Raw genomic sequence first — 487,587 nt, 5'->3', positions numbered from 1 at the left:
AACTGAAAGAGCAGAGGCATGAGAAAATTAAACCGAGGCGTGCATGGCGTGTATTGAAATGGCAAATAATAGTCTGGAGGAATTGGTAGGGGACAAGCAAGCAGAAACATAATAGAAAGTGTGGATGAATATGAAAGACAAATGGCAAAAACAAAGAGCCTTTTATAATAGGCAGGAACAATTAAGCTGTGTAATCACATAATCCTGCTGTGACCAAACTCCTCTGCAATTACGGAATGGACACATACCCCAAGCGCAGCACTTTGAAGAGTATGGCAACACTTTCTGTCTCTTGTTTCCTACACTACCCCCCACCTCTCAGTCTGCAGCAGCTTGTGTGGTGTTTTCGTTTTCTGCACTAGAGCCGGGTAAGCAGAACCTCCCTGCAAGCAAACCCAAGGCCGGAGGGGCAGCTGTAATTAGTTCCTAGTCAGCGCCATTAGTTCCTAGGGCACCATCAAATCATCCTTCAAAGATTTTCTTAATTAATACAATACATAACTTTGTTGATCTTTTTTCTCATCTACTGTTACTTTAGAAAGTATAATACATTCTTTACTAATATATTTAAAAATCAGTATGTGACACAATGATACAGGAGAATAGTGGGTGTCATTGCTAGGGACAATTGGCATCTCCATTTCCCTCCATTTAGTATGATTTTTGAGGATCTTATTGCAGGTTGTTAGGTCACCATGTTCTGAGCATATCTTAGTTGCTGAAACAATTTTTACTTCTAATAGTATAGCCTGGGCTGAGTTAAAATGTTTTCTAAATTACATCAGTGCCATCTGAATCCAGAATCTCCAAAGAACAACTAGCTGCAGTCTTTTTGAAACCTCCCATGGGAAAAATTCCTTCCAAACACATGAAATTAGAGCCAATAAATGACTAAGACATCAGATGCAGAATTGAGACACTTAAATTCAGAGTTATGGTCCAAATACCATTGCTCAGCTGTTGTATAATTGTGGGTAATTCCTCATTTGACCTGCAACTTCTTTGTGAAATCCTCCTTTCCTGCAAGCAACACTTACACATACCTAAATCAGAGCACTGAAATGAGGCTTTTAAATCTGATATGAATTACCAGAGCATGACTTACACTTATCCCAAAGAATCAAGACCGTCAAAACATCTAACTTGTTTTAAAATAGCAGCATTTAGCGTACAAGCATCAAATGCAGTTAGCGAAGCCTGTAGGGAAGGGGTTTTGACCCCAGTTTCATTGCTCAAATCTTTGGTTTCTTTCTGAAGCTCAGGAGTTTCTAGGGTTAATCCATAAATCTCAGACTGACTCTGTGTACAAGAGAGATATTGACTGATGTTGCAAATATATAAAAGAAAATGGCAACTTACTCCCGTGACTTACACAGCTGCTTCTTCTTTCAGAGTGCTCAATGCCTATTCTAAAATTTCCTGTTGGACCTCAAGGGTTGAAGAAAAAATGAGTTAATTTCCAAAACCTAATCATGTTGGCATAAAGTTAGCTGTGGTACTTTTTAGGAGGCAGTTCTCAACTGTATAGCTTAATTTCATACCTCTGAGTCATAATCATGTTTTTTGGATAGAAATTTTGAGCCATTAGGGAACTCTTTTGTAAAACAGTCTGAAGGTTAATGAGTTTATATGAGGATACCTGAGATAACAACGATTATATGACTGAGTGGAATTGGGTCTCTTCTTGCCATCTATTCCCTCAGGATCTCTACACACACACACATATATGTACCAGTAAAATTTCTGGGTGTAACTTACCCAGCCATTCATCTGTCTGACCACTTTTGTCCATCCAACACACCTTGGTCTATCCATTCTGTTGCGATTCTGTACCCTGGACAGACAAACTCCTTTGTGCCAGCCCCACCTAAGCTACAGGACAGCAACAGCAAAGGAGACATGACAGAGTTAAGGCTTAGGCTCACTTGTCACTCCTTGTCTGCTGGTCATACCAGTAAAACACACTGTAGTTTTCAGGGGCACCTAAATTGATCAAATCTAACGCAGCCATTTTTTACTATACTGCATTTCAGTTCCCATCAGTTGACCTTGGAGCCACTTACTTGAGACCTGATATAAGATTTTTCTTTCAATGAGAAAAGGTCTCTTTTTCATTGCATACTTGATAATTTTAAAACATTTTATAGACTCATTTTTTCAGGCCTTAATCTTGACATTCCTGCATGAACCATTAAAGCTGAAACTCACAAAAACCAGCCTCATCAGGAGCTAAAAGTGTGACATTTAATGGTAGAAATTAGGGAAAGCAATGGAAATTATTCTAAAGCTTTTTCCAGACTTCAGTTACATGTATGCATATATCCTCTTGCCTGAAGGCATTGCAGCACAGGTGTTTGGGTCTCTCATGAAAATGAATCTCAGTGATAGCATTCCCTTAAAAACAGTCATATTTTTAATTTGCTTATGTTTGTACATTCACAAGTAAGCTTACAGGGCTCATACACATTGGAAGACTGTTTAAGGCTCAGCAAAAAATAATTTGGAACTTCAAGATCAAAAGATTGTCATCTGAATATAATGTCTACTGGTTAGCATCTTAGAAGACTGTGAAAATGTGTTCAGGCCAGGTGAATTCCTCACCAAACCTGTCAATAAATGGATATAATTCCATTGCAGGGAAACAAATGTTGTTAGATTTATATACTTAGGGCTAGCTCTAGTACCAAAAGCAAGTACCTAGCCTTTATGTTTCGGCCTTGTCTCCTTCCCAGCCCCAGGAATGCATTAGCCTGATGGAAGCACCCAGGGGCAGCTGGTCCTCAGAGTGGCCACTCAGAGCTGCCTGGTTTCCTCTAAAGCTGTAGGACAGCTGTGGTTGGAGTGGCACCATTGGTAAAGCTCGTGTGCCTCAGTGCACTCAGGTGAAGGAGTCCCAAGTGCTGTGCCAAATCCTGCGCCTAAGACAGGCACTTGCATTAGCTCTTTTAATGAGCTGTGTGCTGTGGTACTTTGCTGCTGGTGGTGATACAGGCGATGTCTTATTCACTGAAATGTTCACCCAGGGAGATAAACAAGTTGTGAGAGCTGCTCTCTGACTCTGCTTCAGCAGGCAAATTTTAAATGAAAAATGAAATTATCTAGGCAGAATGCAGGCAGGTATGTAATCACCGTGTCCTGCTCCCCCCAGAAACACATAAATTGAATCATGCTGTGTTTGACAATACGGCAAACTGCTGATTGTGTCACCTAAACGGAGAGAGCTGTACAAGGGGTGCTTTACCCTGTGCTGGGAGCCTATTAAGGAGAGCATTTTCATGTGCTGGGGAAGCTGTAGATGACAGAGTGCAGAGTTTTTACCAGTGAGAGCAACCAGCACACCACACATACAACCACTGAGACAAAACAAGACACGTTACACAAGAACAAATGTACACCTTCATTCTGTTTGGTTTGATATTTATATGGATTTAACTGGATATCTGTGTTCCAGGCTCACCAACTAATATTTACCGCATTTTAAGTCTATTACATATAACATTAATACATGCCTACTAACCTCAACATAATTAACTGCGCCTAATATTGAACACAAAATTTGGGAAGGGACTACTACTACAGGTTTGCCCCAAGTTGTGGTATGGTCTCCACAACCTTAACTACAATATGATAGTCTCAACAATAGTCAAAGATTTACCTGGAAACTGCATATGGATCGACCCCAGACCAGCTGAGTGCTTTAACAATGGGATTACCGTGTGAGAGAGGAGGTACTGCCCCTCCTGGTCACATTTGGTTGGTGTCTCCCTTCTAGGAGGAATGCCATGGGAACTAAGGTTGAGCACTGCAGACCTGCATGTGAGCTAAATGCTAAGCTACTTGCATAGTGCTGACACCAACATACCTTGGCCATGGAAGTTTGAAAACCTAGAGAATGCTAAATGCAAAGGTATACGTTCGTACAGACTTTTAAGTATCAACAATGAAAAGTGAGGTCAGGCCTTGTAGTTTTGGATCTCTTATCTGAAAACTTTCCATGTCTATATATACCAGGTGCCAGTAGAATACATAAATCCCTTCAAATGTATTGCATTCAATATACTGTGCATAATAAGGTAAATTCAATAGCTCTCTGCAGGTAAGAGTGTTCTGTTCCAAATTGCAGTGCTGTAAATACAAGTAAGTGCACTGAATCTGCTTGTCAAACATTTAAAACAAAAAAAAAAGATTGAGATGACTGACCCCAGTTTTCTAACTAAGCCACAGCATGAACTATGTTTTCTAAAGAGGTAGTTTGCATAAAGAATGCATAATTTTTCAGATTTTCCAGGTGCCTGAGACTTAGATTTTAAGAAGAAGGGGGGAAATACCAACCTCTGAAACATTAAACGTGAACTTTCAAACTTATAAAATAGAGTAAAATATTTATTCTTCACAAAGAATAGCGCATTTCTTGTGGCTTAAACTAATTCACAAACACTAAAAAGTCAAAAGCATACAAAAACATATCTTCCATAAAAACCACTACAGATTATCAAGGTACCATTAATATTTTGTGCAGTTAGTATGATGATGGTAAAGCATCTTTATACATCTTGGTTGAAAAGTGAGAGAATATATTCACTTCTTTTGTGTCAGGTATGAAACATATTTTCATATGATGCACAGAGAATACAGCATGAACTAAGACTAAATATCAGAATAAAATTCCTGTATTTTCTGTATAACGCTGTAAAAAATGCACTGAGCCCCACTACAATTTCAATTGGGAGACTCTAAAATATAAGTGATCAGCTCTGCTAGGGAAAATTCTGTGTATGAGGACAAAATACATACTAAAGGTAATAATTCTAAAATGTTAGTCTTTTAGGGATCAGAATATATAGGTTTGAAATTTTGGGTGTGTGGTTTTTTTGGGTTGGGTTTTTTCACCTCTTTCTTTGTAGATGGGTGTGAAATCAGCATGGGAATGTAAGTTTTCTCAGTTTGAGACTGAATAGGTAAAAGGCTATTTATTTGGCTCTTCCAAACTGGAATTAAGTACTCTGAAATCTGTGAAACAGCATCCAGATGAATCCAAACTTTTGCTTTCACAAAGCTACTCTGATAATCATTCAGTGGCATAAAACATGTTTTTCCAGTAATGTTGTGTGTAATACTCCACTGGTAATTCATTGAATTTGATGAATTTAATACACTAATTGTGCTTTTAGACTTACCAATTTACTTAAGGTTTTACATTTGATGGGTTTTTTCCAAACACGTGAGAAATGTGTAGATTATAACATACCACATTGATCTCATTTATTTCTGACAGCTTAGAAAGAATACTAATTCCTTTATTTTGCTTTTTTTTTTTTTACTAATTGTATGCTGTATATTAGCAAGTGCTTTTAAAATTCTAATGTGTAGCATCACTTGATTTCAAAACACATTACAGAAGTAAAACACAACTATGCAGTGATTGCAATTTTATGCTTCGATTCTCTACCATATCTGAGAATTTCAAGATTAGTCTATTGAAGATGATTGCCTCTGAACAATCTGATTGTAGATAGTTTACAGAGCTTTTACGTTCACCCCAAGTATTTACCTGATCACATACAATTTTTTTCATAGTCTTGTTAGATACAGTAATCTTAGATGACGAGCTTAAATAAAATTATGTTGGTTGTGATCTGCCTAAGCAAAAATATTTTAGTCTTGAAGTTTAAATACTTTTTTTTCCCATTCTATGAAGAATTCCAGTTATACAAAGAACTTAGTGGGCATTCCCAATTGCATAGTGTATAAGCCTGCCCAAGACCTCTCTTATTAACAAAACTCTACATTTAAAACAGTCTTTATTCTGAAGAGAGAAACCAAAGCAAAAAGCGTAAACATAAGTACTAAAAAACATAACTTACAATTTATTTTTTCTTAAATAGTTTTATAAGGTCATTAAAATAATAATAATAATCATCATCCTCATCATTATCAACTATTCTTTGACACATTCTCTAAACACCTTCATTATCCACCACCAATCTGCTATTTATTCTGAACATATTTAGAAAAAAATTAGAAAATAGTTCCTTTACAACTCATTTGTGCAAAAACATAACCCTTTTGAAGAACTCAACATCTTTTTTGACTTGAATATTACCTGCAAGATTTTTCTTTCAGTGCTGAGAACTCATACAGCAATGTACTCAATAACCTGTTTGCCCAATAACAGCCTCTGCTGTGGGGTCAATATTTCTGATATGTTGTTTGTTCATCTATTTTCTGACTCTACTATGCCATGATTTCCAGCTGGAAATATGCTTAAGGATGGGAGCCTGCCCTTTTCCTTGTATTGCACTGTTCTGACTGTGTTGTGCTGAAGCATCACTTAATAGGCTCTTCGTGAAATGCAGGCAAAGCAGGTGAAGCAGAGTGCTCAGTCTTCCGCTGACTGCTGTACGACCTTGTCAATATGTTGCTCTACAGGCAGGGAGTACAAGGCAGCTACAGAAGACCTGAGAAGGAGCCACAGTTTGTCTGCTCCAGATAAAAGCAGCTGCAGCAGTACCCTTTGTGAAGTGCTGCTGACTGTGTTGGAGCCACGCTGAGGATTCAGCGGTGAGATTTAAAACCTGACATTTTCTGTCATTATTAAGTAAATTACTTTTAGTAAATTACCGCGCAGGGGCCGCAGGGGCGCTCAGAGCTGCCCAAGCGTCTCCGGGAGCAGCGGCCCGTCCCGCTCTGGGAGCGCTGCGCGTCCTCCTGGCCGCAGCCACTGCGCGGGGCGACTTCGTCTGCCTTGCGCCTAGTGCCCTTCCTCTTTGTTTCCCTGGCCCTGGTTCTTGCCCTCATCCTGGTGCTTATCCACACGCAGGGCCCAGCAGCCCGGCCGGTGCTTCCTGCTGCTGCTCGCCCCCAGCAGGGCCATGTCGCGGCACACGCTGCAGTGGGGACTCGGGGGGGCTCTCCAGCAATACGCGACAGCAGCCCTTTAGGGCAGCCCTGTGCCGCCACCAGCGATGCCTCGGAGCTCAGTGAGAAGGCCCAGGGCAGGCTGCACCGTGCTGCTGGTACCTGCAGAGACTGGGACGAACTGGACGAGACGTGTTCTAAAGCACGTCCGTGCTGTGCTGTGCTGTGCTGTGTGCTGCCGCTGGACTCGTGGAGCAGCAGAACAGAAAGTCCATGTTGGCATCTGGCACAGCAGCAGGTGCCAACAGTTCTGATGGCATAGTGGGGTGAGGAGTCTGGTCTTCCAAAAGGACAAGACAAAGGAGCTGGGGAATTGCCCTGGAAGTCCAGCACAGCAGCCTTAGAGACATTGTCTCTCCATCATCAGAGCTCCAGTGACCCCCACCCGCTAGGGTTGGGACCTGGCCCCACCCTGAGCCTCATTTTGGGGACCCTTCAGGGGTGCTGCATGGATAACTACATTAAAGGTTAAGTTATAGTTTGAAACTCGTCAGCATTATGTCAACAATATATTCATAATATAGTTTAAATGAAGTCTCTTTTTTAGTTCAGGTAGACTCCTGTCTCTTGCCTTTTCTTGTAGAGACCAAGTTAGAAATGAGGAATAAATCTGTGGTTTACAGGGCAAATTCATGTTAATATAGCTGCAATATTTATTCATTTATCTATAATCAGTGTTTCTAGAACAAAGTGTTACAATCCTGTGTTTCACAACACAGAGCTAGACCGAAACAGCAAACTCGCCAGATGTTTTGTCAGCCCAGCACACCATCACAGAACAGCTTTCCATTCAGCCCGCAGCAGCCACAGCTTTGGTTCCTTTTGTCACCCAACCAAAGCAACTCACCTCAGCAATTATAATTTGCTGATTAGTTTCAGTTATGCAATCATAGACGAGATTTTGGCAGCCTGTTCTGGAACAGACTGATTAACAATGATCAATTATGACCAGGTGGAATTTCTCACAGTTTTGTTTTTGTTTTGTTTTTTGTTGCTGTTGTTGTTGTTGCTTGACAATATATGGGAAGTCTCCCATTAGATAAATGCAGTTAATGAGCTGACCCTGCCATCTGCTGTCATTTCTGCTGCTGCATCCACGGTTTAGTGCCTGCTCAGAGTCTCCCAGATCACTCCCTCTCCTTCAGCTCAGCATGGAATACAGATCTTTCTAATGAGCCCACACAGTGTTGAGGGTTTGTCATTCATGCTGTGCCTGGTTTCATGTAGCACATCTGCTGAAAGATGGGCTGGTGTTATCTTCAGTAAAAATAGCACTGAACCAGAAAAAGCTCACTGAGAGAATTTGCAAAATCCACCAAGTTTCCCAGTTTTCAAGATAAAAAAATGTAGAGTTGGCGAGAATGATAAATAGCAACTTTGTCTTACAATGTGACATTTTGATTGTTTCTGTGTACTTTACATAGCTGCAGCTGGTTGCAGGTAAGACAATTGTGTGCAATACTGTGACAGCTAGTCAACATCACTGTACATCACAAGTACATCATTGCAGCAGCAAGAATGTCACCAAAGAGGGGGCAGCATTCCATGGTGCCCATCCGTGTCCATACCTCACCATGCTTGAGGCACATACAGAAGCACACTGCCCACAGCAAGATGGAACTCACCTATTTTTTGTCCTTGTGCATAGGTGTGAGGGGCCCACAGTGAACTGAATTTTAGTCTTTGAAGGTATGAGTTTAAGAACTACCTGGAGAATATAGATGCTCTTCTCTGAACATGGAACCATAGAATGGCCTGGGTTGGAAGGGACTGTAATCGCCTGGTTCCAGCCTCCTGTGCAGGGACACCTTCCACTAGACCAGGCTGCACTAAGCCCCATCCAACCTGGCCTTGAACACTTCCAGGGACATCCACTTCTCTGAGCAACTTGTTCCAGTGCCTCACCATCCTCACAGTGAAGAATTTCTTCCTTATATATAATTTAAACCTACTTTTTTTCAGTTGGAAACCATTCCCCCTCTGGTGGTGTACTGACCGTCTTTTTTGTCTTATTTCTGCTGTCCTACCCTGTCACAAGACTGAAGAAAACCAAACAAAACTATGAAAACCACTTTCTTTGGGTACAAGACAAATACTGTAATTCAAATCTACAGAAACACCAGAGAAAACCATTTCCTAGCATTATCTCACACAGAGGGGAAAAACCCAGTAAAGCATGTGGTGAAAATTCAGTACTTCTCAAAATGCAGCAAATATTCCAGAAGTCAAAATTGATCGTTATGGCCTGAAAACCAATTTTGTCTCTTTTTTCCTCCCTGCTTGCTCCCCTGTAGCCTGTGCCTGCATGTTCAAAGTAGCAGGTTATGACTTGCTTTGATTTTGCTTGCTTATCATCATGCAGCTCAGGTTTTACAGCTATGAAAAGTCCACTGAATTATAGCTTTAGGGGGATTGACAAGATGTGCTTTAGTTCTGAGACAGAACTTGGAGGGGGAGCTGTAGATGCAGGAAAAACTCTCCTTGGCAACATAAAAAGCCTCTGTCCAGTGTGCACAATCTTCCTTTGCTGAACTTAATGGCCTGAGAAGAGCACAGCACAGTAATGTTTTGTTGCTTCAACTCCTAATACACTAGCTGAAAAAAAAATTGAGCTTATTGATATGTTTTGTTCCTTGTGAAGTGTTTTGTGCTCATGTTAGAAAGTTTTATTTTCTTCAGATGGGACCAAATTCATTAGGTACCAACTGCTTTCACCCAATTCCTCTTGGACACATGCCATTTCTAAAAACTTGGTATGAATCTTCAGATTAATTTTACTGGGTGTTGTATCACATCCTTGGATTTACCACAGCACTGTACTTACAAAGGTGAACTGAACATCTCAAAAAGAAGCACAGAGATCAGGCCGCATCAGAGTCTGCTCCAGCACCTGCAGCAAGCCCTCTTCTCATAACCCATGGCAAGAAGAGACTGGCACGGGAGTTCAGAAGGACAGCTGTCTCTCCAGGGCACAGTCAGAGTAGAAGGGCAAATAATTGCAGAAGTTACATCCCTTGAATGCAACATGGCCCAAAGACCCAGAGGAATGATCTCTCAAGTCTACTTAGGCTTAAAGTGTAGATTCAGCATTTTGTTCCTGCCCCTATCCATGCTCAGCAACCCTAAAATAAAACTTACACCCCTACCCTGTGGGTCTACCTGGCATTTCTTTCTTCATTAAAAGATCAGGAAACAAGGCAAATTATTCCCATTTATAGGACACGCTGGGACTGAGCCTCATCCTTTAGCAAAGCCTGTTGGACATTACCTATGTCCCATCTCCTGATTTTAGTAAATTAGTTCAGTCCCTGTCCTTGAGCTATGGCTCTGTCTGTGAACCCAAACTCCTACGGGAGTAGCTCTATGGGTAAACTTCCCCCTCAGGTTTTGTTCCCAAAGTCCTTGCTTATAGTCCCCCCTGGGAACAGTTGCTGTGCTGCATCCCCTTCAGGCTGTGCCTTTGAAATATTCCCCACAGGAAAGGCAGAAGTAGCTCCTTGCTGATGGTCTTTCTTTTGAAAAGCAAGAGCAAACACTTCAAGGGAAGTCAGTGAGGTCAATAAAAACCAGCAGCGATAGCAGTCTCTCACAAATAAGCAAGAATGCAATGCAGAAATTTTCTACAGAATTTTCCAGAAGTAAAATAAATTAGAATACACAAGTGGATGTAGTTCCAAAAGCAAATCAATGATGTAAAACATTGAAATATTTAACGAAAATTTCAGCAGCTTATGAGCTATCAGAAAAACTATTTACTATGAAATTTTGACATTGATTTGCTCTCTAAAATACTGAGATGTTAATTGCAAAATACACTGCATCAGTTATGCATCATGGGTTAAGAAAATAACTGTTTAGCAGGGAAATATTTGAATATTTTGTAGGGCTTTGCTATTTAGAAACTCTTTGCCTTTGCAATTCATGACAATCTATCCTCTGGTTAGCCATAGCAAAAGAGAAAAACCTCCACCCCAAGGCCTCTGTAAAATAAAAACGCCCTCTATTTTGTCAGGACTGCCAGCTTCCCTTCCACCCCCTTCAGCTCGACCATTAGTTAAGCTGGTATAACATTATGCTACAAAGAGCCTAAAGAAATATACTTGATGCTTCAGTTTCAGGTAAAATTTCAGTTTCTTCCACTATGTCTCCTGGCCGAGTCAAAACACGCTTGGATTAATTGTCAGGCCATCAAGGGTTTTGCCTAAATTTTATTTGCATCCTTTTTTTTTTTTTTTTTTTTTTTTTAATTTTTTTCCCCACACAGTTGTTGACCTTCTTTTTCTCTTCTAATACAGTCTTCCTGGGACAAATATCAGTCAATTAAAGAGGAGTTTTGAACAGTGTCCTTAACACAAGTTCTAAGCTAGGTAAGTTTGCCCAGCTGTGCCTGGAAGGCTTGTGTTGGAGGCTGCATCCCCACTGAAGTCTGACAGCCCTCAGCCTGTCAAAACAGACACAGCAAGTTCCTTACTGAGCAATCATTTAAAAAAAAATATATTTAATGTTCTTTTCTTCAGCAGCCTTATTTTACCACCCAGGATGAGTCTCTAAACTGGTGCTTATTGCACACACAGGAGGTATGCAGCTCTAAACTTCTCCTCTTCCTGAGGTTTGAATAGTTTAGCTGTTTAATCCCCAAAGTTTTTTTTTGTTAATGTTAGCCAAACTCATAATACTATTTTCTTGTATGAAGTATATGTCAAAAGCTGTATTAAAATGTCAATGAGAAAAAAGGTAAAGACAAATTAAATTAATATGAAAAGGGCTTTCTCCCACAGAATCTAGTTCAAGGTCAGGATCTCAAGGGATCCAGTGGTGACCATCCTTCCACAATACCCCACCAGATGGGACTTTGCCCTTTGGCCAGCATATGTCAGGGCTCTGCCTGAATCATCAGAAATTCCAGCAACCAGCAGAGTTCTGCAGCAAAGATCTGAATCTATCAGCACTGGGTTTACTGACCACAGTTACATTCAAAACAAGATGCTTTTCATCATTTATACCTCAGGCGCTGACTCCTGCCTATTGGTCTGTTTTTGCTCCATCACTCTTCTTTTTGCAGGTGCTGTTGCACGGTCAGTTAAAAAGAAGAATGGTCAGGCAGGAGGGCAAGGTGCCACTTTCACACAGAAGACTTTCACGTAGCTATACCCCATTCCACGTGAGCAGGGCCATAACTGCACTGCCCTGAAACCTTTACTAAGAGGGGTAACTTCAGCTTTGTGCTTCTTTCAGAACATAGCAATTGGCCTGATACAGCATCTGACCTGGGATATCATCTCTGATTTCACTCACGCTGTGGAGCTGTTATGCCATCATGAGAACTAGTGGGAACTGCATCATTTCGAAGCTGGTCAGCCGAGTTTGAGGATGTTTCTCTGGCATCCCAGAGACACCAGCAACTCAAATATGGTATTTGAATACAAGATTGTCACCTATTACACACACATTGGCTGACATTAAAGCTACTGAGAAGTAAGAGCAACTTGTTCCCATTGGTCTTCCTGTATGAGCTTTTGAATTACTCACCATCACCCAGGAAGTGGTAAAATCATATTTATGACTACTACATAAAATTCAAACAAGACCTTTATTTACATTAGGTTTTCAAGCAGTGGGTGTTGCAACATACATAACAAAATTTCATACTACATTTTATAGGTAATCAGGTTGAAAAATTGATCTACAGAATCAATTTGTCAAAACTGGCTAAGCAGAAAATGTGTCAACTCGGCTTAAGAGTATTCTGTCAATTTTATACCATTTTCTATCGTTCAGAGTATTTCTGAAGTCCTGGTTATAAAAACAGAATGCTCATGCACGTTAATTTACAGTGAACTCTCTAGTAAATTTTACATTCTTCACTTGTTCAGAAGAGCATGTCAGTACTCTCCCCAGCTTGTCTCACAAAGCAATTACAAGACCAAATAGGGAGAAAACTCCACCTATAAGGAGATTTTTAACAGAAAAAAAGCTGGATGTAGCAAGAGAAGGAGTCAGAACTTTCATTCTGTGGCTAACTGAATTAGAATCTCTCATTCTGTAGAAAACAAGTTGTACTGTAAAGATTAATCTTTTATTTCATACTAACATTATGCTGCAACCAATATGAGTGTTTAGGTAAACAGAGTTTCTGAAATGTTTTGCTGCAAAGCTGACCAGTAATGCACGCAAATGATAAAGTCATCAACTCTGCATACTGCCAGAAATAAAAAAAAAAAAAAAAAAAAAAAAAAAAAGGCTTCAGGAGCAAATAACACTGATTCATACTGTACTGTGCTCAAGCACTAGTCAACAAAATCTATTAAACTATATGGGTGGAAAAAAATCAGAGCAGCTTTGTTATCTTACTTGTGACACCTTATTTAAATTTCAGGCATTACTTCTTTATATCAGCATAAATATGTAGCCTTCTACAGGTTTTATGATGTGGTTACAGACATAAAAATGTTATAGTAGAAAGCAAGAGCTAGTTCAAGGAATTTTAGACTTTGAAATCAGCAAGATACAAAGCTAAAATTCATATGTTCCTTTTCAAGTTATGAATACTTTCACTAAAACATAAATATTTTAACATATATTATTTTTTCTGACATTCAAAACTGTAAAGTCAATATGGCAGAATTATTGTTAAAAGCACATATTTACAAATATTCTTTTTTTCCATACATAAAGTATTTGGCATAATTATAACAATCTTACTGCATACACAACTGTTTGCTTCTTTTTCACATAATGGTACACTCCTTATTAAAATTTACCAATTATGTACAAAAATACTTGAACATTTATTATAGAAAACGTCTATAACTACTGTCAACAGCTTGTAACTGCTGAAGGTTTAATTGAGAGAATATAAAAAAGTGGTCACTTTCTTCCAGTTAAACTATCAACAAATCAAACACAGAGATCAACATGAGCTTCCCAACAAAAGAGGGAGAATATTTTTAACAATATGATTCAAAATGCAGTTCACACATCTGTTCCCAAGCACATTTAAACAGTCAATAAAAGAAAGAGGATACAAAACATACATACAGAAGGTGCTTTTTTTTTTTCCTTCCCCTCCACATTCCTATGTCTTGGCTTTAGCTTTCCAGAGCTCTTCAGATGCCAGTGACTAAAATACAACCTAGGGTCAAACACCATGCTCAACAGTAAAGATGATGGTGATGAACTCAAGCTAAAAAGCAAATCAAAAGCCTGGCTCTGATGGCACATACACATCCAAGGAACTGTTCAGAATTTTTGCTAGATTTTTAAAAAATTATTAATGACCTTTGCAATTAGCTTTTGAAATGTATGGATTGTAAACCAGCATTTGTATTTTTAAAAATTGGTTCATTTAGTGAATTGCCTTGATACTAGTCATTACTGACTCTTGTACACAAATTAAATGAACAATTCATTTGTACCTATTTCATACACAGATTGCATTTTAGGGTGAACTTTCAAGAACAGCAGAGAGCATTCACTAGAAAACTGCTAGCTTAAAAAAAACCCCAAAACTAAAACAACAGCAACAAAAAAATACATTAACTGGAAGAATAAAAGTAAATTGCACCTCAAAAAGAAAAAGGATGTGTCGGTACATACACTAATGGCACAAAACCTTATCGGGATTCACCAGAAAGGTGCTGTTTGCTGAATGAAATACAGGTATTTTTCCATCTTAAAAATAATATAAGCCAAGTGTGTTTCAAAAATTCCAAGCCACATTTTTACAACAGTCCTCTGCTGTATAACTTGCATTATATCTCAGTTTTGCCACATACATTTGAAATTACCAATCTGTTCATCAGATAAGAGAAACAACTTTCAGCCTACTTGCAGAAACATCCTAGTCTACAGCCTACTTTGTTAGAAAGCGTGCATTTATCTCTAGTAGTAAAGATCCAGTCAGTATATTCTGCATTTTGTAAGAAGCATTCAGTTAACTCAGATGAGAGTTGTAGGGTTTTAGATTTTTTTAAAGAAAAATAAAGTACAAATAAAAGCATTTATCAGTATTCACCACCATGAAATTAAAAAAAAAATTCTCTCATTCATGCTTCCTATAATATCTGGCAACCTAAATTAGTAATTTCATTTCAAATGTGCAACATAATATTAATAAGCATTTTGAAATTACTCCAAAGAAAATGTGGATAAAGTAGTAAAGTGCCTAACTAAATGAGTTTTACCATGTTTAAAAAATATTATTTCTTAAACAGTGAAGAATGTGTTGCAATTAAATATAAAAGCGGCTTCTCATAACTGAGAGACTTTGCGGGGCAGAGGCCTGGGCCGGGGAACCTGCTCAGTCCTCCTGCTGCTGTTTTCCAGGTTGTTTGGCCGAACCAGCTGTGGCTTGGGGGGCAGTGCCGGAGGGTCTGCGGCGGGCGGGATGGAGAGGCTGTGAGGTAGAGGAACGGGGCGCTTCAAAGTCCGCTCATACACGCTGTAAGGCGGCGGGGTTTTGCTTTCTTTCCTCACAGGCTCCTCAGAAATGCTGTAGCTTGGGACAGTCACTGCTGGTTCGCTGCCTTGGCTTTCAAAGCCCGATGTTTCTGATGTGCTACATCGGCTGAGCGAAGAGATGCCGCTGCTGTAACTCCCTGACAGCGCTGGGGAGTTGGATATGAGCCCCGAGGAATGATACTCCACTGGAGACGGTGTGAATGATTGCACAGACCCCTGCTCAAAAGAAAGGGCAGAAGAAAAATTTACCTGGCATATAGGAGGGAGAGTGTTTTTGTGCTCAGACTGAAAGCATACATAGATACCGTGCATGGAACTCTGAGCTTTGATAAACAGAAATGGTTGTGTCCCTGTTTAATCAAGACCTGGTAAGAAACTGATAAAAAGCTCATTTCAATAGTGCCTGGGTATACCTTAGATAGTGGTCATGCCAGTAAGTGGAAATAAAACTGTTTTAAAATGTTATCTCACTACCATAATGCCCTGGAAAAATCTGGAAGTCTTCAGAATGCACCCTTAATTTTCTCAGCTGGAAGTGGAATGCATCACCGTGTGCAGGGCATACCTGGGAGTGTCCTGCCCCCTAACGCCAAAGCCCAGCCACTGCTGCTACTGCAGGCTCTCATATCCCAAATTCAGTTTCCAAAGCTTTTCCTCACAGCTTTTAGTGCATTGCCATGCAGTGAAAAGTGCATTTACATCATGGCATCATTTCTGAGTGTACCATAAAAGCAGTGTCGGAGGGGTAGCACAAAGCAGGTATCAAGGTAAGAGCCACTGCTGGGTGCCAGCCCCTCTCTCTGCTGTTCCTGCTCCCATTTGGGGCAGCAGCAGCATGGCAGGAGATGAAAGCATCACCACCCTTCCTCTCCCCCATCTCCCAAGTGTTCCTTAGACATACAGATACAACACACCACGTGTGCCTCAGGGACAAGGGCCATATGGAGGGCACAGGTGGCCAGAGGTTGCACCAGTGGCCTCATAGGTCAGTGAGGGATGGTGAGGGACCAGGAGCTGAGGGCCCAAGCAGCAACAACAGTGCTGATGACAAATAAAAGGCATGGAAAATAGAGGCCTACCGAAAACCATTGAACAATTCTATTCCAGTGAAGCACCTTCAGCTGAAAACTGTAAGAGGTTAACGCGCACTTTCCAAGTTAAAATTTTTTTTGCAACGTATCTAATTATGACTGGATTAATCTGAGGCAATCCTGACTTACTGGCCTCAAGCCTCAGGCTAAAAAAGGGATGGAGAAATCAAAACAAAGAAAAATTTCCCACTCCCGTTCTTGTTAGATTGGTTGATGCTCAGTTGCTCAGCTTGAGGTGAGAGTGTGAGCCATGCAATAAAGGATGGGAGTGGTGCAGGAGAGGGACAGGGGTGTATAGAGCTGGCTGCACTGACTTTATGCTGTTGAGATAATTTTAGTTATCCATCTAGGACTGTATCCACAGAGCACTGAAATCAATGGAGAGAAAAATTCTTCATTTACGTCAGTGGGTTTTAATAGGATGGTTTTCTCTGTTTGCACACTGTTACAAGAAAGGCTAAAATCTGAGCCCTGTATATGGCTGTAGAAAAGCAAAGTGAGTTTTATTTAAAGCTCAATACCTGGTGAAGACATTTCAGACTTTCTCAGGAGCCTACTACGGGTTTAACTACTTGTTTCATGTTCCATTCCTCTGTATGTGAGGAGGCTGCAACTGCATTCCTACACCCAAAAACATCCAGGGTTAAGGTTTTCAAATAAATTATGTATTTGGCTTCAGTTCCCAGAATACTGGGCACTTGGATTAAGTGACCATATAGAAGATTTAGGACCTTTGCTTTTGTCATTCAGAACAACAGCAAATATGTAAATCCTGCACTTGGTTCTGGTAAAACAGTGTAGATTACTTTTACCAGTAGCAAGTAACAACCTAGACACCAAAACAGTCTGGAAATTCATGGATGCTCGAAGTGAGATCCAGCAGTTCTCAGAAGTATTTTGGGCCAGCATTCCTCTTCCAAGCATCAATCCAGACTTTGTAAAATGCTTAAATTCTGTCCAGACCTATAGAAGAAGAATGTTAGGACAAGCTTCAAACATCCCTAAGAATCATCTGTGTCCAATCAGGAAAAAAAAGAAGTGTCACTAATCTTTGGATAAGATCCTAATGTTCTAAAAAGCTTCCTAGTAAGCAATTAGGGCAAAACTTGAGATTGGTGCTCACTTCAGCAGAATGTTAATAGGACAATGGGGCACTCTGATGGCCAGCAGAATTGCTTTGTGATCAAATTGGGCCACTGTGTAGACACAAGTAGAAATGTTACAGGCTTATAGGAAGGCAAACAGGACAATGAGTGTGAACTTGTAATTAGGGACCTCAAAGGGAAAGGAAATATTTTGGAGTGCTGTTCTCCTCCTCAGGCAACGTGTATCTGCAGTATTAGTTAGGTATAGGGTTGCTGAGGGGTTACTTCGGCAGGGCTGCTGCCTTGCAAGGCTCTGTCCTTGCATCTGAGTGCCTGAAGCACCACTCATGCTCTTTTCTATTTGTTCTCTTTCCATGTTGTTGACTCTTATATTTCTACCTCCCGAATCATCTCTGCTTCAATGATGTGGCAAAATCTATCCTCAAGACTAATGTCTTGCACTCTACCAGCATCAGGGTTTGCCTGGAATAAGCAGGCTGCATGTTTGTGTGCTTCAATGCTGTGGAAACACAGATTTCCCAATCAATTTTTCCAGCAAAAAAGCAGCTACCAATATATGGGTACTAACACATGCAAATATCTGGAAATAGAAATGAAACCTGCTCAGTTTAGCTTGGATCTCAAATTTGGATGTTTAATTGCCAGAGAAGAACCAGTGCTTATTCACTGCCTATGCATAATGTTTCCTACTGGCAGGTATCAAAATACTTGCAACTTCTTACAATCTCCCTGGATCATCCTGCAGAGGAAAATGGGTATTAAAATGATTGAAGCAGGGAATACTCTCTAATTTAACAGCTCTGGATGCTGGAAGAATAAGACAAATGGGTTGCACAACAGATTTTCCTGGCACCTCCCCATCTTCCACGCTGGAGACAGAACACTGGTTTTTGTATAGGTATATGATAAGAAAAAGAAAACATAATATAATCCCAAATAATTTACATTAAATATATACCATCTACCCCACAACACACAAGATCTGTCTCACAAAGGCAATTCACTGCAATAAGACAGTACCTTCATTGGTGATCTTCCAGCAGGAGAAGGGGAAATGGAGGCTATGTGTCTTGCTGGTGATGCTGTAAAGGTAGAAAGATTTCAGTGCACTTGTGGCATGACAATTTTTACTAAGAAATCTTTTTGAGTGGGTAGGAGATCATTCGATACATAAACATTACCTCTAGTTCTCTTGGCCAATGGCTGTAAATAGTTTTAGAGATTTGTTTGTTTTGCTTTGTTCTCTGGATTATCTTGCAGTACAACCAAACATAAAAAATTTCTGCATCTACCTTTTCTGACAATTTTATATCACTGTAAATTGATTTATAATCTTCCAAATGATAACAAGTTGAAAAAAGAGTCAATATAACAACACTTCCCTTTTTGTTCTTAAGAAATATGTATTTGTAAGTAAAATAAGGAAAATAAAAAATACCTAATATACTTATATCAAATATTTACCTCCAAATATACTAGAAACATGCCTAAACTAAGAGGCATAAGTATAATACACAAAAATTTTACTCACTCCCTTGAGAACAATTATATTTATAATATCACTTGAGCAGCCTTTCCTTTAAATGGAAATTAATATTTTGAAAGGAAAAATGGTTATAGTATCAGAACACATGTACTTTCGTAGTTGCTGTGCATTTTCTGGCCAGTAAAATTCTTTGTGGTTAATGATGATTTCTGATTGCTAATTTCTAATTATCATAAAATCAAAAGACTAAATTTGATCATCCTTCTTCATACTAGCATGAACTGTCTGAAACTGCTCATTCATTAGTGAAGGGGAGGAATATTGGAAACTGCAGAGAACATTAACGAGATGAAAATACCCGCAGAGCAGTTCTACAGCCTTTCATGTAAGAAATCAAATAATAAGTTAACCTGCCCAAGAAGTTAAACATCAAACAGAGTGGAAAGAATCTAAGCCCTCAAGTACTGAAGCTTTACCTGAGATGTCCATTAACTCACCAGTCTGTACAGGTCTTGGTGGTACAGGAGGAGATATAAGCTTTCCACTTTCTGATGTGTTTCTGGCTTCTTTCCCACTGTCCAGGCTCCAGCTGCTGGGGGTGGTGTTCACAGCTGGAAGAGAATGAAAAAACTGTCATGGGCAACAACACTTCCAGCTCTCTCACTTCCTTTTATCCACAAGAGTAAAAACATACAGAATGCAAACCCCTGACAACTCAATCAGCATTCGTGAAAAGGTCTCATGATTACATCTGCACTTGCAAAGCTCTTAAATAGCAGCCAGCAATCTCATGGATGCCTGATGGATGCACCTGGGCCTTAAGTCACTTTGTGACCAGCCTGGCGGCCATCAACAGCAGCAGCAGCTGAGATTGCACTCTAGTGCACTACAAATCCAGCCACAAAGGGAGATAAGCTTGAAGCTTGTTAATATAATCAGTTTATCTTTGCACCAGACTTCTATTTAGAGGTTTCCAATATTCCCATTAACTAATTTTATATACAGAAGGGACTAGAGAAAGGAACTCACCAAATTCCTATCGATCTCCTTCATAAAGATTTCTGTGCTAACATTCTTGTGTTGCCTGCATAGACTAAAAATTTGGAATTGAAAGAAGGTGGAAAGAAGGGCAGAAAATGTAGGGAGTAAAAATTGGAAGAAATTAGAAGTGTCTGACAGTAAAAAATACCAAATTGAGAAATCATTATGGACTGACAAAATTTCTGTTTGTATCTGTGGTCAAAGATCTCTGCTTGATCATGTAAATTGACTATCTCTTTGATATGCATTAAAGTGGCTGTTTTCTTTGTGTGTTACCCTGATCAGATTCTATGACTTTAACTGAATGATCCCATAAGGTCTGGAACAGCTTTCTTGATAGACTTGGATTATATCAGGTCATCAAGAAGTCACCAATATTGGAAAGTAGTCAGACAGACAGACAGAAGGACAGGACATTTAACACGGGCAGGACAAAAGCTAATTTGAAAAATACAACTCTCATTACACTTCCTTAGAAAAGGAGTTGAAAATAACCACTTCAAACCTCCCATTCATCTCCCAAATACGCCACCAAAAAAAATCCCTCACTTTAAAAGCCCCAAATCTCTTGCCCTGCCGTGACAGTTTCCTTCTTGTTTACTTGTTTCAATTGTGAGTAGAGAATCACATGTAAGGACTCTGTGTTTATTTACAAAGATGAAACAAAAAAGCAAAGTACTGTTGCTAACTGATGGCATCAATCATCACTATTGTAGCAACACTGAGAGCTCTCAGGACTGCAACCCCACTACACACCAGACAATACAATTAGTACAGTAAAAATAACACTGGTCTCATATCTGAAACAATATTGTTATAGTATAATTCCACTTTAATTGACCATGGGATCAATTGACAGAATAATCGATTTTCTAGAGTATCATTTTGCTTTGTTATTGCCAAAATATGCAATACAGTATTAGCTTTTATATTGTAAGCTGTCACCCAACAGATGGCTTTGCCACCTTCCTAAAAATCACCTGGCACCAGACCTAGGTACTTCAAATGCCTGAATCTCCTGACAAACCCATTTTTTTAAGTCATCCAAGCAGTCAGTTTTTTTGACTGCTAAAGCCTTCAGGATCTGTCCCAAATACTCCATTTTAACAATTCTGTGATGTACTTGGCTGCCTAGGCCAGTGGAAAAGTTTTGCTATTTCCATGTTAAATTATTTCATATGTTTTTCAGCCCTGTAAAAAAAATTCCACTTGTGCTTTCATAAAAATGTAAACACAAAAATACATATAGAACCCAGCTCTTATTAAAGAAAATCTGATTCCTAGTCAGTTCTTATTACAGTATATTATTAAAATAGTTACTTTCTATAAGCTTATTTTACTGTATCCTTTATTCAGCATACCACAAAGGTACCATAATGAAATGATGGAGCATATTATAGATGTGAGGCACATAATGAAATCATGGCAAACAATTACTATGCCAAAAATATTGGATCTCCCCATGTGCAAAATTATAAGAGGCAATATGTTTTCTATGGAAATGCACATATTTCTCATTTACTCTAATTAAAAACAAGATCTCCAAAATGTAAGAAAGCACAAATTGGTGTTTTCAATCCATGTATAAGGAGAAGCACACTGAGTTATATTTGGTAAACAGGACTTGCAGGTACCAAACTTCAGGATTCTGTCCATATCTAACCTTCTCTGTACCCCATTCTCCAGAAGTTGGCTTTTCCTCCCAAATGTCTCTCTTGAGAAGCAAAAAGGACTCAGAGGCAGCCTGAAGAAACCTGCTGCTCCATTACTCCCTCTTGCAAACTTCTGGGCCTTACTTGAGTGCAAAATTAAGTTCTCGCCTTTTTTGCAAAGTGTTTCGACGCTTAGATTTGTTAGCATAATTTATTGAGTCATTTAGAATGTTTTCACACTTGGAGATGACAGTAGGCACTCAAAAGAACTGGCATTCCACAGGAGCATGATGGAATAATTAAATTTTCATTCTTCAAAGATTGGCATCTTGTAGCATTTCCGTTTACCTTTGTCAGAGCTGGGCAGATTGGAATCACTTCGTGGCAAAGCACCATCTCCAATATGATTAAACAGCATTCTCTGTAAATTGAGAACAGCATGATTTACACATAGCTGCTGTTGTATTTCAGTAGCCTTTAAGAAAACAAATATATTTTTGTTATCACCCCCCCCTCACCCCCAGGTCTGCTTAGGAAGTAGAGTGATAAGCCTCACATAAGAACAGTCTAATTAAAGTATGCGTAGACAGATAGGGAGTAGACTCGTTTTCTGAAAACTGTACACACAGAAATTGGAGGGAGGATTATGTACTGGATTCTGGCAGTTTCCAGCACCTTAAAAAACATAATAAAGCTCATTCCTAAAGAGATATCTTAATAGATTACTTAAAAATAGAAGGATAGATTTGCAATAATTTCATTACAGAATCAGGATCTGAACAAGATAATATTCAAGTTATGGCTGTTACGTAAGAAAACCATTGTGTATTGTTTTCCAACCCTGACTTTTTGGTAGCAGTCTTCTTACTTCTCTTGTGGATAAAAGATGACCCATAAAGCATGTTTGTTTTTCATTTTGTTAAAATTTTAAAATTTTGTTTACAAATAACAATAAATGCAAGAAAATAATTAAAATTCTACCATTTATTTCCTATGGCAGCATTCAAATAATCCATGGCTCACTAGTTTGTCTTGAAAGCATATGTAAACCTCATACAGTTAATCCTACAAGTAATTCAGATGTATTTTTCAGAGGAAATGGGAACAGATTAACGTTACTTTCATTTCTTTTTTTTTTTCTTTAAAAGCAAGATCAGACGATCAGTGAAATCTAATAAAATCCTATTATTGTGTCTCTTTCCAGTGTTCACAGAGCACTGTGCCAGGTTGGTGAGGCACTATGCTGTGGTTCCACAAGATGGCAAACTCAGCTGCAAAGCAATCATCATTGATCTAAGATGTTGCAGCTTCGTGTTACAAAGTGAGGAACAAATACTTAAGCCCAATTCAACTTCACTTTAAACATCTCAGAGACAGAATGTTTTTGGTAGATTTTGAGCTACAGTAGATGTGCTATGTGTCATGTGCGAGTCATTCTGGGTCAGGTAATATCTGTTTTCCTGCAGTGAACATTAGACTGAGGTGGTAAACCTACATATGTACTCTGATATGACAAAAAGTGTGACCATATGTTGCTGCCTGATCTGGACTGAGTGTTCACTGCCTAGTGAGTCTACAGTGCACTAGGATGGGATGGACAAGTGTTGAAGTCCATTTTCTGTGGCAAAGGTAAAGAGCAACGGCTGAAAAAGCAACTGAAATTGGAGGAGATAAAGAGACAAAAGCTGAATGAAATACAGAGAAACAAAGACATATTGAAAAGAATGAGATATAAAACCATATGGAAGAACAAGAGCAATCACAGGATGTTTAATGACATGCAAATAAAAACCCCAAAAATGTGAAATTCAAAAAGCTTCAATAGGAGGAATAATAGCGCAAAAACTAAGGAGGCTTGTTGACCAGTCAATGACAGCAGGCATTCCTCTTCAGAGTACGGGAAGAGCTGGAGAGACACTGTACAACCATTCAGCCAGAGATCACAAAGCAAGCACAAATGGATGTTGACTGAAAACAGCTGCACATAACCTTGAGCATCAGTTTCGGTGAGGAAGCGGATGAAATATTGCTGTGGTCTTGTTCTATAAAGTCCATTAAACTTCCTTAAATAAGATAGCTATGGCCTGAAAGACTTGAAGTTCAGGAATTTGCCTGTGTATCTCATCTCTCCCAGCTGAAACACTAATGAGAATATTGCTTTCATCAAGCTGTAATGAAGTAATTCATAAATGGGTGGTCCTTTCAGTGTGAAGCTCCAACCAACACTGTTGAAGTGGTGTTAGAATGAAAGGAGAAAGGACAAGGAACAGTTTGAGCAGCTAAATTTAAATGAGAGTTTCAGGTATTTCTAAGATATCTCCTTACAGTTGCCCTGAGGAATTCCTTTCCCCTTCTTTATCAGAAGGCAGAGAATCAGGATTTTTGTTTCTGATCACAGTCCATTTTTACTGCTGAGGGAACAGCAGAGAAAGAAATTTCACCTTTCCCCGGAAAGATATATCCTCATTTAAAGTTATAAGGGCAGAAAGAAACCATCAGACCTTCTCATCTTTGAAATACACTTCACTGTATGAGCAAGTTAATTTTCTACTTACCCTCTCATGGGACACTGAGGGTAGAGACAGATTGGGAGACTTTCCTGCTGGGCGAGTCTCAGAGAGAGCGGAGACTGGGCCTACGAGCTCCTCAGCCTCCCTTATGCAATCTCGGATAGAGTGGGGGATAGAAGTCGCATTCCACTTGGCAAAGCAAGAGTTTGTAGTCTGGGAGCAAAAATGGGATAATTTTTCTTTGCGGCAAACTGTACAACCGCTTTAGTCAAAGAGCATCTCCTGATCTCTCTTGTCGGTTGTTTTGGCTCCACTACCACAGACGAAGTGCCCAGTAGATCTATCTGCTCTAAGTAGTTCCCAAGAACTGTCCTTAAGTCTGGCTAAGCCTCAGTATTACTTCTTAAGCTCTCAAGTGATAGCATGAGGACTTAAACAGAAAAGAGATTAAAATTTGAAGCAAGAGCCAATTCCATAACTGAAGAAATAAGGGGCAAGAAAAGAACTAATGAGAAACCAATAAATAATTTCTAAAATAAAGAATCTTGGAACTGGTTTTTATCAGGGGTAAAACTTCTGGTAGACATGAGGGTGTTGAAAGGAGAGACTTTAACACTGTATGTATGTTCTCATCCTTCTCAGCTTCCAGCAAGAGGTACATTGTGTGATGGCAGGGATTGAAACAGCAGCTGTGTTAAAGCACTTTAGGAAAACAGGTCCATTAGGAAGAAAAGACGAAATAAAGATTCAGTATTGGCCAGCTTACCAAGCTCACGTTGAATTTCAGAATACACAAAAAATACACATTTCATACAGACCTGTTTAACAGTATTTTAAGGCAGGAGCACAATACATTCTTTTCTCTGGAGTAACAAAATGTCTATCATTCTTTTCTGAAACTACACTGGAAAACAGGAATTGCCCCATGGAATGGGTTATTATCTCACAGTGGCTAGGATTAGCTTTCTCAGAAGAAACAAAGGGGAGCTCAACAAGGACAACTGCCATGATAAGAGTTTTTAATTTTTTGTCTTCCTCCCTAGACTGAACAAATGCTTGTTGTTCCACACAAGCAGGCTGTGTCACCTGGTAAGTCTCTGCATCTCTCTCTCACTTCAGTAAGTGAACGTAAAGAAACAGACCTACACCTAAAGAAATCAAGCAGAAATATGATCAAGCACTATGTATTCTATTCACATCTCTTACATTTAAAATATTTTAGAGTATTTGCTTATGAAAACATTAAAAACCCCTTGAAAATTTACAACAGTGAACAGACACCGAATCTGCTTGAAGTTTAACATGCGCCTTTATTGTCTCCTTAGCTATTTGTGCTCTGAGGATTCCCAACAAACTTCTTACCTGAGAAGTTTCCAAAGGAGTAGGGTAGATGGCACTGCAGGGCCTCTCTCTGGGAGACAGGCAAGAGTTTTCTCGGGAATGCTTATGTTTGTCAGACAACAGAGGAGAAGCTAGAAGAGAAATGTGTCCAGAGATTAAATTCATGCAGTGAAACTTAGACATTTAAATTCTATGCTTATGACAAAAAAAGTCTCCGTCTCCAATAATTCAGATTCCTCAAGTAATTGGCCAAATATGATGTCTGACCAGTGACATCATGCAGAAATTCAGCTGTGTAACATATCAAGAGTCATTTAATATGGTTTGCCACAGCAGATGAGCACTGACCTCTGGCACTGGATGGAGCAGAACTGGTCACATTAGGTGAAGCAGAATGAGTAGAACTCAGGCTTGAGGTAGATGGACTAGGCTATGTATAGAAGAGATGTTGCTGTTACCAGATCACATTTACTGGTTTGGAAAACAAAAATTTACAGCATACTTTTCACTACAACAAAGAACATTTAACTTCTTAGAGTAGTTTATCAGTAATTCAAAAGAACAAATCAGTATAAAGAGCATTAATCTAACTACACAAAAATGTAGCAAAAATATTAAATAAATAGAAATGTAATTAATACAGTAAAATAATTACATCACGTGACAACTAGACAGAAAAGTCTATAAGAGGTGAGATGACTTTGAATTATAGTCTATTGCTACTTATTACATTTGTAAAAAATTAATGTTTTAATTTAAACAAGAGAAAACAGTTACATAAAAAAAGTTATTTCTAAGTGAATTAGTTTAACATCTCATTTAAAGATTTGGTTTTTAAAAGAAACATCATCAATAGTTCTAAGATTTCTGAATGGAATAATTGAATTAATTTAGTAAATAGCCTTGTAAGAAAGACTTTGTACCGTTTGAAGAATGACAACAAATTATACCTGCATGTTAAAAACTTCATCTGAGCTTTCCGACTGCCCAGTGATGTTGCTGACTTCAGCAGAAGCTTGGGATGACAGTGATGAGGAAGAATACCGATTGACAGCTGGGTAACTCAAGGGGCTATTATAAGAATAATGAAATATAAAATAGTTAACTCTAATTGTCAGTCATAATTTTTCATGTGAGAACCGCACATGTTTATTCATCTTTAATTGGAGGAAGGGAGGGGAGAGAAAGGGAAAGAAGGACAGAGAATATATATACCAGCTATTCAAGGCTGGTATATGTATTAGAAGTATTTATGGGTCATTTTCCATGGGTAGCAAAAATATGTCATTACTAGTATTTAACTTGCCTTCGTCGTGGTATTACCCTGGCAGCATCAGGGCTCATAGAAACAGGTATGGAATTCCGGCATACACGAGGACTTCCATTTGGGAAATGAACAGGGCTAGCTTGTACACAGGCAGAAAATTCCTGGTGAGTTAATAAGAGAAGATTAATTAAAATCAACATAATACCATTAGGCATTTTGTAAGATACAGGTATGTCGATAACTACACATACATGGCATTTTGGATCAGTTTCATCATTAATAAGAAAAATATTTTAACTTTTCACTAATGATAGTAAAATGTGACTATTATTAAAACATGACTACTTTTCTCTGCATGGTATGGGAAGTTTATATTTCTCTTTGCTTTGTGGTATTACAAAAGGGCTCCAAGTTGTAATGAGGACAAGCAACCAAAAGATGTCACTGTTTGTTGCTTGGGAAAATGAACCAACCCTTAATGCAGCTGAACAGTCTTCTGGTCTATCCATGCACCTGCTCACGTGAGTACCTGTATTCCCAAGCTTGACTTCATCACAAAGAATTGATCCACCAGCTTTTTGTGTAACGGCCTCATGTCCTGTGGCACCACCTTCTCGTGCACTGCCAAGCCAAATTCTAGAATCTGGGCCTGCAGAAAGGGAAAAAATATTTTTGATCCATTTTCTTTAAGCTCTCATCATCAATCAGAATACTGACTAAAAAAAAAAAATCCAACAAAATGCACGTTGTCTTAAAAACACCTATCTAAATCTCTGAAAGACCCGTAACCAAAAAAGGCCTGGGACCAAAAGCACACAAGAGGATTTACCACCTCTTCCCATTCAACTGTAATATTAAAAAAAGCTATGGATAACATAGAGAAAAATCTGACTAAATGGCAACTTTAAAAAGGACAATTTCTATACTCTAAATAAAAGCCATTTTCTACAAGAACAGTTGTAAAAAGCATGAAACAACAGTGATAGTCAAATTCATCACAGACTCTGTAATATATTTGCAATTAAGTCCATGGTCCCCTATCCGATTTCAACTCCCCAGAGATCTCTGTAAGTGGTGACCTGATGTATATCATTGACACAAGGCACAACAGGTTTCAAAATTACAGTGCAAAAACTTTAATCTCTCTCAAATTTGGTCACATGCATTCAAAATATTGAATTGGTTAGATGAGGAATCAGATAAACTGAGATTTAAAAACAAAATAGCTACAGTGTGTTGTAATATCTTTGGATGAGAGCTCGTGGCTGATGTCTTCAGGCAGCCTGTGAGCAGGCATGCAGCTGTACAGCATCCCTGACCTGGGGTCAGGACTGCAGCACATCCATGCACACACACAGCCCTTGCAAATGCTCCGTGTTGGATCAGCTGTGGGTGCCAGACAAGACTGGACTGCTATTGCTTGGAAACCACTTCTTTGGTACAGGAACTTATTGACTCCAGTTTTGCATTGTAAATATTAATGAGATTAACTATAGCTTGACAAAGTAAAATTATGTGAATTAATATACATTGTCTCAGTGAAATTGAAGTGAGCTCAGTGAATCTATTCTGATTCATACTGTCTGAGGACCTGTCGTTTGGCTGATCAAAAGATCCCACAATGCTGATGAAAAATGCAATTTCCATCTTGCCAAATTCCAGTACTGTGACCCTTTTTACTCCAAGCTGGCAATAAAATTTGAAACTTCAACATGCTACACAATAAAAATAGATAAATGCCAGTTTAAAAAGCTGAAATATTAGTAAGATCTTTGATTTTTAAAAAAATCAGCATTTTCAAATGGAAACACTTCATATTTGAGGCTGGCTTATAAAAGAATGGAGAAATAATGCAAAAAAATATAATGAACAGAACACTCAAATGCTTGATTTGATCACTTTGTATTTATTTTACTGCTTACCTACTTTGCCAATTACTACTAGATATCTTTCATTGCAGTAAGATTTTGAATGCTTTTTTGCTCTTATGGCAAACCTCGTAGTGAAAATATTTTTCTGGAATATTGGTAAAATACAAAATATGCCAATGCCATCAAATGTTTCAATGAAATAATGTTTATCCTGTAGTAGTAGTGATAAAATATTTTGTGCAAATATTTGTGTATAAGCATGACAAGACAGGCCTCTCACTCAACCTTTATTTTACACAAAACAGTTTGAAGTGATTAAGGTGACGATAGAAAGGAAAAGGGAAAAATCATTAACACGGCCCAGAAACCTGCTTGTATAGAAAGTTACTCTCTGCTTGGAATCTAACTCAGAAAACAATGAAGACCACAGAGCAATTATTAATCTCTGATATTTTTTTAATTTTATCTGGGGACATTTTTAGCTAGAACAGCTGAGCAGGCCATCTTGCCAGTCTTTTCCCCACTTTACCTGCTCGAGCATAAGTTCTCTTAAGCGTGTGATCTTATCTCCATCTTCTGGATGGTTCAAGATGTATTCTTTGACAAAGAATGCCTAAACAGAATAAAATTACAAAGTAAAACAAAGTGAGTAAAAACATTCCACTTTTCTTTTTTTTAGAAAACAAGTTTCTAGATAATATTTTCAGATGTTTTCTAAGTTTCTTTGAACTGCAAAAATTGATAATGTATATTAAATAAGTAATTAATCATATAGTCATTGGTGGAAACTAGGCAAAAAAAATGTAGCAACTAGTGAATGGATAGTTTTAACATTTGCAATATGAAGGTGCTGAATAATTAGAGATAGCTTCTTCCCCATCAGAAGAGAAAAAAAAATACAGGAAAAAAAATTAAAGAGGAAAAGAGGAAAGAAGGAAGACAGAATCAAGAAGGAAGCAGATGGTCAAAGGACGCTTCTTAAAACTTGGAAGTCGCCTGAAGGAAAGGAAGATATTTGTAAAGACATGGTCACTCTTACCTCAAAACAAATGCTCCAAGACTGACTGAACTTTGAGCTTCACACAGGGCAGAAGGGAAAAGCAGGTGAAACAGGCAAAAGAATTTACAGAGAATAGGAGAGTAAAAAAGGTAGAAGAGCTGGCAAAACAACAGGTAGACATATAAAGACTGGAAAATGGACATGCAAAGAGAAGAATTAGAGAGAAATGGAAGAAAAAAAAGCCTCACAATTATTTCTAACAGTTTTGATACTTACAAAACAAATTTCTGAATTGATATTTTAATATAGTGAGAGGCAGAGGGCAGAAGAGAATCAAAACATGAACACTGTCTATGAGGATCAAGAATTACAGCCAAGGACAACAATAAGGAGCAAGCAAGAACCTTTGATATGCTTGTGAAGAATGGAAGCTGTACAGAGACACTGAGCTAGCTCTGACACTGCTAATTCAAACCAGACATAGTTCTGACATGACTGTATTTCTCCAGGGAGTCCCTTCATGGTGCTTCACTATGCAAAACAGTTTTGTTGTTGTTTAAAGGCAGTGAGGAAATACAAAAAATGTTACTGCTTTGCTTCAGTCTCACAATTTTCATAGCACTACAGTTTTGATGACAGATTCTAATACTGTACCAGACTCAATTTATTGTAGTTTAATTAAGATGCCGTTTTACCAAATTTAACACTGTTGAGTGAACGCTGAATCTCTCAGCCTTTGAGACAACTGGACAGAATGTTAGTCAACTTGACATTTTCAAAGGAAAAACCAGCATACTCAAGTATTTCATAAGACTCTTAGCAGAAAGAAAAAAGTCAAATTGAGCTGCAAAAAAACCCAACCTTTTCTTGTACTAAAGTTTCAAAATTCCACAGATTTTTTGTATAAATACAGCCTCCCAAACATTTAAGGTTCTTCTAAGGTGGTTCAGAAATCATAATGAGGAACAACTGTTAGAAACAATTTCTGTGTTAGACATTTCTAAATTGTATTTGGTTTTTTTTAATCCCTTTCTCCCCTCTCACCAAAAGAGTTTTTCTTAAAAACTTGGAGAAGAGATTAAAGAAGGATCTTGAAAATCATGATTCTTCAAGATAATAAACTTCTTGTTGAGAATTTATGTGTGTATATATATTATAAAATATATACTATATATAAAGAATATATATGTATATAAAAACTAGAATGTCAGCACAAAAAAGTTAATATGGTAGTTGGCCAGAAGTATCTCCTATCCTTGAATAGGCAATGTATTATAATAATTTACTTACAATTAACCAGTTAATTGAAAATTTCCAAAAAAATCACTGAAGAATGCAGGGTAATTGTGAACTGAGTCATCATTGGAGTAAGTTTATGGTACTATCTGCAGTAAAATAGTTATTTCAATAAACCACATCATTAATGTCACCTAACCCAAACTGCAATATAGGTATAATTATAATTATTATTCATATAGTACTTTCTGTCCTTGATTCATAAGTTGCATCTGTACAGGGAAAGAAATTGGATTTTTAATAAACAAAAAGTAAATTGCTTACCTCTTGGTATCTAGCAACTCCACCATTAACTGCTGCATCAATGACTCCATTTAGACACATTGTGAGAGGGTTAATGTTCTGCATCTGTCGAGTTTGACACTGACTGATCAGTGTTCTTAACTGCTGGTTCTTATTTTCTAAGACTTCAATAGCATTCTCAAGGGGACTCATTTCCACCTGAAACATGAGTGAGAAACATTGCAAACAACAATCTTCAGTTAAAAGATGAAATAGATTGCAGGTAATTTTTTATTTCTTAACATTAAAACAATATTATTCTATGTCCTAGAGTAGTTTGACAGAGGAAGTACTTCTCAGCGGGGGAGAGATTTTATTTTATCATGTAATCAATGATCAAAATAAACAACTGTCACTCTTTTGTAGATTCATTATCTGACCTTGAGAGATAACCCAGCCCTTGCTGCAAAACATTCATATACTTTCAGCCAGTGGTGGAACTCATAGAATTCAGGATTAAATTGTTCTTGGTAACTACCAAAAATGGGCTTGGGGTCAGGGAGCTTTACCAGTTTAAGGGTACAGATCAGAGCTGAAGTATTAGTGAGTTAGTTTCTCCATCTGACGTGGAGTCAATGAGACTTTATGGATCAGGAATTTGAATGCAAGCTTTGAGCTAAAATTATGATCAAGTTATAGTCAAAGGCAGCCTTGAGCAGGATGTGCCTCTCATCTCTCAGAGTGGGGAAGTTCTTTCACAGTGTGAACTGCCAGAAAAACCAAAAGCTGAGTGATGGGAAGAGTACAGGCTTGCAGCTGCTATAATTTACCAAAACATACAAGCACAAATCTGAGTCATGACCTCATATATGCCCAGGAAAAATTATTACAGTTTACTTTTGGAAATGGTGACTATAATAGTAAAATGATAGTAAACTGAAGGTCTTCTATTAGTGGTCATATTAACCTAGTAAGGACTCAGTAGGAGTCAACTAACAAAATTTCTCATGTCACACACAATATTTTGATTTTACTAAACTCCACCTTTGGTTTTCTACAGGAGACTATCAAGATGACATTTTCCTGCTATGATAAAAGAAAACACAACAGAGTTTTAGAGAAAATCAATTGTACTATGATACCCTTATATTTAATGGGATTATTCTAAGACTGGCTTCGACAAGAAGGAAAATACTTCTAGATGCTATACTCCAGGGCTCAGCAACTGACCAATTATTTAGAGATCTTTATAGGAGGAGCACTCCTCCAAATATGTCCAGAATCTATTTAAGGATTTTTTAAGTAATAGCACAAGCAAGGAGAGGAAATTCCAATTATCAATAACAGACTTATACATTAGACCCTATCCTACAGGTTCTGTTCAGCAGCTTGTGACATTTATTATAGTACAGGAACTTGGAGAATGTTTACTTTTCAAGGACACTGAAGCATACATTAAGCTATAGATATTCTAAGTATTAAATGCTACATGGTGCTGAGTTTTAAGGAATTAATTTACTGACATTAAAAGCTGCCTTTGATGCCCATTAGTGTTCTCAACTTCTTTTTCCTCAGCTGTTTAAATGAATCCTAAGGGTGGCTCTTAATAATACTTTTCAAGACAAGAGAAATCAGACAACTTGATATACTTTGTAAACAATTTTGTTGCAGCCACCCTGAGACCTTGGTCGAAGAAATTACATATGTGTAATAAATCTTAAAGCAGTTCATCAAATAACATATGATCAAGGAAGTAAACCAATACACAATATGTATTGACATGAGTCTCATACTCACCACTTCACGTTTTTCTACTTCAAACCAACGAGATATTCCAGGTAAACTCTGCACCAAGATCAGTGTGGTTCTCTCCACCCATAGACTCTAAAATATATAAATACAATTTATTTCCCTATTTGACTCTGTATCTTCCTTAATCATTACCTTTATGAACACCTTCACTAAAGTAACAGCGTACATTTAAAAAAATACTAACATCCAAATTCTTACTGAAATGTCTATTCCATAAGTCAATGACACTAGCTTTTGTCCTTACTTTCTGGGTCCTACTACTAAGCAGTAATTTCTGCTGATTCTTCACTCTTAAACTTTATTATAAGTTGTCCCCAAATCTTCAAAAGTCAGTCTGAACTGGTATTTTAGTATTTCTTTTCTGATCTAACATCTGAGAAGAACAAGAGTTCCAAGATCAGAGAGCATGCTCAGGTCTCCTTTGAGAAGGCCTATTCAAGATTCCAGAATGCATAGCTGATTGGCATACTCAAATATACTACTGGTAAACACTTTGTGCAAGAGGTTTGTAAAATGACAAATCAATACACAGGATAGTACTTACACAAAGTACATTTATAAACTGTACAGTTAAAACAACACCCAAACACACATTAGAAGACAACAGTGACTCAATTTAGCTAATTTATTACCCTTACAGTTCTTTCTTCTAAATTTATAACAAAATTATTATGGCATAACTCTTCTTGTCTGTCTAAAAAATAGATTATATTCTGCATCAGGATGTGCTTCTAGTGGATCAGAATTAACATTATACTAGAAAATGAATTTTCACTGTGACATTTTTAGTAGGAGGAACAGAAGGGATTTATCTATAAGGGAAGGAAATATTGCTTTTCCCTGAGGCAATCTCTAAGTTCAGAGGTAGTTTTTAGTCTTGATATCACAGAAACAGGTCATTATGCTGCAGTTCAGTCAAAACTGTCTCTCCTCCTTGCTCTAGAGAGAGATAACTTAAGGTGATCCTATCCATAACCCCAGATTACCTCCTAAACAATGTTTTCCCATCTGCCTAAGAAACTTTTCTGAGAGTACTCCGTTCTCTTCAGTTCTGCCTTCTGTATATCACAGATGCAAAAAATCAAATTAATTTTTTCACTCCTAGTCACATTTACAGCAAGAACTCTGCATCTCCCATATATTTTTGATACTATTTTGTTGAAAATAAGAAGTGAAATAGTCAAACCTGAGATATCACCTCCTCTAGAGAATTTGTGGTACCACACTCAGCTGAATAATGCAAATGCAGATGATGTTTCAACAAGGCAGCTTTTGTTGACATTATAAACAAATCCATAGGTCCAGTAGATCAGGAAAGGGCATGATACTTTACCTTGAATTCATTTTCCTTATCCTTGGTCCCTTTGTGAAAAGGTCTGTCATATCGGAATCGCCAGATGTGATTTACTTTGTAAAAGCTCTTGATATTATCAGGAATGCCATCTCTCTGCAAGACTTCCTGGTTTTCTGGAATTGGTGTCACTGCATAAATCTGCAAATCTACATGTAAAGAGTTAAGGCTGTCCCACTTCATTCAAATTAGCAAAGCATATTGACTCCTGAAGCATTACAGAAGAAAAAGTCTTAAAAAGGAATGCTTCATGAAGTGCTTTTATACAATTAATGGTTTGCGAAAGGAACCAGAGGGATTTTTTGATTGTTTGAGATTTCTTTGTACTGTTTTGTTGAAAAATTTATCTTTATTTTTGAAATAAAGCTACTTACATGGAATAGTACATAAAGTAAAGGGATTTAATTAAATATGTTTTTGCACAATATGTCATGCCATGCTAACATAATGTTGTATTGTAAGAAGTTAAATTACTGTACCTTGAACTGCTACGCCATTATAACAGTGGGGATAGTTCTATAGGCATTTTTAGCTCAAGAAATAATGTCAATAACATGCCAAGGAATTTTTAAATAGAACCAAAATTACACAAAGAACTTCCAAACATAATAGAGTGAACTGGGACAAAATGCAGGGAAATTCTCACCTACCATTTATTTCAGTGGAGGCACCATATGATTGACATTGGCTATAGGTGTACCTACATTTTTTAAAAGCATAGAAAATATAAGTGCAGAGTATGACTTTGTGATTATGTGGATACACTGTGCTTCTGCCTGAAAGATGGTCTCATCTGGCTGATTAGCATGTTGCATAGCAATGGCATGTGGGAACTCATTCAACATTCGCTGCTGGAAGGCCTCCAGCCTTTCATAGTCATGTCCTCGGCAAACAAATTCCTTATTCTGAGTGGAATAAGAAAACAAAAAGCAAGAGCAAGTTGTATGAAAATAATTGGGATCCAAACACATGCTCTTAAATATAGATTTTCCTGGCAACTTTTGCATCATTTAAAGAAGGGGAAAAATAAGAAACAAAAGACAAGAATGAAAATAAGGAATATAGAAAGAACAGGTTACTTAGAAGACGGAAATTTTATCATATAAGTTATGTTTCATTCGAAAGTCTGGAAAAATGTAGTAATTACACTTCAAAGTTTAATAAAAATCTGAAGGGAGAAATTGTTCTTAGTGGATCAAAGTATGTAATTAATATGATATATCAGACTGTATAAAATATGTAACAGAAATATAACTGAACAAACAGTTAAGACAGTGAAATGGGTTCAAAGGCGATTCCATGAGGGACTAAAAAACTTTGTTCTGATGTTATACAATTCTGAAGAAAAACACTGCATAAGAAAATTATAAAGGCATTCAACTTGCCTACCCTGTAATGTTGATCAATTACCAGCCTGGAAAATTAAAATGATCCAGTTTTTACAACACAAAGTAAAAGAATGCTCCTGGCATTGAATTCTGAGTCAAGATTTTCATGGGAATTGCTACAAAGAAAAAAACCCTGTAACCGTATTATAGTTCAACTACAAATTAAAATGTGAAAGCTTTATTATGAAGTTTAGTCTTTATTCCTTCTACAGCAAACACAGCCAGATTTACAAACTGCTTTGCCATAAAAAATTTAAATCAAATATATTAAGTCTGTCCTTGTTGGTGTTGCAAGCATAAATCTGTGCTGTGTATGTTTAACTTGAAAAATTCCTAAGAAGATGCATAAGCAGTGAAAGACCTAAGGTTTGAAAGTACTGCACTGTTGTGAGACACCTTCCACTACTTTAATTCCATCAGTTAAATTCTTTCTGATTAATATTTTAAATTTGGTTTATACAGAAGTTATATTCAGATGAATATCAGGTAATATCAATAACTATCTTCCCATCAGACTCTTTTTGAGCATTGCTTTTAGAGGGGAGAGTTTCATGCTAGATTTACCAGTTAGAAATTGTCATTTTCCCCACCACTAAGGCAAAGACAAATCAGGTTTTTTAGGCCTCCACCACATAAAAGAGGTTCCTTCATCACTTATTTTAATTACCACAGGAAGAGGAGCTTGGATTATGATTGCAGCTGCTCCATGAATAAGATGGATTCTGTCCTCTTCCCAAGGTGACAGTCAATACAGCTAAACTACTGCAGACTGTGGAAGAGGGGAACAGTGTAAACCCACTAACATTTTCAAGGGCACTTCAGTAACTTCAGAATTCCAAATTAATGATCAAGATTAATAACTTTATTATTTGTCAGTTTTAGTACATTAATAATCAATGAAATTCAGCATGTGAAATTTCTAAGTCATTAAAAAAAAAGGAACTTGGGAATGTAATTGCTTAGATGCTAAATTGCTGATTATCTCGCCTCCAATGGATACTACTTCTGACAGCCTTTCTCTGAGCACCCACCAGCAGAAACAGAACAGGATAAAGGCAACAAACTACCATGAACCACAGGTTTGTGGAACAGTGTAGGTGCATGGTTTCCAACATAAACATGAATATTGTGTTTCTGTGGGACTCTAGAAGCCTAGAATTTGTCTTTTCATTAGTCAGGACCTTTTCTTAACCCTGAAACATGAAGGTAAAGAATTTCTCACAGGATAAGAACTTGCATATAGTATGAACAAATTTTAACACAGTGAAAGTGATTATGAATGACAATATTACCCCATTCTGTTTATTTTCATTTCACTTACCCTCAAGAAGAATGGGAACTTTTTCCCATAGAAACCAACCCTGAAAAATTCTGGCTCCAAACGCTGTTGATCCATAATTTTATCATATAGAGATGCTTCCATCATCTGTGTGAGATTGAGAAGAAATGCAATTAGTCTTTTTTAAAAGTGTGTTTTTCCATAAGCTATTACAAAAGAGAGTGTCTTTCACCTGTGGGGTACCGGAATTGCAATATATCTCTGAGCAACAAATAGGACATCCAGAAGTTTCTGAATGCATTAGATTAAGTAATTATACCTCTTAGGGATCTCAAAGTTTCCAAGAATTAAAAAGAAATCCTTTAAAATATGAAGTCCCTATATTAAAGGGGTAAAATAGAAAGACAGTTTGAAACATATGACCCAGTAATCTGCTAATCTCCCAAACACATGGCAGTAATGTGGTCAGTTAAATCAGCAAAGTCTAATTTCCATATTCAAGACAGTTGTGTCCAATCATACCAGATTCCAATGATTTAAGCATCAAATATGAGTTCTTTCAAAATGCCAAAATAGCAATTAGCATAATTTTTGATTAATACATCTGTTTTTTATTTCACTTGTAACACTGACTCAAGGGGATCTTAATGCCAAAGTCCCCTTTTTCTAATGATATTTTGGCACTTTTTAATACTGTGGAAAAAGCCAAACACAGTCTTAGCCCTATTTTAGGTAACACATATTTAGTATGCATATGATATCAATAGCTGCCTTATTATATCGCTATGAGAAATCCTCACACCTCCGTTTTTGGATTAACGTCGGTGGCACAGATACAGTAAAAGAATATTTCAAACACAAAACTCATTCAGTACAATTAATTAAATATGCATAAACTAATCATTTTATTCACATGATGACAGTCAGTTTGCTTTTGCTTATAGAACTCTGACATATCAAAATATATATGGAATAAGCAGATAACAGAGAGTCCTGCCACATAGCTCTGTGTTGAGAATTTTGCATAATGTTGTTAAGCAGCTCTGGATTAAAGTGACTTCACTCAGTCCTAACAGCAAGCATCCTACAGGTACAGGAAATTTAAAAGGGAAGCTGCAATACAAAATTGAATCCATCAGAAGCAAGTAATAAAAGAAAACTCAATCATCTTTAAAATACACTATCTGAATGAATGAGAAACAATACTTAGAGTTCTAAAATGAAAGAAACAAGAAGATTGTACCAAGATTCATTCTTACTCTGTAATAATTAACAGACTACATTTTAAGCAGAAAAAAAAAAAAAAAAGTAGAGGTGTGCATTGCCTGTGGCTTTGCTTGCAATTACACCTGCAAAGACATGCTGCTGCTCCTAGTGATGGACAGCACAGAGCACATTCCCTGGATAGACTGTAGGAATTGAATGAAATTTTTGATCAATGAATTTGTATTATTTTTCTGCATAAGCATGTGCACAAAAAGGATGCTGTACAGGTACAAATATTGGAAGAAAATTAATTTTATAATAAAATAAAGCAACTTGGTCTAGTGGAAGGTGTCTAGCAAGGGGGCTGGAACTAGATAATTTTTAAGGCTTCCAACCAAAACTATTCTATGAAGATAGGATTTTATCATTTTTCTTCAAAAAGCTTGCACTCATTTTCTATAGTCCTTATTGCAGAAAAAAGCCCTCAGGGTAAAAATTAAGATCTGCAAACCAAACCTAGGGACTATTCTGTGGTAAATTTAATTTTCTAAGTAATATTTTATAACCTAAATTAAAAAGCTTTTATAAATTAAAAGGATTAGTCATTGATGAAAAATATTCAAGTACATTACCCTCATCTTGCTGAGGTTTCTGTAGTCATAGTAGCTCTCATACTGTTCTGCAATTTTCCTGCATAAGATAATGCCATTTTCCCAACACTGCAAGCAAAAAAAGGTGTTCAGTAATTTAAAGCAACTGTTCGACAATTTGTGATTTATTAGTGGTCTGCTCTATCTATACAAAGTCTTGTTGTTACTGAAAATATTTGAACAAACTGTTCACTAAACATGCTGATAGCTTCTGAATAATACTGATAAATTCTTTGAAGAATTAAAAATATATTTAGAGACTTATTTAATTATTCTTTTTGCACTCTACACAGAATGCAATTCATTGCAAGAGCAATGGACAACTCCTTTAACACTACATGAGATGGATTCAACACAGCACGATTTTTATATTTTAAAATTGTACTTTTAATACTTCTTCCTTAATTTTTTGGGTTGTACAGTACTTCATTGCACCATGTAAGTTAAAATATACAATATAATTACAGAATTGTTTGAAAAACATGATGACCAACATCCATTTGATTACATTTATTTGATTACATTTGCACGGCTTTTACATAAGCTACACAAAACTGTAATGCATTGCTTGTTGGTCAGTAAGATGAATCAGAGCACTATGTGTTTATAAAATTTTAGACTGCAGGACAATTACACTTGATTAATTCAGAATAGGCATTTGCAGTAATGACAATAAACTATGATCCCCCAAATGAATTAATTTTTGGTTTTTAAGAGATACAACATGGTATTTTAAGGTGAAAACATAGCATTTAGAATCCTCACTTGGTCACTAAGTGAATTTCATTAGCTTTATAAGGCTCATTCTCACCACCTTTAAAATGGGGAGAAATTATACCACCTTTTATAAAGTGCTTTGACAGTTACAAAGCCAACTGCTATGCAAGTGAAAATTATTCTCATATGTATGTGAGGGATTTCTAGAATACAACCACAGGATTAGAAGAAACGTATTGCATTACTAAGTAACTGCTTAATCGAGCAAGGACAAACACCTCCCCTCAATACAAGAAAATAGTGTAACCCTAGAACTTATATCCTAAAATGAGTAAGCCACCCTTCCCAGACCCAGTCAGTAAAATGGGACTGTTTTACCTTTCCCCTATCAAAGTTTTGAATGATGGTCAGGTGGAGACACTCCTTACGCTGCCACTCGGTTTGCATGGGGTAGGTGAGAAATTCCCTGAGTGGCCGGTCAGACCACTCCAGCAGCTCATCGTACAGCAGGAGTGTGTAGGCAGCCTCTGCAAGACAAACCACACTGATCAACACCAAACAGACAGAACAGACCAAGTACACAGAGATGAGAATGCTGTTCTTGAGAGGTACCTTTTTAATGGGTAATTGATTTATTTTGAGTATTAAGCAGATGGTAGTGGTGTTTTTGGACAGAATTACTATCTACAGCTATAACAAAAATAGCTTAAAATTTTCACACACTATTTAAAGTGGAGTCACTGGGACACTTCTCCTGGAGTCTGAAAATACAAAGGAGACAGAAATTAAATAACCATTTCCTGCTTAGCCCAGTCTTCCCACAGCTAAGGAGAAACTCTCAATGACTCTGCTGTCTGAACAAAGGAACAAGGACTGGAGGGTGAGGAACATCAGTAGTGAAAGAGGAAAGACAACAAGGCTGTGGACAAAGTCCAAGAGAGATCAGGGCGGGGAGGAAAACAGGGAGGCAGATGTGTGCTTAATAAAATCCACTCCTTCCACAGAGAAATAAATCTCTGATAGCTGAACCTTACCAGCTGGCCTTAACAAGCAATTTAGAAGTGCAATATTTTTCTCTTTTTAATTTTTAAAATTTTATTTAGTTTTTGGTTTGGCAGGAATCAAACCGGTTGTTGGTCTCTAGTCAGAGAGCTGTGTAATACTATTTACATTAATATGTAGAAATTATATGGGAATATAAAAATTATTATTTTTTTTTTACTTTGATTTCAGGAAATCCTCAGAAACAGTACACTAAAATAATATTAAATTAATCTTTTTATTGGAAAATCATACTCTGGCAAATTGCAAAACACCAGAATTACTACTGGCTATGACAATTCAATTTGGCTAACTGAGCATATGTATTATTGATTTCCAAGTTAGTATTCACAGTTTATGTTTCCACTCACAGGACCACTTTGCATGAACGAGCCACTGCAAAGATGGGCCATATTCCGGAGACGGAGATGCATTGGAGAAAGAAGTTCCCTACTGGACTTATTTTATTGCAGATTTTATAGGTTGTACATAAGGTAAAAAAAATAGTGATAAAGTACTAAAGTACTTTTTGTACTAAGCTAAGTTTGCCCCAGACAACCATATCCTACTTCTGCCTCTGCCAGGAGCTCCCATAAGACAGGCGACTTAAGCCAAACTCTACAGTATTTTTTCTAGCAGTGGTGTTCCTCTACATGTCCAACTAAGAACCTGTGGATGAAAAATCATCACTGCAGCAGGTATTTGTGGGAGAGAGTGCCTTGAATCCCAGTGTTGTAAAATGCTAAGTGTGGGGCAAACTGATGCTGTGCTGTGATACAACCATGCAAGGAAGACCAGCTCGAATTGCACAGACAACCTTAATTCTGGCTTCACACTCAGCAGCTCTCAGGCTGCTTGACTGATAACCACCTTGGTCATAGTTTCAAGCTACATTTTTGTACTCAAGACATGAAGCACATCTATATAACAATTTTAAAAATCCATGAAGCTGATAATAAATCATTCAAAATCATAAGGAAGCAAAAGACAGCAGAACATAAGTGGATGGTCAGGATAGCTCACCTTGACCTTTCCTTCCTAAACTTAGCCTCCAAGTCCTTGACTTTAACAAAATTTTGTTGCCATAACAAATTTTGCTGCCATAACAATGTAGTTTTCTTAAATTATAATAAATTTACACAGAAGGTTTCTAAAATAAGAATGACCATACTGGATTAAAAATTTGAAGGGTTCTTCCACTCAGAAATCTATGTCTGGCAGTGGCCAACACAACAAATAAAATACTGGTACCTCAGGGAGAGGTCTGTAACTACTGACTTGCAACAAAGCACTAAGGAGAGATAAATGGGGTTGACTCATGATGTGGGAAATTCAATTCATACTGGAAATATTCAAAACACTAGATATTTCCAAGATGGATAGGTAAAGAGACAGTCTCATTACAGCTCTCAGGTGACTGAGGGGACACAAGGGATCAGTGCATTTATGTGATTCAGCCTCAGGGGAGGTATATTTGTAGTTGCAACTGAATTTTCTGTAAAGAAAAATTTGAAGTAATGTTTTGTATAAAAGGGATTTTTTTAAACAGAGCATTTTTAGAAACAGTCCAGTAAGTCATATTATAGAAAGGAGAAAAGAAATCATTTCATCCCTAGGATGAAACTATGCAATTAGCAAACCAATGCTGCTACACGTAGGAATGCTGCTGAAACTTATTTTCCTAATCCCAAATTCTCTAGACCACCTGACTTACAGTCTGTATTGTCTCTGATAAGGCAATGAACTACACAAGTCTGTTTTCTAACTATGGGTGTAAGACAAGTCTTATTTAAGGCTCTTACAACAAAAAATAATAATTAATAATAATAGCAATAACAAAAAAAAAAAAAAAAAAAAAAAAAAAAAAAAAAAAAAAAAAAAAAAGAAAGAAAGAAAAAAAGAAGCAGTGAAATCTACCACAGCAAAAAAATGCAAAATAACACACAGGAAATAAAAGTTCTGGAAATAAATTTTGAGCAAAATACTGTTTAAAATCAAAATGGATGGCAAAAAGTATCCAGTGCTTAAAGGGAACTCAACACTGCTCAAAGAGTTACTAAATCTACTATGCAAAACAATAGCTTGATACAAAAGCCAGCTGTGGAAAAGAGACGTTTTGATAATCAAAATTCTCTTGTGACTCACTATTGCCAGGTCACATGAGGAAATTAAAATCACTCCTTAACATCCTGCTATCTAGTCTACATTTAGATTCATGAACTGCAAAGGAAGTATGGAAATTCCAAGTGATCAATCTTTCTTATGGATAGTAGAAAAGCATAAGGAATCTTGTTGTGACACCAGGTATCTGTAAGCTGTTTACTAATGACTCCCAGCCAACTAACCTGCTTTTAAGAAGAAAAAAAAATCTAGAAACTTTGAACATATGCAGTTGCAAACACTGGGGAAAAGATGGAGATCTTACAAGGTCAGTAAAATATTCTGGCAAAGATAGTGTGATTTAAAAGGAGACTGATTTTATCTTCTCCAGCACTTACTGTTGTCATGAAGTTCCCCAAATGAAGTGCATGTTGAGCTTCTTATTCCCTCATTTAAAATAACAACCAGCCTTAGCACAAAATTAGAGAAATCTTGGACAATAGTACTGCAAATGTGGTATGTGAAGATTTAGAAAGACATCATGAAATTGCAATACTTGTCACAGGTTTTAGGGTCTCTGCCTCATCATGAGTAAGTAATATGGGTCTTCCTTTCTTTTATTTCTTTTTTTAACCTAAAAATGAGGTTCTGAAACACAGCTGGGTGGAAACACTTCACCAAACAGATAGCCAGGAGCATTACAAAAAAAATGTACAGGTTCAGATACCACTAAATGAGGTAATAAAAAGTTCCTCCAAACTTTACTCCTTTTGGGTGAAGAAAAGACGGTATCACACATTTATTGGTAGTGGGTATCAATAGAAGTAATTTCTATTCACCATGGCTCAGCAAATAACAGTGCCACGGGGCTGAAAAGAGCAGTATTTTGAGACACAAGGCAAGGAAAGTCAGCTGTTGCCTGGGTTGGTACATTCTGCACTGAGGATATAGCTCACAGGGTTGCAAAAGACTGCAAATCACAGACCAGGTCTAAATATCTTTTTCTAGTTTGTATTCAGTTACCTGTGAAGTTTTGGGCTTTCAGATGTAGGTCATAGAGCTTATGAATATAGCGAATATACATCTCTTCCTTGTTCAGTTCAGTCTTGTAAAAATTCTGAAATAAAATTGAATTTTGTAATAAAATGTAGTAGTTAATAAATTTATGATAATGGTTACAAATAAAAAACTTCAAACATAATATTTTAGCAATACATTAATAGATTTGATTTCTGAACATATAACTGCTATTTGTTGTTACATGGATAAAATATGGACTGAAATACTGTAATTCTTAATTTTAAAAATTCTTTATCTATTTACAAGCCCTAAAGCAAAGTATGAAAAAGTTACAGGAAGTGGAGCACAAGCCTATAGCATTGTTCACACATACTGCCACATTCACAATGGGCATGCAGCTGAAGTCCTCCTGCTAGACATACTCCATGTTCAGGATCATTTGCTTTGATAAATAAAGAATTTATAGACTAGAAGGGTCTAAGCAGTAGTTCTCATTAGCAATTAATACTTTCTGTTCTATTCTTTAAATCGCTATTTTGAACTCTAAGGAGTTTTTCTCCTAATGCACATTCATATTCTGTGCCACTGCTTCCTAAACTGAGTTATTATCAAGGAAAAAGGTGGGATGAACACTATGAAAACATAAAAATAAAAAATTTATAAAGAAAATATTTTTTAAACCGATTTGAGAAAATTTAGCATTCATTGTCTCTCTGTTGTGCAAGAGTATTAAAAATTTCTTTGAAAATTATTTGGATATGAAATCCACCTTAGTCTGTATGAGTCATTGAAAATCCCATTTAAAAGTAATGTGTTGCTTTGGGATTCTTAAATATTTTAATTTTCTTTTGGTACAAATCTTGGGTGATTTGCTAATAATAGATTAGAAATTCCTTAGGGATGAAAATAATCCAGGTGCTTTACAGAATTCAGATCATGTCAGATATTTTGACAGCAAGCCAGCTGCTTTATGGCTTCATAGAAAATATCATCCCTATTTAGAACCCTATTCTCTTACTGAAGAAATTCTTTGTTCTCTTATGTCTAACTGCTACTTAGAAGTGATACCAAATTGTTTCACTGACGTCAAAAATGCAGAATTGCAAGGCAGCTTATTTCGTGGTTTTTTTCCCCTCTGGCTAAAAAGACAGCTTCTCAAAAGATTCACCATGAAAATGGAAACTTTCCAAGGTTGACAGAAGTCAACAAACTTGTCAGTGGAAACTGGCCAAGAATCAAAATGCATCTTGTAAACAAAAATGACATCTTTTTCATACTATGGTTTAGCACTGTTTGTTTGTGATAATGATCATAGGATGACAACAGGAGGTCTTGAGCAGCATTTCTGTCTCTTCTACTGGGGAGAGAATAGTCAACCTGCAGTATTCACAAGATAATCCCATATTATATGCCATAAGAACCAACTTACATCAGTTTTTGGGGAAGAAAAGAAACAAGAGAAGTCATGTAAGTTTTCTTGGGTTTGGAAGAGGAGGAAAGGCATGTTTGTTTTTACAAACTCAGAGACTAATTAAACTTGGAAAGTACTTTGGTGAAGTTTATCCAGTAGGAAGAGACTTAAAACTTAATAAAGCAGTTTTGGAGACCTTTCAGAACCAAGCTATGCAATCCCAAGGAAGACTAACTCCCTACTGTATCAATCATAGTCTGGAAAAAATAATCAATGATCCTAAATGTTGCATTACTTTGTCAAATTCCACTCAAATTGCAACAAGGACCAAAGTATGTCCTATTCAAATGTATATCTGTATACTAGAAAATGTATAGTAGAAAATGCTCAACTGAAATAAAAAAGGAAAAGATAAAGTATTATACAAACCAAAAGGCTAACAGTGCAGCCAATCTTTTTGCCATCCACTTCTCCCATTTTCATGCAGTCCCTAAAGCAGAAAGTTATGAAAGTCAAAAGGAATTCTGTTTATCCTCTCACAGCGAAGCACACCTCAGAAAACAGCTGACCCAAGTAGCCAAGAGATTTCATGCCTCCTTTTGTAGTACACGGAATACCTCAATTGTCAAGAAAGTCAGTGTTTTCTTTCTGTCTCTGTCATTACTATGTGACCTTTTTGTATCACACAGAGAAAAAAAGTAGCAAGTATAACCATGCTTAAATATAAGAATAACAGGCAGACGTCACATACTCACTAAAAGAAATGTAACAAAACTGTAAAACCTTCTTGCGTACATGAACTAAGCAATTGCCCCAAATACTCTCATAACTAACAAGACACCACTGTTTTGAAATACTGGGAGTCCAAGAGGTTGTAATCCAGCTGATCCCTGAAGAGAAGTAGCAGTGCCATGCTTCTAGAAATTAAGAGTTCAGTCTCTTTTTTGATGAAATAGCTTTCCTTTCAAACTATCAGTGATGACAGCAAGTGCAGTACTAGGTCTCAACATGTGTCCCTATGGAACCAGGGAGAAAACCTTACCACATAAGCTCTAGAAAGTGCTACAGTCGGTGGCAATAAGGAGGACTAAGCTGAAATGTGAAGCCTCTACACAGGCTCACAACTGACTGGGAAAATTGCTTTTAGTCTTGCACTCCTGAAAGAGAGTACATGCCTCATTTCTCTCTCCTTTCATCATGTGGTACAGTCAGATGTCGGTGCTCACCCAGAGATCATGTCTTTGTATACATACTTACTGTGCCAGCTGACACTACAACAAAGCGTGATTGACATAGTGATAAAAATTTTACATATTGTGTAAAACAACTGTCAGGTGATTAGTACTGAGCTCTGTGTCTTCAGACAGACTTGAGTCACCAATCTACTGCCAAAAGTTACTACATTCCCTGACAGGAAACAAGCGTGCCACTGGATTTTTTACACCATGGGGAGTCTACTTGGTTGTTTTCATCCTGTTGCATTTTCCTGTTGACTAAGCAGCTGCTGTCAGAGATCCTGAGCACTCCCAGCTGATATATCCATGTGCAGTTGCCATTTGAGCAAGATAACTGTATTTGTTTCCTAATATTTCAATGACAACCCCACCTCTAGATTGTGGTAATCACTCACCTGTAGTCCAGGAGCCTCTCCATGAGGCGAGTCACGGTGGCAATTAATGAAACGCCACTTTCCCTCCATGTTTCCCGCTCAATTTTCTTCAGCAAACTGAAAAAAAAGAAGCCAGAAAAATGTCACTGTTTATTTTTAACAGTTACCATGACAACCTCTCTGCTTTTACCAGTACCTTAATACCATAGCAACATCTTTGATAGATTTTCTTTTACAAACACCCTCCCAAGAAGCAAACAATGTCTTACCTAGGATAAGGACCAAAAAGTGGAATTCTAGTCCAGGAAGCATTGACAAAACAAACGATTTTTATATTAGCTGCATCAGGTTAAAATAGAGCAAATACCTAATTTTCAGAATATATTAATATCCCAAAGACTTAACACAACACTTGCATAAAATTTATATATTCACTTCATGCTGATATTTCAGAATACACAGAATTTAAAGGGGTTCCTAGAGAAGAATATTCATCAGCTCAATATACCTTCTCAATTTTTAAAAAGATTTTTCCTTTTCTCCTCTCTTCTCTAATATTCCAGTATGCATGAAATTTAAGAAGAGAGGAGGGACAAGACGATTCCCCCTCTTTACTTAATATTTCTTTCTGAGAACTATCATCCACATGCACGATTCCATTAGTGTAAAGTGCCATAAGATTATTTTATTAAAAACTGTTGTGCCAATGTAAATGCAGATTATACACTGAAGTGGAAAGATTTCAAAATGGTAATGTAAGTGGAGCTATTAGTACAACTACACCTCATATAATTTTCTTTATTAATAGTATTCTTTATATAATTCTGCTTCAGGCCTCTGTTTTTCATTGCTTAAGTTCCTCAAATATTTATCATTTAGGCATGAATTTCGCACATTTTTTCTACAAGAATGAGAAAGAAAATATTTATTTACAGAGCCATGTTACTTTTATGCTTTGGTGTGGGAGCTCAGGTGGATGACACATCCGTGGAGATATTTCAGCTGTCTCCCTGAAAATGCACTCAGTTGTGGTTTATTTAGAAGCCTCTGAAAATCCCCACATCCATATCCTTAGAGTTTTAGAGAGTTGTTAAAAGCATCTCTGAACCTTCTGTCTGTCAGCTCCACTGACCTTCATCTACCCTGAGCATGCTCCTCAGTCCCTAAAAACTCCTACATCCAAATTTCAAACCTATAACACCGCTCAGGAACTCCTACATGCCAACTGCACTAGTTATACACTCCAGCTCTGCTTCTTGCAGGCTCAGGGATGTCACAGATGCAATTCTCCAAGCAAATTTGACCTAAATGAAGCTGTGCTCTGCTGGAACTGAGGAGCAAATACTGATCTTCATCCTGAACCCTTATGTGAATCTTAAACTCATTTCTTCCCTTAAGGAGGCAGTCAGATGTCTTTCCCTCACAATCAGAGGCTGGCAATCATTCATTGCTAGCAGATGACAAGACCATCCTTAACTAGAAAATACTGAAACACTAAGCCCGTACCTCTGTTTTCCATACAGAATACAGAGGCTACCTTAATACACTTTTGAATCCCTTATGTTCCTTCTAATAGAAGTTTTTGTGTCTAATGAGAAATAAGAGTAGAGCCTGTCACATTATTAAACCTTGATCACTTCAGGGATTTTTCATTTTTTAACTCTATGCTAAAAAGGAACATTTCAACCTAGATTCAACAAAATAATTACCAATAGCTCCTCTAGAAAAACAATAGAAGTATGACTTCTCTTTCAAAACAGATGGTTCTTATCTGCATTTGACTTATGCATTTTCTTTAAAATTGGCACATTCAGTATAAACACACAATTTCTAATAGTGAGTTGAGCAGATACATTCAAAGTACTTATATGAACTGACATCAATATGGTCAGTTGAAAAAATTTAAGACTTGCCTTCTGAGGCATGCTTCCCTCTCCCCCCTCCATTCCCCCCCATTTCCAGCACAATGCACAGAACAAACACTCAGAATGAAAAAGCTACTCAAATATATTCTGGTTAAATCTAGGTAGAATTGAATCCCTGTTCTTACAGATCCCAAAGCATAGTTTAGATGCTTGGCTACCTTGTACAAAGCACTAAGAGGGTTAAACAACAAAGGGAAGTTACAAAAATGTTTCTGTTTATCCCTGTTACTATAGTCTAACACCTAAGCTCACCTGAACAATTATTTCCAACCAAACAAAAACCATGGTTTGCTTTGTTTTGTTTGGTGGGGGGAAAGGGAGTATTTCATTATTTTTTAATCTTAGGTACCCCAGGAGTAAGAGAATAGTGATCCAGAGGACCAGAGTTCTCCAGGGACGAACAGCAGGCTTAGAAACATTCAGACTAGCTCATTATGTAGTAAATGGATTTTGTGTGCCTAAAGCACAGCGTTATTCTTTTAGCTAATCCTAGAGGTGTCTTAAAACATCCAGATGCCTATTTTGGAGTGCAAAGATTTTACTATAGTCAGAGGTTCCCTGAACAAGTCATAAAGGGTCTCAAAAGACTCACTCCAGACAATCTAATGGACTGGGCAGTGCTGAATTCAGTCATACATTAAGATGACATTAAGAAATTAAGATGACAGCAGAGGAAAGGTAGCAGCCATCACTTTTATATAATAGATTCATGGTTGGAGAAATCACCCAGAAACTGGCAGAACTCAGTTATAAATGCCTGCTCAGCTGAATGTCAACTACAATTTCTTCAAAGAGAAGCCTCATTGCCAGGCCCCCAGCAGAACTCATTAGTCCAGGTTTTGTGCTTCAGTGTGGCTACCTAACTTCCAAATATGAAAAGGCTTGTCTTAGGCCAAACTGAAATACAGCTACAGAAGTAATAAACCTACAGCATCCATTGGATTCAGAAGACCTACTTGAGTATATACCTTGGCTTCTGAGGATTTTATTTTAACCACCGTTTAATAAAGTAAAATCATTCTTTTCCCTGTGCTAATTAACTCAGGAATTCAATTGCAATATTACAGTGTAAATGTAGATCAGAACAGCTTTCATACCATAATTACAACGGATAGCAATTGTAACATCTAGTTTCTCATGATAACAAAATGTTCACTGCTTCATGCTTTGCAGCTCCTTCAAATGACATAAGGAGCTAATCAGTGAATGGTCACATTCAAGTCCCTAGAAAGACATTGATTCAAAACAAACAACAGTCACCTTCCCCCTACTTTCTCTGTCTTTTTATTTGATATAGATCATTTCATTGTAGGCAGCAAATTCTAAGCACATAATATTTTAGCCATCTCCAGAGATGCTTATAATTTATCCTTGAAAATAGATGCTCAAAGGAAAGATGCAGTGATTATCTCTGGGAGGGAAAAAAAAAAAAAAAAAGCAGCCATTAACGTGGGAGTTGAGAGATTTAAATTCATTTTCCAATTCAGACAAAATAAACAGCATGACAAAACCAGAGAGAGTCACACCCGCTGCAGTTCCCAGACTGTACTCAAAGTAGGTGTGTGCATCCCCTTGGCTCCCAGTGACACCTATCAATGTAACCATGTCTAATCTTCAGAAAGATCAGGTAATATTGTAGCATTGTTTTCTTTAAAGCATAAAAGACCACTGCTTGCTGCAAAATTGTATCACTATTTTACTTTTTGGGTACCTGCTACATCTCTGTCACTTCAGCCTAAACAAGTCTGCTTTCCTTTTGTGTAAAGACACCCTAATATTGCTTAGTTTAAATTACCTTTAGAAGAAATAAAGAAACCCCAAAATCTCAGGCTAACTGACCCTGTCTCTTGCAGTCAATTCCCCAAACTGCCCATCTGATTTTCATCCTTTTTCTTCACATACCCTAGAACAATATGTCATCCTCCATTTTAGTTTAATATCTTCTACAGGTTCTCCTCTTGAGAGGTGGTAATGCATATAGTCAATAAAAGTAAATAAACCCCTAATCATAAATACTACCTTTTCATTAGCTGGGAGTGAACTTGAGCACTTATTCTGAAATTTCACAGAGTTTAGTTTCAACTTCTGGTATACCAGGACAGAAACCACAAGTATACTGATGCTGTGAGACATTTTGCAATTTAAATTACCATGACTATGTTTTCGGCATTTAGATTTATAAAAGGCTCTCAGCATTTTTCACTGTATCATGTTTAACATTCCTCAGATGAAATCTAACATAAAACCATAAAAAATTAGGAACTATATTTGCTACGAAGCATGCTTTCTTATAGAATTTTAAGTTATTTCAGTGATAGACACACTGATGTATTTTACATAGGCTTCATTTTATAATTATGAGTTTTTCCTTTAATGACTTAATTTTACAGTTAGAATACTGTATTACTAAAATATTGAAAACACCTTACCTTTTATTATCTTTACTCATATTATGAAAATGTCATGAATAATTACAGGAAAGTTCTGCTTTAGCATACTGTACTGCTACTTGCTATTATTCATTCAATTCCATATTATTCTGCCCAATCTCTCTACCCACTTTTGCTTCTACACATGATAAATATTTAGGAACTCTATTTTTTTAACTTGGTACAATTACAGATTATTAAGTGTTTGCTATTTTTAGACACCAAGACCTGAATCTTGTTCTATAACCAAAGACAAGAGAGCCAAAAAAATACTTAAAGAAGAACGAATGATTAAAAAACCGTATAAACAGGGAAAAAAAAAATCATGTATTTAGTAGAACTGAAGAAAACACAGCAGGAATCTTGAAGAGGAACAATACATCTCCTACTAAAATAGACACATCAGAAATGAGTGAAATTTTTAACTTTGGTGGAATTGAGCTCTGAAGAACAACAGAGACAGAGTCCAGTTAGTTATTTTGTACTTGTACTCTGTGACAATCATTTATTTCAGTCAGTGGAATAACTTATGCACAACTTTAGGGACTTCAGCATTATCATTAGCTTTTCCCATTAGATTTAAGCAGCATGTCATTTATTAAAAAACACTAAAAGCTTAGCCAGTAATTTACAAAAAAAATTAAAATAAATAATCTTATCAGAATAAATACAATTGTTTACATCAAACGAGAAATCAACAAGTGACATTACTCAGAGGAGTACAAGTTTGTAGCAATAGAAAATCACTTATTAAATGCTTTTTTGTTTAATTGTCATGCCTTGTTATCAAAATGCTCCATCTGAGCTCTACCTGCACTCTATGCAATTATGGAGCATTTCTTGCTTTTCTGATTTTAAAATTAGTAGGTAGAGAATGTTGTGTGATATAACAGATTTAGCCTTTCCCAATTATAGCTGTATGAAAGAAGTACTGCCAGACTTTACAGATGCTACACAACACCATGAAACATTTTATTCTTCAGATTTTAAGGGAACAAAAAAAGAAAAAATTAGCATCAGAATTGGTTTAAGCATTACTTCTCTATGACATTAGCATCTGATACAAGCAATGGAACTCAAGGAATTATAAGATAAACATATTACTCACATACTGTTGAAGAGTTCTCGGTATGTTTCATCACCTTTACCTTCTGACATTAGGCTGTCCAGTTTGTCAATCAGCTTTGCTTCCACCTGCAACATATAACTGTGGTGTAAACAGCTTCTTTTTCCTTTAATGAGATTAGAGAAAACAGAGGGAAGAGCTGGTTTTATGTAAGGGACTTTGCTAAATGCATATTTTAGAGTTATTGGTCAATCATGTGATAAGTCACTTCATCTCTTCGAAGCTGTTATAATTCCCGAGGTTTGTAGCGCTTTTTTTTTTTTTTTTGGAGGGAGGGAGCTAATTTAAATTGAGCAACGTGACTTTAAAACTACAGGCTGAGTAGCATTTGCTGCTGCTAAGGCAGCTATCTATTTATGGAGTCAGAGGAAAAGCACACAGCCCAAATAAACTGCCTGAATTCTCATTGCAAGGATGTAAGCACATACAATTTTCTTATAATGTACATAAATGTCTGCACTGTTCAGAATACTTGGGAGCTCAGACTCTCCCAACACTCTTATCTGCCAGTGTATTTCATTAGAAAGCAAATTTCCTGGACTTACATATCAGCTATCAAAGAAACTTGGTGGTTAAGAAAATATAGTGGCTAATGATTCCCCCAATGCATGTTTTTAAGCTCATTGATTACAAAGAAAAGTGTTGCTGATGCCACATTGTGTATTTATATTTCAAACCTCCTTTTTGTCAGTAATATATTAACAATCACATATCTAGGGAAGAAACCAAGCGATTTTCATTATTTTATTACAGACTAAATCTATTACAATTTAGACTTAAAACCAAGCTGAAAAGATAGAGAAGCAGAGCAAGTGGATTTTCTTCCTTCTCACTCCTTGTTAACATTTCTGTGGTAATTTTTAACAATAAACTTATATATAGATAGTGAAAAGCTACCTACTTACATCACATGCACTACTCTGTTTCTAATAGTTTGGTTTGTGTTTTAGACACAGCTCCCACCCTAAGCATTATGATTGCCTGGGAGTAATTAAAATACTTCTACTTTCCTTCATTTTGAAGCAGCAGGAAGGAGGGCACTGAGAATGGTTTGAGGCAGTCTGAAAGAACTGAGTGGGAGCTGAGGGAGCAGATGGCACTCTTGGTGGTTCCTTCCTAGCCCATTAAGAAAGTGTTTGAGCAACAAGAATATTTGGCTCTTTTCTGAAGAACATCTGATCTTTTTCCATAGTAACCAGAAGGGAAGCTGGTTGAATCCTGTCTAACCAGCAGTCTGTACCACTGTAAAGCAGAGGTGAGAAACCACCACAACAACCTTGCTGAAAACAGCTCAAGTTCTGTTCTTCACTTCAGTAGGTCATGGATTTTATTCCTCATCTCACATAACTAACATGATAATATTACCTGGAGAATCTTACTAGCTCTGCAAAGAGAAAAAGGGAAAGCTCTTGTAATCCCTATCCAACAGGCGGAGTAGTGATCACCTTCTCAACCTGGAACCAGCAATGGAACTCCAGGTTCAAGTCCACTAGGACCCTGTGAAGTGCTTGATACTCAGTCCTGTTTTATAAACAGCTTCACACAAAGTACCTGTTTAAAGTTGCCGCTTCGCCTTTGCTCCCAATCCATCATGTCATGGAAAATAGGAATCATTACATTCCTCAGGTCTGGCTGAGGGATCAAGGTCACTTCCAGGAAAGGGCCAATCAATGCTGGAATAAAGTGAAGCTTGTGTTCTCCTAAAATGAAAATGAACATAAACTTGAATGTGAATTAGGTGTCCTGTGAGTTACCAAGCAATCTAATGAATGAAAAAATAGTGTTTGAAATGCCTACAGGGATTTTTTTTTTAATCACATGTCCATCACAGCATGGGCTATTTCTCAAGCCCAAAAAGTAAAACCTATAGACAAAAAAAGAATATAAGGCCAACATAATTTATCAGACTTTATTATGCAATACTGAGTTCAGAAGTGACAATGGGTTAGCCATATCCAAAGTTAATCCTCCAGCAAGAGAACAAAGACAGACAAAGCACTCTCTCTGCATATAATTTATATTACACAGGAATAATTTGGTTTATAAGCTCTACATCCTTGTGTTTACAAAATGGTTAACTGTCTGATATTCTGTGCTCATCAAAAAGAGGTAAGTACTTTGATTTTTACCTATCTTTAGTTTTGCAAGTATAGGAATGGAAATATGTGTTTCAATTGCAGGAAAATGAAAATATGACCCAGCTGTTCTCAAAACAACTTGCTTTAAAATCAGTTCTAAAACATCTATTATCTCACCATATTCCACTTAAAAGAAAAATAAGTTCTTGTCAGAAAAGCTAGAAATGGCATAAATGGCATACAGTAAACACTGACCATTCAGTTTCAGTTTTCCACTCGTAAGACTTCTGATATCCTCAAAATTAAGGGATTATGAATCAGGATGCATTGATTTTTCCAAGGTAGGAATTAATTATGTCCAGCCTACCTCTGGATATTCCAGTGGGCATTCACCCCTGCTTGCTGCTCTGTTCAGCGTCTGAGTTTGTGCAAAGGAAAACAAGAACTCCCTTTTCTGGAAACATCCTAGAATGCTTATCCCTATGAAAGCAAGATTGGCTGTACCAGGATCAAGGCTTATGATACAATGACTCGTACTGCTACAAGAATAGTAAAATTCTGACTAGCATAACATAAATTGAAATAAATATCCTAGCATTTAGTTGGACATATTACCAGATGAGCTCCACACTGTGTCCCACAAAACTCACCCCTACTGAAAGGCATCATTTGCCTGCATCCCAAGGTTCCATTCAGCAGAGAGCAACATGAGTGGGGAAGTGATGCACACCAAAGTGTACATGCAGAAAGGAGATGGGACCTGGGAGTGTATCCTTGATATACCAGTTTTGAAATACCCAAAATATAGCTATGTAATGTAGAGGGATGTCTTAGTAAGTCACCAATACTAAATATTGTAAATAAGTAAAATATGCTGCTTATCAGATGTTAACAAGATAGTAGTAAGAAAATATTTCTTATTTTGAACATGTCTCTGTAGTACAGACTGAGCTGAAACACCAGTTTTTTCCAACTACATATCTTGCTGGATTGATAGAACTGAAATGACAGTATTTCAGAAATCACTGATGATGGTTGCTGTATCTTTAATAAGCCCTCTGATGAAGTGAATATTGAATAACGGAAATATAAAGATGATAAATATAGTGTTCAAATCTTCTACTCACTTTTTTCCCCATAAAACCTGCAACTGAATTTCTCTGACCCATAATTGCAGTTTGCACAACTACTGTTTAAAAATATAAATGTGTTCCTAAGTTTATATTCAAGTTTATATTAATGTATTTTTTCCATATTGTCCAATGTCTCATTTATACATTAGTCACTGACTTGTCTATGCCTTTATATTTTAGTACAACTAAGACTTCAGAGTAGACTTGATACAAATCCAGGATCTCAGAAGAGCTTCAGAATTAAGACAAGTCCTTAAACAATTTGACAACAGGACTAAAAATAAGAACGTAAGTATATTTCAAGGCATAATAATTCTGCCCAAAAGAAGTAGTACTTTCTTAATTTTCTCTGATGGTATTCTCTGTGAAGAAATAGGGATGGGTCAGCTACAGTGCCAAGGCATTAAAAGCTGAGTTCAGCTATAAAGAAGGGAACTATAGATGACAAACCTTTTCCTAAACTTGAATCAAGATTTCATGTCTTGAACATAATTATCAACAACCCGTGTATCACTGGGAACTATATGTAATAGGCAAAGAACTAATAATTGGCTTTCATTTTATGAGTTATTGATGACGTGTTGAATCACTTACCTAAATTTTGCCACATACTGAAGATTTCACATCCCATTGTTACCCGCATGTCACCATATCTGCAGTGTGTTAAAAAATAAAGCAAGAAAGTGAAAGATAATTTAAGAAATTAAATCTCATATGCCATTCTGTGACATTATTAAATGAAACGTCTCATTTGTAGTCCAAAAAAAAACAACTTTAAAAGTGCTGGTTTCTCCCAAGAAACTCTTTTGATTGTACCCAGCTAAAACTGGATTCCTAAACCCAGGTTTATTTGAAATATTGTCAAAATGCTATATGTGAGTAACACAGCTGTGTAGCAAAACCTATTTTTGACCATAACATGCTCCAGTTCTCTGTCTGAGAGTGAATAGTTTTGCTCTAGCTTAAAGAAATACAATTAATTCATACAAACAGTAGTGCAGTGCCTGGCAGAAGCACCGTAAGAAGTCTGAGTTGACTTATGCATTCACTGGCAATGAATGGCTGTTTTGGTCCCAGTGTCTGAATCAGTTTAGGCACTCCTATGAAGGTTATTGGCTCTGAAGACCTGTACAAAGGGCCAGAAACAACTCTTGTTCTAGTCAATGGACATACTGTTATGTTTTTCTTTTGCTGGGTCCTTTTGCAACCTCCAATGTCTTGCATTTTGAGAAATTTTAAATCTGCTACAGTTTTCTACAAGCTGACAGCAATACTTACTTTTCTAAAACCTTTTTCTTCTTAGAAGGTGTGAACATCTCCAGTTGCAGACATAACTGGTTTATAAAAATGACAGCAAGGAAAAAGTAGGAATCCCATATCTACAACAAGCATATGGCATGTGGTTATTTCATTTTCTCAGTACAATTTATGATCATTCAAGATGCAAAATTTCAAATGACAGCCCTTGTTTCAGTCTCAACTAATAAATTACTCAACATGCTTTTGACTAAATTTCTTTGACTTGAAACATACTTTTCACCAACCCCAAGATGTTCAGCAGAAATACATCTATTTACATATCCTATATCTCAAAATGCAAAAGTTTCAGAGTTACAGGTTGGGTTTTTTCACCCCACGAAATCAAAAAACCTTACTTTTGGACACTTTCTTCTGGGTATATTTAAATAGAAAACTACTAAAGTTAGACCTTTAAGTCCAAAACCCCAAAAATTCTGACACCTCAAAAGCTATTGCATAACAGGACTGACATTCTCTGTCCATGACACTTTATAATACTATTTGCAAGTCTCACATGCTGCAGCCTTCACTGGACAAAACTAAAGCCATGTTTTGCTAAGATACTGCAAATATACGGATGTTTTCTGTTCATGCTTTATGAATTAGATGTTGAATATTCTACTTAGAAGGCTTAGAGATAAAGTTAAAGTGAAATACTAATTACTATAACCCAATTATAGATGCTCCCTGACTGGAAGTGTAGAGGGAGCCCTATTGCAGACCCTGCAGTTCAGCAGGACAGCAATAACATTGCTAATCAAAGACCACAGAGGCCTTGTCTCCAGGAAAATCTTTTGTCAGTTTTAGCCCCTGAACTTACAAAAAATCATAAAGAATAGGCTTCCTCATGTTCAGTTAAGTAGATAAATCTGCATTTCTGCCGATTTATCTAACAGGAATCTGGATTTTCAGAGAAGCATCCACAATCCTGCTGGAAGTGAACAGTAGCTCAGGTCTTTTCTACGAAGGAGATTGCACTTTTCATGATGCAGCAGTTGGACTAACATCTCTTGGTTGGGCAGAATATTCATTCAGGTTTGTTTCCATGGAAATGTGTCTTTCCAGACACATTCCTAGATCTTCTCATCTGAATCCTAAAAGCATAATCTGTAATTCACAGTATATTATAAATGCAGTATCTCACTATATGAGGTATGCACTAACATCTTTAACTACATTCACCATGAAGTGTCATAATTTTCTATTTTTAATTATGCAGCATGTTAATTGGTCTGAGAGAAACTGCAAAAATAAAAATCTTCATTTTATATAAATTTGCATTGATTAAAAAAATGAAATACTTTTTCATTCTGTAATAACTAAAAAACCTAGCTAAATAGTTTAATTGGTTTTTAAGACACAAAAAATTGCTACACAAAAATCCTAAATAAGAGGCTCAGATAACAAAATTAAAAATAAGATGAAATTAAAGAAAATCTCACAGCATTTATTTTTAAGGTAGACCTATATTTAAGAAAAAAATAGCTCTGAGCACCTGAAATTGCTATTTTGTACATATTCTAGCTATTTAGATGGTGGAGCTAAGTTTAATAACCACTAAGCCACAGGATGATGTAGCAGCTATTGCATCTATTGTTTACTCTACCTTGTAATCAAAGTTTTCATTTAAGAAGTTTTTACGAAGGGCATCCGAAAGGTACAAGACTGTAGTAATGATCACACTGGGAAGAAAAGAATGAAAAGGACAGGAGTTTTCATTAAGTGGAAATTTATATTTAATACTCAAAGCATGATAATTTTCCAGTGAAGAACCAGACGTAGCATGTCTGGTGGAATTAAATACTACATTTTTAACATATCATTTAAATACATAACAGCACCTATTGACAGAAAACTTGCCCATTGAGATAATACGGTGTGCTGTAAGAATGTGCACTGAAAACAGACATTCTATATAGAAGAATATAATTGCTCAAGACCAATCAAACTTTGTTCTGAAAATAATTATGATTTCAGATTTATTACACACCTTGTCTTGATAATATTAATACATACAGTTGTACAATTTGTTTTCAGCTTTCTTGGTATTGAAAATACATGCATATAGATTGTAAATATAAAATATCTAGTAAATGTCAATGTTCAACATTGACACCTCTACGGACAAAAAGTCTTTTTAATGACAACAGATAAACGCAAAACTGTGTGAGCTCTAAAGATCTCTATGCTTTATGTCATTAAAAAATCATACATTACCCTACATTTACACCTGTCTGAATTATAATAATCTATCTTAAATAAATATATATGACCAAGACCCTTTCACAGTGGTTGTCACCAGAGGTCAATGTTGGCTTTGTTTATTGTAGCAACCAACTTCGGTAATCTACAGAAACAGAAAATACTTTGAGGTTATTTAAATACACCTAATTTCAGTGGTTCAAACCTGCAGCACTATTGTCTGCCAACATACTTGGTCAGACTAAAAATCCATGTAAAACATTATATTCTTTTTGAAAGTAGTCAGAAGTGAATATTTACAGAGAGGAAAAAAGAAACACAGAATGATCTTTTTGCTGTTATGTATTTTACAACAATCAATGGTTTAAAGATCTTCTGAGAAAAAGGTTATACTTACACATTTCATTTAATTACTATCTTGTCTATTAATATTTAATACTTAGTTCTTTAAACATAGTTCTTGACCTGCATGCTGTTGCAGTGCTAAAATAGGTTTCCTTTTTTATATTTTGGACTTAATTTCTTTTACTATTTTTTGCAATGCATTCAAGACAAAAAAACTGTTAAGTATAATAACTGCAATATATAAATTTCAAGGTGACAATAGTTTTCATTTTTACAACACTGGAGAATGAAATGTTAGCCAACCCACCTAGGAGATAAACTGTATTTTTCTTCTAGTACTTTTGACAGTTCTCACATTTGTAAATAAAAAAATGGCTATGTATAATTTAACATATTAGTAGTTCAAATCTCTGCTTCCATCCTTCTACTTTTAAAATTACTGTCCCTGCCAAACTTTACCTTCTTGTTTGATGTGCCTGAACACCCGTAACAGCCAGTTCTGAGACTGTTTTTAGAAGAGTGCTTGAGTCTAAAGTTTAATTTATTCCTATTCCATTGCTCAAGTTTATTTTCATACATATTATTTTCTCAAGGATTACAGTGTAACTTTTCTATCCAAGTAGTGTCTATGCTTAGCACTCATCGGTAAGTCAACCTCACTTTTTCACTAATGGAGAGTTACAGCCTGTGTACAGCACTCGCTGTTGCAGCATGGAACACAAAGTGAAACATTAGTAAAATGCAGTATAAGCAAAGTTGATAATCAAGGCATGGATAAGAAGAAAACCATTCTTCTTGTTGTGCATGATTTAACTTAAGGTCCATATGCTTCACAAAATGGAAAGTTTGTATATTTCAGGAAGACATTCCGGTAGAAAAAGTCAGTTTATCAGAATTATTGCTATATGAACTTCAAAGTAATAAATCGCTGAAAATCTGTCCTCAAGAGAAAATTCCACAAGATCCGTAACCAGACTGCCAGGTTTACATTACGTAGTTCTATTTATGCCTGAGACAATTCCTTTCTTGTTACATTCTTTTCATGGCAGGTGAAACTGGAGAGAAAGATTTGGTTCAGTTCTTATGAAGTGAATAAGTTAGACATCTTAAATGTAACTTTTAGAATTTTTTAAGAATTTTCCTGAGATAACAGAGTAACTACAATGCAAGTTCCTATAGGGAACTTAGCTCAGGTTTCATTTGTTTGGTAAGCCAAAGATATGATATGGATTAGTTGATAAAATGTAAGTCTCCAACATGAGAGGGTATGTCGTAGATAAAAAAAAAACCTCAAAACACCAGATGCAACACACAAGGTTGAAGACATAGTTTTTGACCCACCATCTGTTATTCTGAATCTACAACAATCTAAAATCAGGTAGAACAGAAAACAAGCTAAGGTTGGGGATGCTCATATACAAAAAAGCAAAAATGCACAAAAGCAGAGGCTGCAGCCAGAGGACAGCTGCCTGATTTGGTACAGTACTCACATTCCAAGTTGATTCCCAGCCAGAGATTTCCAAACAACAACAACATTCATTTGAAATCCATCTGAGTATCAAACTATAAACTACTGAGTTTGTGACAAGACTTGCTTTTCTTCCTCTTACCACCTGTCACATATTTGTTCAGAATGCCTATTTTACAGGAGAAAACCCTCTGCTTTTAGCTACTATGTTATTCTGGACTCATACACAGGATGCTAACCCAATGTCTGGTAAGGCCATTGTTGATGGAATGGCTTTTTCATCAAATTTTCTGAGCAAACCTTTCTGCAATAAGCTGTTTGAAAAATTCAGAAGTTCAACAACTGTTTACTGCCTGGGCTCTTTCAACTTGGCTTTTGACTGGGCAGCCAGTGGCAGAAAATGAAAGCTTTCCTTTTCCATGCTGATATACGACAAATGTATAATATTAGCTTCTCATTCCTTTCTTTGCTATTTCAGAGTGAAATAATCCCAAACACAGGGGTATTCAAACAGAAAAATTAATTCTTTCATATTTCATTAAGAGATGAAATAAACCTTTAATCACATATACGTGTATATACCTATTGTTATGTGCTTATAAGCTTATTTATACATGCATGCCTATATATATATGTTTTTGTGCAAGGACTGAATGCCAGGTTCAGTTGCTAGCAACATTTTGTATTACATAAAAGCAAAAATGTTGCTAGCAACACTATGTATTACATAAAAGCAAGAATTTTGGTTCATTGTAGGAGTCTCAGACTCCCACACCATGGGAGCTAACAGGATTCTTCAGAGCGGCCATAATGATGACACTAATGCTGATTTGATGTCTTCCCTTACTGTGTATTCCATTTGAGTAATAATAATAATAATAATAATAATAATAATAATAATAATGTATTTCAGCCATTACTGAATTTGAAAACCAAAAGGATTCCCTGCTTAAAGTCCTGCTGCCCAACTGTTAGTAGATACATTTGAAATTTCAGTTTAAGCAACATATCATATAAACCTTACTTTACAGATCAATTATTTTACTATAAATAATACTATTTATACATCTATTTTATATGCATATAATATTCAAATTGAGGATCAGATGACTTAGCATCTCTACCATTAAGCAGAATGCTGAAAGGATATGCATAGTTAATTACACAGAGATCTTGAAAATTAAAGCTTCTTACATACCAAGAGCAGCAGAAAATTAGTTCTCTGTTCAATAATACATAGGCATAGTATGTTATGAATACCAAAGATTTGTTCAGCAAGTAATTGAAACTCCTTTGCTCTCCAAGTCCCTCCTCAACTGTTAATAACACGACATACCTGAGGTTCAGCTGAGTCTGTTAATTGCTCTCAAAAGATGCCAGGCAATTACACTATTAGACAAGTCATTCTTTTCCTAACCTTAAGGTAACTGAAGCCAGTGACCATTACACAGTGATTTCCAGTTGAAACTGTGAAGTTCTTCTCCAGAAGCTTCAATTTTAGTCAGGTATATTTTGCTATAAAATTTAGCATTTCTCTCTGGTGCTAGGCAACTGATTCAGGCATCTTCCTATATTATGTGGTGCTCCTCTGCAGTTACAAATAGAAGCTAGATACTACCTAGTTGATGTAGAAAGTCTACTCCTAAAATGAAAGAAATTAAAATAATATTTTCCATAGTATACATAAAGCCATATTTGTCACTCAGTAGTAAAATCCATGTTAGAAATATTAAATGACCATACGTAATTATTTTGCTTTCCTGCATGCATGCTGATTAGTTCAGATATTACATGGTTATGAAGCTTTAAACAGAGTAATTTCTGTCTCTTTGCTCAATTTGCTTCAAAAAGAAGCTAAGGATGTTGTTGCATGTTCTCTTTCCATTACAGAATACAATTTAAAAAATCAATTTCTCTGCTTTAGTGCTAAATTTGCCTTCTTAAATGTTACTTTATTTCTCAAATTTTAGAAGTCACTTAGCAGTTTATAATGCTAGCCATTAATACTTTCACACGTTGGGCATCAGAACATTCATAACTAGAGATCATAAATGTGTCATCATGAAACATCTTAGTTTCTGGACAGTTACAGACTTGACTTCTTGAGCTCATAGTACCTTCTGGTTTTGGTGGGTTTTTTTCTAATTTCCCAGACAGCATCCAAGTATCAGATGCTACATAGTTACTGAAAACATTGCAACTAGAAAGAAAAAATAACTCCTAGGAGCCAAGAGGTATTTTTATATGTAAATATTGTATATTGTAAGAATTGTGGCATTTTAAGACTTAGAAATATTTCAGGTAATTCTACTTCTGCATACATAAGAGAAAAAAATGTAATTTATATCCCAGGAACAGCTTATTCCTTGATTAAATCCTTCTTTAGACTTATTTCTTCCCTAGGCTCAGACAGGCTAAATCTCTCTTTCTGGAAATATCAGACAGTTTGAATTCTTATATCACTCTAGGGCCAGGGAGAAAACCAGTGCTGCTGTTGATGGGTGGAGTTCCCATACACACACACTGCCTTCAGGTGAGCTACAGCCTCGTGAGTGAAAGGCCAGATAGATCAGAAGGTGGCCATGGGACACAGGAAATACTGCACTTGGTTAATTCCTGGGAAGCAGAAGTTTGAAAAGACCCAGAGTGTTACTGGATCACTTAATTCTTCTCTTAAAAAGATGAGCTAGACCTTCTAGCTTTTTCTTTTAGACATGAATGGAGTAGACAGTTCAGGAAGTTTTGCCTTCAGTTCTGAAGAGTGACAGATCTCTGGAACTGCTCTGGCTGATGAAGTGAAGCTCAGGAAGAACAGCTCACTTCTCTCTGTGAGGCAGGCAGTGCCCTAATTTCACATCTGACTCCAGGCTCTTTCCTTTGCACTTAAAGATTTTGGGCAGGAACAATTCTAGCAAAACTACTACTCTGTGCTTTTGAATACCTTGAGGAAGCTGAAAAAAGGCAGTCGCTGCCATTGCAGTGAGGGACACAAGGTAAAGGAAGAAGCTCCCATTCAGAAACAGCTCTGGAAAAACTAGCTCTCTGCAGCTGATGAGAGAACAGCCTGCTGTTTCTGCTGCCTCAAAAAGGAACAGAATAGGAACATAGGAATAATGAGGCTTCAGCTTTCACCACACATTTAAGTACACTTGGTCAAGCCCCTGCTTCACAGCAAACTAGAACTTCCTCCACATAGGAACAAATTCCTGGACAAGCAATTATTGAAAGCTGAATTGGTAAAGATGTGCTTATAGCCCACTTGCAGGCAGAAGTGCTTATGCAACTGTGTGTTATCAGGCTGGTCTGATGAGCTGGTCATGGCCAATTCCCACCAGCAATTATTGTCATCTATCTTCTGCCTATCTTCTTTGCCTGACAGAACTGGGCACAGACTCATCTCCTAGATGGTCAGACACAACATGACATGGATTAATAAAGGGAGACGTGTGGGATGTGTGATGGTTACTAAAACAGTGGAGAAGAAAAGTGCTCCTTTTGCAGAACTTGGTATCATCTGAATATCACCAGCCATGTAACACGTGCCAAGGTAGTTCCTAAACCTTAGTTCTGTATGTGTCAGCTGTTGCAAACCCATCTGCCAAGACAGCTGTTACTGAAATATATAAAATTTCTTAGATTATTTATTTTGTCTAAAACTTCCTCTTTTTCTTTTCTTTCATTCTTGTGTTTCACTGTTTATTTCTTAAGCATGATTACCAGGTACAGGCTGGTATCAGTCATACCTTATTTAGTATCATACACAGAAACAAATGATCATATCAATTCTTTAATTAGTAACTCTTTTTTCTGGAATTCAAACTTGCAAAGATTAGCAGCACTGAGGTAATAAAAATTAACAAAACATTGTTTCAAGTCATAACAAAGTTTGAACAAATACTATTATGCTTGCATATCCACACACACATATAACAAATACAGATCATAAACACAAGTGTTGTTAAATTTAATTGTACCAATAATATTGCTACTAGCAGTATGTACAGCACCACAAATTAAAATTCTCCTTGAAACCAGCAGACACAATGCAGACTAAAACCGAATTTTAATCAGGCATTGCAATACGTATCATGAAAGTTTGTCAATCCTTCCTTCTGGATTCCTAGCTCTGCCTAACACAACGTCTCTCCTCTGCTGACACTGATGTTTGTGTAACTGTGCTGACTGTTCAGCTGGTTTATCTGATCTAAAGCTAAGACTGCAAAAAGGACAGGTGGTAATAGAGATGAAATAAAACTGTATTGTTTCACACATGTTGTAATTACTTCTTAGAAATGCTGGGAACCTGTTTCTTTAAAAATAAGGCCTGAGCAGAGAAAGAATGGCTGATGGGCAGGTTTCATCTGAAAATCTCACTAAGCAGTGCTTAGAGCCTCATGTGACTGTTGCCTTGCGCTGTACCTCATGTCCTGATTTGTGATTTTTGTGATTTTTCTGACAAACACTAAATGAACAAACATGTAAAATTATAATTAACAATATTACAATTGATAACTTCTTGAGAGCAAGTATGTCTTTACCAACTCAGAATTCAAGAAACAGATTTGAAAATAAGTTCCTTAGAGACTTGTCATTTGTTACGTGGAAAACAAAGCTGTTGATGCTTTGCAGCTTTACTCTGTAAAAGTGTTTCTGTGTTTCCAGTTATGTGTCCTTACTAAAATTCAGAACAGAAAGAGGTACAGATTATATAATAAATTTGTGGCATAAAAGAAGTCCAGAGATTTGAAATCTTAAATTAAAAGAAGAAAAACTGCAGCCAGCATTATAAAAATACATTGAATTTTATTACATACATCATATAACTTTATTTTTATCATGATCTGTACATACTACCTGTACTTGTTAATAACATTAAAAATGCCTTACTTGTTTGCAACCAAACGCATCACTGTCCAGTCTTTTGGAAACATCTCTGGTCGTATTAGTATCCGAAATACTGTGAAAATCTGCAGCAGGAAATCCTTTGGAAGGAAAAGAAGTAGTCATGTGTCTTTGCTGCTTTAAAAAGAGCAGTGAGCTTCAAAAATATTTTAATCAGAGAGAAAAAAATCATTATAGACATAGTAGAATTGCACTTATTTTCACCGTAGATAAACCTCTGAATGCTTCCTTTTATTACTTCACAAGAATTTTCAAATAGTGATTTAATCCTTTCTTCTTAAAATAACGAAAATAATATAATGTGCCATTTGATTGACAGCAGTGCATAAAAGAAATGTCAAAGATGCATTTGGTTTCCACCCATACACTTCCACAAATGCAATGTTGAGAACAATTTGCAAATCAAAAAAGCACTTTACAAACACCAGAGAGTTCAGAATATCTTCTTAATCATGCCAGGTTTTCATCACTTTTGAGATTCATTCTAAAAGCAGCAGAGAGAATGTAAGGACAATTTTGTCACTGACTTGACAAAGACCAGTGACTCCAATAGAGATGCCCAGGCCCCATAACTGGTAATGCAGCTGGCTGGCTGTGTGCAGGTCACTTAACATTTCTGCCTCATTTGCTGGATCTAAGAAACAGTCAACACCTGTGAGCTACTTTGAATGTAGAAAGCACTGTCTGAAAACTTTTAGCAATATCATCTTCTATGTCATGTAACTCACTAATAAATGACAAAACTATTCCTCTCAGCGCATGGGTTTTTTTCAGTTTTTCTTTTCACGAATAAAACTTAACAACAAGGGACCATCTTGATTATATATGGTACTGCCAGTATTCTTTTAGTAAGAAAATTGAGCTTTTGATAAGATGAAGAGCATGAGGCAAGTGATGTAAACACATTTCACAGAATCAGTGCAGTACCTGACCTTGAAATGTTTGGTGTTCATTCTGCCCACATCACTTGCACAGAGTTACCCCGAAACACAGATGAGATGAAGATACAAATAATTTTGAACACCAAAATATATTCTCAAGTGCATTTATCAAAGTGTAGATGACAGGCATTGCACAACAGATGTCTTTCATTAGAGAATCACTGTAAAGGGGGAAGAATACAGGCACTGGGTAAAGCAGATGAGATCCCCACACCCACCCACCAGAAAAGATTACATAAAGAGACAACCTGTTTTCTGAGCAAGATGCCAAAAAATTATCTGTATTAAAGAGTATAAATAATACTCACTGCAGATAACGTACTATTTGAATGCAGGTGACCAGCTTTACAGACCTCTGTGAACAACACATTTATTCCACGCCATTTTTCTATAGCTTTGCACCTTGTACTAAAGTGCCTTTTTATTTTGCAGAGGTTACCTCCCTCCCATGTGAGAGGTTACATGCCACATCTCTGTGCCATAATGCCAACAATATGGCAATACCTTGAATATTGCTGCATATTGCCTCACAATAACATCCCAGATTCTCCCATATTCCCTTTTTATCTGTTGTGCAGACACAATACATGTTGCTGCCATTAGGGATCTCACCAGTGGACTGCTGAACTGAAGAGGCTAAATGGCTGTTACTGGGAAACCACAAAACCATGCAGTGCTTTGAAGACTTAAACCCCAAGGGTTGTATGAGGTGTAAATTTAGTGTCTTTGAGACATCTTGTTCAAAAGTCATTAAGAATAACAGTCAGAAAGGAAGATTGTATGTACTTCATTTCTTTGGGTAACTAGGCTAGAATCAGAATACACCTTTTATTCCAAGCAAACTTTGAAACAAATCAAATGTAGACACTGGCATTAAATTTTGAATCATTAATACCAGGCTAATTATTTCTAATTTTCACTGAAAAAATAGAAAATTGTGTCATCAATGTAGCAATATTAGATGCAAAACATAGATTTAGAAACAGATTTTAACATTTAAAAAACATTTTTGCCGGCAGTATAAGTGAGCTAACATTTGGTTGGTTGAGTAGAGATAGAATTAATGTCTCATATGTCTTCTATCTTAAAAGACAAAAAGGAAGGAATTTTGTCCTTTTACATACTCTAAATACCATCTCTTAATATTCCTACCTAGTGTACATAAGGTCTAGTCCTATTTGTAAGATAATACTAGATAGCACTATAAGGTTCAGTACTAATTCCCACCACTTAAACTAACTTCACATCTGAAGGATGGGATGCCATCCAGAGGCACCTGGACAAGCTCAAGAAGTGGGCTCATGGAAATGCCATGAGTTTTAACAGGACCAAATGCAAGGTGCTGCTGCTGAGTCAGGGCAGCCCCTGTATCACCACAGGCTGGGGGAGGAACAGATCCAGAGCAGCCCTGCCAAGAAGGACTTGGGGTGCATGAGAGGCCGGACATGAGCAGGCAAAGTGCCCTCCCAGCCCAGAAAGCCAATTGTATCCTGGGCTGCATCAGGAGCAGCATGGTCAGCTGCTCAAGGGAGGGGATTCTGCCCCACTGCTCCACTCTGCTGAGACCCCACCTGGAGTGCTGCATCCAGCTCTGGGGCCCCATCACAGGAAGGACCTGTTGGATCCAAATGAGACTACCAAGATGGTTAGAGGAATGGAGTATCTTCCCTGTGAGGAAAGGCTAGAAGAATTGGGATTGTTCAACCTGGATAAAAGGAAGCTGCAGGGTGAACTAATTGAAGCCCCTTGAGTATCTGAAGGGAGCCTGCAAGAAAGATGGGGAGAGACTATTTAAAAGGGCAAGGGGGCATGGCTTCCAACTGAAACAGAGTAGGTTTAGATTAGATATTAGGAAAAAAGTTTTTACTTGAGGAAAGTGAGGCACTGGGACAGATTACCCACAGAAGTTGTAGAAGCCCCATCCCTGGAAGTGCTCAAGCCCAGTCTGGATGGGGCTCTGAGCAACACAGTCTAGTAGAAGATGCTCCTGCCTGATCTTTAAGCTTTCGTCCAACCCAAACCATTCTATATTTCTATGATTAAGTAATAATAAAACACAGTTTGGTTTTCCTCGAGCAGCAATATTTGCTCAATGAAATTTTGGAAACTGTGATTAAGTGAGAAGCACAGCCGCCTGAAGGACCAAAAAGCCTCTATTCATTTAACCAAAAAACTGCCTTGGAATTTCTTTGCACATTTCTCAGTATGCATGTAAAATCCTCTGCAAAGCAGATCAGACTCTTCATTGGATCTCTTAGGTACATCTATAAAGCGTTTTCATTTGGGTCAACAGTCTACTTTGAAGCTAATTGCATAACGTTCCGTTGCTTTGATTCACACTGCAGGATTATCAGGCTACATGGTATCAAGGTTGCATAGAGCATCCAGAGTGTCAATGCCAGTAAGAAAGAGGATGGTTTCACAGTGAGCTGTCATCTCCTGGGCAACTCACCCATCCCTTGGCCAGTTCCTTTCCCAGATCATCTTTGCTTCACTGCTTTCTTAATCCACACCAGAAGCCACATAAATGAGTGGCTTTAGAACTACCCCTCTGCCCCAAAACTCATCCTTTCAGAAGTCCAATATGCGAGTGGATGTCCCTGCATAGCAGGGGAGGAATGGTGGCTAGAAGTGAGCTTCTCCATCAGAGACACTCCCCATGCCTACGGACCTCACATGGCATATGTCTCAGGGGCCAGCAGAGAACAGTGTTAAAAACTTCACTTGGTATTAGAATTTGGCCCCTGCTCAGGTTCCTAGAGCTGGAAGAGAGGGATGACAAAACTAGTAAGACTTACACCCATCCCTCTGAAATATTATCTTTTCCTTTATTACATTTTTATTCTGTCACATTATGTAGGGTACACTGCCAATGAATAAAAACTAGGCCTTCTGGTAGGTGCTTACTTGTTTTGTCTTCTTTTCATCTATTAACTAAAAACCCCAAACATATTGATCAAAGCCACCTCACTGTGGTCAAAGCTGCTTGGTGCTTACATATACAGGTTTTTTTTTGCATTCACTTTCCCACTGATCTCCTCCTACTTGAAACTTCCACTGTTACCTTTTGTGATAAATTATATTTGAGCTTTTCCACAGCAGCAAATATCCGCCTACAAGGGTGCCTCTGTTCTATGAATTACTGTAAAATATATTTACTAGAAGTAGAAAGCATTTTGTGGGAAGCAAAAAGAGCATACCTTTAAAATAATATCAAAAGATAAAAGGAAGCATTAAAAATTGCTATCTTGTTAAAGTCAGGGTTTCAAAAAGTGAGTGAAGTAGAGTGCCTGGTTCTACCACTCAGCCATGAAACCCCTGTCAGTTCTTTTATACTTCATTTGCATGTTTTCAAATATGAAATGTTTTTCTTATCTTCTGCTTTGAGTGGAAAAACCTCTCCTAAAAAACCTGACAAAACAGTCACCATGTCAATTACTTAAGATAAATATATTTACAAAATAGAGAGAATATTTCCATAAGCAACCACTTTTTGAAGGAACGGCATGTACACATATTTATATGACATGCATCTGAGTGATGCCTTAAACATCTCCATTTTGCTTTTCTTTGTTTAACAAGCTGGAAACAGTCTTCAGTAAGTTTGGTATAGACTGCTAAAAAAAAAAAAAAGAACTGCAAAACCTTCTTTCCTTCTTTGCAAGCACTTTCAAGAGTGAATTTTTGTTTGGAGAAGTCATTTGGCAGGGATATTTTTATTAACTGTATCACAAATGCTGTGCAAACATACATTCATGCAAGTACTGACAGATTCACCTTGAGAATTAGTCTGGAAGAAAAATGAAATGTCATGTGGTACCAATGCCTAATAATTTATGGTCATTATAAACTATTCTTTTGGTTTTTATGGTTATAATAACTAGAGGTAGCTAAAGCAAAAAAAGCAGAACACAAAGCCATTCAAAGGCCTAGGTTACACTCCCTTGTAAGCAGGGTAAGTCCTTTGCAAACCTCCAATCAGATCTGTAACTCAAAGTGGCTTTAGGAAGACCCAACTCACTTTGATACCACTGACTAGGGACAAAATGAGGAGTCAGAAACACAACAAGCTGATGGTAATTATCACTGAAGTTTAAATCCCAACTAGCCACTAAATTAACTAAGGCTATTATTTCAGCTTCTAAAGCATCTCAGGGGAAAAAAAGTCCTATCACTGATATTTACACCTATTGAATTTTCATTTATTCATACTGATACAATTTCCCAAGATATCTTAAAGCAAAGAAAATTCCTCATTTGGCAATCAAAGCAGAAAAGTAAAAAGAGAAGTAGCAAGAGGTTTAGAGAGTCTAGTCATACACAATCACCTCATGATTAACAGCAGTGTTGGCCTCACCAGCTCTCATCTTTCCCTCTTGCTCTCAGTGATATTTGCTATTTCCAAGTGAGAGGAAAAAACAATATATTATTTAAGATTCAGAAAAGAAGGAATGCTGCATTGATGATGATCAGACTACTACCACTGAATCACTGCTTGAGCTGATGCTGATTCGATGAGATCACAAGAGTGAATGGAAATAAACTCTGGATTTGAGTTCTTAAGACCTCTGTTTTGATAGCTGATGGCACCAGCTACAGCTGCTTTCCATATGTCTCTGAGTAATAGTAGGGTATGTGCGTGGGGGGAATTTAAATGTGTCAAATCAAACACCATTCAAGCATTAATTCCAGAGATTTTTTCATATTCTAGAAGAAAGAAAAGTCCGAATAAACTCAACGCTGTATTTCACAGATATATCAAACAGAAATAAAGCCTTAAACCCCTAGAAATATCCGTTCAGAACTCACACAGAAGGTAAAATATTTCCACTTAAAAATGCCTAAGTTCCACAATATTTACTAAAAATTGCCCAAGAATAGCAACTATGCTAGGTGAAAACAAATGCTGTATTGCTTATATAAAAATCGTTCAGCCTATACAACTCCTAGGTAGTGCTCTTGATTTATGATAACTTCTTAGCAGCATTTTCTATCTGTCAAGCTCTATATGACCACCTCACTCAAAGAAAGGCACTCACAAATCGTATGCTCTCTTCAGCTCTAAGCAGCTATCAGGAATTTAAGTAAATCTGAAGTTGCACCATGTCCACACTCCCCTTTTCAGGGCAGCACATAAGTATATCATATGGTAATTAAGGAGCTACACCTAAAATATATTATCACATTAGGACATGATTACTGGCTGAATAATGTGCATAAATAATTACTCAAGAATTTTTTGTGTGAATCAAATTTGGTACTACATAACTTTCCAGAGTTCAGTAGAGTGGAAATCTTAGTGTATATGTTTATGCAGGAAAACTTAACTTCAAAAAAGGAATTTAAAATGTTTTATCTCCACAAACCCAGTAACCCAATCAATGAAACTGGTAGATGTTGCCTTGAAAGACCCTTGCAGCTACTCTTTTCTATGATCCAAATGAGCAGACAGACTTTTAAAGTCTGACACATCCTCCTGCCAATGAACCTGCTGCACAGCTAAGAAAAATGAAGAGTTAGTTGATTGTCCATTTCTCAAGCTGCATGTCTGCTATTGCCACACATAATTTAATGAACGAAAAAATAAGCAAGAATAATAAGCCAAAGATCAAATTCCCCAATTGCCTGACAGTAAGAAGCAAGTGAGCAATGTAACCTTAGACTGACACCATCTTTATAAGAGACTAAGTTCATGGCTTTAAAGTAATTTTTTAGTTCCCTCCATCCATATTCTCTCTGCTGCCATTATAGAAGGAATAACAGCCTTGCCCCACTGTAAGAGTGGAATCAAGCTCCTAAGAAATGCTGTGCAATAGTTAGCTAATCTGTAAAACATATTGCATTTAAATACTGAAGTGATTCATCAAAGCACAGGGATATCTTAAAGAGAGATAAATCAAAAAGAGAAATAAAAAGGCCTAAGCAAGTGGAAACAATTCTGTTACTTACCCTCAGATCTTCCTTTGTGTTGAAGCTATCAAGAAGCTGCTGATAATGTCTATCAGTCATTTGTCGCAAGAGTGACAATAAACAGGAGACAAATTCCCCCTGTTCAGATAAGCCAAGAGGAGAAATATTATAATGTTTTCTGCACTTGAGCTTTTAACTCTTATATTTATAAGCACTTCAAAATAATTAACAAAATGCAAGGGAAATTAATCTACAATTAGGCTTCAACTCCACATTTTGTGAAAATACATTGATGGTACTTTCTTCCCATTTAAGGAAATATTTTTCCTAAATGGAGTTTATTTACTTAGAAAAATCTATTTTAAATAGTTCTAGCAGGACTAAACCAGTTAAATTTTTATTTTTATTTGTTTTCTTTGCATCTGTTTTTAAACAAATTACTTAGATTGCTAAAATTACATCCTCTTTAGTCAACTCAGCTTTGAAACAAATATAAACAAACATATTTTGCAAGAGTTTTGGTAAGAATGCTGTTGTTTTCCTTTAGGGAAGAAATGAATTGAATTAGCTGGGAATTTTTAAAAACATTCTGTCATCTCAAAACGCCAGGATTTGTCAAAAAGAAAACTCATTTGTAGGACTGAACAAACTTTGAAAATGTTTTGATCGGAAATTTCTTCGGGCTTACAGAAGAATTTCTTATTGAAAGAGCAGAGAACTGCATTGGGAATCTCCACTGAGCAGTCAAAAAACCCAAAATATTATAGGAAGAAACAGGTTCTCCCATTCACCCTTTCCTATCTGCTTACTCAATTTTGGACTGGGAAGAAACACTGAAAGGTATCAGTCAGTTCTGACTGCAGAATGGAAAGAGTCAAAGGTCTAGTTTGCATCCCAATACTTAGAACAATCCTGAAATCTTACAGGCTTGCTAAAATTTGGGAAATCTATTTCTGCCTGTACCAGGAATGGAGAATGAGAGAACAGACAGGTGATAACAGTACTTTAAAATGGTGTTTTTCATTAGTTCGCCAAGTCAAATTTTGGGAAGATTCCCCTCCATCTTTCATTAAAAACAGAAAATAAGGTTAAAAAGAATGTTTTCACAGGGATGGCTGCTCCGGATTTTACATTGGAAGGCTTAATTCATTTGTGATTATACCTGGTACACTTGATCGCGTGTGATGGCTTTCACTGGCAACACGGTGATACTTTTACACTGAAGTAACGATTCTAAATTTCTTACTTCCCCTTATTTCACAGTAAACATAGCATTCATAGAAACATAGAACCACAGTCTCAAAACACTATCCTAAGGCTACAAAATCTCTTAATATTCATGCTCTGGGCATAAAGGTTACAGCTGTTGTCTTGTAAATATCTGTATACCAAATTGCTAGCTTGAGTGACAAAATTCCTTTCCTGCCTAGGAATTTTAAGCAGTCCTTTTCAGTCACCTTTCTTCCATGTTCCCACATTTGTTTCAACTTATATAGTAGAATATTAAAATTACAACCTATTACAGAGAGCTGTATCATTATAGTTGACAAGACATATTAGTGTTATAAAAGTATCAGCTTTAGCTAATTGTTAACTGACTTCTAAATTTGGGCTTTTAATTTGAACGTAGGTAGCTATACAGGCTGTTTTTTAAAATAGCAATGCACATTCAGCTTCATTTGTTAAACTCAGCATAAAAATGTATGTTGTAGGATTTCTGTCAGCGTTGGCCACAGATTAACTTTCAAATCATGCAAAAAAGCAAATTCCATACACATAATAACCTTGCTAAAAAAACATTTAGGGTTCAATTTCCAGCGTCAAAAGTCAAGCCAAGCAGTATACTAAAATCTCTTAGGTAGATTCCTTAAGTAACTTTTTGTGTCTTATTTAAGGTGCACAATTATTAAAAACCATGGCACTTTCAATTAAATTGCAGTTCATTTAGGTTCTGAGGGACTGAACTTTCAAGGTCTGAAATCAATTAAAGTTCACTTTAATTGGACTGCTTTCTGCCAATTTTTTATATGCAAATGAATATTTTTCTTAAGTAAGTCCAAAGGTCTAATCCAGTGACAAATCAAAGCAGAAATTTTACTTTCACCACTGCATTAAATTCCATGTTTGTCAATGCAACATCTGTAACACTGACACTCTGAAGCCATGTCTGCTTCACGCTCAGTTTGAAGCATCACACCCATCTTGCAGGTTACCAATGAACAAGACTGCTCACAGAAAATTAAATGGTATCCAGATATCAAAGCTGCTTGAAAGAAATGATAGAGTCATGGCAGCACAAAGCCCAGTGCCTGATTTGATGCTGTTTCTTTGTGAAGAAAAACAGTGACACGTGGGCCTAGGAGACCACACTCAGATGGGTTTGGGACTACTTCCACAAGGAAGACTATGTCTCATTCTATGGCAGAATTTTATAAAGTGTGCTCCCATGGTACATCTCATGAAGAACTTTTTATGACACATGCAGTTTGAAATAATGGTAACATACTGGAACAGACTTTACTGCTGTAGTCACACTGAGTACTTTATCATCCGGGCTCTACAAATAGTTCCAAGAATCTGGCTCCATGTGCTGCCAGAAGCCCATACTGTATGATATTTCTACATAAATGTATATAATTGCCTTATGCTGTGCTGTGAGTCACTTCCACATTAAGTATTCTTTGGGAACCTGCAGTGACAATAACATGGCTTTTCTGATGCATAAAAGAAAATTTTGCAACTTGAAAGCACTTTCAGAGTCTAATTTTTTGATGGTGCAAAAGAATTAGGCTGTCATGGTGTTTGATGAAAACGTAATCTGCAAGCAAGGGGATATCTCACAAGAAACCAATAAGATCAGAGCTTTGCTATACTAACAGTCTAACACTACCACCCCTTCTTCAGCTTAGATTTTCTTGTGGTGGCCTGATATGCCACACAGCATACATTTGCAACTTTGTAATTTAAAGAAAAAAACCTCCCAAACTCTTAGATGAATATTGCTGTTGAACCAGTGATTAAAACATGATGTTATGTAATTACAGAACTTTGTCAGCTCCATAAAATACTCCATATACAGTTTGCTCTCTGTGGGGTTAAAGTAAAAAAGAAAACAATCAAAAAAACCCCAACAACAATTTTTTTTTCTACAGCTATTAAATGCTTTTGAAATGTATGATCTCAGAGGAAATTCTGGTTTGAAAAGCAATCCCCTTTTCATTAACAAAAACGGTCGCAGTGTAAACACTGAGCAATTAATAAATGTATAATGAGATGGTAAATCACTCAGCATAGTATGTTTTCTGCACAAAATGCTAGCCACTCACATCTTCTTGGGGCCACATCCCTGGCTATATTAGAACCAATTTGCCCTTGAAAAACAAAGCCAAAACCTTGCTGCAAACAAAACAAAATAACATTTCATTTTATTTGATCAATGCTCATCACAGGCTGTATTTCAACTTTCTAATTTCCATGAGTTGCTACAGCAGCTTCACCAAAACATCATTTGCTAATCTTCTAAATCTATCCTGTATGCTCAGCTTCATGTGACAAAAACAAAGCTCAAATGCTCAGCCCAGAGAACAACAAAATGTCTCTCAAGTAATAAATTTAGATTAGCACAAGTTAGCACAAATTCTGCAGGCATCTTTAGAGTTGTTTCATCATGAAAAATGTATGCATTTCAGGAACTATTATTGATTGATACTCTTCTATTTTTCAGGAATTCAAACTGAAGTAGAGTTTCAGAAAGCTATTATACTGCAAACAAAAGGAACATACTGAAATCATTACTCATCTGAAAGTCTCAAAAGCAATGTTATCTTTTGGGTTGTTGTTTTTTTTTTTTGCTTTGTTTTGTGTTTTTTGGTCACAATGTATAAATAAACTGAATGAAAAAAAATCACTATTTTCGCTAAAAATGAGCAGAATACAAGAAAGGTTTTCATTGTCCTCCTCATTCTCTCTTTTGTACACAAAGTCTAACATTGTGAATTACAACGTAAAGACAATATATTCACAAATCTAGTACTACAACCAGTGACAATTGTGAGCACTTTCATTGCAAGAAACTTACAGTCACATCTTGAAACTGGAGGCGCAGAGCAGAGCCCGATGGCTGTGGTCGGCTGGTGATCTCTAGTATGGTCCTTAATAGAATATCTAGCAGACTGTTTACAATCACATCAATTTCTTCCAGGACTGATTTTTCCTTAAATAATAAATAAAAAGTTTAAGACTTTAAAATATAAATATGACCACAAGCATAATTCCTTTGATGCACTTTTAGAAACAAATTACAGTTTACTATGAATGCCATATACAAGAAACAAGGACTATCCTCTAATCCAGATATTGTTAAATTCTATTAATTCAAATTTATTTCCCAACAGTTTTCCATTAATTATATCACAGAGGACAGTTACAAGGATCACTTTGAATATTTAAGTGTTCATCAAATTAGCATAGCTCTATTTTCACTTGACTTTTAGAAGAAAGCAGCAAATAATATACAAGAACTTTTCAGGCAAGACTTTTATAGGTAACACTCATATCTTCTGAGGAAATTGTCAAGAAAGGCTTAAAATCGAAAAAGCAAAATGCTGTTTTACACTTTGAAACTATCACCAGAAACAAGCAGATGATGCTCAACCTTCAGGACCTGCTTCATCAGTAAGGCCCAGCTACGTTGCTTCCCAGCAGCTGAGGAGCACAAATTAGTCATTTATGTGAGCTTGCAACTGCTTGTGCACAACATCAAAACAAGGGAATCAAAGCATTCACTGCCAAAACAGACCATGAACACCTCAATTACCCGCATAAAAACACTTGATCAAGTCAAGTTGTAACTACTTCTCCTTTTTAATTCAGATGGAAATATGTATTCCCTACTTCAAGACTGTTTTAAGTCTCCACTGCAGACACCACCATCTTATCTGATAAATTTTATCCAGTGTTTAACGTGACCTTTCTTTACAGAATGAAATACGTTGTCATCAAATGCACACAACCAAGCTAAAACTCAACTGACAAACAAATAGAAAAACTTGGCTGACATTGAAGTGTAGGGGTGATTTGGGCTTTTTTCTTTTGTTTCATTTTGCTTCCTAGACACCCTAAAGTATATAATTTGTCACAAAACTCAAAATTTCTTTTTGGACTTAAGTTGAATCTAGTGTCAAGCCATGTTCTCGGTCACTTCATCTAGCATCAAAGGACTGTTAAACTGGCTTCTTATGAAAACAGACAATATACAGTATATTTAGGAACTGCATCCACCATGAGACCCTTCTCTTTACTACTACAAACTCCTTTTGGAATAAGCAACAGCCTTAATTTTTAAACCTTACAGCAAATTCACTTGTTCCCTTCAATCTCTAAATTATCTTGATTATAATGGAAGGACTGAAATTCTGCACTCATGTATCGCAAAACATGTCAAAGTCACTAAGTTAATAGTCTCAATTACTCAAAGAATACTAAAAACAATAGCTGCATATCCTGAACATTTGGGAGAGTTTTATGTAGATATCCATTTGTAATTGTGTACATCTCTGGCTTGGTGACTCCAAACGGAAGATCTCCTGAAATTCAGATCAGATACGAAAACCTCTCCCCCAGCCCAAAACCACAGCTCTGCTTTAGTGTCTATCACTTCATCCTGTGGTGAGGTTTTATACTTATCCAGGAGCAGCTGGAAGGAATATGTTGTTACAGTGCCAAAGGTGCAAGCCACATCCATATCAGGTCACTGACAGAGCAACTTTAATTGCTGAAAGGGGTATGAAATGAAGAAGCACATAAAGGAGTTCTCACTAATGCATTACAAGGTCATATATGCTGGCCTTGACATGCATGTGTTGCACTAATTACAGGCAATGCTTGGATTTAATTGTCTTATATCCTATTGTCTGTCAGAACCTATCATCACCTTCCAATTTGCAATACACCTGTTTAAGCGAGCTCCCATATGCAGCTCTCACACATTAATTCACAAATGTCAGAAATTGGCCATAAAGTTTATCAACTAAGTGCAATCCCCCTTGCAATACTCGTATCAATCTCTTTACCTATATCAGCCCTGTGTCCCCTAAAAGTACATAGCCCACAATGGAAAATGCCCCTAAAAGAAAGTAGACATTTCTTTCTTTCCAACACAATGCTCAAGCAGTGCAAAAGCTTGTCAGAACACCATATGATACAATTAAAATACTCATGCATGGAAAGAAAAGAGTAATGAAAAAATCAAAATGACATGTTATGCAGATTCATTACGATCTTCAAAATGCTCTTAGACAAGGTCCAGCTTGTGTCATTAAATGTCACTGAGCCATATAAAGAAGTTCAACTGGATGTGACATAGAGTTTACTCACTGAGCTGTTCTTCTTAATGAGGCAAAATATGTTGCTAAGGATACGGGCACACATTATCAGGTCCTTCTGCTCTTGCAAATGCATGTGAAGATGATGTAGAACTACTGGAAGAAGAATGCATCGAGAATCTGGAAAAAATGAAATACTTCATGAATAGGAGTACATATATAAAATATATCCTCAGTCCAAAACTATTTCTGATAAGCAGAAGCTTTTACTTCACCATCATAAGAAAATGTTTGAAGAGAAAACAATATGCTGAAAGTCACTATGTTATATCATGGATGGAGAAAAACACCACTGTGTGGAATATACTACATTTAAAAGAAATTTTAAGTATTTATTGAATTGTCATCCAAAATAATTTTTTTAAAAAGTGCAACAGTAATACTTGCATTCAAAACAATGAGAAATTATGCTCTAGTGTTACTGCCATGTGACAGGATCCATTTATACGCCAAGGTTACGACAGACTTCATCAGGAACTTATGTTATTCTACAAAAGAGTTCTACCTTACAGACCAGCAGCAGTCTTTTCAGATTTTTTTTCAGAATTTTCACTTTTCCAGATTCCTCACTCCTATTGAGTATGAGCAACTTAGACTATTGATGTCTAAATATAAATAATTTGCCTTTTTCACTATTTAATTTTCTGAACACACCTCTTTGGTTATTTGAAGTCCTGAATTCACTGAAAATTATGCAAGAATATCATTAACATGCTACTTATTTCTACTTATTTTTATTACAATTAAAGACAATATTACATGGGAAGAACCCTAATACTTACACTCATGATAACACTTTAAAAAACTATTCACAGCTTGATAAATGGGAAGGATATTACTTGTTTTCATTTTGTTGTTGTTTTAAAATCTTTTCCATAAGTGAGAAATTATATTCCCATAGAAATGTATTTGAATAATTTCCTCAATTAAAACTTAAGTTATTATAACAAGCATTATAGAAATATATTCATCTACTGCCTTTGTTCATTAATGCAATTATATGCTAAAAATTTATTTCTCTAGCTGAAAAACTACTAAAAAATTTTGCCAAACAGTTATTTGTGGATTACACTTTCTATACACACTTTTTCCCCCTCAATTATTTCCTCTATTTTTTCCATAAGGGAGAAGAAGATATATTTATTCTGAGATTTTATTTGTCAAATGTTTCTTTCACTTACTGAAACACAGCACTAATCTTGCTATGCTTTACTATTCCCTTGTTTTCACTGTCTAGTCAGCTGTATGACAAAAGACAAATCATATGGACAAGCCCATTTATACACACTATTTAAGTATATTCCTATTTTTTAAATAAAAGCTTTCCTGCTCTTTTAAAATGAATGTTTCATACTTATTATTCATTCAGGTGTACCTCTGAATCTTCCTACTAAAGAAAGTAATAAACAAAGGCTGTAAGGCAGTAGGCAAATGACCATCAATCAATTGAAAACCAATGGTACAGAAACCCACACTAGGCAATAAATAGCCTCTCTCCAGTGACTGCTTATTACTGCAAGTGCCTCAATAGGTTTTCATCAGGACTGGCCTGAGAGTTCCTATCTGCCTGTAGCACCACAAATGGGGGGAAGTTTCTCAATGAAACCAAGGCAGCATCTTCTTTTTCTCTACTTCAGAGCCTGGCTTAGCCAAGTGTTGTCCCCAGTGCTCTGAGATGTCAAGTGTGCACAGCTGCCTCTGACTCATCCACTGCAAGATCCTAGGGCCAAAGGGAAATGGTGAATGGGCAGACCCGAGCTTAGAAAAGCCCACTGCTAAATCTGCTTATTGATTCCTGCTGGATGAAAAAACAGAGCCTTCAGCTGAAGCAATAAAGAAGGACTTTTCTATTTGTATAAAAAAGACTTAGCCCCTAGATCCTAGGGGATGACTCCCTTTCCCTGCACTCTCTTAGGCCTTACACATATCGAATTCTTGACTATCTGGCAACCCACCATCAAGAGACAAGATGAAGGGTTCATTGCATAAACCAGCCTATGATTCTGTGGTTGGGGTACTTTGCTGGCCAGCAGATGACAGAAAGCTCAATCCAATCACTACTCAACTCTAGGAGAACAGATTATGGGACATGGGGAATGGGGCTGCGGCTGAGCCTCACCCCTAATGGAGTGCAGTTGTATAAGACAGGTGAACAGCATTGAAGGAAAAGAAGCATGGAAGGCTGATATGTATTGACAAAAGAGTAAAGGCACACAGGTGTTATACATATGAGGGAAAAGGGTTTAAAATGTTGTACTGGGGAATAATAAAGTGCTGATGCTTGAAAACCATTCTCCGTATCAGTCGTGTGTCCACTGTCACTCAACTCCACAACTATCACAGAGCAGTAATAGTAGCTCTTTCACACATTTCGTGTATGAAATGTATGAGCATTATTATTAGGGCCACAGGTCCTCTCTTGAAGCTACAACTCAAATCCCTCAGGCCAGAAGGTCAGAAAAAAACAGGAGCAGCCCTGTGCCAAGGTGTTTCTTCTCAGTTAACTCTAGATAGCTTCCTGATGAGCCCACAGCATTTGGCACTTAACCTGAGATGCCATCTACTCTGTGCACTGCTTACCCATCACTGCACCATCACCAACTACATTTTGAAGACCAAAAATCTACATGTAGCAACACCTGCCTTGCAAATAGCCAACTCTTACACATGACGTGGCCTGAGGCATCTCAGGCAAAACCGAGCATCCTCATTCAACTGTTTCAAGTATCCCATTTTTGCAAAAGCTGCATAAAATGATCAGAAACTCTATTTTACCAGACCAAATGGACTGGCAAAAAGCATCTTACAATGAATTGCACCTCTACACCGGAGGCAATAGCGTCAATTATTGAAACAACTATCACACATAATACAGCTTTAGATACATTCCCTACAAGCCCAGAATCTAAATACCCTTCTGTCTTGATCTGTTTAGGTGGAGAGATGTAGTGGTATTACAGAAGAGGAGAGCTGGCTCATTCTCCTCTGATGCAAACCAAGGACTAGGTGAGAATGTTTGGACAATATTTGTATCAAGTTACTGTTTTTCTTCCTAATTGTCAGCTGCAATGTCAGCCACTGGATAGAGAAAAATTAATGAGCACAAGGAATGGTATAATAATCAGAACTCTGAACCATCAGTCACTGTCCTAATTTTTCTTCTATGTAGGAAGTCAAATTAGCTGACTGTTTAAAATGCTAATATTTGCCCTTTACAAATATTATACAGAAAGACAAGAAAAAAATCATGACACAGAACTTTTCAAATGTGTGCTTGGCATAATTAGAAAGAGGGCAATCTTAGACTCTGGGCAATCCTTGTGACTTTCCTATGCAACATTAACATTTAATACACAGCACATCTTTCCTCCTTAATTTCCATATAGTGGTAAAGCATCTGCAGAGACATATTTTCTTCAGTTTAGTATATCTTAAAGACTGCTTTCAGAAAGATGATATTAATTTCAATTATTGTATCTTAGCAGATGGTCAAAACTTCAGCCTGCTTGGAAAATTTGCACCTTTTAAACAAATAAACAGCATTCTCCTTGAACAATAAGAAACAAGGAAGTTGCTCTTGGTTTTGGTAGTTTTACTTGATCTATTCAATTTATGCCCCCTTGTTTGGATGAAATACTGAACTTAAGGATGTCAGGAGAAGAAAATGCTTAAGCCAAAAAAAGCAGCCAGCACTGCAATTCCAAAACCAAACATATATGCCTGTTCTCTGGCTGCATGGACATGTCACAGTTCTCATAACAGTTAGTAGGGAAACTAACTCAAAACTTGCAGACAGGAACTGTTTCCAGTTGAAAGAAAAAAATTGCCTGTAGGGCAGAAGGAAAACACAGGCATGGGTCAGAAACAATAAAACAAAGAAAAGGAATAACTTATATATAAGATAATCACATTAAAACTAATATGAAATCAAGCATCAACTTGGGATTTTTCCTAGCTTCATAATATAACTGATAGATCTATATAGTGTAAATGATCATATAATTAAACCTGTCTTCTATCTGCTTTGAACAGTTTGTCTCACTAAAAGGAAGAGTCCTATGTAACTACCCTTGCACAGAAGTCCAAATCCTCATATTTTGGGAAAACACAAAGTTTCTTGCCATGTAACAATTTTCTTACAGTAAAGAGCTGTACCATAGCTTATGAATTAGCTAAGATACAGGCTTTATCAATATGAGGTTTTCTTTTTTGTAGGATTTTACCTATAAATGTAATGTCTTTACTGCTAATATGTTGACATGTTGTATCAGTGATGATTCCAAGAAAACTCATCCTTTTTGGATGATAAAACCCAGATGTTCCACTTATGCACCTCTCATTTTCACAGCTACTGAATTTGCAAGCTCATTGTAGTGCCCTTAGACTGAAAACAGTTGGAGTTCTGTCAATTCTGTTTAACCATGTCAAGAAGGACATAGTTCAAGATGTGCTTCTCTGTTATTAGCCCTAACTCTTCCCAGCTAAAAAAGATTTAACTCTTCCTCAAAGGAGGCTATATTAATATTTAATGCAAAAAAGAAAGCATACAAGCATGCAAGACTACTGATGTATGGGGAAATGACATTTTTCTGGTTACGGGCAATATGTAGATTATCAGTTTGGACATTCTACAAGTATCAAGAGGGATGAGTCCAAAGACCAAAACACTCAGGAGGCTGGAAGAAAGGCAAGTAGAAAAAAATACTGATGAACTTTACTGGCAGGAAAATTGTCATCTGTTTCTTTTTAGGCAGCCAATGAGGTTAGCTCCAGATAACAGAGGATGATATCTAAGCAGAACCCTCCTCATTTCCAGGCGTTTGAATAAATTGTTTGTTAATTCCTATATTACTTTTACTTCCAGTGCATTAAGTAGCATGTGGTTTGCAGCTTACACAGAGCAGTGCTTCAGGAACTGTTCCTTAGGAACACTATTCCCTTCAGCACCTGCTGGCCCAGGTACGAAGCACACAGTCTGAGCTCCTCATCTGCAGGCAGCCCAAATTAACCTTACCTGGGTTAGTGTACAGGTGACTCTCTACAGTTTTCCCAATACTCTGCAGTTTAACAGCTTGAAGGGACTCATCCCCATGCATGACTGTTGGCAAGCTGCCCAAAGCATCATGAACTAAATTTGCCACTTCTCTCACATCAAAGAGCTTCAAAAGTTCTGAGTAGACCGACGGGAACGAGCTGAGAAACACAGCCTAGAGGAACAGGGCAAAAATGGACAGTCAGAACAGTTTTGACATTTATAGAATTTAAATAACTACAAAAATTTAAGTAACTCTAGAGAAATGTCTGGTTTCAAGGGCAAGTAATAGCTTTAAAAATGGTCTTTTTTTCAGAATGAATAGCCTCACATTCAATAACAGACTTATGCTTGTGACTATTTCCTTTAAGTAATATCTAATGATTCTTAATTTCTCCCAGGACAAACTGAAAGTTCAACTCAGAACAAAAATATTTATTCTTTGAATACACGTATGTCTCTATGAGAGAAAATTTTTTAAAGTATGGCAGAATCTAGATGATATGATACAAAAAAATATTTGTGTGCAGTTGTTTTGGTTTACATTGCTTTAAGGTAAGTAATGTAATAGTCTCTATATATTCCATTTCTCAAATACTGAACATCTTTATTTTAGAATGAGGCAGCACTGGTATTCTTGGCTACCTTCAACAATCTTTTAAATGAGTTAGAAAGTCATGATGAATATGAAAACAAAACACTGCAAAAGTAGGAAGAACAATGCCAGAGAAAAGAAGCTAAAACTGACATTCCCTTCTTCTCTAAACCCTGGTGATTGTGAAAAGCTATTTACACACTCACACTGGTGACTGAACAGGCTAATGTGAGTAAAAATACTGAAAAAGAATTCTAAATGTGGTTGTTTGTATCCTTTTGTTGTCTTTTAACTCCAGCTGCTTACACATATGAGATGGAAGAACTATCTTTCTAACTCTGTTCTCCCTGATTTGCCATTTTCTTGGCAGAACAGTTTTCTAAAGGCAATTTGGAAAATATGAATTCTTAATAGGATCTTAACCATCTTTGTTTGCAGAAACATGGGAAGACGATGGTATATTTATGAGCATTTAATGTAGAGAGCTGTTTCCTGTGTGCTTTGCCTCTACACTTTAGCACTAGCCCATTTTTTAAGTCTCAAATGAAAAAAGATATCATCTGACTATTAAACCATATGGTTCATCAAGACTTAAATTTCTGTAAAGCATGAAAACTGTAGTCTTTTGTATGGCTCGAGTTCTTCAGTGTCAGGGTGGTTAAACTAAGCAGTAAAAAGACCAAAACAGAGAATTTTTTTTATTTGTATGCACAAACATAATTATTATAATTCAAAATAAAATACCAGGTTTAGGATTATCTATTCCAAGCATATTTAGAAGGTGCTGATATGAAAATTTCACACTGTAGATGGAAAGTTGAAGACATCACTTTGCTCTAGCAAAAATATGTTTTCTTTCTGAACAGGCATACATTTTTTATACTGGATGTGGAAAATGGCATCAAGCAAGAAAGCTTACTTGTAGTTGGGATAAAGCACTGGTTCCTTTGCTCTCTTGAGATAGGAAGAAGCGTACTGACATAAGGAGCTCTTGAATACAGCAGCGAAATTCCTCCTCATTTTGTCCACCAGTAGCAATAGAGAATAATCTTCGAGATTGAACAATGTATTTAAAGATATATTCCTGTGCCTATAAATGCCAAAATCAGAGATAACTCACAAAAATGAACACATTCATCTCAAAACAGAGCACATGCAGTAATTATAACATTCAAATACAGAAAAGAGTCTGAAAGAGAATCCCATTAGTTAATTTTGGTAAATCTCTATTGAAACACTAACAATATTTTAATAAAAAATCCAAAACAAAAGAAATTTCACAGCAGCATAGAAAAATACAGAAGGGTACCACACTGACATTTTATTTCCAAATTGTAGCACATGTCCCAAATGGGATTATTGTATTGTATTGTATAACTCAGCCTGATTGCAGGTTATGCTCTTCTGATGGTACAAACCGAGGCAACAAGAACAAACACAACCACCATAATCAGAGGAATTCCCTGGTGTCAGGACTGAACCATTAGGTCAGCATGCATGTCTGCCATTTAGATTCACACAATGGATGCTCATACCACCAGTGTAATCTATATTTGATTCCTTTGCCTCATTCAGTAAGGAACACAGAGCTCCAGAGACTAATGGTAGTGAGCCTCAATGGTCAACTTATTGACAAAAGAGAATAATGAATAAACTGCACTGAAAGTCTGCAGCTCCCTAGAATTAGTACAACTGTTCCATCATTTATATATATTCTGCTTCATTCCCTAAGTTAAACCTGTGTGTACTGAATGAATACATCATTCAAATATATACTTGTCCTCAATAATTATTACCTTTAGTACTTCCTGTATGTGATCATGAAGCTCCACCTCAGTGACTCGATCAATATGCCACTTCAGCACCTTTATAAGATCTCTATAAGAGCACATCAGAAAGTATTATTAACATAGAAGTGGGAAAAGGGTTAACTTTGCACATAAAATGCAAACCAACAGCTATCATATGACAAACACTAGCAAAGTAAATATATGACTAGATTTCACTGATCACCACAGACTCAATAGTTCACTTAGTTTTAAGTCTGCTGAAGAGCACCTAGATTCTGATGAATGGCCAATAATACCAGCATTAAATATGCAGTAGAATGATTTTAACAGGGATACACCATTTCCTTAACCTAATGATTGATTCTTTTAGTTTAGCAATAAGTGTCAGTATTAAGTCAGATAGAAAAGGTACAGACTTCACCTGTATGCAAGTGCTCCTGCAAAATGACTTTCAATGTAAGTGTCCATTACTGGCTTAAAGTGGTGAAACTTGCTGTCCTGCAGCAAATTTATTATGTGAACCTAAATGTGAGAGAGAAAAAAAAAAAACAACCCAATTTTTTTTTTGTTTTACTTAGCTTTTAGCTAGTGTTGAGCATGATCACAAAATAAAACTTACCAAGCAATCAAATACTTTTGATCCATATTTTTGAGAATTTTCATCTAAAATCCCAAATAAAGTGTCTAGTGTATCTTGAAGAAACTAATGAGAGAGAATAAGAGTGTTATTAAAAAGATTTTTATGTGACATGGAAATACATTATTTTCTCATATCATCTAAAAGTATAAAAGGGTATATACCTTCACTATTTCTGAACCATCAATTTCTTTTAATTTTGAGAGGCAACCTGCAATTTTGTCTGGGTGGGTTCTCCACTTCAGAAGGTCAAGCATATCTCCTGCAAAAACAAAATGCAAGATTAAAGTTGGAAGCAAAGTAGCATTTCATATCTTAAATTTTACTATTACAGTCCACTCAGAAAAATTTGGCATCATTAAAACAAAACACCTTCAGATTTGCTATACAATGATCTTCCCAACAACAGATTTTCATTCCACTCCGTAATTGCTCCACCAATACAAACATAAGCACATGGTACTGGGTCATTAAAATCAGTCTCCTGTGGCAGCCCTATCATGCAATCTCATTCAGATACTATCTTAAATAAAGCAACTATTTTGCCCTCTCTCATCCCATTGAAGGATGCCTTCCAGAGTCACTCTCTGACAGCTAGAAACAATCTCCTAATTACTAGCTTGAATATATTTGAAACACTCATGTTTCTATGTCTTTTGAGAGAACAAACACAATGCCTCTAAGATCCCACTTGATTAACAAGCAAAAAATCTCTTCTGGAAAATGACCTATTCTGAGCTAAAAGATTCTGAGTGTGTTCAAACTTCCTCTAGTTTTAATTCCTTGTCCTTCAGCTTTCTTAACCAAAATGATAACTACATTATAGGTATGATTACATCATTTTCTACATCATTAGCAAGCTCATACATCTGTTATAAACACCTGACATCTATGTTCTAGAATTTGAGTGCCTTTTAGATAGACATATTTATGTCACCAATACGGTGCTTCTCCTGTTTAACGCTACTCAGCTTCCTGGATAGAGAAGAATCCCCAGGAGTCTAGGATACCAGTGTATCCTGCCTTTTCTACCATTAGATTCAATCTAATTTCTATTCTCTCTTATTAATTATTTAAATCAAAGTTACAATGCTTTGCTGTATCATATTTTGATTTTGTCCCTCTCAACTGATGAGACCTTTCAACAACATATTAGCAGAAAACTGTGTCAGATTTTAGTGAAGTTACTCTCATCTCCACACCCTTCCAGTCCTTTAAAAGAGAGATAGATCCTAGAGATTTCTTCAGATCTAATAGTATTTTCCATCTGCTCAAGAAGGAAATTTCTTCCACTATAGTGCAACCTTCCACTTCCATTTTAATTTTTATTTGCCCATTTGAAAATTCTTATTTCTAATCTATATGTTTTCTCATGTGCTGCATTATTGAACTGCTGCATTACCTCTTGATAATAAATTTCAAAAATTTGAAAAGAAAGATTAAGAAGTTTATTCTGGCATGATTTGTCTTTGAAAAACTCATCTTACAGTACATCTGAATTAGTTACATGTTGATTTTTCCCCCATGATTTCTTGTAAATACTTGCATAAAATTCATCATAGACGGATGGTTAAATTAACATATCTGCCCTTCCACCTGTCTTGAATATGAGTTCTACATTTAATAATCTTTGGACATATGCTACTGCTTCACAAATGTACTAAAAAACCCACCTTGCTCTAAGATTGAGAATTTCTTGTTCCATACCATTCACCATCCCAAAATAGTTTGGGCTTGGTGTTTCAGCAGTTTTTCCTTGCTGAACTCGGACACATCCGCTCCTTTCAAGTTGTATTCAGTAAAAGCTACACGTATTTTTGACTGTTGAATTAAATAAATCCCAAATCCCTTTTATATTCAAGTTTACCACTGCCAGGCTTCACTGACCAGCTTCTCAGAAATTCTCAGTGCCTAGTGGTTTGAAGCAGAAAACCTCAATCACCATCCAACCCTTCCATCAGTTTAAGCTGAACTACAGTCTAGCTGATCACTGCTCAGCATTGTGATAGAAGGAGCCAGTCCTTCTGAAGTTTTCTCAGTAGTTATTAAAGTAAGAAGTCAATAGCAAGTTTTCCTCTTGGTTCAGCATCTTTTTGGCTGCTTTCAACCATAGACTGTTTTCACAATCAAGTAATACTTGAACAACACCCATCTTTGTGTCATCTCTTTCCTTGTTTGCTTCTATCCCACAAAAAATGAAGTAATAATTTTTACTTTATTAACATTAAATAAATCTCCACCTATATTCAAATGTTGTCATAGGTGTTAATGGCAAAGAACCAACTTAAGATTCCAGAAATATTTTGCTGCCTTAATTGCTTTTGATGGACACAAATTGTTTTGATGCATTTATGTGTTACATTTTTGTTTCGCTTCAAGCTGTGCTGGCAAAAGAAAAAGGAGTTGCACTGGGTGACAAGAGTCCCACACATGCATCAGAGACACATCCCAAAGATCAAGGACAAATGATAGGTCTTATTATTCTTTCTGTCAGGAATTTTTCAGAAAACAAGATTTACAAATCCAGTGAAGTACATTTGTCTTTTGGATAATTAAATGTATTGCTAAACTTTAAGCCTCAGCTCAAGCTGACAAGTAGCAAGACTAGCTGAAACTGTCAGTTCAGAGCAGAAAAAACACTTCTTTACAGGTTTGCTGGAGGAACTTGGTAGAAAATAGTTGACACTCGATATTAGGGATTTGTTGGGGGATTTAAAAAGAAAAAGAAAGTAAATGTAAGACACTCACTTCAAAGGACTTATTTCAAGGGAAGTGCTAAGGAGGAAAGACATTCTAAGATAACATTAGCGAATAGTCCAAGCATAAATGACATGATATTGAAAATCTGACATGTGAATCACAAGGGGAACGGATAGCAGTGTGTATGTAGTAAGAGACATGAGAATACAAAACTGCCCCCAGAAATAGGCCCACTAGAAAATCATAGTTTTAGAAAAGGGAAAAAGTAATTGGTGATGATTAATTTTGGTGAAGAATAAAAGTATTTCCATTGCATTATGTTCAAAATAATCAAGCCCTGTATATTTAAGATAGACTACATCTGACCTATTATCCCTACCAAATAAAGCACTTCACTTCTCAAAGCATGCAATTTAAATCCAAAGAGCTAGGTTTAATAGAAGGTTTAGAAACATGAGTTTAAGGAAGTGGTTTGGGATGATTTGCCATCTCTCTCATATAAATCCTGAGACATCAGAAATTGGCTTGTTATGACACTACTACATTTCAGGAGGAAAAGACTGAATTTCAGAACTGGCAGTCAGCATGTCTCTTCCAACAGGCTGCTTCTGTGGTCACCAACACTTCCTCCAAACTAGGGTTACTCGGACAGCTGCCCAGTGCTACTTTTGCTTTATTGATTCACTGGCTTGTTTTTTTTTAAATGCAGCTAGAAAAATTACACCTCTGCCATGCTGCATGGTGTGCTGCTTTGCTGCTGAACAGCTGCTGGCCAGGGATGCACCAATCAGTGCTGAGAAACAAGTGGATGCCAACAGCTAAAATATCCAGACTTACTGGAAGGATCCTATCTCTCTTGCAGTCAGCGATCCCTCCTATACTTCAAAAACTGTTTTGGTAACTACTCAGTAGAAAAATACTGTGTTCTCTCTCGCTTCTTTGAGGTTTTATAGAGTAATGAAAAATAACCACCCATCTAAGAATATAATAGACAGAAGCTAATATACTTTTTGCTAGTGTTAACTGATTAACTATCCAAGATCAAAAGGAAAAGTGAAGGAAAAACTAACTAGTAGAATGATTAGATAAGGACGCATTCTTAGCCATGATGAATGCACAGAGTCCCCTGGTTAGAAAAGGTCTCTAAAAATTGTTTGTAAATAATCCTAATAACCTCTCCAAAGTACCCAGCTAAGGAAATGATGGATCCCAACAACTAGGAGTCAGCCTCCATCCCCCAGTCCCCATAATTTTAATATGCATGAGAGCTGATGGCATGTGGGAACAATCAATGAGAGAATGACAGCTGAGTAAAATTTCCCAGCAAGTGAGTAAAGATGCAGCCTAATTCAGTCACACCCTTTACAAGTCTGGGTTTGGGGTCCTTCCCCACCCCATAGCCAGACAACTGAATAATTTTCTATTCATTTTCAGACTGGACATTGTTGTTTGTAAACAACAGGTGAATCTCTGAGACATTCAGAAAAATCTCCAAACTTAAAAACAAATTTAAAAATAACCAGCAATTTTCAAAAATACCAATACAAATGTTTACTAAAAAATTAAATACACAGATCTTTTTAATCCTGTATTTTTTAATACATAAGCTACATTCTCTCAGGGATAACTGAAGTAATGCTCACATGATCAAATATCCACATGCTTTGCTCTATGTTCATTTTCTGAGCATGCAATAGATTTTGGCAAATTTTTGTTTAAAAGAATGGGGATTTGGAAACTCACCAAGATGAACTTCCCAAAGAAGATCCTTGGAGAAAATATGAGCCTGTCTATTGAAAATATTTCCACCCTCTGAAGTACTGCTGAAATAATTGTTAACTCTTTCAGAGCTGAAAAGGGGATCAATATTATTCAGATATTCTACACCCTTTTACTTAGAATATGGTTAAAAAAAAGGAGGAAATTTTATGCCCTATGTCACACATCTATTTACATTACAAAATAACTCCTGCATGGTAAACAAAAATTAGTATCAGAACCCTAGACAATAGGGCAACTATTTATGAGTGAGACACTTAAGTTCCAGGCAGCACTTTTATGCATGTGTAAGTACCAGTAGATTCATGTCATTTCCTAAATCAAGACCTTCAACTGAAGCAAATTTAGTCTCCGATTCCCCATTAGCTACCTTTGGGAAAACCCTTCATTGAGTAACTTTCATTACTAAGGTAATTGCTATGACAATACAAAATGGGTGTGCACAAGGAAACGAGCCACTTACTGTTTGCACACAGTTCTATTTTGCACACTCGCTATTAAAGGGTGAAAATTAAGAGCACTGTTTCAATTTAAAAAGCTGCTCTAGTTTTTGTTAAACATCTATAATAAATTTGCAAGCAGTTAGCAATCTTATCATACACAGAAGATGGGTAAAGTCACAGATACACATAAGAGAGATCAAAGTAATAACATAAAATTGTGGTTGTATCAAACACTGGTCAGAAATTTATTACCAAGCAAATACACAATATTTAGAAACTTTTGGATAACTGATTCACAGTTTTTTGTTTTATTTAGAGGTAGTTCAGTTATGGCAGGTAAACAAGAACCTCAGGAATTTAATACATAACACTGGCTAAGAACTTTACACAGAGCACTGGTAGAGAGTGTAAACACGTGGATTTAAATCCACTGCTCCTTACAGCCAGTGTATAAGACTGTTTTACGTAGTAGTAAACGTTTGTTGGTTTGAAGAGAAACAAAAAAGCAATATATGCCTAATTAGAGACAAACTGCTACAGCCTAAAGCTAACAATAAGTATTTCATAAAAACTCTACAACAAACAGATTAAGCAGGTTTATAAAGCAGCTGGGTTTTGATAGTTGATTCCAGAAGTGCTGCATTTGATTCCAATATCACGGTCATCTAAAAAGCATTCTTGAACTACTTAAAAACAGTGGTTTATCATGATCCATTTGTTTCCATCTGGATATAAAAAAACTATGAAGAAAACCAATTCACAAAATAGAGAGAACACAAGCTATTTCTGAGTACATCCATGCTGGCTTGGCATGGAAAAGACTAGCTATCATACTCATTTCAACTCATCATGATTTAAATAATCAACATATCCCACCATTTTGTGTGAGTTTAGTGGAGCAGAGAAAGGATGTAATCCAGAAGGACTCTTTAGTGGTTTTTACTGCTTGGCTGTTGTTTCCTAGGGATATTCCCTTTGAAAAGGGGAGTTTGAGGTAGCGACCAGAATCCTGAAGGTTTGCATTTTCTTCACACTGTGAAAACAAACCAGTTAAAATAACTGTACTGCACAAAACAACTGACCAACTCTCTAAATTATATGAATCACTGTTTCTCTGTCAGAAACGGAAGAATTTCCACTATGCCTGTCGCAATTTTGGTTTTAGAACACAGCATCATACATTGAAATGTAACCAATTTGGACAGGTTATATTAAATGAATAGCTACAAATTTTCATGTTGAAATCTAAACTTTATCTGGGAGCACATAAAATCCTCTGAACAAAGTGGCAACTCTTATATGTGGAAAGAGAATTCCAGAAATTTAAAATAACTTACCTTTGTGAAATTCATTATAACATGATGCGATATAATAGTAAGACTTAGGAAAACCAGTGCACTGAAACACATACCGAAATTCCATTGCAATTTAAATCAGGAAGGTGAATATTAAACAATATTTTAATGGTGACAAGATTATCACTCATTTGATAATCAATACAGACTTTTTCAACTTAATGTCTCTGGGCATTCAAACTAGCTTCCAGTGGAATCATTACAGCTAATGACTATTAATTCAAATTACCTTGTGTACAATTAGCTCATGGGTGCCATCTGGCAAAGTCCTCCCATTTTCCTGCATCAGGGGCACGAAAGAAAAACCAAACAACTTCTTCTCACCCTTTTCTTTTGCTGAAATGCATATATAAACAGCAGCACTTAAAGATAATAGTATATTTTTTAGGCAAAATAAACATATACAATGCAACATAAGAAAGTATACTGGAACTGCAGCTAGTCAGACAAAGATTATCTTGAATTGCTGTTCCAATTTGCACATTGCATCCTGTAATGTTCTTTTTTAATCTCACTTTAAATCAGAAGGGAGTATTCTGAAATAATTTAGTATATATTAAAAACAAATACTGTAAGCCACCAAATATGCAATTTTAGCTACATATAGAAGTTTATCCTCTGTGAAACCTGCCTCTCATACCCTGGAATGCAGAATGTGGTACCAGCCAGCAATTTTAACCTCAAAATCATGTCTAAAATGCCTTAATAATATTTTAAAAATTTTAGAATTTTATAAGTAAAAAAAGCATTACAGAGAAAGTTCATGCAGCTGTCTTTTCCCTGAGGTGTTATGGAAACTGGTGTGCTGCCTAGAGCTGTAATGGGGAGGACTAGCAGAAGTCATGAGCACCACTTACTGGAACAGTGCCGGAATTCACAGCGGATGTGAGCTCCTCTGAACTTATCCACAGGAATAGGAAGTTTCAGCAGCTCAGCCCATCTGGGGCCATTGTTATGATAAAGCACAAAAGAATGGTACTCGCTGGCTGGTGGCTCTCCAGAGCCAAATGAGATAAAATCCTAATGAAGAAAAAATATGATTAAAGATAGATTAGTTCACTGCTAAAATGTCATCAAGGACTACTCTTCCAAAGAAGACTATTCAATGTTTATATTCATATCATACATGCCAAATGTGGTACAGTGTTCAGTATCTTACAGCCCTCAAAAACAGTAGCATTTTTTTTGTATTTGCAATCAGAAAATTATAAATAGCAAGAATCATTCACATAATTTAGAATTGAGATGTTTAACAGGGTGTACTGGGTGATCAGGGAGGCTTAAGCAACACACGTGTTGTGGATTTCCATGACACAACATGGTCCTGCCAATGTTATGCCCCAGCAACAAAGAATGGAACTGAGACCAGAACAGCCCAGGCCCAAGATCTTCAGTCATCTGAAACAAGCCTGTAACCCTGGCACTATCAGTGATATGTCCTAGCATTAGAAAAGAAATGTGGATTCTGTGATCAGGAAGAAGCAAAGGTTAGCACAGATGCCTTTACAACACCCATGATGGACTCTCCATATCAAGGTAGACAATTTGAATTGCCTGAAGTCCTCGGGGATATCTATTAATTCTCTGTGGGAAAGGCAAGGTGTAGCTTTTGCAATTATAATCTCAATATCTTTTTTTTTTAATTTAATATACACACACACACACTTATGTGTATATATATTAAAAAATGTATCCACATTGCATGCCATGGATCTGTATGCACAATTTCACTTCAGATACACAAGCATGCAATTTGAACCAGGCTGTTTGTGTAGCCTTTCTTCATTGTGTTACCCCACAGCCCATGAAATCATGCAGAACACATGAAAATACTACTCTGAAATTTAAAACAAAACAAAATAAAAACCATATTAAAATATGTGAAGTAAAGTTTGAATGTGAACAAAAATCTTTTTGGTACAGAAAAATTCTGAGAAACAGTCATCTATTAATAATTAAAATTTAAACCATTGCCTGTTTATAAGACGTTACCAGCAGCACACAATCAAATCTGAAGATGAGAAGGAATATTAACTGACTTTTTTACTGATACATAGTGCTGACTTTTGAAGTGAGGATCCCTGATTTATTAAAATCAGACACAAAATTCAAAATTACCAAGACAAGTTGTTGTGTAGCATAAAAAATTTGCTTATTTCTAAGAAGAATTCTAAGGAAATACAAAATTCTCCCAAACTTGATCTTGTTTCAACATTTTCCAGCATCTTAACGGAATCATTAGTTATTTGGTTGGCAATTTTACATGTTTATCCCAAGTATGTAATACATCAGAAATGAAACAAACATATATTAAGGTTTTATATTGACATATTATGTTTTAAGCAAAGCGTAAACACTTTGAATACCTAAAGCCAGCAAAAGATAAACATGTCCTTTCCAAAGCATTTTTGTACTCTTCAATCAGTGCAACAAAAGAAGCCTTACATATGAAAAAGTGTATCAAAATTAATTACAGCAAGAAAAAACATAAAACAGATACCTTTAAAATTTGACCACTGCTGTCGACCACATGCATTGTCACTTCCACATTTCTGGCCACACTTTTCCCTCCTTTCTCAAATTCTCCTCTTTCTACAGTGATATATAAGTCATTCCTCATTTCACCTATCAAAAAAACCAAACAAAATAATGTGTCCAAAAGTCAGTCCAACTTGCTTACTTTTGCTTTTAGTACTTAAGTAGATTTTCATTTTATCTTACAAAGAATAGACTATACTCACAATTTATCAGCATATTTTTATTTTAAACAAGAATTGTTTTCATAAACTAAGAAAAGCCAAACATCTTCATCCCTCTCAAAATCCAAAGATTATCTGCTTTTAAACCAATTCTAGGGGCTTCTACTCATCTGAGAGGTCTTTACACAGTTCCCTCTAGCTATACTGAAGCTAGTGTCTAGCTCCACCTCATTTAATTTTTCTTCTAATCTAAGGCAATATTAATATATTTTCTTTCACCTGTAATCATTGCAGTTAACTGATTACAACTTTTTTCTTCTTAATCTCAAAAGGAAGTGTATTATTACTCAAAAGGAAAAACTAAGAGGTTGGTATTCTTTCTATTAGAAGGGCAGTCTTCACAGATTGTGAGCATTCCAATTTGTAATCTAAAAAACCTCAATATATTTTACATTAATAGGGTGTTCCAAAGCTTATGAGGATGAAGTTGGCTTAGTTTGTTTATTTTTTGCTTATTGGAAAGGCTTCTGAGAAATTAAGGCTCTTCACCAGGACATTTAAACTACAAATCCAGTACAGAGGCTACCCAAGTACCACATGGTATGTAAGTACTACTAGCATCTTTAAATTGAAATTCTTTGCACATTTGTGCAGTATCACGCTAAGCAGTCTGTCAGAACATAAACAGATCAAATGGACAAGATCAATAATGATTCTATTTCAGTTTCAGTTGAAACAAATTGCCAAGTTTGATGAAAAGAGGAAAGAGTGGCTGCAGCAGAGACAGGACACGGGAAAAGCAGTACTGGTGGTGACTGAAGTGCTATAGTAGGAAGCCCCTGCTCTGTTTAAAGATACTGAATCTATTTCTAAAGAGTGTAAACTAATCCAGCTCTTGACAAATATTACCAGAATTACTTAGGAGCAATTCACAAGGACTATCCTTGTGAAAGGCAGAATAATGAAGGAAAAACAGCAACATAATTAGGAGAATTTTCTAAAATTCTTATTTCTGGACTTCGTCGAAACAGAAATTGAGAATACATGTTTTCATCTAGAGAAATGCAAGTTTAGTGAAAAGGGAGTATAATCTTTTAATAAGGCAGATTTTCACTCAGCACTGCTGAAAGTGTGATAGTTTAGTATATTTATAGGTGTGCCACTTAGAAGGCAACCATGAGATGTGTACTTGTATTGTGGGTAAATTAATTATTATATGTAATATAAATAATAAATGCATCTTCAATTTCTAGTTTCATTTTAATTTGCAAGTAGAATTTGACTTGCTTTAACTTTCCACAATACTCTCATGTTTCACATTCCTTGCATTTTACTGCATGCAACTCTCCAGAGATTTTTAAGTAACAGAAACAATGATCTTGCTATAGTCATCTATTTTTTTTTAATATTATTACATCACTGGATGCAAAATAATTAAATGATTCCTCCAAATCACAATCTAAAGGATAAAAAAGTCAAAGAAGAAACTGCCATATCACAAATCCCTCAAGACCCATGCCCATAAATAAGGGGGCGAATCTGCTATTGTATTAGCTTATTATCAGTTACCTGCTGAAACAATCATGGGCAGAGACTAGAATACAGCTAGACAAAATCAACAGAACAAATACTAGATAGTATTCACTGAAGAGTGCCTGAAGTCAAAGATGAAAGAGTTGAAGTACTAGTAAGTGTGTGTGACCACCAGATCAGTCTCTGGTTCCTGGTGGGAAACAGATTTAAAATACCAAAAGGTGATGGTTATTCAGGTGATGGACTGTCTTACAAGTCAGACTTGTAAGAAAAAAAAACAAACACAAAAGCAATCTCAAAACAAAACCCAAAGCTTTCCAAGGGATGTTATGAATGTAAGTAAAAGAATGAAAGGAAAGGATGGAGAAATTGTGGGAGAAAGACCAGCTACAGGATTTGAAACAGGCAATCATAAGGACTCAGGAAATCCCCTGAGTTGAAAATAGCTGGAGGCTGGGAGAGCAGCAGAGAGTAATTATCATACATGCATAAATGTATACTCAGCTTTTACTCTTCCTTAGGATCTCCTACTACAAGGGTCCTCAGCTAGATGGACCCTTGATCTGAATTTGTAAAGCTGCTACTATTGTTTATTCAAGTAACAAAATTCAAACTTAAAAACTCATTAAGACTACCATTAAAACTACTAGATTATGATTGTTTCTACACTGCAGTACTATTACATTAGAAATTTTTTTAAGTTAGAATAGTATGGTTACCAAAGAGCTTGCAGCATGTTGGGTCCTCACTTAGCATACTGGGCTTGGTTCTAGTTAGTGCTGCCTGTTGGTCCCTTTCAAGTATTTTACATTGAAAAAAATGACAACACACAGTATTCAGAAAAAGAAGCTTTGTTATAGAGCCGATTTGAACAAACAACTTGTAAGTGCAGCAATATCTCTTTAAAAATTAACTTAAATCCTACATGCATTTGTGCTACATTATTTTCATTTATCAGCACAGATTTATTTCAGTTTTCCACAATATCTTCATGGAAACATAACCAGAACCAAACAAGCATTTCCACCACAAATGTAATGACTTACCCCAGGTGCAACTCAGTGAAAACTGTAAGTTTTCCTTTTTAAATAGAGGAAACTGTATGGGATTTAAACGTAAATGAAAATGACAGTGGAATGGGATGCCCTATTACCTGAAGTGTTCAAGGTCAAGTTGGAAGTGGCTTTAAGCAACCTGACCTAGTGAAAGACCTTCCTGCCCATATGGGTGGGCAGAGATCACAATCTTTAAGCATCCCTTCCAAATCACACCAGCCTATAATTCTATGCAAAAAGTAGGAGAGTATTTTTAAAAAGAAGTAATTGGGGCTCCACAGAAGTGAAGGAGCCTTTTAAAAATTCTGTTTCAATTAATTTAATTTTTTTAAAAGAAATTGAAACTTGTTGTGTTTTGCCTTTTTATTTCCAGAAGAAATCAAATCACAGTGAAAAAAGACAGAGGTGTAGGATGCACTTTCTCAAATATTGACCTGCTGTTGTCCTAACAGAGGCTTAGCTGTGTTTGTAATCAGTGTCATGAGAGAACAGTTCAGGCGAATCTTGCCCTGATTTCTCTCCATTCAGGAAACTCTGCTCTGTTTTCAATGTCATGAAGAAACTCAAGACACCTTGGTCATGTTAGTGAAAGACAATGCCATTTTCTTCCGTTATCATGCATAGTAAATTAAATCTAAGAGACTAAGCCTCTTATGCTTCATGAGGAATAACCATAGTTTATATGGAAATTAATAGCAAAGTAGAAGGGAGATGATTGAAATAGGCTGGAAAATTAATTTTAAAAAGTAGACTCTGGAATATGTATCAAGTATACAGTCTATACCAGGTGAATAGAACATCAGCTTCCTTTCCTCTAAGTATGTGGCATATCTGGCATTTTATAATATCTACAGAAATGTAGGGTTCAATGTAAACTTGCCTCTTGTCTGGAGGCACACAGATATTTCACTATTGATTACAAACACAATCATTACTTGCAACCAAAGTATAAGAAAACCAACTATATTGAACTTGCACAGTTCAGCTGTGAGTCCTGAAATTTTAAGAACTTTACACCAGGTTTCTGACAAATCTTTAGTACAGTACTTGTATAAACGCATTATGAGTATAAGGTCAGAAAACCAGTAAATCAACAGGTTTATAAATATCAAGCACAAAGCCTTATGAGAAAACAGCTGCTGGTAAAAAATAAAATTGATTTGACAAGTAAATGTCACTCTGGAAAGAAAATTAGAATAAAAACCTAAAAAAGTATATTTGAATATCAAATTTTTAAACTATTTCACTATTTATGTAATGGCCTGGAGATATTCTAATCACTTTTACTTTCTCATTGTAAAAATACTATTTTAAAATTTTCCTTAACAGTTCTCACTCCAAAAATTGAGATTGTCTGTTTAAACTAAGTTAGGGCATTCTTTTGTGGCCCCACTTCCCATTAAAAAAATTCCAAACCCTCTATAAAGCATTCAAACATCAGCAAATTGCTAAATCTATCTATATTCTTTTAAATTATCTTTTTTATTTAGGGTAACTATAATTACACATTTGATTATAAGAATATGCATAATTTTTCTGTGGGATCTTTGCCTTCACCAGTACACCAGACAGATGAAGAAGACAAACTTCTTTTCACTAAGGTGGTCAATTACAACCATAAATAGCACTGAAAGGTCAAGTCTTGCTGAATATCAGAGTTCAGAGGCAGACTTTGGTGAGTACAAATGGTAACTTCAGCTAAACTACCTGCATGACTCAAATTAATCTTATAGGTGTATGTGCACTGAGACTTTCCACCATGTTACACTTCACCAAATGTGAGGAATCAACATAGAAATAGGAAGGGCACATTTCAAATAGCACAGTACATCCGATTTTAATTACTGATTGAAAACATACCTACAGAATTAAATCTCTATCAGACAAGAGGCTTTAGAAGGGATGAAAACAGCAACATGCTGATTTCCAGCCCATTTCTGTATTGAGAAATGCTGTGTGTCCTTCTCCAAGCTTGTTTCAGTGAAAACATCCAATGGCTGTTTTCACCATTAAGTTTGGTACAGGAATAAGCAACTGAAAACAATACAAAAAATTGTGCCCAGCTTTTGATGTGACAAAACTACCTCTACCTATAATGATACTGAGTGGTATCAAAGACCTAGACCACTTGAAAGCATATGTTTCAAAAGAAAGGGCAGCTCATTTCTCCCTGTTCTGATGGAGCATTTCCATTCACTGGCCCCTGTTATGACAGGTCACTTTCAGCGTTCTGAATTTAGGGCATCCAGACTGTGAAATGAACATGCAACATCCAGTTAGTAACATTCTCAGCCAGAGTCAAACTCCACTGTAAGACAGCTTTGTCTAGGTCTGTCAGTTTTCTGGGTAAGAAATTACAATCAAATAGTGAATCACACACATTTAAAATCATTAAACGTTTTCTGTGAAGCTAAACCACCTAGGTCTCCTTAGAAGTCAAAGTTTCTTCTAAACATGTAGGTTATCAGCTGAGTCAAGAGAAGTTGGAGAAAAGCAAGTTAAAGAAGTCATGTGTTTCATTTCTGTGTTATCTGAATGATTTCACTGCTTAAAAAGCTGCTTATCTTGGTAAAGCTACTTTCTAGACACTATTTCAAGAAAAAAATGTTAACATGCTATAACCAGCATAGGTAGGATTGTTGTACATTGGGTGTGAGATGGTAAACAACAAAAAAGAAATAAAAAAAGTTACTGCTGGTCCCTATGAGAGTCAGAAGTAATAAGGTGTTTCTTGAAAAAAACAGAACTGTGAGGATCAAAGAGTGTATCCAGGGAAGCTGTTTGCTCTCCTGACGATCATGTACCTGAATGTGTTGAAAAGGGGTATATTCTGTCCTAATTACAGAAGTGACCCCAATAAACCCAACGCTTTGGGACTTCTTAGTCAGCACCCTATGATTTCACCTTTTCACCAAAAGTAGTCTGACGAATTCCTACAAGAGCTTCTAATATTAAGTGAGGATTAAAGCCATATGGAAACTGAAATTCCACTGAATTTAACAACAACAAAGGTCAAGCTGCAGTGGTGTGAATACAGACATAACTTTTTGATGTAGCACAAGCTTTCAGTGCACATTCTGCATGGACAGCCACTCTGGTATGTAATTTAATTGTAAATGAAAGGTGTTGAATTGAAATATCTGGGTTGCTAAATAGAAATGTGTACAGCACAGCATTGGCAGTACCTGCCTCTTCATATGGTCCTGCCAATACGTTGCAGCTTTGACCTGGCAAAAATATCTTGAAAGCACTCTCCATGGGCTAGGAGAGGAAAAACTCCAAAACCTTTTTCTCTCAGCTGTAGGCACTTACCAGGATTATTATAGCTATAGAATTCTGACCTAGGAAGAAGCAAAAGCTTCATGACTTCAATCCAACTAGCAATTAATTGTACAAGGGCAGAATGGGAGTGAGGGACAGAGATGTGATCAGTATCAACTACATGCCAAAGTCTAATATTAGGAACAGGAGGAAAGGCCAATTAAAGCCAAAAACAACCACAAGAAGACTGCTGGAGGACACAGTTAATGGGGGTCAGATTTCCTCAACCTGTCAACTATAAGTAACAAATATTAAATAAGCAGTAAAGAGAAAAGAGCCAGGAGTAATTTCCAGGCTGGAGATGACAATGTGTGCTCAGGGTCCCATTATGTCCACTTCATAGTTTTCTAATGGGATGGCTCTGCAGGCTCCTTTTCCTTCAGAGGTTGGAGGCTCCATCATCACTATCAAGGACTTGTGTACAAGCACTGGTCTTCTGCTGCTCCCAAGTTGGACCTACGTGTAAACTGCCCCCAGCTCAGAGAGGCTTAACTGCTCCCACTGACCCTCAGGTGACAGGAACAGCACAGGTAATCATCACTAGTAACGAGAAGGTCACATCAGTATAAGTGTCAGGAGAATCTTTGTATGAATGTATCATTTGTACTGTTATATTTATAGAAACATTTGCACCTAACCTAAGCATCAAAGCAACGATCTTTCATCACAAAATTGTTTTTTAAACTCACACTGAAAAAGCTGTGAGCTGCAACTGCAACACATATATTATAACAAGACTTTTCTTGTATTTCAAACATATTTAGAACTGCAGAATCTCTTGTAGCATATTAATATGAAACAAGGTTTTCAAGCAGAAGATAGCAGTCAAAGATCAAAGGTAGTGTATTTGTTAGAAACAAGAGTTTAGTTTGCCAGTTACCCTCAAAAAGCTTTTTAGTGAAATAAATTTCAATTTGATTGCTTAGTAGGATGACAAAACACAGCATGACTGTATTTGAACAAACATCTCTGAGAGTTACTGCTGTCCTGACAACAGCCACTAATATAAAAATAAGTATACAGAACTCACTAGGAGCTTTTCTTTGGAACTGCTTTTTTGAAACCTTTGCTCAGAATTGTAGGTCCTTTAGAACCATGAATTGCAAAAGAACAAAAACCATCGTTTTGTTTAGAGGAAGTTCCTGTTCATTTACATCTATGTAAAATACAAGTTAATGCGAGGTTATATACTGTAAACATATCTTGAACGGTACGTAAAAAAATAATTTAGTTGTAGGGAATGAAAATCTCTGGATGTGGCACAGACAAAATGGTATTAACCCAGAATGTAAATCTTGTGGATGAAAAAATATTTTAGACAAAAGATCCTTAGAATACTTTGTAGAATGGGAAAAACTCTGTGTAGCAACTGCCAGTGGGAGGATCATTTAAAAAAAAAAAAAAAAAAAGGAAAGGAAAAAAAGCAGCAGGTGATTTTAACTTTCAACTTGGGCAAAGGACTAAGGAAGCTTAGTAAAGCTTTCCCTCTCACGAATCCCCGTCTAGCAGTTGAACTTTGATGATTCCATAGTCCAGCTTCCATGCAATAAGCTGGGACACCTTCAACTAGAGCAAGTTGCTCTGAGCCCTGTCCAATCTGTTCTTAAATGTTGCCAGGGATGGGACATCTAAGCTCTCTCTGGGCAACTTGTGTTGGTGTTTTTCTATCCTTTTTAAAAAACTGGCGCAATGTTTTCTCTTTTAGAGTCACTGGGCACTCCACGTGACTGCCACAACTTTTCAAATATCGTAGAGAGTGGCTTGGCAACTGTATCAGCCAATTCCCTCAGGACCCTGGGATGCATCTTGCCGGGTCAAGCAGACTTAAGTACATTCAGATTCCTCAGGTGGTTACTGTTTTCCTACAGTGGGAGGAACTTTGCTCCCTTCAGTCCCTGCCTTGAGGTTCACTGATTTGAGAGGTTGGGAAGAGAGACTTACAGTGAAGACTGAGGCAAAAATATTGTTGAGTACCTCAGCCTTTTCTTCTCATCTCTTGCAAGCAGTTTACCAGTCATGTTCATCACAAGGAGTATGCTTTTCTTTTCTGGCTGAAATACCTACAGAAGTTCTTATTTTTCTTTGCATTCCCTTGCTGATTTCAGCTCCAACTTTGCCTTGGCCTTCCTGACCCCATCACTACACAACTGGGCAACATCCCAACATTCTTCCTAGGATACCTGTTCTTACTTTCACTGTTTCTGCATTTCCCTGTCATCCTTTATTTCAACCAGCACGTCTTCACTCAACTATTCTGTTCTCTTGCCTTCCTTTCCTGATTTCTTACACATTTAATTTAAAAACAAAAACTAATTAAAAAAAATAAAGTTAAACAATCTAGGATCATTTGTGGAAATTTTAATAGAGAAGGATATTATCTGAGAGAAGGGCATTCTTAAGGACAGCAGCTCAGGAAGATACACAGGCATGCTGCATTTCACAAATAATTTCATCACTGTAGGGAATGAAATCCCATTACTGAAACAATTTATTTTTTGTTTTGCACTTTAGAAGATACTGAAAGACTGACTGGCTGCTTATCAGGGAATATATTCAGCACTTTTAAAAAGGGGGGCAAATCTCATTGACATGCTTGAAGCTGCCAGTGAACATGTTTGAGTTTTAAAGACTGTGACAACCACCAGTCAGCTGTCTGCTCAGTGCTTTTTCCCCACAGAGCATACCTTCACTTCTCCACTACTGAGGCAAAGAACCACCACATACATTTTGCACACATTCACGATATTTATGAATAATATACACACATGACCCAAGAATGAGAAAACACTTTACCTGGTGCCAAAATATAAACATACGAAGAAAAACTCTGAGACTGGGACCTTCTGGGTGATACTTGACAAAATATTATTTGGGGCAGGTTGTGTATCTGTATTTAAGTATATTACAGGGGATGGGCAGAAAAAATTTATGCAATTTCTACTATTTATATACTAGCAGCTAGTTTATATATTATGACTGGTATGCTTGTTTATATATGGGAAACTTAATTAAAACAACTCTGCATATGTTTGGATTTTGAGAGCATTGGTCACTTTGGTAACATCACTGCCTTTTTTATAGGATTAACTAGACTTGGGCATTTAAATCAGAGACGAAAGAACTGATTTTTTAGTACTTTCTTCAGTTACTTTACTTTCATTTTTTAATAAAACATTATCTGAATTTTCAGCTTTACTGGAGAAACATTCAACAAGCCTTAATACACACTCACCAGAAAAAATCTGATTAAGCAAATGAAATTGCTTTTACGAGGAATTCTCAAACAAATACTTTCAGATTTCAAATGGATTTTACATCTATCACTAAATACCCAATTGTTCTGTGACTTTTTTCTCTTTTAACAGCGAGATGTAAAACAAATTGTTTCAAACAAGTGAGGAATAAAAGACTTGCAAACTTTTTTCAACAGAAAACTTAAAACTGTTGACTTTGTCTAGCTTCAAAATAAATAAAATATTTCCTATAGAATTTTGAAAGACTATTTTTACAGAGCTAAAACATTCACTTGTTGGTTTGCCAGTGTTCCTTACCTGGTTTATCAAAGAAAAATTTCCAAGCCACAACTATCCTTGCATACATTTCCCATGCATCACTGCTACTTATTCTATACTCAGTAGGAAGGCAGCTTATTCTGCAGAAGACACTTTTCCCCATTCTACATATCTAGAAATTTTAAATTACGGCAAGTGCAGTTAAATTCTGGCTTGTCTTCCCTTTCCATAGTTTTATTCTATTTTCTCCTTTTCCTTTATTAAGACAGAGGAGATGGAAAGGAGAAGGAAAACAATACACAAGTTCTTTGCACTTGTCTAACCTAATATATTGTATCTTTCTTTTCTCTAGTGACTTGTAGAAATGTTAATTCCTTCAACAGATAGGATTAAAGTTTATAAAATAGGATTTGAAAAACAGAGGTTATTCCCCGTGGAGTACTACAGTTTTGTGAAAAGTCAAAATGCAGGGTGTCTTTACTCCACTATACTGCTTAAATATATTTTGTGTAACTAATATATCCAGTGGCAGAAGTTGAACATTTTTCTCCCTTGAGCAGTGGAATGAGTTTTTTGAACTTCTTTATACTATATGAAGTACAAACAGTTTAAGTGTCAGACACAGATTTCTTCTCCAAGAATCAGCAGCTCTTTACAACTCCAAGCTCACGGGCAGATACAGACACCATGATGAAGACAATATATTCCATAGCTTTCTTTGTATTTTAGCTCTCCAGAACCTTTTTTGATGCTTTGAAAGAATGAACGCCTCTAGTCAAAAATCGCATAATTGAAAACGAATGTTATCACAAAGACAGCATTTTGTGAGATCATTTGTATAAAAAAAACAAAGATTCTACTTCTAGTTTTATTTTTAAAAGCTTCTGAAAATAGTAAGAAAGGTTGGTGAGTGTGTACTTGCATATGAAAAAATCTTTTAATAATCCAAATGAACGCATGATTAGTACATTAGCTTTGAAGGACAAGATCTGATGAGATTTAGCTGTACAGCAAAAGGACATCTAATGAAGGTAAAAGGTGACAAACGTAAAGCAGTGCAGATGTGATGGTAAAAAATTCAGCTACTTTTCCTAAATTAAGCATATGAAAGCTTAATTTAGGGAACTTAAAATGGCATCAAATATCCTGGACACTTCATTCTATCTGCTAAACGAGAGGAAATCGTAAACAAGAAAAAGACAACATTGAAACAAAATGCAACTTTTAATCTTGGACAATTAAGTTAGAAAGAATGAAAATTCCTCTACAAAAAATTAATAGTGCAGCTACATCTAGAGTCTTTAGCAATGCAATTTGGCAAAATTTATTACTGAATTAGAAAAGGGCCAAAAAATTTCGAGTTAAGTTTTACAAGCCAAGACTCCTCCAGTCAGGACTGACTACCCCAGCCCTAGATACGAGTACAGGTACTATACTAAGCTTATGTACAAAGTAAACAGTGGTCAATGTAGAACTGTTGTAGTGATGCACCAATTCTTTAACCTCTTCTAATATTGTAAGAGTTTAATAATTTGGATGGACAGGAAGAAATACTAACTCTTATCCTTAAATCAAAGCATGTGGTGATCAGACAGCAGCAGTGGTAATAGGACCAGTTTAGATTATAAACTGAAAAAAGGATGGCTATAGCTAACTCTCCACCTGTCTCTTGAGAGAAAGTCTTTTGAGATGTCACCTAACAGGCCAATTGTTTATGAAGTATATTTTATGGACAAATACATTTTGAGCTGCTGTCCTCTATAAGTCACAGAGCCTTTCAAAATCAAATTCATAGCTGTTTTAAGTAAGAACTATCTTGTCGTATTACTATAGACAAAGCTGCATAGAGGAAATTTGTAGGTAAAATTCCAGGAAGTAAGGCTTGGACCTCACTGAATTGCTCAGTGAAGAAAGTATTCTAAATGAAGACAATGAGATTACTGTATGTGCCAGTGTCTCACGCTGAATGGATTTTGTCTTTGAATGTACCAAGTAGTTAAGACAACAACTACCAGTAAACTACCAATAATAGATTTAGCATAGTAAAGAATAGTATAGCTTAAATGAAGTAAAGCAGATGCAGTTCTGATCTGGAATGCACAACAAAGGAAGATGTGCACCTATGCATACACTTAGCACACAAGAGTTTAGTCTGTTTACAGCAAGGAGGCAGAGTGGGCATCTAATGAAGCCAGTTAAGTCCTCATTCAGACAAACAGCTGTGCTAGGGTTTATTCCGATTCTAAAAACTTCAGACAACACATATTAGTGATCAGGTTTATTTACAGAATTTGATATTTTCCACAATGGTACCAAAAAACGTGTACATGCACATTTATGACACATGAGCATGAACAGCACTGAAGGCATGCACTGATACAGGTGCTCCAAGTCAAATTTGGAAACAGATTCCATAATACTAAACTACATAAAATAGCAAAAAAGCTGATAAAAGTATGCACAGAAAAAAGGCTTTCATATTTCATTGCCTTTTATGTATGTAAATTCAACTTAGAATGCTCCTCAAAAGTATACTACATTTGTAAATATCAAAAATTAAATTTTATATACTAAGTAATGCTGTGCTTGTCATGAAATGGTGAACACAGAAATTCAGTGTGAAAGCACAGTTGTTCAATGTTGTACAAAGCTTCCTGAGAATATTGGCTGTATATCTGCAGCCAACCACACTAGAATGCTGGAATAGATTTTACCAGTCTGGCCTGAAATCCTGGTCAAACCTAGAAAATGCATATTGATTATATTCACAAGTTGACACTTTCACTGCCTGTCCTTCTTTTGTTGGCTAGAATAAAGTGAGTTACCTATTTCACAGCCTTTTTGAACCAATGCCCACCTACTTTTTTTCCAGCCACCTACTTCATTTCGTAAACCGCTTGAAGTTCTTTATTAAGAAATTCCAAGGGTCCTGGATAGGCTATTTTGTGGCTTCAGCCTGTCAAGCTGCAGTGACACAAAAAGCATTACTCTGTAAAAAGATGCATTATTATTGTCAATTCCAGTTTGGCACATATGCTGATCCTAGTTACTTTTCACAGCAAAACCTCTACAGAGGAAAGGATTCATATGACAAAAAAAGAAGGTCAGAGAGAGTTTAAATACACCAGAACAGGAAAGAGACTTAAAATATGGCATTTCTAAGAGAGATACTGCAGTTAAGCAGCATGAGGCATTTCTTATTGAATAATTCAAGAGGGTCTTATTCACAACACTAACCTAAGTGCTAATTAGCCACAGCAACACCCTTTCAACAAAAATATAAAATGAGATCTAATTAATGACCATTTCTAGCAGCAAAAGATGAAGTTCTCTAATTTATCTGTATAAAAAAACCCCAAAAAAACATCAGAAGAGAAAAAAAATGAAAGGGGAGCTTTAAAATAAAAAAGCATTTCAAAGGCTAGGTTGCTGAGGGCATTTCAGGGCCTAGGGCACACTGCTCTGGTTAGTCCTTGAAACTCATCATTGCAAGATTGAGATGATTATTTCTGTTTAGGAGAAATCCCCCCTGTGCCAGTAAACACAGAAGTTTTACAGTATTTAAACTGATGTATGCATACAATTGGACTGAGAAAGCAGCATACCAGAACCCATATATTATTTTTTAACTAAAACATTGACAAAGTGAACCTGCATAATACTTTGAAACTGAGTCATGAAACTCCTTCAGCAGCTGATTACACTATACTCTGCTATAACATGTTTTTTGCAGTTTAGTACATCACATTATATCTCAACTGGAAAATGAGGGGATAAGAGATCTATTTATAGAACTTAGCAATTTGATAACACAGAGCAGCAGGTCACTAAATCATAGATAACTGGAGAAATGATTCCTAATGGGAGTTACTGTATGCTCAGTAAAATTGTTTCCACTGCTATGTGCCAGACTATCTACAACACCCATTTGATTCAAATTTCAAATCCAACAATAAGACAACAAATAAAGCCTAGCTAATAAGCCATAAAATTTCAATTGAATTGCTTCCACTAGGGGTATAAATATAAAATAACTTCAAATTAAATGGCACCTGACTTATGCATTTTACTATTTTAAATACTGCAGTCATACCATTTTCATTGTAGTGCTGAAACTGTTTTATTGACTTGTGTTATGTACATGTTTTAAGTGACCAGTAGTGCTGATCAAGGATGCAGAAGGACAGATGTTTAATTGGCAGTATGCACACAAGAGTGAATTCTCAGTTGTCAAGTTTCAGGCAGAAGTTCAAGAGAAATACATGCCCGCAGCTAAAGCTGAGCCTCATTACTGAGTTTCAAACGCCTATTTAGGACCTCCTCAATTAGTGAAGTATGAAAGTTTATTTATTCTTGCCTCAGAACCTTAGTTTACTTCTGATTTAGGTTCACAGGAATGCAAAGACAGATCTTTATATGAAGATAGTCTCTACTAAAAATCTGAAAGTCATGAGGATGATTTACATTTGAGAAAGTCAAGAATGTATGCGTGGACTCAGTGGAAACTAAGATGTGAGCTCCTCCCTGCAACATTTCTCAGCAACAACATAACACCATAATCATGCCAAACTGATCTGCTTGAAAGTATGCTTTTCCTTTAAAGAGACATTTGCTTCCTAATTTCCAGCAACCCACTGAACTTTTTAAAAATTTCATTTCAGGAAAGAAGCTATAAATTGTTCTATGATCTTCTTCCTATATTTGCTTCTTCACATTCACACTGTCACAATCTTCCCACCTTCCTTAGCATTGGTTTAAGTACTTGCATATTTTGTCATATAATATAAGCAAAATGAAGTCTCTACATCTATATTATTATCCATTCCCATAATTTCCAGTATTGGAGACACAAATCTCATGAAAACAAGCTGTACAGTACCAGTGAAATTCTGTGAGTCTTTATTTAGAAAGATACCAGCTCCTATGAACAAAATGTTCTGCTGGTTATCTATTTACCTGCATCTGGCTCAGCAGTCTTATTCATTTCTATAAAGTGAGGTTCCATCTCTCAAAAAAGGCTCCTATAGCCACATGCTTTTTGACACTGGAATGGGAACTATACAATATAATGTAATGGGAGCACTGAGACAAAGCTTTCTTCTACCTTTATGAAAAAAGAAAAGGTAACGTAGAAGTCCCAGGAACTGTTTAAGAAGTTTCAGAATACAGTATTAATTTGAAAATCAGCTGAAAATCAAGAAATTTCTCATAAGCTCTTTCTTTTACTGCTTATTAGGATAGTTTTGTCTTTAACTTACCAGGCATTATAATATTGGAAAAACCTAGTTTCCTCGTTATGGATACTCCATGAGTAAATCTGGATGTATACTCCCTCCTAATTTGTTCTATGTCTCCATGAAGCAACTGAAGAGAAACTGCCAGACCTGAAAATGAAGAGAAAAACAATGAAAAATGAGACATTCAAACAGATTATTATCAGCACTTAAAAAAATTATATATTTGCAAGTATATATGCATTCTTGAGAACAGACATTTCAGGGGAAGTTTAGTAATAACAAACCAATCCACTTCAATTTGTAAGTGTATTTGTGAAGGGTATCAACATCCAAAAATCAGTAAAGACTTGAAAACAAATCCCCATGAAAAAGGATTTGCAAATTCTTACTGATGTGTAATTGAACCCCAATGACATGTATGAAAATTATCTCAGTAGGGACAGACTAATGTTTTAACTAGAAAGAGAACTAGAAAGAGGTCAGTTTGGAGAAATTTCAATCAGAGTATTTGCTACCATTTCAATTTCTCACTTCTTTCAACACAATCCTGCCTTTATTGACATGCAAGAAAAAGTGCACATACAATGATCCCAAGCTATGGGTGAAACATAGAAGTCTCATCACAGTGTATCACTTAATATCACCCGATATAAAGTTATACAATTTATCCATACAAAATCTGAAGAAAAAAACGCTAGTAAGCTAACGTAGCATAATCGGTATTCTTAGGAACAATCATTTCATAATGACTGAAACCACATTTTTTTTCAACATTCATTTAATCACACTCTTTCTTATGTTTGCTAGAAAACATGAAAAATGAAAGGGTGGCCATATAATAATTTTCCAATTTTTATTCCTCTAGAACCAAGGAAGCATAACTTCTACTACATCTGCAGTATACGAATAAATTGCTAAGAGAATACTTCATTACAGCTGAGATTAACAAAAGCAACAGGCATGCCTTTTGGTTATTTCAAATATAATCACTGAGGCAAGTGTCAGAATGATACAGCTTGTGAAGATTAATCTTGCATGACCTTCAGCATTACTACAGCATATCATGTGTCAACATACAGATCAAGGGGAAGATAAAAGTAGACTCTTTCTATACACTCAACAACTGGAGATAAACAAACAACTCAGAAGAAGACTCATAACGAATTTGGGATTAAGCTGAAGCAAATAGCATGTACAACACAGACTGAACAAGGTCATCAGTCCTTTCTGCTTTGAAAGAAATTTTCCCTACAACCATTTTACTGCTTAACTGAATAAATTTACTTGAAGTCTGGCAAGTTCCTAAAATCAGGGCTCAAAATTCTGTACTATGTACTGCCAGTCCAGGCTCCCACAGATCAGATATCTAATTACCATGACAACTTTTATATTTTTCTTCTTACCTACACTTACATTTTCTTATTTTGGCAACTCCAGAGAATGTGATACTCTGACCAAACTTTCCTACTCATGAAAAACAGTTCGCCTACACATCTCCAACTGGGTACATAAACAAATCTTACAAGGAAAAACATTCAGTGAATTCTTTTACATTTTAAGGACTGTATTTAATGCCATGGATACTAATTATTTTTGAAGGGGAATTCGTTCTATGGTTATACAGTGAATAACCTTTAGGAAGTAGTGACAATTATTATTTGGGCAGGTGAGAAAACAAACCACACTGTGGCTAGCGGATGGTACAGAAGCTTGGTACAAAGTCATACAGGCAAAATTCAGGCTCTCTTAGAGCAGGTGAAAGGTTTTCATTGCTGTATGGGAAGAGTTAAGCTGGGTATAGTTCCCTTATAAATATGGATATTTATCCCACCTCCAATCTTGCTGCTTTTATATTTTAAGAAATTTTTATACATACACATGTATAATCATGCCCTCATATGCCCCTATTGCACTGTTTCCTTGGAAACGAGAAAATTCCATTTGCTATTGTTACAGATCACATCTACCACAATACCATTAATCAGATATTATATACCACCTGGTGTAAATTTATCGTGTTTTCTAAACAAAGGTTGAAGACCCCAAATCCAATTTTCTTTCAGTACAAATTTCACAGATTTCCTTGAAGAATTTTATTTAACTCTAAAATCAGATGTCAAAAAAACCTCATCAATGGCTAAACAGTTTTAACTTGAGCAAAAAGCTATCTGTCACGGATTTGAAGTACTTGCTCATGCAAGGCAAGAAAGATGTGGAGCTCTGTATTTCACGGCATTCATTGTTAGAAAACAAAGTCATCTTTATACATCCAAAAGCATTAAAAAAAGTCTCAGTGAACACACTTGAAACACAGATTAGTCATTTTACCTATAGTTTTAAGTACATATTTGGAATATAAAAGGCATGTATTCCCCAACTTTTCAGAAAAATGAAGAATACTGGATAACAGATAGCAAAGTTACTTAAAAATGCTATATGGTGTAAAGACACCAGTAATTAGGAAAGAGTGGAAGTCAACCAGAAAGCAAACAAAGCAAGGATACACAGGGAAGGAAATTTGATGGACCCCCAAAAATCAAGCCCACAAGTTAACAGTTTTGCAACTGAAGACCCAGTTGCCAAACAAAAGGGAATTGACAAGAAGGGAAGTAGAACTGATAAATCCGGTAAAAACGCTGAAGCTGGGAGAACATGGCCTTTACATAATCAGTGAAAAGAACACAATTCCCAGGTAAGCAATCAGATTGCTCTGTCAAAGTTTCACTAATTTTTCAAGGCACCCAGGCTACCCTCCATTAAGGATATAAAATCATAAGAGATATACTCTAACTGAGGTGTGATATCCACGTTACAGAACAGCTTGCCTGAATTCCCAATGATTTATTACATTCAGGATGTTGAAATGTAAAAGGAACATACTCTATATGAAAGGGTTTCCCAAGAACTGGTTTCATTCTGTCTACTTGATGACCAATAATTGGCTACTGGTGAGCTGTTCACAGGCCTTTAGTATCATCCTATGTCAGTATGCCAGTTATGGTCACACGTCTTAACTCTTGTTGTTCCATTTTAGTCTAGGGTTATAGATAGTTAACCCTACACTGAGTAACTACATGTTATAGCTTTTTGTTAAATACAAAGCATATATACCAGGGTGGGTTACACTACACAACTGCACAAAGCTAAGTAAGAGCTATAATAAGGCAGATAAAATTTATTATTTTGTCATTAAACTTGTCATTTGCAAGTCAGAACAGGGTAAGACGAGTCCAGCCAGCCAAAGCCAGATAAATAAAGAGGGCCTTGTTGTCAGCTAAACACAAAGCCTGTGGCCAGTTGCAAGCCACAGCAATACCATATTCATGGGTTTATAAAAATGCAATACATTTGCTAAAGAAAGTATACACTCATCATGACTGATGAACTATGCAAATATAATAAAAATCATGGGGAAGAGGTACTTTAAAAAGATGGAATAATTCACATTTTACAAGGGCCAACAGTTTGTAAGCTTATTATAAATTGAGCTACAGGAATATCAGTAAGTGTTAACTAACATAATTTCAAACATACTGACACATTACATTCAGACTTTTAGAAGTGTGCAGACTCAGCTTAAGAGGGACTCCCTCAGGCACATTGCAAAACACAGTAGATTGAAGAGGAACTCACAAGTTGAAACACATCACCCTTAAACTAAAACAGAGAATATTTAGACCAAATGTTAGGATGACATTCCTTTTGATGAGGGTGGTAAGTCACTGAAAAAAGATGCCTAGAGAATTTGTGGATGTCCCATTCCTGGAAGTGTTTTAGGCCAGGTTAGATTGGGCTCTGGGCAACCTGATCTAGTGGGTTGCATTCCCTGCCAACAGCAGGGGGACTGCACACAGCAAAATTATTAACTTTAGGAAAAAAAAACAGAACATTTTGTGATGGGACAGCTGTTCACAGACAAAGCAAAATAGAGATTTGTAACATGCCACCATATACTGCATTTGACTGGTTGATTGGACCATACACCATCTGCAACACCTGGAAGCCATCAAAAGCTTCATAACTATACATTTTCCATTTCTGGAACATTAGGAGCTAAAACATAACAATGCAAATGATTATCTAGTCTCTGAAGGACTGGCACATTTTCTTTAATAAGGTACGTAGTCTAGCTTTGTCCCCTCAGAAAAAAAAAATCAATTACTGCCCCCGTGGTAATTAAAACCTCTTGTGTTAGCTATTATTCTTTATTTATCCTAGTATTGAAACCACTACTACAATATATATGCTTTTATTTATTTTGCAAGCACATGAAATTTCTTACTATTAACTTATACTAAATTTCAATGCAAGACAGATTATTTTTATCATTCAGATGAAAGAGAATGCAGAAAATTGTCAAGCTGCTGAATAAGCATCCCAGATTTTTGTTAGATTTGTCATTTTTCCTTCAAACAGTTTTTGTACTGCATTATTGATTTCTGCACTTAGTTATGACATAAGGCATCTGTTAATTATGCTTATAGACCCTTTATTTGCATTTGAGCTTCTGGGGGGAGGGGAAAGAATTTACATTCAGCTTCTATTTACTGGCAGCAGAGAATCCTAGATCATATTAAGAAGAAAATGCCTAGCAGCTGCTCAGGAAACTGAGAGAAGAAAAAAAAAAAAACCAACCAACAAACCTCAGACAGAGTGTTATTCAGCACTGTTTGTATTTTTAAAAAGGTAATAAAATAAGGCATCTGTCCAAATAAAGCTGCCTAAAGGTTTTAAAAGCATTCTGAAGGCTTACAGGTGGTTCCCATTTCCAATAGTGTTTTAAGTGCAAAGGTAAAAAGATAAAGGTAAAACCAGTAGATTTGCACAAATGAATGGTTTATGGATTTATTGTGATCTGGGACAAACAGCTGTATAAATCTTGGCCACAGAAAACTTTGTGTAAAAAAATCACACAAATTACAGTCTGGGAATCCAGGTAAAAAAAGGAGAGGTAGATCCACTCCTTGATGGCCTTTTTGAAGACTTCATTCTGATTAATTTGAATTATCAAAGGAAACTCTGAACTCCTCTTTTCCTCAGCTTTAAATTCTAGGGTTTAGCTCAGTAAAAAAAGAATGCATGAATGCCATTGTGACATTTTGACAGCTTTCTTGGAGCTCTTGTACCCCAGACTTTTGTCAGAAATGCCTGTAAGTGTATAAGGTAGGGATGCTTTTTGTCTTCAAACGGAAGAGAAACACTTAAATGCAAATGACATTTAACTGTCATAGGAAAACTGGCTTGGAATTTCTTTACAGGATAGATGATGGAACCTCAGTTATTTCTCACCAGACTTACCACAGGATGAAGGATAAAGCACCAAAGGGCTAAACTACTATTAAAAGCATCTAGTCTAACTACCATATAAAGACAATAAAGATTTCAGAAATAATGTCTCCAGTTCTTGCCTTAGCAAGCCTGCTGCTGCCCTTTTCTATTAACAAGTCATTGGGCATGTTAGCACCCATTTGCACATTACAATGTTATATTGCAAAGGTAAACCATCTTGCACAAAACTTTTTAAAATTACATTTTTACAAACTGGATGGTTAGCTAGAATATTATGGAGTATGCAAAATACACAGTTCTGCAATTATAAGTGGTTTATATAGCTTCTTGTGCAAATAACAGACAAGAGGTTCCAAGGAAATACTTATTTTCTCCTTCGTGAAGTGTAGCTCTTCATGCAAACCGAATTGTATTAGAAATTTAGCTATTTGCCTTCCACTTATGTGTCTTATTTCAAAGGAAACAGATGTTTAATAGGTACCTGAACAAACTGTTAAAAATCAAATCCCCAACAACATTAAGAGTTAGGTAACAAATGTAAAGAACTTGTGAATAAGTCAACACTATCCAACAAGTAGAACAAATTTTTGGAAAAGGCTTAGAAAAACGTAACTCAACTCCAAGACAGAAATATGAACCAGCTATTCTTATTACGCAGCCTTAGCTAGGAATTTCTGGGTTTAAACAGTGTGCCACTTGAATCACATACAGCAATAGTGTGTCCAGCAGGAGCTGGGCAGTGACTGCTCCCCTGTCCTTGGCATTGGTGAGGCTACACCTCAAATTCTAGGTTCTTGACTACAGAAAGGAAACTGAGGTGCTGGAACATGTCCAGTGAAGGGCAACAGAGTTGGTGAAGGGGCTGGAGCACAATTTTCATGAGAAGCAGCTGAGGGAGCTGGGGTTGTTTATCTGGAGGAAAGGAAGCTGAGGGGAGCTCTCTATACCTACCAGACAGGAGGTTGCAGTGAGGTGGGGGTCCATCCCTACTCTCAAGTTAGAAGTAATAAGAGGAAACTGCATTGGAAAAGGCTGCCCAGAGAAGTGCTTGGGTCACTATCCCTGGAGATATTTAAAAGACCCACTTGGCAACACTGGGTTAATGGTTGGACTCCATAATCTTAAAGCTCTTTTCCAGCTTAAATGATTCTAGGATTCTATTATTGCACTACTGACTTGAACAACATATCATAATTTCTACTGAATAAAAGATTTCCCTGACAGTACCCAATGGTATATTTTTCATTCTTCTCTAAAACAAATATTTTAGCAATACTGAAGAGAACAACATGAATTTAACTCTACTACACCCTTATCTCTTCAAGGCCAAATGATCTTGGAACAACACTTTATGTGCAAAATTCTTTATACGTGTAATCTTTTGGCTTTAGCATTTTTTGAGAACAAAAAATGCCTTGATTCACTGTATACTTAGTGAAGCACATAAAACCAGTCTTCTTATTTGAAATGTATTTCAAACAGCAGCCTTCAGTGACAACTAGTTCTTAAACACATCAAACTGGAATACACATATGCTCCTTGTCACAAAACAATGTTAAAATGACAGATTTATTAATTGTCCTAGAACTAGAGTAACTAAGCAAATGCACTTGCTGTTTAAATGTTAGTGATGTGAAGATAAAAAAGACATTTCAAAACAATGCTAACACCTGAGAACCTTGTTGATAAAATACAAACATGAGAAATATTTTCTGTGATTAATTATATGCCCAGGACTTACCTAAAAGTTATGTACTTCATTCTGTTTTACCTTCTCTGTGAAGCTCCTGCTATCATTCCTCCTCATTGTTCCCCAGTCATTGCTCCAGTCAATTTTTCACTATAAATTTTTTACTATGCTTTCTTTTTGGTTAAAACTCACAGCCATTTCTAGCAGGGAATGCACATTTAGTTTCCCATCTGATCCCTCTGATATTTCTTGATTCACGGGAAAAAGCTCTCATTGCAAGAACTCAGAGTGTGGTAATGCTGTGAACTGCTGGGTAGTCATGCAAACACAGTCACATTACTTCTGGTATCTAGAAAATACTTAAAGTTACCAGAGCTCTATTCCTAGAAATATTGTAAATTTATATTGAGCTACCAATTCCCTGCTGCATTTGATCTCTTGTAGCTTTTCACTTCACAAGTGTGAAAAAATGATGCTCCTTGATTAAGGGGCCTCTGCAATTTCTCCCCTGCAAGGTAAATAATGACTCTAACAGGCTTCCTGCTCCACATCAAGGAATTTGTAAGCCAAAGCTTACTTTTCGTTAAATAGGAAATCAACACACTGACAGTAACCATGGAGAAATGGTATCATCAGAGTCCCAAGGGACTGCTGAATGCAGGTAAATAGGCACAAGAAAGCCCCAAAGCACGTATCACTTTTTCTAACCAACTGTCTCCATTGTCATACTTGTCCCAGAACTTATATCTTGTCAGATGAGTTCATGCAGTGGGCTGGTCTACATCACGTCTTTTCTGACCAAGCCTTATATGACCACTGAGCCAGACTGAGACTTAGTGGCAACTGACAGGCATACTGTAGAAAAAAGTCCCACATGAGGTAAAAATAGTTCCCTAAACAGAAGGATATTCTATTAAACTTAATTTAGATTGGTTGAGTTAAAATTAAAATTATTTGAATGAGCAACCTCACTGAACTTCAAAGAAGTTGGATCTCACTTAGAGGTAGGTTCCTCTTTCTGCTCATGTTGGACCACATAACTTCCTGAGGACTCTCCCAGCCTAACGTACTGTATGATCTGAAGAGTAACTTTCCTCCTTAAAATGACAGATTTTCTTTCCTCATGATAGTATTGTTAGTAAAGATCTATCAACACATGGGTTTCAAGTCCTCCATGCTTCAATCAGGGCATTCTCATTTCAAGCACTCACATCAATTAAAGTTAATATATAATTAACAGTGTTTCCAGTGGAGTTGCAAAGTAAGTTTGGCATTGCTACCACAGAATATACCACACTGCATTCAGTAAAAAAGCAGTTAGGTTACATCACTCCTGTCTAGTTCATAAGACCATTCCAAGATAATGGCACAGGAAAAGACTTTCCCACTACATTAGTTATTCTCATGGACTCTACATGAGTTCAAAGCTACAGAGCAGGTAGATGTGTTCATAATTTCTTACATCAGTAATTTAATCTCTACAGGATATGAATGGATTTTTATCTCCTTTGCTGTCACAACTGAAAAGCACATGTATCCCTTTCTCAGCTCCCAAGAATTATTGCATCAGGCACATGCAACTTTTCAAGACTTGTTATAAGGAAATCCTGATTGGCATTTATAGAAAAGCTTACACTTGAGACTGTTAGGAGCCTAAAAGGAAAAGCAGAGCAAAACAGAATATCTTGAATCCCCTTAATAGTAAGTAATTCAGTCTTTCTTTTCATAGGAATGTGAAGAAAAAGAAATCTGTAGTCCATTCCATCGATACTTAAATATGCTTTTTATCAGGTAACTCACTGGGGAGAACATTCATATATATCATGAGATACAGGCTTAAATCTCTCCTCTGCAGGATTTGGTAAGAGGACATGAATATAAATCACACTTAAGAAAATTAGGCACTACTCAGAAGGCTTTAGAGCCACTTCCACTTTCCCCATGGCACCATGAATATTTTCAGATCATATACAAAGTTGAATAGTTGCTACAGGGAAGTTGGAGAAGCCAAGCAATTAGCATGCTCATCTGGGACATGCAAGATTGACTGAAAATCCTTTTCCAAATCAGATCTCTGGTTCTACAGATACAAAAATAGCAATGTGCTATTTTCCTCATAAAATTGATGTAATGAAGTGTGATGTCTATGCAGGAATATTAGTTTTCGGTTGCTTTTTGCATTTTAAAACAAAGTAATTGTAAGAAAAAAATATTATTCAAAAGATAGATTTTACAGCCAGCTCTCCTCCAGATATTACTGAAGCCTGGTTTATGTAATAATGACATTCCACAAATACCAGAAACTCAATGTAAGAAATAACAGTGTTACTAAATGCAGAAAAGGTTGTACAATTTGGCCTTTGCAATACTGATCTCTCACATCAGGCAACCAGGTGCTTTCCAGTAACATGATACCTCACACCAGCTGCAAAGACCAGTGGTGAATGGGAATTGCATCCACTACCTGCTACTGTTAGATTGGAAATTCATACAGAAAACACATTCCAGTTCGGCAGAGGATACTAAATTATCCATGAGAGTATGTCTTTCCTTCCATTCCTGCACCACGGAGAAGAGGAAAGGGGATGAACATCTGACCCCTGCTCCTTTTCGGGCTTTATAAAGAAGTGACAGTCATTTGCCTTCATTTGATCCTTTTTAGACACAAGCTGAGAATAAGATGCAAGAAGATTCTGTACTTAAGAACCGTCATGAGCTGAAGCAGAAAAAGTAGGTTTTTGGAGGTGGGGGGTTGAGTAGCAAATACAAATGCTACAGTCTGTCCCTATGCATTTTTCATGCAAGACACTCAAAGTACATTTTGAGTTCCTTTTCAGATTGCCACAAAAATGGGAAGATTTTTTTTCCTGAAAAATATTACGAAATATCTGATAAACAGTTTTAGCAGAAGGACACAACAATTTGTGGGAACTAAAGTGTGTAAAATCTCCTGACTTGAAAGAAACTGTACAGGAATATGAAGAAGGAACAAGCTAATAGAACAGACAATAGTCTGAAGCATCTTTGCTGTTGTTTTAACTGTGCTTCCTTTCTTAGTCTTTTCTAAGAATTCAAGGTGATTTGAAAAGGGCAAGTATGATATAAACAAAAAAATCAAGTTTTCCTACATCTGGCTCATACCTACAACAGTTCCTAAGGGAGACAAAAGATCTCTCTCTCCTGGAATGCAAGGTGTTGTCCTTTTTTGACAACAACAAGGTGGCAGCCAAAGCTAATGAGGCTTCAGAGCCAGCCACAGAACACTATCACAGAAAAAGACAGCAAATGAAAAATAAAAAGTAGTGTAACAACAATATTTTCCATGAGGTGTCAGCAGAAGTATCTAAACATATTGCTGAAACCTTGCAAGTGCTTTTTCAGGCTGCTAAGGAGTCATAGGAGAATGAATTTAACGTGTATGATACAAACAACCTTCCATAGTTTATCTTTCACTTGCTCGGTACTCCAAGTGGCATTACTGCTCACTTCCTCTTTCTCTCTCCAACCTCCACATCCACTACTGGAATTCTGTGCTGCTCTTCCCTCTTTGCCTCCCTTACCTTTAGTTTCCAGCTCCCTGCAACATGTAAAGAAATTCAAGTGCCACATCTTTAATGTTGAATATTCACATAATTAAGAGTATATTCAAATTTATCCAATGTCTTCTAAGAACTGCACATTTAACTATGAACTCTTATTTCATGAGAGAAGAATAGGATTAGCAATGTATCACAGAGCAAGCACATATTGTATGGACAGTCAGAATGACCAAGAATAAGTTTTTTCTTGATGAATATGATTAACATATTTAAGAAGTCAAACATTAAATATATTCAGTAATGTACGCTTCTATTTTCAGTACATTATTTTTATACTCATTGTCCAATAAGATCCATGATATTCTAAACCTTAAATATATGTATATATGTGGCTAGAGAAAAGAATCAAATTAGAAATTATTACATATAGAACTTCAGTCTTGATAAATGAACTTTATGTGCTTCTTGATTATCCACTGAAGATGATAAAACACACATTTTCAAGATAAATGTTATGCTTGAAATCAAGTTAAAGAAGCCTGCAATGTACAATGTAGTTAGTTAAAGAAGCATGAAGTCTACTACATGAAAGGCATTACAAATACAATATACTGGAACCTCGAAAATGAGCTTTTTCTATGGTCATATTTAAACTAATTGACTTTTCATAGGGAAAATGAACATTTGAATACAGGGACAATAGACTCGTAAGCCTCCATTTCAGGTTTCATTTCAAGTTTGACCCCCCCTTCTGAATGACAGAATTCAGAAAAAGTTAGCAAGTTGATATTAAAAAAAGAAAACAAAAAAAACCAAAAACCAAAAAACAAAAAACCAAAACAAAACAAAAAAACCCACAAAAAACAAAAAAAAACCCCAACAACAACAACAAAAAAAACAACAACAACAAAAAAAAAAAAAAAAAAAAAAAAAAACAAAAAACAAACAAAAAAAAACCCCAACAAATTCATTATCTCCTGTGAGCCAAACCACCATCGCATAATAACAAAGGCCAGTTGTGTCTCATTCCTTAGGTCTCACACACAAATTTATTTTTGACAGTTCCAGTCACATACAGCTGACTATGGAGGACTTTTGGTGAATTCTTAAATTACAACCCTTCATCTTGCTCAGCTGCAATACAAAGCTACCAGTAGGAATGCAGATGTACATTCATTTCTTTTTGAAGTGTAATATATAATAGTTCTGGTTTTGGCCAATGAAGGGTGAGGTATGGAGCCATGTGGACATGTCTAGTTTGCTATTCTACACCAGCAACATCATCGATGGTGTGGGAGTAAGGAACACTGGCTTCCAAGAAGAGGTGTAGCTGCAGGTCAAGAGAAAGCATGGAAAGAGGGGAAAACTCATCCACCATTGTTGATTGTTGCCCAGGCCCTCGGTGAGCATTTGCATGTGAATCACTCTCTTTTGTACACTTTTGTTAGTAATATTGCTGCTGTTTCTTTCTTTTTCTTATCTCATTGCTCTTCCCAGTAAATTGTTTTTATGTCACCTCAGTTTCTCTGCCTTTCGTATCTCCCACCAGAGGTGGCAGGAGAGTGGCTCGTGGTTTTCTTTTTAGTGTGAGTACTACACCAGAAATTCCATTCCTAAAGCATCGCTGTAATGTCCATGGCAAATTTCATATTCCCAATGAAAATGTGAAGCAGAAATGTCAGGCAATATGGATCAATAATTTGATCAGCTCCAGAACCGAACTCCAGAAAACTGTAGCTCCTCAGCACAGAATAAAAATTCATTATACAGCTCCTTGAAGAAAATTCATTCAGTGATTTATTTTTATATGTGCACATGAACAGCAGAATTGTACATTTTCATCTGACTATTTTTCTCTATGTGCAAAAAAGGTTATTTCATAGATGTTAGTCTTTCTACAATAGAGCCACTTCATTTGCAAACTAAGAAACACCTAAGAATGCAAACAGAAAGGTGGCAAATTACTCACCTGCATTGGAACCTGTCAAGTTGTAACGTGCATTCAGCTTTTTAATGATATTTTCATGGATCTGATACCAGTCACTCTCTGTGTTGCACCTAGAAAAATTACAACTTTCTTAATTCTGAAACGGGAACACAAATTTATCACAACAGCTTCACAACATATCCTCAAATAAATCCTCTTTAGCTCATGAAACAAATAACACAATACAGTAACACAATGTTTGGGAGCTAAGAAAGCCCCATGAAACTGCCTGTCTCAATAGAAAGAGTGCCCTCACCTTTTGAGAAAGGCACCATGAAATACCTGCTTTGTGTGGCAAAGGATAGGAGAAAGACAGGAAAAATTATGCTGAGGAACTCAGCCATGACCAAGTACATTTCTGTATAGATCTATCCCTCAGGGCTAACCCACACAGAAATCTATCTTGTGACAATCCAAAGAAGACATAGGACTCAGAGGTGGTCCTAGTAAACAGAAAAATCTGTGCTATACACTTCAAAGTTACTTTAAAAGGTTGTTATCTCCAGGAGGTAGTCAATGAAAGAGCATTTCAGTATACATTTAGAAAATAGCTGGTTTTCCACAAGGAAAACCTGACTATGCTCTAATGATCACTTTTCAAAGTTTAGACCTGAGTTAGCCTTAGCATTAAATCTGATTTCTAGTGATAATTTTTCTTCCGTTGTTTTTGTTATCTTAAAACAAACAGGCATTTTTTTTCCTAAAAACCCAAAATATAATAGGTAGACAAACTTAACAATTTGTTAACCAAGAGTGACCATTTATCTGACTTTAATGTTCTGGGAGTCTAAATAAGAGGCAGCCCACCTGTTCCCTGTTACACCAAGCTGCTTTTCTGCAGCACTGATTCCAGCAGTTCTAATTCACCACAGATGGAGCCAGAGGAAAGACACCATGCCTTCAAGATTTGAGCTACCCTTGGGAAGGGCAGAACTTTCTCATACACATGACAATACATGCCCCAGGTATATGTAGTTAGACTAGACCACTCCACAAAACACTTATTACTATAATGACCAAGATCAGCAGGAAATTACCATGCATTGAAATTACCACAATTGCTATCAGTCAAAATCCACTATCTAATCAAGCATTCATTTTTAAACCTACTTTAAATTTTTCATTCTCCAGCACTGTCTTCTATATTTTTGTTATTCCCATTATACAGTTGCTTCATTTCACAAAAGGATACTCCGCCTGCTTTTTTTCTGTAGCTACAAAGTACTTCTACTAGATGCCTTGGCAGCACAAGGCACTCAAATTACTCCTAAAAGCACTTTACATTGCCATAATAAGAGAGCCCCAGAATAATTTGAAAAATGCCAATACATACACAAATACCTAAAAGGATGTAGCCTTTATCTTTAATACTATCCCACTTCATAAACACACCTGTAGAACTAGCCAAAATTTCCACACTGTGAAAAAAAAACAACCAAAAAACACAGCTACTGGGTGTTTTTGGAAAAGAAAGGACCAGGAGCTATTTACTCACACTGCATTTAATACCACTGATTCTGATGCAAAATTACTCTAAGGTGCTTTCAAAAAGTAAGAAAAAAAGCATTTCTTACATGTAGACTTTTAAGACAAGGTCATCCTTTGAATCTCCTGCCAGCAAATCCGCAATACTCAGGACTGCACAGCCAAAGGGCCGTCTATACTGTACATTGCAGGCATTTTTCTTTTCTCCAGCTCCCATTCGTCCTGCCAAACAAAACACATATTTGATGCATAATCCATGGAACTGTGTCTCTCCAAACCACAGAAGGCAGGCAGCAAGCAATCCAGCTCAGAAAATGCCAAGTATACTCTCATTGGGAACCTGGTTCATCTTTATGCTACATTCAGATAGGAAAATGGTACGTCAAGTCCACTGAGTACGTGGTGATCTTGAAAGGTCTCAGACCAGAGGTTCTGCTCATCCTCTCATGACCCTCACCCAATGAACACCACTTTGTAGTACCCAGTCATAGAATCCTCATGACACTATCAAATCAAATTAAGAGTTCAGACATGACAGAGTGCTCAACATTCACTGTCTGGTAAGAATTATGTTACTGTGGATGTTAACTCCTCTCACATAAATGATGGGTAGCGTGATTGAACCATACAATTTGGTATTCAAATGCTGTTATCTTATAGGCAACTGGAAAGCAAGGGGATAATTGATCAGTTGCAGAAAAATAAAGAAGAAGATATGAAACATGAGGAGAAAAGATGACAAAGGGCAGAAGAACAATTTATGGTAAGGAAAGAAAGAAGGCAGCCAAGGGAAAGATTTGAAACAAAATATTTTTCCTAGCTTTTTCTATTTGATTTAAATACAATTTATCAATATTTTTGCTGTGTTCATGGCATTTGAAACTTTTGCCCTCTTTCTAGCCATTTTATTCAATTGTGCATTAAACACATCTTTCCCACCAAGTCTTAGTTTCTGACAAAATAAACCTGTGGCTGCAGTTGCTGCAGGGCAATGTCTCCTCCAAATATCCCTATGCGTCACAGCAGCTTGAAGAGTAATTGTTCGTTTTTACACCACAAAGCAGATAAAAGTTGTTTTAGCCTTTTTTATTTTTTAGTTTTTAACTGTTTTAATATTTCAGTGGTTCACATATAAACTTGGCTGTGAATATATTTGAAAGTTACATAACTGTAAAAATTCTATGATTTAATATTTTAAAAACATTTATCCTTCTAACTATACTTATATCAGAATTTACCATATCTTTTCTAAAACCTTGCCAAAAAACCAAAACACTGTATTTTGATGAAAAATCAAATCAGCATAAAAATGCAAGGAAAATTATTTTTCACAGCTGTAAAATAAAATTTACTTTGTAATAAATTGTTTCTCAACTCAGTACAAGTTACAGCAACTATACTTCAAACCAAAACGTCTTTCAAAAATAGGAAGTTATATTTAGTACTGCATTGATGCAACTAGAGGCAGTTTACAAAGAAAACAATATCTAAGAGGTCAGAAGCAGACCCAAAGATTATTGTTCCACATCAGTACAGCCCAGAGTAAAGTAAGTACCTAACACAAATGTACACTTCTCCACTTTTTTCTACAGGACTTGATATCTATCTATAGCATCAGAGATTAAAATTTTAATGAAATATAGTCCATTTTTTTCATCTCTTGCCCTTTTTGAAGGAATCAGGGAGAATACAAAATTCATCTGAAAAATATCAGATATACTTCAGAAATTAAACACAAGTGAGGTACACTAAATGTCCAGACAAGTTTTTCTATGTTCAAAGGATGCTTGAAATTACACTTCAGAACAAGAATGGACTCCCTAGGGACAACACCATCATCTTAAAACAGCTCATCTTTGAAATTTTGATTTTGTTTTGTAACAAAGTATAATACTGCATCTAAACTCAACTAGTAGTATACTTGAGAAATAACATAAAAGAATGTTGAGAAATCCAAGCATTTTTTTTCCAACAAAAAACAGGCATTTTCTTTTCCAAAAGTTTGTTCAAAAATCTAGCTATTATAACAAATCCAAAAGCTAGCCCCAAGTAGTTTTCTTTTATTTACTGCCATATGTCTAACAAATATAAGATTATACCTACCTATTCGGATAATGTGCACAGTGATATAGATGTCCTTCCTGAGTTCACTGCTACCCAAATCCTGCACAAGATCAAAAACTCATTATTTATGATTTCTGATTAAAATATAACATATAAGGAGACCTGTACACACTGCTTTTACTGCCAGTGAAAGTGATAAATGAACAGTGAGTTCATTTATATAGCATTAACAAATCTCTTCAACACTTCAAATTGGCAGTCATGCACTCAAAATGAGTGTCCTAAAATATCCTGGTTTGAATTTGCTGTAATGTAGCAAAATCAGTGGGAGGACTAAAGAGATTTGCTGTGTGCCTTGAACAGTTCACTATGATGGATATGTGCAATTTTAAATATTCTGGGAGTACAGAGAGTGCTGCACAAACAATCATTTGGGTGTAAAAAGAGCAAGGAGGAAACACAACTGGTCCTTGTTGCAGAGAGAACAACTGATACATGTGCCTACATGGAAGTTCAGTGAGTGTCCACGTGCTGCCATAAAACATTCAGACTGGGGGCTCACCCATGCCCTTCAGCCCCTCAAATCAGCCTTTTGAGTTGATATTCATTGCAATGTACAAGCTTAGGGAGCAGCTCTAATTTAATCCAACTTCTATTCTCAACATACAGCACAAAAAAAAATTGAGACTAGGAAGAACTCACCACAAAGAGGGAACAGTGTCTTTCAGGCTTTTCTGGACATTTTGGCAAACCATTTCTATTCAGTCTTAAAAAAAATCTTTCACTGTAAGAAAACAAATATGACAGATATGTTGAACAACACTATAGCAAAAGTAGATCTCATTTTGATCTTAGTTCTAGATGCAACCTTCCTCAAGATAAAAATGAATGAAATAGTTTATTTCTGAAAGTGTCAGATGTATGAATGAAAAAAAAAAAAAAAAAAGACACTAGTGAAGGGTATGATCAAGTTAACCACCTAAGAAAATTACTAAAAACTCAACACAAAATAGAAGTCTGATTGTCATCTGGAAGAATGACATTGTACATTCTAGTACATAGAGAAATACAAACAATAAAATCCATTTATCCTAGAATTAAAATTAGATGTGTAGTAAGCTAGTATTGATTCTTGCTAAACAAATGTCAACATCACCATGTTTTTATTCAACCAATATTCTTTTTCATCTGTAGGATGATGATTGTAGGAGACATTTTTCTTATACAACTCCATTAAAACCCCCCACTACAGTACACTGATTTTAGCAGTTTTGTAAGAGTCTCGAAAGTTCCAGCAGGGCAATTTCATTTTTGAAATCCTGTTTTGCAATCTACTGTGGGGTGTTAAATGCTGCAGCTGATACAAGTATTAATAATGCTAGTAGGGAGATGCAGAGAATTCTTATTTCCAAATAGAAGAGGACACAAGACCACACTGGAAGAGAAACTATTTTCTGAAATATGTCCATTAGATAGTAGGATTTATGGATAAACTCTAAGCAAACCTGGAAATTCATGCATGGCCATATTATGAAAAAGCCAACCTTCCATGCTTTGGATAATTTTCTCTAAGACACAGCCTTGTAAGAAATGTAACAATCATATTCCTGTAGTGAGAGATGTGGAAGATGGGAAAGGAAAGTAAATGTTATAGACATTTCCCTTCACCCTCTCAGCCCAAGCCCCAGCTGGCCAGACACATGAGGCTGGGTGTCCTGCAATGCTCAAATCAGAAATAAAATTTCCTAAGTACAACTAGTTTTTTTTCTCAGCTGTATCCACATCTTCTGTTTATTCCAGAAACTAAACATGGTTTACCACTATTCAAGCATAGCTTTGCAAAATGCAGCTGGAAAATCATTAGGAATATGTTGGACAAGATCCATCTCAATAGAGACTAATAAAATCTTTACTGCACCAGCATTTGCTTTGTAGAAAATCTGCATTGACCATTCACAGAATCAGTCATTCACATTAAAAGGGACCTCAAAGAGCCTCTGTGTTCAAACTCCTGCTCAAAGTGGGGTCAGCTATAAGGTCAAATTAGCTTGCTCAGAGCTTTATCCAGAAAACCTTCAGCTATGGAAACCACAAAGGCTCTCAAAAAACCCATTCCAGTGTCTGACTGTCCTCAACTTTATCTTTACATCTAGATGCACATTCTCTTGTTTCATTCTGCATCCCTTGTCTCTCACTGTCCCACCATGCACCTTTGATATCATTGATCTTGTAGGTAAATGGGGACCAACTTTTTACCCAATAGGAACTGTTGCCATAGGACAAGGGATAATGATTAAAAAACAAAAAGAGGGTTGCTTCAGACTAGAAATAAGAAAGCATTTTTTACAATGGCAGTGGTAAAACACTGGAACAGATTTTCTAGTGATGTAATAGATGCCCCACCATGGAAATACCCAGTCAGGTTGGATAGGGTGCTGACCAGCAAGACTCCAAGACTCTATTATCTTGGAGGGCTTTTCCAAACTTGATGTCCTAGCTCATTGCAGAGGGGCTGAACTAGATGACCTTTACAGGTCACTTCTGACTCAAAACATTCTACACATCTGTGATTATTCTGTGATTTAGCTCCCCTCAAAACTGCTTTTTCTCCAGTCTGAACAAGCCCCACTGTCTCAACCTGACCTCCAAGTTCAGGAGCTCCTGCCCACAAACAATGTGAGGCCTTCTGCTGAACTCACTGCAGCTCATTAATACTGGTCTTGTACTGAACGACCCAAATCTGGCATGGTCTGACTGATGCTGAGCAGGGAATGATCACTTCCCAAAAGCAACTGGTGACGTTCTTGTTGACATAACCCAAGATGCTGTAGCAGCTAAGAGCACATTTCTCCAGCCAGCTATCCAGGCTGAAACAGCAAATATTTAAGACTCTCTTACTGTGATTCTTTGAAAATTTTTATGCAATCTTCAGCTGTACAGCTTTTTTATCAAACACCGTAAAGGGCAGAACCTAAGAAACAGTAGAGAGGAGCTCACACATCAAAATACATGAAAATGTTATTTCCTCAGCAAAACGCTATTTTTCTCATTCACCTTTTATGATACAGCAAACTTCTGCAGCTTAGGTCTCCATGAGAACAATAACATTGAGTTTTAAAGATTGTTTATGAAAGTCTATTTTTACAGAGAAACAAGTTGGTATTTTGCTATTGATTTATAACTGGTTTCAAAATAATTATGTCCTTTCATTTAGAATTGAACTAAATTTGCAATATTGGAAAATACGGTAAAAAAAAGTGCAGAGTTTGTTTTTAGGTCTCATACAAAATTACAGTACATTGAACAACAATTATTAATTATATTTCCAAAGTAGCTAAAGTTTTAGGACCCCATTATGTGTGGAACAACTTCAAACTGTATACAAATGGAAAGGTCTGTTCCAGCAGTAACAGAGCTTCTGTGCACTTGGTACATGTCAATAAAAACCTGGCCAGTAAAGGTGATTCTGAATTTCACGCTTTACCTCAGTCTATATAACAACTTGAAAGTAATACATACACACCACATCTTACTATCTTTTTGTCTTTAAAAGAAATGCTAGATATGTTGGTTCAAAGAAAAATACCATTCATAAGCTATCTTCATCGTTTACCTGTTAACTGGGAAATATATTTAATTGGGAGTATATTCTGTATTTAATTAAGTTTACATTCCACACAAACAAAGGCACATCTTTTGAAAGCTTCCTATTCACTATTGATTACAATATGAAATTTTCAAACGCTGCTTATACTCACAGATCATGAGATTATGATTCACAACACAACTAAAAGCCAAAGACTTTGTGATGCCACAAAGATTGCAATAGATATGTAATGGTTATGCAGATCTACATTCCTCATTTGCATTTGAAATTTTGTTTCACTGAAGCAGAGAACCCAGTGGCAATGAAAAAAGCAAACCAAAACAACAACAAAATCTTAATCCTTGCTTGGTGCTTTATGATAGCTTTTTTTTCACTAGAAACATGACAGTAGCAGTTAAAGCTCAGATTAAAATGGTTATCTTTGAACATTTCCGGGGAGTAAATGCAAGCAGTTGAGACTTATAAGATTACAAGACAAAAATGGCAATGTTATATCTACATACATAGAGCATGGGCATTTCTATGCCATTTCAAAGAATTTTTGTAGAGACCAACAGCTTGTGAAAAGTGCTAAGGAAAGTAAACAGCCTTCATAATACAACATAAAGACAGACTTCCCAAGATCTGAAAGCCTGGCTTCAAACAGCAGTAAAAATCTCAGAGGGTTAAATCTAGAGCTAGTATCTTACAGCACAGCAGTTTTCTCAGCAGCCAGCTACACATACATAAATAGAGCAAAAATACACAGCAGTACCCCAAAGCAGAAATACCTCTTCTTTGTATTAAGATGACTTGAGTTTAGTTTAGTTTATGAGCACCTATCTCACCACTTAAACATGTCGTACACATTTAAGCTCAGCTGTCCTTCCATTGAAAATAAGGAAATAACTAATGCTGGAGAGATTAATTTAAGAAGGTCAACAAGGGATTTTTGTACTGTAACTTCTCATGTATTAGCAGAGTAACAATGTGTTCCAAATCTGCAGGCTTAACAGATGCATTTTAAAGGAACACGGCTGAAAAATGTTCTATTTTCATATGTGACCTCTATATCCTTAGTATTAGTAGGAAAATATTACCAGTCACATGGTACCAGTCTAGACAGATTGCTTGCTCTATGATTTATAAACACACTATCAAAAAAAAAAAAAAATCCAGCCAGATTTATACACATGGCATATTCTTGTGGCAAAAAACTATGACATCAAATAGTCAACAGTTCTCAGTACAGCTCCACTTTCAGACATCTTTATAAATGCTACTTGAAAATAGGTTACAGGGATTTCCAAAGTAATCAATGAGGAGCAATAAGAGAATTCTGCCACATAATTCACCACCTCAAGTTTATTACATTCCAGAACATTGTCAATGATATTCAGTAGGAACTTGAATCTGAATTGACTTCATTTACAGCTAAAGGCTCAGTGGTTTCATAAAACCCACATCAGACACAAAATGCTACCCTCATACTTAGTGGTGAAATAAGTAATAAAGAAATGTTGTATAACATATAAGTTTCTGGAAGAACATAAAGCCTTGAAGTATATCCTTAGTCAGAGAATAACTGAATGATAAATGTGCCAACATGACTTAGCAGTACCAGCTGATCCACAGGAATTCAGTCCCTGCATTGCATCTGTTATGTACTTAAAAAACCATTCCCAAATTTCTAACCGTAAAATACAAGGCAATAAGCAAAGGGGGACAGAAAAGTAAGAATGTGTACTATAAAAATGTCAGCCAATTTCAGATAAAGATCAAAGCAAAAACATTAACACAAAAAAAAAATCTTATGGTGGTACATTGAAGCTTATTTTTCTGTCCCCTAGCCATGATGACAATGTGAGGGAAGAAGAAGAGGAAAAAGCATTCAAAGAATGTTCATAAATTTATGCAGTGGAGCCTAATTTCCCTTGGTACAGTTAACTAGGAAAAGAGAAAGCAGAAAAGGAGATTGGAGGAAAAGCAAAACAGTCTTACATAGTTAAATCAAGCTCCTGCTCTCATCCTCTTTTACCTCTTTATTAACAGAAGACAGCCTTGAGAAATTAGTTTTTATGACAGTTTTTATGAACATAACCTATATTATTTTATATATTTGCACCTGCATTTTAAATGAAAGATGGTATCACACGTATCTTAAAAGAGCTAGAGAGCAATAACTAAATTATTTTTCATGACATACTGGGAACCAGAGGAAGATGACAAATACTGTTTTTAGGAATCTATCAGCAGGTATTTACAATGAAAGAAAAAAACATATACCAGAAACTGGAGCCTTCACTGATCTTAGTCTGCCACTATGGATAAACATTTTGCATCATAGCATTACTGGTACACAGACCTTTATATGTACTGGTACAGATCCTTTAAGCTGAATTACAGTCTTGATTATTATCCTAGTCTGTGACTGAGCTAACAGCATCGATACAAGCAGATTTGCCCATTTTCCCCAAAGATGGAAATTAAACCTGAAAGGAGGAGGAGAAATTGATAAAGTGAAGGGAAACAAGAGCGTTTAAGAAAATTCCCCTTCCTCCAACACCCCCTGGCTTCCTATGTATTCAATGCCATTTGGGGGTTTACAAGCAGCAAGCCTGTATTTTGTGTCAATCTTAACATGCTTTTTGCTGGTAGCCAGTGTGACTGCAACATGTTCTTACTGAGATGGTCTGTAAACCAACTACACAAATATATATATACACACCCCATTGGTGTTCAATATATCTCATGGTTACCTAAATCTGGGGCATACATGTCATGGCTGGTCCACATACTCCTATTCCAACATTGCATTTATTTCTGAATGCAGCTAATTGTTTAAGCTTCATCAGCTACATGATAGGTCACTTCTTCTAGTGTTTTCACCATCACATTTAAAAACAGTTATTTCTCCTGTCTTTCCAGTTTTCGATTTTTACAACAGAATCAGTAAGAGGTTTCTTTGTTAGTGCATATGAGCAGTGTAACTGATACCACAGGTTCCTCTTGATTGGGTTGGTTTGGCTTTTAAAATTTATCTATCTATACAAGCTCTGATCAAAGATCTATATAAGCTAGCACCCTTAGTCCAACTACAGTAAGTAGAAGATATTTGAGAAACAATCTTTAAACAGTGGATAAGAAGGTGTATTTGTTTCACTGAATATGGCTCTGAGAGGAACAGAGCTACATCATGAAATACAACTAATTTCTAACACATTCTCACTCCTGGGAGGGCTTATTAATGTCTCCCTACCTACAAAATACAAAACCAAATCTCCTCAGAAGCATTTGCTTGTTAGACTACATTTGTGCCTTTTTTTTTTTTTTAAGGAACTCATTCTTACCCTATCTACCTCAATTTACTTATTGACAAATGCAATTTGTAGTAATGTCACATGCAGCAGCTCCTATACACAGGCTGAATAGGACAGTCTAGGCCATCAGGCCAAAGAATCACACTTGCTGAAACACCAACTCCTCAAAAAATACTTGTACTAGCCTGAATGAAAATGTTAATTCTGTTGCAATTCAAGAATAGCCAGTATTTGAAGAACAATTTATCAAAACTGTCCAATTAATGGCAACAAATTATACAGCACTGCAAAAAGTCAGATAAAATAAATGATTTGTAAAAGTGCTGTGGTTTAACCCCAGCTGATAGCTCAGTCACCAGCTCATTCCCCCACAGTGGGGTGGGGGAGAGAATCAGAAAGGTAAAAGTCAGAAAACTTGGGGGTTAATGCAGTTTAACACATAAAGTAGAAGCTACACACACAAGCAAAGCAAAGCAAGGAATTCATTCACCACTTCCCATGGGCAGGCAGGTGGAAGTCATTCCTGCCATTCCCAGAAAATGGGAATGGCCATTTCTGGGAATGGCCAGAAATTCCCAGAAAACCAGGGCTCCATGACAGATAACAGTGAGTGAGGAAGACAAATGCTGCCTTTCCTTTCTTTCTTCCCTCAGCTTTCTATGCTGAGCATGATGTCCCTGTGGGGACAGTTGTCCCAGTTGTATCCTCTCCCAACTCCTTGAGTACTCCCAGCCTCCTCCCTGGTGGGGTGGGATGAGAAGCAGAAAAGGACTTAACCTAGTATAAGTTCAGCTCAGCAATAGCTAAAACATCCCTGTGCTACCAGCACTGTCCTTGGAACCAATCTGAACACAGTCCCATACGAGCTACTGTAAAGAAAATGAACACCACTTTAGCCAAAACCAGCACAAACCAGAAGTATTACTGAAACAATTAGAACCTCTTACAAACCAGGATGAAGTGTTTTGATCCCCTGGTGTTGTGGGTAACCCAAAATATTATTGCATTCCTGTGGCAGGCACCATTTTGGAAAACCTCAGATGTCATTTTCCCTTGCGCAGTCAGCGATGGGGGCCACCATCATAGGAGGGGGTGGTACCCTGCCAATTTGGATATCTCTTTGTTTCCCCTCCCTTCCTGAGATTTGGAAACTTTGCATTTAGTGATTATTTACTGTTATTTTTTTCCTGTTCTGCTTGTTAGTAAACTGTTATTTTTCCACTGATACCTACTCACATTTCTTCCTAATTAGTGGGAAGGGATTGGTTGAAACTAAGGTGAGATAACTCATTTTAGAGTGTGCACCTCTTTAAATTATTTTAAACCAAGATACCCAGCAATGAAGGTCAATCTTCATCTGTAGAAAATATTTTCTTACAGAAACTACCATAATGCCAAAACATTTGGCAGGAGAATATAGTTGTGTCAAACATTCCTTTCATACATCTTCCCACTAGATGAATCCTATCTGCTTATACTGTTGTTGTTGATGAATATGTAAAACCGAGCTACGAATGGAATTAGTCAAGTGAGAGAGAAATAAAAAATATATTTGCTACTGATATTGGCATCCCTGCCCATGGCAGGGAGAGTGGAACTAGATCTTATTGGTACCCTTCCAATCAAATCTATTCCACGACTGTATGGTATCTGAAAACTAAAAAAAATTTAAAATATTAACAGGTACAAAGGAGAAAAAGGACAGATCTGTAGAAATATTTGTAATGTACCAATCCACTGATTTTGAAATTTCTCACTGGTACTTGTATGTTCCTGTGAAGAGTTTCTAAACCCAAAACAGATTTCACATCAAAACCGGAAATCAGACTTCGGTAAAGAACAGCCAAGACAAGTAAGCTTGAATACCCACGGGATACCTAAGAGGCTGAAGTTCCTATGCTTGAATATGGAATGTTGATTACATTATGGGTCAGAATAATAGGTGGAGTGAGTATCTGTTTTGCCATGTAAAACAACAAATGACAATGTTCTAAACAGAGGACACTGACTGACTGGGCCAGTGCTTCAGCATTCTCGCCTCTGGAGGAACAGCAGGCAATTCAAGACAGTATCCTCAAGCAAAGAACCAGAATTCAACTGAGGCACACCTTTCACTTTTCCACTCTGACTGGTACCACGAAACAATCTTTTTGCTAATCTCCAGTGACAATTCCCACTCCAAAATATCTCCACATCTAGGATCCAAGCAGAAAGACTTTAACTATTATGCTATTCCTGCCAATAAAAGGCTAACAGCCTCTATATGACTTGACTATAATCCTGCACATAGGAATTTTTCTGCTCAAAATGAATAACTGGAAAAAATTATGCACATTTTCTGAGGGGAAGCTTTTGAAGTTTCTGGAAATTCAGGTTTCTTTTTTAAGATGCCTTTGGTAAGCCAAATTACAGATGCACTAATACATTCTTGTCCACGAGAATGGGCAAATTACCATGTATCTTAGAGCGAGTAATGAAATAATTAAGCCTGTTTATGTACTGTGTGTATATATACATATATCAATGTATAGAATGATATAAAAAAAAAGCAACCACATTCAGAAATGTACATACCAAGTTAGCCATCTAAAGAAGTATTTTTATTCCAAATACATAAAAGAGTAGTGGCTGCTTTCCTCTCAAAATGACCTTTATGTTTTCTTTCATGTGTTTTAACTTTCCTGCTAAAATTAGGACTAACTCTTGATTAAGCAGGAAGTAAATAAAACTAGGCTGGTTTTGTTTTATTTTGCTTCTAAGGAGTAGCAAACCAGAGTAGTAAGTGACTAAACTAAAATGGAAGACTCCTTTTCGAGTCTGCTAGCCAGAAAAACCAAGATGCTTCATCTTTCCTGCACCTATAAGGCACATATATATATAGATACACACACATATATATACATTGATTTTGCATAATTTGCTATAGCACAGTTTTAATTCTGTGCAAGATTAGATATTTTTGTGAACACGGCACAGGAAATTGAAAACAACACTGAACTACCCTATGCTGTAATCCATTAAAAGTGCAATCATGCTTTTGTGGAAATACTAACAGAAAAATAGCCCTGAACCAATCAATTGCTTCTGGTTCCCATGGGTTGCTCCCTTTACCAAAAATGCTGCTAGCTCCTTTAGCTTAAATTCCTGCCCTCCTTAGCTGGCACATTTACATGGAAAAAGTCAAGATCCAAGAGTACCTCAAGACAAAAAAGATCCATGGATAATGTGAAGGTATCTGAGTGATAATTTCCAAGGCACAGTATTAACAAAGTGAAGGTTAAACACTCTAAAATAGTATCATAAGGGGAAAAGGTAGAGTAGCCTATCATCTTATGACAGATTAAAATTTTTAGGGAGCACCTGAAATAAATAATTCACATTGCTGAAAAAGTACAACAAAGTCCAGTCTGAACTCTGCCTTTAGTCTGTTCACACCTCTCAGAAATTCTGTGTTATTGGTACCACATAATTATGTCTGAGGCACAGTTAAAACATATCCTTAACAACTCAAAAATACCACATACACTTTTTCCCTCCCCAGAATGATACTAATTCTCATAGAAAATGTTCAAAAGAAACACATCTTTATGCAGGGTTATTTATTAATAGAGTCTCTGAATTTTCATGACATTCAGAGACGCAAAACTTAAATACCAAACAATCAGATATAGAAAAAGAAACCATAGGCAAAAGCAGAAAATCTTAATACCAACTAATGTGCATGCATGTGCTCATATATAAAATTATTTTCTCCATCTTTCTCCAGCTTTTGTACTTGAGATACATTTCATCATTTGAAATTCTTTCCAAATCTGGATTTAAAGTGTCCTCACAATCATTTTCCAAATCTATTTTGTTCTCATCTCTAATGTCAGAATAAAATAAAGAAACAAGAGTGTGAAAATAAGATGAAAAGTAATAATAGACTCACATGTTGTAGATCTGGGCATCCTGGTGGATACCAAGTCAAACATAAACCATAAATGTGCCCTTGCAGTACAGGAGGCCAGTGATATCCTGGGATGCATTTGACAGAGTATTGCCAGCAGGATGAAGGAGTGATTCTTTTCTCTACTCAGCACTCGTTATACCACACTTGGACATTATTAAGGGACTGGATAGATGTTCTGACAGCTGGGACTGGTTAGCATGGAGCAGAGAAAGCTCAGAGTGGATCTTATTAATATGGAATATATCTGAAGAGAGGGTGCAAAGAGAACAGTCAAGCAAATTTCAGTGGTTCCCAGAGAGAAAATGGCCATAAACTGAAGCATAGGAGGCTCCTGCTAAGCATCAGGGAACAAATTCTTTACTGCTGGATGGTGTCTGAGCACTGGCAGAGGCTGCCCAGGGGGGTTGTGAAATCTCCATCCTTGGAGATACTTCTGAGCCATCTGGACACGATTCTGGAAAATCAGCTCTAGAGTGGTTACTCCAGATGACTTCGGGACTTTCCTTTCAGCCTCAACCATTCCATGATTGTGTGATTATGTGTAAGTACCACATACAGGCAGCCCAGATAGACAGCCAGGTCATTTGGGTCTTTATAGAAATATGGTGTTTTACAGTCCTTTCCCTCTTCCACCTCTGAAAGTTAGTAACTGTCATGATGCAGTATTCTGCCATTTATCTACTTGCCCAGAAGCTCCAAATGACATGATGGTTCTTAATTAACTATCCCTCACAACATGTGACATGTTTTTCGTGAGACAGAGGGTCAAGGTTCTTCAACTGTACCTTTTTATCAACTTCTGTGCCTTGCACTGAGTTCCCACCCTACACCTTCACAAATATACTGTTGTTAACAGTAATAGTGAGTTGCACAAAGTTAGAGTGATTACTAAAAGTCAGGTTCTTTGAGATGAGCAGTTCCCAGGTTTGAAGATGCTGATGGAGGTTGCAGAATATGCCTTTAAACATTCTCTTACTTACAAAATCCTTTCACAATATTATTGCAGAATAAGGGGGGAAAACAGAGTATATTTCTGCAAAAATTTAAAAATTAGAACACCAAGTAGTGATTATTTTGACTAATTAATGTAGATTTAAGCTTTTGGCAAGTGATTTCACTTAATTAAATGAATAACAAAAGTGAAATAATAAAAGGATACAAAGATTGATGATGTAGATGTCACTAAAAGGTGATGTTGCAAGTAAAACAAAACAAGGGCAATCTTATCCTTTGGTATGGTCTGGAGTTTACACAGTCATTAAGGATATAATCAAAAGCTCACAAAAAAAATGCAGTTGGCTTTCATTGGCCTTGGATAAACAGCCTATTCTCTTTCTGCTGTTTAAGAATCTCTTCTCATTTGAGGACAATACGACAGCTACAAACAAGGTTGTTCAAGGTGATAGAACAAGGAGGATTAGCATGCCAACTTATCTCCGCTCCCCACACAGATGGGGCCAGAGGCACCAATCATTTCTGATAAGATGTTCATATCATATTGACACAGACACAGTGTATATCATCTTACTGAAGTGCTGCCTTGAAATTTTCCCATTAATAGTACTGCTACTTGGAAAAAAAGAAAATGGTTTAGAATGCTACATAAGAACTATGGGTCATGTTACAGATTTAAGAATTTCTACACCAGTATGTTGGCATAAGACAGAGGCACAAACTCTATATAAATGTAAAGATCAGCTAAGTGAACAGGACTCTGACCAGGAGATGCAGCATTCTTATGCATACTTATAAATGCCAAAAACTGGGACCAGAGTCTGAACAGAACAAATGTAGGCAGCAGCCTTAACACCTTCCATTCCCTTTCTCATAATACACTACCTAGTGTTGCTGGTGTTTTCAAAATTCTCCTAAAAAATCCCAGGCAAGATCTCTAGATGGTAATGTGCTACATGTATTAATACAGTCTTATGGCATCTACACTGGAAAGGTAGGAATTTCAGAGGACACGGGGGTGACTTGATTTTTTTAATACAGCCATCTGGTAAATATTTTCTTTGGGCTTTTTGGCTTTGTTCATTTTATAGCAGCAGAATATTTTTGTAGCAACAAATAAAGTTAACACAGCCTCAGTGAATAATACGCATTGTCTAGAAAACAGCTACACTCTTACTTTGTCCCTTGCCACTTGTTAAACTGATTCTACTAAAAGCTAGTAAGTGAGATCTTTCCATGATCTGATACAAAAAATAAATCAATATATTTTTGATTATATGATTGGTGTTCCTAGAGCTCCAGTGTAAATGGTCCCCCTGGCTATACTAAGGTCATCAATGCTGCAAAAAAATGCTGTATTGGGTAGCTGATATTAGTACATGTGAACGGAAAGCACAGACTGGGGTCTTTATTTATTATGTCCTTTATTTCTCTGAAAATCTGCCACTGCAAAACTTGTAACTGTGCAACCCCTTGATGTACTTATCATTGGCTTTTTAAGTGTGATCTTACTGCTGAAAGAAAAGTTTGTTTCACTAACTTCTGTTTAGGTAAGAGAAAAAGGTATCCCCAAAGCTAACAATCATCACCACACTCACACTCTTCAGTACTCTTAATACTGGGACTCTATATATTGCCCTTCATATTCCAAGGAATAGAAGAACTTCTAAAACTTCACAAATGACCACACACTACAACTGATTTATAAAGCAGCTAATACAGAACACCAGAACACAAGATTGTTGCAGTGTGCTGAAATGCTGCAAATGCACGTTTCCAGTTTTCCATTAGAGCTGTAACAACTACCTAAAGTTATTGTTTCCTACATTAAATCAATTGCACTCAGGGTTCTAGCATCCCTTTGAACTCTGAAAATGTTTTTGCAATGTGATTGCAGTAGAAACAATTAAGTCCCAAAGCACAACTAAGTTACTCTGTTTTACAGAACTTTTCCTCATTCAAACGATAATCCTGTAATATCCATCTTACATACACTGTTTTATGACTTACATGATCAAGTTAAATTGAAATAGGTGCTTTTGAAGACAATCAGAAGATCATCTCCATATTTTGATTCACAAGCCAGAGCAGTTTGGCTATGAATCCAAAATAGAACATATGCTGCTGCCACTCAGTCCACACAACCACAGATTCAGTCCATGGTAAAATCCTTAAAACATTTACACATGTTAACATTGGGTCTAGCACGAACTGTTGCTCTACAAATCCACTCCTACTGGCTGGCACTACTTGCATAAGTAAACAGCAGTCTTAGACTTTCAAACTGTTGATTTGCTTACAACAAAATTAGATTATATAAAAACAGATCTTCAAGACTCTATACCAAATTGGTAAGTCCCTCTGATTTAGCTTTTCTCAAACATTTGTGCAACATGCCAGATTCCAGAACAGATTTTATAAAAACATTTCTTTAAGAACACGAAGTACCAGTAGACATCCAGATAGAGTATGTTTGAGCTCATATACTTTAGGAACAGCTCTAAGTAGACAGTAAAAGTTCAGCAGTGGCCAGAAAAATAGGACTGAACTAAAAGATAAACAAATCTCAAGAGATGTGACCATGGGCCTTTTTAATTTTCCAACTACAGTAACAGCAACTCTCTACAACTGCATATGCATTGCTAAAATGCTTTCTTTAGGATTCTATACTAGTGGAATTAGTTCTAAAATGTAAGTGTCATCATTATAGTCTTTTACTTTCTTAAAGAACCAAAAATACCCAAGGAATACACAAACTGAACTTGTGACCTTAACAGAAATAAAAGAGGAACAGAAATAAAAGGTTAGAAGACATAACAGCACATAAACCAAAGGACTTTACTGGGATAAGCCATATGGCTGTACCATGTTAAAGCAGTGCCTTTCACAGCTTGCTCTACCCCACTCAGGGGCTATTACTGTTCTAGGAAAGGAAACTGCAAAGCAGAAGGAAGGGGAGAAACAAATGGAACATGATACAAAAACACACCAGGGAAAACTCTAGGGACTATCAGGGGCTGACTTCAGCTGTTTATTGTTAATTTAAGTAATAGCAAAAATTATTCCTAGCAGCTATTTTAGCCAGAAATATGGATATATACATATGCATACATATCATGTGAAACTAACGTGCACGAATTAAATAGAAAATTAATGATTTGCAACTCTTCTTTTAATAAGCAGAAGCATGTCATGACTCAGATTTAACTATTTGACTTAAATACTGACAGTTTTCTTGCTTCCATGCAAGTAGAATATTCATGTTCAAAAAAAGCCCTTTAGAGTGTGAAGACACACATTAGACAATTATTTTAACATAGAAACACTCTTCAAAATAAGATTTATTATTATTGTTTATTAATAATAATAATAAAGTCATAGATAAACCTGTATTTTATTATTACTCCTAACTTAATACAACAAGACTGCCATTATTGTGGATGCCAACATGTTTACAAATAGTTATTTTTAATCAAAATTTTCTACAACAAAAGAAAAGTCTGGAGAAAAGTACAATCTCATCCTGTCCCAAACAAATGGAAAGTGATCTCAAAATAGTACTTACCTCTAACTTAGTAAAGCTGATAGAATACTATTCCTATTGCCCAAAGTGGGGGCTGATCTCATTAAGTTAGGTGTAAGCAAGGCATAACAGCCCCTACCAATCCAGAGAAATCTTTAGCTAGAAAGTCTGAAAATAAAAAAAGCCTCGAAGCATCACTGATTTTTTTCTGTCATTGATACCAGATTTCTGCCCTAGGAAAGTTACTAATGCATTTCAAAATCAATTTTTCACACGCCATGAAAAACCTACTATCTAATTCTCAGTATATGTTGGAAAAATCATGAGCATTTATACATGCTGTCAAAGATGAAAAATAATTTGAGAATAGTCTATCTATAAATATACCTAATTTTTCTTTTATTCATAGAATCATAGAATGGTTTGGATTGCAACACACCTTAAAGATCATCTAATGATCTATTTAAAATACTAAAGGAATACTAAGATACGTTATCAAAAGCAGAATGATTTTATGGCTTTAATTTCCATCTCTTCACTTATTTTAAAAGGTGCTATCCTAAAAATGCACTGGTAGGTCCCACAATGAGACCACCAATGTTTATGTTTATTTAGGAGAATATTCCTTAAATATATACACTGCCTACCACAACATATCTGTGCTATTTAAACTAAAAAAACTCAATACATAGTAAAAAACACTAAATTTGTCCATATAGCTATCATTTATTTTTGATCTGACTACCCCAAGTTCTTTGAAAATATTTAAGAGCAAATTCAGAATGCTTTTCCCATAGATTCCACTCTTAAGGGCTGATGTCAAAAACTCAGATAACCAATATTGAGAATTTATATCCTTTATGATTTCAGTATCAACTCTTTCTGAACTTGAAGCCTCAAACTTTCGTTTGAGAGAATCTATAACTGCATAACAAGAAAAAGTTGCACTATCTTTCATTGCTTATTGGTATTTTCTAAGTCTGATAATTTCTTAATATTGCATGAGAAAACTACAGTTTAAAATGGGCTGCGGACAATTCTATTCTTGCACTATAATACAAAGCTCAGCTATTAAAACATACATTCCCTATGTTACAAAGTACCTTCTTTTTACCTTATTTTCCAAAGCATGGACTTTTCCACAGGGTTTTTTCTTGCACTAGTCTGGACTGGAAATACTATTCCTTTTTGGAGAGACTCTCCCCACCTCAGCATCTACAGCTGCTATTCTGTTTACTGTGATACTTGAACAAATATTGCTGTTCAAAGAGTTGAATGTATGATATTGATAACATAAAGCACACAAAAAAAAAGCTGAGGAGAAAGATATCCAATCAATTAAAAAAGTAATCAGACAATGTTGCTTCTAGTCCTCCAACAATCTTTTAAAGCTGCTACTTTAATTGCATATACCTGAGGTTAGAAAAACTAAAATAGATTTATTAGATATAGATATATTGATATAGAGAGATTTTACAATTGCAGGTCCACCTGAGAAGACGCTAAGTTAGTTTTAAGAAATTCTATTATTAAATCTGAATTCTTTACTCTCTTCACCTGAACTCTTTAAGAGGCTACAGAGTTGACTTACTTTATGTCAATTTATATGAGGTAGACAATGAACACTCTATTATGTGTTCAAACAGTCTCATTAAAGCAGACAGGATTACCCACCTGAGGAAACCTTGGCACACATACAGTGCTTGCAAAATGTAACATATAAAACAGCAAAACCCAAAGAAATAAAGCCCAAAATATTCTAATAGCAATGGTTTGAAGAAATACATTTTAAGTCATTTATATTCATATGCTTCTATCTTTACCTGTGCTTGTAACAAATTTCATCTGTTCTTTTCATTGCATTTTTCTACTGAACCACAAAACGACTTAGGAGACCAATGGACAAATGACACAACTAGGTTGTGACAGAGCTTAAGGTGTTGCCACACACAGCTTTTGACCTGCACTTTTGCTAGAAATGAGCAGAAGAGTCTGTGTACCCAACAAGCTCCTCAACTCCATTGTTGCCCATAGGCCTTGGTATCTTTGCAGGGCGTGAACCATGGGGGCTGGGGACACTGTCTCCTCTCATACATTATCATTCTTCTGAGGGAGATTGTTCATTTCAAGGATGCCCCAGCAAGGGCCTAAAGATCTCTGAAATATCCCACCCATTTGTACTGAATAAAATTTATACATTGTACCATACTGTTGTGCACCATAACCAACCAGCTTTGGTTTAACTCCATAATAAAAAGGTTAAGTCACTTCCATGTCTAATCCAGACAGACCATATAAGTATTCATCTTGGACACATCTGCATTCCAGAGCTCATTCTGTGACAGATATACCTCACATTTAATTTGTTCTTGTGAAAGCTCTCTTAGATTTAGCTTTTCCAGTATGTTGAGAAGTTGTTTCTTGAGAGGGTATTTTTGGGGTTTTTTTCTGTTACAGGATGGTATGTTTGTTTGATTTGCAGATGGTGCAAATTAGCTTCACAAAGCTTATTCTGTCATTCCCCCATGCCTCAGAAGGCAGTTTGGATTTGTAACAACACATTTCTTCAAGGCTTGCTAGTAATGGGATGAGGAAGTTCACAGCAGCTGAAAACAGACACAGTAGTCAGGAATCAATAACTAAAGGTCAGATCACAGCAAGCATGTGAGAAACAGCTCTAGAATTTGTGCTTTCATGTAACATGAAATCCAATCCATTTGCTTTCACAACACCACCACTATCTTAACCTTGTTTGCAGCAATCCATATCACCCCAAATTGTTTACTGTCAAAGTCTGAAGTTCTCTTGTAAATCTATCACCTGCTGTGACATTCATTGGAGTGAACACAAACAACATGTCCTGATGCACATTTAATTCTCAGAAACGACAGGAAACTGTATTTTGGTGACTACTGTCTGTAGTGCAGGCCAGAATGAAATGTCAGTATTTAACAGCTAACACTGTAATACTAAATGTCTATACATGATCTCACTAACCATAAAAATTAATGTACCCAGTATACCCCTCCTCCAACGTACTGGTTTCTAATTTTGCCTGCACTGCAAAGCACAAACACAATTTTGTCAAATTGAGCCCAACTTCCACATAGTTCCCTAAACTCCTATTGCCATATTTAAGACAACTGTGGAAAGGACTCAAGCTGGAGAAGTTAATGGAAAACCATCTCCTGTGGGAGAGGCCCCAGGCTGGAGCAGAGGAAGAGTGCAAGGAGTCCTTCCCTGGAGGAGGAGGGAGTGGCAGAGACCTTGTATGACCAACTGACCACTGCTCCTATTTCCAGTCCCTTGTACTGCTGGGTAGAAGAAAATCAGGAATGAAGTTGAGCACAGCAAGAAGGGAGAAATGGCAAGGAATGTTTCAAATCTTTGGTTTATTTCTCATTATCCTACTATGATATGATGGGTAATAAATTAATTTTCCCCATGTCAAGTCTGTTTTATCTTTGACGGTAAGTGGTGAGTGATCTCTCCCTGTCCTTATGTTGACCTGTGAGCCTTTTGTTCTATTTTCTGTCCCCTGTCCAGATGAGGAGGGGAGTGACAGGGTGGCTGTGGCTGGCTGGAGGCCAGGGTCAACCCACCACACCCATCCCCACTACACAGCCATTTAATGGTTCAAATTTCCTGGCGTATTACTCACACGGAACTTACTGAGCTCTTGCACTAACTACACTCTCCTCCTGTGCTCATATTTATTAAATGCATAGTGGCCTCACTACTAATCACTCCCATGTTTTCTCTCTCAGCCAGAATTGCGAAAATAGAAATAGGTACTGAATATTTTAAAAATCAAAGGTAACCAGGTCTCTCACAGAATTTAAACTCTAGAACAGATTTATTTTGACAGTTTCACTGATGAACCAGCACCTTCTCTTAGTAGCAAAGCCTCCTTTGATAAAAAACATGCTTCAGTCACTGATGAAGGGCAGCCCTCCAATCTCATGTACCACAGATAATTAATCTTATAAATATTATGGAGAAAGCAAAAGTTCAAAGTTTTGAACCTGCTCTGATCAGGAGAGATGAAAACAGGGATACTGAAAAATGGCCGTTCTGTACTCATACATGCATATATATTCCTATACAAAAAAAACCAAAACTGGAAGGTGAAATACATAAACAAGACAGACATGTATACATTTTTGTAAACCTTTAATGACACTACAAACCATTAGACATAACAACTGAATTTCAGAAGGAAGCAAAATACTCTCACGAAACAAAAACACCTTGCCTTTGTTTCTAAATGTGGAATTTGTTACCAGGATCAAAAGATATAGTATTTATTGTAAAACTTATGTAAAATCAGTATTTAAATAGAAATCATATGGTACCTGATGGGTCGATTTTCTTTACTATCAAAGAGTGAAAAGATTACTTCCAGTTCCTCTCCCAGATTGGAGCACATTAAGCTCTTCATCTGAACAAAAAGATGGTGGCTGCTAGCTGGTACTGGTGTGTCTTTTTTTCGATGGCGATGTTCCATCTAAAAATACCACAAAAACAGTGACCAGTTTGAGTCAATTATAAAATTCTCAAAACCAAAAGAGGCAAAATATGTAATGCAGAACTACTTTCTTAATCCAAATTAGTATCTTTTTAAATTTAATAATAACTTGTATTTTTCCCTTTCTCCTTTGTTTCTTTTGCATTTGAGAAGGAAGACACAGGGAATTTACTTTCCCAGTGTTACACTTCATCATAGCTATCTCTAGGAGAAAAACAGTAAACTCTAGAAGGTTATCTTTTTCTACTCTGAAAGTGTGGAGCTACTTTAAAGCTTTGTGCTATAACAACATAGTATTTCTTAGCTGGTTTAAATGTTAATGATCTGATATTCCAGTATTCAAACACATAAAAAAATGCTTTTGCAGAAGACTAAATACCAGTCTTTTAAACTGGGGAAAAGCAATCATATCCACGTTTTATGATCTCCGGCCAACTGCCTTATACAAGCTAATAAACTGTCTTGATTTGACATCAAAATACCTTCTGCATTTTAGTCACCTGGTAAAAGAAGGACAATATTAACTTGTACTATCCCTCCCTTACATTGTAAAAAAATAATTTTAAACAGCAATTTTTCTAATCTACATAGCCTTCATACTGAGGTTATTCTTTTGCCTCCCTTTTATTTTTCAAAGTACACTCCATGAGTGCCATTACTAGTTATCTGAGTTATTTTTCCTCTGTTTCTTCATATGATTAATGGTTCCTCACCATATTTCATCTAGTGCTTCAACAGGATCCCATAATATTACATATGACTTTAAAATTACTCAAAGGTGTACTGATTCTAGCACAAAGAATTTACTATTAGGCTAGACATTGCAAATTAACAATGCAAGAAAAATACAAGTTAAAAATTATTTTAAAAACACATAATTATTTCAGATCCACAAAAAATTGTAGCAATGTTGTTTTTGGAGGGTTTGTGTTTAAATACAAAATTATCATAAATAAAATTCAGTTTAAATACAAGCTTGGTCTTCAGCACATAAGTCTCAGAACTGTGTATGTGTAACAGCTGCACTACTTAAATATGAGACAAAGCCTACATAAATGAATTGGCAAGTTTTCTTAGACTCACTGGAGATTTAACCAGAATAAGAAGTATCAGTGCTGGTTTTAGTAAATCAAGATGGGCTTTTACACCCAAAGGAAAGCTTTCTTATGCAGTTTAACTGCTATTTACATTAATATATTAGAAAGTACCAAGAGCCCAGTATGATTAATTGTGACAATATTATACCATTATTATATTTCCACAAAGCTTATCCAGACAGGCTCATGAGCCAGGTAAAGCTCTAATGATAAAGAGTCCCATAAGCTTTTAATGATGATTGAATTCATATTAACAGTCATAACTTTAACAGTACATCAGAAACCAAAACTTTTAACAAATAACATTTAAGCTACGCACGCATGCACACAAACTTGATATCAAATCAAAGAATCTCATACAGATGTAGAGATGACATAGCTGTTCAAATAAATTCTTTCCTTATAGTAAAACAAATTACATTATGAAATGCCAATTTATTGGATCAAGAAAGGTACTTTTGGTTAAATAGAAAAGAGTGGCCATCACACTATCAGTATGTAATTTGATAGCAAAAGTACCAAATATTACATTCACCTACCAGCCTGTAGAGCTCTGTAATGCTGATCTCTTCAGGATCCACCATAGCATATTCTTTTCTTGGAACTAAGTCAAGCCCCAGTTGTCTGTATGAGAAATGGAATAACAGTAAGTAATTTCTACTTGCAAAAGAAACAAATTAACTCTGCATGTGTTTGTTGTTTATTCCAATAAACAATGCACACTTTAAATGGTACCCTACAATTAGCTGACTTTGGTTTTGTTTTAATGTATTTTGGCTGTATCCACCATTCACATCTGAATCATTCTCTTTCTCCACATTGCAACGTTATTAGAACGTTTCCCCACAATTTTTGAATCTCTTTCACATCGTGGACAATGTGCAATGGACATTGTACTTCACACTACTGTGAACATTTCAGTGTGAATGCATTAGTAATGTGAGTGCTTCAGTAGAAGCACTAGTACTGTCAATTTGAACAACAACCATGGAAAGGCAGATAAAAAGAAAATCCGTTAAATGCCAAAATATCAGCTTATTTTCAGTTTCAACTGGATGGTATCAAAGAGGCTTGCCTGTATGCCCTGAACAAAATAATCAACAGGAATACAATTTATTTCCAGCACAGCAGCAAGCAATAATGTTTAAGAACGCGTAAGGACATGAAGGCAGTCATGCTGAATTTAGGAAAATTCAAAAGATAAGAAAGTTTTTCAAAAATATGTTTCAAAGAGCAGGAACTGTCCATGTCAAAACCTTCGGAATTAATTCCTTTCAGTTACTGCAAATTTCTAAGCAGACAGGTAATCATACACATTTAGTCACAACCCTTTCACTCTGTTAGTTATTTATGCTTTCAGACAGCTATAGAAACCCAGTAAGTTCAGTTAATTCTACTACTGAATATTGCTACCTTTAGTTAGCATTTAGCTGTATAAATATATGCTAAAGAAGAGACTTTGGAGACAGCAACTAAATGCCAGAGGGTGTTTTAACCATTTTCTTACTTAAAAAAAGTAAGATAATACTATTTGTGTTAACTCATTTCAGTTATTCAGATTAAAGAAAGATGCAGAGTGCAGTTGCTGGCTGTATGTTAGATGCCAAGTAGGAACTACATTGTGTGGCCAAGTTAAAAAAGAAGCAATGTGAACCAACAGAGTTTCAGTTAGAACACAAAGCTATGCTAAATGCATCATCCAGGCATTGTGTGTATTAAAAAGATGTAAAATGCTGCTTCCGATATTCCAGTGCAATTCTCTTGTAGATAATACTACTGCTAGGTAAATTACACTGATAAAAAAGAAAAATAAAACAACAAGCCACTTTTCATTTTAAAACATAATGGACATTAAAACAATGAAGGAGAAAGTCCATAAAAAAAAGGTAACACTTGTTAGAAATTTGTTCTTTATTTCAGCATTCTACAATCTGCCTACAGAACTGGCTTTACAGTTCTACTACATTTTATTTATTTCTATTCACTCACTCATTGCCCCAGTCCAGACGAGCAGTGATGTGCCGTTTGACATCCTTCATTCGATCATGGGTGAGATGGCCAACAAGGACCTGCCTCCGCAGGTCCAGGATTTCATTCATTATGTGCCACAGCCGGTGAAAGAGATCCCCCTCATTTCTCTGTGAGATAAAAATATGTATGACTGCATCTACATCACCTGTATAAACTGATAATCCTAATAAATACATACATGATGAGGAAATTAGGAAAATCCTTTTTCTCCCTTACTTAGTCTTTTATTCCCCATCACACTGTGACCATTTTACCTGCACATGAGTGTGTGCATAGAAAGTAATTTCAGACCTTGCCACAGAAGTTGTCTCTGCACCACACCCATTCCAATACACCAGTTCGACTCCTTGTATCCCTCTCACCTTAACCTAATCTCATGTACATGACAGGTATGACAAAAATTCAATTAAAAAGTTCATGTGTTTCACAACACAGCATTGTTTTATTCCAAGAGCACGTTCATTCTGTGCTGCTGTCTCATCCAAATTAAATATATCATCTGTATTTCACGACTATTTGAATTCATATAAATAAGGGATAAAAAAAGCAATAGCTCTGAGCATTCAAAATCTGAACCGCAGTGTTAACTTCTTTAACTTTCACTTGCATTGATATAACTCTACACACTACCACCTAATCATAAATAAATAGTATCACATATATAGAATATTGTCCAGACAGTTCTTCTTTATCTAACTGTGAAGAAGGAGAAATTATGTGAATATGACTGCTTTGAAACCACATCTTCCTATTCTAATTATATACCAGCTAGGGGCACAACAATTTCCCATAAACAAACTTTTGTTCTGGAAGAATCTATTAACTCTTCCTTCACTTATTCTAGTAGTTTTACATAGTTTTTTGAGAATACTTAGCCTGAGAAAATTATTACAACCTTCATCTAAATGATTCTTCACACAAAGTTGGAAAACCACTCCTATTAAGATTTGTTCTGTTAATTCCTGCCCATTTCCCTTTTCCTTCTTCCTATGAATAAAAGGCATAAAAATAAAGTTCAGCTACTTCTGCTGCATAAGTTAAACCTAAAATTCATTTAGAAGTACCATTACTCTCCATCAACAACTTTTATATTCCAAGGACTCTGAAAAATTGCAATTTGACAAGTCTCCTCTTTTTACTTCACATTCATTCACTTCACAAGCTCACTAAAACACCATTATTTATTGTTTGTCTTGGCTTTCTGTCTGGAAAGGAAGAAAATCTGGGTAATTTTGAACATGCAGTAACAACAGCAGTGAAGAAAAGTGTTGCCAAAAAGAGAAACAACTGCTGTAACAACAAGAGGGAAATATTAACATTTTAAGTAAAAGAAAATCAAGGGGAAAAAATGTCATAGAAAGAGCCCTTGAATTAGAAACAAGAGACCAAAAGGACTTTGTATGAACATTATAGAGAGCTATACTGACAGTATGTTTTCATAATTTTCCACCAGACACTAATATATAGAGCTTTCATTTCTGCAGTCAAAAAACCAAATTGAATAAATAGTAATTCAGGTGCATCTTTGGTCCTGGTATCTGGTAAGTTCTAATGAAGTAAATTATTATTATTCATGTGAACACAAGAGACATGCTAATAACACTATGAAACTCAAAATACAATTTCAAGGTATTAGTAAAACAATTAAAAACCAAACTGAATGTTTTGGGTATTTATCTGAAATATATACTTCAACTAAACCAGAGCATCTAAACAACAGTGCACCTTTTGAGATGACTTTAAATCAAAGCAATATTATTCAGGGTACTTGCCACATAGAGTTGTTTCCACATTGTTCCCCAATCTCTTAAAGTTGATGTCATTTCTGTAATAACAGAATCTTCTGTTGGAATAACCATTTCAAATTGTCTGTAACATGCAGAAGAACACAAGATATTGCACAAGCATTACTACTCCCATTGCAGTTACTAATATGTAAACTTCCTACTGCCAACAGCGATGTCTGTCAACCCACATGAGCACTCCTTCAGACCATGACACTTCTTATTTGTGTACTTATTGAATCCCCATTGAAAAACTTGAGGTGAAAATAGTTTAATCCCCATGCAAAGTCCTGGCCCTAGAGAAGTAAAGGTGAGGGTTTTTTACTATGAGATAAGCATATTAATATTAGATAGCAGAATAAATCCCATAGTTTCCAAAGGGATCTTGACACTTCAGCTTTTCATGCCTGGATTACTTTTTTCATGATATCTTGTCTCTCTTAATAAATTAACATAACAATGTGACAGCTCTTGGCCATGATGTGTAGCAGGGCTTGAATGGGAAACAAACTAACAAAGGAAATAGATGCAACAAAGACTGAACTCCATGCAAGTACTGTCATGGCGTCCACTAACAAAAATTATTCTGCCTTTAAACTTTATTTTATTGTGATGATTTATAATTTGGCTTCACTGAACCTTCAGTTTTAGCTACAGCTTTACAAGGAGAAAAGGATCCTAGGGCATAACAAATCACTAGGGCTGTAACTTCATAGTGGACAACAGGGAGTTTAACATGGGGACATTTTCACCTGTGAGAATGAAAGTTGTTTTAATATTATTACAGTCTTCATCATTATTTCTGCCCATCATGAATAATGGATCTTCAACACATTCATGCTCCCAAGAAAAAGTAATTTCCTGTTCAGGCACCTATCTATTCTGAGAAATGTCCTTACCTAAACAATTTTAAAAAATTTTAAAAACTAATTTTAACCAATTAGTCCAGTTTTTATCAACTCTTCTAAATGTGAAAAGACATCAGCTGTTGTCAAAAATAAATATCTCCATCACCTGAAGAAAAGCAGTGAAGGAAAAAGTTTCTCTATTAATTTACAGGTTTAGCAATCTCTTTTGCCATTGAATTGATATATCATTTTACCCTTTTATTGTAAAATGGCAACTATCTATCATGGTAGAGCTACTGCCCTCAAAGAAAACATCTAATCTTAAACAGCAGGTTAAAAGACAGCTTATGTACAGAATTATTTCTTCAAATTAAGGCAATGCCATTTTCAAGCTAAACTTAACATAATTGTTTCCCCTTTTCAATTGCTTCCCCTTTTCTCTAGACAATACAGAGCTATATTCCCAATGGCATTCAGCATCTTTTCTGGATACAGCATTCCAATTTTACGACCACACAGGAGTATCAGGTTAGCTAAAGACAATCATTACAAGTCCTCTGGCAGTAAGCTGAAGATATCATAACATAACTAAATTATTTACTTTATAAGCAAAAGTTTTTTGGTACAAATAATTGACCACGTTTAAATATTTGTAATCAGAATATTTCACACATACCCTTTGTTCTTAACACAGGCATTCTTCAAGTGAATGTAGTTAGATGGAAATATGCCCTGAAAAATAAAAAAGTTTAGGTGAAAAAGTCCCCTTACATGAGTTTGGCATTCCATTTAGTATCATTCAATATGCAAATGCATGCTGAATTCAAAGTCCTCCAAATAATTAACAAGAAACACACACAAGGAAAGAATGCAATAAATACTCAATATAGCTCTAACAGAAAATAAATGCCATATTCAGTAGAGTTTAAATTCTTCAACACTTCAGCAAATTAGAAGATAAACACATGTAGAACATGCAGAAGATTGTTTGAGAGCTCCCTTAGTGGAGATGGTTTTATTCATTATTTCCACCTTGATAGGAAACAGAGCAGCTGTGGGGGATAATGTCTTATCAATCACATCATAGAAATAAGGATTTGCAGAGAGGGATTTTTAAAACTAAGCAGATTAAATGACAATTAACAATATTCAATAAAAACAAAGTCAAGTAAATAAAGAAAATCAAAATACAGTCTAATTTGGTGGCTACTCTGCCTGCAATGCACAGGGAAGTTGTGGTAGATGCCTATCAAAGAGCCTGTGTCTGCCAGGAGCAGCCCTTTTCCAGATGTTTAATGGCTCCCTCCATTCTCTTGAACACACAGCATTGCTGCAACAGTCCTACTGCTCTTACAGCCCATTGACCTTCACAAATCAGATTGAGCAAAACAAAGCAAGTCAGCTCCAAGCCTCTGCCTGGGAAGACAACACACTACAGCTCATGCAGTGAGTGAAAATACAGATATGGTCTCTTCATAATAAGCACAGCTGCATACAACTTTCCTTTGTGATGCTAGTGTCCCATTTTCTTTTCACGCAGTCATTAGACCTTTTACAAAACCAAATCTACTATGTAGAGGGAGCTACCCTTTTAAATAGCTTTGAAATAGCTCCTACTCCTCTGTAAAGCAAAGCAAAGTAGTTCAGGGGAGCTCATCCCAAGGACAGCAGGACATACAGCCTTGCAGGTGTAACAATATGTCAGGGAACAGGATGGCTGCATATGCATCCTTACTGAAGACCAGCTGCCACAGATAGCTCCTTCCAGTGCCAAAGCTGGCAGAAAAACAAGGGAAGAATCTTGACAGAGCAATACTAATAACAAAAGGAGCTACAAGGTGCTCTTATGATTTAACTTCTAGAGAGATTCCCTTCACAAATCCAATTAAAAAAAATGTTTGCATTCACACTAGGAAAACAGAGAATATATATCTCTTCTCTTCACACATCAAGTGATGTTTAGTAAACCTATTCATAACTTCCACGACACATCTGACAGACCACAAAGCACGACTGACAGCAAACACGTGGTGAGAATTGCAACAAAAGACACACAAGATGCAATAACAAACCACAACTGCTCACGTCTTGTAGATCAAAATGCAATATACATCAACGAGGTCAATGCACTAAACACCAAATTAGACTCTGTGGCTAAATTTATTGTTTGAATCGACATTCCCTATAAAGAAAGGAAATTTATGTGAATAGAGAATCTATTGGCCTCGGCACAAATGGCCAATGACTTGCTATGAGCCCCTAGAAACTTCTCAAAATTATTGTGTATGTGCCTTTTTGCAGCTGAAGAATCTTGGAAATTAGGACAGAAAAAGAAGAACAAAGCTTATAATGCAGGTTAAAGGATCAACAGATAATTTACGATCTTTCCCATGAAAAACAAAATCTGTACATTCCCAGAGGCAAGACAAGAGAAGAAGTTAAGAAAATAGAAAGACAAATAAGACAACATACAACACGAACAGACGCTGAAATGCAAATTTCAGTAAATTTTCATGTCTGAATGCAGAAGAAATAAATCAGTGAAGTCTGGTTTAGAATACCATGCTACTATAGAAATCAAAAGACTACACATCAAAGAAAATCAAAATGAACCATGTATTTTACATGGCAACACATTTTTTATTCAATTGATACTCTGGCTCCTATAAACTGTGCTCACTAGCTGCTCTAAATTAGTTCATAGCATCAAGAAAAACAGGCACAGTTTAACCAACTTTTTGAAAAGTGTTTACAATTTATATTCCCAGCAGTCTTTTCCCTCCAACTTCTCTTCCTCTGAGTGGAAAATCTAAAATTGAAGTGAAATGAAATTCACCACAGCCCTGGATTTGTCAAGTGTATTATCCTAATACATAGAAGTATTTCAGAAGGGTAATCCATGTCCAAATCTAATTAAAGTAGTACCAATAATATACTTAAAACTAAGCTCTGGTTTTCTTTTAAGAGTAAATATCATACACTACAAGCAGATTATTAACTTTTAAAAAGTAAATATACATTTTTTGCCCAAGAATGCAAAATTGAAATTGACCTTTACCTTTACATTGGGGTTTTTTAAGGCAAATCCTCTGTACCATCCTGTGAAGAAAGCATATTTTGCTTTTTAAAGTGTGAAAAATCATTTACATATGTAAAACAAATTTCATCTTTCCCTTTTGGACCGACATGAGAATTCCACAGTGCTGTCAGACTATATTAATTTAAAAGATTTTCCATACAGTGAAAGGTAATTCATTTAAACCAATTCACATTCGGATGACTTCATTCACTCAATTTCAGGAATTGCTTTTTAACCCTGTACCTGTAAATGTTTCCAACAATGTAACCTAGGTAAATTCTGCATTGGACACCATACCAGTCAAAACAGAAATAGTTTTTTACTAATTCAAAACATTTACAAATCTTTTCTGGACTTCAGGTTCTACACCAATCACAGTGCTACACAAAATTCATAATATACATGATTCAACAGAATAGATCCTATGCCTTCTAAAAGAACATTTCTTACCAAGGTTAACCATATATAATCCTGATATGATATTAAAAAGAATACCCTATATGATCCCAAATGATTAAAAATTATTATAAAATCAATGTGTTGATTTTTATGTGTTAAGGAGGCAGATTATGAAAGGAAAACGCAACTTTATTCCTCTGACACTAGCAACAGACATTTGCCAGAATTATATTTACCTTCTCTAACACAAAACAGAGGTAGAAGAGAATGCTTACGCTGCTTTAAGATTTTAAGTTGTGACTTTTAATGAATTTGAAAATGTACGGATGGCAGCCAGGTTTCCCTCAGAAATACCAAGAAAGCAGAAAAATCATGAGAGACTTCCTATCTGTTTAACTCTTATCCCCTGTAAATGTTTATTAAACAGAAAGATTAAATAAAAATTATTTTCCTGCAAATTAATTATTATAGAGATTAGAGCTCACTGGAACTGTGGAAAAAAATTAAGGGGTCAAAATATAATATATTATTGACTTCAAAAATAAATTAATATTAGTGGGGTTCAAACCATCAATACACAAAATTACCACTGGAATCACCTGTGAACTCACCATCGCATTTCTCTAATATTTGAACAGTGTCTCCAATCTCCAGTGATAGGCCATGTGGGACAGTCCCTCGAAAACCAGCAATTACTGAAAAATATAATATATTTCAATTATTCACAGCATTAAAATACAAATTATTATTCCTATTGTTAACAAAATAGTATATTACTATGAGAAATTACAAGTTAGGACAAACAGTCTTACTCAAATTTAATAAGCTGTGAAAAAAGTCAAAGAAACATTAAGCCACTTTTATGAGCAGAAAATTCAAAACACATGACTCAGGAAAAAAACCTAAACACAGCCTTATGATACATGAATGGAAAGCTTGTACTGGAGAACACTGTTAGCTAGATCATAAGTACCCCAAAGGACAGAAAGTGTTTTATTCCAAATGCTTACACTAACACGCATCAGACCTCAGAATTTCGCAAGCTGAAAGTGCCAATACGTGCCAATATTTTTTTTACCATCCATACCACTCACACGCCATGAAAAGAAAACCTTATTTCACATTTGCTTAATGGATGCTATAGACCCAGCATTCCATATAATCCCAAATGTGAGGAAATGGTTAGGGGGTGGAGACCATTAAAGAGTGTTGTTCACTCCAATGCATCGAGTGCACACTCAGCTTCCCTTGCAGTTTCACCAAAGCCATTGAAGGGAGGTCATGAGCTCAGGCTGGGACAAGAGCTACCAAAATGGAGCTGGAGATAAAACATGTTTCAGAAACAAAACATCCACCAGAGCAGTGATGTTCCCAAATACTTACAATGACCAAATATTAAGTCTTATATTGCTAGTTCTAAAACAACAGACAGCTATTTTTTCACTCAGAATCAAAACAGAATGCCCAAAAGCCACACAAAGAGCTCACTCCTAAAAATGCTAAAAATCCATTAACATGTTAGATAGCAATTCAGCCATCCAATCCTGTTGTTACTGTATTTGAAATGAACTAAAATATTGCCTAATTCAACCATGAGACCGAGCAATAATAGTGCTTTTGATTCTCTCTATTGTAACCTTCTTTCAGAGCTTAATTTTGAAGTGGAAGAGGAAAACAGCCTATCCACCAGGGCATGATGCACAAAATTACTTTGTAGGCTAACAGCAGTCTAACTGCTGTCAAATACCTACCCATCTAGACAGGAAACCCCAAATCTCAAAGAGAAAAAAAGAAACCCTACTAACTGAGAGGCATGACAAGACAACTTCACATATAAAAGTCAAAAGGATATGCATATATGCAAGGACATATATATGCTCTCGCCTGCTATTGGAGGTCTACCCTGCCACAAGCAGACACTACACTCAAACACAACATAACCTGTCATCCACGATCTGTGCCTGCCACATTGTTCATCAAAGGCAGCAGGAGAGATTAGCTGTTAGCAACCACAGAAAATGAAAATTCATTTGTGAATCTTTGGAAGAAAGTTCCAGATTTTAAGAGCAAACCAACAGGATATGGTTTATGCTGCAGGACAGCATGTTTTAAAATGTACAAAAAGTACATTTTTGTCAAATCCTTCTTCAGAATTTGAAGACTTCAAAACTCACTGTATTCACTCATGAAAAAATCATCACTGTGCTTAACCCACAGTCTTCATCCCTTTGAAAACACCTTGTGAGATTATATCCCTGGACAGTCTCTATAAGTTTGATACAACATGAGACCAGTATTATAGCATTGAACCACCTCAAGAATGTGTATTGAATCAATCTCTATTCGTCTCAGTGCTACTCCCACTTTACAAGTTTTTTACACCCTACTGAATACTTTGAGATATGCAGCATGAAATAAAAAGCTGCTTTGGTTCCACACCATGATCAAGTACACCATTTTAAAAGCAGCTAAGTAGCAAGACAGCATTAATACAGTAAGAAAGTTTGTCAAAAAGTTGAAAAAACCAAGAATTTTCCAATCAATTCTTTTACAAAGATCGAAAACGAAAACAGTTTATTAACTATGAAGAAATAAAAAGCAAACTCCCTGAATATCAATGTAATGTACATCTAAATTCTGCTATGGCACTGGAACGACAAAAGTCACTGTAGTCACCTTTCTAGTTTGAAAGAAGCAAAATTTAAATATAAGGCCTGCCAAAACAGCATGTATAGCAACCGAAATAAAATTAAGGATTTACTTGAGGAAGTATGCAAAACCAAAGCAAACCCCTATCTATTATTACAGTTGTGAGATGTCTTATTTTTAAACTCCATGAAATAAAAAAAAGACATTCATTTCCTCCTTAAGAGCCAATATAGCCTGACATATTGTTATGATTTAACTTTTTTGTGACATCCAGTTTTCATTACTTAGTTACTGGAGTTGTAAGAGATCCTTCTCTTTTTCTCTTCTCTTTTTTTTATTTTTTAAAATAGGTTAAAAAAAAAACTTTCAGGACAAAAAGAGATTGAAATCTGACACAGTATAGAAAATAGCTAGAAATCATTTTAGAGCATGTATAGAAGAACAAAATTATACCTCAAAATATCTTCTAGAAGGATGGCCTGCAGAGTGCCAGAAAAAGAAAGAAAGAAAGAAAGAAAGGAGGGCATCATCTTTACCTCTAAGGAGGGCATCATCTTTACCTCTAACCACATTCACCTGATACACTTGAAAAACTCTCCCTGGATTCTTGTGGAGTAAGGTCAGGCTCAAAACAGGTAGCTCGTGGTGTTTAGCAGTACCAATCAAAGTAAAATAAAGAGCACTGAAGAGCAGCAGAGGATTTAATGAAAATCACAGGAACCCGCAGATAAACTTACCTCACAAATGTTTACTCAGCGAACTTTGAAATAATCAAGTCATGCTACAGAACTGGCAATGAGACAGAAGGTGGCCATAACAACTGTTGTAACAACTGGGAACAATAGATGAGGGCCAAAGTACTCAACAACTTTTTTGCCTCAGTCTTCAATGTCAACCTCTCTTCCCACACTTCTGGAATGGATGGGCAGTAGGAAAAGGACTGGGGGAGCAAAGTCCTTCACTGCAAATATCAGGTTCATAACCACCTGAGAAACCTGAATTTATGTAAGTCAATGGGGACCTGATGAGATACATCCCAGAATGCTGAGGGAATTGGCTGATGTAGTAATGGACTCTTTACAAGAGCATGTAGCAATAGGAGCATACAAGAGCATAGTAGTGAATGGCTTCAAACTGAAGGAGGATAGGTTCAGTTTATGTAATAGAAAAAGTTTTTTTTACTCTGAGGGTGGTGAGGCACTGAAACAGGTTGCTCAGAGAAGTTGTGGATGTGGATTCCTGTGAACACTTAAGACAAGGTTTGGGATGGAGCTCTGAAAAACTTGGTCCAGTGAAAGTGTCCCTTTCCACAGCAGGGGTGTTGAAACAAGATGATTTTTAAGGTTCCTTCCAATCCTTCTATAATTCTGTAGATTCTATAGAACTCTACAGAATCTATTACAGAGTCATCTACTCTATGATTTGTCTGTTTAGTTTATCTATGCTGTATATACATAATTGGACTACAGGGAAGATAAAAATTAAGGCATGGAAGGAGGTAGCTGCTGTTATATCAGAGAAGATCCCAAGGTTCAGCTAGGACACCAGGTTCTTAAGCAAGCCATAATACAAATTTCATGTACTAAACATCTCACTCTTTTCTCTAATGGCCACATTGCTCTGCAAAAGCAGATGTTCCTTAACTCATTCTTCTAGTAGTCATAAGCATATAATTAATCACTCTGCAGTGACCGTGGCTTCTGGCGTTCTCAACCTAACTTAACAGCAGTACATATTTATCATACTCATAGAACTTGGCTTTTTTTATATACAGCATTCACTGACCCATATGCATCATATATATCCCATTTTAATTCTTCTAACAGCAATAGCTGTTGTGACTATCACTTTCTCTCTTTTCCATTGCAACTGTATACCAGAGATCTTGAAAAGGAAGATGGACAGAAGAAAAATCTACTCTGAATACAGATCATTTACCAATACCTGCAGTCTTTGCAGATGGACTGTCACATGCATGTCCCCAGGAAGCTATGTATCAAAACCACATCTAGATATACTTTTTGTCATTGTAGTAGCTGAAGGTCATATAAATGTCCTTTTCAAGCACAGGAACATTGATTGATGTCCTGTTCAATCACCTCTCGGCCACAGGAGAAATATGGAACTCCACAATAGAAGTTTGTAGCAGGATATGTCCTCAGAAATGTTTTAGAAACAGAGTTCAAATACTGCAGCCAACTGGCTTGATGTTTCGGTTTAATTTCCCAGCCAATGCACCAAGAATGTTATAGTTTTGATTTGCCAAATTAAGTATACTCATTTTCTGCTGTGAGACAGAACCAGGAGCAAAAGCAAAGCAGGCCTAAAACTTTAAAAGGGTATAAAAAACTTTATTAACTACACAAAGAAAGATAAAGAAAAACAAATTCGGAACAAGATCTTCAGACAACTCCCTCCTCCCCTCTCCCAACCTTCATAACAACAAAACAAACATACAAAAAACTATGTCAGTCAGTTCCGAACTTAAATAGTCCTTTTCAGCTCACTTCAGAGAGAGGTTTCCTCTTGTCAGGCCATAGGGACTTCTCCACAAGAAGGGAAAAAAACAGTTCTCTCATGGCTTCACTTTCCCAATTGCATTCTGCCCAGGAAAAATCTTGCAAATTGTGAAGCTCCTCCCATCTTCACAGCTTTCCCAAAGCTGTGCTTATAGGCCATGTTAAACTTATAGAGTATTTACTTTTAAAAATGAACTGTTCCAAACCAAAAATTCTCTTCATCTTTCTTTCTCTTTGTTCACGCTTCATCTCCAGAAATAGAGGTCCCCCTTTTCTCCTCAGGGCGAAAGACTCTCAACACAGATGCTTTTGATTAACAATCTATCAAATGGAACACTCCAACCCTCCCATGTCTTCCTCCATGGTTTACAGGAATATTCAGTGCAATATCAGTTCTTCCCTACAACTTTACAAAAGGATTTTCAGCCAACCTTCATAGCATCTTCTCATTCTCCTTCCATCTAAAGAAACTTAGCTCTTGCTTCACTGACTTTGTATCTTTCCTGTTTTTCCCTTTCATTCAAAGGAAGATTGGAGGTTTGTAAGTCTTATCCGAGCACTAAAGAGTTAAAGTTTCACACAGCAGTCACAGGGTTGGGCCAGGCCCAGGCCGCGCTGGGTGAGGGATGGCTGAGATCTCCATCAGCCTTTCTGGGGCTCAGCTCCAGCCCCCACTGCCCATGGCCCCCCCTGCTCCCCACACAGGCCCGGCTGCCTCCCCCAGGCCGTGCGGGGCTGGGCGGGCTCGGCCCCTCCAAAGCTGCTCCGAGGCAGCAGCAGGAGCCGGGGCCCCCAGAGCCGCGGGCCCGCGGGGGAGAGAGCAGGGCTGAGGTTTTATCACTGAGCCTTTCCTCCCCACGGCCATCGGGTCCCCTGGTTTGCAAACGGGGCCCAGTGGCCTCTGAGCCCCCCATGGGAGGGAGCCCGGGCCGGGCTGGTGTTACCTGCTCAGCCACCGGAAATAAAAGAGAGCTTTTTCCAGGGTTACCTCCTTCAAAATGTGTTTTCACGGAGTGAACTAACTTCTCTAATTGATTTCTCAGGCTGTCAATAACCAAACCAGCCTCCAATTGGTCCCATCAACTCACAGAGGAAGTTCTCAGAGAAAAACCTCTCTGAGTCTGCCCTTCCCCAGGTGAAACCAGCACACTTTATTAAATATTTTCTGGCTGCCAAAGGGTGCTCAGAGAATAAGAAAGCAAGACAACAACACAGGATACAAAACCCAAATCTATACAGAAGGTGAAATCATATGGTGAGAACTACAGTGAAATGCAATATTAAATCAGCTTCAGTTTTGGTTTGCTTTGCTCCTAAGTTCAGCTTCTCAAAACAAAATTTATCTTTGTGTTCTCATTCAAAATCTCCGGTTGGATGTGCTCACTGTTGGACAGTTTTACATATGAAAGTGCCTGCTGTCTGAGAAAATCCATCCAAACCCAAGGCCTTAATTAAAGCCTAAACTAAGTGGGGGGTTTTAGTGCAGGTTTTGCTCATCTAGAGTACTGATAGTAGTGCTGTTCTAAAAACTAAAACAAGATGTTTTTCTGCTTGCAACTAGTGTATACAAGCCTTACCTGCAAGTTAGCATTATAAAGAGGATTTGAGACACCCAAGCAAGCTGGTTTCATGGCTGGTTTGACTTTATGTTTACAAGATGAAAACGTCTCCCCACAAAGGGTGTGACATGACATGGTGCTCAAGAAGGGAGACACACATTACATTCAGTTCTGGGTTGCATGGCAGGACATACACCCCCATGTATAAAGGGATGAAAAGAAGTCATACCTACAGCAACTACTCGATGCTCAAAAACAAGAACTTGCATGACAAAAGCATGCTTGGGTTTCACATAATAAAAAGCAGTCCTTCAACTGAAGAGAGAAGAATAGGGGAAAGATGTGAGATAGAAGAAGATAAATTACTTTAATAATTAATTACTGCTTGGTCATATTCTGCATGCAAAATACTTGAGTAAAAAATACTCTAGTTCAATGCCCTAAGTCAAGATGCCCCAATTAAGACAGGTGGCATATAAAGCACACAGAATGTGTTAAGTACACACTAGATGACCAGCTTTGAAGGGTGGGAACACTGTGTCAGAGGGACTGGCTTTGACAGGGAACAAGATGCTCTGATAGAAAAGGAATTGATTAGCTGGCAAAAGGGGTGGTTGGCCCACTTCAAAGTTTTGCTTGGGGTCATCTTCTTAAAATTTTTATGCCCGAAATAACTGGAGATCTGCATATAAGAACTAATGAGGCAGACACTGTTGTTCTTTTCCTCCTAACAGATGGCCAGAAGCTATTATTGATTCCAGATATTATCTGCTATAACTGAAATCAGGTCCTCTTGGTAGCAAAAGCAATTTTTAAAGTTTTTATTCTGGAGATAAAAGTGTCATTCTCTTAAGAGATTGAGACTTTCAGAAACAACTATTTCAAGGGGTTTCGCTTCTAATCAACTGTTTAAAAAAAAAGAAAAAAAGCTGTAACAAATGAAAATTGTGATGTTTCTAACATTATGAATTTATTATATTGGTTAAAACAGTCACTAATATTGTATTTTGACCTGATGATGGAAAACTGAACTTGCTTTTATGCAGGTTTTGAGTTGATGAGTATATATTACCTTCGAGGAAGGTTCTGATTCAGTGGTCTTTTTGTAGAAATGTAAAAACTATCCTTTGATATGGCCTTATGAATAGTAAATACAACAGACATCTGGCACTGTGAATAGCTGCACAAAGTGCAACATCATCTTCATGACATTCATTATTTAAAAAGAACAAAAAAGAAGAAGAAGAAAAATCTGTCAACAACTCTCCCAAGCACACCATTTGTAAGTTCATATCTGAAGCCACTGAGCACTGGCAAGCAATGCAAGCATCCAGTAGTACAGCTCAGCATTTTGTGGCATAGGGATCACCCAAGCCAGACATGGTATTTCTGTGTTTAAAAACCATGGATATATATGATGATGCATATTATCATAATATGAGTGTCCACAAACTCACAGTAAGCTTTCCAGTTTAAGTATGCTCATGCAAGAAAAAGTCTTCCTTGCATTTCACAGTGCAATTTTTCATGCCCTTGTTCTTGTTTGAAAGTTTGAACATGAAATCTCTTGTCACCCTCTCTGCTGTACTTTTTTCAGGATGAAGCCTTTTCTCCTCAAAAGAAGCTGAAGAACCTTTGCAGGTTTCTAAGTAGGCAGGATTACTAGAAACAGAAACACATGGAAGCATGCAGCTTTGCTAATGCAAAATGGCCAGAGCCAACTGTAAAAGGCCATCATGTGCATTGAGCTTGGGCTACACATGAATTGATCTGGATGGAGTGGAACGATAGCACAGCTACATGCTCGTGCTTCTAATACACGAGTTAATTCAGGCATCTGTTCATAATGCATTGTGCTGCTTACAGACACCCCAGGAGGCCTGCTGCAAACCAGCAACAAGCTAATGAAGACAGCGATAGAAAAGAGAGAGGGAGCGGGGCGAGGAATCGATTTATTCTCCTTTCAATAAACACAATATATACAAATGTTAGTTTCAATAACAGAAGTGATCCTTAAATCTCTTGCAGATTACCGAGGATTTCAAATTTGTATTGAAATAAAAGAATGTGAGTTCTGTTGCCTGTGTACACCGCAATTCAAAGGATCAAATGCATAGTTCAGATAATGACAGCCCAGTGTGACTTTTAAATATCTCAAGTGCTGTTTATATGCAGCAGTCAGTTTTCTTAAGAGATGAAAGCTTGAATGGATCTTTCCTAATGTGGATATTTATTGAACAGTTATTCATGAAAATATGTCAAGGCACATCAAAAATAATCAAAAAACTTTGTATCAATGTCCAAGCATTGAAAATATTGTTAATTAGAACAGATATACAAAACTAGTCTTCAGTTGCCTGTAAAACAAAAATCTGGAATTCCTAATGCTAATAGCACTGACTACCTGTACAGATAGGGCAAATGCCAAGTCTGAAGTACACAGAGGACAGGAAGCTGCAGCAGATCATATTCCCTCCTGTGCCCGGATCAACATTCAAATTCAGCAAGGTAATCACTTTCAAATCCCCGATTACAATGCTGCCAAAAACCATGGGACAATTCTAACAAAGATAATCAGTTTAGTGTGAACATCTGAATGCTTGTCAAGCTCCCTTCATGGACAGGCAGGCACGGTATAATCTCTTTGATGACAGCTTGATTGGTTGTCCCAATATGTGCAAACGACTTTGTTAACTCTTTGCTTTGGCTACCTTAGGACTACATATTAAAAGAGAGTACTAGAAGTAACAAGAGATGATGATACCTATTTGCTGTTGAGAATGTCTGCCCATCTAGAATACCAAAACGGGCATAATTCAGCATTCACCAATAGTGTCCCTGCCCTTGCAGGTATGAGATTTCATTAATTGTTTTCTTTCTTCTATCAAATATCTAGCTAAGCCTTTTATATTCCTTGAAATCCTGCTTGATATTCTTTTTATGTCTACATCTTTTCTCTTCTGAGAGCATTTTCTTGATACACATTAGCTCTGAAACAAGGAATTTAAAAGTAAAAAGAAAATAAAACAAGAAGGTCTTTACAAGTCCCGAAAATCTTGTACAACCTAAGAGTTTATGAATAAATGACACAACTCTTTCCATGAATTTGCCCACGAATGTCCTCTACAGAGAAGGAATGTCAATGTAAAACCTATCAGAGACAACACGGAAGAAGGTAAGGTGGAGTCCATACAAACAGGTGTAGTCTTCATGTATTTAATCAAATTATGATAAAGGAAATAGTCTGCAGCCAATTCAACCAGTGGGTCTCACTTTAATTCTTTATTGTAGAGCTAGAGATGCAGTATCAATGCATTAAGACTGCCATGTTAAACAGGAAGGATTAAATGTGAATTTTCTTGTATTACTTGGAAACCACAACAACTTAAAAATCCAGGCTAGTAGAAAGGAGCAAGTGAAAAAAGTAGGTTATGTTCAGACTACATTATCTGTAAGTACAACCTCTTTCAGCTAAAAATGACTATGACACATTAAGAATAAGTATTTCCCAAGTTCTAATAACTTTTCAAATTTGTTATGGTATTGCCTTAATAATTAACAGCATGACCAAGGAAAAGAGTTACAGCTATTTACTTCAAAAAGTATTTATGTTTCATTCATAGTCTCTGGGGAAACAAAGTTTCTGAGCAAAACCAAATAAACCAGGGTTTTTCTAACTTCCTGTAAGTATCAGGTGTGATAAAGAAGGGAGGGTGAGAGAACATAGCTACAAGCTGTATCAGGGGAGCTTCAAGTTAGAATTCAAGAGGAATTTCTTCTCAGAAAGGGTTGTTAAATGTTGAAAAAGACTGCCCAGGGAGGTGGTGGAGTCACCATCCCTAGAGAGATTCAAGAGACTACTGGACATGGCACTTAGTGCTCTGATCTAGTTGACAGGGGGGTGATTGATCAAAAGTTGAATTTGATAATCTTATAGATCTTTTCCAACCTAAATGATTCTGTGATGTATTCACAGCACGAGTGCATCATCTGAGGTCTACCAAAGTCAACAAAGCTGTAAATGCCAGAACTCATAGCAACTCTTTCTGTATATCTCAGTAAAGCTCACCAAAAGCTCCAAAAACTTGAGACACAAAGTTCTACATTGTTTCAAATAGAGATCTATGGTGTAATTTTGTATCTGCCAGAGGGTTTGCTGGCTACATATCATATCCCTGCAAAGCCAGCAGAAACTGAAGCAGAAAATTAAAACCCTCACATGATCATAAACATAGGAATTATCTTCCAGAAAACAGTTAAATTTTTCCAGAATAATAGGATGACAATTATTTCAAAGAAGGCCTTGAATACAAGAGTATGCGCTTAGAACTGAAAGCTGAATAATAATGTCAGAACAGTGGGTATGGTCCAAGTCTAATAACCACACATTTCCCTATTTTCCTCTTTCCTCCCCAAAAACATTATAGCACAACATGCTTCTCTGAACTCGGGGGATATAATTTCAGAGTCCTGAACAAACTTTTAGTAGCACCATGCAAACTTAAGCTCAAAAGAGCTGTAGTCTTACAGACGGCAATAAAATGAAACCACTGTGCAAGCTGCAAGAATTACTCTTCACCAACTATGAGAGGCACCCAAGAGGAACATGGGTAGACAACAGTGCAGTGGCTCAAAAACTCCATGTGCTTGGTATCAAAGACTGGTAAATGAGACTGGCTTTCCCCTAAAACAGCACTGTTTGCTCTCATTCAAGTAATAAATAGCATTCCAGGAAGCTATGAAAAGCAGAGCATAAATTTCCTTCACTAACACAAGAGACAGGACACCCTTCTTCCACAACAAACTCGGGTCTGTCAACTGACCATAGAGATGAAACACTTCCCATGTATTGCATGCTATCTTGTATTTCCTTTGGAAGGGCAGGATTTAATTCTGTACTTGACCTGTCATCAGTGGAAAACAATTTTTAAAACCCCAAACAAACACACTAGAAAACTTAAACACAAACAAAACCAAACACAAAACATAACAAAAATGCAACACATCCTGCAATTTTCAATGGCATTGCTTTTCAGCTTATCAGATACTGTATTTCAGGTGACTTTTAGTCTCCTGCTAAGCTGCATTTCTCTGATATTCAATCATATTATAAATGTATTTTAAGTACTTTATTTTCACCAATAAAACTTCTGTTTACTTTGAGTTTAGCCTTCATGCAATATTTTCTATAGCATTTTATAACAAAATAAATTATTCTGCTTTTGTAAGCTGCGAGCCTTAACCATGTTGCTGTTTACAAAGAATATTTTTTAAATTTTTTTTTGGCTGCACTTCAAAAATTATTGCAATATGGTATTTTTCAGAAAAGAAACAAAATTTTTATTAACTTATGCAATAAGCAAATTGTGCAATTTAGCTGACACAAAAAATAAACTGTTATTGTGAACTTCTGTTGCCTGTCCCACAGATCAGCCAATTCTCTGTAGATAAAAATATCACAAAATCTCCTTAAAGAAAGGAAAATTTGGCAAGGTGTGGAATTAAGTGCAACTAAGGAAAATGATTACAAATCACTTACAAGTAGCATATGATTTTTTTTATCCTAAATGAGGCAGAACATTCTTGATCTAGTGTAATTGAGAGGTATTTCAAATACACTGGAATACAGCTATCAGGACTAGTAAAGCAAAACTAGTTCCTCCTGTGAAAATCCTCAGAAGACAGCTGAATGCAAGTTTAAACATCCCACTCTGGCTTTAAGCTGCTTTATTAGGTTTAATGGTTGGAAATAACCACTGCACTTTTTAGACTGCTTTCAACAGCTGAGCCAGCAGAATTCAGTGTATTTAGCCCTGCAGGGTTTCATCACTAATCCATAATCTCTGTAAAGTTAAAACTTCAGGGATATTTAAAGAAATTCTACAATTATTTTAAAATGTGTGACCAAATAGAAATGTAACAAGTGCATACATGCTTTTTCCCACTCAAAGCTCAAAAAAAACTACCTGGATGTATAATTTTAACTGTGTTTCTGTGGTACAGCGCAATCCAAGCGTAGGTTCTTCTTGAAGTGTCAGAAACTTCACTTTCTGCTCATGTTTGCTTAAGAATAATGCCTGTTACTCCAAAATTAAGGGTGAAAAGAGTTTAGGTTCAGCTGGCAGCTGTTTATAAATGCATAAAAGAATATGAGAAAAATCTATCTGAAAAGTATATCCAACCAATTAAAATAAGGAAGACTTCTGACAATGGGTCAATTCTGTTTGATGTTATGGGGGAAGGAAGCATAGGAGGCAACAGTACTCTTTAAAGGTTTATATTACAATTCATTGATTAACCTTAACTATTTTCCTTTTTTTTTTTTTTTTTTTTTTTTTTTAAGAGTATTTCAAAATACAAGATAGTTCTTTTGGTTTTAACACCTTGGAAGAGTCACTAAAAATACCTGCCATTTTAGCATCCTTCCTCTAGCTTTGGTACAGAAGCCTAGGAATACATTCAGATATCACAAGTGCAGAAAAACAAAAACAATTATGTCATTCCAAAAAACGACACTATGTAGTACTTAGTACTATGAGACACACACTATCATCTGGCTCCATAAAACACTTCTTGAGTGAAGCTAATCACGGTTTTGACAAGCAGCTGGGCAGTGCCAGGCAAAACAGACACAAGGACTTCTTGTCTTTAAGTATTAAGGCATTTTTCAACCTTTCTCCAGTTGAAAGAACATACAGGACTCTTTCCTGAAACTTAAAACCAAAAACTCTCTTTTGTACCTAAGAAAAGCCAGCAGACATGGTAAAAAGACTTTTGGGTCAATCCTGTGTCTACCAGCAGGTTAGGAACAAGGCTGAAATAAGCTACCACAAATTAAGGAGATTTGCAATCTATCCACTTGGCCACTGTCCACACTATTAAACCAGATGCCACGTGCTTGTTTTGCACTGAGTCAACCTACAAAACTCATAGGGTTAAAGCAAAGGACACTGCCAAACTTCACTTGAACACAGCACAGACAAGGCAGGGAATGAAGGGAAATGAAAAGTCAAGGCAAGACCTTCAGCAAAGAAGCGCAGAGCTTCCTCCCAAGGAGGAACCATTCCCAGGGAGGGACATCAAACAAACTGCAACTCCAGGGCTACACTTGGCCACAGAGAGCCATCACACCTCATCATATCACACACACCTGATGGAATTGATACACTGATTTAAAATCATTCGTTTTCTTAATTACTGTGGGTTTTTTTCTTACACTTAATAGCCTCCAAATAGAATAACACAGACCTAGTGGGATTTATCCAGGAGCTAAAGTAAGGAAAAGACATCTTCCCTGCTTGAAAAGGCCTTCTGAAACAAGAATATGCAACTTATGCAGACATTAGTGTCTTCATTCAGCTTGATAGTTTTTCAGCGGCTCTACTCCACCAAGCAGTTTCTGATCTCAACTTCAGCATCAGTAGCAAAATACAGGTGTTGAACACTAATAAATTAGACAAACTGTATACTGCAAGGTTGTTTTCAAAAGTGAGTGAAACAAGCCCTTAGGACTGATGAGATGAGCATTATGTGGTATATCTACTATACAGATATCTTTTCTTTTTACAGAAGAGACTTACAAAGGCATTGAAAAAGAAATCAGTTGCTGAGAGGGAAACCAAATGGTGAAACTGAAGATGGCTAAGCACAAACATTTTAAAACAGTAACTTTCCTTAGTCATAGCTGACTTTAGAACGATTATGTTCAACTATGTATTATTTAGTATTTCTGCATTTTTCTCTTCCCCCTCTCAAAAAAATTTTTGCATGAGAACTCTGAATTTAACTAGTCAAGATATACATATATAGTCAAATATATATGGACTTGTACATCTAAATGTGCTCAAATCAAAGAAAAACATAATTTTTCCTTGCAGAAAGAAAGTAGGAGTAAAAAGAGCAGGAAGGGATTTGCACCACAACACACAGTTAAACTTGAGGAAGAAAAGGAAAGTAAGAGGCACATCAAGGCTTGCAACTTGCTTTTAACTTTCTTAAACAATTTCAACTCACTTATTAAAAAACGCTATTTATTAATTCTAAAATTACCATCCAAATTAAAAGGAATCCCTTTTCCACTTCACTAAGATTGCTTGAAAGGTCAGTCAACAATCACTGCTGGGCTCAGACTGAAATTCATTATTTCCAGCCAGCCGTAATGTTAATGGCTATGATAATTACAGTCATTGGTGGTTTGGTTACTTGTTGTGCCAGAAAGAGATACCATTATGTGACCAACATAATCCTACCTAATCCTTGAAGGCTTGCATATAAACCACAGAGGTGCCACAGAAAGGAAATTATATATGAGCAAAATCAGTGAAGTGTTATGACTTTTCATACTTGTTTTCTAAAATGCATGGAAATTAGATAATTTAAAGCTTTCAGTCTCCAAAAAGGATGGCAGATGTCAAGTGAGCCAAAACGGAATATTCTTGCTCAAGTACATCTTGTGAAATTTGCAGCTTTTGAATTTCAGCTGGAATAGACATGAGGGGACACATTATGAGTTTTATTTGGAAATACCCTTACCAATGCTTCTCTTTTTCTGAAAGTTTATTTTTATCTTAATCCTATCATTTCTATTTCACTGTTTTAATTCCTTACTCTCCTTTTGTCATTTTAAGGACTGAATAAACCACCAACACTGGCACATAGAGTGATCGAGTAGCAATGGACAAGTTAGAATTAAAACAAATTGAAGAGATTTTTAATTCATGCCTTTGTAAAAGCAGCACAGTAGTACCCAGGACACAGAAAGGACCTAACCTTAAGTGTGAAGATTGGTCACCACTTCAAATGCTAAACTGATCAATGGAATAATTGTAATGTAGGGCAAGTATGTGCCAAAGACTAAAATACCATCTTAACCATTCAACTTTCCAACTTGCTTTGCCTAGTTCGGTTTTTGAATGTACTCCATCTGGAGTAGGGATTTACATTAAATATTCAGGGTTGACCTGGTTTCATCAAAGTTAGCCCTATTTAAAACTTGTCTAGCTAGGACCAGGAAGTGGAATTAGGTGACAGGATAAGGGTGTTCTGAGTTTTCTGCTTTGGGGTAGGTTTTTCTCCTTCAGTAATTCTTGAAATACATTTAATTTGTTCCAAAATTATTGAAAAAGAAAAGGTTTCTGGTTTTAGCGATACAAAAGCTAACCCGAAGTATAGCGGAGCAAAAGATAGAACAGTTCAGATAGATGTATTTTATCTTATTCCTTATGAATTTAGGGTAGTAGTAAATGAGAAACAAGCTCTCCAGTTTTGTCTCCTCCCTTATTAAAGCCCTGCTTTCCATCTTTGGGAGCATATCTTTTGCAATTTAGCACTTTATACTTAATTATTATTTTTTTTTAACTATAGAATTACTAATGAAAAGGAACTGATAATTTATGCTTTTCAAAACTATGAATTATTCATAGACTACAAGACAGGACCCATGGAGAATCATATATTCTAATTCCTACTGAAGTAGCTTGAAATAGCAGCACTAGTGGCAAAATAGCCACTATTAGAATCACAGAATCACTTAGCTTGAAAGGGACCCTTAGGACTGAGTCCAAACATAAAATATTCTACTACACCCATTTCTCAGCAATCTAATTAACTCCTGCCTACTTATCACACAAAAGCATCTAATCTTAAATTTGTTATCAAGAAAGTTCTTTCAGAGTCATTTTGGTGTATCTGCAAGGCAGTACAGTCTTCAACAGATAGCCACAAATATCCAAATGCCAGAGTGGCTATTGTTCATGTATGTGGGTTTTACTCTTCTTGCATTTCCAGTGTACCTAAGAGGACAAAAATAAAAACAACTACCAGACTTTGACAAAGCTGCAGAGACAAAAAGAATATTCTGGCAATGACCTACAGCATTTTGGCATAGGACAAATGTTTCCAGATGAGTTTGCCCTGGAATTCATAAGTCCGACACTGGGAGGATGGTACAAATCTGCAGCTGCTGTACTTTTGTCTGATGCAAGTTAGCAACTAAAAACCATGAAAACAAGTATTCTCTTATGTAATAAACCATAAAAACCATAAAAATAATAAAAAGCAACCCTCAAACAACAATAAACAAAAAGCAAGAATCAAAAAAAATCAAGGAAAATCAAAATAAAATCAAAGGAAAGGAATCAAGGAATTCATCAAAAGCTTGTGATGAGAAACTGCTTTATTCCCAGTGAATCAAAAAGTGGTAACATAAACACAAGTGCTGAAACTACTGTATCCCACAACAGAGAATTCACTGAAATTCCTAATCTCATCATAAGACTCTAAAGTAGGTCAGAGCAAGCTTAAAAATTGACAGAAAGCAAAGAATAAGGGGTAATAGTATGCAAATCACCTTCTTTGCAAAGTTGATACTTCTTCCCCCCCCACTTGATTCTGACAAAGCCTCAAATACAAAAGGATCCATTGTCTCTGCAAACAGAAAAATATTTATGAACACACCATTAAAAACATGCACTAATGACAAATCATGTGCTTTTAGATTATGTCTAATTGATCTAGAATTCCTTCAGTAATTATTTTTTCTTAATTACTGATTTACATCTAGTCAGTATTATCTTACATGTTGCGATTATAAGTTATTAAAAAGACCAACCACATGATATAGAAATCCTAGTTGAAAATATGCACATAATTATAAAAACCTTTTTTTTTCCCCACAAAACTACACTCTCACAACCCAGGAGAATTTAATCTTGCTTTTGCACAGAAGTATGCTAGAACAAACTTCAATTAAATTATATTCTTATGAAAAGTAAAGAGGGAAATAACAGTTATTTCTTTTTAAGCAACAATTTTAAGAAAACATTGTGCAACCAAATTTATCATAACGTTCAGCACATCCTGAAAACTATATATTTTGGTAAAATAAAGAAAAAATTAACCAATAATTAAAAATGTCTGCAAAGTGTCTGGCTTCATTCCATCACAAACTGTAATCATGATTTTCAGTACTTTATATGCTTAACACTTAGTAAGCTAAATAATTAAATTACATTTGTCTCTTTCTTATATCCAACAAGCTAAGTTGGACTAAATTTAGGATATCAGAAGCTCAAAACAGTTCTATTTGGTCCAAGGAGAGGTCAACGCTTGACAATAAACTTCTTCACTATACGTAAAATTCTTATAAGCAGCTCCAAAATCACATTCTTAAATCTGAAAAACATATTCTGATAGACAACTAGCAGCTAGAAACCTTGTTTCCAGCTGAAAGTTTCAGATTGCACCCTGGGAATAAAGCACTGCACTCATCATGTATTTAGTTAAAAGCAAAATGCTACTGCATCAACTCTGCATTCAACACAGCATGTCAATCTTATTCTAGGTTATTTTACCCAATAAATAATCTACCTCCTGCCAAACAATGCTTTTTCTTTATTTTATTTCTTTACAACCTGTTTTTAAAACAACATTTTCAGACTTCAGTACTTGACACTTGCAGGGCTTTGACAGAAAAAGGACAACACATAAGTGGTTATAGTAGGGAAAATTATGCTGGGTACAAAACAGTGCCCAGGTGCAACCTGAATTTTGTTCTCTAGATTTTAAGAGCCCCAGTATAATAATTGCATTTATTGTCAATATATAGTCACAATTTCAAATGTCTGCTTTGTAATCAAGATAGTTGTATGTAAGGAAATCTTTCAAACCCAAATTTTACTTAAGGTGCTGGAACAGAGCCACCTCAAATCATTTAATGAGATTTTATATATTCAGTAAATCAACTGCCACGGTTTAGAATATCTGTCTATCCATGCCCGGGTGCTTTCTCTATTGCTAAGAGGCTTGTGACACATGTCTGCAAACTGACCTTTGGGTGGGCAATGGGAATCAAGAAAAATTAAACTTCAATGACTTCTGTGAAAACCAGACTATGTCTGTTGTAAAGGGAAAATACTCCAAGACAGACTAAATTCTGTAAATTATTAATGCAAATTCTTCTAAATCTTGGTCTCAGGTGAGCCAAGGTGAAGAGATTTGGAAGAAGCCACAAAAAAGCAGAAGAATTGAGGCATCTGAAGAAGTTGCAGAAAAGTTCTGCAGGAGAGAATGATGGATGCTTACAGGAATGGGATCTTCAAACACTCCAGTGTAGGCAAAAGAAAGCAAGCACCAGAGAAGTTAAAAAACTGAGGCAGGGAGGAAATGTTAAAAATATTAAAAATGTTAAAAAATTTAAAATGTTAAAACCTGTGAGAAATTGAGTAATTATGTGAGAAATCTTTTGGGAACATACATATTCTTAAATATTTTTGGTATCCTTTCAATAGAACATTAGCCTAGAGAAGCAACTGTAAACATTCAGTGCCAAGAGAATGGTTAGAACAGCATCTTTTCAGAACAGGTCTTCTAAGAATGTAAGTGGTCCATAAAATCAGAGATGGCTCCAGGACTTGCTTTCATGAAAGAGCACAATACAGATAACTCACACCAGGCAAGTGCACCTGAAACACTGGATGAATCTACCATAACCTAAGAAACTCTAAGGTTGTCATTCTGAAGTGACACCAAATAATGCTAACATAAGCCTACAGCTCTCACACAGTTGGATTTAGACATTTATCCAGACAGAAGGTTAACTGTTGCCATAAAGAAAACTGCAAACGACCTTAAATCTGAAAAGAAAGGAGAGGTGCTGAATTCAGAAACATTGAGGGGAAAAAAAGCATTTTGGTTCTGGCTTCTCAGACTTTTTACTCCAAAGGAAATCAGCAAGTGTTAACATTGTTGGGGAAGTTTTTTGTTTTCTGGTTTGTTTGGTTTTTTCTTTATAATACTGTCATTTGTTCTCAGAGGATAAGACTAAGACCAGAAGAATCGTTCCATGTAAGCCATTAAACAAGGAGCAGATTGTTATGATTTCTGGATTACATTTACCATTTTAAAGGTGAATGCCCCTTCTGACTCGGCACCAGCATCCCTTCTATGTCAAAACATTATTTATGTCTCTCATTTAGGCAGAGGCCAAAACAAAATATAGTCACCATTTCATATTTGACAGATTTCAGTATGAAGAGACTCGATAGTAACTACTGTGCATGAAAGCCTCAGTGTTGCAATTTATCACAACAAAAGCACTGCAATAAAAAAAAAATTGGTGATGAAGGGACACTACAAAAGTTTGCAACTCCTAATAATCAATTGTGGGAATCAGCCTGACTGATATTCCAGGTCAGGCAACCATTTCTGAAGAAGGGTTGTATCCCAACCCTAGACCATGGGAAGCATTTATTAAAGTTGTGGTGAACCTAGAGAAAAGTTCTAAAGAGTTATGGGATTGCCCATGTTAATATCTCATTTACTAGTCAACTATCAGCACTCCCAATTCCAGAATGTTCTCCCTTCCTTGTATTGCCATTGGTCCTCAGTTGGTGCAGTGATCCACCCAACCTACCCCATTGGACCCTGCTTCCCCTTATCCCACCTCTGCACCACTTTCCCCTATACCCATTGGGCCCCACCTGAATTCCATCCCCTCTCTTACCCCATATTTATACCCTGGACCTCTCTTCACCCTCCTCTTCAAACACCAGCTCCTAAAGAGATCTCATCCCCTTGGTTATTGTGCTCAGATTTGTGGGCCTCATCCCACTTTTACTTTCACTGTTATTACAGTGTTTTATGTTGCTAAGTCATGGTCATTGTACCACTCTTATTTTGCCACTTTCACCCTGAATATCTGCGAACCCTGAAAAGAATTGTTGGGGACCACCCTCAAACCCCGATAATCAGTGAACTTGTTCGTTTACAGTTGTACAAAGCTAAAATTTAATAGGAAGCAACAACCTAACCTAAAGGATCTGTATTTACACTAATAGATGACTTAAGGAGATTAATTAACATTAGGATGTGTCAGAGAAAGTAAAGCGTCAAGATGTTAAGGGAAGAAAGAATATTTAAAAGGTAAGAAATATTGTTTCTAGAAGAAAACTAATTAGCAGCTAATTTATCACATTGCAACTACCTACTATCCTGAGGGGTTTTCTGACAAGCTAGAAGAGGAAAACGAAAGAAATCCTCTGAAACAGATCTAGGGCAGCATTCTAGGTCAGTATGCCGAGAGAAGCAGCACTGCAGAGGCTGAGCAGCAGCGGCACTGCAGCCTCACCGCTGCCACTGGGCATTGCTATGGGCACACATCCCACCAAGGACTCATCCCCAAAACCCCAAAGACTCATCTTCCCAACACGGCTGCAATAAAAGTGTTATTTTGGAGGAAAACTTCAGAGATACTGTGAAAAATGTGAAGAGAAGTTGCAGCTAAGATTCTTCTCTCCGTGTGCTTGCTACCTCATGTGAATTAGTGCTTTTTTAGCACATCAGAGGCAGCTGCCCAGGGGTGGGACAAGCTTTACTCTGATTATTTAAGCCCACTGCGATGAACCTCCTGCCCTCATCCTCCGGGCCCTTTGTCCTACTTCAACACTAGTGGTGGTACTTCAGCATCTCCTTTCAAACTAGGCAACTAAAAAACATGGCAAATCAAGTATTTCAGAAAGACAGTCTAGGTAACTATAATTTAAAAGGCTGTTATGCAGTTTTAGGATACAAGGAAGTAATAACAACAAGAACAATAAATAAAATAAAACAAAACAACAACCCCTCAAACAACCAAAAAACCCACCCACACACATACAAAAAAAAAAAATCCCCACCAACCTCAGCAACCAACACAACCCTTCCCACAAGATTTGCATTAGAATCTCAGTCCCAAAGGATGACAATTCATTTCTTCATTTACCTCCCTCATACCATTTTCTAAGCATGTGTTAAATAAGTTTGTCACATTACACTATATTTTAAACTCAAGATGACTGAACAAATTATGCTGCCATAAATATAACTGTCAGTTAAGATAGGCAATTCCGAACTGGTTTTTTTTCCAAACTGAAAGAAATTGCAATTTATCCTAGAGATCAGGCTAGACATGCCCAAGTAAATTACAAATGTCTACATCCCAGAATAAACATTCCAGCAAAATCTGAAGTAGCAATTACAAAATAATTAACTACTTCATTTTAAAGGACTAAAGGACATCAACTAGTATCTAGAAAGGTATTTATTATGCAACAAGCCTTCAGTTAAGACAAGCCCAAATAAATGGTTCTGACATCTAGAAGGCCCTAGTCAATACCTCAATATACATAGCATAGGAGTCCAGAGAGTTTTGATTTTGTTTATAAAAATATATAAATCACCTTAATTAAAATACATTAAAGAGATTAATTATAAGACTGCTTTAAAAGGAAGGAAAAGCAGGAATCTGAAGCAAACTCAGGAGTGGCTGGTTAACTTCAATTGAGCTCAAAGTGTTTGCTTATCCTAAAATTCAGTTTGAACAGCTATTCAAAAACATGAGTCTCTAAAATTGTTTCATTCATCTGACAGACCTGCAGCAAAGCATCATTCTTATTTACTATACCTGAAACAAACAAAAGGCATGGTCACATGTCCACAGTCAGAGCAGCCTTTGTGAGATCCAACTACTAAGTGGCAAATTAATAAAGCATTTAGTATTCTAAAATCAGTTTTGCAGTATTTCTTCTTATAACTATTGCTTAGGGCATACATGATGATTTTGGCTACAGTTTTTCACCCAGCTGTATTACTTTTGAACAAACATTCTGAGAGTTTGCCAAATAATTTAATGTAAGTGACAGAAACATGAGGATACCAAAGGCAAAACAAGTTATTTTGCTTCCTAATTCCGAGCTGTGACATCATGTTAGTCTCTCAATTTAATATTCATACTGTATCTAGGACCAATCTTCCAAGTCTGCAGACCCAAGTGAAATATGGAAAGTGAGCCTCCACACAAATAAAGAGAAGTTTGCAAGTTATTTGCTTATATCTTGTGCTGGTTTTGACGGGGACAAAGTTAATTTTCTTCATAGCAGCTTGTATGGGGCTGTGTTTTGGATTAGTGCTGAAAACTGTGGAAACAGTTCAAACAAAACATTCAACACTCCCAGGACCAAAAAAATGGGGAATCCCTCACTTAATAACTACCTTATTAATGAATCACAGAGTTCCTCCACTGCATAACAAAGTACCAAGAAATCAAACATGGATATAAATCTGAACTATTTAAATGTATTAAGGATTTCAGGTCTTGAAGTCCTCCAGTTTCGCCAAGGAAATACAGAGATTTGAGGTCTGGCAAGAGAACACCATTAACAGTCACTAAGAAGCATCATAATTGCATAAAATTCAGAAATTATGATGTATTCTGTAAACCACACAATCCATCCCACATGCTGATCTTGATTATCACAAGACCTACACAAACATGTTGTACAAACTCCTATTAAACACACCCACTGAACATACCCTCAGGAATAAAGAAATAAAATTGAGTTAGGAAGCAAGAGTTCAGAAAGTAGAAGATCAGACTGTACAATTATTATAAATAAATAACAAAGGAACAAAAGTAGACATGGCCTATCTAAAACCTGGAAGTACAAGGAAGTACAAAGAGACTTTCTTCAGTTCTTAAAATTTATTAAAGGCTTCTGCAAAGCAGCAATGTGGATAAGCATATTAGCTCAAACCTCAGAAATCACTGCATACACAGCACAATCTGTTACAAAACTAGAAATACAGAGCAGCAAATGTTTATCTGCAGCTTAAACACACAAGTATCGGCTTAGAACAATAGATTTCTTTTTTAAACAGCTTGACACCTCCTCTCTGATTTTATTAAGTATGTCTTGTGCTGATAAGCAGGGTTGCATGCATGTTCTCCACTTACCACTCTAGCTTTCTGCTGAAAACTTTTTACTATTCTGGAGTTCAGTATTTTTTATCCCTTAAAAATATATGGTTACTTCAATTTTAATAAGTTATATATCCTCAGAAAGATTTTTATCTGTATTAAATACTGTTAACCCCAAGACAAAGCCTAGAGCTCTCATCCACTTTCTGTAGGTAACATTTATCAAGAAAAGTACATTTATTCTTAGAAAAGGCTTTTCCTCAGGATAAAAATCTTGAAAGTAGCTATTCTTTATTGTTGACAGATTTGCAGGAAAGAAAAAAAAAAAACAGACTAGAAAAAAATATATTCATGTAGTAGATTTATTCAAAATTTACTACACCATGATGAAGATTGCAGGTTACTTACTAAATTTGCCTTTTACAAGACCAGTTACAATGATTTCTGTAGTGTATTAAACTGTATTAAATCACCTGGGAACCAATTTGTTTTGAAGAACTTTTAATTTTTTTCTAATTTATCCAATCACTTGTTACAAGAAATTCAGGCTATTCCTGGAGATCAATGAGATTACATGATTTGGTTTCCAATTTTTTTTTTTTTAAGATTTCTGGATAATCTCCAAATTTTATCTTGTCTAAAGCACCATCTACACATCTGGGTAACAAAACTACATCTCGGTTCCCAATTAGTTCTTGGCTTATCTATCATTTGATATTGTCCAAATAATAAGATTATAAGCAATCATTTTAACTTGATTTCTGACACGAAGCAGATGCAATTCACTGATCTACCCTGCATCAGTCTTAGTTGTGACATTAGAATTCAATACTACTCTGGCTGAAGGCAAGTCACCACTTCAATGGATACCTTTTCCACAAAAGACTTAAGAACCCTATTTGCTTCTGGTAGCATAATCTTTCAAATACACTTTTAACTCATATTATTCTATCCTTAAACAGAAAAAGAAAACTACAAAATAATCACGACGTATTCCTTTCTTCCCATTTGTACCAGGCTTTGAGCGTCAAAGAAATATTATGGTTTTATATATAATGATACCATTAAAATGTTCTTTGCCTTAGTTTCCTCTTCTGGTTACTTTTGTCATCATCTTTACAAACTTTTAAAGAGTAGTTCTTGTGGGAAATTCAAAGGTTATGGATACATCACCAGGAGAGGTAGGAGAGAGGAGGTTAAAATAGAAACTAAAGAGGGGAAAGGCTACACAGAAGAAGAACGGAGGTAGGAAATATGAGATAGATTCCTCCTCCTTTTGAAATCCCAGGCTCTTTGTATTTGGCTTCTGAAACGATATAAGGAAAAAAACTATCACAATAAGACATTCCAGCAGAGCAAGAGGTTGCTCAGGAAGGTTGTGCAGTCTCTCAAACTATAAGTTTTCAAGGCTACCAACCTGACAGAGTGCTGAGTAAATTGGTCTCATCTCACAGCTGAAGCTGCTTCAAGCAGGAACATGGAATAAAGACTTTCTGAGGTCCCTTCCACCCTGAATATGCTGTGATTTATTCTGAGTTCCCAAGTTGAGGTTGTGAACACATTTCTAAATCATGCATGAAAAGGATAAAAAAAACTGAAACAAACAAGCAAGTAAATTCTGAAGAATCCTTTTACTATGATTACACCCTTCCTGCCTGTTGTCATGTTCAGAAGCAACATTAAGGGTAATCTGCTTGATCTTCAAAAGAAAGAAGAAAAAATTATTATTCAGTATTCTCACAAAACCCTGTTTTCCTTTAAAAGCTATGTTATTGTACATTTTGTACCTAGTTCAGATGAGACTAGAGTGAACATAACTTGCATTTAAACGAAGATAAACTTGTCTAGATAAAGCCTGAAGCTCTCTTCTGTTCTTCAGAGCAGAGCCCTTTGTCTGAGCCCTGCTCTCAATGAGGGAAGGAGGAATTTATGATGAACCACTAGATTCAACAGCACTCCCACATCTTGCTCATGTACATCTACCTGAGTTGCAAACACTACTGTTAGAATTGGTATCCAAAATGACAAAGATTTAACAATGCTCTAACCACTGAAGGCTACCTAGGAAATCTTAAAGATATGTCCAAAGCAACACACAACACCTTCCCCTCCATGTAAAATCAAAATATAAATGGTTTGCAGAGGAAAAGAGTTAAAGACAACATACAAGCTATTTGTATCTGAACTTTGCTGCATATACTGCAACAAAATATAGATATACATTACACACCAAATTAGAAAATGTAAATATAAATCATAATAATAAATGGTGCCAACTACATTTTTAGACAGTATGGTACATCCTGAATTAGAATAAAACAAGCATAAGAACAGTGTTATTGTGGAAAAAAGTAGTTCCTGAAAACCAGAGATGTGGATAAAATCACTGCTGTATTAAAAGTAGAACACCGAATGACAAATTCCAGCAAGTAGAGCTAGAACCAGACATACAGACTTTAGATTTCAGTTTTCCATGGCAACCAAACAGAACCACCTTTCACCTCACTTTACTGTAGTTAAAAGTGTACAAAAATAAAAGTAACAAAAAGAGAGACTGCATCTATTACCTCAAGGGGAGGATGGGGAAAACACATTAAAAGAACACCTATCCCTCAAAAACCATCAACAGAATGAGGTATCAAATATATACAATGCCTGAACAGCAGAAGGTCCTTCCCTGCCGCACTTATAAGCTACGTAACAATATTTTTATAAGCTACATAACAATATATGTATCATTTTGGTAATGGGCTGAGTCTGGGAAACTGAGACAGTAAGACAACAGATTTACTCACTAGGAGACTGACGAAAAATAGGCCCATTAAGTAACATGTTTCATTCAAGTTTAACTTCCTTTGAAACAAACAAACAAATCCAAACATGAAAAACCACTCCAATCCCCAACAATCACACCACCATCACACAATCATCAAGTTGTATCTATGAAAACATACAAACAAAAATCAAGGATGGAAACAAGGTATTTCCCAAAAAGCTGGATATTAAGGAGCTGAAGCTGTTTGTATAAAAAGAACTGTACATCTTAAATTCCTACAGTTCTACACAGAGTGGGCTGTTACATTGCCCAGCAGTCAAGCTGGAAGGGGGGAAAGAAAGCAAGTCTTACTTTCACTTCTACCCAAATTACTCCTCAATGAAGAATTTACATTTTAAGTCTCTATTTTAAGTGAACAATAGTTAGGAAGAAAAGTTATCTATTGGGTCACTAGTGAATTCCTCTACCAATGAAAAAATTACATTGTGCAGTACACAACAATGTTTTATTCAGTCTAGTTTAGACACCAGTCAATAGCACTTTGCAGGGATGACTGATTGCATATACTCCATTGCAAAAGAGCTGTGCTGTTTAATCCAAGTACTGTGTATTTAATTTGTAGTCACCAGTGACAGGGAAAAACTTCCATCAGTGAGTTTTTCTCTTCGTAGTACCTTCCTGCTATGCACCACCAGCCATCTTCCACCAACCTTCACAACCCCCCAGGTGAAATTCCCTCATCCCATTTTTTTCTCTCACTATGTATATTGAGACAGGGCTGGTAAAAGCTGCTCAGCTCATGCAGCACTTTCCACTACAGCAGCTCTGTCCAACACTGATTCAATACAGATAATGAATGCAAGGGAAGATTCTAAAGGCAATAATTTCATGAGACTAAGGAGTCTTGGGGAGACTGGTAACACCAGTTACAAGCAATTATGGGGAGAAAATAGGATGTAAAGCTGGAATAACAAATAGCTCAGGAGCCGTCAGTGACAAGAAAGAAAACCCAAACAAAAACTAATGATAGGGTTTATAAACGTCATAATAAATCCTGATAAAGCTCATGCAAACACAGCTCAGATAAATCCTATTCACACCCTCTCCATACCTTCAACCCGCAGGCTTTTATTACCTATGCATCAAAACTTCTGTGGCTGTGCTGGATTTTCATCAGACTGCTCTTCATCATAAATCAAAAGCATCTGCTGAGCCACAGTTTCAGACCTGCAGCAGATTCTGCTTTCAATTCAGCTGACAGGGAAGGTGAACCTCAATTATTAACATGCATTTTTATTGCTATAATGTCACTTCTTTCAACTAAACACTTACTGCAGGCCCACACACATCACAGTGTTGTGAGCAGTGGTGTTTACATCACTTGTGTGCTTGGTGACACCTCCTAAACAAATGGATTTCAGAGATCACTGCCACCACGTAAACTCCATGCAGCATCTAGTGTTCAGCAGAACTGTAAAAAATAAACCAGACAATGAAAGCCCGAATTGTCAGCTTGCTCAAAAAAGAACTCATGCCCTTGGGATCAAGTTGAGGCATATGCAGAGTAATAGATTTGTCCAATCCCTATCTCACTTTGAAACAATAAACCTAATTCACTAAGATTAACTTTCAGAACAAACCCACACATTTGAACAAGATAGGCAAAGTACCTGGGAATATGTAAATTGATCCATTATGGAATTTGCATAAAATCTGAGGGAGAAAAGCTATGAAACATTTGGCACTTATGCTTTAATCCTCACGCTGTCTTCCCTGGCAGGCGGAGAAAAGGCCCTTTTCAAATCATCACAAAACAGCATTATTAATGGCCAGCCGCCTCAGAGACACTCCTGTGGAGAGAGTTTTCATAGCTAACATTAATATCTGTGCAGCAAATCATTTTTATTTCATTTTTCTAGTGCAGTAAGCCCCAATGTACCAGTTACAATTGCTTCACAGTATTGCAAGTCTAACATTCCCAGACATTATCTCATAGAAAAGAAATAAAAAAAGTAAAGACAAGAGAGTGTGGAGAGGAAAGAGATTACTTACTGCAGTTATATATTTCAGTGTACTGTTCCAGCATTTAGCTGAATGGAACTTGAATCTTCAGCTGCTAATAGTCCCTAAGTCACTAGGTAATGAAAGCACTTCTCTTCTTCTCAGTCCTGTCTGAAAAACCACCACACACAAAAGACATTCCTAATATTTATTTTTAGACTACTTAGTCTACCTGGCCCAAAGTAAAAAGAAAAACCATTCTTACTTCTAACTGCATATCCTCATGTGGACGAACTTGATGGAAAAAGTTCTCTCTAGGAAGAAATATAAAGTCTACTAAAAAAATTTCCTGTCATGGTAAGTCAAAGAAAAATAAATCTGTGCTTCTCTGAATAGAGAGTGGCTTTCTATCCCCATGGCATTAAAATCTTAGCAACACAGACTTCTTCAATGTTTAGGGAAATGTATGTCCCTAAAAAAATTTGTTTTCACCCATTAAATATATGCAGATCAAGTAAGCTCTCTGTATTCTCAGGGAGCTTTCCCATGTCAGACATGCTCATCATGAAAGCCTGTATTACAGAAAGAGCAATTTAACTTGCTCTGTGCACAATGAAATAAAATGTTCAGTTATTTCAGTCTCCAGAAAACAGAAATGGAATCAACTTCCAAAATACCTAGGAAAACAATAAATAGATAAAATGGTAGAGCATTGCAAATAAATGCATTGATTAATAAGATTTTAAAATTAAAATCTTTAGTTTATGTTAAAAAGTTATGCATTCTATTGAAGGATCAGAAGATATGATTTAAAAACTGTGACCCAGACTGCTTAATACCCTTCTTATTTTGAAAATAATGAAAAGCAAATAGGATTTTTTCTAGTAGATATTAGATTGTTTCCTGCAGTTGAAGAATGGTAATCAAAATGTGTATGGGAAATCTAGTATTAAAATGATTCAGCTACCAGTTTATTTTTCAATATTAAACAAAACTTTGAGACCTCAGATTCTTTTCAGATTTTACTGGGTCTTGGACATTGCAAATACATTGGATTCTGTTTCATGTGAAATTTCCCAGAGAAGAAGAGACAAATGCAGTCAATAACTCAGTGTGAGAAATGATCTGCATGACTGAACCCTGTCCCACTTTCCAGCTGAAGTAGGTTAGCTCAGCTGTCAGCAAAACCATTGGACCCTTTTGGGGAGACTGCTTGGCACACAAAATGGTCCTCACCCGTCTTCAGCACTTGAAAGCCAAGACAGAATTCCATAAGTTATAGAAATTACTTTTATAAAAACAGCATTTTTAATACTGTGACTCATATTGCTATCATTTTATGAGAATACTTGAAAAGCATTTTGAAACATCCTCCTAATCAAGAGTAGTAACATGCAATGCCACTGCAAAAGATTAAACTGCACAAATTACATTTATTTTTCAATAATTCATTTAAATACATTTATTTCAGACACAAAAAGGAAAATTATTTTAAAACCTGGAAATATTTTTGTATTAGCAGAAAGCTTTTACTGGAGTAAAAAGTCGTCACCTCTTGGAATGCTGGTGAAGTGTTACCCTGCACCAGGTACCAGAAACAACATGCAGGTACAGCATTAATAAACCACCTTCCCCCAATCTTCAAATCTCACCATGACTGACAATTTACAATTCTGCTCACAAAAAACCTCATCTGATCTAGTACTGAAGTTTTTTAAACCCAACAGCCTGCAGTCCTGAGCAACATGCCATAGCTTTGAGCAGAGCAATTGGACAAGATGATCCACAGATGTCTTCCAACCTTTGATTTCCTATGATTCTGTGATCTTTGAAGAAACCACAGCTACAAGTCAGAAAGCTGTACACATCTGTACAGACGGGCTCCTTTTACCAAATTACATACTCATTCAAAACCAAATGAAAAACTGATAAACAGGAGTGACTTTGCCATGAGAGGAATGAACAATGGACATAGAAAGGAAATGGCAGGCCACAATCTTATTTAATCGTGACATAACAAGAATCCAGGTCAAAGCTACAGCATTCCCAGCATGGTGTGTCCTAAGGATACCATTATTTTGTTACAGTCAGAGTCCCAGGTAGGGAAAGATGATCTCTCTCTGTTGACATAAGGTCTATTAACCTGAAGTACTAACCACAGTAGAATGTACTGCTATCACAGATTCAAAATTGGAACAGACCCAACTTTCAAGAAAGAGTACTTTTCAGACAAACAGAACAGCTGCTCAGTTTCAGTTATTGGGAAAATTTATTTACCAAGGAAGTATGTAATTAAGGTAACTCACAGAATAAGCACAAATTCAGCTACACTGCCACAAAGAAAGCAAGATAGTCCTGCAAATTTTCTTCTTTTGCCCTGAAGAGGCTTGATACCTGAAAAATAAGTTGGAAGGCTGTCACCACCAGCCACGCTAATCAGTGCTCCTGGGTCTAGTGATGACACCAGCTAACTTCATTCTCTCCTTTTCCCTACACCTTTGTACAGCTACACATGGTCAGCAGCGTTCCACCTCTGCTAAATGTTTCAAAACCACAGAAAACAAAGTCAGAAACAACAAGGGAATGTTCCTGTTGACTGTGGATGGAATATCATGGAGGCTTTTCCAAACCTACTACACTTTAAGCATCCAACCAACCTATTGTTTTGAGATGCTTTTCACAGAAAGTTATGCTCTCTCTCTTACCACTTTAAGGTATGAAGGCAAAGGAGAACAAAAGCAAGTAGTCTGAATAAGTAAATAGAAGCCAGTGTGAGTGTAATATTTTTTAATTCAAATTAACATCAAAACCATTGTTAAATGTATCTATTACTGTAGTGTGATGCACCTGCATTTTCAGTGTCTTACTAGCACCAGCTTCCACTGCTTAGTAATGAGTGATAGCAATTCTTAGTCAACTTAAGACATTAAATGCTCCTTTTACAGCCGATGACAATTATTAGTTCCAGAATTCTTGAAAATTTTCCTAACAGTAAAAAAGGCTGCTTATCTTACATCAACCTCTTAATGATAAAAGAGCCTAATTTAAAGCAATAACCTTTGACAATCAGCGAGTTCTGAGAACAAAGCATCCATGCTTTCAGACAGTTTTAAAGAATATTACCTTATCGAAAATGAGCATACTGTAAAGACTTCCGTACTCCTGTTACATATATATTTGAAAAATATTAAAAGAGCATCATGTCTCTTAGAAACATTTCTATAAATTCAGTATAAACTTCTATACTATAAAACAGCAAAATATTTCAGTCATGGCCTATATCCTACACATTCCTTCTGCTTTCTCAAACTGGTACCCATTTGCGATCCTTCAATGTTTAAGTCATTTGAAAAAAGAAAGACAAAATTTAAGAACAACTACTGCAGCAACACTAGTCAACAGAATGCTGTGTTCTTCCACCTTCCTTTATCAAAATTCCTGTTGACAGCTGAAGACAGTAAGTTTAGCTATAAAGATGCCACAGATATTTTTCAACTCTTGAACTGTTACACCTTATTGCTGCTTCATACCAAGAGGCAGGTGGCAGTCTGCTCTGCCCTCCCTGGCCAGCCAGGTACACTGGAGCTGCTCCCCTCACAGACAGTATCGTTATTACAGTAATTCTTCACAACAGCTCACTGAGACTTTGTGGAAGAGGCTCCCTGCTCCCTCCTAACGATCAACTCCTGCTCATCAGCTCTACATCAGAAATCTCAATAAATTTCTCGAACCACCTCTTTAAGAATGCAAAGAAAAGGCAGTATTTAATAGAATAAACCAAAAAATTCTTATGCACAGAAGTTGGAAGACATGCTCAAAACTCCATTACATTAAGTACCACACGTAGCCTTGATGATGATATGCTACAAAGTAATTTTTAATTTCCGATTGCAAAACAATAGCTATCTTCTGACAGAAGGAAGAAGTGGACACATCAGCTGCAACTCTTCCTAGTAGCGCTCACTAAACCCCATGCCTAATCTCAGACACTCTGCATTTTTATTATTAAGGTTCCTTAAAAAAAAAAAAAGGAATCACAGAAAAAAATTCTAAGGGCCTGAAACTAAACTGGCTGCTTAAACAACTAAGCTACAGTTCAATTAAATTAATTTTCCAGCTATCTTCTTGCTATTTGTCATTTTGAGTCATAAGAAGATAATTACATTTTTTCCATATAAGACAAGGGAGGAGCAGGTCACAAGAGTTGGCCTGAGGAACTATCACACTTAAAAAATAGCAAACAGCATCTAATTTTTGTAGATTGATAGGGATGATTTCACAGACCTCTCCGTGAGACCTACAGGCATCCATAGCTTTAATGAAAAATCAGAAAAACATAGAAAGGGCATTAAAAAATCTGCACATGTTTTGTAGCGTTACTCTCACACTCATTTTTTCTACATCAATCACTTGCTGTCCTTTTTCAACATAACACTAAGCTAATTCAAACACTCCATTCACTCAATAGAAATAATACTCCATAGTTCACTACCATTGATCTGTTGTAGATTAAGTTAACAGTCATTATGCAATTAATGGAAAAATAGATATATTAACACTGTGCTACAGAACAATGATGGCTTCTGATCGGATCTTTGCTATAATTCTACAACAAATTACTCTAATTTATAGAACTGTTGAATTACTATGTCATCACTGGCCTTTTGAGCCAGCAGTGGAGTTTTAAGAGATGTTTTACAAGCAGCTGAGGGCTTTGTTTACATTAATAATTTACTTCTGTAGTAATACAGTATATGATGCTTTCAATTATCAATTAATGCTTGAAAACAAACAAAACCCCAAGCTTGTCATTCCAAGAGCTAAGCCAAGAGCAGCAAGTTACTGCTTTTGTGTAATTCTGCTGAGTTCTTACTTTGATTTATTGCTTGTGCATAGAGATATGTAAAGTGGGGGGTGCACTTCACATTTTTGATCAGTGTTAATTTCTCCCATGTGCTAGCAGTGAGAGTGGCTGCAGCAATTAAATGATCATGACAGCAGCAGTAGCAGCTGGTGCCATGGCAGCAATCTCCTTTCTTTGTTTTCCTCTTCTCCTCCAGAAAGGAGACAGGTAAGAGGAGGGAAAAGCCCTTCGTTCCCATTTCAAACAAGAGCCTTATGATCCTGTTCATAATGTTTTTGCCCCCTGAGGAGTCCACAGCAAGGATCGCTCTAGACCCTACTCTATAAAATTAAAAGCTCTACTGGGAAGGCAAAGTAAGACACAATCTGCAGAGCCAGGGAGTAAATGAATAAATAATAGAAAAGGTAGTGCAAACAAATGGAAAGGGAGGGAAAATGAGGGCAGTGAAGTCAGAACTTTAGATGGGTGTGAGTTTTTATTAAAGAAAAAGAAGCCACAAGTGCAACAAAAAGAAACACTGAACACTCTTGACAGCACCCACCAGCTTCTGAAAAACTGCAGATTCCTAAAGCACAATGACCAGTTACAGGCTACACGGTCAATGCAAGCCTCCTTGTCAAGTTTTCTCCCCCATCTATAGAAGTCTGGCTCAGTCAGTTGGCAAAAAAACCCAGAAATCTGCAGTGTGTTGGAATAGCAAATATTAGGCTTTAACTTTCTTGAGGGTGGGGGTTTTTTGTTTGTTTGTGGAGGGTGTGGTTAAGTTTAGCTACAAAAGAGCATCCAATCTTTATGGCTGGTGTATGTTAGTGGAAGTGTATGCTAGCATTCAACAAAATAATGTCTTCTACAATAGCAGGAAGCATCCAGGAGGAATAAAGAAGCCTGTCCTCAAATCTGACTAAAAAGCTTGAAGAACTGTAAGAACTCAGCTGATTTCAGCTTAAATGAAGTAAAATACTCATCAAAATGATACACTGAGTGTATAACACAGCAATATCAGTTCTCTGAAACTAATCTCATGTCTGGTGTCTATCTCAATTGTTTAGTGTCCAAAAAATGAAAAATTAATGGAAGTAATTTGTTTTCTTCAAGGATTTATGGATTTTTCAGCCTGATGCTAAGGAACTCCCTATCTACACTGCTATGCAAATCCACGTTGACTGAAAAGCCTCGTAAGTCTCAGAGCTCTTTACCTATATATACATTGTATTAAGGAATGTTGAGCATTACTTTAATAATGCAGTAGGAAGGGAAGCAAGCACACCTTCTACATCACTTCCATTTTCCCTAATTGGTTATGTTACAGGCATATTTTTTAATATCTTGAAGAATATAGTAATTAAGTAATATTTATGGGTATTTTCCATGTGGAACTTGCAGGACTATACCAGATTTTCCTGTTACAACATTGAGTGAGGACTAAAAACATCAAGAAAGTTTTGTTTCCAGATGTTAAATTGCAAACAGCACAAGTGAAAGTCAGTATGAAAAAGCTTTTATAGAAGTATACAACACACAGAGCGTGGGATCAAAGTAGAAGTAAACCCATTAATGCAGAGTTCTCACATTGTTACAATATATTGAAATCTGTGCGTACCCAATCTACAAGTGCTGAACTACCATTATTGGAATATTACTTCAGAAATTATTATTCCCTAAAGACTCCATTTAGAAGGTAAAATACATTTTGAGGGTTTTATTCTATACCTCTAGGCCCATGACCAATAAAAATTGGCAGGAAAGTTAATGTTAATGGATTCTTAATTAGTCAGGGATCCACAAAATAAATTTAACATAAGAGCAACTTCTAATTCTAAACTTAAAACACCAGAGAGCCTCTCAAACACAGCAGCAGCAATGTGTGCTCCAGTGTCACAGTAAATATGAAAGCTAGAGACTGCAAGTTATAACTGTAGGATTCTCTTCTGCAGAAAAAGAAACCTACTTTCAAAAAAACAATCAAACATAAACAACAAAAAAGCCCCAAAACCTCTACATTTATTTTGCAAGTGTTTGCAGCAAATTAAATTATATCAAATCAGATTTGTAAACTTACTGATTTTTTAAAAAGATACAGGAAAATGAACCAAAAAAAAAACGAACAAAAAAACAACACTTAAATTTTTTCAGACAAAGTATCCACCTCTAGTAAATGGGGAACACTAAGTCCCATTGTTGCCCTAGAAGCCATCCAGACACAAGTACCAAGTGTGACTGCAGCCACATGCTGCAGAGCAATTCAGAACTGACGTGCTTCTTCTTGCTGTGGACGAGAGGCAGGATACTATTCTATATCATGTTTCAGCCTGGGACAGACCTTGAAGCACCATCTCATTCTTTTGATGATCTATTGATTGCTTGTGGTCATACCAGAATGTTCTAACACAATAAGGTAAAACAAAATTTAGGTTAGCATTCAGCATATCCATTACAAATGTCAGTACACCAAAACATCACACAAAATAGAAACCTCCTCCACAAGCTGTACCATTGTACCACTCCACTACAAATCTGTACCAGAGCACTTTAAACACTCTTTAGTGCTAAAAGGTCTTCTACAGTACCAAGCATGATGTTTTATTTACCATGATCCCAGCTTTAACCTCCATCACTGCTAAAACAGAGTACTATTATATTTGGCTACATTGTCTTCGAGATCCCTAAGGGAAGTGAAGTATTGGTTGGACACAGGGATCTGAGTTAATTAGTTTTGCTACACCCAGTCTGGGTCCAAGAGACAGAACCAAGCAACATTTCCTCTCTGTGAATACAAGAAAGAAGACAAGTCAACAAGGTGAAAGTATTTTCTGGGTAAGCCTTCCTGAGAGGTACTGGCAAAGAGTGGAAAACATTGTGCTGCTCTAAGAGACCAGAAGACAGCACAGCAGTTGTGTTATAGCTAATCTACTGTGCCAGCACAGCTCAGGGTTGCAGCTTGCTCTGCAACAACAGAGAAAAGAGAAAACAAAACAAGAGTAGCTTTGAGCTTTGAATTAGACTGGCAGCCTACAGGAGCAAAAAAAGTTCTTATGAAAGCCTTTAAAGAAGTCAGGGGTTACTAGTTTAATTAAAAGTGGGGGTGGGTTTAAAGACTAATTCAAAGAATGCAGTAGAATTATTTATATTACTGTATTTTGCTTAGCAGGAAATACCCTTTTCCCATACATTTTTCTCCATTTATATCAACATACCAAAAATTAAGATTTAGCATGTTGAATCAGTTAGAAGTCTTCGAAGATTTGGAAATTAAGTTACAGGCAGCTATAATTAATTCTTAACAATTCTGATGATGTTCCAGCATGAATAAATTTAACACTCTCCCAGGAGTTGTTTAAATTACATGTGTGTATGTCTGTGTTTATGGCAGCCAGATCAAAGTTATTACATCTAGTTTCAAACAAAGGCTTTACCTAGCATTTAAAGATGTTTTGGTAGATCCTTTTTATAATCCCATCTAAGCACAAGTTTACTTATCACTGGCAATCAAGAAAACAAAACTTAAATGTGCCATTAGTTCAGTTGCTCATTGCATCCAGTAAAGCTGACTTAGAAGCTAGTCATCAGCACAAGACCTCTAGGAGAGCAAGACAGCCACTGGCAAGTTTAAAGCTAAGGTTCCACTTCTCAACTGTAATTTTACCTTTTTTGTATTTTACTAAAACTGGAAACACTTTATTCAGTTTATACATCTAGAAGTGTTACATCAAGCACTAATGGAATTCATAAGGGCATGCTGTGCAGGGAGATGGAGAAGAAAAAAATTCTCCATACTTCATGAGAATTGAACTTGAAGGATTTCTGGAGGTTTAACAGAAAGGGACAAGTAGGAAGATAAAAACAGTAAAAGCTGAGGGCAGAGCATAACTAACAGAGACTGGTAGGCATAAACAACTCAAAGTTTTTTAAAAGTGCTTTAAATGAAATGTTATAACAAATGCAGACTGATATTATTTAAGAAAACTGATACTTTTTCCTCAGACTGATGTAACTGAAGTTGAAATATCAGAGAGGAAACAAAAGTCTCAATTCTCATTAGCAGGCTTTGAACACCTCAAGAGTTACAGAAAGCAATGTTGGAAACTGCTGAACGCAATTCTAACAATTTCAAGCAAAGCTGTGGGCAGGTATTAGAAGCATTCTATGATAATCTTCAAAATGCTGCAATAATAAATGGGTTATAATTCCTCTGCAATCTTTCTTTTATTAACTCAGAATCTTATTTTCTTCTGCTAGCTCAACATCCTATAAACAATAGGATTGTGTTAACATCAAAGAAGTTATATCAACATCTGATATTTATTATGTAAGTACTAGTCCCAGCCATGCCATTTAATCACCAGTCACATGATAATAACATTTACAGCAGCATTAAAACATATCCCAATAATTCTGTTTCCTAAGAACTCTTGCACAAGACTTGTAAAAGATGCTTCAAGAGGCAGCTAAAAGTAAATTGGTCACATTTTAAACCATCTTGTCCAGATCTCAAAATAAGAGACTAAGATGGTGGCTCAAAAGTCTTCAGCACATAAATACAACTAGAAAAAAACACCCCACTGCTTAATAGCAGTAACTTTTGAAGCTGTATTTACTTTAAATAATTTTGTTCATGTTACTTAATATCCTCCAGACTGAACTAAAACAGTAAAGCTATTTAATAACATGCATACAATTATAGGAAATCATAAGATACCAAGTCAGAGGTCTGCATTTCTTAATACTAATTTTACAAGTCATCTAGACAGGGATGCAAAATAGAACCAAACATTTCTTCCTTTTACAACCAATTTAACCTTGACCCTTTCAATCCAATTTATGCTGTTATCCTTGCTAAAATTTCTCAGACTAAAAAATGTAACCTGAATACACTATTAAAGAATTTGGATATTTTACTATCTAGTAGTTTTACTGAAATCTTTCAATCTTCAAACACTTGCAAGCTGCATTAAATACAAACTCTGATATAAAGAACTTCCATTAAAAAAAGAGATTGAGTTTTAAGTTCCTATTTACTGAAGAAAACAGTAAAATAATTTACCATGAGTTTTTCAGAACATGAAACGCACACTAAGTACATCATGTAATGCAGATAACACTGTATGTCTTCATAGAAATAGAAGAAATTGCTACATTCAGACTCCCAACTGTAACAAAGAGCGAATTCAGCAGGATTTTCACATCAGCCACATGTGAAAGATTACATGCTTTAACTATCTGTTTTTAGTGTTCCTTCTAGATGACATACACATTACTGTTTTGTTTTGCTTCTTATCCCTCTTCACAGTAGTGAAGCTCACAGTAGGAACCACAGGCTGCAACAACAATTCAACAGGCAAATGAGATCCAGATGACTTTCTCAAAATTATTCATAGTGGTTTATAATATGCCACAAGATTTGTTTTTATGTGCATCATCACATGCAGAGATGCAGCTACAGCTGCAATCACAGAAGACAAGACCAATTCTTAAAAGAATGAACATACTTCACATGGTATCTCTTTATTCTTTTCCTCAAAATATAAATAATGGCAATAGAGCCACATATTTTACTGGCGAGACAGTAGCATAAGTGTTGTCATAGAAAAGCTGAAATTATACCCAATAGACTACATCAATTGCTTCTTCATTTCTAACAAAGAATTGTCAGAGGTTAGTCCTACAACGCTCACATAATTGAGAAAGGGAAAACATGCAAATCCGTATTGATGAGACTGCAACTGAAAAGCCTGTTAACTTAAACCTGTAGCTGAAAACTAGATAGCTTTTGAAAAGATGACTATAATGGAAGAAGTGGCCTTAGAGGGGCTGATTGCTTCCATGAAGCTTCTTACACGTTTAAAGACAATCTTTTAGTGTCAAAAGTGTACCTTCAAAATAAACAGAAGCAGTTGGTAAGCAGAAAAAGAAGACCACATCTAGTACAGCTCTATCACGAGTACTTAAATCCGTGCAAAACCATCTCGCACCAAAAAAGGCCTTTTGCAGGGAACATAAAATAGACTCAGACTAGAGTTTTCCATGTTATTTACCTATGTTTCAAAGGTTGGAATTGCTGCTTTTCTCCCTCATTCACTTGTGGTTTTGTTTTCTGTTCCATGTCAGAATTCAGCAAAGCCCTTAAGAGTACCAGTACTATTTAAGTGTTGTGCCAAATCATGTCTCTAAAAGCTGCAATTAAGGATGAAAGGTTAGGGGTACAATCCACACAACTTGCATAACTAACCATAAAAACTGACATCCTTAGATGTTGAGATTTGATGAAATATGATTAAGCCTGTAGGGAGAAGAATTTGGTCTAAAATATGAGTGCTTCTAAAAGCCTACAAAATTAAATCAATTGTGAAGTAAACAAGGAGTGGGATGGGAAAGCAGAGAAAAAGAGGCAAGAAGAAAAAAAAAAAAAAAAAAAAGAGGAAAAAAAAGGGGCAGTGAATAATGAATTCCTGGAGTAAGCAGAAAATCCTGAAGAGAATTACCTTACAATGGTAATTGGGAAGGCAGGAAGGATGAAAGAAAAGACTATTCCTTACAGGTCTCCTCTTAGTTTTGGTTGGGTTCACTCAGTTTTTATTTTAAACACTAAGCATCAAAAGAGGGGAGGTTTTTTTTAATACCTTATTTAAACTTATTGCCATAGCTGTTTATTAGGATTTCTATTTAATCACTGAGGCTTCAATACATGGAGAATGACAGGACAAGTGCTAAAGTTTTAATTTGTATTTAACTCTTAATTTAGCACAGAAAAAGCCTCCTCTTTTAAATTCAAGTTCAAATTCCATAGACATAGTGGGAAGCTCTAACAGGCTCTTGTGGCAGAACAGCCACTTACAGAATTTAGAGAATGAAATTCTAATTCTCCCAGATTTTAAGTGTGAACAATTCTTTTAAAGTAAAAGCATCAGTAAGCAAGCTAGAAGAAATAAGGCTGAATTATGTAGGATTCACTAAGTAGAACAAAATAGCAAGATGAGACGACATTTATGATTTCAACATTTTCTTCTTAAATTTTAGAAGAAAGCTGATTAAAGATCTAGAGAATATATTCAAAAGACACAGTCAGCTTTCAAATATCCTGGAAGTTTCCCTCTTACAAAGTAATAATGTCAAGGGAGGCAGAGAGAAGAATGATCACAAGCCTGGATTAACAGCTGTATCACTTCCACCACCAGCATGGATCTGGAAAATTTACTACCCACTTGGACTATAAAGCTGAGCTAGTTTTATGCAGAGCTAGCTCAGGCATATTAAGAACATAATCCTTGAATTGCAACTGCTGTGGACTACAGGGTGCAGAATGGCCGAGCTCTCATGGTCTGTCCAAGCAGAGCCAAGGCATGTGGACTGTGAGGCACACGAGTTTCAATACAGCTTTATTCGCCCATGCAGGACCTGAGCACTGCAACAACATTGCTTGATTGGGAAGTCATCTCAAGACCTGCGTGGTTAATGGTGGTGAATAAATCCTGTTAAACACAAGGCAAGTATTGCAGGGTCACTTAACTGTTCCTCTACTAAGTTCCTAGCATTCCCTGGATTCTCAGCTTCTTTGGGGTATACCCACTTTACTCAGCCCGGTTAAAATAAACAGTTACAGAAACCTTTTCAGTCTGGAGACTTCACTTAAGGAGGAACAACAGTATTTCAGTACAAGACCCAGGGTTAGTCTCCTGAAGGTGGCATCTTTCATCTGAAGTCACAGCTAACTAGCCCAAGTCATTTCACAGCCTGCCCTCAAGGTGTAACCACTACTGCTTTGGGCAACCTCCTTGTTTCCATGGCCACGGGCTACAACACACTAGCTGCCTGAAAGATGAAGTGAAGGAAGAAGTTTTAAGAACAGACTTAAACATATAAAAAATGGCGTTTGAGGTTTTTCTAATTGTTATTTACAATACGCTGGTCAATAATTTTTTCTGACATTGAGAAAGTGTGCCTTCATCACAACATGTCTGAGATTCGTATTAGAAGTTTGAGCTAGAAAGAGAAAATTAATATGATACGATTTTTCATATCTAATATATTAGAAGTCTAAGAAGAGCTTTCCTTTTCAAGCCTTTCCTATCAGCTGTAGACATGAGCATGTAAAGGAATTAGTGTCCAAAGGGCCTAGGCAGAATTAAATTCCATTAGTCTATATCTACATAAGCATACTGCAACATCTGCTCCAGATTTATACATCAGCCAAGAAGATGATTATGCAAATAATGAGAAATAATATATATACATTCAGGGAAATATTTCTCCAGTAACTTTTGTTCTTCCATTACAGTCTACTTCAGAAACACACTACCATGTAACAACAAAGCCACAAACAAAAGTATGCATTCTAACAGTACATATTTAAGCAGCTCAATGGTTAACCACACAGAATCACCAGTCTGGATTCCTGAAAGCAGAGAAACAGTTTTGAGAAAAAAAAAGGTGGATTTTCCACAACAAGTTTCTGGTTCTTGCATAATTCCAAGTATTGATATGAGGAACAATAAATAGTAATAATTTTTGAGATAGTTCCCAATGTAGACAGAGCACTCTAGAATATTTGAAGCTATCAGATCCACCAAGTCCTACATTAATATTTCAAACAAGGGGAAGGGACTTTGTGTACCTACTTTGCTAGAAAAGTTATTCAGACTGAAATTTAAGTAGTTACAATTGCATGGTCTTTCTTTCAGGGCTCTGCATTTTTAAGTACCTACCACAAATTATATTTTACTCTAAAAAGAAAAAAAAAATCCTTTTCTTGCATGCTTTGCAAAAGACACTCAGCAGAGCCACTCAAGCCCAAGCACTTGCTCACAATTGTGTTGTGCATGAGCTTCACACAGGCCTTCTCCTAGAAGAAAATCTGACCCCAAATTAGTGTCATTTTTGATCAACAAGCAGCCAAATTTAATGACTCTCTAGACAGACTCCAAAGTCCAGATCCTATTTTAGATTAAGATAAGAATTTGAAAGGTATTTAAATTCGTGACAGAGGGTGATGAATTCCACTCCTCTTGGTGTTCAAAGTCTTCTTTATGTTTCAAGAGGACGAGACACACAATGGCAGTCAGTTTGGGAAGGACTGAGTTAAAAGCTCAAAGATGTTTACATCCACATGAAATTGAGTATGTGGTCATAAATATTTCACACTTCAAGGCAGAGTCTCTCTAAAATTATTACTTATTAAATCACATTAAGCAAGTTTTTTCATAAAAATTGAAAAAGCTAGATGAGGAACACTAAGCACTCAGTTTTAAATCAATATACATGCACTGACAGGTTCCATACCCAGATTTCACTACTCGTTAATCCAGAGCTGCCCCATCTGCCCAGCAAGGTGTTCTAAAAAGCCCCAGCAGGGAATCTGTAGGATTTGCTGAATAGTGGTTTAACATACCAGAGAAAGTGCTTATTTAGGTTTTTTTCCAACTGATTTGACAGTAGTTTTTGAGACGTCCAACAGCCCCAGAGTGTGTGAGGTGAGGTGCTGGCTCTTGGGCAGCCTCTGTAAGGAAAAGCCTGGGCTGCACAGACGTGGACAGTCCAAGGCACCCGTGCAGGCACCACCAAGCTCCTCAGGCACTGTGGCAGTGGTGGTGCCTCAGGGAAACGCAGCTAAGAAAGAGCAAAATGCCTGAGGGAGACAGGAGAGGGGAACAAAAGAGAAGGAAAGAAGCAGCCCAGTCAGTTCCACACACCAGAGCAGACACTGCCCTGCAGACTCTGCAGAACACCATGGCAATGCAGGCTGCACCTCTGCAGCCCATGGACAATCCCCATGCTGGAACAGGCAGACATGTCCTGAATGAAGCTTCTACCCATGGAGAAACCACACAGGAGCAGGCTGTCTGTAGCCTGGGGTGAGGATACAGTCCTTCAAGAACTGCTCCAGTGTGTAACCCTAGGGAGAACTCATAATGGAGCAGAGAAAAAGTGGAAGGAGCTGTTATGGACTTACTTAGATCCTCAGTTAGCAACTGCTCGGGTAGATGCAGCAGTTGGGAATGAAGGAATGCAGTTGAGCTTGGGAAGAGGGATGACTGGCAAGAGGTGGTACAGCTTTTGCCTTTGCTTCTCACTATCATACTCTATTTTCAACAAGCAGTAAAGCAGTTTTTTCCAAGTCAACCCTGCTTTGTTTGTAACAGTAATTCTGAAGTGACCTGTCTTTGTCTTCATCCAAAAGCTTTTGCATCTTACATTCCTCAGGGCCTGCTTGAAGGAAAGAGTGAGAGCAGCAGGGTGTCAATCCACCACACCAATATATCATTAGTACCAGTTTTCTTGAAATACTAACTCCTCTGTATGAGCTACCTAAACCAGCTTTTAGCTGCTTCCATCTGCTATATACATAGAACAACTAAGATTTTGTCAATATTATCCTACTGCAGAGAATAACAAACTATTCTGAATTGTAATGGACATCTGACTTAAATAATGTGATAGAAGACATTATTTAGGGTTACAGGCTAATTTTTTACTTCATGCAAGTGTCTCAATGCGCCCATCATTTAACTTTTTTATAGAACTTAATGTATGCCTAATATACTTGGAGAAGCTACTTACTTCAAGTTATCTTTTCTTGAATTCTTTTTCCATTATGGAAATTATGTTGAACAGTCAGTTTAGACAAGTTAGTCATGACTAAATATTTCTTTAAATTCTTTTAGCTCAAACTGGTACAGAACTTTATCATGAGGACCAAATCTTTTCTAATACTCACACACACACCCAGTGTAGTTACAGACTCGTTTCTTCTGTGTAACTACCATTTTCAATATCTCAGTAATCCTTTGCACCAAGTAGTTTTTTGGCCTTTACCCTGCTGTAACCTGGCCAGCATCTTCCTCTGAGCATCCCTTGTGCTTGTGGACACACAGGACAACCATATAATCAGACAAAGGCAGAAGAGACAGGGAAACAGGGATTTTGGGTTCACATGCATTCACACATACATATCAAGCAACAGAAAATACTTGTGCAGAAGATTCTTTCATTTAGACAAACTGCAGAAGGCAGAAGAAGACTATATAATGTGTAGAATTTGCAGAAGAAAAAGTGTGTAGTTCAGTATTTCCTTTATCTATTAAATTTCTGCTTTGAAGCCAAGCTTCCTTCCAGTGCAAACCTAATATTTTATTTCTCAATCTAGTTGGACAGCAGGAATAAGGTCTTTTCAAACATCAGTAAAAGAGATCTGTTTACAATTAATGCATTAAGAGGTACTTAGTTCTTTCATAATGCCAATACTGTGACAGAAAATGGAGAAGGTGCTTTTGGATAGTGATATATCAAGTGTAACAATACCTAGTTCACATTTATAAAAAAGTAGACATTTTCTACCAATGGCTACTTTTATTCCAAGACAACTATTTTAGGTTTAAAAGAGCTCCCAGTGAGGATCAAAATCACTCCTTACTGAAGAAATTGATTCAGAACAATAATTTATTGAGGCATTTCCTTAACAACCTTTTTGGAAGTAGCTGTGCATTTTTGATTGTTCCTGACGCACACACATACTCTCCCCTGAGCAAGCAAAGAAGTATCAGCATGAGGTCCTACAATCTATTTCAAAGCAAGATTCTAGAAACATTGGAAAAAACTGAAAAACAGCAAATTGCAATAAACATGCAGCATAGGAAGTGTTGTTTCATAGTTGGTCTTTTTGTTTGTTCTTCCTTTTCTATCAGAGAAGTTTCTGTTTAGGGTATCTTCCACTTGACGTCATCAAGTGTGCAGTAGTGTGGAACACATATCCTAATTTTCAAATGAAGCTTTAAGCTTTTCTGGTATTTGTCAACCTTATAAAGTCATCTTTTTATTTCTAGAGCACAACTGATAACTTTGACATATCTTCATAAAAACAGTAGATGTTTCTCACACATTTCATTCAGCACTTGGATATTTGCAAATAACTAAGAATTCCAGTAGTTTATGGTGCCTTTTCTTTCCAAAATCTTTATTGAATTACCTTCCCACATACAATGAAGTATCCTTCCTTTGCATTTTTATTTAGCTCAAGTGTAGTAAAAAACACTTGACTTCAAGCCAGAATTCTGTCTATATCTCATCAATTCTTCTCAAGAGCAATTTTTATTAATATGTTAATCTCCAAGTCTTATGTCTTCAGTTAGCCACATTAGAGATTTTAACTCAATTTGCATTTGCCAATAATTAGTCTGGCCTTTCCCCCATTTCTGAAAAAGCAGAAACTTTGATCAGAATGAACTAAGTTCTGAAATACTTGAAATTGAATTAGTACTCAAAGAGAGAAAAAACACAAAACTCTGAGACTGAAACCAAGTATGTCAGAACGCTCAGCCAGATTTCTCAATTATGTCAATGTTGCCCCTTGCACAGTGTTTGGAGCTGCTTTGAACTGCACACAGCATTGACTCCTCACCAACTGGCACATCAACAAGGCCACTGACACTCAAATACACAGCTCATCACCAACATATCTCAGAAAATACAGAAAAAATTTGTTCCACAAATGAGACTGATAAATTCTTGACAGAAGAGAAAAAGTGCACAGACATTTCGTACTTTAAGCCTCACTAGCATTAATTTTATGAATACTTTTACCACTTTGGTAACAGTGACTCCATATTAAGTGAAAAAATTAACATGAAGGGGGACAGAGAGGAGGTATCACAGGCATAATGAAGTTGAACAATCTTGTTATTTCCTGTACTTCCATGTTAACTGCATGGAAGGAGTAAACGATAGCATTTTCTGAGATTTTCTTCAGACTGTAACCACTGACTCAGCTGTAGACTGATTTAGTACTTATCTACACACCCTTTACATCTTGCCTTATTTCTTCTTCATGTGCACAATCATTCTGAATTTGCATATTTGTGGCAACCTTATTGTAAAAAGCAATCCTGGTAGTGGGAGAATGAGTTCTGTCCCAACACTTCAGCTTTTTTAGATTTCAGAGTCTGTCTTCTGCAGGACACAAAAGAAAGACAGTAAAAAAATGTTTATAAAATTTAAGTGATCCACTTATTTTCTGCTTTCCCCCTTAAAAGTTAATTTTCCACAGCCCTTTCAAAAAAACAAAGGACTCCAGTCCATATGAACATAGTTACATGTTCCAAAATGGATAGGCTATATTTACAAAGAACACAAGAGAAAAATGGTTTCTAAAAATACTTTGGTTTCAAAATGTGCTATGATGGAAAAAAAGGAACCAGCACTGTCAGTATCACTCCCTGAGAAGGAGTAGGAAGACAGAAGAAGTATTTCATAATCATTACAGAAGCTCATTACAGCTGGGGGTTGAGCTGCATCCCCAACCTCCCTGCTCTGCCATGGAACTATATTGAAATGACAGCCCTATAGTTGCATTCTCTACAGCATGAAATTCACATTTCACCTGATTTCAAACCAGATTTCTTCAATATGACATCCCACTTCTGAGCACCTCATCATGATTACTGGGCAAATAACTTATTATTACAATCTCTCATACCATGATAGACTTCTATCATAGGCTTATATCTACCTCTCTCCTCCTCTGGTGAGGAACTCATTACCATTCAGCACACGCCCAAGACACAAAACTTCTCGCTGAACCTATTAACACACAGACCTGTATATGAACTGGGAAAAGGAGGCCATCAGTAATTACTGTTTGGAAGATAATTTTTCAGGGCTTGGAATTACTGTGCTGCTACAGCAAGTCCAAACAGCTTCTTCCAGGTCAATTTTTCCATACAGTCACACAAGTGCAGCACCACAGCCAGGAAAGGTTACAAGGGATCTATAGTTCCTCTGCTTCTCTTCATAGCTGTGGCTGTGATGTTCAAGCCAGGCAGCCAACATTAAAACAGACAGACAGACATGTAGTGGGCCTCTGCTGTGCTGCAGTCTCATGCTCTGCTGACTTCCAAGTAATGCAGCAGCTGCTGCACTCTGCTTACAGACATGCTGCCATCTCAGAATACCTGTTTCAGGCAGCAATTTTGAATAGCTGTCTTAGGTTGCAATACAGGATGTGACCAAAAGTATGTATTCTATCATCATCTGTTGAAATCAGCTGGGGAATCGATCCTTATTTCTCTGGGAGATATTCTCTGCTAATGGGCCATCTGTTAAAACCAGGTGGGGCAGTCAGCCTTATCTTTTCCACAACCCATCCTTCCTTCAGGGAGATATCATCTGTTAATGGGCCATTGAGTCCCACTGAACGACTCATAAAATTACATCATCCCATTGGGATTGGGAGCCAGGGGGAGGAGCCAAGCCTTTCCTACTTAGATAAAAACTGAGATCTGGAAGACCAAGGCAGCCTTTTTCCACTGGATTCCAAAGGTAAAACTGGACCTTTCCTCATCATCACTGAACCTTCGGAGGAAAACTGCACCTTCTACAGGACCACTGCTCCAACTGAACCACATCTGTCATCCAGGAGGACTGCAGCCACCATTTAATGGGACTGCTACCAACACCCTGACTGACGGGGGGTCAGGTTGTATTTTGACTGTCAGTGGTTTTGGGGTTTGTTCTCTGTAATACTGTATTTCTATTTTAATTTTCCTAGTAAAGAACTGTTATTCCTATTCCCATATCTTTGCCTGAGAGCCCCTTAATATCAAAATTATAATAATTTTGAGGGACGGGTTTATATTCTTAATTTTTAAAAAAAGGCTCCTGCCTTTCTTGGCAGACACCTGTCTTTCAAATCAAGACAATAGCATAATAGTCTTCTTGATCCCAGACTTTGGTTTTTGAGAAATAAAACTATCTGATGACTGACAGGAAGCCATTTGTTCATGGTTTCCCAAAAAATGCTCTAGAGAGACCATATTTTTGAAGTATTTGTTTGTCTATGTTCTTGAGCATCTCTTTTGATTTTATTACACACATGCAGCCAGCCATATAGTGGGTATCTTCCTCCCTCTCTTCTCTAAACGTTTTCTGAATAGGTAGTTAAACCCATTTTTCTTCCCCTGTTATGAACTGTGTTTTCAAAAGCAAGTAACTTGCTTTCATATTTAAAATATTTAAAATATTTAAAATTCAGTCTTGAAATTTTAACCTAACCTAAGATCTCTTATATATTGAGATTTTGAGAGATGAGCAGGTCCAATCCATTATCAAGCCAAGATTAACCACATGATTAGTTTACAATTTCCCAATACACAGAAACACACAGAAGTGCCTTTTCCTAATTGTATCCACACCTATTCCTGTGAACATGTCAGTTTTGTCCTGAACAGTAAATTTACACAAAAGCCAAAAGAAAACCCACACTTTGCTATCAGCCAGTAAAGCATTATTCCCTGTACCAGCCCCCACTAAGCCATGCATGGCAAAGAGTAACTACAAAGAAGTAACAGTAGAAAACTAAATCTTGGATTGGAGATACCTACCAAACATCCACTGAAACAGTGCCTTGAATTAGAGTGAGTCAGTGAATGAGTAAGATCCATATATTCTAACCCATCAGCAGGAAAGAGAAAGCTGTTATCAGAAAATAATTTGTCTAGAGAACTGAAGTAGTACTTGAAATATCACAGTAAACAGTTGGTCCAGATGAACCTCCAAATTCAACAATAACCATTGCTTAGGACAAATCTGAGTGGCAGCTTTCCTAGTTGTGAGCAAACTCTCTGAAGAGGCAAAAAAAAGTTCACACTTCCATAAGTCTTCTACTGAAGTAAACTCATGAAATGAGGAAAATTGCCAAAGTCACAGCATACTGTAATTTTTAGCTATGACTGATCTTACCTTGAGGGCAGAAGGACAATTGCACACATGTAATTTAGTATCTAAATACAGAAAAGCTCATTCCTCTATCCTGGAAAAAAATCTTTATCTTGCCAGAGGGAGAGAAAAAGAGTGGTAAAGTATCTAGAAGTAAGAGAAGCCACCTACAGCAAGGTATTCCCACTCATAACAGCAGCATGTTTTGTCAGTGAAATATGAAAAAAGCAGAAGAGAATATTTCCCTGGAGAAAATATCTCCTTGCAAAAGCTTTCTTACCAATAGCAAAAAAGGGAAAACAATGTTTTCTGAGGATTGACAATATGGAGACCACCGCTTCTTAGTGTAGCCAAAGCAAATTTTAGATTAGAGCAGTAGAAATGTATTCCAATGAAGGGGTAGAAAAGGAGGTGTTCCTGTTGAAAAATAAAGTCCCTAGAGGCAACATGGTACAGATATACAGTATAATGAACAGCACAGAAAAAGTAGGTCAGAAACATCTATTCAACATTTCTCATTAAATTAGAAGTAGACAATGCAACTAAAGTAAAACTGGTAACAAAAAACCTCTTTATATAGAAATACTTGTTTATACAATAATTACTGTCTAATTACAAGAAACAGAAGGCAAGCGCACAGTAAAACTGCTCCCCCAAAAAATGGACATGTGCAAATGTCCTCAACAGCATAAAGATGCAATATTAAAACTTGAAGTATTTTGAAAGAACACAAGCCCCCAGGCTCTGAGTGATAACCATTACCCTGTAATAAGTCAGGAGTCTTTCCCCACTGGCAGGTTCTGCATCTCCCAAGAAGCTCTCTTCACACCTCCCACTGAATCAGACCCTGGCTTATTGGAAATTATTCACTCCTCCAAATAAAAATGCAGTTTCTATATACTTATAAGAAAGTCTACATGATCCATCTGTAAGAAGTAACTTCGCATTTTAACATTTTCTTGTGTGCAAAAAAAAACCACCTCATTTGTTTTTTAGCATGTCTGAGATAGAGGTAGTTTTCTTCCAGCCCAATTTTATTTACAGTCAATAATAGTATTATCAATGACAAAGAATTTTGTCACATACATATTCTACCTAAACTTTCCAATTTCCATTTCTTGTCAGCACCTTTGTTTTATTTTTTGTGGTGACTTAGTTGATTTTTTTTCTAATTATAGATTATTAAATTGATGCTGGAGTGCTGGGGGTCACAATAAAAAAAAAAAAGTTGCCAGCTATTTAATTTACCTTCATTTAATAAAAAGTGAACATTGCCATACTTATGTAATTTACTAATTTAACTTGCCATGTGGTTTCATTAAAAGCCTTACAAACTTTCAGGGACACTGAGAAACAGAATAAACACAGCTGAACAAGTCAATCCTTTTAAGTTTTCAGCCTTATACTCTTGATGTTTAAGTCACAAATGGAAGCATTTAGAGTTTTCTACATGTTAACATGTAGCAGTGAAGAAGTCTGTCTGCAGAACTCTGATGAATAATTACTTTCCTGAGCTCCTACTACACTCTACTTGAACATTCCTGATTTCAGTTAATTTAAAGCAATTTGTTTCTGTTCCAATAGCAAAATCTCTAGCCCAAGAACAGCACACAAAGTAGGCATGGGGAACAGTTCAAAGTCATTAGACACAACACTTTACTTGCATGCAGGAAAATAAGGGAAGGGATTGTTGCATATGGTAAGGTTAAGCTCCTTGTATCAAACAGAAAAACTGAACAGTTGAAAGATATTCAATTGAGCAGCAGGAATGTTAAAAGAAGAAATTACTTTGGGAAAGTTATGTGCTGAGATTCATTTATTACACATTACACTAAGCTATCATTTTCATAAAACCAAGAATTACATATCTCAAGTGACAACTCAGACTGTTCAGTGGCAAAATTTGAAATAACCCTGCAGAAAACTACCTCGTCAATACATTTTACCATACAGACTGGGCTGCAATATAATAATGTATCAGCCACCACTGTCATGGCTACCAGTTCCACTAGAATTCATCACATGAATTTTCCACTTCCTATATGCCAACACATCACGAATAATACCAGCTATCTATTCCACAGATTTCATTCCTTAACTTTTTATTGCCTGGCTTGGTCTTCATCATCTTGCAAATTTTTTTTATATTTGTTTTTCATACGTTAAACACATACAATTATCAGGAAAAATAATGAATACTAGAAGAGCTGCATTCCCAAAACACACACTCAAGAAAAACTGTAGACAAAGAAAAAGAAAATTCTTCCCTTTCTCAAAAGTTTCATCCTCTTGGACACCAACTCCACTGTTTCTACAACATAAATAGTAAAAATAGCCCCATAATTCCCAGGTTACCTAATGATTCAGAGAATTTGCCATCTTGAGAAGTGTCATTAAAAAAATCTCACTATTACAGAATTCAGAGTTTGAATTTGTTCAGTTTGACATGGAGACTCTGCAACTGATAGACAAGTAGAACAGTAAGGCCTCTATATTTGAGAGCCACTATTCTAGATGGCAACAATATTTAAGTAATCCATCTCAGCATTCTGCTAATGTTTACAGTCTTTGAAATTTATTCTCTTTTCCTTGCATGCAGAGTGTGTGAATGCAAAAGCAAACCTACATTAAAGAAGCTGTATGCAAAGTGACTGCTTAATCATGGAAACATAACAGGAGCAAAAGAGTGAAGTTTTACCCAGAAGAGTCATACAAAAAAAAGCAGTGGATAAGATGATGTGTTATTTCCAAAGAGCCCCAGTCTACCAAGTTACTTCTGTTAATTATGTTTGGAAGCTTTTGAAAAAGCATATCCAATTCAGACATTTTGCATGAAATCATGTATTTAAGTCTCCTTTTAATATTTTCTTATATTCTGGTGGTGTTTTTCTTTGCATTATAACATGTCAAAAGACTGAATGTTTTCTTTTATTCTTACTCAATATCCTAGAAATTGCTCAGTGACAAAACCTGAAAATACCATCCTTCCAAGAACATCTTCTACAGCAATTCTTAAAAGGAAAGAAACAATAAAAGAAAAAACAAGGAGAAATACTTCCCTTCAAATACATGCTCAACTCATTATCACCACCAATTTGATGTTACAAAGAGGGCAATAGATTTTTAAGACCAGACCATAAAGCACACACACAATTACTACAATTCAAAAGGAAGTTTTAATGTTCTACAGTAGTTCAGTATGTTATAAACCCAAGTATATTTATCTAAATGGTAATTTCCACATTTGAAACTAAATCCTTCTAAGGAAAAAGACATTTCTCATTTTCAAAGGAAAAAATAAAACCTAGATGGCTAGCTAAGGCACTGTTTAGTTGTCCCCAAGTAGCACATAAAAATCTTTAAAGTACAGAGCACATGAAAATAATGCAACGTACTTCTTTCTAAAATAATTAAAAATTTAGGTACAGAAGCTGTATTAGGAATTTAACTGATATCAACCTACTGACATCCTGACCTACTGAAACTCACTTGAAAAACTAAAATTCTGATGATTATAAATTCATTATAGAAATAAGGAAATAGCTACCAACACAGCTGAACAAGAGTAAACTTAATTGTGATATTTCCTGTACTGTTCTCATCACTTGACAGTTACTGTTGTTGTTCTTTTCAACAGGACTAGCCCAAGTAGTCACATTTAGTCAGAGCCCTTTACTTTTTTTTCCAACAAGTATTACAAAAACATCCAAAATAATTGCTTTGTTCAAAGAATAAACCCAGGCACAACAAAAATAGAATGGCTAAGTTTGCTAAATGGTTTAAATATTATCACCTGGAGTTATAGAGTCTTTAAAGAATCCATCATTCTGTCCTTCATCTCATTCTCCTTTACTAGCAGAAGCAAATATAGGGAGTGGAGCTACACCTTTAAACAGTACATTTAAAACTTTTACATGCTGACTTATCAGATCTAGTGACATTTTAAAACATTTAATAGCATACCATTCAATAAAAATGAAAGATTTATTCTGTTCTCCCTCCCTGCTTTATTCTAGCACAAATGCCTGATTTCACAGTCTACATAACATATATTTGTTTTAACATGAATAAACATTCAGTCACTGTTCAGGACTTAGCCATCAACACCCAACTGGAATAGCTGTTTTGCCTTTGTGGAGCCAAGGAAAGTATTGCCCAGCCTTAGCCCACCATGTGAGGAGGTACAGATCAGCCACTCAGCCAAGTCACAGACAGTATTAGTTCAAATTCAGAGATGCATGTTCCCCTCAACTCCACTTCTCATGAAGGACTCAGGAAATACAAAAAAGCTATTGAGCAGTGAGAAAATGGTCTAATTCTTCCTCACACTTAAGGGTACACCACAGAAAAATGGAGGCTGGCAGTGAAGACTGACTAGGTCAGGAAGAATGTATTCAGCTAATAAATTTAAATACGTTTTACCTGTGACGTAAGCGACCACATTAAGAATTCTCCCCACCACTCCATTCATCAAACATCAACCAAACAGCTTCAAATAAGAAAGAAAATTCCCTGTTCTATACAAAGAAGCATATGCCAATGTCCATGCTCAATTCTTTTAAAAAACAAAAAGCCTTAGGGCCATAAATTTTTATCATACCGCAGGAGAAGCTCAAGTTAATGGAACTGTGCCTGTATAGGGCAGCCAAGCAGTTGACCTCAATTAACTCTGCTACTTCAAAATATGCCTTTAGAAAAAAAAAAAACAATTGCCATGTAAATACAATGGCTCCTTGCTATCCACATACAGCTGGGGTTTGTTCATGGCAATCATTTCAAAATAACAGACTCCCTGGGCAAACATTAATACAGTGTGTATCTTATGCAGTGACCAAGCACTTTTGACAGAAGGCAGCTCCTCCCTCTGAGTCAGGTTCTATAGCTTCACAAATCTTCTCCTGTTGTTCTGACCAAAATAATTCACTTTCTTCTGGCAAAAGTCAAATTAAAGCCTTGCACTGAAAATGACTAAGTACACTTAAAATAGGACTGAATAATCAAGAACAGCTCTTTTCCTCCTTTCGTTTTGCTCAAGTATCCTATACTCTAAAGTTAATAAAAATTAGAAAAAGCCCTAGATTTAGCAGTTTGTCTCCAAATAATTACAACTGATCTTGGGAATATAACATATTTTATCAAATATATATTTTTGTATTAATTGTGATGTTAACAAGCTATCACATTTCTTTTTTTTTGGAGGAATGTTGTTTCCAGACATTCCAAAAATATGGATATATGCACATACAGTTACACAAACTCAATACCAGGATAAACTTATTCTACTTATGCATTTTAAAAAGGGAAGAGAAGAATACAACTAAAATACACCTAACATTGTTTATTGCTTTGATTATTTAGCAAGCAGATACTTTCACACACAATTGCATTTCAAAACTCCATATTACATATCATTTACACCTCACAGCCATGACAGCCAGAAACTCCCTTTCATACAAAAATATAAAAATTAGGAGTTTAATACATTACTTTCCTCTGAACTTTAATAGAAGCAAAGATATTTTGAAGGACTAAAAAAATACATACAGTACATGTCAATTAACTGTCTGAAGTAACTTTTAATACTTCACAAACGTAAGAATAGAATTTTTTTCCTAGGCTTACAAATGAGCATAAAAAGATCTGATGATTTGCTGTGTGTCATAAAACAAAACTGAGGAACGGATAGAAATAGAACATAGTTTCCTTATTCTCACCCCAGGCTCTGTACATTATAGCATAATTACTATGGCTAAAACTATACTGCAAGCAATTTGTGGCTGACAGCAGCCAGACAGTAATTAAAGGGCATAAATGAACAATGCAAATCCCAGAGTGGAAGTCCCTAAAATACCTTTTTTAATCCCTGAAGAAATTTATTTGGTTTTGTCAAAATTGAAAATGGCAACTAGAGGTTTTGTCTCCATTAAATATTGAAATAAGAAGCCTGTGATAAAGACTTTAAGGTTCAAATATTAATGATAAACAATCTGATTCAATTCTTGGTCTGTAGTTATCAGGTGTCCCAAAGCAACTCTAGGAGGATGCCTCAACTCAATTCTATACAAACATTTTGAAGTATTTCCCCTCTACAAACAAACTCCTGAAAAACCTGCATGTTAAATATTGTACCAATACTTAGACACAGGCACACCAACCCCCACCATTCCTGGACCTTTGTTTCAGCTACAATAACATCTGACAGGATCCTGCCCGAAGTCTTTTCCTCAGACCTGTCCTTTAAGAGCTCTGGGAATGGATACAGAACCAAGTCATGCTCTTAGCCCATCAGCCAGCACAGATGTGAGCACTCCAGAAGGAGCAAGCTGTCCAGGGCATTCCTGAAAGCCAACTAACATCAGCTAAAGCAGAACTGAAGAAAGCTGCTGTCCCATGGCATCTCCTGCATCATGACTGCTGGGCTGCAGCAGCTTCTGGAGACATTATGTCAAAGATATTTTATCTTTGCTTCCCCCACTTCAACATGAAAGTAATCTTTAAATCACTGTTTGTAAATATGAAAAAATTTTGGTCCCCTCTACATCTGATGCTAAAGGACAGCTGCTTTACTTTACTAACTCTCTATTATTTGCTGAGTGTGCCAACAGATAAAAACGCATTGAAATTCACCAATAACTGAGGTAAAAATCTGGTCTTTATTTCCTTCTGTGCAATCAGGAACACCAGATGTTCAGTGATGCATGCATCACCTTCCACAGACACACTCAAAGCCTGGGGACAAGACAGCATGGGGAGAGGTGTCCCCATCTGATATTCCCATGGGCCTGATGGCCACCTCTGAGGTCCAAGATCAGACAAGCGAGACTTTAGGGAGGTTCTGTATCTCTGCTCTGGAAGCCAGAACCATGTGCCACAGACCACGAGCTACAGTTTGGCAAACTCCCCTACAATTGTAAAGGGCATTCATTCCTACATGGCAATGCAAATATTACAGATTATCTTTCAGTCATGCCTTATGTACTTCAACTTATTTATAAATTCAGTAGTTAGTACTGTAGCAAAGTGAAGATACCTAAAATACTTTCAACTAAAAGTACTTGGTTTACCAAGTTTTCCTTAGTTTTACTCCTACAAATTCAGTTAAGAGACACACAAACACCCTCAAATAAAGCCTATCTCATGTTGAAATGATCCAAGAAAATTCACTGAAAGCACTACTGAATGAAAAAGCCAAAACTGAGCTAAATGACAGCAAAGGAGGAGATTGGAAGAGACTTAATAGCTTTAAACACTGTCAAGGGCCACAGAAGAAATAGAAGGACAATCTCGCCTAAAAGGATTTTTTTGTCATTCATTTTTATAACTTCAGAAAAAGCAGGTAGCCAGTCACACTCTTGTCCTATATGACAACAGAAATGCATTGTAAAATGTCATTGCACAAACTCTTATTGTAAAGACTTACATAAAAAGTACTTAAGCAAGAGGTATAAGGTTACCTTCACACAGTATATTTACCACTACTTTTGCTGCAGTTAAATCAGTTCAAGTGTGTACATAAACCACATCCACTTCTGAAAGCCTACAGAAGGAAGTTAGTTTCCATGGCAACACAGAAACTGTGGGATGCTTTGGGGGGAAGTTATTTGTCTTTAACAGATGGGAAAAAATATAATGCTGTTCTCAAGCTTAAGTTTCATTTTAGATTTGCTTATATTAAGCCTTAAGGCAGAAACTTGCAGTAGGACTTTTTATAATTTTATGTTTTAATTGAACAGAATAGGGCTTGTTAAAATCAGCTTAATCATGTATCATGAGACTAAGCAGGAATAGCTATGGCAGCTCACTCCTTAGGTACTTCTCATGACTTCTTGAAAAAAATAATTTTAAATAGTTGAAGATGTCCCAAAGCTTGAAATTTATCATTAAAGCATTCCACATTTAATAAAATATATTTATTCTCATTTAGCATAACATTAGTCATTTATCTTACCTCGTAGAGTTAATAGCTTCAAGTGCAGAAGCCTAGGAAGAGATTTATGGTCTATACAGTGCAGATTCTGAAACAGACCCAGTAAGAGCAACGCTTCAAGAGTTACAAGTTAAACAAACAAACACATGTACAGGCACATACTTACACAGTGTCCTGCTACAATACAGTCACTGGCCTGATATTAAAGAGGAGAGCAGTGGGTAGTGTCTACCTTCAGTGGACTTCATTAAGATCTTTGACACTGTCTTGTAAGACTGTCCTGGAGAAGCTGACAAAGTGCAGTCAGGATGAGCCAAGAGCAAGGTGGATGAAAGCTGTCTGGATGGCCAGGCCCAGGGGTTGTGGTCAGAGAGTGGTGACCAGTGGCACCAAGTCAGGCTGCTCACTATCAGTGTGCCCCAGGAGTCAGTCAACACTGCACACAGCCCTGCCAAACACAGGCAGAGAGCACTCTCAGCAAGTTGGGTGATGACACAAAACTGGAGGGAGGAGTGCATCAACATCAACAGGCTGCAGAAATGGGCTGATGGGAACATCCTGAAACTCAACCATGGGAATTGCAAAGCCCTGCACCTGGGAAAGAACAAACCCAGGAACCAGTATATACAGGGAGTGGGGGAAACTATCTGGAAAGCAACTTGGCAGAGAAGTATCTGGGAGTCTCAGTGGACACCAAGTTGAATATGAGCCAGCAGTGTGCCCTTGTGGGCACAATGGTACCCTGAGCTGCAAAGCATTGCCAGCAACAGTGGTGATCCTTCCCCTCTATTCAGCACTGAGGGTGGCTACACATGAAACAGATGGAACTGCACCCATTTCTCGGCTCCACAGGGCAACAGACATGAATATATTGGAAAGCATCCAACAAAAGGTCACAAAGATGATGAAGGGACTTCAATGACGAGTTGAAGAAAACTTGCTGCAAAAATACTGTTAAGCAAGGAGCAGTAACTGCATGATTTAACAGCTTTGCCTAAGTACATGCCTGTCAATATTCATTAAGCATAAAACTTATTATGACACGTAGTAAAGAAAAGAGAAGTCCAACCAATGTTAGCACATCTTTGCAGAAAGTGGCAGGGGGAATAGTAAGATCATAGAAGCAGAATCATCAACATCCTTGGGTTGGAAGGGACCTTAAAGATCATATAGTTCCAACCCCAAGAGCATAGGTAGGGATGCCACTCACTAGACCAGGTTGCTCAAAGTCCCCTCTAACAGGGCCTTGAACACTTTCAGGAACAGGGAATCCACAACTTCACTGGCCAACCTGTTCCAGCTCCTCACTACCCTCTGAGGAAAAAATTTATTTTAAATATCTAATCTAAATCTCTCACCGTTGCAGCAGACCTCTTGTTAGAGGTAGAAATGAGCCAAGACACAGACTCTCATTCAGCAACATGAAAGGGTCCTGGTTGATTCTTCTTTACAGCTTTGCCATCCTGACTCTGACTACAGCAAGCTCCTACTGCAGGGTCCAGCTGCAGACTCTGGCTGTGGCTATTTCCTGCTGGACCATGGCTGCAAGTGTTGGTTTGCAGACTGAACACAGCTTTCACCCAGCTCAGCTGTGACTGCAGGCTCCAACAGCAGCCTCTGACTCCATCAGACCCAGGCTGACCTCACAGCAGATCTTTTACTGCAGCAACTCTCTTCCTTGTTTTGTTCTTCTTTGTGTCTCCCTGGATCATTCCTTCTTCCTCAGGGTTCCTCTACTACCTCAAGGTCCTCCTTCACGATCCTCTTCCTCAAGGATCCCCCCAAGCAACCAACTCACCCCTTTTATTACACTTATCTTTATTAGTCAGAACTGCAACCCATTAAGGGCATGGGTAATTTCAAAGAAGGGTTCCTCTTCTTTGGTAGTTAGTACAATTGTGACTTATGGAGCAAGGTCGCCTGAAATCTCTAATTCTACACCTATGTATCACCACTTGAAGCCATTCCCCCTTGCCCTATCACTACCTACTTGTGCAAAAAAGTCATTCTCCCTCTTTTTTATAAGCCCACTTTAGGTAGTGGAAGGCTGCCCTGAAGTGACCCCAAAGCCTTGCCTTCTCCAGGCTGAACAAAGCCAGCTCTCTTTGCCTGTCTTTGTAGGAGAGGTGCTCCAGCCCTCTATCCATATTCCTGGCCCTCCTCTGGACCCACTCTAACAGGTCTGTCTGGTGCTGAAGAGCTCAGAGCTGGCTGCAGCTTTTCAGGTGGGATCTCAGCAGAGCAGAGAACGAATCTGAATCCCGTCCCTTGACCTGCTGCCCATAATGCTTTTGATGCAGCCCAGGAAGCATTTGGCCTTCTGGGCTGTGTGCACACATTGCTGGCTCATCTCCAGATTTTTAGCCATGAGGATCCCAAGCGCTTCTCTGCTGGGCTGCTCTGAATGTCATCTCTCAATCTGTACAGGGTAGTAATTTTTCTTAAATGATATCCTATATATTTGCTGAGGCAAATGGATACTTTAAACGTTTAAGTTCTACTATGATTCCAGAAAAAAGGAAAGCAAATATGACTTTGCTTCTAGAGTAGATAAAAAATTTAAGACCACTTCCATGCTTCCTAAGAAGAGTTTCAGATTATTACATTGAGCACTGTCTACTGTAATAGAACAATTTTTCCCTGCAAAGAATTTGTAGAAAAAGAGACTGGCATTTATTCCTCCATAAGATAAAGGCACTCTCATATCTCACAGAAATATTGGCACAGATTAATAAATCTAGACAGGAGAGATCTTTAACAAGGCTCATCTCTATCACAATTCCTCTTTTTAAAATATAAAGACCCTACTTAATTTTGTCACTCATTTGAATCATCGTGGGCACAAACAAGTCCAGTACAAAAAAAAATGACTCTACTATATGTACATTGACACAGCAAGAAATGCTTAGACACATTGGGAAAAAATTCACTACAACTGGTTTTGAAAACTATCACATAGCAGTTTATTCTCTGTATGGAAAAAAATGGAGACAGTTTAATGTTAAAAACAGATCTCCAAGCTCTTCTTCCAGAAGTTTTAGAAGCAGTCGTTAAAATTAACTGAGAAGCATGAGTCTTTGTAGCTTGCAGTAATTATTTATTTTCACTAGCTTGCTTTTATGAGTTAAAGTGGTTTTGATTAACATTATATTCATTAATATTAAAAAAAATCTATTTAGGCAGGAAAGAAATTGCTAATTACGAGAAGCTGCCAATTAAATTATAACACTTCATCAAAATTACTTGTTAAAATAATATCTACTTGAAGTTACACCAATAAATTTCTTCCAAAGATCTGGTTTTTACTAAGCATTTATATCTATGAATTTTTAAAAATTATCAACTACTTAGGAAAATGAAATACTTGGGATTGTGTCTACAGTAATAAGACATGTTCTTCCCTCTTTTCCTCTGGATTAGGTAAGGCCAGGTATCTTCACTAGTATTACTTCAGGCTGATATTCAAGAACGATATTCTCTCCACTACTTCTACACCCAAATGCATTGAGATTAGCAGAAAACTGTCACAGTCTTTGGTGTTATGTGGAACAAGGAAAGATGATCACTTCTCACAAGAGTGAGACAGCCCCTTGAAAAACATTTTTTCCCCATGTACCAGATACCAGACAGCCTTGAGGCTTAACTAAGGCACTAACCTACTAAACTCCTCACTAGCCCAGTACAGCAGCCTTCCATGATTTACCCTGCATGACACACAAAAACCTCAGCCCATATGCATGTGCATTTTCTAGTCAAGTATGCAGTGAATGTTAATCTAGAATAAATTATTTGGAGTTTATACAAGTGCTTTGATGGCATATTCAAAGGATTCTCAAGTTTAAGTCTAGAGTTCTCACATGATAACTTGGGAGGTTTATATTTCTGAACTTATTCTCAGCAATTACCTGGTACAGCCTCAGGTTATCCACTGCTGGAAACAGCTCAGGCAGCTCTCAAAGTACACTTTACACCAATCCACTGATGTTTTGTGACTGCAGGTACAAGGAATTCATACTGAAGACAAGTGTGGACATTTTAAGGCATAGAAATTGGGTATGAATGGGGGTGGAGACCTCAAGACCACAATAAAGGCCATTAATTCTATCACAATGGAGCCTGAAGTCCTTGGGACTTAAGCATGCTAGATACTAAATATATTTCATGATAGGTTTTAAACCACCACTACTGATGTCCTTTAGGAACTCTAAAAACTATTACATGAAAATAATATGCTATACTTAATAATTTGAAGCTTTTCCCATCGAAGGATATTGCAAACGCTTCTCTTAATTCATGCAGGTATTAGGAAAAACTTGTCTTTGCAGCTCCTTTCCACCACCTTCCAAGCTGGTACCGAGGAATGAGAGGTACATGTGTGCCTCAGCACTTGTCAGACAACCAGAAACTTAAGAGAAGCAACAGGAGTCTGTCTCCATCAGACCTGGGCTCTTATACATGCACCAGAGGGATGAGAGTGTGTGGATGAAAAATAACCTAAACAGCTTAGAACAAGGAGTCCTGGACAGGCATCTGTCTGTTCATTAGTCTGTTCTCACTTCCTCTCCTGAAGCTCCGGCCTGAGATGGTTCTGCTTTTGTTATTCCAAGCTTTGACTTCCTCAAATCAGTCTCATTGTCTTCTTGTCACCAAGTCTCTCCACAGCAACCTGCTGCAAGGCATGCAAAAGGAGCTTGAAGAGGAGAGTTGGAAACAAGAATGTATGTTGGGGATGAACTGAGGAAGACGTGACAAAAAGGCTGAGCACACCTGCTTAGCTCAGGCTGCAAAAGGCAGCAGCAGTCCAGGACATCAGCAGAACGCAACATGTCTGCACAAACCAGAGCACCCACTTCTCAGCCCAGCGGTGCCAGCTGCCTATAATCTCATCCCCACTGTCCTCTACTTAATAATAGCTAATAATGAGACTTCTGATGAACCACAGACAACAGGTGACATTCCCAATTCAATCACCTTCCTACATCCATGGGTTAAAGCAGAGTTAGAAAACGGCCAAAGGCAGAAGCTGCCCTGCAGTCAGTCCTTCCTCACAAATCCCATTTCTATTGTCCCCAAGTCTCTCTCAAATACTTTTCCTGACATTTTCAAGCCCCTGTTCTTACATGTCTGAGCTCTGACTTCATTCTACTAAATCCAGTTTTTTTCCACCATTTTTCCTCTTCTGTCTCTTGATGCTTTCTATCTCCAAACTGTGCGCAGAGTATAACAAAGTAATGGATGTAGCTAATAAAGAATCCTCAAGGGAGGTGAAACACCTGAACTTCAACAGCATTGGTCTTCAAGGTCTTCTTTTATCTGATATATTACTTTCAGAAATAACTGTTTCATGTTAGAAATAACTGCTGAGTGTTGCTCAAAACCAACAGACCCTTTGTGTTCTTGTTACTACAGAGGAAAATCTCTAATTTTCAAGTGAAATGGGAGAATGAACAGGTTTTTCATATAAATGCTTAAGGACCCAATCTCAGGGCTATCTGAAACATAGGATAGTGTTAGCACCTTAAAAAAAAAAAAAAAGAGGAAAATTGTAATTAAAAAATATTTAAGGCAAACTATTACTCTTACAAAAGCAGGTGCTTATGAAGGGGATATATACCTCATTGAGCTTATAAATGAACTTTTCTAGGATTACTGAAACAAATCTAGAAATTTATGGAAATATTGCGGTCAGGAAAAAAATTCTGGTTTTGCTGAAAATGTTAATCCCAATCCTGCATTACTGATACAATCAAAATCTTAATATCAAGCAGAACTATCATTAGGATATAAACACACTTGAAAAATACCTTAGGTTAAGTGGACATTTTTGAAGAAATTCCAGTTTTTCCTTGTCCATTTTTCCTTACCCTCTGCTTGCTCCCCTCCCAGCAGCTGACAAACTTTTAGTCTGAGTGATAACAATGGGTAATCAAAGTTTGGTTCCTTTCAGGAACTACAGATCTGTCTGTCATGCGGTCTGCCTTTGTTAACAAGCCCTTTCTAGGTCTACACTTGTATAGCAGCTTAAATTCTCACCCAAAATAAGTGAACTGACAGCATCATTTCCTTTTTTTTTTTGCAATAAGTATTTCCAAACACATCAGCCCCTATTCTGTGATGGGTTGACCCTGGCTGGAGGCCAAGTGCCCACCTAAGACACTCTATCATTCCCTTTCTCAGCTGGGTAGTGCAGAGAGCATAGAGCAAAAGGCCTGTAGGTCAGGGTAAGGATAGAGAGAGATCACTCACCAATTATCATCATGGGCAAAACAGACTTGACATGGGGAAAAAATTAAATGAATTTATTACCAATCAAATCAGAGTAGAATGAGAAACAAAACTAAATCTTAAACACCTTCCTCTCCATTCTTCCCAGGCTCAGTTTCATTCTCCATTTTCTCTATTCATTCCTGCAGCAGCTTAGGAGGACTGGGAAAGGAGGCAGAAGTGACTTCACCACATTGTCTGTTGTTCCTTCCTCCTCAGGGAGAAGGCACACACTTCCCCTGTTCCAGCAAGGGAGAACAGGAGATAGTCTTTCACAAACTTCTCCAGAGGCTGCAACTCTTCACCACCTGCTCCAGTGTGGGTCCCTTCCACGGGGTATAGTCCTCCAAAAACACACTACTTCAGCATGGGTGCCCACAGGGTCACAAGTCCTGCCAGGAGTCTTGTGGAGCCACGCTCCCACATGGGCTTCCCATAGGACCACAGCTGCCTTTGGGCATCCCCCTGCTCTGGCATGGGCTCCTCCAGGGGCTGCAGGTGGACAGCCTGGCTCACCAGGCTCTGCACCATGGTGTGCATGGGAATCCCAGCTCTGGCACCTGGGACAGCCCTCCTTCACTGACCCTGCTGTCTGCAGAGCTGTTCCTCTCATGTAACCTCTCTCCTCTCTCTGGCTACAGCCACTGTCACGTAGCAACTTTTCCCAGTGCTAAATACATTATCCCAGCAGCACTACCACCACCACTGATGGGCTCATCAGTGGGTCTGTCTCCCAGCTGCCTGACATTGGCTCTGTCAGACATGGGGGGAATTTCTGGCATCATATCAAAGATCCACCCCTGTACCACTAGGAAAACCACACCATGCAAACCCAGTCCTCGCCCCCCTCAACAAAATGTTGGCCATTCACACTGAAGACAATCTATCACGGCAAAACTAATTCACTGATGATTTATTCATGCACTGAAGACTCTTCTGGGTCTTGAAAACAGCTTGAGAACCAAGACCACTCTTTCTCCAAACTACACAAAAATTATCAGTAGCTCATGTATAGCACATTCACATGATAGTTAATGTAGCATAACAAAGTCAGCCGTCACATCTTTAAGCCAGGATAAGTCTCAGTCTCTTTCTCCAGTGGAGCTGTCTGGAGATTAGAAAAGGATATTGACCTTGTTTCTTTTTTCAATAACCTAACAAGGTACAGCAGAAAAATGGTCAGATCTCAAACTCAACTGTTACATCTAATTGCTTTTGACATTGAGAGCATCTCTTATCCAAAAACCTGACTGAAATGGTTAAAAGAAAAGAAGACAAAACTGGCATTGCATCACAGAATTTCCAGATCTGTGCATTTATTTTGCGAAACAAGGCCTTAAATGTAGCCACAAAAACATAACTTGGCTTTATGTTGATCATTGACAATTACAAATTGAAAACAAAATGTTAGTTTTTCCTCATTACCCTTTTTAACTCTTCCTAGCAGGTATGTGTCAAAATCTATCCAGGCTAAAGCCCGAATATGGTGAACACACAGCCAGTTAAAAAAAGAAGTAAATCTCTGGAGAGCTTGGATGCTCTACGAACACTCTCTAAGATATATCACAAAAAGCTGTTATTCATTATCTTAATCCAGATGCTACTACTTCCAACTTGCAGTGGCACATTGCTGGCATATAGCAATCTACGACTTTTCTGTACACCACAGTGAACAGAAAAATAATCTACATTACACACACACAAAAAAAACAAACAAAAAAAACACAAAAAAACACCAGCTGACAGCACATGATTTGCACAAGACAATAATAGCAAATGGTTCAGAGAGAATGTTTTCCTTAACCCATCTTTATAATATACAGTGTTTTACCACTTGTGAAGCAAAAACAGGATGCAGATATCTTCCCCTATATCAGATGACACCAAGCTAGACATTTAACACTACACTTGGCTCCAAATGTTCACAAGTAACTAAAGAAAATTGTTCCCATGTGTATTGTTTAGTTGCACTGTCTTTCTAATATGCTGAAAGCAGAATACTAAATACTAATTGGAAGATGTTGAACTGGTTTGTATTTTGTTTTGTAGGAATATTTTGTGGAGTTTTGTTTTGGAGTTGCTTTTGGTTTGGGTTTTTGGGCTTTTTTTGGTTTGGTTGGGTATTTTTTTTTTCCAAGTCTTATCATGTTGCTTTGTGGGCTTGTTCCATGGTAGATTCTTTTACAAAGAAGGGCAGGAAAGCAAAGAAATCAATGAACACTGTCTCTGAAGTTCATCTTTGGTACCCAAGAGGAAAAAACCAAAAGAGAACATAAATATTTACTGTAGAAAGCTTGAGTGGGAGCTCAATTATTCCATTTCTGTTAAATAAATTATCAAACCCAGTAAGTTATGCTCAAAGAATTCTTAATATTTCTGTTGAAGCCTCTATAGCATGACAGCTTAGAGGAAGTTAAGTTTCTTGACAACACTGACTCACCTTAACTGGGATCCTCATGACAATCCTCGAGGATGTCAGAGGGACCTGCAGACACTAAAATGGCAATGCAGCAAACTTCTCAGCCCCACCCCTACACAGAACTCATGCAAGCCCTTGCCATCTGCACAACTACATCCTGATGTCAGATCCCCTGATCTTAACACACCAGATACCTTCTCAAATGGTAGAACATGTAGGCTTTCAAACTCATGCTCTGTGCCTCCCAGACCAAAGTTCACACTTCAGCATTGCCAAGTTATTAATGTGTCTAACAAGTAATACTGCCAGATTACAAAAATCACACTCATCCAGACAATGCTGCAAGTATGTGCATAGCTGACTATATTTAGACCAGATTCACAGTCAGTGCCTGCTCAGGCCACATTTTTCTCCTGCCTAAACCACCAGCAAAAGACAGTGCAGGTAGTCAAGCCACCTTTTGAAAAATGGCATCTACTGCAGGTGTTACAGAATGCAAGGGAAAAGAATACCAAAATCAAAGTGAGAGTTCATCAAGCATTTTCACAGCTCCTGCAGTAGCTTCCTATTTCACCTTATCCACTCCACTAGAGCAAGCCTGTGGGAACACCAAATGCAGTCTTCAGATGCAACGGAAAAAAGCAGGAGACAACTTTTTTTCCATGACTGACACATTTTTTAAAGTGCAAGATGAAAACAATCCATTGGCATTTATACTGAAACCAGAAATAATTGATGATTCTTCTAGTTTAAAATTTAGTGCACCCAAATCACTGCATCATGGTTATATCTCTTGACAAAAATGGGACAAAAACTTTAGAAACCAACAGCAGCATTTAACACAGTAAGAAGTCACAGAACAGCCACCCATTTTTCCTTTAGTTTTCATCAACCAACCACAGACGTAACTCCTGAACTATCTCAGCTATGTCAGATGAAACAAGTACACAAGCTTTCAGTCAGCTGTGATAGCCTGCTTTTCAGTGTGCTGCTTTATAAACCAGGCACTGAGGTCATGTAATTTGGATGTAGTCAACGAGCAGATCAGTAGTAGATGTGAGAATGTAATTCACTACTGCAGATTCCCCATTCAGTACTCCAGTTGCTTTGGGCTATTAAGGGACTCAAACTCAAAAGCATTCACCACTAAGTCTCAAAGTCTTATTTATTACCAGTGTTTCTTTTTCCTTCAATTTTACATATTGAAAAGATATGAATGAAGACAAAGAATTTCAGCTGCCTGTTTCAACAGGTAAAGGAATATCCACACACTCCAACAGCACATGAGGACTAGCTGGATGTTTTCCACTGAGGACAACCACCAAGCTCAGGCAGAGCAGGAGAGCCACAGTGAGACTGAGCACAACTACACGGCTGCCACTGAGTCTTGCAATCCAAAGTGTAGGAGCATGGCTGGGGAAAGCAAGTGAGGAGCTGCAGAAGGCATCATCCTCTGTTCTTTTCCAACAAGCCCATGCTTGAATGGCTGATGAAAATTCAAATGACTACAAGAGTCACAAAGACATCCAAGTGATCTCGAGTACAGACCTTATCCACACAATTTAATTTCTTTTCGTGAAAGGCAATGATGAGATGCCAGAAAATGAACAAAACCTACATTTGCAAAGGGAATGGAAAAACAGAAGCAGGTGGTCAAGTAGCTAAGCTGGCAGAGCATTTGGATGGTAGCCGAGTGGCCTGAATTCGGTCTTTAGTAAGGTCACCAGTCTTCCACTACACACACAGCTGCATTACTTGAACATTTAAATCATATTTGTGATAAGAAAACAGAAAGCACTTTCAAACACATATTTAGGATTTCAGAAGTAAACTATGTAAGAACAGACATTTAAAACATTCTACTGCAATTATGAATTTATTATGAAACATTTATTATTTTCAATAAAAAGGCCATCAGACAAACACTATATGCATTCATCACACTTGTGCTGCACAGTTCAAGATGATACAGACTCAACTATCGCTCTCTGCCACAGCCCTTTGTGATGATATTTTGAGCAGTACTGGTACATGTACTCACACATGCTTGCTGGGTTTTCTAACAAAGAATGCCTGCCAACAGACTGAAGGCTCGCTCTACAGAGAAGCCTATTAAAGTAAGATAAAATGAAAGAAAGAAACAAATCCTGCAGTCAACCTTAGTTTAACAAAACAAATAAATCAGTCCCTCATTACTTCCTACACTTCTGAAAAAAAAAAATACATACTCTTCATTTTATTTAATAAATAGTATTTTTTAGTACACAAGTTCTGCTAGTCTGTATTTTACTGAGGTGAAGTGAGGTGACACAATACAGGAACTGCTAGTGTATTGTACAGCAAACAAAGCATTTCTTTTAAAGCCAAGTGAGCATGTTATTTAATCAAGATAACTTTCAAGTGGTAAAACCGTACTTACAAATAAATTCAAACTTGATTCCCAGCAGACACAGGACACTGACAGAATCCACTACCTTGGTAAAAAAGCATGAACATCTTACAGATAAGATCTGCAGTGTCTAATTCTTTCAACATCTAGCATTGCCTCTGTCATTTGTAGGTCACACAGTGACTGAATCCTCAAGTTGCAGCTGAATGCTGCCTATTCCTAGCAAATTCACTAGCACCTCAGTGTCCAGAGCACATAATACAGGAAACAGCATTACCCCATGAGCTCTCAATTCAATCACTTCTTTGGTCACAATTAAAAAGTATTGAGCCAAAAGTTTCCAAGCAGCCTTCAGGAAACGAGAAACTGTCTATTTTCAGGAACAGTTTGTTCAGATAGCAGCGAGCCCTGAGCCAGAGGACGAGGACTTTTGATTAGCCCAAAGCTCATTAGCAACATTCAAGAATCTCTCAGAGTTGTTATCTAGCAAACTAAAACCTGCATGACCTACAAACTAAGATAAAGACAACTGATTACAGAAAGCTCAAGTCTGAGGTCCTTACCTAAAACCACACAGCTAACATGAGTCCATGAAAATTCAAGCTGAATCGAAATCTTGGCATGGTCTTGTTTCTGACGTGCACTTTAGTAAAATCCAGTTAGCACCAGAAGTAATCTTATGTATATGGCTTCCAAACCATAATCCCTGACAGTACATCATCCAAAAAACACTTCCCAGATCTGCTTCTCCCACTGTCTTTATTCTGCAAGTTTTGCAGGAGACCTTAATTACAACTTCCCTACTGGAAAGGGAGGCAGCAGATGCCACAAAACAGGCCATCAGTGGAGCATAAACAAACTCTCCCACACTTTCATGTATTTTTCTGCCTTTCACCATAGTCATAAGTCCTCCTTACTCTCTGTGCCTGACTACCAGCTTTTTCCTCTATAAGATCATTAGTAAACCGTGATAAAAATCACATGGCAGTTCTGACCTCTCTGCCCCTGCCTGTCATTTCACTTGCACTCTATCATCTCTCATCCAGTCTCATCTGAAACCCAGTACCTTCAATTCTCTACTGGATCTGCCAAGCACGTGTGTCCAAGTCTCCCTTCATTTCCAATTGATACTGCTACAATAACCTGCATCCATATGAACCAAAAGAGCCCCTCCAAAAATACAGATGAAATACATACTTAACGTAAGTGTTTCCAGGTCACATACTTCATGAATTATAGCAGTTAACCTTTGCAAGATTAACATGCAAAAGGTTTCTAGGTTAAAAACAGTTTGCAAGTAACCACAAAACAATTAGCATTAGGTCTTTGTCTGTGTCTCCACACAGCCGTGCAGGTAAATTTCTTTTTCACGTTATGAGAAACTTAAGCTAATTTTGCCTGAAATGGACATTGTACAGCAAGTACAGAAAATATCACATTTGGGAGAAGCACATGGCTAAATCAAGCAGGGGGAAGGGTAGAAGTTCTGCTTCTAAGTCATTATTGTAGGAGATGTCAGAAGAGCCAAGTGCCAGTAAAGCTTGCCAAGTGCTATTCACCCACTCACACATGAGTGTATAATGCTGCCTTGAAGAGAGCTTGACACGAGATTGCAAAGCAAATTCTATGAAATTCTGCTCCATCTCTGAGCTTGGGGAATTTGAGGTATTTAAATCAGGTATGCTACACTGTTTGCGTGCTGCAACATTTTTACACTAGCAGTGTTTCAGTGCCACATCTGAAGCCCCAGCATTCCTCTCACCTCCCCAGGGCCCCCAGGACATACCACAGGCTGCAGGAATGCCTCATACATTCATTAAGTCAACATCCATACAGAACACAAATTTCTTTCTAGCTAGTACAAAATAACTAATACTAGGGAAAAGTCGAAATATTTTACGGCTGAACTACACACTGATGAAGTTCTGGAGCTAAAGTCTTCTAGAGAGGAAGAAAAATAACTGCATCGTGGAATTACCCAGTTATCCAACCTTTGTAAAGGATAACTTCTAAAAAGAAGCAAGGCCAAACCCGCCCAAACAGCTTTCCTATTAAATATGGATCTGAGGAGACCAAGCTATTCCTTTCAAAACCACTTTCATATTTTATCATGAAGTTGTCTTTGTACCTAATCTTCCATAAATATAACTCCCTTATGCAAACTGATAGTGCAGATTTGTTTAAAAAAAGAGAAAGAAGTAACATATATACATATAAGATATATACGGCTAAGGGTTATCTAAACTGTTTTGCAAAGAGCAATAGGAAAACCAATGCCTGATAATGACTATTTGTTCCTAAAATTTTAAAGGTACTTCAACAAATCAAGACTCCATGAGAAAAGTAAATATTGACATTTTCAGACAAGTTACATATTTTAAGATCATGCTATAGAACTCTTTATAAACAGAACTCTGGATATGAGCCAAACAATTATCAGACATATGACAGCTCATTTTTTCTCCTCCTCACCTCCCAGTTCATTGTGATAGGGCTGAACAGTAGGGATACACAGATTCAAAACCTTGTGTGACAACTAGTCAAAAACACACTCAGTAATTGAAATATCACAAGCAAGGTGACTGACAATTTGAGGAAACTGAGAAAAAAATATATACACAGTTTATGTATTGCATTCCAGTTCCTATTCTCATACATTTCTGTACATTAAACACACCCACTCCCAGAGGGTGTTTTATATTTTAAAAACGCTTTGAACACAGTAAAACTCAGTTCATAACTAGACTAATTTAGAAGGGGAGAAGACACCCAAGAAAATGCCTCCAGTATATTACATATGTGATGCCCCAGCTTTATAGCTACCATACCAGAAAAGTCGTAAGGATGCTGTTTTATATTTAACAGACACTGAGAAGTCTGGTACCCCATAGATCATAGCCAAACCAAACAATCCCTCCTGTGCTGAAGGTTCTTGTTATGTTTCCAAAACTTATTTTGGTACAAAACAAACAGTGCATAATTAGCCAAAGAGTATTTTCTCTAAGCTCGAGTCATAGCTTTCAGACCTAAAAAACTGACAGACAGAAGTGAGACAAATAAGCTTGGCAACAGGAGATAAGAGCCAGAAGAGAACATGACTGTGGCAGTGCAGAATGCTCAGGGATCAACCACTGATGGTTTCCAGGAGAGCTAACCCAGAGATAGCCTCAGCAAAGAAGAAATGGGACAGGACTAGCAGAGATAGTTGGAAGGAGAAACTGCCAAGGCCTTTTCTTCAAATTTATTCCCAAATGTATGCTGACTGAAGAAGCAATGGCAATGCTTAACAGCCATCATTTTGGAGAAGCAGCAGTTTTCATTATTCTGAGGATATTCAAGTTCTCATAACAACCACATTATTATATGTCATCATTATAAAATATTATAAGTATTTGTATCCATATTTGTATAACAGCAAATAATTTATTGCGAAATTTTCAAATATAAAATATTTTTATTATATCAGGCTGAACTGTTCATTTTTCTTTTGCATATTTTGATTTTGAAAGTACTTAATGTTTACCTGTTTAAGTTCTGAATGCAGCAGTAGGACAAAGACCTCTCATAGTGATGTTAGAGGTATGACATCTGTGCTCATTTTATTTTACTGTGTTACTTACATCTCACAGGACTCCCGATGTACATTTGCCAGTTCTCAGTTCTGTCACTTTCTACCTTTTTGCATAAATTGTGCTCCACAGCATAATTTGACTCATTTTACATCCACAAAATAGAAATTACACCTTTAGAGTTTTTATTTTCTGATCTTGTGACACTCAAACTATTTTAGCAGCCTGCTAAGGGTTCACAAAAATCCATCTCAATTTCATGTCCAAAACGTGTGCTTGGACACTTCTGCTTGGTACAAGGAAGACAAAGTTTGAGATTGCAAAAACAGGTCATTGCTCACAAAGTAGCCTCCAGAACAAGAAGGCACTTACCGTGCTTGGCAGTAACTTGAAATGTGTGTTTTATAACTAACTGTGGGTTCCATAAACAAAACACACGTGAATCCAGACCAAACAGCTGGTTAAGATGACATGTAGTTTATCTATCAGTTTGTTCCTCCCCCATGAAAAGTGTCATATATTCTTGATAGGCCAACTCTATTTCTCATTAGGCTGTAGCTTTGTGTTACACTTCACCTGACGTGCCTGCAGGCACACGCAGAGCACTGGGGTCCTGCCATCTCCCTTACTCCCAGCTGCACCCTCCCTCACTTCCCCCACACCGGCACACTTATTTTGGCAGACAATGCAAACCCAGCTAGAGGTGCTGATGCAGTGTAAATACCTCCCTGCCAAAAAAGTGATTAGTTTTCAGCCAGATCAGCTCTCTCAATTGCTCATCACAGAAGCTGTTACAAAGGCATAGGGGGAAGCACATGGCCAGAGCTGGGCGAGCCCCAGAGCTGGTCTGGCCATGGTCATGCTGGTCCCCAGACAATCACATTCTGCTCAACAAAGTTTGACCACATGCTTATATTCAAGACAATATGCTATTCTGAGTTTCCTGAATTGCTTTAACATTTGGTAGTTAACATTTTGGGTACTTTAACATTTGGTAGTATAGCTGTGCATATTCATATCCTGCACAAAACCTGCAATTTGTAGTCTGCAGAGTGCCTTTAAGGTTTTGTATATGGTCTGTAAAAACATAAATGGTATTTTACAGAGGTCATTAACAAACCAAACTGATGATGGCTCTGCAAATAACAAATCCACTTCATAGACTAACCAAAAGATCCTAACTTGCTAGCTTAAGAGTCCACTCAGTCCATAAAGCTAAATAGGTTTATTCTGGACCTTTGCCTCTCTGAAAAGAGGCATCTCCTCATCAGTCCAGTCCCTTTCTACTTGGTCACTATTTTGCTGGGGAACTCAAAAGGAGGCAAAGCACACTGATAGAGACCACAGATCTCAATCAGCTGTACAACCACATTTGAATGTCAATTATGATGCTGTTAACTGGCTGCTCACAAAGAGAGCTAGGGGCAATATTTATCAATATAAATCCAAACATATCTTTGTAAGAACCATGATGAAAACCAATGCAATTTCTCTAATGTTGTAGCTGCACTTTTCCTATTTACTAAGTTACATTTTTCAGATTAGATTGGGAAAACAAGGACCAGCATAATTTGTGCCTACTTAATAGATACACTTTATCTCAGCCATCTTTAAAACTGGTGCTATTTAATATACCTATTAAATATACATTTTTAGAGGCATTGCTATTCAAGCCCCAGACAATTTGGCAGAACCGAGTCTTTGCAGAAACAAAGAAATACTTTCCTTTGCATGCAAATACATTAAGGACCAACAAGAATTTCAGTCTTAAGGGCTTCCCCAGGAATTCTCTGAATGTAAACAAGCAAGAGTACACTTAAGCTTGAAGATACAAAAGCAGTGGATTCAGTCCAACATTGAACAACAGAGAGGTAGCAACAGCACGACTGACACAATTCATCCTTCATGCCACCAGGAAGCCGAGGCTTTCCATCAAGAGAACAAGTTCTATATGTTACTCCTTGAAGCGCATTATAATTGCCAGGTTGAGATAAAGTTACTATTCATATTTTTTAAAAAGTAAACCAATAAAACAGTGGTGTTTTTTAGAAGCAACCACTGACAGCAGCTTAAAAGAAGTGACACTGCAGGCAATTATGGAATAAGTGATTTCCATGTTACCATGTCTGAGGCTGGAGAGTCCATTACCTCAGATTCCTCTGAATATTGCTTACCATTTTACATTTCCAAACACTATTTTCAAAGAAGATTAAACTCTAAAGCCAACATCTGTCTCGCATGCAAGAGCATCACACATTTGCCTGGAAAAACACAGAGTATTCTGATATTTTACATATTGTCAGCATCTCTTACAATGCTTTTTTAATTAATTCGTGGAAAAAAATCGTCTTTGGATAATTAAATCATTATGAAAAGCCTGACTTATCTGTTGTCTTTTTCACATACAAGTCTTTTGTCTTCCAATTCAGTCGGAAAAAAAAAAATTAAGTGATTGAATTGAGCTCTACAGTAATGGAATCAACCAGAGAATATGTAACTTGAAATGCTTTCCATCATCACTGGCATATTTCACCAAGATAAATAAAATGGCAAAACATGTGCAGGCAAATACATCCACCTTACTTTACCTATTTAACCTGGTAAGCAAGAGGAATAAGCTCATTTGTTCAACACAGCTGAGAACTCAGAGCTACATCTGGCCCAATGAGAAAGAGCATTCAGGTCTTGTTACTCCAAATGGAAAAGAGGATATCAATATTATTTTGGCTTGACTTATAATCAGCTAGTAATTGTTTTTTCTGATAGGGGTAGGTAGAAGAATAGAGGTTAGGAACCTGATAAAGAACTGACATGTGCTTCTTACACTGAACCAGAAGAACAAGGATCTTCTGTTTTCCACCTTAGGATTTCCTCTTTTTTTGTCCTAAGTTTTACAGACCAAAAAAAAGGAAGGAAGCTGGGGGCAGGGGGCGAATGAAGAGGAATAGGGAAGAAACAGATAAGTAAAGAATGTTTAAGAAGTTTCCACTATTAACCATGAATAACAGAGCAGCTCTGCCAACTGTTGTCCATAAAATTGTTTCAAAAATACAGACTCATATTTCTTCTTTATCAGAGTAAGAGAGGAAACAATCTTAACACCAGAAGGAGCACTTCTAAGTCCCATGCAAAGACACAAACTGCATATCAAGCTCTGTATTCTCTGTACTAACAGGCCTAGTACAGATGTGAAGAGAAGAATCATGCAGCCTAGGAAAAGAGGCATATTCCTTGAAGATAACAAAATATTATCCAACTTTCTTTCTTATCAAAACTACCACTATCACTTACCAAAAAAAAAAAAAATAGCATTTACAACCTGTGGCCTATCTCTATCCTGTTAGTTTCAAGCACTGTACTTCACAGCTGCACCTAAAAGTCTGAGAGTGATCCTCATAGCTGTACCTATGGATTCAGGGGTTCATAGTGTTACCTTTGATGACATTTAAGTTATACCATGCTATATTTTTCTCCAAAAAGTAAGACCATGCACTTAAAACCCAACAGCCATCTTTATAGAGGGCTTTTCTCAGAAAAAAAATAAGTCTTTATTTTATGGGTAACATCACCTACAGAGGCATGAATGCTACTTCATGAAAGTACATCTACTGCACATTTACACAGTCAGTAATATAACTACTGCTTGATCAAGGATCAAGCTGTTACCCGTTAGGGTTTCTATAATAAAAATAATGAAATAATACAAATTTTGCAGTTAGCCCATGGAACAAAACAAAGCATCTGAAGTACTAGTGTGTCCTGCCCCAACATCAATATGCACCTCACTACACTACTCTGAAAAAAAGTTAAAGTAAGACTTTATGGAGTAAACATTTAATTTCTGCACTATAACCTGTAATTTCAAAGAGTTGCAAAAGAATAAAACATTATCCTACTATGTAGCAAATGATTTATAATAGTAAAAGAAAATGCCTTGCTCTAAAAGCAACTAAACAGAATTCCGTAATTTCTATTATGGAAATACACAGTTATCTCTTATCCACAGTGTACGTAGATTCCCACTTACTCCATGAAAAGTATTCATGAAAATGCATCAGTATACACCATTATAGTTAAGGATTTTACATTTCTAAATAAAACGCAGAAATCATAAGTTCCGTACAAACAACAATAAAATTCAAATCAAGAAATCCCAAGCAATAGATTTCAAAGGACGCATTTCTTCTCTGCTGCAGAAAGGACTGAGAAAGCACATGATTTAGCTAGTGACTGCATCACATCAGCCACCACCTACTTCCAGAGCCTGAAAGCCCAAAACCACACACCTGAAATCCAGTAATGTAAAAAGCAAAACTAAAATAAATTTAAGTTATTCTTCAAATACCTTAAGTGCATCTTGCTAATTAACAACTCCATTTTCAGTTTTATTACCTCATCTACTAGTGTGGTTTTCTACACACAAACTATCAAGAAAAAATTATTTGTACTAGAGACCTGAGTAAACACACCTTACTCACTGTTAGTTGTAATAACTTCAGTAGTTGCTACTAAAGTAGATAAATAATTGTACATGAAGCTGAAAAAATAAGTTGACTTGGTCCCTTAACTGAAGAAAGATGAAAGGTGCAAACAGTATCAGCAAGGAGGTTTTTTCCTACAATAAGACTTTTGATTTTATAATACTGCAAAGCAAATTTTTATCCTACTTTTTTTACTCAAAATAGCAAAAAAGAGCAAGCAAAATGCATGACAGATTGCAAATTCCAAGCTTGTTTCTTTGTCCCTAAGGCACAGGTGACTTTCAGAGCTGCAGTTTGCAGCTCTCCTATTCATCAGTGAGCATCTGGAAGTTAGATCAGCGTTATTTTTAAACAAAACATTTCAGGTGCCCAAAATTGCAAGGTTGACAAGTTATCATATAATCTTTAAACTATGTAACTGGGAACATAAATTCTGAATAACAGAAAAATGCATTTTGAAGAGAAACTGCAAGCAGCTCACTTTGGTCTCTTGTCATTGTAAAGATCTGAAAAGCACATTTCTTTAAACACAGGAATGCAAACAAACGGCAAATCATTGTGGCATCTTTGGTTGCTTATCATGCACTGCCTCTCATAACAAGATCTGTTTCTGATAGTACAGTTCCTAAATTTCATGTCTCAAACCTGTCAAACAGGGTGCTTCCAACAGGCATATGAGGGAAAGGAAATTTGAGAGTCAGTGTGGCTGACAAATGGAATAAATAGCATGGAAGAAAAGTGCCATTCAGTAAAGACACATAAGCAGAAATCAGCTGACAAATACAGGATGGAAGAACGACTGTCTAGACAACCATATTCCGGAAAAGGATTTGAAGGATTGATTAGCAGTTCCCGACTGAACATGAGTCAGTGCAATGCTACTGCAAAAGGAACAAATGTCACACCAGGAATGACAAGCAGACAAGACACATCACCTAAAGCACACACTAAGATTCTCGTGCTTTACGTGATAAAGTTTCCCTGCCCAGTTTTGAACCTGGATCAATTGGTCACAGATAAGAACATATTTACAAGGAAAGAATGAACTAACTGGAGCTATTTCATACAGGAAAAGTCTTGTCAAGACTTCATATATACATAATGATACATTCAAAAGGAAAACTGATCCAGTGCTAAACACTTAATAGGTAGTGAGATTGCTAAGCACTGACTACAGAAGTTGTAGATGGTTTGCTAACAGCATTTTAAAAACATATATGCAAATATCCTACAGAAGTGACAGCTAGAGTTGACCTGGCCTTGAGAAAGCAGTAGAGATTAAATCTCTCAAAAGTCTTCCTAAACATTTTTCAGTATTTCTATTCAGGAAAAAAAAATTAAAAATCAATCCTCTGTATGTAATGCTAGAGACATTTAAGACAACTTAAATGCATGTGACAAATAAATAAAGAGACATTCGTTCCAGGTTAGTCACCTGGCTTCCAAATGACTGGGAAGTGGATGATTCAAAGTCATTCTGTTCAGCTCCACACAAACAGACAGCACGAAAACGAAGAAAAGCAAAACAAAAGGTTACTCAATGATGTACAGTTACATGCAAAAAAAAAAAAAAAAATCCACAGTAACAAAAGAAATTCCAGACTGAAAACAAAGCAAAACCTTTGTATTTCAACCCTTCTGTGAGGAACCAGGCTTTGACAGGTTATCATGTTTGTTCCCCTGTACCTTCACAGAACCAACAAATACAGTTTAAAAAAACAACAAAAACAACACAACACAAAGTCTCCCAAAACAAAAGAAATGAAGCAACACATTTCCCAGGGGTACAAACTGTCTGCTCAAAGTGCCGTGTCTCAGTTGCTAAATACATTCAAGTGTCACAAATGATCCAAGCAGTCAAACGCTCTCCTCAGGATTTTCCCCCATCCCAAAACTCAAATTACAGAGAACTTTATTGACCAAAACCTACACAGTGAATTACTCTCAGAAATTAGCTGGGAACTATGGAATACCACAGAAAACATTGTACCAGGCTGCAAACATGAAACCCGATTTTATTCTGAAGTTTCCTTTCTGGGGTGCAAAGGGGGCTTCCTTTAGGGAAGCAAAGGGATGAGTCAATGGCAGACACTCTTGCAGCAGTGCAAAAAAGCTGCTGAGATCTGCATGGTAGGAGTCCAGTAACCAATTACAGCTTCCTTGACAGAGAAGTTAGTGACTCCATCTCACGCTGCCTGAGTGGCAGAAGCAATCACAGATTACATTACCCTGTGTAAGATTAAAAAAAAAACAAAAGCCAAACATTCTCCTTTTCCACAGGAAGAGCACATTCCCACCTTCATGGCTTATATCGTTTAATTCACCATTGTTCCATCACCTTTTGGATAAATACAGCCCAACTAGCAGCCTCACAAACCCAACACTGAGAATGGTGGTAAAAATACAGTGAAAGAGGAAGAAAGAGTGACATCAGTATACAGCTAACCATGAAATAACCTCTGCCTTCAGAAATTTTCTCAGTAGCTCCAGATATGTAGTGAATAGGAAAAATTGGGTCTCTGAAGGACACTACACAACATTTTAATGAGCCAGCCAGCTCTGAGCTGTCCTTAGGAGACAGTGAAGACATTCAAAACATTGCAAACCCATAAGGAAGTCTACAGGTTTTTGGAGGCAGCTTTTTAAAATTAATTTTAAAATCTTGATTTAGTTTTATATCAAGAAAATTTCACCACCTAATTTATTTAACCTAGGACTAGTTTTATGATCAAAAATTACTTAAGAATCTCAACTTCATATTCTGCACTCCAAGAAAATAGTCAGCATTTTCTTTAGTCCAAAAGCTGCAAGTTGAAATAATTCCATTTTTTAAAGACATTGAAAGTTACTGCTTATATAAAAGACTAAAAAAAAACCCCACCTTTGACTGACATACTAAATTGATATAAAAGCCTCCATGACAAATGTGTCATGTGTCAAAAATGTTCCTATAGAAAATGTGTGGGCATATGCTATCTGAGATAGAACTCAGGGAGTATTTCATAATGGACTCTCAGTGTCCCAGTGAGGCAAAGGAAGCACTGGTATCCTGTCAGCCTCATTCTTGAGCCCCATGGTACCTTCACCTCCACTTGCTTGCAGGTGACCAGTCCCACAAACAGTTACAAGCAGTAACTAGAAAGCAAAAATCACCCTTCAACTGCCCTTAGTTAAATGAACCCACAAATACATAACTTTTTGCCCTGCCTCAACTCTAAATAGTTATTTAGACAGCTTGATAGAAGTTTTGGGTATAGCTCATTATTATTGTCAATATTAGTCTAAGACAAAAATACAAAGTGAACTCCATATAGAAATGTGAGGCACAATTCATGGAGAGGAATGGAGGAAATAAGGCTTGATTAAAGGCTTTATTTATACTGTTTGAAGAGGCACATAAGAAAAACTAATGAAGTGTTTATGTTTAACAAAACACATTATACCATACTATTGACAGATACTGTTGAGCTGAGCTAAACAAACCAAGTTCATTTACAGCAAAGTTAGCTTGCAGTCAAAAAAGGAATTGCAGCATGGAGATAAGGATATCTTTGCCATCTTTCAACAGGACTGCTACCAAGACTAGTTTGGCTGCAACTCAGAACAGGATACAAGCCAATTGATTTGGCTTTTGTCTCTGTGCAAGTCAATACTGCTCCTGTGATCAACTAATAGGCCCCTGTCTTTTTCCTCCTATGAACTTCAGCTTACAGTACAAAGTAATTTGAACCTTAGACTTCTCCATCTATAAACTAGAAGATGCCCAAACTTCATGCCCCCCTCAGAAAGGCACATTTATGGCTTAACCACACTAAAAATATCAACCACTATTTCAGCTTGGCAGAATTAAACTGGTATATTTTGCTGTACCGAATGACTTCATCATCTGGAATACATTCTGCTTACAAATTAGGTGATACATTCAGCAATTGTTTTTAATTATTCTTCTTAATTAATCTTTCCACCCTAATCCAAAAAATGCCTTCCAGAGCAATGCTGAGAAAATTTGTGCTCAATGAAAAAAGAGTAAACTGTCTACTTTGCAGAGAACATAACTGCACCCTTAGAGATTCAGGTAATTCAAAGATATCAGATGATATGGCAATATGCAGATATGGTGAGACAAAAAGAAGAAACAGATATCCTGAATATAGAGGATGAAACAGAACTTGCCTCTTTACTCCAAACAGCAGCTAGAAGGTAATTATTTAGTCCCGTGACTAATTTATTACAGCTAAAAATTGCCAGTATGCACCAACTAGTAAGAGTCACTTTTGAAAGCTACACTTATTGGTTTGCTGCCTGCAGAGCATCCAAAGCTATGCAGTCTTAAATGACTCATTTTAACAAAGGGCTTGATTATTGTTCTAAACAATATTGGTCATTGGCTGGACTCTCAGAGGTCTTTTCCAACCTAAATCAATCTGATTCTCTTGGGTTCTGAATTCACACAAACTCGCATACAGTATTTATGTAAGTCAACTCCATTTGACATCTACCAGATTTAAACACTGTTAACAGCAAAAAATAATCTTACCTCTCCTACCCTTTCATCACCATACTTTGTGCTAAATACTCCACATAACTGACCACAGGATCCTTTGTACAGTGCCATCACTGGTTTGACACCACAGCTGAAGGTGTGATTCAAAACATATGAAATTTCAAAGTGAAATATACAAGCTTAGCCTTCTGTTCTGAAAATAGAGATATCAAAACCCAGACAAAGCAAGTTCTCAATACCAGAAATATTCCAGTGTTTATTTCACTTTTAGCATCCTGAGGGATAATACAACATAACTGACAAAATCTATAGCCTTGGAAATAAAAGCACACAACTGTAGTACAAAAGGTGGCACATAAAAGCGTAGCAGTGTTCTCCTTATAGCAGCATGAATGTCTACCATGAAATGAGCTAGCAGTGTGTCTGCCTACGAGAAAATGAACTCAGAGTTAAGCAACATGTTCAAGGAAAAAGAAAATCAACCAGATATCATCAATAGCTAGCAGGCAGAAGTTAAAATATTTGTAGAAGAGAAGACTGTGACTTGTATTACCTACCCCTCAAAGTGGGATCAGTCAGGCTGTGCAAGTGAGCAACAGCCACCTGGTTACCAGCAACCCTTCAGTGCAGCCAGGTGGCTGTTGTCTGATTATTCATCCATTTTGGCATCACAGTAGTAATGTGCAGCACACAGCATGCGCTGCAGAATTCCGACTGAAAATGCAAATGAGGTCTGATATTGATGCAAGTCCTGTATAAAGGACTTTGTATAAAAGATACACATGCTTGGTACAACTAATCAGGATTCTCAAAGGGATTTCTTAATGTACCCATTTTACCAGAGCAGATAAACACACAAGTATTAAAATAGCTGTTTGGAAATGTAATAATCATATCAGTAAAAAATAAAACACAAACTCATCTGTGGTGCAAAATGCAACTTTGATTTATGAGGTTCACTTTATATAAAGTTTAAATAATTATAAAGCAAGATGCAACCCTTTCTCCTGCCTCCCCTCTCACAGTACAATAACTTACAGTGTAATTAGGTGTGAAGATTCTGCAGACAGCACTCATCATGCGAGTGAGCACATAGCATAAAAAGCAGTCCAAGAGAAAAATTAAATTACTTTAGGTTAATATTTCAATATTTTGCAATAGTCATATTGAACTGTAATATCATTCTCATCCTGGGGGTACAGGGAAACCAATTGGAACAGTGGCTTTTTGTTACTATCTTGAATAGTCTTTGGAAGCCAGATCACAGAAAACCAGGAAATGAATTTAAATAAGAATACGCATCGTTTTGGTGACTATATTATATTTGCACAAATAAAGACAATCTTTGTAGTGGACCACATTTTCTGGTTGATCTAAAGGAAGCTCTCTATTGAGAAACTGTAACTGTATCTCTCAAGCAGGAGTAAGATTTCAGTGACACCACCTCTGGTAAGCAAGGCAGAGGTGAAGAGCAATTCACCTCTAAGTACCTGAAAAGGGTACTAAACGTAGAAAAGCTTACTTCAGGGATATCTCTTAATTGTTTGGCAATGACGGGATAGGTATTTAAATAGGGGGAACAGTGTTTATCTGCTTGTTTTCAGTACAAAAAAATATAGTGATTTTCAGCTCATATATGGGAAGGAAGTGCTTGAGTTGTGAAATAGCACAGTTGGATCAAAAATAAAAATAAACAACAAATAGACGGAGAGGAGGGCTGCAGCTTGAAATCCTTGACTGCTAATATCCAGCATGCCATTCCAGGAAGTCCCAGAGTGGTTTTTAAGCCTCTTGCCCATCCTCGTAAAGAAAGGCGGGTGGCAGGACTGATCAATATCTTGCAACCCAGCTGTGACCTGACAAAGAAGTCGAGAAAAAAAATCCCATCGATGATCCGTGTAATTTAGCATTCGGAAGACGGCAACATCTGGGATCAACTCCAGATGGGACGGAGCGGCCCCGCGCTCTCGGCTCGCCACAGCGCTGCTATAACACACACTCACACAAAGGAGGGCTCCGCACTCCTCCCGCGTTTCTCCAATATGAACAACTCCGCGTTCAAACGCGACGTAAACACACGGAGAGCTGCCTACTACGCCGGCAGGTCTGTCCAACAGTTCAGCTACACCCGTGTCAGAGGGGCTATTGTCCGGGACGAGCGGCCGGCGCTCACCGGGTGTTGGCGTAGGCGGTGCCAAGAAAAATAAAATCACTGCGAGTCTCTCCGATCACTCCGCAAGTCAAACCCGCGGGCTCCAGAGCCCTGCACCGGGAAGAGGGGAACAAACAGGCGAGGCGGCGCGGCTCCCACAAGCGACACTTTGTCTGGTTTCCAGTGAAGCAGCGACAAAACCCCCCGACGCGCGAACAATGCCCGCGGCCCCGCTGCCGCTCCTTGCCGGGCCGTCGGCGGACACCGTCTCCCACCGGGTCGCCGTTGTCAGAGATGTTTTTAGGCTGCTTTGTTCCTCGTGAAACGCCAGCCTTTTCACCCAGCGCCGGCGGGGAGGGAGAACCGAGCGCCCGCCTCGGAGACTGGGGACCGGCCCCTGCCCCATCCCCTGGCAGCAGCGGGAGACGCCGGAGCCGCGGCTTGGGCATCGGCCGCCCTTTGTTGTGCCCTCGGGGAAGGGGCCGCTCCCCCGCGCCCTGACGGGACCCGGGCCCCCATCGCAGCACTCACACGCGCAGGGCGCTGCCTTGGCTCCAGCGGGAAACGGCGGCAGCGCCCCGCGGGGCGAGCCCGCTCTGCCCGGGATGCGCTCCCCGGCGGCAGCGCCGCTCCTCGCCCCCACGCTGCCCCGCTCGCCTTCTCTTTCACTCACCCACGCCGTACTTCTCGTGCTCCGTGGGTATCCACATGCTCGCGGCGCGCGAGCGCCCGTTCCCCCGCCAGCCCCTCCGGGAGCGGCGGTGGCCGGCAAGCGCGTCCGCTGCCCGGGGCTCCCGCCGCGCTCAGCCGCGGCTGCCCGGCCCCGGCGCTGAAGGCATTGTTCAGGCGGGCGGACTGACTGAAGTGCGCTCGCCGCCAGCCACTTATATTCCCCGTCCCGCTGCACGCCGGGGAACGTAGTGCCTCGATCGGCCGCGCCCCTCGTCGCCCGCGGCCGCGGGAGAGACTACGAGCCCCGTCTGGCCCCGCGCTCCCCGCCGGGGCGGAGCGGGGCGGAGCGCGGCTCCCGGGGGCCGCCCCGCGCGGGGCGGGCGGAGCGGCGGCGGCGGCGGCGGCGGCATGGCCGCGTCCCCCGGGGCTGCGGGCCCCCCGGCGCGGGGAGGTGAGTGCGCTGCGGGAAGCGTGGGGGTCTCACACTGCGCTGCCCCGCTCCCCTCCGTTCCGCGATCCCGGCTTGGACGGTGGGACGGGGCTGGCGCAGCCGTCCCTGGGATGGGGAGCGGCGGACACGTGTGGGGCAGCCGGGAGCGCCGGGGCCGGCGCGGTGGGGCTCGCCTGTCGCCTGTCGGAGCGGGGTCCCGCGGAGAGCCGCGGACAGCCCCATACTGTCCTCCCGCTGGTTACAGGGACGTGAGTCGTCTTGTCCGACTGATGCCAGTCCTTCCACGTTTGGCACACGGAACTGTGGGGACAGGGAGAGTTTCCAACAGCGAGTCGAGGTGGAGAGCGAGTTGATACCGGCAGCGCGCCAAAGCGGTGGGACGTGTAGCTGATGGTCCAGGGGGCATTGTGGCTTCTCACATAAATCCTTTTGTCAACACACACAGAGACAGTGCAAAGCAGGCGGTCACAGCGAGGAGCACAAATGGACAGTGAGGAATTACTGCAGGGATAAGCCAGGTACTGTAAGCAGCAAGAACAGCGGGGTTGGTGTCGTTGTGGAGAAGTCTGTATGTCTGCACCCTTCTGGGAGGAGGTTAGCTGGAGCTCACCGTCGATAAATTGCAAGAAATCCTCAAGCTACGGTGGTCCTTTTAAGAGAAACCTCCGTGTATTGAGGCAGGAGCAGCAGTCTGTGTGATATCTTCTGGACTTGTGGAAGGCGCAGACAGAAAAAAGGGAGAAAACCGATGATAATGATGCTGCTTTGCGGGCCTTACCGGGTTGCAAAGTTGTCTCTAAAATGAGTATGTCTGGTTTTAGAAAAGTGTTCTCGAATTAAATCATTTTTCTGAAGTGGTATCTAGAGATTTTATGGGCTTGGTTGATTTGATCTGTATGAAAAAAAACAGTTTAATGTTTTCACATTTAAGAGAAGAGAGTAGCTTCCAGTTCAGGTGGCTTTTAACTTCTACTGTCAAGTCATTAATAGTGTGAAGGACACAATGAAATAAAGTCATGTGCAAGCAGGCAGTTTCAAACCTAGAGTAAGAGCACTTTTAGTCTGTGTTTGGGCCTTTGATAGTGAGTGGTCTTTTCAGTGACATTTGTGTTGTTTGTGTAGTATGTGCCCTTATTCTATTCATAAAAGTAATATCAATTTATGCTAGTAGTTAAAGCCATACTCTTGCCTTATTTCTGTGTTGCAGTATGCTGCCATGAACCTTATACATTAAAAGCCAGATCCTTTTAGAGCATTTCCACACTGGTGTAGCTGCAACTGTAGGCAAAGCTGTGCTGTTTTAACTTTTGGAAAGAACATGTGCCTGAGTCTGTGCAATTCTTCTGTGTATACATAGGTCTGTGGACTACTAGAGATGATGAGGTTACCCTGAGGTTTTTTCAGATAACTCTTGTATAAATATTGGCACCAGTTCAAAGAAAAAAGGAAATATTTTGAGGAAAATGGAAATTCAGAAGCCTATGCTGTTTTCCTTTTACTGTGCACAAATTGAAATGACTAGTGGACTTTCTCTGTCTTTGCTCCCAAACTCACTTTGCATCCCCTGTCAGGTCATTTGGAGTCTCTAGGTAATGAAATACGTAAAAATCGCTGTTGAAAATCAAAATAATAGGTATCAGGCTAAATTAACTTTTATGTCAGCCTATAGATTCAATGTACATCCAGGTGCTTCATCTCCCCATAAGACAGGTCTGCCAGCATGCTGGTTGGGAGTCATGAAATTTTGGCCCAGCCTTGTAACTGCTGTCTCTCATGTTAACCATGACAGTCTTTCCTTGGGCAAAGGCAAGAGTGCCAAATAGCTCAAACAGCCTTTTCAAAATTACTTGTTCAGAACACAGTTACTTAGAATTTTTAAGAATATTCAGTTTACTATGGAATACAAAAGTTTGACTGGTCTAGCACATGTCTGCTTTTTTTTTGTTCTACCTAAATACTCCAGTGAAAGCTGGTTTGTTCCTGATAGTGCAGCCATTACTTCTTTTGCTCAACTTTTAAGCTCTGTTAAGGATGCTATTTGAGCTGCTTAACACAGTAGACTCTGGAATGCAGGGTTTTCTCTTTCCTGGTTACTGAAAGGCAGTCCCATGTACTCTCAGACCCAGAAGATTTCTCCATAAAAGAAGGTTAAGGGATGTGTTCCTCTTTAGATTTTCAGGCACCATGTTCACAGACTGCTTTGTGTATCAGTGTGGATCCTAAAGTCTTGCTTGCTATTCCAAGCTGCATTACAGAGTACAGTGCCGTGAGACATCTTAGGCAACACTCATGAGCGCATCAGGGTAGCCCTACTGAAGGACTGATTAAAGGGATTCCCCAGCAGCAACCCCTGGGAAAGAAAGGGAAACCTTATTCCCTTTTTGATTTCCTTTCCCTGGCAGAGGCAGGCAGTGAGGGAAGTGGCAATGGCAGCAATATATGTGGCTGTGCCCTGCCTTTAGGCCAGTTCTCAAGATGTGGAGGGTAAAGGAGGATGGTACCTTTGAGTCCCATTTTGGGTGGCAAAGCCTGATCAGGACTGAAGTGCACTAGTGAAAACACTGCAGGCACCCTCACTGTCTGATTCAGAAGGACAGATGCATTCGTGGATCCCTTGAACATTACCATGTCCTGTAAACCTCTCTGAATTCTGTATTTGGGCCCCCTTAGCCTGCATAGAGGTTTCCTCCTTTCTGCTGTCAATTTGGTGGTGGCTGTCAAAACGGATACACATGCATCCTTGTCTCGCATGTACCCCGCAGTCAAGGATCCCTCAAATATTAGAATAACGTCCTAGTTTGTTGGCTGGACTTTGTCTCCAGGCACTCACAGCTAGATCCTGGGCTTCTTGCATATCCTCTGACTGAGACCTTGCATCTTCCCAGATACAGATCTTCTACTCACTGCAATTTGTACATTGCTACCAAATTACACATAGATGCACTGTGGTCCCTCCAATTGCGGTTCCTGAACCTGCAGACCTTGAGAGCTGCAGCATCTTCTGCAGTTGCTGGCACTTAGACTTTACAGCAGTATCACACATAGAACAGAGGGTGAATTACACAAAACAGTGGTTAAGGATTTACTAAGAAGAAGGAAAAGAGGTGATCAGGTGCAGAGTTTGGTCTGAGAAGCTTACCCATTGTTTAAATACAACTTTTCCTTTTTATTCTTTCCTTCAATCCCCATCTCCATTGCCTGGTGCTTGCCCCCCTGCTCCTTCCCTTTCTCTGTCCCCTCTGCTGAATTCCTCATTAAGTGTACAAAATCCCAGTATCAACTTCTGATTCTATCCACAAACACCCTCAAAAATACAATAGTACATATGATAATACCACATTTCCCCTTTCATATCAGTGACTAAAGTTCATCTTGACCCTGTTCAAGTGTGTGTGAGTAGTTCCTTTAATGCCATTAGTTCCCATATTGGCAGAGACAACTTACTGTCTCTGTTTTCACCTGCTCATTAATATTTATGTGTAATCTACCGCATTCCTTGTTATTTGTTGTTTCTTATACACTGAAGAGTACTTAACCAAGTAATTGGTGGACTAGATGCCTTCCCAGCCCCTGCTTCCTTATACCACCACTGCTATTCAGATGAGACTGAGTGCTTTACCTCCTTCCTCTCTAAAATATCCACAGCATGCATGGTGGCGAATGGGGAGCTGCTGGCTGCTCGTGTCTGTGGGTGAAAACTCCAGCAGGTGACGGAGCAGCCATTGCCCCGAGCACACAGCTGCCTCTTCTCATCTCTTCATTCAGGAGAGGTCCTCAGACCTTGGCCTGATGAGCAGCCCACGTGTATCTGTCCATTTCTGTTTCATGGGTTTAAAGGCTGATATCCTCTCAATACCCTTCCTTAAAAACCCCCACCAGTTCCAAATGATCACATATATGGTTGCATCCTCAGTTGTTTTCCCACAGGTCACTTTCAAGCAGATCACCACCGGTGATCTGTTTCTCAGGTTAAATCTTTATGTGCAGTAGGGGGCTTCCAGCATACTACAGATTTTGGACAGAAAGAGAAGAGATTCCTTTTACTAGTAGGCATTATAAGCTCTGTAAAGGATGAAGATTAATCATTGTGAGCTGAACAATTAGCAATTACGTCTGGAGGACAGGTTCACCAATTAATTCTGGACTTGCAACAATATTTTAATATGACTACCAGAATGGCTCTTCTAAAGCAGTATTATTTAAAAATGTTTTAAGAGCCTTTATTGTGATTTTTAATAAAAAATCCAACCTCAGAGTAATTTTAAACATTTACCTGATAAGCAAGTGGATCTTGTGCAGGACTAGAAATTACTAAATTATTGTTGTAAAATCACCTTTTATGTGCTTCTCTGTTGGAAAATGAACAAGGCAGAATCCTTTCATGTAATTGTTGCAGTAATATTTTGGTGCTTTAAGCCTTCACATCACATTTCTTAAATAACTTACGATGGGAGAATATAAAAAGGAAATTAAATATTTCATTAAACAGGTCATAATGACATAATAAAATAAGTGATGGACTGTATTGGTTGGTTGGTAATAGAGATCTGAAGTCCCCATGATTCCTGCCATAATTTTATAAATAATTGTGTTGCAAATGTGCAGCGTATTTTATCTGAAGACAAGGGGCATCCCCACACCTCATCACGAACCTGTTAGCACAAAGCATAGGATATGTTGTATTCCCCAAAAATACCCAATAAAGATTGCTAATTGATTTTCTCTGAATTCAGAAAACTTTCATACCTTGAAAGCAAATGATGGATGGCCTTTATCTTTGTATTTCATTCTAGTCTAAGTAAAGGCTTTGATATATGAACAAGCTACCTAGTATCAGCTCCTCTATACTCTAACCAGAATGCATTTAGAAGTGAGATGCTTCAGACTTCCTGGTGAACAGGTACATAGCTTAAACATGGTAACTTGTTTGTGTGTTAAAGCCTTCAAGTTTTTGGAAACCTCTGCTTACTCTTTCTGTTACCTGCAGTGGAACAAGAGTGAGTGGTGTTTCATCAGTCCTCAGACTGATGGAGACCTTTAAACTGTTTCTATATTGGTAAATATCTCGTTCTTAACCAAAGAAGCTTTCTCATCACTTGAACAAATAATGATGTATGTAGAGGTATAGGCTAGAGAGGTACTTCAAGTGTTTTGAATTTTCTGAATTTTGCACAGGTGCCAGGATAATTTGTTATGCCTATTGCAACACCTTGTTCACTGCATTGTTTTTACTGGGGAGTACTGGTGTTCTGGAAGAGCACCGAAGTTGTAGATTCTTGTCAGAAATGATGACTGCCACAGGGTGTGCCTGTCATATAAATAGTCACCTTTGTGACTTGCTTGATGAAGAGATGTAGGGTTTAAACTAGCCTATGGTTGTGTGTACGAACAGTAGGAAAGGAAGAAAAAAACTTAAGTGTTATGAAATTGCAAGTATTATGTATGTTAACTTCAGTATAAGTTAAATTTGTCTATCCAAACAGCCTTCATAACCTTTCCTAGCTCTGTGTGTTTCCTTCCACCATGTCCTGTCTTGAAACCTCTGCTAGAACTCTGCAGCTTTGTGTGACCATTTATATCCTAAAACTGCAGTTGTTCTCAGTCTCACTCTGAGGTTTTTGCTTCACATTCTCATCCACAAGCTCCCAGCGGGAGAAAAGCCTGAAAGCATTTGAATGTCCTTCTGTGGGCTTTTTAAAGTTGCTTTAAATATTGCATCAATAAAAGCCTCACACAATGCAGGAAAGAACATGACATTCAAGAAGCTGGAGGAAAAAATGTGGTGAGTTTTGTACAACTTTAAAGCAGGTCTGTGCCTCTGAAGAGCTGGGCACATCATCCTGACCAATGTCTCTCTGAAATCAGGAAAATGTGTTTGTAAAACTCTGGGTTCTTTGCAGAGATGTTGTCTACAGTACAGTCACTTGAATGGGAAAACACTAGTGTTCAATGACCTGATAATTGTTGTATTAAATAATGTATTAGTACCACTAAAACCACATAATGAGACTGAAATTGTGCTGTGGCATCCCTGGCTATAGTCGGGGGCAGGTTGGAACTAGGTGCTCTTTTAGGTCCCTTCCAACCCAAATCATATCAGTATATGTTAACTTTTAATGTTTCCATAGGAAATGGTATAGCTGCAATAGTCTGATCATTGGTCCCAACACCTGATTTTCTAGCAGGTGTTTCCATGATCACTGCTTGTTTGCCATTCTGTCCTAATATTCTGCTATAGCAAACCTTTAAGTTAGAAATTGTAGTAGGTGTTTTGTCAGTAGCTTCAGTGGTCCACACCTGGCTGTTACTTGTAATACATTTCAACTGTGTTTCTTTCCTTTTGATATTTTGCTTCTTGTTTTCACTGGACCGTGCCTTCCAATTGGTCTTTTTTTTTTAATTTTGTATATTTTTCTCTGATTTTTATGACTCACAGGCAGTGACCAGTGTGAAACGGCCTAGCTGTTTCTGTTTGATGCTTGCTCATTGAGATGTCATCCTCCCCTTTGTCTTCAGAGACTCTGTAGCCAAGGAGTAGCTACTTGCCCTGTGTAATTGTAGCAGGTTAACCGTGTTCTCTTTATCGCTCTGGTATAGGAGCTCTATAATGTGACACACCGTCTGTTTCAACTTCATGATTTTTTGTGGTATGTTGTGACTCTGTTCACCTGAACGAGTAATAAGCCACAGTAGATAAAGGTGCCACAGTCCTTGCAACTACACTGCATGTTTTGGCATTTCTGCTTTGGATTACTGAAGTGAGCGTTCCCACAAGGAGCACCCTCTGTTTTGACCCAGGCATTTCTGTTAAGGGCTGGGACGCATTTTTCATATACCTGGGCTCCAAACAAATCCTGCTCACTCCAAAACTGGTCTCTAAACCCAGCCAATGCACAAAGCAGCTGGAGAGTGACTGGGGGCTGTGTGGGTCAGAGCTGTGCTGTGATGCAAGAGGAGGGACAGGGCTGGTGGGCAGCATAGGGAAGCCTGGCACAGCACCCTCCCATCCACAGCCTCGTGCCAAGTTCATGGCACGTGCCCCAGTGAGTTCCATGGTGGAAGTGCACAAGGCTCACAATGTAAAGACAGCAATGGTTATGCTACAAATGTATGCAGTTCTAAGTGATACTGCTGTCAGAGGAGCATTTTCCTAGCATTTGTCTTGACCAGTGTGCCAGCACCGAATTTTATTATGACTCCATAATGCATGAATAAATGAGGTAGAGCTTTTTCTCTAAAGACCGGTATGTAAAATAAACATCCTGCTGGAGGTTTTAATTTGATTTTGTCTTATATGGAATGAAAGCATGCAGTCTGTGTTACTACTGTACTAATTTAATGTTCAGGAGCCTGCATGTATTTATACAGTTAGCAAAATGTTGCCTGAAAATATAAACAACTTGTATCAGTAATTCAAACATTCTAATTCTGTTTCTTGATGAATTTAATTTCAATTATTGTATCATCCATGTCCATGAGCTGTATTAGCAGCATCAGTTAGTAAGCATATATCATACTTAGGAAGTCAGGATTTGTGTAACATGTTTAATGAATGCACGGTGGACAGCATCACAAAAATATTTATTTCAAACTCTGGTACAAAGTCAGAATACGCTCACAGAAATTTTATATAGCCTGCTGTGAGATGTCCCTGGAATCAATAAGACATAATTATTTGAGCCCTGACTTAGAAATACTTTCCTCTCAAAATAATTTTCAAAAATGTATGTGTAAAGAGTATAAATAGTGGATTATTTAAAGTACAGTCAAAGCTTTGTTTTCCTGAATCATGGCATCAGTTAGGCTGAGCTATGCTGATTCATATCACTGCACACTATAATGAACTTTCCTTTTGAGCCACTGTTTTTCCAGTTTGAATACCAGTTTATGGAGGTTTGATTCTAAAAGTAGAAATAACTTATTTTGCTACTCTCCATCTGGAAAACCTCCAGTTCACTGAGAGAGCAGCAATAGACCACAGAGATTCTAACATCACAGGACCTCTTCTTCATACGGATTCTTCATTAAGTACAAAATTCATTTAATTCAGCCTTGAAGGCTCTCTGTGTGTCAGGAAGCTCAATCAGAATATCTGAGAGAGATTTTAGCCTGTTCTGTCAGTATGACACCCACACACAAGGATGCCAGAAACGAGGCCTCTCACAATGCATTTTTGAGGTTAGTTCTAATTTATATGAGTCTGAAAATGTTGAAGTGCTATTTAAAATAAAAGTTTCACACTATTTGTAGTTGTTTTTTTCACATAGTTGCCTTTTTCAAGGAAAGTCTACCAGTGGAAAAGTTGTAAACCCTGCAATGCAAAGATTTGAGTTAGGAGCATGGTAGAAATTTTTCCATTGTAATGACGTGGGGGTGTCTTACAGGAACTGCTAAAGCAGGCTTTATGTTTTTAAGGCAAAGCACACAGCCTTTCCTTTAGTTATAGAGTGTAAAGCAATTGTTTAAAAAGACCACGAGGCAATTCTTTTGACATCAAAAGGATAAACGTGCTTGGCAATTGAATCCTGTTAGAGGAAAAGAACATGTGACAAGAAAAGAAAAATCCTTGTAATAAGGCGTTATTAATCACTACTAAATGATCATGATAAAAAATAGAGAGCAAAGTAATTAACCTGCTTTACATAGCAATGCTGGCATAGAAGTTACTAGGCTCAGTACAGTATTTGTTAAAGGCACTGCAAAGACAAATTATAGTAATGAAGTATTACTATTCATATTAAACACGTTGTTAAGACCCCTCCTTTCTGGGAGAGCTAAGGTCACAGACACAGTAAATGCAGAGTAAAACATGCCTTTTTCCAGCTTGCTACTCTTTGCAAAGTGTTAAGCAGAACAGTGGCAGTGGTTATATACACAAGTACAACATTTGCATATACATTTTTTTACATGCAGTGCCTTCCAGTATGTATTTTTTAATGTTTTTAAATGATGGTCTAAATTACCTTGACACAAAATTGTACTTTTTTTTTTTCTTCTTCTTCTTTTTTTTCCCCAGGAGTTTTTATATGAAAATAGCAGAAATTGAATCTTTATACTTTAAATTTAAACAGCATTGTTTATGCTTTATTATGATGTCTTTGGTATGCCTTTGTACTAAATAGCAAATTTAACAGAAAGAAGTGGCTAATTTTTGTTAGATAGATTAGTGTGGTAAGTACAAAAGAAGAACCTGGATGGTCACTTTTGTCCTTCCATTTCAAATTATTGTTGGATATTTTCTTCCTCTTTGTAACTCAGCATTCTGAGTTTCAGGCTACATAATTACTTTGTTAGTCTTTCCAGATAGCAGTCTACGGTTTAATCACTGTTCCTAATCCTTTGTATTAGTACATAACGTGGATCTCAGCTCTCCATGTCTACCAAGTCATGTGATCACACTAAATAAGGAAAGGTAAACAAATTTTGTTTCAAATAGTCATAAGAAATCAGAGAAGCTCTAAAAAGTATAATAAAATTATTCAGTGTATAATTCTGAAGTAGATAAATAGTTTCATATCTGTGACCAAAATATCGAACCCTGAATTTAGTTACACTAATGTAAGTCTGTGTCATTTACCCAGGAACGAGGCGTTATACAGCTCTGAGCTTGCAATAGAACCTGCTGTAGCGTGTTAAATATTTATAAATTGCACATTAACATCAGCACTTAAATATTGTTATGAATACCTATTAGGTCACTTTCATTAGTGTGTGTGTGGGCATGTGTGTCCCTCTGTGTGAGAACAGTAGCTTTGCTCTGGTCTTTACAGATGGGGAGGTTTGTCTGGGCTCCCGCAGAAAGACAACAAGCAGTGGCGTGTATCTGCTGCTGAACTGGGCAATAATGTAGTCTATTATTTAAACATGATCTTATTGGCAAGCACATTGGCTTTGTTTTATTAAAATTCCAACACTTCACATTTTTATTAATCACTTTCCCAGTCCTATTCAGTGTGTTCTGATGCCTGTGCTGCCGTACCCATAGCAACACTTGTTAATGCTAATGAAACTGCAACATCCTAAGCTCCCCGACAGAGCAGCCCTGTTAAATATGGCTATTAAGCACAGTTGTATTTCTGTTAGTTCCAGCTCCCAGCAGACACCTGCTCTATAGAAACTCTGTTCTGAGTTATTAGGATTTGGTAACTTACAGCTTTTCTTAAAGCTGTCATTTAACTGGAATAAAATTCTCGTATTCCTAGACAGCAAATGCTACAGAATATGTACAGTTTCTGTAAGACTGACAAGCTTTAGCTGTAGGATTAAGTGTTCTTTTGAAGTGCTCATTTGCATTCAATGAAAAAACAGGCAGGGTTGAGACTGATTGATCTTGGGGGAAGCTACAGGATGTGTTGTCCCCTAGAGCACATGGACATTTTAACTAAATATCATTCATAGTGTGTTAACAAGCAGAAGTAATAGCTAAATAATTCCTCATGAACTCAGACTTAATTCAACTTAATAGAAGTACTTGAGGGCTTTAATATATTGAGGTAGGAGATGATTATGTACATTGATTCTTCTTTCACTGGGAAACATATTTGCATGTAGTATTGGTAAGGACCATGACAGGGTGTTTTATTTTCATTATTCTGAGTTTTGGCTTTGAATACTGTTTATTTGGCAAGTCATTAGTCATCCATCTTTTGTACTCCGGAAAACAAAGGAAAAATCCTGTAATCAGTATAAAATTGCTTCCAAGAATATGACCACAAATTAGGGAATGCTGCTGTGCCAACAAATAGCTGCTGCAGTGCCAAGGCTGCAAAACGGGGAAGCTGTCGTCTGTGTATTTCGAGTGTCAAGCCGATCCTTCTCGATACTCTTCCATCATTTCAAAAACAACTGATTCCAAGACAAAGCTTTAAAACTGCTCATTTCCTAAAGAGTTTTAAATGCAGCACTCCTTTGTGCAGAATTACCTATAGGAATACAGGTTGGTTCCCCTATGTGCTTTCCATAGGGGTTTGGTCGTTTTGGCAACTAAATGGTTTTGCCATGTAATCAATGGGAACTTGGGGGAGGGTGCTCAGCCTTAATGTTTTCCATTCAGCATCTGTTGGGCCGCTAGTGTGGATGCCATGTTTGCTAGGTGTCTTTTGTTTTCCTGTCTTTCTTTCTTCCCTTTGTTCTTTGCATGTTTAAAAACCTGTCTTTTGCTCATTATTTGGAATCCTGTATTCACCAGTATGTCTTATTGTGTTCATTTTTGTTTTAGGATCATTTCAAGTTCTTGTACTAATCTCCTCATAATATTAACCAGCTGTATTAATGAGATAATAAACCAGATTTGTTGGTAATGAATTGATCCATTCAACTATTGAATTTAATTAGAAAGACACTTAACATTCCAGCAGATGTTCTTATTTTGTTTCATTATCCTTGTGTTACCAACAGTGGGATATTTATATCGTAAAGTCCTCAGCCTAAGGCCTCGTTGCTGTGCCATAGACTACAAAAAATGACAGGAAACCCATAAATATATCTTAAACAAATTTGTACGAATTCTATTTTCATCATTTCAATTTTCAGAGTTTGCAATGCCTTGAATTTTCAAAGTATTATTCGTTTAATAATAATTAATCTTTTTTAAAATAGTTCAATTTCTTCTTCCCTAGTTAAAAACCCTTGTCTTTGGACTTCCCGGCTTTTCCTCTGGTCTTACAACTCTCATTCTTTTTTATCTAGTGGCAAAGCTTCAAAAAGGAGGATGAGGAAGAAGGTGAGTGGCCCGTTATCAGCATTCCCTGCAGACTGGTTTATGGAATTCCTCCCTCAGCTTGCTGGTTGCCTTCTGGAAGAGCCAGCTGAGCTCTGGCACTTGAGGCACGGCTGCAGGTTGCCCCAGGGCCAAGCTGGGAGGGTGCAGTTCTAACAGTGAAGTTACTTCATTTATCTGAATCCACATAGCTCCACTTCCTAGTTAGAGAATGTAATTTATGCAGCAGTGTTCAGTTTGTCCCCAGAGCTGGTCAGAGCAGATAGTTCAGGTGTGCAACCAAGTAGAATTGAGCACAAGAGCTCCACACTGCATTTAGTGTGCATTTGGTGTGTTAGGTGTGCCCATGCTGTCAACAGTGGATTCTGCAAACTGAAGCCAGTGCTGAGTGTCCTTGTTAGGAAGCAGTGATAAAACTTTTGTGGCTTCTTTTCCTTTGTGTGTAATGCCTTTGAAGAAACCTTGCACACTGTGGCAGGCTTATGCTAAAATTGTATGAGACAGCTGAGGCTGAGAAGAGAGGAGGAAGCTGAGAGGAAGGTTCTGTTTCACTTTACTGCTTCTCACCATGAACTCCTTAGTTTGCTCTTGCCCTTGGTAGACTCTTGTGTGAGCATTTTCAACATTCTTGAGCAAAAAGAAAGGAAGGAATGGTTCTTAAAGGTAAAGACTTGGATTGACTCATCTAAGGATTTGGCAAGCCTGGGAGCCAGCACAAGCAGAAAGGCAGGGGCAGATGGTTAGGAGTGGTGGGATAAGGTGGAGAGAGAATAATGAGACATCCTTGTGCTTCTCAGTGGCAGCAAGTAGTTGCACTGGCTAAACCATCTCTGGGGACCTTGCCTTTCAAAACTCCCATTCAAATGCCGAATCTTTCCTTCCTTTTCTTTCTGATAATAATAATACCTGTTGTATTGGCCGTAAAATTGCATGGCATATTGCTTTGTGGTAATTGCATGTGTGATTGTGCAGGTGGAGTACATTGCCTGTTCTGCTGTAGTCTGTGTTATAACTGTGTGGGTGTAACATTTACTTAATTGTGCAAACGAACATTGGTTTGGGGCTTAGAATAATTGTACTCAAAAGCAAAAATGTTCCAGTAAGAAAAAGGAATCAATTTTCATCTTGTTGCTTCACTAGCTATGAAGATTAACTAGTCTATATTATAACAATTCTTAAGATAAAATAAACCCATTTAATTTTTATAACAGGCAGCCTTTTTTTGTTTACTTTTTGGTTTTTTTCTCTAAGCAAGGGAAAAAGCAGAAGGGCCAGCTGAAGCATTACAGGAAATCTCATGTTATTTGGGCAGGTTGTACCCAAAGAAGTGCTATTCAATGTTAACAAATGCAGAGTAACACACAGGAGTGAACAGACAAAGAATATGACCACTGTCTTGAGCATTAACACCTGATTCACAACTTAGGAGACTTTGAATCATTGAAGAGAATTCAGTGGTTAAGTCAGCCATCCTAAAAGCAAGTGAAATACCATAAATAAAAAGTAAATAGAGGAGAGATTGAAAAAGAAAAAGCCCGTGCTGATTTAGAAGCATATTTTCTACCACTCTTGGATATCTTCAAGCTACCTCTTACCACAGTACATGAAGGGTAGAGTAGAGCTAGCCTCAAGTTAAACCAGGACATCAAGGAATAAAGGACCATTATGAAAACATGAAAAGTTGATACAAGTTTGTGTAGGTATTGAAAGACCAACAATTTCAAATAGTGCAGGAATAAGTCAATGGAGAGAAAAAAAATGAAAGCTGCTTTACTGAGGGGCTCGTATAGCCTTCTGGAAGACTATTTGTGTGATTACTGTTTATTTGTCCTATTTTTATACCATTCCTAGATAATTGCTTCTCACACTTGTCAGCCAGGGGACATGCTCTGGAGGGGTGTATAATCTGTTCCTGTGAAGTTGCAGTAGATTCTAAGAGTAAAGCTTGGTACTTTTCCCTCATTTTCAAGTGTCTCTGCATGTAGGAGTCTTAGAGTCTGAGAATGCATCTCAGAGTTTTTATTTCCCTGTTAGCCCTGAGCTGTGCTATAATTAACAGCTTTTATTCAGTACCTGTAGCCACTCTGTTCCAAATAAAGAAACAAAATTAGCTGCTTTTCAGAGATTTCAATATTATGCTTAGATTTATTTGTACTGTTTTGAGGTTTGTGTTACATTAGTCCAGTAAGTGCTACGCTAAAGGCTGTGCATTTGTTCTCTTGTTCAGTGTTTTTTGTAGCAGAGGAGTAAAAAGATATTTACATGCATTCCTTTTTCCTTCGCCTCTTCTTTTAAGTGCCTTTGAAAGAAATTGCATAAGCTTCTGCATTTGCCAAACTGCTCCAGTAGCCTAAAGTTATTCTCTTTTAGTACTAGCTACTCTGTTTGGGCAGCAAAAATATCTTCACCCCAGTTTATTCCTTTCAGCACCTCATGACTACAGTTAAAGACTTAGTGGTTCTGTTTTTCTAGCCCAAGCAGTTGCTGTTCACAAGCACCCTTACAGAATACCTGTATCAGCTCCCTGTCTAAGTTTCCTACCTGTTCCTGCTGTACACACCTATCTCTTGAAAGTTGATTTCTTGAGGCAGAGAGGTGCTTATTTATTTGGATTTCTCAAGGTTTAAATAGGTCATTGCAAGAGACCTATTCCAAAAAGTAACAAAAAGCAGTGTTGCTGCTTACTGGGTACAGTTGAACTGGCTGATAGAGGTTCTTCTTAGTTCACCTGGCATCAGCAATTGCAGAAGAAATTAAGTTCTACTTTTCGCAATAAACATGGTTTAATGCTTCTTCGGGCAACAGAACTGACTGCAAGAATGGACAAAGCTGGACTCTTGCAGGTATCATCAATTTTGCTTGGGAGATTTGACCCTTTCATGAGGATTGCTCTAGCACATAGTAGCCACAGCTGTTCTTAAAATAGTACAAAATGGAACAATTTCTTCAATGCTGGTTTAATAAAGAAATTTCTGGGGGAAGGGAAGTGTAGATAAAATTATGAGAAGAAGAGTGTTAGATTGTGCACAGCAGCTGCATTGCCCCAGGTAATACCATGCTCTGTGTGCTGCCATCTTTCCACAGTGCTTAGTTTTATGGGATAAATTGAATTCAGTGAAACCCAACCATCAGTCTTCAGTCAAGTCAGTGCATTTCCAGGAAGTTGTATTTTTCAGAAGTCCTGAGTAGAAGTCTCAAGAGTTGTGCTGGGGGCATATATTGTTCCAGGAGAAGCACAGAGCTGATAGAGCTGTGTTTCCTGTGGTTTTATACCCTTTACCACCTGTGCCTTCCAGCAGCTCCATCTCAGTCCCCTGGAGCACCCCTGTCAGGGAGCCATTGCCTGTGCTGGGGCTGCTTTGCAGCACTGCGTGTCCACACTGGCCAGGCAGACACTGCTGGACAGCATTGTGGTGTAGTGAGAAGAAGGAAAGTAGGTTTCCCATCATAAAATTTCATTAGTAGTAAGCAGAGCACTTGTGTGTGACTGACTTGGTGTCAGCTAGGAGTTTCATTTGAGACAGACATCTGAGAACTGTCCTGTGCTAACCTCCCACTGTCCTTGGAATCAGTACAGTCAGCCTGCTTACAAACATCTTGCTCCTCAAGTGATCCATGCAACAAAACTGAGACTCAAACAGGTTTTACATGTACTACCTAAAAGTACTCCAAGAGATGTATGTAAGAGATTAATTAGTCAAAATTAATTTTTATTATTTTTATTAATTTTAGATACCGAGTGTATTTTGGAGCCTCTGTCTCTGCCAGAAAGTCCAGGTGGTATTGATGCAGTAGAAAGTTCCCCCCATGTGCCTTGTATTTTCTGCAAAGAATGCTATGTCTTAGCAGAACAAAACCAGCTTCTGAAGCACATGATTATTGAACACAAGCTCGTCATAGCAGATGTGAAACTGGTTGCAGATTTTAGAAGGTAAGGGTTATATAATTTAAAATGAGTGTGTATGTGTGCTTGGTGTTATTAAAAGCTTTGGAAAAGTAGAGATCATCTTTTTTCAAAGACATTGTGGGAGAATTTCTGTTAACTTTTCTTATGAACAATTTGCTGCTGGTCTGTAAGGTTGTTTTCCTATTTCCTTCCCTCTCCCTTGTGCCTAGATGTGCTGGGACTAGGGAGCTCAGTTTTAGAATATATAGCAATTCCTGTGTTTGACATTTTTTTATATATATCCTAGGGTCTTCTCATCAACAAGTTGTGTGCAAACTACAAAGCTGTTTTTTAGCAAAGTCCATTCCAGACAATCAGCTCTCTTAATTTAGGGTTTTATTTGTGCAGGGCAAGACTATTTCTACTCCTGTAAAATGTCCTAAAGCTGTGTATTGTAGACAGAAGCTGCTTAGTACAAAATCTCTCACATGCAATTTGTTTGTGCTACTTTAAGGACAGCATTCCCCCATTGAAATCACATTTAATCCTTAACTATGCTTTACAGTACTGTGATCTACATACAGCTGTGATTCCTTCTACAGCTATGTCATTGATCATCTCACCAGGGTCACATTTGGCTTTCTCTCTCTTAACTTCCTCCAGTAGCTGGCATGGCCGGTATGGCTTGTAACTTCAGAGACAAGGTACTTGCTTGGCATTTTGCTTTCCACAGTAATGTATGGGCCAGGAGGAAGGTTAGACAGTACCTGCCAGTCTGTAGATAGTTCTGCTGTAATATTTAAGTGTTAGACAGATAATTTCTCAAATAAAATTAGTTTTCTAGTAAGTCTTCTGTTACTAGTTACTAGACCTTGTTTCTATGAAGACTCAAAAAAAAAGAAATAATACAATATAATTTAGGAAGAGAAATGTAAGCCATATAAATCCTTAATCAAGTGTATGAGCTTAACATTGCTTAACATTGAAAATGGTAGTTTTTGTTTGCTTTTCTGCTAAAGGCAGGCAGAAAGAGAATGTACTGTTCTTTGGAGATAGTACTAGTATCTTTGGGTAAGTAAAGGAATTGCAGCTGCTCAGTCATGGACCACCAGTTTCAGCGTGCTTGAGGGAATTATTTTGCATTAATAGAAATGTATTTTAAAATCACCCCTTCAAAAAGTGCCCATTTAGATTCTTTTTGCTGCTAATGCAATTGGAATGTAGCCAAATCTTACAGAAAGTGGCCCCAGGATGTGAAATGATGGAGCTGTTTCTCTGAAGTGTGCTTTCTCTGATTTGCTGCATTAGTAAAATAATACTATGCAAAAAAAGAGAGTATATTCTGAAGTGTTGAACTGAGGTGTGGAAAATATGGGGATTTTTATAGTTAGCAATGAGTTACAGCCAGTCCTAGGAATACGTTTCTTGACAGAGCTGCAAGAAGTGGATAATCCAGAAAAGACAAATGCTAATGGAAAAATTTTTTCTTTCCATTTTAACTTTGAAGAATAAAGATAAGTTGGCATAAGGGCAGAGGGTAGAGATAAGGGGAATAAGCTTCTGCTTCATGACTCAACATGATCATTCATTCTGTCTCCCCAGAAGTTTCACAAGGCATTGGTTTTATGTGGTCATTGATTATTTGGGTTAAGTCTTATTATATTAAATCCCTTAACTGTAATTTCCGTGGCACAGACAGTTATGGGCAGGTGAGTTTGTACCAGTGCTCATTTCTTTCAGTGCAAGGGACAGACATTTATTAAACGAGCTCTTGAAATCTCTCCATTTGTACATTCGTGTCCTAAAAGCTCAAGGATGACTTAGTAGGGAAGAATTGCAGTTCTGTTTAGCAATTCTTTCAATGTGCATTGCAAACAGTGGAGTAGGCAGGGGGAGAACTGGGCTTACCTCTCACTTACTGACTTCTGATGATGCTGCTGAATGAGCCTCAGCCACATGTGCTCAGCTGTCTGCTGCACCAGGGGTTAGTGCTCTCCATGTCAGAGTTAGCAGAAAGAAAGACGTGCTGATTCCTTAGCTGCTGCCATTGAAGTCCTCAAATATATTAGGTGAGATGGTAGAGGCAGTGTGAGCCACTATGGGATGTGATGGCTGTGGCAAGTAAACTTGCCAATTGCACAAGTATTGAAAGCTACAGCTATTTAAAAATGCTCTCATAATAATGAAATCTGATATTTTAATTATTCTTTTCCTAATTTGGTGGCACATAATAAGAAGCAATCATTGAATAGCCTTTACCTTACCCGCTCTCACGTGATTTATATCATACATTAGTATAAATTTAAGCAAGCACTTAAGCAATTTCAGATTATTTTTATAGTAAAATTCTGAATAATTAGCACAGGAGTTGCTTGGTTCCCTTCATCATATAAGCGAAGTGATGAGTTCTTCTTGGTTAGACAGTAGCTTCCTAGTTCTGTGGGAATCTAATCTCAGTTGTCTTCTGTTGATGCAGCTGTAATACCAACAAAGATAGTACAGAATGTTTTTAAACAACTGTAGTTGATGGGTTAAACTTTCAAGATGTGTTTAGGTCTTTCCTTATTCTGTCTGCTGTCTTACCCCAGGTGTTCAGGGACTTCATTTTTCTGTCTTTCTAGTTGTCTGCCAAGCTACAGCTTTCACTGTAACTCCACAGGAGACCTGCCAAAACCTCACTTTTGTCAAGTTGGTGTTTTTACTGAGTTTCAGCTTCCTGACTGCATCTTGAAGAACACAGAGCACAATATTTTGGGAATTTAAGAATGCTCTGTAATATTTCTTTTCAGTAAAGATGCGTCTGAGTGGCACTTCTGTCTGAAGATGTGAATAGGTCACAATGTTTATGCAAAGCTTGGTGCAAATCTGCTTATTGAGTTCTTCACTTTGACAGCATGGGTAAACCCATGAAACTGAATTAATTTCATAAAATTGAAAACTAATATGAAGGAAGAAAAAAGGGACAAGGAGTTATAAAAAGAAACAAAAACACTTAAGAATTTAGAGTGTGAAAAAAACAAGAGCTAATCAATTTTTTATTAAAAGTTTTTTGTTGTTTGCTTTTTCACTAATCATCTCCCCCTTATTTTTAAAGTTACATCTTGTACTGGAAGAGGAGGTTTGCAGAACAGCCTATCACAGACTTTTGTAGTGTGATAAGAACAAATTCAAAAGCTCCATTAGGTAAGTATGCTGCTTGCTTACTCTCTGATGGGCAGATCATGTGACAATTTCTGGCATATACTGCTACTTTGATCAGCCAAGTGTATCTGACACTAGGTCAGAAAACCACAGAAGTAATGTTTAACTCTTAAGCAAATATTTAAACTTACCTTTTCTGAGGATTACAACACGTGCTTCAGCACTGTGCTGAGTGAGGATGCTCTCAGTCCATGCTTAAATGCCCTGTGAACTGATGCCTGTTGCAAACCAAGGCCTGGAAGCAGAGCTGCTCACATCATGACAGGGGAGACATTGGTACCCACTGCATAAAAATTATTGGCAGTCCTTCCAAATGATGAGAAACTTTCCCAGCAAGCTGCCTTGTCTGACTTCACCCTGCCCACCTGCTACTGCTAATTCTTCTTGGACGTCAGGGCCACAGCTCCCCTTCCTTTCCCCTGACACGGTGCTCCCTGCCCCAAGAGTGTCAGGAGATGTTATCTTCACAGAAGCCATACAATTCTGCAGTTTTCTGGGCTCCAACACAAGTTTGAAACCATAGTTCACTGTTCTGCTGCATTGGTACGATGGCATATTCCACCAGAGGGACAGTGTTGACGGTGTGAAGGAAGTGGTTTTCTCAGAAGTAGCTGATGCATTACTTTGGCTTTCCTTTTCTAACAGAAAAACACAGTTTATCTCAAATAAATAAGAACTTTAGGGCTTTTCTGCATCTTTAATTCTCAATGGAGACCTTGAAAGAAAGAAAACAATGCATATAGCTGGTGTCAAGAGATGGTTAGAAAGTGAAAACTGAGTACAAAACGGATGAAAGTAATTTTTTTAATTATTCAAAATAATTTTAATAAAAGTAGCCCCGAAAAACATGAAAATCCCTCCAAACATCATAATTCTGTTTCTCTTACAAACTTACCCCTCAGTTTGAAAACTGCAAATCAAGCAGCTGAATGGGAGGATTATGAAATACCAATGAGCCTTCTTCTCCCTCTCTCTCTCTTTCTCCTTCTTCCCTCCTCACCCTCTCCCTCCCCCTCCAGAAAATTGTTCTTGTCTCAACCCATTATCTTGTATTTTCCTACATGCTGAGTAATTTTAATTCCTTTGAATAAAATTTGTTGCCATCTTCAATTGAATATATCATAAATAGTAAAAAGGTTACTAAAGATAAACTATGTGTAAAACATGTAAGTAGAAATGTAAATTAGGCAAGTCTCAATATATGGTAGTGAACAGTTGTGTATATCCACAGGTGGAAAAGTACTTGATGGTAAAAGGTAATGTGATAGATCAGAGCAAGGGGAGAATAAACCAAATTATGATAGCAAGTGAAAACTGGCAATTACTTAGGGAAACAAGTGATAAGATAAGATTAAAGGTGATTTCATCTTTCTTTCATGCTGACTTTCATCTGCAACCAAAATAAATGCTAATTGTTTTCTGTGTCCAGACGGACCATCATAAAAATGAATAAAGCTGATAGTGGAGAAAAGCTATGCAAGACTTTTGCCTTCATACTCCAATATAAATATGCACAAATATTTAAACATGCTTCATTAAATTATGAAATTAAAGCAACTGACTTTTATAGGTTAAAAATCACATTCTTATATTTTTAATGTATTCCAAAGTCTTAGCAAATTATCTGCCAGTAATATCCAAAGCAGCTGCAACTTCCCGTTCCTTACTCACACTTTCTAATCTCTTAACAGAGGAACAGGACAATTACTTTCTTTTATGTGATGTTCTACCAGAAGACAGATTACTTAGAGAACAGCTTCAGCAAAAGAGACTGGTAAGAAATTACTATTGTTTCATTTTTTTTAAGGTAAACACTCCAGTAGAATAAAATATAGTAACTTGATAGGCATTTTAAGGTGAAGCATTCTTTGCTAGATGGCAAAATTCTGAATTTCTTTTTAAGCTCATTTCCCTAGCTGCTGCACAAACATAGACAAATCCCTGTTTATATATTTTATCGTGGGATAAATTTACAGGTTATATCTCAGTGTTCCATACAAGTGGAGAATACGCCCAGAACACTGAAAAAGGTTGAGTGTGCTGAACATTTTTCTTCTTGCAATGATCTGCAATACGTTGACACACTATCAATATACATCTAGGGAAATTAGTAAAACAGAACTCAGTGTGCCATACTGTGAGCAGAGAAGGTGATACTTACCTACAAAATCTTTGAGCAAGTTTGTTTTTGTGTCTTCATACTCCCTTTCCCAGATTTCATCAATTCACAGTCTTGTACTCACAAGCACCGTGGTGTGTGAATGGAGCAAGTCTGGCCAGTATTGTTTCTGTGAGAGGCAAAGGACAAGAAATGCCAGCTCCTGAGTCCACCTGAACCATCCTGGTTCTTATTGCCTGATGGCAACCCAGTACTTTGGACAGACCTTGCTGAATTTTTAGACGTTGTTAGTTCTGAATGGATGGTCCTTCAAGTTCAACTCATGCTGACCAGCTTCCAGGAGTCTTAGTCCAGACTGTTGGCCAGTGGGGATTTTTCTGCTTTCTTGTTTGAAATACACATCTGGAGTTTGTTTTTGCTGTTGGGCTAATTTAGAAATTAATGTTGCATGGTACATAGCAGCCTTGTTCACAATCTCTTCATGTCAGGATGCAGGATATTGTGCTGGAGCTGCAGAATACCCCATATCTGTACTGTGAGATGTTAGAGTGCAGGCCTTATGGTCTTTACATAAATATATTCCTCAGTTTAGTGCTGGCAGCCGTGTCCTGAGAATTGTCAACACAAGCCTTTTAACCCTTTGTTAAGCTGTTTGTTCTGGTGTGTTTATATTACAAGTTTGTACATACACAGCATGCAAATAAAGACATGTTAAATGATATGCATTCAGAATGAAGGAGAACCTTACAAAACCCAAACTCTAGTCCTAGGGAAATTGGGATTGGCAGGTAAAATTCAGTTGGTTCAGCTACTCTGTGAGTGCTATTTCCATTTGCTGGCAGCAGTAATATTCTTCAGCTTGAAGTACATGACTGGTGAGTTCCCAGATCTGGAGGAGTATGTACAAGTCTTACACAGCTTTCCATAGGATCCCAGCTCCTGCAAAAGAGAAATGTGGTAGTTCTTCCACTGGGGATTTCCCATGGAGTTGGAGTTGCCTGAGCTGAAGCCTGCATTCCTATTTAGGCCCGTTGGATTGGCCTGGACTCGGAAAAAAACAGCTGATTCACTCATACCTAGCATGCTTCCCTTCCAAAGCTATCAGGGATCAGTAAAAAAGGTTTGTCTAGATCAGTATCTTACCCTTGACAGCAGCTAAGTGTCTCTGATATGTGCTGTCTTCTGATCTAGTGATCCTTTCCCGAAGTACTTCACTTAGTCTCCTTCAATTGGAGAAAAAAAAATATTTCTGAATTCAGCAATATGAGCCTCCAACTCTGAACCCACAAAAACTTCAAGGATCCCCACGACCTGCAGGAGTGAGTTGCTCAGATTAACTACACACTGGAAGAGAGCCATCTATTGGGTCCTTTTGAACCTGTCATGTCACACCTGGCAGATTTTTGTATTAGAAGAGATAGTGAAGAATTTGTCCTTAGTATTATCCAAACCATTCATGATTTGTCTCCTGATTTATCTGCCTTACATTGTGTCTTTCATTGGTCCTGTGCTGGAGTTCATACCCATGGCAAAGAAGGATAACAACATCCTGGGCTGTATTACAAAGAGTATTTCAGTCAGGTCAAGGGAAATGATCCTTCCCCCCTACTGAGCACTGCTGAGACCACATCTGGAGTGCTGGGTCCAGCTCAGGGCTCCCCAGTACAAGAAAGATACGGACTTCCTTGAGCAACTCTGGTGCAGGGTCACAAAGATGCTTAAGGGACTGCAACATCCTGCATACAAGGAGGGGCTGAGACAGCTTGGACTGTTGAGTCTGGAAGACAAAGCTCACAGGGGAACTTAGTGATGTATATAAATACCTGATGAATGGAAAAGAATTCAGATTTTTCTCAGTTGTGCCCACCAACAGGACAGGAGGTAATGGGCATGAATTAAAAATCAGGAAATTCCCCCAAAACAAAAAAAACTCACTCTTTTTTTACTGTGAGACTGGTCAAACACTAGAGCAAGTTACCCAGAGAGGTTGTAAACTCTTCCTCTGTTCAGACAGTCAAAAGAAAACTCAGCATACTTCTGGGTAACCAGGTAGAGGTGACCTTGCTTGGACACAGAGGTTGGACTTGTTGCTCTCAACAAAGGATCAAAGAGATCCTTTGCAACCTCAATGATTAGGTGATTTGAGGTTGAGGAATGCTATTTGGTGGTTCTTGACAGTGCATCATTACTGCACTTCCCTGTATCTTTTACGGTTTTCAACAATTCTTTTGGGGTTGTGAAAGGCATCTTGAATTTTGCATGTGGGCATGCAGTGTCATAATGATACTTGTTTCTGAAGTGTATATCATGTTTGTGGCTTTGAGGGAGGAAAAAGGGTTGTGATTGATCGTGCAGCTGATAATTTCATACAACCATTTATTACAAATAATTCCTTCTGGCTGCTATAAATTGGACTGTACTTTTTTGGTTTTTAAAGGGCATTTGTTTTTGATTTTGTAGTGTTTTGTACTATGCAGTCCTGTACCAACTAAATTTTTTCTCCACTGCACTACCAAGGGCATGAGGAGTCTGTTAGCAGGTGAGCAATCTCATCTGCTCTGCAAGTAGACATTTCCTCAAACTCTGGAGTGAGTGGAGAATTTAGCCCAAAGCAATTGCTGATTTTGTTTACAGAGTAATTCAATTAGGAAAAAAAAATAGAAATATGCATTCTTATTATGGTGTGAAATAGTTTGCAATTATCATTGTTTTGAATATCAGAATTGTATCCTTAGTTTTTACAGAAGGATTTTGTGAAATCAAGCTGCAGCTGTAGTTGGGGCTAATGGAGTCATTGCTTTAGTTAAAGCAATAAAGTCTGTTCATTTTTTCATTTCCTGAGCGTTGACTTGCAAGTTAAATAGATATTTTGCTTTGTAAAGCCTTTTACCTCCAGACTAAGTCCAGCAATTAAGAGTGAGCTGTTAAATGGGCTCATGTGAGTTGTGTAGAATAAAGACAGAACTATACAGCTTATGGTGATTTTTATGCAGCCTTTGAATCCTAACTGCTGTCTCCAACAGCAAGCCCAAACAAGGAGAAATGCTGTCTTTAAAATGTGCTGCCTGAAGCATTTCATTTTGCAGTTTTGAAACTCCAGTTTAGAAATATTTCAGGCTGTATTGCAGCAGGGAGCTAGCCACAGTGGATGTCATGCAGAGACATAATGGTGACTGTGATGTATTGAGAGAGGCCAAGGAATGAGCCTGAAGTAGGTTAGAGAGCACAGCTTGCTGAAATAGCTGACAGGGCTGTGAAATACAAAATAGATACGGTCCTTTGCAAAAACAGTCTTGACAAAGAATTCGTAGTTGTGAAGCACTACCAGGCAAGGAAGTCCTGGCAGCAAAACTAGAGATACATGGAGAGGCAGTGTCAATATAAGTCACCTGGGTGTTTAAATAAAAAAGTAACATCCCCAGACCTATTTTTTTGAAAATACATACTTCCTGCAACAGTGCCGACCTTGTCTTGCTGTCATGTATACAGCTATTCACCCATCATCTGACTGGTAGTTTTAGGTGAAGGGGCTTCTCTTTCTCCCAATAAGTAAAGACCCTGAAGAGGAGTCATCACCAAGACTGCCAGCTGTACCAGCTTCCCAGGAAGAGCTGTTTGTATGGTCCCCACTTTGTCACAATCTTAAGCTGAGACAAGGTTCAGGAGGTTGAAGATAGACAATGGAAAGGGATGGAGATGTTAGTCCAGTTTAGTGTAATGAAATATCAGAAGTGCTTGCTGAGTAGCTGGCAATGTCAGCGTGTTAAAACCTACTTCTCTGTTCTGTAGGCCCTTCTTTACCTTTTTTGGGTATTTCATTGCTTTTCTCAAGCACTCTGGATCTTGCCCATCCTCTATCATTTTATTACGACTTGTCTTACTAATGGTCAGAAATAGTTTTATCTGATTTCATGATGACTGTTGGGTAAGTTATGTCAGGTCTGAATATGTTTAATGTCCAACCTTTAACCCTTTCTTATCCTTTTCTTATCTTGGTTCTTTTTTCTTTTGTTTTAAATGCATTTCTTCAATAGTTGTGACATAATTAGACTGAAGCCCTGCATGTTCCAAGCATGCCTCTTTGCCCATGTTTGGTCTCTTGCTGCATTGGATCGATGCTCTTTTTTGTTGTTTATTTCTGATGTATTTCAGGGTGGGGGAAGGTCAGTTTTGCCTATTTCCTTTTACTGTATTAGCCTATCTCCATCTTCTTTTGCTTGTCTTAGTTCAAACAAATTTCACCTTTCTTCTGCTTCAGCTTGGCAGCCTGTGGTATGTGTCTAATGTAATTTCAGCCCTCTTTTTCTTTTCATACATCTGTACATAGTTAGTATTCATCATACCGTGAAACTCTTCCTTCCTTCCTTCCTTTGTTTTAATTGACTCAGCTTCCTGAATGAGCTGTAAGAATGTCTTCTACATCAGTGTCACAGCACCCTTCAAAGTCTGTCATCTGACCTGTCATTGATTATAGCCTTTTCAGGTGTAGGTTTTAGCCTGTAGCACTTCAGTAGCTGAGTCAACTTAAGAAGAGGAGCAGTAGGGAAGAAAGAAATAACCTAAGAGCAAATGGGATGGACAGCTAGAGGAACAATCACTTATACCTGTCCCAGTTAGTCATTCCAATGTTAGTTTTGAACCCAGTCTCTGTGGAGTAGGTTGTAATCAAGGGTGAGGTACAGGAAAAAACAATTTAAAAAGGAAACAAACACATTTTTTTAAATGTTTCAGGTATTTTTGTCTTGGTATCAACAATGAATTAATGCTGACATCCCCAAACATTCAAGGAAGTTGGATGCTGGTGCAAATATTTAAGCAAATTGCTCATTTCCTGCCTTAAAACTTCAGTTTCTGCTTGACATACATTACCAGAATATCTCTGCACAAAAAAATTTCCATTTTATGTAAGTTACTGTAATTGCTTTTCTCCCTTTGGAGTCCCAGCAGCGAAATAGAGGGTTGGAAAGAAGAAGTAGAGTCTGTAGGGAAGAAGAGCAGCTTTAATGCTTTTGCTGTATTTGATGTGAACTGGTGCTTTGAATTCCTCACCTGTCCAAGTATCATATATGCTTTCTGGTTTGGAAGGTTCCTAGTAGCAATGAAAGATGCCAATATTTCATAAAAAGGAGGGTCTACCATGGAAAATATTTTTTATACTCTATTGAGTGAATTGGTAAAGCAACAATGCTGGGTTAGCCAAAGCTTCCCAGCTGCCAACTGTGCTGGTGTAGGGGGAAATGGGAAGGGTGAGAGTAGAGTAGCAGTATCATCATCTGTATGGAGAACACAGTATGCTTCTCCTTCCTCCTCAGACATAACTGAGAGCAGCTGCCAACAAGAGCTACAGTAAGCAATCTGGAGTTATGCAAACAAATACTGCAGAAAACTTTTCTCCCTCCTAGTAAATTAAAATCAGGAAGCTACATTGGAGTACTGTAAATGAGTGTGAGTGTTCAAACCCTTTCTATCTTATGTGTGAATTGTACAGGACCGCATTTGATTTCCATTTATATTGTTTGCAGTGTTTTTTAGAAAGTATATAAAATGTGTTTATGATGGTTGCAAATCCAAGGTTAGGCAAACAGGGTCAAACATGCTGCTGAGTGGAGAGAGGGGCAGCTCCACATATCAGAGAAAGCCCCAGTTTCTGCTGATGTTGTATGGGACATTGGCTGCCCACATGGAGCAGTCTTAATTGCATTTCTGCTGAAGGGCTCTGACAAGGTTTGCTCCATTCACATCTTTCCAGAGTCAGCCCTGAAAAATAGGAATTTACATTTCTGTGAGCTGACATTTTGCATAATGCAGCAGGACATGAGCAGATACAGCCTAAAATGCAAGTAGGTGCTGCTGAACATCACTCCAACATAAAATGCACACCTTGTAGTACAAAAACAAACAGAAAAGCCTCAGCACCTGTATTTTCAGGGTAACAGACACTTAGCTACAGTTCCCAAGTGCTGTGGTTGAATATGGGCTGTGGAAGGGGAAGTGGCACAATGTGCCCATGTCCCCCAGCACCCACAGACCCCAGGCCAAGTGAATCTCAGGTGCAGCACTCTCATGTGCTCTTGACAGACATCTCATCACCCCACTGCCCCTCACTGGGTGTAGCATGCTGCTTTTGTGGAAGAGAAGTAGACAGCACATTTATTTGCCCGTGTCAGCCCCCTACCATCTCTCAGTGGGCAGCAGGATGTGGTGTGGTACATCCACACCAGCCTGTCTGCACTGCAGGACACATGGAAGCCTTTCATCACAATAGCTCAAGCCTTCCTCTCCTTTCTTGTCGGGTTTAAGGGGTGTGTCTTTCCTTTCTTTTCTCTTTTCCTTTCTTTTCTGCCTTCTCTGGAGTTTAACCAACAGGCAAAACTGAATTCAGATGGATCCTATGGACAAAATTGGGCATTAATCCACATAAAAGAGTTACTAAAGACACTGATGAGAAACACAGTTTCACTGAAGGTTCTAAAGAAATAAAAAGATTGAGAAAATCCCCTAAGAAATTCAGTCAGGATTCTGAATGTCAGAAAGCAGGCAGTAGCACCTTTATGTTGCATAGAAATTAAATCCTTTCCCACTTATCAGTACTTAAAACACAAGTACAGAGTAGTATGCTGCTAGGCTGAAAATATGCTATGTTTTAATCCAGACATTGATTCTCCCATGCCCCAGATGATTATGGCCTTTCCATCTGCAGTGCATAGTAACTGCACAGTATAACATGCTGCTGCTGTTACAGCAAGAGACAGATCACCTGCTGCTTGATTTTGTTGTTAGGAACGTGCACCAAGTGTTGCAAAGTGTCTGACCCAGCCTGTTGCCCCACCTTAAACAGAGCCAGAGTGAAGGCAATGACCTTCTCTTTTTCCCTGGGTTTGGTATGTGCTTCTTACAGAAACTGCCTGTGTTCTGTGTTAGGAGAAAGCACTCTAGATTGCCTGCAATTAGCCATGTAGGATTGATTTTGCCATTCTACTTGGTGTTAGGTGGTTACCCATAAACCTGCTCATTGATACCAGAGGTAAACCTGAGTCCCAGGTAGAAACATTAAACTGATATATTTTATACAGAATTATTTCAATAGTTACGCACGATCTCACTGTGGATTGTGTTTATGTCCATGCACCATGTATGTAAAATTAAGAAAATTTTACTGGAACTTAACTGGGACACATACTGCCTTTGGAAAAACGTGGAATTTTTGTGAGAACCGACACTCAACACATACTAACATCTGGTTTGTGCCAACAGCACATTTGAATTTTATGTGTTTTTTGTTACCAGTAAGGATAAATATGTATAATAAGCTTATATGATGGAATGATTTTATTATTATGGTTTTGTCTGAATAACTATGTTTCTTTTCATAGAGAGAAATTCTAGAACAACAACAACAGGAGAGATATGACACAAGTTTTCATAGTATGTGTATGTTCTGTGATCAAGAATTCACAGGAAACAGGTTTGTTTATTACCCTATTTGCTTTGTTTTATTCTTTTGACATCTACTCAGCATCTTTGTTTATGTTTTCAATGGCATTGAACCAGTTAATGCATAATGGTAGGACTCAGAAGATAGAATTAACTTTAAAGTATAGTTTAAGTATTTCTTTCAACTGAAGTGCCATTTTAAATAGATCCTGTCCTACTTCTCAAACTTTTATTTATTTATTCCAGTGCAATTATTTCTACTACCCAGTATGCTGAAGTTGGGAACAAACCATTTTAAAGAGAATTTTTTTTGGCAGCTGTTTTAGTGACAAGGACAGCTGTGTAAGCCAGTGTGATGGTTAATTTTTTTTTTATCCAGTTGTACATTTTCATATTTAAAGCTCACCTAACTAGTGTGAATTTGAGTATCAAATGAAAAAGAGGAGAGGAAAATTAGAGTGATGACAGAGGACTTTACAGCATCAGTCAAGTGCAAACAAGAATTGCATTGAAGTGCATGCTCCAAAGAAACTTTGTTTATTCAGAGTAAATCAGTTTCAGTTGGAGAGGCTAGTATGCATGGGTAGTTCTGGTAATCTGGAGGAGTAGAAGCACCCGGGGTCATATTCCTGCAGGTCATCCCAATGTTCTGTGAGTGTCCCTCTCTACTGTCTAATGACAGTAGAGGAACTTCATCCTCTGCTTCCTCTTGGGTCTGGCGGGCTGAGTGCATGTTTGAAAATCATGCCTGGGCAATGGTAAAAGCAAGTGTCAACATTCAGATATTTCTTTAGTCTCCAAAAGCAGAAGCTAAGACATATAGAGAGGTTGGGCACCTAAGGAATTAACCAGTATATCTCTGTTGGAAGGATATCTTATTTGAACATCCATTATGTTCATTTGTGTACACTTTTGAGTGCCATTCATGTTGCTAGTGCTGTGAAAAGCAGTATTGATGTAAAAGCACATTGCATCCAAGAATTTCTGCTCTGCTAACCAGCATAGAGAAGTCTGACAAATGGTTTTTAGAAAGTTTCTCAAGAGGGTTGTTTGAAGTATGATTTGCTTATACAGGGTAATGAATGAGTTTTACTAACAATGAGGGTCAAAATAAACTATACTGTAATTTTAATTTAAAGGATTATATTTCATGCATGTGGATGGAGCAGTTGAAATGTTACTGAACATTCAGCAGAGCTGAAAATTAAAAACTTCCTGTTCCAATAAAATTGCATTCCTTATTTCCTAGCAGTGGCAGCAAGATTCTTACTGTTTATTGAACGTTGGCTTTTATGCAGTTTTAGAGCCATTGGTGTATTTTTAATCACTAATTGAATAATTCTTATATATATATATATCGAAAAATATGTAACATTCTATTTGAATGTCTTTTGTAGATCTGTTCTTCTCAATCATATGGCAAGAGAGCATGCCTTTAACATTGGGCTGCCAGATAACATTGTGAATTGCTATGAGTTTTTGGCAGTATTGCAGGGGAAGCTTGACAAGTAAGTAGAGTTTTGTTTGTTTGCAATAAACTTGGGTTGCATTTCTTTTAACTTGGAAATTGTAGGTAAAAATTAATTCCACATTTGTGGCTTGTTAAGAAGAAGCAAGGAGAGCATGTAAATTTATTGTGAGTCCTCTTAGAAGTCTTTGTTGACTTATTGAAAGCTAATTCGTAACAATTCATCCTATGAAGTCAAATGCCTGTTTCAGTTACCTGTTGCACAGTTTGACATCAATAATAGCACATGCATTTTTCTTATAGCTGTTAGCACTAGTGTTCTTTCTTATCATGAAAAACTTTTTGCTAAACATCTCTTTAATCACTGAATACAGAGTCCTTTTCCAGTCTTCATTTGCCTCCATATACCATTACTGTGGGATATTTGGTCTCTCCCTTTTGTACTGCTTACAGAGTAAACACAGTGCACAAGGGGATAGATACATGTTAACTTTTTCCAGAAATGAAGACATAATAAGAATGCCTTTCCTTTATCGTTGATGTTGCCTAATGCCCTGGATTACCGTACTCACTGATAATTTGCAGCTGTACCGTTTATCAGTAGGACCTGAGGCTTTCAGTTAGAGGGAGTTTACTCAAAGCTGATCCTCTCTGTAGTTAATGCACATGCTGAAATTGTGTCCAGAGTAGTGAAAGGCCAGTTTCCTTATGGCTAAGAATACACTTATTAGCTATGCTAGTAGAGTAGTACCTGAGAATAAATTACTAAGGGAGAAAAATCTTGTTTCAGGCAAAAAAGACTACATTATGTTAGCTGACAGAAAGTCTTCCATACTCTTCATGGGAATGCCTTTCTCAAGTAGAGCAAACACTTTGCTGTTAGCAGGTGGAGCAAAGCAGATATTAAAATTCATAGATGTATTCTGGCATCATTCCTATGATTCACCAGCAAGGCGATCTTGATTTCAAGTCTGCAAGCACAGGAGGAACTCAAAACTTCTCAAATGTCTCCAAAAGCAAAATGATACTGAGAATCTTGAACTTCTGCTCCACACAAAACATCTGATAGGAATCTGGAACCAAAACAGTTTTATGATGCTTATTGATCTAAGGCAGTGCATATACTTTTGTTTTGTTTGAATTGCTCTGGAAGATATACTGTGGTAAAATTCTCATTTGATAATGAATGTTTTTACCTTCTCGAGTAATGTGTATATACACCTAAATAATACTTTCATGTCTATGTTCATATATGCATGTACATATGTGCATGTCTCTCTGTGAATTATATATACTTCTGTGTGTGTGGATATGAATTTACTTGCTAAATTTTACTTCTTAGGATTTCAAAACCCATTGACCACACTAGCAAACTTTCATTTGCCCTCCCTGTTGAGGTAGAGCTGTAAAAACTTTCTGTTTAGCTAGTTTAAATTGTTTCAAAAGGTAAGTAGTATTTTCAGAGTTTGTTTTTCTTCACTCTGAATTACAAAGAAACAATTATGGATGGATTGGATGTCAGTGTAAGTCCATGCTGAGTTACAGAGCTCACACAGTGAGCAATCAGCAGCCTTTCTGTGCCTACTTTGGGTAATCAGACTTTTCTCCCACTTTGTATATGGGGCAAACAGTAAACTTTTTTGTTATTTATATTTTTAATTTTCTGTCGTTGTTTCTGTTTTATTGACTCTACTGTGATCTAAGATTATCTTGTAATTCTTTTTTCAAATAAGCTTTCTGTTTTCAAATAAGCTTTCTGTTTCTTTTACTTTGATCTGACATGCTTAGGTTAATCTTACCTAAGATATAGGTATACATACCTGTATATATTTAAAACTCCAACTTATTTAAGTTTATTATTTTGTACTATTTTCCATTTTCATGTTGACCTGTTTACTTTTTTATTTTAGCTTGCAGTGTTTATACTGTGAAAAAGTCTTCAGAGACAAAAACACACTTAAAGATCACATGAGAAAGAAGCAGCATCGCAGAATCAATGCCAAAAATAAAGAATATGACAAATTTTATATCATTAATTACTTGGTAAGTAGTTCTGTGAATGATTAGCAAATTGATTAAAGAGATACAGACATTATCTAGTTAAAAGTGAATAAATCCAAACTAGCAATTAGTATAAAGGTCAAAAATCAAGTGAAGGATTCCTAAGAAGTATGCTCAGTTATGGTATGATATTCTGGATAATTGTCAAACTAAGCACTAGTAAACATTTTTTGTTGAGATTTGATTTTGAGACATGCAAGAATGTAGCTTGAAGAGACACTAATCATCATGTCATTAGTGCTCAGTCTCTGCTTTAAAAACAGAAGGGAAAGTGAGATAGAGCAAAGAAATAAATGGAGGCCTAAGTTAAAGCAAGTTGGTTTTGAGCTCGTTTTCTACAAACCTTAAGCTAGAAGTGCTCTTTAGAGAATAAATTAAATACAAAGAGGAGGAAAATGAAAGATGCAGAGATGAAAGAAAAACAGTTAATTTTTAGGCTCCAGGTAGGTGTATGTTGCTAAATATTTTTTATCTCAGACCTTTCGGAGCATGTGCATGTGTATGTAACAGATTTTCACTTGCTGCTGTCAACTTATGAATATGGGAGCTGCTTCAAAAGCTGCTATGTTCTGTCCCAGAAATAACTGTAGTTCACCTGAAGTAGTCTTTGGGCCTTCTAGATGTGCTAATATCTAGGCTATAAATAAAACACTGTTTTACCTACTCTTTCCTTTTAATTTCTCTCCATGCATGTTACATTAATACTGAGAACAAAAATTTGTGTGTTTAATGCTCTTCTACCCAAGACAGAATGAGTTCCTTTGGTGATTTTTGGTTTTTTTTAAATATCAATGATCTGAGACCTGGGGGTTTTTTCCTAGATATTCAAATTTCACAACTTAGAAAACTGACCTGTATTTGCTGCACAATGAGGAACAAGTTGTGAAACTGTGTAGGGTAGATATTTTTAGATCCTCAACAGAACTGAGCATTTATTTCTCTTTTGGCAGTTAACAGATTTTAATTTAATGTAATTAAGCAATTTTAATGGTTTCTTTCTTCTCTGCTTGTCCTGCATGTAATACTATGTTTTCAGAACATGGCATCTTTTTAAATTATCTTTTGTCTCTCATTTGCATTCATTGTTCACATTTTAATCTGTTCCATCGTAGGTCAGGAAATTGAGGTAGATGACTACCCAGATTATACAGTTTCAAAGACACAAACATGGTTTACATATTGTATCTGAAATATCTCTATTGTGTAAGTGTGGAAGATTATACCAATCCCTCAGAATGGCTTGAAGTGTTAATTCAGAGAGGTGAACCGGCACCAGAGTGTGAAAAACTGAGCAAAAATGTATCCATGATATATAGATGTAGAATTCCTTATTTTTATCTTCTTCAAAAAAACCCAGAAACCTTCCAACCTAGTTTCCTTGTTTCTCTGCATGTATTATCCTGTGGCCCCATGACACACCTTGCACAAAGAGCCAAGTAAAAATAGAGAGGGAAAAACTTTGTAATCTGTGGTGCCTGCTGGAGGCCATAAAAGAACAGAAGGCAGTATTAAAACTCTCTTATTCCCAGAGGAACCAATGCAAACCCAGATTGATAAGGCCTTCCTTTCTGTATTCACCTGATTAGTACCAGCAGAACTTTTAGGTATAGAGTATCCTTTGTAGGAAGCCCAGATGTCTATTTTCAAATTGACTAATGGCATGTGTCTACAGTATGTAACATTGCTGTAATTAATACACTTAAAACTAAGCTAGGCAGCTGAAAAATGGTACATACTACTTACTAGAAAACCTGTTTCATAAAGCCTTTATTTTTCTCAAAGACAAAAAAGTGTTTTCTCCTTTTGTCAAGCTCTAGGTCATCACTATTATCTCTTGGGGGACAGGGGAAGAATATTTTATTATGGGAGCCACTACTTATATTTAGCCTCTTTTGATTTATGCGGTGTGTATTTTGTAAAATAGTAAAGGGAAACCCTTCATCAGTTGATGATGGTTCAAGATTTAATAAAATCCCTCACCTGGGAAATGCTTAATATTGAAATTCATGCAACATGGATTAACTAATGTTGGAGTAAGGCCATCTCTTCTTCCTTATCGATAGACCATCTTGAGTTCTGCAGCAATATAAAACAGATAACATAACTCAGATGATCACAGCAAGACAGGTGAGAAGAAAGGTGAGAGAAAATTTGCATGGGAAATCAACATATGTTTGGAGTTTCTGAGCTCCACAGGCCTGGAACTCCATTTGCATGTAGTTTGGAAACTGCTCTTTAGGGAACACTGCTTGAGATACCAGCTGCTGTTTCTAGTTTCTCCCATCTCTTCACTTTTTTTCAAGCTGGAGCGTGTTGCCTCAGTGAGGCACACAGACCTTCTACCTGTAGAACTGCATTCAGGTTGAGAAGGTAAATTGCCAGTGAAGCATTTCATCTCTGTGCCTTTAGATCGTATTTTGGGAGAGGAAATCATCAAAGCATAGACATTTGCAGGTTCTCACTATTCTATAGGATCATTCTCTCTGTGAGGTGCACAGAAAGTGTTCAAAAGAAAAAGTTGTTTTTTCTTGAATATATAGCAAGGCCTTCAGGGTTTATTTAATTATGCATTTTCTAGTGTTTGAACTATTAACAATGTCAAGTCTCATTTTTTCTCTGGTTTTGTAAAGAATTTCTTGGGAATCTCTAGAGATCATTCCTGGCAGCTCTTGCATCTTGGATGAAAAAGCAAAGAAAGTTGAATATTTAACAAAGGCACCCTTGGTCCCAGATGCCCATCAAGCTGGAGAACTGAAAAAGTGTTAAAAAATAAAACCAAAAAACTGAAGGATTTTTAAGAATGTTTCAAAGACCTCTTTTCCACCCAATTGCTCAGATTCAGTCTCTTGGCACTTTCATCACAGTGTTCCCAGTTATCCATTCACCGTGCAATTTTCCGGTGATACAAGACCTGGTTAGCTTTTTGCTTTTTCCTTATTTTTTCCCCTCTGAATATAAATAGATGAGGGAAATGGAGACATCTTACAAGCTCCCTCTCCCCCTTCTTCAGAGAAATACCATTAAAAAAGTCGGCAATAACAAAGCTCAGGCATGTTTTTTCCCTTTCACCTTCAATTAAAAGGTGAAGCTTAGTACTGGCTGCTGTTTTGAATATACTCTCTTATGCTGATATACTTTGAGCTGGTAAAGGGAAAAATGGTGAGCATTCGTCTTCATTTGCAGTGGTTGTGAGCCACTATCAGCTGATTAAGGGGTTAACATTAGCAGACATAGGAAGCTGGTGTGCAGCTGGGAGAACATGTGGTGAGAGGTGTTAATGGCTTCACGTTATCTCACAGTAATGGTGACATTAATGAGTCTCCCCTCTCACTCAGAGAGCTCACACACTACCATGTAGCATCACTGAATTAATTACAGAATTTTTATTCTGTAATAGATGATGACATTATGTTTAGAGCTGTCTAGAGACAATTGTTTATCATTTTCTTGATAGACACTAACAACTTTAAAAATTCTTGTTAAATTGTTACATGCTGGATATCTTTTCCTTCTTTTTCCAAACTTCCATAAAGGCAATAATCATAGTTGTTACTAAGGATATTATTAAATATATTTATTACTAGGAACATTTTAATAAAATCCATTAAAGGATTATCTTTTTATAAGCTCTTTTATTTTATGGGGACAAGGTCGTCAACTATAATCTTTGTGAATCCTCCACAGCCGTCAAAAGCATGGTTTCAAAAATATATTCTGATTACTGGTTAGTTTGCTTGGGTTTGTTTTTAAAGACAAGAAGAATTGTGAGGAAAGAAAAACACTAGCTAAAGATCACTGCTAGTATTTGAGTAGAGCCCTTCAGCTTTTTATTGCCTGTTATTTTTATCTCAGTCATGCTGAGAGTGCTTGCCATTGTGCTGAAGGCTGCACAAATGCATTGTGATATACTTCGTGCTGAAGGTCTTTAAGGTATAAATAAACAAGACAGAAAGTAAAAGGAGGAACAGAACCCCATGAATAGATGTGCTTACGTTGATGTCTGAGAAGAGGAGGGAAGACAAACGAGTCTATCTCAGAGGTCTGTGCCCTGGCTCACGCTGCCTTTCTGGAGCACTCTGTAGCTAAGTTTACACCATGTTTTCACTGGCACAGCCTTGAACAAGGCACAGGCCCTGCCTGGTGCCAGCTGAAGCCTCAGGTGTGACAGATGCATTAAGCAGCAGGTGCTGCTTGAAAAGCAAGGTAGGCAGATTGGATTGAGCAAGTGTGAGGGCAAACTTGAGACAGTGATAACATACCCACCTCAGGAATACTTTGGAAGTGTTGCAACACTTGAGAGGTCTGTGCCAAATCATCTTCCTCTCAGCTATAGTGTGGGAAATGCCCTGTTAAAAGATTAAAATAATTCTTATTTTAAAAATTCTTACTAAAGCAATGTTGTATGACTACCTTTTACTCGCAGCAATACTGAAATGCTCCAAAATAAGATCGATTGTGACTTCTGAGATGATCGTTCAGTTGAGTGACAATGTGTGATGAGAATCACAAGAAATGGTCTTTTCTTTTCTTTTCTTTTTTTCCCCTCAGGAATTTGGAAAGTCCTGGGAGGAAGTGCAGTCAGAGGATGACCGGGAATTACTAGATAACCTGGAAGAGTAAGAGTCACTCATGTACCCATTACACAGACTTTCAGGACCATTATTTTTTAAAGTAGTTGCAGGGAAAATGCTGTGCACAATTAGCACACAGTTTAAATTCATTTAACGCAATCAAATCAACTCCAAATTGTCCTCGTTAAAAACATTCTCAGCAATGAGAGCTGTACACTTCATATTTCAAGCACAAGCCTGTTTTGTGTTTCCCTAGGGCTCAAACAAGAGCTTTCTGGGTTTGTAGTGATGTAGACAAAATACATTATTTTTTACTCTTGCACCAGAAAACAGTCTAATGGCTTTTGCTCAAATTTAAAAATTAAAAGTAAGCATAAAAAATGTCAGTATGAAGAAGAAATTGTGTGAAAGAAAATGATTAAAAGGTAATAATTAGAGGTTAAAGAAGGATTTCAAAAGAAGCTTCTCAGCAGTGCTGATTGAGGGCAACATCCACCTCCTCTGCATTCTTCTGTGGTCTAGGCCCTCAGATCACTGCAGAGGTGATTTCCTTGGCCATAGAAAACTGAATAAGCAGGAAGTAATTTATGGTTATCAAAGTCCCTGATCTTCCTGGTTCTCTCTGTGACTTGAGGTTAATTTTACTTTCCTCTACCTGGTTACAAGAATAGTTCTATCTCTCAGCAGTACTAGGATTTAAATGGATGTTTTGGTAAAGTATTCTCTGTGTACATGTCTAAATGTAACATAAGTGAGTAATTAATATTTCGTAAGTAAATAATACTTAGAGTTAGCTCTGCCCAATGATTATGACTTTGGCTGGTGAATTGAAATATTAGAAAGGCATACAAGGATTTTAAAAGACCTTAGAAAAATAAATACTAAAAGCAATATTTAATGACTTGCCAAACTGGATAGAAATTGAAGTTAATTTCTGTTTATGAGTGCAGACAGTTTCAAGTAGGATTAAATGCCTGTCTGCATTGGAATTACCCAATATTAACTGCTCAGTTATTCTCAAATTTGTAAATTTTTTTTGACTACACCAGACTGTAATCATGTATCCAGCTATAAATCCACACTGTCTTTTCCACCCCTTAAAAATACTCCGTTTCTCTGGATTTATTTCTAGTGTTGTCAAAGCAGAATCTGAATTCCCCTTTCTCAAAATGTCTCTTCTCTTTTCCACGACTAAATGAATCTTTCTGACTTTTATTCATAAGAGATTGGTCTGACTGGGAAGAGCATCCTGTATGTGCAGTTTGCCTGTTTTGTGAGCAGCAAGCAGACACCACAGAAAAACTGTATCTTCACATGCAGGTAAGACTTCTTCTAAATAACAGTTTTTTCATCACTTTGGAATTAAGAACTGTGTTTGTAAAATCTTTATTAAGGTCAAGTCAGCTGCTGCATTAGAATGCCCTCTTCAGCACAGAAGTCAAGTACTGCATGCACCTCCAGCATCCGTTCTTTAAAACATGCAGAGAAGTCAAGCTTTACGTTAAGAGCATGACTAGCTATTACTTGTGAATGTACAAACTGTTATAGGCAGTAAAGAAATAGCATCTTTGATATCACAGTGGTTTCATGATTTAATATATTTTATGGTTAGCATCTGTATTTCAGTTTTAACAAACTATTCAACAGTATTAAATATGAATGTGAAAGTTTCTGATGAACCAAAACTTTTGGGGTTTGTTTCATGCATTCATGCTTGTGTGTCTATATGCATATGTTGGTGTCAGTCCATGAAAAGCTGAGCTATTTTTAACTTGGAATAGTAGAAGTAGTGGAAATAAGATTTTTTTCTTCCCTTTTTTTTTTTCTCCAGAAATCACATGGATTTCACTTTCCTAAAATAAAGTCAGAGCATGGTGAGTAAGAGGTACTGTAATTGTCAGCATTTGCCACTAGTGTGGAGAAAACCACATCATAAGAATAGTGGAAAACAAGTTTATCGGATTTATTTTTGTAGAGACATTTAACTTTTCCATTATGGAAACTTTTCTGCCAGCTTACAAAAGCAAGCCAAGATCACTTTATTTTTATGGAACTGTTGTTACTGCCAAGGATGCGTGCTGTTTTCTGTAGACCCATTGGATTCTTATGCAGAGTAGCTTCTACAAATACCTGCTCTATGAGTTCCAGGTCTGGCTGCTGGAGACTTGGAAGTTTTTTTTTGTTTTTTTTTTTTTTAATTCTTGTTGTTTTTATTATTATTATGCCTGTTAATGTTTTCTTGCAAGCTAGAAGGTTTGTATGGCCAATGTTTGTTTTCTGCTGTAGAACAGAAACATTTGAGTTGTGGAAGACCTTTAAGATCATTGAGGCCAACTATTAACCCAGCACTGCCAAGTCCACCACTAAACCACGTCCCTGAGTGTCACATCTACACGTATTTTAAATACCTCTAGGCATGGTGACTCAACTACTTCTCTGAGCAGCCTGTGCCAAGGCTTCACAAGCCTTTTGGTGAAGAAACTTTTCTTAATATCCAACTTAAATCTTCTCCTATCACTTGTTACTTGGAAGAAGAGACTGACCCCTGCCTGGCCACAGCCTCCTTTCGGGGAGCTGTGGGGAGGAATTAAGTCAGTCTGGAGCCTCCTTTTCTCCAGGCCAAACAGGGGGGCAATCCCTGCTCTGGTCCTGCTGGCCACACTATTGCTGATCCAGGCCAGGATGCCATTGGCCTTCTTGGCCCCCTGTGCACAGCTGGTTCGTGTTCAGCTGCTGTCACCAGCACCCCCAGGTCCTTTTCTACCACACAGCTTCCCCCAGCCTGTAGCACTGCATGGGGTTGTGTGACCCAGTAGCAGGACCCAGCACTTCACTTTGTCAAACATAATACACTGACATCCTGACTCAGGCTCATCTCTAACTAGTTTTATCCCTTACCCCCTTCAAATCTAGTTTGAAATGTCTCAGTGAGCCCTGATAACTCCTGTGCAAGGATCCTTTTCCCTCTCTGAGACAGGCATACCCCATCTGTCACCAGCAGGCCTGGGGTCGTGTTGACACACCCATGATCCAAAAACCCCGAATTCTTCCAGTGACACCAGGCTTGGAACCAGGTATTGATCTGCTGGCTCTTCCTGTTTCTTCCCTCATTTTTCCTTGCAACTGGAAGGGCAGAGGAAAGCACTGTTTATGCTCCTGATCCCTTAACTAGTTTTCCCAAGGCCTTGCAGTCTCTCTTGATTGCCCTAGGACTTCTTGTTGCAACTTCATCACTGCCCACCTGAAGAATCACAGATAATTACACATGAGGATAGGAAGGTTTCTCATCACACATTTAACCTGAGCCCCAAGGAGGCAGCGGATTTCCCCTAAAAGTGAGTCTGGTTGGCTTTTTTGGCCTTCATTCCCTCCAGCAGGGAGCCTTCTGTGACAATGACCTGTCTTTTTTTTTTTAAGGGAACAGGTTTTTTGCAGGGCATAGACTGACTTAACCCTGATGGCACCTCTGTGCTGGATGAACCATCATCCTCCTCACTGCTGGGTTCCACTTGCAGGGGCTCACACCTGTTACCCCTGGGGAGGTGGGGCAGTCCCAGAGGAGACCAGGTGTGCTGCACCAGGAAGGGACTTGTCACCACTGCCCCGTCCTTATGTCACTGTGCTCAGGCAGGCAGAGGGAGGGCAGGGAATCTTCCAAACTGTGCATCCTGTGGGCCTGCTGGGCCTGTCCCAGGGAAGCCAGGGGAAAATGCCAATAGTCAGTCTCTCTCTCATTTCCCAATATTCTTCAGCCTACTTGCCTCCTCCTGGAGCTCTGTCACTAAGCCTGAAGGCTTAGACTCAGAGGAAGCAAAATGTTTTCAGTTTTTTCGCTAAAAGAAGGATTGGTTTCCAGCAGCTAGAAATAAACACTTATTCAGTTAATTTGCTAAGATACAGCATGCAGGCAGTGCTGTCTTCAGTAAACTCCTATCAATCCTTATGCTTAATCCAAGAAAGCATTTTTAAATTAAGACTTAGGTTGCCCAAGCACTTGTTCACTACTGTCTCTCCCAGGTCTGAACTTCTATCAGCAAGTAAAGCTAGTGAATTTCATCAGAAGAGAAATCCATCATTGTCGTTGTTACAACTGCCAGGAGAAATTTGAATCCAAAGGAGGATTGATAAGTCATATGGAAGAGACTAAACACATTGCATTCCTGCCAGCCAGGTCTACATGGGATCAACCACAGTAAGGGCAAATACATTTCTTCTAGAATTTCTACTTTGACTGGATAATTTCTATGAAACAGTAAGTTGAAAGTTCTGGGGTTTGTGAATATAACAGTGCCCTGAAGTCCCTAACTTTAGTGGCCCAGATAATTGGTCTCAGAACTACTCAGAATTAGAAATCTCTTTACCATCTTAAGATAAAATGAACGTGGGATATGACTCTTCTAGTTGCATCCAGGATGCAGTGTCCCTATACATGGGATCTGCACTTTCAAGTCACTATGCTACAGAAGTTTGTTGTTGTCAAATTGTTCCAGAACCAAGTCAAATCCCTTCTTTTGCATGTCTAATGTAGATACGTGCATGTCGTCTACCTAACTTTAGGCATCAAAACAAGTTGGTTGTTTACCCATAGTTTTTTCCATGGAAAATACAGCGAGAGTGTAACAAAACACTGGTTCAGATTCTTAAGTAGGCTGTATGGGTCCAGAGAATTATGTTCTCTACCAGATGGTAGAGCACAGGGAGTGTTCTAACTCAAACACCTCAGTTCAGCATTTGTTGAGGGACAAATGTGGATCTGTAGTCTGCTTTGTAACATCATATGGGTGAAGAAATAGGAGGAAGGGCTTTGTTGTCAGCTCTTCTCTACGACTCTTCTACACTGTGCACACCTGCACTGTAAAGTTGATTTTTTGGGTGTGCTGTTTACTGTCATTCCAGATAACCAGACTTGCTAATTATTGCTTTTTTGAAATTCTAATCTCAACCTCTCAAACAAAATGTGTGACTGTCTAGTAATCATGTCTTGTTGCTTTCAGGTATTATTTTCCTACCTATGAAAATGATACACTCCTGTGTACACTGTCAGACAGTGAAGATGCACAAACTGAGGATCAAAGTGAAGAAGTGCCTGTTGTAAGCGAAGATATATCCAGTCTAAAAGCTCTCAAACAGAGCAGTGTTTTAAACCAGCTTCTGTGTAAAGAGAACACAAGTCAGGAGAAATTTTGACCTGGAAGTACAGTGGCTGACCTTTAGTGCTTTTTCTGCAAGACAAAAAAATTACCTTATTTCTATACTATTGGAATACAGTTAAATTCACAAATGTTATTATCACTGGACAAATATTAGAAAGTGAATGCTAAATAAAAATTTAAGTGGTAACTTTGTTGGTTTATCTTCATTTAAATTTTAGCTTGATTTTAAAATTGAATGTTCAATTTTCTGCTAGGATCTTCAAATACCATTAGTGCTTTAGTATTTTTCATCTTTTTAAAAATTTTTCCTGAATGAATCAGAATATGAGTTCTATTTTAAGGCCACCTTGTGAAAGGTGGGAACAACTAAGACAATGGGTTACTGCTGTTAGAGAGCAGACAGAAAATGTAATTCTTGGTCTGGTGTGTGAAGGAAATCTTGCTAATTTTTACCTTAGACCTTTTGGAAAATAAAAGTAAATCTGTATATCTGTATTATTAATCATCAGTATTTAAGACAGGGTGCCTATTCTGAAAACTTGCTCAGAAACATCAGTAAAGCTCTGCCTGCCCCATGAATATTTGACTGCATGATAAGTTGCTAATCTATAGTCTAAAAAAGTATAAGAATAATTGCAATATTGGTTACATTAAAAATCCAAAGAATTTAAAGTAGATTTCTTGTACGGTTATGAACTGAGAGGTTAAAGAATGACTTAGGGAATTGCAGACACATAATCCAAATTAAATCCTAAAAATCTCAAGTCCAGAAAAATTGCTGTATTTCCTTTTTAAGTTCTCAAAGTGGCAGAAGGTCTTCAGCATGTCCAGAAAGAATCTCAATCTTGATAGGGTAAAGCTGCTCAGAGCATAGGTCCTGCTAGGATGATCCAACCTAAGTATTCCTGAAACGTTAAGTCGTTCCAGAATTCAGCTTTCCATAATATGTATTACCTCTTCCAAAAGTGTTAGTACATTCTTTTTTCTTCTTCAGGTCAGTGTTAGAGCACTCGCTGAAAAAATGGAAGTCTCAGCTCAGTGCCCTTGCCTGCCTGAGAAGATTCAAAGCTCTGGCTTTACCTTTGCACATCCCTGGTTACCTGAAATTCCTTGCTATCAATAAGAGTTGTTGTTTCTTGTCTTAGTACGGTGATTGTGAATTATAAAGCAGTCTCTGGGAGCAAGGGCTAAAGTGCAAATCTTTAGCCATGTTCTGCTAAGCTTCTATGTCCCTCTTAATTCACCCTGCAATCTTATTTGCATCAGTTTCTTTTCATTTGCATTGAACTGGTTTTCTCCTGCCATTACACATCACCCTCTAGCACCTTTCTTTGCTTTCTCTTTCATACTTTTTCTTAGGCCCAGGTGCTTTGGAGATAAGTTAGACCAAGAAGATACAGAAACTGCACTGAGTAAGACAGATCAGCCACATAACTGCAGTGAAACAGAGACAGAAGCAGTATCTGACTCTGTCAAGAGGGAATGGGATATAAGAAGTGCAGCAGGTGCTGAGAATACAGACAGAAAAAGGGGACAGGTGTAATCATACATTTGCATTGGTACAAAAATTTAGGGGGAGCAAGCACAAGCCCAGTATTTTTGAACTAAAATGTCCTGACCATCTTAAATAAGCTATAATCTGTACTTCTTGCATTTGTAAAATTCTCAATTTGATACAGTAATTGCAATGGCTGTTGCTGCCTTTTTTTCCCCCGTAATTTTATCCAAGCAGTTATTTTCTATCTAACTTGGAAATTTATTTCAGTCTTTGCCTTTTAGTCAGATTGTTAGCTGAGGGAATAAGAGTAATGGGGCTTACATTAGTGATGTGTGTTGAGCAATGGAAAAAAATCAGCAAAAGAACTATGGCAGCAGCACACAAATGAGTTTTATGGCAAGCCCATCTCAGGAGGGCACTTACAGGGAAACATAAAATTTGACTGATATATAATAAAGTGAAATTGCAAAACGTTTCCTAATCATAAGGAATGTGATGCTGAGTCATTCAAATCCCTACAAAATGAAAACAATGTCAGCAATATGAAATGACTGCTGTTCTGGTTCTAAGAGAAATTTGAAAATGCAATTTTTCAGTGTAGAAATAAGAAGCTATCTAAAGAGAAACTGTGTAATACAGACTGGTTGTCTATTTTGAGTAAAGAGAAAAAGAGACTTAGGAAAAATTAATAAGCAGTGTATAACTGTTGACTGGAAATACCAGGAACATGAGGAATCGGATTAGGGGTTGAGCTTGTTACTTCAGTTATGAACAGTTATGAAAGTCAGTTTAAGTCTTTTGTTGGTTCACAGAGAGGGTTGAATATAGTTTCTAGAGTAAAAAGCATGCATTTTCATTTAGCACGATGATGCTTGTCATTTTGCAGGAGCATACTTATTTTTTCATATCATGCCCACAATTTTCCTTAGGTATTCTTGTCCTCTTACCTGTTTTAAAACTGAAGCTATTTTTTGTAACAAATAGAGGACACAGTAATGACTGCATGCAGTTATTAGGGGCAAATATGAAAATATAAAAAGAGTATTTTTGGAAGCATTGCAACAAAAATAGTATAATAATGCCTTAATTCTTGGAGTGGACAGAGTTCGGGTTGACAAATGCTCTTGAGAGTCAGATCAGGAGAATGAGTACTTCTAATTGGTATGAAAAAATCTGTACTGGTTTAACTCCAATGAACATTTCTTACAATTCTTCCTAGCCTATACCTGGGCTCCTTATACACACTGGTGACTGGTAATCTTTCCTTTTCCTTTTTACAAATATCTTAGTTATGTCTTTGATGCTTCTCCACACTCAGTTTAGTCTGACAAGTCTGTGCAGACTTAATCTGTTTTACAGAGTTAATGGTTGTTGGCTTCCATTAAGACACTGTTTTCTGTTTTTGTCTACATTTGCCTGGCATGCTGTGAGAGCTGTCAGTGTCTTCTCTTAGCTGGCTAAACGGTACCTGATGTGAGAAACACCAGACTAAGTCTCTGAAAAGTCTCTCTGCTGTTGTCCCTTCTCAGTGTTATCACTGCTTCTGAATTCCAGTCAGATCTCTGCTGCTGATTGAGGTGTTTGTTACAGTCTCTGTATTTCTCCTTCTTCCATTTAACAGTGTTTGACCTAAATCTGACACAAGACACTGAACTTTGAGTAGAAGTAAGCAAGATTACCAGTGTCCACTCTCAAATTCAAGTTTGTCTAGAGCAGACAGGGACATGGGCCTTGGCATCATCTACTGTCTACTGCCAATGGACAGCAGCAAATTTCATGGCTTTGCTCATGGCTTGACGCTGTGTTAAATGTTCTTGCATTATTTGCATTTTATTTAGATGTATACAAAGGCCAAAGAGGATCAAAGATCCCTGGAGAAAAGCTGTATTTTACATTAGCAACATGAAAAATACTTTGTTTCCCCAGGAGGTTTTGTTAAGAGACTGTGCTTTCTGAGGCTTAGTTACAATACAACAACCGCAGCATCTGTGGGTCAAATTATGCCCTTGTCTACCTCGCCAGGTATGTCAAACTTGGTTAGATAACAATTGTCACATGCAAGAGATAGTATGTAGCCTAGAAGGAATTACTACTTCCATGTAGTAGTCATTAAAATCAGCTGCTGTAGAAATATATGCACCAGTGGTTGCATGTAAAATAAATCCCTTTTCTTCATGATCATTCAATATGATGTTCTTCTGAATGCAGGTTTTTTTCCTTTCTATAGGAAGTTTTCTCCTACTAAGCTGTGCTCAATTTGACTTCTTCCACCAGGAAGAAATTTTTAGTTGCTTCTTGAGTTGGATTTTATGTCTTTTGCCAAACTCTCGCTCATGAAGATACAGACAAAGTAACTATTTTAGAGATTAATATGTAACCCTTTAGTTGAATTCACATTGGGTATTTTAAATCCTTGATAAATTCACTCTCTCCATAAGAAGAGCAGGGAAATTAAGGGTATTTAGAATTAAAAATATGTTATGTTGTGTTTGTGTAAATTTAGATAGAAATAAAAGTGTTTTTCTTCCCCATATGTACCTTGGAATACAATTCTCTCCATCCAGTTTGCTATATTGAGACTGAAAAGCTGACTGTGTGTAATTTACTTACGGGTCTAATGTCTAACCTTGCATTATTATCAATAAAGGTAGTCTGTGGATCCTAGAGTTGTTCAGCTTACCCTAAAGAAGTGCCAGTGGCAGATTTCTGGTGTTACTGCTAGAACGCTGATACGCTGCAATTGTAATTCTCAGTATAAACAAATGCTTCAAAATTTCACATATTGAGGGTGTCATACAACACATTTGTCTGTCACATCATATCACATGAGTGTGTAGTGAAATCCCTCAGAACAAATACAGGCAGACTTTTGGTATCACCTCCAGCCACAGCTTCACTGAATGTCAGGAGACTTACTTTTTATTTCTATGCTTTCCAGAAATAACAGAACAATCTAGGAAAAAATAATTCAGAAATTGCTAATTGCTCATTAGATTCTGTCTTTGTAAACTGCCTGCACAGCTTTGCAGAGCCAAGTGCTGCTTTAACCTTTAGGTGGTGTTAAATTTAGGCTTCCAATTGTACTGAGGTCATTTTGTTACTTTCTGATGCATATCTGTGTCTTCGCACCACCTATGGAAATATTGCTATGGATCTTCACAAATATTTGACCAGTTGTAATAAACTGGGTTTTGTTAGAGTCTAGGTGAAATGAAGAGCAAATAAGCAAGGATGGAGCTTAGCATTTGTGAAGAAGGATCATGAACATGTGACAATGCTTGCCTCTTGTATTTTTACAGTGATTTGCATGCATTCTTTGACAAATACTGTTACTTCCCTCTGCCTCAGTTTCCTAAACGGCAAGATTGTGATTATATGATAACAACTATTAGGAAGAGAACCACACATAGAAGATAGGATTCCAATGTATGCATGCAGCTTATCTGCATTATTTGGGCTTTCAAATTTGAAATATTTAGTTCAGTAGGTGACTAGATCACAGTCAAAATATTTACTCGTTCAAGAAGAAGAAACTTAATATTGGATTACATTCCCATAAAGAAACAAAAGTTGAGCATTTTGAAAATTACATTTTTTAAAAAGAAGGGTCAACTTCTGAATCAGATTTTCAGGATATTTCTGATTTGCCTTCAGTTGAGGTTTTTGAGTAGAGAATGTATATTTTGTAAAAGATCCTCTGCTTTTAGACATATTACAGATCTTCCAAGTATTCAGTTGCATACTAAGGAAAATTGTTTTCCTATAAGAAAATAATGACTGCATAGCATAGAGTACCCATGGTTGCCACAGATGAGATAAGATGTCAATGGCTAGTCTGCTCTAGCCTTAAAAGGTGTAAACCCATGAGTTTGCTGACATTAAACAAAGAAAATATCTTGCAAAATACTGTGCATCACTTTAATTGATCCATTGCTTTATAAACAGGCTCTATTTAAAATCCTAACTCTTTAAGAAGTTTTCAAGGGAAGGTTTAATAGTTTTCTCAGAAAGGTAGATTAGAGGTAGATTAGATTTCTCAGATTCACTTAAGCTTGTTATTGCATGTACCTTGCCTTTCCTTCAGTGTAGGAAAGTTTCTGATTAAGACAGGACTTCTTTTCACTATTAGCGCTGATACTTGGATATTTTCTTCTCAATAGTTGCTGCAATGGTACTTTTGTTCATATTGTCCTCTTAACCGGAGACCTGAGTTAATTTGCCTTGAGCCACTCAGACAGTTACATTTCAAAGTAAGCAATCTGTGAAAGGACTGATGCTGGGATCCATGCTTCAGTGCAACAGTGTGGACCATTTTCCCATTGATGCTGGATTGTCCCTAGGGATCTTTAAAAATGAAGGAGATGTTGTTCCTGTTGCCTCCTAGACTTTGGTGACACTGGGAAAATTGTTCAAATGCCCCTAATGACTGATTTGAAACCAGTTGGATAGGATTACAATCAATATCTAAAATGAATGTCAGAATCCTGTAGAGCAAAGATTTCTTGCTGTTTTAGTTTTGTTTAAAAAAAAAATTCCTTAATATATGTGACAGTGTTATCCACTAGATTTTCTGGGGCTTTGTGCTGATTAAAAACAGTACAGTTCTAGAGTCTTCCCTCTCTTGTTTCTACTGTTTTATTCCTCATCTCTTCCTCTGCCACCATCCACCCCATTACCATTGGCCACTTCCCACTCCTCAGTCAGTTTTACCTTGCAGTCTTTGATCTGAAAGCTAGACTAAGTTTTATTCCAATATTATTCCAAATTAAGGATTTAGTATAGCTTAATACATGTGCAGAATGCCTTTTGTGCAGACAAAGGCCTTTGCAGAGACAGGGGAGGATAGACTGGTTAAATGTTTTGGTGTTCTCTAGTCAGGAAGTAAAAAGCAAGAACATGTTTTCTGCATGTACATAGGATGGATCTATGTAAAAAAACAGTAGTTAACACTAGTTGTCTTGCAAAAGGGCTTTTATTAAATCAATAATGATAAAATATGTACTAATCTATTGGACATAATATTTGAGCATAATATAAACAGATGACTGGTGTCATCTGTTGTGCAGGCTGTAAATTAATGCTCTGATGGCTACAAATAGTATAGGAAATCTGGATTTTAGGTTTTTTCCTAATTTCAAAGAATCAAATCCTATTTTATGTCTTCCTTTGAGAAGGCTGTATCCATTCAAGGGATTTGAACTTTTTGTCCTGGTATTTAGGGTAGACACTGCTCACCCCTCGAATTTGGATAGCAATTGAGGTGGTCCTTGATGAGACACACGGTGATAAGGCAGCCATCTGTTAAAAAGGGGTCCAATAAATCTCATTTTCAGTGACTGAATTAAAATACCCTTTATCCTTAGCTCCTTTCATTTTATTAATTTTTTAATTAATTATTTTTCATTTACTTTATTTTTTATCACATTATGTGGAAGACAAGAGGCTTAGAACCTGGAAATGGAAATTTAAGAAAAAGCAGAAACTATGTAACAGTGATACAGCTTGAGATGCAGGATCTCTAGAAATGTCAAAGGCATGCCAATAAATGCATTTTTTCCCCTGAATAATCAGAAATCTTGCAAAAATCTGAAATTAATTTTTTTTGTTTTCTGGAATTAAACTTTAATTCTCAGCAATGGGAAATATTGAGTATACTTAGCACACAGAAATTATTTGAAGGCCTCTTTAGGAAGTAGATGTGCTTGTTTACACTTGAATACCAAGGAATAGACAGACCACAAGAAGTAAAACCTCCTAGACCTTACGAATCCTTCCTAGAGATTTGCCTTCCCTTCCCACCCTCCTATTAGTCCTCAAATCTCCTGGAAGATTTTGAGGGCCCTTGGTTTCCCATGGTTTCAGTGGGAGTTGCCAGGAACAGCTTTCAGATTCAGTCACCCAGTGTATTCACTCCCATTGCAGACTGCTGCAGCAAGGAACAGGCAAATTAAGCCAGAATTATAAGTCACACTATAAAATATTTTTCGAGGGAGCAATGCCTGTTTTTATGACAAAGAGCCACACAAGTGCTTGCACAGACACCAAGGAAGGGAAAGACTCATTTTCTCCCCTCCAATCTCCAGCAGGTGACACCACTTCTGTCCTGTTCTGCAGCCAACTGGCAACTTGCCTTGTCCAAAATTCACCTTTTCCTGTGGAGGTGGAAGGTTATGACCTCCCCATCATTCAAGGATAGCCAGAAGAATGAGAAACCCTCCTGATTTCTTCTTCCAAGAGCACAATGTTTATATTCCCCCTTCTCTGTTTTGAGGCAGAACACAGACTTTTATCCCTGCCTCATCAGGTCTTGTAGGGGGTTGCAGGCAGATGGTTTACTGTCAGGCTCCAGATTTCTTTAATCCCTCCTTTCTCTTGAGGGCAATAGCTAATATGCCAGCTGAAAACATAACTGCAGCACTACTTACTGATTCTTTTTTGCCCAATGACTGCTGATATGGAAGTTCATACATATGCACGGATTATTTTCAGTGAAATCTGTGAATTCCGTGGTTATATCCAAGCAAGGTTTTGGGTGCTTTAAAACTGAGGTAAGCATGATTCAAATTACTATGTTTCACTCCAGTGACTGTCTGGATTTTATGTTATTCTCTGAAGCAGGAATTGTCCCTCCAGACTGACTGCCCTCAGCATGAGGCTTTAGACCTGTGTTCTGGTGCCATATTCTTCTTGCATCTCTTTTGTGGCAAAACATCCATGAGACTTAAAAATGTTTAATATAAGGCTGCCTGTGCAAAAAATGCTTTAAACATTTTTAGGCAGAGGAAGGTGCCAGACTACGTCCCCCCTCCCTGCACATCTGTAATGACTAGGTTCTTACATAGAACTTCCTCCCACAGCATGAAAGCAAGCAATGAACACATTTCAATAATTTAAAACCAGATTAAAACAACCTCCAGGGAAGACTGTGAGCTCCATATCTCACCTAGATGGAATTTCTGCAGCCCTCGTACAGGTAACTCTACGCTAGAGTGCATGGATGCAAACATCTTTTCTGCTGGTTCTCTGATTCCTGTGCAGACTGGTTTGGGCTTTGTTTTAGTGTGCTTGTTCCTATGGATTAGGCAGGGAATGCAGGTAGCAGCTGGGGTTCTGTATTTTATGGCAAGGACAGGTACTTAAGAGTTACTACACAGCATCTAAGCTGCTCGTAAGGGCTCCCGCAGCCCCTACACGTGAGCAGAGAGGAAGAATTGCACGGCAGCGTGGAGCAGTGACCAGGGCTCACCTGCCTTGGCTCTCTGGGGCACTACACAGTGAGTAGTAAGCCTCAGTCTGGGGATCGGGGCAGCTTTTTTGTTTCAATGCTGTTTAACTTCCCCAGGTCCTGCGGGTAGTTGCTGCAAAAGTAGAAAGCACACAGCTGCCACAAGTTTGCCATTATTAGATTAACAAGCTGCAGAGGTCCCTCCTGTCCTTTTCTATGTAGCGTTGCTGTTCTTACTTGAAATTGGTTTTGTCACCACTGACAGATTGCAAACTAGCTCACCTTTAGAAAGTTGACCGCTTTAGGCTCTGCATCCATTACTGTCACTTAACACATTGAGAGAAATGCAGAAACAGCTGCTTCCATGCAACATGCTACAAACTTCCTATGAAAAAATCAGATGTGATGTTTTGACAGCAAATATTACTTAGCATGCAAAGCAAGTTCTACCTGAGATAGGCAAAACCACTGTCACTGAAGTAGAAAAACTGAAATGTGCCAGCTTTGGGCTGACAGGAATAGTACAGAGCAGGAATATTCAACCCTATTTTTTCTGGAGGAACAGACATCTTAGAAACTTGTGGCACGAACAGAGTCACACATGAAGGATACATATCTGCTTTTCTTGGTCATTTTGGTAGCAGCAGCTGGAGTGCCAGGCTGGAAACCACAGACAGGAGTCTCAGAAGAAATGAATGGACTAAGTGTGTCCCAGTCTCTAGGTAATGAGAATTAGCGGGTTTTGTGCGAGGATACCTTCAGTCGTTTAAAAGTTATGTAGAGACTACAATAGGTAAATGGCTGAGCTGAAGGACAGGAAGAGCTGTGGGGCTGAAACCCCTGTACCCAGCTGTGCAGTGCTTCATCTCGCCATTCCTGCTGCATTGCTTTTTTTTAATGAAGTAAATGTTCACAGAGATAGCAATCTGATCTGAACTCAAATCATTCTGCAAGCACTTCAGCCCAGTAATACTAAAGAAGAGCTCAAATGAATTTTGAACCACTGATACATCTGATAATCTTTTATTCATTATTTTCTGTGCATTATTGATTGTGTCTTTTGCTTGTTTGCTAAAAGGGAATTCAATTACATTCAGGAGCTGAAAGTTTGTAACATCTGACAGTTGGTCTGGAGGCATCTCCTGGTCTCCAGAAGATGAATTTCAGAATGTTAAACATGTGCCTATTCACTGCTTTTCAGTGACCCGCTAACATCCAAAAGGTAAGATGTGGAATCTGAACTACCCCCACCCTAAATGTTTCTGCAGGCAACACATGCAGGGAGAGCATGTAGGGGTTCACCACAAGTGTAGGCTTACTGGGGGAGGCATTTGGAGCTTGTGCCCTCTGCCATGTTCTCTTTAGTGTCTAGCATTTTTGTATTTTGTAATTAATTTCCTGGGAATAAATTCTAGTCTCTCTGACTATCCAAAAGGTTCTCTTACAGGAAATCAGTCTGAGGGTTTGAGAATGCTTTTAGCAAATATTTGTATTTGTACACAGAGTAGTAAATCAAGCACATACATTATTATCTGCTGCTAGTTCTTTTTCTTTCAACAGCCTCGTGGATCACTCAGCTCATCTTTGTGAGGACTCATGTCAGACAGTCTCTCTCCAACTTGCTTCAGTGCAATGCAATTTAATGTGGGTCAGGCAATCTAAGAAGAGAATACAAGGCCAAGCAGCTGCATTTGCTCTTCTGGGAAATTGAAAGGAATTGAAAATTTCTCATTATATTTGTGCCTTTGTATTAGAAAGGCAGTTTATTCCAGCCTCAGAAGTTTGCTACCCAAAACTTCTGTGTTAGCACTTGGCTTTTTTTATAGTGAAAGACTGGGGGGGGGGGGGGGGGGGGGGGGGAGAAAGGAAGACAGAAATGCAGTTGCATTAGATAAAATTACAAATAGAAGGGCAAAAGCAGCCCAATACAATGTTACAAGGTTACAAAGTAACATTGTGGTATTTTTTGGCAGTTTACAGAAAGATGCTGGAATTCAGTTCCCCATCACTGTAGTGTCTTCATTTATCAGTATTACTGTACTTCTTGCACTGGAACAATTTGCTAAGCAAGTTTTCTTGCAGAGCAAATTTTGAGAGTTTCAAAACCACAAAATCTATTTATCAGTCTAATCTACGGATATCTTTCTAAAAAGCCTTTTTGTAAAAATGGTGATCAGCCATAATACGAAGAAGCTTATCTGATCCTAATCAGGTTTTCCATATTTACAACTTGGCCAGTATTTTATATCAAGGGACAAATTAGCAAATAAATGTAAAGAGAAAATAATAAGTTCTCTAGAGAACACACTGCATATATTTCACATGTTGGAAAATAATGATAGCCTTTCTTTCTGCAATTGAAGGAGATAAAGATAAATTTATTTATAGGACTGTTTGCTTATGAAAAAAAGTATTGAGGGAACTACTACATTAAAGAAAAAAAAAAAAGGATTTTCTTCTATTTGTTTCTGCATATTAACTTCCGGCTTTTTTTTTTTTTTTTAACAAGTTTCCTGTGACTCCATGTCAATGCTCTTTGTCTCACACTCATAAGCACCCCCATATGCTAAAGAGTTCTGTCATGGTGCCGTGTTCTTAAGGAAAAGACAGGATCTCTGGAGACCACAGCTCAGAAGTGCCCTGTGGGTATGAGCAGTGATTCCCCACACTTGGTCTGGGTGGGATGACTGTTTAATGATTCATTAGGGTCTCACTGAAAAATATTTGGAAGTCTTGTTATTCCATTAACCAATACAAACAACATTTCTACATTCTTGCTCTTGCTTCTCTTTCCTTCTTTCCTCTTGCACGTTAATTCTATTTAAGTCCTGGCTCTGAGCATCAGAAATACATCCATGTGTATTTGCAGAGTTCCAGAATATCACAAGCACCTTTTCTGCTTTGACTTAGGTCTGCTGTAAAATAAAAAATATATAATAACATTATCTACCTGCTCCTGCTTTCAAGCATCAGGCGGGTGTGTTCTCTCATCCTCCATGGGCAGTTATCATCAATTTATAATTAGGCTCAGCTAGTTCACTCTAGGATTCTATATTGTTTTCCTGCTGGCATGTAAATAATACTCTCTTAATACCCTCAGAAATCACATCCTTCTCTCCCTGAAGTACTTCATTATTGTATTGCCCTCATGTTTTCTAAGATAGCCCAATTCTACACTTTTATGCTTACAGAAGCTGGATTACAGAAGCTGGATTCTCCTAAAGCAGAGACTTGATGATAGAGCAACTGCAACATGAAGGGCTAACCCTTAAATGCTGGAGTCAAGTGCAAACCAATGCCCTTGTAGGGAAAGTTGTTCTCCAGAATTACTTGGAAGTCAATAAGGCACTTGTCATTAAGGCTGTTAACTGGAGAGGGAGGCAATCACTGTTCCCAGTTTCCAGAACTCGTGCTTGGGTGAGGCTAAAAGCTGAGGCAGCAGTGTTGGTTGTGAGCATGAAAAGCATTTCTAAGCATTACGCTGCATTTCTTCAGCTCTTTGAATTAAATATGCTAAAATACTCAAATATAGTGACAATAGAGCAATATACACCGTAGGTATATGGTCATAAGCTTTGGGCAAGAGGAAAAGACACTGTGCACTATCATGAGAGAATCCCAGGCACACCTTCAAGATCAGGTGGAACCTGCTCTCCATCTTTGCTCACTGTGTGCCTGCTTGCAGTGACTGTTTTAGGATATTATACTGAAAACCTTTTTCTATTTCCAATACACATTCATTTGCATTCACATGGGATAATGCTCTGCAGTTGTTACTAACTAGATGCTGAATACCTCTCCCAGGTTAGAGATATTGCTCAACAGGAGCAGAGGAATTTCAATGAAAATCCATAGTTACCCAGTGGGAATGAGGAATCATTTCTAATCTTCTCTCTGCAATTTCTATGTCATTGAAATGCACAGAGTCTTATATGAATCTTCCATTATCAGTGGAGGAAAAAATCCTACTTTACAATAATTGTGCTATTCTGCAAGGAGACCTTTGAAACCACAGCTATAGTTTTAGGCTCTTTAGCCAAACATTTTTTTCTGACCTGGATCTGCTTTGAGTTTAATTTGGAAACCTTTCCTACTCAAAACACATGGGAGTACGTCTCTGGCATGAGGCAATTCAATAGAGAAACCATATCACCTCCACCCAAGAGCTTTTGGGTGTGCTATTATGCCTTGCAGACAATCCTCAAGCTGTGCAAATTGTTTCATTGTGCCTGCATGCTACAAAAAATGTGCATATTGAAACTGGGATGGCCATTAAAAGATGTCAATCTTAGGGAAAGGTAAGGTCTGCTAGAAGTTTGTGCTGACTAAACATCCTTGCTCTTAATCTTTACTCCCAGTAAGAGGGTGTGAAAGGGCCGTTCCAGAAATACTATCTCTGATCTCTCTACAGACTAGAAGATAGAGGTCAAACCCTAACTTGTCAAGTTCTTTTTAAGAGTCATTCATATATTAATCCCATTGAGCAGTCTGCTATGGTTGGAGACACAAATTGATACATAGACATGAGAAAAAGCCCTCATAACTGCCCAGGGCTGCACTCAAAAGTTCATGTACAACAGCAGGGCTCAGTTAAATCCTCAATTACTGTGAATGCCCTGAAAATCTGGCATTTCCAGCTACCAGACATGCAAGTTAGGGGCTCTGCACAGCCTTTTGCAGACTGCTGTTTTGCAAATCAGGCTCTACAAGGCTAGAAGTAAGTCAGGAAAACAAGTGAGGCAAGGGGCAGCCTGGATGACTGCTTGTGAAACCCTTCTGTTGGAAACAGGCTCCATGCCAGCTTCTTCTTTTCTATGATGTTTCCCTTTCAGGTTTGAGTCCACTGTCTACCTCTGCCTCTTTTGAAGATTTTTTTTTCCTTTGAACATTGCGTTCTTGCTTCATAGGGAAGCAGAGCCATGGGAGCACCGGCCAAAAAGAAAAAAAAAGGCATTTGTAGCTCCAGAATCCAGAGTTCAGACCTCTTACTTCATTTGCTTTTGGATCTTCACACATATTCAAATCCCTTACAACCCTAGTCCCTGCTGGCAGCAGTGGGTTTGCCAGTTCCCAGTTTCTTTGAGTGTTAGAGGTATTGTTAGGGCATCATTTATATCTGGAAGAGAAGGCAATTACTTTGAAACTTATGTAGCAATTGGGACCTAATTTCCTTAAAAAGATAGAATGACATTTTTTCTTTTTTTCCTTAAAAAATAGGATCCTAGCTTGATAATGCCTAAGAAAGATCTGAAACACTTGCTGAGCTGGTTGAAATAGATAAGCCTAAAATAGATTCTCTACAGGCAGTTACAGAAACTTGGATCTGGAATACTGATCAAGTAAACTGGTGGAAAAACATGCTGATGTACAGCCATGTTACACAGTCTAACCTTGCCCATTCATGCTTCAAGTAACAGCCCAAAACAGCCAAATGCCCACATTAGTGTTAGAAGGAGGAACTTTTTTTTTTCGCCTAAAGTAACTTTGTCATGTGTCAGGCTGTGCATGCACACTAGGAAAAGAAAAAGGAAATAAAAACCTTTCTTAAGCCAAATCCCCCTCTGGAGAGCATCACAGTGTGCCACTGGCCAGCCCAGACAGATCCACCCGCCGCTGCCACCTGTCACCAGCAGCTCCCTGGGTCAGGTCATCCTCTTTGTAGCACCAAAGATTGGGAACCTTTCCAGTCCCTGTCAGGAGCTTTTCCACACACAGCACAAAAGGCCTTGTCCAGGGCTGTACCAAAGCCAAGCCGAGCTTTGAGTTTTCTTTTGTTTTCTCCAGAAGAGTCTGACACTTCCTAGCAAGCACAGTGGAAGATGCACCATCTGAATCCGGTTGTCTGCAGCCACAGCTGTGTGCTCAGCTGCTTGTATTTTCAGACATCTAATGTCAAAAAAGGACTATACATCTTTAGTAGACTATATACCAAAAGAAGTGTCTTTCTTTGGAATTAGTATGTATTTTGTAGCACATTTTCAGGAGTTGAAAACTGCATGGAAAGTGGAAGGTGCTGCAACTGCCATGAGTAGTAAGTGCAAAACCAAGATTTCCCAACAGAGCAATCACAGGATGTAATTTCTGGGGAAGAGCTTTGTGGAGATGAGGAGCAGAACTTGGTCCTTCGTGGCCAAGAAGAGACCACTGTTCCAGCAGCTTCCTCAGCTCCAAGTTGAATCTCAGGACAAAGGCTGCACACACAAGGCAGAGCACAAGACAACCTGACCAAGGCACCGTGACTGAGGCTGCTGCAAATTTCTCTGTGTCATGGAGATCTCTGGAAATTTGGCAGCAAAACCACATGGACAGTCAAAAAAAATAAACGCATCATAACTACAGAGACTCAGAGACAGCTCAGATTTAGGTGTGTTAAACCAAATCTTCTCAGGCTGCAACAAGGGAGGAGCTGATCTCATCTCTGTTCCTTGGTACAAGCTTCAGAAGACAGGACAGTGATTGCTGGTTTAAAACATGTCTGTGTGTCTGCAGAGGTGGTTTAAAATAACTTTCCCTTTGGGTGAACAATTACAAGATAGATTTAATAATCTGCTCTGGTATCTTTAACAATCTAGTTCCTGTGTGTTCTGCCCTTTCAGGTGGTCCAGTTTCTTTGTAAAATGAGGTATTTTAACCCTGTCATAGACAGTGTCACACAAGCAACAGATCATGATTTTAGTGTCTGCAGCATCATTTCATTACCACTAGAATTATCATTAGAATAAACCAAAAGATCATAATCTCTCTATTTCTCTGCTGACACAAATATTACTTTATGCTGGACAGGCCATTTGAGAAAGCCTAAAATCAGAGAAAAAATCTAATCCTCCAGGTAAACTACTGTCACTTGAATAACTAAACTGCACAAACTGTAATGCTGATGGAAACCCAGAGCAGTATTCAAATCAGTGTTAAATATGTGCAACTCATTCCTTCTGTTCTGCCAAGTCATCATCAAAAGAGGAACACACAGACACACAAAATGATTCATGCAGGAAATCCAGAATACTGCAGAATTGTCTCTTCTGTGACAGTCTCATCCTAGTTTCATGTATTTTATTTCCAAAGCAAATATCTTTCAAGACTGCTTCCATGTCTTATCCATGTTACTTGGTATGTAGCATGAGTGACATACCTTGACACAGGCAAGATTTAGCAAATACAGCACAGTTTTTCATGAATTATGCATTTGTGCATTACATTTCTTCAGGCTGGAGATATCAGTGCTGCAGACAGTGTTTACACAGGAGCCAAGTTTACATCGAAGAAGAAAAGAAAAAAGAAAAGAAAAAGGAAAAGGAAAGAAATGAAAAGGAAAGGAAAGAAAAGAAAAGAAAAGAAAAGAAAAGAAAAGAAAAGAAAAGAAAAGAAAAGAAAAGAAAAGAAAAGAAAAGAAAAGAAAAGAAAAGAAAAGAAAAGAAAAGAAAAGAAAAGAAAAGAAAAGAAAAGAAAAGAAAAGAAAAGAAAAGAAAAGAAAGAAAAGAAAAGAAAGAAATTTCAGCTTGGTACTTCTTTGTACCTCAGTGGTTTTTGCCTACCTTCCCTAATCATTTGTATTACTACTGCAGTCACTCTCTCCCATTGATAGCCTGAAAGTCCCCATCACATTTTTACAGGTATTGAGTAGAATCCTGGAAAAAGAGAAGGAGATCAGAGTGGTTTGTTGCTAGGATGCTGCAGGGCTTGTTGGGGGTCCAGCAAGTCAGGACTGCCCCCTGCTTACAAAAGCTGGTGTCTGGGTGCAAGAAAACCACAGGTAATGAAGAAAATGTAACTGCACCTTAAAACTGATATTTGCCAGCATCTGTGTCTCATTTTGAAATTCAATGCACTGTTATGCAGAATTGAGTAACTGCAAGGCAGAGTCTTTCTGGGTGTACTGTTGTGTGTGCTGGGTTAAAAGCCGAGGGACAGACGGGGGAAGCTTGCAAGGGTACAGCAGAACATGGTGCCAGCTCCCTGCTGCTGGCCTTCCCTCCCACCACTGGCAAAAAGGGAGCTGGCACAAGGCGTGGATGCATTATGTTAAAGGACAAAGCAACATGAACTTCCATTGCTTTAACAAAAGTTTGAAAATATTCTGCTCGCGTCTCAATGTGGCAGGTTTTTGCAATTAAAATCTCCTTTTTTGCAACGGTAACTTTACACTCTGTGTTAGGGATCAAAAGCATAAAAACATAACATGGATGCACCTGAATAAAACAGAAATTAAGCAAAAAGTTAACAGAAAACAGAATGGATTTTAAGCAGCATTTTAATCCAGTTCTACTCCATGGCTACATCTTTTGAAGGGTTAGTTTGACAGCACAGAGGGAAAAAGGCACAATATTTTTTAGAAACAGTACAAAGGCTTTCAAAAGGTTTTCAGAATCTTTTAATCCTACTTTGGTGTTCTAACAATCTTCCTCAATTAAATATTTCCTCAGCATAAAAGGTGTCACTGGTGCTCTCAGGAGAGTTCTTTGGCACTTCTTCCAACAACCACCACAGTGTTGCCCACATCTTTGGGCAGATTCTCTGCCAAATCCTGTAGATTTGCTCAGCAGAGGAGAGAGGTACAAGCAACAGGCTTGGCTTTTGTTTGTCTTAGCTTTTTGAGTCATCAGAACTCCCCATGGGTAATTTTTCCAGTAGGTTTTGGTCTCCCCTTTTGTATCTGCCTGGACAATGTTCACTGCTCACTGCTACCTGTACCTGCACTATCAACAATAAATTTGTTTGGAAAACCTTCCTAATACTGCCAATATGAAGAGCCTAACAGGTTTTTTTTTCTGAAGTGCTTGTATTTCCCGTTTTGGTCCCACAGCAAGTTTTGCTGACTGCAGTCTATGTTAACAGTAGGGCAAAAAAAATGGTAGGAAAGGTCAGGAACTCCAAGAGATGGAAGGACACAATAGTGACTCTACTAAAAGACGTCTTTCTGCTTCAGGCAGTGCACTGTGACTGAGCAAATGGGAAGCTGAAGTTAGAGGAGAAAAGGAAGAAGATTACAAAAATAAAGACTGTTTCTCCTTGGGGATGATCTCATATCTGAACAACTGAACTCTCACTTCCTTGTCCTTTGTCTTCTGCTTGTTACCAATGCTGACACACAGAAGCCAGGAAGGAAACAGAACAAAACAATTTTAGGGAGATAATGTTATTTGCAATAACTGAGAATGGTAGTAGAAATCATAATTTTCCTTATTCATTGAGAGGTTGTCAAAAATACCTCCTTAGCCCAACCTAAAAATGAAGGAAATATCTGAGGAAGGTTGGTTTCTTGTGGTTGTTTAAAAGTAGCAATAGGTACTCATTGCAGAGCAGTCATTTAAGTAGGACTGCCTCCACACAAAGGGGATGCATTTCAGGCTCTGCCAAAAGCAGGACTGAAGCCACTGACTTAGGACAATTCGCTCAGGACTCAGTTCCTGCAGCTTGCTTTGGCTATGGTGGTACCTGCATGGCTGCAGCCAGGCTGGTTACCCAGCCTCTCTGTGGGTGTGAGCAGAGACAAAAGTGGGCTGTGCAAGGGGAAGGCTGAACTTCAGCATATATGCACAACCCAAAGGCAGCAGCTGCTGGTATAATAGTGGAGGAAGATCTCCTCCACACAGGCTGTGTGGCCAGGAGCTCTGCTCCCTGAGGTAGCAGTCAGTGTGTACCAGCCTCGCTGCTCCTGCTGCTGCACGGCTCTCTGCTTGCCCCACAGATAATGACTGGTCCCTTGAAAATGAAACCCCCAAATATATGGTATTTCTGCATATACTTACAGGGGATTTATAGGTCGTTTTAGCCTTCAGAGTTTGGACGATGAGGAAAAAAATTAAAATGTCATGAGAGTTATTTTCTAGATAGCTCACACACAGGCTTGTTGGACTCTGTTCTCATTGTCAAGAGAAACTAAAATACCTTCAGACTGAAAACTAAAGAGCCCAGCCATGCCAAGCAGGTTATGGCATGATCACAAACAGAGAGCAGTGCCCTTGCCAGAGAGGTTTTCTTTGCTTTTCTGTGGACCCATGCCACAGCAGCCTAAGTCCTTGCTCCCCAGAATGTTGTGATGCAAATGGCAAACATGGGCTTGCAGCTCCTCTAATTTTCAGGCGGCAGTATTAGCCAAGCTGGAAGATTGAAATGGCAAGCCATGAGTGAAATTAGTGTATTGTAGAGGAGAAACATTCAGGCTGACTTCAAGTGTCATGCATAAGTAAGACACCATTCTCTTTCTCCTGCTTAGCAATTCTTTTTCTTTCTACTCCATCTACACGGTATTAAGTATTTATAAGGGATCACTTTAAATCCCCTTTGCAGTCAGCATGTGTACATCAAGACTCATGCCTGTTTGCTGAGGCTCTATAGCCAGGGAAACACACTGTGGATAATTGCTGCTGTGAGGGTTTTGACTGAGCAGGTAAAAAGTATGTAAGTGCCTTTACAAAAATAAGCCATTTTTGCATCTTGCCTCTCTTATGTATGCCCAACTCAAATTCATTTAGCTAAGAATGCTAGAATTTAAACTAGGGTGCTAGCATGTGCTTGAGAAATAGGTGTTAAGCTGGGGAGAACCAAGTGAATTTCATGTTTTGTAACTGGAAAATTACTTTCTGCTCATATAATGAACCAATGTATGTGCTGTGTCTGCAAGGTTCAGCGTGCAGTGTGGTACTGCACCCTGTTGGTCTGTGGCATTATGAAAGCCCAAATGCATTCTCAGTACAATTTGAGGCAATTTCTTTTATATTAAACCTTTATTTCAGGCAAGCTGGTTCCAAATGCAACGTAGAAATGGGTGGGATAAAAAAAGAAACATCCTGGCAGAGAGAGTGTGACCTTCAAAAGTGAGAAGAAAAAGGTGTGTTAGAAAAGCAGCTGTGATTGAAGTGTTCTCACTCACTAGTAAATGGGTGGAAGCAACAAAAAATAATCAGCAAGGAAAAGGAAAGCAGATTTTCATGTTATTTATAGGCAAGCAAGAAGGATGCTTAAATCATTGGAAGAGTGACTCAAAAGTGTGTCTCATGTGGTTCAAATGTCTATAAAAGAGCGAGTTCAGGAGAACAACATTTTGGGAACTTGATGCCAAAACTCAGATTCCAGAAAAGGTAATGAAGAACGTGCCTGATTCAGTCTTATTTCCTGAGTACATGGCTACTGAACTAATTTTAACTCAGATGACTTTAAGGTGGCCCCCCAGCAGAGGAGGAAGAGCAGGCATCCTGGAAGGGGGGCAAGGCAAAGGGCACAAGTGCCAAGGGTCTGACAGGGTGTAGGAGGCAGTGTGTATATGCAGTCAGAGTGCCATCATGAATCAGACAGCAGGATTAGGGATATCACATCTTAAAAATCAAGGCAGGCAGAGAGGTTCAGAGATAGAACATTGGTTAGGACTCTCCTCTGCAGAGAAGTCTTCCCCATGCAGCCTGCTGATCATTTGATCATATGCTCCTATGCCATTAGCAGTGTTTCATAGCTGAGCCAGGAAACAGTGCATACTCTTTGGGTAGTCTCTGCCGAAGCAGCCTGCAAGATTAACTCATCCTGTTGAGCCACTGACTCAGTGGTCACACAAGACTGTAACTTCACCTATGCCATTGGTGTTAAGAGCTCTTTCTCCATCCATTCCTACAGGTTACCTGTGCTGGGCCACCACCTTCTTGGAGGGGACTTCCCAGTGAATGTAGAGATGGGCCAGTGGTTGTCATGTCCTTGCCTGCTCCCATGCTACTGCCCATCCTCCCATGTATAGAGAGCTCCTGGTCCTGTCTCACCCTGCCTGGCCTTTTCTCTAATCAGTCTTGGCCTTAATGACTTATCCTAAGGCTAAATAGGATAGAAATAAGCACCAAAGACAAACAGCTTCTAGACTAGTACCTTGAGTGAATGGGTTTTAGGATGTTCATTTGGTGAAACCAGAGTATTTTAATAGTTGTTGACAGTAGTATTTTATATTCAATGCATTGCAACAATATCAGAAATTATGTGAAGATGCGATTAGGTTTCTTCTCTTTAAGACACAAGTTTCAGTGACTCTTTGTCTCATTACATCCTTGGAATTTAAACTAGAGTGCAGTACAAGCTGTACATGCCTGAGCAGCCAAGTACCTACTTGTCACTTAAGGACAGGATTTGAGAGGATCTGCTGCGACTTTCCTTTCATTCCAGGTATGGCTCCTACTGGTACAGCTCTTCTGTCACAGACCTAGCTGTTCCTCTCCTCACCTTTGAATGCAAAGCAGCCCTTGCACTGGGCAGTTTTACACAGTGTTTAAACCAGCCAGGAAGAGTGTTTGTGTCAGCAACTGTGATCTGCTGCTCTCCAAAGGCTGACAGAGCTCTCAACACATGCATACGGGCAGGAGCCATGCCTCAAAAGCTGCATGTTTAATTACTAATTTCTATAAGAAACCTCAGCATTTTCTTGCTCTCATTTTCTCTTGCACTTGTGTGTAGTCCCCGGCAAGAGAGAGCTTCATCCCAGCAGCCATTTGTCACACAGCGATAGAGAGAGCTGCCACTGCCCCAGGCAAGAGGCAAAGAGGGAGGTGAGAGCCAAGCATCCCCCTCAGCTCTGGCTTCATACACCCACTGAGAGCAACTCTGTTAGGAGCACTGCAAGCAATACGCAAAGAAGTCAGAACCACCCCACCTTAATCTGCAAAGGGGAAAAGCAAATTCCGTGTGAGGTAGAGCTCTGGTGAGCTTCACATGTGCATCACAGCCACCCACACGGGGATGCAAGTCAGGCTGCAGCCACAGAAATAAAGCCTCTCAGGAGCCCACCGGCCCCAACAGAGCTGGCTGGAAGCTGCTGGACACTACAGGGCCAGCCGTGTGCTGCCAGTGGAGGCTGACAGGCAGACAGAATGGGGACAGCAGGAGAGCAGGCAGCGGGGTGGCCACAGCACTCCAGTGCCTCTGGGCAGCTCCCACACCGGCCTGATTCAAACCTACCCCTCCTCACCTCCCCAAGGGCAAGGTCCCTTGCATCATTAGACTTGCAAAGCGACAGAAACACAGAGTCTTCCTCCCAGTCAACACCCCAGGAGCCGCAGCAGGAACCTTCTCCTCCTGTCTGTGCCCAGCACGCCCAGCTGGCCTCGCAGCTGGAGAGGCAGAAAGCAAAGGCAAATATCCGTGCCAGGCCCAGCCCAGAGCAGCCAGCAGGACTTTCCTGCCTTCTCTCCCGTGCTTTCAGAGCCCTTGGCCATGGGTCTCTCTGCTGCCAGGCTGTGCCCAGTGGGCCACTGCCTGCATGGCACCCTGGCACCTGCCAGCCAGTGCTGGGAAGGGTCAGCACACCCAGAAAGCCCCTTGAGGACTCCCCATTGTCCATACTGAACAAAGAGCACATCAGCTCCTCCCATCCTCTCTAATTAATAGTCAGACAGGACTTTTCATCTTCCCACACTACAAGCTAGCTTGAGGCAGAGCATTGGTACTCTGCTGGGCTTACACACTGGAGATGGGACTTTGCTTCAGGGCTTCCAGCTACCCCCGGGGCAGTTTTGGCATTCAAAGGGTCTTGATGGATAACTTTACAAGGGCCAACATGGAAATACCATGGAGTTAGTTGGCTGAGCCCTTGGCCTTTCTTGTATGATATCTATATCTGTCCACTCGCCAAACATCACATTTATTGGGTTCAAACTAAGGGTAACAGCAGGTATCTGAAGTGCATAAAAACAGAAACAAAGCTTCTGGGAAAGTCCCCAGCTCCAGTTCATTTCTGCTTTAGCAGGTGCAAACAGCAATATTCTCTGTTGCCTCAGGGCTGGATTACAGGCAGAACATAATGAGTTCTGTGGATTTGAGGAATGATTTAACATGCAAGGAACAGGCAAGACCTTCAACACAGGAACAGAAGACTGGAAATGGTGATCTAGCATCATAGCTTTAGCCTACTACTTTTGAAAAAGAAAAATTTTAATTTTCATTTGACAAGCTACTTGAGACAGGCAAATATGCTGAAGAGCAGTCATAAATATTGCCATATTTCAAACCACTGAGAACAGGCTTACTCTTTTCTGTTTTCAGTGTTTTTCATATATTCATCTTGATGAGATATTTAAGACTGTCTTTTCTTCCTGTGTGAGCTAATCCCTGTCTTCCTGTCCCCCTTGTAACATGTAAGAATATCAATCGCTTATCCTACTGTTCAAACTGAAAAGAAAGAAAATTTAACTCCAAGCTGACTCATTATTTTACAGTGTCACTCATCCCCAGGCCCTTGACAATGAGAATATCAAGGCAGAGTTTCAGCCACTTCATCTTCTTCAGACCCCCCTAGAGATGTTATTGTTATGAATACAGCCCTTCTTGTTTTATTATTTCACTATAACAATGCTGCAGCAGTGCAGCCAGCCAGAGAGTGACCTCCTGTGATTAGCTTGCAGATTTGCAGGGAAATCTGGAAAAACCTTGGGTTTTTAACAATTCAGGGTCTGTCTCCCTGCATCACATTCACTAGGTGCTTCCCTGGTGGTTCCAGCAGGCTTTGTGTGGCAGGCAGACATTGCTGGGGACCATGCTCCAGGTTTGCTCAGGACTTGCCACTGGGATGGCTGAGAGAGGCATACTGTCCCCCAGGAGTGCTGGCCCGAATCTCCATGACAACAGATTTGGAATGGAGACCTGGCACGCTAAGTGACAGAAGGTCACTGCAACAAAAAAAACCCCAACCAAAACCAAACCAAAACAAAAAGGTATAGGAGGAGGAAAAGAGCAGCTGGGGAAGAGATCAAGGGGCATCTTTCAGCATCTTCAATCATATTGCAGTTCTGAGTTCTGCATTGGCTCCATGTGCTGGGGTTTTAAAACAATGTTGTAAGAAGCAATTGCCATAGAGGAAAGAAACCAGCCAAGTCGTGTGTATTTCTACATATTACTACATTTATTTTTTACTGTAATAGAGAAAACATAGAGCAAAAATATGTTTCTTGTCTTGTGGATCTTGTGATACAAGGTCAGGATGAGAGACAAGAAGTCTGGTAGGCAGAAAAAAGGAGAGGGTACTGAGTCTAGTTCCTTATTATCCATTTTTCAAAGTAATTAATTTTTAACTCTATTTTCTAGGGAATTTGAGTAGTATAATTGCAGTGACTGCCTCTCCTCCTATCTGCCTTCCCACTGTGCAAAGTCTACTGAAGCCATTCTGCTATTTTTACCAAATCTGCCAAAGAAGTAGAAGTCTCAAAGATATTCAGTTCCTATGAGGATCAAAAAATGCAGGTGACTGGCAGAGAGGGCTGAGGAAGTGGCCCGGAGGAGGAGAGGAAAGGATAGCTCAGCCCTCCTCCACTGCAGGAGGCACGGCTCTGCTGCGTGAACAGCATGTGCTCGCTGGCACAATGGGCAGCACACACGGAGCTCTGAACCCCACAGAGCATATGCTGCCTCTTGGGCTGCCAAAAATATACAGGCATGAGAGGAAGATAAAGCACCACAGTGAGGAATTAGTGAAGACATGATGTACAGAAATGAGGGAAAGAGTAAGAGATAAGCAGAAATCTGGCCAGTGCTACCTGAAAGCAAGTGCAGAGATGGTGAGCAGGTGATGAGGATGTGTGGGAGGATCATTTGAAATTATCTGTAAGAACTAAACTTTGTCCATAGAACAACAACTGGGAATTAACTCGTGTGTTGATGTCACTGCATGTGTGTGAAAAATGCTAGGTTGGAAAACATGGCAAGCCTGGTCCCTTCTTTAGATGGGGGAGAAATACAACAGTCAACAGCAAAACAACATTTTCCCCATTAGTATGAAATACCTTCAAGGAAGGGTGAGCCTGTTGTTCACTGAGCCTATCTCCCATTTTTTTCCTGGGGTCAATGCTAAAATTACTGGGCAGTGAAAGTGCAGTGGAAACATTTTGGAATGTGCTCTGATCCCCACGTGCAGAGCCACTACACTCGAATATGTGTGCTTCCAGCATTCCTCCTGTTCTGCATGCACACACACAGTTCACTGAAATGCTTCGTTCAGGCTGTGCTCCACCAGCAAATGCTTCCAGGCATCTTCCTCTGACAAACGTAGAGGGAGTTTTCCCACAGGTATGTCTGCCATTTATAGTGGTTATGAAAAGACAAATAAACCATAAATATTTTATATTTTCTGTGCACCTTCATTCTCACCCATTCTTTGAGAAAGCAATAAATCTGATGTTCACTGCTGTAAGCAGCCTTGAATCACACCAGACACCCACCCACTAGCATGGCTGTCACAGTGCACTCCCTGTGCAGTTCCTGCTCATCCTGTGCCTCCCCATGAATTCTTTGTTAGGTCACAGTTGTCTCTAATGAGTGCTAATTCTTTTTCTTGCCCACACCTTCTTAATGTGACACATGAACTAGGAAAGCCATAAGTAGAGCAAAGAGAAGTGCATCCTTGGTTATCTCATTCTGAATAGCACTGATATCATATACAAAGTAAGTCCAAATTCTGATCATGGTTATTCTTGAGCAGTTTCATGAGAGCCAGTTGTATTTCACACGGCAATTGATGGTGGGATTAAAAAATGGAGATTTACAGGTAGAAATTTCTTAGTTCATTGCATGGAGTAGGGGTTCCTAGAGAACATTTTATCAAGGAATATTACATTACTCCACAATGCAAAGAAAATAGCTCAGCTAAATGGTTAAGTTTTACATTTCTGAGGTTTACATTCATTTATAGATCAAAATATTTGTTGAGAGTAAATGACATGCTCCAGAGAGTGCTGTGCGCTGCCAAAACTTTTTTGATTCAAAAATAATTTTTTCTGATCATATGGAAACCATTCTTAACTCCAGAAACTTGGATGCCATATTGGCAGGCTGCCACTTAGGGTAAACCAAAGATACTCTGTCATTGGAGTGGGAAAGGTACATGGCTCGCAGAAGCTCTTAGGAAAAAAAATCAGCCTCAGGAAGTATCTTGGCCAAGAGGAACTTGGCAGAGCAGTATTTTAGCTTTGCTGAGGGACTGTGTATGCCCATTGAAGCAGTAACATCTGTGGAGGAAGGGCAGAGCACAGGGATACAATGCAGTTTTATGGCAGTGCTGCTTAGTCAGGGAAAGGGACTCCAAAGGGAGCTGATGCAGCCAGCTGGCTGGCTGGGGAATGGAGTAACGATTGTGGAAGAGATCAAAAAGCTATCAAGTGCTCCAATTCTCCCATAATGAATTTCTCAGGATTAGTGAAGCTTGCAGTTGAAGTATATAGGTGTGATGTCAGGAAATATTGAGTGGTTTTTCGCATCCTTAAATCATTAAAAAATAATTTAAACTCACAAGCAAGCCAAAGAAATTACAAAACTCTACAGAATCTGAAATTTTCCATGAGTGAAGGAAATACAGACAGAATATTGTGCTTTTGTTCACAGAATAAGGGCAGAAATTCAGTGTATTTTCTATTGGTATGATGGATTCCCACTGGATTCAGCTGTACACCGCATGGAGTTGCTTTCTTTGCAAAGTACAGCAAAGCCTTTTTTTTTTTTTCAGTTAAATGTGTTGAGTATGGAGCAAAAAAACCACCTAAAGATATTGATTGATTGATTGATTGATTGCTCAGGTCATTGAATTTCTTATTTTACTTTTACTGAACTCCGGGAGGTTTATTATTTTTTTCCTTTCATTTACCACAGTAACCAAGCAACAGCAATTATAGGGACACTATCAGGTGATCAGTACCAGAAATCTTAATTAAAGATATTGCTAACCTTGCACCTCTCCGTGAACTTTCATGGGTAATTTCCACTCTTAAAGCATTAAGCATGTACCACTTAAACCCCAAAATGTTCTCTTTTTTCTTACTCTGAAAGAGCCCTTCAAACAGCAGAGAAATTGCTTCAGCAAAACCATAAAATTGATTGCAGAGTCATTATGTCAAATGTCTACCTAAACACAGAGAAATATGATTTTTTTCCTTATGTTTTCTATTATCATCATGGGTGTTACATGGGTACTACAACAACGAGCAAGGCAGTTCCAGGGAGCATTGAAATTTCCATCTGGCAATGGTCCTTATGCTGTGTATTATCTTTTAAGATGTTTTCCTGGCATCTACCAGCTGCCTTCGGGAAAATTTATGTGCTATTTTCGTTCGTTTAATTTCTCTTCCCTGCTAATGTGCCTTTGTTATTGCCGTGTGGAGTTCATTAACGGCGCCAGGAGATGGCAGCAATGGAAACCGCTTCGTGCCCTCCGTGCAGAAATCATCTCTCGTGCTGAGCGACGACAGCAACGATTATCAAACAACGTTTAAAAATTGTTTTGAAAAACCAAACAAAGCAGTCTTCACAGTTGTAGACACCGAAAGATATGAAAAAAAATGTATATCTATAAAGCGTGAAAGGAACTGTGGGATCCCTTCCCAGGATCTGAAGGTCATTTTTTCACCATGTAAGTTGCAAAGGCAGCAGATAGACGTCAATAGATAAAACTGTTGGAAGGCATGACTTTCCCAGGCTACCATGACCAAAAAGGTCTGAAGTAGCTTTAATTCATCTGATCTTCATGGCACGGAAGAGAAAGCATTTGAGTCTAGAGCAGAGGAGGACTGGGGAAAGTCTGCAAAAATATAAAGATCAGAGATGGGGTTTGGGGCTGCTGGACTTTGACCCATGTCTCTGATTTGGTGAGAAGAGGCACAGGGAGCAAGCTGCTTATTTAACTGTTTTTAGAAAACAGGTGAAGGGACATGCCAAGCCAGACAGAACATCTACTTAGGAGAAATGAATGTTTATACAGGCAAATTACCATACATATTTCCCACAGGACACAAGCATTATTAGACCGGTTACAAACTTTGTCAGCAACCGCTGAGGAAAAAAAGAATCTTATTTATCCTTCTAAATACAGACAGTCTTCAGGGCAATACAGCTGCTAAATTTACTGGCATGGATGCCTGTGTTACAGCCAGGATTTATCATGCATGATAAATGACAGTCTCAGCCTCAGTTATAAGCTTTTGTTCCAAGCATATTATTTATTTATTGCCCAAAATTTAGAGCATATGGGGAAAATGAGCTTCCCCACCAGGAGGTAATGTTTGTGTGCCACTGAGCAGAAGGAGCAGTGGAGCTAGGGGCTGTGGAAAAGTCCCAGTTCTGCCCCAGTCCATGCCTTTCAGCACAGCTAGAACAACCCTGGGCACATGTCTCCACAAAGGGTTAGGAGGCAAAGGTTGCTAGTTATGTGCTCTCCTGAAAAGGAATTGGAGTGGTGAGAAAAGACACAGCTCCTTGTCATGTTTCTTGTCGAATTTGAGGCTGTAAGTTGTCTTGCTGCCTTTGTCTTGCTGTGAATGAACAGGAGCTCCTGTCCTGGAGAAACATGTGCTTTCATCATCAATGTATGCTCACAAAAAAGTCTGTAACACTTAAAGCTTTGGCTAATTGCTTGTTCTAATGAGACAGATAACACAATAAATCATGTTTATGGAAATCAATCTGTCCTGCATCACACTCTTTCCATTAGTGGGAAATTAGTTGTGACTACTGGAAACAAATTATATTCTAAGATTTTATGGGGCTTGCTTGAGTTAAAAAAGGCTAATATTGCCAGGAGGAATACATGGTTTTTGTAACTACAAGCTATTTCAATCATGGTAGAGACTTCCAAGCAATTTTGCCCTCTGTAAATTAAAGATCCTCAACCCTCAGGGTGAAGGGAGCTTTACTGCAAGAAAATATCACTTTTACTGCTCAGAAATGTCCTTTGTGCAACCCAGGTCAGTGATTATTTTGATGTAAAGCAAAACAGTCTAAAAGAAATGCAGATCAAAAGAAGCTTCCTTTAGTTATATAAAAACCTTTAATTATGAGGTTAGTTGATTTTCAGAACAAAAGATCACAACCTCTGGGTTTGTTCATAGTTGAATATACTTTGTGACTAAGAGCACATGAGGAACACGGACTTTTGCACCCCTAATTATTCCTGTGGTTAGTTTGTACGAGAAGCAGCCTTTCTTAAACACCTCAATTGCAATTATGTTCTATTACTACCTGTGTTAAAAATTTTTCTACAAGCTACAGTGAGTATTCATCCTACGTGGGTCTATAATACTCTAATATGTAAATGTGTTTCTCTTACTTATTTCTAGCTCCTCAATTGCATCAAAAGGCAACATGATTTATATTTTCAGCATGTCATCCTACTGGTCTTAGATGCTTTTATATAAAAAATGGAAGCAAAGATACATGCAGCATTACTGGTATGTTGTTGATCTATAGGGTATGCCTCATTCCTCCAGCCCTAATTATATAACACAGAAATAGACTAGAGAGATTAAAAGATATTTCAATAATTCTAGGTACAATTAAAAATACAAAAGTCCTGAGATGCAGGAAGAGGAAAAGTGTCTAATTTCCCTCTGAGCAGATTTTCTTAATGCTGATCAAAAAGACCTGGAGAGGAGTGGTATCACAGAGAAGCATGGGGGTCCTGCTCTTGTTTTTTGTTCCATTGGTTTCACCCTGCAGGAGGACGAAAGGGCACTGAGAGGCTTGTGAGCTCCACCCCTCTCCTTGCTTCAGTGTGGGTGCTGGCTGCCTTTAATAATAGCAACACAGGGCATTTCTGTGAGCCTCCTTTAAAAATGAGATGGCCTCTGAAAGGCCTGAATTTAGAAGCAGATTTATTATATAGGCTGGAATAATGATTGGCTCTCACCAGTGTCACCAGGCAAAAGAGAGCTTTCTCTAGATTCAGTAGTGGAATCTAAAAACAACAACAAAAAAACCCAACCACCACCAACCAAAAAAACACACCAAAAAACCCAACAAAAATGACACAAATGGAAAACAACCTGATAGCATGACCTTATCCTGCCCTGTCACTTGATCAACTTTCATAACCACAGCAGTAATATCTTACACAATACAACACTGCATTGTACTGTATTCTATCTTGCACTATCTTATCTTTTCCATTTTAGCCTTGTTCATGATGTTTTCAGTCCTGACCCCACTGTCTCTGTCCTAGAAGTAGCAGGGAGACTAGTGGAGTGGAGTTGCTAGATGTAAGAACACCCCTTACCCAGCCTGATCCTGACCCCACCACACATGCAGGCTGATGTCCCAACCTGGCCTTAGGTTGTCCCCATCCCCATGGAGGTGCTGATGGGAGTAGGGCTGCCATAAAGGCAGTCAAGGTCTGAACAGGGCTTGAGTGCTGATCTTTTGGACATGACGATTTGGGTTGTAATGACATTACTGGCAGGTGTGGTGAGGTGTTGGCATCAGTCTGACTGGTTTAGGGTGCTGACCTCAAGGCAGAGGAATGCTGCCAGCACTACACATTGTGATTACCACCTCAGCAAGGCAGCTCACGAGGCATCACATCTCTGGATATTTCCACTGTGTCCCTGCTACACAACACTCTCATCATGGGGCATTTGGACCCCCCACAGGGATAGGGGTGCAATCCCTCTGTGCTGCTGCCTGCAGGGACAGCCATCAGAGGTGATGGTGTGGAGGCCACAGGGGAATCTCTGAGTCTGCAGGCACATCATCTGTTTGAGAGATGCCACATCCATATTCCTCTATGCATGATGAGGGTCTAGCAGGAACTATGTTCAGTATTTTTCTGTCTTATATGAGGAAGCAAACTGCTGGAGGAAGAAGATCTCACCCATGTGGAGTCACACATGCAAATACTCAATATGAAATGGATGCAGGGACACATATTTTCTTCTCTATTTTGTTGTTGTTGTTTTTTGGGTTTCTTTTTTTTTTTTTAACAGAGTTTCCTCTTTTTGTTTCTGTCTTAAGGTTCTTTTGCTGGAAATAATGAGAACGACAGCATGTTTTTTACCCACAGACCTCAAATGAAATTTGGTGTTTCTGAAAGCAAACATGTGGGTATTTCCCAAAAGTTTCTCTTAAGGATGGATATTTATACAACGCTTCTCATAATAAAATTCCACTTTTCTTAACCAACCTGAAAAAACTGCTCACATGCCATAGAAAAACCTTGAAAGGATGGGGACAGCAGGTGCCCAACAAGACTAAGACTTTGTACTCCTGCATCCTTAGGTCTGAAACATGCTTGAGAACACATGAGATTTGTGTCGCAGAGAGGCACATCATTGCAGTGGACATGCCAAGCACGGACCCAGACCAAGGTGACAAAGCTGGGACATGTGGCATAGGCGAATGACGTGGCAAAAGTATTGTGGCTTGTCACGTGTCACTGAGTAGCTAGTTGTGAAATACACTGTTTAAACAAACTGTTGTGTACATTTCCATGTCAGTACCTGTCTGTCCAGATTCTTAATTTTAAAATGCAGGTCTTAAGCATATTTGAATGAGTCATTATTTTTGGCCAGCATTGACAGTAACTGGAAAATCTAAACATTATTGCACTGTACGTCCCCTGCACTCCATAGATTGCACAGCAGTTTTTCATATGGGTTGCATCCTATTTCTGCTCTGTCCACACCCTCTTTATTCACATCTGAGAGTATTCTTTTTTTGTTGGAAAGATCTCTCCAACTCCTGCTGGATACATGCTTTCTTCCCCTCGGTGCAAAAACCCCTCTGCATAGTTTCTCTTTGAGCAAATGGTGACTCCTTAGAGCTGGCAATTTGGTTTTGTTAATTTTATACATCAGTGCTTGAAATGGCATTGCAGCTTTTGAGTGCTCACCTTTAGGAGATGGAGCCAGGGCCCACAAAAACCCTTCACACCCATGTCTGCTTATTTATGTATGCCTGTAATAGGGTAACTGTACAACATGGCATTCAATCATTTAGAGAGAATTGAAAGGATATTACAGACAGGCAGGAATTGCCTGATTCTGATACCACTCAACCAGAAAGAAGTAGTTGGAGCCTCTAATTAGCATGTCCTGCACTTCCAACAGCATTTGGAACAGCCCACCTCTGAGAAAATAAGTTGATGAAATCATTGAGAGTATCTCAATCTTCTCAGTTTAAGTCCAAAATGTTCAAATAAGTCTGTGAAAGAGAAGGGGAGCAGGATGAAAGAGAGGAGACTCATGGTGGCCATTCTGAAGGAAAAATGATGCTGAACCACTTGAGGAAGGAAAAGCGTGCCCAGATGCAGGTGGAATACCTGGAGTGAGGGAGTGAATAGAGAGAGGAGAAGGGAGTCACACAGTCATCCTGTGGGGAAGAGAAAGGCAGGAATGCAGAAGTATCTGGGATGTGCCAGGATTTTGATCTTGAGGTAACCTTAAGACATACAGCCTGGTACTTCCATGCTTTGCCTTTGGTAGAACAAAACTATGAAGCTATAGTCTCTTTTGATACCACAGAAAAAGACCAGCTTCCCTTTCCTTAGAAATGACCCTTGCCAATTCTCTCCCTGTTTTGCTTAATCAGCTCTCTGTAAGCCAGCAGCTGAAACAATCTTTTCCCTCCAACAATGAACCACTCTTCATATTTTCAATACTTAGTGTAAAGAGAGGCACGAAGTCTGCACATCATTCAGAGTGTAGAGCATGAGCTTTAGCAGGTTCCAGCAGCTTTGGTGTGACTTGCAGTGAGAAATCACCTTTCATATAAGCAGCAATTAAATAAAAATCTTTCAAATAAGCAGCAGTTGCCAATGATGGAATGGAAAAAGAATTGCAGTTACATGGTCAGCCATATTCTTACATTTCCCTCCATTTCAAGAAAAAAAATATGATTAAGAAACAACATTTTTCCATGCTCATTATTTTGGCACCCTGGCAAATGTATAAGCAACAAGTGGGTGACTATACAACACAAAAATGTGGACTTCTGACAGGAATTTCTTGCTTCTGAGAGGAAGCAGCCTAATGCTGCCACTAATTACCAGAACACCAGAAACAAGGGGCTGTTAATGAAACTTAAAATTGCCATGTAAATTGAAGGTGGTGCCTTTATAAAGGAGGTTTTAAATATTGCCTAGGAAGAATTGACTATGAAGTCCAGGATGACAGAAATAAAGTAAGAATTAATAACCCATGGTGAAGATAATGGATTTCGGGATTTTAAAAAATTTTAAGTGTCAGCTAGGGTGTTAATGAACTCTACATCATGGGGAGGGAGGAAGGAAACAATACAAATTTCAGGCCTGCTTAAGATAAACATAATGGCAAACTATTTCAGACAAGGTATTTCCAATTGACAGAGAGATGGGGAAAGCTATCAATGACTCTCAGGAGAATTAATTTGGAATACTGGTCATCTCAAGAAAGAAGAATTGCCATGGGAATCAGTGCAAAGAAAGACTTAAGACCAGCCAGGAGACAAAAAACAATAGCACTGAAGCCCAGATTCATGCTGCTCAACTGCAGGCACTCCACAAAGACACATAAAAAAGGAACACAGTCACCAGGGTCTCCCGTAGTAAATGGAAGGAGATGGGTACCTCCAGTCATTCAGCCTACCTAAGTTCTGACTTGGCTTCTAAATTAGATGATTTATTTAAATACTTTAACTACAAAGGGAGCATATTGCTCTAGGGAATGTGCATGGCACCCTGAAAAACAGAGGGTTAGAAAGAAACCAGCTGCTCTCAGAAGTGTAAACATCACAGAAGAGGTCAAGGTAAGGTTTAGCAGCAAGACAAACTGATATGTTCTAGGCACAAATAAATTTTCCTGATAAACAGAAGGCTGATGTTTGGAAATGGTTTTCCATATGTACATGGGAGGAATAAGATACTTGCCTAGAATTAAAATGCAGCTGAATGCGTTCATTTAAGAGGTTATAGGAAGGAGTAATATGAACGTCTGCTGAAAGAGTAAACATTTGGACTGGCAGATACAAAAAGTTCCTTTCTCATCTGTTTTGCTGTGCTGTTTTATTTGGATTTTTTGTTACAAATAGGACTAATCCTTTATACTGGCATAAAAGGGATTTATTGAAAAATTACATATGTTTTGAGAAAGAATTATTGGAAGGTGCTGCTGCCTTGTCATTCTCCATCTGCACGAAGGGGAAGGACTGAAAAATCTGTTTCCTGGGACCAGAATTGCTCAAGACCAAAATAAAAAACAGCTACAGCTGAACAATTGACCTACACTCAGCAAACTGAGCAAAATGCTTGCTGCCCAAGGCAAGGGAGGCCAGCTCTCCTAAGTGATGGGCAAATGCTTGGCAAGGTGCTGTTGGGAAGGAACAGAAATGCTATCAGCGTGCTCCCAGTTGTCACTGGCACAGGCAGTGTGTGCAGTAGGGTGTACAACTGATGGCAGGTTAGGCAAGCTAATGTCTTTCCATTTTATGGTTGTTGCAGCGATGGAAACTCATTGTCCATGGACCAGCCCCATGTGTAAGCCTGAAGTGCTCGAACCAAGCAGTTAAAAGTGTCCCAGCAAATACAAACACGGACTATCGATCACAGCTGTGTATTGCCAAAAGGGTGGGAGAGCACAGCCTGGCAAACAGATAGAAGAGGACATGGGAATGTAAGCATAGAGGGATTTTGGCAGGAGCACTAGCAGAAATGAGACTGGAGCATTGTCTCCTGCTATTTAATCCTTCCTAATTTTCAGTGGAATGATCCTCTATGCACACTGACAAAAAATGATGTGGCAGAAACAGATAAATATTAGATTTTATTGCATGCTGCAGAATGCCTGTATCACAGTCCCCTAATTCTATGCAACCCTAGTATTTTGAAAAAAATTTGGAAGGATGAAAGTAATTTTGAATTTTATGTTTAAACCTGAGCCTGTGCCTAAAATTACATATATAATTCATTTCAGAATAGCAGAAAGTAGCTGGTTTTCCTGGGTAATTCTTAGCGTGAACTTGGTGGTTGATATTAGGAAACACAAAATTTTGCAAAAGACAGAGAACCAAGTGAAGCAAGACTCAAACTGACAACATACAAGGCCTTAAGAGGCATGAAATACATGATTTTATAACACAGTTTTACAATAGCAATTACATTCATTATTCAAAGTCATTTGTTTGTTGTGGCTTGCCCCACAAGAAACAATAAACAAGAGACAAATATAGAGGTCCATACCTCTTTTGTTTAAAATAAGTGTTAATCCTTTTCCCAACAAAATCTTACTAGCTGTTGCAAAATGTTCACAAGGGCTTTATGTTTGTCAGAGTCGTATCTTTCTTTTTCCATGGGGTCTCAGTTGCTCTGTAATGCTGTTACTGTTAAGGAAAATGTTTGTGGTCAGTTGCTATTGGCAGTGACAGTCAAAGTTCAGGCAACCAAATTTAGACATGAAATTAATAATGGCATATGTACCAGAGAGGCTAAGTATGCATTGTTTCTTCATGACTTACCAGGAAAAATTCTTACTGAGGGCCAAGAAAGCTTAAGCATGAATAAATCATATATATGGAGTGAAGGATCTGCCTCAGAAAATGGATGTAAGTATCAGTACAACCTGGATAAAAAGAGACAAAATATCTGAACTACAAATGCAGTTGAAACTCCCTGCTGTGGAAAGCCAGGGTACTGTGCCACTGAGGATGTGCTCAGCTGTATAAACACACAGTATTTCATAAAGTCCACATATACTCTACTGCAGAAATTATTAATTTAAAAAGGATTGTAAATTTGTGTGCAATATATGCCTCTAGCAGCATACATATAGTATGAACAGTGCCAAGGCTGTGGAGAGGATTTATCTGTGATCACTAAGCACTTACCTGATTTGCACAGTCATGCTTCTGTCTCAGCAGGCAGGCTTGCTAAATCCATCTGCTCACCATAAATAATTGAACTTCTTTCCTGACTGCTTTCTTTTCCCTTCAAAATGTCCTCTGTGTGTCTACTCACACAGGGCTGGGCTGCCAAATAATAGGGAAAAAGTATGAGTTCGTTTTGTGCCACCTTACAGCCTTGGACTTCAGCCACCTACAGACATCAAGAGCTTCCCTCAGTGTCTGAAGTTAATCCATCAGCTAAAACCAAACCTCCGTCAGGAACTAATAATAGTGACTCTAGTAGCGAGCCTGCCATCACATTTATTTTATTCTGGACTTGGGGTTCTTGAACGTGTTTGGACCACTACTTCCTGGCCAGGCTTCCAAAATATAAGCAAGAAGACAAGAGGTAAATAAAGTAAGAAATCTGAAAGGATGTCCAACATGGATGGTTGTATTTTTTGCTACGGCGTAATACTCCTGAAGTATTACATCAGGAACTGCTTAGTCCTCCAATATGTGTTCCACATTCAAAGGGAAAAGAGCTGCAGCTCTTGGCTGCTGCTGTCCATTAAAAATTCATGTCACTTGCAATCGTTATCTCAGAAATAAGAGGAGTTCTGTGAGAACTGATCAGATACGTCTTGCATGTACACCAGGAAGTACATGCATTCATCTGAGCACCTTCCCAGTGAAGACCTGACATAAGATTTCCCTTCTAAGCCTTATTTCTTCTCCCAAGACACAAGACTGGTTGCCCTACCTATGCAAAGGAAATGAGTTTCTTCTGCCTGCAGAGTCAAGTCAGCCCCCAAGCAAGCATTCCACTGTAGCAACTGTAGCCAGAATTGAGGGGGCTGCAGCTGTAATTTATCATAGGCAATTTATTTTCAGCAGTGTGACTACATGTCAGTGCTGACAGCATTTGTAGCATTAAGTGTTCCAGAGAGAGGATCATGGCGCTGCTTGGAGGCACGCACTCTGAAGGCCTGTCAGTCCTGGTAGGTCACTAAAAACACAGGCATTTTGCAGTATTTGTTCAGGGAATGCCTTAGCATGGCTCATTTTCCAAGTTTCGATGAGCTTGGGATCCTCCTCTGGGTTCAAAGACAGTCATGTCTTAAGGACCAGCAGAAAGGAAAAAGAAAATTCAAAGAATTTTGTATGCCAAGATACAGGAGCACTGTGTCAAAAGAGGAAGAAAATACACCCATATGAATCAAGGATCCATATGATTCCCTCAATTCTGACTTCTTTACAACATTTAATAGTGTACAGAGTATGTCTGGCCATGCCTCCAGTTGGTCATAAATTATGATGTCTTTAAAATAAACTGTGGCACACAAACGCTAAGCCATATAAACTGAGTCAGTCACATATGTATCAGCTGGGGTGAGGTTCTTAATTAGACCTTTTATTGGGGCCTTAGTCAGCATCAAGCTGCCTGTGCTCAAAGGCAGCTCTGCTGTGGTGCAGCTGAGTGACCTTGGATTAGAGCACTGCATGAAAAAGAGCTGTGAGAATTGAGGGCCACCTACTTCGCTCAAGAGCTGTGCCTACATTGAAGCACTCTCCCTTAGTCCTTGCCTCAGCTATGTTACGGGTATGACTGTGCCTAGCCACACACACATATACAGACCCTGAGCCAACTGAGATGGTCTTGGATCCTTCCCATCACCGTGAGCTTGTCTAATGATGACCAGACTGGTGGCTAGTTGGTCCTGGTTATTGGCACTGAACCTGACTCACTGGCTTGGCTTTTCTGGCTTGGCCTCAGATCTTCTTGTCACTGTGTTCACTGGGATGGTTACTGATGATCAGCACTCTCGACTGAACCTCTAGCCACCACCAGAACTGCTTTGCTATTCTTGTTTGGGTGCTGTGGTACTTGCTAGTGAAGCCACTGTCATGCAAGACTTACTAGCACCCTCCACTCCCAGTTTGCCTTGCTATTCCATAAAATATTTTTCTCCAAAGGATGTCACCTCTCACCTACCACTGGTACCATTGTTGCCACAGGGACCGTGACACTCCTGACACCAGTAGCTCCAGCACAAGCCAGACAATAGAAACATGGATTGCCAACACCATGTGACTCTCCTTTTAGCCAAAGATTTTTGTTAGAAAGCTGTCTTGAGCCAGCCTACTGGCGCCATGCATTCCTGCCAATAGGATAAATCAGGAGAATGGGCAAGAAGTCAGCAATCAAGACAGAGTCTGTTCTGTCACAGACAGACAGCAAAACCAAGCGGTGATACACAACTCCTCTTGTGTGACCTCACTTAACTGTTGGTCAAATAACCAGAGAATCTCAGCAACCTGGAGACATCATATTTCAAAAGCCCAAGTAAAATGCAAAGTGGTCACAAACCCAAAGTAGTCACAAGTTCTTTGTCACCTTTTGTAATTTATTCTAGTTGTCTACGTCTGGCAACAGCACTTCATATTTTAGCTGCTGATTTTTCCACTTCATCTGTGGCATTCTCTCCGCTCCCTCCCCAAGGCACCTCTGTAGCCGTGGAAAGGGGTTTTAACCCTTTAAGTGTGGCAGAAATAAGATGCACGGCTACATGGTCGTCTTTCATGACAGGAAGAAAGAGACAAGTTTATTCAGAAACACACTTGGTTTTATAACATGACTCGTAATTCCAAGAGTCGAGAAAAGGTGATTGGTTCAGAGAGAAGACACCCCATCCCCAGCGCCTGGTCACACACCACAACAGGTGTTCTATCCTTGTTATTAATTCCTTTTTATTTTGACCAAATGATCACCCTGGGAGAAATTCTCCCTAGCCTTGAGCTGGATCAGCTTATCAGCTGGGAACAGAGCTGAAAAGTTCCAGCCTGGAATATTTCTCAGGCTGTAATTTTCTTACTTTCTTAATATGTGTCCCACACACCTCTCCTGGTGGGACCATCTTAAGTATACAAGGGTATATTAATTCTTCCAGCTCTACCATGAGGTACCACTGGTGTTGCACCTGAGCTGCCACATGGACATGCACAGTACAGCACACTATTCAGACTGCCACACCGGCAAGGATTTCAGCATTAAACCAAACCTTTGCTGGTAGCCTCAGGCAGCAGTTGTGAGACATGGCTGTAAGCTACAAGACAAAAATTTCAGTTCTAGTGACGCCAGTCAGCCTGCACCCCAAAATCAATCTGTATGTTACGAGGGTGAACATACAGGAAATAGTCAGGACACGCTGCTCTTGCTCCAGTGGAGTTGGCATCTCACAACTCAAATACTCCCACCATACAAGTTTGCTTGGCTCCTACTGGGTGTTGTAATGTGTCCACTGCTACTCCCTTGTTCTAATAATGTCTTGTGTACCCAGAACAGTTTTGCCTTCTGCATTTAATTGCCACTCCTTTGCCAACTTACCTGGTGTCCTTTGCTCTAACATTTCATCCTGAAGGAGAAAAACTAGTGCCCTTCAGACATTTACGTGTTGTCCTGTATAGATGCACTACATACTGACTTCTGCCTTTTCTCTGCTCTTCTTAAACAGGATGCTAAAAGATCTGGCTAAGCCTTTACAGAAATTTGACCCTCCCATGCCCAGGGAATTGTCCACCAGGAGTCTCATGCTGTGCAGCAATGGAAAACACTGGGCTCAGGTACAGCCCAATGTACAGCTACCAATTTCTAGAAATAGACACTTCTAGCATTTTCCAACCCAGCATGCACAAATGGGTCACTAACTCCTTTGTTTCTCATGTGGCATATATATAGAGCATTGTTATGGAAGTTTACCTTTCTGGAAGTCACTGTAGATACATTTTGTACATAACAGAATTCAAGCAGTGTAATCACTATTGTGTCTTATGTAACCTTTCAGCACATTCTGCAAAACTTCCTTCCCTTCCTCAAACACTGCCGTTCTAATATGGCCTATCAGTGAACATTCACAGACATTCAGAGATCAGAAATGTAAATCAATCTCTGTTTGGTGGACAGGAAAGCTACTGTATTTCTATTAATCTATTTATTTAGTTATTTATTTGATATTTAGCAGAGAACATTAAAAATTAATTTTTGATAAAAATCCACTGGATTAAAAATACAAGTCTCTAAATCGGAAGATATAATTGACAAAACTGATTTCTGCTATGAAAGAGTAAGGCATCTATCCTGCATATCTGTTTTTTAGTGAGAAGGCACACTGCAGTTTTGGAGTCAGTACAAGTAAGAAAGTACAAGTACTCAGAACAAGTACAAGACAAGGAGCTACTAGAGAAGGCCCAGTGGAGGCACACAAAGATCATTTGAGGTCTGGAGCTTCTCTTTTATGAAGGGAGACTGGAAGCTGGGCCTTTAGTCTAGTGAATACTGTGATGGGATCTCATTAATGCATATAAATATCTCAAAGGTGGGTGCCAAGAGGATGGTGCCAGACTCTTTCTCAGTGGTGCCCAGTGACAGGATGACAAGCAGTGGCAGTATGACTAACACACAAGTTCCCCCTCAACACGAAGAAGAACTTTAAGAACTTTACCAGTGGGGGTGTACTGGAACAGGCTGCCCAGGGAGATCGTGGATTCTCCCCTCAGGGGACATTCAAACCCCACCCGGACACGTTCCTGTGCCACCTGCTTCAGGTGATCCTGCCTTGGCAGGGGGTTGGACTGGATGATTTCCAGAGGTTCCTTCCAAAACAAACCGTTGTGTGATTTTGTGAACCGTTCTGGCGTTCCCCGCCTACACGGCGACCAGCGCGGGCGGCGGCCCCGCACACCCACAGAGCTGCACACGGCCCAGCCGACCCTGCCCTTCCCACTGGCAGTCGCGCACATGGCGCTGGGCCGGAAGCCGAGCCGAGCCGAGCCCAGCCGGCACGGAGGGACCCGGAGGGATCCGGCGGCACCCGCGGGGCCGCTTTGTCCCCCGCCCCACGCGGCCTCAGACGCCCCCAGCACCGCCCCTAGGTTGGCGCCTCGGCCCGCCGCTCCCGGCATGCACCGCGGCTCGGCGCGATAGGCGCTGCTGACGTCCCAACCCCGCCACTGGGCAGCTGCGCTCTGCGTCACGAGCTCGCGCCGCTGAGTCAGCGGCCCACCGTCGCAACGGCCGGCCATTGGCTGCAGCGGCGCGGGGCCCCGCCCCCGCAGCTCGGTGGGGCTATAAAAGTGGCTCCGGCGCCCCCTCCGCGCCTTTAGCCCCGGGTGTCTGAGAGGAGAAAGATGCATCGACTCCGCTCACGGGCCTCCACGGGGATTTCTGCCTTTGCCGCTAGTTCGCCCTCCGCCTGCTTTCGCCAATCACCCCCGCTGCCCCGGCCAGAGAAGTCAGCCTCGCAGAGGCGTTGGAGTAAAAAGGGCTCCTGCTCTTCCATCGGCTGATTGTCGCTGATTCCCGGGCGGGGGGGAGCAGAGAGACCGAGACCCGGAGAGGGGCCGCGGGAGCCGAGCCGAGCGCCGCTGCGACCATGCCCAAGCCTAAGAAGCGGGGGAGCAACCACCAGCGCGGAGCCGGTGAGTGCGGCTGGGCCGGCGGGTGAGGGCGCGGGGTCTAGAAGGCGTTTCCTGTGGCCGCGGAAGGGTCGCCCTGTCCGGCGGAGCCCCGCCTCCCCGCCGGCGGTGGTGAGCCACAGGACAGGCGGGCGCGGCCGCGGGGCTCTCGCTGGCCGGGCCGGGCCGGCCGAGTGACAGGAGCCGTCCCTGAAACCGCCACCTCACGCCGCTGCGCGCATGCGCCGGGGAGCCGGGGCTGGCGGGCGCGGCCGCGCTGGCGCCGCCGGCGGCGATGGGAGCGCCCCAGGGCAGCGGCGGCTCGGGCGGCCCGGCCGCGGGTCCGCCCGCTGCACCACCGCCGGCTGCCGTGGCTGTGTGTCACCGTGCCGTGCCCCGAAAGGCTGCTGTGTCTTTAAAGATCCCCTTAGTCTCAGTCTAAAATAGGTTATTACAAAATAAGCAGTCTTCATACAAATGCCGAATGTGCGTGTCCGAGGTGGTGATGCTTGGGGCAGAACGGAGGTTTTGTGGGGTGGTGAGAAATTGCACTTAAGGCTAGCATAGCTGTGTGCAGCATCGGTTTCTAATACCAGTTCTTCAGGAAGTGAGCAATTTATAGGGTGTTAATGCAACTGCTCTTATTTTACTTTGTGAAGGGCTTGCTGTTTTTCTTGCCACTTCTGTTGAATCCCTGTTTGATATCAGCAGCGAGAAGGTGGCCCTGTGAGAGCTATGAGCTTCCAAGTTTGTTCGTTCCTGCATTAGCTGGTGGGGTTGTTTTTTGGTTTGGTTTTTTTGTTGTTGTTGTTTTTTTTTTTTTTTTTTTTTTTTTGGGTGGTGGTTAATGATACAAGTGGATACAGCTATAAACAGCAAAACTTCCGGAGTGTGACTAATTTCAATGGAAAGCACTTGGACACTGATCCAACTGAAAGTTGATTCTGCCTAGATAAAAATAGTTTTTTGGGGTCTGGGTAATCAGGGAGTGTGCCTGAAGCTCGCACAAGTAAGCCCTGTGTGCAGCCTGCTAAATAATTTAGGAAAAAAAAATGGTGGAAAGAATAGAATTCAGAGTTCTGTAAATGATGTTTTGGGAACTGTTGGAGAAATAACTGATATAAAAAGGGAGGTAAGCACTGGTAAAAATACTGCTTTCTTCAAAAAGTCTGAAGCTGCTGCACCAGGGCCTTCTTGGTCCTGAGAGGGAAAACTTCTATCCCCTGTTGAAGTATTTGATGTTCTGGCTTGTACTTGTAATTCAGTAGTAAAAGAGTTGGACATTGCTGATGGTGCACATACTACACTTAATCCCATAAATCCTGCATGGAACTGGGTAATGTATGTTTGCCTAGAAGCTGAACTTAGACTGTCTTGAAGTTCCTCAAAATTAAAAAATAAAGACTGTGTGGCAGATTTTTTTAGGAGCTCATTATAACAATTAAATTAACATAGACCTATTTTTAAAGCATAGTCACAGAAAACTGCATTAACGTGAAGTTGATTGTAGAAAGATCCTAAATTTAGAGTAGGAATTTAGCCAATATCTAGAGTAGGAATTGGACCAGTATTAGGCGGGCCCTTGTTCACTATTCACAAGTGATCTTCTGGAACAGAGCTAACTAAGCCTTCAGAATAAGGGGGAGTAAGGTAACCAGCAGAGGATGGCTATGTTTTTTCTGTGGTTCGCTCAGGGAGAGCAAATCTTCTCTGGGAGGATTCAGTTCAACTTTTGGTGCTCAGATCTTTCTTTTCCATGTGAAAAATGACTAAACTATTGTATTCATCTTTCCTTAAGGTGGTCAGCCCAGAAATGTGCAGCCTTTTAGTGATGAAGATGCTTCAATTGAAACTATGAGCCACTGCAGTGGCTTCAGCGATCCTGCTAGCTTCACTGAGGATGGTAAATTCTTTTACTTATATCTATTCATCTTTTAGAAACCTAAAACCTGAGCTGACTTTAGTAATTTTAAGTAGTAGACTGTAAGTAGCAGTAATGAAATAATGACATTACATTAACACTGTGACGGTTAATCCAGTGGCTATTTGTTTGGTAGGAATATACTCCAGGTTTCATGAGCCTTGTGAAACTGTCAAGCTCTTTTCTATTAGAATAGACTATAGATGCAGAGACAATAAGATACAGAGTGCTGATATAGAAACAATATGAATTTTAAGGTGAATTATAAGACAGATTTTCATAACAGGTATTTGAAGTAGTAAGAACTGCAGAAGAGTTTAAGGTGGGAGGAGTCACATTTGTTTTGAGCTAGATTTGTGCTTTGTGTCCTTTACCATCGTTGCTTCCTGAGCTGCTCTAATATCATTTTGTTGAGAGGAGGGCACCTGAAAGCCGCTACAGGGGGATAAGCAGGGAGCCATCTCTGGATACATGCTACTCTTAACTGAGCTCCTGTTGCAGAGGTGTCTGAATTGATGCCGTATAGGACAGGCTGCTTTGACTCATTGCATCAGCTGTGAGCACCGCGCTGTGCTCCAGGGGTAGATGTAGTGGACTGGATGAAAATGTGTTGTTGAAAGGATTGGCTGATAGTCATCAGATGGAGAAAATTCATGTAAGATCTGATTTGCTCCCTCATTTATTCTTGGCATAGGTAAGAAGCAGATTTAGAAACAACACAAATGTATCCACAGGCCAGTTTTTATAAAAGTATTTTAAGGTGCAGTCTGATGTAGTAGTTTTAACACCATTATGCTGGTTTGATACTGCACAATTCTGTAGCTGTTGTCTTTGTTAAGCTGCTTTCTTATTAATGCTGAGAACATTGTCTGCTAATGAAATGTCTGTCAGTAGGACTAAATTGTTTCTTCTGGATTAGGGCCTGAAGTTGATGAAGAAGCCACTCAAGAAGACTTAGAATACAAGTTGAAGGGATTTATTGATCTTACATTGGACAAGAGGTATAGTCTGCTTTGAAGAAACACATTCATACATTTTCTCGTTTTTTATGATTTATTAAGGAAAATACACATCAAATGTTTTTCTATGTTTGAGATTTTTACTCTGGGGATGACTTCTGGATCTAGAAAACCTTTTTTCCTTCTCCTGATTTTTTTTCTTAGGATGGGTTAGACTTTCCTAAAATATTGAAATAGAGTGACTTTGTTTCTGACCTGCAATACTACTGTAAACTGAGTGTCCTTGAGTAAGGAGGCAATTCAGAGCATTTCATTTCTTCATGGTACTTCTGTGGATTACTGTACTGTTGGGTGGAGACAAATATAAACCGCCATAAAGCAAGGGTGGAAGTTAGCTGATACGTGCTGATTTCAGGAGGTCTTCTTTCTCTCTTCTGACAGTGCAAAGACAAGACAAGCAGCCCTTGAAAGTCTGAAAAGTGCATTTTCTTCTAAAATACTATATGAATTTATCATGGAAAGGAGAATGACTCTAACTGATAGCATTGAGCGCTGCATAAAGAAAGGTAATGAACATGCATGCTATTAGAAAGTAATAATCCCTATGAAATAGCACATTGTTTAAAAGAAATTAACATTGTGAATGTTCTCTCGTACTTTACAGAGTGCATAATAATCTAGGTACCATTACTTTTAAAATTCAGGTGTCACTTTTAACTATCCTAGGAAATTAACTGAAATTAGTTTCTATCTGTTGGTTTCTGAATTTCCACTTACATGTTTTCAGGCTGTTATCTTTAAAAGATTAAAGGAGGAAAGCAGTGCAAAAGGTGATTGCTCATCACTGTGTTAATCCCTAGGTAAGAGCGATGAACAGTGTGCAGCTGCTGGACTGGCGTGTCTTCTGTGTGTGCAGATGGGGTCAGGAATTGAGAGCGAGGAGGTTTTTAAGACCCTTGGTCCAGTTCTGAAGAAGATTGTCTGTGATGGAACAGCCAGTATCCAAGCCAGACAAGCTGTAAGTATGAGAAATGTTTATATTTGCCAGCAGGGACAGAGGGCTGCTTTTGGCCAGCTCACTATTGTGTAATCCAGGACTAAAGGTTACCACACTAGTGTGTACTCATGATGTTGACATATGCCGCGAATGATGTGTGGCAGTTTTCACTGGCTTAAAAAGTTCTACCTGAAGGTTGAACATGGTTCTCTTCTTCAGCTGTTACATGTGCTGCATTGTCCAGTGTCTGAATTCACTGTATTGCAGCTTCCTTACTGCAGTTTTGGGGTCCTAGAGAAAGTTTTCCCACTGAGTGATGTATGCTTCCTGTATTAATTTTATTTTGTTCTTGAAATCTAATTTTATTCTTAAAACAGGAATATTACTGAAGCACTTAAATTTATTTCTGGTAAAGTCGCATATAGTGCATCTGGAAACTACATAAACAATACACCCATACTACCAAAGGTGGTTTTTAATTACTTTTGCCCAGTCATTTTATTTATACATCATCAGTATGCTGGAAATAGTGAGGAAAGATTGTCCAGATCTCTTGCCAAAAGTTTTACTTCTTAAACTTGAGATTTGACTAGTATTCTCCAACTTCCCTTTATCATTATGTGGCTGGCTATTCTGTTTTAGTCAAGCTATAGCACAACAGATACTGTCAGCTGCAAAAAAGAGGTAGTATTAGTGTAACAGCAGTTATTTCTACAAACAAACAAAAGCTTTAAAGTTTGTCCTGTTCAAATGCAGTTTTGAGTCCTGTGTGGTTGATGCAAACATCACTTTCAAATGTTTTTTTTCCTTACTCTTTGTAAGAGAAATAGGACTACAATACGGGTCATAGGGAACAGATCTGCAGGAGAAGTTGGAAAGTTTCAGGAAAGGCTTTTAAAGGGCAGATTTTTCATGTTATTTAATTGTAATTGAGGTCAGAAGGGGAAAATATTTCCCACACCTGTGAATAAATGTCATGTAAGTATCAGCATAATTTCTGCTTGTAAATCCTAGTGAGATTGAAAATCATTGGGTGAAAAGAATGCTGTGTGTAGTTTTTTCAAGGGCTTTGTAAGCTATTTAAAATAATCATGAAAAGTGAAGGCTTGTGAGTAGCAAATGGTATAAAATCATCCTGAGAGTAGATGGAAGCTGGGAGCTAAGTATTACAAAGAAGCCGAATTAAACAGGATTGGAAACTTCTAGACTCTGCTAAGGTTTTAATCTCAAGTTCGTTACTCCAGATGTTTAATTTCAAAGGTTCCAAGTTTGAAAGTTTTGTCAACTATAACATTATTGTCAAATACTGACACTTTTTTTCTTTTGTGTCTAGTGTGCAACCTGCTTAGGGATTTGCTGTTTCATTGTGACGGATGACATTACGGTGAGGATGATTGATACCTTTCAAATGTAATAAGCTGACACGATGAAAATGTGTGACTCCTAAACCACTTCCGTTGTATCTTTCCCTTGTACAGGAGCTGTACTCTACTATGGAATGCCTGGAAAACATCTTCACAAAGGCCTATCAGCGGGATAGAGACACTAATGGTGTATCAAGTACCCATAATACTGTACTTCATGTCAGTGCTCTCTTAGCATGGACACTGTTGTTGACCATTTGTCCAGTGAATGAAGTGAAGAAGAAAATTGAAATGTGAGTATCTTTCTTGGAAAGTGGAGTTTGTAATGACTCTTTAGATCCAATGAAACAGTGCTAGTAAAATTTAGATTTTAATGGAATATGACTTACTCCTTAGGCACTTGCATAAACTTCCAAGTCTGCTGTCTTGTGATGATCTCAACATGAGAATAGCTGCTGGAGAAACACTAGCACTTCTGTTTGAGCTGGCACGTGAAACAGATGCTGTAAGTAATGTCAGCAGCTAAATCTTTCATTGGGACAATGATGAGACAAATCACTTAACCTGTGTTGCATAGCACCCTGAATCTCAACAAGTAGCAAATAATTCCATGGTTTGTGTTCCCTCTAGTGAGTCTGTCCCAGTCTAAGTGGGTATAGCAGTAATTCACTATCAGTTTTTACCCTTAATTTCTGTATTGTAGAACAGGACCAATATAATGAAATGCATCAAATCCTACTTAATGGCTAGAAATATGGAATGCAAGATTTAAAATAGAATAAAAAGATGTCGAGAGAGATTCCAGGATGATACGGTATTTACTGTAGTGGGAATACTCATCAGGTGCTTGTGCAGACAAGTTTGAGTAATTCACAATTCTGCTCTCACTGGCAAAAATCTATCATCAGGTAGAAAACATGTTGACTTTTAAGTATTGTTTTTTCAGTATTCTTACTTAGGCAGCTTGAGAAGAGTAACTCGTATTGCATGATGGTTCCACAGCATTTGACTATTTTAGTCATTTAAGAGCTAGGCAGTCATATTGAGGGGGAGATTTTTTTAAGAATTGGCACAAATCTCGCACAGCTCTCAGTAATACTACACTTGGTGAGATTTCTTGGTGTTTGCTTTTGAATTGGATTCGATGCAAGCTGCTCAATATTAACTTGTCCACAGCTAAAGTTGCCTTTATGTTCTTCAATATGCCATATTAATTTTCAGACTTTTTTCTTGACAGCACTGAAGGAAACAGCCTCCCTCTGCTTACGCATGGCACAGTTTGGGAGAGTTGCCTGAAGGGCTCCCAGCTCAATCAAGGCTGCTGCGCTTTGCTAGAATGTTGTCTAAAGTGAAAGGATAACTCCATTTAAGTCAGGAATCATGACACACTAGCACAGCATAATCTGAAACAATGCTAAGGCTTCTGTATAAATGCAAGCAGTGTGGATTTGAGTCTCTTGGCTATGGAAGTCAGCTTGGAAAGAAAAAAATAAATGGAAACCACAACTTGACCCTTTATTTGGTCACGCTGTCTGCAAGTAATTAAAATCTTAAAGTGTGTTAACAAATGAGACTGTATTCACTACAGTCTCTTCTGTTCCATTGAGGAAATGCCCCTTTAATCATTACAGATTATTTTCGTTGAGTCCTTAACAATCAGTGCAGATTAAAAATACTTGATGTATTTGCTTTTGACCAGTTCCTTTCAGAAAGCATGCAGTTAGCTCACTCTTCACAAAACATTCACATTAAAATCCCCACAAACCACAAAAACATGTTTTACATAAGTTTGTGTGCATTCTTACTAGTCTAGGTGAACTGCTGCTGAATTATTAAATGCAGTGGAAAAAAATATTTATATATATGTAAAGCACATATTCATTAATAACACTAAGCTATTTATTACAGTTTACTTAAAGTGTTTTGTTAAGCATTAAAAAAAACCATTTCCATTTCATACAAGACTTATAGCTAAATATTCCATACTGTCAGTCTAATAGTGTCTCATGGTTTGCCTCCAGCAGCATGAATTCTGTGCTAGCAACATGAAAGTACCCTCAGCTTGTTGACAGGAGTAGTTCAGCAGATCTGTTAAACAGTGTGACTCTCTTGGCATTGTGGAAAACAGATTGGCAGGTGTATATGCACACTGATGGAGCTGTATACTTCACATGGCTGACCAAAATAGACTTTGTTAGTACCTTTCCTGGTAAACTGGGTGCTGTGTCTTCGTTCTTGCTGGTTTCAATGCTGCAAATGGAACTGCAGACGTGTTCTCTGTCTTTTTAAATGAAGTAAGAGGAGAGGTTGTAGAGATCTATATGCCCAGAATTTAAAGAGATCAATTTTCTTACTTGTGGGGAAAGAGGTTAAGGCCATAAAATAAAATCTAAGAAAATCTAAAATTTTTTTTTTTGGGTAACCTAGGATTTCCTTTATGAAGATATGGATCTTCTAACAGAAAAACTAAGAGCTCTGGCTACTGATGGAAACAAGCACCGGGCCAAAGTGGATAAAAGAAAGCAGCGATCTGTCTTCAGAGATGTTCTACGGGCTGTTGAGGTGATTCTTTTGTCTTAGTTACAATCTAGACTTACACAATACATAGTGTACAATTTAGTGAAAATAATCTTATTATTAAACAGAATTACTGTTTCTGTGAAAGAAACAGGAAAAAGGTATTTTAAGTGAGATTTCATATTCTGATCACGTATGTGTAATAGAACTGCTTTTTTTTTAAGGGATGTTGGACAAAGATACTGGGAATAGTTAAACATTGTGTGAGCTAAGGAGAAGGCTTGCATGATTTGGAGTCACCTTTAGGATTCTGCCTGTAGAAGAATCTGAATCACCTATTAGCACTTGCTACATTCCATTGTTCTGAATGTAGTTACTCGTACCTGTAAGGTAGAGACTAAATGAGGCTTACAGGCTGACTTAAAGGTGACTTCTGTGCTCAGAACTAGTTTTCCTGGTGATAAGTCTAATTCTTTAAGTAATTTTGAAGATGAAAGTTGAGTGTTTATTCTTTAAAAAGCTTTCTAATCATGAAGAATATAATCTTCAAGTTCTGCATGAGGTTTGACTGTAGGTGTGCATCTGCTTTATGAACAAATACTGTCTTTATCATATGTATACTGTGTTATTTGGAAGGTTTTGCCTTGCCGAATTTATCAATGAACATAAAGTTCACTGAAATGTATAAAATTCCTAGTACAAAAGACAGTTTAAATTAAAATGATAGATGGTGTTCCCTTTGATTTTTGCATAGGAGCGTGACTTTCCTACAGAGATGGTGAAGTTTGGACCCGAGCGCATGTATATTGACTGCTGGGTTAAAAAACAAACTTACGAGACATTCAAGGAGATTCTGGGCTCGGGGATGCAATATCATCTGCAGGTGAGCTGCTCTTTCTTTCTCAGCCTTGCTCCCTGTCTGGGTTCTTTGATGTAATTCAGTTTGAATTACAAAATCCCGAGTAGAACTTAGTGAAGTGATGAGCTTTGCATTTGAGATGTTAAAAGACAGCACTTTAAAAAAACTAACTACAGTGAGCTACAGCAGTCTGGGTAAGCTGCTTCTCAGTTGTAGCCTGGGTGTGCTAGCTTAGTAATCGACTTCTCCAAGAAGTAAGAAATTTAAGCTGAATATCTTTTTAGCTTCAGGGGTTTTCCTGAATCCTTATGCTCTTTCAGCAGTGTGGTTATAGTCATCTGGCTGCTATAAAGCTGCATGCCTCCACCCTTCCTGTTCAAGCCTGTAAAAGAAGGGCAAAGTTTTAGTTCAAAAATAACGAGTACAACTTGCATCCCAGTGATGACAACATTCCAGAAGAGAAGGCATAAATCTTTATCTCTGTTCTGGGAACTGCTTGTTTACTAGTCATCTGTTTACATATGTAACAGGAGCCGGAGCTGTAGTTCAGGAATATATGTTCGCAAGTTGCTGTGATAATCATGGGGTTAAAATGTTCAGTCCTGTGTTGCACTTCTCTGTGAGGGAGGGAGCTCAGGCATGTAGCAGGTTTTTCAGTTTTTTCCAGTACTACTTTCACAGCCAGATGTTTTTAAACTGGTGTGTTGTGAAAACATACAGCTCTGTTCAGCTGCCTGATTTTGTGTAGAACAAGGTCTCATTTGCTGGGACAAAAATATCAAAGGAGGCAGGAGGAGCTGTCTTCTCAAGGTGGCAGTTTTTACTTTTAGCCTTATTCTGGTTAAAGGAGGAAGTGTTCTTGACTTAATTGCAAAAGAGATCGGCAATTTCGCACAAATCGTAGTTTTTTTTACTGGGACACTTGATATTTTGCAGTAGTCAACTTTAGGTACTTTAATTAGAGGGGAAACTGATCATTTGGTGTGTTTCTTGTCTAGTCAAATGACTTTCTTCGGAATGTGTTTGAGCTTGGTCCACCAGTAATGCTGGATGCTGCAACTCTTAAAACAATGAAGATATCCCGTTTTGAAAGGGTAGGTTGTTGCACCTTAATGAATTTTCTTCCTACTTTAATTACTCCTGCACTTCAGAAGCTGTCATTGTTACGCTTGTCACTGTAGTTCTAAGAGTGCCTCATTGTCCTGAATGAAACCCAGCCTTACTTGTATGCATCTGTGAGCTCTTAGGTTTTCCAATGGGCACATGTCTGCGTTTTTTCCAAAGGGGTCTGAAGGTTCATGTGGTTGCTGATGGGTATTAGATTAATGCTCCACACGTGTGAAACTTGGTCTCTTCTGAGAAATACATGGTTTTGGGGAGGGAACTAGAGGAAACTCTGGGAACTGAGTCTTTATAAAGACAGTATCCGAAACTGCAGTGTGAAATGGGCACTAGGAGGTTGACCTTGTTCTGTTGATTGTGCATGCATTAATCCTGTTTATAATCAAGTTTAATATGGAGGTAAATGTAACCTACATGGTATCTGCTGGATGTTAAAGAGTGACTGGCTTCCGGAACTGCTCATAGTTAAGCCTTTCTTATACAGGCCAAGTTTCTTTTAAATATGTCTATATCTATCTGTGTATATATATATATAAAAACACACACTAAAATTAGCCTTTGATGCAGAGATAGCATACTGTAACTTTCAGAAGGCCTACTAGTTAACTTCAAAGATTAATAAAAGGATATTTTCATTTGTTTTGTAACATGAAAAATCTTTGAAGGGCATAAGCATTATGACAATATGTAATTGTTTTTTTTTATTTTGTAGCACTTGTACAACTCTGCAGCATTCAAGGCTCGGACAAAGGCTAGAAGTAAATGTCGTGATAAGAGAGCAGACGTGGGGGAGTTTTTTTAGATTCCCTTTTTAATGGCGTTCAACTTTCATAATTGAAATAAATTTGTAACATTTGAATGAATTTTTTAACTTCTGTAGTCAGTTTGCAGTTGTGCACAGGTTTGTTACATAGTCTGTAAATACAATGAATGTTCTTGCTTAGTTGTGTATACACTGTATATAGATTTATGTAACAGTTGGTGCAGGGATACATTATAATACATTAGCCCCCAACTAGGTGCAAAGATAGATTACATGGTAACTGATACATTAAATGGGGTGGATAACTGTAGTCAAATGCTATGTGTCAGATTGGATACTTTATATAAAGTAATTCATTGACCAAGTGTTCTGGTAAGAATGTGCTAATATGAAAAGATGACCATGTTTGTGTGAAATTATTTTAGTAACTTTTTAAAACTCTCTAGTGGCAGACAGACAAGAAATTCTTATGTAAGTATAGCTTTATCCTGGCAGAGACTATGAAGTTCAGTAACTTCTACTGATGGTCAAGTAGTGAATGATAAATACTGGCCTCCATGTAAAATGAAAGTAAGAATCTTGTGTTCTGAAACTGAATATTTAATTTTTGGAATAAATGTGTTTCTCACTGCTTGCTCTCTGTGTAAAAGTAATTACTCCATGAATGAAAAGCTGTAACACTGTCGAAACCTAAAGGTTGAAAGGGGTGGATTTGCTTATTTGCTGGTTCAGACATCTGCTTGAGACATCTGCTTCGCAGTGCATTAGTAGATGCTACATGCAAGTCTACCTTGCTGTGTTTCAAAGATGCCTCATACTTCCATGTGGTTTGCACAATAGCCTGATCTTGATTTGCATTGCTTCTCTAATGGTCAAAAGTTTTCTAGTTTTGGTGCTGCAAAACCTGTTGTACTCTATCTTAGAGGAACCATTTTGGCTTCCCTGTGTTCGACATGTTGAAAACTGCACTTCTAACATCAGTTTCTGGTTCTGTATGACTGAAATGTGCCAGTGACTGAGAATTGTCTTAGGAATGAGGTGGGGGGGGGCAGAGGATGTTAAGTAATAAAGGCACTAAAACCTAAGTAGTTGGAGCTTCTGAACGTGAAGATCTATAGAACTCATTCTTCAAATAAGCATTCTTAAAATGTTTGTCACCAGATGAAGTAAACATTGCATTGAAAACAACACTGCCTCCTGAAAACTTGCCTGCTCTGATAAGGAAAAGTTGAGTTTGGGGTGGAGTGGTTTTCCCCTCCCATTTTCTGATTACAGCTGAACCTATTCCAGAAAGTCAATGCTAATGAGTTGTACTTTCTACTTTAACCTCTTTTCCCCCAGTATATAAGAACTTGTTTGGCTTGTGAAACCGATCACTTGGACCACACGAAACCTTGAACTGAAATCTCTGATGAACACATGTCAGTTTTAGACAAGTGGAGAAAAGCCTGATCCTTGGCTGAGTGAAGCTGTGTGCTTGTAGTTGCCTGGCCCAAGACCATTCCCTTTGAGTTAGCTGTTCCCTTGAGCCTGTTGGTGTCTCCTGTGTCTTCTGCATAGTCACCTTTGGTGTCCTTTGCCAGACACTATTGATAGTTTCCTGCCCAGAGTTTCTGTGGCACCTCCTGGCAGCGGCCAAGCAGATGGTTGCCCTTTTCCCTCCTGTGCTGTAGCTGCCACCCACAGTGACCTGTGTGGCTTCCAGGGCTGTTGCAGAGGTGGCTGGTTCTGCAGCCCTGCAGACTTTCCTTGGTTTTGCAGATCTTTTCAACTGGAGAGGCCTGTGTCCTTGTCTTAGTTATGTTGGTGTCACTTTTTGGGGTATAGAAATAACACTTTTTTTTCTGGCTTGCACATCCTGACGGGGAGGGAGGACTTCAGGAGATTCCTGGAGAAAAGGGAGCAGTTCTGTGCAGCAGAACATGTCTGCTTAGGGTAATATGAGTGAGGTGATTTATTCTTTTTTGTTTCCTGAGAGAGAAATACGTTTAAGGGCAGTTTAAAGGGATTCGGAATTTTAGATGTGAGATGGCTTCAGAAAGGATTTGTTTTGAGCTGCCTCTGTCAACTGCCTCTCAATACAGCATGCTGTAACACTGCCTTCTGCATTGTCAGCAAGGAAAAAGTGATCAGAAGAACTGCCAGCAAAGGAGCAATTACACTATTCACCACCAGTTCATCAGAATTCAATCTTTGAACAAGTAAGGATGCCAGACAAATTAGTCTACCACATACTACTGTCCCACTTGAATTCATAAAGTATATGGGAGAAGGTAGAAAAGACACTCGTTTTTCAAGTCTATGACTTTAAAATACTCATGACTCCAGTACTGTAGATATGACTCTTCTGCATAGCAAACTGGTTACTCATATCTACAGTGGTGTAGATATGACTCTTCTGCATAGTAAATGCATTTTAGACAAGCACTAAACCTAAGAGGTTTGGCACTAACCAAAAGGTTAGTGAAATACTGATCATCAGTAACAACCCCCATTCTCCATGATGAGATATTGTCATGATTCCAGTATAATAAAGAGGAGCTGTGTATGTGCTGATTTCTGTTTCAGTAGATCAATATTGTGACGTGAGTATGCTTAGCCAAGTTGCACGCTAAATATAGATTGAAAGGGGCAGTCTGTTTCATAGCTATCTTTATGGGTACTGCAGAACTCGACAGGTTCCTAAAGGATTAAAAGTAGAGAGAGGAACTGCAGAACAAGTTTCCTTCACATGATTTTCACTGGCTGATTTCTTCCATACTGGCACATTACCTGAATGTAATTATGTTGTAAGTAATGTTTCATTCTCCTGTTTTTTAACCTTTTAGATTTTATTTCAGTTTTTTTCTGTGAAGAATTTTCAGGGTGTTCTCATTCTAAGTCTTTTTTTACCACAATGACTTAGGAAGAAATTTAAAAGTTACATTAGGGGAAAAATCATTAGGAACCATTAAAGTATAAGACAAAGTGAATCCAAAGGTCCCAACGTTTAGATTGGTTTGTTGAGAAAATAATACTTTGTCCAGTGACACTGATGTTTGTATTCTTTCTTCTTTGGCATGTCAGTGGAATCAAACGTATATATGAACTTTTTTTAATTAATAATGGTAATCTTCACTGTGTTTACATGTACAAATACCTAAATAATTAGTAATGAGTGCAGAAACATATAATTCATAATACTAATGAATCAAAGGTACTCACATTTATTACAGCTCAAGTTGTTAAGAAGAGTCTTCCCTGAAGCTGCAGGGAGGGATGAATCAAAATAGAGAAGCAACTGCTCTTCAGAATCTAAAAATAACCAAAAGCCTTTGTGCACGAAGTAGTAACTTTTAGCACGCCGTTCAAACACAGGGCTCCATAATGATTGTGTTGGCTGAGGATGTGCATGTGGGGAGACAGCAGAGCCAGCTCTGGTGGGGAGGTGGCTCACAGACTGTGCTGCCTGGTGCCACTTCGTGTTCTAGAGGAAGGGCAGTGGGTCCTGAAGTTACTGCTGCACACCTGAAAATCATGTACTAGGTAAGGTTAACCCCTATTATGCCAGCTTTTCTACATTTTCTTTGTACTTTGAAGCAACACTTCTGAACAGAGGAAAATATAAGTTGGAATCTTTTCTTATAGGCTGTTAAAAAGAAATATAAAAGTATCCATAGACTCCTGTTAATCTCCACTAGCAGGAGAACATCCTCCATTGTTAGGATTGGTTCCAGTGCTTAGTCTTCAGAATTACTGAGGCTCATTGAATGTCCACAGTGTGCTCAGCTTTGGGGAAATTACAACAATGTTCTGCGTTTGGTTTGATGAGGGAATGAGTGAGTATTTTCTGCAAACAATCAGGGCTCAAGTTTTAGGTTTTTAATTTGTTATATTAGGAATCTGTCACACTGTGTTCTGTATTCCTTGGAGAGAAAGAGAAGGCTCAGAGAGAATAGTTCAACCCATTTAGGATTCAGAAATCACCTTTAGGTGCTTAACACGTCATCAAGGGAGCTTTGCATCCCATGAAGAGCCGATTTATGTTGGCAGATAAAATTGAACTTGGGAGCTTTATAAAATACTGAACGAGTAAGGTGCATTCTGCTCCAAATTTAAGCTAATCTGTGGGAGCCCCCTCCTTACATTCACTAGCAAGAAAAATGTACATTTAGGCTGTGATTCTAAAGTGAGAAAGGCATATCTTAGAATGAGAGGGATATTACCTGGAGGAATGTGTTTTTCCTCAATCATTACAGAGGGAGATTTCAGTGACAATTGTAGAAAAACATGCCTACTTAGAGTGTCTGCATCTCCTTATGGCTAGAAGCATAGCTTGTTTCTGGAAGACATTTTTGCAATCAGAGTAGTGTAAAGGAAAGCAAAATACTGATAAAGAATAATGTGCAATACACAGAAGCTGCCTTCCTAGGTATTGCTTATTTTCTATATATAATCTTCTTTCAAAACTATATTTATATTAAGAATCATGTACTGAGTTTATGCACCCAAACTCTACAGAGAAACTGTTTTTACTAATTGAACCTCATCCAGTGCCTTTTTTTAAAGCAAGGGGTATTAGTCTGAAGAAAAATCTTTTTAAATTTGTACAAAACTCTGAAGTAGAATCGCATTACAAGACTACATTTTCGTTCCATTTTTCAAAATTAATGTGAAGTTACACAGTGATATTCTAAGGTGTATAAACAGACACATGCTCTTGTTGCTTACCTCCTATATTCATACCTGCTTTCCCTGTCTTACCTCTCAATTATTTGATGCTGAAAGAAGAGGACCTGAGTGACATCCTTTCTGGAGTGTTAGTGAAGGTTTGGCTTTCACTGTGGTCAGGATCTCACACCACCTCTTAGCAAGTACTCACCAAATCAAAGGATAATACACTACATAGGTAGCATTCAAATCAATGCTGGAGCCAGTCAAATTGACTTTTCTCTCTCTCTCTCCCCATACACATGCATATGTGCACAAACACAATGTAAAAATAAATGTTTTAATCATCGAAGGTTTCCAAGAAAAAACAAGTGCTATATATTGAGTTATCCCTGCCTTCAAGATCTAGTAAGTATGCTGGTGCTTCAAATCTCTGTATTTTAAGGATTGTTTATGCTGCTTAGTATTTCCTTAGAGCAGGATACCAACTGTTACAAGTTACTTCCCATAGCCATGAGTTAATTTATCTTTTAAATTATTATTTCTTTTAGAGATAATGGAGAGGGCTTCCTTGGAATTTAACCTGCCTGATACTCACGAAGAAGGAAAACTTTATGTAGTTGATTCCCTAAACAATCTAAACAAGCTAAATGTTTGTCCAGTTGAATCCCAACATTCACTGGGTATGTATGACAGGTGATCTGTGGATTTCTGTATGTACAATCCATATTGCATATCACTGATGTCAACAGCCTAAAAGGCCAATAGGTATGCCAAGCTCTGTACTGAAAAATGTAAGAAAAAGATTGAAAATGGCATCATTTAGAAGATCAGACAATGATTTAGCTGTCCCTGCTGAGTATTTCCACTTTAGGTTCCTGAAAATCCTTGCATTTAGTTAGGGATTTGTTGTCAAACCTGAATTTCTCTTCCATTTCAGTTGGGATTTATGAGATTGTCATTTGCAGGACAATCTCTCTAGTAATGCCTAATATACACCTTCTAAATAAATAGCATCAGAGCTCTTCCAAAGCACTAAAATTCTTATGTGGCAACAGAAGCACCTGAAAATTTCTGTTCATTCCTTTAAGACACACCTCCTGAGAACTCAAACCAGTTACCTATTGCCTGTGAGACCTTTAACCATTTTACTTTCTGGACTTTCTTTACTTACAGTTTCAGTTATGGCTCCCACATTTCTACTGGTTTGATAAGGCCTTTGCCTTTGATTTCTCCCAGCAACAAGAATATTTTCACCCAGTGATAGCTACAATTTGAATTCTTTGTGACCTGGAAATATTTTTAAACTTGGAGCTCTTCAGCAGCATTCCACATAACTATATTTGAGTCTGCTTTTATTTCCCTTATTGTAATGGTAAATTTGAGTGAAGAAATTTATAGATCAACAGCTATGTTGAAATGTGTTTTTAGTGGCTATAACTTAATCATGCTTCTAGTTAAATGTTTTCTCATTACTTCTGTTTCCAAGTCCCCTTTTTCTAATCCAACTAACTAGAGTGGTGCTGCTTTCTGTATTTAATGCAAATATTTTAGATATAAAGTACTAAATTCTCATATGTAGAATGTCTTGATAAGTGTCACTTCAACACATAGAAAATGAGACAATGGCATACATCAATTTTAATGTTAAAGAAATTCAGTATGACTGTTTTGCTTTCTTTTGCAATTTTATTGGACAGTATTATTTACTTTATGGGTAAATATACAAGGTTCTGTGGAAACATATGTGATTCTCTGGAATAATCACATGCATGCCCCTCCCTACATTTCAGCAGTAAAAAATGGTAGCTTAATAAGTGTTTTATTAATATATTTGTAAAATCCTGTGATTCCTTCTAGGATTATTCTTTTAATGTAGCTTTTAAGCTTGAAGAGTCTGTAGATATCTCATGCTGTCAACTACCTTACTCAGCAGCATAAAACTCTGGTTCTCTTGCCAGAAAATCAGAGACATGTCAAAAGCTGTTTAAAATTTATATACTGTTTGGTTGCTTCAGTAGGAGCCATGCAGTAATTTCATGTTTCAGATGATAAAATGTTCCCACTGTTTGCAGTTTCACAAGAATGTGTGCTCACCAATTCCTCATGACACTGCAGCCTGGCATGTTCAGGCTGATGAAGTAGTTAGAAGCATTTATTAGGGTAGAGCAAGCTCAGACCCATTTTGACACTACTACTGAGAACTTAGGATGCTTGGCAGGCAGAAGTAGCAGGCCCTGCCCATCCTTATTATTCTGATTAGAAAGCAATATTGGTGCAGACACTTAGTATATGGTGCATTTGTTATGAATGCTAAGGGAATAACAATAGAACCTCAAAGGACAAATATGAAAATCAGCTTACTCATGGACAGGAGTGTATTAAACACAAAATAAAGAAAACCAGAGATATTCCAAGAGATCTACCAGCTCAGTGAATTGTTCATCCCTAGGCAGGGTCACTATTAAAGTGCTGTAAGGACATAAGCAGCCTTTCCTAAGCTTTATCACTACAGGCTCAGTGGCAAAGACCCCAGAGATTTCCACATGAACATGAAACAAGAACATGATCTAGAAATGCATTTTTCACAGATGCACATGCTACTCTCTCAGAATGGCAAGACAGCAATTACAGAAGGATAAATTACAGTAATTTGCATGTAATTTTAGTATATATGGAACTGACACCAAAGTGAAATTACATTAGCTTCCTCCTCTCTCCAAAGCAGAAAATAAACCCAAATCTTTGTAAGTTATTACAGGAGTGGACAAACTTAAGATTAAACATATCTGTCTCAAGTGTCAATTTTTTACATTCACATGAATTTCCTCATGGTGTTCACTTGACTTGTTATCTTTGGGGCTTACTGACACCTCACATTGATTGCAACTATTTCTATGAGAGAAACTACTGACTTTGCCTATATATGCAACACATTCTTTAAAAATCAATGAATTGGCTTGTTGAGCTGACTCAATGACAGCATTGCAAGTTCCTTTCCTTTTTCCCCTCATTCTTCCTGTGCTTAAAGGACTACATATGTAGTCTGTATGAGAGTCTGTTCCATTCTTGACAACTGGGAGGATAGGTACCTCGTTTTTTACTGTAATGAAACAAAAAAGTAGTAAAGATGAAGAAGGCTATTGAAAACATTTGTTTTAAGATAAAACAGTCAAAACCTACATTAATTCTATCCAACCTGAGGAGCTTAACTGAGATGTTTACTTTAGCAAATGAATCATCCTAGGGATACTTCTCATTAAACAGAAAAAGAAGCATACCTAGAGGATCAAAGTGTATGATGAATCTGTACTTTGGTTTTCAGTATGAATTTTGCTTTCTTCCCTTTTGAAAAGGTTAAATGCAATCAAGCCCTAACAAAGCTGCCTGACGACAACTTCATTGCAGACTTTGTACATGTAAAACTGATGTAAAACTCTGAACTGTAAAACAAGTCAACTTCAACAAAACACTGTATTTCAACAACAGAAACTTTTTTGTTGAATGTGTTCTAACAGTGATAAAAAATGTATATTTTTTTATATTTCCAAATTCAAGTTGAGTTCATAAATTTGATTTCTTCCCTTTTCATGAAATATCACAGGAAATAAAATCTGTTGGCCAAATATAGGACGTATTCTGCATCGTTTCAAGAAGCCAGAAGCATTTTATCATGCTTATCCTAACCAACCTTATAAATTCTGTCACCAAATGATTTGTCATCTCTTAACAGATGAGGAAGAGAACACTGGTGGTACTGAAGAAAATATGGCAGGGAACAACACAAGAAACCAGTTCTTGTTCTTCGTTACCTTTATTCTTACTTTGACCATCAGTTTGGCACTTGTTTCATTTGTAATATTCTTAATATGTAAGTAAACCAAAGGGTAGTTCTTAAAAATGTAGGACTAATTGGAAAAAGAGCTTTGCTGAAATGTGTCATGCTACCTTATAACATTCTACTCCTGTATTTGCATGGTCAAAGGCTTTGGCTGGTTCTGGGCACTGGGTCGTGGTCCTGGGGGCAGAAGCACAGTCAAACAACACTTTCTCAGGGCTAAAAGGCACAATTTCATTCTTAGTGCTAAGGATTTGTGAGCTTCAACAGCTGTGAAGAGTTTATCTCAGCAGCATTATATTGTGTTGCTAAAAATGGTGACTGGAAATGAAATTAAAATTTAAAGGAAATTGTGTATGGCAGTGAGATACTCTGGCAATGTGCCTTCCAGCCCTTTCCAGATAAAATTCAGTACTGGGGTCATTCCACTGAAACTGGAATTCCACTCAGGCTAACACTTAATTCAGGCAACTTGAAGGAAGACCTGACCCTTTGTCATCAAAGTACTGTCTGGAAATTGATTTGGAACTAAGAAAGACTTAAGCATAAGAAAAAGAATTAGACATTTATCAAGATTTGCATGTAGCATTGAATCTGTAGACACAATTACTGTATTCCAGTATTTTAGGACTGATCAAGTGGGTTTAGCTAAAGACATGGCTGGTTAATGGACCCCTTGTCATCTCAGGGCTTTCTGAGCTAAAAATATTGAATAGAATCTGAGGTGCATTATTTCAATTTACAAGTCTTTTTGAAAGAATTGGAACCCATATGAAATCAAGATTTCTTATATCCTGTAGTAGGGAATTTGCTGAAACATAGTGAAAATCCTGACTTTTCTTTTAGGCGTGGAAATTCTAACCCTTGACTAAATTTTCTTACAGGGACTCAAAGAAATATCAGAGAAGTAAAAAACATAAAGTGGATTTTAAGTAGCATGATTGTGAAATCCTAATTGAAATATCTCATACCTGAATTTCAGATTTATATAACATGGAGCTGCTAAAAGTAGAGCCTTGGCACAGAAAAATTAGTATTGGGTTACTCTAGTGGAAAAATTATAAACTAGGGTGAAAAGATTTCTTACAAGAATTAAAGCAGTTTGCTTGGGCTCAAGTTGATGGAGGCCTGAAACTGATTTCCAGTGGTCTTTCAGTTTATGTTGCAATGTTTTATTAGATACATATAGTATGTTATATAATCTGAGATGCTTGCAAACTACATGCATATATTCATTAAGCATTGCTACTATTACACTTACGCTTCAAAACCCATAGGTAAATTTTTTAACTTCAGAAGGCCAAAATAAAAATAGCTCCATAAGTGCATATTGGCATGCCAGAGGAGGCTGGCCTCGAAGTGCCAGTATTTGCAAGAATTTTTCTTTAATTTAAAATAAAATACATGCACATACTTACCACAAATTGGATCTTGAAGCCCCTAAATAAGACATTTCCCTGTGGACACTGATGGCTATGCTCCCGAAAACTGCAAAAATTATCTGAGCCATATATAATTTTATTACTCTGCACTAAACTAAAAGAAGAATCCAGCAAAGGAGCAAAAAACAACATAGTTATCAGGTAAACCCACCAGATGTATAACTTATTATTAGGTTCTGCAGTTGTTCTCCTGTTTAATATTTTTAGTCATCATAATTCCTTATAAAGTCTCACAGAAATACAAATGAGGGTAGTGATGCTCTTCACTTGAATGTTACCAATTTAATGTGGTATATTTTCCTTTTAAAGTTCAAACTAGAAATGAAGTGGACCAAATATCAAGCAGACTACTATCTGAAAAGAAGAACATAGAAGAGCTGAAGAAACTTAACAATATTATATTAAAGCACCTGAATCAATCCAGAATTATGGAAAAGCCTTCTGATCTTCATTATTACTTCTTTACCCATGCTGAGCTCAAAGTCCCTGGAGAATAGATCTTCTTTGGAAAGAAATTCAACATGTTCATAACTCAGATATTTTCACATATGGCACACAGATTGCTGAAACATTGCTGGAAAAGCCAGATGAATGAAAAATTTTGTCAAATAGTATTTTATCCTGTTTTACGTGGACACAGATTTGTAATACTAAGCCCATATGATTCATGATAAACAATGGATTGTCAGTTTGGGGCAAGACATCCAGATTCCCTGTGCATAGTAAATCACAGGGGTAAGGGCTTAGTTTTACTTTAAATGTAAGTGAATGACCACAGAAAATCAAGAGTTCTGTTCATGTGATTCCGGCATTACCTTGTTCACTTAATCATTCTGCCGTTACCTTTGTACAAGCTTTCTGTTTATTTCTATTATTATGTGTATTTAAGGATAACTTCAGATTTCATAACTTATAAAGAAATCCATTTCTGGTCTAGAGTTTTGTGGTTTTCTCTTCTGTGAATCTAAGCATACTGATATACTACTCTTCTTGTGAAAAAAAAAGCAAACAACAACCAAACAAAAAAAACCCCTCAGACTTGAATAACATCAAACCCTTTCATAAGATGCCATAATAAGCCCAGATTTTTATTGACAGAGTGAGTTGCCTATTGCCTTACCTGGAAAATGTGTTTAGAGGACTCAGTCTGGAAATGTCACAGCATTATCACCACCATTCTATCTCATAGCAATGCCAACACACTGTACTCACAATTTGCAGGTGAAGCCCAAGTGATGTGGGGAAAATACTGGATGTTCTTGTACTCTCTGCTACAGTTGCTGCTGGTCACCGTCAGAGAAGGGCCAGATGAAATGTGGTTGGAACCTTCATGGTTTTAATGTCAAGCAATACCTCAGAGGCTAGAAGGATCCACCCTCTCTGAGCTTACACAGTTGTGGAGACAGACATCTGAAAGTGTGATTATATAAGGGCCTGCTGGGTAGCTTTGTCATTTTTAGTATTCAGAACCTTCTACTGAAATATACATTAAGAAGGCACCTCCATAATCAAGCAATAAATTGGTTACTCCTGTCGTGATGGTGCAATGGCAGCTGACAACCATGGAATATGTCCATCATCATCTCTTTCACTTAAAGTTCTCATTCTCATCCAATTGTTTCTTATCTCTTCTGGATAGTTTTACAAAAAAGTCACCAAAGTCAACAGCCTGCATTGCAGTCTTCTTTTCCAGAATTCATGACAGTCCTTTCTGTGATGACTACTTCATTGTCTGCAACAAAGTGAAGAACTAAGTCCAGGAGAATATATTGGTACCACTCTCCCTGGATTTGCCCATCAATTCTATTCCTGCTATTATGAGAGCTTTGCTTTACACCTATGTTTTACATCACCTTCTTTCCTGTTTTTTATTTTCCTGATGTATTACTGTCAAGTTATTCACATGAAAATGGTGAAGATTGGTTTCAAGAATTTATTATTCCTGCTCTTGCTTCCCAGCTGCAATTTTAGTTATCTCCTCTGGACATCACAAGTAGTTTTTACAAAGGTGACTCTAATATCAGAGAATGCTATCAGAGAATGATAAAAATTAGTATAGAAAACTTGTAAGTAAAGGAGCTCTGAAAGTCTAACCCAAACGTTTTTCTGTAAATGCTGTTAAATGATAAAAGAAAAGGTATCTTAAGACTAAAATCATTACACTTGCAGTGTTGCTTCTCTGTTCTGCTCTGAGCTGTCACCTGCATTTTAGTGACAGTATTAATTTCTCATCTCTCCTACTCCCATTGTAGCCTCTGTAACTGCTCTCAAGCTTCTGCCTTGCATTGACCCACATCCATACTTGTGAGCCAGTGAGAAACACTAGTATTTGGCACTCAGTGTATCTCAAATGTGGATTTGTCACATCCCTCATTACAACTGTAGTTATCAGAGCAGTCTGTGGTCCACTAGAAACTGATACCAAGAGCCAATAGACTTTTTTTTCTGGCAGGAAACTGTAAATAAAATGTGTGCTAGAGCAACAGTCCCCAAAGAAATGGAAGTTTCCTCATCTTTCTGATGTCCTCAATTATTCTTAATCTTGGTTGTTCAGTCAGTACTCATAAAAAATCCACTTTTTTCATCTCTGCTATTGATTAGAAGTGTTGTTGTTTCATTCCATGGTTTCATCCTGCAAGATGGTGAGTGACCTCAACTGCCCCAGACTTAAGACCAACTGAGTCATAACAATGTACAGGCATGCTCAGTATCATACAGAACTGATCATGCTTTTCATATTTAATTTATTCTTCACTTGCAGTGATCAGCAATTAAGATCAGTGACTGAAAAAGTGCAGAGGTCAAATGCTGATGCTGCTAGTGCTGCTGAAACACACCTATTGTTGGGAGATAACTTGCAGACACAGATGACGTGGGGTAGCACTGCTTATGGCTGCCTTTGGCTTCTCAACTCGAGTTAACAATAGTTAACAACATCCATTTGCTGTCAGAACTGCTTCTACATGACATCAGAGCAAGGGTTGAGAGCAGAGTGCCACAATCCCTCCATCAACACTTTCTGGAAGACCCCTTACAAGCTCCTTTAGGGGAACTTTTCCGTCTAATCTACTGACAGTGAAGTATTCCCAAACAAACCAATACTTGACATTTAAAACCTCCTACAAACCTTACTCTGAAGTGAATTTCAGCTCAATTCATCGTCCCATAATCCTTATCTCAAATAAACAGCTAAGTAAACTCCAAGCTCCAGCTGCATGTGACGTAGCCACTGTGCTGTATATAGACGTTTCAATGTCTCCTGCAGACGTGGGTAAGATCTCAGTCTCCTGTATAGCTGCACATTTCAAGAGCCTTTGCAATGCCTGGTATTACAACCAGAGAAAGATGATCTGACAGCTTCATCTTACAGTAGTCACAGCTGTTCTTGGTTGTACTGTTTCTTCCCTTTTTCTCTTATTTGCAGTCTGTAGAGGTATCTACCCAAAGTAATTCATTCACTTTTCAGTAATTCCACTGTGCACAGAGGGTTCTGACAGATTTCCCAACATACCACTGACACTCATCTGCTGCAAGTATTATCATTGCTGAACTGACAACATGGTTTCAGGAAATTTTCTGCTGAACAAACCTGGACAATATTAGAAAAATGCTGGTAAGTAAAGAGGAAAGTATGGAATACTTAACCAACAATATACCTCCACTTTCCATCAGAAACATCATCATGCCAGTCCCTGAAGGGTTGGCTGAATCTTTAGGTTGTTAGATAATATCGGTAGACAAAATACTTTCTTGCCTTGGTTAGCTTGCTGAGAAATTCACACCTTTGTTCCAGATATCCACATCAGCATTTGTTCTTGTTAACCTCAAACCATCAGACAGTATTTGACTAGAGAATAGTATCTGACAGTATCTCTGGGGAGAATATACATTACTAAATAGTAGAGGGTCAGCTGGACCCCTTGCTCGGGGTCATGTTTCCTTGAGAATATCAGCTTGTACTTGGCCTTGTGCTGCTCTAGAATAAAACAGCTCAAGCTCAATATCTACAAATAGCATGTAAGAACTGAGGGTAAAACATCTTTTATAGACACCTGTCCATGTCAAAGGTTACATGAATCTGAACAGAGGGCACCTTCAACTGAAAATGAGGCACAGACAATAAAGAGGGATTCCAAGAGACAATCAAAGTTGTCCCTCTGCCTGACAGCAGCATTCAATTTTCTCAAAAAAATCCTGACAGGGGCTTGTCTATTCACATTGTAAAATATTCAAATAATGGACTGTCCACGGGCCTCCCCTTCTAATGTTCAACTAAATGAATGTGGTTACATCTATTTTCCCTGAAGACTAACTAAAATTTTCCCTGATGAAATTTAAGCCCATTATCTACTGAGCAATTTCTTGTGAACATGAAAAATAGTTTGTATCTTCCGTTTTTTCATTTATTTGATATTATACTAGCTGCAAAGCAATTTTAACTTTGAGAAAGCTCTTTTGCCCTCTGAGATACTTGGAATTTTAATCTAACATTTATTCTTAAAGTCTACGATGAGTTCAGCTCATGTGCTTTGTTCACTGGTAACAATACAAAGCTAAACACGGGTTTATAAAAAACAATAATGATGATGTGTGAACTCTGAATGTGGAAAAAGAGAAAAGAAAATACCAGATGTGGCAAAAGGATTGTCACAAATTTGTCAGACCACACACTCTCGAAGGTGATGTGTTGTGTGTGGCACACAATCCAAACTGTTCAGGAGCCCTAAATATGGTCGAGGTATTTGAAAAATCAGCAGAGTGGCATAGTGCTGAACAAAGACAAGAACTATTGTCAGAACACAAGAAGAAGAAAATTCCCCTTCATGGAGTTTTGAAGTCTTTGAAGATCAAATATTTATTTTTGTTTTATCAAAGCATAGTCTTGTAAAATTATACAAGACTGCCTTCAAATATGAATTGTCAGGTCCAAAATTCCAAGTTTTCTTATTAGCTTCACCCTGTCTGACTGGAGTTTCTGCTCTTGAGATACAGAACCTAGCCCATTGGAAATGAAAAATATCTGTTTTGACAGACAAAATCACAACTAGTTCTGATTAGAACTCTGATTAAGCAAAACCTAGATAAAACTAGTTGCTGCTATTTTTTGACAGCAACTAAAAAATAGATTTATGTTTTGACTAGTGACTGAAAATCATTTGTCCGAGAAGATGCTTACCTTGATCTTCTTATAGGCTGCCAGTATAACTATCTCGGAGATGCTGGCGAATAATGGAAGTTGGATCAAAACCTTAGATCCCAGCCCAGTGCTACTGGGATTAAGGGGATTGTTCCTTTCAATTAAAAAAAAAAAAACACATTCAGTCCATTACATGTTACTGTTACTTTCCTGACAAATTAACATGGATACTAAGATTTAAAGAGGGATGGAGGGGGTGTGTGTACTGTCACTTCCTCTGGGATACATTAGAAATAATAACACTGAGGCTACAGAACTTAGTCCTATTCAAGAACCCAATCAATCTTAGTATTTAAGAAAAGGCTTTTATAGACTCAGTTTCTGGTTTCTGGGCCACACTTCAGTGATCAAAATGCTGTCCACGATTCACTGATGAGCCAGCAAAACCCCTGAATGGTAATGAGAACCTTCCAGTAGAAAGAGTCACAGCACAGTGCTGCTGCTAATTTGTCACTGTGAGGAAAACCGCATTACACACAAGGTGAAAGGACAATTTAAAAATCGATTGCCTGCCAATTTAAATATCTATTAATAATTATGGGTTTGCTTTTGAGTTCTGCACTGCTCATTTAATCTTAATATCTTCTTCATCACATAACTGACTTTGGAAAACAGTGTCTGCCTACAAGGTGACACGAAATGTTGAAACTCCCAGACGCCCTTTACTCCTCAGTAAAAGCTCATGGATAATTCATTAACTTTCCATTTTTAGGGCGTCTTTTTTTTTTTTTTTTTTTTTTTAAGCTTTAGTTTTTTCTTAAAGCAACACTGAAACATTTTCTTCAGAAGAAGTCTTCCTGAGTACTCAAAATTATATGGGTACATATTAATCTTGAATTAAGGTGACAGGATAATAGTAATGGGTTCAAAGTGAAGAGGGAAAATTTAGGTTAGATAAATGGAAGAAATCCTTTACTGTGAGGGTGGTGAAGCACAGGTACAGGTTGCTCAGGGAAGCTGTGGATGCCCCATCCCTGGCAGAGTTCAAGGCCAGGCTGGATAGCGTATTGAGCAACCTGGTCGAGTGGTAGGTGTCTCTGTCCATGGCAGGGGGTTGGAAATAGATGATCTGACAAATCCCTTCCAACCTGAACCATGCTATGATTCTATGATTCTATACGTATGTAATAACAAAATATTTTTAGTGATTTTTTTTTAACAGAAAGTATGACATGGATTCTGTGTCTTTTCATGCATTCAGATTATTGTGCTTGAGCTGCTATTTTTATCTGAAATAGCTTTTAGGTGGCACTTCTTGCATGGACATGAATCAATGTTCAAACTTCCTTAGGTCCTAGTGTTTTTCCTAGTGACCTAGGCTTAAAGCTACATTCAGCTTCATAAAAAAACCTGCAGCAGGGGGATTCCCAGCCATGGGTACTGAGTCAGCTCACTGAAGCACACAGGAAGTAAATGAATTCCAGGGAACTGATTCAGCACCTATAAATAAATGCTGATGGGCTCACTTAGTGCCTTCTCCTTGAGGAAAGGTGGTACTGACAACACATCGAGATAAACTGATGAAAGAGGAAAGACTCTGGAATTTGAAAGCTCTTCCCCAATGCTGTTCATTTTTGTGTCTTCCGCAAGACAGCTCTATTCAGGCACCTATCCTATCCTATCCTATTTTCTATCCTATCTCTCATCCCATCCCATCCCATCCCATCCCATCCCATCCCATCCCATCCCATCCCATCCCATCCCATCCTATCCTATCCTATCCTATCCTATCCTATCCTATCCTATCCTATCCTATCCTATCCTATCCTATCCTATCCTATCCAAGTGACCTTTGAAATGTGCAGACGACTTTCAGTATTCCCCTTCGAAGGAAGGAAGGAAGGAAGGAAGGAAGGAAGGAAGGAAGGAAGGAAGGAAGGAAGGAAGGAAGGAAGGAAGGAAGGAAGGAAGGAAGGAAGGAAGGAAGGAAGGAAACAAGCAGGTGAGGCCTGCACTGGAAGATGAAGATGGACAGAGGGATTGTGTTTGACAATCCTGGAAAACATGAATCTCTCAAATACCTGCTTTGGCCATGTAAGGGCACAGCTGGGGTAGGGACTCTCATCCCGGTCCCATACCTCATCACATCTTGGTGGTAGAGAATGGGCAATTTTTGGGCAGAGAAGCCTGTTGTGTGCATGGGAAGGTCTGTGGTGGCCCCTATGTGCATGTGAAATGCAGCCCTGTCTGGGGGCAGACAAGGCAGGAGCCCTGTGCTCAGCACGTGGCATTGCCAGGCCTGGGAGTTGGGGTTATGTTTTCTGAGAGGTGCTTAACTTGGATGTGGACTAGTCTATTCAGCATCATTTTTTCTCTCTTTAGACTTGTGATAAAATAACATTTTGCCAGCGACTGGAATGGCCATTCACATGCTGATGGAGAATGTACTGCTGAGCCTGTTAGACAATCATTGACATGCAGGCACACGCTTTGACACATGCATTGATTTGGAGGAGATGCAGGCCCTCTGGAAAATTATCATAAGACAAGGGGCAATTTTGTATCCATGATCTATTCACTTGTTTTGACATGCAGAATTTCTTATGCTACTTTAAGAACCCTTCCCTGTACACTATAGGGCTAGAAACGATGAATCCAATTCCTTCAATAAATGTCCTTCATTATGCTTTATGGACCCCTTGCTACATTTTCCTTTCTGTAAGAATCTGGTATTTATAGTTTGAATTTCTATCATCCTACTGAAATAGCTACACTACCTGTGTAGTGTATCTCAATATGATACTACTATACAATATTTGCCATCCCAAAGTAGCCAACAAACTGCCTCTTTCTGCTCTTAAAAGGAGTAGTTAAACACTACAGAGTGAACTGGCTCTGTTCAAAATGGGCCAGTCCTCTCAATTCTGAGAGACTGCAGTCTCCTCTGTATTCAGATTTCCTCTTAGGGGACCTCTGGTCTGGGCTCAGTCCTCGCTGGATTGCTGCCATCCAACTGATTTCTTTGTAGTGAGCAATTGAAACCTGTTGCAGCTTAAAATACTTCAAGACAAACTCTTGCTTGTCTCCTTAAAACTGTCATCCTACTATATAAGAAATTGTAACTAGTATTTATAGTCAATTAAGCTATCCATCTTGGCAGAAAGTGAAGCATCTTATTTGTAAGAGATATCATGATGATTCTGTGCATCTCAGTACAGAGAGTTATTTTTCCATTTAAAGGACAGCAGTCTTCACATTGTTGCAACCATAAAAGTGTTACATAGTGTAATTGGAAGGAACACTTACCCTTCCCAAATTGTTGAAATAGTCTTCTATCCTTCACTTAGGAATAGCAAGTACTAATACCATTATTTGGCATGCAATAACCATTTGGGAAACTTTCTATCCAGGTTCTTCTTGCCAGCTCCAGGTGTCCTTGAGAAGTTAAAAAGTCTTTATGGTAGTTTCCAACAATTTATGTTGCTTACTTCTAGTTCTTTGTTAGATATCTAAAAAAGCAATGGGGTTTCTCATTTCTAATTAAGTTGCTTCTTCCTCTGGGATTCTTTTATGAGTACCACACACTGTACTCTTCACCTGCTGTTAATTTCTTGCCAGCTACTCATGCACTGTATTTTCTTGTTCCTACTGCAAAAAAAAAGAAAAAAATCAACTTCATATGAAAGTCACAGAATCACAGAATGGGTCAGGTTGGAAGGGGCCACAGAGGGTCATCTGATCCAAGCTCCCTGCTCAAGTAGGGTCATCCCAGAGCACATGGCACAGAATTGCATCCAGATGGCTCTTAAATGTCTCCAGTCAGAGGGGATCCACAACCTCCTGGGCAGTCTGTTCCATGCTCAATCACCTGCACAGTAAAGAACTTCTTCATGTTCAGGTGGAACTTTCTGTCCATTAGGTTTGGCCCATTGCCTCTTGTCCATTGCCTCTTGTGCCTGGTACCACTGAGCAGAGCCTGGTGCATCCTCTTGACACGCTTCCATTAGAGACTTATAAACATTGAGGACGTCCCCTCCCAGTTATATCTTCCCAACACTGAGCAGGACCAGTTTCCCCAGCTCTCCTTGTAAGAGGGATGCTTCAGTCCCTTGCTCATCTTTGTAGCCCTCCACTGGACTCCAGGTGCTTCATGTTTCTCTGAGGAATGCAGAACTGGGCACAGCACTCCAGATGAATCCTCACTAGGGCTGAGTAGAGGAGTAGGATTACCTTCCTTGACCTGCTGGCAGTGCTTTTCCTAATGCACCCCAGGATACCATGGGGCCTTCTTGGTCCCCAGGGCACATTGTTGGCTCAGGGACAGCTTGCTGTCCACAGGACGCCCAGGTCCTCCTCCACAGAGCTGCTTTCCAGCAGGTCAGCCTCCAGCCTGTGCTGGTGCAGGGGGTTATTCCTCCCCAGGTGCAGTCCTAACTGCTGACACTTGTACTTTAAGCATTTTCTTTCTCAAATGTATGTTTTCCATATAAATGGCACAAGGTTAACAGCTGTCACTGAGAGCTACATTTAAATGTGATTTGAGAGCTGTAGCCTTCACCTAGGAAATAGGAAGCAATAGCTGAAATCTCCATATGTCTGCCATAGGATGGCTGAGCACCCTCTGGTTGAGCCCGTGGACAAAGTGGGAGAGGGGACAATAACACTATCACTGCCTTTCTTGTCCTGTGCAAACCATGACTCATCAGAAGTGCTCTAAATTTTTGATCAGAGTGGGTACTGTAGGACAGAGTGATGTGCAAACAACTCATTTCTGAATTGTGAACTAGATGCTAACTGACTGCTATTGCCAGGACAGGCTATTTAGATGCTCAGGAAAATTTTCTGCTGCAAAGGTGTGTTTGTATACTTCCAAAGTTACATGGCAAATTATCTGGAGTTTGAAGATCTTAATTTTGAACATAGATGAATGAAGTGGCAGCTGGAAATAAGGTGCTGTCAAAAAGCTGCATGATGATAACATTCAAAGAATCATTATCAGGATAAGCTAAATAGTGTGAGGCATGTAGTGATAAGAATCAGATAGTGGCATCATTTGTTTTGTTTTCATTTGGTTTGGTTTTGTGGTAGTGTTTTGTTCTTTTTGTTTGTCTGTCTGTTTGTTTTGGGTTTTTTTGGGTTTTTTTGGGGGGGAGTTGTTGTTTTGGCTTTCCCCCCTCCCCCTGGGAAAACAGTAGGAAAAATCCTGCTAGGATCAATGGGCACAGGATTTTTCTAAGTAACTATTCTATCTATATGAAGCAAAAGGAAGAGAGCTTCTTAACCTTATTGATCTTACTGCTAATTAAACTTGGATCTGAAAACTAAATTATTTTCATTTTTCTGAGGCCAAAGGAAGCATCTTGCTCACTTTGGAAGAGGTGGGAAGGAAGAGGATACTCCACAGGTGTGCAGGACTTTCCTGGCAGCAAATAGGAAGAGGTGATAATAGCAATTGCATTTGCCTTTCGTTAACCTTCTCCGTCTGGAAGTTTCCCCTGACTTGATTTGGCATTTCAGTCTTGGCACCTAAAACACAGAGCATCCAGACACAGAAGATTGCCTGAATGAATACAGGGGGTTTTGGCATAGTTTGCACTTGAGGATACATCTGAGTGGGGATGAGGGATCCCTGTGAAGCAGAAGAAGGAAAGCAGTGACATTCATTGGCAGATCTTCCTCAGTATTTTTAAGCTTTTCAGTTTTCCTTTCACATTACAAATCACTGAATTGCAAACACAGACATACAGTTCCTCTATATTGAGACATATTTTTTGTGGAGTATAAAATGTCTGGCACCTTCCAGGAGAGTTTTATACAGCTTGACACATTAATTAGTTCGTGAAAATAAAAAAAAGATAAATACTTTGGTAATAAGTGCTGGTAAAAGGGGTTCACAATGGGAAGGTTTTAAACAGGCATTAAGGGGAAATCTGAGCAAAGCTTTATAGGAGACAGTACATACTTTTCCCACTAGGTGGTGGAAATCTGCCACAATCCATAGCTTTAAAAAACAGGGAAAACCCACATAATTATGAAGGGCAGGCTGAATTGAGATAGAAAATAGCTGTAATAACAGCTTATGATGTATCGATTAAAATGAGTTCTCCGCCTGTCGAAGAGACAATCATAGAAAATTATTTTTCATGTTATCCCTGACACAAAGGCAAAAATGTCAGTAAGGGAGGTTTTCTGATGTTTTAGAAAAGGAAATGAAAGGATAATTTAATCTAAATGAATTCTTTCACCCTCTACAGAAGGACTGTCATCTGTAATTTCAGACCATAGGAACTCAGGAAACAAATCTCTCATGCATTTATTTATCTTCAACTGCCAAAATAATTTTTTTGAATTAGCAGTTTTAATTAACATGCATCAAAGATCTCTCACAATCCAGAACTTGCTGCCATGTAAGCATTGTTTCTAAAGATGTCCTCATGGTGGCAGTAAAATAATCAATTATTTAACAACAGATTCGAAAATTGCACCATTTTATGTTGGTTTTGTCATGATTCATGGCTGGAACAGCAGAGACAAAGTACATGCTCTGATGCTAACATCACAGAAGGAAAAAGGCTTTGGTAAGTCTTCTAGTACAGCACCAACAGACAATTGTTGATGACTCTATTCCATGCGTTTTTCTTCAAAGCTACACCCAAGCAATACCTGACATATGATTCATGTTTTAAGATAAAAGCAACTATCACAGTTTTCATTGAGGATGTGCTGTTTCCACTGAAATTCATGGCTCTTATCTCAGCAACACATCCCAGAGGGAAGTCATCAGCACATCATTTTGGAAAAAAAAGAAAGGTGATGAGATACCTTCAGCTGCTGAGATGCAGCTAATTAGTGTTCTTTTGGTCCTGCCAATGAGGGTCATACCAGCTCTGCTTCTCCATGGCATTGCCAGGGAGCACAGTTTTCCCATCTGATCTCTGTCCTTGGCCTGTCTGATCTCTGAGCAGCCTCCTCATTGCATGGGTACCCACTGATCTGTGCAGTGGCTCTAAGTGGTTCTTACTCTTAGTGCTAAAGAGGTCTTGCCCTCCTAAGTATGACCAACACCATTTTCCTGCCATCTCCTGAAACACCTGCCTCTGCACTGTTCTTCCATGCTGCTCTCCTTCCCTCCCAGAGGCAGGCAGTGATTTCTGACTGTGGTTTATGCACTGATGTTGTGAGCAGGGAGGCTGTGCAGAACTAAACTAGCTTCACACCCAGTGACCTTGCAGCCTGAGATTTCCAGTCCTTCTGTGCTTTGAGAAGAAGGTTGGACTACAGACTTCCTGAGACCCCTTCCAATCCTAGTTATCCTATGGTTTTGTTTGCTCACTATTGTTGACATTATTAATTCCTACATGTACCACAAGACAGGTGTTCAGTGCAGCAGTCTTTGGTTTGATCCACCACTGAGAGGCAACAACACTGGCAGTAACTCTGGTGGCCCAAGGCCAGTTTGCCAGGGTGAAATATTCCCAAGAGATTGTGGGTCACTGAATTCATCATGGCATCAGATGATTTGCTGGAAAGTCTTCTGAGGGATTTCTCTAGCACCAGCATTGTAACTCTGAAGAGAGATAAGAACAACAGCAATCTGAAGAAATTGGGGTTTTAATCCATTCTTGTATGTCAGGTATGATTATGTAGCTTCCAACACAAATAGTTGCAGTTGCTCAAAATATTGACAGGTGGTGCATATGTTCTCTTTCCCTGTGTCTATTTTTAGTGTAAGCTCTTTGTGGTAGGTGCTGGGGTTTTAATCTTATATTTTGACTAGAACAAAGCAAATAAAATTCAGATGTCTTAGGATTCACAACATACCAAATGAATTATATTCAAGTCAGGAACATGTACAACACATCCACACATCATTGGAACAACACAATTGGAAGATGTTGCAATTCCCTTGATACAAGAAGGAGAAAGAGAGCAGGGTAAGCAAGATGCCTGGAGGACAGAGCACTTCATATAGAGTTCTCTAACGAGTACTATGAAGCAAATCACTCTGGCTGGCTCCTTCAGAGCTGTGATTTTTGTAATTCATACCACTATGGCAAAAGAGGAATTTCATAGTTGTGGACTGGGGAGACAACCAAAGGACAGGTAGAAAGTGAGAGGGTAACTTGATGGAGGAATAACTGTACTCTCCTAATTCCTGTATTTGAAATAGCTGTCCATGTGTGAAAAGGAAAATGGTAATACCAGTTTAAATAAGAGTATGAATATGGAATTGGAGATAGAAGTATGAAATGAGTAAATAATAATAATAATAATAAAGTATAATTTGTGTGCATGCTTGTGTTTTCTGAGAGGCTGACAAGAGTGCTTTATGCATGACTGGAACTAGTAGAAATCTGTATGTGTCTGTGAAGAGCATTGTGATGCTTTGGGAGAAACAGAAATAATATTTAAAAAGTGAAAAAGTATCTATTAGTACTCTTAATCTGGATAAGGGAGCTAATGCTGGTGAACCAACAACTTCCCTTCTAGCATTTTCTGATTTCTGAATGTGTGAAATAGGAGTCTGAATATTCTTTTGCCATAAGTTTTTGTACGTTACACACAGACACATGCAAACTATATTAAAGTCATATACAACTAAGCACATAAAATAGAAAATTTTAAAAAATGTTTTTGCTCCTCTAAAATGCCTTACTTCTTATATATACGTTGCAAAAACAGATTAAAAAATCCAGAAATGTAGGGTAATACAGGTGTAACATTTCATCTTAACATGTACTTTTAAAGGAAAAGTGATCCATTTAATTTTAATTAAAAAAATGCTTCTGTCCAATGGTGGCAATTTTACACAAGTCTAGAAGATTGCTTGGTAAGCACGAGACAAATTCCAAGTGTTAAGTGCTATGTTTGACACTGAAATGATGGGAAATTGCAGACTGAACATGTTATAGGAGCAATTTTCCTATATATCAAGGCCCCTATATTATCAGGCTCCCTAAATTTATGATTAAAAGAAGGGGTTTCACCTACTCTTGTACTGAAAATCTCCCCTCTTCCGATTTCTATCATTTTTCTTTCTACCATGAAGCTGATTTGCATAATTTTTTTTCAATTTAATAGCCATCTTGATCTTGATTTTACCATAGAAATGAAGTGGAAAAACTGCCCACAGATAGCAAGAGTACTTTAACCTGCACACAGGTAAGCTAATGGGTTCTCTGTCTTGTTCTATGAATTCTCAAGAAATACTAACAATAATTTTGTAACTTTCTTTCTGTATGTATTGCTGTCATGTGTAAGATCACAGCCACCAGCCATCATGCAAAGCTAGGACAGACATGGCTACTAATATCAGTTGCTTAAATAGTGAGTGCAAATTTCATCAAGCCTATTGTAAATTTCTCTGGTGGTGAGAACCAATTTTTTTTTCTTTGTTTCATCCAAGTCTACTCATCTGAGCACATAGGTTTCTTGATGGAATGTTTTTCCCATTTGGATATAAATGGGAGTTTTGCCACAGACTTTGGAGATTTTCACCCAGTTATGTTTAGAACTAGGTGCAGATATGTGTCTGGAAGCTTTTTGAAACTTGCCAAGTGGCTGAAGCTGTATCTGTCTCCCTGTGGCTCCTGGGAATGTTAATTCTGCCTGAAATACTGTGTTCCCTAAATGATACAGGAAAATGTCAGTTGAGACAATGTACATAAAAACTCCTCGACTCCTTGTTGAGGATTATGGACTAAGAGCTGGATCTTCCATATCCTGTTAGCAATGCTCCAGGTTGCTGATTGTATGTATTTTTTTTCATTCTTTTGCTCTGAATTGCATATGAATAATGAAATATTCACTCTTGGTATGAAGTGCCCAGTTTCACAAAAAGGACAGAGAATGTCTCAGTGCAGATTACTTGCTGCCCTGTAGACACAGCACTCAGTTGTGCGTTTCCTGACACCCTGAAGCCAAACAGCTAAATTTGGATTTGCCTGCCCTGCTCCTCAGTCCCAGAGGACTGCAGAGGTGCACAGGGAATCTGACATTTACAGTTTCTTAAGACGCCCCATGGCATGAGAACTATAAAGAAAGAACCGTGTTAGAGGGAAAGACAAAGAAAACGAGTCTAACAGCAAAAGTGAAATGAAGAATATGACTGTATTACTGGGACACACGTGAAACAGAGGAGCAGAGCAATTTCAGTGCAGCCCAAACTGTCTCATGTCAGATATTAGCATCATTCACTCTTTAGAAGAAAACTGGTATACGCAGCAGGTTTCATCATGTGGACAGACTTAAACCAAACTTTTGCAGTACTTTCTCAGTGCACCTGCTCATCTGATAAAAATATTTTGCAAGAGCTTCAAGTCCTGGGAGACCTCCAATCACTTTTGATGTGATTTTTGGGAATGTTTTAATAATAAAAAAGCTTTTGATTATATAAATAAAATAATTCTTCAGATTTGAAGCTTAAACCTTTGCCCATTTTCTGCTGTTTTGAAACCCAGAGCATGTTAAAAATATATTAAAATTTTCAGTGCTGAAAAGAATATTTTAGCATTCTAAAATCCCACTTGGGACTGTAGTTTCAGGCTTCCATTTTACTGATATCTTGCCAGAAATGGTTTCATAAAAATTTTCAAAGGTTTGAAATACCTAGATGTATATATGATTGTAAATTAATTATATATTGGAAGTCCTGGAAATTATATCAAGTACTGTTACTCAAATCTGAAAAAAAGAAATCAAGGCAGCCTGAGATTGATTCTACTTTTCCAAATCTACTCTTAAAAATGTAGTATTTTGGTGCTACGGGATTTTTATCCAAAACTGTATTACATCTTATTTGCTAAAAATTATGAAGCATAGTTATATTAGATTGGGATGTTGAGTCAGTCACAGTATGTGAACTGTTACAAAAGAGAGAAAATAGGCATGAAGATCAACTTAGCTGCAGGTTATCTCTTTACAATGCTTTACCATCTATGACTTTTTATGTAGAAATAACTTAGGAGCTCAATCACAGTAGGCCTAGAAATGCCTTTTGAATTTTAAACAACAAACAAATGAAAAGAGCTGATTCAGTTTTATATTTTTATTATTTCTCCAAGCCAACTATCTCTAATCTGGCAGTTTGAAGGATCTAAAAATGTCATGCACAGCAAACATCCTGAGCAACCTCAGACTGGACACAAATGGCACAGTTTAATTGAAATTCCTGAATTGAATTGAAATTGAATTCCATTTTTGGTAACAATTCTTGCTTCCTAACAAATGTTGTGAGGAAAAAGCTGTCCTTACATGCCAAAGCTTCTTTCTTTTTGATGTATGCTCTGACTTCAGTGGCAATTAGGTGGCAACTGTCCAAGCCAAAGTTGCTCTTCTTCAAACACTTCCACTGAGCACAGTTTGTGCAGAACAGCTGTGGAGATGCCTGTGGAGTTACAATAAGTAGGGCTCCCTGATGATGTGTCAAATAACAGGCTCTATTCACTTTGCAGCAGCAACATCCAGTTTAATTCCACTTTGTTGTGCAGAATTACTGGAGTTGCACTGAAACAAAAGTAACAGGTGTGAACTGGGCTTTGTGGTTTTAGGGTGTCTATGAAAAGACTAGATTTGAACAGAGAGGCTACAGCCAAAAGAGACTGCTGTTATTATCAAGGAATGGTGGTGTGTTTGTTTTTACTTTAGAAATTTTAGGAAGGGCATACTTAGGTGTAATATAAAATAAGGCCTTTTCTTCACTGTCCTGTGAAAGCTGTAGTCATTTGGTCAGTACAAATGGATGTTGAGTGTTGCCCCTTCATGATCACACCGTGCAGGTCACCTAGGGAAATGCTGAGGTGGAAAGGGTAATGTGAGTGATTGTCCTGGAGTACAATGCAAAAATGTGGATTCTATCACCATCTGTTGAAATGTGGGAGGGGTGGTGATCCTTATCTCTGTGGGAGATTTCCTCTGCTGATGTGCCACCTGATAAGATCGGGGGATGATCATCGTTATCTTTTCACAACCCATCCTTCCTCCAGAAAATATCTTTTGTTAATGATCCATTAAGTCCTATTGTGTGACTGATAAGATTACATCATCCCACTGGGAGATGCTTCAGCCAGGGGGAGGAGCCAAGCCTTTCCTACCTAGATAAAAAACTAAAGTTTAGAACACCAAGGCAGCCCTTTCCACTGGATCCCAGAGGAAAGTCGGATCATTTCCACATCATCGCTGGATCTTCGGAGGCAAACTGCACCTTCTACAGGAGCACTGCTTCAACAGAACCACATCTGTCATCCAGGAGGACTGCAGCCACCATTTAATGGGACTGCTACCAACACCCTGACTGACAGGGTGTCAGGTTGTATTCTGACTCTGTCAGTAGTTTGTCTTTTGTATTATTGCATGTATTTTATTTTTTCTTTTTTTTTTTTCTTATTAAATTGTATTTCTGACTAAAAGTCTCTCATTGGTTTTGCTTTCAAATGAGCACAGTGATATAAACTACATTTGGACTAGGCAGAAGAGAATGTCCTATGAAATATCTCCATATTACAATATATGAGTCTGAGGTTCAGTTGTGTCAATCTTCCTCAGGAAAGCATTGACTTAATCACATTTTTGTAAGCAATAAGAATAGAATATAACACTTCATATTGTTTTCTGTATTTAATTGGACACTGTTGCGCTTTGTTATTCTTTTTATATAACCCTGTGTTCCCCTATGTATTGTAATGGTTCCTGCCTATGTTAAACCCCCAGTTAGTCTGCTCTAGGTCTCCCTTTCCCGCCTTTGCCCTTGCCAGTTTGCCCAAACCCTTCCCCTTTTTCCAGACCCTTCCCTGCCAGTCACCCTAATTCCTCCCTCCCAAGTTGTCAATCTTCCCTGGCCACACCCCTTGTTCTAGAATGTTCCCTGTCCGTCTCAAGTTTCTGGTTACGTGATTGGAGGTTGTAAGTTGTGACCCGCCCATGTTTCCCCTCATTGGTCTATTGTACCCGAGACCCCTCCTACTGTACCGCCCCTGAGCTCTCCTGATTGGTCATTGTATTGCACCGCCCCTGGGGGATGGACCCTATTTAAACTGCTGTCAGACCCTTCCCTGTCCCTTACCTTTTGTGGTATCCTCCCCTCGGTCTCAGTTGTGTCCTGTTCCTCCTTCCCGTTCCCTTAATAAATCCTCTCCTGGACCCACAAAAGGACTCTCCCTCATCCTTTGCTCTTCCCTGGACGTGTGACTTGCCAAAGGGTTTTGACCCTAGCCACATCCCTGCTTCTCCATCCGGGGAGTGGCCCACTCTCGGCGCTGGTCTGCCTGTGGAGCTAGCCAGGGCGAGCCAGGGCAGGGTGGAGCACATAACCAGTAATGTTAGGAGCTGATCACTGCTCATTTCCTAATGTCTTTTATTTACCTCTCTTCTAAGAACAAGGATATTCAGGAAAAAAAGATACATATCCAAAATTTTTCTGGTAGAGGTCTTCAGTGTTTAACCATATTAGAAAATCCATGAAAATACATTGTCATCTTAGCAGATGCATAGATGTAACAGCTCCTGTCCCTCACACTTCTCTGATCTGTGTGAGAAAAATGTAAGTGTATCTAGTAGCAGTTAATGGTGATTGTGCTGATGCTTATTCTGTTTAGAGTTACATTCTGTTTCCAATAAAATCTTTCTGAAGCTGCATAATTAGAAACTCTTCCATTTGTATGTAAGCATTCATTTTCTGTGGTCATACTTAGTATTATTCATGAATTCAATAAGGATAAAGTTGTAGGAATGCTTGAGAAATTGGTACTCTTTTGAATTTCATTTCTGTTACTTATACTTATACATGGAAAACAGTTGTGGCTTCAAAGTATATCCATAAATCAGGTTAAACATTCCCATGTTTGTCGTTCTAGAGAACAAAGCAGTCACTAATTTGTCTGTGATGAACAAATCTACATGGAGGTTAGAAGGAAACAGTTTTCAGTAAAAAACTCAAACTTTCTGATGGAAAAAGTAGTGTCAGTATATTGAATGAATTTACAGATGTTTTAAACTCTGATTATAGTACTAAATTATTGTTACTATTTTTTTCTCTCCTCTGAATGTCAGCCTACAGATATCAAGTTACTTTCTGAAAACAATACCGATCTAAATATTAGACAAGCATACAAGAACTACAGGAATAAGCAAGTACTAGTTAGAGATAATCAGCACCAAGTGATGTCCATGGTATGTCCCAAGGAGGTTAGATTCCCTCCTCTCCATGGCTTTTGAGGGCCACATTAGATGAGCCCAGGCTCAGCCTGGGTACCTGAGTACATGTAGCAGACCAAAGTTGGGTAGCAGAGCACTGTAGAATTCTTAGCTTTAGACACAACTCTTAAGTGTCCAGTGACATGTGTCTGGCACTGAAATAGGAAAACAAAAGGCTCTGGCAACATTATTTTAAAGCAGTGCTTAAGAATCTTTCCTCTTTTGCTCTGTCAGTTATGCTATAAAAAAGTACCTACTGTGTTCTAAAGGATTTGGTCCAGTTTTCCCTGCTCAGCTTCCCAGGATGGAGTAATGAAATAAAGCTGAATCCCCCTTTTGGTCTACTGCAGCAGTTTTGTAAATTCCTTTGTTTGCTGGGCCTTTTTGGATATCGATCCAAATAGTCCCCTGCTTGAGACAAATTCATTTCATCTGTTTGGCTACTTGCACTGGCAGACTGCCCCTTAAGTGAAGAACATGTAGGACAGTCTTCTACCAACTGAAATGAGTTTTGAGTTTCATTTTACCTGGCTTTGTCTGAGTTGCTTTTGTCCTTCTGAACATTGATAGAAGGAAGGAGAGGGCAGGGCTCATGTTTAGAGCTTCAGTACAAAGCATGTGACAAAGTTGGATGCTTCTGGTCCTCATCCAGAAGATGAGGATCCATACACACCTGGGAGTTCAGAAAGCAGAGTTAGAAAGCAGCATTTGTGCTCAGATATCAGAAGAGGCTGCAGACAGGAACTGCTACCAGAGAAGCAATCTAATATTGAGGGAATGTTTGTTACACAGGTGCTCCAGCACTGAAAACCAATCAGTAACAACAAAAAGCTGCAGGTTATCTTAGCTTTTCTGCCCTGCTTTGTACGTACTTGTTTTGGTTTAACTTCACAACACAAAGTTATATTTCAATAGCAATAACAGCAGTTGCAGTTGCAATCTCTGCAACTTTTCCTTATTGCCCTTTGAATAGGATAACCACTGCTCTTTAAAAGACAACTGAAAAGAAAGCATATAATTAAGGCTTAATACTTTCAGTTGCTAGTGCTTTCATTTTTCCCCTTCACTGTCTGTGCTTTGATAAAGAGAACAAAAGATTTTTAATGGTAGTTGACAGTAAGCAGGCTTCAGTAGCAGAGCTGACAGATTATAAGCAACTACTGAATCTCATATTGTGACAGAGCTGTGTTAACAGTTTTAATTCTCAAAGTCTGTGCACTGCATCAGAATGAATCCAGCAGCGTTAAAGGACAATTCTATTCACTTCCAGTATTAAAGGGAATTCTGGAATGGAGACATCAGTAATATTCTGACTGTACCTATCAGACTATCCCCAAACTTTCAAAGTGCTTTGTCACTGAACAGGCTCTGCAGTCCTGTGCTCCCCATACACCCCACCACTGCAGCAGTACGGTTGCAGCTGGGAAGCACAGGCACATGAGTAGGCCAGGCTTACAGGGAAAGGTGACATCTTTCATCCACAGACTGGATACAGCTGGAATACCTGAGAGTGCCACAGCTTCATCTGGAAAAGGCTGACTGCTGATCTGAGGAAACTTCAATTGACAGAGGTGATTTAACCTTCAAGAAAGACTGAGTATCCACCAACAGGCTTAAGAGTGAAGCCCTCCTACACTTCTAACCTACGCAGAGAAGAACTTCATCCTGGAGCTCTGCAATGACATTCTTTTCTTGAAATGGAGAAAAAGCCTAGGTAGCTGTTCTGCATCCCCTGGGTGTGTCTAACACACTGAAGTATTCTATCTTCTACCTTATGTTGACTAGGCAGATGTGGCCAAAATGTTCACCAAGTCATCCCATGGACAGCATAGAAGAAATGCCTGTCTCTGGGTCCTTAAAAGGTGGGAGCTTCTGAGTTCTATCAAAATTAAGACGTATCTCAGACTGCCCAGAAATAGGCATTGAAGTATGCAGGAGACATTATTGTAGAAAACCTTATACTTAATATCCTGGGTCTCCTATGGTAACTTGGCAGTGACATTGAGAAAAGGAGTCATCACACATTCTCCTGGTCTTCAACTTTAACCATAGAGCAGTTTTTCTGTTTTTAAATATATCTGAAAAAATATTGAAATAAATAGTATTGTTCAAAGATTAATTTGCTGCTGAGATTGTTTATGCAAACTATATCTTCTGTCGAGTAGTTTAATGTTCTAGTGACTCATATTGCAATTACATGTTTCCCCTTAGTTAGATGACAGTAATTAGCTATGCTACAGGAAATTGCCTAAATGGAAAATTTTATGTAAGCTTCCTACAAATTTATGGAATATATCATGAAAATGGTTTTTCTATGCAGCTGAAAGATATAAGTCTTCTCTTTCATCCCAATTTTGCACTGTTTTAAACCTATTGATTTCAGGAAAGTTATGCAGGGTTTACCCAAAAATGGCTTTTATCTCCAAATGAGAACAGAATCAGGTTACTGCTTCTGTATCAGAATCGGTAATGAGGCAACATGTTGCTTTCTTCTCACTTTAAAAAATATGTTAGCACAGTTGCTTGTGCCCTGGTGGAATAAAAGCATTAGGAAATATAGAGTCTGATCTACCACCTCTAACTGGAATCTCATCTCTTTAGTCCATGGAAGATTTTCTTGTGCATTTATTTGTCCTAGACTTTTAGATACAGCTATTAAAGTACTTTGCAGCATCTTCACTTTTATTTGGGAACCAACGTACAGATATACATACATTCACTTCTAACCACATCCTTGATAGGACAAGAAAAAACACACACAGTTCAGTACTGATAGAGCTGAGCAATTTATCCTGATATAAAACACACAAAGATATTAAAAGTATTTTAATATCATAAATTGTTGTGATTTACTTTTTTAACTAAGGCCTACTCACAAGAATTTTTTATTCTGTGTAAATGCTGTGTCTTTGTTATACTCTGTTTAATACAACATAAAAGCAGTCTTAATAAACTCAGATTTAATTACATTTTAGTCAGGAAGCAGCTCATGAATTTATTTTTAAATACTAAAAGCATTGAAACTGTAGGAAGAAAAGAAAAAAAAGAGCTACAGCTCTGAGGAATAAGTGTTGCATCTTATTTGTTTTAAAAAGGTAATGGTTGGATATTTATATTTATATTTATATTTATATTTATATTTATATTTATATTTATATTTATATTTATATTTATATTTTATGAAAAATAAAAGTATATGTATTTTTTATATTTTATGATAAAATAAAAGTATGGTGACCAGTGCAAGCAGAGTACAAAATCTGGTACCACCAGTATTGTTGGTTAATGCAGGAAGGTTAAAGTACTCCTACCTAATTAAAACTTTTGCAAAGGGAATTAAAAATGTAGACATGACTACAGAAAGCACAGGGTAATGACTGGAGCATCAGGCCAAAACCAAAAGAAGTCATGTCCTTTTTTCATGAATACTCCTGTGGTCTCTGGGGAGGTCAGTGCAGGGAAAGATAAAACACACTGATGTGGGCTCTGTTCACCTGTTACTTCTGCTGCTTCTTTCTTGTCCTAATGCCTATCCATGCTACATGACTGCATGAGAGAAATTCCCTTTGTTTTCTGTCCAACCATTTTTAGAATGTGCTATGGAAAGTACATTTTGAATCTCATCCGAGCATTATCTTGGTGCTTCCTGTGCTGCTAACAGCCTAGCCCTGTGTTTGTATGCATTTAGTACACTCATTTTGAAGCTATTGCATATTATATCTTAGGTCAAAATTCTTACATTCTATTAAAAAAAAAAGAACATAGGCTTATGCTAGTAGCAATCACATTTTAGCACCAGAAAATTTCCATCATCTGAAATGGTAAAAGGTCCCAAGTGCTCAGAATAGTGAAGTTCCACTGTATATGATCCTTTTAAGACATTTCCTGGGATTTAATTTTTATTAAAGTTAAGTATTGTTGTTCCTATTTTAATGAAGACCTAATGCTGGTAATCTTCTAATGCAAAATCTAAATTTGACTCTACTAGAGTAGGAGGTGTTTTCTGTATGACATAACTGTCAAAAAGGATAGTAGTGTTTATAATTTACTGGTTTTTGAGGAAGAAATGACAACATGAAAATAATACAATCCATAAAGTCACCTTCTTTGTGGTCCCCACATGTGCTTTGAGCCTTTATTTGGTAAATCTAACTTTACTAGTTGCATTCCATCTGTAAAGCTTGTTACCTTAATATTTTTCTATGTTTAGTCCAAGGCCACAGGTTTTGATAAAGCTAACCCAATTGTGAGAGCACAATTTGTATTTACTTCTTATCAGAATGTCTTTTTGCAGATCACCATACAATTTATTAAAATGTTGATGTTTCTTTTTCTGGAATAATAAAACTTGTTCAGTGACAGATTCTAAATGCCTCTCGATTCTGCTTGGAAAGCAGCATGAAATATAGCCAGAGTCTTCTTAAATACATATACCAGACCCTGTCTGTGAGGAGACACAGAGCCTACCTATTGTTTTGATAATTTCTTACTGGCCCCATAAATTCATATATTTAAAGAGACTCTATGTAGTGCTTACAAGGATTTTCCAGGATACCTTTTTTATACACAATGCCATGTGTAGATCTGCCTATATTTTAAGTAATTTTGAGGGACTAACAGTATTAAACTTTGTGTATTTAAAAGCAGGAAGTCTAGAAGGAGAAAACTAACATTTAAGTTACGAAATTATGTTATGTTTTGACTACTCCTGAAGGAGCTTATAGACCTCTAAATATTTGGTTTACTGGCTGCATCTATTTTGACCATCCATCCCTTTTTCTGTTGTACAGCCCAAGTGTGGTATTGCAGCTTGGTGAGTGACTAAATGATTTATGATGAGAAAATGATTCAGTGAAAGCAGACCTATAAACATAACCCCACTGATAAAAACAGTAGTGATAATGGTCAGTGAATTGCAGCAGAAATTGTGAGTGTACTGAAAAGATAGAGTGCTTTTTTCTCTTGGGAGAATGGGTTTCTTAAAACAACAGTGACTGTTCCAATGGGGGATAGCAGGTTAGGTCTTAGCTAGGCCTGAGTGTTACCAATCTCATATTACAGAATATTGTAGTAGTGGGAGAAAAGGAAAGGAAAGGAAAGGGAAGGGAAGGGAAGGAATAAAAAGAGAAAGAAAAAGAAAAAAGAAAGAAAAAAGAAAGAAAGAAAGAAAGAAAGAAAGAAAGAAAGAAAGAAAGAAAGAAAGAAAGAAAGAAAGAAAGAAAGAAAGAAAGAAAGAAAGAAAGAAAGAAAGAAAGAAAGAAAGAAAGAAAGAAAGAAAGAAAGAAAGAAAGAGAAAGAAAGAAAAAGAAAGAGAAAGAAAAAAAGAAAGCAAGAAAAAGAAAGCAAGTTTTATGTGACAGGTCTTTTCTGAGGAGAAAAAAAAAAGGAATTAGCTTAGAGAATTTGGTATTATTCCTGTTCAACATTTAAACATTTACAAAATTGGTTTATTCACAGTGCAGGACAACAATTATTTCTGATGATGACAAAGACATAATTCCAGAAGTAATATACTATTTGGTGTCCTAGTTGTTCATCTGCAATTGGAAGGCATTGATAAAAACTGGGACCATGCCAAAACAGGCTGTTGGCAAAAACTGTGTTTTAGAGTGTAGATGCTTAGGAATTAGATATTGGAGTGCTGAATATTTATTGCTACTGCTGCTCATGCCTGAATGCTTAGTTTTGTTTTTGTGTGCCAGAAAAAGACAACCATCTTCAAAAAATGCATCTTCTTCTGTGATTTACACCTCCAGAAATTAAAACTGCACTGTGATCCTGGTCCCCAAGTAGACAGACTGATCTTCTGTAGAAGCATGTCATTGACTTTCTACCCTTTCCACAGCATTACCTCCATAAGACAAGACTTGTGCATTGATCTTTTTACTTACATAGATCTTTTTTCAGACCAGATGTGTGCTATAAACAAGCAGATACTCCATGCAGGATGTTAGAATTGAAATTATTTCACTTCTTTGTGCTTGCTGACACTGAAGTGAGAATTATGTCTTGAATAACTCACACATTGGTTTTGTGGTCTTTTATTTGGATTCACTTACCTTCCGAAGGATAACTTGTTCCTAAGGAATGGCAGTTTTTCCTCTTCAAAATTTTAATGGAGTGAAGGCAGGAGAGGAGAGGAGAGGAGAGGAGAGGAGAGGAGAGGAGAGGAGAGGAGAGGAGAGGAGAGGAGAGGAGAGGAGAGGAGAGGAGAGGAGAGGAGAGGAGAGGAGAGGAGAGGAGAGGAGAGGAGAGGAGAGGAGAGGAGAGGAGAGGAGAGGAGAGGAGAGGAGAGGAGAGGAGAGGAGAGGAGAGGAGAGGAGAGGAGAGGAGAGGAGAGGAGAGGAGAGGAGAGAGGGACATTGGGGCAATCAGGGTACTAAGAGAAAAGAGCTGTGTATCACAGTAGATTTTTTCCTTTCAGAGACTACATGCTTTCCAAAAGAGTCTATTAGAGATAATCTTCCTTAGACAGACATTACATCTTCCAAAAGCATTCTGAATACCTAAATTTCTGAGAGACATCTTTCAGTTTGAACCTTGTTAGTCCAGGTGACAATACAGATCAAAAATGACCAAGCAGTTCTCAGAATTTTGAGGTGAAGATTAGTTTTAAGAGAGACAATCTTGTGATACAATGTCATTGGAAAAATCATAGTAGAGATGTGTAACGAAGAAAGACTATTGTACATGACTAAATATTCACCTGGAGATGGATCCTGGAAGCAAGGAAGAATAAGAATTTAGGAGACTGAGTGCAGTCATGAGCCCATGGCTGATCAAAGTTTGAAATTTCTCTGTAGTGCCTTGAGATGATTGCAGTCTGAAATGGCTTATAAAAAATAGGCAAGTAGATCATTACACTTGACCTGAACTTTGAGTGCTTTGGAATCTGATCTACAAGTAATCTAATCTGATCCACATCTGGTTAGATACCAATGCTTTGGAGAGACAAGACCTTCTTATGATGCAGCATTATGAAATTCAGTCTAAAATCTGGCATATCATTTTCCAGGCTTACACACTTCAAGAAGAAAAAATGTTCTCCAGTTCTAGAAACTGACCTGAAAGGAAGAAGTTAGAGTGGGAGATAACTGCTATCCTGATATTTCTTAATTACTTTTTAACTGGAATGCAATGCTAATAAGTTTATCTTTTTTCCTCGCTGTCTAAGAAATAGTTTTTACATTTTCTGCTAGTTTCATCATCTAATTGTGCTGCTCTAATAACCGCTGCAGTAAGTGTGTCTGAAACAGTTAATCTTCCATTTTTCATTAGAGAAAATAGCCAGGATTGGAGGTGGGTGGTTAATGTTTTCTTCAGAAGGCATTATATAATATTATAGTAATGATGCTGTTCACCACTTTACCAATTAAGAGGTTCTGACCAGGACAGAGCTGGGGCTCTGTGGTCAATGGTGGATGCAATTCAGTACTCTGGCAATGGTACAAAGTTGAGGAGACCTGCTGGAAGGTATGGAAAGCAATACATCTGCATTTTAAACATGTGTGATTCACAGCTGTGATTAAAGCTCTAACTTATGGAAAATTGCATGTTGCTTGCTGCTCTTAGCTAGGCATGGCAATATTTATGCAGCAGTTTTCTGCTTCTGCTGCCCAGTAAGCTATGAATATTTGTTTTGGAGAGACTTTGGTGCCTAACTCTAATATTAGACACTGGCTTGTGATGTATTTTTTACTGTCCTGTCTTGAAAAAAAAAAGTGATGCTGTGGAGAAATGAGCAGCCTAATTATTTTCCAAGAGCATATAACAAAAGTACTTCATGATGTGGAATGTCTGTTTGCTTCCCCCTGCAGTTTGAGACATTGGCTTTGAGCTGAAAAACTCCCAAGTCAGCTTGGGATTTTCTCTGTGTCCTTATGCACTGGAACTCCTGGAATGGCTGGGACAGTGAGAGCACTAACAGTGTAATAACATTTCTTGTTTAAAAACACAAACACCTGCCAGCTGAAAGTTTTCTGTAGAGGACTCTCAGATTTGCAACCTGATTCTTTCTCTCATTTACAGAGGAGCAAAATACCAGCATCCCTTTAGGGGAGCAAAATATCAGTATTCACTGATAATTAATGCTGGCAAAAAAAAAGATCATTAGTTCAGTACTAGGCTTTTGCTACTTGATAGTGGGATTAGATATAAATATATCCTATTATGTGATTCCTTTGTTATAAGAAAAGGGAGCCTAGAACCAGCAGCAGTATACCTTTAAAGTTCTCTAACTCTGATTAATAAAGCATGTTCAGAGAAGCTGTATGGGAGCACAAAGTCTCTGCACAGATGGCCTTTGCCTCTGACAGCATTTCCAAGATCTATGTGGATAATGAAAATCTAAAAACTGCAAAATTTTTTTTTCAGAGAAAGGGAAATAATTAAGTTTATTCTGTCAGATGAAAGCTGGATAGCATTTTCCCTCCTCCTGCATTTATGCTTAATACTGAAAATAGGCTAAATGTCAAGTTCACCATGCTCCAGACCAGACTTCCATAAATCAATAGAACACAGTTATGTGAATCTATTTTGAAAACTGACAAGGAATAGAGGTGTTTACATTTTTAAAGTAAAATATAATGCTTAATATTGGATTGCACAGTACAGCATCTCTCAAAATGATGTAGGTACTGCTTTTCAGTTTTTTAAATTAGCCATCTACTCTCCCTACCTTGAGTTGTATTCTTTTAGCCCATTTTATATGACAGAAGCCATTATTCAGTGTATTAAGATTTAATAGAAAAACATTCTGATCCACAGAGAGAAGCACAAGGCCTTACTATGCCTATGTTTTTCAGGCAGAATATGAATTAGCTTTTTTATTTTTCCTGGTAGATTCTATGTTGGATTCCGTGTCAAAGGCCTGATTTTCTTAATTCTTCGTGGAGAGGAAGAGGGAGAATGTTGCATACAGCCAATTAGAGATGCTCAAACTTTAATTGAACTGTGGTACCAACTGTAGGACTTTAAATATTTGATTTTTTTAAGTAAGAACGTTCTATAGTTTTTAGAATGATTTTTTAATTTAAAATAACATTTACTCTTAGTTTTAAAGAAATTTGCATGTTGTTTTTGGATATATTTTTAATAATTATATATCTTTTAGCACAGCAATTTGCTCGATCCAAGAGAGGGATTAGGGGATGGAAGTAAGGCTCAATAAGAGTTTAGGTAAGCTTGTGTTTCTTGAAGAAGATGCCAGCACCCGGATTGCTGCATGCCTGCAGGGGTGGTCAGAACCATGCATGGATTGTAGCTCCTTGCATGACTCCAGCTTCAGCCTGACCCTAAATCAGAAACAGAGCTTTCCCCCTCCATTCCCAAAAGTGGCTGATTTCAGAAGGCTGTGTAATAAAGCACTTAGTGCATATGAAGCTGACTTTGGGTGTATTTTGAAGCCCAGGTAATACCTGTTCAGCAGCTGAAACCTATTCCATGTCACCGTCCAGCCTGAGACATGAGAGAGTCTAAAACTTTATCTCCCATCTAAAAAAAAAAAAAAAAAGAAGTGCAGTTGCCTGTAGGTTTCTGCAAAAGAGTTCAAACTCCCTGAGAGATCATATAAGTGCAACTGTAGAAAAGGCTCTGAATTTGAGATGTTCTCCTGACAGGTGATGCTCCAGATTATTTGTCTCTGCACCTAGGAGTCTTCCCTTATATCTAATTATGTGAAATAAAATACAGAAAATATAAATCTGAGCTCTAGTTGCAATGAATAGAGCCTTCAGGTCTCCTTCCAAAATGGTTTTGCCATCATCTCATGAGACTCATGCTCATCCCATCTCCTCCAGTGCTGGTTACGTGGATTTCTTGCACATTTATACTGGTTCAAGAGGGCTGATGGATGTGAAAAGAGCACCCCTGTCACTGCCCTTGTCATTTGGTGGATACATGGACTTTAGTGCCCATATTCTCTTTCTGGATTTACCTGAAATCTCACCAGATAATTTTTATTAAAAATACACTTACAGATTCATCAGCTGTCAGCAATTTAGAATTGGAACAACCAAAATTTTCTCCTTGTTTATATAAAGTAGCTGATTGTTTTTCCCGCTAAACTTTTGTTCATGGAATAAAATATATGTCCAATGTTGCTCCTCTTAAATACTGGGACCATCAATCACAGAATAGAGCAGAAAGTATGGAATGTTTTCCCTTTGTGCTCTGTGGGAACAATATTAATGGAGTAGCGAAAGGATCATTCAAAGAACCTTTTCAGTAGCCTGAAGTAAAGCTCAGGTCTCAGAGTCTCTGTTAACAATGCTGTAACATTTTTTTTAAACCTAATCGCCTCTTCAGTCACAGGGGCATAAAATGGGCTGTCATTACTGTCTACCTTTTTTGCTCCAAGGCAAATTCTTTCCATGTTTCACAGCACCTGTTTCTGTGCTCTCAAGATTTACATTACAATTTGGGGAAGTTTGACTCTCGGACAGATCCCATCTTCGGTAAAAGCAAAAGCATTTTCATCTCAGAGGTAGCTGCTTTAAAGGTACACAACTGTTCACTTTTATGTAACTCTACTTGAACTGCTTCTTTTGTGGATAATTCTAGCACCTATGAACAGTAAAATAACAGCTGTGATGAAGGTTATTTTTCATACAATGTCGTTTTGTTATGAATTAGGACTTTCATGTTTCAGCCTGATTTTTGAAGGACTTCTATTTTGCCACTTCAGTGGTTTGAGTCTGAACTTAGATGGGCTGATAGTTTCAAACTGGCTTGTTGTGTGCTGTAGTTGCTGCTCTGGCCAGCTGAAGAAAATGTAATTTTTATTGTGCTTGGGATTAGATCCTGCAATTCACTGGGAACTGTGAGCTGTGGATGTTGGTCTACTATTCTGCTCAGAATAGGGCCTGATGGAGATGGTACTATTTAAGAAAATGGAAGGTGTGGTCCGAACTTCTCCATGAGCAAAAGAGGTTTCCATATTGGTCTTTCACATACTACTGTCCTGCTTTCACTAATAAATATATCTCCCTGTGATTTAAGAAGAAGTAAAATAGCAAGCCCTGCTCAGTTCTTGGTGAGAGCATTTGTAAGTACCAACTCTTGAGAGAACGCCTTAGCCTCTGCTGCCTCTGTGGATGAAAGCTGGTTCAGGAACATAAACTCCACAGAGGTAATAGGATATTGGATTTCCTAATCTGCATTTAATCTTTCTTGTCAGTTTTAGATACTCTTTTGCTTACAGGTAAACTGAAACAGCTTCTGCAATTTCAGAGAGCTCTGTTTTTCCACCTCTGCTCCCTTCTTTAATCTGTGTGCTACAGTTGTCTCTCAGCTGGCACTGGTGTGTGTCTGGTCCTGCAGTGAAACTCGCTGCCAAGCTGGTTCCATGAACTGCCTTTCCATGGCATCAGACAAGGGACAGCCTCGGGTCAAGTGCTCAGTCTGGGGAAGGCAGTGGGACTGCTGCCTCTTTTGGCAGCAGGTAGATATGAGGTAATTTTGAAGTATTCCCAAATTCCCCTTTTGTGAATAGTGGGTTTTGAATTATGTTTCTGCCATTCCAAACTCCAACTATCCAGACTAGAGACAACTGCATCAGTCATATATTTAATAAGAAAGTGCAGAACCTCTTGCATTATCCAGATAATTTACCCAGGATGGTTCACTGTGAAAAACACAAGCACACCTCTGAGCAACTCTGATGTGCCCAGGATATAGCACATTGACGGAGACTAAATATGGACAAGGGCAAGAGAACTAATGCATTCATGACTTGTCAGAATTTGTTAATGAATATGCAAAAAGTGAATAAACAGGAATAATTTCCCTGCTAAGACTTGTTTTGTTATTTTTTAATGTGGCAGCTCTTTGTTGTAGGAGTGTGCAGCTGCATTTGGGAAACCCATGGCTGCCTTATGCAGGATACAAGAGAATGTACATGATACAGGAGAAAATAAGTTAGAAAAAAAATGCATAAAAATGGCATTTCTCTATATCTTTCTAACCTCTTTCCATCCTCGCTGTAGAGAAATACTTTTCAAGAAGCATTTTAAAAATAACATCAAGATAATAATTTTGAGGGGTTTATGATTAAGCAATTGTAAGCCACTGTAGCAATCTAAAATTTTTAAATATACTTTATGTTCTTGAAATTATTCAGACATTTAAATTATCTGTTATGGGTCTTCATGCTAAGATGTGTTCTTTATTTTTTGTTTTCATGAAAGTCAGAAGCCAGGAATCACAAAACCCATAGATAACACTGAAAAATTGTATTTTCAAAGGAATGGTGCCATGCTTATAAATGGATTTGGCTTTTAAAACTGGTTTGGAAAAAAATTAAAATCCTACTATGAAATAAAAGACTGAAATAAGTGTTATATCTGTTTAGTTCACCTGATTTATCTGATTTCTTCCTAAGGAAGGTAGCATGGTCACCCGACCAACACATGCATGATGTTCTTTGTATGACCATTATTGGTCTTGTGCTGTGCTTTCATTTTTCTCAACATGGGCCAGTGCCAAAGTGAAACAGGCACAGGTCTTGGTGCTGTTCAGAAGGACATTCTTTTTCAAGCCAAATTTTTAACTCGATTTCAGAAGGCAGTTGTGCAGAGGGAAGGAGCTCCAATTTCCTCCATTACTGGCTGATACCAATCAACACTCAGTGAATTTGGTACCCCCTTCTGTCTGACCTGCTCTAGTGCCACTTCATTTATCTCTTACATTAGGTCCAGGATTACCCCTTCAGTGGTCCCTTCTTTTGCTATTCATAATATTAGGGGGTTTTTTACAAGCCTGAAGAAAATAATATTTTTATGTGGCTTGGTACTATGATAAGTTTGCAACATTTAAAATAGCTTGTCAGATTTACAAACCATCTCCTTTATTTCTGAACACTTTGTAATATGAGCTAATGATTTAGTTCTTACATCAGCAGCAAGTTTCATTGTTCTAGTTAATGAGTGAAGGATTATATTTTCAGTTGCTGTGAAGTGGCATATTTCCATTTAATCCCAAAAAGCAGAGGGCTTTTCAGAAAACAAGTGTCTGTCCTAAGACTGACACTGCCTGGAAGTATCTTAGAGAAGGCATTTGAAGTAGACAGATGCTTGGGTCTAATGGCTGCACAGGAAAAAAGATTAAAAGTAGTTTTCATTAGAGTAAAGAAAATTTAAGATTAAAACTACAAAAACAAGTTGTGATTCTGATCACTTAGCTGTAGCCTCACAGAAATGGAATCACCATAAAGAGGCTTTGGATGAACTCACTAAAGCAACAGAAGTTTCATCTATCCTAAAGGTACACCTGCATCAGGAACATCCTGGGTTTAGTGAGCTGCTACATTTTCAATCAGCAAGTATGTCAGAAAAGTGTTTTTTTTAAGTATTTGTTGTCTTGTTTCAGTCTTGTAGTTTTTTATTACACTCAATTTATTCTAAAGTGATTGGCAGCTATGTCTTAGAATATAGCTACAGTACAGCAAAACTAGATCAGTGAATATAATAAACAATACTGCACCTAGAGGCTCAGGCCAGACTGAACTACAAGTAATCCATCTTCTGCATGCATTAAGTTATGCTTGCACATAGCATTAAGCATATTAAAAATTGAATTGTGAGATTTTTTTTTTTTAATGAGATATTTTAGTGAGTAATGGAAAAGAGAGACTGAAGTTCCCTGGTTTTCTACCCATGTAACCCTTATCATTAGGTTTTATCCTTAGTGGTCAGTTTCTGAAATCATGTGTTACCTCTTGATCCCTGCAATGCACTTTGAATCTTTAAAATGATGCATTTATAAATCTATGTCTGCCACTAATGCCAGGCTGATCTTACAAGAGTCTGAGAGTGCTTAAAAATACAGTGCAAGTACTGGGGGCACTCCAATCCTTCTTGGGATTGAGTCTTTTCAGTGAAATGATGTTTTTTCTAATGTTTGTGATCTATCTGCTAACATCAATAGTACTACACATATGGAAATTGATTCTTGCTTATGTTTTCATTTTCAGGTGTTGTCTGTGATGCTTTTACAGTTATTGATTAAACACACTTAAAGCAGTTGCATTGGCTTTGTACTTCTGTAATCGTATCAGCTTCTTTTTTTCAACTTTTTTCTCTCCAGGGGAGTAAATTGATTTATATGAGCATGCTGTTAATATTATAACATGTCTAGCCCCTTGGGTTCTAATGTTTTTTAAACACAGTACAATTATGGGAAACATTATATTGGAATGACAATATAAATCATCCCCATAGGAGTCTGAGCAGTCTGGGGAGTTAATCGCATCGAGCCCTGCTGAGGTAAATAAGAACAGTAATTTGAAATAAATAAAATACCAGTGGTGCTAATGCAAGTGTCTCAAGAATATCATTAAGTTTGTAATGGAATTATTTACTTGGTGTAATGAGACTCATGTAATGCAATGCTGCTGCTTAAATCATAACTTTATAGTTCATGATCCTGTCTCTTTTCTTCAGAGGGTTTGTCAGGTTGGCTCTGTTTCCACATCTGTCCTCCAAACTCCAGCACTTGGCTGGAAAGCACACAGACATGAAATGTGTTGAGATCCTCTAGGACCCTGGTTAAATTTAGTCAACATATATTGAAGTTCAGGCACAAAAATTTGACAGTGGGGATAATTTTTATTTTTAATTTTTCTGTTCCTTACAATAATCAGAGTATTAGAAAAGATACGGAAATGGAGTAATGAAAATAGTTTCATTGGCTGGTCATCCATATTCAGTAGGAGGGTGTCCAAAAGGGGTCTTACACTCTTTGTGCTTGAGCACAGTGTGAATTTGGCAGCTGGGCAGCCTGATGGTCTTCTTCTCTTGCAGTAACTTCTCCATCAGTACTTAATTCCCATCAATACTCCATGCTATTCTCCCTTCCTTGACATGCAGGGAAAGTAAAGTATGAGTTTAAAATACAAAATGAAAACAGTTAATCTGAAAAGGAACTACTCTAGGGATTTTTTTTTTAATCTCTGTTTTTAATGATAGTAGAAAATAGTAGAAAATACTTTGAAAATATTACTTTTTCATAGAAAATATATTCCCTTAGAATAAATTCAGCAATATCATATGAATAAAATTACAGTAAAAAAATTTAATCCAATACATTTTTGAGTAGAAATTGATCTTCCTCAAGATTTTTTTGGTAGATGCTAGGGAACTTGTATATAAAGCAACTTGTATAATTGAAAACATCATCTGTTCATGCAAAAATGAATGTAAAATGTTCATTGCATAAACACTGCCTTTAGAACACATTGTTTTAAAAGTTAATGGTATTAACTTTTTATTAATTTCTGAACCAATCTTGGAGCAAGATTAGACTTGAGCAGCCTGTTACATAGATTTATATGCTGCAAGTATAATATGGCACTACTTTTCAGTGATAGGAATGCTATCAGTACAAAGTAAAAGTTTCTGGGGGAAATGCTTCTCACATTGGGGACTTCAGTGCATGTTGAACTTGGAATAAAGCAAACTTCAGATTTTTAGCAGAAGACTTTCAGAAATTATCAACGACAAGTTTTAAAAATTATAATATTGCATACTCATACTGTATGAATTAAATGCTCTGATAAAAAACTTATATTCATAAGAAAAATCTCCACAGTTTATTTGTTGCTCTCTGTCCCTTATTCTGCATTGGTAATAAAAAATTGGAAAGAAACAATACATGATGCTAATGACACTTTAGAGTCGAATCCTGCAAACCCTGTAAGTAATCGTGGTACAAAAAATGTTTATGAAGACCATGAAAATGTATGGGAATTTTAGTTTATTTTGCTTCTCATGCTCTGTTTAAAAAAAAGGAAAACATAAGGTGAAATTAGGCTTTAGTTTAGGCACTTTCATAACTTTTCTAACCTGCTGTTTATTCTGAATACAGCATAATGAGCAAGTGTTCTGCCTTCCAAAAAATGCTTTTCCAACAGGCTTTGTCCTTGCTCCGGAGACAGAAGATGTAGAAATGTAAGGTCCACTCATAAAGTTTTTTAGTGCAACTTCTGAGACTCATAGTACTGTATGAAGACCCCTTAAGTTTGTAAGAGTTTCTCAGGCAAATGGCTGGTCTTCATAAAGTGATTCTCGATCAACACTGATATAACGTGTATTAAAGCTGCCTGGGTGGACACTTTGTTCTTATTATTAATCCCTCAAGGAATCAGGAGTGATGGTTTTGGGAATCTGGTATCCATAGCTTCTCCACATGCTCAAGCTTACTTAAGGAATCATCACTGTGTTGTTATTCCTTTAATCCTATGTGGTTGATAGTCCAGGGAAAATTTCATTTCTATTCCCTTAACAGGTCTTTCAATTGCCCAAGAAAAGTTACCAGTTTTTTGATAAGGACTCCTCTAGTGTTAAAAGAGCATGTTTGTGTGGTGAGAACTAATTTGATGATATAAAAAATAAAGAGCCTATCTGAAATGACGAGTCAGAAAAAGTTTTGGTCTATTATGGTTTTGCTTGTTGGTCACTAAAATTCTCCTGCATTACAGTTCAGTCAGAATTTAGGTGATCTGAGTATCAGTCAGAAAAGATGAATATCAGACAAAGTACCTCAAACTGAGCACTGAATAAGAGAGATCATTCACTTAGTATTTATCAGATTATTCAATCTCATAAGGGAACAGCTATTTATTACTGCAAATGTTATATAAATGCTGACCAGACTGGTATCATTCAGGAGGGGCAAGGTTGACTTCTGTTCCTCCTTGGAACAGATCCTTCATGATGCTGAATTTCATCTTCTGTTTCTCTGTTTCTTCCTTGAAAGTTTTTATACATTTATATGTTGTTTTTCTTTGCCCCTGAAACTCCTAAGGATCCTTATCTCAGCAATCCTCTATTTGTAGTTTTATTTTTCTCATCTTGCCTGGCTTCACTCTGCAGATCCTCTCACTGCTCTTTCTCACATTGCAGTTTGCTTAGTGCTTAGAGCTCAGGTTACACACCTGGCTGCATTGGAGCTGGGCCTGGGAGCCATAAAGGCAGGCAGCTCTCAGCACCTGGGCAGCCTCAGGAGAGCTTAGAGAGAGGTAGAACTATGTCAGCATAAAGTAACAGCGGATTTATAGACATTAACATTTCCCATACATATCAGTGTGTTGACATTCCCAGCTCTACTCCCTACACACCATAGTTCTGAATGCATTGAAGATTTTACTGTATACTTTTTCAAGGAGCGTGTTTCTGAATCGTAAAACATGGTCTACTGAAATATTTAAATTCTTCCGTCTTTTGAGAAAGCCTGTTTTCTTTCAGTGCATTAAGGGGAATCACTTCCATATTAAAAGTGCAGCCTTTTAAGCACAATACTCCAACTAGATATCCAGACAGCTCTGCTGTTTTAGGGAGGCTATCAGATGTGGAGACAATGTGGGTGCAACACCAGAAGGCCTATTCCCAAAGGCCTATTTCTTTCCCCCTAGAAATTTTTGTTCTGTTCTTTTTATTGAGAAGCATTTCTAGGTAAATAGAGAAGTACCTAGTGCTTTTATGGAAAATAAAGCTGAGTTCTACTCAGCCCCTACACAAAGTGTGGGCTGGGAATTTTTTGATTGGTGGGTTTTTATTAATATTACTATAATTATTATTATTGTTATTATTGGAGTTTGTCTGTTTGTTTTGTTGTTGTTGTTTTTTTAATTGACAATATGGAAAGAATAGACAGGTGGGAAATCAAAGGCTTATGGCTGTGGATTTTCAAGACAGGTAGATTACATTTCCTGAACAATCTGTAAAACATAATATATGTAAAACTTTACAAATAAAATCACTGCAGGCAAATGACCAAGTTATGACTTTCAAAGTCTGGCATAGATCCTGGCACTTAAATGAATACCTTTCAGTGGTACTTACCAGAAATACTGAGTTGCTGATTAAAAGGGGTAGAGTTGTTTTTTAAGCTCAATTGCAGAAAAAGATTTTTTCCTTGAATGTGCCAAATGGATAAAACGAAATGATATCAGTTAAAGAATAGTAACATCTTTTAGTTGGAGGCATGAGGAAGAAGTATATTTGCATGTGTAGGTTAAAGGGTGAAATAACAGAGGAAAAAAAGTAAACCAATTGAAGTGCAAATGTAAACTCATTTCTGGTTGTTGTTTCTCTACAGATTGTTTTGCATTGTTAGTCTATCTAAGCACTAATGTGGAGGTAAGATGAGATTTCTGTTTTCATGAGCCTAAAATAGCCTCATCAAAATTTGCTGTTCCAATGGAGAAAATAGCAGAGTTGACATAATCAGTTTCATATAATTCCTTTCCAGATGTTTCCTCCACATTTTGCCAACGTGAAATATGAAAGAAAGTGAGGCTTTGGGCCATAATAATCCATGCTAGTATTTTCAGACCAACAGACAGCTCTGTAGATTAAAGGGTCATTTTGTCTGGGAACCCAGACAAAAATCAAAATAGCTTTAATGTACCTGTGTTGGCATTTTTTTAGTGTCAATTGAGGCCATTTTTAAAAAATGTTGACACCACTATTTCAGTAACCCCTTTCAGATACTTCCTGCAGGCTGCAGTTAGTTTCTCTTAGCCTTCCTCTCCTCCTTGTCAATCTAAACAAGACTTTTCCCTCAACCTCTCTTCACAGCCCATGTGTCCTTTGCCTCATGAGCCCTTTCCTGTACCTTCTCCAGTTATCTTAATTTTCTGCACAAGCCAGGTCGTACAAAGCTGGATCCATACTCCACCTGTGCCTCACCAATGCCAAGCCCAGGCAGATGTTGCCACTTCCTGCAGTTTGGTGTCCTTACTCCTCCCAGCGTGTGCAATGTTTGCTTTCCATCAGGGCACCCCACTGGCTCGTGTGCAGCCTCAGAGCCACCACGGTGACCCCTTTTTCTGCAGGCTGCTCCTTGGTCACTTGGATTCCAGTTTGTCACGCTGTCTCTGAGTTCCCTGTCTCGGGTGCTGAATGGACATTTCTTTTTGGCTTGATCCCCAATGTCTCATCAAACTGAAAGTGATATTTTTGAGAAGAGAATTTTTCACTCAGTGTCTGTAATAATGTAAAATTAATATGGTGTGGTACTTGAAAAGCTTGAAGTATTCTAATGGCAAATAACTTTGTAGTGAGCATTTCAAAACAAAATCACTGGGCAGAATTTTCCTCTTGGTTGTAATCGATTTATTGTAGAATTTGGGAAGGTTCCACTTGCAGAAATGGTGTAATGTAGTGATGAACAAGATGTGTCTTAACTCTCACCTTCTTTTCTCTAAACTTGAAGCCATTATGTTTGAATGAGCCTTCAGTCAAATTTTATATCAGATAAGATGTGTCCTATAAAAATTTTGAAAAGAGCTGAATTGACTGAAGGGGTCCCAGGATGAGATGCAGATTGATTAATAGTGACGGATGTTTGCAGATCTCTGAAATTATTCTATATAAATAAAGCACATCTATATTCAGATTTTCAAATTAAATCTCTGTTCATTTCACGTGGGTTTGGCTACTTGGGAAGGAGGAGGAGGAGAGAATAATAGTAACCTTCTCCCTTTTCTTTGGAAATGTAACAATGTTGATAGAATTATATCTTCGCTGCTATGAAATGCTGTTTACCAGCTGATGGAATGGTATGCCTAGGACTTTCCTTATTGCTCTTTTGTATCCTGTTTACAACTTCACAAATTTATAGAGGCAAGCCCACAGCTGTTTAAGCCCATCAAATAAATGGTTTACAAGAAAAGACATAATCAGTAGTATCAAGTATTTTGCCAATTATATTAGCAACATAAAATTAAAATGATGACTGTTTGACAAGATACTTTTTTAGGATACCACATTTCCGTAATGCTTGTCTTTTGATACTATAGAAAGCATGAAGACACCACTGAAGAGATAGATCCATTATTCATGAATTTAAATAATCTGACTAGCATGTGGAAAATAAGACTGAACCACATTTTAAATTGTTAGAGTGATTTTTTTTTAATTACAGGCAATTACTGTTGTTTCTTAACTAATCCTGTTTCTTCAGTCTGATTCATTATATGAATTTGCAGTTAGAAAATGAAATATCTTTTTATTGACTTCAGTATAATTGACACCTTATATGACTCAGCTGGTGAAAGTAAACCATTCAGGCTGAGTTATCCTATCACATCTGTATCTGATCAGACATAAACATCAGTCATGACAATTCAGATTTACTGTAGCACATGAGGCTTCTCCAGAGGTCCCTGTACTATGAGCATCGATGTTGACTGAGGGCGTTTGTCAGAAATATGTAGGTTTCAAAAGGCAAAAGTAATTAGGAAGAAGAGTCATGTTTTTCAATTGCTCCATCTTGGTTTTGCAGGCAAGAATTCTTTTTTTGGTTTGCAGTTTGCACTATTTCTCAGTGCAGGAATAGTGATGTGTAATGATCAGTGGAGGAGGCATAAACAAGACTAGTCTAAACCTGCTTACCCAAATAGCTACATGACAAAAAATAATGCCCAAAATTTGGTTAGCTCAAAATGCTTGGATCTCTGTGGGTTTTTTCTCTCTTTCCAGTGAAAAATTGCAATGAAGCAACTCTGTTGTTCAGAGCAACAGCTCCAAAGCTGCAACTTGCATCTCGGAAATGCAGATGAGATTGTGTTGCATCAGTTCTAAAACTCCATCAATTCTCTCTCACAGCTACCCAATAAGGTGTTAGAACATCTCTTACTCTATTCAGGCTTTGTATATCCAAGTCTTACATGTCTCAACTTGACCAAGATCCTTTTTATTTCTGACCCTACAGCTTTATATTCTTTAAAGATAATAGTGTACTTTGCAGGCTGTTATCTAGTAATAGTGACACTGTAACTGGTAGTGGTAATCTGAGATTATAAGAAAATGAATGTCAATAGGCATAGGTAATATCTGTTAATTATTTTATTAGGCAGAACATTCTGTAGAGCAATGAAGACTTTTCTGACATTGGTCTGAGCAAAACCAGGGACACGGATAAAAGTGTTGATTCATACTTCAGAGGAAAGTTAAAGGAGTTGAAATGTAACTAAAATTAATATAAATTTATGGAAAAATGGCATTGTTATTTGCAAAACAGATTCTTCCTAAAAAATGTAATATTTTTTATATCCTATCAAAGATAATCTTTAATCTTTGCTTCTACTGTTAATTTACTTTCTCATTGACCAAGCTCAATTTGATCTAGGAAAATGGTGAGATTCTAACCAGTGACATGATCAGGGGTCTCGAAGACAACCTGGACAGGACAGAATCCTTTGGAACTCACTTTGGCTTTCTGGCCTGTTACAAAGGGATTAGAGGTCAAGATTTTTATATTTAATACTATTTAAATGAATATCTTACTGTGATAGATACTATGAGACAAGCCCATTCCACTATGATTTGAACTGCTTCTATTCACTAATAGAAGCAAAATTTTAATTTTTTTCCTCACTAATCTCTAACCTGAACAGTAGTTTTGTGGCTGGTCTCTGCAGATCTCATTATCCATGAAGAAACATACTTGAGAAAGAAAGAATAGAACATTTCTTACAGAACTGAAGATGATTCACTATGGATTCCATGGCTAAAACCGCTTTCCATTGTTATTCTGTATAGTATTATATAAAGCAAGAGGAACAGGACTGCTCCAGCATGAGGCATAAGGACATTTAGAATTCAGCTGGGATTCCTCATGACTGCTGCAAACCAAAGAAAATCTGATGACAAGCACTTGGGGTTTATTACACTAGAATGGTAAACCTTATGGACGATATTTATAAAAAATATTATATATTATTTCTTGTATTTCCAAGAACAAGCGGCAGAAACATTCAGCCTCCTCCTTTGTATCTTTATTTCTTGTCCTGCTATAGTATTTCTATTCTTCTCTGATTCTAATTATTACAATCCTTTGGTTGTCTTCCTTTGGATTAGTCTTGTAGGAGACCAGCTCAGTGATAGATTAAAAATGTTGAAATACACTCTTCTCGCAGCATCTTTGTTGTTTCTAAGACTGTTTGCATTGTCAGCTGTCACACACACTGGACTGCAGTTTTAATCTCAAGATTTCTTTTTGGTGAGATGTAAAGTTAGTTTAGAACTCAACACCTTGTTCCTTTCTGCACACACTACCTTGCATTTGCCAATGCTTAATGCAATTTGTTTGACATACAGACTTACTCTGACTCGCTGAGGTCCTCTGGACCTCCTCCCCTTGGCCTGCACTAACAGGAGATTTCATTCTGCATTTCTCAATTTAGAGGAAAAGAAAGCTGGGGCTCTCAGTTTAAAGCAGGTTTAATGTTTCTGCAGGAGGCATACTTATTTTTCACTTACTCTGTTTTGAAAAATCAAGTGTTTTTTCCAAGACTGTATATATATTTTGGGCACTGATAAATGCTCATAACTATACGTTTATTTAACAAAGTATTTTTCCCTGAAGGTAAAAAATTGATATACTTCAGAACACTCTTAGAAAAGCATCAAGAAAAAAGTCATACGTTTTGAAAATGTTGAATGTTTGAATTCATGTCTCAGGCCACTCATTTCAGATCTTGCAGAAGTGTTTCAGTTCCTCCCTTTCTCTGAAGAGGATTTGAACTCACAGGACATAACTCCTGAAGAAGGGAATTTTTCCTCATTGAAGGAGTGCTTGCAATCTCTACTTGAAATTGTTCCACTTTAAAACGGAATACTTAAAATATTTTTTGAGCCACAAGAAGAGAACATGTTTTATAAGGCAAGGCTTTGAGCTTAATGCCCTATGATTGGATTGTTTCACTGTTTTTTGTCAAGAACAACTGTGTGTATCTCCTGCACTGGTAGAAATGTGGGGCTCTGTTGCTTTGACTGGCACTGCTGGATTTAAGTACATGTGTTTGATTTAAATTCCACTTTAGACACCTCCATTCCTCTATGAAACAGGAGTTTAATGCTCCCTGACAGGCAACAGCTGAATGAGTGTTTAGGAATTTACATTTTGGGCCTTTGCACTGAAGACACATATTGGAGGTACCGAAATTCTGCAATTGCACACGTATATGGTCTTTGGGGTTATTTATAAGCTTATATTGTTTTTCAATTTAGCTCAAGCATGTGATTTGATTAATTAGCATTAGATATTTTGATTCTTCTACCAAACTTCAAGTTTGAGACAGCTCTTGTGAACTCATATTCTTTTAGCATATAACACTTTGTTTTTCAGGTTTCCTGTCTTATTTCTATTTAAATCAGTGGCTATATGAATAGGAATGTTCCCATGTTTTGTTTGAATTATGAGAAATTTGTTTCTCTGACGTTAAAGAAGGAACAAATTCCTTTGAACTCCTTTGGATCATTTGGGGGTTTCTGGCTTTCAAAGCTCATAGAGCATTTGCTTAAATGTTACTAGATTTATTTACTCTTAGAGGTATCATCCTCTAACAGGAAGTATTTGTTATCTCACCATGGAATATGCTTCCTGCAGTTCAGGGTTAGGTAATAAATACTCCATTAATGTCATCAAGCCTATGTTTTCATTTAGAACCATCTAGTTAGAAAAGAAAGGGGAGAATATGTTGACATGTGTATGGCACAGTGCCAACAGTCAGCCAATCGTAGAAGATTTTAAAAGAAACCATTTCTGGATTATTGGCATGGATAATCTGGTGAAGAATTTAAGATTTTTTAATCCTGTAGAATTGAAGCACTCTAAATAATTGCACTTCACTGTTTTTAGTCTAGCCATTACTAGGAAAATAAAATGAGTTTCCTGCAGTAATATGTATCAGTTTTAGTTCTGGACTGGGATTATTTTATGCTTACTCACACACCAGTTGTAAATGCAATTTAATTAACCTAATTCCTTAAAAATGTGAGGATTTAGCTTCTGACATATTCATACTCTTGCAAAAGTTATGGTATGACTTATAACTCAAATAAGGTGGAATATCAAAAGTTACTTTGAAATTTCTCACTACTGAATTGTTTTAAAACGTTTTCCTTTTAGAAATTGAAGTGTCTGCCTTATATTCCTGATTCAACATGAGCTGAATGCTCTGTGTTTCTGAAGCTCTTACACCTTGTTCCTGGAGTGGGAAGATCTGTTTCACCAGAAAATGATTCCCTGGCTGTGACTGAAGGCAGTGTGACTGTGTCTTGTGTGAGGGCTTCACCTGAGGTCTCCCTGTGTAGTATCTGCAAGATGTGTCACACCTGCCATCAACGTGTGCACCCCGAAAACAAAATTGCTACCTGGGAGAACAGACTATTTGGGGTGCTACAGAGCTGGTAGCAGTCAGCATCCTCTGGGAGGTGCTAGTGCTTTACAGCATTCCCAGGCTGAATGCTGTGGGACCTATCCTCCTAAGGAGGCACTGAATCCTGTTTATTCATATACAACTTGGAGAAGCTGAGCAGTCTTCAAAAACTGATCTCAAAAGTATTATTATTCATTATATTCAAAGCATTAAAACATTGTAATTTTCTCCTTTTCTTTCACTTCTATTTGTGGCACTGTTATGGTACTTAGAAATGCTGCTAATTAAAAAAAAAAAAAAAAAAAAAAAAAAAAAAAAAAAAAAAAAAGTTTGTAGGTTTCCTTTTTCTGTTTTAGTAGAAAATGGAAGACTTTTTACCAAAAACTCCAGAATCATTAACGGCATTTAACAGTTCCTGTGACATAGATGTCCATCTATGATGATACTAATCAAGAAAATAATTTCAGTCACTTATTTTTATCCAAGCTTAGATGTACATACTTCATTTTTATGCAGTTATGACCATAAAGCAACAAAATTGTGACCTTCTGTTAATTCAGAGAACAAATAATGTAAAGAAAACAGATTACAAAGGCTATATAATATTTTTCTTGTCAATCTATCACATGCTTAGTGGATATTTAAGTTTGCTAAACAGAAACATTATTATATCATCAGAGTATTTTATTTTGATTTTCTCAGTGTAAATAACTCAGATAACTACAGTGGCTACTCAGTGAACACCTTCTGTACACTCCCTGCTCTTTCTGTGGTGATCTCTCACTGCTACAGGTGGAACAGTTTCTGAAGCTATGCTTGCATGGCTCTCACCCTGACATTATAAAGTTCCAACTGTCCTTTTTTCACAGACCAGGAACCAGTTTTGTTTATGTAGCAAGCCTGTAGTAATTGAAAAGAAAAAGAAACAAAGGTTAAATTGAATTTTAGCATAGTTATTTTTTCATGATTTTTGTGAATACTTAACAGACCTCAAATCATTTCAGGTATTTAGCTTCTTTAAAATCAGCAGTTAAATTTATAGTAAAAGGATTTTATCTTAGCATTGTTAGTTTCAGGCTTTAATATAACTTGTAACATCATAACGGTCTCGGATATCACAGTGTGAAGTTAAGTCTAGCTGCCTTTCTGCGTGTGTTGGTTCTTGCTTAAGCATTCTAGCAGGACATGTCCTGAGGGTGCACACACAAGCTTGTACTCATCCTCACCTGTCCCGTATGGGATCTCAGAAATACAGATGGGAAACTTTAAACTACATTGCAGCAATTTCAGACAGAATCCCAAGTCAGCCTCCACTGAGAAAATGCAACCAGAGAAGGTGATCTTAAGACATTAGGTCTGTGATAGGTTTGTTTAGAATAAGAAGGTAAAATTTTGTGTCTAATTTAACTAAACTGATGGTATTTGAGTTCTTAAATTTAGCCACTAAAACACGTGACCTAGTTTTCAGAGGTTCTGTAGGCACAAGAAAGCCTCTTTGAAATGCATGTATCTTTTTGTTCAGTATAATTGTTTGTTGCTGTAATGCAGAGACTTGTCATGCTCCTGTTTTCTGCCCTGCTTCTTCCATTGTGGTCTCACGTGTGTCTGTTCCAGCAACTAAAGGATTGCATTTCAGGGGTAATCTCTGTAAATCTTTGACATTTTAGCAGCTGTTGCAGAGGCACACCTGAAGCAGGGCATCTTAGCCTTCCAAGAGGTTAAGTCACCATGATAGGTAATCTGTGCATTCATGAATTACAGTCTTCAGCTTCATTTGCAGCTCACATTATAGTGCTGACTGCTAGAATGAAGCTGATATGCCCTTCAAATGTAAAGAGTAGGGTTTTTTTGAAGTATAAATTACACAAATGTACTCAAGACTACCTTGAAATTTAGCATGTCTGGTACTTAGGTGGAATAGCACTTGTGAATTAAAAACAGGCAGCAGTCCTCAGATTAATTTTCCATTTCATAAAACAGGACTTCTTAAGTGCTAGCAAGTGAAGGTCCCATATTTTGTGAAGACATGAACTGAAAATCATTAATTTCTTTATATCCCAAATATTCTTAGTTAGTCAACACTTAAGTAGCCAGAGCAAAGCACCTTGTGCATTTCTGAGGGACCTGCATGGAGAGCTTAATTCTCTCTTTAGAGATACTGGAGGAGGTCTCTAGGGTCAATAAAATGTGGCCTGGTGAAATTTCCATTTCACAATGACTCAGTGGCGACATGGGGTGGGCACTGAACTGCAACACCACCCAGTTTCTGTAACATTCATGCTTCTCGTTGACAGAAATAATTCAAAGTGCTGAATTTAGAAAGGACTGTTGCAGGAAACTGTCTATCTCTTCTATTTACTTAAAGGAAATACCCTATGAAATTATCTGATTTATATGAGTACAAGTCAGATAATTCAAAAAGAAACTACCTGTGAATGCTTGCCAAGGGCAGAGACTACAGGGTCAAAAGCTGGGGAAGAGAAAGCTCGGGATTGCAATGAAGAGAAAGACAAATTATGGGAAAAGGTGAAGTGTTGGGACAACACTGGGAGAATGCCCAGATGAGTAAAACTGGATTTGTAGGGGGTAGAGGTCTGTTGCCTCTTATTGTGTACCAGGATCTTGGAAGAACCCATCTAGCAAGAGCCTGTGAACCTGGTGTCCCTTCTGTGAGACCTGACATCAGGTCTCTTACCTGAAAGAGCAGGAGAACCACTGATCACCTCGGTCTCCAAGTCCCAGACTCCTTGAGCAAGCTGAGGGGGCATTAGACACCACAAGGCAGCCTTCAACTTTTGCCAGCCACTTTTAGTTTTGTCAGTAAAGAATAATGCTGGCAGGCTCCGGTTTCCTGCTTCCTTTGCAGGTGCTCAGCACAGAAGCAGCCAGCCAGGGGGTGGAGGGCAGGGGGCTGCTGCTGAGTTATGGGGGCTGTTCTGGGCTCTCCTGAGCTGGGCCTGTGATACTGCATTACCCACTCTGTAAAAATACTCATTTGCTTTGGCCAGGTCATTCCACTGGATACCATTAACAGCCACACAAATGTGCCTTGAAGATTACAAAACAGTTCAAGAAAGTAGTATAGAGAATGAATGTTTAAAAATAGCTATTTTCCCATGACACTGCAACATTTTGGATGAGGTGATAAATCCAAAACTAAAGATGTGTCTTCACAAGGGTATTTATTTTGCATTAAGCTCAGCTACTGCTCATAAAAGAAGCTGCAGCAAACTAAAAATGCAAACCAATTAGAGTGTACTGACTGCCAAGACAGTGTTTGTTCTTTGGTTTGTTTTGAAGGTACTTTCAGTTCACTGCTTATTGATGTAATACAGAAAAGATAAGCTTTAATGCATGGCAGCCCTGTTCTGTTTCACAACAGGACCAAGTAGCCCTTTTGCCTTCAGGCCTTATCCAGCTGTGGAGAAAATTATGTGCATTTTTACCTGCACATTGCTGGCTTCAGTAGCAGCAGGACTTGTGAAGTATCCCATGAAGGGGTACCTGAACCAAGAGGCATCTGCGTTAGCCCACTTTATTAACCAGTGAGGTAAAAGAAAATTGTAGACAAGTAGCAAACAGCAAGTTTCATGAGTAGAAAAACCAAAAAGAAATTAGTTATCTGCAGATTTGAATCTCCCAGCTGGACCCTCTGATGATTTGATGACACTAGCCATGTTTTACACTATGGCAATAGGACATTCAGGATGTATTTACTCCTCTGTGCAGTAACCAACACCCGGAGTGGGTTCAGCTTTTCATTCAAGAGGGGTGCTTATGAAAGGTCCCCCTCCACCTCCTCTGCATACTTTTGTGAAACCCTAGGAACCTAACATCTCTAACTTGACATGAAACAATTTTTGTATTGGTTACTGAGAACGTACTTGTGCATACACAGAGTTACTAAGTGTCATTGCCACAGAGAGCTGGGCAAACTCCAAATGTCCAGCAGTACTTTTATTGTTGATTCGACAAACTGGGTGGCATTTCATCAGAGAGCAGCCCACAGTGACCCTCTCTCAGGTGCTGCCAAAACCAGGCCCTCAGAACTGAGGACAGCTTCTGGTGAATAGGGCTGACGAGAGAGGTTCAAGATCAGACTGCATCAGCAGCCAACCTAGCTACCCTGGAGTGTTTTTAGTGTGCCACTTGCTAGATTAGAGTTATAAGATCTTACAGTGCAGCAATTTTATGGATCAGTCTAGCAGCAAAGCATCATTTAAAGCAGTTTGATTCACTTTTTTCATTAGGTTGTTGAGATGACACTTACGAAAGATGACTCGGAATTGTGCCACAGTGATAGAGCATTTAATTGCCTAACAAGGCAATTCTACAGGAGACTCCTACAGGTTTATAACTGGTGAATGAACTTTGTACCTATCTGCAGGATACACTGAAGGTACACCTGTAACCCTGCCAGGCAGCATTCCCCTCTCATCTGCTCTGCTACATCAAGATTTACCCTTTCATGCCAGCAGCATTCTGCGAGGGAATCAATCTGCCTGTGTCTCACTGAGTTTCCATTTGCCTTCTTGAACAAGTACAGCTGTGCTTTTTAACACTAGATACAGTCTGCAAGAGGAAACCACCAAACAATTGCTAGCTTACTTCCTGCTGGCATTCAAAGCATGACATTTCTTCCATGGCCTTCCCAAGAATTCCCCTGCCAACATCCTCTGAAAGCTCATCCCTTTCCGGCTGAAGTGATGGGAACTGTTTCTGCTGACAGGCACCTCTTCTTGATCAATGGTCCACAACAGAAAATCATCCACCTGCCCCCACTGGCCACATGCCATGGGAGCACACAGAGAGGACTCCTGACCATATGGTGGCACGCTTGTGGAAAACAAAGTGGGGAAATTTTGTTTCCAGTCTAGGGAAGATGCAAACTTCTCTTAACTGTAGGATGTGGGACACTGCATCTTTTAGTCATCCAAATAAGTTCATGTTAGTCTGCCTGCTTTTCACAGTAATGCAACATGAACCATTCTTGCTGTCAAGCACAATTTCCTCTTTCTTTGCAATTCTGAGCAAGAAGGAGAGAAGAATCAAAAGAGGAAGTGATTGAACAACATATAGTAAGTAGTTAAAGTCTAGAGGTGGGCCACGAAGTTGCTAAGGAGACTGGGGCAACTCTCCTATGAGGACAAGCTAAGAAAGTCAGGGCTGTTTAGCCTGGAGGAGAGAAGGTTGCATGGACATAGCAAGCTTCCAATACCTGAAGGGGACCTACAGGGAAGCCAGAGAAGGACTCTTCATCAGGAACTGAAGTAATAGGACAAGGAATAATAGGTTCCTGCTGAAAGAGGGGAAATTTAGGTTAGGAATATATGAAAGAAATTCTTTACTGTGAGGGTGCTCAGGCACTGGAACAGGTCCCCCAGAGCAGTGTTCAAGGCCACGCTGGATGGATCATTGAGCAAGCTGGTCTAGTGAGAGGCATCCCTGTCCATAGCAGAGGAGTTGGAACTAGATGATCTTTAAGATCCCCTCCAACCCAAGTCACTCTGATTCCAAGGTGTTGACAGCAAGTGTTTTCAAGATTGTTTCCAGGATCTTGCAAGGTGGGAAGGAGAAAGGTGAGAGGTTAGCCATGTTACAACTGAAGAAAATCTCATTGTAAACAAAAAGACTTGGAAAAACAAGATGAGTGAGTATCATTGATTCATTTTCTAAAATGAAGAAGTATTTTTCATCTGTATAATTGAACAGAGTTCTATAAAAACATAACTTTCAGTCAAAGGTTCTCCTCTCATATTCAGCAATTTTCATTAAATATCTAAAGTATTTTTAAAAGACTCCCTGAGGTTTTCATAAAATATAGATGCCAGTGTATAATAAAAAAAATTAAGATCTCAGTGAAATATGTTCTAAGTTGGGTATACTCCAAGCCAACACATGCCCACTTTTCATGAAATTGTATGCTGCATTTCATGAATTGTTCAGACCCCATATTTTACAATATTCATTATGTTTCATAGCAATATTCATTACATTTGATAGCAATGTGCATACAATATTAAAGCATAAAAACCTCCATCAAAGCCACAAGCTTAATAAATCACAGGAATATAAATTGTCTTCAGACCTGTAAGAAAACCGACATCTTCCTTCATTTTTCTTATATTTTGATAAAGGAAGACAAGCAATATTTTGTAGTATATTAACAAAATAGATCTTAAATTCTCACCAGCTATTCTCACCAGCTAGGCTGGCCATTCAGAATTACAGAAAGCATGAAGACAGCACTGCTGCAGCTTCACTGGAATTTATTTTAAATTATTAATTATTAAAAATAATCTCTTTCCATCCAGATCCAGCAGGGATCTGACAGCCTTGACCAGAGACAGAAAAAAGTTCTTCTGGAGAGAGAAACTTTCTAGTTGCTCACAATTTCTACCTCTGTGCCTTCAAGTATATAATCTTAACACTAAAGTCTGTTAAATGCAAATCTCCAACCTTACAACTTGCCTTTTGGTTTTCTAAATTCATACTTCATCCTTACCTCGCAGCTAATTAGACATTAGTTCATCAGCCATTCAGGACTAGACTTTGTTGAGCAGGGAAGTGGAAGATGAGCTGGGTCTTCAGAGGGAAAGTTGTCCATTCCAACAGTTAATGAAGCTGAGGGAAGTAGGTGCTTCACAGCATAGGGCATTAATGCTCACAATTAATGCTCACTGCACTAAAACAGTCCTTTGGAGTAAGGGACTCTACTAAAACACATACACAATGGAACAGTAAGGAGGAGTAAATAAGGTTCTTTAATTGCTTTCATCCTTTTGAAACCATATCATGTCCTACCTGCACCAGCTGAATTTTCTTTATGCCAGCAGAGGCCAGTCCCATCCTGAGCCAGCAAGTAACCAGCTCAGGCCCAAGTACTGGCTGATGAGCAGAAGTAGCAGGTTCTGGGTGGTGTGAGTGACAGGATTTTGCAGAGCATAGGAGCCAGGTATTGGTGTGCTCTTTCCCCAGCTTTGCTGGCTTTTTATTGTATCTCTAGAGACATGATCTGTCCTGTTAGGAGGTTCTTCAGTCGGGGCAGGTGTGAGAAACACATCTTCCCTGCATCCAGAGAAATGATTTCTCCCTTGTTTCTCTTTTTAAAACATTTTGTTATACTCAGCTGTCAATGCCTGTGGATGGCAATACAGCACAAAATGTATCAATTAATGTGTGCAACTACTAATGAGTAACAATACTTTACCTGTAATGTTAAAACATACTACTGGGATTTTGCTACTGCAGGGATGTGTTGTATTTAGTAGGCAATGAGGAGATACATTGGGATTCTTTCTAGAGTTTATTCTGTTACTTCTTAGGGAAAGTTTCTTCTAATGGCAGGTTTGTAAGAAACTAGCCTAGAATTTGTCTCATTATGACTTAATAAGCAGAGATAAAGCAGTGTTTTGGTTTAATTTTTTGGTTCCTCCTTAGAGGAAAATAGTTACTTGTCAAGAGAGGCCTTAAAGGATTCTATTCTCAGCTCCTACTAGGCCAGTAGTGGCCATCTTCAGCTTTTTCACAGGCTAAGAGCATTTGGGCTAAGCAGTCTTCAGGATAATTCATGTAAGCTCCTGAAGCAGTTGAATCCCACACTGTTTTTCTCCTGTCTGTGTATGAATGAGAGGTGTTATGTTGGCATTTGTGATTCAGACTCCAACACTTACTGCTTTCTCTATCAGTCACAGAACTGCTTCAATATATAAATATTTAATAGTAGTGTTAAATATTTCCAGACATGACAAAGCTGAAGTACAATATACTGAAGTGGCCTGCTTTTTAAGCCTGTGTAGTGGCTGAGAGAGGAAGTTCACATGCTTACTATTTGGAGAAGGGTAGAACAACCTGACAATCACATGCAGGAAAAAGAAGAGTTGGCATACAGTGCCAGTAATGCCTGGAAAACACAAAACACTGCTGACAGTAGGATGTTCCTGTGAAGCCATTTGGTGCCAGCTCATTAGAGTGCTTTGGCAAGGATATTTGGCATAAAATAGATCTTACTTAGAATTAGGGATTCTGCTGCCTTTCTCTTGGCATGGAATGAATTTGTAAATTAAGCTGTCTTGTAATATAATGACATTGCCTGGTATTATGCATCATTTTAGAATTAGAGAAATTGATCTGACTAAGAAATTAAAGCTTGCTAAGAAGTGGAGAAACACATACAACTGACATTGAGGGCTGGTAGGCACAGCACTGTGAAGAATGCATTGCACACTGCCCCAGCACTGCAGAAGTTGCTTCTAAGCCTGTGGTCAGCACCTGGGTCCTGGTTTGAAAAGGTTTTCACTTACTCCAGGGGTTGCTTCAGCAATTATCCTTTCCTCAGATTCAATTTCTTTAAAAACTTTTCTTCTTCACTGGATGTCTCAGGTGGGTTAATATTAAAATTTTATACTTGCCAGGGGCATACTTTTCAATTAGCAAAAGTTTGAAAAGTCCGGGTTAGGGTGGAAGAAGTTTTAAATGTAGGGATAAGGTGGCTGGGCATGTGATACCTAAGTGTTTGATGAAGTAGAGGGCTCTGTTCTCGTTTTCCATATTCTGTACAGGGCAAAAACCCCATGGGGATGGTTGTGCACTTCTGGAGCAACTTTCTAAGTATAAGTTTGGCTCATTTCCTAAAGCAAATTCAATATTTAAAAACCACCCCCAACAAAAACGATGAAAAAGAAGCCTAAAACAGTCTTTGGCATAGCTGTCCTTACAAGAAATTGATACATTCTCAGTCTGATCAGCTCATTTCTCTCAACATTCTTCAAACTCACAAAATTACAAGCGTAGAGAACTTTCTTGGTATTTCCGGGCAAATATTCCTCTCTCAGATCAAAGACACCACCCCGCCCTCTGAAGAGAGCTAGGTTACAGGGCACTGCAGCTATTTTCTTCCAGCCTGAGCATATGGGAATGCAACATGTTTTTCTGCATGTGTTGTGCTTTAGCATTCATGAGTATCTTTATGAAAGCAGGTTTTGAGTCACATGCTGTGTCACACTACAGGGAAGAAGGATATCAATTATACAGCATGCTTAATCATGAGAGGAAATAGATTTGACTAACTGAATATGTAAATATCAATTCAAAATAAAATTATGAGCTCTTCCTGATGTGCAAAATGCCACTGGTGAAAAAGATTTTAATATATTACTGCTAGACTTCAGAAGAATGTGGTTTATGAAGGGAAAAGAGAAAAATATAATTTAATTTCTTCTTGCCTTGTATTATTCTTGTTGATATTTTTCCAGTTTGGAAAAGTATAGCTGATATGAAGCTTTTAAAGCATATTTTGACATTTAAAATGCAGCTTCCTGTGCCTGCATTCATGCATGGTTTCCTGAGATGAAGGGGGTTAAGTAAATACTCACTGCTAGTTTTCCTGTGAACACCATGAAGCTGTACAGGATGGGATTTTGTTGTACACAAGGACAAGCTGCTTCTGGAATATTACACCCCCTTGCCCTACTAAATCAACAGCTGTTTGGCAAGGAGACAGGGATTTTCTTTTTTACTCAAAACTTTACAGCTCATCCCTGATGGTGTGGGTGGTCACAGTTCACTTCCTAAGGCTGCTCAGTGAGAACAGCACCTCCCACCTATTGTTACAGTAGTCTCTGGTGGAGCATCTTTTCCAGTCCTCATCACAGAATTGTTTCATTTCACAGGGTGTGGTGGACTGGCTCACCCAAGAAGATGATGTGCTGTACTCAGGAGCATCACACTCCTCTGAGTGATGAACTTAACCCCAAGTCTCTTAAAATACTGTTTAATTTAGCTGGAATATCGGCAATCAAGGCCAGTTTCCAATGCCCTCAGTGAGTACTGGAACCTGTCACTGAATTAAATAGGAAAGTCTCTTTGCCCTGCTACCAGCTCTTGTATAGAGCTCATGTTTGGAGGTCTTGTCTAATCACACCACAAGCTTGAGCTTTGTAAGGAGATTGTGTCCAGCTGACTCTGGCTGGAGGCCAAGTGCCCACCAAAAGCCACTCTCTATTCAGAGTTCATCTATTTTGTCCTGCCTTGCTGGTGGCCTCAAAGACCCTTGCACAGCTTGCCTTCCTTAAATGCTGGGTGTGGGCAGCACTGCACCTTCTAGCCACATGCTAATAGTAGGTGGAGGCTCTGGGGCAGGTCCTCCCTTCTCCTGGAGAGGGGGGAATGGCCAGCAGTGTTTCTCCAGAGGGCAGCTCTTCTCTAGCCCTGAAGGTGCAGCCTTGCTGTGCAATGCATGTGAGGCTGTACACAGCTCAGCTGAAGGAAGAGGATGTTACTGAACACTAAGAAAACCCAAATGCAGGGCTGAAAGCAGAGTTGAATTTGTTTAGGTGTCAGAATAACATCTGGTGGAAAAGTGCTAGCTGGGTCCTACTATATATCCCACAAAATTAGGGGATTTTGAAGTATGTTATGTCTCTTTTTGACTTGTCAATAAATAAACCAGTGTTTCTTAGACTGTACAACCTGTAGGCAGAAGTATTGACATGGGTGTCCAGAGCTTTACAGGATGCTCCCAGGAGAGCACTGGGATGATTCACACAGCTGCTCACAAGCTCAGTGCTCACTCTGCTGGTGCCATTCTCATTACAGTTTTGTCTGAGTGGGGTTTGGGGTAAATCTGTGATAGCTTGAATAGGAGCTGTATCTAAGCCATGCACTAAGACTGGGGATTTCTGCTGTGGGAAATACTACCACATAAATAAATGAGAAGTGAAAGACGGATGAGCTGGAATGAGCTGTGAACTGACAGGTTTGTGACAAGTTTTGACTTATTTTCTTTTTGTGGTCTAAAGTTGAGTACCTCATAAATTCTGAAGACATCAAAACACTGACTAAACCAACTAAAACCATCCTAGGTTTGCTGGAAATACAACGAGCAGTAACTAACTAGAGAACAAGAGACGGTGAGAATGGAATGAGTTCTCAAAATACTGGCTTTGGGTATTTACTTCAGTTTTAACATTAAAAATCAAAAAGCACACAGACAAATTGTGGGTATTTAGGATCACACAGTGACTGTCCTACAATCTAATATGGGCTTAGAGATAATAGTTTACTGATGGATCTTAAAGATCCTAGAATCTCCAAACAGATACCTGCTAGTGCACCTCAGCTGTGAGGTGACACATTGTAGACACCATTTGGCAACCACCAAGAGTGTGCTGGTCATGGGGGCTGATTCACACTTTGCTCACTGTGGAAACAGGAGGGCAGCAGGCTTGCTAGGGGGAAGGAGTATGTAAAATGAGAGCAGCTGCATTGGAACTGGTCAGAGCCCCATCCAGGCCAGCAACATATTTCTGAGTGACCAAAATGGGACGAGCTTTAAGAATGGTTCAAACAGTCCTGACCTTAGATTACTAGCTTTGTGTCTCAGAGCCCAGGGTACAGCTTTTTTCCACTAATCTGTCCCAGGTCTCTCAAATCAATACAAGCATCTGCACCATCCTCTGTTTAACTCTATTTAGGTTTAACTCTATTAAGGTTATTTAGTGAACAGCTGGGTAAAAAAATTGGAAAATGAACAACAGTAACAATACTCCAGCTGCAACTTGATATCCAGTGTCATGCAATGACCAACAAAACTTCTCTCCAGGGTGTGCACAAGTGAGAGCTGTTTATTTTTCTCTGGCAGCAGTTCATTGTGCAATTGTGAGTAGCAACATCCCAGCTGCCATCAATTTCTTTTGTTTCCTCAAAAGAGCCACAGGGCACCTGATGTACAGCAATGAATTGCAGAAAAGTACTAACGTTTCAGATGGTTGGATTCTGGTATTTTTTGTCCTCTTCAGAAGAAACAGAAATTGTCTCTAGATAACACAATTTTTGTAATATCCAAGTGACATTTTGGAGCAGAGGTTTGGGAGCCCCATACTTACTAAGCTTAAGTCTAGCATCCCCAAATTGCTTGTCTCAAAGTGAAGATGCCTGAAAGATTCTCTACAGCTATTACAAGTCTCCAACAGCTAATCATGTTTATGTACACACTTATGTGCATCAAGAGTAAGCTGATCCTAAAAGTTTCTTCCTCTTGTCTCTGGTGGTATGAGTCTGTTCTGGCTTGTTCAGGTAAGGGCAAGCTCCTGAGTGGCCTTGGTCCATTCTGCCCTTTTGTATTTGTAGCTGAGGCAGGCTGCAGGTCCATCATCTGAATCCTTCCTGGTACTTATCTTAGTTTTATACACCTTCCTCTCTTTTTACACGCCTATGCCAAACAAGCAGGAATTACAAAATACTTAACTTCCTAATTCAAGCAGTCTTGTGGTATATCTGGATGCAAGACAAGCAAGATACTGTTCCTTGATAGGGCTCTCTTCCCAGCCCTGCTTTCTGCCCTTCTCCTCTTCACATACCTTATCCAGCACAGTATTCTGTCTCCATTCATCAAATCTCTTACCACAACATGCTCAATCTTTAAACTATTTAGTTTAGCGAGCAGTTTTTCATATTAGAAGCCTGTTTCTAATTCAGGCTGGAAGGTGCCATGTTTCCTCATCCAGAGAAGCATCTGGAGACTCACCTGAGACTAAAAATGAAACAGAGGCAGAGACCCAGCTTAAGTGGTTTGAGCTACCTTCCTCACAAGCCATGGCAGAAGATGGAAGTTTCTCCAGTGCAGAGAAATTTCTCTGCTGCAGAGCAGATGCATCATGTACAAACACCACTGTGGGAATGTGCCCAAGGGTAGGTAACATCCACTATATTGGCTTCTATTATAAAAGCCCCAGTGCTCAGCCAGCTGTAGCTGTGCAGCCTTACCCATTTACAGGCACTGTGTTCCACATATAATCATCATAATTTTTAGAAGCCATTTTCAGAATGTTAAATGGCTCCAGGACATAAGCCCAGAAGGGAAACTTGCCTGTCAATCCTGTCAGTTTGTTAGGATGGGCCACAACATACTTCTGGTGTGAGGTTACACAGGTTGCCTCCACAAGAAACTAAGCACATCAGTTCTGAAGCCTTTCTCTAATTCCAGGTCCATGATTCCCATTCTTCTGGCCACAGCACTGAACATGACCCATCTGATAATACTACTTTTCTCTTGGCTTTTTGTTTTCTTCGTTCTTTTCTTCATTTTCTTCAGCCCCTTCTTTTCTTCCTAAGAAAAGAAATATCCTTTCTTCATAAGAAAAGATGTAAGCTTTGTCTAAGGATAAAAAATCCTTCTACTCTTTTCCAAGGCAGAAGAAATCTTTAGGGCTTTCAGCTATAAAAACCTAATTTGTCAGTTTTTTCCCCCCCTCCCCATCTCTCTTAATGGATCTCTTATGCATTTATAATGTAGTCAGTACCAGAGTATCTAGGGACCTCATAAAGAATTTATAGAGCAAACATTTTTTTTGCAAAAAGTTTCATTTCTACTTCTCTTCTGGCTATTGCCAATCTCTGGATCTGTTCTCTTTGATTTGCTTAGGAAGCCAAGTTGCCTGTTTTATACTCTTGATACAGACTGTCTTACAGTATCCTGGTTTTCTGGTTTTATTTGGGATAGTAAAAAAAAAAAACTCACTGGGATTTGTTTTAGTAGTTAATCACAGAACTGTCTGTAATAAGCAGAGCTGGCTGTGTTTGTCCATTAGCATCAGCAATACAGAGCAGTATCTGAGGTAAGAGCCCAGAATGTTTCACTACACCTGGAAGTGACTATATAATTACTATGCAGAGAAAATAATTCAGTGCTGGCAAGGAGTGAAATTTTAAATTTCTGTGTCACTAGCAGTAAGTAGCAGGATGCTGCAGGCACCTCTAGGGAATATCTTCCTTTTCACTATCTTAAAGATTTTGACTGCTGCTTGCAGGGTGACCAACCCCTCACAAATACCTAAGGTGTGTGCATATGATTGTGCGAGGAAGTTAAATTCCTTCAAGGCCTGAGTCTGTAAAGGTGAGCTCTGTAATACTGAGGGTCTTTACTGATCCAGCTTTCTCGTCTCCAGCATAATCCAGCAGTAAGAGTTTGATTTTGACTTCACAGAGCTAACTGAGACCAGCTGAGGGCAGTGCTGGTGCAGCAGATAATACTGATCAATGCCTTGGTGCCTTTCTTGCTCCAATTCAATCAGTTGAAATTTTTTGCTACACCTGTTTTCCAATAATAATAATAATAATAATAATAATAATAATAATAATAATAATGTATCTGTGTAACAACACCTAAGGAGAAACATTCTTTCAACACTGACAGAGCTTTTTGCACGGACTTACCTCCTCGGTAACCAAAAACAGTTACCAAAACCCCCAAACCCAGTGCCACAGATGGAGACGTATCTTCAGTTGTCTGCCTTAATTCAAAGAGCCTTAGAATTATCTGCAGGGCAGCACTGAGGGTGGGCTGTGCTGCTCTCTAGGGCTACCTCTGGATTTGTGACTGAACAGAAAGGATCTACACAAATTTAGGCAGAAAAGAACACTGATTATTATATTGCAAAATTAATGAATTCAATCACAAAGTACAAGAGCCAAAATTAAACTCGTTCTGTTAAAAAAAACCAACCCAACCAACCAGAAGGTGCTGCTAAATCGTCCTTGTATGCAGGCAGTCAATGTGCCTTTGGTCAGTGCCCTTCCTGGCAGCTCTGGACACTGGATTACCACTGAGAAGCCCATCACCCCTTATCACAGTAATCACTGCTTCTCCATTGCCCACCAAAGTCTTCTCTTAACAAGTCCAGGCTTTTAAAGAGGAATGCTGGGACTGTTCCAAAAGGACCAAGTGCAGGAACCTCCTCAGCAATTTCTGTAGGAAGCAGATGTGCAGATTTGTCCTCCTCACCATTCTGCAGCAACAGCTTCCTTCTGCCTCCTCTCCCAGGCCTGATCTCACACAGGAACCCTCCATTAACTTGATCTTACTGGAGATAAGAAGTTTGACTAACTACAAGTACTCATGTAAAGGAATTGTATCTCTATAAAATTACGTCTTGAAGTATAAACAGCATTTTTACTAACTTGTTGAATAAGTGATAAAAAAAGACAAGGTGAAAGGCATTAATAATTCAAGCTAGTATTTCTCATTTCTATTAAATTATTAAACTAAAAATATTCCTTAGAGTATTTTCAAAATACTCTATTTCCCATAAACTCTGCTGCAATTTCTAGTTATAAAAAACCTCCTGTGAAGCAAGCTGTACAGCAAACCCCCATGTAATTCAAGAGGGAGCGCAGAAATCTGGAAAGTGATCAAGACAAAAAAATGAAATGGAAATGATCATCAAAACCAGCAAAATATATTTAAGTAGTATCACAAATACACTCAAAAAATCTATTTACATATCTAAAAACCCATATATTCAGTAAAAATCCGCCCACAAAAGGTATTTATAAACAAGAAAATTAATCCAATTTCATTGTCTACTGCTGGCAACAGATGCACTTACTGGTAGAATAGCATTAACTATGCTTTTACAAAATAAACAAAATTGAAAAACTTGAACTGAAGACTGGACAACAACTACAAGGCATACAAACCACAAGGAACTGCAAATGCATAACTCTAGTAGTGCAAAAATGAAGAATAATGGCTTTTTTCCCTCCAATACTTGTTCAGAGAAAAATACTACTGTGAATATGCAATTTGAACCCCTTTAAAAGGCTTACATTTGTATGACTCAGCACATTCGCGTTTCAGCAAGGCTGATGTTATGCAGGAGGTAAATGAAACCAAGTCAACAAAAAATTATGCTGTGACATAAATTTATAACAAACTTTATAGGAAAATGTCTGAATATACAGTACAGAGACAAACCTTGCAAAAAAGTTCTTCTCTACCCAGAAATTTGTACACGTTACCACTAAACAACATGTACATAATTGATAGCATATGTAACATTCTTTGGAATTAGATTTAAATTTCTTCCAGGCCCTGTCTTTTATACAGGAACAGCAGAAGGATAACTCCTCACTTGGATTACACGAGCTCCCAGTGTTTCTTCCTCAGGGACATGCCCGAGGATGGGCAGAGACTTGTGGAGAGGAGTAAGCACCAGGAGCTGGAGAGAGATTCCACCTGGGAATGTGGGTCACTGTAGGATGCCTTGATATAAATCAGTGCAGAAGTGAAGAACTGATGAAGTTGAAGTCCTCATCATCCATAGCCCTGGTTTGACAGTGTTTCAAAACACATGACAGTCTCTTTGTCCAAAAAGGCCTCATAATTGGAACAGCTGTAAACATTTCTTTCAAAGTTAGCATTTTCACTATGCCTTTGCTGTTAAAACAGTAACAAAATCAGAAGTAGGAACATCTTAGCTCATGCTAGAACTATTTCAGTTTCAGAAAACCAGAGGTCTATCATTGAGAAAATAGAAATAAATCTGCAAACACATGATTAGTCTTGCAAATAGTATTTTTGCTCCATTTTTCAGCTCTTTATCTGCCTTTCAGCAAACAGCTGAATATCACCCAGTCTATTCTAGGAAAAAATCTAACTTTGGGAAGTAAGCTGGAAACCATTTAATATCCAGAGGCAAAACACCAGGACAAACTGTTGCATTTATTCTGCCTAGAGCTAAGTCCATCACTGCACTGCATAGCAGATTCCTGCTCACAGATTCAGGAGAAGTCAGGAATCCCACACTTTTCTTGTTCCTCTTCATGTACATAAAGAAAGATACAGATGATGTCTGTAAAAATCTAACAGTAGCGGGTAGAAATTTACCCATTATGATCTGTCAATTATAATTAGTGGAAAGCGTTATGGTTGATATTTAAAGCTTTTACAGAACAGAAAGGACTAACTTTTTGACTTCAGATGTTCACAGTGTTACTATGAGGTGTTTACGGGGACCTTATTAAAAATTTCTAAGGCCCAAGATGTAACAGTTTATGATGCAATCAGGTGAACTTTTACTGAAGGAGAAGTCAACGATGATTTTACAAACCAAATGTAAATGCAGTCTTTATGAATCTATACTCAACAGGTGACGACCAAGAAAGGAAGACAGTGATTTCTGCAGAAGGCAGTGCTGCTTTTCTGCAACCTGATGGATGCTTGTTCAACCCAACTTCAAGTATTTGTGCTTGAAGTTTATATGATTCATCAAGAAGCTTAGGTTTCCAGCTCAGGCTCCAGAGGATAGCTTAGAGGTGCTCTAAGGTAATTCAGGAGAAATAAGGGATTTGTCTGCTTGACCTTTGGCACAGGAAAGCAAAACCAAAAAAAAAAAAATGTAATACCCTGAATTACAGGAAAATTCATCCTAGAATAGAGACCAAATCAGTTTTCCTCTGGAAATATTTACTTCTCCTTGCTAATGAGTAGTGGAGCACTTCAGCTCACTAGCACGGATTCAGATATCTTGCTTTTGGACATCTGAATTTAAGTGAGATGACTCCTACCTCTGGCTCCCACATTAAGAACTTAAGCTGGATACCTGAAGGCAGATGGTGAGAACTCTCTGTCCTTACTGACAACAGTCACCTCTTGATTCCCTGACAGAGCTGCAGTCACAGCATTTACTAAGAGAAGACCCAAAGGCATTGAATCTTCGTAGGATATAATTTATCTTTCATTTCTTTATTCCCTTTTCACGTTACAGAAGGCGATGGAGAAAGGGAAAGCAGTGTGGGAGGTGTTGTCTTGCTAAACAACATTGTGTAATACATACTAATGAAGAAACATAGTGGCTGCCACTTGTACATCTGAGAAAATCACCACTTTGAAGCTGGTGGGTACAAATTGCTTTGGCTGTTGTAGTTCTCATTATTTTGTTTGGGAGTTACTGATGGGTATCAGTGTTAGCAGATTCTCTAACTGGCTAAAAAGCTCAAATGGCATTAGAAAAAGCCATGATGGCAAAGACTTAAAGAGCTACGTACTATTTGCATGTATTTAAAATTTTAAAAAATTAGTAAGTTGCATTTTAGACAAAGATCAGCTGCTCCCTAATACTTTTATTAAAATACTGATGGAAACAGAAAAAAGTAAACTGTAGGTCTACTGAATTGCACACATATATGCAAACAAGCCACCGCAAATTGTACTGTGGTAGCCACTTAGTTGTTTTACCCCTTATTTTCTGTACTTGAGAAAATGGCATAAAAAAGCTATGAAGCTTGTATGACTGAAGGAAAGGATTTCTAGAGTCTCACCCAGCTCTGGACCTTGCGGGTGGGAGAAAAGACTTAAGGAATACTGAGGATACCCTCTTCTCCTAAGGGAATAATCCATTCAAACAAATGTTGCTTGTGATTTTAATAGATAATGAACTCAGTGGTCCAACTCTGTACTCAGAATTTCACAGAATGAAGATTTTAGGCACGCCAAAGACTTCAGATAAACATGGAAGCAAGACAACACCTGTATTCCCGTTTTTTATCTATGGATTATTTTCTTTGTTAAATTCCTTGGGTTTTGTTTTGCTTTGTTTTCTTCAGAGTAGCTTTACATAATACAAACTAGTAAGAGCCTGGAAAATTCAGAATCACCTAACACATAAGGGAAAAATGCTCAGTGCAGTCTTTATTCCATATATGAATTAACTACTGGGAATGTATGCTCAAAGATCACCAGCAAGATATTTAATGATGAAAGTAACACTGAATGCTTTTAAATCTCACTTCAGAACACACCGTCTGAGAAGTATCAGAGCATGAGAAGGTTGTCTGATTTCCTTGTTTTCCATGGCAAATTTCCACTGATGGCAGTAGAGAACTGAGGCAGGGCACAAGATGTAAAAGCAAATAAAACTAAAGCTTCTTGGTAGCTACTTACATAGAGTAGCTATATATTCTGGAGTTTTTGGCTCAGTGATCCCACCACATAATTTCAAGGATATGTAAACTGATTGGAGTATTAGCTTGGTTCTTTTCCTGTTTTTAAACCGTATAGTGAACATAAGTGACAGATCAGCATGGTGTAGCACTCACAGGAGCTCCTGTCCATCAAGCTGGTGTCTCTAAACAAAGGCTGCCTTAAGTAAGACACATGAACATGTGACCTGTCTCCAAAATGCACAGTCATATTAAATAATCCTCTTATGTATGTACATGTTACAAAATTCAAAATATCATAGTTCTACCCTCTTCTGTTTAAGATTGCAATTTCTAACTGTTGCATATACTGTAGCTGCTCAAAAAGCTGAGTAAAGTGAGTAGAGCAGACTTTTTCAGAGAAAAATAGTCATAGAAAAGGTTTTAAGTATGGTACAGTGAGAAAGTTCACAGAGCTCTCACTTCATTTTCTCTTTGGTTGCTGATTAGGATTTGACAAGTTTGAAGCCCTGTCCTGTATCCAGCACTGTGGGAAGAAACCAACTCATTTTCAATCTTTTTAAACACCTAAAGCACGCTTTACAGACCCAGAACAGATTGAGACCACAAAACCAGTTTGCCAAATGTACTAATGGATAGGTGATGCGTGGGAAGTAAATCATCCAGTGTTTGGCAAAGTCACTTCCCGTTGGCAAATGCAAAGTGTAGTCGCTCCAGTGCTTTGACACACCATACACCGCTTTCACCGTGCGGCCCTTTTCAGACCAGCTGATGTTGCTGTCAGGGTTACAGTTGTACTCAACCCATTGCCTGGTGAAGTCACCAAGCTGTGGAGGGTCTGCTTCCTCGATGTCTACAACTCTGGCCATTTCTGCTCCTTGGACAGCAACATACTGGTCATTTACTTTTCTTACTTCTTTAACCCAAGGCTGAGAGTTCTCACAGTCTAAAACAATGATCAGTCGAGAACAAAAAGTGCCGTTCTTTTCTCTCCACCACTCCAACAGCGTGTCAAGTCGTAAAGCATCACCCCCTGCCACAAGGACAAAAAGATTTAATATCAGGATAAAGAAACAGAAACTTCTGCAGAACTTTAACTGTTTTGCCTGGTTCTAAGAATCCCTTACTTTAACAATTTGGACAGATATAACAGATGTTTTCAATTCATCCTTTCTGTCTGTAAATGTTGCACATCTCCATAGAGGTATTAACTGAGTTGCTGTGGCAGACGAAGCCATTACCTTACCCTTGATTCGAAAGAAAACTTACAACCAATAACAAAAAAGAAACTGCTTTACAGAGTGAATGAAATTATAGCCAAATGAAGAAATCTGGAAAATACAGATAAACGGAAAAAAAATGAAATAAAATTTATTTAACATTAAATCCTAATAATTTTAGGAACAGGAATAGGACCCTTCAAAATCGTGTTTTTATGAATATTTAAAAAAGGCTCCTCTAAGACATGAATTTAGAAGAAAATACATTTTCAAATGGTGGGAACCAAAACAGTTTCAAAGCACAATGAGAAAGCCACACGCAAGCACAAAAATTCACATGACCAGTAATGAAGAGATTCTCTCAATAGAGACAGCTGTTTTCAGAGCTTCAAGAAAACTGGTATCAACTTTCAACTCAGTGAAACAAAAATCTCATTGAAATTTTTCCACAATAGTTTCTTCTTGTCAGGTCCAAAGACCCTTGTAACTAGTGTCCAGCTTCTCATGTTCTGTCTCAGCTCCTGCTCCAAAAGGACTTTGAAAGAGGAGACTGTAATTAAACCTGAAGTGTTACTTATAGTGGGAAGTCCTTCTGCTTAAGTATACTGGATGCTGAAGGATCTATGAAAGCAGACTACTTACTCAGGTACCTAATAACAACATCTTGCAGACAAGTAAATAACTCTCCATTGTCTCCCCAGTGATATTCAAGTAAAGAACTGGTATGTATCATAGTTGAAGCCATGATACAGGTTTACAACAAAAACACTCTAATTTGAAAATATCAACTTCAAAAAAATGAAGAAGAAGAAGAAAGATATTTAAAATAACTGGATTTTAATTCCAGAGGGATTTTTCACTATGGAATATAATTAAACAGTGTTTAAAATGTTGGCTGCATATTTCAGCACTTACAGTTCTACCTCTAAGGGGTGACAAAAAAGTGCTTCAAAGCAATATCTCAGAATTAAAGGGTTGTGCATGCTATTGCAGTTCAAGCAAAAGCAAAATTACAGAGCTGCACCTTTCTCCAAGAAAATGAAAAACTGGAGAATTTAGTACCAAAGAAAATCTCTACAAACCTAAAGTAATGACTTGTCTTCCTACATGATCCTCATATTGCTGTAATTATTTACAGCAGAGACTTATATAGAAGCACTTTCCCTTTTCTTCCATCTGAATTATCTATAAAAATTTATTTGTTCACATTTTAAAGGCTTATAAATAAACTTTATTTAAATGTAGCTATGTAGGAGTGCAGATGATTTCAAAACAGCATTGCACAGAGTCACCCAAAGAGAACCATCTCATCCTTCACAGACACAAGCCAACACACGCTTGGCTTCCAACCCTACGGACCTCAAACACATGGGCTTATCACCCAGCAAAAGATTTAGGCACCAAGCTATGTAAGAAATGCAGGTGTCTGGCAACCTCTGGCTCTCTGGCAAGTTTAGCAGGACAACAGGTACTCCAACAGTTTCAGGAACAGAGATAAAGCTTTATTAGCCCAGCTCATGCCTTTGGTTTCACTCAGACAACATGACCTCATTTGACTGCTCATAGGTTATGCGTGACTAGTTAACAATTTCTTTTACACACCACTGTGTTGTATCTCAGATTCCAGCAACAAATATCATTACTGAATTAATAAATTCAGTAAGTCTATTTTGAAGGATGTCATTACAAAGCAAAGACTACACTGCTACTGCTGTGCTGTACAATGGCATAAGCCAGCAATGAGAAACTACTTTTTCAATCAGATGAATGTTTTGTTTCATTGTTGTCGTCTCTTTTCATCCTCTGTACAGGTCAGAGGATAGTACACATCACTGGAACTGATGACCAAGGTTCCATCTGCTACAAAATGCCAGTGTCCAATACATGGGGAACAATTACAGTCAAACACCCTTTATCTTTTCAGTTTATACTTTCAATTTACATGAGGGAGCAGTGATATCTGGAAGGAGGATCACATTACACTCCATCATTTAACTAAAATAAATCACAAAGAAAGTATGCAAGACCTGCGACAGCTGCTTGTTCTTCTCCTTTATGTGATTATACATGTATCCAATAGAAGCTGAAGATGTGGTTGGACAGAGAACTGAAAAGGAACTTTGTGACAAAGTTGAACACCACTGCATTTACACACTGTATCTTCCAGCACTGAAAGTTTTAACAGTTATCTTGGCCTTTATCCTAAAAGCTAAATATTAATTTAGGTTACAGCTACCTACAGAGAGACCAGAGCTCCCCAGTCACACTCCAGGGTGGCTAGATGTAGTAAGCCAAGACTGGGGTGGAAGCTGCCTAATTTTTGCAGCAACATTTGGCTCTACAAATGCAAGAACGCTGACTTTGTCTATGTTGCTAGCTGGAGCACAGGTGGGAGGTGGCGTTTTGCTTATAGTCTGCTCTACCCAAGATGTGGAGACACTCAGCAACTGCACAAAGTGGCAGCTGCTCTTATGGACAAACCATCCCCTTCTCAGAGAAGTCATGTGGCCACCCTACATACACTGTAGTTCACAACTCACACTAAGCTCACAGTACAGCTGTGGCTTTTTAAAATCTCTGATACAGATAAAGCCCTTGAGAAAAAATACACACTGCTCCTCGCAGGTCTAAAGGTTCAGGGATAGAGTCACACCAAAACAGGTACAGAGCCTCCAGATGGAAACCAACCTGTGCCTGAACACCTACCTCAGCATGAGCCCACATTGAAGAACACTCCCTACTGAAGGGCACATGCACTTGGAGAGACACAGCTGACAAAAGAGCCAGGAGCTCACAGGCAAAGCCTTATCTAAGAGGATTAATTCTATCCCAAGAAGAAAAAAGTTACAAATTTTCCATTATTTACTATGACATCCCTTTTCTGCACACAGTGACCTCAGTTCCCGACAGCAGCAAAGGCTAAACCTTGCAATGACTTGACAACCTCATTAAGTTTACCAAACAAACGGGCCAAGAAAGGGGGAAATGGTGACGTCTAAACCAAACATATGACAAGGCATTAAATAGAGGTTTACAGTCTTGAGGGTACACTATGCCCACAATCATTCCCAAAGTGTGCAATGTCAGCAAATCATACCTGTTTTAATGATGCAAGGTTTGTTATATATTTGAAGACCTGTTTTTCTAGTGTGAATTGTGTATCTGCCTCCTGTTTCTTTTACTGATTCTGTCTTTTACAAAAAAAAGCGAAGCACATCTTAAGGACATAAATGCAGTCCTTGTGACAGTCTAACTGACACAGTGTCACAGAACACTCTGTAATTCACTCTGTCATATCTAAGGAATGAGAAAAGATTATGCTTGCTTATTATACTGAACAAATATTCCTCAAAATACAGGGAAAAATCTGTCTTTAGAGCAGGAGTGTGTAACTTCCACTTTTAATTCTACGCAGGGAAAAAAGCAATCTTTAAAATTAACTTGTTGAATACAAAAATCATACGGGAGGAAAATCAGGGGAATATGAAACTCTGTTTAAACTTGAAAGAATACATTAGGGGTCAACAGGATTAGACAATTTTGAGAATAAGTGTAAGATTAGCTGGCTGTAAAAGCATTTTTATCAAAGTCAGTAAATACTAAAATAATAAAGTTCATGAAATAACATACTTGACTGTCATATAATGCAAGGGAAGAGCCACCTCTTAACAATAACTAACCTGCATACCAAAGGGGCTTCTGCATTTCTCCATTCTCTCCACTAGCAGAGGAAGTCAGCCTGCAACCTGGCTTATTTTCTCAATTTCTTGTAGTCTCTCAATCTCTTAACACTCATGCTCTGTAATACTACCTTTTCCTTTCTTCCCTCCCTGCCAGGAACTTGTATAAACCTGTTCTCCAAAGACTGATGGTTCTTTGCCATTTTGAACAATCCTATAATAAGTACATTCAAAACTCCAAAGTTTTGCATTACAGTATGATTTTCTATAGAACTAATGAATTGATTTGGAAAGTTTATCAATAACCAAAACAATTAAAAAAAAAAAAATCCCCAAACCACTTACCTGCCAGTGCCCATTCACCAGTGCCATGGGAGTGACCACTGTAATACAGAATGTAGGTATCATGTCTGGGTCCATCTGCAGTCCGAAGCTCAAGAAAAGACTTGATCTTAGAGTGAAGGGTATCAAAGGTCAGTCCGCTTGTAGAGTAGTCACAACCGTATGTCTCAATCATGTGATATGCAAAAAATCTTTGGATGGCATTAAGCATGCCAGTAGACCTCAGATTTAACTCTTGGACATGCTCAGGTGGAAGAAGAGTTGGTTGGCCATCAGGACTAAAGAGAAAGAGAGCAGCAAATCATTATGGCTGGTATTTCATGCTTAGTGGACTTTTTGTAACTGATGATTTTTTCCCCTGTGCTTATTTTCTCTGCTGTGAGGTAGCACTGTTCTGAATTCAAATTTACTTTAAATTTACCATTTATAAACAACTCAAATTACTGTATTTGAGTGAGGGACCACTACCTCCCTTCTGTCACACTTCAATTCAAAGCATAGTCCTTACTCAGCCCTATGCTATTCCTGCAACTGAGACAGAGAAGAGAGAAGGAAGCTGCAATGGGAAGAAGGGAGGCTCCAACAATTACATAATGTCCCACTGAGGAGCACTGCCTTCCCACAGGCAAATTTTCATGGAGAGCTGGAAAGAAGCACAGGGGAAATGAGTGCCAATCTGCACAAAAACCATAATACAAACTATTTTCCAATAATGGACAAAAGAGAAATCCACATACACACTTCGCTCAGATACCCTGAACTCACAAATACAGTAATTCTTTCTTGTTTGTGCTGTTCAGATGCTGTTCTTTCCACGTAAGAAATGTGTTTCAGATAACAGTATTCTCAGCTTAGAAAATCAAAGTTTTCAGAAAGTTACAAACCAGACCTGGACCAAACCATGTATGTATATTTATGTCTACACAGATATGAATATGCATATATAATAAAAATAAAAGTGCCCCTGGGTTCCGGAATTAATTATATTTGTATAGTTATATATATTTTATATAAAATATGGATAAATATATAACAAATAAATCCAAATATACATAGTATATAACATATTTAATAAAAACCCACTTTTTTTTAGGTCTACACAACTATTCATTAATCATAATAATAGGAAATTTGGTCTTACAAGACACCCAGTTAGGGGAGCGCTCTTCAGAATGTATTTTCAGAAAGAGAAAAGCATTCATTACTTCAGATGTAATAAGGGTAATGATAAGGAGTGTGACTGACAGCTGGGCCAAACTGGCCTCATTTATGTTCATTTACAGACATGGAGAGGTTTTGCAGGTGAAAATATGGATAAGTCTTACTCTACTAATACAAAACATGGCATTATGGTTTTTTCCCTATATATGTGTGTAGTTTTCATGTATTTTGTTTGCAACTCAGTATGTAAAGCTACATGGTCTCCTTACTGTCTAGCTAATTGAATTTTGCACCTTCTCACTTGCCTAGGGCTTTTATGAAAATTAATATTCCACTGGTATAGCTACATTGAATAGCTCATCACTACTGTTTGTCTTAGCAAGTGAAGACTAGGTCCATGGCTTAAACAGTCAAGCTTTGGTAATAAGGAAGCATAGTTCTGTCAGGTCCTAAACAGTTGCTCAAGAGTATCTCATTTGCTCAAAATTAGAGGGAACTGCCTGTACCAGAATAATATGATACAATGAAAGAATTAAATTGTTACCATGGAAACAAAATGAATTTATTTTTATTGTAATGTAAATTTTGAAAATCTGTTTTTCAAATCTGTGACAATAATTGATATGGATTTTTTAAGGGTGCACAGCTGAAAGACTGTAGTTCAGAAGCTCAGAAAATTTGTTTTTTACAACATTTAAGATACAGTTATCTAAGATTAGCACACTGTCTTTGGTTTCTTTGATGTTAAGATCTTCCTTATCCACTAAATCCATTACATATACTAAAGCAGTGAAGTTTTCATAAATTGGGCTGTTCTATTTTGAAGCCTCTCATTTCAACACACTACTCTATTTCTCTTGTAACTTGAAGAGATAATTTATATAGCTCTTGTTTATAATTTATTAAAAAAATGTGGTGCACACATAAAATTATGGCAAAAGCAGCATTTGCAACTTTAAAGCTTATAAGAAAAACACAAAAAAGGGCAAATAATAATAGTATAATCCCTTTACAATCATGCATTTCTCATATGGTAACATTTATGCTGGAACAAAAACCAGCTTCAAATTCTCAACATCAATACCTGACATCTAGTCCACTTGCAAATCTAATTTTAATGAACTTTAAATGTAGACATTACCTCATTTAATTGAATTCAAAATTATTTTGAACTGTTCTGTTTGGCTTTTTAAATCTCCTCATGTAAGATACCTGGTCTCAGTCAAATGCCCCAAACCTCCTTTGTGTGAGGTATGGACTGTGTCATCTACCTATGCACAGCTGGTCTGTATTCATTGGCTTTCTAAAATAAAATGACCTAGATAGAAAGGTGGAGTTATTTATTCCAGGGTGAGAAAAAGGAGGAATAGAAAACCTGCCTATTATTTGAATTTGTATTTAATTGTTGAAAAATCCAAGCACCAGCATTGCATTGCCTCCATGAGCAAACAGTATATTTACACACTGTAAAGCTGAAATGCATATAACCATACCTGCAAAAGTTGGTGGGAATCACAACAGCATACCCAACACACGTTCCTCCCAAGCAGTTTCCCAGTTCATGGAAAAGCCCATGAGCCATGGACTCCAAAGGTAGAACAATGAGAAATGCACTCATGAAGATCCCATTGGTTGGCTAAAAAAAAATTAAGAGACTTAGGCTTTGTATGAAAATCCCTTTGTTTGATCCCACATAATTGGACCCTGAAACATGCAAAGTATTACTGGTAATGTACATTTATTTTTCCACATATTACATGATGAATTACTGTAAAGACAAATGAAAAGCCTGGGGAGAAGGTGGCTGGTAAGCAAGGATCACTCTTCTGAAAGGAATGCATTTGCACTGTCAGCACAGAATTTAGCTGTAAAAAGTGTGATCATAGCTTAGTTTTACCAACTGAGGCAAGAAAATCAAATGCCACAAAACTAATTGTGTGCATAAAATGAGATCTGTAAACATTTGCAGGGTCAGGCCTTAATCAGTAAGGTACAGAACACATATTATCTATCCAGCATCAGATGACAGAACACTGTATTGCATCCATTCCTAGAGGTATGTAAAATACGTGAACATGTGACACTTTGGGAGGTGGTTTAGTGCTGGACTTGGTAGCACTGGGCTAATGGCTGGATGTGATGATTGTAGAGGTCTTTTCCAACCTAAACCATTCTATGAGCATTAAAAATATATATTTAACTTGTGGAATACTAGGTATCAAACAAGAGATGAATTCTGAGTTCATTTGTGAACATTATTTCAATTAAAAAGACAATCCTTTGTCAGTTACATAAATACCAGATGAGTTAAGGAACATGCTCTACAGGTCTTGATAACATTCACAGAGCTAATACCCTTTATTGAGCTTTCCTGCTTCATAGGGAAGAAGCAGTTTTGGAAAATATTACACTTACTAATACATAGCTGATTTCTGTAAAAAACAAACAAAACCCCAAGAAGTTTCAACAGTTACATCTCAACCACTGGTACTAGTAAAATATAAATGTACTTCTGAAATGCCAGATGTGTCTGAGAAGCAGAACAGATAAAAATTCATTTTAATTATTTTAGCATGATGTCAATGGGTTTAATGAGGTATTAAATGCTTTAGGAAAGATAGAAACAGTATTATAACATACAATTAAACAAAAACTTTAATATTCATGGTGCATTTGTTAAATGTTGATATTTGCTATGTAGCAAAGGAAGTAAATTCATAGCTAGAGATTTCTGTCTTGAGAAGAATTCTGTGGTCTCTGACCTGCTCTGTTTTATTTGCCCTCTTTGTACAAATTCACAATATTGATTTTTTTTTTTAATCTGGATATTGCCTTACTGTGTAAGACTCAGTGACTTGATGAGCACTGGTAGTTCAACTTAACAGAAAGCCAACACTATTAATAATTTGGAAATTATATTATACTGAAAAATATTACACGTAGACCAACCCAGATCTTGTTGGCACATGGCACTACCTCAACTATATTCAGTTTTTAAATACAATTACTTAACCTGAAAGAACAACTTTACACACCTAATGTGCTAAGAAAGAATAGTTTGCTACCTGTCCTGGTTTTAAAATGTGTCCTATCATACTTCTGATGGAAGGATCTCACCTATGTGTCCTTGAAATGGTGAGAATAATACTTCTAATCATAAATAAACACCAGAATCTGATATTAAATAATAACTGACAGCATTATTAATTGATAGCATTAATTACCTGAAATCACCAGAAGACAGGAAAGTTTAAGACACTGTAACTATTATGGTACCACCTCAATTTGTTTTATTGTCAACATGGAGAAAACAAATCCTTTAAGGAAATATATAATTACTGTTTTAAATGTATCAGCAGCAAGTGCTCCTTTTTGTTGCTCTGTTTCCCCAATGCACTCTGAAAAAGACTTAGAGCGGCAGCAACAAAAACACAGAAAGCTCTGGTTAGATTTTTTTCTGTAGAAACCTGAAGTATAAAACTTCAATGAGAGTGGAGTTTTCTAGCTAAATTAATTTCAAGACCTGGAGAGTCTTAGTTTCCAACTGTAGATTCCAGAAAGGCAATGTGTTTTAAGATACAGAAAAAAAAGGGGAAGTATTTTTGTGACAAGTTCAGCTTTTCCACCACATATAAATATATTTTCTTGGACTTTACTAGAGCAAACTGCTCCTATATTACATTAGTGTTTTGAGTACAGTGAACATATTACAAAATAAAAAACACATTTGCCCATAAAAACTAGAGTGATCATAATATCCTAAATAATACTATTATAATATTACTTTAAATGAATTTTATTGTAGTTTTCTTACAACATGACATCTTATTCTAAATACTCCCTGCATTTCCCCAATCCCCTAAACACATGCAACTTATTAAACCCACAGCATTCTGCCACAACACAAATTGAAATTATAACAAAGATTCGCTCTGAGTTTAACTCCTAAAAGATATTTACATTTAATTATTGAAAATCCTCCTAATAATATGAAGACATTGGCAAAGAAAATTCCCAAGTACTTGTGAAATAAGGATATCACATAGAAACACTACGGATCTCGGTGATCCATCTTTCTGTGTATCCTGCTTTGAGTTTGTACCAAATATTACAACAGGAATGGGAAATAAGCTCTGTGGTGTTATGAATCAACTCAACTCCATCTGAGGTTTTAAATGTGTCATCTTTTAGTGGCCATCTTATGCTATGGACTAGGAAAATGTTGGATATTTTACATTTGTAAACATCTAGCTAATGTAAAGATGCTGGCACTTGCTGTCAGCACTTCTTCAACAGTTTTGATTTAGAAGAAATACGTCACAAATGTAAAAATGACTGAAGATGATTAGAACAAATCTATAGTAGGATGATAAAATATCTTAATCCAGCATAGCAAAAAAATGGCTGGTAGCATTTAAAAATACCTAAACAATAAGAAATTATAATAGCAAAAAATATCTGATTTAGTGAACTGAAGACAGGTTCCTCCCTGAAGATAAACAGGTAAAATTCCACGTGGAAACTGTCAGTGCTTTATTAAATCCCAAAGATTTGATGACTGGTCCTTAATGAAGCAGATGGCCATGGATGCACAGGCAGAGCCAGAAAGGGATTCTGTTCTTTCATCTGTTCAACCCATTTTCATTGTTTTCGATTGCACTAGCAATGTGAGTCTGCAGTACATCCCTGAACTCCAAGTGCCCACTGATTCCAGAGAGACTGCTTAAAAAGCAAACAGAAGACAGGGACCATCTAGGCAATCCTACTAAAAAAAACCATGAGTCATCATTTCATCTCTTAATTTTTAGTTTGTTTTTTTTCCCTTCTTCTGTCTTGTTCGAAAGGAATTAACAATGAAGTCTTATTTCAAAAAGCATAGAAAAGGTAAAAGAAAAATATCTACTTTTTGTCTCTGGTGACTAAAATGACAGACAATAAAAGATTGGTGAGATTTCACTAACAGTTGTATCTTTCCATTTTCTCCTTTTTTTGAGCACTGTTTATTGTTAAGTGTAACAGTTAGAACACCAGAAGAATTTAGAGGTATTTTACAGCCAATATGTCATTTCGTACTCATGGATAGGACAACTTCTACCCCAAAGAATAACCACTGTTTGAATCAGAATAACTCTGGAACTGCATTTAATTATGGATGTGTGACTGAAAAAAAACCCCACAAAATGCATAAAATGTAATTAGAAGCCAAATACAAAGACCTATAGAAGAGCCCTTCTGTTTAGAACAGAAGTGAAACACTAAACATATGTCACAGATGATCACAGGATCATCAAACTACTGGGGTTGGAAGGAGCCTCTGGAAATTGTGTGGTCCAACTCACTGTTCACACAGCAGGGTGCCTGGGATTATACCTAACAGACCAATAACAGAAAAAGTTTACAAAGACGCCTTTGTGCACTTTCAAGCAAAAATACTGCCCTGCTTTCCATTATCCAAGCTGAATATTTACCTGTTTTTATACACTGACACACAGAGATACACAAAACCCCCCTAAACAAAGGAAGCATAAAAAAAGAACACCCTCTGTGACAGAGAAGGCACAGGAGAAAAGGGGTAACATGCTAACTAGTCTACAAGCATTTGATGAATAGCTTATTTCAAAGGGCAAGATATGCATATTACAGGTAGAAGAAAAGCTTAAAGACAACATTGGTTAAGCTACAAAGTACATCAGCTACCAGAGGACACAGTCTTATAACAGGTTACCAAATGGACAGTCTATGGAGATCAATAAATAATCCTTTACTTCTGACTATTAGAACAGCAGTGGGAAAATGCAGAAAACAGTTTGCAGAAAGCAGTTATCACAATCAGTGGCAGATGGATTTGACGTGCTGTGTTTCCCATCCCTGACTCCTGTTCTAACCATGGGAAAGCCTGTGATTTAATCTACATGCATTGGTTCTAGCAAAACCACAAGAAGTTACTTATCAGTTTAAAAGCCTACTAAAAACTCTGATGTTTTTAAATACAAAAATGCGAATCCTGAAATTAATGAAATTTTGACAGCAAGCTGAACACATAATAGACTCTTTAGACTACTATAATGAATACTTTCTCTTGTCACCAGAGATCCCCTTCAGCACTGAGGAGCTCTGGATGTGGTGGTGACAACAGCAAGGTGTGCTGCCACTGTGGATTTCAGCAGCAACCTGGGACAACTTGGGACAGGACTGAAGAGGTAGAGAGTCAAGGAGGGCTGAGCACACTCCGAAGAGGGGAAGACAGGCAGCAAAAGTACACATGAGAGAGGGTGAGTTGGAGACGAAATTGTGAGCAGTGAGCAATGGCCACTTAGGATGCAGCTTAAGAGCTGATGGAACAGTAGGAGAAGAGGGAATAAAGGTATTAGAAAAGAAACTCAACAGAAAAGTCTTTAAAATAACAGGAAAGCACAGGTATTGAAGGCAGATCAGCAAGAAAGGGAAAAATTGTCAGTGACGAAAAGAAAGGGGGGAACTAAACATGACCAGACAGACAGATGAAAAAAGCAGGAGCAGCATGGATATTTGAGAAAATATGGAAACTGGCCAAAGGATGCAGCAGAGCCTCTTGGGCGAATAAAAAAAACCAACAACACAAAATGCCCCCAAACAAGCAAAGCCTGAGGAGGACTGGATTAAAAATACAAGCCAGGAAGAAAAGCAGAGATAAAGACTGGATACAATTTGCATTCAAGTTATTTAACCTGTGAAGTTAATAAAAGTATGTCTGTGCAAATACAGATGCTACTATATATAGAAGGCAACCACACCAGAAAAAAAATTTCAAAATCATTAGCCCTTCCCCAAACAGGAAAGCACTCATACATACAGTAAAATTATTTTGTCTCCTATAAATAATTCGAGTTAAATGGTACTGTCCACTTAAATATGAGTACTCAAGCATGTAATGAATATTACTATTTTACTAACCCATAAAATTCACTTAAACCAAGAATAATGTACTGAAAGTACTTCATTCATACTTTACCTGCTCTAATACAGCTAATTTTTCACTTGATAATTATTAAATACAAGCCTTCCAGGGATAATAATTCTCTTTGGCCAGTAATTCAGAAAACCCGTAGTTACCTTCCCACTTAACAAAATTTGATTATAAGTGTTTGAGAAAAAGAGTGCCCCAAACCTTTTCAAGATCTTTGTCTGAAAACTACAAGCTCTTCATCTGCAATTTTTTCATCACTTTACTGGATTCTTGAAGAAGTAATATCTGAGTCATTTGCATGACTTCTTCTGAATCTTGTACAGTCCAAAGGCCTAATTACGAACTGAATGATTAACTGTTGAAATAAGTTGGAGCTAAAGAGTCTATTGATCTGACTGAAATTACTCACACAAATATAAAGGCAGGTGCTGAGCATTTCCTGCAGATTTTGCAAAGAAAATGTCCATATATTTTTACCAAGAAGACATCTTTGCAGCTATAACAAGGATTATTCTCAGAAGCAGACCACGTCCTAGCTTAAACATGCCCCACTGAAAGAAAAGCTGTTACTCCAGTTTTTAATATACCCAACTTCAACACGTTACTTTTACAGTTCTCCCCAATCCCATACCCAAGTACCATGAACAGAAACTTTAAACCTTTGTCTTATTACAAAGGCTATGTTCCTCTTAAAGAAAGGTCCTGGGCTAACAGGACTTCTAGCCTCAACAGCTCTGCCTCAGTAAGAAAACCACTGTCTCTGCTACAGCAAGTCAATTCACCTCACATTAAAAGCCATTCCACACAAGGAGATTTTATATTCTCCTGGCAATTTTAATAAAATAGGATACTTCTAGACACCAACTAACAGACAACTGGCACTTTAGGTCTTGACTTTTCATACACACGAGATTCATATGAAGCACAGATATTAGAGTTATTAGAAATGTTAAGAGGGCATATATAATGTGCTTGCAAAACATTTTCCATGAAAGGGAACTCCTCACTTTCCACCACTCCATTTCTGGCTATAAGTGAGATTTTTTTACAAGCTATTACTAATTATTTATAGCTGACTGTTAGGAAGCACCTTTCCAAGGCTCAGATTTTTAGCAATTCTATTCATACGAGGTCAAATGGCAAACCACAAAGTGATTTCAAGCCACCTCTCTTATTAAATGCACTATCATTAAACAAGTTTTCAGTAGTGAGGAAAGGTATAAACAAAAAATGCTTCACCTTCCAGGTAACGTTTTAACAGATGTCAAATGTAATTCACACATACTGAAACAACTAGAGTAATCCCAAACTAATGTTGCAAAGACTGAAAATTGTTCATTTTACACACGCAAAAAACGTTCTAAATAGTCTTTAGGAGAGCGAATACATTTTCAGGAACTGGTGACCAAGGAATACTTGGCATTCCTAAGAAACTCTGAGGAAAAATACGTTTTAAATGTAAATGTAAATGTAAAAAATTTCCTTAATATAAGAATGTATGAATGGCTGTATTAATATGTACCAAAGGTCCATCCAGAAGAATGTCTGGTCTCCAAAGAGGCCAAATGGATGCCTAGCAGAGACTGTAAGGACAGAGCAAACGTTTCCTCAGTACTTTAACCACTAGTGACTCAAGAACTTCCTGAGCCAGATATGCTTTCCAGACAGTATACATACCCCAGTGAATTTTGTCCTGCTTCCTCCTGAGCCTCTGCAACCATGGGGAACACATTGCATGCCATGATACACAGCCCCAGAGCTCAGCACCATATGAAGAACTATTCCTACCTACTTGGCTCCAACCTGTTTCTTGCCAACATGATTCCTCTCAACTTCTGCACTGAACTGACTGCTTGTTGTTTATTATCAGGATTGTTTATTATCTCCACTTTTTTGGTCTGTTTCCTTCTGTCCTTTCTGCAAGTCCAAACACCATAGCTATGAGTGCTGATAATTTTCCAAAAAAAAGCAAAACTACCTTGTGTTCCTTGCAGGCTTGTCTCTTAACCTCTCATGCTCTTCATACAAAAAACAAAACCAAACTAAACCCCAACGTAGAATCTTATAAATTAACTGTTAATTTCATCTTCCACTAACTTCTTTAATACCGTTCATCCACAAGGTTATTTAATCTAAGAAAATCTGCAGGATTAGAAATTCTACAGGAGTGGGCAGGAAACTGGTCTGGAAACACTGCAAATAAATGTCTGTAAATGTGATCTACTGTAAATTGTATTTTATATATATTAATATAAGTTTGTAATTCATATAGGAGGTGAATGGACACAACATTAATAGCTACTGTGGTTTACACCGACTTGAAAAAGAAAACAGACTCTGAATGCCCTGATGCAACTATGACAAAACATCACGTGTCTTAACTTGGGCACTGAACAAACATTTTGAAAGAAATGTATGATTTTTGCTAAAGAAAAGAGAACATCCTTAACTCATAAATGGAAAGAAAAGTCAAAGTACACTGTGTGATTTTAATGACTGATCTTTCAGGTATCATATCCTGGGGTGCATAACCAAATTTGGAAGTGAGACACTTAAAGCTCATGTTATACCAACAATTTATGAGTTCATCAGCTGATCTCTGATTCCATGTAATTGATGAAAAGCAAAGCAAAATTACTGAAAAATACATTATTTAATACATTTCAATCTAATTAAAACAGTACACAACAAAAGTCAGAGATTTAGTGAGCATTACTAAATGCTCACTAAAGGGTGAGGGTTTAACACAATGAAAACAAATTTTATGGCACAATAAATTCAAAAGCAAAACAATTTCCTGACTTGTAAGAAACAATTTTTTACAAGTAGGTAAATGCAAAATATTTTGCTCATGTCTTTTGCCCTGGAAGCATTATGTTTTCCCATGCTGCCAACATAAGGAAGCTGGTGGTTTCTCTTGCTTTAACAGGTCACAGTTAAGGCAACTCAAAGTGTTAAGTTCAAAGCACATGACGATAAAACCACGCATTCCAACTTTGAATTGCTAAGCCACAGCACACCATCAAATTTTAGGAATTTTATGGAGCCAGTAATTCTCAGGATTATCATCAAGAGGAGATCAAGATAAAGAGATTATTATTTACCTGCCAAGAGACAGCTCCCAAAACAGCAGTCGCAACAAGGCTGAAAAATACCAGCTGTTCTGAGATCAAGCAGAAGTGACGCATTCCTTTAGACGCCATGACTCTGTCCAGGCTGTTGTTTTCTGCACGGTGAGTATAGTACACCCTGTGGCAGTCATTTAGTTTTGTGTGAAATCCCCAAAGTGTTATAAAAAAAATCACATGACAGATCATCCAGAAAATTCCAAAAATAGAAAAACCAGGTATCACAAAATACCAGAGATCCAAATCACGTAGTTTAAAGGCTGCAAGAATGAAAAAGATTAGTTCAATGACTCCAACAGAGATGACAGAAAGCCGCCTGCAAATTTTACCACGGTACAGGTAGGGCTTCCATCGCTCAGTAACGGAAAGTCCACTGAAGTAAACGTCGAGAAGGGGATCTGAAATGAGGCAGCTGAAGAAACATGCCAAGGCAAAAGGGTTTGTGGGGATTTGCAGTGATGGAAAAAAGAGCAGGGATGCAATGGCTCCAAAAATTGCCAAATTTGGAATTGCCAAAAAAGACTTCATACGTAAGTCAATAATCAACATGGCCAAAGCCAAGACCAAAAGAATAATGCTTACAGATTTTTCTACCAGCATAGTCGTGCTGGCAATTGCAAATCCAACTAGCTCCAAAAATTCAACTGTTGTCAGCAGAGTTGGTCGATGATGGACACAACCACAAATCCTTTCAACTAAAGCACATAATACCCTCAAAACAATGGCAGAGAGAAGCAAATATTTTGTAGCTTCTTCTTTCACATCTGTTTTGAAGGCAGAATTATTGAGAAAACAGAGAAGGCCAAGCAAAAAACCAAACCAAAGATTGGAGAGACTCAAACTTGCTGTTTCCATTGAAAAGTAGTAGTACAGTATGCTAGCAATTCCAAGAACAAAGAGTCCCAGAATAAATATTACCAAAATCAGTGCGTCTGCAGTTTTTTCCCACCTGACATAAAGGCCCATGCAAATGGCAACCAGTAGGTTGATTCGGGCAAGATAGCCCAGGTATCTGACTGAGGAGTGCATGTTCACTTCTCTGTTTGCTTCTTCAAGCCGTGTCATTGCTGCAAAGAGACAGTGACTAACACAGTAACGCAGTGACCTACACATGTAAACTGCAGTTAGGGGTTTCACCCACTTGACTGACAGTAAATATTCAGGTTTCATCCAATGAACACAATGCAACTGCTGCCTTCTGTAGTATCATTTCAGTAACAGTGGCCAAGAATCCTTGAAGTCCTGGAAGAGAATTAAAAAATGTTTTAGCAGCAAATAATTCCCTTTAAACATATAGAATATAAACATGACCCATCCCACCTCACAAAGAAGTTTAATATCTAGATTAAAAAACCACATATAAGAGACCATTAAAGTGTGAAAACCAATATAAAATGGGTTCTGCATAAACCTTATTTCATAACTTGAATGAAAGGAAAACAATCCTGGTCTGGGTAGTTTTCCACAAAATTCATCAATTACGTATGTGTATTAGATATCTATGGATTTCCAAAACCCTTCTATGACAGCCACTTGTTTCTAGAACATTTTATAATTATTTTAAAACACTATTTTATTTCGCCATTACATTTGTTAAGTTCGCACTTTATCTTAAATCTTTTCAGCATGTTTTGCAAAACTTCCTTTTAGCAGTCAAATAACTAAATGATTTAGAAAAAGAACTTCCAACTCAGTTAATGAGCTTAACCCACAGTAAAAAAGATATTATTATCTCCATTTCAAGAAAGGAAAGTGGACACACAGATGTAACAACTGGTCTGGCATGATTTTCAGAGATTCCTCCGAACACAAAATCAAAGCCTTCATTTGCACCCCTTCAAGCCAGTTTCCCCCCTCTCTAAAACCAAGAAAACAAACAAGCTGATCAGGATAAATATCACATTTAGAACACAAGCACCTCCTACTCAGACCCGTTTAACTGATGTGATTTTCTTTTTAATATAGTTAGGAATAGACAGTAGTATTTTTAAAGGGCATTTTGCAATGTTATGGGCAGAGTCTCCAACGCATAAAAAGACTTATATGCAATCTCCATAATTTTTTAAGCAATTAACTAATTGCCCATCTTACAGAGACTTCTGAAGACTACTTATAACTATCACTACTGGTATGATAGACAAACCAGCAAGCCAAGAACACTCACTGCTTGATTATAGCTTACTGCTTTTATTTATAATGGTGGAGGAAGTGTTAAAAGACACCTTAAATGCAAAATTTAGACTTTACTCTCTCTTAATTTTTAAATTCTCATTTTTTAAACCAGTGAACAACGAATAATAAAATGAATTGACTGATTTGCCTGTAAGTGTTGTCAGATTTGAAGACTGACACGCAGTGTAAAACCAGCTTAAGTCATTGCTGCAGAGAAAAACTAGGCTTGAGAAATCCTATTGTTTAAATTATTTATTTGGTAACAAATATTTTCAAATTATGTTATGTACCCAACAACAATGCAGATATGACTTGGAAGAACTATGCACTAAAAATCGGTTTACCTGAAGCAGAATACATATCATATATTTAAAGCAAATTGCTATTACATTAGGTTATTGTAAGTTAAAAGTTCTTTGGAATTCAACTGCGCATTTTCATAGTATTTGTTATTATTAGTGTTTTACAGATATTGACTTCATTCTGAGCTGCCTTCATGCTTAATACCTCACAATATCTCTTCCCTCAGTAAGGTACTTTCTGTTCCTCTCACCCTTTCGTTTCTCCGTTACACAGATAACACAAATGCGAGTTAGCTTTCATATTCCAGGTCACGATACTTTTGGTTTCATTGCACTGACTGGATCTCATTGTTTCTTATACTACAATAAACATTCACTTTATGGACAGCTTGAACCATTTATTTCAGCTGCTGCAGATGCCCTCTCCCTGCCTCCCACTCTCTCTAGTTCAAACCATGAATACAGGGAAACGATTTCCCATCTCCTTTAAACCCACAGCACTGACATGCGATTACTTCTACTCTGTAGAACATATGCCATGCCATCCTGTTTATCTGGATTCCTGAGCCTTTCTGGAGCCCCTCCGAGTCCAGGGGCTAACCCTATAAACGTTCAGTTGGACAAGAGCCCCAGAAGCCAGCAGGAATGAGCCCTTTTCATACGAGCAAATGGCAAAGCTCCCGCCTCACACCTGACTTAAAATTTTGCTTTGATCACTAAGTTGTTTTCTGTGGGATCGTTAACAGTAGCAAACTCCCTTCCAGGCAAGCAACGACCCACTCTGACAGAACACAACTCTCACTGGGTCAGCTTGTGAGAAGTGGAGTTTTGCTTCCAGCACACCACCGGAGGAAAGAGAAACAGAAACTCCTCTGGTCCTGCCCCTTCAGCTGCTTTGGGTACCGAGGTGGGGGAACAAATGGGGCAATATATCTGGTCCTACTGCAAAGACACAAAATCTCCTCGGACACACAGGATTTGCAAAATGACAGGATTTGCAAAATTCAGACTGTGAATGCAATCTCTTCTTCCTAATCTCACCTTCTAGCCAATTAGCAAAAACGTGTACTCCTAAAGCACACTATTAAACATTAACATCGTTTAAACAAAATATATGTTTGACTTTTTGTGAAGAGGAAAAGGTGCATTTTTATGATTAATGTATCCCATCACCCAGTTATTACCAAATAAAAAGACAACAGTAATTCAATTTTAAAAAGAAATTTCAATAACTGATTTTGTTCTCTAAAACACAGCTATTTGCTAGTAATTTCTGTCAATACTTTGTTTAAGCAAGGACTGTTCAAAGCCCTGGGACTGCGGGGGGGATAATGCTGTTGTGTTTGTTTTAAACTAACTGCTGTTTGTTTTTTAACTGCTTTAAGGTTTCAGGTTGAACACGACATACACATCTCAGCAAATCACATTTAGATTCAAATTCAGAATGTGGGCATCAACTTTTAAGTATATGTCAACTTTTGCAAATATAACTTCAAGGAAAACCTGGAGCCTCATTAACATTTAGAGACCAAACTATCTAATAACTTTCCTACATGTAAAGAAACACTGCTCCCAATGTAGCTTTTACCCTAACTTGTCTAAAAAAGTTGAAAAAACAATCAAACCCCAAAACTGGTTCAGTAGTTAAGTGCAGGTGAGAGCTATCTAAAACAGTGAATCCACTTTCCTTCACTTTTATTCTTCCAGTTCAGCACTTTTCTTCTTTTTAAAGCAATTCTGTAAGAGTTTTTTTTAAACAAAAATTCTTATTTAGCTAATACATTAACACAGCAGACTTAACCCCCGGTGAAGGGCTGCGCTCGTTTTCAGATGTTAACACCGCGCCCCCAGTGCGGGTCGCCGGTTCGGGGAGACGGGCGCGTTCCCGACCGGAGCTGCAGCTGCGGGGCCGGCGGCCCGGTAAGGTCAGTGACGGCATTGGGCTGGGCGGCGCGGGGTCCCTCAGCAGCCTCGCCGCCACGCTGACCTGTGCTGGCGGCCCCCGCGTCCCACAGCGGGGTCCGTCCAGCCGCCCTCGCTGAGGATCCCCCACCCCGCCCTGCCCGCTCTCACCTCCTCAGGCGGCCCGGAACCTTCTTCCCGCCCCCCGCGCCGGCCGCCGCCATGTCGAGGCCGAGCACGGTCCTTCCCGCTACGGGCCGCGCCGAGGCTCAAACGCTGCCGCGCCGCCCGGGCGCGGCCGGATAGAATTATGAAAAAACCCAACCAACCAACCAATAGCGCCAACCTAACCCATAAACAGCGTCAACTGGTGCTTAGGCACGGAAGCGGGAAAAGTGTGTTTAAATCAGGACTGCAAGGCAGACGGAGCCCTCCCCATCCTGTAGTCCGGCGTGACTCGTGCGCTTCCTCGGCCTCAGAGTGCGTTTCTCCGCACTCGGTGTTGGAAATAACACGTTTTGAACTGGCCCTCGCAGCCAGGTGAGCATGTAGCGAGAAGGTACTGGATCATAGTAACTCCAGGCCCTGGCCGAGAAAGGCAAAACAAGAGGCGTTTGATTGACAGTGCTGCTTAAGGACTCTTTCAACTGGAGGTGGGCTGGGCTGCTGCGGAGACCAATCCTTTGTTCCTGTAATCCTTCATTACAACCAGCACCTTCTGCCCCTAGTCAAGAAGCACTAGGACAGCCTAAGCATCTAAGCTTGCCCCTCTGTTTTTCGTGACTCAGTTATTCAGACAAACTGATTAACAAGAACCTCAGCCATCTCCCAAATTATTACACCTCTTCAAATATTAGACAGAACTCGCCCAAAGGCCTAAAAGTTACACAGGTTAAAAAAAACAACAAACAAAACCAATGAATCCCCCAAATAAACAAACAAAAGCCCAACAAAACAAACAAAAAAATCCACAAGCTAAGAGGTTTTCCTTTAACAAGCACTACAGTAGAAATCTCAGTTGCCTAGTGAGGGTCACATGCTTTGTACCAGTATTATGGACAACACTAATTGGTACTGTATTGATTCAACCGTGATCTCATTATACTCCTCAAGCAACTACGGAAACTTCTGCATCAATGTTTTATTTAGAGAGTGAAACAACCCAACTAAGTTTCTGTGCAAGTTTTTGAAATGAAACCTTTCTAAAAAGACACCTTGCTATCCTACAGGTCGAAAAAAACAGAAGGAAACAAAGAGAAGGAAAAATGAGCAGAAAATCTGCTGCTGATTCATGGAGATATGATTAAAAAGCCTTAGAATGATTACACTTGTAAAGCAAGTCAGGCAGGCTTCCTGAAGCAGGAGGCGGAAAGGAACTGCAGGAAGCAACACTGAGCACAGCTGTGAAATGCTATTTAGTCATCTTCACTGTCACTTAAGAGACCAGAATATGCCAGGTAGGCTGTGCAGTGCTAGGGACACACTCCAAATGGGCAACACACAATGGGCGCTGTAAAAGTGTTTCAGTGAGATAGAGAAGAAATTAAGAACGTGTAGAGATGGATGGGAGGAAGCGCATTATAAAGTGGGCAGGCAAAGCAACATGGTAACACAATCAACTGGAGGAACTTAAAAAACCCTTCTGAAAAGCAAAGATCACAACCGAGATGTAGAAGCTGAAACTGAAGTACCAAATTTAACATCGTTACGGGTTATAAAATCAACCAAAGACAACTATCGCTTTGGAAATCAAGAAAATAGCTTTGCATTGATTTCACTAGGTTGTAGCATAAACAGATTGCACAGAAAGAAAATAATACAATAGCTCTACCCCAAAGAATTTTAAAAAAATGTTTTCGGTTTTTCAGATTTTTTTTTAATAAATGTGCTTTGTTCACAAAAAGTAGTGACATAAAAGACAACAGAGATGCCAGTACATGTTTTCTTCCTTTTCTTCTCCAGCACCTTAAGAATGAAAGATGTCTTGCACAGTCAGAATTTTCAAATATTTCATTACCTAGAAAAAATATTCTTGCACCAAAGCCAAATATACAACAACTCCTGATATCACCACTTTATTATTAAAGGAGATCTAAGTATTTATGTAAATCACACTTTTCTCCACCATCACAAGCTACTGTCCCTTGTGAAAAAAACAATACAAACCAAACCAAAAAAGAAAAAAAACCCCACAAAATAACCAATAAACCCACTTCGGGTATTTAGAATGATCAGCAAGAAAACCTAGCTGTTATGAATCTCAGATCCCCAAACCACAGTTGTTACCAACCTCCCAAAAAGGATTAAACGTTAAATCTTAATATTTAAGCTATTTTGGGGGATAAATCTTGATCTGAATTGCATTTCTCTGTGCATTAATACAAACCAATTTAATCAATGCCAACACATGTGTGATGGTGTACTAGTTTTTAAATCGAGTATCAGGTGTACTTTGAAGATGCACATATTAGCCTCCTATAAACAGCTGATTTTACAGCAGCAATATTTTAACATGAGCACTGCTGGAAGCAGTGCTTAATTGGGAAGAAAGGCTTTCAGTGACAATACTGACTTAAAGCCAATTTTGAAGCCATTGTGTATTTCGTTAGAGAAGTATTCTCTGTAACAAAAATTAGCAAGTGAACCATGACTCTTGCATTTCTAACCTTAATTCTTTTTTTCTTTTCACACATCAGAATATAATTGTTTGGTTTGCATAACCCTATCATTCAGATTGAATAACAAATTTGAATTAGGTATTTGGGAATGCTTTAAGTTCAAGAAGAGACACAAAAAAAGCTTATGGTAAAGAATACAGCACCACAGTCCAGATCACATTTGAGTGTAAGCTCAATGTGATGTAACCAATGCAATTACTCTATGTAGGAAATACTATAAAAGAAAAACAGGTAGGTCAAACCGTGACACATTCAGTGCAAAACTTCAGTGGAAGGAGTAAGTTTCATTTTTGTAGCAACCACTGTAAAATCCACACTACAACTTCAATTTATCTAGCAACTTTCATACTTTAAATACAGTGTGGCGATTTAATATGGTGTAAGACATTTCAGCACAATCACCTGTGAAACTGTATTAGAATTTTTTTACCAATTTTCAGAAGTCAGAAATAAATCATTATCTGGCACCTAGTTCAAATCATTTACTACTAGGCACTTATATATAGATTTAAGAGCCTAATAGCCAAATCTGAAAATTTTGGCCATAATTTTTAAATGGAAGAAAATCTAAGCTAAACTAATAATGAATCCTCTTTTATAAACCACTGAACAGAATTGATTTTTCCTGCAAAAACTCTAAGATTCACTGCACAAGTTAAAAAACTTAGTAGATATTTAATCTCCTTACAGTGCTGACCCGTTTTCAGTCAGCTATGGAGTTTTTATTTAACTGAACAGAAAATTTTTGGGTCCTAATAAGCAAACAAAAAGTATGAGTTAACTTCACTTGTGTGGTCTGAATTACATGGCTTTATGCAAATATGTGTATCCTTGAAAAACTTGTGCAGTTATGTTCCTTCTTACAAAATCAGTTTGTAGTCACTGTCTAACTTAGAACTTCTACAAATAAGGACGATTCAAGAAAAAGTTGTTTCTTTTTAAAATGCATAAATAATTTACTTTAAAACATGACAAAACCCACCCTGTCCCCCAAAAAATACAGTTGGAAGAGAATACAGAATACCATAGTTGGGGAAATACTGATATATGTTAGTGCTTGTATACTCATAAAACTGCAAAACATATTCCAGCTTTGAAGTGAAACATAATTGTCTAAACGTACCATACTCCTCTGGGGGAAAAGCCTCTTCAGAAATTGCTGGTTATGCAATGAAATTACACAGTATGTACAACTATGGATGAATATATTCCAGTGTTTTGGTGTTACATCAAGAGGGCTGCAATAAACATAAAATCAAATGTGCAAGCATTATAGTTTCTCCAGCCCAGGCTTAACCAGAGTGAAACAAATTTTGGAAGAAAAAAGTTTTGTTCCATAATTAAGAAGGGACATTTGTAACCAAGTGTCTTAACCTATCTGCACATTTAATTAAAGTGCAAATTATTTCTTCCTACATATACTTCCCAGAAGCCCGTCAACTCCAGTGCCTTAAGCTCAACCACATTGAGTCAAAATACTGAAACAACATTTAACAAATTAAATAGAATTCACACTTCACAGCACTAAAGAAAAGAATGGTACCTTTCTGGAAAAAAAATAGCGATACAAATCTAAAGAAAGTAACAGCAATTTATGCTATGACATGAGTCATTTGCATAAAACTTGTATTTTTTCACTTTCATACAAGAATAAATTTTAAAATTCGAAAGTAGAAAAAAATAGCAAACTCTGTAAACCTTTGCATTTTCTTTATGCAAACCATTTTTCTGTGTTGAGCCCATGTTAGTATAGCAAAATTAGTTAAGCAAGAGGTTTCACTGAAAGGGCATCTCAACGACTACATTAACTTAGAAGCAATATAGGATCTTCTAGCTCATAGAAAGGAATAGAACTAGACTGGCTTTCTCCAGAGTCTGAGTCATAGGGAGCATCAGGTAGCTCCATAAAACCGTAAGCTAGCTGTTCATCTTCTGTGTCTGAGCGAACATAGCAGGCAGCGTTGGAATACTCCTCATCCTCTATACTGTTGAAATCCTGTGGGATATACAACATTCCTGGGTAGTTCCTGCTAACTAAGTCACTTGTTGTTTGCAGGGAAGTTTTCCTAAATGCCATCAGGTGCATGTGAGAAAACTTGGAATACTTGAAGCGTTTAAAACCCAAGGACTCTATGGCAATTTTCCAGCTTTTCATCATCATAGCCCGGCGATTCTGATGAGATGAGTCAGGAGTTATTACAAGCAATAAGCCATTTAATACGAGAAGTTCATGTGCCTTCTTGCAGCATATCCATCGTTGATAGGGTGATGGAAAGTAAGAAAGAAGGAGCGAGAAAACGACAACATGGAACAGTTCTCCAGGTAGAGAATCAATAGGATTTTTCAGTTGCTTAAGAAAGGCATCTATAGCATCTTGTGCCAGTTGAAGAGGTTGCTGAATTTGAAGATTGAGGAAGTCACATTTGTACACGCTCTGGTGGAGTGACAAAAACAGAAAACCAAACATCAAGGTTAGTTTAAAGAGCAAATACAACCAAAATCTGCAGAAAAATGATTCTCTTAAACAAATGTCAAGCCTGCTGAACATTCCTCTTGCTACTAAATCAATCTAAAAGAAAAATTTAACATATATGCAAAATTTTAGATGTGCAGTGTTTTACTAGAGATTTGATAGCTGAGAACAGTTAATTTAAAAAATACTTATCCCCAAAGGAAAAAAGTATTGAATCAACTATCTCATGAATTATTTAAGAACTCAGAACATTGCAGGTGCTGAAAGCCTTTTACAGGCTTTTATAAACCTTAAGTAATGGGAAACTAAATTCAATACCTCAGAATTTCTACCATTTATTTAAAAATAAACCAAAAAACACGGCAGTTTGATCACTTGGAAAAACACCATCATTATTTTACTGATAAAGACACAGGGAATAACAAGGCAATATAGATTCTGAAGTTACAATACTGATTTTCAGCAGTGATGTAAATCCATGTTTTAGCTTTGCTGTAGATGCAAAGTGTAGTGGCACATATTTGGGCAGTTATCAAAGTAAGCAAAGGACTACAAATCATCTGTTCATCATTTGTGCACTCATGCTGTCAAAGACTAGAAATTACACCACAATGCAACATACATAATAATAAAATCTTAACATACTTAATCACAAAACATTCAAAAAGTAAATGCATGCACTTTAGTGAATTTAAGTTTTGACACTTCATCAAGACCCTGGATTGACTTTTCATAAAAAAAGGTAGTAAGATATAATATTGCGATCTGATAGCACCAAAAATTATTCTTAATGCCTAGAGAATGTGCAGTGAAAGACAGATACTAAACAGGTAAGCAAACATGAAATCAGACACAAAACATTCTGTAGAACACATCTGAAATGTGGAATTAAATGTTGCATTTTTATACCATGAAAACAGCAATAGTAGAAAAATAGTACAAAAAGTGTGTTTTATGAAGCAATATTCAAAACAGATTACTAGAACACTTTTGCAAGGGTGTTCATAAAAGAACTAATATCCACAACTGTTTTCAAGTAGAAAAATATGCTATTTCTGTTCATATAAAAATCACATTCTCTTCCAAGAGTAGCAGAAAATTACAGAAAGTAATCAATGTTCAAAAAAAGCAGATTTATTTTTCGTTAGCTTTAATCTTGGCCTTCAATATGCAAAGACCCAGAAAAAGATTTTCATTATGTGACTATAACCAAGAAATATTAATTGCAACTATTATACCTGTAGGGCTATATTCTGTTTCACTGTAATACTGAGAACAGGAAATTACAGTAGCAATTTCATTATATCCTCTAGTAAGTTTTAAAAGAAAGAAGCACTTTGTGTTCAGGGTGACGTGCTAACTTTACTTAGAACTTCAAAACTTCAAGAGTTAAAAAGTTAGTGGTCACACAAATAAAGTTGAAAAAACCAATTTAGACTGCAAGTGTTTCTGAGTAGTGAAGAAGAACAGATTAGTAATGTAGAAATAATGTTAAAGACAATTTCAGAACTAAGGTATGTTTCAAGTGGAATCTGTAATCAGCTTTAGGACAGAAAATGCTACTAAACTGGAATTTGCTACTTAACTTTTGATATATAAGTCTAGAACTAATGTTTAAGTCCTCAGAGAACTGAAACAGTAGTTATATCTCAGTGCATCCACTGACATTTAAGAACACAATCCTACTTATGAGAATAATTTGCACAGATATTTCACAGAATATTCTGAGTTGGAAGGGACTCCCAAGTATCAAGATATATATTCTAATTTTTAACTTCAGTACCTTTCCAGCCTCTTTTTACTTTTGGTCTCAGACTACATTTACTCCAATACAACATCTGCTACACACTCCAGTCTCAGCTTCCATTCCTCTAGCTTCTAGTAATGCAGGTTTCCCTCAGCATACTTTACACCAGGACACTGGAAGTGAGTGCATCCTGCCTAACTAAAGAAAATATTAATCTTTTCTTGTAAGCAGTTTCCCTCTCACCCAAAATCCTTCAATGGAAATGTATTTCTATATTCCCCAGTTTGCATTCTTTATATGTGAAATAGAGATTCTAAAAAATTTGAAGACATTTATCCTTCAGTTACATAACTAATATTTCTATTCCTTTCCTTGTATTTCCACAATTACATCCTTCTTATTCCTCCAAATAAATTGAAGTATTACTTAACTACTTAGTCTATATCCAAAGCATGTCTATATGAAAGTGGATAATCTTTTTTTTATTAAAGAAAGAACTATTTAACCCTCTAATCAACATTAAGAAACTGGCTTTGCAAGAAGCCTCTGTGCTTCAATTTGTTTTGAAAGGTACTTTAGTATCTTACCTAAGAAATCTGCTAATCAGAAAATTTTACCAGCTTATTTTATTTTCAGCTTTTACCACAACTTACCAAGATAAATTTTTCAAGTCAGGAGATGACATTAACTACCATAATAAAGCTCTGGCTGTTGTTCTGAAAACCTTAAATCAGCCCAGATGACTGCTGGACTAAAGATAAATTTATTCAGAAGGTTATGGTGCTGATGCAGCTCAAAGTAGAGTCATCGTCAGTACATCACAGCTCACTAATTCTGTTTTGCAGGTAGGACTAAGCTCATTCTAGCAGATGCGTTTGACTGCTCAGACTGTACTGTACTCCCTGTCCCTCCAAGAACACTTGCTAGCCAGGCTTCAAGGTGCCCTGAACAAGCCAAAGGATCCAAGAGTATCAAAGATATTTGTGATCCTGAGACAGGCCTAGAGAAAGCATGTGTATAACCACATGTACATTAGCACTCTGGAAAGCTCCTACCATGAAGCTATGGTACTAACCATGTCAGACGACCAGAAATTAAATATCTGATTGTTCCCTTCTGCTGGGAGATAATCTAAAGAACTGGTTATTAGATAGAAATTGCATTTGTTCCTCTATTAAATCCACAGAAGTTTCTTTTTCAGGACTTTTCCCAATATAGGTTTTGGTCACTGTATATTTAAATTAATTTTCATGAGAACAAATGTAACTTTCTTAGGAAAGCAGAACAACAGATTAGAAGATAGAAAAATATTAACTAGGCATACTCAAAAATTAATGTTTAGGTTCAACTCATGTCATGTTAGGTACCTAGGCTGCCATTATAGTCACTGGAGAATTAGTCAATATAGAACCCAATTCACCTCACCATCGAGCAGCAGATATTTAGGTTTAACTGTTTTTAATTGATATTCACTGACTGTAATTAGAACTTAGAACCTGAGATGAAGACACTGAGGATCTATATATCATAGCTAGAAATTCATTTGACATTTTAAATGCCACAGGCTGCCATTTCAATAGCATGTATCTTTTTTACCTCCTGTGTCATGCTCAACAGCCCTACACAGTCCTACTGCCTCCAAAATGGTGGAAAGCAATCATGATGTCTGTGTTTCAAATTAGGCAAGACAAAATCTACTAAAAGTTTGTGTTTTAGATGGAACAAACATTAAATTGCTTTTGAAAGCAATTTATCAGACTCAAATTTTTAAAGAATATCCTTCAGTATCTCTCAGCATGTATTCAAAAATACAAAGGAGGTGTTAATGAACTAAACATGGTAACAAGAACAAACTACCAGGCATTTAGCATGTAAATCACATTGCAGCAAGTAAGAGAACATTACTTTCCAGTTAACTGCATTACTTCACCTGTACACTTCTTTCCACCTCTCCGCTTCTAAACAGGGCTACCTTAGGCCACAGATTTTAACAGAAACTGATTTTTAACTGTAAGTAGTCAAGGTGCATAGTCAAAGGCTTTTCTGTTTTCTGTCAGAAATGTATTTCTGTGTCTTTAAAAAAAAAATTATTCCACTTTATTCTTTTGCATGGTTGATAAATGCAATTACTGCTGACAGAAGTTGGGTCTAGAGAAAAAGTCAAAGATTATATGATTACAGCAGAATTAAGGCATTTGAGAACTTTACTGCCTAGAGAAAATGAAGCAATTTACCCCAAATATGTGGATAAATTTGTCCTTTGAACTTTGGAAGCTCAAAAATATTTCAAGCAATAAATAGAAATGCTCCCTTATAGTGCCCTCTGATTACTAAACCTCCCCACAAAAACCTCACCAAATACAGTCACTGATTGTTTCCTTCTGTCAGTGAATGCAGCTTCTGAGAGGTTCTTGCTTAAGCATAAGCCTACTTAATCATTATTTATACCTTTTAAGATGCAAGGACTCATCTGAAATACCGTTAAAAGATGGCTACTATAATTTTCCAATTACAAGATTAAAAACACTATTATAAAGGTATGGCTCTGGGAAAAAACATATTTTTAAAAGAAAACACAACTAGGACTTTAGAGCCTGTTCATGGGAAAGGATGCAGTGTTTAGTTCCTATTAAAACAGATACTTAGAAAGCATTTAAGTATTAAACATACTTTTTTTACAGTAATTTTGGGGTATTCCATAAATCTGAGGATCAAGTTTATATCAAATACAGCAAACATTACATACCTCAACAGCTGGAACAATGTCTATGCCAACTGTCAGAAATTCTTCAAACTTCAGAAATGGATTAAAGCAGCTACCAACATCAAGTAATCTGATCTTTCCCAAGGAGTGAAGGAACCTAAGAAGCAGCAAGAATTAAGTTTTATCAAATGTAACTTTAAAAGCTGTATTCCAAGTCACAATTTCAGGTAACTAAAGCAAAAGATTCTCACAGAGCACCACAGTAGTGACTAATAGAAGTGAATGCCTTACTTCAATTGAGATACCAAAAGAACCAAGCTCCATCACTAAAAGCAGATGGTCCTCAAGCAGAAGTATTTTGTTCAGAGCAGCTGTAATACTAACTTGTGTACTTGTTGTAGTTAAATAAAATGGCAAATTGTATGTCCACTAGACAGGCTTTCTCATATTGTTTTGTGTTTTTCACTTAACTTTTTGTAATATTTTAAAAGTCCCACTAGAGACCAGAGTTAAAATTTCATGAGTTGAAAAGGGAAACAGAGAACAACTATATAAATTGCATCATTTACAGGGCTGCAATCTAAAAAAAAAAATCCATACTGATTTGTAACATCTTAGAATATCCAAAATCCATTAACAGAGGCAAAGTCACAGCTTTCACAGGGACTTCACAGAGATGAGAATGCTAATAATCTTCCAGAAAGAAAATGTTTTTTGCTTCAAGTTTCTGTAGCCAAAACCAACTGGCCTCTCCAAAATATAACTTGTCATGTTTCTGGGAAAGGCTCAGCCCTGGAGAGACAGATAATTGCAAAAAACTTTCAGGAACAGAGATGCAGGGCCAATGGAGTAAAACCAAGCCATGGCTGCACTCATAACGAAGCAGGAAGAAAAAAAAAGCCTCTAAGCAGCAGTAAGAGATCAGGAATCTCTGGGCTCCTTCTAGACTCCCAGTAACCTACCAGAGAGAGGACATTGGAAAAGCAAGAGAAAATGTCTTGTTACATTTGGCAAAACAATAATGGCAAGTTTAAGCATTTTGCTTCTACATGGAAGAGAAGATACCGAGGGCACACTTCTCTGGAAATACCACCATGACCAAGGCAAACAGTGCAACAATTACCTTTAAGTTAAAACTGCAAACATAACTAAGCTACCCTGTAAGTCAATCAGAGATTTCAGAATGAAGATAAAAGCAACAATTTTTCCAGACTTGAAACAGGAATTTGGATACTGTGCAGGCAAATCCTAGTAGCCATAAATCACAAACGTGGACTGAAGTCAAGTAGTGTCTTTTCTCACATAAGGGTAGTCTGAGGTTTCTCAGACCAGCATTGCTAGACCTTGTCTAGCAAATGGAGGCAGTAATGGCAGATCCTTCCTCATTCAAACACAAAAATGTATGCCTATAAGTATGTTTGCATTTTATGTGAGAGTCAAATATGGTAACAACAAATCAATGGACACACGGGACTACAGGAAGCATAACAAAAGGAAAAAGGATGCTACAGTGCAGAGAAAACTTTCCATTAAAAAAAGGGAGCCTCTAGAGATCTAAACATGTTCCCTTTAAAGTGCTCAATGAAATACTTGTACAGATTAAAATTAAGCAGCAAATCCCAGAAGCCTCTGATTTCCAGGACAGCTGCTTCACCTATGATACAGTGAAAAAATCACTATGATGTATTCTGTCTGCCTATTTACCAAAGCTACCTTATTTGTATGTATTTATATATTACTTGAGAGAAGATTATGTATGAGACGAACAGAATTAATGTCTTTACACCTACCAGAGTAAAACAAAGAATCACAGGTTTAGTCACACCAGTAGAAAAACCCACAACTCTTACTCGTAGTGTTACATGAGCAGAATGGAGTGACAGTCTTCAAACACTGTGTGTAGGTTCCCCCATATCCCTTGTACCAAGTTTGAGACTTCACTACTAGGTCAGTGTAGACATGATAAAGCATTTCAGGAGAGATCTCTGCTTTGTGTAATACACAATCCATTTTCTTTCTGATAAACTCTGTAATTTCTTCTGTAAGGTGTCAAGAAAAAAAATGAATTTTGATTTCTCTGGGCAGTAACTTAGACCAGTTATGCCTTGTTGTCCAAGGTCTGTATGGCTACTAAGAACTTACTGTCATTTGTAGCTTACTCATGTAAATATAATAAAACTAGCCTTTGCCAGTATGTCTTAAGGGGTGTGTATATTTTTAAAGTTTTGAGAATGGAAATAAAAATCATCAGCACTCACTACATTAACAAATACTTTAAAAAAAAATATTAAAATTCTCTATTAACTCCTTTCTGTACGCATTAGAACAAAAGGGAAGGCAACAAACAACTGGTAGCAAGAAGGCAGGTGCAGTTAGCTCTGCAACAGTCACTATTAACTGGAGAAAGTATGAAGACAGAGATCAAAGAGAGAGCAAAGAGATGCAAAGCAAGAACCAGTGCTTTATCCTGACAATGCCTCCCACTAGTAGGCAGCTTTAAAGTGTATATGATCATCAAACCTATTGATTTAAACAAACATGAGAGACAAAAGACATTAGCTCCTAAGGACAGACACACCTACTAACAACATTAGTAACATGTCATTCTTTCCCTAACTGATACTACACCTAGTTTCAAGTAAGTGCTGATCAGAGCAGACATGCTACAATGAAGGCAAAAAAAATCTTCTTACACAACAAAAAACACAATTACAGGAAGTTCTAAGAACTAATCTATAGAGAATATGAAACAAATAATAACTTTTATAGATTCCAGGGTTATGCATTCATTATTTCACTGTACTTTCAAAATATGAGTATTTTTCCATCACACATGGAAGAGTCCCAAACACGGCTGATGTTATTCAGGAAAAAAAAAATGGAAGGCAGGACTTCAGAAATAATAAAGTTAGTCTTGGATGCCAAAAATAAAATTCTTGCTTGAGTGAAGGTCATAAACAAAATTAAAACTGTTGTTTGGAAAATACCTCAAGGATACTACATGTTCTGCAGAGCCAGTCATCAGAAAACTAGCACATTAAAAGTTAAGGGTTGTAATTCCAAATTGCTTTTGAAGTGTGTAATTGGAATCAAGAGTTTCTCTGCAATTATTTATGAAGAGAAAGTTTTAAGTACTCTGATATTTACATTTGGCACTTAGTACTTACATAAGCAATTGACTTTTCAACAGTGCTGAACAGCCATTAGATTCTAACTTAATTAACATCTTCCTTATTTCACCTCAAGGTTTAATATAAATTGCATTGCACACCAATGACATACTAAAGTGAAATTGCTCTAGCACTAAAACGAAGATGACTAAGTTGTCATTCTCAAGCAATTTTTTTATGGCATTCACCAAAATATACTATAATATAAACAGCTCTTGAAATTTCTATATTCACATGAAAATTCCCTTTCTTAAATATTAAAAATATGTCAGACTGATCTAACATGTTATGGGTAAAAAATTTCAGGGTAGATTTTAACACTCAAAAAAGTGGAGAAAAAGTCAAAACAGGTAGAACTTACTCTTCTGTCATAACTTCATGATTTGTCAAGCCAAAGTTTGGCAAAGGATCTTCAATCTTGGGAGTCTGAGGAACATTTAAAGCTGGAGTGGTCTTAGAAGCAAGAAGTGCTCTTTTTTCATCTTTCTCAAGTGCTTTTCTTTTTCCACCATTCTGAAAATATTCTCGGCATACACTGAAAAGACAAAAAGAAAAATTCCCCAAGAAAACTGAATGCTCTTGTTAGTCACTACTATAGCTAAGATACGTACCAGAGAGTTAAGAGATACAAGTGCTGTCAGCTCTTAAACAAATCTGGGTTTTATTTCAACTTTGGTAAATCAGCTTTAAAAAAGATGTGATACACCCAACAACACAAAATTGAGTGGTGGTTTGTTGGGGTTTTTCCGCCCCCCCCAAATTATGCTGTAAGTCACAGCTGAGTAAACAGATTCAAAATATTTTTATTGGATAGACTTTTAGAGTAAGACAGCAAAAGTCTTGTCAGAGCATTACCAGAAGGCAAACTTCAGCTCAGTTCTCCATTATAGTGCTAAGAGTTATCAACCAGCTCCCTGTCAACACAGGGTTTGGAAATGTGTGTCTTACTGGCACATAAACTGTGGGAAAAGAAACCTAATCCAGAGTAATGTGCACATTTACATCCAGCAGTTTTGAATTTTAACTCAGTTTGCCAGGCATTTTTTGTTTTAAGTAGCAGACAGTAGTTGTATTATTGTGGAAGACTTATTTTAGCTTTCAGTTTTTCCCCATATTTACTAGCTTTTCTTACAGGAACTAGAACAAAATAAGCTAATCATACTTGAATAGAAATATTAGCCAGTTTAAAGAAATTAACGTTACAATAGTAGTTAAACAGCACTTGCATTATTCAACCAGTAGTCAGCATTAGTCAAGAAGAAGAAAGCACCATGTTTGAGAATAACTGAATTTAATCCACAAAATATTACTAGAATAGGAAAAAAGTTGCTGCTGTGAAATTAAAAAGCTGGACTAACCCTGCACAATTCAGGTTTTTTAAAATTTGCCATCCAAGTATTTGCACGGAAATTTTAACAAATAATACTTGTTTGAACAATGTTTTCTGAACAACTCTTTTATTATGCTTTCCAGTAATTCACTCCATTTTCCTCTAACAAAACTGCAGAGGTTTGAATGAAACATTCCACGAAACATAAATTCAAGTGTAGTTTAATAATATCTTATACAAAGCAGGAACAAGATAATGACACTTCACGTGACAGATTTAAGGATGGGCATGCTGGTATAATGGTGCATTTAAAACACAAATAGTGACAAAAACTTGGAATACACAGGGCTTTTCTAAGATTTGGTGATATTTTAGGCATCAAATATACCCAGTCTCTTCATCATATAAGATGTGAAGGACAACGAAAAAAATGTCATTGGAGTGGCATTGAGTTTCTTAGGTGGAAACATACACAAGCAGGAACAGACAGAAATAACTTTACTCCAAGATAGGTAGGAAAGAAGCACCTTGAATCAGAAATGCATAATCACAGAATGGGTCAGGTTAGAAGGGACCCCAGAGGGTCATCTGATCCAAGCTCCCTACTCAAGTAGGGTCATCCCAGAGCACATGGCACAGGATTGCATCCAAAGGGTTCTGTTCCAGTCCTCAGTCACCTGCACAGTAAAGTAATTCTTCCTCATTTTCAGGTAGAACTTCCTGTGCATCAGTTTCTGCCTGTTGCCTTTTGTCCCACTGGCTGGCATGAACCAAGCAGAGCCTGCATGCATCCTCTTGATGCCCACCCTTCACATACTGATAGACATTGATGAGGTCTCCTCTCAATTGGCTCTTTTGAGATTGAACAGGCCCAACTCCCTCAGCCTTTCCTCAAAAGACAGATCCTCCAGTCTAGGCTGCAACACTACCAGAAATACAGACTGCAAAATTATAGCATCTCCAACCATTAGAGACTGCATGTATGGAAAGACAATAATTCTAAAATTAACTAAATATAAGAAGCCAGTCACTTTAATTAGCAGGAAAGAGATTTAAAAAAACTCAATAAACAAATGAGAAACCCCAGAAAAAAACACTTGCATTACTGCTGACATGCTAACTAAAATGTATTTTACACATTTTATTATTTATTTATAAGAATGTGATCAATTTAGAACTATTTCGTTCTGTGTATCAATTAGTCAAAGAAGTGAAACTTGGAAATAAAAATCTTTTTTGTCTATCTATCAGCTACCGCACCACTTTGTCAGCACCTTGCAGTCTCTTTATTTTTACTTTAAGTCTTTTTTCCTCACTACATCACTTAAAATATCCAGAATCAACGGCAGTTTAAGTAGTGTTGCACTGGCATGTAAGACATGAGAGAATTCTCAACCTTGGAAGAATGTGTTCTTTTATACCTTAGCTATTCATGTTATCAGCCTTTTAATTCCCTAGAAGCTGTTATGCTACACAGTGTAACACTTAACGAACACAGGAGAACCACCTACTTGTAAAATGCGAATTCCTCCTGTCACAAAGCCATTTCTTTCTCATTCTTGGTACTGATGCAAATGAGTGTTTTTTCCATTCCTCAACCACTACCATGTCAACTGAGTTCTCATAATTCTACATTCTTCATAACAGACCTTCCTCATTTGCACATAAGACACTACCAAAATCAACCACAAAGAGAAGCATTCTGTACTTCTGCCTTTCCCCTGGTGGACAACTGGCCAGTGTCACAGGAAGGCCCAAGAATTGATAAAATTCTTCACATTCAGATCCCAAGCTCTGCATACTGGTGCAATAGCACAGGGTACCAAAAACTCCTAGCCAAATCCACCTAATCCAAATAAAAAAAGCCTCAAATCACACTACACTTCATAGCCCCTGAGGGTTATCTTCCCTTTATGGTTTTCTGACATCACAGTCATTTTGGCATGATTACTACATGTTGCCGTTTTGGTTCCTGAGCTCTCAGAAGAGTTGTCTTTGTACTCTCCCTGCAGAAGGGACCCCCACACCTTCTGTGGGGTAACAGTGAGCACATGGGCACTCACTGCACTGGTAGTTAACAGAGATAATGCTCTGTAAACTCTGTAGTTTACGCCATGGTAACTACTTGCTGATGTAGCCAGATGTTTAACTTCACAGCCATTAAAAGCCATCATTGATCACTCTGGTTTTGAGTAAGTAGTTATGTAAGACTCCACATTTAACAACTGTCTCAAATAAGGAACAGAGCACTTGAATTATCTACAAAGCGAAAATTAAGGAATCTATTTTATAATTCTAAAACACTGATACAGCTCCATTTTTAACTGACAATTAGGCATTCTGATGACGCAGTATTAGCTCTATACTTAATGTACTTGCTTGTGAAAAACTGTGCAATGTAAATGCTATCTGAGCTGACACTTGCTACAGTTCATACAAACTGTGAAATAAATATTTCAGGTCTAAACTGTTTCAGTTTCCTAGATGAGAGACAGGTTAGGTTTCTGAGTGAAATGTGCAGTTCATGCCTTAGCTTTAATAAGAAATAAAAAACCCCAAATCTTTGTATTTCCTCAGCGAAACTTATTTTCTATATTTCAAATCAAACAACCTGTTCCAGTTGACTCCCGTGCTCTGTCTGCCACTTGGGTAGGACACATAAAGGAAGTCTCAGAAAAAGCCAATATGAATACATATTATTTTTTAAATACTCTTTCGCAATAAAAGAGAAGCTTTGCTTTAAAAAAGAAAGACTAAATGCGTAAGTTTCAATAGAATATAAAATGAAAAAAATGAGGGGGACATTGCCAAGAAACACTATATAAAATTAAAAAACCGTAACAGAATCGTTAATTAATTCTTCTGCTCAAGTAATAATGAACAACTAAATTAAAGCTGGTGTGGTCAATTTTTATCATGGCAAAAAGTTTCTGAGAGGTGTAATCAGTGCCTGAGGACTTCAAGCACCCAGTTTTATTGACTGACTCTCCTTCTGCTATATAATGAGGAATAGGTGAGCTTGACTCATGTTCCTTAGAACTAACCAAAACCTAATACTGAAGATGGCTTTCAGTGAGGGTAGAGAGAAATAGCGAACTTCCCTTCAGAGTTGAAGGAATGTCTGGACTTCTCATCATGGTTTCTACTGCAAAACATATCTACTTCCACACACTGAGGAACAAGTTTATAAGTGTTTACTCTCAGAGCTGCTAGCCTGAAAAAAAGATAATTGCAAATGCTTCTAAAAGTTTAACCCATCTACCTCCCAGCCTCCAGAGTGAAGAGAGGGTGAAGTCTCAATTGCCCTTGTACACATTAATCATACTCAGAAGAGCAGTCAGGTTTCTCTTGGACTAAAAATATTTCAATATTGATTGTCATGTGCACCCAGCTTCAAGTTGAAGAAATAGTGTTCAGCCTAAGTGAGAACACCAGGTTTCTCAATGTAAGGTATCATAATTTTTTATCAATTATATTTTTTGAACTTCAAGTTGAGAAACTTTTATATAATACATTTTCCCCCTTTGATATTTGGTCTCAATTTTAGGGGTTTGAGACATTTTCCTTTTGAGAAACACAACTAGATCTGTAGTCTTATGTTTCTCTTGGGCTGTGGCCGCCTCAAGCCATTTTCTGAAGGCAATATCTTTTATTGCCAGAGGATTCAAAGAACTTGAAAATAGTCAGCAGTTATCATATGATCACTGCTTTAATTAGCTCTAGTGTTCTACAAACAAAAGATGCTCTTGTCAGAACAAAGTAGTCATAGAATCACAGAATATCCTGAGTTGGAGGGGATCCATCAGGGTCACTGAAGTCCAACTCCTGGGCCTGCAGAAAACAGCCCCAAGAGTCACACTATGTGCAGAAAAGTGCTGTTCAAACACTTCTTGAACCCTGTCAGGCTTAGTGCTGTGACCACTTCCCTGAGGAAGTGGAGGAGTCCAGTGCCCAACCACCCTCTGGATGGAGAATCTTTTCATAATATCCAACCTAAACCTCCCCTGACACAACATCAGCCATTCCCTTGGGCCCTGTCACTGGTCACCACAGAGATCAGTGTCTGCCCTTCCTCTTCCCCTAACAAGGAAGCTGTAACTGCAATGAGGTCTCCCTTCAGTCTCCTCAAAGCCATTCACCATCTTTGTTGCCCTCTTTTGGATGCTCTCTTATAGCTTTGCATCTTTCTTTTATTGTGACACCCAAAACTGCCCCCAGCACTCGAGGTGAGGCCACCCCAGCTCTGAGCAGAGCAGGACAATGCCCTCCCTTGCCCACCTGGCCATGCTGTGTCTGATGCACCCCAGGACAGGGTTGGTCCTCCTGGCTGCCTGGGCACTGCAGTCACATTCAACTTGCCATCGACCAGGGTCCCCAGGTCCCTTTCCCTGGTGCTGCTTTCCAGCATCTCATTCCCCAGTCCATCCATATATCCAAGGCTGCCCCATCCCAAGTGCAGAATCTAGCACTTGTCTTTGTTAAAATTCATACAGTTGGTGATTACCCAGCCCTCTAATTTGTTGAGGTTTCTCTGGAGAGCCTGTCTGCCTTCAAGGGAGCTAACAGCTCCTCACAATTTGGTATCACCAACAAACAATGGGTTTAACAGCAAAAAATTAAGACTGTCATATAAATGTGAGCATTGTCCTTTCCCATTTTAAATGGTTCCCTTCCTGCTGTTTCTGCCACCTTCCTCAGTTCCGTTCTCCTTGCAGTCAACTGGTCGACTAATTGCATTCATCAAAAAAACCTGCAAAATGGTGTTGAAGGGACTTGCAAACATTCATTCAATCTTCCAATTAAATAGGGTTAGCTTTCCAGTTCTAGCAGAGATCTGCTATTCTCAAAGATCCTCTTATAGATTACTTAGCCTTCTCTTCTTTTGACTAGACTGCTCCAGTTTCTAGAAAAGAACACTGAGGCTTTTGTGGAAAAAATAAGAAGGTTTTGGTAATTTCTTTATCTTTCTTGGAGTTGAGCTGCAGTTTGTTATTTTTTAAATGCAGTGGCCAACGTGATATTTTGGCTAAGAGCAATGCTAAATAAAGTCAGAGTAGTACTTTACATATCTTGTGGACAATCTCGTTAACACACTCAAGTATGATATTTGCCTCTACTGCAAAAGCATCCCATGATCACTTCAGTTTATGGCCTGCTTCAGAATCCAACTAGTTTTCTCAAAGACTGAACAATCAATTATTCCCTGGCCTTTATTTGGACAGCTGATATTTAATACAGTAGATAATATGTAGTATAATTTATCACTGTATTAATTTTAATTCTGCTCTCAGAGTGACAGTTCCTCTCTCTTTGGTCTCATTTCCAAATTGAATAAATATACTCTGCTCTAGCAGGCTGCTAATAAAAGTATTGATTAGCTATGGATACAAACTTTGACAAATCCTTCTCAGTAAATCACATTTTTAAGATAAGCTTCTCACATCTATTCTCTACAAATATTTCCAAACAGTTCTGTACTTACCTGTCATTAATTTCATCAGAACTCTATTTCTTTGCTCATTAAACAGTCAAAAGACTAGGTCTAGATAGTGTTTTGTCATGATAATTAGAAGAACAGATTTTATTTTTTGCTCTTTAAAAAAACAGTCAAGTCAACACAAGTCTTAACAGTGAGGCAAAAGCAACAGAAGGAAGCAAACCTGCTAGTCTGGCTTATTCTGTTCTAACTGGAACCAGAACAGGTTGGCATTCATTGTCCATACAAAGGTTCACCAGCCCATCTATGCCAGCAAAAGTTAAAGAGTTACAACAATTACTCAGGGTAAACACCATCTTAATCGGTTTTGTTTAATTTTGTGTTGTAATAGAAATGAAAGAGTAACAGAAGTGCTAATTTGCAAATACCATTTGCTACTCACATTCAATTTTCTAAATATATATAAAGAAAGGAAGGAAAAAACAGTTGAGTGCTGTCCAAGCTTCACCATCACTCAGGGGATCACAATCCTGGATCTAAAAGCAGATAAAGTTTTAATCCCTCTTCCCCCTTTACAGTTCTGTAATATTTCCCTGAAACAATAAACAAAATTGGCCCTATATAACTCAGCATACGGCCACCAGCACAGTCTATCATGTACTGCTTTCCATCTTTACAGTTTCTAGAGTCTGGATACATGTTCTTTAAACCAACACTAATGAAGAAGTAAAACAGTAAGTTTTAGGCCATCTGGTTTAAGAATTTTTGTCAGAATTTTTCCAGTGTCTTCAATCAAATAGCTAGAAAGACTTTTGAAAGAAAAACAAAATTGTTATTCTCGATCCCGAGAAGTACACATAGCTTTTCTAGTGGTTATTCTACACTATCTGATTTATTTTATCAGATCCTAGGAGAATACAAAGAAAATGAAGGAAAGAAAAAAAACCCACAAAGTCTTTTGTACTCTTCTTTTTCCTTTTAACTAATGGAAAAAACACTTCTCAGTTTCAGATTGCTGAAAAGATCTTCTTTCAAAGTAAAATAAAACTCAGTCTCTCCTTTCTTCAGGAGGCATACACTAGTGGTTCCAAACTATTTTCAGCACTCCACTCACAAATTAAAATTCATCTAATATGAAACAGCTACCTTCCTGCTGTCGTGGTAACATAGTAATAATAAGCATTGAGCAAAAGCTTTCACTTAAGTCTCATGCAAGTTCTCTTGCATGCAGTTCTGCACCCAGGCACAAGGAAGAGTAACAACAGTGGGACCTGCTACTTGTCTGGCACACCTCTTGGCCCTGTGAGAAGAAACCAAAAATAGCAGAACACAAAGTTAATCTGATATGTTCTGGTATTTAGCAATCCAGGCCTCGGTATAATTTGAGAAGTGAAAAGTATCCTCTCTTTTTCTACTAATGTAAAAACTCCTGATCCTTTGACTTTGCAAACTGAAAAGCTATATGCTTTATCTGAAGCTTTATACCATGACAGTGTGTTTTAGTGTCTCTTAGTGGGTGGATTCTCTTCTTAATACGAGCTCAGGCTGCAAAGCCCAAACTGAACATTTACTTCAATATTTACTTTGTAAATGATCTATAACAGAAACCAAGCAGGTGCTTGACACCTTCTATATACAAGTCACACTGTGCACAAGAAACATTATCCTGTCCTACAGGATAACAGACAAACTTGCCACAAGCTAAGGCATTACTGCTTAGATGAAATTAAAGAGCACGCAGCTCTGTTGAAAATGTTTCACATATTAGCTGACAATCAAATTGTAAGAAAATATCCAACAATGTTCCATGGAATCTGCCCTGGGTCCAGTACGACTATTTTTTCCCACAGATAACCTGACCTGTGGAACAGTCAGTTTCAGTTCCTTATAAGTGATCTAAGAATGATGCCAAACCAGGGCAGGGTGGGAGGAAGATGCTGCAAGAAATCGCAGTATTAGAATTCAATACAATTCAAGACAGTGTAATGTAGTAAAGAGAAATATAAATATCAGCATTTCCACAGAAGTAATGAATAGCACAAATACAAGTAAACAACTTGCTACTCAGGAAGCCTGTAACACAGAAATAGGCAGCTGGGGATCACAAAGGAGGAAAAGTCTGTGCCATGCCAATTACCAAAAAACAAAACAAGCACAGAAACAAAAGAACAAAACGAACAAAAAACGCCAAATAAGACCCAAAACCAACAAAATATCAAACCCTCACCAAACAAGGTCAACAGCATAAATGAGAGTGTACTACAACCTTACTAAAATCTATTTTATTTATCTCTGACAAAGCTGTTGAAACTCTGTCCATTTTTGGGCTTAGTTCTTTTTAACTGCGACATCTCTCCTGCAATTGGGATATAGATACACAAAGCACGTCCAGAAAGGTGTCTATAAACAAACACTTAAATATGGTGGATTTTTTCTAAGGTAAAGGATAAAACATTGGTAAGTAAAGGGATGGCTTTTAACTATTTAAGAGTTAATGCTAGGGAAAAAAACTGAGCTTTTATTACTTGCTCCATTTCCAGAAGCCACAGAACAGCTCAAGCTGCCACCAAAATCAACTCTTTCACAGTCAATTCCTTCTTCTCTTTTTTGTTTTATGGGCTCAAGAGAATATAAATTTAACAATACCATATCTACCGTTCTTTGCTCAGCACTTTGCAGGACCTACAAACTGGCACACAAGATTACTTTTTGGTTTTCTGAAGTCATTCCCTTCCTAACAGCAAGACTGCTGATACACCCTCTTCCCATTTAAATCTCAACAGCATTTTGTTTTATTCTGCTCTACAGATTCCATAGTATTGTCTTGGATGCCAACAGTATGCAGGACTTCTGAATGACCAACATTTCTCCTATTTTTACTATTTATTTTCCTCAGGGACTGACATAGTTCAGCTCCTCATTTCATGACTTTTTTGAGTTCAGATAGCCCAACAAAACCTGAATGTTCATGAGTTATAGATATTCTACAGTATTAGATACATTTAAAACAAGTTTCACCAGAGTAAAGTCTGTTACAGGAGATTAAGAATTGAAATTTAAGCACCAGAGATCTGCATTTAGAGATCAAACACTATTATATGTACAAGTCAAACCAAACCCCTGAAAATTAAACCTGAGTTACACTCACTGCATTTATTCAGCTTAGGTTCAAAAGCATGGAAAATTACTTCATACGTTTATTTGCAAACAGCTTCAGTATTTGAGAAAAAAAAATGTTGAAAATACTTCAAAAAAGGATCACCTAATAACAAAACGCTTCATAAGCTATTTCCTTTGTAAGCTGGAACACTAAGAAGGTATTTTTTTAAGAAAGTAATAAATTATTAATATGCTGTAGGACGAATGTTAAACATCGGAAAAAGAAAAAAACAATTAAGCTTTGTAATATAAATAATTGCAAGTAAAAGCATACAATTGCATGTTTCAAATACATTATTTACCTGCAACACCATTCAATTCGGCCTTCCCCTTCACAAGTTTTTGCCCAGTGATTATCTGCAAGGTTTTTCATTGCCACAGCATATTCACACAGAGTTTCCTCATCCTCACAGTGCTCACGCCAGATCTTATCAAAGTCTCCCACTAAACAAAACAAAACAAAAAAATTCCACATCAGATACAAAGTCTCTCATTAATTCCATGGCAAAATCCCCATCCAGTTAAAAAGTTACATAATGCACCAAGAGATTACTTTACTTGCACATAATAAAAACAAGTTCATCTTTCTCTAGTCATAAACACAAAATTTCAAGTTTTGGGGCAGGAAGGGGCTGTGGGGTACTTGAGAAACTAGAAATATCAGTACACAGATTTTGTTCCATTTGTTCTGTGAAATTAAAGTCCCTGGGAACTGGCTTTCAGGTTTCTGTGAATGAGCCTTAACATGACAAATATTTTAGAAATGAAAGATTTAAAGGTTTCTACTAGCATTCACATCCATGGCAAATACTGTGATGACATTACATGAAAACGTCATCAAAGTTAAACCCACAATATAGATTTCTTTGGGTATACTGAAAAAGAAAAAGGAATTCAAACTCTCATTGATTGCTGTCTAATCCAGCCAGGCCCAGTAAATTAGCTTCTAGGGATAGTACTAAAGAATCAAACCAACTATGATCAGGAAATCTCAGACAAACTCCTCTGCTGATCTCTAGGGACAGATTTATTTCCATGCTCCTCATCTCACTGAAAAGAAGTCTTGCAGGTTAAGTTCTGGCACTTCAAAGTAATTAAATATGATGACTTTCCTTCTTTGCTCCTAAGTATCCACTTCTCCTAGCCTGCTTTACATAACGTACTGCTAAACAAGAACAAGATAAATGCTAGTCATGGCTAGCCCCAATTCCTATACAGCATGCAAACCCTTGGTGTACCTTCCTGAAACAGTATTTCTGCCCTAAGAAAGATGCTTTCCTGGTATGGCGTTCACTAATTTATTTTGTGTTTCTTAATCACAAATGTATGCACATATCTAGAACATATGTCAATCTGCAGAATAAAAAATATGTACTGATTTTTAACTTACAAATAATACAGTTAAATATAACTTTACAAGATTGCAGCTATATTTTAAGCTTTAACTCAGACAAACAACAGACCTTTCACAACATAATTTCATCTTGTAGCATCTTTAGATGAGAAGGACATACTTTAAATACTTTATCAACCATAAGCTAGCAATTAATAATCTGTTAAAGCCTGAAAATAGCTTACAGTATGACCTGTCCTCACACCAGCAAGAAATTTCTGTTTCTAACACACTTACGGCAACTTCTTTGATGTACTTTGTTGCAATTAGCAGTAAATCAAGGATTTTTTCCAATGACAACCTTTTTATTTTTTCCCTCCTGTGCACAGCAGCAACAATCCTCACCTCATTTGTCCTCCACTTGCAGAAAGACTGGCCCTGATGGACAAGTATAGATGTATACTTGAAAGATTTAAATCAACCATCCAGGTTACTCCCTACTTAGGTTTGGTTTAGGGATGTCATAGCATTTTTCAGAAATAAGCATCTAGCGCACTTGTACAATCATCAAAGTGAGTCATGTTTAAAATTAGGTGTTTATACTCCCTTGTCTGAGATGGCAGCTGAGATGGAAGGGAGTGGCCAAAATTTAATGCTATCAAAATGTGGAAGCTGTGCAAGAAATTAGGTATTCTACTTGTTGTTCAACAAGCATATATGAGAAAGTTATTACACTGGACAAAAAAAAAAAAGGTATAATACTGAACAGCATCCTTCATTATTTTCCAAATGATCCAAGTTCAGAGAGATATGCTTTATAAGAAATGGTATCAGCAAGGTCATTGGCTGACCACCAGAGCAGAAAAAACACCCAAGTTGCAGGCAAGTCTCCACAGGGGTTTCTGCTAAAACCTGTGGGGCACTTTTCCAGAGCTTTCAGGAGAGCCTTCTGTAGAAACAAACACGCAGAACGGGACATACCCTACTGACAAAAGAGAGCATAAAATGGTATCAACAGTGGCCTACAAGCACAGGGGGCAAAACAAACACAACTCCTAGCAATCAAAGCACTAGCAAAGTTTAAAGTGATTCTCAATAGCAAATTAATTCTGGTGCAACTTAGACAAAGTGTTGTAGTTTCTCCAACTCTGAATCTTGCTGCATGCTCCAGACAATTGTGAAATACTTCAATGACTTGAAGTTGCTGAAGAATTGCTTGAATACACGGCTGGTCAGAAAGGTAAGAAGTAAATGAATGAACACTTATGGAAGGAAAATATCACAAATACAAATCCAAAGCTTATTACTGTTCTTATATTTCACTACTTCATCTAGTCTACCCTGAAGCAATTACTCTATTTCCAAATACCTCTTTTCCTTAAAGCTTAAGAAATAAGACAGATAGGAAAGAAGAAATATGCAAAGACCAAATGTTAACTAGCCTACCCTTAGAAAGAGCAAAGTAGCAATACCTTCTAACACCGAATCTTGCTCTCATAGCAGCTACTCTGATTTCCTTCTGAACAAGGCCATAGATTTGCACCTCTTCCTGGAAGTCAGATGAGTGTCAAAAGCATCTGCAGATAAGGGGTCTCAAACTGAAATATATAGCAACAGACCCGGAGCTGACTACCAGCACACTGGGACATGAAATCTGGGTTACAACTGCAACAGAGCTGCCCATAACAGTAACAGCTTCTTGGCTCTGAGCTCACAAGAAAATAAAAGTTAATTATACAGACCATGAGAAGAGAGATGCAGAACAAAAGTGAAAAATTCATCACAAAGTAATTCCACCACACATATTAAGTCAATTCTGTGAGCACTTTTGGTTTATTTTTATTTATCAATACAGAGATACAGAAATTGTCCAAATGGGACAGATACAGCCCTGCTTTTGTATGAAGAGCACTGAAACAGAGGAAGGAAGAAGGCAGATGAAACAAATAGAGAACAAACTTCCACAAGTCGCAACTGACAGAGGGAAGGTAAATATGGAACAACTTCTGCCTGTTCCAAGAATATGAGACATTCAGAAAAAGCTGCTTAAAAGAGAAAAAAAACCCCAGTTATTTCCTCACAAAATGTATAACTAGGCTTAAGGTTCATGAAGTTCATGCAGCTGGGCAAATTACAGGAAGAAAATTCACAACAAACTCCATGTTCAAAAATGAGATTTCTATCTCATGAACTCCTAAACAACAAAATCACTGGAAGACAGAATGGTAAGCAAGCACACAGCGATACTCCAGCAGCATTTTTCACTTATTCTTGTCTAAGCATGGCAGCTGACCCACTGTCAGTACAGATTTTGATATGATGCCTGTTTCTCTGCCCTTCCATGGACACAAGCTCCAAACAACTGCAGATAATGGATCATCTTAAGGCACTGGCACCATTGTGCAGGGCTTTTCAAAGGGTTTGGCGTCTAATTTCCTTTAAGCAAGTAGCATGGTAGTGCATTGTCTTGCTGTGGTTTTTCTCCCCCATACTTTAACATAATGAGCTTTGAGAAGACACAAACAGGCACACCAGATACACGAACTTTAAATCCAGAATCATGCTGCAATACTGAATTGAAAATGCAAACAGTCCTTCCTATCTGTTGAGACAGTGACTACAAGAAGTCTTGTAGAATTCAATTTCAAACCTATACCCAGAACACACAAAAGTTATGTATTAATTTTTTTCAATCAGTATATTATAATCCACTGGGTACTATTTTTTCAAGCAAAACATTATAACCCAGGGACAACTATGGCGTTAACTCTAGTGTTAAACATTTATTTATGAATCAATACATTTTTGCTAATGTAACCAAATAGGCAGTAAAATAGGCAGGAAGGTTTCATGACAAAACTAGTAGTTACTAGAGAAATAAGAAAAATAAGGTCTTGTATTAAGCAATCAGTAACACTGTAAATTAAACAGCAGTTTGTGGTAGGCTAATCTAATAGAATAAAAAGAAAAGTCTTGAATCTTTGATCACATCTTGAAGTTAATATTTGATTTTGCGTATTAAACTTTTCATACTCATGACCATACCACAACATAAAGTTGAAGGCACTAAACACTTCTACTCTACAATTACAGATTACCTTTTAAGCAATTTAAAACCTCTTTTGAGTGCTGAACCTTCAGAGATCTTCATAGGCCTAAGATGTCCGTCAAGGAGCCAAATATGCGACTGTCCAGCTGAAAAGTGTGACCAGCAAAGCTAGCTCATAATAGGAGTTTCACACACCTCTCAAACAACGATACTCATGCTATTTTAAAATTAATTAATGCTTGTTCTATTTTATTCAGAATTATCTAGAAAATAAATAAATAAATAACCTACTCTTCATCTTGAAGATTAACTATTCCTTTAAAAACAAAAAAGGTCAAAACCCATTGCTTCCTAGAATTCTGTCACTGAACAAATGACTGATCGACTTGTTCTTCGTAATATGGACTTTACAGAAACAAAAATCCAATACTACTTACCTAGAACAGATGAATCCTAAGTAATTTCCACCCACATTAACATTGCCCACAGAATAGCCAAGTCATAACCCTGAAAACCACAACTAATCAGCAGTTGCTGAATACTGTCACAGAGAGAACAGGTCAGGCATGTAGAAGTTATTTTTAAATGATCCTAATTACAAGATAATTTTAATTGTGGGTAACAGCAATAGAGACCAAATGTTAGCTGCAACTTTCAACAACCAAAAACATTTTTAGTAGAGAAGAATCATACAAAAATTACTAAGAACTCTCCTTGTTCCACATTTATTTTACAAGTCCTTATCAGAGCTTCCCAAAACAGCATGAGAATATCAGGTTTGCCGTTCTTGGTGAGATAAACCTACACCGTAATTCTTCTCTCCAAGTAGTCTGTAATTAAGAAAAAAAAAAAAAAAAACAACTTTCTTCCATCCCATTAAAAAAAAATTATTTTAAAAACGCATTTATTTGTAGAGTGTTAAATTGAACTGTCATTTAAGGTATGCTTATAAAATGAACAAAAAAATTAATTAGGCAGTCTTCTGACAGAACAAATCATATCAATTAGCATTTTAAGAAAATATAATCTTCTGTAATAGAAAAGAAATACAGCTCAGTTCTGCTAAAGGCAGAATTGCTCATTTTGGAACAGGATGAAACCCAAAACAACTGATTTGAATAATTCTGTTTTATCAAACAACACAGTGGTTGTCACATAGAGTTATAAAAGTGCTATCTGCACCCACAAGAAGAGATTTGTAATTACTATTTTCCATAAGTCCACTGGTGCTCTCTGGAAAAACAGTGCAGTCACCTCTGACAATCTCAAAACTAAATACAGAATACTTCATCCATCACCAAACAAGACCTTGCACATCAAAAGTTAACTGGCACTGACACTTCACATTTAAGTCTTCAGGTACATGTAATTCATGTTTAGATCATTAAGCAATAACTTCCTCCAAAAATAAGAAATAAAATAATAATAATATCAAACTGAAAAAGAAAAAAGCCCAACAAAAATAATAAAAAACCCCAAACAAAAACCCAACCAACCACCAAAACAAAAATCCCAGAAAAAAACTAACCCAAACCACCCCCCCTCAAAAAAGAGAAAAACAGTAATTAGAGCAGCCATTATTTCCTTCTGGGAAAGTAATTTTTTTTTCAATTCAAGGTACTTCTAATTGGAAAAACCACCACCAAACCAAATAAAAACAACATTAAAAAACAACCCCCCAAAATCACCAAAAAACACCTCAACCCACCAGAACCCACCCTCAAGTGTTTAAGGGTTTGAAGTTTTCTACATACTGGTATAATTTCGTAATGTGGAAAACCAGATTCAATCCACTCCCTTTTCAATACCTTCATTTAACAACACGTTGCCTTCCTCTTTTCTCCTCTACCAGAACTTTGATGGCTCTGGTAAAAGAGAAAATAACCTCAATGTATTGACTAACAACAAAAGGCAAAACCAAACTCGACATGTTAATTTGTGCACAGTATTAACACTACCTTAAAAAAATTAATAAATATTGTTCATTTAAAAAAGGAAACCTACCCCCACAATTAACAAGTATCCATGACAATGCTGGATAACTTTAGATGACCAGCTGCAGGCCATAACGATGCCTAGCAAGATTTTTGAGGGTTTTTTTGTTTGTTGATGGTAATGCACTGCAGAATGAAAATAATCCATCTCATTTTCAGTCTCTTAAGATCACCTCTCACTTGCTGGAAACAGTATACTAGCTTCTATAACATGCTAAACAGTCAATGAGAAAAGCAGTCCTACACTGTTCACTAGGCTAAAGCTGAAATCAAATGCCTATGAATATCTGACAAAATTCTCTCATTAACATTGCAGGTTGAAATTCAGCTGTACAACTGATGTATGGATGCTGTGGCAATGATAAGAAAAATTAATTGCATGAGGAATATCAGCAAATATTATGACATTCATAATTTTCATTGTATACATGATGAACTTACTGAACATCTGTCTTATGAAAAGCATATTCAGCATTCCTTGCAAATGACATTAGGTATTTCTGGCTTCTCTGTTTTCCAATTTTACATCTCTATATACAGAACGTGAACTTCAACTTGGACAAAGTTCAAGCAATCAGAGTTAATATTTTTCTTCTCATGTCTAACTAGTATTTGCCTCACATTTCTTAGGAGTTACCTCAACTATTTCAGAATAAAATATTTTTTAAAAAATCAAGTTCAAGAATCTAATTTTCACTATCTCATTATCAATGTTACTCCCTTCAACTTGCATGGAAAGGATTCATTTGACCAAATGCGAATTTCTACAGCTGACCTCTCAGGTAAACTTCCTATCCATCTGTTTATACGAAACAAACTCTGAGGGCCCAACTGACTGATATTTCAGCATCTACTGGGGGTCAGCTTATATCACTCTGAAGAATAATTTGTGTTTCTGATCTGCTATAAATCTCTGACAAATGTCATACAAACAGCATGTATGTGACAGTTTAAGCAATTACTGCCCCCAGGTGTTGGATCTACTCTTCTGGAAACTTCATTCCTCTCCTCTTTCCCAAACCTGAGATGGACTATGTACTGTACCTTAATGCAACCAATATAGAGATGAGTATGTCAACAGAAACTACTGATTTTTGTAATTTTTGCAAATGCGGGAGCAAAACTTGGAAGTAGCTGATGCATAGATTTTATTATGCTGACCCTGTAACAGGAACACCATCTTCCCTGACAGGGCAATAAAGGAGCAGGGAAGGTGACACAGACCTGTTGTTCAGTGAGTGGAAGCCCACGCTGTAGCCAGTACATTTTCCAATTTATATGCTTACTAAATGACAGCAGCAATTAAATCCCCCCAAATGTTAATCTTACATGATTTCTAATGAAAGCCTTGTTGCAAAACTGTGGTGTGCAAACTGTAAAGGCAATCATACCTTAAAGCATATGTCATAAACTAGCATCAATTTTCATTTTAATTAAATAAAATTTAGTTTTTATTACCAGAAAATTCAACAGTTAGTATTACAAAATGTCTTCCTTTTCCAATAAATTAATGCAAGTAGTAAAACACAAATTAGTACCTTAAAAACTTAAGTTTATTTCTACTGTAAATCAGTTATATTTAACAAAAAGGAGTAACAACTGTTAACTTATCATGTAGAGTTCAATGACAAAGTTTTTCCTGTCCTGTGAAAAATGACACCATTTCAAAATGTTTCCTGTTTCACATCAGGAAGAACTTAAGCTCTCACGGTTCTTCATGAAAAACAGGAGACGAAGAGACCATGAAACAACTGAATTCAGAACAACCCTTAATGTCTAAATGTCTAAACCACTTACCTGCTTGGGTTACTTATTATCATCAGGCAGGGTCCTGTAAATTTTCCACAATTTTCTGAGAAAACCTTTAGAAAAGTTCCTTTTCTTTGAAGTTGTAACAAACATTTCTTTTAAGGAATCAAACTGCCACCTAGAAATGTTTTTGTCAGCTTCTGTAATGTGGTAATTAGTAACAGGACAAACAACAATTCTGTGTGATTCTCAAAGCCTCAACAGCCTTAGTAGGCATATATTAGGAGAAATTAACTATTTTAGTGAACACACAGGAAAACATTTTTTAAAAAAACCCTTTATAGATACCTCAGCAATTTTTCCACTTCTACTTATTACAGGATTTTAAGGGAAAAGTAGTCATGTAAATCATCTTTCAGACTATACATAAATCCATCTATAACTGAGGGTCCTGCTACAGAGAAAATGTTTACTTGATAAATATAGCTCTGGATGATTACAAAAAACCAGAAAAATTACAGAAAAACAGGACACCTCTGTATCAAGGGAAGGATTTTTATCCCAGTAAAAATTGAAACTATTTGGTTACTACAAGCAATTGGAAGCAAACAAACATACATCACACAGCAGATGTTCAGTAGATCTTGTGTAGTTCCTTAGGAACCACTAAATCTGCTTTTAGGTCTGTCTGTCAGGCTCGACACACATCAGCCTACACGGAGTATATGAAACATTCATGCCTACATGCAACCCCTACAACAGCAGTCCACGGCTGCAGGTGCCCAAAAGATGCACAGAGCAAAGCTCTCTAAAACTTGGGGTCACCTGTGGTACCAAGCAACAGAACCAACAGGAAGCGACTAAATCAAACATCCTTTTTTCCCCATCTCCAATTAGTAACAGAAATTCAAACATCATGAAAAACCCTAATTTCTGTACTTTCTAGGCGCTTGTGTAAAGCATTCAGAACCACCCTAAAATTTCTGATAAGTGAATAACTCACTACTTGAGAGCAGTTCCAGTTTTGGATTTTACTGGTGGTGGTGTGTAAAATAATTAAGATTAAACAACTCTGTTTGAATAGGAAGCAGGAATAAAACCAAAAAACCCCATGAGCCTTATAGTAAGGAGAGAGACTCCTAAGTGAACATGTTACATCTCTGAGTTATTCTTACTTAAAGTCTTCTTTATGATGAGAAAGTTTATAGGCTAACCTCAGGAATCATGTTTATTTTTAGGAACCCCTATATAGGTACTCTCTTTCTCTATCACTACCTAAAAGTAGCCTGAAACAACTTCTTAATGGTTAGCTGATTTAATTGACACATTCACTCAGTGTGAACAAGAGCCAACCAATTTAATTTACAACCTACATTCATTTGCTAAATTTCATTAAATAATTTCAATATATCACACAGAATAGTGCAGGACCCACAGTAGAAAAAAAAAAGCAGCCTACAATTTTAAAATACCAAACCTGCCATGGCATTTATGATTACATGCTTGCCTTTATTTTCTTATTAACAGAGAGGGTAAGAGAAGGAAATAAAGAAGGATAAAAAGGAGATAAAAAAGGAGAAAAAAATTAAATATTCCCACTATAATATATGGCAATATATTACTTATGTTTGGTAATATCCAAACAACAGAAAAGATAAGTATTAGTCACACAGCAAAAAAACTAAAATTGTTGAAGAAAACAAAAAAATGCACTTCAGTGCAAATTCAAAAGCATTTCAGCTGCATCATTTAGATGGTAAATGCTTGTCACGATTGGCATGGGGCTATGATATGATGTGAAGTTCAGTGCAGAACTACATATAAAGTCCATGCACCATACTTACAAATATAAGCAATTCAGTAAGTGCAGAATTTAAAAAATAAGCCAAGGTTCAGCTCTGATTAATCTACAGAATTACAGTTTTTCATCAGGAAAAAAAAAAAATCAGAATCAAACCCTTTACATGACATGATGACTAAAATTTTATTCTAGTAATTCCCTAGTAACTGCAAAAATTTGCTGCAATGCTTCCCTAGTTAAGAAATAATGTTCTTGCACTTCTGACAAGTATGCAACGTCTACAAAAACACATTGGCTTGCAATTTTGGAGCATATTGTCACTTTTTTACCGGCTCATCTTCAAAAAAGAGGGGAACCATTGCAGAAAATGAAACAAAATTATAACACTGCTGCAGTTATAAGCAACTCAGATAATATACTGGCTTGCCTGTTACAACTGCCCATTAAAACACAAACCTTGCTAACGTCAGCAAGTCAAATGAATTAGCAAAGAAATCAGCTTATTGAAATCGAGTCCAAATAAAATCTATCAACACACATCTCAGTGTCTCAAGGATACATCTATTTCCTTTCAACACATCTAACTGAAGACAGTAACTTAGGATCATATTGCAATACCAAGGGCTTCCTTAGACTTACCTACCCTGTGCAAAATAATCATATAGCTTTCAGGATAATGAACATGATTTTTTCATCTACCAACAAAATTAATATGGGATTCTACTTTGGCTTCTACAGACAAAGCACTGAAGTCCTGCAACAGCAATTCTAGTAGTGTTTGCTTATTTAGACAAAATGGGAACTAGCTTCATAGAAGTCTAGTAAAACATGAGAGGAGGCAGAGTAGAAAAAGAAAACAGAAAAAGGACAGTACAATATTGTGGACTAATACAGAATCATATTTCTGCTTCATATGGAGGGGAGAGCACTAAACTGTGGGGTCAAGAAGCTTTGCTTTCCCTGTGCAAAAATCTGTAAACACATAAGGAAGAATGAAGGGATTTTCCTCTTTGCTTTTCCATACTCAAGCCATAATTCAAATTGTACAGCGAAATTAGAGATGATTTATTGATTTTTTAAAATTCTATTTAACAAACTGTTAACTTTCATTTTGTGTCAGTATCACCAAGTATTAGAAAAAATTCCAAGAAAAGACCTTTCAGAGATCAAGCATGTATTACAATGTATTACAATGTATTACAATTTCAGAACAACATTAAAGACATTTAAGAAGGAAATTCTCAAGTCTGCCTTTAGAAGGAAAGGCAGATGTAAGTAGAAAAGACTCGAAAACTAAAGAACCTAACATAGGAAGTACTGCTGGCTACTAAGCACTAGTAACTTGTAAGGACCACATACTACTGGATGAGTAGGTAATGGATAGAGCTCTTCTTGTTGCATAGATGTGATGAATTGTTTGGTTTTAAGTCTCTCAATGAAATGACCTATCATGTTGCTACTTTGGAGTAACTAGAAAAATCACTGTAAAGTTTTCACTAACGAATGATTTACAAGTCATAGGAAGTAAATGAAAATGCTGTTGGCTCTTTCACTTAACCAGCTACACACAACTTACCCCTGAGCACGAACTTGCTTTTTGCTAAAAAGTAGGCTTACAAAAACTTCCTCCTTATTTAGGCTCTCATCTAAAAAAAAAATCAGTTGCTAGAGATTGTTCACTTTAAAAAAAAAAGCTAACAAAGCCAATCCTTGTCTGTCTTAATCTTTCAGGCGCTCTGAAATAACACAAAAACATGTACTGCTAAAAGCTGAACTCCTTTGCCAGGATTTGAATGTTTAAATATACTGTGTTCATTCTCCCAACATCTGAGAGGAGAAAGGAGATCCTCCCTTAAGTTTTGCTTCACCAAGGCCAAAATAAACAGCGACTTTTAGATAGGTCGGTATTTGTGCCCAAATCCCATGAACTGGCTCCACGGGAGATTTTGGGAGTCCAGAAGGCAGTACGACCTTGTTTCTTTAACAGAAGTGTCATATGCAAATACAGAGGAGAGGCAAGAACTTGTACCTACAAGAGGAAGAGCTCCCATTTCATGTGTGCTCTTCTAAAGGTGAGCTGTGAGCTCACTAAAAGAATGGATGGATGAATTTTCTATAACCTGTGCTAGCATTTCATGAAGGTTTTAAAGCATTGCAATACCACCCATAAAAACCTTGCACAAGGGCATTAACACTGATGAAAAAGTAGATTTTCCAAAAATTACGAGTAATTACAACACCTTTAACCCAATCCCTCCTGCCTGAACTACCGCACTACGACTGAAAGACAAGAGGCACAAATAATTCACAAAGACCTGTGCCTTTCCAGATCACCATTCAATCTCTTTTGGCATTCATCATCTACTGTCCTCACGCCTGCAGTTAGGAAAACCCTGCTATACGGCCGGGAAGCTCCCTCGTCTGCCAGGAAGGGGGCTTCGCTGCCAACAGCTCCAGGAAAGCGGCACAACCCCGGCAGACCCGACCGGGTGCCTTCGGCGGGGCTGCGGGCAGCCGGCGGCGAACCCGGTCTGCCGGGGAGGAGCAGGAAGCGAGCGCGGAGCTGCTCCCGGCCGCCCTCCCCCGACACCGGGCCGGCCCGCCGCCCCCCGCCCGCGGGGGACACCCCGATCCGCTGCGGCCGGGCCGGGCCGGGCCGGGCCGGGCCGGGGCGGCCCCCTCCCCCGCGTTACCTTCCCGGTACTTCTTGCGCAGCCGCCGGTGGACGCTCTTCACCACCCCCGACAGCTTCTCCTGCTCCAGCTTCCGCTCCTGCTCCGGGGGTGGCGGCGGGGCGGCGGCGGCCCCACCGGGCCGGGGCCGGGGCTGCGGAGCGGCCTCCATGGTGTTCCCGCTGCTCGCCGCGCACCGCCCGGCCCAGGGGGAGGCGCGCGCCGTGCCGGGGCTGCGCCGGGCGGGCATGCGCGCGCCGCCTCCGCCGCGCGGGCAGCCGGGACATGGAGTCCGCGCGCGCGCGCCGCCCCGTGGCCGCGCCGCGCGTCCCCGCGCGCCGGTGCCGCCGTCTCCGTTTCCGCGCGGCCCCGCGCTGGCAGCGGGCCGGGCCGGGCTGGGCCGGGCCGGGCTGGGCTGGGCTGGGGGACGCGTTATCGCCCATTGTCCTTCCCACGCCGCGCGTCTGGAGCGGGTCACTCCGCAGCGCTCAGCAAAACAGCGAGGCGGAAAACACACCAAGCGCCCGGGGCAGTGCGACTTCCCCTGTAGCTTGTGCGCGTTACCGCAGCTCACGGCCTTGCCAAGGGAGCCGGCTGGGAGCCCGTCTGACGGAGGGGGCCAAAATCCACTCCCACCTCCAAACGACCCTGCGGAAAAAACCTGAATTCAGAACACACTCCAGCAAAGCCGGGCGGCTTGGTGTCCGCCGTGTGGGCGCGGGCGCCTGAAGACCTTGTGCGCTTTCCGGCACTGATTTGGGTGGAAAGGCAGAGGTTTCTGGCATTAATTTGAGTGGAAACGCTCTGCCGGAGCCAGAGCAACACCTTCAGTCAGCAAAACTGCCCCTTACAGCGGACACTTTTGTCTGCAGCTCTCTGTGCCCGGCCTCAGCCTTTCCCCAAATCCAAAATATTTCAGTTCTCTCTGTTAGTAATTGTTGGAAATGGGATAGACAAAACTATTCCTTACGATATCATGGCAGGGAGTTATACCATGAAGCTGCTCGTTTGACGTGGCCAGAAGCCGCTAATTGTCTTCTTGGAAGATGTGAAAAAAACATTAAGGGGGTAGTTGCGGCTACAATTAAATCTGTGACAAATCTGACAGTGGGTAGGCTTGAGATTTCATCCTGATGAGAAGTCTGTGACACGCGACTTTGTGCAGTAGGATGTATAACAGGTTCTTATCAGCACCGTGATGGTCCTACCAGAAAAAAAAGTTACAGCTAATAACAGTGGTTTTCTGCTTTTCTGATAAAATTCTTTTGAAGGTGCAATTATCAAGGCAAAACTCTAATGTCAAAAGGAAAGGTTTTCGTTGTTACTGACTGCAAAGTAAGTCCCTTTTCCATCCCTTTTTCTCTCACTCTGAGTGAGGTAGGTGAATACTGATCTCACCCATCACCTTGAAGTGCCCAAGTAATGCTCAAAGGTCCAACTTTTCTGTGCTGATATATTTTAGAGAGTGTTTTAACAATTTCATTGTATTTTGGATCTTTCACCACTATGTTTATGTGTTGTTACGTATTTTATTGTCAGAGTATTTCCATTTTGTTCTAATGGGTGGGTTTTTTCCCCCTCAAAATACAGGAGAACAATGGAAGGAGAATTTAAATTTTTGCTACTAACATCATCATTAAGAAAGAAAAATTTAATGTAGTGACTGAGTTTTTCCTTTAGTTATGTTTTCCTGTAAGTTCTGAAAACTGAAATAACTGATCATGTGTTAATGAAAAAAACATACCAGTGTATATTAATTTTACTTTGACTTGGAAAACATCCAAGAGTCATCTTCTATTGTGTATGTGTATATGTATATGTGTATTCCATTCTCACTAAACTAGTTCAGGAAGTTAAATCTGAATCAGAAATAAAACTTCATGCTGGGGTTAATTATATCTTTCTGGAATATTTTTATTTCTACTTTTATATCCAAGTCTACCTAAGAAGGATTAAGATGGTATAAAAAGAGATTAAAGTTATAATTGCTAGGAACATTTCAGTTAACAGGGAGCCTACATGGTGGCTCCCCGTCTTTACATTTTTACATTGTGTAGGATTTGGGGAAGCACAGGCTGAGGAGGAAAAGCATGAGCCAGTGTTCTGTGTGTGGCATCATACCAGGAGAGCACTGAAGGAGGCATCTTGGACGAGTAGGAGTATCAGAGTGACAGAAGAGAGATGGAGGCATTTGGAAGATGCCTGACATACTGCTGTGGCATCAACACTCCCAGTCATGAGCCTCCAGACTTGGAAGTGTAGGTTACACAGACAAAACGTGAGTGTGTCTGTGATTTGGAAAACCGGAAATCTGATTGTAGAATTGAAAAACTGGGGTGAAATTACACTTATGTGAAATATACTATCTCAGAATAATAAGTTACTGTTTGAAATATGTTATCACTGTTTTTCAGTTCTCAGGATTTCTTTCTAAAACTAGAAAAGTGGTTTTAAATACAAAGTGGTTTTAATTTATCACAATGAACTAACACAGAAGTTTCGTTTCAATAAGCAACTAGGGAGCATTTATCAGACTAAAATTTATCATTTATTTTATTAATTTAATAAAAATTAAAGAATATTTGAAGGGGCATTATATTCTGAGGATGCACAGGTATTTTCCCTGGACTATGTGATGGGAGTTGAGTGCCAGTGACAGGCTTCAAATGCAAAATGATTGAAGGAGGTACTTCCCTAGGGCACTGCATGGAGATACTGGTGGGCAACGGAGTGGGCAATTAAAGCAGGACTGGTTCTCTGAGGCCTGAGGGAACTGATCTCCCAGTGCTTTGTCAAGGTGGAGAAAAAAACCCATGTGTGATCTATACATTTCTTGAACGCATTACAGGAAGACCCAAGGAATAAATTAAGATGAACGTAAATGTATTTGTCCCTGAGGCATGAGAATAGAATGAGCAATAAGGATGCATACACTTACTCCAAGGGGATAAAAGCAATACACTCGTGGTGTCCTGATAGGGGTGATGGAGTTTCACTTTCTGGGAAAGAATAGTTTTGAGCAGCTGGATTTACTACCTTGAATGTAAAAAATGGATGAATGATTCTCTATGTATTAGTTACTTTCTAAATAAATTAATTAATCTTAAAAGCCAGTTTAGAGAGGACTAGCATCATTTCTTTTGACATTTCTGAAATATTTTAGTGCCAATCACTTTTCATGAATAGCATTGGAATCAAAAGTCTTGGTTCATAGGCTGGGAGGACAAATGACGACGTTTTCCAGTACTTGAGTGGCTGGAACATTCACTGGGGTGTGGGAAAACCAGTTCACATCTCTACTCTGCCCGCAGGGATCTGAACCCACATCTTCACTATGAGATTATATGAAGTGGAAGTGCTCTTCCTTCCCGAGGGAAGGGTGACAGCAGCCTATATTTTCAGTCTGTCTCCCAGTGAAACTGTGGAGGAAAAGTAACATAAAAACTTTGTGAGCTGTGAATCAGCAAAGCTTTGTTTCTGTCTTTTTCAGTGGCAGTTTTGACAATCAAGTCTTCTCAGCCTCTTCATCTCTTCTATCATAAAGATGCTAACTGTTTGAAAACTAACTGGAAAAAGAACATCAAGGAGAAGAATCTGTTCAATGTGATGACATCATCATAAGAATCTCTAATGCAATATAATCTGCAAAAATATTACCAAAAGCATGTAATTGTTTTAATGGAACACTGAAACACGGTGGTGATTTAGAAGGAATAAAATGTTCTTTGTTAGATGTGGAAATGGTTTTGCTATATGTATCTGAATGGCAGACAAACAGGCAGCAGTGGAATATTTGGGTTGAAATTAAGATTTTTTTCTTCATTAACTGTGGAGTCTTATAAACCATGAAAAGAAGATAATTTGGTTTAAAAAATGGTAGTCACATCTGAATTTGCATTGATGCGGTTATTTAGAGTTGGTCCATTACTACATTCTCCAGATTACACACTGCAGTAATTAAAGTTATATAGTAATTAAAACTGCTACTCCATAACAATAATTTTATAACTACAGATCTGGGATTCCATTTCTGGAGACTGTCACCTTAAAAAGTAAGTACACACCAGTAGTCTCTTTACTTAGAACCCTGTGTATTTTAGTGGAAAAAAAATAGGCTTAATATTGACTTTGGTTTGCATGTGAAGTCCCAATATTTACATAAATAAATATTTTGCTTTTGTAAAGCAGAGGATTTTTCCACTGCAGGACAAATTAAAGTTTCTCCTCAAGTAGGTAGAGACACCCAGCTTGTAGAAGGCTTAAAATACTTCCCACATAGGGGCTTATTGTGGAATCTAATTAAGTATCTTTAAGATCACGAGAATTAGATACTGATAAAATATTTTATTTATTGAAATTGTGTCTTTTAGTCGCTATCTAGTGTTGCAAAATGGCAGGAATAATTTTAACAGCAGCCAGCATTTCTGATAAACAATACACTCTCTACCTCCATTCTGGCCAGCAGATACCATCCATGTCTGTCCATGGAAAGGAGCTGTTTCTTTTGACAGAGGAGGGAAAAGTAAAGAATCTCTAAATCTCTTAAGACTATCACTTGTGTAATAGTAAAATGGGAATTAAATTTCATGGAAGTAATGAAATATTTACTGAAAAGCAGCAAAGCACTTTATACCTAAATTATCCTGGACGTTATGTGCCCAAGTAGAAAGTAAAACAAGCCTTTAATGCTGAGAACAGACAATGCACTTTCTAACAATTGCTGTATTCATTGGAACTTCTTTGCAACATGAGCATCACAAACATACTTAGTACTCTAGTAACAAAGACCATTATATAAACATAATTTTTTGAAAATCAATTCTAAATTCTCTTAAAAACCTGTTGGATTTTCTTTAATAGATTTTAGTCTGAGCACACTCCCCTGTTATTTGGAATGCATGAATTATTGAATGACCAGAGTCAATATCATGATAGCATTTACAAAGACTATTAGCCACTCTTTACAGATCGAGTTTCTTCTCAGCTGATTTTTTGCTGCCATGAAAGGTTAACTCATAAAATCACTTTGATTTAGCAAGAGATGTCAAAACATCAAGCAGGTCTAACTGGTTTTCTTCCAATGTCAGTCAAAATAGTATGTGATTTTAGCACTGGTTCATGTTTCTGTCAGCTGCTATGTATAAACTTGCTGTGTAATCAATTCAGACACAGTAACTTTAAGAAAGTTTAGTACTAGTAGAAAAAACTTTTATGTTTGATTATTTGTGCATCTGCAAAACCTGATAGTCTGAAAGATGTTATTAATTTTTGGGATTAAAATTCCAGCCTTCCCGTATGGGTCAGGTGTGTATAATTCTAGTACCTCTCAACAGCAATATAGCTTTACAGTAGGTAATTTTCAACTTGGGAAATACTGCAGTTTCCTGTAATCTTGTACTGCAGGTATGATAGTCTGACTCATAAACTAAGATGACCTCAAAGTCTGATTGGAGTAGTGTATGCTAAAAATTACCCAGAGAAAGGCTAAGGTTATGTGAATTTTTGAGTCAGGAAAATAAATAAATTTGTGAAGAATAATCTTTTTCTATGATGCAGTGCATAGCCCAGCATATGCTGTGTCATTTCACTTTTTGCCTTCTTTCCCCTCCTAAGCCCTGGGAGGGCGTGGGAGAAGATATTTTAGGTATCTTTAGATATGACCTATAAAAGAAATACATCTCTAGAATGAATAAAGCGTTCTTGTCTGTTCCAATGATTGCCCAACTCCTTTTAATCTCTCCTGCCTCTTAAACGCTGTCATGTGGCTTATTCGGGACTCTGCTGAAGTTCAAGTCAATTTTCGGCTAAGCAGATGAGAGAACAACAACAAAGTCTATTCATACAACATCAAACGGAGCTTTATCTTCAGGACAACATATTGCAAGCACTATGATATACTTCAGCAAGAGTGAGGATTGCCAAAGCTCTAGCTTGTCCTGCATATATTTGGCTTGCACACAGATTATGTGTTGAGTTTGGTTAAGTCAGTGACAGTAGTATCTAAGATGTTCTCAATAAAATTAAAAGGGCTAGTATTCTCCTCATTGTATTGAAGGAGTCTAAAGAATGGTGGTAGGAAAAATGAAGTCATTAATATTAATATTAATGCTGCTTCAGAAATTTTGACTGGAAGTTCACAAAGGTTTGCAGTAATTTTCCCATATGAGCACCACAGATAAATATTATCTGTTCAAAGAATGGTTTCTTTTTACTTCTTCAGAACATCTAATAAAACAACTGTGACACAAATACCATGAAGTGAGTGAGCATCCTCCACACTAGATTTTGTCAAAATTTTATCTCCATTGCTATGGCTTAAGAATGATCTGGTAGCAGCTGCCCTGAGGTATGAATTATACTACAGATTTCAGAAGAAGAAGGCAGTTCTGAAATGCTTATTTAAAGCTAGATAGAGTTGTAATAAAATTAAATGACCATTTTAATTTATTGAGGATAGACTGTTGTATTTAAAAAGATAGGAAATAGAACAGAAAGGTACTGTAGCAGTTAATGGAGACATGCATTTCATACTGATGTTCAGATTTTAGTTACCACTTTAACTTTCAGATTTCTGGCTAATAAAGTTATCTATATCCTCTCTCTGTATGCAAAGATGTTCCTGGACATCACCCATCTTATTAACACCTTGAAAAACTTCAGAATGGAAAATCCCTCTTGTTTCATCAAATCCAGCTATTAAACCAGCACTTCCAAGTCCACCACCTAATGACATCTCTAAGCACAACATCTACATATTTTTTCAGCTCTTCGGGTCAGTACCTCTTAGTTTCTTCGGAGGTGTGGTTATCTAGTGAATCCCTTGTCTTTAAAGAAAAAATGTTCTGTTTTTCAAAACAGGCTAAATTTATCTGGGATCCAATATTGAAGTCCTCACATTTGCCATTCCACATGTTCCTTGAAACACATTGCATGTGGTACTTTTTGTCAGAAAAGTTTTCAAACCAATGCAAACGCTCCTTATAAATGTTGATGACTTCATTCCAGGGAGATGATATAAAGAATGTTTGAATAATAAAAATGTCTATTTTGTCTACTCACTTCTCTGCACTGGTCACTAAGGAGAAGGCTTCATTTTGGAAGCCATAATGATAACATACTACAAAACAGATAAAATTACAACATGGGAGGTAATGTAAGAAGGCTGTAAGAAGTAGAGACAGCACTCCTGCTTGCTGAAACGTGACAGGTGGATTTTGGCTGAATGACTCCTTTTAATCCAGGAGAAATGGCTCTCAGTTACCAGGACATATTCTCAGCAGGAGCATAATTTCATATTATAAAGTATTTGCCTCTTTTGGAGCCTAACATGATCAGCAAAATGCAGCCTGTGGCTTTTCACACAGCCTGACAGGTACTTGAAGTATTGCTGTCCTTGCCTTTTTAGAAGGTAGAATGGTCTCCTGGAGGCTTTTCTACATAAATAGAAACAGCATTTTCTTAGGAGACATAGAAATAATTCTGAAGCATCAAAAAAAGTAATTGTGGCCAATTTTCTGAAATAACTTGTGACCTTTCAAGCTCTGTTTGTACTCATGAAGGTGAATTTTACCCATCATTACCTAAAAGGTCCCTGAACCAGAACTAGAAGCAGAACCAAAAATCTATTTTAAAAATAATATTGAAGCAGTCTTTTTATTAACTTATTTTTTTCTTTTTGTTTTTGTTTTTGTTTTTGTTTTTGTTTTTGTTTTTGTTTTTTTTTGTTTTTCTTTTTCTTTTTCTTTTTCTTTTTCTTTTTCTTTTTCTTTTTCTTTTTCTGTATGAATAGGTGGAAAGAAATTTTTGGTTTAAAAATATTGCAGATTGTACTCCCTTTGGAGAAAAGGCTACATCCATTTTTTTTTTACCTTCAGACTGAAGTCTAAAGACTAACAGGCATATCAGAAGATATATCTGACCTTATGGTTGTTGGAAGGTTGTCCATGTCAGTAGTTATTTTTGCACAATTAGCTATTTCAAAAGAGGTTGCCTATGTGGGGCAAATAGAATTCTGTTGGCCTGTGGAGGCTCATCTATGAAAGAAGCATCTCAAATGAGATGGACTGTGAAAGACAATGTAGTTAGTATGGACACTGGTTATATTTAAATCATGTTTGGTGAGTACTCCTGGGGTCAAGTGTATTTTCACCTTGTTCTCAGATCCAGCACAAGACATCCTGTGAATACTTGTGGACAGGTTTTTTTTCAGGCTAGCTACAAATCTCATTTATTCTATGGTCTTGATGTTGCTTAGGATGCCTAGGATTACCTAGAACAAAAATGCATTCTTAGTTAGGATTTATGGCTGAAGTTTTTCCTTAGTTTTAATATGTAATTGGTGGTGGCCCAGCTGTTGCTTCATGAATAATGGAGGGACAACCACTGAATGAGAGACAATGTGCCCAGCTGTGAACAGCAGCTTCTGTAGCCACCCCAGTGTAATGTGCAGGAGACTGAGCAATGGGAGAAACAAAGTGGGCTATTGTACTTCAAATTCATATCTGACTTGTTAGTTTTGCAATAGCTATTTCGTGCAGATGGTCATGAATGGGACCTTAGCCAATTTTCGTTTGCAGGAAGAAACATTTGCTTCTGAGGATTGAATGGGTCTGCCTACATTAGCAGTTAAGAGCACTACATAAATGTTTCTGTGATGTGAATTGCCCTTGCTTGTGAATCTCCTACACTTGCTGTTCTTTAAGTTACATTGCTTAAGGCCTCTGTAAGACAGGAACTAGACTTCTTTCTGAAGAAGCTTAGCTGGAAATTACACACTAGGGATTTTTCTAACACACCCTAAAGGTAATGGGAACATGTAATCTTTGGGCTGTTGAGAAAGAATACAGAGGTTGATCCTGTTATTATTTTGAATTGTACTCCAGTATAATTTCCTCTTTTATCCTGAATAAGAGAAATACCAACACAAGGGTGAGCTTTTAAAGCTCTCCATTGCTGAGACCTCACTGCTAGGATTTCTTTTTTGCAATCTGATCTATTTTGTGAGATTTTTGAATCTGTGAAAAGAGAGACTTTCCAAAATGCCTGTATTACTGTTATGGGGTAAGAGACTTCCAAAAGACTTAGCTAATCTTCAGTGAGTCACATTTCTAATGGAACTTTATTTTAAACAAATTATCTTCTACATTCTCCCCACTCTGGGATATGCTCAGTGACTATAATACTTGCTGTTCTGATATATCAAGTTACCCAGGTCATCTGTGAATGTTTCTGAGACTCCTCTTCCTAAAGATCTTGGCTCCTAAATGAAGGTGACAAGCAAATGACTATAGTCTGAGGTATTCCTTTGCTGGTGGAGAGTGCTGAATTCACATGTGCTTGCTGGGTCTGGGAGATGACTGACATAAGCAGCTATCACTTCTGACAGCAGGTGCTTATCAAGTCTAAATTTGAACCTCTTAAACTCAGTGGCAAGACTTGGGTCAATATGCTTAGTAAATGACTTGTGATCACTATTCCTCTGCATATATACTCCTTTTACAACTGTTTTACAAACAGTTGGCTCCAGACTAATGTAATCTGTCTTTTTTGTAACACAAAATGGCCATTAGATCACCTGCTGGCATCTAGTGTGTGAATGTGTAAATGTTGATTGATAAATAGGCAAAATAGCTTCACAGTTTTTGAAGAGGCTGCAATTCTGACTGCAGGAATAGTAGTCAGGGTGTTCAGAGGAAATATGTTCTCACTGAAGTCCTTCACTGTTTCTTGTGTGGTTTTATAATTTCACATAGGTAGAAGTAAGTGTAAATTTATTTATAAAAATACTTGTAGAGTTGAGTCCTTAAATAATAAGACCAGAAGAGATTGCAATCAACAAACAAAAAAAACCCAGTTTTTCAATCTTATATACAAATTATTGGCACTTTTCACTGTTTTTACCTTTCCTGTAATTGTGTTTAATGTGGTCACGAGTGCCACAGGACCAACTTGCCATAAATCAGGTTTTTCATCTTGATACTCTATAATTTCTAACTCCAAATTTGGTATTTTAATTGCAAATAGTACTTCATTTTTGAGGAGTACATAGTTTGAAATAGTAACTTTAGCCGAGTATTATTTAAAAAACCAAAATTTACAATGGGCCTTGTACATGATTGAAAGTGATCTAATGAACCACAGAAGAAAAGCAAAAATTAAAACTTATATTAAATACCTGTCTTTCTAGATTTTACCAGATCGATCTTAAGTTTACAGACTAAGTGAATGTAATACTTATGAGACTGCAGTTTCACAAAGATTTTTTTGGTTTATACTGATGAAGCTGAATTATAGTACTTGCAGATCTCCTATAAGTAAGAACTGTAGATTTCTTACCAGTCTATGGAAAGTGACCAAATAAATACAGTAGTTAGAGACAGAAAACAGAGAAATACAACAAAAGAACAGAGGAACAGAACATTTTTCTAATGCTCATAATGTGTTTAAAATAACAAGAGATACTGTAGGAGAAAGAAAAAAGAGTTGCAAACTGATTTCTAATATGCTCTAAAAATTTGAGAATTAGAAACCAAGAGGAGGAAAGATCACATGCCAGAAACACTATTAAATCAAATCATCCAGATGTGATCAATCAGACAACATAGCAAGGGCAAACAGATCAATGGTTCTGCCTTCAAATGAAAACATATGTGTTTATTTACTAACATTTGCATCTTTAAGATAAGCATAAACTCCTTTCATGTCAGTTAAGATTCCAAGTCTTGTTGGTGTTGCCTCTTTTTTCCCTTAAGCAATTACTTTTGTATTCACTAATTTTGCCCTTACTGACCTTGAACAGAGACTGGCTGCCAGAGAGGAGGCAACCACTGATACCAGGAGCTTTCCTTAGAACTTCCTGTAGGAAGTTGACAGAACCCATTCTCTTTCATGCTAAAGTCACACATTCAGACCTATCCTAATTGGAATTTAAAATAATTAATTTCTTATTAGTGGTTTTCAGTAGCTTCATATCTGCCAGGGACAGTTTCAAATGCTGTGTGGCAGCTGGGTCACTAATGGTATTCTGCAGGCTGTTTTAGGAGTGGTAAAGAGATACACTGTGTTCAGTAGGACTAATCCACCACAGTCACAGGAGGACCTGTGATGTGTTGTTCTTCTCAGCATCCATAGGTCATCCTACTTCATGTGCAGCTCTTAAATTTGCTGCTCTTAAAACTTACACTTTAATATAAAGGAGGAAATCCTCAGGAAAGAGGAAAGTGCGCTGCCACTTCCTGAGCCATTTCCAGAATGTGGGCAAGAAGGATCCATTTCAGGGTATGAATCTAAAAGCTTCCACCAGCCCTGCATTGAATATTAACAGTTACTTTGGTCCTTGTGTTGGTGAATTCATCAGGGAAACTTCCAGTTATAAAGCCTGCACAATGCAGAGGTGGTATAGCCTTGAGCTGTGCAAAGCAGGCAAAAGATGCTCTTGTTCTGCCTGGGGTGCAAGCAGTAACACTGTGTGCTGTAAAGACTAGAAAACCCAGGTTTGTCCTTCTCAAGCTTGAGAAATGTTGGAAATACTTCTTAAATTATACTTCCTGTGAAACAACTTGTTTGAAAACAAATAACTGGTATTATTGTTTACGAAGATACTGTCTACAGTAAACTCACCCTCCCACCACCTCCTCCCCAGAATCTAAGTACCGTGCTGTACATTTGACCCAGGGAAGAAAATCAGCTGGAGCCACAGCTGCACTGCAGCAGATGTCACAGCCTTATTGCCCATTGCTTTTACTTATATATGAAAAATCCTATTGACATGGAGAAGCAAGGCACTGGTGTGGTGGTGTCTGAGCTGTAGAGACTAAAAGCCAGCACCCATGGATGAAGGTCTAATGGAATACAATTAAACTGTGTGTGTCTAATAAATGTAATAGCAAGTTTTGCTAATACACAAGTGCATTCATTCTTGAAAACACAAGTGGAAATTTCAAACTAAATCATTACAGCAAGACTTTGTCTTCCTATTACTCTGGAAGAGTGTGAATGTGATCAGGTTTCTCCAGGTATATAAGCACTGTGAAAATGCAAAAAATTTCACTCTCGGTGAAATGTGCCATCAGTACCTCTGTGATTGCGTGTAATTACATTATATAGCATCTGGACAAAAATGAATTAATTACAAAATCATACTCAAATCCAATTTCCTGCTCCCCACAAGCTAACGCTGCCTTTGCTCAATCTTTAGGTTTGGCTTGTAAGTTAGAAGTCACAAGGAAAGTTGAAAATTTTGGTGGGGAACTTAGCTGCTAAAGAAGCACAAGAATGCACATCATATATTTTTCTGGCTTGAAGTAGGTAGGTGTAAAAGGATCCAAAGGCATTCTGAGTTCTGGGGAGAAAAGTCTTGGGAGAGGGAGCATGCTGCAATTCAGAGCAGCTGTGGGATATGAAAATGCTGGGATTTTCTAAACCTGCTTTTTCGTCACTTGGTTTTTAGCTGCTTTGCAAAGTCTAAGTTTCAGTGATTGCAGTCCTCAGCTGTCCTTGGCATTGTGTCTTATTGACGAAACTTCTAGGAAGAAGCCAAGCTCCCTCCTTCTGTCTGCAGTTACAAAGCTCAGGTCAGGGCTCAAAGGCGAATTTGCTCAGTGCTGACAGGAGCAGTATGCAAAGAGTTCATTACTTGCTGTGAGTCACCCACCCAAGCTGCCAGAGAGAAAAAGATCTTTTGTATTTTCTGCCTGCTCCTGGCTCTTGTTGCTGTTGTGAGACAGGAAAAACAAAGCATCCTTTGACTCTGTTTTTATTTTTAGATGCATTTGCTCCTCTTGCCTTATTCAGTATATGACATCTATAAAGCACTGGGGTACAATTGACTTTCCCACCACTTTCACAGATAGACCAGATTCCCAGCAGTGTTTGGAAAACACGTGTGGATGCCATCCACCCCATCTCCTGGTTGTAGCAGAACTTATGCTAGAACTAAATCAGATCAGCCATGGCTTTGTCTAGCCAAATCTGGAAAACTTCCAGGGATGAGGATCCCTTTGCCTTTATCAGCATGTGCAGTATAACATGAGTGGAAACAAGCTGACCATAGTGTTTTCTTTTTCACAAGTTTGCTGCTTGGTAGGAATGCAATCAGCAGAAGAGAGACTGCCTTTCAAATCAGGAAGCTAAATTTGCAGCAGTTAACCTTGTTGATAAAAAGTAAATAATGTTGTAAAAAGGGGGTTGTTTTATTTTCTTGATTTTCATGAAGCGTCAACTTTTCGAATCGTATCAACTAAGAATGTCATCTTACTCTGCTTTATGTGTTAAGTTTGTGATGTTATTGATTGCAGAAATACAATATAAATGTAACTTCAGCATACTCCAAATTTAATAGTGTAGTGCCCTTGCCAAGAAGAAGAAAATGGTCCACTTGCTACCAAGCAGGAATTTTCTAGCTGTGTGGGGCTTGGAGGGAAACCAGAGATGGTAACAAAGTACTTCAGATAGGAGTTGATAATGAAAAGGTGCTGGAGCAAGGGATAATATAGCAGTAGTTCTTATTTCTACTCTGTGGTGTAAAGAATGGCAGGATTGTGGCAGGCGCTTGAAGGAACACTTAACCTTTCCCTGATAGGACTGGGGCCTCTGACTCAGGAGTTTTTTTATGTTCTTCTCTCTTTCCTCTCAACCCACAGCAAAGGTTTTCTGAGAAGTAATTGTAATAGGATTGCTGTGTGGTGGGAGTAAATGTGCTTATTTGCAGTGTGACTAGAGAAGATGGAGTTGGGAGAGTAGGGGAATATTCTGTTGGATTGTCAGAATTCTCAAAATTCTGGGTAAGGGTTGATTGAGTTGGTTATTTTTACTTAAGGCCAGTTCCCTAATCATAAGTTGCAAAAATGCAGAGGAAGACCTGAGGGTGATGGAGAACAAATGAGACAGGAGTTCACGATGTGATGAAGTTGCAAAAAATTAGTATTGTGCCAGATATATAAATAGAATATGACTTTTAAGAACAGGAAAATAATTCTGCTTCATGTAACTTTGCTTACACTTAGGAATACTGTTTCCAGGCTTAAAAATATTTTGGAAATTTGGTGGAATCCTGGACAGCTAACAGTAATCCTAAGGTTTTAGGGAATCATTCCTATGGAATTAAAAAGGAATTTAAGTCTAAAAAGAAAAAGCTGAGGTTTCACTCTGGTTCCTTATCCTGGAATAACCTATGATATTTCAGTCATGCGAGAGTGTTGCTGATGTAAAACAAAGAGAATGTCCTGAAATTAAAATATCTGTCCTACTATTTGATTCTAAACGAGCTTAGGTGATTTTGCCCTCTTTCAAGAGTGGCTTTATGTACCATTTTAGGTCCGTGAAGTATTTCCTGCATCACAGAAAATTGTCACAGATGCATCAAAACCATCAAGGATGGAAGTAGGCACTAAACTCCCCCATATCAGCTTGTCTGCCAGCAGATCTTAAAAATACAAGTTATTATTTTCCATAATTTTACAACATGTGAGTTACTACTTCTGAGCAAACATAAATGAGGATTGCATATTTCTTTCCTTCTATAGCCATGCATAGAGATAGCAGTATATCAGTCATGAAATGCTTTACCTAAAAACATGGGTCTAGAGCTAAGTATTAGTAGATGGGTACCAATACTTTTGGTAGCTTGAGGTATTAGCCATTTGTTTAGGGTAGTCAATGTTAACATTGTGGATTAAAAACAGGCAAACAGCTGATGATGTAATTAGGAGCTGCCAGACTGAATGTATGTATTAACTCCAAACAGCTTCAGAGTTTTCACAGGCTTTCATGAGTTTTCATTGTTTACAGTGGTTTTAGTATGTAATACATAAAAATACTGGATCTGTCTATAACATTAGACCAAAAAAAAAAACCCCGAAGAAACCTAGGCTCTATATTTGTCCAGTTGCTTTAGAAGTAATTTGGGAAAAACAGACCCTTACCTAGTCTGATTTTACATCTCTAAAATATCTTCTGGAGATAAAAACATCATGGATGCTAAATACCAACATGATGCCAGGTGCATTTTGATGCTGCTTTAGTGTACAAGTAGAGACTATGTGGTTAATACCAAGAAAAAGATAGTCTTTAAATTGCACACCCTTGTAACACAGTTTTGCTCCAAACTCCAAAAGAAGGAGCTGAAAAAAAATGATAACTGGAAGTAAAAATCTTTGCTTCTAGGCCTAAATAGTTAGTACATAATAATATCTTATTAATTATTAATATTATTTAATGATTTCTTAATAATATCTTATTAATCTCTTCTATTAATATATATCCAATGGGAGAATTAAAAACTATTTTTGTGAGACGTTTCTGCATAAGAAAAGAACAACGCTGGAAAGCTGAACAAAGTTTCAGTTGCTAACTTCTCCTTTTGAGGAGGATATTTTTCCTTAGGAAACAAATATTTATGAACATAATCAATCATCAGCTTTCTTTTCTCTTATTTATAAAGAGAAGTAACATTTTTGTCAGATGCATTCAAACTCTACTGCCAGCATTTCCTCTATTATTCACAAGCTACAAGAAAGGCAGGAATAATATCGTGAAAGATCTGTTACTGGTCATACAAGTGGGAGCTTGCAGAAAGTAAGAATATTGTTGCTATTTGGTATTTTGTGTCCTCGAGGTGCCTATGCATCCCTGCTGATGGCTGAATCCCAGACAGGGGGGTTGTTCTCCTGACTTCTTCAGTGCTGTCCAAAATACATCTCATCAAGTACAGAAATTTCCATGAACGTGTGACCTATCTTACTTTCACAGTTTTACTTCTCTCCACTGAATAAATACATTAGCTTCAAGGTCACCTTCCTCTTCTATAAGGCCCTCAAAGACATTTTATGGTATGCATCTGACTTAAGACAGCAGCTGTCAACTCAGGTACAAAGAATCTGACTATCACAACAGAAGAGACAGGGGATAAGGCAGCACTTTCCTGGACACTGATCCAGGATCACTTCTGATCTCATTCCTCTCTATGCTAGACAGATGAGGAGCTGCCTTCATGTATAAAAACTCGTGGACCTGATTATGAATTAACACATATGCAACTTTTATTGCGAAAAATAGGATGGACTCTGGGTATGACAGATACCATGGTTTGTGGGTTTTTGTTGTGGTTTTTGGGGTTTTTTTGTGTGTGTGGTTTTTCTTTTGGTTGTTGTTTTTTGATTCTTTTCCCCGTTGTGTGTTAAGATTTGAAAGCTGACATAAAAACCTGAATGGTGCTGCATAGTCAGGCCTAAGGTGTCTAAGGTGTGCTCCAAGGCAGAAGCAAAGGTTCTGTGCAGTCATAAATGTATAAATATCTGCAGGGTATGTGGATGTATCTTTCTCCCTCTTCACTGTACATTTTCATGGAGGTCTTGTGGTCTAGGAGGCAAGTTCCAATAGGGATGGCAAGGTTCTGTTTCTTGGGTTTCATGCCTTTTCCTGTTTTTTCTGAACAATGGCTTCGTAGTAATTCCTCATCCTTTGGCATAAATGGTTTGCCAATATTTGGAAGCTCTTCTGGTTTCCTTCAATAATCATCAGATTTTGATAATCCTTGGTAATTATTTTTTGCAACTCTGTTAGCTTAATTCCCCTAACACAGTATACAAATAGACTTCAACAGAAACTTTTTAACTTACAGGTAGCCTAGTATGACTTTCCAACTGGTTCTGTACAACATTAATCCTTGCATTTGCTCCTGATAAACAAAATTTGTGCTGTCTTCTGGGTTCCTTTTAGTGTTTTGGCTTTTCTCAGCCTCTAATAATGCAAAGCTAAAAACACCTATGCCCCCACCCATTGTCTGGCAATCAGCTGAGAAATCAGAGAAGCCTTTTGACTGAACTGGCTTAACTGCTTACAATACTGACTTTAACCTTAGGCAGGAGTTTCTGTTTCAAGTGTCATCATACATGGGAATATTTAATTACTCCTTCCTTCATCTGAATGAAAGGTACTTACCAGACTTGTGTGAGTAATGGATATTGTTGTGGGGTAAGCATAAAAATCAGATTTTAAATTGTTTGGATTAACTCCACATTAAATATATCATTCTGACTGGGAATGAAACTCTAATTTTGGAATGACAATTAAAAATAAAAAAAATTTAAAACTATTGACTTAGTTCAAACCAGTTTTAATTATTTTAAGATTTGTCTTTCTGCTTGTAATTTCTGATCTCTAAAAATGTCTTCTATCTCTAGTGTTCAGTATATCCATTTACTTTAAAGGTATTGGTAAATTAGTGGCAGTCCTTCTTATGAATGCTAAAATTAAATTTTTGGAGATCATAGTTTGAAAGTGTCTTTTTCTACCCGACATTAAATTTTAAATCCATTTTTTTGGAGGGGGATTTATTTTCTGATTCCTTCTTTCAAAGTTTCTCTCCCTAAATTCAGAAAAAGCAGTCAAATTCTCTTTTCCCAGTGCATTATCTAAATGTGAAGGTTGTCATGTTTTCCTTTACCCGAATTTGTCTATTTATATTAATGGCTCATCTCTTACCATATGCTTCGATTTCCAGACTCTGTTCAATATCAAATGACTGTAGTAATTTCTCAATCATTAATTTCTGCCCCAATACTCAACCTATTACTCTTTCACATATGTAGGTGATAAAGCTCTTCATAATCCTCTTACCCGTTTGTCCAGCATTACTAACATGCATTCCCTTTTTTGATGTTCTTGCTCTTTCTGAAGTCCTTGAAATTAGCCTCTTGGAATATAGTTGTTTACGTGCTGAAAATAGATCTTTTCATGTTATGCCAAGAAAACAGTGATCGTTTGGATTAGTTCTTCAGAAAGGTGGATTCTCCTTTGCTTGAAATCTTTGATTCCAGGATCATAAAATTGCAGCCTGTGTAACCTTGAAGGTTTATGCTAGCTTCAACTCATCAGCAGAAAAAAATCTGCAGTTGGAGAATTCACATCTACTGCTAACTTTCACGGCTGTCCAGGGAAAGTTGTGAGGTTTAGATGTTTTGGTAGACTAGGCTAGATAGTCACTCATGCATGTAGGGTCTGTTGATGATAGTTATGTTTGCTGTTCTCTGTTGATGGTCTGTCAGTGGGGTCTTGGAGCTTTTCTGATATGCAGGTGAACTCCTTGTGTTTTGTCTTTTGAAGCTTTCCATTGTTTCTATTTTTGTAAATTGTATAGTGATATTCTCTGAAGAGATGATCTGGTACCTTTATTATGCAGTATGCAAGACTGGCTTTGTGTGACTTTGCATGCTAAATTCTGTATAATCTTAATGTACTCTATAAACAACTCATAATCTAAAAAGAATTGAGATGTATAATGCTGATGTATAATTCATACACTCATTTATGGAGGGTGCAACATGCACATGCTAGAAGTTTCCTCTGGGGCCTGCAAACTGAATGGAAAATTGTTTTGACTTATGTTCAATGTAGTGTATAGTTTAGTAATTTTCCAAGATAAATCTTAATTGCCAGAAGAAGAGGTGAATTACTATCTAAATAGAAAGTAGAACAATAAAATCTATGTCGTGTTAAAGTCATTAGTCCAATCAGAATATGAATAAAGAGGAGGGACCTTGGAAGTGCTAACCTTGTCAATCATAAAGGAGAACAACCTCAAAATTGAGATTAATCACACAGTGATTATTTCAATGTTTTGAGTGTCTTCTTTTATCAAGTGTTTTCAACTTATACCAGTGGTGTCGGACAAAATGGATCAGGAATTCTAATGGGTGATTGGTTGGGAATAGGAGAATAAAATCATTATATATTGAAATCATATTCATTTAGTCTTCAAATTTGTGTGACTAATGGGAAAAACAGATTACCAGTTCTATTCTATAATTTATGCAGTATTTTTCCTGGGCTTTTTAGAAAGGAGGATATCTATATTATCCATATTTGATTAACCAGATCTTGTGATTTTAAAAGTACAGTAGGAATGAACACAAAGCGTTAACAGGAAAAACCAAGAGTATTGTGGGAAAACCGCTTGCAAATGTTTGGGGAACTTTTTAATTCTGTTCTTTTTATTTGTGCTATTTTTTGTTGTTCATTTTTGTTGGGTTTTGTTTTTCTTTTTGTTTTTCTTTTTGTTTTGTTTTCAGTTTTGTTTTGTTTTGTTTTCTTTTTTAATTGGCGTGTTGACTTCCCTCAACATTTTGGGTTTTTTAAAGTTTGTGATTTTCCCTTCTGAAAAGGTTTTCCTATTCTTGGCTTTTTTCCCTTCTTACTTAAATTTTCATACATTTTTTTTCCTTATCCACTTCCTCTCTTTCCTGTCCTCTCTAGCTACGTTACCTTGAAAAATCCTTGTCCCTGTAGCTTCGTCCCTTTGAGGTCAGGCATGACCTTTCTTACCTTTCTTTCTATTGCTCAGTGTTTGTAACAATTTAGAAATGCTTATTTCCACTATGATTCACATCTTATCTGTCGATGGTAAAGTCAGTTATTAGAGTATGACACTGTTACATTGTTCTGTAAGTATTACATCATCCCAGTGTGGGCAGATATCTTGTTCTGCAGCTGAGGACTCTGGAGCAGTAACTTCGTTCCTTCAGACAGCAGCAGAGTCCAGTTGGAGCTGGTCTTGGCATGCATCTCTCCTGACTGGACTATCAGTGTTTATTCCTTTACTCTGAGCCATGTACTGGTCAGAGTAGAGGTCACGTATACTTGCAAGTGGCTCCTGCAGCTTTAGCAGGGAGCATGTGGTGGCACTAACAAACCTGGAAATTTCTGAATTGGTTTCAAGCTGCCTTCAAGTAACAGAGGAGTTGTAGCTATAAACTGCCCTTCCAGCCCTGCCTGGCTACATGGAAGAAAACTAAAATTAATTTTTCAGAGAACTCTTTGTCTGTTAAGTACAGACACATTATGAGAAGATCTGTGAACACACCCGAAATGAATTTTAACATTTCTAGCAACTCCAAAGCAGGAGAGTAACTGGACCTCAAGGGTCAGCTCTGAAATGAGCAGTCTGGGTTGGGAAGGCTTAGGGGCACCAGACTCCTCTTGTGTGAGCTTGGGTGAACTGGTGCTAATGTCAGGCAGATCAGCCAGGTTTCCCACACTACAGCAGAATGCAAAAGCATATATCTGAGTGCTTAAGAGACATATCTCTGGGGAGGTTTTGTCCCAGTTTTGTTTCTTTTGTCGTTATGGGGCATGTAAGTTTAACCACTACGATAAGCAAAATCATGAAGTTTAAGAAATAAGATCCCCTTTGTACACACTTCTATGGGGCTTCTTTTAACCACAGGCTTTCTTCTTCCTGCTCATGACAGCATTGGTAGCATAAGACTACAGGTATCAGATAAATACATTAGTATGGAGCATTAATTTTAATGAGATTATCAGTTTAGGGCAGCATGTGACTACCATAACTTGGATGAATTCAGAGGTCTGAACATCTTTATTGGAGTCCTGTCTGGGGCAGTTACTGTGCCCATGGTAGACAAGCAAGTATAGGCTAAAGCCAAAGCTGTGCTGGCTCATGTCCAGCTATGTCAGCTCTTCCAGAACTGTATCCTATGTTCTTCTGCCAGTGGGGTAAGCATGAGGGGGGTGAATGCAAATCTCCCTGCCTGTCACAGCAGGCACAGCCTGAGTTCTCTGTTGGACTAATTGTCCATTACAAATATACTTTGACACTGGTCCACAAGCCCTGCTTTCCTCTGGAGCAGAGCACCTGAACATCTGAGTACACTCCTTTTGCCCAAGGAAACAGTGGATGGTAAAAAACAGGTATTTCATAGCTGGAGATACTTTAAAACTACATGATTCTGTGAACACAAATTCTGCCCCTGTCCCATGAAGTAAACAGTTTGTGTGTAAGATAAAGCACAGCACAGGAATAAAATAAAACAGTAGCAGGGAGCACAAGCTGGCAGTGAGGATAATGGACAATAGTGTAACTGCCAGCCAAACCTGCTGCCTACCCAGATTCTGTGGGCATTGCTGTGGAGGAAAAGTTTTAGGAGGTTTTAGAAGACTTTGCAGACTTGTATACTGTCATACACTTGACTGAAGGGTAGAATGTTCAGCTGAAATCCACTTTTACATGAAGAAAACATGGGGAAAAAAAGCAAGCTATGAAAACCTTAGACATAGCTGCACAAAAACTGCTTATGAAGTTAAGAGAGGGAGGGAAGTAAACTCGAGGCCCAGTGGTAGAAATGCTGAAAAGGAGGAGAGCAGGTATTTAATCACCGCTCGTTGTCTGTGCCTGTCACAAATAATGCAGGTATCCTGGAGACAGTTTTGTGTCCTGTGGCACAGCGGTGGTGGAGTGGGCAGGTGGTGAAGGGCTGCATTTCTTCCCTTTCTTCCTTCTTCTCCTCTTCCTCTGCGCTCTCCATAGCAAGGGCTCAACCACCTCAGGCTCTGCTCCCACCATGGCTTTGCTTTTTTCACCTTACAGAGCCAGTGTGACAGCCCCACCACCTGGAATGGTGTTGGCAATGTATTTTCCCACTGTTTGCAGCTCCACCTCCAACAGCAGTTGTCAGACACTCTCTTGTCCCATTTGGGATCCCTTACACACCCCTGCAGAGTGGTATGGAATACTGTCAAGCAGAATAAGACTTTAAACCCATTTTATCCAGGCATAGTGACTGTGCAGAAGTCACTGAAGTCCACAGAAGCAGAGAACAAGTACGCAGTGTTCTGAAAGTAATTAGTCACTGTATGTGAAATACCAGTGAAGCCTTAAAGGGAGAAATTGCTAAATGAATCAGTCTTCAAAAGTACACCCATTTAATCAAGTGAATTTAAAAATCAATCTGGTTCATCTGGTGAAAATCTGTAATGTAGGTTTCTGTCAATCCTTTTAACCTTTGTGTATATCAATTTTGCTTGTGTCAGTAAGTTACTGATGGTGTGCAGGTATTATAAAGGGATTAATACCCACAGATTAGATGCTCCAGTACCCGAATTCTAAGTGCTTGGAGTAAATTGCAATCATATATTAAAACATCCAAGCTCCTCATACAGGCAACAGGAAGAATTAAATGCCTCAGATGGGGTTTGAACCAGCCCTTGGGCAACAGGAATCTCCTCTGAGATAGTGATGAGGGACGTTGAGTACAGAGTTATATCTGATCTTTTGCTCCTTTTTGGAGTTTTAATGTCTAGCCTCAAAAAAGAGGTTGTGAACCTGTATTAAGAACTCCAACCCATTTTTGGATGTCTGCAAACACACACAATTTTAGAAGCTTTGCCTTCTGTCTGATTGTGCTTCCCACTTTCTGCATAACAGCTGAGCAGATGGAGCAGTTGCCCAGAGAAGGGGAGCAAGCCCAGAGCATCAGCTTTCTCAGCCTGGAAAACTGCACTGGTTACTGCCTGTTTCAGCGGGGGAGGCACCTCCCACCCCTTCTGCAGCTGTGGGATACCAGGGAGGGACGAGCACAGCCATGAGGTGTTTGGAGAGCAGATAGCTCTCTAGGGTGGTAACACAGAGGTGGGGAGTTTCCCCAGAACAAGAAAATTATTGTTCCATAGAAAGTCACAGGGTTTTAGCTAGTGAATGTAAACCAACGTGCAACACATCCAGTTCTCAGGGAACAGGATGGCTGGTTGGAGGCACCTGCGTCTCCCAATGTACCTCACTGATGATTCTGTGCCTTATCCTGAGCTCCCTTTAGAGGCAAGACCCTAAGGATTCATCTTAAAATGGCCACAAGTTTACTTAGACTGATCTCTGGGGCCTTGCCTATGCAGATGTTTGGAGCTGTCCTTCATGTTCATGTTGTGTTTCCATGTGTAAGGTAAAGCCCTGCTTCTGCATTCAAGTAGCAAAGGGGGGATGTGCAGAAGAGGAAAGGCAAGTCAGATTCCTGAATTAAGGCTCAGGATTGCTGCTACCTGGCCTCTTGTGCTTCACTTATGTGTCTGAAGCAATGCTGTCTGGGGAAGATACACGACTGAAGGGAAAAAAGCACAAGGTCAGCCTCATGCTGCACCTAGGACATCAGCACAGTTTCTGTGTGAGAATGGATGAGAGTTTCAAGTGCCAGGTGGAGAGGTTTATAGACTAAACAATGAGGCATCATTTTGCCTTCTGTGATTATTGAAAGCATTTGCTATTTGACCTCAACAAAGCAGTTCTAATGCTGTTTCCATCAAGCTCATGGAGAGTTTTTCTTAGACTTGGAAAGTGCTGGGTTAGGGCTGATGTCTAATTGAGTTACCTGAGTCTAATTCAGTTGTTGTAATTGCCTGGGGGAGTAGAAGGGGCTGGTTACCAATTAAGATTTTAATGTTATTAATTTAAGAGAGTTTGAAGGGCATATGTAGTCTAAGGAATCTATTTAATTGAATAGGAAAACAAAGTAAATATCCTCCTGCTTCAAATTATAGTTGTCTTCTCTCTCCAGGGAATTCAGTTTTCTATTTTTACTTTTGAAAGGTCAGGTCTTTGCAGCCTGCGGGAGGGCTGGCATAGTCATGTCATGAGAAGCGGAAATCCAATCTGCAGCTCTGACTTTCCACAATCAGGGGCTGGATGATGAATGGGGAGAAACCCTCTGCTGCAGAACAGCTGTAATTCATGTACCAGCTTGGTGTGACATCAGTGTTTAGATATCTCAAAATCTAACTGTTGTTTTCCAGTACAGAGAGTAACAGAAGAAAACATTTTAGCAGAAAGGAATGGTAGGGACTGCTAGATTGCTTTTAGCTTCCCAGTGTTTTGTTGAGAAGAGATGGACCCCCTTCTAGAAATCATAAGGGAAATGTTACGTTAAAGTTTTGCTGTGTGACCCCATCCAGTTCATTTTTGTGGACTTCAGCTCACAACTGACCAGAAGTACAGAGTACTACATAGTTACATGGAGAACGACTAAAATGTGACAACCCTCCCTTTGCAGATGAAGACTACTAAGTCTTCATGACTGAATGGTTGCTCCAGATGTTTGTGATAATGCAAAAAAAAACCCAAAAAACAAAAAAACCAAAACAACAGCACAATTAAATATTAAGCAAATTTTCTATTCCTTTTTTTTTTCTCCTAATTTTTTTAAATAAGGGAAAGTATGGAAACACTTACCTGTGAAGCTGTATAAACTGTGACCAAAACATAATCTTGTAGAACATTTTGGATTTGTGTTTGTCAGCCCTATAAACAGCTCCTGTATAGGCAGTGCTTTCACTGAGCCTAGTAAGTCTTATGCTACTGAAGTGACTTTTGGGATGCTGAAACTTGTTTTAGTAAGGTAGCAGTGACTTTGTAAGGAGCAGAATTGCAATTTATAATAGAAACTGCAGAGTTCAATTTCCCAGAGTCTGACATAGGGCAGGTCTGTCTTTGTGATCTGGAGAGACTCTGCTTGTATGACCTGAAGGGCAGACCATTGTCTACCTGCCTTCAAGAATGAGGCACTGGTATCAAAGTCCTTAATGGGCTCTTTGAAGCCACAGCAGCAGAGAAGGTGAAGTACTGCAGCTCCCTCCCTCCTTCTGAAGAAAAGCCAGCACAGCACGGCTCTCTAGAAGTTACATGTAAAAAGGTAAAGAAACTAAATATGATTTTATGGAATATGCTGCTCTTGGAGAGCCCCTGTGTCTGTTGTGTTACCTTATTTGTCACCGAAACCTTAACTGTAAAGTCCCACTATGCTTTTGGTAACGCTTCTCTAGTCTGCAAGTGGAGAAACCTGGTGTTGCCTTCTCTGCCACTGCAGTGACTTGTACAAACAGAAAGTGATACCTCCGTGATGCTCATGTAAATGAATGCACAGTGTGAAAAAAAAAAAAAAACAACAAAAAAATTAATTTAACTGTAGAGTGACTAAAGATTGGCTGTTGCTTTAGTTATCCCATTTGTTAAGAAACTTGTGTGGCCTATTTTCATACTGTTTTGGTGGTTTCATTCTGCAGGGATAGCAACTAAGTTAGCTAGTAGGAGTAATTGCCAAAATAAAGAATAACTGAATATTGAAAACTATTGGTGAAGCATAGTACTGAATTCCTGACTTCTCATGGGTAAATTTATTGTCTCATTAACATCAGTGCAATCAAGGTTTAAAAAAAAGCCCAACAAAGCAACGTGACTAATCTATTGAAATAGTTCATTTTTAATACTGACTACTGGCAGCAAACTACTTTCCAATGAAGTTCAGGATGTCAATTATTGTTAAAATGAATCCTTGAATAGTTTTGTATAATGTGTTGAAGAAAATTACAATCTGTTTGCAACATATTTCAAAGTAGAAAGAGATTAAATTAATTTCACATGTTACATTTATTTCTGAAAGCTCCTGGCCCTAATAAGCATTTCCTAATGGTCTTTTATTTTTTCTTCCTGTTAAAGGAAAACCTATCTAAAATAGAAAATAAACAACCAACTTCAGTGAATATTCTACTAAGTCCTGCAATAATAATATGGCTTCTTTCCCATGAGAAATAGGTACCCAAATGTTAACATTAAGGACTTCTGTTCTTCGGTGTAACTTTAATTTATATTCAAAGATAAATCAACCACTGATAATCCTGTTACAAATTATCACTTTCTGTGTCTTTTCAGCTTGATCCTTACTCACTGGTAGCAATTTATTACCTAGTAGTTAAATTATTAGAACTTGTTTTCAGAACTGTGAAGGAAAAAAGCCTATTCTGTTTTCTCTCTAGTCATGCTTCTGCCATGCAAGTTCAAAAGAACCCTCTGGGTTATATTTAAGCCTGCAGACTTTATGCTGGTTGAGAAAACGCTTGGTTGTGTTATGGTGGTACAACCTTTAAAAAGGTCTGAAGAATAACTCCTAGTTTGACTTGCAACCAAACTTGTGAAGTTATTCTTTCAGTTAACAGCCAAGGCACCAAAGTGCCCTTGGGAATTCCCGTAAGTGCCCAAGTCACCAAAATGCCTTTGGGAATTCCAGAAAGTGCCACTGAGCACTCAGACTTTATTTGAATGCTGTGAAATGTGTATGCCAAAAATTAAATACTATTCATATGCTTTCATAGCTTTGTACATAGCTGATGAATTGAGATACTGTATTCCAGGCTGGCACTGCTAATGTTAATAGTGATGGAGCAAAGACATACATTAATGAAACACTTACGTGCTCTGATGATGGCAGGTAAGACTTGAAATCAGTGTCTTTGTAGAAGTCACACTCATTTTAGTGTCTGTGCTTCTTGAACATCCAGGAGCTGCCTCAGAAAAGATACACAAGAGCCAGGGCACACAAGTACGGGTGTGCCTAAATCTTCCAGTTTAAAAAAAAAAAAGGCTTTGTTGTTGTTGTTGTTGTTGTTGTTGTTGTTGATCTTTGATTTGGGGGAACTCATATCAGTTATTTCTCTCATGGCAAGAGCTCCTGTGTCTCCAAGCTTGGTGGCAGGGGGAAAAGGAAGCTTGAGGCATGAGCCTGCCTCAATGACAGCTTTGAGTTATTGTTTGTCCTCATTTGTCCTTGCTGAAGCCATAGGTGCAGCCTGTGCTGCCTGGCAGGGCTGTGCCAGGGCAGGAGCTGCAGGAGCAGGGCTGTGCAAACACTCCTGGTTGGAAGGCTCCAGTGTGGCCACTGTCAGAGAGAAGCTGAAAGGAGATGGCCAGAGCTAAGGATTAAGAGAAGATGAGGAAAACCAACATCCTCAACCGGAGTGGGATTAGGACATGAGGCAGCATGGCCAGATATGTGTGCACCTATTTGGAGGAGGGCTGCTGGCATAAACTGTAAGATCTTTTGGCTGTTGTCTTGGGTTTGGGCCATTTTATGCATTTTGATTTGTCCTAGTTTGCCTGTATTTAGCAAAAAAACAGCTGGTTTAATGCAGAAACCTATTTAAATTGCTGATACCTTTTCTATCCTTCGCTGTTGAAGACTGAATGTGAAGTTACCCCACTCTGACTCTTTGGTAATATTTTGTTTGTTTTTCTTTCAGCTCTTCCAGTTGTCCACTGATAGCAAAACCTACATACAATTTTCTCAAGCTTTTTATTTTTAATTTGTCATTTGCTCTTATAGATATTCAGTAAACTCAAATAGCTTTTTGTTTTAATTGGGTCTTATCT

At 37.9% G+C, this 487,587-nt stretch overlaps 6 protein-coding genes across 13 annotated transcripts; 3 read left to right on the top strand and 3 right to left on the bottom strand.

Moving 5' to 3' along the window:
- Positions 1 to 15,026: 15,026 nt before the first annotated feature.
- On the bottom strand, positions 15,027 to 239,194 carry DOCK4 (dedicator of cytokinesis 4). 4 transcript variants are annotated; one of them, XM_088165485.1, is made up of 54 exons: positions 239,007 to 239,194; positions 156,441 to 156,524; positions 155,410 to 155,450; positions 153,028 to 153,083; positions 151,492 to 151,588; positions 149,678 to 149,826; positions 148,228 to 148,312; positions 146,419 to 146,570; positions 127,431 to 127,512; positions 126,768 to 126,828; positions 124,754 to 124,886; positions 123,162 to 123,250; positions 110,696 to 110,821; positions 95,818 to 95,942; positions 94,175 to 94,337; positions 93,547 to 93,653; positions 92,839 to 92,995; positions 87,205 to 87,302; positions 87,023 to 87,106; positions 86,825 to 86,925; positions 86,410 to 86,491; positions 85,533 to 85,703; positions 84,001 to 84,193; positions 78,979 to 79,106; positions 76,682 to 76,816; positions 72,643 to 72,741; positions 65,738 to 65,832; positions 58,442 to 58,517; positions 56,815 to 56,915; positions 56,131 to 56,189; positions 53,877 to 54,025; positions 52,308 to 52,393; positions 47,115 to 47,141; positions 46,867 to 46,962; positions 45,666 to 45,726; positions 43,829 to 43,922; positions 40,043 to 40,191; positions 38,930 to 39,016; positions 37,134 to 37,238; positions 35,188 to 35,329; positions 34,407 to 34,573; positions 33,059 to 33,145; positions 31,304 to 31,480; positions 29,273 to 29,356; positions 27,402 to 27,521; positions 26,912 to 27,033; positions 26,556 to 26,676; positions 25,954 to 26,035; positions 25,627 to 25,736; positions 24,310 to 24,477; positions 22,103 to 22,175; positions 19,559 to 19,672; positions 18,596 to 18,657; positions 15,027 to 15,594 (listed from the first exon to the last, which is right to left on the bottom strand). In XM_088165485.1, the coding sequence occupies exons 1-54, from the start codon at positions 239,041 to 239,043 to the stop codon at positions 15,169 to 15,171; spliced, it is 6,075 nt and encodes a 2,024-aa protein (XP_088021611.1). In that variant the 5' UTR covers positions 239,044 to 239,194; the 3' UTR covers positions 15,027 to 15,168. The 4 variants fall into 4 exon arrangements, with proteins under 4 accessions (XP_088021611.1, XP_088021613.1, XP_014726663.1 ...); XM_088165487.1 differs by lacking the exon at positions 24,310 to 24,477; XM_014871177.2 differs by lacking the exon at positions 47,115 to 47,141.
- A 189-nt stretch (positions 239,195 to 239,383) lies between these two features.
- Positions 239,384 to 281,255, top strand: ZNF277 (zinc finger protein 277). Of its 3 annotated transcripts, none has more exons than XM_088165484.1 (13): positions 239,397 to 239,456; positions 239,701 to 239,974; positions 254,908 to 255,106; positions 258,156 to 258,244; positions 259,954 to 260,036; positions 267,755 to 267,846; positions 269,213 to 269,323; positions 271,194 to 271,326; positions 275,893 to 275,960; positions 277,139 to 277,235; positions 277,747 to 277,789; positions 279,933 to 280,107; positions 280,910 to 281,255. In XM_088165484.1, exons 3-13 carry the CDS (start codon positions 255,048 to 255,050, stop codon positions 281,100 to 281,102), a joined length of 1,143 nt encoding a protein of 380 aa, XP_088021610.1. In that variant the 5' UTR covers positions 239,397 to 239,456; positions 239,701 to 239,974; positions 254,908 to 255,047; the 3' UTR covers positions 281,103 to 281,255. The 3 variants fall into 3 exon arrangements, with proteins under 3 accessions (XP_088021608.1, XP_088021610.1, XP_088021609.1); XM_088165483.1 differs by lacking the exons at positions 239,397 to 239,456; positions 239,701 to 239,974 and adding exons at positions 250,139 to 250,392; positions 251,145 to 251,178; XM_088165482.1 differs by lacking the exon at positions 239,701 to 239,974 and having other exon boundaries at positions 239,384 to 239,456.
- A 40,510-nt stretch (positions 281,256 to 321,765) lies between these two features.
- Positions 321,766 to 332,949, top strand: IFRD1 (interferon related developmental regulator 1). Its single transcript, XM_014871183.2, has 12 exons — positions 321,766 to 321,840; positions 323,615 to 323,719; positions 324,657 to 324,738; positions 325,138 to 325,262; positions 325,557 to 325,714; positions 327,027 to 327,077; positions 327,172 to 327,350; positions 327,454 to 327,562; positions 329,485 to 329,619; positions 330,329 to 330,457; positions 331,432 to 331,527; positions 332,268 to 332,949. Exons 1-12 carry the CDS (start codon positions 321,795 to 321,797, stop codon positions 332,355 to 332,357), a joined length of 1,305 nt encoding a protein of 434 aa, XP_014726669.1. The 5' UTR covers positions 321,766 to 321,794; the 3' UTR covers positions 332,358 to 332,949.
- A 141-nt stretch (positions 332,950 to 333,090) lies between these two features.
- LSMEM1 (leucine rich single-pass membrane protein 1) lies at positions 333,091 to 344,716 on the top strand. 3 transcript variants are annotated; one of them, XM_088165480.1, is made up of 4 exons: positions 333,091 to 335,107; positions 337,520 to 337,651; positions 340,702 to 340,839; positions 342,558 to 344,716. In XM_088165480.1, the coding sequence occupies exons 2-4, from the start codon at positions 337,525 to 337,527 to the stop codon at positions 342,743 to 342,745; spliced, it is 453 nt and encodes a 150-aa protein (XP_088021606.1). In that variant the 5' UTR covers positions 333,091 to 335,107; positions 337,520 to 337,524; the 3' UTR covers positions 342,746 to 344,716. The 3 variants fall into 3 exon arrangements, with proteins under 3 accessions (XP_088021606.1, XP_088021605.1, XP_088021604.1); XM_088165479.1 differs by lacking the exon at positions 333,091 to 335,107 and adding an exon at positions 335,119 to 335,843 and having other exon boundaries at positions 342,558 to 344,715; XM_088165478.1 differs by lacking the exon at positions 333,091 to 335,107 and having other exon boundaries at positions 335,119 to 337,651; positions 342,558 to 344,715.
- Positions 344,717 to 404,808: 60,092 nt separating this feature from the next.
- Positions 404,809 to 425,597, bottom strand: TMEM168 (transmembrane protein 168). The gene is made up of 5 exons (XM_014871187.2): positions 425,483 to 425,597; positions 420,912 to 422,177; positions 412,355 to 412,497; positions 409,704 to 409,978; positions 404,809 to 405,491 (listed from the first exon to the last, which is right to left on the bottom strand). Exons 2-5 carry the CDS (start codon positions 422,103 to 422,105, stop codon positions 404,944 to 404,946), a joined length of 2,160 nt encoding a protein of 719 aa, XP_014726673.1. The 5' UTR covers positions 422,106 to 422,177; positions 425,483 to 425,597; the 3' UTR covers positions 404,809 to 404,943.
- Positions 425,598 to 427,164: 1,567 nt separating this feature from the next.
- SAMTOR (S-adenosylmethionine sensor upstream of mTORC1) lies at positions 427,165 to 460,814 on the bottom strand. The gene is made up of 5 exons (XM_014871189.2): positions 460,629 to 460,814; positions 448,312 to 448,453; positions 438,445 to 438,618; positions 434,956 to 435,070; positions 427,165 to 430,423 (listed from the first exon to the last, which is right to left on the bottom strand). The coding sequence occupies exons 1-5, from the start codon at positions 460,777 to 460,779 to the stop codon at positions 429,794 to 429,796; spliced, it is 1,212 nt and encodes a 403-aa protein (XP_014726675.1). The 5' UTR covers positions 460,780 to 460,814; the 3' UTR covers positions 427,165 to 429,793.
- Between the last annotated feature and the right edge of the window lie 26,773 nt (positions 460,815 to 487,587).

The sequence above is a fragment of the Sturnus vulgaris genome, chromosome 5 (assembly GCF_052056855.1).
Source record: "Sturnus vulgaris isolate bStuVul1 chromosome 5, bStuVul1.hap1, whole genome shotgun sequence".
In the NCBI taxonomy this organism is placed as follows: domain Eukaryota; kingdom Metazoa; phylum Chordata; class Aves; order Passeriformes; family Sturnidae; genus Sturnus; species Sturnus vulgaris.
This window is presented reverse-complemented; position numbering and strand designations above follow the sequence as displayed.

Coding starts and splice junctions, on each gene's coding strand:
- ZNF277 (XM_088165482.1), top strand. CDS start 239,414: ATGGCCGCGTCCCCCGGGGCTGCGGGCCCCCCGGCGCGGGGAG. Junction 269,324..271,193: donor TTGCAGGGGAAGCTTGACAA/GTAAGTAGAGTT, acceptor TTTTTATTTTAG/CTTGCAGTGTTTATACTGTG. Junction 277,790..279,932: donor TAAAATAAAGTCAGAGCATG/GTGAGTAAGAGG, acceptor TGTCTCTCCCAG/GTCTGAACTTCTATCAGCAA.
- DOCK4 (XM_088165485.1), bottom strand. CDS start 239,043: ATGTGGATACCCACGGAGCACGAGAAGTACGGCGTGG. Junction 93,654..94,174: donor TGAATTCCGGCACTGTTCCA/GTAAGTGGTGCT, acceptor TATGCATTTCAG/CAAAAGAAAAGGGTGAGAAG. Junction 29,357..31,303: donor GAGTTGCTAGATACCAAGAG/GTAAGCAATTTA, acceptor TATTCTGTTTAG/GCATTCTTTGTCAAAGAATA.
- SAMTOR (XM_014871189.2), bottom strand. CDS start 460,779: ATGGAGGCCGCTCCGCAGCCCCGGCCCCGGCCCGGTGGGGCCGCCGCC. Junction 448,454..460,628: donor GCGCAAGAAGTACCGGGAAG/GTAACGCGGGGG, acceptor TGTTTTGTTTAG/TGGGAGACTTTGATAAGATC. Junction 430,424..434,955: donor ACATTGTTCCAGCTGTTGAG/GTATGTAATGTT, acceptor TCACTCCACCAG/AGCGTGTACAAATGTGACTT.
- IFRD1 (XM_014871183.2), top strand. CDS start 321,795: ATGCCCAAGCCTAAGAAGCGGGGGAGCAACCACCAGCGCGGAGCCG. Junction 327,351..327,453: donor GTGAAGAAGAAAATTGAAAT/GTGAGTATCTTT, acceptor CTTACTCCTTAG/GCACTTGCATAAACTTCCAA. Junction 331,528..332,267: donor AGATATCCCGTTTTGAAAGG/GTAGGTTGTTGC, acceptor TTTATTTTGTAG/CACTTGTACAACTCTGCAGC.
- LSMEM1 (XM_088165480.1), top strand. CDS start 337,525: ATGGAGAGGGCTTCCTTGGAATTTAACCTGCCTGATACTCACGAAGAA. Junction 337,652..340,701: donor TGAATCCCAACATTCACTGG/GTATGTATGACA, acceptor ATCTCTTAACAG/ATGAGGAAGAGAACACTGGT. Junction 340,840..342,557: donor ATTTGTAATATTCTTAATAT/GTAAGTAAACCA, acceptor TTCCTTTTAAAG/TTCAAACTAGAAATGAAGTG.
- TMEM168 (XM_014871187.2), bottom strand. CDS start 422,105: ATGAAACCTGAATATTTACTGTCAGTCAAGTGGGTGAAACCCCTAACT. Junction 412,498..420,911: donor TGGGAGCTGTCTCTTGGCAG/GTAAATAATAAT, acceptor ATTTTTTTTTAG/CCAACCAATGGGATCTTCAT. Junction 405,492..409,703: donor TGGTGAATGGGCACTGGCAG/GTAAGTGGTTTG, acceptor TCCTTGTGGCAG/GGGGTGATGCTTTACGACTT.